General features: G+C 38.6%; 1 protein-coding gene across 4 annotated transcripts; it reads right to left on the reverse strand.

Annotated features, from left to right (window-relative positions):
- Window positions 1-13,679: 13,679 nt before the first annotated feature.
- LOC149267521 (uncharacterized) lies at window positions 13,680-487,127 on the reverse strand. Of its 4 annotated transcripts, XM_089433324.1 has the most exons (8): window positions 486,681-487,126; window positions 483,901-484,095; window positions 483,485-483,645; window positions 330,311-330,552; window positions 330,017-330,123; window positions 304,481-304,684; window positions 139,652-139,912; window positions 13,685-13,873 (listed from the first exon to the last, which is right to left on the reverse strand). In XM_089433324.1, exons 1-8 carry the CDS (start codon window positions 486,849-486,851, stop codon window positions 13,787-13,789), a joined length of 1,428 nt encoding a protein of 475 aa, XP_089289450.1. In that variant the 5' UTR covers window positions 486,852-487,126; the 3' UTR covers window positions 13,685-13,786. The 4 variants fall into 4 exon arrangements, with proteins under 4 accessions (XP_089289451.1, XP_089289450.1, XP_089289449.1 ...); XM_089433325.1 differs by lacking the exon at window positions 139,652-139,912 and having other exon boundaries at window positions 13,680-13,873; window positions 486,681-487,127; XM_089433323.1 differs by lacking the exon at window positions 13,685-13,873 and having other exon boundaries at window positions 139,077-139,912.
- Window positions 487,128-526,347: the final 39,220 nt, after the last annotated feature.

The following is a 526,347-nucleotide window of genomic DNA, read 5'->3' on the forward strand; positions in this document are numbered from 1 at the left end:
TTCTACAATTTCTTCTATTGCGATCAGACCGGGGGGAAGAGGAAGACCGTCAGGTCCGTAGAATATTTATGGTGCCGAAGAAGGGGTTGTTTCGACAGCGACAGTTGTTTGAGGAGCAAGACTCTCTGAACCGATCGCTGATGGAACTGATTCAGTAGCACAAGTATTTGCTCTCAGACTAGGATCAGTGTTACTGTCCTTCTGGGGCTGTTGAACTTCTTCAATAGGGGCAGGGTTTCCAGAAATGTTTGGAGGAACCGGAACCTCAGATGTCGTCGGAACACTTGTTCTAACTTTGACAGGAGATTTGGAACCAGTTGAACGAGATCGCTTTGCCCGGGTTGTTTTCGATTCCGGAGACAAAGACGGTTTACTCGTACGCCTCTGCGAACGACGGTTCATCGATTGACTTTCTTCCACGATTGCGGATTACTTGATCAACCAACAATGCACAGGGTAAAATGTGTTTTCGAATTGAATTAATTTTAGACGCTTTTAAGACACAACTTGCTTTTTCATGTTTTAAGAGTCGAGAAAAAGATAAAGATTGCTCTAGTCTCCTTCGATGTATTAACGAGCCCGAAGTGACAAATGCTCGGATGGACTTTTTCAGTTATAGAGTTTGAAAAAGGCCAAAAGAAACTACTCTGGAGTTCTAGGCAGAGGGTGTGCCAAACCTTTCGCGAAACCACAGAATACGTTTTACGGTACGAGTGGTCGATCTTCGTGAATGCTGTGTTCACTGCATCGCGATCAGTAGGGCGGCCGACACGGCTTCCTATGGATAAAGGCTTTGTTCCTATAGGGGTCCCCCAATATACGCGACGGTACGCGGGGGCACAAGTCCGTATTAGCGCTATCGTCTCTCAGGAGGAATCACCCACCTTCGTAGAGATCGACAGTCACTATGTTTAACGACGCCGGTTCACGTCTCTACCTAGACCTCTACTGTGTTTCGTTATGTTTCAAAGCGTTGTTAGATAAATTCAGTTCTTTTTAGGTTGATCTTGCTTAGCAGTTTGCCTTTATGGATCACCACGTGATGTATGATACAACTCCTAAATGCAGTCTAAGAATGATAAGCAAGCTTTTTCAATTCTTTCAACTTATGAAAATCTTAACTACTGAAGGAAAAGAAAGACATCATCTTTTCAAACAGATCATAGAGCACACACTGATGCACTTTTCCTAAATCGACATGCAAACTGTCAAAATGCTCATGCACAATGCAAGTATTTCTTTTCTTCTTCCTTAATGTTGGTGTATGACAAAAAGAAAGCTGTTGTACGATTTCGAATTCAATTTCAAGCGAAAGCAAACAAGTATTTGTCCAATAATCAAAAGAACACCTTAAGAGTTACTCGTTTCTACAGAAGAAATACTGAAATTCGAACCATATAACGAAAGAAAATGCTCAAGCAGCTATGAACAACAAAACTAGCTCTTAGAATCACAACGACACTTTCTCATAGGTCTAGATCCAAGAGGTCATAGCAAGACTAGTTCACTTTCGCTACGGGAAACTGTGAATGAAAGCAAGAAATACAATAAGAACAATCACGGTTTCAACATACAACTGAGGCGGAATGAGGGCAAAGAAAGGTAGTTTCAGCTGGGTATACAGGTTGACAGCAGGCTACAAAAACAATATTGAAAACTGGGCAACAGACAGTGGGGAACCCCAGTTGCACAAGGCAAAACTGGATCAGCGCAGGTACTGCACTGTCAATCTGACATGCAGCGCAGGTAGCCCCTTCGGGACCTGCGTTGCAGCGCAGGTAGCCTTTGCTACAGCTGCACTGATGAGACAACTCTCGTCTCACTCGGATTCCGGGTCACAGTTTGCTCAAAAATCAATAGTTTTTGGCCAAATCAGAGGCTATCAGTCAAGCATACACTAGAGGATGATTAAGGAAGATGAACACTATCACAAAGAGCAAAAAAGAGTCCTTGTGGATCAGCTCTTCAAATCATGAACATGCCCAGCACTGGGCTAGAGTAGCTGCCCTCTACTTTGCATTCGAAGGATTCGAATGCAGTTCGATTCGGTACTCCCTTTGTTCAAGAGATGAATAGCAAGAATACACAAGCTACCAACAAGACACGATCCCCAGCGGAGTCGCCAGTCTGTTGTGGGGGAAAGTATCCAACTCGGAATGACCCTAACCCACTCTAAGGGTGATAGTTCCTTAGCAACAGCTGAAAGCAAAGCTATCTAAAGTTTCTTCTTTATGACATGCAAGAGATAAAAGGGAGAGATCCACTTACCGATGTCTTGCGCAAATGGTCGATCCAATCTCTTTTGTTTGCCGCTTGCTCCCAGCTCCAAGTCTTTTCACGGGCCCAGCTACACGAGATCCTGCAAATAAGACAAGAAAAGGAAACTACACGAAGCATGCATTCATAATCGATTCAAGGATTAGCATAAATCAAAGACGCAAGTAAGACAATACACCATTGAAACACATGCGAATAGAAGAACCTCAAATGCTTTATTAATATATGGAAGTAAGGTTCAGGCGGTGATACAACCATGAGAGGTCCAATCCAGCATCACCTTCCCGACGGAGAGAAATCTCTTCTTCACCTCCCTCAAGCAATCACCCAATACTCTTCAACTGTAAACCAATAGCAATTCTTTGCACCAAATTCCGGCCTCTAGATCCCATGGGATGAGATCCTTATATAGAGTTTTGGAGTGAAGGTAAGTCATCTTGATGTGTGACTTGTTGTCCTCTTCAACTCCAGTTGTTCTTCAGTCCTTGAGTCCACTCGGAGTTTCTACCTTCCACTTGGAGTTTTTAGAAGCTCTTAACTCATCATTAGGCGAATCTTTTGATCCAAGTGTCATTTTGGAAGCTTCCTGGGCACTGGCACATTGAGAAAAGATTCCTCCACATGTCAAAGTACGCCCAACGCAGGTAGCCTTTGTTGCACTTACTATGCAACGCAGGTAGCCTTTGTTGCACTTGCTATGCAGCGCAGATGCCTAGTGGAGCAGCTTCTTTGATCCAAAATTGACCTGTTTTTGAGTGTTTTTCAGTGGAGAACTGATTTGCAGTGCTGTGGTTTGTTGACCTTGTTCCTCCAAGGGTAAGAACAACATGTTTAGGGACTTTGGATCCCTCAGATTATTGACATTTCATGCTCCATGCTGTAAGGCACAAAAATGTCTATAACACTTACTGGATAAAGAACTGAAGCAGAGGACTTGTCACAGACTTCTTGAATCAACCACCGAATCAATAAGTCCTCTATATCTTGTGTTTTAAAGTTTTCTTAGTTTATTATATCATCTGTGTTTTACAATCTGAATGATAAAGAAAGTATTAATTTCAGAATATGCTTGATTGCACTCTATTTTCAATCATTATTGTTCTCTGTGTTTTTCTTCAGAATTAGGGTAAGCAGTGAAATCTTAATTGCTCCTGTTTCCTAATTCTTTCATGTTGATTATTTGTTAAAGAATACTTAACTGATCCTTATCAGTAATCATCCAATTTCCCTCTTTAAATAGGTTGAAGGATTCTCAACTGCCCTTCACCCCATTTGAGCCCATTCCATCTGTTTCCAGTCTTTATTTGCTCCCTGTTTGACCACCTTGCTCTGTGAAACCATCCTCTATTAAGAAACCCAATCCAGAAAGCCATCTTCTTTGACTCCATTAGCCCAATGGACTGAACTACTCTGTCTTACCTCTCTGTTCTATTGAATCTCACCACCCAAACTAAAAAAAAACCCTTGAACTTCATAACTAGCCTAATACCTTTAAAAACAAAGCTAAATCATAAAGAGAGAGCCCTCTCTGGATACAGATTGGCTAGATTATGTATCTAAAAAATTAGTATGTGGTTACCTCGGCCTCCTTTCCCTTTCTTACAACTTTTGGGAAAACCTGAGTCATAACAGAGCACATGAATAATGGTCTTTGACAACCAATGTTTATTGGAAAAATGACTCCTATCCCCCAACAATTTGAAACTAAATTTCTTGCATTTCAACCTCATATATTCAAAAAAATGTGTTGCTAACCATGTTAAAAGTGTTGCATGGCGCAATTTTGTAAAATCATACTTCCTAGATGTTTGGTTTACCATTCTTCTAGGCAACTTTCCCTCTATTTTTTTTTATCTTAGCATTGAATTCCTACATAATAACATTAATTATTTTAGCCTCTTATGACTAAAGACTCTTATAGCTCAGCCCTATATGAATTGATGAATGAATAACTCATTAGCCCCAAATTTATGGTTTCTTGTTAGATTGACAAATTTAATGTAAGATACATAGTGAATGGAAAAGGATTAAGAATGTCAAGCAAACATTTATTTCCCTTACACAATTATTTTCTTTATTATTGTTACAACTTTTGCGTTCTAGTTAAAAGACTAATTGTCTTCTTCGTCTAATTTTCTTGTCTTGTCTTGGATTAATTCTTTTGGGTTATGACGGTTTGCTTATAGTTATGATATAAATATCCAATATAGAAACTGTCATAAGCATTAAACATGGGCACATATGTATATGTTCAACCCTCCACAAAGTTAAAGACATCATAAAACCATGTAGTAAACACACATTGATCAATATGTGCTACCAACTAACAAACATATGATTTCCATAATTGTTGATCACATGTTATTTGATTTGTTCACGTATACCTTTCTATGGGTGGCTAATCCCATGTTCTTATATGTTTCTTGCATTAAAATAACCTTAAAAATATAGGGCATGTGCCTTTGTTACATAATACTAATTAGAGAAACCTATTGCAAGGTCAATTCGTAAGATTCACACAAGATTTAAGCCATTTAAATCAAGATTGGTGACTTCTATGCACTCTCTCATCTTTAGGGCCTCCATGAGAGTGGAAGTACCTTTATACAAAAATTATGGAAATAAATTATAATACACACATCATTTGTGCTTGGAGTCTTGAGTCATCTTCCAAAAAAATAGAGAGATGACTCAACTATGTCCACTTATGAGCAAACCAGTAGTGTCAATGGTTGTAATGACTTATAATCACCTTATTTAATATATTCCATCTATGATTAGTTCTAATGTGTGAATTATCATCTAGCTTCTAATGTCTATGTTTGTAATGTGTATGATCAAGCTACTAATATCTATGTTTGTAATGTGTTATAATCACCTTGTGTATGATGTTGTATCTATAGCTAATTATAAATTTTAAGATGAATCAACATTTATTCTATACATTTTCATGTTTATTAATAAAATTATCAACAAGCTACTAGTGTTTGTCATTATGTAATATATTTTATCTATGGTTAATTGTAATTTCTTACACAAATCTACATTTATCCAATACATTTTCAATCCTATTAAAAGACATAGTCACATTAAAAATCTCTTATTTTTCAAAATAAAATATACATATAATTAATTATCAAGAATATTTGAATGATTATAAATTAAGGCTAAAATATCCCAATAAACTATGTTTTCACATGTTAAAATTAAATTAAGTGTGAAATAAATTATTCAACATTTTAAAATAATATTCAAAATAATATATATATATATATATATATATATATATATATATAATTTATAATATATATATTTTTACGAATAATATTTATGTATAGTACCTACTATGACTTAGAAGAACTATATTACTATAGTTTATACAAACAGCTATTTAAAAAACCCACAGTCATTAGAACCATAATTTAATCTACAAACTCCATCTCATTTCCTCCGTAAAATCAAAGTTCAAAATCCGCTAAAAATGCTATATATTCGATTTATATTATTTTAAATACTTAATTTTAATGTTTAATATAAAAAGTAAAGTATTAAATATTTTGAATATTTTTTTTAAATATTTTTATATTTCATAAAAGGAATATATATTTTTTTAAGTTCTTAAATAATTAAGTTCAATGAGATAGGTTTATTATCAGTTTAATATATTATATTAGAAATGAGGTAACAACGAAAATTAAATATAAGCAAGAAAACTAAAATAACTCAAGTTACATTTCACATTAAGTAATTTGAATATTATTAAAATATTGATTACAAACATAACGGAAAAAATAAAATAAATTTGAATATTATTAAAATATTGATTACAAATATAACGGAAAAAATAAAATATTTATAGATTTTTAGAAATAAAATTTAAACTATAGAAATGATAATAATTGTTTTAAACCTGAAATAATGAAAAACTAACGTAAAATTAATAATATATTAGATTAATATTAGTTTTAAAAGAAAAATATGATCCATATAATTAGTATAAATTAATTGAATATTATTGATATATTTATTTCTAAACTATTGAGAAAAATAAAATAAAACTATCAAAATATCACATTCTAAAATATCAAATATTGTTATACAAATAATATAAATTTTTTTATCATTATAAATATATTATTTTACATTTTCACTAAGTTTAATGAGTCGCTTATCTTATAAATAAGTATTATATAGTAATTTGGTATGTAGTTTCACAACTTTAAAATAAATTATCATAGACTAATTAAAAAAAAAAAAATTATATATTAGATTTCAAAATAATTTTTAATCATACAAATTATATAAATTACTTAGACATAATCAAGATTTCTAAATTAATAAAAAAGATAAACACAATTATTATCTTATTAAATTTCAAAATAAATTTATTAAAAAAAAAATGAATTATAAAATAATATAACTTATTTAAATATGATCAATATCTTTATTTATGGTTTCCAAATATTCATTAAAAACATAAAATATGAGATATGTAACTTACACAAGTTATTTAAAACATGGAATATGTATACAAATTAATTAAGTTATACTCCATTTGAGTATAAGTTTCTTCTTTTTATCATATAAATGATAAGTTAACTCAACATTATCAATATATTAATTTCCAAAAAAAACTTACAAATGATTTAATTAATAGAATATAAATATTTTTATTGTTTTTAGTTTCCTATTCAATAATTTTAATATTTAAATATTATCAATGTGAAAGTTTTCAAAATAAAATAGTAAAAAACATTGATTATGAGCGACAATATATAAATTATACTTCTTAGAATTACACACAAATGGTATAAATTATTTGAACATCTCTCTATATAGATATATAGATTAAGCCACATTATGATAAAAAACACATACATAAAAAATCATTGTTTACATGTTATATGGACTACCATATTGTATTTCAAAAATTATACTTCCTGGAATTACATGTAAACATGTAAACGGTATAAATTATTTGAACATTTCTTTCTCTATATATACATAGATTAAACCAAATTATGATTAAAAATACATACATAAAAAATCATTGTTTACATGTTATATGGACTACCATATTGTATTTCAAAATGAAATTGCAAGCACATAAAATATAAATTATACTTCCTAGAATTAAATACAAATGGTATAAGTTATTTGAACATCTCTCCGTCTCTCTCTCTCTCTATATATATATATATAGATTAAGCCACATTATGATAAAAATACATACATAAAAAATCATTGTTTACATGTTCTATGGACTACCATTTTGTATTTCAAAATGAAATTGCAACCAACTAATAGACATGACCATGGCTACAATATGATAAATATTTTCCTTAAAATAATTCGCTCGCTTGATCATCATTTTGTTGGAGACTTCACTAAATTCAATGGCTATTGCTCATTGCCATTGTCTAAAGAGGAGAATTCATAGTTGCTAGTTTCATGGCCATAATTCAACCTTATCCATTAGTTCAACCATGCAAATTAATAATTCTTGAGTGTTGCTCTATGAGTTAGTACTCCACCCATGAGATTTTTGATGTGCTAGTGGAAGTTGATGATCTACATGTAGGAGGAAGAGTGCACCGTAGTCACCTTCCCACATTCACCTTCCATTAACTAGTTTATCTATCAACTTGTTTGTTAGGAATAGACCTTCATCTTACTCGACCTAATCTTCCACTTCAACGATTACTCTATAAACCACTTAAGGTTGATAGTCATAGTTTGCTAGTTTCATGGCCATAATTCAACCTTATCCATTAGTTCAACCATGCAAATTAATAATTCTTGCCGAGTGTCGCTCTATGAGCTAGTACTCCACCCATGAGAGTTTTGATGTGCCAGTGGACGTTGATGATCTACATGTAGGAGGAAGAGTGCACCGTAGTCGACCTTCCCACATTAGGAATACATTAACTAATTTATCTATCAACTTGTTCGTTAGGAATAGACCTTCTATCTTACTGGACCTATTCTTCCACTTCAAATATTACTCTATAAACCGCTTCAAGGTTGATATATTTTTACCTACATGGTAGTGTGTGCTAGTCGACCTTCCCACATTATGAATCCATTAATTAGTTTATCTATCATCTTGTTTGTTAGGAATAGACCTTCTATCTTACTGGACCTAATCTTCCACTTCAAATGTTACTCTATAAACCACTTTAAGGTTGATATGTTTTTACCTACATGGTAGTGCTTGCTAAATATTGAGTGCATGTTGGAGACTTCACTAGATTCAATGGCTATTGCTCATTGCCATTGTCTAAAGAGGAGAAGTCATAGTTTTCTAGTTTCATGGCCATAATTCAACCTTATCCATTAGTTCAACCATGCAAATTAATAATTCTTAGTGTCTACTCTATGAGTTAGTACTCCACCCATGAGAGTTTTGATGTGCCAGTAGAAGTTGATGATCTACAAGTAGGAGGAAGAGTGCACCGTAGTCGACCTTCCCACATTAGGAATCCATTAACTGGTTTATCTATCACCTTGTTTGTTAGGAATAGACCTTCTATCTTATTGGACCTAATCTTCCACTTCAAATATTACTCTATAAACCACTTCAAGGTTGATATATTTTTACCTACATGGTAGTGTGCGCTACATATTGAGTGCAGGTCTAACCAGTAGAGGGAGAAGGAAGGCTAGAGGCATAAGAGGTTCTAGCTCGTTCTCTTCTCCCTCCATGAAGTGAAGAAGATATATGTCATCTTTCCATGTAGCAGGGAGACCAAGGAGTGGCCAACCAAAGAAGGGGAACACAAGGAAGGAGAAAACAAAGACCAGAATGAAGATAGTAAAAGTTTAGAGAGGGACAAGAGGAGTCATAAGAGTGAGAGTTGTGAATGTTAGGCCCCTATACCACTAGTGTAACCCCTTATTGTTATTAGTACAACCCACTTATTATATTGATGTACCCATGTAGTGCCCATATTGTTACTATTGTGCCCCATAGAAGCCCATTATTGTTATTATTGTGCCCTTACATTATTATTGTTATGTCGGCCCTGATTATGTTATGACCCCTTAGACTCCTATATATAGAAAGGAGGTCTTTTCATTTGTATCATCCAAGAATTGTCAATTTATGTAATGTAAAGGAGGTTGCCCCCTCGAAGAGGCTGAATTCTAAGGCGTGGATCTCTCTTTTCTATCTTTTTGTGAGCTGGTTTCATAACATTTGGTATCAGAGCTTTGGATTCTAGGGTTTCGCTGCTCCAAACAGGTCATCGTGGAATTTTCGCTATAACTTTTTTTCTGTGACGTTTCAGAAGTCGAAAAAAAAACCCATTTGAGAAGAAATTGCGCTGAACCTTGGGTCTGAATTTCAGAGCTTTTCGCATGACATTTGCGGAGATATGATCTGAGGAAGTTGGTCTTTTTGCAGACTCCTGAATTACATTCAAAACAGGTGACCTGGGGAAAATCGTCATAACTTTCTCTCTGGGGATAGGATTGAAGTTTTGTAAGAAGGTACAGAAAGAGGACAGACTGTAGTTTCTTGTGGGTGGTTTTCAGATCCAAAGTTCGAAACAATGACCCGTGGCGCGTCGTACAAGTTCGCTCTACTGAACTAGTCTATAATCAGGTCATCTTGGGAGATTGTGCATAACTCTCTCTTGGAGAATCCAATTTGGATCAGACTGGTGGCATTGGGAAGAGGACACAGAGGGCTACTATAGGTCACAATTTCAGAACTTAAAGATCCAAAAGTACATAGTTACAGTCGTTTCAAGGTAGAGCTCCTAAAATCAAGAAAAAGCAAGATGAGGAAGTTTGATGGCAAGGATCCGGTAAATTGGATACTTCAGATGGAGCAATATTTTGATATACATGGTGTACAACTATTACAAAAGGTATGTATTGCATCTTCATATTTAGAAACATATCAGTTTTTATGGTACAAAGGGCTTTGTTCTCGTAAACAACTTGTTACGTGGTCATTTTCACGGAGGAAATGATAGCACATTATGAGGATACAAAGAGCAACACCTTCTTTAGAGCAACACCACAACTATTGGAAAGAGTAAAAGGGCTTTGTGACATAGTGGAAAGTAAAATTATGGAAACCAGGAAGCGTACCCATCACAACTATAAAGATGGAAGTGTTGTTTCTCCTAGCCTTCCACAACCTACAAGGGTTACACCATAACAATTGGAAGAAAAAAGAGAAAAAGGGCTTTGTTACAATTGTGATAGCAAATGCACTAAAGTTCATAAGTGTGCTGAGAAGAAATTATTTTACATAGAATATGAAGAGGAGGAAGAAAAGGATCAAGAAACATCAAAAGGAGAAGATATACGCCGGGACCCCACCCCAGAGAAAGAAGAAATGAATCAGACCATATCTTGTAAAGCATTGGCAAGAATTACCACTCCTCAAACTCTCAAGATAGAAGGACATATCAAGAAGAAAAAGGTGCAAGAAGTGAAAGATCACATCGAGAAAGAAGAAATGAATCAGAACATATCTTGTAATTCATTGTTCGAAATTACCACTCCTCAAACTATCAATATAGAAGGACATATAAAGAAGAAAAATGTTCAAGAAGTGAAAGATCACATCGAGCATAAAGAAATAAATCCAACCATATCTTGTAAAGGATTGTAAGAAATTACCACTCCTCAAACTCTAGAGATAGAAGGAAATATCAAGAAGAAAAAGGTTCAAGCAGTGAAGATCACATCGAGCATCAACAACAAGTTCTCCAACTTTTAAAGGATAACGCCACTTCGGTGCAAAATCAAACGAAACAACAGGCACTTAAAACATGGCGACCTTACCGAATGGGAAGACTCTTCAAGGATGAGGATGTGGAAGCATTGTTTTGTGCTATTTATATTATCCAACCAGATTGGATAAACGAAGCAAGGGATGAAAATGGAAGAAGGATGAAGAAGTATGGCCACTTATTCAAAAGTTGCAAAAGATCCCAATTCAAACAATATTGCCAGAAATTGAAGAGGAAGGAAAAATCATATTGGCACCTGGAGCAATCACAGAAACAAGAACCCGACAGCTACGAAATCGATCAATTTCAAAGTATCTCATCAAGTGTAAGAACTTACCCGCTGAAGATTCCACATGGGAGGACAAGAATTTTATACAGAAGCATCAAGAACTACTCAAGCGTTGAGGACAACGCTTTTTGAAGGGGAGGGGCATGTTAGGCCCCTATACCACTAGTGTAAACCCTTATTGTTATTAGTACAACCCACTTATTATATTGATGTACCCATGTAGTGCCCATATTGTTACTATTGTGCCCCATAGAAGCCCATTATTGTTATTATTGTGCCTTTACATTATTATTGTTATGTTGGCCCTGATTATGTTATGACCCCTTAGACTCCTATATATAGAAAGGAGGTCTTTTCATTTGTATCGTCCAAGAATTGTTCATTTATGTAATGTAAAGGAGGTTGCCCCCTCGAAGAGGCTGAATTCTAAGGCGTGGATCTCTCTTTTCTATCTTTTTGTGAGCTGGTTTCATAACAATAAACCACTTCAAGGTTGATATATTTATACCTACATGGTAGTGTGCGCTACATATTGAGTGCAGGTCTAACCAGTAGAGGGAGAAGGAAGGCTAGAGGCATAAGAGGTTCTAGCTCGTTCTCTTCTCCCTCCATGAAGTGAAGAAGATATATGTCATCTTTCCATGTAGCAGGGAGACCAAGGAGGGGCCAACCAAAGAAGGGGAACACAAGGAAGGAGAAAACAAAGACCAAATGAAGATAGTAAAAGTTTAGAGAGGGACAAGAGGAGTCATAAGAGGGAGAGTTGTGAATATAAGAGACTGGCCAAAGCAGGAATTGCAAGATGAGAGCTCACATGAATTAAGCACCAGATTTGAAGGTTGAAAGAGTGATAAACAAATGGAATTACCAAAAGACCATATAAAACACACCTCCCAAAATTAAGAGCCCTATGAAAGAGATGTAAAATCAAAATATAATGATGAGAGCTCACATGAATTAAGCACCAGATTTGAAGGCTGAAAGAGTGATAAACAAATGGAATTACCAAAAGACCATATAAAACACACCTCCCAAAATTAAGAGCCCTATGAAAGAGATGTAAAATCAAAATATAATGAATCCGCAACTCTAGAAAAGAAGGGGAACACAAGGAGAAAACAAAGACCAGAATGAATATAGTAAAAGTTTAGAGAGGGAAAAGAGGAGTCATAAGAGGGAGAGTTGTGAACATAAGAGACTGGCCAAAGAGGGAATGGCAAGATGAGAGATCACATGAATTAGGGAACCAGATTTGAAGGGTGAAAGAGTGAGAAACAGATGGAATTACCAAAAGCCCATATAAAACACCCCTCCCAAAATTAAGAGCCTTATGAAAGAGATGTAAAATCATAAGATTATGAATCCACAACTCTAGCAAAATATCGAGAGTGGAGTATCCATGATTGAAGGGCTAGTGAAAATAGAAATGATAATTATAGCTAATTTGATACTCGTCCATCGAATTTGCAACAAACCAGAGAGAGTGTGCCCTAAGATGACCAATTTCCAATTGAGCTCCATCATTAGAATGGCATTGGCATTCCTTTCTAAACCCACCTCCTCTAAAAATATGAAATTTGTAAAAGCTAAGAATTTCCCATGAAAATTGAGTTTATAGAATGCAATGATTAACTACATAGGCATCACTTGCCCTTGCTTAACAACCTTGCTCCATCATGTTTCATAATATACCATCAATCTTCATGTGGTTGCCATAATTGTCGCTCAAATGCTCTTGTGAGTTGAGTGTAGGAGGGGTTATCCTCCTTCAAACTCCCACACAACGTAGACCATCCCCTCAACCTTATCCTATGAACAAACCAGATTACACTGCAAGTGAAAGAGTACTTCAAAGTTCAAACCATGTTGAGTGCCATTTGATGGGTGCTCTATGCCTTGTGTTAAATAAATTGCACTCATTTCAAGTTGTGGATATTTCCCCTCCAATATACACACCCACATTTGGGATACAATATTTGAACCTTACTAATAGGTAAGTTTTCAAAATAGATTAGTGAAAAACATGAATTGTAAGTCGTACAAATGATATAGGTTATTTGAGCATAAACTTCCTAAAATTATCATACAACTTATCGTATAAATTATTTGAACATTAATATATCAATGTCGAAAATATGATATAGGCTATTTGAGCAAAAATCTCCACAATTATTTTACAGATGATACAAGTTATTTGAGCATTATCAACATATTCATTTTCAAAATAGACTCTGAAAGAGCGTGGATTACGAGTCACATAAATGATACAAGTTAAGAGAATAAAACTCCCATCTATGTCATATGAATGATACATTACGTAAGTATGAATCTCCCATCTTTCTCTCTCTTTGTCATTGATTTTGACATACTAATAATCTCATCATGTTTCATCTAAGAATTTGATGAAGGAAACATAAATGGTGCAGGGTTTGAGCATAAAAATCTCGTCTATGTCATACAAATTGATAAGTTATTTAAGCACAATTCTTCCAAATCTATCTTTCTTGATCCATAATTTCATTTTACCACTCGTATCTTTCGCATCTTCTTTTGTCATCTGCCAATTTTGACAAGAAAAAACACTCTATTATGAAAACAAAAAAGATTAAATTAATAAATATTTTTTTTCTTTTTCTTTCTGAAGTCAATATTTAATGGAAATAATCAAACTATCTTAAAACAATAATAATTTATTATTTTCCATGTCATACAAATTGATAAGTTATCTAAGTATAATTCTTCGAGATTTCTTGGCCCATAATTTCATTTTAACACTCATATCTTTCATATCTTCTCTTTTCATCGAAAAGAGAAAACACTTTATTATGAAAATAAAAAAGATTAAATTAATAAAGATTTTTTTTCTTTTTTCTTTTTGAGGTCAATATTTAATGGAAAAAACCCACGGGGCTTTGGATTGACGGTGAATGGGTGCACTGTTAAGGCACTCCTTGCGATAGGTCACTGGTTCAATTCCCTGTGGATACTTAGTTTAGTCTTAACCCAGAAAAAAAAAAATATTTAATGGAAAAAATCAAACTATCTCAAAACATTAATAATTTATTACTTTCCATGTTATATTCAAGGCCAATATAAAAAAAATAAAAAATATAGTAAGGTAGAAGATCAAACAAACACTATGTTGAGAAAATTTCAGAATGTTGATCATTATATGAGTTATTAAACTTATTATTTTATTTTATAAAGCAATTAAAAATTATTTCCATAAAATATTTTACATTATATCAAAAAACATTTTAATTTAACAACATATGTAATAGATATTATAATTATGATCTTGCAAACACATATGCGCCACGGACAAATACTACTAAGAATAGGGAAATGCCGAGTGTCATTGCAGATAGTGTTTGTTAGGCCCTACAATCGTGTGTACCTTTAAAAAAGGCGTGTTTACTAAAGTAGACACGACACTAATATTTACTTGCACTATATTTAAGTGTTAATGATATTCCACTAAGTAACTGATAATATAGAGACTACATAAGCTTATTATGAGGAATAGTTCAAGTGGAGTAACTCTGCATAACATTAGGCAGTTATAAAACATGTCAATGTTGCACACTCGAAGGTTGTGATGTGCCCACCAAGATGCTTTATAATCATAGGAGCTCCTAGGGTCAAATGTTTGTAACAGAATGATCCAAAAATGAACTATAATGCAATTTATTTTGTAATACATCTATAATGTTATTTTCGACAGAACATACATCTATAATAAAAAGAAAGAGAATACCATATTTTTTTTTTGTAAGCTGAGGTATGATTCCATTAATAGAAAAATAAAAAAACTATGTACATATAAATGCCGTCACCCGCCCCGAAGGGAAACCAGGTGAGCTTCAAAAATAACTCATGTCCAGGCAAAAGGAAGTATATGGTCAAGTTGTCTAAACAGGAAAGAAAACCCTACTGTTCAACCTTAACATACTAAACAAAACTGCGAAGACAGAACTGAAATGAAAGCCCTCTATGATAGCGAAACTACAAAACAGAGTGATATGTAAAAAACCGTCAGACGCTACTGCTTCATGTCCTCTGGCTGGATATCAGGTTCCACCTTAACAATGCCACCATCTCGGATCATCTGAATCAACTTGTCGATCTTCCTGTCCTGCATCATGAGAGTAATTTGGAGATTCTTCAGTTCTTTTTTCAGTTTCTCTTGGGCAATCTCCACCATTTCCGCTGCTACCTGTTCCATGGACTTGGCAAGCAAACGCTTCAGACCCCAATAGACGTGCAGAGATTGTTTATATAGGGACATCCGCCCTCTGGTGTGGCCAGGGTCAGGAAGATAATGCTCCCAATCCGCCATCTCCGGATCCGATTGTTCCTGCAGGGCCTCCTCCTCCAGATGGTCAACAATCCGCCGAACATTAGGATGGGTTTCATGCATGTAGGCGCTCTCGGCTTCCTTCAATTTGCGTCGCATATCCTTCTTTCCTCGCCCCCTTCCAGGAATCCCAGTACTGCAACCTTCCTCGCGAGCTCGGGCCTGACCACGACCACGTCCACCTCCGCGGCCCCTCCGGCCTCTACCGCAACCGCGACTTCCGCAAACCTCCTCATCATCATCATCCGCTGGACTACTATCATCCTCCACAGCATCTTCATCTCCGACACCTACAGAGCTAGAATGCCGCATCCATTTGCCTACCTTGCCTCCCGAGGTCGGCCGTCGCAACACTGCTCCAGAATTCTCCCCGATATCTCCTGCCTGGTCATCCAAATCCTCCGAGAGGTCTACAGGTATAGAACGCAAAGCGTCATCAGCTGCATGTTTCCCCTGCTCCTCCAGAGGTGCCCCCTGACTGCGCGTTCGTCTACCCTCAGAGCGAACTGCAGCCATACTTACAGACAAACCAAAAACTAAACTCCCTCACGAAATAGAGCAGGGACTTAGAGAAACCAATTCTTCTACAAGCATGGAAGAGGAAACCGGTTGCATGGAGCCTTATACCAGTCGACCACCTTCCGTCGTCATTGTGAGGTAGCACCCAAACTTGGTCATTATTACACGTCGCGGGATGAAGGTGTTGATGTGATGAGCACTGTGTCCTCCCGATGCCACCGCATACCCACAACAATACCCATTCTGCCGTCGGCCTTGGGATGGGCAATTCATCGCATGTCTGCATTAAATCATTCTGCCAAATGGGAAGTTGAGCAGATTCGTACCTGATCCCACCGCAGTGATCTTTATGATGTCGTTCCTTTCGTCCCCAGATCATTATGTGAAGGGTGTTAAACGGTCCTGTCGCGCCCCATGGCCTCATCATTATCCTGGCGGATGATGGCTGCCAGCTCAGCCCAGCGTGGATCCTCATGTATCAAGCTCCAACTACCATCCAACACCCGAGCCGATTCAGCACTTGCCCAATTGGCAAGATAATCTGCCGCCCGATTGCCACGATGTAGGACATGGGTAAGTGTTATATAATCAATCTGCCGCAACTGTTCTTCAATATCTTGGATAATGGCAGCAACCCTCCAGCTCTTGGCGACGTGATCCCATGGTTTTCCCCGCTGCAGTTTCCGGAGCATGTCAATGACGATTTGGGAATCACCTTTAAAACTATGTATAAGGGTATTTTGTGGGAATATTTATGACTAAGAAAAATAATGATAAACAATGTATTAATTAATATTTTGGTACATAAAATCAAATAATTATTAAATGTGTTTAATTTAATATCAATCATTTTTATATGGTTTTAATAAGAGTATATTAGTTATGTATAAATAAATTTAATTAACACATGAATACATATTGCCTTTTTAATTAAATTTACATATATATTTTATAGTAAGTCTTAATTAGGATATACATGTTTTGAAGGTAAATGATGCATAATATCCTTAACATAAGTTATATAAAGATCATTTTTATTATGTTAGGAATATGAAGAAATAAGAGTTAAGGAATTTAAAGATTATTTGAAATAATAATAATAAATATAACAAACATTATACATTGGAATTCGCCTCATGTTTCATGTGTATTGCAATTTCATAAACAAATAATAGTAAATTAACCCTACATGCCTTATTACATATATTTTTATATGTAACATGTTGTGATGTACTATATTTTATTTAGCTTAGAGTGTCTATGTGTTCTAGATTATTTAAACAAAAACTACAACTTTTATTGATTTTCCATTAATCTATGTGTGTATTTTCATGATCTCGGTTTCAATTTCCAAAGTGTCTCTTCCTTTTTTGAATGTTCATATTTTTCCTATTTACATATTTACAAAATATTCAGAATTCACCAAATCCATAAGGATTAGGTATCTAACACCTCCTCCCCCACCCCTCAATCCTAATGGGTATTTTCTCTTATTTACATATTTACAAAATATTCATAATTCACCAAATCCCCTAGGATTAGGTATCTAACATCCACACCCATCTCCCCCACCCCTTAAATCCTAAGGAGTATTTGTGAGTCCACATAGAAAGATGAAGGAAAACTACAAATGACTAAATGTGGTCTTTAAATATAATCGTTTTGGAATGACCACAAACAAAATGGCTAGAAAAAGCCTTAAGTCTTCTACCAAATGGTGGCTTAAAATGACCGCAAATCGATTTTTGATGGACTGTGGTTGTAGTTACTACATCTTTGAGTCCATCATTCCAAAATTGCACTCAGAAAATATGTAATTAGTAGAGGAAAATGCTTTATCTTTTACCAGGTCCAATGCTTTGTATCTACTTTGTATCGATCTTATTTCTTTCTGACTTTTCTTGTCCTTCATCTTCTCCCACGAGATTTTGTTTCTTCACTTCGTGTCCATTTCTCCACATTAGTCATAGTGAACACTAAATCTCTTTCTTCTTTTATTTCCTTCCCCTCTAGAAAATGCATTTGATTGATTCTTCTATTTTGGAGCAAAGCACACAAAGTCAATGGGATGAGTTGTATTCTTCCTTCCAAAGACTTTCTCATGTTCTATGACTTTCTCCACTATGGAGTCAAATGAAATGGACTTCATTTGGCCACTATCTTGTAGGGATTCAAGATAATATGAGTATGTAGGCTAGAGAGGATTGATGAACGTTGTGAGAGATATGTCTATTTTCACTCCAATGGAATCTATGTCATGCTTGATGGTTTTGATATTAGAGGCTGAACTCATGGGACCTTCATCCTTCAACTCTAGGTTGAGGAGATTCACGTTGCGAGAGGTATGTCTATTTTCACTCCAATGGAATCTATGTCATGCATGATGGTTGTGATATTAGAGGCTAAACTCATGGGACAATCATCCTTCAACTCTAGGTTGAGGAGATTCACCAACAATTGTAGGAGTTCTAGTTCTGAGTGAGAGTCATACAAGTCCTTTAACTTCTTTAAGGCTCCATAAGAATCATAAATGTGAACAATATGGTGGCTCGCCTCTTTAGTTATTGTAGCAAAAATTAGAGCATAATATTTCATGTCTTTTTTCTTTCAAATGGAAAGCTTCTTAGCTGACATAGGCTTTCTAGGTCCCACTAGAATTCTACTATGCTTCTCCTTTGCCATCTCCTTCATAAATCCCACCCCATACTTCATAATAAATCAACAAGTCCTTCATATTTTTGAACTACTCTGAGTAGTTTTCCTTGTTAGTCAACACCACACCAATGATAGAGATGAGAGAATGCATCATTGCCACTAACATTCAAAGCTATGTATGGATAAACTTGAGAATAAGAAGGAATAATAGTAGAATTCCGCAAACCATAAAATACACTAAATTTAACACAAAATAATGGTACTAGAAAAAATGTATTAACATTGTTCTAATATGCAATCTTCAAGAAAGAAACTCTATGAATTTGTTCGTAGGTATGTTCTAGAACAAAAATATCTCACATAACTCATAGGTTCAAATCTCCTCTACCCTTTATCCTTTGTGGTGGAGAGGAGGTGTACCAAAGATATGTTGATTTTGGTAGCCATGGTTGGTATTCATAAATTATATTTGCCCACAAAATAAAATAAAAGAATTTTCATTTTTAAATTTTGAAATTGCCTCCAAAAGTCAAGTTGTATGGATAAAATTGTAAGAAGGAATAATAGTAGAATTCCACAAACCAAAAAATGCACTGAATTTAACACAAAATAATGGTACTAGAAAAATGTAGTAACATTGTTCTAATATGCAATCTTCAATAAAGAAACTCTATGACTTTGTTTGTTGGTATGCTCTAGAACAAAAATATCTCATGTATCTCATAGGTTCAAATTTCATCTACCCTTTATCCTTTATGGTGGAGAGGAGGTGTACCAAAGATGTGTTGATTTTGGTAGCCATGGTTGGCATTCATAAATTATATTTTCCCATAGAATAAAATAAGAAAAATTTCAATTTTGAATTTTGAAATTGCCTCCAAAAGTCAATTTGGCCCTCAAAGTATAGGTCGGCTTAGCTCAAGAGACACACCTTTTGGGGCACCCTTAAAACACTATAAATTTGCATTCGACCTCTCCATTTGGGTAATAAATTCATATCATCCTATGACTTCTAAGGTTTTTTTCCACTGAAATATAGTAGTTACGGTCAGCATTTTTATTGGCAAAAACAAAGGAAAAATTGTTTATCTTCTAGTTGTCCAAGTCAGCCTCAACTTGATAGCTCAAACCCACCATTTGAAGGGGTTTGACCCAAGATCAAAACCCATCTCTTGACACTCATATATTGGCATTTGTTGGACTCCATTTGGGCATCATCATCGCTCACTTATTTGACCAATCACACAAAGATTTGATCACAAATGAGAAGAAGAAGAGGATTGATTTCTACATTGACCAACTCATTGGACTTTTGTTGACCAGCGTTGACGCTCTTGTTTGACTGAGTTATTGACTAAAGTTTTAAGGTCGAACTTTCTATGGTTCGTTGACTATTCTTTGACCAAGTTTCAACCACATTGACTGAGGTTTGACCATAGGTCAAAATCCGAGGTTTCGCTGAACTTTTGTGGAAATTTTAAGAGTGAATTTCGACCCTTTGACTAACAACCTTAGACCGAAATTCAACCCTCTTACTTAGTGAGCAAATGTTGACTTATTCTCTCTCATTTGATTGGTTTTGACTTGGCATTTATTGAATTCAAAGGTTGGATTTTTGATTGGAATATTATGATGAATTGAACTCTCTCTCATAAGGAAAGATATGAGTTTTCCAAATTTTGTTGTCTCTTGTTTCATTATTTTCACTGTGATTTCTATTGCTATATTGAAGTTTATGGTTGAAATTTTGAAGTATAATTGCTTAATGATTGGAATGCTCTAAAGAAGTAAAATTGTATCACTGGAAGTTGTTATTGTAATAATAATAAATAATAAAAAGAATAAATAATAAATAATATAAATAATAAATAATACAAAATAATAATTAATAACATAAATAATGAATAATAATAAATAAATCACTTAATAATAAATAATAAAAATAATAAATCATAAATGTTAAATAATAAATGATATTAAAAATATATACAATAAAAATAATAAAAATAAAAATAGTAATAGCCATACTAAAGCTCTAAATAAGAATAAATAGAAATAAAACAAGAAAACTATAAAAAAGAAGAAAATAAAACAAAAAAGTTAAAAATCAAAAGAAAAGTAAAGAAATAAAACAAGAAAGCTAAAAATCAAAAGAAAGTTGCATGTAGACACATGGAGTGTGTGCATATGGTTCCCCTTCCAATGTTTGTTCTATTTAATAGATGGTGAGGAAGATGAGAGGCATTCCTGCATTCCATCATTCCGAGATTCTATCTTTCATTCTCTTGGGAGAATGGTGTTCTAAGACTTAGGAGCCACTGGCAGTAGTACGTTGATTGAAGGCTTGGGGGTGACCAATTGTAGCAAATCCTTGCACAATTGAGGCTACGATTGGGTGGAGAGTCGTCCCCAAAACCTTGTTACGGTAAGCCTACTTCTACCACAAGTAAGCACAGGTAAGCACTATTCATTGTTTGAATTTAGTTAATTAATTACATGTTTATTTGGCTAGGTAAGTGCCACTCTGTTTTAAATTTAATGTTAATAAGTTAATTAGATATTTATTTTGTGTTGTTACATGTGGTATCAGAGCAAGTTTCAACCCTTAGGGCCTATAGGCATCTTTAAAAAAAAAAAAAATATTCTGTTAACTCAACTTGTTTTGAAAGTTACAGAATCGCTAACACGTTTCTGCCATTTTTTTTATGAACTTGTGGTAATATAATAATTATTCTAGTAGAAGGCTTGCTTTCGTTCTGTTTTAAATTTAATGTTAATAAGTTAATTAGATATTTATTTTGTGTTGTTACATGTGGTATCAGAGAAAGTTTCAACCCTTAGGGCCTATGGGCATCTTTAAAAAAAAAAAAAATTGTTCTGTTAACTCAACTTGTTTTGAAAGTTACATAATTGTTACTTCCAGGAGGCCGCATATTTTTATAAACCCTCGCTATACACGTTTCTGCCATTTTTTTTTGCCTTGTGGTAATATAATAATTATTCTAGTAGAAGGTTTGCTTTCGTTTTGGCCGTCACCACATAAATTAATGCGTTTGAATATCTGTTTATGGGCGGGATCATGGTCAATCCAAAGAGAGTGTTGTGTTTCAATTTATTTCATTGCTGATAAAAAAAATGTTTCCATTGTTCCACTTATATATTCCCGGTTTGTTGCAATTGCAAAAGCTACCCTAGATTTATGTGATTGTTTTGATTTTGTATGTTATTGTATATTATCCTTCATATAATTTTTGGTAGGTTTTGGCAATGTTTCTTTTTATTATTTCCGGGTTTTGCAGAATTTTTGGCATTGTTTTTGAAAGATAAAGTTCATGCATAGCCCTGCCTGGACAGTGGCACTGTTTCATTCTGTTTGCCGCTGGACGGGAGGACTATGAAGGAGATGATAACAGACAACATGCATTTCCCTAGTGCCCTTTGGAAGGCTTAAAATTTTCAAATTCTATAAGTAGGAACTGTTAAACAACATATAAATGGGCTTAAAGCACAAAGAAATAGGCGTTAATCAGTCAGAAATATGTTGGAATAGTAGGAGATGATATAGACAACATGCATTTCCCTAGTGCCCTTTGGAAGGCTTAAAATTTTCAAAATCTATAAGTAGGAATTGTTAAACAACATATAAATGGGCTTAAAGCACATAGAAATAGGCGTTAATCAGTGAGAAATATGTTGGAATAGTAGGTTAACCAGGTTCATTATACTTTGGATGTTTTATCATTGAATATGATGAAATAGGATAGTCAAATTTACTTTCAATCCGGTGATTGATTTGACATTCGATTAGTTGAGTAGTTAGGTGAAGAAATTATGTTTCCATTTTGATAATAGAATAGCATTATGTGGATAGAATTTAACATTAGGAAAGTAAAAGTGGCATCCTTATAGAGCTCGCCTAAAACAGCGAGACACAATAAGATCATATAGATGTTTTGTTGGCTGTTTTTGAGGCCATGGCTAAACATGTTTAGTTTTGTGAAATTATAGGTTTTTGTGAGTGGAATTTTGGTTTCTGAAAAATCTATTCGTATCTAATTTATGTAATCAGGATTATATTTATTGTACTTTGGAGAATGGAGACTTTTTTTTTTGGATATATGTTGGTAAATGTCTAAAAAATGATAAAGTTATTAGTTTTAGTTATTGAGACTGTAAAGTTGTTTTAATGCAATTTACTCCAATCTTTGTAGAAATTTACTGTACAACTGACATGGCATTGTTGGTGATTATTTCAAAGTGTTTGTACACTACTGTAGGCTGAAGATTAGTGAATTAAACAACAGAATGCTCGAGTGATAGTGAATTAAATGACAAAATTTTAGAGTGATTCTTTTAGTGCTGGTTAGTGTCGACTGGTCCATTCCACGAATACTTGGAGTGATTCATTTAAGAGATGATATTTAATTTTTAGTTTTTATTTAATGGCATTTTTTTTTGAATCTATATTAATTTACCTAACTTTATTACCTTTGTTTTGATTTTGAAAAATAAATTTATTTTCATGTTTTAAAAGTGTAAAATATCAGATTTATGAATTGACAAAAAAAAAATTGTGAAGATGCCATTTATATTTTACTAATTGCAAAAAAAATTGATTAACCTGCAATTTACCATCAAATAATTGGGAACTCACATTGGTGGATGTTCAGATATTTATCCTCCAAGTTTAAATGCTGAGTACCTCCAACATTTCAGATAAATCTGTGATTCCACTTTGTGTCTACTTTTTTTAATCTTTTCCAGCTCCTCACCCCACCTCCACCTCCACCTCCACCTCCACCTCCACCTCCACCTCCACCTCCACCTCCAGGCTTTTACACAAATATGCAATTCCTAAATTTTTATTATTGCAATATAATTATAAAAATTATAGGTGCTAGCTGAGAATCGTCTCATGGTTTTGTCAATTTACTGTTTTGTAAGTATAATAGATTATACACTTGGAGATAATGGATAAATTTTTTCAAAAAGTTTTTAATTTTCAATATGTATGAGTTGTAGTTGAGTCAAAAATTTTATAATCAATTATTGTGTCTATAGAATCAATAAATCCCATTGCTATATAATTATGAATGAGACCTATTGTGATATATTTGAGCGTGAGCAGACATGAGCTTCATCTAATAAATTTTTTTTTTGTTATTGTAGAGAAAACCGTGCACAAAAGCATATATTTAAGTGAAAATATTATGGACTATTTCAAATGTTTTCAGATATTTTTCAAATCAACTAAACCAATACAAAATAATGATTGTAATCACGTATAGAGAGAACACTTACTGATTTCAGTTTTTATACAAAATATTATTGATTATTTAAAAAAAATTCAAAACATTTAATGATGTAATAGAGTTACTATAAAAGAATGGCAAGGCACATCAGAGATATGTCTCTTCTTTTACCATAGGCAGATTGACCCAAGGGGTAAATCTTCTGGCTAAAATATATCCAAGTTTCTGATAATTTGACCCAAGGGGTAAATCTTCTGGCTAAAATATATCCAAGTTTCTGATAATTTTTATACGGTGAATCAGAATTAATCTCTCGAAAATATAATTTTTAAAGGCTTGGGCCAGAGCACTCTGCATGTCTAAGCTTTGCCCCTGGTGGCTTACCAGCTTTCTGCTGCCCCTGTTGCCTAGATGTTCCGAGAAAATAATTCCAATTACGTGTTCTTGTTTGCCAGGTGTTATAATTGTAAATTTAGGTGTCATAATTAGTTTTAGTTTGGTTTTGGTCAGTGGTGTTATAATTAGTTTTAGTTTATTTTTGGTTGTTGGAAAAATCACTATACCTTTATGGAATTCGTAATTTCCACTCTGAGGATCCTAGTTACTGGTTTGGAACGTTTACTAACCCCCGTGGGTTTTGGTGTAATGGAAAACCTCTTCATTAGTGTATAGGGAAGGTAAAATTTAAGAGAAATTAGATTGTAATAATGTTTTTAGACATTACTTAAAATATTTAGCCTTTTAATCTACCTAATTTTATAGTTTTTCTAACATGGTAGAGCTAGTGGTTTGAGATCCAACTTGTTTACAAAAGGTTTGGTGGTTCTCTGTTATACATGCCCTTGACAAGTCAAATTTTCTTTATATACTAACTCAAGGTTTTGACTTACATATTAAATTTAGGATTAAAATTGTAGATTACTATCATATGTTCCAAGCAAAATCTGGTGGCCATGGACAACCATAATTATGGAGTATGGGTGCGATTGCTGGGAGACTTTTGGATACTGATATCTGGTAGTGGACAGAATTATCAGGCTATGGGGATTTACCACCACCTCATGATTTTGCTGCTGGTACAGCTGTGGGTAACCGAAGGATTGTTATGCACGGAGGATGGGATGGCACGAAATGGCTTTCTGATGTTTATATTTGGATACAATGTCACTTGAATGAATGTAGTTGCCTATTATAGGGTCATCACCACCACCTCTTTGTGGCCATACAGATACTATGGTTGAGAAGCGCCTTCTTATTATGGCTAAAATGTATTGTAATTTAAGGGATTTGATATGGTGTTGCCTTTGCGGGTGCGCTTGCAGGCATGCCATATAATTAATAAAATGATTTTATTGTGTTTTGGGGAGGGATAACCTTCCCAGTCATCCGATCTGGTTTTGGGTCGGGTGGCGGTGTCTCTTCTTGTTCTGGTGTGGAATATTTCTTTGGTGGTTTGATTTTCTTAAATTTCCTTAGAGTAATCATTTAATAGCCATAAGAATCATTTAACATAAGTAATGATTGCCTAGACAGACACTTAAAACACAAAATTTCAATTTATCTTTATCCTTAAAAGTCATCAATCTGTAGATTTAATATATGATTTTTCTTTCAAAATTCAAATACCTTCTTAACACAATAATGCCACCAATATTCTTAAGCTTTATTCATTCGAATTTGGATTTTACATTGAGACAATTCTCTAAGTTTTATTCTAACATCATTACCTTCTAACTCATGTTTTCCATGGTTTTATACTACAAAATTTGTGATTATTGATAATTTATGGTTTAATTATTGTAATTTATCGTTTAAGTTATGGTTTAAGTATTGTGATTGTTGATGATTTATGATAGAGATATATGTTATTAAACTCATAAACTTTGATAATAAGGATAACTTATTAACCTTATTAGACTTTGATAATAATTATTATTGTGTAAAACCACTATCTCATTTTTTTGAGTTGTTTAGCTCTCTCCATTACAACCATATAACAAAGTGAAATTCTATGTGAGTCACATAAATTAAGATATAGTTTTATTATGACTCATTGATTCATTGGAAAAGTATATAATCTTCTAATCTTGATGGTGATAATCTATCCATAATTGACGATGTATAATTCTCTGAAAGATCGCACTATTGATATGGTATATTGGCATGTTTTTGTAACAAATCTTTAATGCTGGTGTAACTACTCACCACCGGTTCATTTTACAACACAGTTTACTTGAAGTAATTGGATAATTGAAGTTGAAATTGTCACCAATTAAAGTGCTCTAAAATAGTGAAATCTGTTTCAATTCACAATGGATAAACTCTGATATATGTTCATTATTTATTGTGCAATTTCCATTCAGATTACATGTATCTGCTCATTTACTACTCATACCATTTGTATATTAAATATCATCAAGCTACCATTGAAGTCCCCTTCATTCTTGAGTGAATCAGTTGGGTTTGCAGTATATATATATATATATATATATATATATATAACCACAGGATGGTATATTTTAGTCTCAGTGGCAAATCGTATAGATTTGGATTTCAGTTCAGATGTTGAGTATAATGTTACATGAGGTTTCGTGATTCAAGGTTAATTGCATATAGTGGATAAAGTTGTCTATAGATAAATGGAAAGGAGAAACTTGCAAAATTTTTTGATAGTTCATGTGATTATGGCCAACTTGGATCAGATGTTTTAGGTGGTAGAGAAGAAGTATCACAACAGGGGTAAGAAATCAGTAAGAAGAAACAACCTATTTTAGAACATAATGGAAGAGTTTTCACTATAAGGTGATGCTCATAAAGAAGAAAATATTGGCAATCAACTAGTGAAGTTGAAAAATCATGGAGGTCATTTTTTTAGGAACTTGGAAGCTATGATAAATAGAACGATTGGAGAAGATAAGTTGTGTGTATAACAACATCTATAACAATGGGACAACCACATTGTAAAGTTATTCCATAGAGGACTAACTATATGAATGAACTATGGATAACAAGACGTATGATCAGGAGATTTTATTATGTTGATGTCTTAAAAGAGGGAAAGATAAGCGGATTACACTTGGTAGCTATCCTAATGAATTTATTACCCAAGTTGGGAAATAGTAACAACATTTCCAAGGTATATCAGTGCTATAGGAGAGGAGGAGAAGGAACCACAATGACTGGAGGTGAGAAATTAAAGTCAATTTAATAAAATAGAATGAAGTGAAGAAACTTCCATTTTTGAAGCCAGTAGACATGGAATAGTAGGAAATCAAACTCAGGAGAATTCTTAAATGAAATTTGTTGCATATTGCGAAATTAAGACTAGGAGAAAAATATAAGAATATCTCGTAGGAGGAAATGAAGGGATGTTCTATTAAGAAGAAAGTTCTTTTAAAGGTATTGATGAGTGGAGCGAGAAACATGATTTGTAGTGGTCATAGTGATGATCTACATATAGGAAAAAGCTTTATTCCCATAACGTAAAAAAAAAGGTTGTTTCCGCATGACACCACACATTTAAAAAATTTCATGGACAATGATGATAGTAGTATTTCCAATTGTTTCAAAATCTAAAGATACAAGAATCTGTCCAACTTGAAGAAGGGTGAATTTACAATAAAGCAATCAAATGGTATTGAGATAGGAACTTGACGAGATAAAAAATATTTTTGGTGGATAAAAATGATAATTGTTAAGTGATATAAGTATAAGTCAACATGAATCAACAAACCCTCATACCAATAAATTAAGCATGATAAAGCAATGAAATCATGATGACCTAGTGTCCGCATATAGCGATATTGGAATCGGTAAGCCAAAGGGTAAATGGATGCAAAACCAAGGGATTTTAATTTTGAGATGATGATGGTATAACTAGTAAATATCTTAAACAATGAATTTCACCAGAATTTCCTTGAGAGATTAAGATTCAAGATGATTAGGCTCATACGAAATTTAACGATGTACTTAGATAATTATACGATGGTGTAAATGATCAACTTCCTAGTTGAAAGAAGTGATTATTGAAAAGTAATTGACAACTTGATGAAACCATATTGACGATGTTTCATGATATGATGATTCTTATAGTGATAATGTATCCATATGATGATAGCAATATGAATAGGTATTATGACATTATGTCAAGGTATATCGACATATTCATTTACTACGTGATGATAGGTATTTAATGTTCAATACTCATGATGGATATGATATGCATAACATGGCATAGGAATTATGATGCTATAATATGAGGTTTATTGACATGTGGTTCACTTATTATGTGAAGTCATGATATGTCTTTGATGCAAATACATTGATGATCTAACTTATGATGGTATTTCATGAGGTGAAGCATGCGATAGTTGCGTACAAATTTATGACATACATGAGCATAAAGTTCGTTATTATTCATAATGTTGCGATTAACATTGATGAATGTTCTCATGATGACATGCAAGACTTGGCATGTGGATTATTTTCTATGATACTATGATGGTATGGTTAATGCATTGGTTGCATGTTGAGGTGTGATGATTCACAAGACTCCACAAATGGCCCGAGAGGGCCGGTTTATTTGATGATCTCGTGCGAGCCCATACGCACGAGGGAGAATAAGTAACACCATATGGGCTGGGGACAAAACTCAATCAACACTACATATGCCAGTGGTTCCTTTGCCTTGTGTATAGCTCTTGATGGATAGCTCTTGACGAGCTCTGGGACCATCTTGAGGAGGCCAAGTGCCTGATGTTCTAGGCTAGGTGTCTGTTATTGGATTGGGATGCCGAAGTCTAGAAGGGTTGTAAAGGACTTTGATGCCTGGGGCTGTGCGCCTTAGTAGTTGTGGAGGGAGTGGGCCAACCTTGCGAGATTCCCGGGGTCATTGAGTACCAGACCGGATGCTTGCCTTAGGGCAGATGAGGTCTGAGTCAGGCGCGAGCCTTGGGGCCAGCCTTGGACTAGGATATAGACCGGGTCATGCTTATGCCTGGTGCCTAGGAAAAAGGATAGAGATTACTTGAGATTTCCTAGGGTGTTGGGGACTTTCGATTCTTGCTAGTTATACTAGTTCAACAGAGGGTGTTGGCAACATGAAATAAATAAAATAATAAATAAATTCAACTTAACTTCGGGACGAAGTTCCTTAAAGTGGGAGAGTATGTAATATCCCTCCTGTTTAGCGCTTGAATTTGGCCTCAGGCTGAAAAAGACAAAATCCAAGGCAACATCAAACCACTTAGCCTCGTAGCTAGCCCTACGGGGCAGGAGAGGGCTCTCTCCGGGTCTATCTCGACAAAAGGTTTTCAAAGGGCGGAGATGACCAATAAAGAACACTGATTTTAGGCTAGTAAACTGATTGAGAAGGTTTGATTTCAGATTTTTAGGGTTTTGGTGGAAAACAGGGGGAGAGCAATTTTGGGTGCGGGGATGGGACACAACTTTTGCAGAGGTCTTTTTGGGGAAAGGTAGGAGATTGTCTTGATGCCTTTGATTTAAGTGAATGGATAGGAATGACCGGTGAAGAGCTAAAGAGAGCAAGAAACCATCGAGAGTTCTCTTTAGATAGAGGAAAACATAGATATTAAGCAAACTTAAAGGCAGAGCATATAAATTATGAATTCTACCTTAACACTTCATTTACTTAATGTGCAGAAAAGAGAAATAGGAAATTGATACACATAAAAAATCTTACAAGTACATGAGAGAAGCACACCATCAACACAAATAACCACAGGAATCCCAAATAGTGCTGCAAAACCCTGGTCTTTCCTTTGCCAAAATTGTAGAGATACAAAGTGTAATACAATAGAAGCTTATCCCTCCAGAGTCCAACCATGAAAATGACTAAGAAAATACATAATATAGGCAAGCTAACACCTTTCCTTGCCTCTAGGGGTCGAGCTCATCATCCTAGGAGCTGTTTCAACCAATTCTAAACTGAGCACTACAATCTAGGCAATCAAAACAACTTGCCTCTATAAGCTAGGAAACCAATTCATTCATTAAATTTTTGACTTTTTATGAACGAATCTTCTAGAAGAGATAAATAAGTGCCATGACATCATTAAATTACATCAATTACATCAAGGAGGATGAAAAATCACTCCAAAAAGTCAAAACTAGTCAAATCTGCGTTTTGCTAAGCTGTAGGTGAAAATCTGGCAAATTTCCCTGATGCGTAGCGCCCCAATTCTCAACGCGTAGCACGCCTTTGAGCCAACTTTTGAGGCACTTCCTGGCATCCAAATGAGGCAAAAGTAGGATTGTTGGAAAGGTCAGGATGTCTACTTTCCAACCCAAGTGGAATTTCTCAATTTGGTGTCCATTTGCCCCTCCAAAATTATAATCTCCCAAGAATGCTTCCTGTGTGTCCAAAAAGTGGCAGAAAGTCATTTTTTGCATGTTTTTTGACCTTCGATGAAATGTCTTGGAAATTGCTGAGCAAGTGTAATTTGTCATGACAAATCCAAAAATGCTGATTTTTTGAGAAATGGACTTGCCCATCTTCAGGGTAGTGCGCAGCGCGCTACGCGTTGAGGGCAAAAACCTGTTTTTTGACCAAAAAATTAAAAAATGACCAAAATTGCTCCAAATTCTCTGAAATTTGAGCTGAAGGTGTGTCATTTAGTACCATGCTCCTCCAAGGAAGCCTCAGCCAAAATATGAAGGGGATCGGGCCTTTTCCTCTGTTTTAGTGCCTTGGCCAACCGTCCTTTGAGCACCTTCATTCTTGTTTTACACACATGCATTCGAGCCCAATAGTGATTCTTCATGTGTCGGAGCATGTCTTTTTCCGTGTTTTCCTTGGCCAGCAACTTTTCCAAATGAGTATTGACCCGGATGAGCATAGCCTCTCGCTCAATGGGTGTCAAATCACCGGGTCTCTTGCGAGCCAAGTTGCGGTCTTCATGGATCCTCCGCAACTCATCAAGAGAGTGTTCATCCTCTAATTGCTTGTTGCGCTGCTCTAAATAAGTAATTGTCCAATTTGCCATCTCCAATTTTTGCTGCAACAAGTCATTTTCAGCCCTTAGTTGCTGGATGATCTCCATTGACTCCAGGCTAGGAGAAATGCTATCAAGGTCAACAACATCTATGCCTAGAACACCTGATGGCCCCTCATCAATCTTGGGCTGCTTGCCTCTCTCTAGTACCTGTGCTGCTGTCGAAAGCGAGGCCCCTTCCACCTGATGTGGAGATAACACTCACTGTGCTGATGAAGAAGGCGAGACCCCTTCCACCTGATGTGGAGATAATACTCGTCGTGCAGATGCAAATAAGACCCTGTGGCCTCTCTGATATGTAACATAAGGAGGAGTGTTGACATGTTCGGGCTCTGGAATATCAAACTGATGTGAAGGCCCTCCCTCATCACGAACAACCTCAGGAGGTGGCTGTGGCACTGTGAACAAGTCACGAGAAATGAAATCCTCCCATGGAATACCCTGTTGTGCCAACTGATGCATGACCACAATCTTGATCAGTGCATAATGATAGATGCTCTTGTGTTTGCTGGGCTCTTTCTTTGCACCAAGGGCACCATCCTCTCTATATTTCGGCACATGAAGAATGGAATGTTCATCATTCGTACCCGTGTGAAATGCATCAACAAACGGATATGGTACGAATATAAACGCGAAAATCTGCCCTCGTAAGTGAAATAGCGAATGATGATCCTCATCAAAGGTGCATACTCGTCTCTTAAGAATCTGAAGGGAAAAACACCAGTTAGGTGCCTCATATATACAGGTTTGATATATGGCTCATAATGAAATTTGTCCAACTTCTGGCGCTTGTTCCACTCTTCTCCAATATTGGGTATCCCTGTTGCTTGAGCAACAATCTCGGGTGACAATGTGAAGTCCACTCCTACAAGATTCACATGCCCATTGTGCAAATGTAGGACAAACAAGCGGGCCAATTCCTTGTGGTGTTGAATTTGGGAGATTCTCTCACAATATTCATAGCATGATTGATATCGGAAACATGAAACTGCAAGTGGACAAGCTTGTAGATAAGCCAAAGAGGTGGGCTCCTCCCTGACACGATTACCACCTTTACCACCCCTGTGATGCCTCCTTGGCACCTCTACCTCTGGTGTTGATTCACGGTCATCACTTTGCTCATAATTTGTTTCAGTTTCTGACATGGTTTTGGATGCAAGTGACTGAAAAATAATGTTGACTGTGCACTCAATGAACTGTTGTTTTGACTTGTTTAAATGCTGTTACCAAGGGGACAAACACACATGGGAAATGTTAGGGAAAAGGGAAAATTGAGGGGATTAGGGAAAACAAATGTGAAAGGAAATTTTAGGAAAGGAACATGGAACAATTGCAATCATAATTTGTGGGATTTTAATGGGAAGTAGGGTTTAGAAAATTTACATAGGGTTTTAGGAATTAGTAGGGTTTAGGGATTTTAATGATTTTTAATAGGGAAATTATTGATTGCATGGAAAAATGTCAAGGAAAATGGTGATGAAAATATGGGGAAAGAGGAATGGAAAATGGGTAACCTTGGGTAGCAAATTTCAATGAAACCCTAGCACATTTGCATTTTTAATATTTGATACAGCAAGGTAGGGTTTTTATTTCATATTAGCATGGCATTTTTTGCATGTTCATTGCTCATTCATCTTAGCCAAACCAAAATCACCATGGATTAGAGGCCTACCTGAAAAGATTTTGAGAGAGAAGTAGTTTTGGTGGCTTGCTGGCAATTTCCTGAGCAAGAAACCCAACACGTAGCACGCCCAGCCTGATGCATAGCGTGCCTCCAACGTGTAGCGCCTAAGTTAATTAGCACTGGAAAATGCGCACTGATACGTAGCGCATCCTCTCATGCGTAGCGCGCCACTGTAATTTCCCAATTCACCCAATGAACTTTGAAATCGACTTGACAAGTATTCTCTTGAAATGTTGAGAGGAAAATGAGTTACCAATGAGGAGGGAGGGGCTTTTATAGGCTCACTTTACGTAGCGCCTCCTCTCATGCGTAGCGCGCCACTGTAATTTCCCAATTCGCCCAATGAACTTTGAAATCGACTTGACAAGTATTCTCTTGAAATGTTGAGAGGAAAATGAGTTACCAATGAGGAGGGAGGGGCTTTTATAGGCTCACTTTTGAATTTAATTTGCCCAAAACCCACTTTATAATGTTTTTTGAAATGACACTTTTTGAATTAATTGGTTTCCTTTTTCAAAATAGATTGGTTGAAATGATGATTTCTCTTGAAAATTTTTGCAGGGATAGCTTCGAAGATGTCTTGGCAAAGGAGACCAAGGCTGCATGCCAACTTTAGGAGAATTTGAACTTTTTACAATTTTTTACAAAAATGAGATAATGACCTTTGTCTTCAAAAAGAGGGTTTTTGAAAACAAGGTAAAAATTAGCTGTACAATGATAAGAGTTATAAAAATGATGCTTTATGACGGACATCCCTCTGGCCTGCTGGTCCTTTATGACATCTCAAGACAAAGCTTGACTCAACCCTAGACCTAAGACCTTGACATTGAAAACAGGGAAATGACCTTGTGAAGATTTTATTTACTCAGGAAAACATGATCCAGCAGCGCCAAACAAGAGGGGAATAAAAGACATAAGCTTCTCCACCAGGGTTATGGCATGCCTAACGGGATGCATCATGACCACACTGATGAGACACCTAATTATGAAATGCAAAGAGTTTTGATCTCTGGTGGAGGGCTACTAGACCGACTCTAACACCTCCCCTTAATAATATATAATAAATAATATAAATAATAAATAATACAAAAATAATAATTAATAATATAAATAATAAATAATAATAAATAAATCACTTAATAATAAATAATAAAAATAATAAATCATAAATGTTAAATAATAAATGATATTAAAAATATATACAAGAAAATAAATAAAAATAATAAAAATAAAAATAGTAATAACCATACTAAAGCTCTAAATAAGAATAAATAGAAATAAAACAAGAAAACTATCAAAAAGAAGAAAATAAAACAAGAAAGCTAAAAATCAAAAGAAAAGTAAAGAAATAAAACAAGAAAGCTAAAAATCAAAAGAAAGTTGCATGTAGACACATGGAGTGTGTGCATGTGGTTCCCCTTCCAATGTTTTTTCTATTTAATAGATGGTGAGAAAGATGAGAGGCATTCCTGCATTCCATCATTCCGAGATTCTATCTTTCATTCTCTTGGGAGAATGGTGTTCTAAGACTTAGGAGCCACTGGCAGTAGCATGTTGATTGAAGGCTCGGGGGTGGCCAGTTGTAGCAAATCCTTGTGCAATTGAGGCTACGGTTGGGTGGAGAGTCATCCCCAAAACCTTGTTGCGGTAAGCCTACTTCTACCACAGGTAAGCACAGGTAAGCACTATTCATAGTTTGAATTTAGTTAATTAATTACATGTTTATTTGGCTAGGTAAGTGCCACTCTGATTTAAATTTAATGTTAATAAGTTAATTAGATATTTATTTTGGGCTGTTACAGTTATCAGTTTGAAAATTATTCTAGTCTTGTTTGAAACTACAAAATCAACATGGTATCAGAGCTTTGGTGAAGGGAAAAGAGCATCGAGAACACCATGAAGAGCATTGAGATCTTACATCTTTTGTCTTGACTGGTCGTCTTCATCATGAATTCCTTCATGAAGACAAAAAATAAGCTTGAGGGAGCTACAAACTTCAGAGCATGGAAGACTAGAATTGACCTTGTTTGTGAAAGGCATAAATTCTTGGGTATTGTGAAAGGAAAAGTTTCTGAACCAACTAATGCAGGAAAAGACAAGTTCCAAGAATATGAAATCATTTCCATGAGAATCATTGTGAAATATGTTAGTGATCATCTAATATTGTTGATCTTAAATCTTCTAACGAAATGTGTGATGCTCTCACTGGATTATACACCATCAACAACATTAGTCAATCTATAAGTCTAAGTAATAAGCGTCATGGTTTTAAGATGAAAAATAATGATACAGTGGCATCATACTTCATAAGAATATCTCAATTAAGAGATCAAATTAAAGATATTGATGAAAATCTACCTAATAAAGAACTTGAAGCTGCAACACTCAATGGTCTTCCTGACTCCTCAAATTCTTTTGCATCAAGCATCAATGGTAGGGAAAATGCACATACTTTTGATCAACTATGGGCTGCTTGCCCTTAAGAAGAATCTAAACTCATGTCTAAAGGAACTATTACAAATCTAGGTGAAGATTCTCAAGCTTTTGCAGCCCACTCAAAGAATAGAAAGGGAAGAAGAAATTTTGGAAGATATCAAAGAAGTACATGTTGAATACCTACTTCAAGACCTTCTCCTGAAAGAAGACCTCCTCATCCCTATTAAGAAAGAAGGGACATGTCAATTGTTCAATGTTTTTGTTGCCAAGCATATGGTTACTATCAAAATAGGTGTCCTCAAAGGAATGATGATTGAGAAAGGAAAGGGAAGCAACATGCCTTTGCAACTAATCTTAATGAACCTTCATTCAAGAGGCCTAGGAAGAAAGATTCTAATAATGATGAATATTCCTTTTATTTTGCTTTCACAAGTTCTATTGTGAGTCATGATGAAATTTGGTTGGTGTATAGTGGTGCTTCTAGCCACATGACTAGAAGTCGTGAACATCATTATGAATTAGTTGAAAAAAATATATCTAAAAGGGTGGAGATTAGAGACAATGGAAAGTACGAAGGCATTGATTCATCATCCTTCCAATTGGAATCAGGAGGTAATGTCTTTATTAACAATATTTTATATGTTCTTGGTTTGAAGAAAAAATTATTATCCATTTCATCTCTTGAAGAAAAATGATATAGAATATCCTTTATTGATGGTCAAGTTCTAGTATGGAAGAAATACTCCTTTGAATCTACAAAAGTCATTGATGTACAAATAGGAGGCCTATATCGTCTTCTTGGACACTTAATTCAAGCCTTCATACACAACAACTCTGATCTTTGTGAACTATGGCATCAAAGGTACACTCATGCTCATTACAAAGCTTTGACTAGAATGGAGGATTTTGTTAAAGGTGTACCTGAAATCGAGGTTGAACATGACGAAGTTTTCAAAGGATGCACTCTTAGGAAAAATGTCAAGGAAGATTTACTAGCAGCGATAGTAAGTCCAAAGGAATCTTGGATCTTATACATTCTGATCTTTGTGGACCTATGTCTAAGAAATTCTTGGGTGGCTATTTGTACTGTCGCTTTCATTGATGACTACTCTCGTAAACATGGATTTATTTCTTGAAATCCAAGGATGAAGTGTTTTAAAAGTTTTGTAAATTCAAGGAACATGTTGAAAATTCTACAAGAAGAAGGATCAAGACTTTAAGATCCAACAAAGGAGGATAATACACGTCCTGTTGGGTGTGGAGCCTAATTATCTTCTATATTCAAAGGTATCGCCACATTGGACCCTAGTTCGTAATGGGGTGGCAACGCCGCCCGTAAAATATTCGCTGTAGGGGGGGTCCAGGGGGGGCCACTACGAGCTTTTGGGAGCCCCCCTTTGGCGGGGGGTTTTGGGGGCAGTGCCCCCGAAGCTAAGAATAGATGTAAAATTGCCTTGTAAAATGTTGTAATTTCATAGTCAATCTGGGTCGTTCATTAGGCAGAGATCTGACGATAGAAGTTATGTTTAATTTAGGGTTTTTTTCCCCTATAAGGCAACCCCTCGCTATATATGAGGGGATTGTATTGCGTCTATATATCAATATTCTGAGTGAGGAAGAGAGAGGAGATTGAGAGCGAAGAGGGAGTTACAACGGATCTGCTGTAGGTTGTATCTCTTCAGTTTGCTAGATAATATAATAAAAGAAGGACTGGTTGTTTCTCCGTGGATGTAGCCCAAACTGGGTGAACCACGTATATCTATGTCTCTCTTGTTTTATGTGTTTATATTTCTGCAATATTTTATGTGTTCCATTTCTTTGTAATATATAATTTTCTAACACATCCAAAGAGATGATTTCCTTTTACAAGGATGTTGGAATTAAGAGGGAGTTGATAATTCCCTATAATCCTCAACAAATGGTGTTTCTAAAAGGAAGAACAAAACTATTATGGAAGTTTGCAAATCCATTCTTCGTAATCAAGAGTATCCTACTATTGGGAGAAGCTTCCAAGGTAACAATTTATGTTCAAAATAGATTTCCACACCAAATCTTAGAATATAAGACCCTCAAAGAAGTCTTCACAGGTGAGAAGCCCAATGTTGAGCATTTAATAATTTTATATTCAGGTGCCCAAGGAGAAAATGACAAAGTTGGAGCCAAAAGGATATTTTGTTAGCTACAATGAAAATTCAAAAGCTTTCAGAATCGATACTCTAGGACAACAATCAATTTCAACTAGTAGGGAAGTCAGTCTTTATGAAGTTTTTTCTTTCTGGAAGTCTAAAGGTTCACACTTGGACACTTGGACTCTGATGATGAGATGCAAGTGGCTCCTAAGAATGTGAAATCAAATCGCCTAAACCAATAACAAGATCGTCTTAATGATTTAGATGAACAACATGAATTATTTGATTCACTAAGAGTCATTGTACCTAAGACTAGAAAAACACCAGCCTGGTTTGAAATGACTTTAAAAGAAGAAGAAGGTCATACAACACCTCTGGCACCTTCAAAGAAAGCAAGAGGCCAAATAAGTATCTTGGTTATGCAACATTGATGTGTAATATCATTGAATCTAAGCCATCCACATATGAAGAGGAAACTGCACATCAGGTTTGGAGAGATGCTATGATTGAAGAGTACCAGTCCATATTGAAGAAAGGTGTATGGGAAATCATGCCAAGACCTGAAGGAAAATCTGTTGTGTCTTCCAAACGGATCTACAAAATCAAGAATGCAATTGGTGGAGGCATTGAGAAGTAGAAGGCAATATTTGTTGCCCTTGGATTCTCCCAGACACATTTGCTCCTATTTCAAGTACTCTTTTATTAGATCTACTATTACTCTAACTTCTATTATAGGATGGAAACTACATCAAATGGATGTTAAAATTGCTTTTCTTAATGGAGTCATGGAAGTAGTATATATTGAACAACCTCAAGGCTATGAGATTCACAATAGAGAGACACATGTTTATAAATTGAAGAAAGCCTTGTATGGGATTAAGCATATTCCTTGTGCATGGTACTCTCATATTGATAGCTATTTGTCGAGTCTTGGTTTCACAATGAGTGATCTTGATCCAAATTTGTACTTCAAAGTTGTTGAAGGAGAGACCTTAATTTTTCTATTGTATGTTGATGATCTATTTATGACAGAGGCTGCGAATCTCATTGTCTAGTGTAAGAAGGAGCTGATTTTTGAATTCAAGCTGAAGGATCTTGGTCTTATGCATTACTCTTTGGGATTGGAAATATGGAAAAATCCTACTGAAATCTTTGTCGGGTAAGGAAATTACATCATTAAGATCCTTCAGAAATTTGGCATGATGAATTGCAAGTCCATGGACACTTCCATAGTGACAAATTTTAAGAAACAACAAGATTGTGACTCTGATCTAGTTGATTCCTCTATGTAGCATAAATTGATCGATTCATTAAACTATGTAGTTAAAATCAAACTTGTTATATGCTATGATGTGAACATTGTTGGGTCACCTTTTTTATTCCTATAATACCCTATATTGTCCTCTATTTTTTTATCAACTTTACTGCAAACCTATTCACCACTTGCTTATCTTCTTCAAGAACATAACTTTTAGCTTCCTTATGTATCTACGAAGTAATTTATATTCTAAGCATGATTTTTATGATTTCTTGTTAGTCATAAATATAATAATTGATTCTTTATATTCTCTAATTATTTGGATTGACTCAAATAGATTTTAAGACCATGTTCTTGCTCGTCCGACATTAGTATTATACATTTGGTACCAACGTTGCTCGTCCGGTACCTGCGTTTGTCTTATAATGACCCTATTCATCCAGTACCAGACCCGACTTTTCAGTTTCGATGGTTTGAGTGAACTACTTCCGATGAAACCAAGGGAACTGATGGTCAAAGCCCCACCCATTTTATGTAAAATCGAGATATGCTTCATCCTCATGCACTATGTGTCATGAGGATGAAGCCCAATATGTGAAGGAAAACGATGCGTAATATTTTTATGATGATTTGATCATATCTTTTCAACTTTGTATGTAACGGTCATTCCTCTATAAGATAAGGCTCGTATATGATAGGTGTTAGAGAGAGATAAAAAGATTTAGACAATATTGTTATGTTGAAGATTTAACTGAACAATTAAGCTTTGTAAACCTTTTTTTGAAATCAATGGTATGAACAGTGGTTGATAAGTTCGTTGTATCAATAGAGTCTTTAGTTCGGTAAGTTCTCTCAACTTTCCTCGGTAGCTCGACAAGGGCCACCTGAATCCATCAAGGCAAGGTTTTATTATAGTTATTCTGAATATAGTTTGGTTTATGTGTGAAGAGTGACTCAGTGTTATGATTTGACTTCAAAACATTTGATGTGATTATAGTTTTGTTCTATGCAAGAAAATTGTTTGAGTGTGTGATATAAGTCTGGAGATGTTAGTTTTTGAGTAATAATTCATTGGTTGTGTGAATGCAAACTTTATTTATCAGGCTGTATTTTTAATTGTTGAATTCTATTTTGAAGCGCAGGAAACGTTAAGATAAAATATCTCACCATTCACCTGCATGTGAAGAGGCTTGTCATACCTAACATTTCCTGTATAAGAATGCATGCTTCCTTTAGAATTAGTTAAAATAGGAATGATTTCTTTGCTTGATTGCAATAAGTTGATTTTAGCCAGTTGCTACAGGAAAACATAGTTGAATCCATCTTTTTATTTCATGATCCTATAAATGGACAGACTTATTACCTGAGCAAGAACCTTTAGATCACATGCTCGTTGAGATTTTATTTTTGGGTTTTTCTTTCTGATCTTTAAGTAGTGTGAGAAAGTTAGATTGGAACTTGTAAAATGGAGTATTGGTTTTGAGTGCTTCTTATCTAGGATATACTCATCAGACACAAGAATTTATATGTTATCGACACATATAGTGCATCAACTCTATTGATTTGATAATTTAATTTGTGGCGATATATCATTCATATAATTGCCCCAATATTTTAGGCGTCGTTGCTGGGGAGCTCCAAATAGTAATGGGTAATGGTTTGGTTTTTTTTTATGACTTTTGAGTGATATTGAGGACAACCTAAGGTCGAAGAGAAGACGATAAGAAGAGAAGTAAGAACCTGCACATCCACTTTAGTGGGGTTTCTCCAAAGTTAAGTTGTCCTCTCTTTTGGTAAGTAGTTAAAGTTTGATGTTTTAAGTTCATGAGAAGAATAAGAGATAGGAAAGGTAGGTTTGTTTCATAAAAAATCCCAGGAAATGTATATGGTCCCAAAATTGTTAACACAATTAATTCTGCTAATCGCTATGCAAGGAAAAATTTAAAGGAGAAAAGTCTGGTGGCAGCAGCAGAGTGGGCATAAGCAAAGCAGCTTGGAGCAGAAACAAAGACAGAGGTAGAGGAAGTTCAGACCACAGTGGAGATAGTACCTTGGAACATTGCAGATAAACCAGTGTTTGAACCATCATATTTTGGAGGAGAGACATCTCCTACTTCCACAAACTCCAAATTGTGGCAAGAAAGAATGGAAGGAGAAGGAGGAAGAGTAGACAATCCAGAAAATAATGAACCAGAAATGTTTGGATTTCTAGTTCTTGACATTACCAGGAATTTCACCATGAAGAACATTCCCTTGTTATTGTTACCTCACTTCAACGATATGTCATCCGAAGATCCTAATTCATTTCTATTCGAATTTGATATACTGTGTAGAAGTTATAATTATACAAATAACACTCAAAAGTTAAAACTTTTTCCGACCACCTTAAAAAACTCGACATTGAGATGATTCATGAGTCTAGGGGAACACAGTATTGCATCTTGGGATGATATGAAAGAAACCTTTCTCCAGTGATACCAGGATTATTGTAGGCCTAGGGATGCCAAGAATGACATCTTTAAAATGAAAGAGACCGAAGAAGAAAGCCTAGAAGACTACTTAGAAAGGTTCCTTTACAACTACCAAAAGACCACGCAAGTTACTCTCGACCTAGCCACAGTTAGAACCATTTTTCTAAGAGTATGGGATGACTGCATGGAAGTACTTAATCTCATGAGCTCTTGTGATGTTTATCAAAAATCATTTGTTGAAATTGTTGAATACTGCAAGAAGTACTCCCGTAGTCAAGCTAAAACTATAAAAAATTCAAGAGAACTTACAAGCCGAGTTGGCAAACCCACCAAAAGTGGTGTAACCAAAATATAATTGGGAAACTATTGGAAAGTCTTAAAAATTGATATCCCTGGTACAATTAGAACACCATTTTTCTAAGAGTATGGGATGACTGCATGGAAGTACTTAATCTCATGAGCTCTTGTGATGTTTATCAAAAATCATTTGTTGAAATTGTTGAATACTGCAAGAAGTACTCCCGTAGTCAAGCTAAAACTATAAAAAATTCAAGAGAACTTACAAGCCGAGTTGGCAAACCCACCAAAAGTGGTGTAACCAAAATATAATTGGGAAACTATTGGAAAGTCTTAAAAATTGATATCCCTGGTACAATTAGTAACCGTCTAGATACCCTTAATAGTAAGAGGAAACAAGAAGAGGAAAGCATTGCTTTAGTTATCTTTTGTCCACGTTGTAGGAAGAAGCATCCTGAAAAATAATTCCCTTTTAATGCCATAGAGGTATGTGGAATCTGCATGGATAAACACCCAGCTAATGAATGCCCTTCATTACCCGGTTTGCAAGCTATTTACAAAGGGGGGACAAAACCACAAGATTCACCTTATCCCCCTAGGAGACCATGGAGGCAACAAAACCCCTCCATGTTCCAAGACCCTTCCATGCAGTTTACACAACCACAGTGGGCCCCTCAAATGACTTACTCCGTAATATCCCTAACCCGGAATATTCCTCAAACCCTAGCAAAACTCCAACTAAGTACGTGCAAATGATATAATAACCCAAAAATGACAAAATGATAGTGGTACTGCATATAATAATATAAATAGGAAATATAAGCAGATACTCAAGAAATGCAGTGTGAAATGCTAAGCCATTTTATTATACAGAGCAATAAAATGAGTACAGGAGGTGATCCGAAAGATGGCACCTCGACTTGCACAAGGCAAGTGAAGAGATACTCTCATAATAACAAAGAATGGCCTTTTTGCGTGAATGCTGCTGGAGAATTGTCGTGCTGCTACTGCTGCTAGAAAACAAATGATGATTTGGGGCTGCTCCCCTCCTAGGAAAATGCTGAAACTCTAGAATTGGGCTCTACTCAAGAAACCTAGAAAAACCCAGAAAGCTTTCCTAGAATAGCCGACCCATGGAAATCACCCCCTTAGGGATCTGCGCAGTTCCTCAATGCTCTGCGTTGCCACTGAAGAAACCCCTCTAGCACTCTGCCTAAACTTTGCCAAAAATCCTCCAATATGCAAGGGTTGGTCCCCTGCTCAATCACCCGGAATAAATCCTCTTGCAAAAACCCCAATCCAACTCTAATGCCAAAAAGAACTGCGTCCCTCTCCCAGTGCTGCGCAGTCCTCTAAAATGCTGATGAAACTGCTGCTAAAATGCTGATAAAACTACTACTGAAATGCCAATGGAAATACCTTGCTCGATCAGGGATTCGAAGTCCCCTAGGGCTAAGGGTGAGATCTCCAAATGGAGACACTCAATGCACTAAACAGTGCTGCTGCAGACCAGCTAAACAACCAGTGTGATCAAAAGTCAAAACGACTAGCTCATAATGCACATAACTGAATGATCAAAATGAGGGGGCTCCTCTCTCTTTTATAGCCTTGCCTCTTTCAATCCCAAGGCTCACTTCCTCCTGCGTGGTTCCCCTCTTGCCACATGTTCCTTCCCTCCTGCGCAGTCTCTCCATGTGTCTACGTGGGCTCCATTTCTGCGTCCCCCTTTGGCCCCCCTTGGCTCCCCTTTAAGTCACAACATTGTGCTACTAGGAAGTGGCTTTTTATTCTAAAAGTGAGTTATGTCCCCCATCCTCACTTTTTTTATTTACAAATAACTATAGAAGGAAAAAATTGAACAAAATCGAATATTCCAATTAGTCATGGCTAATTAGGAATATTACATACTCCCAATGGGGGCCTCAACCATCATAAGGGCATTCTTGGCAACAAGGTTGGAGGGGTAATCCCTATGGGAATATTCCTTCACAACCATACCAAACAACTTCTTACCCAATCTACACACAATAAGAGGGGGAATCCCTATGGGAATATTCATCCACAACCATACCAAACAACTTCTTACCCAATCTACACACAATATCCTCCAAATATTTCTCAGCTATTGCCATGGTTTAAGCCACCCCTATTGCTTTTATTTCCTCAACAACAGTTGCCTATGAACCCAAGTTCACAACAACTTGCTCTCCCCATGAATCTAAGTCAACAACAACAACCTATGAATTCAAGTCCACAACAACTTTCTTTGTCCATGAATCTAAGTCAACAACAAATGTCACCAAATCCAAATCCTGCTCGAACTACTCAATTACCTGCGCAACCCATTCCAAACCCTAATAAGAGGTCATCTCAACAAGTATAGAATATGGAGCTACAAACCTTCCCTACCTACACTATCAATTCAGTTCCAATCAGTGAAATTCAACTAAGATCCGGGAAGGTCATAAATAAAACAAGGACATACGTAGCAAAGAGGAAGATTCTCCTCCTGATGAAGAAGAAAACCCTCCCTTAGCACCAATCAATTCTACCATACTCAGGAGGTTACTCAACCACCCTATCAAGAGAAGTTACTTATCAAAAAGCTTGAGGTCCCACTAGGATATGATTTAGAGGCTGAACTACGAGAAACCATATCAAAGATGCCTTCTAAATACATTGATCAAGGGAATTCAGTAGTGACCATATAGTGTAACAACCCTGGTGAAAATCCATGTAATAAATGTAAATAAAAGAAAAAATAACCATGAATGGTAGAACACTTATTCCAAGCTGAATGTTGGGCAAAATCCTAGTGCTGGGGATCACTTGTGATTGTTTATGGCTAAGGAAATTGGCAAAGGAAATGGCTAAGGATTTGGAAAGGTAAAATGACATATTTGGCACATTTATTTATGAAAATAATGGAAATTATGAGAAAAGGGAGGTGAAAGGTCATATGTTGCATGTGAGGAGGAAAATGAAGGAAAATAATAGAAAATGAAGAAAATAGAGGCCTCATTCATAAAAAGGCTTCTAGGGATCAGTTGGTAACCTTTTTTCAATTCAGTTTTGGAGCTCTCTCATTATTTTTTCTCTCTCTCGTGCTCTTGGAGACTTAGAGTTTTCTTGGAGCACTCTTGGATTTTTGGATCAAGAAGGCAACAAAAGAGTAGGAAAGCACAAGAAGGAATCAGGATCAACAACTACATCATATTTTCTTGTAGGTACCGAGTTGCATGTATGATTTCTTCACTAGTTTTGGCATGCATAGCATATGCATGTGGATTTTTGGCTGTGATTTTTCATTGGCATGGAGGATGGTCAGAATTGACGGTGGATTTCCCAGCCTTTCCATTTCCTAGATAGCCATGGTAATTATGGGTTACTTTCATTATTTGTTTTTGGTTGGTTCTCATGTTCCCTCAGCTTGGGTTGACTTACTAGTCCTGGAATCCCTGGTTGGACAAACACTCTGGAAGCTCTGTAACAGCTTGGGTTGAGTTACTAGTCTTGAAAGCCTTGGTTGGACCAATGTTCTAGAAGCCCTAGGTGCGTTGAGTTACTAGTCCTAGAAGCCTTAGTTGGACCAATGATCTAGAAGCCATAGGTGGGTTGAGTTATTATTCCTAGAATCCCTGGTTGGAAAAATGCTCTGGAAGCCCTTAATACGTTGTGGGTTGAGTTACTAGTCCTGGAAGCCTTGGTTGGACCAAAGCTCTGGAAGCCCTAGGTGGGTTGAGTTACTAGTCCTAGAAGCCTTAGTTGGACCAATGCTTTGGAAGCCCTAGGTGGGTTGAGTTATTATTCCTGGAAGCCCTAGTTGGACAAACGCTCTGGAAGCCCTGAATACGTTGTGGGTTGAGTTACTAGTCCTGGAAGCCTTGGTTGGAAAAATGCTCTAGAACCCTTGGAAGCCTTGGATGGAGACCAATCTGATGATGGTTTTGTGATGTCCAACCGTGAAGTGGAATCATTGTTTAATGGGTTGAGGTGGATGGCCTCTGGAGGCCCTGGAAGAATTTTGATTGACGTGTTCTATGAGCTCTCACATTCATGCTTGGAATATGGCACGAGAGTGAATGGATGAAGAGATATTTGGCGGGTGGAACGTGGAAGTCCTATCCCGGGTTTGGATTTTGCATCATTAATGAAAGGTTATTTCTCCTGTATTTCTATGAGTATCATGATGGATTATATGTGGTGTATATGGTTGTGATTTCATAGATATTTTTGTCCCTATTACGCTGGTCATCTATGTGTTTTGACCATTGTGACACTCCTTCGCATAATGGCCGAACTTATTACAAGAAAGGCATCTGCCTTTCCTTCTACCCTTAGATCCGGACTTCCCATTGAAGTGATCTTTAGGTAGGCCATCAAAAGCTTCCGTTGCGCCACTTGGATATTATTTTCTACTTCGACTTCACCCTTGGTGAATTTGAAGAGGGATGAAGAATCCATTGAGCCTTTTTGTCCTTTCCAACTGTCTTCAGTGATTGCACTTTCACTCTTGCTTGGGCTTTGTATTCACCTTAGCTCTGATACCATGTTAATTTTAGGTATGTTCTATGCTTAGAGAAATTTATTTCAATTTTCACAGTTAGCTCAATATCTTTTCCAGATTAGCAATCACATCAGCATAATAGTAAATTGCAGATAGAACATAAACATGAATTGTAGAAGACAAGCCAAGACAAGAGGACACAAGATGTTGCGCTAGCTAGGGACAAACCCCAATGTGGGGAAACCCTTGATCAATTCTTCTTATATGTTCTTCAATAGTTCAATAAAGAGAGAGATAGTACATATACATCAAAAGTCTACATATAGACTTATCTAAATAAGAGCAGAGATCATCTCTAAGAAGATGACATATGAGGTAGCTTAATTGAACTCAACTGAAGGCATGTTGCTTCAATTGATCCTCCAAGATGACTCCATCACCATGCAGCACCTGTCATTGTGCTGAACCATGTCCTGCATCACAGAGCTACACCTTGCTACACCATCACTGTGTCTCACTGAGTTGCATCTTTCATACTGCTGCACTATGCATACCACTGTTATATACTTACAGCATGCATCCTAAGATATCAAGGTTGCATGCTATGGTGTTATGTTTTGCGGCCTAGCACATAGCAATGCTAATGTAACTGATTTGAGTTATGATTGTTGCAACAATCCTAATAGATTCATCGATTAGGCCCGCTACCTATCACAATTTAGTTGTCATCTATAGCTCACCCAAAAACAAATTTCCTTGTCTTGATTGTTGTCCAAACAACCTTGATTAGGCTCCCATAGATACTTTGCCTAACATCCCTACACACAACTCTTACGCAACCTTTTTTCCCACGCATTAGTAGCCTCTCTCTGTGGCTTAAATAGAAGTGCCCTAACTGTCTTTACTCCAACATCTCGGTGTTCTTGAATTGCCTTCAAGATAGGCATGTGAGGAGTCTCCTTAACTCGACCCAATATCTAGCTCCTTGTCCCTTGACACAACCTTGTTCTTGGGCCTGTTTTCACCCTCAAACATCCCTCAAACCAATCCGCATACCCACAACAACTCGGCCTCTAATCTAGGCTCTCCACGTTGTCCTCACGCTGTCTCTTCTTGTTGCTGCTAGGGCATTTCTCTTTGCCACCACTAGGTCTACTAGATCTGCAGCTAGGGCTGTTTAAGACCTCCACCTGACAGTGGATCTTGCTACGCATAGAAGCTTTCCTAAATAGTGGTGGATCTCCCTTCTTCATTGCGGCTAAGTAGCCTCCTTTGACTGCAGTTAAGGCATCCAATAGGTAGCGTATAAGGGCAGGTTTTGGCAGCGTATAGGAGTCTCTTTAGGCTGTGCATAGGAGCCTATTTACTGCAGCCAGATCTCCTTCATTACTGTGTTTTAGGCTTCCTCTAGACATCATATAGCTAGGGCATCATTATCATCTTCACGTCTGTGTTTTAGACCTTTCATGTGCTAGGGAATCATCCTCCAGGACTGTGCTTTTCCCTTAGAGATTCTTCTTTCCACTAAAACCCAAAAAAAGTGGAGAAGAAGAAATATCAAGAGAGTTGTGTGCAAATGACTTGCAAGGAACTTGTATTTATACTAAAACGTGGAGCACAAGTGGGGGCAGTTGGATTGATGGCTGACCTTGATGAATTGTCCCATAACACAAATAAATTCATATCTCCATGAATACTTATCAGAATAAGATGATCTTTAGATCAATCCTACATCTCTCGATGAGAGGAGTCCAAGAAAAATATAAAATGCCATAAATAAGATGGCCTACATGGAGTTTGGCCCTAATTGCCAATTTTAACAATATGGTTGTGATTTCATTGATATTTCCATACCTATTATGTTGGTTATGTATGAGTCCAAGAAAAATATCAGTTGCCATAAATAAGATGACCCACATGGAGTTTGGCCCTAGTTGCCAATTTTAACAATATGGTTGTGATTTCATTGATATTTCCATACCTATTATGTTGGTTATGTATGAGTCCAAGAAAAATATCAGCTGCCATAAATAAGATGACCCACATGGAGTTTGGCCCTAGTTGCCAATTTTACCAATATGGTTGTGATTTCATGGATATTTCTATACCTATTATGCTGGTTATGTATGTGTTTTATGACAAAAGCCATTTGTGGCTCTCATCATGTTTTTACTTGTAAATGAATGATCAATGTATCTATGGCCTAATGGATGGAATGGCAGTTGATGTGTTGAGGCATCAATGGTTCTTAGTGATTCTCATCTAAGTATGAGACCCCTATGCTCAGAATTGTTATTTACACCTGTAGATTACATATTTGCGATATGTTTGACGAAATGCTTGTCATGGCTAGTAGGAGTCCAGTTAAGGTCTTGAACAAGTATTTTCTTTAGTACTGTCATTTCCATGTTATTTTACTGATTTGAAGAGATGGTTGAATTATGGGCATTGACCTGGGATCTGGGCCTGAAAAAGTGGCTCATATCTCGGAGTCACTGGCACAACACTGACAGATTTGGTCTCTGGTCACTGACAAGCAATCTGTGAGAGATACTTTAGGTTTCTGGCCGCCCTCATCCCTATGAGAGACACTGAGGCTTAAGTTGTTCAAAAGTTAAATGGGACCCCAAGGCAAGCTGTCTAAAATATTGGACTGGTTCCTGAGGGTCCTGTAGCTGATGATTAATGTCTGTATGGTGTGTTTCGGGTTCCGCTTCCTTAACGTGACTTAGGAGTTTGAATCATATCATAGTGGCTTCTCATCACATGTTTACCTCGGTTGGTCGATTGCTTGGGTAGATGTGGGAGGAGGGTGTTACAAAGTGGTATCAGATCATGGTTCACCCCTTGGACTATATGTTGGTCATGTATGCATGCTAATTGCATGTGTTTCTTTCACACTTTCATTTGATATGCTTGTTGCATTTGCATGATGTTGTTCATGGTTGAAGTGATGTCGTCATGTGAAACTTGATGCTTTTTTGAGGAATGCATCGTCGTGAGTATACGACTGGTTACATATCGGTTTATGTCGCTTACATGTATTGTTGTAGTATGCTTGGTCACATTCTTGCATGATTGGTTCCATTCTTGTATGATCGGTTGCATGTATCAGTCTTGCAGGTTTGATCTCAAGTATGGTTCATCCATGCTTGATCATACGTGTTTACACATGTGTGGATGGTTATGCATCACTTATGCATGTTTATGTTTTCATGTGGTCAAGGGTATAGTGATGTAATGATGGTCGTTGTCATGCATGGGGCTGTGGTGTGTTGTTGTTGAGGTCATGCATTGATGACTAGACCCCAGCTAAAATGACGGTTGCATGGTCATATGCTTATGTTTCATGTTTCTATATGTTGTCATGATTATCTTATACATCTATCACACTGATTTGTTGATCTTGCAGACAAGGTATCCTCCCTGAGCTATACTGAGGTACGTTGGCATATTGTGATTTGATTTAGCTAACATGATACACCTTGCAGGAAGAAATATCAAATGGTTAGCAAGATGGTTGATTAAAAAGACTCTCCCTATGAATTCGAAGAGCAGTATGGTGTTGGGAACTCTTCCGATTTGGCAGCTACACTGAGAAGCTTAAAGGAATAAATAAGAATTTTTAAGGCAGATAATGACATAATCATACAGGCACAACAAAAGTTAGTAGAGGTAAATGTAGTCATACTTCAGAGCTTGTCAAATTTGCAGCGACAGGGACCGCTTCGGATCAGCCATGAGCAGGAGGATAGGGCTAATGGGGCATATGGTAGTAGATCACATGGTGGTCACAGATCAGATAGAGATGACACAATTCGAGATGACATATTGTTGGACACTCTGGATAGTAGAGTGGATAGATACAGGTATGATTCTAGTTCTGATTCAGTTAAGCACTATGATGGTCACTAGTATCATCCTTATAGGAGGAGTGATAAGGGGTATTTTCCAGATGAGTTTAGGAAAGCGAAGCCACCTACCTTTGATGGAGAGGTAAATAAATCACAAGATGTAGAGGCATGGTTGCTAGGCATAAAGAAGTTCTTCAGGTTGCATGACTATTTAGAGAACATGAAAGCTAGAGTGGCTACTTTCAGTCTCAGAGGAAAAGCAGACATTTGGTGGGAAGACGTGAAGAATGTCAGAGGTATAAATGAGGAAGATTTGACGTGGAGTGAATTCGAGTGGCTATTCAAGAATAAGTACCTATCAAAGAGATACTTTGATGACAAAGCAAAGGAATTCTATGAGCTAAAGATGGGATCCATGACAGATGATGAATACACTAGCAGGTTCTTGGAGTTGCTGAGGTATGTGCCTTACCTCAAGGAGGAGAAGGCTAAGATTCAAAGATTCATTAGTGGATTACTGGATGCATTCAAATATAGGATCGAGTTCGATGAGCCTAGATCATTAAGGGAGGCCATCCAGAAGCTAAAGCATTGCTAAGAACAATCGAATCATAGGTATGAGACAAATCCATTTTGGAAAGGCAATGCTAGGAACAAAGGGAAATGGGACAAGAAGTGGGTAAGACCACAAGATTCAAGTAACAAAGAGAATGTTGCACCATCTAAGAGGTTCAATGCATCAGATAGGGGACAAGAATTCCGATCAGGAGAACAAAACAAGGAGACAGGTTGGAAGCCTATAGAATGTTGGACTTGTGGCAAAGACCATCATAGGAGATATTGTTGGTAGAATCAGGGTGGTAGACCTCAAACATACAGTGCGCAAGAGGCACAGACTGTTGGGGATGTTGGTTAGATTATTCCACATATCTATGTCGCATTGGATAACAAATAGGCAAAGCATTAGGCATTTATCATTGAGATGGACGGTAAGCTTTGTGATCAAGTTATTTCTATTTTGATTGACCCTGGATCTAATGATAGCTATGTTAGTCCTGACTTGGTGGATAAGTGTGGCTTGAGTAAGGAATTGCATACATAATCTTGGTTAGTGCAATTGGCTACAGGTACGAAGAAACGAGTTCATCATTGGGTAAGAGCTTGTGCATTTGATTTGAATGGTATGTTTACCGCAACACATTTGAATGTATTTCCATTGGGTTCATACAGTATGTTGTTGGGCATGGACTAGTTGTATCTTCATAGAACCAAGGTAGACTGTTATGATAAATCTATTGAGTGTGTTGATGACAATGGAGAACCAAGAGTCTTACAGGGTAAGAAGAAAAGTATATCAGTTAGGATGGTGATAGTTATGCAAGCAAATCTTAGCCACAAGAAAGGATGTAAGTTATTCGCAATGCACATTTGTAGTGATAAGGGTAAGGAAGTTGAGGATATGGATGTGTTGAGCAGGTACCCAATTTTACAGCAATTCAAGGATGTATTTCCTGAGGACATTTCAGAGTTTCCACCTCATATGTAGGTAGATTTTTCTATTGAGTTAGTGCCAGGGGCAGCTCCAACATCAAAAAACACCCTATAGGATGAGCACAACTGAGTTAGTTGAGTTAAAGATACAGTTGAAGGAAATGTTGGACAAGGGATACATTAGGCCAAGTGTATCACCATGGGGCACACCGTATTGTTTGTGAAGAAGGAAGATAGTACTCTCAGATTATGCATTGACTACAGGCAGTTGAACAAAGTGACTATCAAGAATAGGTACCCTTTGATGAGGATTGATGACTTGTTCAATCAGTTGAAGGGAGCAACAGTGTTCTCAAAGACTAACTTGAGATCCGAATACCATCAGGTACACATCAAAGAGGAGGAAATTTACAAAAATGTGTTCAGGACCAGGTATGGCCATTATGAGTTCGTTGTTGTTCCATTTGGCTTAACTAATGCTCCAACTACATTTATGTGTTTGATGAACAATGTGTTGTGTCCATATTTGGATAACTTTGTTATTATGTTCATTGATGATGTACTAGTATATTCTAAAAATGAGGAAGAGCATGCCGAACACTTAGCAACAATGTTGAGGTAGTGTAGTTTCTTTCAGATTGAGGTACATTACTTGGGGCATGTTGTCTCCAAGGAGGGCATTGCAATAGATCCTGAGAATATAAGGGACATCATGGAGTGGGTAGCTCCTAAGAGTGTGGATGAGATGAGATCTTTCATAGGTTTGGCAGGATATTATAGGAATTTAATCAAGAAATTCACGCAGATTGCTTATCCCATCACATCATTGCAAATGAAAGGTAAAAAGTTCAAATGGAAAAAGGAGTGTGAAACTAGCTTTGAGAAACTTAAACAGTTGTTGACACATGCACCAATGTTACAGATTGAAGATCTGGATAAAAAGTTTGTGGTATGCACAGATTCTTGCAAGATAGGGCTTGGTGGAGTCCATATGTAGGATGGGCAGGTAGTATGTTATGAGTCCCAGAAACTAAACGAGCATGAGAAAAACTACCTAACACATTGGAAGTGATCATACATGCATTGAAGATGTGGAGACACTACCTTCTTGGCAGGAGGTTTGTACTTATGAGTGATCATATTGGGTTGAATTATTTGTTTGACCAACTGAATATGACTGCCAAGCAGGCTAGATGGTTGGCCACGATCAACGAGTTTGATTTTGAGATTAGATATATCAAAGGTAAAGAGAACAGGTTGGTAGATGCTCTCAGTAGACGGGTACAGGTAAATCACTTGGTAGCTATGAGCTCCTATGGGACATGCTTACAGGATAGGATCTTGCGCGCAGATCAACATGATGTCAGTTATATGGATATTTTGCACACATTACAGTAGAGCACAGGTATAGGTATAAGTACAAGTGATGGTACAAGTACATGTACATGTGATGGTACAGGTAGTGGAAGTACAAGTATAGGTGCAAGTGCACAGGGTTTGGATTATTGTCTTACAACATATGGGTTTGTCAAGTTCCAAGACATGATATATGTACAAGATAACAATGAGCTTAAGAAGGTGATCTTGAGGGAGTTTCATGCGAAACCGTATTCGGGTCAACCACGATATCAAAAGACACTGACAATAGTGAAGAGATTTTATTATTGGCCGAATCTGAAGAGGGATGTAGCATAGTTCATGGCTAGATGTTTTGATTATCAACGAGTGAAAGCAAAATGTAAGCATCTAGGTGGACTGCTATAGCGGATTGTGATTCCAGAGTGGAAATGGGAGGTTATTTCCACGGATTTCATTACAGGTTTGTCGAAGACAGTGAGACAACATGATTCCATTATGGTTATTGTGGATAGGTTGACAAAGGTTGCACATTTCATTTTGGTGAAGTCTACATTCTCAACTAGTGATGTTGCACAGGTATTTATCTGAGATGTGGTCAGATTGCATGGTCTCTCGACGAAGATTGTTTCAGACCGGGATACAAAGTTCACTTCCATGTTTTGGAAGGATTTTTTTGCAGGTTTGGGCACATAGTTAGCCTTTAGTACGGCTTATCATCCGCAAATAGATGGACAGACAGAGAGGGTCAACAACATATTGGAGGACATGTTGAGGATGTATGTGATGCATCGACTGCGAAGGTGGGAAGAGTATCTTCCACTAGTTGAGTTTGCATATGACAACGGTTATTTGGAATCATTAAGGATGAGTCCTTTTAAGGCATTGTATGTGCAGAGTTGCAACATTCCCACAAGTTAGAGTGAGCCAGTTAGCAGGGTATTGATTGGACTAGATATGTTGGCGGACATGGAACCAAAAATGCAGGTGATCAAAAAGAATCTAAAGGCGGCACAAGATAGGCATAACAGTTATGTGGATAGGAACAGGTTGTTCAAGGAGTTTCAGGTTGGGGAACATGTGTACTTGTGCATCAAACCGAAGAAGAGCTCCTTGCATATTGGAACATGTGCCAATCTGACACCACAGTTTCGTGGACCCTTCAGTGTCATTGAAAAGATTGGGCCAGTAACCTATCAACTTGCACTGCCTTTGATAGTGAAATTCCATGATGTTTTCCATTTGCTTAAGAAGTATGTTAGAGATGTTGATCATGTGATTAATTGGTCTGTATTGTAGGTGGAACCAGATGGAGAATTCCAGTTGAAGCCTCAGTGTATATTGCAGCAAAAAGTTGCTCATGCTCTAGAACAGAGCAATCGAGTAAGTTAAAGTGCGGTGGAAGCACTTTGGGCCCGATGAAGCTACATGGGAGATGGCGGATCAGATACAAGCTACGTATCCTTCCTTGGTTGAGACAAAGCTATTTTGACTTGGTGTTTTGGTATATGTTTTGATGATGTTAGTTTATGTACATATGTATATGGATGTAAATACTACCACGAGCTATTTTATAAAGCTCCACTATGTTGTATGTTGTTATGATGTTGTGTCATTATGTTGTTATGTTGGTTGGCTTCTCAGCAAGGTGATTATTGTAAATATTACATCGAGTTAAGTTATAAAGCTCCATTGGCGATCTATATTTTTCTTACAACAGTTTTGTGGTTATAGGTGTTGTTGAACACCTTTCTATAACAACCCTGGTGAAAATTCCATGTAATAAAAGTAAATAAAAGCAAAATAATAACCACATATGATGAGACACTTATTCCAAGCTGAATGTTGGGCAGAATCCTAGTGATGGGGATCACTTGTGATTGTTTATGGCTATGGAAATTAGCAAAGGCAATGGCTAAGGCTTTGGTAAGGCAAAATGACATTTTTAGCACATTTATTTATGAAAATAATGAAAATTAGGAGAAAAGGGAGGTTAAAGGTCACAGGTTTCATGTGAGGAGGAAAATGATTGAAAATAATGGAAAATGAAGAAAATAGAGGCCTCATTCATAAAAAGGCTTATGAGGATCAGTTAGTAATCTTTTTCTAGTTTAGTTTTGGAGCTCTCTCATTATTCTCTCTCTCTCATACTCTTAGAGACTTAGATTTTTCTTGGAGCACTCTTGGAGGGTGTGTCATAAGTGGAATTTTGGAGCAAGAAGGCAACATAAGAGCGGGAAAGCGCAAGAAGGCATCGAGATCAACAACTACATCATATTTTCTTGCAGATACCAAGTTGCATGTATGATTTCTTCACTAGTTTTGGCTTGCATGACATATGCATGTGGATTTTTGGTTGTGATCTGTCATTGGCATGGAGGATGGCTGGGATTCACAGTGGATTTCCAAGCCTTGCCATTTCCTGGATAGCCATGGTGATTGTGGGTTACTTTCATTATTTATTTTTGGTTGGTTTGCATGGTTCCTTAGCTTGGGTTGAATTACTAGTCCTCGAAGCCCTAGTTGGACAAACACTCTGAAATCCCTGTAACAACTTGGGTTGAGTTACTAATCCTCGAAGCCTTGGTTGGAAAAACACTCTGGAAGACCAAGTGGGTTGAGTTACTAGTCCTAGAAGACCTAGTTGGAAAAATGCTCTAGAAGCCCTGAATAAACTGTGGGTTGAGTTACTAGTCCTGGAAGCCTTGGTTGGGCAAACGCTCTAGAAGCCCTGGAAGGTTTGGATGGAGACCAATTTGATGATGGTTTTGTGATGTCCAACCATGAGGTGGAATCATTTTTTGATGGGTTGAGGTGGATGGCCTCTAGAAGCCCTGGATGAATTTTGATTGATGTGTTCAATGAGCTCCCACATTCATGCTTGGAATATTGCACAAGGGTGAATGACTGAAGAGAGATTTGGCTCAACCATTCTACGGTCGTGTGGAATGTGGAAGTCCCATCCCGTGTTTGGATATTTCATCATTAACGAAAGGTAATTTCTCCTTGTATTTCTATGAGTATCATGATGGATTATATGTGGTGTATATGGTTGTGATTTCATAGATATTTTGGTCCCTATTATGTTAGTTATGTATGTGTTTTATGACAGCAGCCATGTGTGGCTCTCATCATGTTTTTCCTTGTAATTGAATGATCAATGTATCTATGATCTAATGGATGGAATGGCAGTTGATGTGTTGAGGAATCAATGGTTCTTAGTGATTCTCAGCTAAGTATGATACCCTATGCTCAGAACTATTATTTACACATGTAGATTACATATTCGCAATATGTTTGACGAAATGTCTATCATGGCTAGTAGGGGTCCAGTAAAGGTCTTGAACAAGTATTTGCTTTAGTACTGTCATTTCCATGTTATTTTACTGATTTGAAGAGATCGTTCAATTCTAGATAGTGACCTGGGTTTTGGACTTGAAAAAAAAAGTCTTAAATCTCGGAGTCGTTGGCACAACACTAACATATTTGGTTTCTAGTCATTTACAGGCAAGCCTGTGAGAGCGACTTTGGGTTTCTAGTTGCCCTCATGCCTATAGCATGAGAGCGGGGCTTAAGTTGTCCAAAATTTCAGTGGGACCCCAAGGCAAGTTTTCTAAAGTATTGCATTGGTACTGAGGGTCATGTAGCTGATGATTAATGTCTGTATGGTGTGTTTCCGTAGGTTCCACATCCTTAACGTGGCTTAGGAGGTCGAATCATATCATAGTGGCCTCTTGTCACATGTTTACCCTGGCTGGCCGGTTGCTTGGGTAGATGTGGGACAAGGGTATTACACACAAATTAATGGTATATCTTTACCAAACACTCTCATAGACCTAGGATCAACAATAAATGTCATGACTGTGAATATTATGCAAAAGCTGCAGTTAGAAGGCTTGAGGCAAACCCAAACACTATTGGAGTTAGCAGACCAATCCATCTTCAAACCTACAAGAAACCTGGATGACATAACAATCGTACTAGCTTCCTCGGAATATCATGTAGACTTCTTTGTGATCCATCCAAAATCCTCCAAACCTAGACATACAGTAGTATTGGGCTGCCCTTGGCTAGCCACTGCTAATTCCTTTATTAGATGTAGGACTCGAGAGATGACAATTTCCAATGGATGTCAAAGTAAAAAAATTATCTTATTTCCTCCTGCCCAACTTGCTACATAAATCCCCTTATGGATAAAAAATCCATATGGAGAGGAGGAATGTTATCAACCATTGTTAACAAATTGAACAGTCTAAAGGTCTTCAAGAACAAATAAAAGATCAAGTTTAGAACTTGTTCTTAACCATAATGGGATGTATTGATTATCCACAATCCTTTCAAGAATATGAGCACATTTTCAGTTCTGAGTTTTAGGAAGCATACCATCCCTCTACCTCCACATTGTTTGCTATAACAACAATGGGTGAAGGTAAAGAGTCCTCTATCCATGTTGTTAAAATTAACCCTGGGAATTGTCTATATGTTAATTTTGGTCTAGAAGTAGAGTAACAAGAACAATTGATTCTCAAATGATTCAAAGACAATGTGGCATGTTTGCATGGGATTACTATGATATGAAAGGCACCCACCCTGACACCTGCATGCATCACATCTATATAAATGATGAAATTAGAACAATGAGGCAGCCTCAAGGAAGGATGAACCCAACCCTAAAAGATATAGTAAAAGAAGAACTTCAAAATCTTCTAAATTCTAACTTCATTTACCCTATTTATGATAGTAAGTGGGTATCACCACTAGTCGTTATACCTAAAAAAACTGGTAAATGGAGGAATTTTGTGGATTTTAGGGAAATAAATAAGGCTACCTTTAGAGACTACTTTCCCTTGCCTTTCATCAATCAAGTATTGGATACTTTTTCTGGGAAGAATAAGTTCTCCTTCTTGGATGCATTTAGCGGTTATAATTAGATCCAAATTACACCCAAAGACCAAGAAAAGAATACATTTACTTGTCCATGGTGTACTTATGCCTACAAGGTGCTTCCTTTTGGGTTATGCAATGCCCCTACCACCTTTCAAATAGTTTTCCTTGCTATTTTTTCCGATCTAACCTAAGATTGTGTGGAAATCTATATGGATGACTTCATAGTATATGGGGAAGATTTCCAACAAGCTTTAGACAACCTAGAGAAAGTTTTAATTAGATTTAAAGAGACCAAACTTGCCCTTAGCAATGAAAAATCTAGAATAATGTTTATAGAGGGTGTTGTGTTAAGCCATCATATTTTTGGGACTGGAATAAGAGTAGACCCTGCTAAGATCGAAATAATCGCTCAGATCAAAACTCCTAGCTCTCAAAAAGAAGTCGGAAGTTTTCTAGGGCATGCCAAGTATTATTCAAAATTTTACAACAATAGCCACTCCTGTGTTCAAACTTTTAACCAAAGATGCAGAATTTTGGTGGGATTCTTAGTGTCAAATTTCCCTTTAAACTCTTAAATAAAAACTATCAACTGCTCTAGTTCTAAGAGGACCAAATGGGGCCCTCTCTTTCAACATATGTACTGATGCCTCAAACACAATGTTGGGGGTTGTTTTGGGCCAAAGAGAGAATCAAATTCCCTATGCCGTCCATTTTGTTAGCAAAAATATCTCTCCTACAAAACTGAACTACACGATCACTGAAAAGGAATTCTTATCAGTAGTTCATTCCATTAATAAATTTAGACATTATATAACCAGGTATGAAGTTTTGTACAAACAGACCATTCAACGATGAGATTCTTAACGAATAAACCTATCACCAATGCCCGTGTTACTAGATGGTTGTTACTATTGTAAGAGTTTAATATTATTATCATTGACAGACCAATAAAAGATAATCTTGTCACTTATTTTCTGTCTAGACTTGTCCACACAAGTGAAAATGCACCGGTTACTGATGATTTTCCAGATGAGAATTTATTTGCTATTTCTACTTATACTCCTTGGTATGTAGATGTAGTTAATTACCTGGTTACAAAAAAGTTGCCACAAAATGTCTTCAAGAGAAAAACAAAGAATCATACAACTTAGTGCTAATTATATGTGGCATGAGGAATTTTTATACTCTACTGGACCAGATCTAATAAACAGAAGATGTGTACCAAAAGATAAAATGCATGACATTCTAAAAGCTTGCCATAATGGGCATTAGATTTTATATGACCAATTTCTCCTATGTCCAAAAAGAAGAAATATATTCTAGTATGTACAGATTATGTAACGAAATGGGTAGAGGCTAAAGAACTATATTCTACTAATGGACAATCTGTTATTGACTTTTTATTTGAAGAGATATTTACCCATTTTGGTGTATCAATGGAAATAGTAACTTATCAAGGCACTCAATTCACTTCCAAATTGGTCAAAGCTATTATAGAGCAATATATAATCAGACACCAGAAATCTACACCTTACCACCCCCAGGCAAATGGACAAGTAGAGTCTACTAATAAAGTAATCAAAGTCATTCTCACCAAGATGACACAACTGCATCATAAATACTGGGCTGATTAGTTACCGGAATCTTTGTGGGCTTATACGACAACCTAGAGAAACACAACATGGAATTCTCCTTATGAGTTGGTTTACGAGAAACAGGTATTGCTTCCTATAGAATTCCAAGTTAAAACCTTCAAAATCGCCATGCAGCTAGGAATGGATTTAGATGAGGCACAACAACAAAGGCTAATGGAATTGAGTGCATTGGATAAGATTAGACAAGATGTTCCTCAAAGGACGATGCTTGTTCAGGATCAAAGAACCAAATGGCAAGATAAGTTTATTAAGAAGAAATGCTTTCAACTAGGTGACTGGGCTTTGTTGTATGACAACACGTTTAAGGATTTCAAAGGAAACTTGACAACAAGGTGGCTGGGACCTTATGAGATAGATACAATCTATGACAATGGCTCAGTCAAGATAAAAACTATTGATGCAGATCAAACTTCCTTTGTCATGAATGGAGATCGATTGAAAGTTTATCATAAGCCATTGTCTAAAGAGGATTATACCAAACATGTTTTTCAAAATTCTAAAACACAATTGGTTAGAAAGGAGAGTTCTCTTATTAATCCACCACTACAAGTTTTGATGTTTAATTTAATTTAACTTTATACATATATGTATATAGGTGTGTTGTTGGATAATGATTTTTATATTACTAACTGTGTTTCCTTCCCTGTAGATAGACAATAAAGAAGGACATTTACTAGGTGAAAGTTTATTCCTTTAACCAGCCCTGGTAAATTATTTATGGAAAAGGAACCTATGAAGTTTTCTTTAAGTTTTTCAGACTCCTTAAAATTGAAAACATCAGCGAGCAAGAACTGGCCCAGGCTTGAGAAAAATCCACGGGACAGTAAATGAACTTTTCTTTAAGTTTTTTAGACTCATACAAGTTGAAAACACCAGCAAGCATTAACCGATCATCGGCGAGAAGGAACTGGTCCGAGCTTGAGAAAAAGCCATATGATAGTAAATGGAGTTTTCTTTAAGTTTTTTAGACTCCTAAAAATTGAAAACACCGGCAAGAATTAACTGATCCAGGATCAAGAAAAATCCACAAAACAATAGTAGTAGTTAGGTTTATTTGCCAATAAAATGGAAGTGGCAATAGGTGGTTAGTTTGGTTCCAAAAAGAGGAGGTTATCCAGCGACATAATGCCTTCTTGTTACATAATCTTGGAGCCTGATCATTGAATTCTTTGGCCTCATTTTCTGACAATTCCACAATAGTTTCAAAGTTCTTGTACTAGTGTGTTGTTTTTAGTTTTTCCAACAAAACAAATTCACATCTAGCATCAATAATCACTAGCACGTACTCTAGCTTAATCCTAAAAACATGTTAAGCTACAAAGAGAAGCCTATAGAATCCCAATTTGAAGATCATAAATTCAGGCACCTTATTAAAATTTCATCTGGCATTGAAGAAAAACTCCTTGTATTCATCAAGCACTAGAAAGCATCCTCTTGTGTTCGTCCGGTACTGGAAAACAATTTTCATCCGACACTAGCAAAAAAAAAAAAATATTTCTTGTGTTGATCTGGTAATGGAGGTATGAGGTTAGTGTTTTATTTTATGATGATTAAGATTCATATTGATCATTTGATAAATATATAATTACCATCATAAAACTTTTATTGCCATCAGTTGTTAAGCCCCTATCCTAAATCTTAGAGTACTCACCTTTATTCCCTTATTTTTCTAAGAAACAAATATTTTTTATGATATTATTGAATGTAATAATCATGGGTGTGATTGGATGGATGCCAATCATAATTTGAGCAAATGAATTATATGTTGAATATTTCATTACAGAGTTTCTAACTCTGTGGGTTGTTTAAACAATTATTTTACCACCATTCCATAACCATAAACTGAATGATTATGATGAATGATTACCGAAACAATGACATTGACTGTACCATACTGATGTACTGGTCCAATCAACCACATTTTCTACAACGTGTATAACATGCATTTGAATGAAATTTGACATCATCAACCGAGATTATCTTCTAAATAAGTTTTGCATATGACTTTTCGCCATCATTCTGTATGTGCTCACCTTGTAATTACGGAAACAATTTGACCATCTCCTTTAAAATTATAAATGATCTTCTGGATGGATTCGCCATCCAGATGAGCATTATTTCTCTCTTGCATACCATTCAATCTTCATTTCACTTATCCTCATTGATTCATCCAACACTAGCTCCATTGTAGTGTTGTCATAACCCAACTTTCGGTACTCTGTCATTTTCAGTACTAAATCCTCCCCGATTTGTATCCCTAGAAATTGTCTGGGAGCTATTCTTAAAGTCGGCATGGGGGTAAATAGACACGAACCAATGTTTTAGTTTTATCAAGAAACAGAGTATCAATTGTGCAAAGAAAAGTTCGAGCAAGCTAGTTGGATTCTGTTTCTGGAAAATTTTAAAGGATACCATGAGGCTGTTTCTCACGACTTCACTCAAAGTTATGATGGCGAATATCTTCAACTAGGAGGTATGCAATTAGAGATCACAAAATCTACCATAGAGGAGGCTACAGGATTACTGGCTACAGGGGAGAAATACTTCAAAGGTGAAAATATTAACAAAAAATTATGTCAAAATTTTTTAGAACCTCAACATTGTAGAAAATCTGTATGTAGGTTAACCCAATAATGCAATATAAATCAAAGCATAATACTATAACCTACTTCTACTATCAATTTGCGGAAGCTTAAAGATCGATCTGAACAATATTACCAGAAGAAGAAGAATCAATCACATAATACACGTGAAAATACTTTGGGGAATGCCTCAGCTAAAAACTCCACTATCTGTATTATCATACAAGGTGGAAATACATAGGAATTATACAAAGCCTTAGCTCTCACAGCTAGCCAGCTCTCAGTACAATCCTCACAGATGCTCATCGGAAATCTTGGCTACTCTCTAGCCTTCCTCTCTACCCTCCAAGCTCCTATTTCCTTGCGTTGTTCCTTTAGGATGATTCTCTTTCAACCAAGTGGAAAAACGCGATTTACCAAGTGGATAATCTCCTGATCTCACACACTGTCAGAACTGCGAAATATTCAAGGAATGATGCCTTGCCTACATGCATGAGTTTTTTTATAAGAAAATGCATGCAACTGATAGTACATTGTCCTTGACTTTAATCTCAACTGGGTCTTCTTAGAATAGACATGCATGAGTTTTCGATGAGGGAATCTTCAGTTAATTGGAGTACACTAGTTGAGTGCATGCATGCATCAACTGATTGTTAACTCTCTATTAGTTCCTCAAACAATTTGGAACTAATTTAACTGGGCTTAACTCAGTAAACTGAGTTAACTAATTACAACTCAAATATAACTCAATATTATCTCCTTAATTTAAGGAATAACTCTTGCATGACTTCATAAAGACTTCTAACTTGAATTTCTCCAACTAATTAAGTCAAAATAACTTAATTAATTATTTCCAAGTAGCTGTTAAGACTAAATTCGATTTTAATTCACAATTTAATTCAAGGACAAATTAAATTGGAATATTCTTGTTGTCACATTTCAACAAACATTTGAATCCTTACTAGGTTGTGGGTGTTCCTAGGAATTGGATCAAAGAAGAATATAGGCTGATGATCAATAGCTTACAAAGATTCTTAACATGTGAGGGAAGTTGTGCAATCACTTTTCTTTATCATTTAAGACTTTTATTACATTTTAAAGGGTGACCGCAGATAAAATTCCTGTACTTCCTTTGGATGAGTTTAAACAAGATGGATACAAGGGGTTAAATCACTTTCCAAAAAGATTGAAACTTGTATTTCCCATCATGGGTCGTTAAAACTATTAGTTATTCATGAGATAAAGAAGCAGGTTAGTAGTTGGAAAAATTACTCACACAACATTTTTCTCCAGAAGAAGGTTCCAAATCCATAGAAGAAAACATGCCAGGGGATAATAATAATAAGGATTTAGACAACAGACAGGAGAGTACAAGTCAAAATATAAAGAAGGCATTGTTAACCCTACTTCATCAAAATTCGTTAATAACAAGGGTAAAATGGTAGAGGAGGGATCTCCTGCACCAAGAGTAAGGTAATCATTAAAGGGTAAAAGACCTCTCTTGATTCATCCACTCAAATTAAAATCTCAACTAGTGAGAAGAAGAAGAGGAAGCAAGATGACAGTGATGTAGGAGAACTCATAGGTACTATTTCAGAGGTAGTTGTTGAGTTACCTCAAGAGAACCCTGATCCAAGGGTTAAAAAGATGAAAAATCCTAGAACAAGGGAAAAGGGTGACAGAGCACAAACTTCTGAAAAAGGGGAGAAACATACATAGAAAGGATAAGTCGCAAAATCCATGTCGCAAACCAAAAGGAAAAAGAGGAGATTGTTTCAAGATAATATCCTCACTCTTGACAACAATCTCGTGAGTCACCAACACCTAGATGTTGAACTACCAGAAGCATGGCAAAACAAGGAATGACCACTGGTACTCCTTTCCCAAAAAATCCAGTAGATGTCTATGCTTCCCCTTAAAAGGAACATGCACATTATGAAATGCTTAATGAAACAAAGGAATTAGTTACGAAAACGTTGAAAGAATTAAGAAAATAGGTTGAAGCTAATGAAGAAATAACCAAGCATGAAACAATTGAACCTGCTAGTTCAGATGACAATCAAAATTGAGAGACTTCAGAAGAAAAATGAAAAACTAAAGGAAAAAGTGAGAGAGTATAAGTTGTTGGGCAGGTACATCAAGAAAGAGAATGATCAATTAAAGGAGAATAGTCAGAGGTTGCAAGATGAGTACGATGAGGTCTCCACCAAGCTTAAGAAGGTTATTCGCCTCATCCACTACACCAGAGTTATTGAAAGGAAACTCAAAGAAGAGGCTTCAGGTGTGAACATCTTAGATCCAAATAGTTGATGTTCAGGCAAGCTGTAAGAAGACTCCATTTTTGAAATTTTGGGAAATGGTTAAACACTTTTTGCATAAGGACACATAATGACTTAGGCATGGGGGAATGTTGGGTCTCCTTTTTTATGCTTATAATATCCTATATTGTCCTCTATTTTTTAATAACTTTACCTCAAACCTATTCACCAGTTGCCTATATTCTTCAAGAACATAACTTTTAGCATCCTTATGTATCTATGAGGTAATTTAGCTTCCTTACTAGCAGTGATAGTAAGTCCAAAGAAATATTGGACCTTATACATTCTAATGTTTGTGGACCTATGTCTGATAAATTCTTGGGTGGTATGTGTACTGTCGCTTTCATTGATGATTACTCTCGTAAACATGGATTTATTTCTTGAAATCCAAGGATAAAGTGTTTTAAAATTTTCGTGAATTCAGGGCACATGCTGAAAATGCTACAGGAAGAAGGATCAAGACTTTAAGATCTAACAAAGGAGGGGAATACACATCCAAGGAGATGATTTCCTTCTGCAAGGATGCTGGAATTAAGAGGGAGTTGATATCTCCTTACAATCCCCAACAAAATGGTGTTGCTAAAAGGAAGAACAAAACTATTATGGACGTTGCCAAATCCATTCTTCATAATCAAGAGTTTCCTACTATTGGGGGAAGCTTCAAAGACAACAATTTATGTTCAAAATAGATGTCCACACTGAATCTTGGAATATAAGACCCCCAAAGAAGTCTTCATAGGTGAGGAACCCAACGTTGAACATTTAAGAATTTTTGGTTGTCCTATTTATATTGATGTGCCCAAGGAGAAAATCACAAACTTGGAGCCTCCTTGGAAAATGATATTTTGTTAGCTACAACGAAAATTCAAAAGCTTTCAGAATCTATACTCTAGGACAACGATCAATTGCAACTAGCAAGAATGTCATTTTTTATGAAGATGTTGCTTTCTGGAAGTCCAAAGGATCACACTTGGACTCTTATGATGAGATGCAAGTGACTCCTAAGAATCTGGAATCAAAACCTAAAGAGCCTGAACTAATGGAACAAGATCCTCCTAAAGAGTCAGATGAACAACATGAATTATTTGATTCACTAAGAGTCATTGTACTTAAGACTAGAAAAAGACTAGCCTAGTTTGAAATGACTTTAAAAGAAGAAGGTCATGCAACACCTCATGGCACCTTCAAAGAAAGCAAGAGGCCAAATAAGTATTCTGGTTATGCAACATTAATGTGTAAGATCATTGAATCTAAGCCATCCACCTATGAAGAGGAAACTACACATCAGGTTTGGAGAGATGTTAAGATTGAAGAGTACCAGTCCATATTGAGGAATGGTGTATGGGAAATCATGCAGACCTAAAGGAAAATCTGTTGTCTTCCAAATGGATCTACAAAATCAAGAATGTAGCTGACAGAAGCATTGAGAAGTAGAAGGCAATATTTGTGGCCCATGGATTCTCCCAGACACATTTGCTCCTATTTCCAAGTACTCTTCTATTAGATCTACTATTACTCTAGCTTCTATTACAAGTTGGAAACTACATCAAATGGATGTTAAAACTACTTTCCTTAATGGAGTCATAGAAGTAGTATATATTGAACAACCTCAAGGCTCTGAGATTCATAATAGAGAGACTATTAATTTTTGGTATGTTCTATGCTTAGTGCAATTTACTTCAATTTTTCCATATGAGCCCAATGACAATATTCATATTAGCAATCACATCAGCATGATAGTAAAGTGCAGATAAAATATAAACATAAATCCCAGAAAACAAGTCAAGACAAGAGGACACAAGATTTGGCGCCAGCTAGGAACAAACCCCAATGTGGGGAAACCCTTGATCAATTCTTCTTATATTCTTCAATAGTTCAGCAGAGAGAGAGATATTACATATACATCAGAAGTCAACACTTTCACTTGTCAAAATAAGAGCAAATATCTTCACCATGAAGATGACATAATGAGGTTGCAGATCTGATGACATGGGCTGCAATTCTGAACATGGGTGAAGGAAAACATTCTTCAACTGATTTTCCAAGGTTCTATCACCAAGTTGCATCCATTACCATGCTTCCAAGTTGTTAGATAACTAAAACCTTCAAGGGTTGCAGACCACCTAGGAGAGTCCCTCCTAATCTAAGTTGCCACCTACACTCAAAGCATACTGCAATACTACCATGGAACAACCTTAGCTGCTTGTTATGGCTTGCAGCCTAGCAAAGTAGCTGATTGTAGCAATAGATTCTTCCAATAAGTCTCATGAACCCTTAATTCATGCTCAGACATAATCTTGATACAATGTTGTATTCTACACTAATTCAAGATGCATTTAGGGCTCTGTTGGCAGGCTTAGAGTTTCCTTTAACTGAGACTTCCACTTGCAAGCATTCTCATACCTGGAACAACCTGTGACCATAGTGCTAACATCTATAGTCAATGAGTTGTCACTTACAGCTATCTGACTATACTTATTCTTGATGAGATGAATCTTCATTTGGCTGTGACTTAGTAACCCTTCTAGCTGTGGATTCTGGATAGTTCATAGGTCTTCCATTAGCTTGTGGAAAAACCTCCTCACAGCAGCTAAGGATTCTCCTTACAACAAATAATTGTTTCTCCTAGGCCTGCGATTAGAGCATGTTTAGGACAACGGATAGAAGCCTCTTCTTAGGTATCTTTTATTGCAGTTAGGATAGTGGCAAATGCTCCCTTTTGCTGTGGATAAAAGCCTCCCTTTGATTGCGCATATGTGCCTCCTTCTGTAGCATACAAAACACTTATTGATAACGTCCTAGGGCACCCTAAGTGCTGCATTTAGGAGCCTCCTCTAGTTGTTATGAGTTTCGTTATATAATGTGTAAGGGTCTCCCTTTACTGCGAACTAGATTACCCTTGAGGACTACAGCTAGGGTAGCATAGAAACCCTCATTAACTGTGGCCTAGGTGACTTCTTCCTTTGTGACTATAAGACTCCTTCAGGAAAATGTTAAGGTCTCTTAACATCATTGAGGTCTCTCCTCCATGACTGTGTTGACCCTTTTCCATGGCAGCATTAAGGTCATCTCCATGACAACGTTAATCCTTTTTCATGACAACATTAAGGTCATCTCCAAAAGGCTTTTTCCATGGCTAAGATTTGATATTCATTAGAGAAGTGTAGACCCTTTTCTTCCATGACTGCATCTAGATATAGGGAATCTCCTCTAGGGCACAGTTATATGTTCTCCCAAGGACATTGTATTCTCTTAAAGACTCCTACTTCCACCAAACCCAAACAAGTGGAGAGGGAGAGATCTACGAGATGTGTCTAAAATGACTAGCAAGTCACCTCTATTTATAGTGCAAAGTTGAGAATAGATGGGGGGGGGTGAGGTTAATTTGGTTGCTGGCCAACCTTGAGGAATTGTCACATAACACAAATAAATTCATATCTCCATGAATATATATCAGAATCAGATGATCTTTAGATCAATCCTACACCTCTCGATGAGAGGAATCCAAGAAAAATATCAGCTGTTATGAATAAGAAGACCCACATGGAGGTTGGCCCTATTTGCCAATTTTAACAGAGAGACATGTTTGTAAATTGAAGAAAGACTTGCATGGGATTAAGCAGACTCCTTGTGCATGGTACTGTCGTATTGATAGCTATTTGTTGAGTCTTGGTTTCACAAAGAATGATATTGATCCAAATTTGTAATTCAAAGTTGTTGAAGGAGAGACCTTGATTTTTCTATTGTATGTCGATGATCTATTTTTGACAGAGGTTGAGAATCTCATTGTCCAATGTAAGAAGGAGCTGATTTTTGAATTCAAGATGGAGGATCTTAGTCTCATGCATTACTCTTTGGGATTGGAAATATGGAAAAATCCTAGTGAAAAATTTTTTGGGTAAGAAAAGTACATCATTAAGATCCTTCAGAAATTTGGTATGATGGATTGCAAGTCCATGGACACTCCCATGGTGACAAATTTTAAGAAGTTGCAAGATTGTGATTATGATCTGTTTGATCCCTCTATGTATCATAAATTGATTGACTCATTAAACTATCTAGTTAACACCAAACCTGATATATGTTATGCTATGAACATTTTTGGGTCTCCTTTTTATGCCTATAATAGCCTATATTGTCCTCTATTTTTGACCAACTTTACCTCAAAACCCATTCACCATTTGTCTATCTTCTTCAAGAACATAACATTTAGCATCCTTATGTATCTATGAGGTAATTCATATTCAAAGCATGATTTTTATGATTTCTTATTAGTAAAAATACAATAATTGATTCTTTATATTCTCTAATTATTTGGATTGACTCAAATAGATTTTAAGACCATGTTTTTGTTCATTCGACACCATTATTATCCATCTGGTACAAACGTTGCTCGTCTAGTACCCGTGTTCCTGCTCGTTTGGTACCTACGTTCACCTAGTACCTACATTCATCCTGTACTAACCCTATTCATATAGTACCAGAACCGATTTTTTAGCTTCTATGGTTAGAGTGAACTACCTCCGATGAAATGAATGGAACTGATGGTCAAAGCCTCACCCTTTTTATGGCAAATCAAGATACGCTTCTGAAGCCCAATATGTGAAGGAAAACGATGTGTAATATTTTCATGATGATTTGATCATATGTTTTAAACTTTGTATGTAACGACCATTGCTCTATAAGAGAAGGCTCATAGAAGATAGGTGTTAGAGAGAGATACAAAGATTTAGATAGTATTGTTTTACTGGAGATTTGACTGAACAATTAAGCTTTGTAAACTTTTTTTTGCAATGGTATGAGCAACGGTTGATAAGTTCATTGTGTTAATAGAGCGTTAATTTATGGTATGTTCTATGCTTAGAGCAGTTTACTTATCTTTCTTATTATTATCCACAGATTAGCAATCACATGTACATTAAGTAAAGTGTAGATAGAACATTAAACGATCGACAAAAAACAAGCCAAGACAAGAGACACAAGATGTGGCGGCTAGCTAGGGACAAACCCCAATATGGGGAAACCCTTTGATCAAATCTTCTTTTACCTTCAATAATTCAACAGAGAGAAACAATACAAAAATCTAATTTACATCAGTAGTAGCAAACCCTAGATCAACCCTAAACTAGGGTAGTCAATATCTTGCAAACTGACTGTCGGATCGCCTTGATTCCTTCACCAAAAAAAGCAGCCTTCCAAGGAGAGTGAGGTTCACCTACTGTGCAGTCTAGAGAGAGAGAATGATGGTCAATGCTGGTCAAAATTCTGATATGTCGTTGCAGCCCTAAATTATGCGTCCTTCCTTCCACACATGTGAGAGAAGAGTCCTTTCTGCACGGGAGAGAGAAGAGACTCTTTCCTGCGGAGGAGAGAGAGAGATGTGATGAGAGTGTAGTGTGCAAATGAGGAAAATACTCCTTGTATTTATATGCAACACGTTGGGGTTGAATAGATGCGACTGTTAGGCTTCTGAGCCTACATAAGTTGTTGGCCAACTTTGACAATTAGTCCATAATATAAATAAATTCATATCTCCATAAATACTTATTGGAATCGGATGATCTTTACATCAATCCTACACCTCTCGATGAGAGGAATCCAAGAAAAATATAATCAGCCATGAATAAGGTGACCCACATGAAGTTTGGCCCTAGTTGCCAATTTTAACACTCCCTCTCAACTAGGGGGAACTTCATCTGCAATCTGTCGAACTGTCACTGTTGTCCATCCATCAAATGCACTGCTCTGTATGCCTTGACCCTTCTTGCTCTACTCTTCTTTGCTCTGCTTGGTTCTACTCTGCTTTGCTCGAATTATGAAGAAGAAGAAATGATCAAGGATGTATCATACCATCCTCCACTGACCCGAAGTCAATCTCAAAGTGTGTACCACTCTCACTGGTCCCAGACCAGTCTCATTGATCCTAGATCAATGAAGGTCATCCTAGCATAGGGAGTACAGTAGATACAACGATGCGTCAATCGGTACTACTATGGTCCCTATCCTCATTTCCCTGCTCATTGATAAGATGAGAGGTACTTCCCATGAGTCCCAAGCTGCATGGGTAGGATGCCTTGACAAGAGAACTAATCATCCTATCCACAGGAGAGCGAATCATCCTATCCCATAAGAGAGCGAATCATCTTGTCCACAAGGGAGCGAATCATCCTGTCCACAAGAGAGCGAATCATCTTGTCCATAGGAGAGCGAATCATCTTATCCACAGGAGAGCGAATCATCCTATCCCACAAGAGAGCAAATCATCTTGTCCACAAGAGAGCGAATCATCTTGTCCACAAGAGAGCAAATTATCATGTCCACAGGAGAGTGAACCATCCTATCCACAATTTCCATGGAGAACACATCATCCAGGCCCACAGGAGAACTAATCATCATGTTCCATAATCGCCACGGGATGTCATAGGGGAAGGTTGAACCTTTTACCCTGTACCAAGTGCACCAACAGGGGATGGTGAGTCACCTTGTGGTCATGTGTCGCTCCAAGAAGTACCTCGCGCCACCCTGGAGCTCCTAGAGCTCAATACATCATACTTGACCCTCATCAGAGGGTCTCTGAACGACACCAAGTCGTTCTCGAAAAGTCATGAATTTTACCTTTCCTAGGGGCTTTATCAGAATGTCGGCGACCTGTTCATCTGTACCGATATGTTGGAGCCTTATTGCTCCTCGCTGCACCATATCTCGAATATAGTGGTACCTGATATCGATATGCTTTGAGCAATCATGAAATACGGGATTTTCTGATAAACGGATCCTGTTCTGGTTGTCACATAGAATCACGGTGGTATTGTAAATCCAAATAGCTCAGTGAAGAGATTTCACAACCAGACTGCCCCACAGGAGGCCATGCTAGCCACAATATACTCTACCTCAGCGGTGCTCAAAGCCACCAACTTCTGCTTCCTACTCATCCAGATATCGAAGCAGATCCCAAGGTGAAACAACACTCGGAAGTGCTCTTACGGTCCACCACACTGCCTGCTCAATCAGCATCAGTATATCCAAGTAGTCTCACATCTCCGGCAATGTATCTTAACCCATAAGTAATTGTGCCATGAAGATATCTCAACAGATTCTTGGCACCAATCCAATATATGTGGTGAGGTTCAACGTGTTGACTACAAAGCATATGTCTGGACGGGAGTTCATTAAGAACATTAATGCTCCAACGAGTTGACCATACTCAGTTGCATTTTGTAAAACACGTCCAACAGCACTACCGCTTAACTTTTTGAAGTCAAGCTCCATTGGGGTAGTTACAGGCTTGCAGTCCACCATACCGAATCTTTCCAATATCCTCACCACATATTTTCCCTAAGATATGAAAATTTCCCCTGGCTTCTGCCAAACTTCGAGTCCAAGGAAATAGTGCTTCAGTCCTAGGTCCTTCATTTCAAATTCAGAAGCCAACTCCCTCTTACATTTGTGAATGAGAGGGTCTGCACCTATTAGAAATAGGTCATCAACATACAAAACTAGTCTGAGAGGTTTGTCATCTTCAACCTTGAAGTAAAGGTTGGGATTGGCTTCAATCCTAGTGAATCCCAGCTTTATCAAGTAGCTATCGATCTTCTCATACCATGCTCGGGGTGCTTACTTTAGCCCATAGAGGGCCTTCTTCAATATGCAAATATGAGATTTTCGATCATAAATCTCAAATCCTTCGTGTTGCTCCACGTAGACCTCTTATTTGATTGAACCATGCAAGAATGCGGTCTTAACATCCATCTGATGTAGTTTCCATCCTTGTGAAGCTGCAAGGGCTATGATTGAGTGGATGGTGGTATATCTGGCAACAGGTGCAAATATATCATCATAGTCTATACCTTCCTTCTGGGAGAATCCATGAGCGACAAAACGATCCTTATATTTTTTTGTACTTCCATCAGCTGCATGCTTTATCTTGTAAAGCCATTTAGAAGTGACAATTGTCTTATCCAAGGGTCTGGGAACCACTTCCCAGCCATCATTCTTCATAATAGACTCATATTCTTCGATCATAGCATCGTTCCATACTTGATGCTTAACGGCATTTGAGAATGATGAAGGCTCATTTTGAATGATCGTGCTCATGATGGTCAGGTATCCCTGATACCTGTTTGGTTTCTTACTTTCATGGAAGATTCCTCGGGGTGCAGCATGTCCTTCAGTATCATCAAGTGTCCCCCTAAGCCATGAAGGCCTCTTCCTAGAAGAGGAAGGCTCAGGTGGAGGAGGATCAATAGGATCCACGGGTTCTTCCATATCGGGCATTGTTTCATCATCTTTTCCTTTAGGTTCCCTGGTGTCAACTTCTTGAGAGCTCCTCACAGTAGGAAGATTTTTCACCTTGCTGAGAGCCATGTCTTCGTCAAAGGTGACATCATGACTAATCACGACTTCCCTTTGACCGGCTACATAGATTTTATAGCCTTTAGTATTTTCGCTATAGCCCACGAAGATTACTTTCTTTCCAGATGCACCCAATTTGTTCCTTTTCTCTTTCGGCACATGAAAATATACAGGGCTTCCAAAAATTCTAAAATGAGATACGTCAGGTTTCTTACCGGTGAACATTTCTTTGGGAGTCGTGGAACCCAATGCTTGATGGGGGCATCGATTTTGCACATATGCAGCGGTGTTTGCAGCTTTGGCCCATAGAAACTTCGAAAGTCTTTGATCATGGAGCATAGCACGGACAACTTCCACAATCGTACGGTTCTTCCTTTCCACCACACCATTCTGTTCAGGAGTGTACGGTGTAGTAGTCTCCCTCTTAATGTCGACCTCTTTGCAAAATTCATGAAACTCATTAGATTCATATTCAGTCCCATTATCAGTGCTTAAGATCTTTATCTTCTTTTCAATTTGATTCTTGATCAAGGCTTTGAAGTGTCAAAACTAGGAGAACACTTCATCCTTATTTTTCAAGAAGTATATCCAAGTCTTGCGAGAATAGTCATCTGTAAAAGTGAGGTAATATGAATATCCTCCCAAGGAGTTCACAACCATCATACCAGATATGTCTGAGTGAACTAACTGCAATATATTGGAGGTCTTGCTTTGGCTTGAGGGGAATGGTCCCCTTTTTAGCTTTCCTTCAGCACATCCGAGACATACACCTTCTTGCCCTAACTTGAACTCGGGCATTTCGGTCACCATTTTTCTTACATTAGGTAGGGCTTTATAGTGAAGGTGAGCAAACCTCTAATGCCATAGTTCCGACTGAAGAGATGTGTCACAAGACATGACACCTAGCAGACTTCCTCCGACCTAATATAACGAATCAACTCGAAACCCAAGAGTGAAGGCATCTTCAATATTGTTTTTCCATGCACGTACCTTGCCATCACTGAAATCCACCTTGTAGCCTTTGTCTTCCATTGCTGAAATGGACACCAGGTTGTTTTTTAGATCAGGTACATATAATACATCCTATAGGTGGATTGTGTTGCCTTGATTCAATTTAAGAGAGACATTGACTAAACCTTTTACGGGATATTTCATATTATCTCCAAGGACAATTTCCAGGTTGGTTTCTTTCTCTATCACATTATGGAGAACTTCTTTGTAACCAGTGAAGTGCCTTGAGGCACCACTATCAATAGGCCAATTTCCAAGCGAGTCCAGAGGAGCAAAGGTAGATAGAGCAGCTGGTAGATAATATTCATCCTGCTTATTGTCAACAGTGTTAGATTCATACCTAGAATTTCTTGCCTTCTTAAATGGTTGTCCTTTTCCTTGATTTCCAGCACTCCTTTTACCTCGGCCATTTGACCTGCCATTTCTTTGATTGCCTTGAGAGAAATTTTTATCATCATCCCGGTGAGAGTTCCTTTTATTAGGACACTCCCTCGCATAATGACCTGGTTTATTGCAATGGTAACATCGTCCTTTTCCACCCTTTGGTCTAGTATTCCTTTTGGATTTAGCCTCGGAATTGTTTCTTCTTTTAGCATGAGAAGAAAAGGCAGCGGGATGACCTTTAAGTGTGGTCATTTTCTATTCTTCCATTCTAGTTCCTTCTTGAATGCATCTAGCCATTAATTCCTCAAATCCAGGAATTACATTATTGTTGAGGAGCGTAGTCCTAAATACATACCATTTAGATGGTAGTCCTCTAAGAGTTGTGAGTGCCATTTCTTTGTCAGAAATTACTTCCCCAATAGATAGGAGATCGTTCTTGATCTCGGTGATTCTTAAGAAATGTGCTTGCATATTTTCATCTTTGCCCTTCTTAATTTCCTTCAGCTTATTTCTAAGAAACAAAACTTGGTTTGCATCATTAACTTTAAATAAACTCACTAGTCTATCGTAGATTTCCTTGGAGGTGTTCAGCACAAAAACATAGGCCACCAAGCGCTTGTCGATAGAGTCTCAGATGATCTTCTTTGTTTTGACTTCATCGGTTTTCCATTCGTTCCTGGTAACAGAGGGTGCATTTGATGGAGGCTCAACAATATTGCCTCTCACATGGTCCAACACACCTTGATCTTCTAAAGTTAGATCGAGAGACATCTTCCATCCGTAATAGTCAGACTTCTCACGGAGCTTGTCTTCTGCAGGGAAGAGTGTTGAGGACCCCATAGTTCTTTTAGGATAGCCTTATCAATCTTCTCTTCAGTGATTGCTCTTGCTCTTGCTCAGGCTTTGTCTTCACCTCAGCTCTGATACCATGTTAATTTATGGTATGTTCTATGATTAGAGCAGTTTACTTATTTTTCTTATTATTATCCACAGATTAGCAATCACATGTACATTAAGTAAAGTGCAGATAGAACATTAAATGATCGACAGAAAACAAGCCAAGATACGATACACAAGATGTGGTGGCTAGCCAGGGACAAACCCCAATATGGGGAAACCCTTTGTTCAAATCTTCTTTTATCTTCAATAATTCAGCAAAGAGAAACAGTACAAAAATCCGATTTATATCAACAGCAACAGACCCTAGATCAACCCTAAACTGGGGTAGTCAATATCTTGCAAACTGACCGTCGGATCACCTTCATTACTTCACCAAAAAATGTGGCCTTCCAAGGAGAGTCAGGTTCACCTATTGTGTAGTTCAAAGAGAGAGAATGATGGTCAACGCTGGTCAAAATTCCGATCTACCGTTGCAGCCCTAAATTATGTGTCCTTCCTTCCACACGTGTGAGAGAAGAGTCCTTTCTGCACAGTTGAGAGAAGAGACTCTTTTTTGCACAGGAGAGAGAGATGTGATGAGAGTGTAGTGGGCCAATGAGGAAAACACTCCTTGTATTTATATGCAAAATGTTGGGGTCGAATAGATGTGACTGTTGGGCTTCTGAGCCTACATAAGTTGCTCGCCGACTTTGACAATTAGTCCATAATATAAATAAATTCATATCTCCATAAATACTTATTGGAATTGGATGATCTTTAGATCAATCCTACACCTCTCAACGAGAGGAATCCAAGAAAAATATAATCAACCATGAATAAGGTGACCCACATGAAGTTTGGCCCTAGTTTCCAATTTTAACATAGAGTCTTTAGTTCTGTAAGTTCTCTAAGCTTTTCTTGGTAGCTCGGCAACGACCCACCAAAGCCATCAAGGCAAGTTTTTATTATAGTTATTGTGAATATGGTTTGGTTTATGTGTGAAGAATGATTCAGTGTTATGATTTGACTTCAAAACATTTGATGTGATTACAGTTCTGTTCTATGCAACAAAATTGTTTAAGAGTGTGTGATATAAGTCTGGAGATGTTAGTTTCTAAGTAATAAGTCATTGGTTGTGTGAAAGTAAACTTTATTTCTCAGGTTGTATGTTTACTTGTTGATTTGTATTTTGAAGAACAGGAAAAGTTACGATAAAAGATCTCACCATTCACTTGCATGTGCTATTAAGAGAAGACTCTTGTCATACCTAAAATTTCCTATATAAGAATGCATAGCTTCCTTTAGAATTAGTTAAATTAGGAATGATTGCTTTGCTTGATTGCAATAAGTTGATTTTAGCTAGTTGCTACAGGAAAACAAAGTTGAATCCATCTTTTTATTTCATGAGCTTGTAAATGGACAGACTTATTACCTGAGCAAGAACCTTTAGATCACATGCTTGTTGAGATTTTATTTATGAGTTTTTCTTTCTGATCTTTAAGTTGTGTGAGGAAGTTAGATTGAAACTTGTAAAATGGAGTATTGGTTTTGAGTGCTTCTTATCTAGGCTATACTCATCAGACATAGGAACTTATATGTTATCAGCACATATAGTGCATCAACTCTACTGATTACGATTCCGTGGTTGATAATTTAATTTGTGGCGATATATCATTCATATAATTGCCCCAACAAACACATTGAGCCAATTCTTGGTTGAGCCCCAACATGTGCATTGGGTTCCAGCGAAACATATATTGAGATATCTACATAGCACCATTGATTATGGTTTGAGATATGTTTCTAATGAACAATGGCAATTGCATGGTTTTACAAATGTTGATTCAGTTGGATACGCTAAAGATTTTAGAGAGCACTTTTGGTTTCTGTTTTAGCCTGGGTTTTGCTATGATATCATGGACAAGTAAGAAGTTGACTTATGTTTCTCTTAGTATGGCTGATGATCCAAAATGGATCTTAAAACCTCTAAGTCTAAGTCTTTAACATTATCGAAAACACTATCGCAAAAGAAAAACCAAGAAGAAAGGTGGAAAACAGAGCTAAGAAAAGGTGGAAGTAACGCTGCACAGGAGCCGTCAGAATGGACCGATCAATGGTCCAGTTCAAATCGGGATATCGCATCGAAGAAAGCCAAGCAGTGTTAACAAGCCTTAGCCTTAAGAAAAATGTGATAGTGATCCAAGCGAAACAACGTGAACCGTTGATTGAGCACGTAGATCAACGGTCCAAATTAACTACAATATTGCATCGCATGGAAACTAAGGGAGAGGACTTAAACAGGTGCAAAGGCTTTCAGTGGACCCGAAGGATTTATGAATAAAACAACAGAAGATTTGAGTTCTGCGGTAAATGGTATTTCGAGAAGACCTCAGGCGATAAGTGGTATTGCATAAGCTCCGCCTGATCCCATACACTGGCTGACACGTGGCATGGCACAGGAGAGAGAAAACCACCTTTTTGGGTGGTAATCCTCGTGTAAATGGGCCACCCGAAATAACCGTCCGTCGTCGGATTAACAATCATAGATCGACGGTCCAGACTAACTACGATATCACATCGCAATATCGCATCGCAACATGGCCAAAGGAAGGACTTACCGAGGGCTCGAGACATTGCGATATGCAACCATCGATCATGATATCGCATCGCAATATTGCATCACAATGATACAAAGGAGCGGGGCCTATGCAACATGCAACATGCGATAAAGTCGGACCTGAAAGGGTTTATAGATGTGGATTTATATATTTTGAGTTTCAATAATCAGTTTTGTTGTCGGTTTTTTATGTATTTTTTTGTGTTTCCGATAAAATGAAATAAGGCCCAAATATGCGTTATATCGGGGATTTTCACCCGCACCCAAAGAACCTTCCGTTTTTAAACAACTACCTTGTTCCTTAAGCATTTTTACACTGATTGTTTAAACGCAGCTACGAACATTGGATCAGAGGCACTAAGAGGGGGAGTCTATGTACTCTTTAAACTCGAGGTTTTTGAGTGAAATCCCTATGTAATATCACTGTTGTTGTGTTATAGCTCTGCTTGAGCTCACACTTGTATTATGCTCCTAAAGACTTAATATAGAGGTTGACACTGAAAGATGGACCAAGAGACGTAGCCAGGAAGTCTGGTGAACTCCTTGATTATTTGTTGTGTTGATGTGTGTGTCTGTTATGTTTTGTAACTGCTCATTGTCTATATTATTCGCAATCTTTTCGATCCGTTGCACTAAGTAATATAGGCATTCTTGCACATGAGTCTGTAATACCTTAATATTGATTTAAGATCTCATTTTTAGATCAAGTGGTATCAAAGCATTTGGCTTTGTTAAGTTTAGACAAGCTTGTGCTGGATTTTGGATGCTAACTAGATTAAAGCTCAGACTAGGAGAAGGAGAACTTGTCGAGGCTAACCCAGAAATTGGAAAAGTTATTCTCAGAGGAGAATGGTGGAAGAAGCTCCACTGGGATCGGAATCTCAGTTCATGGACAGTTTTATGGCCATGTGAGCCATGGTGGAAGAGATGTATCTGGAGTTTAAGAAGGGTCGAGGTGAAAGCACTTCAACACCTAAACCAGACAAAGGAGCAGAGGAAACTTTTATAGGTGCCCATCCAGAAGGCAATGGAAAAGGAGAAATGCCTTCTCCACCATCTCCTCCATCATCACCTTCATCACCCTTATCATCTTCTTCGCATAAAACTAGCCCTGATAAGAAAAAGAAGAAAACTTCTTTGATTAAATTAGATGTGAAGTTTGATTTGCCAATTTATGATGGAGAACTCAATGCAGAAAAGCTAGATAATTGGATTAGACAAATTGGTGTATATTGTAGGGTATAGAACATTGATTCAGAAAGGAAGAAGATTCAGTTGGCTAGCCTTCGACTTGGAAGAACTGCATTATAATGGTGGGAAGGCAAGACACAAGCTGATTTGCAAAAACATGGTAAAATCATTTCTACTTGGAATGAATTTGTTTCTGCGATCAAAAAGCAATTTTATCCTTTAGCTTACATGCAGCAGGCAATGATGAGTTGGAAAACTCTTCATTAGTTGAAGGGTCAGAGTGTACATAGTTATACTCAAGAATTCAGAAAGAGAGTTTTAACTTTGGGCATATCATTAAATTCACTTGTGACTTTATTGAAGTATATAGGTGGTCTTCATAGCTATTTAAAGCATACTATTCTCATGTTTAATCCCGCTAGCTTAGATGATGTATCAGATCAAGCTACACATCTAGAAGCTAGAGGTAAGAATGTAAACCTAGAGGTTGGGGGAACATCTAAATATTATGTAAGCAAGAACAAGGAAAATAAGAAACTAAAATGGAAGGAGAGGAAAGCAAACACTATACAGAAGGATAAACCTTCATGCACTCATTGCAAAAAAGAAGGACACAATGAGGCACATTGCTGGCTTTTGCATCCAAAATGGAGACCTATGAAGTTCGGTGGAAGGAAGAAAAAGAATGTTGCAGATGTTCAGCATGACTTGGGATCAGATTCAGGCGATGAAACAACAGTTACAGTCACAGGTATTAAAGGTAAGGATTTTGAAGCATCCACAAGTAATTCTGCACCAATCTATTGATAATGAAAGTAACGAGAGGGAAAGAAATGAGTTTTTTCATATTAGAGTGATTTCCAAGCATAAAAATATTGATACTTTGTTTGATAGTGGATCACAAGTAAATTGGATTTCTGAAACAATTGTAAAGAAGTTGGGATTACAAACAAAACCTCATGAGAAGCCATATCCATTAGGTTGGGTGTGTGATAAAACAAAGCTACAAGTAACGAGACAATGTAAACTTAAGTTTGTTATTGGATCAACATTTGTAGATGAGGCCGAGTTAGATATAGTTCCATTGGATATATGTGGTATTGTTTTGGGAAGTCCATGCTTGTATGATAGGAAAGTTATTTTCTATAGAGCTGAAAATAAGTATCAACTCACTAAAGATGGAATGGAATATATTGTAAGAGCTCATAAACTCAAAGGTAACTATTCTCTCATAAACTCAGGACAGATGAAAAGAATTGTGAATTCAAGTAAGAAATTTTTACTAATGGTTGTAAAGGAAAAGAATCCTGAAAAATCCAATGTATTTGAAGGCTGTGATTCTAAACAAAAAGCTAATTTGGTTAAAGTTGTTTTAGAGTATGATGTTCTATTTCAAGAACCAAAAGGTTTGCCACCCAAGCGAGAAATAGTACATGATATTTGTTTGCAGCAAGATGCTCCATTACCTAACATTGGAATGTACATGTTGTCAGCTTTATAGAATGCAAAGATAAAGAAGCAAGTACAGGAGTTGCTCGATAAAGGGTTTATATGACCAAGCACATCACCATGTGGATCTCCCATCGTGCTGGTGAGAAAGAAAGATGGATCGTGGAGAATATGCATTGATTATAGAGCACTAAATAAAATAACGTTCAAGAATTATTATCCTCTTCCTCGTATTGATGACTTATTAGATCAATTGAAAGAAGCAGTTTACTTTTCTAAGTTAGACTTGCAAAGTGGTTATCATCAGGTCAGAGTTGCAGAACAAGATGCATGGAAGACTGCTTTCAAGACAAATCAAGGACTGTATGAATGGTTAGTTATTCCTTTTGGCTTAACTAATGCTCCTGCTACATTTATGAGAGTTATGAATGATGTACTTAGACCTTTTATTAATGACTTTGTAATTGTTTATTTACATGACATTCTTGTTTTTAGTAAGACATGCGAAGACCATGTAAAGCATGTAAAGCAAACTTTAGATGTTTTAAAAAGAGAAAATCTCTATGTAAAACTGTCAAAATGTGAATTTGGCAGAACATCTTTAAATTATTTGGGTTATATTGTAGGGGGTGGTGAATTGAAGATAGATCCCTCTAAGGTTGAAGTCATTGTGAACTAGCCTAAACTCAAATATACTACAGAGATTAGGAGTTTCCTAGGGGCAACACAATACTGGAGAAAGTTTATTGCTAACTTTTCTTTGATTGCAGTTCCATTACATGCTTTAACAGGATTGAAACAGGTGTTTCAGTGGGGAGGCAAATAGTAGAAATCCTTCGACACCTTAAAAGAGAAAATTAGTATAGCACCAGTACTAGCACTACTAGATCTTCAACATCCATTTGAGATTGAGATAGATTCCAGTGACTATGCCATGGGAGCAGTGTTGATGCAACACGGAAAACCCATATGATATCATTCTAAGACATTTACTTATGTAGTAGTTAATTATCCCACATATGATAAATAATTGTATGCATTAGTACAAAGTGTGAAAAAGTGGAAACATTACCTAATGGGTAAAGAAACCATCATACATACAAATCATCAACCACTTCAATATTTTCACTCACAAATTAAATTGCAGCAATCAAGACATTATAGGTGGATGGGTTTTCTATAGAAATTTCATCTTGTCATCAAATATAAAAAGGGCAGTGTTGATGCAACACGGAAAACCCATATGCTATCATTCTAAGACATTTACTTTGTAGTAGTTAATTATCCCACATATGATAAATAATTGTATGCATTAGTACAAAGTGTGAAAAAGTGGAAACATTACCTAATGGGTAAAGAAACCATCATACATACAAATCATCAACCACTTCAATATTTGCACTCACAAATTAAATTGCAGCAATCAAGACATTATAGGTGGATGGGTTTTCTATAGAAATTTCATCTTGTCATCAAATATAAAAAGGGCATACACAATAAGGTTGCAGACATGGTATCAAGACCAATCATAAAAGCATCTACTATACTTAAGCATAACTCAGTAATGCATGAAAGTTACATTGAACAATATGCTCAAGATATAGATTTTAAAGATGTATATGCAACTTTAAGTCATGGCAAGCAAGTAGAAGAATTGGATTATATGTAAAGGACCAACTCTTATATCATTTAAGAAAGTTATGCATTCCACAAACTAAAAGAGTTAACAATTCGAGAAGCACATACTTCTCTCATATCAAGTCATTTTGGTGTAAGTAAAACAGTTGCACAATTGCAAAGGTTTTGTTATTGGCCAAGAATGCATGAGATAGTTTTTAGATATATCAAAGGGTGTACCATGTGTGCTACAAGCAAACCAAGTAATAGAAAATTAGGCTTGTACACTCCATTTCCAATTCCTTCTCGTCCTTGGGAAAGTGTTTCCATGGACTTTATTGGGGGATTGCCAAAATCTAGAAAACGTCATGATTATTTGTATGTTGTTGTGGATAGGTTCAGTAAAATGTGTATTTTCATACCTTGTAACAAGCAGGTTACAACTGAACAGACAGCAAATTTGTTCTTACAGAATGTATGGGTTCATTTTGGTTTACCCACTTCTATTGTATCTGATCGAGATTCTCGATTTGTTGGGAAGTTTTGGTCAAGTTTATGGGAGTTGATGGACACCAGGCTGAAGAAGAGCACAACATTTCATCCACAAACATATGGTCAGACAGAAGTGGTCAACATGACAGTGATCCAGTTGCTCAGAGGCTATTGCAACAAGCATCCCAAGCTTTGGGATGAGCATTTGTGCTATGTGTAGCATGCTTACAACCATGCTAAGCACTCTTCTACTCAGAGATCTCCTTTTGAGACATGTTTTGGTTTTATACCAAAGTCTTCCTCGGATTTTGTCTTTGGTAAAGACACAACAGTTGATGGACACAGTGATGTGGATAAAGCAACCAAGTTCATTGAAAAAATCCATGAAATTCACCAGGCAGTACAGGAACAGCTGGAAATAAGTCAAGCCAAGTACAAGGCAAGACATGACAAGCATCGATTTGAGCATAGTTTTCAAGTTGTTGGTCAAGTCTGGCTGTACATCAGCAAAGACAGAATGCAAGGTGAAGGTAAGAAGCTAAAACCAATAAGGTATGGACCTTTCAAGATACTTGATAAAATTGGTGAAAATGCTTTTCGCCTTGATTTACCAGCTTATATGCAAATCTATTCAGTCGTTAATGCAGAAAACTTGAGATTGTATGAACCTTCATTGACTGAAGATCCTGAAGAGCAAAGTCAATTGCCTTCTATTGGGGATTTGTTGCTTGAGTATCTCAATGAGTTACAGGAGGACACAGTTCTGGACAAGAAGGTAAGAACTACACGAGGGGATGTTGAGTACTTGAGAGTGAGACTCAAAGGTTCAAATCCAAGCAAAGCACGATGGATAGAAGTTAAACAAGTGAGGGAGTTGTATCCTCACTTGATCGATGTCTAAAACCAACTTTTGGTGGTCAAAAAGCTTTTCAGTGGGAAGGTGTGATCCAAAATGGATCCTAAAACCTCTAAGTCTAAGTCTTTAACATTATCGGAAAACACTATCACAGAAGAAAAACCAAGAAGAAAGGCAGAAAACAGAGCTAGGCGAAGGTGGAAGTAACGTTGCACAGGAGCCGTCAGATCGGACCGATCAGCGGCCCAGATCAAATCGAGATATCACATCGGAGAAAGCCAAGCAGTGTTAATGGGCCTTAGCCTTAAGAAAAATGCGATAGCGATCCAAGCAAAACAACGTGAACCGTTGATCGAGCATGCAGATCAACGGTCCAGATTAACTACAATATTGCATCACATGGAAACTAAGGGAGAGGACTTAAATAGGCGCAAAGGCTTTCAGCGGACCCGAAGGATTTATGAATAAAACAACAGAATATTTGAGTTCCACGGTAAATGGTATTTCGAGCGGACTGCAGGCGATAAGTGGTATTGGAAAGGCTCCGCCCGATCCCATACACTGGCCGACACGTCGCATGGCGCAAGAGAGAGAAAACCACCTCTTTGGGTGGGCAATCCTCGTGCAAATGTGCCACCCGAAATAATCATCGGTCTTCGGATTAGCAATCATAGATCAACAGTCTAGATTAACTGTGATATTGCATCGCAACATGGCCAAAGGAAGGACTTACCGGGGGCTCGAGACATTGCGATATGCAATCGTTGATCGCGATATCACATTGCAATATCGCATAGCAGCGATACAAAGGAGCGGGGCCTATGCAACATGTGACATGCGATAAAGCCAAACCCGAAAGGGTTTATAGATGCAGCTTTATATATTTTGAGTTCCAATAATTAGTTTTGTTGTTGGTTTTTTTATGTATTTCAGTGTATTTCCGATAAAATGAAATAAGGCCCAAATATGCATTATATCGGGGATTTTCACCCACACCCAAAGAACCTTCTGTTTGTAAATAGTTGCCTTGTGCCTTAAGCGTTTTTACAATAATTGTTTAAACGCTTAGCAGGGAGATGAAGGGACAAAGGCCGGGAGGCAGAGAGCCTGAAAAGAAAGGTGAACGAACAGGGTCGAGACACTTAAAAAGCACTCAATGGCAGAGACATGGACAGAGAGGGAGTTACTTAGAGAAGCAATTGCTCAGAGACAGAGAGTCAGAGAAAACGCAGCTATGAACAGTGGATAAAAGGCACTAAGAGGGAGAGTCTATGTACTCTTTAAACTCGAGGTTTTTGAGTGAAATCCCCGTGTAATATCACTGTTGTTGTGTTATGCTCTGCTTCAGCTTACACTTGTAATATTCTTCTCTTAAAGACTTAATATAGAGGTCGACACTAAAAGCTGGACCAGGAGACGTAGCCAGGAAGTCTGGTGAACTCCTTGATTATTTGTTGTGTTGATGTGTGTGTCTGTTATGTTTTGTAACTGCTCATTGTCTATATTATTCGCAATCTTTTTGATCTGTTGCACTAAGTAATATAGGCATTCCTGCACATGAGTCTGTAATACCTTAATATTGATTTAAGCTCTCTTTTTCAGATCAACTGAGGTTGAGTATATAGCTACATGTTTAGCCTATTGTGAAGCAATTTGGCTTTGAAAGTTGTTTGCTAGTTTGTTTGATCAAGTGTTGGAATTGATCATGGTATATTGTGACAATCAAAGCTGTGTAAAGCTTTTCGAGAATCCATTTTTTCATGAAGGTCGAAGTACATTGATATCAAGTATCATTACATATGGGGTATTGTTCAAAGAGTTGTGAGGCTTATACATTCCTCCTGATGAGTAGGTTTCTAATGTTTTAGCGAAGCCACTGCCCTAGATGAAGTTTGCTTATTTCAGAGAGAAGCTTGGAATGGTTGAGAATCTCTCTCTTGGAGAGAGGGAGCATTAATTGTATAACATCATGAGACTGAAGATCATCCTTGGGCTTAGCTGAGAGACCATGGTTTATGGTCGAGAAGATTTTCCTAGTTACTGCCTTTGGTTTTTGAGATTGACCGAGAAACCAATATGGTTGGGGAGTTTAGTTCTGAGGCTTGGAGTGATCCCTTAAGTCATTGTGTTAGATTGAGAGACCAGTGGGTCTGGTAGGGGACAATGATTTTGTTTTTTATTCCTTGAGTCATTGTGTTTGACTAAGAGACCAAGTGGACTTGGTCGGGAATATTATTTTTCATTACTCTATTGGGCTAGTGTGCTTGACTGAGAAACCATTTCATATGGTTGGAAAGTTTGGCCTCTGTTGTAGCGGCTACAACCACCCTCCAAAATTTTTCCTATGATTTGATTTTGGAGCCTTCCTTCCTATCCACAAGAGCTTATCTTGCACTGATTCAAGTATTCATGCCATGACTAAGACTTATTTTTTTCATTTGTGCTTGTGCTTGCTTGTTTCCACACTTAACTAATCTTTCTAATTCACAAAATAATCTCTCGACTTAGTCTTATAGCAGTTCTGGGCTTTCCTCTGTGCAATCCTTGAGGGCGAGTAGCCTTGATGATTGGAATTGCGCAGTTATGACTAGCAGTTAGCCTTGAGCACAAAAAATTGCGCATTCATGGAAGGAAACCTAACATTGAGCCCAGAAACTATGCAATCCCTCACTAAGTCAAAAACTTCACAGTGCACTAAGCCGAAAAGTTGCCTAGTTCCCCATAATTGCATTGTTTTTCCCGAAAATGTGCATGGCAAGTTTCCCCAAGAAAGCAAAAAATAAAAAAGCTAAAAAACAAAAAGTATCCCTAAAAAATAGGGATCCATTTTTAGTATCCCAAAGGAGGTACTTTCGATATTTTTAGAAACTTCTGCTAAGTGTCACCTTTTGCTTGATTTTAGGCATGTGAGTCATAAACCCTAATTTTCTCAAATCTATTTAATATATGCCTCTAGAGATCTTTTTCACATTTTATCTTGGAGCTCTAGCATTCTTGAGGAGATCAAGAAACCTTGGGTGTAGTTGTCGTCGCTTTTTCGAGTGAGTTTCACTTTTGTCGTCTTTTTCCACTTTTTCTGTCGCTTTTGGTAATTTCACTTGTATGCGTGTTGTTTTACTTATTTCTCTTCATGTATGAAGGTGTTTCGACTTATTTTAACTTGAGGAAGTGTTGTTCTAAGTTTTCATTTGCCTTTCACAAGTGTCACATCGATTTTCCTATTTTTGCACCGATGGTCGCCGTTGTAGTGACTCTCCTCACATACTTGATTTTCCTTCTATTTAATCAGTTTCTGCACTTTATTTAAATTGATTTTCTCATTCTTAGTCATTTTTTCACTCAAGCTCACATCATCATTCAATTTTTCTCATTTTTCACACTTCCACTAAACATATTTGCATTGTCCTTGGCCAAATTTTACGTTGCCCGGCTGGGCATTGTGCAATCCTAAGGCTCGAGCCAAGAGCTTGGCCTCTGGAACTACGTAATGCGCAGTACAGGCTGGCCAACTATGCATTGCACAGTTCCAGGGCTTAGCTTGTCACCTTGACCACTGAGACCGCGTAATGTGCAATCTCTCCCAGTCTCTTCCCAGGCTTAAATGCACAATGCATAGTTTCATGCCTCAAGCTTCACCCTTGGCTGCTGGGACTGCAGAATGTTCAGTTCCCACAACTAGTCTCCCTTGCTTGTTGATGAAAATTACACAATCCCTCTGATCAGTTGCCCGGTTTGCTGATTGATCATGCTTTAAAGGTAGATTTGCTTAAGCTAATTTTTTCTTACCATGAGTTTTCTTTTTGTCCCACAGGTACCAAACTTGTGGAGCACTTTTCTCTAACAATCATTGTTCCCATAGCACCAAAGAGAGTTTCTTCAAAAGAGACCACTGAAAGAAGTATTAGGGAAGCAGTTGAGCAAACATTAGTAGAATTCCCAATGTATGGAGACACAAATATTTATAGAAAATGGGTCAACACTAACATAACAACAAGTTAATGAAGATCTTTCAGCAAAGAGCCTTGAAGCAAATCTAGAGGACCGATAGATTTATCTCAGTATACGATAGTCAGGACTACACAAGGTTGCATTCAAATACCCTACCTTCCCATGTGCAGATATCATCAGCTGGACTATTTCACACATTGTTGAGAAGACCATGACATTGAGAAGTTCCAACAGAAAGAAGCTTTTTACCTTTCAAGCATAATATTATCAACGCATGCATCACTTTCCCGAGCTAGTGAAGCTCATGGACTCATTTATCTATGCCACCAACATCTATGTGAATACACAAGACATTGTCAAAGATTGGGTGAAAGAGCCATCGAAGTTTCGACAGACACCACCCATTCATACTAGACAGAGTCTCTTAGGAAGGCCTACCAGCTCTTGATTATCTTAGCTTGCAAGATCCATGGTCAGCAAAGCATAAAGACCTTTCCTGAAGGGTGCACAGTCTTATTGAACCAGGTTGTGAACGAGAGGAAGTTGTTCAACTGGTCATATTTGTTGGCTTGACAGTTGAGAGCCCATGTAGCATAGGTCCGAAGTCCTCCCAATGGTGAGTAAGCAAGGTTTTATATGTCTACACGATTACTGGATGCACTTTGTGCACAACATGAGTTTCTTGGCATGAACTGGACATGGAAACCACGAGAAATTGTCGTGCATATTTATTGCAAGCTGCTTTCAGATTACAGTCATCGAGGAGTAATGGAACAACTAACTGACCACTTCATCATCTTGCTTTACAAGCTCATCTTTGAAGAAGATCCACCTTGCATGTCACGAGGAGCAATGGAGGCAATAACAGAGATCGCAAATTGGTATGCCTCACCAAGTGGCACCTTCCTTAGAGTGTTCGACGGAGAGAAGCCTCTGCATTTTTTACCAAGGTATGCCATCGACAAGCTTGTCATGCAAGAAGTGTCATATCATCTCGCCACAAGGTTTCCAGCAGCTTTACATAGGGAGAATAAAGCACCATGGCCCACTCTTCCTCTACAAATTAGATTATAGAGATAAAAAACTTGAAAGTTGTGGATACCGAGGGAAAGGAGATAGTCAGCAGCTTTGCACAAGGAGAATAAAGCACCATGGCCCACTCTTCCTCTGCAAATCAGATTATAGAGATAAAAAACTTGAAAGTCATGGATACCGAGGGAAAGGAGATAGTGAGGTTTGCATTTGGTACTCAAGAATTTAATCCATATGATCCCTGTGGTATTTGCAAAGACCACTGTGTGAGAATTCACTTTGAGTGGATCAACGAGGCATTTCATTGGCCAGAGGAGGACCATTGAAGGAATTGCTACAATCCCTCCAAACTCCATGAGCTAGTTAGTTTAGCAAGGACTTCACAGTCTACTCCGCAGAGGGCAAAAATTCCAGGAGAAACAATAGCAGAAGGCTACAATCCCATGCAAGAAAAGGGAAAGAGAAAAATTGCCAATAGTCCAAAGGGAGAACAAAGATGCAAGATGAAAGCGGATCCTATTGCTATGAAAGAAACTTTAGCAGCATAAGAAAAAAGGAAGCAGAGGATACAAAGAGAAGAGTGTAGGAAGAGAGAAAAATAGAGGTTGTAGGAAGCAGAATTGAATTTGTAGGAAGCATAACAAAATATGAAGGAAGAACATGAGCAGAGGAGGAGAGAACAAGAATAAAAGTAGATTCGGGAAGAAGAAGAAAGGCAAGGTGCAATGGCAGAAGAAACAACATCGATACAATTTGAAGAGAAGAAATGAAACCAACCATCAGCTGAGGAAGGTGAAAAAGTGCAGGATCATGAGCTTTCTCAATAGATTGAGTACTTGATTGAAGTGAAGTGATAGACATGGAAATGGAACAAGAGCCGTAGAATGAAGATGTTGATCTGATGTCGAGCGCACCACAGGTCATCATTCAATCTCCACCACCTCCAATAGCAGAGCCAGCCCCGAGCGAGGAATGGGATGTTGTCCCTCTTGATGATGATCTGGTAATGGATGTGCACAATATGTCATTTGATGATTTCCAAAAGAATATTGTACAAGCACGATGAAAGAATTATTCGGATGATCACACATCCCCTACATTCATTAGAGAAAGGGTGATAGTGATGGACACAAGGAAGAATCCAAATGCCATTGTTGAAGCCAACTTGGCCTTTGCAGGTGCAACGAAATCAAACATTCAATATTTGATGACCAAGAATGAGAAATTGGCACAAAACTTGCAAGCTGCCAGGAAAGAGGCAGAATAACTTTGTGCAGCAACACAAAATGCAGTTTCCTCACAGGTATACTTGGAGGAGATGAGAGCAGAGATACTTGTTGAAGTATCAACACTTGGAGAAACCATGCAGAAACTCTATGAGGGGTTTGTGACCGTACATAAAGCAATTGTTCATTTGCATGGCCTACAACAACATAGCAAATATTTTGTTAAAACTCTCAACATACAAGCTACCATTACCTATGTGAAATAATGGACAATGCGATACAAAGGGGCACCACTTGACTTAGTAAAGAAAATGAAGCCACAAGCAGAGCTGGAGAGAGCGAGAGTTAAGATGTTGGTTCAGAACAATAAGTAGATCACCTCATTTATTGGTAGCATTCATGCCTGATATGTACGATTGTTCAGTAGTTTGGATGTCTTGGTGAAAATACAAATCCCATTAGTTGGTTTACTCACCAAAGCCAAACCCAGAAACCAAGTCTGGCAGGAGATCAAAGAGTACTTGGAGTAGCTGAGACAGATTGCCACCAAGGAAGATTTGGAGTTGAACAGATAGAACATGTAGAACTACATCGGTGGTCCTGTGCAAATTAGAAAAATGTTTCTCATGCTTCAGAACGAAGTTGAAATTAGTTCCAAGTCATTGTACCTGGATGTCATGGAGGCTAGAGTTTTCTTCTAGCCAAACACCATCACACAGTTTGGGAATGTCATCACATAGTACTGAGCTTGGCACCAATATGTCACCAAGAAGCATCAAGTGGAATTTGTTTAGCTAGAGTTTTCCCAAACTCATTCATCATAGTGTTTTGTCTTGTTAGGTTGTCAAGTTGTCTCTACCCTATTTTGTCTTATATGAATGTAAATGTAATATTATTTGTAATTATTTTGTATAGTGAAATTCCAAGTCTCAATATTGTATAGTTAGTGTTGAGCAACCAACTTGCGATATCATTTACGATGATTATGTGTGGGAACCCATAGCTGAACAAGAATTTGCGATGAAGGAAGACTCTTCTCCTTCCACACCTCTCCCTCATTATTTTGACATCTTCCATGATCCTGTCATCCCCGTCAAATTTTCTGAAGAATTAATTTCCGATCATTCTCAGAACACATGGAATGTCAATTTTTCATCTGAAGTCGGAGAGGAAAAATATGTTTTCCCTGATCCTTCCAATCTCTCATCTCCTCTTTCTAGAAATATAGAGGATGAAATTTCTCATTCTCCATCATCCCCTCTTTATGATTCGTCAGATCATGAGGATGCCTCTGTATGTAATCTTGAACTTTTTTTATCGTGGTTGTCGTGATCTTTTCATTGATTCATTTGATCATGATTCTGATTTTTCCACTGTCGTCTTTCCAAGCTATCGATCTTCGATGATCCATCCTTTGATGAATTGGAAGCTCCCTAAGTTGTCGAGGCACTTCAACCTGAGCTGATGATTATGTTAGGTTCTTGTAGTCTTGAGGTCAGTTCCACATCCGATCAACAATGTGTTGAATCTTTCCAGGCTCCTCATCACTTTGTCGCACACATTGAAAATCAATTTGTTTTACAATTTTCACATCCTCCATTTGTATCACACGATTCTATTGCTCAGTCATAAGAGGATTCATATGTGGTGAGCACGGTTGCAAAAACAAAACAAAAAAAATATTCTTCTTTATGTTGACATGTTTCTACAGTTCGAAAGTTTGTTCTTGCATGTGTTCAGGTCACAGTGTGTCTACACACCACCATGCACTCGCAAAATGTCTCCCATGCACATTTCTTTCTTTATTTTCTGTGTTCTTTCAAACTTCGAACATTTTGGTTTGTATTGCCTTATCTTTTTTGTTTGTTGTTATCCTTGTATAGCTTTCTTGGCATATATTCCCTCGCATACATAGGCCAGCCAATGCGCCGATGGCTACATTGGAAGTATCATTTCATGTGAGTCTTTCCTATTCATTGTTAGGTTAGGAGTAGGAGTAGTTGTTTTCTTTTTTGAATTTCTTTCTTTAATTTTTGCTCCGCATTATTTTTTTTTTTTTTTTTTTCAGTCATAGGATAGCTTCCGTATGTGACCGTGTTTGGATTCTCAAACAAGCAAGGTGAAGTCCAAGAGGAAGTTGTACTGCTATCAATGCTTGGTTATCGATTTATTATTTATATTTATGTGAATCTTGCATTTCTTTTAGTCAATGATACTAAGAAAATGCGTTCCTTTCGGAGAAAATCACGGTGAAATCTCGATTCTTGCACTAATAACTATTACCGCCTACTCTAATCGATCTTGTATTTTCGGCTTATCCTTCTTAACTAAGTCGCATAGAGTAGGGAGGGAGGAAAACCTTAACAAGTATGTCAGAAATGTATACAAATATCCTTCTCTGAAGGGACAACCTCTTCTGCTCTCAATAAGTTGAGATCCCTCTTCCGCCCCATGAAATAAATAAGTGCCTACGCACAGTTCTTTGAACAAATAAAAAATGAAAAATATGAAAAATGAAATAAAGGCCGAAAGAAGAGAAAGACTTCCTACGTAGAGAGGTGAAGCAAGCAACATAGTCAAGGTATTATCCAGGCTCGTTGGCAGTGAAGCAATGCTTGTGTTCCTGAAGTGACTCTGTCGGGGTACTATCCAAGTCTGTTGGCAGCAAAGAAACACTAGAGATGAAAACTAAGACTCTAAAATTTTCTTTTCCTTGTGCATTTATATACTCCTCATCCTCAATCAAAGCAACTCAGTCATACTTGGCTTGGTACGTGTGTTGTCGATGAAGAGAATGGTAGGGACTTTATCTTTAACTCAAGCTAAGTGAATAAGTTGCGACAATCAATGAACTGAACAATAATTTCGGAAGAGTTAGACCTATTTTGCATAAGAAAATATCCATATAGAGAGATGGAGTTCTACCAATGTGTCGCCAGTGTTGTAGCACTACAACCACCCTCCAAATTTTTCCTATGCCTTGCATAAGACAAGATCCATATAGAGAGTTGGAGTTCTACCAATGTGTTTCCAATGTTGTAACGGCTACAACAACCCTCCAGAATTTTTCTCGTGCCTTGATTTTGGAGCCTTCCTTCCTATCCACATGAGCTTATCTTGCACAAATTTAGGTATTAATGCTATGACTGAGACATATGTTTCATTTTGCTTGTTCTTTCTTGTTTCCACACTTAACTGGTTTTTCTAATTCACAAGCTAATCTCCCGACTCGGCCTTACAGCAGTTCTGGGATTGCCTCCAGAAATTGCACAATCCTTGAGGACAAGCAGCCTTACAATTGTGCATTTCATACTAGCAGTCAGACTTGAGCTCAAAAATTGCGCAGTCATGGAAGGCAACCCAACACTGAGCCCAAAAACTAGGCAATCCCTCACTGAGCTCAGAAACTGTGCAGTGAACTGAGCCGGAAATTTGCCCAGTTCTTCATAATTGTGCAGCCTTTCTCGACATTGTGCATGACAAGTTTCCCCCAAAAAGAAAAAATAAAAAATCTAAAAAATAAAAAATCATCACTAAAAAATAGGGATCCATTTTTAGTATCCTGAAGGAAGCACTTTTTCTATTTTTAGAAACTTCTGCTAAGTGTCATTTTTCCTCGATTTTAGGCATGCATGTCATAAACCCTAATTCACTCAAATCTATTTAATCAATGCCTCTAAAGCTCATTTGCACATTCGATCTTGAAGCTCTAACATTCCTGAGGAGATCAAGGAACCTTCGGGCAGTCGTCGTTGCTTTTCTGGGTGAGCTTCGCTTTTGTCGTCTTTTGCTGTTTTTTTGTCACTTTTGGTCATTTTGCTTGTGAGTGTTGTTTTACTTATTTCTCTTCATGGTTGTTGGTGTTTAAACTTATTTTAAATTGTAGAAGTGTTGTTCTAAGTTTTCATTTGCCTTTCACAAGTGTTGCATCAATTTTCCTATTTTTGCACCGATGGTCATCATTGCGGCGATTCTCCTCACATACTTGATTTTCCTTTTGTTTGATCAATGTATGCACTTGATTTACATTTATTTACTCATGCTTAGTCATTTTTTTACTCAATATCACAACAGCATTCACTTCTACGTGTTTTTCACACTTCCATCGGGCAGAACTACACTTTCCTTAGCCAAATTTTGCCTTGCCCAGCTGGGCACTATGCAATATTAAAGCTCAAGCTGAGAGCTTGGCCTTTGTAACTGCATAGTGCGCAGTAGAGTTCGGCCCAATTGCGCATTTCTCAATTCCAGGGCTCAGTCTATCACCTTGGCCACTGAGACTGCATAATGTGCAGTCTCTCCCAGTCTCTGGCTAGGCTCAACTGTGCATTGCGCAGTCTCAAGCCTCAAGCTTCACTCTTGGTTTTTGGGACTATGCAATGTGCAATTCCCACAACCAGTCTCCCTCGCTTGTTAATGAAAATCATGCAATCCCTCTCATCAGTTCCCTGATCATGCTTTGGAGGTAGATTTGCTGAAGCTAATCTTTGCTTGCCACGAGTGTCATTTTTGTCCCATAGGTACCACACTTGTGAAGCACTTTTCTTTAGGAGTCATTGTTACCATGGCACCAAACAAAGTTGCTTCAAAAGAGACCACTAGAAGCAGTTGAGAAAACATCTAGAATTGCCAGTGTATCCGGACACTCAGTTTTTTATAAAAAATGGGTAAACACTAACATGGCAACAAGTTAATGAATCTCTTTCAACAAAGAGCCTTCAGGCAGATCTAGAGGACCGACAGGTTTATCTCAGTATCTGACAATTAGGACTACACAAGGTTGCATACAAATATCCAACCTTCCCATGTGCAGATGTCATCAGTTGGATTATTTCACACATTGATGAGAAGACCATGACATTTAGTAGTGCCAGTGGACAAACACTTGCTACCTTTCGGGTATAAGACTATCAACACATGTATCACTTGCCCGAGCTAGTGAAGCTCATGGACTCATTTTTCTATGCCACCAACAACTATGTGAATACACGAGACATTGTCAAAGGCTGGGTGAAAGAGCCATCGAAGTTTCAATAGACACCCACTCATTCATATAAGACAAAGTCTCTCAGGGAGGCCTACTAGCTCTTGGTTATATTGTTTGCAAGATCCATGGTCCACAGAGAACGGAGACCTTTCCTAAAGGGTGGGCACTCTTATTGAACTAGGTTGTGAACAAGGGGAAGCCGCTAAAATAGTCAGATTTGTTGGCTCGACAGTTAAGAGTCCATTTAGCACAAGCCCAGAGTCCTCCCAATGGTGAGTAAGAAAGGCTTCATATGTTCTCATATTTACTGGATGTAATTTGTGCACAACATCAGTTTCCTGGAATGAACTAGACATGGAAACCACGAGAAAATACCATGCATATTTAATATAGGCTGCTTTCGAATTGCAGTCATCGAGGAGTAATGGAACAACTAACTGACCACTTCATCATCCTGCTTTAAAATCTCATCTTTAAAGAAGATCCACCTTGCATGTCACGAGGAGCAGTGGAGGCAATAATAGAGATCGCAGATTGGTATGCCTCACCAGGTGGTGCCTTACTTAGAGTGTTCAACGAAGACAAGCCTCCACATGTTTTACCAATATATGTCACCAACAAGCTTATCATGCAAGAAGTGTCATATCATCTCACCATAGGGTTGTCAACAACTTTGCACCGGAAGAAGAAAGCACCATGGCCCACTCTTCCTCTGCAAATTGGATTATATGAAATAAATAACTTGAAAGTCATGGATACCGAGGGAAAGGAGACAGTGAGGTTTTCATTCGGCACTCGAGATTTTAATCTGTATGATCCCCATGGTATTTGCAAATACCACTGTGTGAGAATTCACTTTCAGTGGATCAGCGGAGTATTTAATTGGCCATAGGAGGGCCCTTGGGGGAATTGATACAATCCCTCCAAACTACGTGAGCCGGTTACTTTAGCAGGGACTTCACAGACTACTTCGTAGACGGTATCATTTCTGGGAGAAACAACAGCAGAAGGCATCAAGCCCATGCAGGACAAGGGAAAGAGAAAGATTGTCGACAGTCCAAAGGGAGAACAAAGCTGCAAAATGAAAGCAAATCCTATTGTTATGAAAGCAACGTTAATAATAGAATCAAATAGGAAGTAGAGGATACAAAGAGAAGAGCAAAGGAAGAGAGAAAAGTAGAGGTTGCAGGAAGTAGCTCAAAAATCGAAGGAAGAATGAGAGCAAAGGAGGAGAGAACAAGAAGAAAAGCATAAGCAGGAAGAAGAAGAAAGGAAAGGCGCAATGGTAGAAGAAATAATGCCGATACAGGTTGAAGAGAAGGAACAAAATCAACTAGCAACTGAGGAGGAAGGTGAACATATGCAGGATCGAGAGCTTACTCAACAGATTGAGCACTTGATTAAAGTGACAAACATGTAAATGGAATAAGAGCCGCAGAATGAAGATGTTGATCTGATGCCAAGTGCACCACATGCCATCATTCAGTCTCCACCACCTCTAACAACAGAGCCAACCTCGAGCAAGGAAGGGGATGTTGTTCTGCTTGATGATGATCTAGTAATGGATGCGTACAATATTTCATTTGATGAGTTCCAAAAGAAGATTGTACAAGCATGAAATGTTTTTTGGATGATCATACATCACCTATATTCGTTAGAGAGAGGGTGATAGTGGCGGACACCAAGAAGAATCCAAATTCCACTGTTGAAGCCAACTTGGCCTTTGTAGGTGCAACGTGAGCAAACATTCAGTATTTATAACCGAGAATTAGCAATTGGCACATAGCTTGTAGGTTGTCAGGGAAGAGGCAGAACAACTCCGTGCAACAACACAATGTAGTTTCCGCATATGACTACTTGGAGGAGATGAGAGCAGTGATACTTGTTGAAGTATCAATGTTAAAATTGGAAACTAGGGCCAAACTCCATGTGGGTTATCTTATTCATGGCTGATAATATTTTTATTAGATTCCTCTCGTCGAGAGATGTAGGATTGATATAAAGATCATCTGGTTCCGATAAGTATTTATGGAGATATGAATTTATTTTGATTATGGAATAATTATCAAGCCGCCTACAACTCATGTAGGCTTAGAAGCCCAACAGTCGCATCTATTCAAACATCAACAGTTGTGTATAAATACAGGACTTTTCCTCATTTGCACTCACTCATCTCATCACATCTCTCTCTCTCTCTCTCTCTCTCTCTCTCTCCTGCACAGAAAAGAGGCTCTTCTCTACTGCACAGAAAAGAGACTCTCTGTCACACATGTGGAAGGAAGCTGTTGAACCTGAAGCTGCAACTGCAGATCCAAACTTTGACCAGTGTTGACCATCAAACCTCCTCTTCTGAACTGCGTTGTAGGTCCATCTGGACCTCCTCTGAAGGATGCATTTTTTGGTGGTGGAATCAAGCTGATCCGACAGTCGATTTGCGAGATATTGTCTGCCCTAGTTTTGATGATGAAGCCGCTAATGCTGATGTTGCTGATCTAGGGTTTCTAAATGTTGATATAAATTAGATTTATTGTACTATTTCTCTCTACTAAATTATTGAAGATAAAAAAAGATTTGATCAAAGGGTTTCCCCACACATTGTGGGGTTTGTCCCTAGCTAGCCGCCGCATCTTGTGTCTCTTATCTTAGCTTTTTTTTGTTGATCATTTAATGTTCTATCTGCACTTTACTTATGCTCATGTAATTGCTAATCTATGAATGATAATAAGAAAGAAAAGTAAATTGCTCTAAGCATAGAACATACCATAACTTAACATGGTATTGGAGCTGAGGTGAAGACAAAGCTCGAGCAAGAGCAAGAGCAATCACCATAGAGAAGATTGGCAAGGCTATCCTAAAAGAAAAATGGGGTCCTCATCACTCTTTCCTGCAGAGGACAAGCGTCATGAGAAAGTTGATTATCATGGATTGAAGATGTCTATAGATCTAACCCTAGAAGATCAAGGAGTGTTGGACCATGTGAGGGGAAATATTGTCGAGCCTCCATCAAATGCATCTGCTACTGCAAGGAACAAATGGAAAACTAGAGAAGTCAAAGCAAAGAAGATCATCTGGGATTCTATCGACAAGCGCTTGGTGGCCTACATCTCCGACTTGAACACCTCCAAGCAAATCTATGATAGAATGGTGAGTTTATTTAAAGTTAATGATGCAAATCAAGTTTTGTTTCTTAGAAATAAGCTGAAGGAAATCAAGAAGGGTAAAGATGAGAGCATGCAAGAATATTTCATAAGAATCACTGAGATCAGGAACAATCTCTTATCTATTGGGGAAACTATTACTGATAGGGAAATGGCACTCATGACTCTTGGAGGATTACCATTCAAATGGTACGTGTTTAGGACTACTCTTCTGAACAATAATGTAATTTAAGAAGAAACAAGGGTAGAAGAGCAAGAAATGCCCATGCATTCATTCAAGAAGAAACAAGGGTAGAAGAGCAAGAAATGCCCATGCCTAAAGGTCCTCCTACTGACTTTTCTTCTCATACTAAGAAAAGAAATAATTTTGGGACTATCAAAAAGGAAGGCTAGACCTAAGGGTGGAAGAAAAGGACGATGTTACATCTACGATAAAGCAGGTCACTATGCAAGGGAGTGCTCTAATAGAAAGGACTCACACTGGGACGATGATCAAAATCCCTCTGATGGCAATCAAAGGAATGACAAATTCAATAGAAAAGATTAGAGTGTTGGGAATCAAGGAAGAGGACAACCATTCAAGAAGGCTAGAAATTCCAGGATGTATTAAATGCACCTGACCTCAAAAAGAACCTGGTGTCCATCTCTGGCAATGGAAGACAAACGCTACAAGGTAACCTTCAGCGATAGCAAGGTACATATATGGAAAAATAATATTAAAGATGCCTTTACTCTTGGGTTTCATGTTCATTCACTATATCAGGTCAGTGGAAGTCCGCTAGGTGTCATGTCTTATGACACATCTCTTCAGTTTGAACTTTGGCATCGAAGGTTTGCCCACCTTCATTATAAAGCTCTACCCTATGTAAGACAAATGGTGACACGGATGACCGAATTCCGAGTAGAGAAAGAAGGTGTATGTCCAGGATGTGCCGAAGGAAAGCTCAAAAGGGGACCATTCCCCTCAAGCCAAAGCAAGACCTCCAATATATTACAGTTGGTTCACTCAGGCATACTTGAAGCTGGCATTAAGAGGGAGATTACTACACCACATACTCCTGAGCAGAATGGTGTGGCGGAAAGGAAGAACCGTATGATTGTGGAAGTTGTCCGTGCCATGCTCCAAAGACTTCCGAAGTTTCTATGGGTAGATGATGTAACAATGCCTGATGTGGAGGAACCCATGGATCCTATTTATCCACCTGAGCCTTCCTCTTCTAGGAAGAGGCCTTCATGGCTTAGGGGGCTACTTGATGATGCTGAAGGACATGATGCACCCCGAGGAACCTTCTATGAAAGTAAGAAACCTAACAGGTATCAGGGATACCTGGCCATCATGAGCACGATCATACAAAATGAGCTTTCATAATTCTCAGATGTCTTCAAGCATCAAGTATGGAAGGATGTTATGACCGAAGAATATTAGTCTATTATGAAGAAGGATGTCTGGGAAGTAGTTCCCAGACCCCAAGATGAGACAATTTTCACTTCTAAATGGCTTTACAAGATAAAGCATGGAGCAAATGGAAGTATGGAAAAGTATAAGGCTCGTTTTGTTGCTCGTAGTTTCTCCTAGAAGGAAGGTATAGAATATGATGTGATATTTGCACCTGTTGCCAGATATATGACCATCCGCTTGATCATAGCCCTTGTGGCTTCACAAGGATGGAACCTACATCAGATGGATGTCAAGACTGCGTTCTTGCATGGTTCGATCAAAGAAGAGGTCTACGTGGAGCAACCCGAAGGATTTGAGATTTATGATCAAAAATCTCATGTAAGAAGGCTCTCTGTGGGCTAAAGCAAGCACCCCGAGCATCGTATGAGAGGATCAATAGCTACTTGAAGAAGCTGGGATTCACTAGGAGTGAAGCCGATCCTAACCTTTACTTTAAGGTTGAAGATGACAAAACTCTCATACTGGTGCTGTATGTAGACAACCTCTTTCTAACAGGTGCAGATGCTCTCATTTGCAAATGTAAGAGGGAGTTGGCTTCTGAATTTGAAATGAAGGACCTAGGACCGATGCACTATTTCCTATGACTTGAAGTGTGACAGAAGCCAAAGGAAATTTTCCTATCTCAATGAAAATATGTGGTGAAGATATTGGAAAGATTCGGTATGGTGGACTACAAGCCTGTGACTACCCTGATGGAGCTTGACTTCAAGAAGTTAAGCGATAGTGCTGCTGGCCCTGTTTTACAAAATGCCACCGAGTATCAACAACTCGTCGGAGCATTAATGTTCTTGGTGAACTCCCGTCCAGATATATGCTTCGCAGTGAACACATTGAGTCAACATATGGTTGAATCTCACCACATACATTGGATTGGTGCCAAGAATCTGTTGAGAGATCTTCATGGCACAATCACTTATGGGTTAAGATACACTGCCGGAGATGTGAGACTACTTAGATACACTGATGCTGATTGGGCAGGAAATGTGGAGGACCGTAAGAGCACTTCCGGGTGTTGTTTCTCCTTGGGGTGTTGTTTCTCCTTGGGATCTGATTCGATATCCTGGATGAGCAGGAAGCAGAAGTCGGTGGCTTTAAGCACCACCGAAGCAGATTATATTGCTGCTAGCAGGGCCTCCTGTGAGGCAGTCTAGTTGTGAAAGCTCTTAAGTGAGCTATTTGGATTTACATTGGATACCACCGTGATCCTATGTGACAACCAGAGTGGGATTCGTTTGTCAGAGAATCTTGTATTTCATGATCGCTCCAAGCATATTGATATCAGGTGTCACTATATTCGGGATATGGTGCAGCGGGGAGCTATAAGTCTCCAACATATCGGTACAAATGAACAGGTAGCCGACATTTTGACAAAGCCCCTAGGGAAAGTAAAATTCCTGACTTTCCGAGAAAAACTTGGTGTTATTCAAAGACCCTCTGATGAGGATCTTGTATGATGCATTAATCTCTGGGAGCTTCGGGGGGGTGCGGGGTATTTCTTGGAGCAACATATGACCACAGGGTGATTCACTATCCCCTGGTGGTATACATGTAAACCCCATGGCGACTATGTAGCAGGATGATTGGTTCTCCTGTGAGGTCTGGATGATATGTTCTCCATGACGACTATGTAGCAGGATGATTGGTTCTCCTGTGAGGTCTGGATGATGTGTTCTCCATGACGACTATGTAGCAGGATGATTAGTTCTCCTATGAGGTTTGGATGATGTGTTCTCCATGACGATTATGTAGTAGGATGATTAGTTCTCCTGTGAGGCCTGGATGATGTGTTCTCCATGGCGATTGTATAGCAAGATGATTAGTTCTCCTGTGAGGACGAGATTGATTAAGTTCTCCTGTCAAGGCATCCTATCCATGCAGTCTGGGACTCATGGGAAGTACCTCTCATCTGATCAATGAGCAGGGAAATGAAGTTAGAGACCATAGTAGTACCGATGGATGCATCACTGTATCTACCATACTCCTTACACTAGGATGACCTTCATTGATCTGGGATCAATGATACTGGTCTGGGATCAGTGGTAGGAGTTGTACCCACTATGACGCTAACTTCGGGTCGGTTGAGACTGGTTTGGGACAGTGGTACATACTCTGAGACTGACCTCGTGTCAGTGAAGTACTGGTCTGGAACCAGTGAGAGTGGTACATACTATGATGCTGACTTCGGGTCGGTTGAGACTGGTCTAGGACCAGTGGTACACTCTCTAAGACTATGATACTGGTATGGGACTAGTGGTAGGAGTGGTACCTAGTATGACGCTGACTTTGGGTCGAATGAGACTGGTCTAGGACCATTGGTACGCACTCTGAGACTACCTTTGAGTCAGTGGAGGATGATACTGGTCTAGGACCAGTGGTAGGAGTTGTACTCACTATGACGCTGACTTCGGGTTGGTTGAGACTGGTCTAGGACCAGTGGTACATGCTCTGAGACTGACTTTGAGTCAATATGATACATCCTCGATCATTTCTTCTTCTTCGTAATTCAGGCAAAAGCATAGAAGAACAGAACAAAGCAGAGTAGAGCAGTACAGATCAATACAGGGCAGAACAAGACAACGCAGAACACGCAGAATAGAGCAGAGCAAAGCAAGGGTCAGGCTGTACAGGGCAGTGCATTTGATGGATGAATAGTAGCGATCGACAGACAAATTGTAGATGGAGTTCTCCCTATTTGAGAGGGAGTGTTAAAATTGGCTACTAGGGCCAAACTTCCTGTGGGTTATCTTATTCATGGCTGATAATATTTTTATTAGATTCCTCTCGTCAAGAGGTGTAGGATTGATCTAAAGATCATTCGATTCCGATAAGTATTTATGGAGATATGAATTTATTTTGATTATGGAATAATTATCAAGCCGACCTACAACTCATGTAGGCTCAGAAGCCCAACTATCGCATCTATTCAAACTTCAACAGTTGTGTATAAATACAGGAGGACTTTTCCTCATTTGCGCTCACTCATCTCATCACATCTCTCTCTCTCTCTCTCTCCTGCAAAAAAGAGGCTCTTCTCTACTGCGCAGAAAAGAGACTCTCTCTCACACATGTGGAAGGAAGATGTTGAACTTGAAGCTGCAACTGCAGATCCAAACTTTGACCAGTGTTGACCATCAAACCTCCTCTTCTGAACTGCGTTTAGGTCCATTTGGACCTCCTCTGAAGGCCGCATTTTTTGGTGGTGGAATCAAGCTAATCTGACAGTCGGTTTGCGAGATATCATCTGCCCTAGTTTTGATGATGAAGCTGCTAATGCTGATGCTACTAATCTAGGGTTTGCTACTATTGATATAATCAAATTTATTGTACTATTTCTCTCTGCTGAATTATTGAAGATAAAAGAATATTTGATCAAATGGTTTCCCCACACACTGTGGGGTTTGTCCCTGGCTAGCCGCCACATCTTGTGTCTCTTGTCTTGGCTTATTTTTTGTTAATCGTTTAATGTTCTATCTGCACTTTACTTATGCTCATGTGATTGCTAATATATGAATAATAATAAGAAAGAAAAGTAAATTTCTCTAAGCATAGAACATACCATAACTTAACAATCAACAATTGGAGAAACCATGCAAAAACTTTATGAGGGGTTTGTGACCATACATAAAGAAGTTTTATGTTTGCATGGCCTACAATAACAGAGCAAATATTTTGTTGAAACACTCAAGAACATACAAGTTACCATTACCTATGTGCAAGAATGGACAATGCGATCAAAGGGGAACTGCTTGACTTAGTAAAAAAAATGAAGCCACAAGCAGAGCTGGAGAGAGCGAGAGTTCGATTGTTGATTCAAAACAACAAGCAACTCGCCTCATTTATTGGTAGCATTCAGAACTCATATGTATGTTTTTTCAGTGGTTTGGATGTCTTGGTGAAAACACACAAGATCCCATCAGTTGGTTCACTCACCAAAGTCAAACCCATAAACCAAGTCTGGCAAGAGATCGAAGAGTACTTGGAGCAGCTAAGACATATTGCCACCAAGGAAGATTTGGAGTTGAACAAACAAAACATGCAGAACTACATCGATGGTCCTGTCCAAATTAGAACAATGTTGCTCATGCTTCAGAACGAAGTTGAAACTGGTTCCAAGTCATTGTACCCAAATGCCATGGAGGTTAGAGTCTGCTTTCAGCAAGACACCATCACGTAGTTTGGGAATGTCATCACACAGTACCAAGTTTGGCACCAATATGTCACCGAGAAGCATCAAGTGGAAGTTGTTGAGCTAGAGTTTTCCCAAACTCAAGCATCATAGGGTTTTGTCTTGTTAGGATGTCAAGCTTTCTCTACCTTATGTTGTCTTCTATGTGTACAAGTGTAAATGTAATATTATCTGTAACTATTTTGTAAAGTGAAATTCCAAGTCTCAATATTGGAATATGAAGAGTCATGATGTAATGTAATGAGTCATTTTGTAAAGAAGTTGAAGAGTCATGAGGGTAGTCTAAAGATCACAAATGGAAGTTGAAGAGTCACCCCCTCTTGTTATAAATAGAACCTCATAATGCATGTAAAGGGCTTTTGGGAGCCAAGATTTTGGCTAGACTTAGGCTTAGAAGGAGCTTGGGAGTATTGTGAAGAGCCTTGGCTTCTTTGTAGCATAAAGCGAGTATACTTCTTTGCAGGAGTGGATGTTCTTGAATTTAATGTTCCACTATTGGGGCTAGTGGTCCATCAATGGTGTATGTATGAATGGAACTTTCACTTATAATAAAATCAGAGCTCACACTCTTTCATGTATATGTTGTGAATATAGTAGGACTATTCTTGTTGAATTTGCAATGTATGTTATTTAACTTACGCTTATGCTTATGAACTATTTCGTTTTCATTTGTATGAATCTTGTTGAATCTGTGTTGTTGTATCAATTCATCATTTTAACTTGTGGACTATTCCACATCTTAGCTTGTGATGTCATTATGCTTGTGTGTTCCTTTACTATTACAGGCTTCCAAGGGGCAAACTTCCTTTCCCTTCGTGTGTTGGAACCTTTATGCATCACACTTGGCTTTCTGCAGGGTCACACACTTTTCTGTTGAATATTTAATGAAAATTTAATGACACTTTCATGTTGAACATTTGATGACAATTTAATAGAAGAACAATTTGGATTTCCCCCCTTGTGGGGTTTTCCCCTAGTCTTTGATCAAATCTATGTCTCTATTATTCTTAGTTGTCTTCTATTGTGCATTTGGTTTAGTGTTCTATCTACAATTGCTTACTGTTGTTGGAAGATTGAAAATATATTGGATAATTGATTGCTATTGGAAGAAGAATTGTTATAAGTGATTGTTACAATACATAACATTGGAAAATTAACAAACTCAACCCTCCAAGTCAAGTCAAATCTAGTGAAGAGACACACATTCGGACAAGCAAAACACTATAAATAAGGCATTCAACCTACTCCACAAGATACACTTCGATCTCTCACAAGAAGATATATTATGGGGATCCAAACGAAGAAGAAGGATGAATTCATCTCTAGCATTTTTCTCTCCCCCTTTGACTTCACACCTGTGACTTTCTGGGCATATTTTGGGAGCAAGTCAAACTTTTGGGCAATAATTTCTAGGTAGAAAAGCCTAAATTATTAGTAGGGCCAAATTTTTGGGAAAATTCTAGGAGGTTGAAATTTGACCTATGAAAATTAGATAGGGTCAAGTTTGTTAAGCAGAAGATTGACTTGACAAGAGGGTTGTTTGACAAGGTTTGGGCATAGCATTTTTGGTTAGTTTTATCATCATAGTTGACTAGTAGTATTAGGTGTATCTCTTGTTTAACTAAAGAATTTCTCTAAGGAAAATGTTGTTGCGTTCCCCCAAGTGGGTTTTTCCAACGTAAATCTTATGTTGTCTTTACACATTGTGATGTCTAATGTCCTTATGCATTTATGGTTGAATTTTTGAAGTATAATTGCTTAATGATAATTTGGAAGTGCTAAAATAATATCTACATCATTAGAAGTAATTAGAGTATTTCATAAATTAGTGCTTGTATCTATTGCACTTATAAATCAATAGGTCTCACTTGACTAGGATCAAAGTTTAACTCCCCATTTAAGGTGAGGGAACAAGATCATGGTCAAAACCCCTCTTTCTTCTAGGTCACTCCACAATCCATGTCAAATACCCAAATACAAACAAGCATAACCACCCGATTGCAAAATGATTAAAGTACCTTTTGACCAGAGGACCACCTTCATTCATGTGCTCTTACTAGATGGGTGAGAAACCATATGACTGATGTAGGGGGCAGAGATGTGTAATGGCACAATGCCTCAACTAGTAGTGTTTGTGGGGGTTGTTGGCTAGCCGACTAGATGTGTAGAGGGGAGACAAATTTTCTCCTCTAGAGTCACCCACAGTTAGTGGATAATATCTGACTCCAAATAGGACACAAGCTCATTGTAGAGTGCACGATCCATGTATTCGAATGGGGAGGTCATGAGAACTCCAACAATCCTTGAGACTACAAAATTGTAACCTACACAGTAAAACAAACTTGTTTGGGAGAATGTGCACTGGGGTAGGGTATCGCCCATGTTTTATATGAAAGTATAAATCCATACAGAAGATAAAATTTATTCTAAATGCAATTTAATCTATGAAAAATGACATGAATGTTATTAGCATGTTCACACAATATGAAATGCACCTAAACTACTATGCATGGTATGTCAATGTCAATTTCCATACCAAAGTGTTTTTTTTTGTGTAGCATCAGGAGGTATTGTCACATGCCTAAGTCAACCTAGAAGAATTATGAAAAATTAAATTAAAATTTTGATTTTGGAATAACAAGTCGGCCCAAGAGGGTGAAGGGATGTGTCCCTTTAGTTATTTCGCCCCATCTGTTGTACCGATTTTCCCACATTGGGTTTTTCCAGAGACAATTGTCCAAAAATATTTGTTTCATTTTGATTGTATTTGTGCGAGTATTTTTGCTTACATTTACTTTTTGCAATATTTTAATTGTGCAATAAAATATCTTTCGATATTTGTTGTAAGAACACTGTGAATAACTTATTTATGAGATAATAAGTAGAAGAAATAATATTAATCATTGTAGTAGGATTTATATTTAGAATTATTCAAAATGCACATAAATAAGGAATAGATTATGAAGAGACCTTCGCCCCAGTTTTCGGATACACCTCTATTCAATAAGTTATATCCCTAACAACTCCTATGTGATGGTAGATTCACTAGATGTACGTCAAAACATCTTTCTTAAATGGGGTGATAGAGGAAGATATGTACATAGAATAGCCAGAGGGCTTTGAGACTCATGAGAAGCAGACTCATGTATGGAGACTGAATAAAGCTCTATACAAACTCAAACAAGCTCCCAAAGCATGGTATGGTTGGAGAGAGAGCTACTTGCAGCAAATGGGATTTGTCAAGAGTGACGTAGATCACAAACTTTACTATTTGATGGTAAAAGGTGAGCCACTCATCCTATTTTTGCATGTTGATGATCTCTTTCTGACAGGATCATCAAGGTTCATAGAGGATTGCCAAAGGAACTTGACAACAGAGTTATGAAGGACTTGGGGTTGATGCACTATTTCCTAGGATTGGAAGTGTGGCAGAAGGATGGGGAGATCTTCCTTGGGAAAGGAAGATACACCAAAAATACTCTGAAGAGGTTTAGAATGCAGGATTGTAGACCCATGTCTACGCCCATGATCACCAACTGGAAGAAGATAGATGCACAAGATGATAAGGATGTCGACCCTACTTTGTATATACAACTTATTGGGTCTCTCATCTATCTAGTCAACACTAGGATAGATATTTTATTCGCGGTTAACACTCTCAGTTCATGGTAGAGCCAAAGAGGGTGCATTTGGAAACAGTGAGGCATATTCTGAGGTATGTGCGTGGCACAATTAAGTAAGGGTTGAGATATACTCGAGGGGATGACGTCAAACTATGTTGGTTCACAAATGTAGATTGGGCGGGTAGTTTAGTAGAAAGGAAAATTACCTCCAGGTACTGCTTCAGCATTAGATCAGGGATGACTTTGTGGTGCAACAGGAAGCAAAAGTCGATAGCTCTGAGCTCTGCAGAAGCAGAGTACATGGTAGCAAGCACAACTACTTGCGAAGCTATATGGCTTCGACAGTTGCTAGTAAGCTTGTTCAAGCAGAGGATGGGTGCAACCAAAGTCTACTGTGATAATTAGAGTTGTATCAAGCTCTCTGAGAATCCAACGCTTCATGACAGGTAGAAACACATAGATATTCAGTTTCATTTAATCAGAGATTGTGTACAGCGTGGGGCGATCTAGCTATAATATGTTCCCATATAAGAGAAGGTCGCAGACATACTCACAAAAGCTCTAGGGAGAGTTAAGTTCATCTATTTTAGAGAACATATGGGTATGGTGGAGAACCTATTCCAGTGGTAAGGATAGATTTTCAATTGGAGATGTTGCAGGAGTTGCAGTGTTGGCAACATTATGGCAGGGTCAATAGTAGCATAGGTGCAACATTAGAGTTGTGCAGTATATTGTGGGCTGTAGCAGCGAACATCAGCAACATGACAAGAGATGATACAAAGACAGAGTGTTGTGGCAGGGTGTGAAACTCTAGAACACATTCCTCGCTAAGAGGGAGTGTTATTTTTGTAGCATCAGATGGGTTCTAGCCACAAAATTTGGTGGAGAGGCTAAAATACATGAGATCTCAAAAACCCAGAAATCATTTATGGAAATTCCACCTAGAAGTGTCTCAATTAGATTATTAGTCGATTTTTAAATATTTCCTAGGTCTAAACTTAGGGAATATGGTTAATTAATCAATATTAATTGAGATAAGGTGAGAAACATCTAGAAAATTACACGAATCGATCCAAAAATGGTTTGAGACATTGATTAAGATTTAATTTTGGTTGTTGGAGTCCCAACAAGAAGATAAAAGAAGGGATCGATGTGGTGATGGAGTATATACTCAATTTCCTAAGCAGTTCGATTTTCTCGGAGGCGGAGATTCAACAGAGAAGATAGAGCCAGAGAGTGAGTAGCAGGTGGCAGAGGGAGTAGCAACATTCCAGGTGGAAGTATTTTAGTCCCGGGAAGAGGCAGTAAGAGGTTTATGCAAGCACTGCACAGAGGGCGACGCAGAAGGCTTAGCGTGTGACTAGGGAGGCAGTTTCGATAGCATAAATTATTTGTGGGGTGAGAGAAAATTCTCACAATAATTTTGAAAATATTTTCTTCAGATTAGATTGCCAGTATAGCATCTAAATTATTGTACTCAAAATTTCTGCTAAAGAATAATAATAAAACCCTTATCTACTACATTGGTTTTCCCACATTAGGTTTTTCCGGGGACAATTGTCCAAAAATAACTATGTCAAAATTCTTATGTGTGCTAGAATTTCTCAATTTCCAATATTTAATTTCCCACAGTATTTTTAATGGTGAAAATTGCAGTTGTGATTTTATTCATTGTTTTTCGTAGCAAATAAAATTGCACAATTTAATTTACAGTTAAGAGAATAATTTCCAATTGTTGCAATAGATGAATATTATATGTCTTGAAGCATCACTATCTACCAGCCACATATCATCATCATCATTTGCAATAGAACATGTTAGAGCAGAAACGTAAAAGAAATATTTGTCACCTTTGGATTTCTTTGGATGCTCATCATCAATGTCAATTGCGTAAGCATGTTTCTTCCCTTTTCTCTTCCTATCATTCTCTCCTTTAGGACATTGATTCATATAGTTACTAAGTCCACAACAACTCTAAGATTGAATCTTTGACACGTCTTTCTTTCCTTATGGAGCAGGGCTCCGTTTTGGTTTTCTATTTTAGAAACCAAACTTCTTTGTTCCTTCATTCTTCCTTTTGAAGCGAGTTGCAAATGCTTGAGAGTCTTCCTCCATTCTATATCTTGATATAAGCCTTGAATATTCTTGAGCACAAGAGATCCATAGTTCTTCAAAGGAGGAAACTTACTTCATGTTTCTTATACCTACTGCAAATGCATCCCACGATCTAGGTAGCCCATTAAGTGTTGTAGTCACAAATTCCTTCTCAAAGATTGCTTCATCAATTGCTTGAAGTTGGTCTCTTATTTGAGATATTCTTACAAAATATGAAGTTGTAGGGTCGTCATTTGTCATCCTTACATCGCACTCATGACTTAACCAATGTTGTTGACTGTAAATGTTAAAACATGATACATTGCCTTTGAAGATTCAATCTTTGCAATATAGGGAATCATATGATCTATAATGGAATCAACCCACGATCTAGGTAGCCCATTAAGTGTTGTAGTCACAAGTTCCTTCTCAAAGATGGCTTCATCAATTGCTTGAAGTTGGTCTCTTATTTGAGATATTCTTACAAAATATGAAGTTGTAGGGTTGTCATTTGTCGTCCTTACATCACATTCATGACTTAACCAATGTTGTTGACTGTAAATGTTAAAGCATCATACATTGCCTTTGAAGATTCAAGCTTTGCAAAATAGGGAATCATGTGATCTATAATGGAATCAACAATAAGGCTCATGGCAGTGATGTCATCTTCCTTAATCTTCTCCTTTCTTGCATTATTTGTTGGTTCAAAAACTTTACCCTTAACAATTATTTGAAAGAATAAGATCAATTCTAGTTTTCCAAGCTCTAAAATTTGAGGCCCCTTCTAACTTGTTTTTTTATTTCATATAAGAAACCATGGATGAGATCAACAAGGAGGACTTCGAAAATAATGATCTCAATGTAGGGTTTCTTCAAGGCTGACTTCAATGTTCCTTCTTTCACCAAAGCTCTGATACCATGTTGATTTTTCAAATGTAATAAATACTAGCACAATATTTATAAAAACTGATAATTACTTCTAATGAAGTTGATCTTCATTTATTTTTTCCAGTATATTATTAAGTAATTATACTTCAGAAATTCAACCATATAAAAGCAGTAGAACAATAGAGATTAAAATGCAAAATATTTACCCTGGGAAACCCACTAAGGGGAAAACATAACAACCTTTTCAATAAAGAAATTGTTATGTTCAACAAGATATACACCTAGACTTATGGTCAACATCTAGGTCAAATTGACCTTCAAAAAATCTATCTCAAACCCTCCAAGTCAAGCCTTCCAATTTGATCCAACAACATGCTCTTCTAATCTACCCTAGGCTGAATTTCGACCTCCTTGTTCTGCCTAGAATTTTGACCCCTGCAGTTGCCTAGAAAATTTCAGGCCCTACAACATAAACTGCCTAGAAAATTGCAAACTGGAGAGAGAGAGAGAGAGAGAATCCTCCCACACATGTGAGATAGATGAGAGAGAGAGAAAGATGAAATTTTTCCTTCTTTTCCCCCTCTTTTTCCTTCTTATACTTTGATTAGATGCCCAGAAACTATATTTCTTGAGAGTATTCGAATTGGTGCCTTGAGGAGGAGGTCGAACTACCTTTACATAGTGATCTTCCTGTTGAATTTGTAACTATGGTCTGTCTTCATAATGTACATTTGGTAACGTGATGTAATTTTATTTATCATTGTAAAGCATATTTATAAATGCTTGAGTCAAGAAACATTTATTTTGAGTCAAAGTCCCATTGAGACTTTTTAGAGATAAAATTTTTGAAATGTAATTTTGGCACCAAAAGTGACAAATCAACGTCCCCCCATGTCAAGTTTGCCCTAGCTCGATAAGACAGCCATTCGACCTAGACAAATCACTATATAAAGGCAACACATTCTCCTCCACTTAGGCATTCAATCTCTCTCATAGACGACATTTTCTGGGAAAGCAAGTGAAGAGCAAGGAGGATGAAAAGGGTGATGAAATTCATCTCTCTCTCTCTCTAGCTCGCACGTGTGGATATCTTTTCTCTTTTATGGTTCACAATTTCTATTACAAAAGATGAGTTTTAGAAGTAGTCGTAGAAAGCATAGTTTCTATCACAGAAAGTTGAGAACCTAAATCAGTCGCATAAAGTGTAGTTTTTTTTGTAGATACTATTAATAAAAGAATGAATGATAATATTAGAATAAGTAAAAGAAGATCTACATCAAAATTAATTATTAGTTTTTCAAAAATATTTTTCTAGTCTATATTGCACTTAGAAAATCAACATTGCCTGGGTCGAATGGATGTGACTCTGCTTGGGCCGACTTAACATGGAGGGAGGTTGACTTGATAAATTTTGGAGCCAAAATTTCAAATTTAAAAATTCAAATTTTCTTCTTTTAAAAGCCCCAATGGACATGACTCAAAAATATAATTTTTCTTTTGATTCTAACATGAAGAATGTGCTTTACAATAATTAATATACATACATCAAAGGCCAAAATATACATTATGAAGACCGACCATAGTTACAAATTCAACACCTCTTAATCCCTGATTCCTTGCAGAAGGTAATGAGGTCCTTGGAAATATACTCTCCTCCATTATCTGACCTCAAAACTGTGATCTTCTTCACTATCAAGTTCTCTACTTGAGCCTTGAACTCTTGGAACCCTTTGAAGACCTCATCCTTGATCTTCATGAGGTATATCCAAGTTTCCAAGAGAAATGAATGTCACATAGTACAAGAAACCACCCAAAGATGATATTGTCATTAGTCCACATACATGTGAATGTATTAGATCCAAGATCCCCTTGGACCTACTGTCACTACTCGAAAAAGATCGCTTGACATTCTTTCCAAGTGCACAACCCTTGCAAACGTGCTCAACCTATAGTTTTAAAATACCTGTAACCATCTTCCTCAATGTTGGCAAAGCCTTGTAGTGTATGTGAGAAATCCTTTGATGCCATAACTCACATAAATTGGTGTTATCATGTACCAATGCTTGGGCTTATTATCCTAGGATATTATACAAGCCTCTCTCTCAAACACCAATCACCTTTATAGAATCTATGCTTAAGCCCTTATTCCATTCAAGGACCTTTCCATCAACAAATGTAACTCTATACTCTTTGTCTTCCAAGGATGAATTAGAGATCAGGTTCTTTTTCAAACTTGGTACATACAACACATCATTTTACGGATATTTTATCTTGACTCCAAATGGAAAGATGTTGACTCGACACCTTTGACTGCATACTTGGTATTGTCACCAAGTTCCACTTTCTATGTTGACTTCCTTTCTACTGATTCTGTGAGAATGTCATGATCACCTATGATATGTTTGGAGGCACCATTGTCCACTAACCAAATGCCACAATGATCTGCAACAATGTTTGTAACGTCAAAAAAAAAGTAATCCATATCATTTGTACTATCATTCTTGGATATATTTTGATATGGATGCTCATCATCATCAATGTTTGGTGTTGAAGCATGTTTCTTGCCCTTCCCTCTTCCTATCATTCTTCCTTTCATGACACTTGTTTTTATAGTGGCCAAACTTGTGACAACTAAAACACTGAATTTTTGACATATCCTCCTCCTTCTTATCCTGAACAAGACTAGGTCTTCTACCTATATTCCTTTTATGAAAATTTCCAAAATATATTCTTCCTTTACCATTTTTCGTATGAGATGCAAATGCTTGGGACTCACCATCTTGAGGTCTCTGAATCTTTGATACTAGCCTAGACTGCTCTTAAGTGCAAGAAGCCCATAACTGATCAAACTTTGGAATTTATGTTCTACAAGTTCCTGGTACAAATGAATCCCATGAATTTGGAAACTCGATACATACAACACGTCATTTTACGAATATTTTCTCTTGACTCCAAATGGAAAGATGTTGACCCAACACCTTTGACTGCATACTTGGTGTTGTCACCAAGTTCCATTTTCTATGATAACTTCCTTTCTACCAATTATGTGAAGCTATCACGATCACCTATCATATGTCTAGAGGCACCATTGTCCACTAACCAAATGTCATTATGATCTGCAACAGTGTCTGTAAGGGCAGAAAATAAGTAATCCATATCATTTGTATTGTCATTCCTAGATCTCTTATGATGTGGATGCTCATAATCATCAATGTCTGTTGTTGAAGCATGTTTTTTTTCCTTCCTCTTTTCATTCTTCCCTTCAGTGCACTTGTTTTTACAGTGGCTAAATTTGTGACAACCGAAACACTGAATTTTTGACATATCCTCCTCCTTATCCTGAACGGGACTAGGTCTTCTACCTATATTCCTTTTATGAAATTTTCCAAATTTTCTTCTTCCTTTACCAATTTTCATATGAGTTGCAAATGCTTCAGACTCACCATCTTGAGGTCGCTAAATCTTCCCCTTTGATATTGCCTTGACTAATCTTCAGTACAGGAAGCTCATAACTTATCAAACTTTGGATTTTTTGTTCTACCACAAATTCCTATTACAAATGAACCCCATGAATCTGGAAACCCATTAATGGTCATAGTCACAAGTTCTGATTCATCAATATTTTCTCTAATGGCCTTGAGCTAATCTCTCAACTGAGAGATACTCATAAAGTAGGAAGCCACAATATATGATCTAGACATTTGAATATCACAAAGTTGATTCCTTAAGGTCATCTTTTGACAAATGTAACCCTACTAGGGCATCATATATTTGCTTTGAATTCTTCAACCCAACAACAAATGGAATCAAATTCTCTTTGATGGATTCAATAAGAATCCTTTTGGCTTTAGTCTTTGTCGACTCCTAAAGTTACACTTGAAGATATGCCAAAGGTTCCATGATCAAAGCACACTTCAAAGCATCCCAGGGCCTTCAAAACATTCAAATTCCAGATTTCCATCAGGGCTCTTAAGCCCATTTCTTCTTCTTCTTTATTTTGTTTTCCAGATTCCACAACCCTGTAGAGACATTGTAAAAATGATTCTAGTATGATGAAAAATAGTCATGCAAAGGGCAATATTAGAAAGACTTGAAATATCAAACTATCTTAATATTGCCTTTCAAACTATCTTCTATTTTTTGACATTACTACTTTTTGACTCACCCATCTTTGAAACTTTATTATCAATAATTGATGCTCCTCCCATCTCCTTACCTCCAGCTCCCTGAGCTTTCAATTTTTTTTCTAATTTAGCTCCTAGAAATAACCTCGAGATGTAACACTAAACTGGTCCTTATTGTGATCATTCTTCTTACAATGTAAGCCCTTCCTCTATGTGGCATTGGAAAATATATTGTTTCTATATTACCTCTTGACTCTATCTGCCATCTACTTTGGAAGACATTGGCTTTGAAGATGTTAACTGAGAATATCAATCCATTTGTAGCAAATGTAAGAATTATTTGCATTACGAGACATAAGCTCTTTTATGTGTTGGTAAACCTAGAGACACTGAATAGAATTCTAGCGATCTTAACCAATATAAGACTAATCGTGTTAAGGGTGTTTCCTAAGAAATATTAAACAAAATAAACATTCCAGATTACACCAAACTGACTTCCTTTGGCCAAGGTGTGAAGCCTCAAATTGCACCAAAAGAATTATAAGAGCAAGTAAATAGTCAAGGACTAAACTCTTTTGGTGGGAGGAAAGCGCTTCCTATTTTTTAAACCACAATATAACATAAAGTCAAAAAACACACACACAAACACCTTAACAATGTACAACTCTAAATACATCTATTTACCAAACCTTGTGATGTTAGGAAGAATCTAAAACCAGCGTAGATCCATCTTAACTCTATATCTACAAAGCACCAAGAGGGATCAAATCTCTCGAGGTGCAAACCTTTCCTCAAGTTTTGCACTCCAAAAATAGGTTTAAAAATTGAATTTGAGTAAAAGTTTGCACCACAAGAAATTTGATCCCTCTCGGCGCTTGATAGATTCAGAGTTAAGATGGATCTACACTAGCTTATATAATAGATAGTTATACAAAAATAAAGCATAAATTTTTAGATATAAAGACTATAAATACATGAATCAAAATCATTAAAATAAAATTCCCTAATATTTTTTGAAAACTTTTCCTATAAAACATACATAAATAAAGCCTAACTTTTCAGACATAAGGACCATTCACAAAATCTTTAAAGGAAGAAGTCAAATAATGTTCATAAAAACACTCTTTGTTAGAGGACAATAATCAATGGAGGTATTTTTGGTATGAGAATTGTCTTTTATTTACACAAACGCTTGGTTGTCTATAAAGCACTCCAAAGAACAACAATAATTATATAAAAATAAAGCCTAAATTTTCATATATAAGGACTATAGATACATAAATCAAAATAATTGAAATGAGATTCCCTAATTTTTTATTTATATTTGCCTATAATATATTCTGAAACAAAAATAAAGCCTAATTTTTCAAAGATAAGGACTATATATATATATATATATATATATATATATGTGGAATAAAGAGAAAATAACTCTTCTTTTTATTTTATTTATAAATTAAGAAATTATAATGAAAAATGTTTTATCAATTTTTTTTAAATAAATTTTGTCATTAAGACAGTGTCATTTTGGAGGACATCAATAATTAGACAAAGGTAAAGCCTAATTTTGCAAGCATAAAGCCTATATATATAAACAAAATCATTGAAATGGGATTTTTTTTTTCCTAATAGACACTCGTACAAAAAAAGGTTGTAAGCAGAACTTCGACGAAAATCACATGAGGAAAGACCTTTGTCGACGCGTTTCGAACCAACCAGTGTGGTTCATCGTCAGGACACGTTGAAGAAACAGATCCAGCTAAGCATGTTAAATAGTCTGAGCAGAGACTCCAACGACTAAATCGACCGACGGCTAATTTTGACTTACGGACCTAGATCAAATTACCATTCATTAATTTAATTTTGACCTAGGTCCGTAGGTCAAAATTAGCCGTTGTTTGATTTAGCCGTTGGAGTCTCTGCTCAGACTATTTAACATGCTTAGCTGGATCTGTTTCTTCAACTTGTCCTGACGATGAACCACACTGGTTGGTTCGAAACGCGTCGACAAAGGTCTTTCCTCATGTGATTTTCGCCAAAGTTCTGCTTACAACTATTATGGATCACAGAAGCCTCAATTCAATAACAAAAAAGGTATTTTTGGTTTAAGATTTTCATTTTATTTACACAAACCACTCAATAATTTAAAAAAAAAAAGATTAAAAATTTAAGAAACAAAAGGAAAATAACTCTTTGCTTTCTTTTTAATTAATAAATTATAATGAAAATGTTTTATCAAAATTTTGTATGAAGGATTAGCTTTAACAATAATAGTCACCTGTGAGATCGACAACTTAAGGTCCTAATCCCTGAATCGCAATGTGAATTTTCTGTCTATATATAGCTCTCACACAAAAAAATTCAAATTTGGCACAACAAATTGATAATTGGTTATTTTATGTGTGGAAAATTCAATAGAATTTTATGTCTTTAAATAGGCTACATTCTAGAAGAATACCATTAAAAATATAATTTTAAAAAAATAAAAAACAAAGAGAAAATACTTTTTGTTTTTTTATTTCTTAATTAATAAATTATAATGAAAAAGTTTTATCAAAATTTTCCCTAATTTTGTTTTAAACTTTGTATGGTGTTCTGCGAGGAATGCTTACATTTAACAAAAATAGTCACCTATGAGATTGAGAACTCAATTTCTTAATCCCTGAATTGCTCTGTGAACTTTGTCTATATATAGCTCTCACAAAAAAAGATTCAAATTTGGCACAACAAATTGATAATTGGTTGCTTTTATCTGTGGAAAATTAAACAGAATGCTTACATTTAACAAAAATAGTCACCTATGAGATTGAGAACTCAATTTCTTAATGCCTGAATTGCTCTGTGAACTTTGTCTATATATAGCTCTCACAAAAAAAGATTCAAATTTGGCACAACAAATTGATAATTGGTTGCTTTTATCTGTGGAAAATTAAACAAAATTTTATGTCTTTAAATAGGCTACATTCTAGAAGAATACCATGGGAAAAAACCATGGGTTGTGAAAGCTGAGTCAAAATGTTTACATAACGGAAAATTGACTATATTATTTTAATTAAATATATATATATATTTTTATAGGCTAGATTTGAGAATAATACCATGGGAAAAAGCTAAAAATTGTGAAAACCATGAGTCAAAATGTTTCATAAGAATAGATTAACTATTTTATTTTAAGTATTAAGGGGTTTCGCAGTGCGTTATATTAGATATCATCTTTTGGGATTCAACTGCGTTAAATAAGTCATTCATGTATGACCATTTCCATGAGAGGTAGTCTTTCTCATGATCTTTGAATAGTCCACTTAGCATTCATTGCATCGGGTGATGCTCACAGGGGTGAAGAAGAGGGATTGATTCATTTCACTAGTTTCAATCCCAGTTCTTCACCCCTTGAGCTGCTCACCCGATGCATTGAGTGTTAAGTGGACTATCCAAAAATCATGAGAAATTAGTCAGTTACAACTACCTCTCATGGAAATGGTCATACATAAATAACTTACTTAACGCTGAATCCCAAAAAATGATATCTAATATTTTATTTTAATTAAATAATTTTATTATTATTATTATTATTACTATTTACTATCACTACTATCACTACTACTACTACTACTACTACTATTATTATTATTATTATTATTATTATTAACTAAATTTAATAATAGATTAAAATAGTTTTTATATTTATAAATTCTCACAACTAAAAAATACTAATCAATACTAATCTGTTAATAATTTAATAATAATAATTATACAAATTCTATTTATATAAATTTAAAACAAAATTTATTGAAAATTCCAACAAAATATGATATCTAATATTTTATTTTAATTAAATAATTTAAATTTTATTATTATTAGTAGTAGATAATTCATTAATAATATATAATCTCTCAACCCAATTTTAATTTTAATAATAAATTAAAATAGTTTTTATATTTATAAAATAGCAATTAAATATATTTTTTACTAAATTCTTAAAAGTTAAAAATACTAACCTATTAATAATTTAATATTAATAATTATACCAATTCTATTTATATAAATTTAAAATAAAATTTGTTGAAAATTCCAAATTATTTAAAAAGTCGATTTATTCTATTTTACTTTTATTTCTTCTTCAATTGCATTTTAGCCTGTTAATATTTTTTACTTACTTTTTATTTCATTTTAATCAATTTATAATAATAATAATAATCCATTCATACTCTTAATTTAATATTTTTATCTTAATATTATGACAGTCTTCGTCTTCTCATTATCTATAAGTTTGATCAGTTCTTATGCTTATCATCTATTTAATAATAATAATAATAATACATTCATACACTTAATTTAATATTTTTATCCTACTATTATGTCAGTCTTAGTCTTCTCATTTGGATCAGTTCTTATGCTTACCATCTATTTATTTTCTAGTTTTTTATGATGGGTGGAGTGCCCACCCAAAACGTTGACAAGGAAAAATTCTACATAGTTCATATCTGAAAGATTCAAACAATTAATATTTCTTCTTTATTTCTTGTTTTATTATTTTGTTTTTATGTATTTATATAGAGTAAAAATGGTTTATTAAAAATTCTAATAATTTTATTTACTTTTATTTTTATTTCATTTTAATCAATTTCTTATAATAATAATAATAATAATAATAATAATATCTCTTATCTTCACCGTTCATACTCTTAATTTAATATTTATAATCATTTCATATACTTTTATTTTTATTTCATTTTAATCAATTTCTTATAATAATAACAATATAAACTTCTTTTCTTGAACATTCATACTCTTAATTTAATATTTTTATCTTTATATTAATCATTTTAATCATTTTATATACTTTTATTTTTATTTCATTTTAATCAATTTCTTCTTCTTCTAATAATAATAATAATAGTGAAATCTCTTCTCTTGACCATTCATACTCTTAATTTAATATTTTTATCTTTATGAATTAATATTTATAATCATTTCATATACTTTTATTTTTATTTCATTTTAATCTATTTCTTATAATAATAATAATAATAATAAAACCTTTTTTCTTGACCATACATACTCTTAATTTAATATTTTTATCTTTATGACTATTATGTCAGCCTTGATCCTCTTATTATATATAAGTTTGATAAACTCTAATGCTTACCATTTGTTTTTTTTCTAGTACCTAATGATGGGTGCAATGTCCAACCAAAACGTTGAACAAGGAAAAGTTTTACATAGTTCATATTTGAAAGATCCAGATTGTTTATTATTTTATTTTTATATATTTATACAGAGTCAAAATGTTTTATTAATAATTATAATCAGTATGCATCAACATGGTATAGTAGAGATGTTGTAATGTAATGTTTAACATTTTGACTCAGTCAAATTACATAAAAATTAAAATTAAAAAAAAATAAAAACATTAATATGAGTTTATAGAAATATTTTTAGAAAAAATCACATCATAAAATCTTTGTCAACGCATTTCGAACCAACGAGTGTGGTTCATCATCAGGACAAGTTGAAAATCAAATCTTCATGTTAAATAGGGATGGCAGATCTTCCAACAATTAGGTTTGACTGGAAAAAATGGCTATACTGAACTCAATTGGACCCAGGTCATCATTGAACAGAAACAGTTAGATTGGTCAAAAACATTAATATTTATTTTTATTTTTATTTTTTTAATGCCATTTAATAATTATTGGTTTCAAAAACTAGTGGATATAATAATATCAAATATTATATAATTATTATCATTATCTAATAAGGTAATATTTTATCCTTATAAATTATAAACCTAAATAATAATCTTATAATGGGTGATATTAACATATTTAATAAGTTATAATAAAGGCAACTTGAATTATAATAATGTTATTAAGGAATATCATTAATGTTTAATATTCTAATAGTCTTAAATTATTATTATTATTAAAATATTATAATGTTATAGTGGTGATAAATTTCCTATTTAAATAATAATGTAATATTAACCCATTTTAGTTAGTTATGCCAACGTTAATCTTACTAGAATTATCAATGTATAACATTAATATAATTATTAATCCGAGTCAATATTAATAGTATTACTTTAATATTATTCTTAAATCATGACTAAGCATTGTTAAATTATTATTATCATATTATAATAGTAATATTTCATCTATAATGGTTCTAGGAAACATTTTAATGTAACTATTCAATAAGAAGTCAAAAGAGAACCAAACTAATTATTAAAAGGGAACAGGGGGGCGGGGGGAATATACAACATAAGAGTAATTTACGAAATTAGTTCAAGTCATTAATAGAGGGGGGAGGCGTTGCTAATCTTTTTATGGAAGATTTTGAATCTAAAGCTTTAGCCTCTGCCCATCTCCTTCCCAAGCTTTGGAAGAGATTTGTTGATGACACTAATGTCATCTGGTCTCATGGCCAAGAAGAGTTGAATCCCTTCTTCAATCATCTCAACAATCAATTTTCCGCCATTAAGTTCACCATGGAACAAGAGGTTAATGGTTGCCTCCCTTTCCTTGACATTCTTATTTCGAAGAATTCTAATGGTTCCCTTTCTCACTAGGTGTTTCGGAAGAAAACTCACATTGAGCAATATCTTCATGCCAGTTCCCATCATTTCCCAGCCCAAAAGTTGGGCATTCTCAACACCCTCGCTACTCGTGCCCTGAGAATCTTCGATGAAAAGAGCTTCGAAAGAGAGAAATCCCATCTCCTTAATTATTTCTTTGTTGAAAAGAGTTATATCGGACACCTTGGTCAGAAAACCTTCCTTAAAGCCTTCAAGAACTCGATGGTCAAAAAAGAAACTAAAAGTCGAATCCCAAGGATCCATATGCCTTTTATCCAAGGGACCACTGATAAAATTGCTAGGATTCTTAAGAAGGATAATGTCCCTTCGACCTTTACACCCCTTAAAACCATTCGAAACTCCCTCCGTTCAGTAAAAGATCCCATCAACCCCAAGGACATGAAGGATGTCTATATGATTCCTTGTTCCTGCGGAACCCCCTATATTGGTGAAACTGGACACTCTATTAATCAAAGGATTAATGAGCACGCAACTGACCTAAAACATGGGAGAACCAAGTCCTCTACACTAGGGAAATATGCAGAGAAAACTAAACATCATGTCTGTATTGAGGAAGCCCGAGTGATTGCTAAGGTTTCACAATTCCATCATCAGAAATTTAGGGAAGCTATTGAGATTGAAAAAAGACCTAGTAATCTCAATAGGGACGACGGTTGGAAGATCAGTAGTTGTTGGATCCCTGCCCTTTCTTCCTAGTCATACCTCTCCTCTTCAACGCCTCCCCCCTCTATTCATGACTTGAACTAATTTCGTAAATTACTCTTCCGTCGTAGATTCCCCGCGCCCCCCCTCTTCCCTTTTAATAGTTAGTTTGGTTCTTTTTTTGATTTCTTATTGAATAGGTTACATTAAAATGTTTCCCAGAACCATTATAGATGAAATATTACTATTATAATATGATAATAATAATTTAACAATGCTTAGTCATGATTTAAGAATAATATTAAAGTAATACTATTAATATTGACTCGAATTAATAATTATATTAATGTTATACATTGATAATTACCATTGGCATAACTAACTAAAATGAGTTAATATTACATCATTTAGGAAATTTATCACTACTATAACATTATAATATTTTAATCATAATAATATTTAAGACTATTATAATATTAAACATTAATGATATTCCTTAATAACATTATTATAATTCAAGTTGCCTTTATTATAACTTACTAAATGGGTTAATATCACCCATTATAAGATTATTATTTAGGTTTATAATTTATAAGGATAAGAATATTACCCTATTAGATAATGATAATAATTTAATAATATTTGATATTATTATATCCACTAGTTTCTAAAACCAATAATTATTAAATGGCATTTATATATATATATATATATATATATATATATATATATATATGTTGTGACCAATCTAACCATTTATGTTCAATTATGACCTAGGTCCAATTGAGTCCAATATAGCTGTTTTTTCCAGTCAAACCTAACCATTGGAAGATCTGCCATCCCTATTTAACATGAAGTCTTGATCTGATTTTCAACTTGTCCTGATGATGAACCACACTCGTTGGTTTGAAATGCGAAAAAGATTTTATGATGTGATTTTTTCCGAAAATATTTCTATAAACTCAAACTATGGATCACATAAGTTTAAATTCAATTAAAATCATTAATGTAATGTAATGTAAATAAAAATTAAAATAACCCTATAAAAAATAAAATAATATTAAAAATAAAAATGGTCCATGGTATTAATCCATGGCATTAAGGACCCATGTTATTGACCCATGGTATTCATGTGGAATATAGCCTATTTAAAGGGGAAATTGACTAAGCCAAATCACATAAAAATAAAAATAAAATAAAACTTTAAAAATAAGATTAAATAAAAACATTAATGTAAAGTGTATAAATAAAATAAAACAAAACAAAAATAAAAATAGAAATGGCCCATGGTATTGAAAACCCATGATATTGATGTGAAATATAGCCTATTTAAACGAGGAAATTAAACTAGCCTAGATCCATCTTAACTCTAGATCTACAACTTTAAAAAAAAAAAAAAAAAAAAACATTAATGTAATGTATATAAATATAAACAAAATAACAAAATAAAACAAAAATATAAATATAAATGGCGCATGGTATTAAGAATCCATGGCCTTGACCCACGATATTCATGTGAAATATAGCCTATTTAAATGAGGGAATTAAACTAACCTAGATCCATCTTAACTCTACATCTACCAAACATCGAGAGGATCACTCTTAGTGCTTGGTTATTTTTTAATTTAATTTTGTCTATTAAATTTTAATTTAATTTTTGTTTCTATGTAATTTGAGTGAGGCAAAATGTTAAAAATTACATCTCTCATGTTTTATTAATAATTATAATAGAGATGTTGTAATGCAATGTTTAACATTTTGACTAATTCAAATCACATAAAAATTAAATTAAATAAAAACTTTAATATAGCTTGAGCGGGCCTAATGGTTAAGAACATGTGTTTCCTCCTAAGAGGTCACAAGTTCAAAACCAGACGGGGGTAGAGTATGTATGCCTTCGTAGGCTTAGCAGTCAAATCGTTGCGCGGAGGTGGGTCCCTTGTCCCACAAACAAGGGGGTCTCATACACCAATTTGGTATCTGGCTTGGTTGTGACCTTAAAAACAGATATTATTATTATTCTTATGTAAAATTAACCATATAAAAATAATTAATATTAAAAATAAAAATGGTACATGGTATTAATCCATGGCATTAAGAACCCATGTTATTGATCCATGTGGAATATGCCCTATTTAAAGGGGGAAATTGACTAAGCCAAATCACATAAAAATAAAAATAAAAATAAAATTAAATAAAAACATTAATGTAATGTATATAAATAAAAAGAAAATAACAAAAAAAATGAAAAAAAATAGAAATGGCCCATGGTATTGAGAACCCATGGTATTGACCCATGATAGTCATGTGAAATATAGCATATTTAAACAAGGGAATTAAACTAACCTAGATCCATCTTAACTCCATATCTACCAAACACCGAGAGGATCCCTTTTAAACTAACCTAGATCCATCTTAACTCTAGATCTACCAAACATCGAGAAGATTCCTCATAGTGCTTGGTAAATTCGTGGTATGGATCTATGCTGGTTATTTTTTAATTTAATTTTTTTTATTAGATTTAACACCGAGAGGATCCTCTTAAACTAACCTAGATCCATCTTAACTCTAGATCTACCAAACATCGAGAAGAACCGTCATAGTGCTTGGTAGATCCGTGATATGGATCTACGCTGGTTATTTTTTGATTTAATTTTGTTTATTAAATTTTAATTTTATTTTTGTTTTTATGTAACTTGAATGAGTCAAAATGTTAAAAATTACATCTATTTAAATGAGGGAATTAAACTAACCTAGATCCATCTTAACTCTAGATCTAACAAACACCGAGAGGATCCCTCTTAAACTAACCTAGATCCATCTTAACTCTAGATCTACCAAACACTGAGAGGATCCATTTTAAACTAACCTAGATCCATCTTAGCTCTAGATCTACCAAACACCGAGAGGATCCCTCAAACTAACCTAGATCCATCTTAGCTCTAGATCTACCAAACACCAAGAGGATCCCTCTTAGTGCTTGGTAGATCCGTGATATGGATCTAGGCTGGTTATTTTTTAATTTAATTTTGTTTATTAAATTTTATTTTTGTTTTTGTTTTTATGTAATTGACTGAGTCAAAATGTTAAAAATTACATCTCTCCATCTTAATTCTAGATCTACCAAACACCGAGAGGATCCCTCTTAAACTAACCTACATCCATCTTAACTCTAAATCTAGCAAACACCGAGAGGATCCCTCCTAAACTAACCTAGATCCATCTTAACTCTAGATCTATCAAACACCGAGACGATCCCTCTTAGTGCTTGGTAGACTCTAGATCTATCAAACACCGAGAGGATCCCTCTTAAACTAACCTAGATCCATCTTAACGCTAGATCTACCAAACACCGAGAGGACCCCTCTTAAACTAACCTAGATCCATCTTAACTCTAAATCCACCAAACACCGAGAGGATCCCTCTTAGTGCTTGGTAGATGTGGGCAGAGTGATATGGATCTAGGCTGGTTATTTTTTAATTTAATTTTCTTTATTAAATTTTAATTTTATTTTTGTTTTTATCTAATTTCACTAGTCAAAATGTTAAAAATTACATCTCTAGGTAGATCTGAGGCTAGTTATTTTTTAATTTAATTTTCTTTATTAAATTTTAATTTTATTTTTGTTTTTATGTAATTTCACTAGTCAAAATGTTAAAAATTACATCTTTCCATACTAGGCTAGAGATTTTTAGATTTTATTTTATTTTTATTTTTATTTTTCTGTAATTTGACAACAAAATATTTAACATGACAAGACAAGACATGACATTACAACATCACTTCTATAAAATTTTATTTTATTTTATTTTTATGTAATTTGACAACAAAATATTTAACATGACAAGACAAGACATGACATTACAACATCTCTTCTATAAAATTTTATTTTATTTTTACTTTTATGTATTTGACATAGAAAAAATATTTAACTACAAGACAAGACATTACAACATCTCTTCTATCAAATTTTATTTTATTTCTATTTTTATGTAATTTGACATGGATAAAATATTAACATCACAAGACAAGACAAGACAAGACAGGACATTACAACATCTCTTTTATAAAATTTTATTTTATTTTTATTTTTATATAATTTGACATAAACAAAATATTTAACATAACAAGACAAGACAAGATATTACAAGACAGGACATTACAACATCTCTTCTACAACAACACCTCTTAGCTCAATCAATATATTAGAATATGTCTATTTAGTATTTAATGCTCAGTCTTCTAGTTGTTGCTATTTTTATTCTTTTAGCAGTTTCTTAGATGAAACTGTTTGTACATAGAAACCTGATGTTTCTATTATTGTAAATATCTTTGTATTATCATTGAGCTGTTTGCTCTTGGTGAATTAATTTGAACCCAATATTCTTTTACATGTGTGTTTCGCACTGTTTTATGGTATCAGAGCACAGGGATTTTTTTTTTCGAAATAATTTTTCATAGTTTGAAAAATTCAGTAGTTTATTTCGAAACTGCTCTCAGGGTCTGTAGATTTCTTGATCAGCTATCCTCTTCATATCCTAAACTCGTGAGTTCCTTCATTCCTTTCTAAGGTCGAGCCCTCTGTAAGCCAGGTAGCCTTCACTGAGTCTTAGCCTCGGCTTTGCTCATTGTGATAAAAACTTACAGTCGTCAATCTCGATACAGAAAGGGATTCTTCTCCTGCATTATCATTTTATGAGGACTGTCGACGCCTTCGAAGAACCAAGATTCGAAACCCCGGGGGGGCCAAGTTCTAAAACGGCAAAGGGCTATCAATCGATAGAGACGAATGAAAATCAAATTCTGAGCAGTCTTTAGAACACGTGAAACATATCAGCGGCATCAAAATACTGAGCAGTCTTTAGAACGCCCGAAACATATCAGCGGCACCAAATTCGACCCGAGTTTCGAGGAGAAATCCAGCCAAGGTGCCGTCGTCGACTTCGCTGTCTAGAGATTGTAATTCGGGGTTTTCGTCCTCGCTCCAGACTGCTCGAGATTCCTCGCAGATTTTAACAGTGGTGGATGCATCCGTTGAGTAAAACCGGCGTAAGCACCTGAACGCCGTATCGATCTTCCGTGGCAACACAGTTTATATGCCTGTCGCTCACACAGTCATAGCTACACGGGAATATATCAGTGTTACAGTAAGCATCAAGTTACGGGAATATATCAGTGTTACAGTTTATATGCCCGAATCAAATCAGAGTTACTGTAAGCACGAAATCAGCTCCCGTAGTATTACATTTACTGTCTCGAGGGCCTGAACCAAAGTCGACGCATTTGCGTCCAAAGCGTTTGCGTTTTCCTCGCGTATTTTGGCTCACGTTTTTTTGGTATCGAGATCCTCCCTTACCACGCTCCGACATGTTTCAGAATTCTTCCGGTTTCCCAATCTCTCAGCGCAAACAGTGACTGGAAATTGACGGCAGTTTCACGTAACGACACTTTCAAGTGACGGCAGTTTCACATAAAGACTTTTGTATTAACTTTGGGAAAATGGCCACGCTCACCAATCTGATGCTAGAAGGAAATCAACGATTTAATGGCAGCAACTATAACATTTGGAAACAAAGAATGCTGACCATTTTTGAATACAGGCGTCTTGATCAGCTCATTTTGGGCAAAGAGCCTTGTCCTGGTACAGCTGGTATTGATCAAGATAAATTTGATGATCGAAATCGGAAGGCTGTTATGCTTCTCAAGCTCCTTGTCGCTGATGATCAGTTACCACATATTCCTTTTGGCAAAACCGCTGCCAAAATCTGGCAACAGTTGAAAGAACTGCACGAGACATCTGACAAAAGCAGAGCATTTTTTCTCAAAAATCAGTTGTTCTCCATCATGATGGATGAACATATGTCTTTACAGGAACATCTCAACAAAATTAAAGACATTCGAGATCAGCTCGAAGCCATTGGTCGGACCATGGAGGAAGAAGATATGGTAGTCATTACTCTGAAGAGTCTACCGAAATCTTATGAACACTTCATATAAACACTCAACATTACAACCACAAATGTTGATCTGAAGTTTCCAGACTTATGTACCAAACTTCTGCAGCAGGATCGGTGGAAACAGCAGTTTGGTAGTGGTACTTCATCAGTGCCCTCGGAAAATACATTTGCTGCAAAATAACAGTCCTCTCAGTCTTTTCAGCAGAAAGGCTCTCATCAGTCTTTTGATCCTGCTAGGAAGAAAAGTGTGCAGTGTAATTACTGTCACAGGTTCGGTCACATGAAGAAAGATTGCCGACAGAGGATTTCTTCTGAACAGAAGAAACAGGGAGGGCCAAATCAGACAGCGAATGTTGCAGAACATTCCGAGCAAGCAGATTCTGCGTTTTACGCCTTTATGGCTAAAAGGTCTTCAGAACATGTTCCTTCCTCTGCATGGTACATTGATTCTGGTGCATCACACCACTTCTCTCACAGACATGACTGGTTTATTGACTTCTCACCTTTCAGTGATTCAGTGGTATTTGGTGGAGGTGAAAAGTACAATGTAGCTGGCAGGGGTACAGTTCAAATTCATTCTGGTGGACGCACGCTCATATTTCTAAATGTATACTATGTTCCTGGTATGGAGATTAATCTGCTATCTGTCAGCCAGATTATGAGGAATTCTCCTCAGCTTGATGTTGTGTTCAGTGCACACAAGTGCTCCATCATTGACAGGGAGACCAGTCTAACAGTTGCTGTTGGCCTAGAAGACCATGGTCTATACAGGCTACTTGACACCGGTGACTTTCCAGAAGTGGCTCTAGCAGCACGTGTCTCTCCCATCAGCACTCTATGGCATCAGCGATATGGGCACCTAAATATGCAGTATCTCTCTCAGCTCTCTCGGGAGGGACTTGTGTCAGGATTACCTGATATTCAGACTCAGCAGTTGGGGGTATGCAGCGCCTGTCAAGCGGGAAAGCAACATCGGTCTTCATTCAAAAATGGAGAATCTTGGCGCGCATCCAAGGTACTTCAGTTACTTCATGCTAATATTTGTGGTCCTATGAATACAGCTTCTATCACTGCTTGCAAATATTTTTTACTTATTGTAGATGACTTCAGTAGAAAGATGTGGGTGTATTTTTTAAAAAATAAATATGATGCTCTTAGTACCTTTCAGAAGTTTAAAACCTTAGTTGAAAAAGAATCTGGTTGTAATATCATGACCCTTAGGACCGACAATGGGGGGGAATTTTGTTCCTTAGCTTTTGCCAACTTCTGTGATATTCATGGCATCAAACGTCAATTAACCACACCTTACACTCCCCAACAGAACAGTGTTCCATGCTACAACACAGGAGTGTTCCAAACAAATTCTGGGCTGAAGCAGTATTTACTGTTGTTTACCTTCTTAACCGATCACCTACTCAGGTTGTTAAAGGGAAGACTCCTGAAGAAGTTTGGTCTGGTCGTAAGCCTAAGATCAGTCATCTCAAAGTATTTGGCTCAATTGCATATGTTTGGATTCCATCTGCTAAGCGCTCTAAGTTGGATTCCAAAAGTCAGAAACTCATGATGACAGGTTACAGTGATCATCACAAGGCCTATAGGCTGATAGATATAGCCATTGGTCGTCTTAGCTTCAGTCGAGATGTAGTATTTGATGAAGACAGAGGATTCTTTCAGTCTTCTTCTTCTGAGCAGCGTTCTGAGGATCCGCCTCACAGTGTTCTTCTTCTAGTCAGTCCACCTGATGGGAGGGATGATGTAGCATCAGTATTTGATAATACTCTATCTGAGCTTCCTCTAGAAGCTAACCCTCCTCTTGCTGTCCCTATTGCTCTTGAGCCTTCTTCTCCTCCTCCTGATATTGGTTCCTCTAATCCTGCTATTGATTCTTCTTCTCTTCGACCTAAATGGTGGGCTAAAACCATAGGTGATCTCCGGGATGATGAGCTCCTTGAAGGTAGAACTTCTAGACATAAGAACAAACAACAGTCTACAGTCAATTTTTCTCTTATGGCTAACCTTCACAGTATTTTTGAGACTCAAACCTATTCAGAGGCTAAGGGTACATCTGAGTGGGAACAGGCTATGGAAGCCGAATTCCAGAGTCTTCAGAAGAATCACACCTGGACACTTTCTGATCTTACTGCCGAAAAAAAGCCCATAGGCTGCAAATGGGTGTATAAAGTGAAATACAAAGCTGATGGAACCATAGACAAATATAAAGCTCGTCTTGTGGCTCGAGGGTTCTCACATAAGGAAGGCATCGATTATGAGGAGACTTTTGCTCCTACAGCCAAGATGAGTACCATAAGGCTTGTTCTTGCCCTAGCAGCTCAGTTCAATTGGAAAGTTCATCAGATGGATGTAAAGAGTGCTTTCCTAAATGGTGATCTTCAAGAAGAAGTCTACATGACACAACCCCCAGGATTCAAGGTTGCTGGTCAAGAACAAAAAGTGTGTCGGTTAGCTAAAGCAATCTATGGATTGAAACAAGCTCCTCGGGCTTGGTACATGAAAATTGATCAATACCTGACAGATCAGGGTTTTCAGCGGAGCCCATCTGATGCAAACCTGTATATCAAGCATACTGGTGTTGATATCTTGTTTGTGGTTGTCTATGTGGATGATCTTATCATTACTGGCAGCTCTGCACATTTGATCCATGGGATCAAACAAGATCTATGCAGAACTTTTGAGATGACAGACTTGGGACTTCTTCATTACTGTCTGGGGGTTGAAGTTTGGCAGACTGAAAATCAGATCTTTCTCTCTCAGTCCAAGTATGCCAAAAACCTTGTGGAAAGGTTCAGAATGCAGGATTGCAAACCGGCCACGACTCCTATGGAACCAGGGCTCAAACTTTCAGCACAGTCATCCTCTCCCCTTGTGGATGAAACTTTATTCAGGCAATTAGTGGGCAGTCTCATCTATCTTACTGCTACCAGACCTGATATCAGTTTTGCAGTAAGCTACATTTCTCGCTTTATGTCAGCTCCTAAAGCTGATCATTGGATAGCAGCAAAGCGGGTGCTACGATATGTGCGTGGTACTTCTGATTATGGCCTCTTATATACTCGCAACTCCAATCCTATTCTCAGTGGCTACACTGACTCTGACTGGGCCGGTTCGGTTGATGACCGTAAATCTACAGCTGGGTATGTGTTTAGTCTAGGATCTGGTGTTGTTACTTGGACTAGTAAGAAGCAACAGGCAGTGGCTCTCTCCTCAACAGAAGCAGAGTATCGGGGCGCAGTTAAGGCATCCTGTGAGGCAGTTTGGCTTCGTCGTATGCTTGCAGATATGCATGTTTTTCAGACAGGGACTACTTCTTTGTTTTGTGATAATTAGGGGGTGCTCAAACTTGCCAAGAATCCAGTCTTTCATGAACGAACAAAGCATGTGGAAACTCATTGCCACTACATTCGCCAGCTGGTTGAAGACGGCTCAGTTCAGTTGCAATATGTTCCCACAACAGAGCAGCCCGCCGACATTTTCACCAAGCCTCTTGGTCCTGATAAATTTGTAAAATTCCGAGGGTCTATTGGTGTTGTAAATAGATTGAGCATTAAGAGAGGGTATTAGAATATGTCTATTTAGTATTTAATGCTCAGTCTTCTAGCTGTTGCTATTTTTATTCTTTTAGCAGTTTCTTAGATGAAACTGTTTGTACATAGAAACCTGATGTTTCTATTATTGTAAATATCTTTGTATTATCATTGAGCTGTTTGCTCTTGGTGAATTAATTTGAACCCAATATTCTTTTACATGCGTGTTTCGCACTGTTTTACAATATTTACATATGAATAAATTCATGTGTTTTTTGTGTTCGGAATCGATTTGCAAAGAGTTCCACCCGTGTTCAAATCTCTAAAGGCATCACCCATATGCCTGTAGTGTAGGAAGATACAAGCAATAAAAAAGCAAGTCCCGTCACCAACTCCGGCCTCTAGAGTTTTGGTGTTTGGAATCGATTTGCGAAGAGTCTCACCAGTGTTCAAATCTCTGGAGGTACCCATATGCCTGTTGTGTAGGAAAATACAAGCAATAAGAAAGCAAGTCCCATCACCAACTTCGACCTTTGGAGTTTTGGTGTTTGGAATCAATTTGCAAAGAGTCCCACCCGTGTCCAAGCCTCTGGAGGCGTCACCCATATGCCCGTAGTGTAGGAAGATACAAGCAATAAAAAAGCAAGTCCCATCACCAACTCCGACCTCTAGAGTTTTGGTGTTTGGAATCAATTTGCAAAGAGTCCCACCTGTGTTCAAATCTCTGGAGGCATCACCCATATGCCTGTAGTGTAGGGAGATACAAGCAATAAAAAAACAAGTCCCATCACCAACTCCAGCCTCTGAGCTTTAGTGTTTGGAATTGATTTGCAAAGAGTCCTACCCGTGTTCAAATCTCTGGAGGCGTCACCCATACACCCATAGTGTAGGAAGATACAAGCAATAAAAAAGCAAGTCACATCACCAACTCCGGCCTCTGGAGTTTTGGTGTTTGGAATCGATTTGCAAAGAGCCCCACTTGTGTTCAAATCTCTAGAGGCGTCACCCATATGCCCATAGTGTAGGAAGATACAAGCAATAAAGAATCAAGTCCCATCACCGACTCCGACCTAGGGAGTTTTGGTATTTGGAATCGATTTGCAAAGAATCCCACTCATGTTCAAATCTCTAGAGGCGTCACCCATACGCCCGTAGTGTAGAAAGATACACGCAATAAAAAAGCAAGTCCCATCACCAAATCTGGCCTCTGGAGTTTTGGTGTTTGGAATCGATTTGCAAAGAGTCCCACCTGTGTTCAAATCTCTGGAGGCGTCACCCATACGCTTGTAGTGTAGGAAGATACAAGCAATAAAAAAGCAATTCCCATCACCAACTCCGGCCTCTCTAGTTTTGGTGTTTGGAATCGATAAAATCAAGAGTGATTTCAATAATTATAACTATTCCCATGGCAAAGTCGTTACATCTCAAAGTTGTTATAACTTATAACAATCACAGCTCTATATGTCAGAAGCATTACAACATGCAACCGCAAACATGGCAGACTGCTCATTCAAAAAGGTACATAATGTAAGTAGGTCTTTATATAATTATTGAATGGGACTCTCGAGGAATTCCGAGCAAAAATAAGCCTTCCAGATAACAACTAGAAGCTAGTATAGAACTGAAAGAATATGGAGTGTTTTTTATTTTTGTTTTTTGGGAAACTGTTTCAAACAACATGCTCTAAGGTATGGGCCTAGAGTATGCCCTAAAATTGTTTTTGCTTGGCTAAGAGCTCGTTTTCTTTGGACGTAAGGAAACAAGTTAACGACCCAAGACTCAAAGGCATCTGGCAAGAGTGAAAGCATGTCCCCTTACAGACCACTAGCAGGTTATTCCAGGGGGCATGATTTTCCTTGAATAATGGTGATGAGTTAGCCTGCATTCGCAGATAGCAACGAGAGATGGTTGTCCTTATTGCTAGTTTGACAACTGAGTTATGATAGGTTTTCCCACACAAGTTAAAGCATACCCTAAGGTAAAGAACTACACCGCATCATACGGATTTCCTTTGGCTTAAGTATCAACATGCCCCGACGTCAGGAGTACACCATATAACATGAACTTACTTTAGCCAAGTGTCAACCTGAGTTGTATTATTACAGAATGCAACAGAATTTAAACTTGATTCACACCAAGAAGGTTATGGAGATAAACTTGATTGTATGATGTTTTGTTGGTTGGATATCTAGGTCCCTTGGACCTTTTTGGTCTCATGGATGTCATTAAAATTCTTCAATTAAAAAAAAAAAAAAACGCAAAAATCGGGTCCACGGGGAGTAAACTCACACACAAAGATTTCGGTGGAAGGAAAGCCCTGTGATGTTTTTAAACCAGAATGTACACATAAATTCAAAACACACACATTCTAACAATAGACAACTCCAAATGCATGTATTTAAAGTTTAAATAGTTAGAAATAATGGAGAAATGGTTATGTGGTTGTAACGTACCTTCTTAGTTTAGGAGTTGTTCCTAGAATTTAGGAGGTTGTTTTCAGCTACCTATTTTCCAGTCATGTATTTAATATGTAATATTCATTCATGTAATGTAGAGTGAACGAGAGAGAGAGAGTCTCCTCCTTGTTTGAGTGCAGTCTCCAGGTGATGTACACACCTGTGAGCTGCAACTCCTTCTGTTAATTCAAAGTTTGATTATTTTTATCTTGGTATCAGAGCTTAGGGTAGAGGTAGCCTTAAATTTTTTTTTTTGGATGTATCATTAGTTGCACATCTGTAGTGGTAGGAGTACATGTAAAGGTATCTGTGTGATCAGGTGGAACTGCAGTAACACCTGGAGCGAAAAGGCGTCAGATGACTGATCATCTCTGAGCCGAAGGAAGGGTTGGAGCGATTTTTTTTTTGGAAGGTGCAGCAATTAGCGCGAGTTTTTAAAGAACAGTCGCGCCCATTAGCGCGGGTTTGAGGCTGATAAGCGCGCCAGAGAAATCAACGACCAAATTGGCGCGGATCCGTGGCTGTTAAGCGCGCCAATTTTCCTGCACATCATAAATTTTTATTTTCCGCAATTAGCGCGGATTCGGCGCTGTTCAGAGCGCCAGCCCTTTCTCTCTGCAAATCTGCAATCTTTGTTGCAGATCGGAGTTGCCCGGTGGAGGCACGTGAAGGTTTCTGCTCGGTGGCAGCAGATTTGATTTGCCCGGTGGTGGCGAATTGAGGATCCTTGATCAGCTCGGAGGTAGCAGATCGGATCTGCCCAGTGGTGGCGAGTTGAGGTTCTGTGATCCGCTCGGTGGTAGCAGATCGGACCTGCCCGGTGGTGGCGAATCAGAGCTCTGTGATCTGTTCGGTGGAAGCAGATCGATTTTTGCCCGGTGGTGGCGCAGTGCAGCTCCTCGGTCTGTCTGGTAGAAGCAGATCGTTTTGCCCGGTGGTGGCGTGTTGGAGCTTGTTTGTTGATCTGTTCGGTGGTAGCAGATCGGTTTTGCCCGGTGGTGGCATAGTGAAGTCCCTGATCTGCTTGGTGGCAGCAGATCGGACTTGCCCGGTGGTGGCACAGTGAAGTTCCTGATCTGTTCATTGGTAGCAGATCGGACTTGCCCGGTGGTGGCCGATTAGAGTGTTCAGTTGCGCGAAAATGAACAACAGTTTGGAATCATACCTCCACGAGTCTGGCAAGCTCGATGGAACGAACTTTTCCAACTGGAAGTTCAAAATGCAAACCTTGCTGGAGAGTGCGAACGCATGGTCGATCGTCTTGGGAAATGAACAGAGATCCGGAAATACAACCCAAGAACAGGACTGGGATAAGAGAGAAACAAAGGCGAAAGTCATACTGAAGATGTCTGTCAAAGACAACATTATCCCCCATATCCGAGATTGCAAGTCGGCCGCGGATATTTGGAGCACAATCAAGGGTCTGTATGAGACACAGAACACAAATCGTGTTCTGGCACTCAAGGGAAAATTGTTTGCATTAAAGATGGACGAGAATGAATCTGTTGGTGGATTCATGGCCAGAGTCAAGGATCTGAAAGACAAATTGGGATCCATTGGAGAAAAGGTATCAGACTCAGATCTGGTTACACTCACACTGAACAGGATGACCGATGAATATCAGACATTCATCTCAGGGTTGTCAGCGAGGGAGAAAGCCCCCTCTTTTGATGAGCTGACAACGATTCTGCTCCAGGAGGAGGAGCGAAGACAAAATCTAAAGACTCAGAGCAATGACCTTGCTCTGATGGCAAAGAGGCGACAGCACAGAGGGAAGCAGCACCAGTACCAGCAACCGCAGCAGCAGCAGCAGAAAGGAGCCAATTCCTTTCAAAGGAGGCCATCTAGAGGTATGAATGATAACTATGTTAAGAGATGTTTTTACTGTGGAAAGCCTGGTCACCAGATTAAAGAGTGTTATAAGAGGCAAGCAGATGAAAGGAGAAGTAAACAGAAGAAACATCAGGGCTGTTTTGTTGAAGAAGAGGAGGACCACAGCTATGATCTTCGGCTATTCACAGTCGACTGTGCACTTTCAGCATCGAAAGGAGATGAGGACAATACATGGTATGTCGATTCTGGTGCATCCTCGCATATGACCGGTAAGAGAGAATGTTTTGAGTTTCTTGAAGAATTTGCATGCGGATCAAAAATTTATTTAGGTGATGACAGTGGGTATGAGATCAAAGGTTGTGGGGATATTCCTATGAAGCTACCTTGTGGCGACATCAAGCATCTCAAAAATGTTTTATATGTTCCAAGAATTAAAAAGAATTTGATCTTTGTCTCTATTCACAGTCGACTGTGCACTTTCAGCATCGAAAGGAGATGAGGACAATACATGGTATGTCGATTCTGGCGCATCCTCGCATATGACCGGTAAGAGAGAATGTTTTGAGTTTCTTGAAGAATCTGCATGTGGATCAAAAATTTATTTAGGTGATGACAGTGGGTATGAGATCAAAGGTTGTGGGGATATTCCTGTGAAGCTACCTTGTGGCGACATCAAGCATCTCAAAAATGTTTTATATGTTCCAGGAATTAAAAAGAATTTGATCTCTGTCTCTATGATAACAGACCAGGACATGCAGGTGCAATTCTTCAAGAATGGATGTGTCATTCAGGATAGCCAATTGGAGACAGTTGCAACAGGAGTACGCGTGGGGAATTTGTACAGACTGGATGCAAGGAGCATGCCACGACAAGCGATGGTTGCAGCAACATCAACAGTTGAAAATCTCTGGCATCAGAGATTTGGACATCTCAATCTACAAGATCTCATCTTACTTAAAAAGAAAGGTATGGTCGATGGACTTCCTGCTTTACATAATATCAAACTGGAATGTGATGGATGTGCATTAGGGAAGATGCATAGAGATGAATTTCCTGTGCATGTCAACAGAAAAGAAAGAGACATCCTAGAACTAGTACATACAGATATTTGTGGACCTATGCAGACTAGGTCTTTAGGAGGTGCATACTACTTTCTACTGTTTACAGATGATTGCACTAGGTTCTCTTGGGTGTATTTTTTAAGCAAAAAGAGTCAGGCTTTTCGGTATTTTAAAGAATTCAAATCTATGATAGAGAACCAAACAGGAAAGAAGATAAAGATTCTCCGCTCGGACCAAGGGGGGAATACAGGTTAGGTGAGTTCATGAACTTCTGCAAGCAGCATGGGATTATACAGCAATTCACAGTGCCACACACTCCACAGCAGAATGGAGTAGCAGAACGCAAGAACAGGACCCTTGTGGAGTGCGCGAGAAGTATGCTTCAAGGTAAGGGTATTTCTAATGGTCTTTGGGCAGAAGCCATTAATACTGCTGTTTATTTAAAGAATAGGAGTCCCACCAAATGTCTAGGCTTCAAAACCCCCTTTGAAGCATTGTTTGGACTCAAACCAGCAGTCGGTCATTTAAGAATATTTGGATCTAAAGCTTTTGCTCATATACCGAAAGCAGATAGGAAAAAGCTAGACCCCAAAGCCTTGAAATGTATATTTGTAGGATATGGCACAGAGTATAAGGCATACAAGTTATATAATCCTGTGACTCATAAAGTGTTTGCAAGCAGAGATGTCATTTTTCATGAACAGACAGAAGATGGAAAGGAAGACTCTAACAATGACAGCCACATTCCATTCCTGATAGAACTGAACAGTGAAGAAGAAGAAGAGCAGGAGCAGGAGCAGAAACAGGAAGAAGTAGCAGCAGATAGTGTAATAAGTGATGATGCAGGCCCGGACAGTGCTGAAACAGATAGAGTTGAGGTAAGTCCTTTACCTAGAAGATCAGGTAGGAAGACTAGACTACCTGCAAGATTGAAAGACTATGCTTTAATGTCCAAAATTTTAAATATTGTAGAACCCTCAAACTATGAAGAAGCAAGTAAATCAGATGAATGGAGGGCTGCAATGCATGAAGAAATGGAATCAATATATAGAAACCATACTTGGGACTTAGTTGAGTTGCCAGAAGGAAAAACCCCTATAGGTTGTAAGTGGCTGTATAAACCTAAGATAAATGCAGATGGGAGTGTAGAAAAATTCAAAGCTAGACTGGTAGCAAAGGGTTATTCACAGCAAGAAGGAATTGATTTCGATGACACCTTTGCCCCTGTAGCTAAACTTAATACAATTAGAATGCTAATCTCTTTAGCAACAAAACATAAATGGAAGCTACACCAGTTAGATGTTAAATCTGCATTTCTGAATGGAGAATTAAAGGAAGAAATATATTTGGTACAGCCTCCTGGTTTTGTGAAAAAGGGGCAGGAGCATTTAGTGTGTAAACTGCATAAGGCACTTTATGGATTGAAACAAGCACCCAGGTCATGGTATGACAAAATTGATTCATTTTTTATTCAGCATAGCTTTCATAGGAGCCTCAACGATCCAAACCTGTATACCAAGATAAATAAACAGAGGCAAATCATTTTGATTTCTTTGTATGTGGATGACATGATAATAACAAGGAATGCAAATGTCACAGGTATTTGAAATGAAAGACCTTGGTGATCTTCATTATTGCCTAGGACTGGAAGTGTGGAAAGATTCTGGTCAAACTTTTCTAACTCAAGGAAAGTATGCCAGAACCCTGTTGGAAAGATTCAGAATGGAACAGTGCAAAACAACAGCAACACCATTGCAGCAGAATCTCAAGTTAAGCAGTGACGATGGCACAAAACAGGTGGATGCCACTTTGTATAGACAGCTAGTGGGAAGTCTGATATATCTTACGACAACTAGGCCTGATCTGGCATACTCTGTTAGTGTGCTGAGCCAGTTTATGTCCAGACCACTTGACAGTCACTGGAATGCAGCAAAATGTGTGTTGAGGTACCTTAGTGGTACTTGTAATTATGGTATTTTATACACTGACATTTCTGATGTTACTTTAGCAGGTTATTCAGATTCTGATTGGGCAGGCAACCTGGATGATCGTAGATCCATCACAGGTTATGCATTTAGTATTGGATCCGGGGTTATTTCATGGAGTAGCAAAAAGCAAAGCACTGTAGCATTATCATCATGTGAAGCAGAGTACCAGGCATTGTGTGCAGCTACATGCGAAGCCATCTGGTTGAGGAGATTGCTCAGTGATGCAGGCGAAGGACAAAAAGAAGCAACCAGCATCAAAACTGACAACCAAAGCACAATAAAGCTCGCATACAATCCAGTTTTCCATAAGAATACTAAACACATAGATACTCAGTTTCACTTTGTACGAGAAAAGATACAGTCTAAGGAAATTTGTGTGGATTATTGTAATACTTGTGATAATTTAGCTGATATTTTTACTAAGCCTCTAGGGCGAGTAAAGTTTGAGTTATTTAGAGGGATGTTAGGTGTGCAAAATAACCCTTTCTCCATTAAGGGGGGGAGTTAGAAATAATGGAGAAATGGTTATGTGGTTGTAACGTACCTTCTTAGTTTAGGAGTTGTTCCTAGAATTTAGGAGGTTGTTTTCAGCTACCTATTTTCCAGTCATGTATTTAATATGTAATATTCATTCATGTAATGTAGAGTGAACGAGAGAGAGAGTCTCCTCCTTGTTTGAGTGCAGTCTCCAGGTGATGTACACACCTGTGAGCTGCAACTCCTTCTGTTAATTCAAAGTTTGATTATTTTTATCTTAAATCACCTTAAGATGTAATGAAGAATCTTAAAATTAGTTTAAATCACCCTAAGATGTAATGAAGAATCTTAGAATTAGTAGTCACGTCTTGCCAAAATTGAGATGGTATTAACAGCTGATACAGTAATTACAACTCTTGAAATAACAGGGCTGTTGAACCCAGAAAAGCTAAGCACACCCTGCAGTGCAGGGTAGCGGATATCCCAGTGTGTGGATGGGTGTTTCAAGGTGAATTATGAACTGATAATAATCTAAAAACATGAAAAACAAGCAGAGTCCACCTGCTATTTCTAAAATAATAAAAACATGAAAAACAGACACAGTCTACCTGTTATTTCCTTTAAACTAGCATAAATTCATTTTACATTATTTTAAGCAACGAGAGGTTTGCATCAAGTTTTTTCTATCCATTTGAGTGCTAAGGTTAGGGTTAAGATGAATATATGCTATTTACATGTCAAATTTGTTACTAACAGTTAGAGATCTTTATGACAAACTGGTACATGTCTTACAACACGCAACTGTGACAAAAACTTTAAACATGTCCCATGCCCATTCAATAATATTTTCATAACGTGTATAAATACTTGTATCAAAGAACCCTTAATGAGACTAATTAGGAAAAGTGGTCTCTCTATGGATTCTCCAAGAAAATGAGCAGTAAAGATTGCAGCGGGAAGCTAGCAGACGATTAAGTGAATTTCAAGAAACAAACGCAATTCCAGGAATTGCATTGCATAACACACACTTCTTCGGCCTAGGTTCCAAGTATGAGTGTATTAATTCTACCAAATCCGTTGATACTTGCACCCTGCCTCGTCCATGTTGTTGGGTGCGGCAAAACAAGAATGGAACCCTCATGGACATCTTAATACTCTGTCAACCTTCACCAATTATCTAAGGCCGTACGAGAATTGGGAGAATGGAGATACTATAATAAGTTTAAAGAGAAATTCATATTATAGCACCACTAAGCATGATATTCTATGTTGAAGCAGAATTTCAAGTTCTCATATTTTGAGTTAAGGGAACGATGGCCTTTCATTCAAGGGAACAATACTGGTTATTCTAACCTTTAATATAATATAAAGTATAAGAACTTAAAGAGAACAGTTTTCCATGGCAATAACGGAATTTAAAAACATGGTATTCACACAGCCATACATTAATGTTTTGACAGAATAATGTTACGAGGATGAAAATTACCCCCTTAGTGTAATTCTTCAGGAAATCAATTACTTCCCTCTCTTCTTTTGGTCCATGTCGAAGAAATTCATGCAGAAGCTTCTCAAAAGAAGATCCGTCATTTTCTTTCTTTTGAGCTTCAGACTCTTGGGATTTCCCCACAGATGTATGTTTTGATTTCTTTAGAGCTTGATGAGTTTCAGACTCTTGAAGTTTACTCTCAGTACCTTTCCTTTTTCTTTGTCTTTGCTCTGTTCTTGGCTTCTCTGCAACTCTGGCATCCTGAAAAATGAATTCGAACCTCGTTAGCTACAGTGCTGGCATTGGTAAGAATTATATGTAAATTAGATGGTTAATTTGTAATAATTGTTTTATTTTTTCAAAATGTTTCTTTTGCAACAGTTTTCTTTAATTGTTGGTGTCCTGACTCCTGCAGATGGATATACATCCTTACTCGAAAAATCAAACTAGGACAAGGCAACTACCAAACCAAGATTCCGCATATTTATGAAGAGAGGCAAACTATACTAGAATACCTAGCAAGACATACTATAATTAGAGGGCATCCATGGCGTAGTTTTGTTGGTTATTGTTAAATGGAAGAAATTTAAAAGATCCTCATTACAAAATCTATTAATTGAAAAACAAATCCATGGCCACAGTTCTAAAACTTTCAAGTATCCCTTCTGTTAATGGTTAAATTGGTCCACAAGCCATCCTTAAATGTTATGCAAAATGCAAAATATCAACTTGGATGGACAAAAATCGTGGACCGAAAATATTATAATACTTTAAGAATCTTTACATGTTTTACAAAATGTAAAATGTTTCCCTAACGAAGCAAAACTAGGCCAAACCATCCATTTCAATTCAAACTCTTTGAAGGTAAGGAAGAGAATATTAATATGGAATGAAATCCCAAATATGGGATATGCCATTATCATACTAGGGCTTGCAATTATTATTTACACGGCATCTTTAACAACCACAAGTTAAAGAAAGACCATATGGAAGCAGCTAGAGGTTGATGGTATGTAGGACCTTGGTCTTAGAAACAACATTATTTTATCACAAAATTCTATAGAAAGATCAATAGGGAAAGGGGCTTGTTACTGATCCAGGTGGATATTGGTGGCCACCTGTCAAGTCCACCTGGACCCCCACCATTGTCTTTCTCAGCATTTTCAGTTTCCTTAATTGTAGCACAACTTACTATTTTTAGCAGTTTTTCGGGTCCTGAACTTCCGGAGCCGTTTTGAGGCCCTAAACGACGTTTTTTGGGGAATCCAGGGGCAACACGAGTCCATGGAATGGACTGGTGTTGCCCGTTCCAACAATGATAGTGCTCGGATAGATCTTTCTAATGAGCTATTGTACGCGTCAAACGGAGATCATATGCCAAAGTTACGACCCCGGGAAGTTGATGTACCAACTTACCCCCAAACGGGGCCCACAGTTTGGCGTTTCATCTCCTAGGGTTAGGTTTTGGAATGTTAAGGTTTTTCCATTGTTTCTCAACAATAAATAGGCCTTCGAGCCTCATTGTAACACAGTTCAGAGGCATGTAGCCATCACATCTCTTCTCAGAGATAAGCTACCATCGCCCTCGCTAGTTTATTGCCATTTCTGTTTGTAAGCATATTTCAGTATTTTCCATTAATGAAATGAAGTATTATTTCCGCTGAATCTTTGTGTATATGGTTATCTCTGTAATTTGTTGCGTTCCTGTTTAAATCCGGATCAGTGGTATCAGAGCGGTCTGCTTTTTCTTTGTTTTTCTTTGCATGTCCCCAACAAGGTCGGGATATAAGGAGTTAGGGCTTAAACTGGTTGAACCTTTGCAAGACCAGCCTCGCAAATCCCGACGGCCTCCCATGGCGGACGAGAAGAAAGACGAGGGGCAGGAGATCCCATCAAAATCTTGCTCGAAGAAGCGCTCGAGCGACAACGGAACGCGATGATGGACAGCTTTGCGCAGATCCTTCAGCAGCTACCCAGAAGCGGCGCATCGGCTTCCGGCAGCTCCTCTGGAAACGCCACACCCTTTAAGGTACAAGTTAATTTTGAAATCCCCATATTCGAGGGTCAGATAGACGCCGATGCCGTAGATAAATGGTTAAATCTGCTAGAGGGTTATTTTTCTGTTCATGAATTTTCGAGTCGGAAAAGATTGTTTTTGCTCTTCTCAAAGCAGCCCCCCACGTCAAGGACTGGTGGGAAACCTACTGCGAGCAGAAGGATGAAAGTACTGGCTCACTATTTTCAGCCGCACCCACCTGGGATTCGTTCCGGGATGCCATCAAGGAGCAGTACTACCCTGTCGGAAGCTATGAGGATGAATACATAAAGTGGACCACGCTGCGGCAGGGAAGGGACCAAGACGTGCCGGAGTTCACCAATCTTTTCCATACCCTTCGCACAAAGTTGGGTATCAAGGATTCGGAGCAACATTTGATACTCAAATACCGTCGCTGCCTGCACAAGTACATCCAGGAAGAAATACAGTTCCTAAACATCCCCTCGCTCGGCGCAGCGTACCGGTATGCCGTCAAGGTCGAGCAGAAGTTTAAACAAAAGCGAGACTTTGGATCTGCGAATCCAAAGCAGGGGAAAGGTGCCCCTAAACCACAGAACAAAGGACAAAGCCAAGGCGGGACAGCCCAAGACAGGGGGTGCTACCTCTGGTATCCTGAACAACTTATTTCCCAATGTAATAATAACAGCACGGGGCCTTGATTCATACACAGCATGTCGCTTCCACAAGTATGGTTGTCCTAGTAATACATCACAAACTTCAAGGGGAGCAATGTCACACAATACCTCATCCGTGAAGGGCTTGATGTTGTATGGAAGGCGACACTGCTGGCTCACGCGAAGATCTCGCCCTTGGTGAAGCCACCCAATGGTGTATGGTTGTGGATGTGCTGTGGTCGGTAAGCCCAACCGCTTCACGACCTCTGCCGAAATGAGTTCTTTTGACTCCCGCTATCAACAATGAACTGTATCGGGGAGCCCTTTACCCACATCTGGAAGTGGAAGAGACGCTCCTCCTCCTCTGGATCTTCGGGTTCATTTTTTTGGATCTTTGCGGTAGCAACAGTGGCGCTGGGATCCGCATCAATGATCTGCTTCCCTTTTTCATACCCCTTATCGGGTTCTGACTCAGAGTCGGAACATGCATCTGATTCTGAAACCTTTAGCTCAGCCACCAGTGACTGCTTGGCCCGACACTCACTTGTGTTGTGAGTGGAGCTCTTATGGAACTCGCACCATTTTCCAGTGTCCTTTCTCGGCTTCGCAGCGTTGCTCTTTGCTTGCAGCTTCGGCTAGTTTGTGTTGGGATTTTCTCATATTTCTTGGCCCTTGAGTCAAGTCACCAAGGGCGGGGCGAAAGCAAAATTCTTTTGGTCTGAATCTCAACAGAAGGCATTCAGGGAGTTGAAGGATCGCCTCTGCATAGCACCAGTGCTCGCGTTACCAGATTTACAACAACCATTTGAGGTCGAGACAGATGCCTCTGACTATGCTATTGGGGCAGTCCTTACTCAACATGGACATCCAGTGGCATATCACAGTGAAACACTTTCAGACACAGTCCGGAAGTACCCCACTTATGATAAAGAGATGTATTCCATTGTACAGGCCTGCCGACAATGGAAGCATTACATTTTGGGGAAGGAAACGGTCATCCACACAGACCACCGACCTCTGCAGTTCATACAGACCCAAGGGAAATTGCAGAATGATCGCCATCAGAAGTGGTCGACATACCTGCAACAGTTTCACTTGAATATCAAGTATAAAAAGGGCAGCACCAATAATGTTGCAGATTGCCTCAGTCGACCACCGATCATGGCGCTAACCACCGTGCTCAACTCTTGCGGGCACGAGACTTCTGATTGGCCACTTCTCTACAAAAGCGACCCAGAATACGGCCACACATACCAGACACTCTTGGAGGGTCGGCAGGTTGCAGATTTTCACCTCCAGGATGCCCTATTATGCCACCTCGGTCACCTCTGTGTTCCTTCAAGCGAGCGTGCCAAGATGATTTGGGAAGCACACTACAGTCGGGCTGCTGGGCATTTCGGGGTCGAGAAAACAGTGGCAGTACTGCAAAACTATTTCTATTGGCCGAATCTTCGACAGGATGTTGGGAAGTACATCCGATCATGTAATGCCTGTGCCATTGCCAAACCGACCATTAAGAAGCAAGGCCTCTATACCCCGTTGCCTACCCCTAGTCGACCTTGGGAATCCATCTCCATGGATTACATGTCAGGCCTTCCTTCCACTAAGCATGGAAATGACTGTGTTTTTGTGGTCGTCGACAGGTTCTCAAAGATGGCCATTATGATGGCCTGCAAGAAGAATATCACAGCAGAAGCCACTGCTAAACTCTTCTTTGAACGAGTGTGGGTGCACTTTGGGATCCCACAGTCTATCATCTCAGATCGGGACAGTCGGTTTCTCAGCACCTTTTGGTCCAGTCTCTGGTCAATGCTGGACACCAAACTCACGAAGTCCACAGCCTTCCATCCTCAAACTGATGGCCAGACAGAGGTTGTCAATAGGATGATTGTGCACATTCTGCGCATGTATAACTCAAAGCATCCACGCACATGGGACGAGAGCCTCCCCTATGTTCAGCACAGCTACAACCGAGCTCTTCACAGCTCCACTGGCCATAGCCCTTTTCAGGTGGGTTTGGGATTCCAGCCACTATGCCCCATTGATGTGGCCATGCCACTTGCAGCTACTCACATGAATTCAGCTCATGTCCAGTCCGAAACAGATAAGGCCACCAGCTTCATTGAGCGCATCCAACATATTCGCCAGCAGGTCCATGACATTCTTGAGAAATCAAATGCCAAGTACAAGCAGCGACATGATCAACATCGGGTGGCACACAAGTTTCAGGTGGGTGACAAAGTCTGGTTGCATTTGCAAAAGGAACGCCTTACTGGAGCCTATCGGAAATTGAGACCACTCCGATATGGTCCTTACACCATCACTAAGGCTATGGGAGACAATGCATTTGAGCTCAGCATTCCCCCATTCCTTGGCCTGCACCCAGTATTTAATGTGGACCGCCTTCGGCCATACTTTCCACCATTGCTAGACACATCCGACATTGCAGAACAACTCAAACCCACAGAATTAAATCCAGATTGCATGGAACAAGCTGCAACTGATCGGATCATGGACACACAGATCAAGAACACTCGCCAACAGAATGTCCAACTTTATCGAGTTGTCAAAGCGGGCCAACTCCTTCAGCAGGGCAAGTGGCTCACCAGGGAACAAGTTCAGCAGAAGTTTCCTCATCTCATGGAGGAGCTCAACGCAATGGGGACCATTGCTTCCTAAGGGAGAGGAATGATCCATGTGGATATTGGTGGCCACTTGCCAAGTCCACCTGGACCCCCACCATTGTCTTTCTCAGCATTTTCAGTTTCCTTAATTGTAGCACAACTTACTATTTTTAGCAGTTTTTCGGGTCCTGAACTTCCGGAGCCGTTTTGAGGCCCTAAACGACGTTTTTTGGGGAATCCAGGGGCAACACAGTCCATGGAATGGACTGGTGTTGCCCGTTCTAACAATGATAGTGCTCGGATAGATCTTTCTAATGAGCTATTGTACGCGTCAAACGGAGATCATATGCCAAAGTTACGACCCCGGGAAGTTGATGTACCAACTTACCCCCAAACGGGGCCCACAGTTTGGTGTTTCATCTCCTAGGGTTAGGTTTTGGAATGTTAAGGGTTTTTCCATTGTTTCTCAACAATAAATAGGCCTTCGAGCATCATTGTAACACAGTTCAGAGGCATGTAGCCATCACATCTCTTCTCAGAGATAAGCTACCATCGCCCTAGCTAGTTTATTGCCATTTCTGTTTGTAAGCATATTTCAGTATTTTCCATTAATGAAATGAAGTATTATTTCCGCTGAATCTTTGTGTATATGGTTATCTCTGTAATTTGTTGCGTTCCTGTTTAAATCCGGATCAGTTACCTTCAAAATTTGCACAAAATATGTGTAAATCTTCCAAGTACCAACCTAAAGAAACTCTTTAAAATTCTACCCATTGTCATTTCAGTAAAACCACTCTTACTTTAGGTCATCTCTCCTCTTCCTTGTGATGAAATCACTACTCTATCTATTAGCACAGATTTGAAAATCAGATTAGTGATTTGTGTGTTTCATGATTTCCTTAAACGAAGGGTGAGAAGACAAGTAAGAACTAGTGCCTTGTCCTTCGGACAAATGAAATCAAAGCATTACTTAATGATGAAGTTTGTATTGTGAAGAAAAATTAGCAATTTCTATTAGACATGAACATCACCAATTAACTCAACCACATTCAAGAAAAAACTATATGATAACCTCATTAAGATGCTTTGTCATTTACCAACTCAAAATCAATCAGCATATGATGCAATTAAAAAGCAAAAAAGATCATTAGTCATCAAATGAAAGTGAGCAACTTTAGTCTTTATTAACAAATATTGATTACATAAGGAGGGAAATAATACCCCTCCAAAACATTCTTTTCTAGCACCTAAACAATTTGTTAAACCTCAAACCCTTTGTAGTGTGCCCAACATCCTATGCACTATTGCATCATGTATTGCTACCCATGGCCCTGCCACTGCCACTGTTGCATCCGTATGGGAGCTCCCTCTGCATTTGTATTGCTGCCCATGGCCCTGCCACTACCACTGCTACATCTGCGCTGCATCCCCTCTCATCATGCTGCATCGTGTTGCCCATAGCACTGCCACTGCTAACTGCTGCACTACAACTCAGTTACTAAGAAGTAAGTAACTAATCTCCCAACTCTGACATCTTCGCCAGGCTAAAAACACTCCCGATGCTGAAGCTCCCTCTGTTGCTGACAAGTGCTCCCTCTCTGAACTCTGCGCTATTGCAACAACTCCATGCATCTCGCATTGCTGCCTCACGCTGTCCTGGAACTCCTGCACTGTAGTGCTCTATGTCACTCCATATGCATCTGTCTCTATCGACATTCGTCATTCCTACTACTCATCTTTGGGGTTCCCGTAGCAAGGTATAATCCAAGAGTTTGGGTACCTCAAGGATCCTGCCCCTCATCACCTGTAGTTCATCTGACTACAGCTCGATGTCTCCCCACTTTCTCTCAAGTGGCGCATGAACACTCATGGCACAGTCATCTATCTCCACTTCTTTCTCCACCCTTGCTGGCGCAACCTTGGTCTCAAAAGCCTCTCCCTTGCTCTTCTTCCTCAGACGCTAGCTCGCATAGTGACCCAGTTCCCCACAGTGGAAGCATTTGACCTTGGAGAGATCCTTCTTCTTTCGTTTCTCCTGCTTTCTCGCAGGTGCTAGAGCCGCATCCTCTTCTTCCTCCTTGATTTTGACCCCCTTGTCGTTGCTTCCCATCTTGATCAACTATCTGATCTCTTCTTGACGAAGAGCCACCCACAGTTCCTCCCAATCCAGAAGGCTCGACCTACCCAGTATGCTCTGGAAAAATATCTCCCAATCCTCTAAGACTATGTTCAATGTTGTCCTCACCAATATCTCCTCATCCGACGTGGCCCCTATGAAAGTCAGCTCAGCTGGTCTCAGATCTCCTTCAATCGACCAAAGAAGATATCCATCTTCTCTCTCTTCTGCATTTGGTATGACCGCAGTTGATTTTCAAGTAACATCTTCCTCTGCACAAAAGTATGTTGGTACAATTTCGTCAGGGCCTCCCACATCGCATTTGACGTGTCCTTTTCGGCAATATGTGGTACTACATGGTCCTTGACCCTGTCAAGGATGATACAATTAGCCTTCGCCATTGCATCCTCGTACTTTTCGTTCTCAGCCGGGTCAACTGGGATCGCTATCGTTTTCAAGGCGAAGTGCTTGAGACAATGCCTGTCTAGAATGGACAAAATCATGGCTTTCCAGACTACGAAGTTTGAAGCTCCGTCCAGTCTATCCTGATCTCTTAGCCCATTCATTGCCATTTCGTTGTTTCTCCTTCGACTCTTTCGAGTCTCTCTACTTCCCTCCTAGAAGTTCTCAGTGTGACTTCCTATGAGCCTCAATTTCCATCCTAGAAACCCTCCTTCCAATGTCGAGATGCCCCACTCTGATCGTTAGTGCAGCTGCACTACTGATTCGAATTTCTTGGCTAGAAATCCTCGGCAGAAACTCCCTCTTCCTTGGTCTTGCCCTCTTAGGTATTGTTCTGACCACAGTAACCCACCAACTTTGCTCTACAACTTACCCACAGCGTCCTATGCCCCAACAATCTGAAGGTTAAAGCCTCTAGGCTCTGCGAAATCCCGACACCAGCAAAATCCGCACTTCCTGGCCACAAGGGTCAATCCTTCCTGACTGAGAAAGATGACCGGGCACTACGTAGGTCAGGTCTACTCCTCTCTGCCACTGCGTTGATCCTCCTCCAGACTCGAACTGATGACGCAGGCACTTTGCATCACCCCTTCCTTGCTGCTTTCTGTTAGGAACAACTTTTGTCACTCGGGACAGTTGTTTCTATCGTTGTTGCTATGCTCTGCTGATGCCCTCAGTTATCTTGTGATATGCGACCACGCTCTGAAACCATGTTGGAATTTCTAAGTTTAACTCGTTAGAAATTCTTCTTGTACTATCTGAATTATTTCTTCCTACTTGTTTTGTTAATTAACAAGTTATTTATCATGTAAATACTGAAAATAAATACAAGTACATTCTCAACACATACCGCTGAAGGAAACAAGAACACAAGTGACACCGTTATTTTTGGACTATTGTCCCCAGAAAAACCCAAATTAGGAAAACCCGTGCAGCTATTAGAGGGTTTTATTATTATGCAATTTTCAGAATACAACCTAGGTGCCAAAAATGGCTCACCCAACAGAGAATGCCCTCAGCAGTAGTACCTCTCAGTCGGAGACAAATATTCCAGCTAAATCATCGGATGAATGATCCCACAGCAACAGTGCAGCACTTTTGTTGCTCTGTGTCACCCAGATAGGGACTGCATCACCCTATCCAGTTCTCCAACTCCCATCTGCCCCACAAAACCTCCCAGCGTCAACCTCTAGGGTCTGCGTCAGCCTCTCTGGCCCAACGTCGACCTATCTAGCCCAGCGTCAACTTCTCGGGGCTCCCCGTCAGCCTATGGAGCCTCTATGTCTCTCACGCTGGCCCTCCTCAGGCTCTGCACACCTCCTAGCTATCTCTCGCTGCTTCTGCGTGGCCTCTAGCTGGCTTTGCGTCGACCCTCTCTTGGCTTTTGCGTTGATGCTCCCGGTACTATCTCTTCTTCTCTACTACTATATTCATTGCCCCTCAGCTGCAACTCTGATCACTCCTTCGATTTCCTCAGTAAGCCCTGCCCCAGAAAATCAAATTCTTGATCAACTCAGTGTGTCCTCCAACTGACCCTCAAGCCTTCTCTTATACTTTTCTCGTTGACAATTCAACGGTCAGGGTTAATTCCCTAATCAACGGCTAAGATTAGATCTGGCTTGATCCATGACTTTTGGACCATTCTAAATCAGTTTTATATTAATTCACATTAATATTTTATTTTTCCTAAGTTTAGACTTAGGGACTCCATTAAAATATTAATTATTTTAATATCTCCCAAACTGGTTAGATTCTGCCCAAACCATTTATGGGTCTTGGAGATCTCATGTGCTTTAGCCCCTCCACCAAATCTCATGACTAGAACACATTCGATGCTACCCCAAATCAACACCATCGGTGAAACTCCGTAAAGAGTAAGGAGCCTTAGTCGAGGTGATAATGGGCTATTGCTCCCTTGTTGCCCTTAACCTGGTAGTAGCCATTCAAAGATTTCCTTTTAGCACCCCTGTTAGTTTGAGCAGTAATAGAGCCTTCTGCCCCACTCACTGGAGGACACTTGCCACTCAGAGAGATGGGTATCTCAGTCGTTGAAGAAAATCATGTCCTAGATCTCTATTGAGCTTTAGATTTGATCATGGCTCAACTAGAATTGTTTAAGCAATATGCAAGTAATTAGCTCAAGAATCGACCAAATCGATCTCGATGACTATAGAACAAGATATAGTGTCAATGTAATATTTCTAGTGGAAAATTTACAGTGATAACAAACACATGCAAAGCATTCAACACAAAAATTTTACACCAAACATTAGGAAAATGGAAACGCTCCAAAATATGCCAAAAGGGCTAATTTTGTTATATATATCTGTGGGAGTACAATATGAATTAGAAAGTGTGCACCTGGGCTTGCTTAAAGAAAGCTACAAGCCCCAAGTGGATGAACAATAGTTGCCCAAATGCTGCAAAAACTCCCCCAACGAATATCTGCGCTGGCCCTTGTAATTATGCACTGTTGCCTATGTTGAGACCCCAATTTGACCCCTCAAATTTTCCCAGAAAATTCTTCTAAATTATTTTGGGATCCTTGTCAAAAACACAGAAAGGGTTTTGCTCTAGTTTTGACACTCTAAAATTGACCCCAAAATGCTTGGTCCTCACCCACAGGCAGAAAATGAAATCTATAGCGGATGTTGTGCTTCCTGCTCCACAAAAGGCTGGAAAATTCCCCACAAATCTCCTCCAATCCAACTCCAAACAATCCCATCTCCCAAAACCCCTTCACAAGCCACCCCGCAATTGGCCCTAACAAAAGACTGCACAGTCTTGGGTAAGAAGACACAGGGCCAACTCCAGAAATTTGAACTGATGTTGGGTAATGCCTTCGGCCCCTGCAAACCCTTCACATTTGCCTGAAGATTAGTCAAGAAATGCTCTAGCAACAATGCAACCCCTAACTCTAGCTCCACACTCCACCAACACTGTGTGGCCCCCTGTTCTGCATCCCAGGGAAGCCAGAAATCGTGATGCCTATGTGGTCTTCCTTCCCAACTCCAAAAGACTAGTAAGATGGCCTTCCTAGGGTGGCACTCGAAGTCCAACAAAGAGAGGTTGAGCTTCCTCCTTGGGAAACTTTTGTGCTCGAGAGCACTATCTGACTCAGCGAAACAGCTAGAGCAACAATCGATTATCAAATGATCAAAAGTCCAAAATGATGTTGCCTTCCTATTATTTATACCTATTGATCCCTCTCTACATGTGGGCCCCTCCATCAACAATTTCAAGTCCCCTCCTGAGAAATTTGAATTCCTTCACAAAGAAATGCATATTTTGTGGGATGTGACCCCCACATTCCACTAAGGAAAGGATTTCAACCCCCTTTTCCTAAGTGTCTCTCCCAAAATTTACTTCAAGCCCCAAAATTGACAAAATTGGAAAAATTGTGATTTTTCCTTAGCAAAATATTTAGGAAGGGACATTACAGTCAGATACTGTGAATAATCCTCTAGCAATAGCTTCCACAAAATCTACATTCTCCACTACTACAGAGAGGAACATTGAGCATTTGTTGAACACAGTCAAAGTGCTAGAGACTGATTCTCAATGGGAAGACGAGAGACTTCGTATTTGTCGCCCTCAAGATCCCATGATGATGATTTATGGGCAACATTGGAGGAGAACAATGTACTAGAAGACATCATGAAGAGACTGTACAAGGAAATATCACACTGTAGAAGACAATTTTTATGTTTATGGCTGTTCAAAATGAACTCAAAACAAAAGGCAAGTTGTTGAAAGAAGCTTCAACAACCATAGACATAATGATTGGATGGAACATTGATCTGAAAATGGGGCACTTAGGCTTCTTATCTAAGTTACAAGAACCTCTCCCACTTCCAAAGCTTGAAATATTCCCAAGTATGATTGATTAACCAATGCGGAATTAAAAATGCTTGAAAACAATGGTGTATGTTTGTATTGATTTTTAACTGTTCATGTGTTGTAAATTAATGTGCTGAAATTGATATATAAATGCATATAACAATAAATAAAACAATAGAGACAATGCAGCAGTAAAACACACACAAAAACAGCGATTTAATTTGGAGTTCACCCATAACTCTTGGGCTACATCTCCGTGAGCTCTAGTCAACTCAACTAGGCTCTCTGGGATTATGGTATAAGTCTTTTTTACAAGCTCTTGGCTTAACTCCTGTTGTTTTACACAAAAACAGCGGGTTCAGAAACCATGTTATTCCCTGGCTCTTGAAGCTCTGGCTCTTGGCTCTGGCTTTTGGCTCTTGGTTATGGCTCTTTGGCTCTGACTCTGGCTCTTCGACTCTGGCTCTGTCTTCTTTCTTCCCTCTATCAATTTACAGCTCTCTAGGCTTTTCACTTGAACTCCAAGTGACTCCCTTGGCTGCGTTTTTGATTCTGAGCTGCCTCCTTTACCTCAGCTTCTTGCTTTGGCTTCACTTTCAACAACAAAACCCCAACAACAACCTCAACAACCAACAGTCCTCCTGTCTCTGTCGTTCTGTGGCTTTTAAGCCAAATCGACACTGTTGGTTCATTTTCCCTTTCGAGCTCCCTGTCTTCCTGTTTTGGTCTGCTCAAATCCCTTCTCTGAGCATTAGCAATCATGGCTAAACGCCCTCGGGGATGGATGCCACCTATTCTGTAACGGAAGGGTGCATCGGGCTTGTGAAATCCCTGAAATGGCCGCCTTCTGTTAACACAGAGAAATGCACTAACACGAGAAAAATCTACAGAGAACATTATTTCCCAGACTTCAAATGTCCTTAAATCCAGTCTATACTCCTATCGGGTTCGCCCACAAGTCGTTGTCGCAAGTCGCAAATGGCCTGTCCCTTTATATTTTATAAATACATTACAATATCGCAAAATCCCATAGCAATGGCTTTATATTGGATTTGAAATGTTTATGGAATATCGTTTTAAAGTGCTATCGGGTCCGACGATCGGATCGCATATATATATTTAACATATGTCCGCTCCTTTGTAATGCACCGATGCGATATTGTGATGTGACTTGTCTCAATCGCATATTGCATCAGCCCGAGGTCTTGCCATAGAGTATGGTCTATGCCAACGCCGATTGCGACCCGCTGATATCGCAATCGCAATATCGCATCGGCCCAGTCCCATCGCATGTCATGCCTCCAATTGCCTCCGCCTATCACCGCCGATTGTGATTGCCGATCGGATCTAGACCTTTGATTGGCCAAATCCGACAGCTCCTGTTTATTGTTGACTTAAGCCTCCGATAGGCCTTATTTCTTCAGAGTTTTGTCTCTTTCCCAAGGAACAAAAGGGAACTTTTTTTTATAATAACTTCTTCATCTGAAGTCCGTTTTTGCCCATTCAAGTTGTGTTAGATTCAGAATGAGGCGATCTCTGCAATGGGGCTAGTTCCAAGAACTTCCTTGGACTTTCATTTTTCCCTAGTGAGGAACACTTAGACTTAGGAGTCTTATCCAAAATCCATTTTGGATCACGCCTTCCCACTAAAAGAACTTTTGGTCTCCAAAAGACTGACATACTGATCTGAACAGTAAATGAGAGTGACTCACCCTCTTCTTTCAGCCTCCCTCTACACTTGCCTTGCATAGTATCTCTGAACCAAAGTTTCTGACCACTTCCCTTTTTGGATAGGCTGGTCTTCCTGGGACGAACTGTCTTCCTTCTTGCCATTCTGCAAAACTTCTGTTGAACTGGTCATAGAAGGTGGTTTGAACTTCTTTGCCTTGATCATTGATCCAAGGTGGCTCAAACAAATGTGAAGTACACTTGCTCCACAACTTTCATTTGTACCTATTTGAAAAGCCATCAACAACAACTGTTAACAACAATAGAAACATAGACAACAACTGGATGGCCTAAACTCCTGCTTCAACAAAAGAAACAAATTTCACATCTTGTGAATACCTCCATGTCTTACATCTGCATACAAATGATGGACTAGGTAACAAGCCCACAAAACATGCCTTTAAACAAATGACCCTTCAAGTCAAGCATGTAGAAAAAGACCATTAGGACTCTTTTTCAAAAGATGAAACACTCCATCATTATCTCCATTTGGAGACCAAGTTAACTTCTCCCAAGTCAACATGTGTTAAAATTGGAAACTAGGGCCAAACTCCATGTGGGTCATATTATTTATGGCAGCTGATGTTTTTATTGAATCCTTCTCATTGAGAGGTGTAGGATTGATCTAAAAATCATCCGATTCCGATAAGCATTTATGAAGTTATGAATTTATTTATGTTATGGACAAATTGTTAAGTCAGCTAGCAACTTATGTAGGCTCAGAAGCCCAACAGTCATGTCTATTCAACCTCTACGTTTTAGTATAAATAGAAGAGGACTTCAAGTCATTTCTACACACACTTGGATCTCTTCTTCTCTCTACTTGTCTTTGGGTTTTAGTAGGAGGAGAGATCCTAAGGAAAAGCCGGAAAAATCGGAAAAGCCAGAACTGCCGGAAAAGCCGGAACTGCCGAAAAAGCTGGAAAATCTGAAACTACCGAAAAAGCCAGAATTGCCAAAAAAATCGGAAAAGCCAGAACTGTCGGAAAAGCCGGAAACGCTGGAAAAGCTAGAAATACCGGAAAAGCCAGAAAAGCTGAAACTGCCAGAAAAGCCAAAAAAGCCGAAAAAGCCGAACAAGCCGAAAAAGCCGGAAAAGCCGGAACTGCCAGAAAAGCCAGAATAGCCGAAACTACCAGGAATTGCCGAAACAGCCAGAGCATCTATCTCTGAAGGAAGGTAGTATGATGTATGAGATCATGGGCAGCATAATAAGCAGCGTGATGATATGAGCATGGGTAGCATAATGATGCATGATGATATGAGCATGGGCAGCATAATGATGAATGAGATCATGAGCATGGGCAGCTTGATGATGAATAAGACCATGGAAGATGCAGCATGATGAGCAGCATGAAGATGAGAGCAGCTCAGTCATCAAGGTTCAACACATGTGACAGTACAGCAAGGTGTCACACAGTAATGTGCAGCAAATAGACGAGATGCAGCACTATGATAGGTGAACGAGTCACCTTAGAGAATCAGTTGAAGCAATATGTCTTCAACTGATCTCATGCCGATATCAAAAGTCAAAGTGATTGACTTCTATTGTAAATGTAATATCTCTCTCACTTTCTCTGTTGAACTTTGAAGAACATAAAAGAAGAATTTATCAAGGGTTTCCCCACATTGTGGGGTTTGTCCCTGGCTAGCTCCACATCTTGTGTCCTCGTCTTCTGCAATTTATATTTATGTTCTATCTGTAGTTTACTTTATGCTGATGTAATTGCTAATGTGGAAAAGAAATTGAAATAAATTGCTCTAGCATAGAACATACAAAAAATTAACATGGTATTGGAGCTGAGATGAAAACAATGCCCAAGCAAGAGTGAAAGAGCAATCACCAAAGACAATAGGAACAAGACAAAAGGATCAATGAGTTCCACATCTCTCTTCTAAATTTGCTAAGGGTGAAGTGGAAGCAGAGAATATTATTAGAATGGCACAGTGGAAGATCACTTCATTGGGAAGTTCAAATCTAAGGGTGGAAGGAAAGGCAGATGCGTTGGTTGCAATAAGTTCGGCCATCGTGAAAAGAGCAGTGATGAAGATAACAATCATTCCAGGGACACGCTTTTTTCTTCATGGTGATGATGATGCAAATAATAATGTGGCCTTCCGTAAGTGTTTTCATACTGCTGAAAGGAGCGATGGAGGCATTTCAGACTAGGGTTTCAGAAGATTGCGCCGCCGCGGCCCCTGGAGCCCTGCTCTGCTCTGGAGCAGCTAGAAGCCGGACTGTTGGAAAGTACCTCTGGTCCTGGGCCGGTTTCTACGATGGGAAAGATCTCAAGGATCCAAACAACAGCAAAAAGAGATCGGTGGTTTACGCACAACGCTGGGAGCAGGACGTTTATTTCAGGGCGGCACCAGTTTATCAAACGGAGGCTTTTCCCCTAAATCAATCGATCATTACCTTGACTTGCTTGGATGCGCCCCTCTTCGCGATTGCATGGCACAGGTCTGGCAAATCTGTCAATGGGAAACAGAGACGTATGGTTCCCATGTACCATTTCGATAAGAAGCGGATCCGTTTTGCCGATATAGGGCCGTTTTTAACTGATATGATTGAAGATCTAGTAGGGCTTGGGAGTATGAACACGGATCCTCGATGGTATAAGCTTCCTCTGCTTTTTGCTGCGCAGATCTGGGATCTTATCTTTCCGCCGCATTGTTTTGACAGAGGTATCATAGATTACATCAAGCAAATGAGAGATAATCCCGATATGGGGACTGGCTCATCAGATCGGGTCAACCAGTACAGATCTGGGGTGGATCTATCAGATCTGGCCAGATCCAGGCAGATAGATCCGGAACACAAAGCAGACACAGCGGATCTGAAGCAATTTGTTATCAGATCAAAAGAAAAATCAGGGCCATATCTGGAAGTTTGCCTACAACCAGAGCAGGTAAAAACTTTTTGTTTTCAGATTCTGATTAAACCCCCACAGGGGAAAGCTCGTCTAGTATGGGTCCATGCAGGAAGCACTTCTCTGCAGTTGAAACAACAAATCTGGGCAGAAATGGGATATCTCGTGCAGATCCAACACCTGGTCAGTGGTAGGCGGTCACTCCAGGACTGTAGATCGATGGAAAGCTATGAGATTGGGCCAGGATCCATTATTACTTTAAACTTCAGATTGAGAGGAGGGGCTCCACCTCAAGGACAGCAAAACAGAGACAAAGGGAAAAAAACTGCATCCTACAAAAACATTCTACAGGGCAGCAGAGACGCAGGGCCATCTACAGATCCGAGCAGAAACGTACCCAGGCCATACATTGTAGATCAGGCAGAACAAACCCCAGCTTTAAATCTAGATTCTACAGGGCTTGACGATTTCGTCAAATCCTATGAAACACAGGCTCTAATCTGCCAATTTAACAGCTATTGGCCCAAACCCTTGGATCTATTCCATTGGATATTTACCAGATGGACCATGGAATGTGAGATTCACCTATGTTCTAAGGGGTTTTTAATCGTAAAATTTACATCCCAGGAAGTCAGAGATACAGTCATCAGTACAGGGCCATGGTTCTGGGGAACTTCGGGGCTGTTTATGACCCCATGGTTCCCAGATTTTGATCCAAACAAAATGACTGTAACCAAAATGCCAGTCTGGGTTAGACTATACAATCTTCCTTTGCACTTCTGGAACGATCGAGTCTTGGAAGGCATTGGAAACAGTATAGGGAAGTACATTAAAACAGATCTGGAAAGGATTGATGACAGGATCTATACTTTCGCACGTATTTGTGTGGAAGTAGATCTAAGTAAAGGGCTGCCGGACAGTATAAGGCTGATCTACAAACAACAAAATTGGCAGCAAGTACTAGATTATGAAAACACCGCCTTCAGATGCAAGCTATGTAGGCAGACATGACACCTGCAAAGCACATGCCCAGAAGCAAAGAAAACCAACAAGAAGCAGAAAGGGAAGCAGAAGAAAGGATGGCAATTCTCACCTCCAGATTCTGAGGAAGAAGAGTCAGAAGCAGAGGAGGAAGTGACCCCTGCAGAGAAGACTGAGATACCACAAGAAATGGAGAATCAGAAGGGAACCAGTCCGCATGACAAGACAGAGATGACAAGGGTGGATCCAAGCATGGGAGGCATCAAACGTCATCACCACTCTGATACCTCAGACTCAGACAAAGAAACCAACCCACAGAATGCAGAAACACAGATAGTCATAGCTACGATCGAACCCTCTCAAGGAGAGTGGCGAAAGGTCGAAAAGAAAAAGGGGAGAAAAACTTGAGGCACGAATCTCACTTGCAGCCGGAATTTTTGTTCTGTTTCTTTTTTCTCTCTCTTCTCTTTTCCTCTTTTTTCTTTTGCACGTTAGCCTCCTAACGTTGCGGGGGGTGCGAAAGCACTCGAGCCTTAGTGGCATATGCTAATGTAACTTTCATTATTTTTTTAATAAATGTTACTGCTTTTTCCTTTGGAAAAAAAAATCATTCCAGGGACACCTTCAATGATCAGAAGAATGATAAGTAATGCAGGTCATCAGGGAAATGGTCGACTTTTCAAAGAAAGCAAGGAACCCTAGAATCTCTTTTATGTACCTAATCTCAAGAAGAACCTGGTGTCCATCTCGGAAATGGAAGTTTAAGGTTTTAGGGTGGCACTCATCGATAGAAAGTTACGTGTTTGAAAATAGATTTTTCAAAGATGTTTTAGAGTTCAAGGTTGTATCAAGTCCACTGGGGACCATGTCCATTGACTCAACACCTGAGGTTTGTGAATCAGATGGTGATCGGGATGCCTGAATTCAAAAAGAGCATGAAGGTACATGTCTGAGATGTACCGAAGGAAAATCTTACAAGGGGACCATTCCCCTCATGTAGCAAGTCCATAGGTTTGGAACAACCCATGGAGTTTGAGATTCATGAACGGGAATCTCATGTATACAGGTGGAAGAAAGCCCTCTATGGCTTGAAGCAAAACACCCTGCGCGTAGTATGAGAGGATTGATAGCTGTTTGATGAAGCTGGGATTCACTAGGAGTGAAACCGATCCAAACCATTACCCGAAGGTTGTGGATGATACACCTCTCATACTGGCACCTCATAAGGACAACCTATTTCTGACAGGTGCAGACCCTCTCATTTGCAGAAGTAAGAGGGAGTTGGATTCCAAATGTGGAATGATAAACTGCAAGCCTGTGACTACCTCAAGGATATTAACTTTCAGAAGTTATATGGCAGAGATGTCAAACCAGATTTTCGAAATGCCTCTGACTTTTATAAACTCAATCGCGTTGATGTTCTTGGAGAACTCCGGACATATGTTTTGCATTTAGCATGGTGAGCTCATATTTGTTTGAGCCTCACTGGATTGGTGCCAAGAATCCTCTTAGATATCTTCAGGGCACAATCTCTCATGGATTGAGATACACTGCAGAAATATGAAAAATGCATGATTATTCGAATGCTGACTAGGCAGGCAGTGTGGAGGATCACTAGAGCACTTCTTAGTGCTGGTTCTCTTTGGATTCTGCTTCGATATCATGGATGGGCAGGAAGCAGAAATCGGTTGTTATAAGTACCCCCGAGATCGGATACATAACTATAAGTATGACCTCGTATGAAGTTGCCTGGTTGTGGAAACTCTTCAGTGATTACACATGATGAATACCACTATGATTCTCTATGACAACCAGAGGTGGGATTCGATTATTGAGGAATCCCGTATTCAATGATTGCTCCAATAGATAGACATCAGATACTGCCTTATCTGGGATATGGTAAGTCGATGAGCAAGGAGGCTCCATCGCACTGAGATGATGTACAGGTCACTACACTTTGTCAGAGCCTCGGGGAAAGATCAAATTTGTGATTTTCCCAAATGACTTGGAGTCGTCGAGAGACCCTTGCAAAAGGGTCCTGCATGTTGCATACATTGAGCTCTGGGAGCTTTGGGGGCTTGCGTTTCTTACTGGAGCAACATACGACCACAGGGCGACTCACCCTCCCTTGGTGGTGCGCACTAGGACAGGATGATTCACTGTCCTGTGGACAGGATGATTCGCTCTCCTGTGGACAAGATGATTCGCTCTCTTGTGGGACAGGATGATTCGCTCTCCTGTGGACAGGATGATTCGCTCTCCAATGGACAAGATGATTCGCTCTCTTATGGGACAAGATGATTTGCTCTCTTCCGAGACAGGATGATTCGCTCTCCTGTGGACAGGATGATTCGCTCTCTTGTGGGACAAGATGATTCACTCTCTTGTGGGAAAGGATGATTCGCTCTCCTGTGTAGCAGGATGATTAATTCTCTTGTGAGGTCTGGATGATGTGTTCTCCATGACGATTTAGTAGCAGGATGATTAGTTCTCCTGTGAGGTCTGGATGATGTGTTCTCCATGACGATTGTGTAGCAGGATGATTAGTTCTCCTGTGAGGTCTGGATGATATGTTCTCCATGACGATTGTGTAGCAGGATGATTAGTTCTCCTGTGAGGCCTGGATGATATGTTCTCCATGGCAATTGTGTAGCAGGATGATTAGTTCTCTTGTGAGGACAAGATTGATTAAGTTCTCATGTCGAGGCATCCTACCCAATGCAGTCTGGGACTCATGGAAAGTACCTCTCATCTGATCAATAAGCAGGGAAATAAGGATAGGGACCATAGTAGTACCGATGGACGCATCGATGTATCTACCGTACTCCCTATGCTAGGATGACCTTCATTGATCTGGGATCAATGATACTGGTCTGGGACTAGTGGTAGGAGTTGTACCCACTATGACACTAACTTCAGGTCAGTTGAGACTGGTCTAGGACCAGTGGTACATACTCTGAGACTGACTTCAGATCAGCGGAGGACTATAGTCTGGGACCAGTGAGAGTGGTACATACTATGACGTTGACTTCGGGTCGGTTGAGACTAGTCTGGGACCAGTGGTACACACTCTGAGACTGATGATACTAATTTAGGACCAGTGGTACACACTCTGAGACTGATGATACTGGTTTAGGACCAGTGGTAGGAGTGGTACCCACTATGACGCTGACTTTGGGTCGGTTGAGACTGGTTTGAGACAAGTGGTACACACTCTGAGACTGACTTCGGGTAGTGGAGAATGGTATGACACATTCTCGATCAATTCTTCTTCTTCATGGTTCAACAGAGCTAAGTTGAGCATAGCAGAGCCAGCAGAGTTGAGAATGGCAAAGCAGAGCCCAGAGCTGAGCTGAGCAGAGCAGAGCCAACAGAGCAGAGCAGAGTTGAGCAGAGCAGTGTAGGGCACGACAGAGATAATATAGTTGGACATATGGATCAGCGGATGGAGTTCTCCCTAGTTGAGAGGGAGTGTTAAAATTGGCAACTAGGTCCAAACTCCATGTGGGTCATATTCTTTATGGCAGCTGATATTTTTATTGGATCTCTGTCATTGAAAGGTGTAGGATTGATCTAAAGATCATCCGATTCCGATAAGTATTTATGAAGTTATGAATTTATTTATGTTATGGACAAATTGGTAAGTCGGCCAGCAACTTATGTAAGCTCAGAAGCCCAACAGTCATGTCTATTCAACCTCTACGTTTTAGTATAAATAGAAGAGGACTTCAAGTCATTTCTACACACACTTGGACCTCTTCCTCTCTATACTTGTCTTTGTGTTTTAGTAAGAGGAGAGATCCTAAGGAAAAGCCGGAAAAGCCGGAAAAGCTGGAACTGCCGGAAAAGACGAAAAAGCCAAAAAAGACTGAAAATTTGGAACCGCCAGAAAAGCCGGAAAAGCCAAAACAACCAAAAAAGATGGAACTGCCAGAAAAGCCAGAAATGCCGAAAAAGCCAGAAATACCGGAAAAGCTAGAAAAGCCGGAAATGCCGGAACTGCTGGAAACGCCGAAACTACTGGGAACTGCCGAAACAGCCAGAGCATCTGTCTCCGAAGGAAGGCAGCATGATGTATGAGATCATGGGCAGCATAATAAGCAGCATGATGATATAAGCATGGGCAGCATAATGATGCATGATGATATGAGCATAGGCAGCATAATGATGAATGAGATCATGAGCATGGGCAGCTGGATGATGAATAAGACCATGGAAGATGCAGCATGATGAGCAACATGAAGATGACAGCAGCTCAGTCATCAAGGTTCAACACATGTGACAGTACAACAAGGTGTCACATGGTAATGTGCAGCAAATAGACGAGATGCAACACTATGATAGGTGAACAAGTCACCTAGAGAATCAGTTGAAGCAATATGTCTTCAACTGATCTCATGCCGATATCAAAAGTCAAACTGATTGACTTCTATTATAAATGTAATATCTCTCTCACTTTCTCTGCTGAACTTTGAAGAACATAAAAGAAGAATTGAAAAAGGGTTTCCCCACATTGTGGGGTTTGTCCCTGGATAGCGCCACATCTTGTGTCCTCTTGTCTTCTGCGATTTATATTTATGTTCTATCTGTAGTTTACTTTATGCTGATGTGATTGCTAATGTGGAAAAGAAATTGAAATAAATTTCTCTAGCATAGAAAATACCTAAAATTAACATGGCATCACATGCATGTCAAAGCAATCAACCCTGCAAGTTAATTACACATACATGTTCAAAAGCAAGGAAATCATCAACATCCATGTGTTCATGCATCTCATGCTCATGCATGCATTTCATCCTTCAACTTTCACTTAATTACATTGTACTTTCGAAGATGAAATGAAATATAATGTAGATGCATCAATAGACATGCAATCTCAATCAAATAAGGACTCTAACTGTTCCTTACCAATCCCTTTCAAAGGTACTACCTTTGCTTGCACATCAGCATCATCATGTGAATCATTCTGAGACACATCATTCATGGAATCTTCACTTCCATTTCTGCCATCTTTTCTTTCCACTTTCTTCAACTTTTGTGGAAGCATCACTAGATTCAAAGTCCAACATTTTGTAGCAAGATGTCCTTGCTTATGGCAGTTAGTGCACTGCATCTGCATCCTCTTGACAGCATGATTTGCCTTGTCCAATGGACCTTTGGCTTCTTGCTTCCTTTCTTTCAAAAGTTTTCTGTATGTGGCCATTCTCTTCCAACATCTAGAAACATTATGGTTATCCAACCCACAAAAGGAACATGCAATTCTTTTTCCATACATATGTGGAAATTTATCATGATTTCCACAATCAAAAGGAAAATGTTTAGAACCAGAGTTATACCTTTCTCTTTCACCTTCATTGCCTTCATGAGAAGGTGAAGCAAATGAAGGAGTGTCTCCCTTTGGAATACTATCAATCTCTTCAAAGCTGTTGGAGTCTCCCCAACTCTCTGGTTCAAGTGTGTGCTTCTAAACACCTGCATCCTGCAAATGATGTTTCAAGCTATTGCATTCCTCCTGAATACAATCTTCACACTCTGTAATGCAACTCCTTCTTGGAGTTGTTTCAATGGCCTTCATGGCAGCCTTGGAACTTTCTCCATAAGCTTGTCCATAGCCAAGACCCAAATACTTAGGCCTTTCCTCAATCATTATTGGCTCAACAATACCTTGTGCATGTCTACCCAAGCCTTTTCCTTCATAGCCCATCTTGGACATTAGCTTGGAACCTATGCCTCTAGTATGTTTTTCAAAAGAACCAATATAAGCATTCTCAGAGGAATTTGAAGACAAACTGGAATGGTTTACCTCTTCTTCAAGCTGATACTTGACCAAGGCTTCTTGGGCAACAAAGAGTTGTGTCTCCAATTCATGCGTCCTTTTGTCGCACAGGCTGTCTAGGCAACGCGACAACGCTCAGAGTAAGGGTTGTCACTCTTAAATCCGTACTCCGTTTAGACTCTCCTAGACAAGTCAAGGGGGGTAGTCCCTAGGCAAATAGATGAGGATAGCCTGTGAAAAACAAACTCTAGGAGATTTTAATGATGGATAACTTGATGAATTTAAATGATTAAATCATATTGATAGATTAAACGCCAAGGTAAACAAGACACGACCACAAGATAGAAATAAATTTAGACGAGTGCCTTTGATATCTAAATTAATCATCAATAAAACAAGCTATCCAGAATGATTTTTAATATGTGATCCAGAATGATTTTTAATATGTGACAAAAAGTGACAATCATAAATAATCCACAAAAATGCCCAACACTGTCACATGCAAAAGATCCTAGATTTAAAACTATTATCGATAATGACAAGATCTAGAACAACCAATATGATTTATCGTGCCTTAACCATTGAGAAATGCACAACACTAAGAAACTTTAAATTTTAATTTTAATTATTCCTTAGGCAATTATGTTTAATGGTAATTGAAGAAGAAAAAAAAGACAAAAAAAAACAAAACAAAACAAAAAACAAAGAAAACAAAAACAAAAACAAAAAACAAAAAAAACAAAAACAAAAAATCAAATGTAATGCGATGGAAAAAGAAAGGGCCTAAAATAAAAATTTAATGGACAACAGGCCACATTTAAATTTTCTCAATGTTAAAGCACAAACCTTTTTATTTTATTTTAAAATCCTTAGTCAACAAATTTTATTTTATTTTTTACGATTTTTTTTAAATGTTTAGGATTTTAAATATTTTTTTAGATTTTTTAATTTTCGAATTTAGAACTTTTTTAATGCTTTTAGATTTTTTAAAATTTCAAAAAAAAATTAAGATTTTTTAAAGTTTTTTTAATTTTTTTAAATTTTTTAATGTTTAGACTTTTTCATTAAATAACATGAGCTAGCCTAACTATATACAAACCAAATCAAAAGAAAATCAAATAAATTGAAAAGAAACCAAAATCGAAATATTAAAATAAATAAATAAAGACATGAGTCTATATATATATATATATATATATTGAATCGGACCTAACTAAAAAATGAGAAAAAATGAAAATCGAAATTTTTAAATGAACTATCTAAAACCTAAACTAATTGCCATACATTAAAAAAAATAAAATCAAAAAGGGGAATCGAAACTACGCTTGTGCTTTGCAAGTGTGAAGAAGGGGCGACAGCAGCAGAAGGGAGCCACTGAGATGATGAAGCAACTACGTAGGGAGATGGATAGCTGTGTGAGGCAGAGGGTTAGCAACAGTTATGGAGAAGGGACGAGGTATGGATGGCTGCGGACATGAATGCGTGGAGGAGTAGGCAGCGTGAATGGAGCTGAAGCTGTGGACGGAGATAACAGAGGAAGGAGGCAACACTGAGAGGTAGTGAAGGCTGCGTGTAGGATGCTGAGGGCTTTGGAACAAACACGAGTGTGTTTGCTTGTTGCGCAAGTTGGGTAGGTGACGGAATGGAGAGGAGTCGTAGATTGGAGTTGAAGGAGATTAGCGATGGCAGAGGAATGAACTCGCAGGTCAGCGTGAGGGTTTCGGAGAGGGCGCGGAGGAGAGTCGACAGGGTTAGCAGTGGATGAGTATTCACTACAGCGTGAAGGATTGCAGGTGGACGTGGGTATGTCAGCATGCAGGAAAGACCGCGAGGATTTGAAGATATGACGACAGTGTGGATGCACATAGATGGCTGCGTGGATAATGCGAGAAAGGAGAGTTGGAGCTGTGAATGCCAACAGTTGAAGGAATGCTGCAGAGGTGAGATGGACATGGAGAAGAATCTAGAATGTAGAGATGGATGAGGACAGGGATAGTGTGGAGAAGGTGTTTTGGCTACATGGATATTTTGGACGGAAGAAAGTTTAGCAGATGGGCAACAACAATGGATTTGACAGCACAGCTCCGAAAGGAGGGAAAAGGGTTTATGTAGGGATTTTTGCAGGTCGATGGAGATAGCTATTAAAATGGAGCTGGAAAGCAATTTGATGGCAGCAGCGAAAGGCTGTTGGCCTAAAAAAATAATTTCGAAATTTTTCTGCAATAATGAAAATGAAACCGCAACAGACAAATGGCTTGGAAAACCCTCAAAATTTTTCAGAAACCTAAAAAAAAAATTGAATCTTTTTGCTTCAGATTTCCCTAATGAAAACTCCACAAGAAATTTCCAGATCTGAAATAAATACTTCTGCAAGAGCTGATCCCGAGGCTAGATCTTACCCTCCAGGGCCTAGATCTGGCTTCAAACAAATTCTCCTCTTCAGATCTGCAACCTGCAATGGCAAAACAAAACGCCCAGAAACAATATATGCAAGGATGAAACTAAAAACCCCAAAACTAGCTAAATAATTACAATATTCACAAATTAAAGGCTCTAGGTAGCCAGATCTGTCATTATGCCACACATATATTTTTAAAATTTTAAACTTAAGGTGAGGTGCTTTAGAAAACCCTTCATGCATCCACAACAGAAGTTCTAATGATAAGCCCAAGATCAAAACCAGCTAGGCTCTTCAGAAAATGCTATCCGAGAGTTGGCTGGTCTAACTAAAGACTTCCCCATATCCCCAGTGATCTCAAAATGGATTTCCTGCACAGCTTAATTCAACCATTAACATAGAGAGAGAATACGACAATGAAATTTAGATCTAATGGAGATACCTGCCATTATATTCAGAAATTAAACTATCATTCAAATCCCGGTGACCAAACAAGATACCTGTGTTTGAATCACTCTTCAATAAGCTATCATCAATGCCTGAAAATAAATCTATGCATGAAAATAAAACATCTTACAACATTTCCACAAAGAGATTAACCCCAAAGTCTTTCTTTATTGCACATAAAAAACGATTACAAGAGACCTTTCCTTAGCAAATGACTCAAAGGTCGAATCCCCCTCAACTGACAACTGACCCCCTATTTAAAAATAAATTTTCCAACGGCTAGTTCGAGTGATCCTTGTCAAAGCGATCTCAACCGTTGATGAGGATCAAAATTTCTTTTAATCTCATCCATCGAAATTTTAAATTATTGAGGAAATTCAAAATTATCAATTAAATGCATTTTAATTAATTTAAAAATTAATTTCCTCAAAATTTTGACTTTGACTTAACCCTAGGGACCAAGGGCATAAAATTTAGCAAAAAAAAAATCAATTAACCTTAGTCCCTAGACGTTTTAAAATTTAATTTTTTAAAGGACCCTCGAATTTAGCCTTTGGAAAATTTATATTACCTAGGACCTAGGACCTATGAGGGAATAAATTATTTTTCTAACCCTCAAGACATTTTACATCATGATTTTTTACATCTTTTTTACATCTCAAGGGGAAAAACCCATTTGACCAAGACCCCCACAAACTACCCAGTTCTGCGAAACATATAATCTAGCAGATCAAGCAATTTGTAATAAAATAACCTAGCCAAATAGTTAGGATTATTCCCAAATCACTTTTACATAGACTCGATCTAGCACATTAGGACTCCCCTAAGATTCTAATGACAAAATCCATTTCGGCTTTGGGTTTAGGCTGAAGGAAAACTCTGCCGATCATGGATCGGTGAGACAAAAAATCTTCCGGAATGTAGATCGTCATCAAAAAATTAGGTTTACCTAGGCAATTAGATAAATGACACAGATTTGCTGAGATTATTTACAATTTACACATGCAGAAAGGGTTTACAATATAACATGATCAGGCTGATGATGATAGTCGAATGGCAAGAACACATCGATTAGGTGCTATCCCTTTTGCAAAAAAAAGTGTACTACTATGGGTAGTTGACATGTAGTGGTCAACATCTAGCTCTACTTAGAGACACGTTGCTGCAGTGGAGGAATGTGAGAATCCAAAACCTGCATCCATGCAACACACAACATAATATAAGTAGCATCCATCCAAAAATCATCATATAACGTTAAGCACAAGGAAGATATAAACTCTTCATTTATTACTAGTCTAACAACATGAAAAACCAAATCTAACTACAAAATGAAACACAGAAATAATAGGGCATAAGGTTAGAAATACAATACAAAGACGCCCCATGGCATCAGATGCAGTCAATATAGTGCATACTGAACATTTGCCTGCTTGCAAGCAAATTTGCTGGCTGTTTCTTGGATGTGCCATGTCCAATTCTGCATAAGGTAGGGCTTTTTCCTATCTGAAAATCAAGCTGCTTACGGCTATCTAATGCATCAAATCGCTTTCTCGTTCTCTTTCTCTTGCATTTTTTCTTTGTGGAACATTCTGCTTCAAAACTCTCAGATGAAGTATGTAAGATATGCGTGACATGTCTTTCTTCATTTTGCATCTAATTTTTATCGTTTTTAATTTTATCTTGATCACCTTCAATTAACCACTATTAAATGGAACAAATGACCTCCTCATAATAAGATGGAGCTTGTTGCAGCAGATAAGGAGGCTTCTCATCTATGGACGTCTCCTTGTTTCTTTCATCCTCTAACTGCTGTTGAAATTTCTGTACCTGTATTGTAATGGCATCCATCTGGCTAGAGTGTTCAACCTTCATAGCACTGATTTCCCTGGCATGATCTTCCTCCATGCTCAAAAAAATATTCTGAAGATATATCTGACTAGCTTCCATATCTTTTATTACTTTGTCATTCTTTGCCTTTATGGTCATCAAGCAATGTTGCATAGAGTTTATCTCTTTCTTATGATTTGTTTGCATGGTAGCCAATTGATTATTATAATTGAATGTCATGATAGTCATTTCTTCATCCATAGTTAATAACTTGTTTTGCATAGAATTAATTTCCCTATCATGATTAGCTTTCATAGATTCCATCTCCTTATCTCACTTTTCCAAGTTGGTGTAAAGTTCTCATATCATTGACGTAATCAGTTACAAATTTTTCTTGATTAATCTCCATATTTTTTACCAGCCGCATTAGTTATTCTATAATCTGTTTCTCATTTTCCCTTTCATTGTCAACATTGATTTGACAACTTGTTCCTACTTTTCCACTATCATGGATTTGATCTGCGACAATACAGGTGGATGGCACATTCTGATATGGAGAATTGTCTTGAAATATTTCATCGACAGCTCGATACTTCACAAAATCACTTTCATTCTGTTGCATAATTTTAGGGGCACAAGGCGAGCTATCTTGATAACCATATCTATCTTTAAAAGCATGAATGATGTCTTGTAAATAAGTGAAAGAATCTTCAGGACAATTATTAAACCAATTCAAAGCATCACCCTCTAAAGAAAAGGCAAAAAGACGCATTTTGACATCTTCTTGATCATACTGGGGAGAACTACAATATATGAGCATTATACGAGAAAACCTGCATAGATGCTTTCTAACAGCGACTGAATCACCACATGAGAACAAAGACAATTTATGAATGGCAACTTCCGGAATATCATGGAGAACATCAGTAAAATGATACAAGGTAAACGAATAATCCATGATGAATAATGAGGAACCAAATGGATAATAGAGAGAGACCTCTGCTCAAGAAAATCAAGAGATGAAAGAAGTGAAGTCGCCACTTGAACATGAATCTAAATCTAGGATCCAAAAGGCGACAAACAACCGGATATAAGGGAGGGCTTCTTGTCTGAGAAAAATAAATGAAAAGAAATGGAGTCGCCACCCAAACAAGAAACGAATCGTGATGTTCAAGTGCTAAAGATGCAAATGAAACGATTAACGAGATGACGAAAGATAGGGTGATGAAAAGATCAAATGACGCCAGGAAATGTTATGCCACTTGACAGGCTAATGAATGGCGAAAAAGATGAGATGATTAAAACGATGAATGATGAATGTCGTAAAGCCCAGGCCAATAAATCGGTCCCCGGAAACGGCGCCAATAAATGTTGTCGTTGCCAGCTTAAATGAATGATATAAAAATAATGAATGATGAATGTCGTGAGCACCAAGGCCAGAAAAACTATATCCCGACAACGGCGCCAAAAAATGTTGTCGCACAGAGTGTCTAAGCAGCGCGACAACGCTCAGAGTAAAGGCTGTCACTCTTAAATCCTTACTCACTCTGTTTAGGCTCTTTCCTAGACAATTCAAGGGGGGTAATCCCTAGGCGAATAGATGAGGATAGCCTGTGAAAAATAGACTCTAGGAGATTTTAATAATGGATAACTTGATGAATTTAAATGATTAAATCAGATTGATAGATTAAACGCCAAGGTAAACAAGACACGACCACAAAATAGAAATAATTTTAGACCAGTGCCTTCGAATCTGAATTAACCATCAATAAAACAAGCTATCCAGAACGATTTTTAATATGTGACAAAAAGTGATAATCATAAATAATCCACGAAAACGCCCAACACTGTCACATGCAAAAGATTCCAGATTTAAAACTATTATCGATAATGACATGATCTAGAACAACCAACATGATTTATCGTGCCTTGACCATTGAGAAATGCACAACACTAAGGAACTTTAAATTTTAATTCTAATTATTCCTTAGGCAATAATGTTTAATGGTAACTGACAAAAAAAAAATTATATTATTTTAATGCGACAGAAAAAAGAAAGGGCCTAAAATAAAAATTTAATGGTCTATAGGCCACATTTAAATTTTCTCAACGTTAAAGCACAAACCTTTTTATTTTATTTTAAAATCCTTGGTTGCCAATTTTTTTTTTATTTTTTTTTTAACGATTTTTTTAAATGTTTAGGATTTTAAATATTTTTTTAGATTTTTTAAAGTTTTTTTAATTTTTTAATGTTTAGACTTTTTCATTAAATAACATGAGCTTGCCTATCTATATACAAACCAAATCAAAAGAAAACCAAATAAACTGAAAAGAAACCAAACTCGAAACATTTAAAAAAAAAAAAAGAAGAAAAAGAAGACATGAGTCTAAAGATCTATATATATATATATATATTGAATCGGACCTAACTAAAAAAATGAAAATCGAAATTTTTAAATGAACTATCTAAAACCTAAACTAACTGGCATACATAAAAAAAAAAAAAAAAAAAGGGGAATCGAAACTACGCTTGTGCTTTGCAGGTGTGAAGAAGGGGCGACGGCAGTGGAAGGGAGCCACTGAGATGAGGAAGGAGTTGCATAGGGAGATAGATAGTTGCGTGAGGCAGAGGGTTAGCAACAGTTATGGAGAAGGGACGAGGTATGGATGGCTGCGAACAAGAATGTGTGGAGGAGTAAGCTGCGTGAATGGAGCTGAAGCTACAGATGGAGATAGCAGAGGAAGGAGGTATTGCTGAGAGGTAGTGAAGACTGTGTGCTGAGAGGTAGTGAAGACTGTGTGCAGGATGCTGAGGGCTTTGGAATAAACGCAAGTGTGTTTGCTTACTGCGCAAGTTGGGTAGGTGACGAAATGGAGATTAGCGACGGCAGAGGAATGAACTTGTAGGTCAGCGTGAGGGTTTCAGAGAGGCCGCAGAGGAGAGTTGACAAGGTTAGTAGCGGATGAGTATTCACTGCAGTGTGAGGGATTGCAGGTGGACGTGGGTATGTCAACACGCAAGAAAGACCGCGGGGATTTGAAGATATGACGGCAGTGGATGCACACAGATGGCTACAGGGATAACGTGAGAAAGGAGAGTTGGAGCTGTGAATGGCAGCAATTGAAGGAATGCTGCAGAGGTGAGATGGACATGAAGAAGAATCTGGAATGTAGAGATGGATGACGACAGGGATAGCGTGGAGAAGGTGTTTTGGCTGCGTGGATAGTTTGGACAGAAGAAAGTTTAGCAGATGGGCAGCGATGATGGATTTGACAACACAGCTCTAGGAGGAGGGAAAAGGGTTTACGCAGGGATTTTTGTAGGTCGATGGAGATAGCTGTTAAAATGGAGCTAGAAAGCAATTCGATGGCAGCAACGAAAGGTTGTGGGGCTAAAAAAAACATCGAAATTTTTCTGCAATAATGAAAATGAAACCCCAGGCAACAATGGACAAATGGCCTGGAAAACCCTCAAAATTCTTCAGAAACCTTAAAAAAAAATTTGAATCTTTTTGCTTCAAATTTCCCTGATGAAAACCCTACAAGAAATTTCCAGATATGAAATAAATACTTCTGCAAGAGCTGATCTTGAGGCCAGATCTTACTCTCCAGGGCCTAGATTTGGCTTCAAACAAATTCTCCTCTTCAAATCTACAGCCTGCAATGGCAAAACAAAATGCCCAGAAACAATATATGCAAGGATGAAACTAAAAGCTCCAAAAATAGCTAAATAATTACAATATTCACAAATTAAAGGCTCTAAGCAGCCAAATCTGTCATTATGCCACACATATATTTTTTAAATTTTAAACTTAAGGTGAGGTGCTTAAGAAAACCCTTCATGCATCCACAACAGAAGTTCTAATGATAAACCTGGGATCAAAACCAGTTGGGCTCTTCAGAAAATGCTATCCAGGAGTTGGCTGGTCTAACTGAAGACTTCTCCAAACGCCCGGTGATCTCAAAATTAAGGATTTCCTGCACAACTTAATTCAACCAATAACATAGAGAGAAAAAATGACAATGAAATTTAGATCTACTGGAGATACCTGCCATTATATTAGAAATTAAACTATCATTCAAATCCCAGTGACCAAACAAAATACCTGTGCTTGAATCACTCTTCAATAAGCTATCATCAATGGTTAAAAATAAATCTATGCATGAAAATAAAACATCTTACAGCATTTCCACGAAGAGTAACACGCAGAAATTAACCCCAAAGTCTTTCTTTATTGCACATAAAAAACAATTACAAGAGAGATTTCCTTAGCACACGACTCAAAGGTCGAATCCCCCTCAACTGACAACTAAACCCCTATTTAAAGATAAATTTTCCAACGGCTAGTTCGAGTGATCCTTGTCAAAGCGATCTCGACCGTTGATGAGGATCAAAATTTCTTTTACTCTCATCCGTTGAAATTTTAAATTATTGAGGAAATTCGAAGTTATCAGTTAAATGCATTTTAATTAATTCAAAAATAACCTAACCAAATAGTTAGAATTATTCCCAAATCACTTTTACATAGACTCAATCTAGCACACTAGGACTCCCCTAAGATTCTAATGATAAAATCCATTCCGACTTTGGGGTTAGGTTGAAAGAAAACTCTGCCGATCATGGATCGATGAAACAAAAAACCTTCCAGAGTGTAGATTGTAATAAAAAAAATAGGTTTACCTAGGCAATTACATACACGACACAGATATGCTAAGATTATTTACAATTTACACATGCAGAAAGGATTTACAATATAACATGATCAGGGTGATGATGATAGTCGAATGGAAAGAACACAATGATTAGGCGCTATCCCTTTTGCGAAAAAAGGGGGCGTACTGCTATGGGTAGTTGACACGTAGTGGTCAACACATTCTTTTGAGGTTCATATTTGCAATATGAAGTTGCCTCTCCATTTCCTACAATTTGTCAGAAAGCAATTGCTTCTCTTCCTTCATGGAATCCAACTGCTCTCTAAGTTTGCTGCTCTTCCTTCCATCCTCATACATTTCTCTCACCATATCCATCATGGTGGACAATTCTTGCCTCATGTCCTCATCAAAGAATCTTGTGAAGGAGGCAGAATTTGAGGACCCACTTGTAGAAGTTGTCATTATGCCAATGAACAGAAAAAACTTCAACAAGATAAACAAAGAGCTTATTTAAGCAACCTCTTGCAACAAACCTCTTGTGCTTTGGATTGCCTTGAGGTCCTTTGGGATAGAAGAATGCCTTCAGCCCTTCTTCCTATTTGTCCTTCCTAGAATAAGCTAGCAACAACTTTCCCTTTACCTCTGCAAACTCAGAAAATAGTCAATCTGCAAAACAAGCATACAATCAGCCTCTTGCTGTTCAAACACCTTTTAGACAAGCAATCTTTGCTCTGTCAACCAAGCGTTCTGATATAACCCTCTTTGAAGGTGGGGTTAACCAAACTTAAGATCTGATACTACCTGATCTGAAAATGGGGCACTTAGGCTTCTTGTCTAAGTTACAAGAACCTTTCCCACTTCCAAAGCTTGAAATATTTCGAAGTCTCATTGATTAACAAATGCGGAATTAAAAATGCTTGAAAACAATGGTGTATGCTTGTATTGATTTTTAACTGTTCATGTGATGTAAATTAATGCGTTGAAACTGATATATAAAGGCATATAATAGTAAATAAAACAACAGAGACAATGCAGCAGTAAAACACACACAGAAACAACAATTTTAATTTGGAGTTCACCCGCAACTCTTGGGCTACATCTCTGTGAGCTCTAGTCAACTCAACTAGGCTCTCTGGGATTATGGTATAAGTCTTATTTGCAAGCTCTTGGCTTAACTCCTATTGTTTTACACAGAAACAATGGGTTCAGACACCATGTTATTCCCTGGCTCTTGCAACTCTTGCTCTTGGCTCTGGATCTTTGGCTCTGACTCTGGCTCTTCGGCTCTGTCTTCTTTCTACCCTCTATCGATTTACAGCTCTCTAGGATTTTCACTTGAACTCCAAGTGACTCCCTTGCTGCGTTTTTCTTCTGAGCTGCCTCCTTCGCCTCACCTTCCTGCTTTGGCTTCACTTTCAGCAACAAAACCCCAACAACAGCCTCAGCAACCAACAATCCTCCTGTCTCTGTTGTTCTGTGGCTTTTAAGCCAAATCGACATTGTTGGTTCATTTTCCCTTTCAGGCTCCCTGTCTTCCTGTTTTGGTCCGCTCAAATCCCTTCTCTGAGCGTTAGCAATCATGGCTAAACGCCCTCGAGGATGGATGCCACCTATTCTGTAACGGAAGGGTGCATCGGGCTTGTGAAATCCCTAAAATGGCCGCCTTCTGTTAACACAGAGAAATGCACTAACAAGAGAAAAATCTGCAGAGAACACTATCCCTCGGACTTCAAATGTCCTTAAATCCGGTCTATACTCCTATCAGGTCTGCCCACAAGTCGTTGTCGCAAGTCGAAAATGGCCAGTCGCTTTGTATTTTAGAAATACATTACAATATCGCAAAATCCCGTAGCAATGGAATTATATCGGATTTGAAATGTTTAGGGAATATCGTTTTAAAGTGCTATCGGGTCCGGTGATCAGATCGCATATATATATTTAACATATGTCCGCTCCTTTGTAATGCGCTGATGCGATATTGCGATGCGACTTGTCGCAATCGCATATCACATCAACCCAAGGTCTTGCCATATAGTATGGTCTATGCCAACGCCTATTGCGATCCACCAATATCGGTGATCGCGGTATCGCATCGACCCGGTCCCATCATATGTCATGCCTCCGATTGCCTCCACCTGTCACCACCGATTGCAATTTCCAATCGAATCTGGACCGTTGATCGGCCAGATCCGACGACTCCTGTTTATTGTTGACTTAAGCCTCCGATAGGCCTTATTTCTTCAGAATTTTGCCTCTTTCCCAAGGAACAAAGGGGAACTTCTTTTCATGATAACTTCTTCATCTAAAGTCCGTTTTCGCCCATTCAAGTTGCATTGGATTTAGAATGAGGCGATCTCTCCGATGGGGCTAGTTCTAGGGACTGCCTTGGACTTTCATTTTTCCCCAGTGAGGAAAACTTAGGAGTCTTATCCAAAATCCGTTTTGGATCAAACATGGAACATCCCAATGCACCAACAAAATTACCAAGAAGAGATGTAATGACCAATGAATGGAATAAGGCATAAATCAAAGTGAACATCCAAGCTCAAGAGAAGTTGAGAAAAGACGTGATCAAAATTTGGATAATTATTGGCAAATCTATAGCATGTTGGATGTCCTTGTCAAAACCAACAAAATAGTTCCCATTAGAGCTCGCAAAGAAGGCCAAAACAGGACATCCAATGCAAGATTTAGGAGGTGATATATGCATGCAAGCAAGCCATCACGCAAAAGAACCTAAAGCCTAATAAAGAAGTTATTGAAAGGCTCGTGATGGAACCAACCAACCATGTTATTCCACTAAGTACAATCACATATGAATACTAGTGTGGAGTTCTTTCGAATGTGAGATTACCTACAAAACTCTGATATCGAATAATGTCTTATCCGTAGCGACAAATTACAAAGCATGCATGATTTCCAAACTCAAGAATTACAAGTTGTAGTAACAAATTACAAAGCATGGCATGATTTCCAAACTCAAGAATTACAAGTTGTGGCCTTAGCTTTGGCTATTTTGGAATTAGTGTCGTGAATGATGTTTATTTTATTATTTTGAATTTTCATATATAATTATGTAAATAAAATAGAATTAGCATTACAAGTAAAATAGAAATTAGACTGATGAAAGTTGAAAAGTCATGAGGGAGTTGAAAAGACATGGAAGGTGAAAGGTCACCTAACTTCGTATAAATATACCCTCATGGTTAGTTAGAAAGGGCTTTTAGTTTTGGACTCCTTAGAGCACTTTGGAAAGGGAAAGCTTGTACATTCCTTCCAAAGATCAAGTGACAGTTTTGAATTTCCACTATTGGATCTCTTGGATAGTGCATGGGATATTTTGGCATCAAGATTGAGAAGATCTTTTGGGCCACAACAAGCATTTCTTTCACATGTTATTGAACACCATAAGACTATTCTTTGTCATGGTTTAATGGTATGTGATTGTTGTTTTGTTTTGAAAGTTAATGAACTATTTCGCTCATTGGGAACTTAAATCTTTCTTGGAATTGTTTGTTGGTATAAACATGCTTTCACACTGGTTATTAATTGGAAATTACTTTACAATTGGTAACTAGAATACTTCTTTATTCATGTATCTTAAGTAAATTTCGCTATCAATATTTATTTGAGATTCATGTCCATTTACTTATCTGTTGTAACATTCTTTCTATCTCTTGCTTAAGGTATTTCCATAATCTGTTCTAACTTTTACGTCTCACTGGTGTCTTATTGGGATTTGTCTTTTTCTCACTCAATCCATTTTAAATCTAATTCTCACATAAACATGGTGGCAATCAGGCCCACATACCAGATGAGACTCCTATCTCAAACGGTTTGAGGTTTAACTGGGACTTCATATCGGGAAAATTCCCTTACCACTGTTGGTGGTGTATTCACCCTGTCAAGAGTTTTGGCCCTAAAAGGAGGGCCACCATTGTATGGTTGGTAAATTACCTCACTCATATCATTTTGAAACCTTTAAAAAAAATAGCAATCAACCTGCTTCCTCGTAATCAAATCCTAATCCATAAGAAGATCCTTATCTTGAATATTTACCTCCTCCAAGTCCCAAGTAGTTATACCAAATCAAACAAGAATATCTTAAATCTCCCATGTTAAAAAGGATGAATTTCTCCTAGAAGAAATTATATCTTTCTATTCTATTTGAACCGCCTATAATAAAATTTCATTTCCAACAATCGTAATATGATTTTCCAAAAATAGTAAGTTACATCTCAATTTCGAAGTGACTTTCCAAAAGTAGAAAGTCATGTCTAAATGATCAAGGATGATCTTGACATATGGAATCCACTTTAAAATAAAATCAATCATGATTATACAAGTCAAGAATTAATATTTTTATCCTTATTAGTATTATTATTATTATTAATAAAATAGTCTAAAGTCATTCACCTTTAATGGATTAATAAAAACGAATTCTCCCATGGAATAAGTAAATTAAATTGAGAATCTCTTACATTCAACCTCTCTCTTGGAATAAAATAGTAACTCCATATGAGAATGTAACTCCCCCTCACTAATTCAATGTATGGCAAAAATGTAACAACTCATTAAATGCACTTGTAACTCTCTTATTCAATTCAATTTGTAACTCTCACCAAATACTCTTTCATGTCTAAGTGTAACTCTCTCTCCCTAATTCGAATCGTAACTCCTCAAAACAAGTGTACCTCTCCCTCTATTTTTGGAATGAGCTACACTTCTCAAGTAACTCCTCCCTCATGGAATTCGATTCTCCTATTATTGGCTCAATGCATGACATCATTTTATAACTCCTCATTTCTCATCTATTTAAGCAAGAGCAAGCAAGAGTTGAGAGTAGCATGTTCATTGTAAAGAAGAAGAGCAAGTGTTGAGTGTGTGCAAGAGAAGTGTGAGAATTGGCTCAAGGCATGAAGTCATTTTATAACTCCTCATTTTTCATCTATTTAAGAAAGAGCAAGTGAGAGTTGAAAGTAGCATGTTCATTGTGAAAAAGGAGAGCAAGTGTTGAGTGTGTGCAAGAAAAGTGTGAAAACTAGTAAAGAGAAAGAGCAAGGGAAGAGTTGGAGCAAGTGTGAAGAACATGATCTGATCAAAAGGAGGAAATCTTCAAGCAAAGAGCAAGTGCACTTCGACTGCAAGTTGATCAGACATTGGTGACTCTATTCATTCTCATTCTCTCTCTCTCTCTTTGTACTCTACTGAACAATTGAAGAAATCTAATAGAAGAAGAATCATTTGGGTTTCCCCATTGAGGGGTTTCTGCCCTGGTCATTGGACCTATTACCCACCACCTGTGGGTAGTATGTGTTACTCACCATTTTGTGGGTAATATCCCTAGGAAAAATTATTCTCCTAGATGGTCCTCAGCCAGCAACCACCAACTAGCTCATTGTGTCGTTTCCTCTACCACCTGAGCCAATCATGTGGTCCCTCGCCCATCTACCATGATCGTATGTTTGAAGGTGGGCCTCCCGAATCTAAACGTATGCCTTGTCATTTGGAAATTGAGTATTGTAGTTTGTTTATAATGGACACTTCTGGGCATGGATTAATGGGGGATACGACAGAAAGAATAGGCTAGGTTTGTGCTTCTGTCCCCTAGACCCCTTTTAGGAATTCATCTTGGATTCTAGTCCCGTGGCATCTTTTTTGCTGATCATTTGGGATCTCTTTTACTGACCATTTGGTTCCAGGGATGGTATTTCACAGGAAACCCTGATTTTGGTTGTGTGGTTCCGCTCCCTTATCCGCTTATATTACCCTCTTTCCATTTATTATTACCCCATCCATCATTTTTCCTGCCTAGGTCCACATTCCTCCATTGGGTACACATAGGGTTAGCTTGCCCCTTCCCCTTGCCCACACCTTGGGTCATGGCCTAGAATGAAGCCCGAAGGTCGATGCAACCGAAAATAAAGTTAAAAGCATATATTGCCACATTCAACAGGAAAATGTACCACAAAATGCAAAAGATGGCCAGGACAAATACATTTAGCACGTGGGCAAAAGCCAATACATGAGCTTTACCCCATCATCATGGCCATCACCCTAGTTCCTACAAGTTCAATGAGCCTTCTTCATCATATAGGAATCCATGATTGTCCCAACCCTTGGTGGGCGATGAACCGCCCCACCTTAAAAGGGGGATTTCACTACTATATCTTATACATCATGCCCTAAGCCCTTGAGCCTCAGACAATTAATCAAAGAAAATCATAAAAAGACAAAAGGCATAAAAGAAGGGTGGAAAAATCAAGGTTGGGGCACCTCATGTACCACGATTGCTCCCTCCCATACATTATAAGCCCAAGTGTGGGCTTCCCTCTTATTAGCTACCCTTGCACCCCAACATGTGACCCAAGGGCTGCCCCTTTTCAACCCCTACTTCACATTCACAATATTTGTCACTTGCCACCACCTTTTGAAGGATGTACATTGAATATGATCCCCTTTAAAATTAAAAACCACCTAATAGGGTACTTGGTTAACCCCATTTGGAGTTTAGGAGACAATGGCACATCCCGAAGCCCATTATGGAAGGGCAAGCCATTATGAAGTCCCCACCTGTGGTCCATGACTAGCTAAGCTCATTTACTCAATTTCTCTAATGACTTGTTGTATTGAAAGGCTAAGGGATGCATTGGATCTTATGCAGGATTGCAAATGGTTTCCATTTGGGGTTTGGTCTCCCTATACAGGGTCCTAATCCTCTAGAGAGCTACATTGGCACAGGTATGGTGAGCGTTGAGAGCCATGGGCCTCCACAGCAACAGATTGCATCCATGGATATGGATCCACACATCCATTAAGAGATTGCTCATGGTTCACTTATTGGACGAGGAGGATGCACCCGATCCATCATGCCAAGTTGGCCCCAAATCTACACCATACACTTGGCAGATGATCCAAGACTTGCACGATGATGTGGCATCACCTACACCATCATCCTAGCCCTTGTAGGCGACCTACAGGCATCTTCTATTTGTTGGGAGACCCATGGGGACACTTGTGTGCCCCCACATGTCATTTGGAGCACCACGTGTTATTTCAAGGGGCCAACCCCTTGTCCATTGCTTTTGAGGGTCAAATTCTTCATTGTGGCACCCAAGGACCTCATTAGGCCTCTTAGAGGGCCCTACGACATGTATAAATTATTATTTGACCTCCTGAGAGGTTTACTTTGTCATTTATGAGCTAGTTTCGTGGGCTTGTCACCAAAAGTTGTATTATTAGAACATTATTTTATATTTGGGGCTTATGTAGGCCAAGAAGGCTAATTCGAACTCTTAAGTTGTGTATAAATACAAGTGAGATGAGTTCATTTCTCGTCATCACTTTGATTTGGATCTCTTATCTCTCTTGAGATTTTCACACTTTTTCTAAAGATGAATTGGAGCTTTATGGATGAGTTTTGATGTGTGGATATTGCTCTATCTTCTCTTGGAGCTTCTTTATCGTCAATTGTGAATGGCTGGATATACCCTATTCCATGTAAGTACGTACTTTTGATGTTATTCCTGTTTACTTTTGTTATATATGTTGGACTAGGACTTTCACTGTTCTAGGGCTAATTCTTGCATCCATTCACTGCTTAATATTATGGAATTTGTCTCTAATATAGCATTTCCTTCAATGTATGAGCCATGTAATGGGAGTGAAATCTCCTAGGGATAAAATTTGACCTTGACAAGCCATTCCTCTTGCACATCAAAGTATAAAAGTTGCAAGGTTGCTTCTTCTTGACCTAGAAGGCAAACGAAGTGATCTTGAGGCCTCCTTGACTAGGAACCAAGAAATCCTACTCATACTCAACATAAATTCCATTCTCCCAAAGATTAAGGCACTGATCTACTAAGGGCGATAACTAAAACTCATATTCTCTCACATCCTTCTAGGACTAGCCACATTGGGGTACCTAGGGCATCATTTTCCCGACAAGCTAGCCATCAAAATAATTTGATATCCTACAATCTCTTGCGCTAGCCTTTCCTCTAGCTCTCCTCCAATTTTGAAGACATTTCGATGGTGGAGTTGGGAGAAAAGCCAAGCCCTATCTCTGGGATCAAAACTTGCCCTGTCATCCCCAATGATAGTACCTGATAGGGTCAAAACAACATCATTGAGTGAAAATATATTCCTTTCCCCACCTTGTCTAGGGTAAGAATATCATTGGTTGCTACATACTTTCCTCATACCCTAGACTAGGTCCACTTGGCCTCGAGTGGTCCCGCTCCTTTAAAAGATCATTCTTCAAGAACCATCGATGATACCAATTCTAACAGGGATTTTAGGGATTGGGTAACTCCTTCACAAGTCTTATCCCATAAACCTAACCCTCAAACTCCTCTCTTCCTTTCCCTAGAATACATAGTACCTTGCTTAGAAAGCAGGCAAGCTCCATCCTTCAAACTTTTCTAGGAAAAGGTTTGTTTGGGTCACTCATATCCATTGACTTATCACTCATTGATGACTCCACACATATCGAGTCTCCTCCCATCGGTGAAAGTCCGTAAATAGAAGGGAGCCTTAGCTAAGGTGACTGTGGGCTAAGTCTCCATTTGTTGCCCTTGGCCTAGCATTTGCCCTTTAGAGATCCCCCTTAGGTCCCCTGCTAGTTTGAGTGGTAACATTTTGGCGTTGTTGTCGGGTACACAAGACATGTGCTTTGTTCGTCGTATGACATATTGACATATCATTATTGGCGACTCACTAGAAGAACGAAGCCCTAGTTCTTGATTGAACTTTAAAGTTAATGCCTGTAGGGCGAAGCAAGCATCTATCAAGGCACTTTAGTTCACTCTAGCGACACCATTATAATCTTAACATGCAAAATCATAGAAAATGGAGATTTCTCTCTCTTGGTCCTATATTTGAAAAACTCAATAACCAAGAAATTCAAGAGCTGCAAAAGAAAGTGGTGGAATATGCAGAATCTTTTCAAAATATGTTGGAGCGCATGGGTATGGAATTCATGCTCAGGTTTTATACATCGCAAGAATTAAGGTAGTAAGGTGTGCTTATGAAGAAGATCCTAGTCGTCTCCTTGACCTTGCTCACATAACTTGTGTTGTGAATATTTTGGATAACCTCATCAAAAACCATATGAAAGGGAATACCTCCTCCAAGAATGACAAAGAATTGGATCCCACGAGCCTCCAAGTCACGCAAGAAAGAATGGATGAATATAGTAGGCCACGCAGGGAGGCAGTAAGGGAATATAATTCTAATGAATTTTTCTCCTTCTTTTCTGATGAAGAAGTGAAGCTTCATAAGATGAAATGTGAATCTAAAGAGATCCCTACTAATGCTCCCCTCCTAGAAGCATACTACCAATCATGCAACAAATACCTTAGCCATTGTTATTCAAGAGAAGCGAAGAGAGAAGAAGAGAGGTCTTGCTTGTCAACCAACCAAGATGAAGATGACCTTACCTCGGTGATGGGTAGGAAGACGAGTCTTTGTTAGGGCTGCAGGACAAGCAGGATGATTTTGAGAGCACGTGTTGAGGACAATGAAGTTATGGAAAGTAAGGCCAAGACTGACCTTACCTTTCTCAAGGATATCACTCTTTATGACTCTCCTTTTGAAAACCTTGAGGAAGATGATATTGTAAGCTCCTTGGAGAATGACATTGTAAGATTATTTCCGCATTGAAAAGGAGAAATGGGAGATTGTTGGGCCCCAAATTGATTGTGCTCCCATTTATGACACTGACAAGGAAGATGAGATTGGGATTGGTTTTTCCCTTATCCCGGACATTACCTGTGATGGCATATCCATCGATGCCTTTGGGAAGGAGAATTATTATTTTCCCTTGCATGAAGAAGGAGGACAGTTGGAAGTGATTGATTCTCCTTTTAACAAAAGCCCAATTTTTTATGCTTATAATGCGAAAAGAAATGAGGCTCCCACCTACCCACCTTATGACTATGTATTCAAATCACGAGCCTCTAGATTGTGGAGAGGGAAATCCTATTGAATATGATACTTCGCCCTCCCCTTTTCCTTTCTTGCTAGTTCACCACCTTGAGTCTTCCTCTTTTGATATGACCTCTAGTGACCATGCCCCTTTCCCCTTTCTAAATATGGTGTTAAGAAAAAACACTTCATTGAATATACTTTATCCACTTTGACCCATCCTCAAGATTGCGATCACTCCACGACCACCCCTTTCCGATGTGACCAACACATCGAGCGACCTATTTGTTTCACTCGATCTTTCTCTCACCCTTTGTTCCCCTCTCATCACAACCATGTGACATCATCAAAGCATGATATTACAGATAGTAATTGTGGTGTGGACTTCTCGACAGTGACCATTCTTTCCACCATTGTGTACCTAGATGGAAAGCCCAAGACCTTTAGATTGACCAGTTTTCTTTCTCCTAGGACTTCTCTTTACCTAGGATGGAGATCATATTTTCTCACCTCCCACCCACTTGATCCACCATGTGACCATGTCCACATTTTATTTGGGGGTTGCTACATAAGTGTTAAAATTGCAACTAGGGCCAAATTCCATGTGGGTCATCTTATTTATGGCAGCTGATATTTTTATTGGATCCCTCTCATCGAGAGGTGTAGGATTGATCTATAAGATAAGATAAGATAAGATAATTTTATTAATGTCCAACGAATGACCATAAAGTAGGTCAAAGGGACTGTCGGTTACATAAGGGGGCCGTGCCCAGTAGGAGAACCAATCGGTCTCCTCAGAAAGACAAATGCTGAAAGGAAGATAGAAACTAAAAATGAGGCGGGTTGGGAAGAGCGTATGGAGCTCCGATCTCGGCCACGCCTGTTGATCTCTACACTGCGTCGTAGTCTCACTGGTGAAGAAGACCCTGGGGACTTGGATGTGGGAGTCCGCTACTCCTAGCATCCGAGGCCGAGAGAAAAGAGCTGTGGGTAGTTCAGCAAGGTTTGTTGGTTTGAAGCGGTGGGCGCTAGTTGCCTCCCATTATGTTGTCTCTGTGATCTAATGATCCTGGGCCGCCTCTCGGGGAGATGCCTGGAACGGTTCTGCTGCTGGGCCCTCGTAAGGGGCCTCTCCTCTTAACTGAACGAGGGTCTGTCGATCTGTGTCAGCCGGACTGATCGGTACTCGAACTGGTTGATCTCTTGACTCCTCGGGCTGAGGGGAGTATGCTGAAGAAAGAGGTGATCTGACGAGTAGTGTTGGGTCGGACGGGGGGCTGGAGGATATGCTCTCGATGCTTTAGAGTCTCATGGATGTAAAGTGCGACACATCTCTGGTCCGTGTAGCTGAAGAAGCTGGATAGGTTCTGTGGTCCTCTGAATAGACAGTGGTAGCGACCTCTGATCTCATAATATATCGGACAACCGAAGATGAAGTGCCATTCGGTTTCCACCTCCTGTGTATGGCGTAGCCAGCAAGTCCTGTCAACTCTCTCTATCTGGTGGTCTGTCTCTACCCGAAGCCTATGTGATCCAACTCTGAACTGCCCGAGGGGGATCCGAAGAGCATGCATCCAATGTCGAAGCGTGTATTGGGGGCGAACTATAAGCCCGTCTCTGATACTCAAGAAGTGCTCTGCATAGAACGCCATCTTTGGGCGCAGGTCCCCTGGGGGGTTAATCCATGTGACCTGGATAAACTGCCTGTAGATGTCTTCCTTGATGATCTTGTTTAGTTCCTGCCTGGGGGGGAGTCCTCTGGGGGCATTCAGGGAATACCAAAAGGGGGGGAGATGATCTATATGGAGTCCCACTGCCTCGAGGAAATTCGAGACCCCTGTATACCAACACTTGGCTTTTCCTGGTTGGGTGCGGTCGATGGCCTCAGAAGAGCAGTAGGCTAGATAAGGGTACATTTCGCGTCCTTTCAATGCATCCGCGAAGCTCCGGGCTCGGTGAAGAAAAGAGATTATCTGATTCCGATAAGTATTTATGAAGTTATGAATTTATTTATGTTATAAATCAAATTGTCAAGTCGGCCAGCAACTTGAGTAAGCTCAAAAGCCCAATAGACGTGTCTATTCATCATCCATGTTTTATTTTAAATTGGTGAGGACTTGAAGTCATTTTATACATGTATTTTGAGGTGATCTCCTCTACACGTCTTAGGTTTTTGGAGAAGGAGAGAACTAAAGAATACACTAGTCTAGAAGGAGCCCTAGCTGAAAGATGAAGCCCTAAACACAATGAATGACAGCCCTAATACGCTGTTCCAAGCACTGCTAAACGCAATAAATGAAGGCCCTAATACGTTGTTCCAAGCAACCCTAAAAGCAGTAAATGGAGGCCCTAATACGTTGTTCCAAGCAGCCCTAAACGCAGTCAATGGAGGCCCTAATACGTTGTACCAACAGCCCTAGGAGATAACCTAAACTCAGTCATCAAATAGGGCCTAACTCAGTCATGAAGGAGGACATCCCTAATGCACAGTTACACTGTCTATGAATGCTCCAGAAAGGATGCAGTCCTCATGTGAAGATATGTTGCAGTCAAGGATGGGAATCCTAACAATAGCACTATTAAAGACTATTGTTCTCAAGCATGGGCAATGTATGTTTGGTAGCAGTTGTCTCTATATTAGAGGACTGAGGAAGAAGCTGTTTAGAAGGAGTGTGCAACTATAGCCTAGCTACACTGCTAGGCTACAAGCCATAGCAAGCTGAGATTGGTATATGCAGTATGTAAAGTGCAGCATGAGTATTACAGGTACAACAACATAATGTGAGCTCATATTTAGTTGAGCCTCACTAGATTGGTGCCAAAAATATTCTGAGATATCTTCGGGGCATAATCTCTCATGGATTGAGATACACTGCCGAAAATATGAAAACTACATGATCATTCGAATGTTGACTAGGGCAGGCAGTGCAGAGGATCACTAGAGCACTTTTCAGTGTTGTTTCTCTTTGGATTCTGTTTCGATATCATGGATGAGCAGGAAGGAGAAGTCGGTTGTTATAAGTACCGTCGAGATCGGATAAACCACGAGTATGACCTCGTATGAAGTTTCTTAGTTGTGGAATACCACTGTGATACTCTATGACAACCAGAGGTGGGATTCGATTATTGAGGAATCCCGTATTCAATGATTGCTCCAATAGATAGACATCAGATACTGCCTTATCGAGGATATGGTAAGTTGATGAGCAAGGAGGCTCTATCGCACTGAGATGATGTACAGGTCGCTACACTTTGTGAGAGCCCCGGGGAAAGATCAAATTTGTGATTTTCCCGAACGACTTGGAGTCATCGAGAGACCCTTGTAAAAGGGTCCTGCATGTTTGCATACATTGAGCTCTGGGAGCTCTGGGGGCTTGCAGTTCTTATTGGAGCAACATACGACCACAGAGTGACTCAACACCCCTGGTGGTGCACATTGGGACAAGATGATTCGCTCTCTTGTGGGACAAGATGATTTGCTCTCCTGAGGACAGGAAGATTCGCTCTCCTGTGAACAAGATGATTTGCTCTCTTGTGGGACAAGATGATTCGCTCTCTTGTGGGACAAGATGATTCGCTCTCTTGTGGGACAAGATGATTCTCTCTCCTGTGTAGCAGGATGATTAGTTCTCCTGTGATGTCTAGATGATGTGTTCTCCATGATGATTGTGTAGCAGGATGATTAGTTCTCCTGTGAGGTATGGATGATGTGTTCTCCATGATGATTGTGTAGCAGGATGATTAGTTCTCTTGTGAGGTCTGGATGATGTGTTCTCCATGACGACTGTGTAGCAGGATGATTAGTTCTCCTGTGAGTACAGGATTGATTAGTTCTCTAGTTAAGGCATCCTACCCATGCAGTCTGGGACTCATGGGAAGTACCTCTCATTTGATCAATGAGCAGGGAAATGAGGGTAGGGACCATAGTAGTATCGATGGATGCATCATTGTATCTATTGTATTCCCTATGCTAGGATGACCTTCATTGATCTGGGATCAATGATACTGGTCTGGGACCGGTGGTACATACTCTGAGACTGACTTCGAGTCAGTAGAGTACTGGTCTGGGACCAGTGGTAGGAGGTGTACCCACTATGACACTGACCTCGTGTCAGTAGAGGACTGGTCCGGGACCAGTGGTACATACTCTGAGACTGACTTCGGGTCAGTAGAGGACTGGCCTGGGACTAGTGGTACATACTCTGAGACTAACTTCGAGTCAGTAGAGCACTGGTATGGGACCAGTGGTAGGAGTTGTACTTACTATGACACTGACTTCGGGTCAGTTGAGAACTGGTCTGGGACCAGTGGTACACACTCTGAGACTGACTTCGGGTCAGTTGAGAACTGGTCTGGGACCAGTGGTACACACTCTGAGACTGACTTCGGGTCAGTGGAGAATGGTATGACACATTCTCGATCAATTCTTCTTCTTCATAGTTCAACAGAGCATAGCAGAGCCAGCAAAGCTGAGCAGAGCAGAGCTGAGTAGCGCCAACAGAGCTGAGCAGAGCAGAGCCAACAGAGCTAAGCAGAGTTGAGCAGAGCTGAGCTGAGCTGAGCAGAGCAGATCAGAGTTAGCCAGCGCTGAGCAAAGCAGTGCAGGGCACGAATGGCAGAGATAGTACAGTCAGACATATGGATCAGCGGATTGAGTTCTCCCTAATTGAGAGGGAGTGTTAAAATTGGTAACTAGGGCCAAACTTCTTGTGGGTCATCTTATTTATGGTAGCTGATATTTTTATTGGATCCCTCTCATCGAGAGGTGTAGGATTGATCTAAAGATCATCCGATTCCGATAAGTATTTATGAAGTTATGAATTTAATTATGTTATAAATCAAATTGTCAAGTCGGCCAGCAACTTGAGTAGGCCCAGAAGCCCAATAGACGTGTCTATTCATCATCCACGTTTTAGTTTAAATTGGTGAGGACTTTAAGTCATTTTATACATGTATTTTTGAGGTGATCTCCTCTCCACGTCTTGGGTTTTTGGAGGAGAGAACTAAAGAATACGCTGGTCTAGAAGGAGCCTTAGCTGCAAGATGAAGCCCTAAACGCAATCAATGAAGGCCCTAATACATTGTTCCAAGCAGCCCTAAACGTAGTAAATGAAGGCCCTAATACGTTGTTCCAAACGGCCCTAAACGCAGTAAATGGAGACCCTAATACGTTGTTCCAAGCAGCCCTAAACGCAGTAAATGGAGGCCCTAATACGCTGTACCAACAGCCCTAGGAGATAACCTTAATGCAGTCATCAAAAAGGGCCTAACTCAGTCATGAAGGAGGACAACCCTAATGCACATATACACTGTCTATGAATGCTCCAAAAAGGATGCAGTCCTCATGTGAAGATATGTTGCAGTCAAGGATGGGAATCCTAACAGCAGCAATATTAAAGACTGTTGTTCTCAAGCATGGGTTATGTATGTTTGGTAGCAGTTGTCTCTATATTAGAGGACTGAGGAAGAAGCTGTCTAGAAGGAGTGTGCAACTATAGCCTAGCTGCTCTGCTAGGCTGCAAGCCATAGCAAGCAGCTAAGACTAGTATATGCAGTATGTAAAGTGCAGCATAAGTATTACAGGTATAGCAGCATAATGTGAGTACTGCAGCAGCAAGAGTGTATTGCAACAGCATGATGATGACTTACAGTATGAATTTGGGTTCAACATAGTGCAACATGAAGGATGCAGCATAATGATGATGAATGAGACAGCATGATGAATGATGCAGCATGATGAGCATGATGATGGGAGCAGCATAGTGATGGAAGCAGCTCTGTGACTAGGTGCAGCACAGTGACGGATGTAACATGAGTACAAGCTGCAACACTATGTTAGGAGAAGTCGTGACCTTGGAGAATCAGTTGAAGTAGAATGTTTTCAATTGATCTCATTATCAGAGATGATCTATGCTCAGATCTAGATAAGTCAAAGTGTTGACTTCTGTTGTAAATGTACTATCTCTCTCTCTCTCTGCGCTGAACTTTGAAGAACATAAAAGAAGGATTGATCAAGGGTTTCCCCACATTGTGGGGTTTGTCCTTGGCTGGCCCCACATCTTGTGTCCTCTTGTCTTGGCTTTGTCTTCTGCGATTTATATTTATGTTCTATCTGCAGTTTACTTTAATGCTGATGTGATTGATAACTGTGAAAATTTAAATAAATTGCTCTAGCATAGAACATACCAAAAATTCAACAATAAGTAATCATACTAGCAGGTATATGTATATTGATGTGATGATATGTTCGTTGCATTAGCTTTATGATTAAACTTAGTGATAGCCTTACTATATGCATGTTAAGGTAGGATGCATTGCATGTTCATTTTCTCATTAGAACTAACATCATATGATATTTCCCATGGTAGGTTAGATGCATCTGAATTAAAATTAGCATATTTTATTTTCTATTGGTTTTATGCCCTAACATATAGCATGTGCGATCATGATACGTCGTGAAAGCATGCTACCCCGTGTTTTTCCATCTACTATATGTGCAGGTGACAGGTCTACGGTAACCAAGAGATTGTTGGAGTTCTCGTGACCACCCGTTTGAGTAGCTTCGCCCACTTCTTCGAGAAATCATATCCTGGCTGGAGCCAGATGTTACCCACCATTTTGTGGGTAATATCCCTTGGAGAAATTATTCTCCTAGATGGTCCTCAATTGGTAGCCCCTTGCAGCCACCAGCTAGCTCATTGTGCCATTTTCTCCGCCACATGAGCCAACCATGTGTTCCCTCACCCATCTGCCATGATCATACGTTTGAAGGTGGGCATCCCTAATCTAAAGGGATGCCTTGTCATTTGGAAATTGAGTATTGTAGTTTGCTTACCATGGATACTTTTGGGCATGGATTAATGGGGGGATTCGGCGGAAAGAATGGGTTAGGTATATGCTTCTGTCCCCTAGATCCCTTTTAGGAATTAGCCTTGGATTCTAGTCCCGTGGGATCTCTTTTACTGACCATCTGGTTTCTGTTGGGATGGTATTTCACAGGAAGCCCTAATTTTGGTTGTGTGGTCCTGCTCCCTTATCCACTTATATTACCCTCTTTCCATTCATTATCACCCCATCCATTATTTTTTCCTGCATGAGTCGACATTCCTCCATTGGGTCCACATAGGGTTAGCTTGCCCCTTCCTCTTGCCCACACCTTTGGTCATGGCCTGGAATGAAGCCCAGAGGTCGATGCAGCTAAAAATAAAGTTAAAAGCATATGAGGTCGATGCAGCTAAAAATAAAGTTAAAAGCATATATGGACACATTCAACAAGAAAATGTACCACAAAATGCAAAATATGGTTGGGACAAATACATTTATCACGTGGGAAAAAGCCAATACATGAGCTCTACCCCATCATCATGGCCATCACCCTAGTTCCCACAAGTTCTATGAGCCTTCTTCATCATATAAGAACCCAAGGTTGTCCCAACCCCTGGTGGGCGATGAACCGCCCCACCTTAAAAGGGTGATTTCACTGCTATATCTTATACATCATCCTTTAACCCCTTAGCCTCGAGGGGTTAATCAAAGAAAATCATAAAAAGGCAAAGGCATAAAATAAGGGTGGAAAAATCAAAGTCAGGGCACCTCATCTACCACGATTTCTCCCTCCTATACATTATAAACCCAAGTGTGGACTTCTTTCTTATTAGCTACCTTTGCACCCCAGCGTGTGACCCAAGGTTGCCCCTTCTCATCCCCTGCTTCATTCACCATATTTGTCACATGCCACCACCTTTTCAAGGATGTACATTGAATATTATCCCCTTTAATAGTAGAAACCACCTAATAAGGTACTTGGTTAACCCAATTTGGAGTTTATGAGACATTAGCACATCCTGAAGCCCATTATGGAAGGGCAGGCCATTATGAAGTCCCCACCTGTGGTCCATGACTAGGTGTAGCGTTCCTAAGTAGGAATATAAGTGATATTCTAAACAAATAAATAGTACAACAGCATAAAATTAAAACATGCATTATACACCCATAAAACACTGTAAATCTGGAACTACTGAGCCATATATTATAAAATCTCAAAACATAAGTACAAGATAAATGCGATGGTGCACTTGGGCTTGTCTCAAGGACAATCTGGACGAAACCCAGGTGATGGAATAGTTGAGTTGAAGGCTTCCCAATTGATGCACCAGTTTGCATTGCGTTATCCCAGTAAAACTATTGTCCTGCTGAACTTCGACCTGTTGGAATGTGCCCAAAAATCACCCAAAAAATTATATCCTTTTAGCCTTAGACTCCTTGGACAAAAACCATAAGATTATATCCTTTTAGCCTTAGACTCCTTGAACAAAACCCAGAAAAGACCAGAAGGGAATTTCTCTGGTTTTGACTTTGGACTTTCGGCCTTCGTGGAGCCTCTCCCCAATTCGACTTGCAAGAAACAGCCTGCAAATCCTTTTGAAAACACCCCTGGAATGCTGGGTTCACATGTGATGATTGACTCCTTGCTCCACGAATAACGCTTGGCCTAGATGGCTGCTCTCCTAAGCACCACGAGTTCGCTGCCAGAGGCCTCTACGCAATCCCTTTGCCCAAAAAATTGTATTGTTGTAGCCCCTCACTGGTTGGATACAAAACTCAGTGAAAATGTCTTCAACCAACAGCCTTTCCATCTCTTGGAACTCCCAACAAGCTATGGACCTCCCGGCTGGCTCAATCTACTTTTGTGTAATTATGGCTTGCCTAGAAAATACGCAATCTCCTCCTTTGTGTGGCTAGATGAAGTGGATGTTAACGCTGGAACCCTTCAAATCTCTGTAGAACAACCTCCCTAGGGCAGGCATGGATAGTCCCCCAAAGTAGAGGTTGAATCTCCCCTGCGAAAGTTCCATGGCTAATAAACTCGCTAAGCAGCAGAGCATACAGGTAACTTTCTTTGTCAAATGATCAAGATCTTGCAAAATGAGAGCTCCTTCCTCTTTTATCACCTTGGGTCCCCTTCGCCTCTTGTGGGCCCCGCCTTCCACTAATTCGATTCCCTCCAACTCATGCAATGGCCAAGTTCGAATTATTCATGTGGGTGGCCCCCACATTCCACTAGCTGCCAGAAATAAAGTCGAATTTCCTATAGTTCCTAAGTTTTGTGTGTGGGGTCCTCCTCCTAAGCTAAAAATGATGGAAAAATTGTGTAGCTGCACCCCGTGACTAATACATTTGAGAATGGACATGACACTAGGTAAGCTCAATTACTCGATTTCTCTAATGACTTGTTGCACAGGTATGGTGAGCATTGAGAACCATGGGCCTCCATAGCAACAGATTGCATCCATGTATCCCCACATCCATTAAGAGATTGCTCGTGGTCCACTTATTGGATGAGGAGGATGCACCTAATCCATCATGCCTAGCTGGCCCCAGATCTACACCATACACTTTGCAGATGATCCAGGACTTTCACAATGATGTGGCATCACCTATACCATCATCCTAGACCTTGCAGGCAACCTAGAGGCATCTTCAATTTGTTTAGAGACCCATGAGGACACTTGTCTGCCCCCACATGTCATTTGGAGCACCGCGGGTTATTACAAGGGGCCAACCCCTTGTCCACTACCTTTGAGGTTCCTATTCTTCATTGTGGCACCCATGGACCTCATTAGCTCTTAGAGGGCCCTACGACATGCCTAGATTATTATTTGACCTCTTGAGAGGGTTTCTTTTTCATTTATGAGTTATTTTGGTGGGCTTGTCACCAAAAGTTGTATTATTAGAACAATATTTTATTTTTTAGGCTTATGTAGGCCAAGGAGGCTAATTCAAACTCCTAAGTGGTGTATAAATACAAGTGAGATGAGTTCATTTCTCATCATCACTTTGGTTTGGATCTCTTATCTCTCTTGAGATCTTCACACCTTTTCTAAGGATGAATTGGAGCTTTATGGATGAGTTTTGACGTGTGGATATTAGTCTATCTTCTCTTTGAGCTTCTTTATTGTCAATTGTGAATGGCTAGATACACCCTATTACATGTAAGTATGTACATTTGGTTTTATTCTTGTTTACTTTTTTCACATATGTCAGATTGAGATTTTCGATGTTCTAGGGCTAATTGTTGCATGCATTTACCGCTTAACATTGTGGAATTTGTCTCTATTATAGCATTTCCTTCAATGTATGGGCCATGTAAAGGGAGCGAAATCTCCTAGGGAAAATTTTGACCTTGACAAGCCATTCCTCTCGCAAATTGAAGTATAAAAGCTGCAAGGTTACTTCTTCTTGACCTAGGAGGCAAACACAGTGATGTGATGTTCTAGGGCTAATTGTTGCATGCATTTACTGCTTAATATTGTGGAATTTGTCTCTATTATAGCATTTCCTTCAATGTATGGGCCATGTAAAGGGAGCGAAATCTCCTAGCGAAAATTTTGACATTGACAAGCCATTCCTCTCGCAAATCGAAGTATAAAAGCCACAAGGTTGCTTCTTCTTGACCTAGAAGGCAAACATAGTGATCCTAAGGCCTCATTGACTAGGAACCAAAAAATACTACTCAAACTCAACATAGACTCCATTCTCCCAAAGATTAAGGCACTAATCTACCAAGGGTGGTGACTAAAACTCATATTCTCTCACATCCTTCTAGGACTAGCCACATCGAGGTACCTAGGGCATCATTTTTCCGACAAGCTAGCCATCAAAAGAATTCGATCACCTAAGGTCTCCTGCCCTGGCGTTTCCTTTGGTTCTCCTCCAATTTTGAAGATATTCCTACGGTGGAGTTGAGAGAAAAGCCAAGCCCTAACTTTGAGATCCAAACTTTCCCTGCCATCCCCAATGATAGTACCTTGTAGGGTCAAAACAACATATTTCAGTGAAAATACTTTAAATAATTTCTTTGTCCTTTCCCCTCCTTGTCTAGGGTAACAATATCATTGGTTACTAGATACTTTCCTCATACCCTAAACCAGGTCCACTTGGCCCCTATGTTCCCACTCCTTTAAAAGAACATTCTTCAAGAACCATCTGGGATACCAATTCTAAGAGGGATTTTAGAGATTGGGGAACTCCTTCACAAGTCTTATCCCATAAATCTAACCCTCAAAATCCTTTCTTCCTTTCCCTAGAATACATAGTACCTTTCATAGAAAGCAAGAAACCTCCATCCCTCAAACTTTTTTGGAAAAGGGTTTGTTTGGGGCACTCATATCCATTAACTTATAATTCATTGGTGGCTCCATAAATATCGGGTCTCCTCCCATCGGTGAAAGTCCATAAATAGAAGGGAGCCTTAGCTGAGGTGACAATCGACTATGTCTCCATTTGTTTCCCTTGACCTAGCATTTTCCTTTTAGGGATCCCCCTTAGGTCCCTTGCTAGTTTGAGAGGTAACCGTATGTATAGGAGAAATTTTTTCTCATAGATAGTCCTCAGGCGGTAGCTAGCAGCCCCTTGCAGCCACTAGATAGCTCGATGTGCCATTATCTCCACCACATAAACCAACCATGTGGTCCCTCACCCAATTGTTATGATTGTGTTATGAATAAAAATTATATAAAAGAATAAAAAAAAAATAATGTAAATAATAATAATCATAATTAATGATTAACTAATTAATAGTTAGTATTGAAAATATATGCTCTAAGGACGTGTTTGTTAGTGAAGGGGTAGTTGCCTAGGGTATATAAGCAAATTCTCATTCTCATTTGTAATCATATCTCATCAATTCTTATATACAATCACAGTCCTACAATGGATGTCTTTGTCTTCGAAGTATTCTAAAGATTACTCTGTTGTGTATACAAACTTTGTTCGTTACATTGGTATTAGAGCCACGTTGACGGATCTGGGTCTTTGGCCGTGTCGCCACAACTAAAGCGTTTCGCTACACGAGTTGGAGTTTCTCCATTTTTGGGCCACTTAAAAAAATGGAAAAAAGTTATAAAGGAAAAGAGTTAAAAAGGAAAAAATTATTGAATTTAAAAATAAAATAAAACTATACATATGAGAGAGAAGAGTAAATAAGATTATCTTGATTCTTCATTAAGTGGTTTACAAGCTCGTGGTTTTAGCAACCCATGGTAATTGCCCATGGTATTTTCAAGGTAAAAGAAAAACAAAGGAATACAAAATTTCTTTATGTGAATGCTAAGTTTTACTTTTTTCGTGGAGAAAATTCAGTCAAAGGCACATAAGTGGACATATTTTATATTATACCCCAAAGAGATGCATAGCCACGTTTCACTAGGGTTGTAACTTTTCAAAAATAAAAATAAGAATTATAAATATATATAGAAAAGAAAAAGTTTATAAAAAAAATAAAACAAAATAAAGTTAAAAAAGAAAAATTATAAAAAAAAGAGTTTAACAAGAAAAAAAATTCATAATTATATATATATATATATATATATATATATATGGGAAAAGGTTACCCTCAAATCTTAATCTCAGATTCTCATATCGATAAAGGCAATATGGAACCAATTAATGAAGACAAAAGAATGGATTATAATCCAGAAACCAAGGAAGGAAACTTTTCAAAAATAAAAATAAAAATTATAAATATATATAGAAAAAAATAATTATAAAAAAAAACAAAATAAAGTTAAAAAGGGAAGTTAGAAAAAAAGAACTCAAAAAAAAAAGATAATATATATATATATATATATATTATAGAGATAGGGAAAAGGTTACCCTCAAACCTTAATCTCATCTCAATAAAGGCAATATGGAGCCAATTAATGAAGACAAAAGAATGGATTATAATCCAGAAACCAAGGAAGGAAAATTTTCCTATAAAAGTCTTCCAATTGCAGATTGTAAATTAATTATATTAAAAGGGAATATCCAAGGAAAGGGGATTAATATCGTTATCAGCAATGTTAATTTGGCAAATCAACTATTACTTCCATAGTCAAGCATACAAGAAAGAACAAATAGTTTTGGCCAAAAAGAGTATAAAATTAATGATTTACAAGCAATAATTGACCACTGTGAATGCAGTGCTCAACTCCGAATCATAACTATGTTTAACTCAAAGATTGACATAATTTTTGGTCAACCTTGGCTAAAAGAATTGGGTATGTTCATGCTAAACTTAGAAAAAAAAAATTTTTATGTTTTCTTATAAGAAAAAAATGATCACATTTCAAGAAGTGACAATGTATTTATTTATATATGTATTGATTTATTTAATAAATAAATAAATAATTTATTATTTGTAAATTCTTCATTTATATATTTATATTTTTAATAAATTATTATTAATTTATAATTCTTTATTTATATTTCACCTAATATAACTAAATTTATATATGTATAAAAAAAATTTATATATATTTATTTACCCCACTAATGATACCATTTATTTTTATTTTTCATTTAATAAATAATTTATTTACATATTTACTATTATTTTATTAAATTATATTTTTTCATTTATTTATATATTTATTTACTTATTTAATAAATAAATAAATAATTTATCATTATTCTTCATTGATATATTTATTTAATAAATAAATAATTTATTATTATTCTTCATATATTTATTTATTTATCTTACACCTAATATAACTAAATTTATATATTTTTATATATATTTATTTATTTTTGATTTATTTATTATTATATTTTATACCTAATATAACTAAATTTGACCTTGCTCCTTAAGTCAACTTTTTGCCCAGGTAACCGTTGGTGTCTCTGCTCTAGCTATTTAAACAGGCTATGCTGGATCTGTTTTTCAACTTGTCCTGACGATGAACCACACTGGTTGGTTCGAAACGCGTCGACAAATGATTTCTCATGTGATTTTCGCCGAAAAATCTATCTTAAACTTGTTATGGATCACAGAAGCCTCAACTCTACAAGTGACAATGAAGTCAAAGTCAAGATTGTCGTCATCATAAAACTTTAAGGATATTTCAAAATTGATGCTACAAGAGAATCAAAAAACAATATCAAAGAAACAGAAGGAGCTTGAAGAAGTCATCTCTACTAAAGAGATAGATTTCATGCCTCAAAGATCACAGTGGAAAACTACTTGAACAAGTCAAGAAAGCTAAGGCCGCCAAGAAAGGAACTCAAGAGTCTACTAAAGAGAGAGATTTCACGCCTCAAAGATCACAGTGAAAAACTACTTGAACAAGTCAAGAAAGCTAAGGCCACCAAGAAGGAACTCAAGCAACACTTATCAGAACAAGAAGAGGAAGATTTACATTTAAAAAACCTTAATCAAACATTAGTAGAACAAATCAAATGTTTAAAAGATGGGGAGGAGACTAAAAATAAAGTCAACAATCCAAAAATTGAAGAGCTTTTACGCCCAAGGAATCATAACCAAGCCCTTCTTACGCAAATAAAGAAGCTTAACAATGACAAAAAGTCACTAAATGACAAGTTAGAACAACTTTCAAAGGAGAATTATTAAAGTTGTAACAGTCCAATTTGAAGATAAGGGAATGAATACTGATCCATTCAATATTACAATTAAAAAAGAGGATAAACTTACTGAAGTGAAGATGTACTCAGAAGTTGCAGTTCAAACACCAGAGATTTCAAGTGAAGATTCTATATGCAACTCAACAACAACAGTACCTGAAGTAAATCAGGAAACTGCCACACACATGATAAGGGGAAATCCAACCAGAAAAACTCCTTATCAACATTTGAACCATAAGAGCATACTTTTTAATCAATCTGTGTACCAATATCACTCAGAACATAAACAACATATTTATGTTCCAAGGAATACTGAAGTTTACAAAATCAATTCTGATGATAACAATTCATTGCAAATTATAGTGATTGGACGATTTCACAGAGGATTAATCTAGGATGTTCAGATCCATTTTCGATTCGACAATATTATTTATCTCTCCAATGATTATATCATCTTGTAACAACAAATATGACAGTTCCACAACAAGCTGAAAAAGAGATCAAGGTTTTTCATCAATGAGCTTTGAGGACAAAGCTTTTTAAAGAGAAAAGCAATGTTATGAATAAAAATTATATATAAAAAAAATAAAAAATAATGTATATAACAATAATTATAATTAATGATTAACTAACTAATAGTTGAAGAGACATGTTCTAAGGACATGTCTGTTAGTGAAGGGGAACTTGCCTAGCGTATATAAGCAGAAGGACATGTCTGTTAATGAAGGGGTACTTGCCTAGCGTACATAAGTAGAAGGACATGTATGTTAGTGAAGGGGTACTTGCCTAGTGTCTATAAGCAGACCTCATTCTCATTTGTATTCATAACTCATCAATTCCTATATACAATATTCAATATACAATTATATTTGTCTTCGAAGTATTCTGAAGATTACTTTGTTGCGTATACGAACTTTGTTCATTACAGATTGTATATTTGAAGGTGGGCCTCCAACCCCAAAGCATGGCTTTTCATTGGTATAGTTGAGTAATTTTCCTTCTTTTGTTCATTACAGATTGTATGTTTGAAGGTGGGCCTCCGACCCCGAAGGCATGGCTTTTCATTGGTATAGTTGAGTAATTTTCCTTACTTGTCATGGGCACTTTTGGGCATGGATTGATTGGGGGATTCAGCAAAAAAAGTGGGCTAAGTCTGTACTCTTGTCTCCACTGCCCAATTTCGTGGTTATCCTTGTACCCTAGTCCCGCGAGATCTTCTTTATTGGTCATCGGCTTTAGGGTTGGCAATACATGGGAAATCTTGATTTTGGTTGTGTGGTCCTACAACCTGACACCACATAAATCTATCCCTTCCACTCATTTTAGCCCCGTTCATCTAATTTCCCATTTGGGTCCTAATGTGTCCACTAAGTACGCATAGAGTTAGCCTCCTCCTCCCCTTGTCCACACCTTGGGTCGGGCTTGGAATGATGCCCTGAAGGTTGATGCAGCTAAAAATAAAAGAAAAAGCATAATTTGGCCACTCTCAACAGGAAATGTACCACAAAATGCAAAAAATGGTTGGGACATACAAATTTAACACGTGAGCAAAAGCCAAACATGAGCTCTACACCTTAGCCATGACTATCACCCTAGTTCCTATGGGCCCTAGATGATCCCCCTCCATCATTGAGAAACCCATGATTGTCTCAAACCCCTAGTAGGCAATGAAATGCCCCACCTCAAAAGGGTGTACATACTACTTCATCCTACATATCATGCTCTCATTCCCCTCGAGACTCGAGCAGTTACGAAGAAAAATCAAAGGAAAAATGCATCTGAAGAAGGAAAAACAAAGGTCGAGGTAACTCATGTACCACAATTTGCTCCCTCCTACACTCGGATACCCAAGTGTGAGCTTCCCTTATTATAGCTACTCTTATACCATGGCATGTGGCCTGGAACATTCCCTTGATTCCCACTCTTTTCCATCACTATATCATTTTCCACCTACCACTTGATAGATGTACCATGGACATGCCACCCTATTTAAAGGTTGAAACCACCTAACATTAGGGGAATTTTGAGATCTAAAATGGGCCTCCTAAGAAAAATGTACAACCAAAATAAACTTTATAAGAATCAATAGGATTCAAGATGATAATTTCAACCATGAGGGAAGATTTACCATTTTTGTAGTAAAAAAGTAAAAAGATTAAAAAATAATAAAACTACTTTTTCAACTCATATTTTCAACTTATCTCCCAAAGGTTTTACTCAAATTTTGAGCGGGAGTACTCGTTGGATGCAAAATTTAATTCCACATCCAAAGAGTATCCCTGTTGCATACTTTCGATGGACCCTACTACAGGAAAAATGAGAAATCCATGAAAAAACGTGATTGCAATCACATTTTTCATGTATTTCTCATTTTTCGTGTAGTTGGGTCCATCAAAAGTATGCAACATGGGTACTCTTTGGATGAGGAATCAAATTATGCATCCAACGAGTGTTTCCGCTCGAAATTTGAGTAAACCCATATGAAGATAAGTTGAAAATACGAGTTGAAAAAATAATTTTTTCTTTTTTCCTTCTAAAATTGGATGATATAATCTAATCTTATTTTATTATTTCCACTATTATTTTATAATTTCCTTAACAGGCCCATTGTAAACCTCAAAATTCCCCTAATGTAGGGTCTTGAAGACACTTGTGTTAATTCAGGTGGATATTGGTGGCCACCAGCCTATTCCACTTGGACCCCCACATTGTTTCTTTCAGTTTTTCCGTTTCCTTATTTGTAGCGCAATTTGCTATTTTTGGCAATTTTTCAGGTCCTAAACTTTCGGAGCCATTTTGAGGCCCTAAACGATGTTTTATGGGAAAATAAAGAGCAACATAGGTCGTAGATGTAAACTGATGTTGCTCACTCAAAAGTTGTAGTCCTCAGATAGATCTTTCTAATGAGGTATTGTGTGCATCAAACAAAAATCGTATGCCAAAGTTATGACCCCGGGAAGTTGATGTACCAATTTAACCAAACGGGGCCCATAGTTTGGCGCTTCATCTCCTAGGGTTAGGTTTTTGGATGTTTAGATTTTTCCATTGTTTCTCAACAATAAATAGGCCTTTGAACCTCATTGTAACACAATTCAGAGGCATGTAGCTGCCACATCTCTTCTCAGAGATAAGCTACCATTGCTCGAGCTAGTCTTATTTCCATTCTATCTGTAAGCGTATTTCAGTATTTGATATTCATGAAATGAAGTGTTATTTCTAGTGCATCTTTGTATTTATGGTTATATCTATAATTTGTTGCATTCCTGTTTAAATCTGGAACACTAGTATCAAAGCGGTTTGCTATTCCTCTGTTTTTCTTTACATGTGCCCAACGAGGTCGGGATATAAGGAGTTAGGGCTTGAACTGCTCGAACCTTTGCAAGACCAACCTTGCAAATCCCGACGGCCTCCCATGGCGAAGGAAAAGAAAGACAAGGGGGCAAGAAATTATATCAAAATCTTACTCAAAGAAGCCCTCGAGCAACAAAGGAACGCGATGATGGACAACTTTGCCAGATCCTTCAGCAGTTACCCAAGGGCGATGCATCTACTTCCAGAAGCTACTCTAGAAGTACCACACCCTTTAAGGTACAAGTTAACTTTGACATTCCCATATTTGAGGGTCAGATAGATGCAGACGCTGTAGATAAATGGTTAAATCTGCTAGTAGGATATTTTTCCAGTCGGGAAAAGATCACTTTTTCACTTCTCAAAGTTGTTCCCCACTTCAAGAACTGGTGGGAAACCTATTGTGAGCAGAAGGATGAAAGTACGAACTCACTGTTTTCAGCCACAACCACTTGGAACTTGTTCTGAGATGCCATCAAGGAGGAGTACTACCCTATCGAGAGCTATGAGGATAAATACATCAAGTGGACAACGTTGCGGCAGGGAAGGGACCAAGATGTGCCGAAGTTTACCAATGTTTTTCATACCTTTCGCACAAAGTTGGGTATCAAGGATTCTGAAAAGCATTTGGTTCTCAAGTACCATGGCTGCCTACACAAGTACATCCAAGGCGAGATGGAGTTCTTGGACATCTCCTCACTCGACATGACATACCGATATGCCGTCAAGATCGAGCAAAAGTTTAAACAGAAGAAGCGAGACTTTGGATCTGGGAATCTGAAGCAAGGGAAAGGTGCCCCAAACCGCAGAATAAAGGATAAAGCTAAGGCAGGGCGGCCGAGGACAATCCGCTTAAGCCGCAAGCAAAGAACAACACCATGAAGCTAAAGAAGGACACCGGAAAGTGATGTGAGTTCCATAAGAGCTCCACTCATAACATAAGTGAGTGTCGGCGCTCCGTTCTGGAGAACGACGAATCAAGAGGCAGATTCAAGAGTTGCTGCAGAAAGGTCACATCCAGCCAAGTTCATCGCCTTGTGGGAGGTCGATTATGTTGGTACAGAAGGAGGATGGGACTTGGAGACTTTGTATTGACTATTGGGCACTAAACAAGATCACTGTCCAGAATAGGTACCCGATCCCACGGATTGATGACCTTTTGGACCAACTGAAGCGGGCAAAGTATTTCAGCAAGATCGACTTGAAATCAGGATATCACCAGGTCAATCGAACCCTCTGATGTGTCGAAGACTACCTTCAAAGCCAAGGAGGGCCTTTTTGAATGGTTGGTTATGCCTTTCGGGTTGGCAAATGCTCCTGCAACCTTCATGAGGTTGATGGATGACATCTTGCGACCATTCACCAACTTATTTGTAGTGGTATACTTGGATGACATCCTAATCTTCAGCCAGAGTTGGGAAGAGCACTTCCACCACATCGGACAGGTTCTCCAAACGCTGCGGCAACACAAGCTATATGCTAATTTGGAGAAATGCACTTTTGGCATAACCCAGATTCAGTGTCTGGGATACATTATTGATGAACGTGGGGTGCATGTGGATCTAGCCAAGATCCAAGTCATTTGGGACTGGCCAGCTCCAACCACTCTGACAGAGCTCCATAGCTTTCTGGGTCTTGCCAATTTCTACCGCAGGTTCGTGTTGGGATTCTCTTATATCACTTGGCCCTTGAGTCAAGTCACCAAGGGAGGAGCGAAAGCAAAATTCTTTTGGTCTGAATCTCAACAAAAGGCATTCACAGAGTTGAAACATCGCCTCTGCTTTGCACCAGTGCTCACATTGCAGAACAGCTCACACCTACAGAGTTAAATCTAGATTGCATGGAACAAGCCACAACTAATTGGATCATAGACACGCATATCAAGAACACCCAACAACAAAGGATCGAACTATTTCGAGTTGTCAAAGCAGGTCAACTCCTTCACTAGGGCAAGTCACTCACTAGGGAACAAGTTCAGCAAAAGTTTCCTCATCTCATGCAGGAACTCAACGCAATGGGGACCATTGCTTCCTAAGGGGGGAGGAATGATCCAGCTGGATATTGGTGGCCACTTGCCTATTCCACATGAACCCACACCATTGTTTCTTTCATTTTTTTCAGTTTCCTTATTTGTAGCACAATTTACTATTTTTGGCAGTTTTTTTGAGTCCTCAACTTCCAAGCTGTTTTGAGGCCCTAAATATTGTAGTCCTCGGACAGATCTTTCTAACGAGGTATTGTGCGCATCAAATGAAGATCGTATACCAAAGTTACGACCCCAGGAAGTTGATGTACCAATTTACCCAAACGGGGCCCATAGTTTGGCACTTCGTCTCCTAGGCTTAGGTTTTTGGATGTTTAGGGTTTTCTAGTGTTTCTCAACAATAAATAGGCCTTTGAGCCTCATTGTAACACAGTTCAGAGGCATGTCGCTGCCACATCTCTTCTCAAAGATAAGCTACCATCGCCCTAGCTAGTCTTATTTCTATTCTGTTTGTCAGCATATTTCAATATTTGATATTAATGAAATGAAGTGCTATTTCTACTGCATCTTTGTATTTATAGTTATATTTGTAAATTTGTTGTGTTCCTGTTTAAATCTAGATCATGTGCATAACAAAGCCCACTATGGAAGGCATGCCACCATGAAGTGCCCCATTGGTTCCATGACTTGTAAGCTCTTTTACTTGATTATTCTGATGATCTGTTATATTGGAGGGCAAGAAGATGCATTGGATCTTATACAATATTGCAGGTGGGTCTTCATTTGAGGCTTGGTCTCCCTATACGGGGTCATATCCCTCCAGAGGGCCACATTGGCACTTGTAGGGTGAGCATTGAAAGCCATAGGCCTCCACTATAGCAAAGAGTACTTCACAAATCCCTAGGTTTTGCTGAAGAATGTAACTAGTGTCAGTCTTCATAATTGTATTTGATTCATGATATATTTATCGAAAGAAAGAAAAAGAAATTTTATTATTAAAGAAATTGACTTATTAAAGCTTGGGTTTCATGCTTGGTTCATTTGTTTATAGCTCAAAACCTCCATTGCACGCTTCTAGGGTTTATGTCATGTGTCCTTGTCCATGTCATAATGTAAAGAACCATTCTTGGGATTTAATTGTCAAAAAAGAAATTTATTTTTTGTAAAATAGGTCAATTAGGCCTTCTCCACCAAGTTGGCCTCAAACTGGAGAAGTCGACCTAAATAGAGGGGCAAAAACTCCTGTATAAAGGTAGCAACTCGACCTCATTTGTCAAACTCACTCAACAAGTTCGATCTACAATTTCTAGGCTAAGAAAAAGTGTGAATTTCAAGGAAAGAAGAGGAAAAGTCTAGTAAAGAAGGAGACCAAGATCTTGCTAAAGAAGCCGAAATTTCTCTCTTATTTCACACATGCGAAGTTATGGATTGCTGTTGGGGGCCGAAATTCTGCAATTTTTGCGAAGCCGAAATTCTGAAGCTACTGGTGAAGCTGGGGACGAAATTTTTGGGTTGGTGTTGGGCTATAGCTATTTGAGAAGAAGAGACTATTGAAGGTTGTTGTATCTCATTGGAAAGCTAACTTGGTGGAGGCGGAAGGTTTGTAGGTCTAAGGTCTTGGTTTATCTCATTTTGAATTACTGAAGGAAGAGTTCTAGACTAGGTTTTCCCCTACATAGGGGTTTTAACCCTGGTTGAGTGCCTACATCTAGTGTCCTTGATCTTTGTGTTTTGGTTTTGGTAATTGCTTGATGAACTAAGATAAAAGAAGAACATAAGAAAGATAATAAGAACTCAAAGAAATTACAAGTAATTGTCAACAAGAGAAAATTGTTTTGCCTTTTCGATTTTCTAACATGGTATCAGAGCTAAGGTGAAAAGGGAAGAAAAAGGCAGGTTGAAGATCTACTGAAGAAAAAGAGATCAAGGAAAGGTCATCAAAGGGGATCATATACAGAAACAAGCCTACTATCTACAAAATGTCAAACTCAACGAATGGAGAAAACAAACTACAAGGAGCCTCCAACCACAGGGCCTAGAAGAAGAGGATAGACCTCTTTCTAAAAGGAATAAAGTTTTGGATCTTATTCAAGGAAAAATCAAGAAGCCCGTTACCCACCACCTGTGGGTAGTGTACATGGGAGAATTTTCTCCTAGATGGTCCTTAGTCAACAGTCAGCAACCCCTTGCAACCCCCAGATAACTCGATGTGTCATTTTTCTCTATCACCTGAACCAAACATGTGGTCCCTCGCCCGTTTGTTATGAATTTATGTTTGAAGGTGGGCATCCCGACCCCAAAGGTATGGATTTTCATTGGTATAGTTGAGTAGTTTTCCTTACTTGTCATGGGCACTTTTGGGCATGAATTGGTGGGGGGATTTGGCAGAAAGAGTGGGTTAGGTTTGTATTCTTGTCTCCATTGCCCAATTTCATGGTTACCTTTGTATCCTAGTCCCGTGGGATCTCCTTTACTGGCCATTACCTTTAGGGTTGACACTACATGGGAAATCTTGATTTTGGTTGCGTGGTCCTGCTTCTCGGCACCACCTACATTACTCCCTTTCCACTCATTTGAGCCCCATTCATCTCTTTTCCCATCCGGGTCCACATAGGGTTAGCCTCTCCCTACCCTTGTCCACACCTTGGGTCAGGCCTAAAACAATGCCCCAAAGGTTGATGAAGTTAAAAAGAAAAGAAAAAGAATAATTTGGCCACTCTCATGTACCATAAAATGCAAAAGATGGCCAAGACATACAAATTTAGCACATAGGCAAAAGCCGAACATAAGCTCTACCCCTTATTCACGGCCATCGCCCTGGTTCCTATGGGCCCTAGATGAGCCCCCTCCATCATTAAGGAACCCATGATTGTCCCACCCTTGGTGGGCGATGAACTGCCCCACCTCAAAGGTGGTACCCACTTCTACATATTACACACCATGCTCTCCATCCTTTGGAACCCCAAGCAGTTATGAAGAAAAATCAATCATAGGCAAAAGGCATATGAAGAAAGGTGGAAAAACAAAGGCGGGGGTAACTCAAGTACCACTATTTTCTCCCTCCTACCCTCATATACCCAGGTGTGGGCTTCCCTTGTTATAGCTACCCAATGTACCTTAACATGTGGTCTGGACGATTCCCCTAATCCCTACTCCATTCCAGCATTATATCATTTGCCACCTACCTCTTAAAGGATGTACTATGGACATTCCACCCCCTTAGAGGTTGAAACCACCTAATAGGGTCCTTGGTTAATCACCTTTTGACCTTGGAAACACTTGTACCTGCCAAAGCCCACTATGGAAGAGCATGCCATCATGAAGTGGCCCATTGACCCCATAACTTGTAAGCATTATTACTTGATTATTCTAATGATTTGTTGTATTAGAAGGCAAGGGGATGCATTGGAACTTATGCAGGATTGCAAGTGGGTCTTCATTTAGGGTTTGGTCTCTCTATATGGGGTCCTAGCTCTCCAAAAGGCCACATTGGCACTTGTAGGGTGAGCGTTGAGAGCCATGGGTCTCATAGCAAATATTACTTCATGGATCCCCAACAGTCTTCATTGATTGCTTTTGTTCCACCTTTTGGATGAAGATGATGCACCTGGTCCATCATGCCCAATCGGCTCCACAGTTTCACCATACACTTGACAAATGTTCCAGGATGCCTTCCGCTGCAAATGGAAGGTTTATGTCATCACTTTGGCCCTTACAGATGGTTTACAAGCATATTTGATCCATTTGGAGACCCATGAGGTTGTCCATGTGCCCCCATACCCACTTGGGAGCACGATAGGTTCTTGATTGGATAACAAGGGGCCAACCCATTGTCCACTATGTTTGGAGTCTTTTTCTTCATCATGACACCCCTTGGACTTCATCAGGCCTCCTCAGAGGCCCAACGACTAAATTTGTTGATCATTCAACCCTCTTGGGAGGCTTATCTTTACATTATTGAGCTATTTGGTGAGTTTGTCACCAAAATTTTTGTTATTATGCACATTATTTTATTTCAGGGGCTAAATTAGGCCTAATTATCTAAATCGAATTCATTAAGTGTATAAATATAAGTGTGATGAATCATTTTGATCATCATCATTTGGATTGGATCATTCTCTCTTGTGAGATTTCACTATTCTTTTAAGCGGACGAAACTGGATGGATGGATGAATGTTGATGTTTGGATCTCTTCACTTTTGTCTTGGAGCATCTATATTGGCATATGATGATGATTGGATATACTTGTTATCACATGTAAGTGCTTTTTTAATGTTATTTTATCATTTTCTTATGTCACATGCATGTTGCTGGGGAATTTCGCTATACAAGGAAGAAATTTGATGCTTTTCTTGTGTGAAATGGTGGAAATTTGTCTTTTTATAGAGTTGCATCATGTCATGGGCCATGTTTGAATAAGTGAATGTTCTTAGATATATTTCATTGAAATTTTATCTTGATAAGTCATCACATATTGCACATCGAAGTATAAAGACCTTGGAGCAATTATCCCATGCCCTAATTGCCATGCGATATTTTTCTAAAGGCCTCCTTGATGAAATGAAACCATCCCAAGCATTGGAATCTTCTTGAATCCATATCTCCCAACAATTAGGCACTAGTCCTCCATAGGTGATCACCATAAAGCATATTCTTTATCACCTCTCCCTCTTTCTTCTAGGCCTAGCCTCCATAAGGGACCTAGGGCATCACATTTCTCACAAGTTACCCATAAAAAAAAATCGATCTCCTAGCCTCTACTATGTCATTGTGTCTCCTAAGAGCCCTCCAATTTTGAAGCTATTTAGATGGTGGAATCTTGAGATATTTCAAGCCCTAGCTTCGAGATTCATTCTTGCCCTTTGATTCCCTTGGCTAGTGACCTCACTAGGATCATCGTATTAAGATTGATGAAAATCCTTCCTTTGATCTCCTTCTTCTCCTCAATTAGGCCAAGCATACCCATCAACTCCACCCCCTTAACCTAATTTTAGGTCCACTTGGTAGCGTGTGGTCCCACAACCTCTTGAAGATAATTTCACAAAGCCCACCTGGAATCCAAGTTTTTCACAAGGATTTCTTGGACTAGGCCCCTCCTTTACAAGTCCTATCTGCAAACCCTAGCCCTTGAGATCCCCTTGGCCCTTCTTGTAGAGCCTTACATCGCTTCTCAAGCAAGAAAACCACAAAATTGAGTCTCTCTTGCGAATAAGCCCTTAGGAATCACTCTTTCTCCCTTATTGATTCATTCATCTAGTGATTCCCTTCACAATGAATCCCCTCCCATTAGTGAAAGTCTGTAAAGAGCAGGGAGCCTTAGTTGAGGTGACATTGGACTATCGCTCTGTTCTTGCCCCTTAACCTAGTAGTTGCTCTATAAGATCCCCTTCTAAGACACCTGCTAGTTTGAGCGGTAACAAAGCTTATAGATGAATCAAGTGAAGTAGAAAAAACAAAGTTTAGGGAAATCGAAATCTTGACTATGAACCTTAGAGTGGATGGAATTAAAAATAACCTAATTCCATACATATCCAACATAGATTCCAGTCGAGAAATGTGTGAGGGTCTTTCCAAACTCTTCACAATCAAGAACCTGGGTCAAATAGCAAGTCTCAAGAATGAACTAAGGACTATTAAGATGAGGAAAGACGACATTGTATCATCCTATTTATAAGGATATCTAGAATCAAAGATGAGCTCCAAGCAATAGATGAAGTTGTCCCAGAAAAAGAGTTCATAATTACTGCTCTTCTAGGACTACCAAAATCTTGGAGTGCCTTTGCATCAGGACTTAACGGTTGGAAAGATACACCAACATTTGAGCAAATGTGGAATGCATGCAGTCAAAAAGAAGCTCAAGTATCGTTAGTAAACAACAAGGAGGAGGATGAAGAAGAAAACATCTCTAATGCCTATTATGCTCATCACAAGAAGAAGGGAACCTTCATGAAGTTCAAGGAACCAAAGAAAAAGGTTGACCTATCCAAGATTGAATGCTACAATTGCCATAAGATGGGTCATTATAGAAGTCATTGTCCCGAGAATCCAAGGAATAAGAAGAGGGAAAGAGAACATGCAAATGTTGTAAAAGAAGTTCCATCAAAGAAGAACAAAACCGAGGACTACCAAGTTTCCCTCGAGATTGGATTAAGAGGGAGCCCTCGCCATTTTACCAAATATAAGTATCTTGTTCTTTGTCTCATCTTTCATGCTTGTCTTTTCTCTCACATCAAGATCTGTTTGTGTTATATACTAATAATTTTTTCTTTATGCTTTCCTTCGTAGGAAAGATTGCAGAATAAATAAAGGATAGGGAGGAGACTTCAAAGAATAAACTTGAAGCATGAAGTTACGCTGCAAAGGAAGTCCTTCAAAGAATTAATGTCCTACAAGGTTTGATAAGGAACAACTCAAGGTATGTCTTAGAATATAAATTTTGTTATAAAGTTCTCTTCATGTAAAAGGTACGCTTATTCTCTTTTGATTTTGCGTTACTTTACTGACATCGTTATGTCTAGGGTTTTGAATCACAAAGATTCTTGTTAGGGTGATTAATCATTAGGTTGAATCTACCATCATAATATTATTTGAGCATTCTTCTATAACCCTAACCTTTAGGGTTCACTACAAAACCCTAGCCTCTTGTTGCTAAGGGTAAGTCAATATTATGAAACCCTAGTCTACTTAGGGTTGTTGATGAAATCTAGAAATCCTATTCTTTTGATGTTTAGGGTTTTGGTATTGTTATGATAGAAACCCCGACCCTTTAGGGTTTGCTATTAATGTCTAAACACTAGATCTTTAGGGTTTGCTAAATTAGGGTTTATAAGCTAAAACCCTTGTGATAGTTCTAATAAGATCCAAGGAATGAAACCCTAAGTGTATGCTCATCAGTCTGATCAGAACCCTAGCCTCGCCAAAATTGTTGTATATCTAACTTTAATGTATTGATGTTTGTGTCTTGGTTTCCCTAGTAGATATTGTTGTGATATGCTAGTGTATGATTATGAAATCCTAGTTATGTATATGCAAGTATGCTTATTGATACTCATGTTTTAGTTTATGAATTCTAAGGTTTGTAACAAAACCCTTGTAGAGATTGATATTCTAGGATATGATGATATTGTTTTCCGATATGATTTAGTTTTGATAAAATCTAGGGTTTGCAACAAACCCTAGTAGAGTCTAACATGTAAATTCTGAAAATTGTTGAAACCTTAGATGCATAGTAGAATTGTTATTTGATTGAATTGTTGATATCTAAGGCTTTGTGTCTCGAAGATGGAATCTAGGGTTTGCAATAAATCATAGTTTGTCACATATTTCTAAAGGTAATATTCAGGCCCTAGATATAATAAGACTGATATCTCGATTGAGTTACTTTAAGTCTTCATTATGCAGTCTATGGTTTGTGGCAAAACTCTAGTAAGAGGTTGAAATCTAGTATGTGTCTCTTACTTTAAGTCTTGATTATGTAGTCTAGGGTGTGTGGCAGAACTCTAGCAAGAGGTTGAAATCTAGTATGTGTCTCTTATGAACCTATCTAGGTTTAGGTGTTTGATGTCTAAAGTTTGAATGATTTAATGCTTCCATTACAATGATATGATTCTCAGTCTAGTTAACTTCATGCTTATATATATATATATATATGGTTGTACTTGCTATTAAAATTTTACAGGTACATAATCTCCAAGATGTTGGAGATATTGGTAATTGAAAAATAATAATGAGCATAAAGGATGATGATGATCAAGATGACCTTGATGAAGTCGTGAAAGGTTGAAGCTTCTCTGATGTTATAGAAGAAGAAAATTGTTGATCTCCCTAAGTTAAGAGGGAGCATAGTTAAAAGACAAGAGTACATCTCCCCAGTTGAGAGGGAGGGCATATTATAATAGTCATGATGGATACCTTGTAGAAAAAATCAGAGAATGAATAGATCTGCGATAGAAATGAAAGAAGAAAAGTTTCTGACAATTTCTATATGAATAAGTGGAAGAATGATTAAGGATCCCTAAGGTGTGTATTTATTTATGTTTGAAATTTTATTGTTGAATGGGGTTTTTGTTTGTACAGGTAAATCTCTCCACAAGAAGAATGAATACATTGGAAGCATGCTTGGACAAATGGATATTTTTGGTTTAGTTTATTAGGGGGAGATGAAGCATCCAATGGCGGATGCTTGGGAGGACATCTGGTCGACCTATGTGCTAATTTCTAGATCCCGAAGAGGGAGGATGTCGTTGGTTATGAAGATCTAACGTTGGATACGCACCTAGATCCCTTGGTTGATGGTTAACAAGGGAGTCTAATGGTACCTAGACTTGCTAAAAGCTTGAGTCCATCTTAGTCCCACCCGGATAGGATACCCTGGTCAGGTTTCTAGTCCACAACACTGAGTGTGCTAGAACTCTTTGTTGATTTGTGTAGATTGGGAGGTACTCCAAGCCCTAGGGTTCAGGGTTTGGAGGGAAAAGCGCCACAAGGGTCACTTGTGGACTTGGAACCCAAGTATGGGGTTTTGCACCAAATCGTGTTTTGGGCATTTTCGGGAGCACATTTCTACATGTGATGGCATGAGACGATAGAGGGTGGAAAGGAGAATCCAATGCTTCAAGAATTATCGAATTCCGAGTTGTAGAAGTGGAGAAATGAATTTTTGAAGTTAAAAAATAATTAATTGGTTTTCAAGTCATGTAGGCTTGAAGTAAAATTGTCCCTTCATGAATTCGTGGAGCCCTCATGTTGTGTATAAATATGAGGTGAAGTGGAGGACTATTCCTCATCCATCTTGTGCAATACATACCTAAGAAAGAAACTCGCATAGCTCTGAATTGGGGACGTAGCAAGAAGGCCTAGACAATGTGGAGGAGGAGGATTGTTCATGAACTGAATAGGGGTCTAAAATCTATAAAAGAGGTTGAGTTTTTTGTGTTGGGTGCAGATTGTTTTAAGGGTGAAACAGGGCCATCAAAAGCTTGTTTTGGAGGACCGCAACCTTGTTTGTGAAGGTCGCAGCCGAGGGAGGAGCAGCGAGGCTGTTTGGGGCTACTTTGGAGGGTGGACGGTCCTCCCAAGTGGTTGTCGCAGCCCTAGTTTGGATGTTGAAGGGTGCCACAATCCTCTTAGGGAGACAATCCTGTGTCTTGGGCTTGTTGTCGCACAAAGCATCTAGGAAACGTGACAACTCTCAAAGTAAGGGCTGTCACTCTCGATCCTTACTCACTCTGTTTAGACTCTCTCCTAGGCAAGTCAAGGGGGGTAGTCCCTAAGGTAAATGGATGAGAAAGCATATGGATCACGGGCTCTAGGAGATTTAAATGATGGACAACTTGATGAATCTAAACGATTAAATCAGATTAATAGATTAAACGCCAACGTAAACAAGACATGACCACAAGATAGAAACAATTATAGACCAGTGCCTTCGATATTTGAATTAACCATCAATAAAACAAGCTATCCAGAACAATTTTCAATATGTAACGAAAAGTGACAATCATAAATAATCCACAAAAACGTCCAACGCTGTATCACGCAAAATATTCCTGATTTAAAGTGATTATCGTTAATGACCAAGATCTAGAATTAATTAACTTTCTCCAACAATCAATATAACTTAAAACAATTGTTGTACCTCAACCATAGAAAAACATGCATTTAAGATTTAGCATTTAACGTTAGAAATACCAAGGAATTTAAAATTTAGGCAATAAACATTAATGAAGTAAAACAAATCAACAGGCTAAAAAAATCGAAATAGGCCACATTAAAAAATTTTAACGTTTAAGTGAAAAAAACCCTTAATTTATTTTATTTTAAATCCTTAATCACAAATTTAAATTTTTAGAATTTTTTAAATGTTTAGAATTTTATAAGTTTTTCATTTTTATATTTTGAAAATTTTAAGACTCTTTTTAAACTTATTAGATTTTTAGGACCCTTTTTAACATTTTTTTTGGATTTTCTAACTTTTTAATTTTTATTTTTATCAATGTAGAAACAAAAAATAAAATCTAAATGAAAACAAAAATCGAATTTTGAATTTTGAATTTTTAAATGAAAACTTAAAATAACTAGGTGAAACCAAATAAAAAAAATAAAAATAAAAACTAAATTGAAATTTGTTAAAGTCCTAAGTTAAAACTTTAATGAAACTAAAAGAAATATATACACCCTAGCTATTTATTAACCTAAAACTAAACCAATGCATATAATGAAAATAAAAATGAACATAACCCTAACCCATATACATAAAAGAGAAAGTCGAATGTGTGTTGTTGTATTGTTTCTGCAGGTCTGGCGGAATGGAACGAGGAGCTGAGGCAACGTTGGAGAGCCAACTTGCAGATCTGCAGCTTTGGTGAGTGTGTTTGCAAGTGGAGCAGCGTAGAAAAATCTACGAAAGGGAGGAATTTGAAAGCTGCGTGGAGGGAGATGGGTTCACGCAGGAGATGAAGGGTTCCAGTGATAAATGCGGATTGAGCAAGGAATGGAGCAGCGATCGAGAGCCACAGGGTTGGGTTTATAGTGCAGTTCGAAGGCAGATATAGCAGCGAGAGTTTGAATGAAGAAAACACAGGTTTGATGGCAGCAGCATGATGGGTATGGAGGGCTGCGAAATGCAGAAATGAGTGAAGCAAAGGAGCAGTCGAGGGTTGGATCGAATAGCAGGAAGATGATAGATGTGTGGGAGCTTGCAGAAAATAGCTAGGAAAGGCAAGCGATGAGATGAGGATTTCGAAAATTTCCAGCAACAAGAAATGAAAACCCCAGGTAGTAGACAGAAAGAAAAAATGGTGGCCCGGAACCTCTTTAAATCCACTAAATCTTCTTAGAGAATTAAAATTTTGAATCCTCTTGCGTTAGATTTAACCTCGAAACTCAAGAAAAATCCAAATCTAAAAAAAAATTGGAACCCTTATGAAATTATTTCCAGATTTAAAAAACTCAGACAAAAAAAAAAAAACCCAAGCAGCAGACAGGTGGCCAGAAACCCTCATTAAATTTCTAGATCTGAAACTAAATTTAAACCTTTGGACTGCAAAAACTGGACATAATCCCTGCCAAAATGATGCTGATGAAAACCAGAAATCTAGATCTTACCCTCCAGGGCCTAGATCTGACTCTGCACAACCTTCAGCTTCAGATCTATAGCTGCAATACAATTAAAAAACACCCAAACGATATACAGAATGACCCAAAAAACACTAAAACCCTGAAAACCAAAGTCAGAAAACCAAAATTAATTACAGATCTATGTACATAAATGGCAGATCTATCAAATCTAGGGAGTGTGAGTTCAACTCCACTCCCAGATCTAATGATCTGAGGCTCTCAACAGCGAAATCTAATGATTTAGCAAAGAAAATTTAAAATTTTTTGAATTTTAGAGGAAGTACTAAGCTCAAAACCCTTCATGCATCACCCATAAAGAATAACAAATTTATGATAAGCCCGGAATCAAATTTAAACTGGGCTCTTCAGAAAACACGGATCGAGAGTTGGTTGGTTCAGCCAAGAACTTATCCGAACGCCCGATGATCTAATAATCAGGGATTTTCCTGCAAAACTCAATTCAGCCATCAACATAAAGCGAGAAAACGATAATAAAATTCAGATTTAATAGAGATACCTGCTATTATATTCAAAACTTAAATTATCATTCAAACCCCAGCTACTGAGCAAGATACCTGTACTCAAATCGCTCTTTATAAGTTATTATTAATGGCAAAAAAGAAATTACGCACGAAAATACTACATCTTATAGCATTTCCATGAAGAGTAACACTAGCAGAAATTAACCCCAAAGTCTTTCTTTATTGCTCATAAAAAGATTACAAGAAAGCTTTTCACTTAGTACACGATCAAAAGATCGGATGATCTCAACTGACTACTGGCCTCCTATTTAAAGAGAAATCTCCCAACGGTTAATTCGAGTGGTCCTTGTCAAAGTGATCTCGACCGTTGATGAGGATCAAAATTTCTTTTAATATCATCTGTCAAAATTTTAAATACTGAAGAAATTTCGAATTCTTCAATTAAATGCATTTTAATAAATTCAAAAATTAAAATTTTGCATTTATTTCCTCAAAATTTTGACTTTGACTTAACCTCAGGGACCCAAGGCATAAAATTTAGCAAAATAATCAATTAACCTTAGTCCCTGAACCTGTTAAAATTTAGTTTTGTTTAAAGGATCCAAGAATTTTACCTCTGGAAAATTTAAATTTACCAATACTTAGGACCTATGAGGGGATAAATTATTTTTCTAACCCTCAAGACACTTTACATCATGGTTTTTTTCTAAGTTGCAGGAAACGTGGCCCTAGGGGTCGTTTCCTCCCGGGAAACGAAACGAAACGCGTTTCCGCGTACCGTACGGCCTGGAAACGCGTTTCCGGCCTTACGGCCACATTTCCCGAAACGGAAACGTGCCGTCCGGCCGGAAACGTGTTTCCAGGCCGTACAGCCCGCGTTTCCCAACTGAATTGTGTTTTTTTTTTAATTTTTTGTTTTTTTCAAATTTGTTTTTTAATTTTCTAGATGTGTGTCTAAAGTTATAAAAGTGAATTTTTGCCCTAGTGTTGACATGCAGTTCATGGTAATGTTAAATTCTTAAAGTAAAAGTGATATTCTCCTTTATTTTTCATTTTCATCCTTTTACTTAAATTTTTAACATTACCATGAAATGACTCAGGATGTTTGAGAGTGGTTTCACCCTCATTGGATTTCATATGGAGAAAGTAGAATTTTAGATCTCACTCAAAATCCAACAGACTTATTTGTTTTTCAGGATTTCAGGATTGAGGGGGTTGCAATGTTTCCATTGGATTTTATCATGTACTAGGGTATGGAACTTCTATTTAATCAAGAGAACCAAGCCCTCTATGCAGGGGAAACTCCCAATAATCAAAATCATGTAGGGTACTAGGGTATGAAACGTGTATTTAATCAAGAGCACTAAGGTGTTCGACTATGTAGGAGGAGACTCCCAATACAACAGTGGTCCTTCTAAAGAATGGGATGTGGATGCAGAAAATCCTGATTTGGATCTCTCTCTTGCAGCCTTATAGTCTTTATTGTACTTGCAGCCTCATATATTAATATAAATAAAAGCTGATTTTGAGATTTGGATATCTAATAAAGGTTGCTTTTGGATATTCCGATATTTTTATTTTCATTATGTGATCATTCATGAGTAAATGTGATGTAAATTAAATCTTAATGTTTAAGTGTAATAAATTATAATGTATCATTTATGCTTTATGATTGCACACACACACACATATATATATATATATATATTTAAATATTTTCTATATATATATATATATATATATTCGCGTTTCCCCGTTTCCAAAATTTGGGGAGGTCGCGTTTCGTATCGCTTCCCGTTTCGGAAACTCGTACCCGTTTCCCTGTTTCGTGCAACTTAGGTTTTTTTACATTTTTTACATCTCAAGGGAGAAACCCTATTTGAAAAAAACTCTCACAGAGGACACAAATATAATCCAGCAGACTCAGCAACTTTTAATAAAATAACCTAACCAAATAGTTAGGATTATTCCCAAATCACTTTTACACAGACTCGATCTATAACACTAGGACTTGCCTAAGATCCTGGTGACAAAATTCATTCCGGCTTTGGAGTAAGGCTGAAGGAAAACTCTGTTGACCATCCGAGAATCGATCGGTGAGACAAAAAACCTCGTGGAATGTAGATCGTTACCAGAAAAATAGGTTTACCTAGGCAATTACATACATGACATAGATCTACTGAGATTATTTACATCACATATATGCAGAATGGGTTTACATTATAACATGATAATCAGGGTGCTGATGATAGCCGTATGACATGGACACATAGATCAAGCGCTATTCCTTTTGCGAAAAAAGTGGGTGTACTGCTATGGGTGGTTGACACGTAGTGGTCAACATCTAACTCTACTTGGGGACACGTTGCTACAACAGAGGAATGTGAGAATCCAAAATCTGCATCCATGCAACACATAACATAACATAAGTAGCGTCCATCCAAAAGTCGTCATATAACGTTAAGCATAGGAAATATATAAGCTCTTCATTTATTAACTAATCTAATAACATGAAAAACACAAATCTAACTACAAAATGAGATACTGAAATAACAGGGCATAAGGTTAGAAATACAATACGAAGATGCCCCATGGCATCAGATGCGTTCAATATAGTGCATATTGAGCATTTCCCTGCTTTCAGGCAAATCTGTCGGTTGTTTCTCGGATGTGCCATGTCGAATCTTGCATACAGTAGGACTTTTTCCTATCCAAAAATCAAGCTGTTTACGACCATCTGATGCACCAAATTTCTTTCTCATTCTCTTTCTCTTACGTCTTTTCTTTGTGGCAGGCTATAACACTGATGACGTGGAACATTCTCCTTAAAAAATCTTAGATGAGGGTTTCGAAAATTTCCTGCAACAAAAAAATGAAAACCCCATGTAGCAAATAGAAAAAAAAATGGTGGCTCGGAACCTCTTTAAATCCACCAGATCTTCTTAAAGAATTAAAATTTTGAATCCTCTTGCCTCAGATTTAACCCTGAAACTCAAGAAAAATCCAGATCTAAAAAAAATTTGGAGCCCTTACGAAATTATTTCCAGATTTAAAAATATAAAATAAAATAAAATTTAAACCCCAAGCAACAGACAAGTGGCCAGAAACCCTCATTAAGCTTCCAGATCTGAAACTAAATTTAAACATTTCGACTGCAAAAATTGGACATAATCCCTGCCAAGATGATGTTGATGAAAACCAGAAATCCAGATCTTACCCTACAGGGCCTAGATCTGGACACTGCACAACCTTCAGCGTCAGATTTGTAGCTGCAATACAACAAAAAAAACACCCAAACGATATACAGAATGACCCAAAAAACACTAAAACCCTGAAAACCAAAGTGAAAAACCCAAAATTAATTACAGATCTATGTACATAAATGGCAGATCTATCAAAGATCTATCAGATCTAGGGAATGTGAGTCCGACTCCTCTCCCAGATATGATGATCTGAGGCTCTCAACAGCCAAATCTAACGATTTAGCACAAAAAAATTAAAATTTTTCGAATTTTAGAGGAGGTACTAAGCTCAAAATCCTTCATGCATCACCCATAAAAAAATAAAAATAAAAAATAAATTCTTATGATAAACCCAGGATCAAAATTAAACTGGGCTCTTCAGAAAACACAGATCGAGAGTTGGTTGGTTCAGTCGAGAACTTCCCCAAACGCTTGATGATCTAATAATCAAGGATTTTCCTGCAAAACTCAATTCAGCCATCAACATAGAGCAAGAAAACGATAATAAAATTCAGATTTAATAGAAATATCTGCTATTATATTCAAAACTTAAATTATCATTCAAACCTCAGTGGCTGAGCAAGATACTTGTACTCAAATTGCTCTTTAGAAGCTATTATTAATGGCAAAAAAGAAATTATGCGCGAAAATAATACATAATGCAGGAGCATCAAGACCTTTTTCTCCATCTGTAAATATGGGGTGTGATAATGTTAATTTGTAAATATGGGGTGTGATGATTTTTAATATTTTATTAATTAATTTGAATTCAATAGGAGAAGGTGAGGATTTATGTAAATATCCTTTTATTAATAAAAGGATATGAGGAAATTTAATGAATTGAAGGATTTTAGGGATAAAAACCTATCCTTTAGGGATGTTGAGAGATTTAGGGGTTGTTGAGGATTTTAAGGGATTGAGCATTTAATTTAATGATTTTTAAATAGGAAGGGATTTGGAGAGAAAATAAGAGGGAATAGAAATGAGAGATTGAGAGTAGATTTGTGCAGCAAGGCTGTAAGCCTTCAGAAATTGTAAAAGGGCCATGGATTTGCATATCTGGCCATGAATATAACTGTTGTGTGAATGATTGTTTTATGTGAATATAAATATGAATTTGCATGAATCGATAATGGTTCTGGGTTTCAATGCGCCTTGTGTATGTTTCAAGTTACGGGTTGATTGTTTATTTTCCATTGCGCAATTAATGTGTATTACAGTGGTATTGGAGCATGTGAAATGCTCTGTGGAATGAGAGCGGAAATTAATTTGCTATGTACCGCCAGTTTTGTGGCCATCTCGAATATTAGGCAAGAAAATCTTTTTGTTGAGGCTTCGTTTGAATTTTGTGGAAGATAACTCACGACTGTCTAATTGCAGTTTGAGGGTGAAGAATAGTGAAACGGGAATTAAAAGGAAGTGTTCCTGATCTTTCTTCGCATGAGTTTATTCGGTCCTGTTGTCGGAGTTTATTCACATCAATTGTTTAAATCTGAGAGGTTCTGCGCCAATGCCTCTGGAGATCAGTTGCGGAATTGAAGGCGGAATGCTTTAAGAACATTCAGTTTATTTGCTCGGAAATATGGTGGAGTGAATCAAGCTGCAGATGTTTGAGGATATTTAACAAAAATAAGTATCTACGACGGCGCGTATGCTGCGGCTATGGCTCGATTTAGCTGCCGAGAAAAGGTTTGTAAGCCTTCGGCAATTGTCCGGCCATCATTGTCGCACATCCGGCAAAGACAAGTCTGTAAGTGCTTCATTGTTAATATAAAAAGTGATTGCAGAATTGTGTAATTTGGTTTCTATAGTGGAATATATCCTCTGAAATTGGGTGTAAATGAAGAATGCCGTCTTATAAAAACTGGTAGTGAGATCATTGTTAATGCTATTAAATGAAACAAAATGAGAAATCGATTTAAACAATCGATACTGTAATTGGGTTGTAACTCTGCACCGGATTGAAGGAATGGTAGAATCGCGCTTTCCTTTTCCTTATTGTATGAACAGTGGAATTGTCTCAGCGGGTTTGAATTGAATTACTATGGATTCGTTAACCGTGGCTTAATAAACCTGTCCATAAGTCTTGCATGCGCTCTGGTTCATTGAGGACTATCTTGCATGTTCAGTTTGCTGAGTGGCACATATATATATATATATATATATATATATATATATATATATATATATATATATATATATGGTGAAGTTCAGGACTGAGTGTATGAGTTTATGGAGTGGTGCGTATTCTATAATTAAATCTGTGAACCGGCCAGGCTACAGAAGGAGCACGACCTGAGAGAGGGGAAGCGTGCCAATGAATGTATTCGGAATTTGGTGAAACTCCGAGACCTTTCAAATGCTGAAGTGGAACAGATTGTGGTGAATTGTCTGCATCATGGCGAGGGAAAATGTCTGCGTATGTCCATATCAAGTTGTTAGCATTTGTTGCCAGGCTTGAGAAGGAAGCAACTTTTGTTTCCTCTGGAATCCGGGAGTATTTGTTTTGACTTTCTGTGAGACCATATAAATCCGCGAGCAGAGAACTGTTTGTAAAATTCCTCTGTTTTGCTATCCAGATAAAATGCCGCGGAAGACTCCTTATTAATCTGATCGACTGTGTAATTTTCAGCGTGGTCTGTGGAGGGCGCACCTACCATTAAACGTGGTTTTGAGTTTATTGGAAGTGATGCCGAGTTAATAGATCTGAAAGTGCGTAGATCTATTGTAGAAAGTGCGCAGATCCAATTGAAAGTGTGAATTGTTGTATGGACAGCGAACCTTATTTGTTTGATTTAAATTGATAAATCAGGGAACAATATTTGTTGAGAGCATCGGAAGATCCTGGTTTGCAGGCTACGGGCAGCGTGTCATCAAGTGGCATCTTGGTCAGAGAAGTCAAATTATGGCAGAATCTAATCCGTCGGTTACCTTGTCCATGACAGGGAGTATATATCTTTAAACGAGCGACATTAAAAACTTACAATGCTGTTTGTTGAAATTGCCTAGAATTGAACTTTATTTGGACAGAGATTTGAGATGCATTTCTTATATGCATAATAGTGTTGTAGATTCTGGGCTTCGACGGTTTTTGGGCATCAATACATCTTACAGCATTTCCATGAAGAGTTAACCCCAAAGTCTTTCATTATTGCTCATAAAAGGATTACAAGAGAGCTTTTCGCTTAGTACATGATCAAAAGATCGGATGATCTCAACTGACTACTAGCCTCCTATTTAAAGATACATCTCCCAACGGCTAGTTCGAGTGATCCTTGTCAAAGTGATCTCGACCGTTGATGAAAATCAAAATTTCTTTTAATCTCATCCATCGAAATTTTAAATATTGAGGAAATTTCGAATTCTTCAATTAAATGCATTTTAATAAATTCAAAAATTAAAATTTTGCATTTATTTCCTCAAAATTTTGACTTTGACTTAACCTCAGGGACCCAAGGCATAAAACTTAGCAAAATAATCAATTAACCTTAGTCCCTGAACATGTTAAGATTTAGTTTCTTTTAAAGGATCCACGAATTTTACCTCTGGAAAATTTAAATTTACCTAGGACCTAGGACCTATGAGGGGATAAATTATTTTTCTAACCCTCAAGACACTTTACATCATGGTTTTTTTTTACATTTTTTACATCTCAAGGGGGAAAACCCATTTGAAACAATGTTTTACAACTCGGACTCGGCCGAGGATCGACTCCGACTCGGACTCCGACTCGGTAATGACTCGGCCGGCTTGATTTCAATGACTCGGTCGTTGTAAAAAATACATTAAATATTTATTTTTTTTATAAAAAAACATAATTTTAAATATTTTAAACATAATTTTAAAGATTTTCATTCAAGTTTCCAAATACACAACATTATAATATACATGGAAGACAACATATGATCAAAGTAGGCTCATGAACCAATCCATTATATCAAAATGGTACGGTGGTACCCAATGGCAATAGTAAATACATAGTCAACTGTAGTCTGTCATACATGATCAAAGACTCAAGAGTCAAAACAAAATACAAATAACCAAGGAGGCTAGTAGCTACTGCCAGAGGAGCCAAGATCATCTCGACCAATCTCTGGATCATCATCATCAGAGTCAGACAAGGGGCCCCATCAATGACCAGTACTGGCTACTGCTAGAGTTGCCAACATCATCTAGCTCAGTGTTACTTGGGAGCAGGAGCGGAAGTGGGGAGCGAGAGCGAAAACGGGAGCAGAAGCGACATTTTCAGAAGCTCCAGGTTTGAGAGCGAATCCCAGAGGAGTTCAACAACCAATGTCACTAACATCAAGGTACACAGAGGGATTGGTGCTCTTGATTAAATACGAGTTCCATACCCTAATACATGACAAAATTCAATGGAAACATTGCAATCCTCCAATCCTAAAACCCTGAAAAAATGATAAGTCTGCTGGATTTTGAATGAAATCTAAAATTCTACTTTCTCCATATGAAATCCAATGAGGCTGGAACCACTCTTAAACATCCTGAGTCATTTCATGGTAATGTTAAAAATTTAAGTAAAAGGATGAAAATGAAGATTAAGGAGAATATCACTTTTACTTTAAGAATTTAACATTACCATGAAATTTGAACATCATATCAATACTAGGAGAGGGAAATGGACCCCAAATAGCACTTAACCAATTTAGAAAACACCTTGGAGTCCCCAACAATCAGCCAAATGTTAAAAAGTTAAAAAAAAAATAGAAAAATCGTTGTTTCTTTGGGTGACTGGCTGAATTTAATGACTCGGCCGAGTAGATGTGCAAAACGGCCGGGTTGACCGAGTCATGACTGACTCGGCCGAGTCATGCAATAACTCGGCAAGTCATGAGGCCGGACTGGTTTTTCTACCGGGTCACTCCTCAAGGCTTCAACTCGGTTCGACTCGGCCGTTTCGGTTTCGAAACGGCCGGTTTGTAAAACAATGATTTGAAAAAGACCCTCACAGACTACTCATTTCTGCGATACAAATATAATCCAGCAGAATCGGGAACTTGTAATAAAATAACCTAACCAAATAGTTAGGATTATTCCCAAATCACTTTTACACAAACTCGATCTATAGCACTAGGACTCGCCTAAGATCCTAGTGACAAAATTCATTCCGGCTTTGGGGTAATGTTGAAGGAAAAATCCGCCGACCATCCGAGAATGGATTGGTGAGACAAAAAACTTCTCGGAATATAGATCGTTACCAGAAAAATAGGTTTACCTAGGCAATTACATACATGACACAGATCTGCTGAGATTATTTACATCACATATATGCAGAATGGGTTTACATTATAACATGATAATCAGCCTGATGACAATAGCTGGATGACAAGAACACATCGATCAGGCACTATCCCTTTTGCGAAAAAAGTGGGTGTACTGCTATGGGTGGTTGACACGTAGTGGTCAACAGGGTTGTAAACTACCTTCGGAGAGCAGCATAAAGGGCAACAAGTACTTGGAGGGCAACCACAACAAAAGGAGCAAATTCTAGGCTAGTTCGTTGGGTGGTTAAGGGACTATGGTTAGTGCCCTAACTAGTCCCAAAATTGCAGCGTTGCATCAAATAGGAAAAATAGCATTTGGAATGTGTTGGGGCACAGTTTGGTGACTAGATTTGGATTAGTGTTACAACCTATGGGAGCCGTGCATTGGGATTGTCTTAAGCAGGAAGAAACCCCAATTAGGCGCAGATTCCATAGTGTAGTATTGGGTGCCATTGATCTAGTGGAGGCCAGTGTGAATGGGACTCGAAGTTGGAGATCTGAGGATCGAGAGTTGTGCCATTTAGGATGGAGACAAGACGTGTGATGTGGGTCCAGGATGTATTGTTTGTACCAAAAGTCAGATATAGCGTAATTTCCGTCTCGATGATCGAGAGGAAGGGGTTTGAAGTCTTCTTCCAGGATGGGAAGGAAAGACATAGGCCCAGAGGCTCTAAGTCTAATAGGATTTTACTCAGAGTTAGAGAGCATGGTCTCTACAAGTTGACAAGCAACCCTGTGGATCATGGAAAGAAGCAGAGGAGTAGGTACAGGTGTAGGCTTCCAAGAAGAAGGTCCAAGTTCCAAAGACTTAGAAGGATACAAGTTCGAGAGGGAGCTTGCAGATCCAGAGGGAGACTTTGCAGTCCAAGAAGAGCACGTGGTCAGTAGGTAGCAAGGGTGCTCCTACAACTACCAAGACGGAATCACGAAGAGAGTGGAAGACGTTACAGGAAAAGAAGAAGCATGATGCTTCCAGCGGTGACGACGACACTTCCAAGAAGGGCGTAGTTCACCGTACAGGGATTGTTGCAATAGCACCAAAAGTCGGGCAAGTGTTGTAAGTAGCGATGATTATGGTGATGTTGACTTTTGGTACCATCAGAGGTTCTTTAGCCTTGAAATTTGGAGGAGAGGCTAAGGCACATGAGATCTCCAAGACCCAAAAATCGTTTTGAGAAATTCCACCTCGATGAGGAGTTATTAAAATAATTAATATTTTTAATGGGTTCCTAAGTCTAAACTTAGGAAAATAAAAATATTAATGGGTATTAATAAAAATAAGGGTCAGAAGCTTCTAAGAGACGAGAACAAGTCTACTTTAATCTTAGTCGTTGATTAGAGACTTAATCTCAGTCGTTGATTCATCAATAGGAAAAGTATAAGAGAAGACTTGATGATCATTTGGAGACACACCAGTAGATACTTAGTATCTCAAGGAAAATTGATTCTCAAGTAAAGGAGATTGATTTCAGAGGAAGAGTTGCAGGGTGGAAGAAGAGGAGAGCATCAGCAGCAGGCAGTGATTGAAGAGGAGGTGACGTAGGGATAGTGGGAGACAGTGCAGAGAGAGACACAGTCCAGAAGAGAGATGTAGCCCTCATGCACGCTGACACAGAGGGACGCAGAGCCACTATGAGCCACACAGAGGTGACGCAGGAGTGGGAGCAGGGTCTCCAAAGTATCAGAAAGTCTCAAAGGGAAAGTCTCAGGTGTTTTCTTTCAGCTTCTCTGTAAAATCATTCCTTGTAAAAGCAATTGTTGCTAAAGATTAATAAATCCTTCATCTGCTACACCGGTTTTCCGGCATTGGGTTTTTCCGAGGAAAATTGTCCAAGAACAACTGTGTTGATGTGATTTGTTCTTGGTATTTTTTCTCTAGGTAATTGTGTGATAACTGCAGTAGAATTTATTTTAATATTTGTTGAATGGATTTCGTAAAAAAATTATTCTGAATAATAAGTAGGTGAAATAAATCAATTGTTGCAGTAGAATTTCAGTTTAGAAATTTTCACATGGTATCGTTGCAAAAATCTGGCAACAGGAGAGGAAAATAGACTATGGGTCAAGAGCATGATGCAGAGGCATCCACTCAAGGGGACTTGCGCAGATTTTCAGAAGAATACAAGGGACATGAATTACAATTATTCTATGTTAGCGTCCAAATTGGAAGAAGAAGTCGCTTCCTTAGAAAGCTCTGCCTCCTCTGAGGTTTGGTATATAGACAGTGGAGCTTCTTGGCATATGACAGGGAATCTGAAAATGTTTTTCAGATTATCAGGAAGAAGGAATGAATTTTCAGATCACCACGGGGAATAAGGCAAAGTGTACTCCAGTAGGAATCGGAAGAGGTATTGTAGTTCTTCCACCGAAGCAGGAGAGCAGCTTCAAGCAACCAATGTGCTGCATGTGCTAGGATTGGGGATGAACTTACTCTATGTATCTCAACTTTAAAACAAGGGCTATGATGTTTTGTTCATTAAGGAGAAAGTATATGTCAAACACCTGAGTTGGAAAAAGAAGGCCCAGATTGGAATTAGAAGTAACAGATTGTACATGTTGTAGCTAGAATCACCAATGGCACTGATAAGCAGTAAAGGAGACAAATATTTGAATGAATTATGGCACAAGAGGATAAGACAATTAGTACTTACACCATAGGGCTCTAAGAATTCTCAAGAAAGCAGTATTAGAAGTTCTAGAACTAAGTACCGAATGAGATGATGTATGCAAGGGTGCGCTCTGGGCAAGTATGCCAAAGGAGTGTTTTCCAAAAGTAACAATAGGGCTAAGAGTGTGCTAGGATTAATACGCTCAGACATCTGCGAACCGATGTCCACAAAAGCTCTTAGTGGTGTCAAATACTTCACCATATTCATCGATGACCATTCGAGGAAGACTTGGATCTACTTTCTGAAAACCAAGGATGAGTTTTTGGACGATTCAAAGAGCTCAAAGCTCTAGTGGAGAATCTGATAAGAAATAAGATAAAAGTGTTGCGCTCAGACAATGGTGGAGAGAATGTTGACAAGGATTTCACAGATATTTGCGCAAAGGAAGACATCAGAAGAGAGTGGACAGCTCCCTACAATCTGGAACAGAATGGAGTAGTAGAAAGGAAAAACAGGACTATTGTGGAAGCAGCTAGGGCAATGTTGTATGATCAAGATATGCCTAAATCCTTGTGGGCAGAAGCATGCAGCACGACAGTTTATGTCCAGAACATGACTCCACACAAGGCATTGGGCAAAATCACTCCAAAGAAGGTCTCAACAGGGAAGACACCTGAAGTCAATTATTTCAGGATATTCAGGAGTTTAGCGTATTGTCGTATACTCAATAAAGAGAAAGAAATTAGATCAAACTACTGAGAAAGGATATCTTGTGGGATATGGCGAGAATGCTAAGGCATATGGAGTCTATCTTTTAAGGAGTAGGAAGGTATTAGTTCGGCAGGATGTAAAGTTCATGGACGAAAAAGCTTTCAGGAAATCCCGAGTAATGCCTTTCAAGGAACAGTCGAAAGACGAGCCATTGGTCAAACCACTTCAACCAGCAGAAACTAGTACCATAAATTCTCCTAAAAACAAAGCTTCATAACAAGAGGAATCTCAAGAAGAGGAAGAGTTGATAAATGTGCCTACTATCAGTGGAAGTACGAGCCGATAACTGCGACAGATTCTACGAGATGCAGAGGACTTCATTGGTGCACCCAAGAATAATAAAAGGGAGCGAAGACAACCAGACATATACCAGGCCTTAGTAGCTCAACTTGGTGAACCTTCTAGTTTTCAGGAGGTCATTCAACATCAAGTATCGGCAATGGTGGAGGAATACAACTCTATAATAGTCAATGATGTCTGGGAAGTGGTACCTAGGCCTCAGGACAAGTCAGTGCTAGGTTCGAGATGGATCTACAAGGTCAAATATGTTGTAGACGCCAGTGTGGAGAAATACAAAGCCAAGTTTGTGGCTAAGGGGTATGCTCAGAAAGAAGGGTAGACTATGAAGAAACCTTCGCCCCAATAGTCAGGTATACTTCTATTATTACCGTGATATCTCTTGTAGCACAGATGGGGTGGGAGATTCATCAGATGGATGTCAAGACGACATTCTTGAATGGGGTAATTGAAGAGGAAGTATACATTGAACAACCAAAAGGTTTTGAGACACATGAGAAGAAATCTCATGTATGCGGATTAAAGAAGGCATTGTATGGGCTTAAACAGGCACCTAGAGCATGGTACGGTCGAATTGATGGCTACTTGCAGAAGATGGGGTTCGTCAAGAGTGACACAGACCTTAATCTCTACCATCTTGTTGTAGAGAATGATCCTCTAGTCCTAGTGATATATGTGGATAATCTTTTCCTAACAGGATCATCCAGGCTCATCAAAGACTGCAAGAACCTAGCCACAGAATTTGACATGAAGGATTTGGGACAGATGCATTATTTCCTGAGGTTAGAAGTTTGGCAACAGAAGGGTGAGATCTTCCTTAGACAAGGGAGATATGCTACAGAGATCTTGAAGAGATTCAAAATGCAGGACTATAGACCTATGGCTACTACAATGATCACCAACTGGAAGAAGATTGATGCATCAGAAGATAAAGACATTGATCCCACCTTGTACATGAAGCTTATAGGGTCCCTGATGTATCGGGTCAATACCAGGCCTAGTATTTGTTACGTTGTCAACACCCTCAGTCAGTTCACGGTGGAACCTAAAAGGGCGCACTGGGCAGCAGCAAAACATGTTCTCAGGTATATACAAGGAACAGTCAAGCATGGACTATTGTACACCCGAGGCAATGACATCAAACTGAGTGAGTTCACTAACGCAGATTGGGTCGAAAGTTTAGTAGATTGGAAAAGTACATCTGCATATTGTTTCAACATTGAATCAGGAATGACCTCCTGGTGTAGTAGGAAATAGAAATCTATGGCTCTGAGCTCAGCTGAAGCAAAATATAAGGCAACTAGCACAACTTCATGCGAAGCCATATGGCTTAGGAAATTGCTTGTGAACCTATTCAAGAGAAGGATGGAAGCAACCAGGATCATGTGTGATAATCAGAGTTGTATCAAGCTCTCTGAGAATCCAGTATTTCATGATCGGTCGAATCACATTGATATAGGGTGTCACTTTGTCAGAGACTGTGTCCAGCGAGGAGTTGTACAGTTGAGGTACACTCCTATAAGAGAACAGGTGGCAGACATCCTCACCAAGGGTGTAGGAAGAACAAAGTTTGTTTATTTCAGGGAGAATATGGGGATGGTAAAGTATCCATTTCAGTAGCAGAAATGGATAAGTGTCGAGAGTTGCAGTGCAGCGGTTAGCAGTGGCAGTGTTATGGGCAACATGATGCAGCGTGTTGAGAGGGAGTTGCAATACTGATGCAGCAATGGCAGTGGCAGTGTCATGGGAAGCAGTAAAGGAATCAACGATGCAGTGGATGTGGGACAGCGATCCAAGCATCAACACAGAGAACTGATGCGGAGGATCAGTGTGATGCTTGTATGTTGAAGCATTGTTAGAGCACATTCCTCGCTAAGAGGGAGTGTTGATTTTCGGTAGCATTGGATGTTCTCTAACCTTGAAATCTGGAGAAGAGGCTAAGGCACATGAGATCTCCAAAACCCAAAAATCGTTTTGAGAAATTCCACCCGGATGAAGAGTTATTAAAATAATTAATATTTTTAATGGGTTCCTAAGTCTAAACTTAGTAAAATAAAAAAATTAATGGGTATTAATAAAAATAAGGGTGAGAAGCTTCTAACAGACGAGGATCAACTCTGTTTTAATGTTAGCAGTTGATTAGAGTCTTAATCTTGGTCGTTGATTCATCAACATGAAAAATATAAAAGAAGACTTGAGGATCATTTGGAGACACACCGGCAGATACTTAGTATCTCAAGGAAAATCGATTCTCAAGTAAAGGAGATTGATTTCAAAGGGAAAGTTGCAGGGTGGAAGAAGAGGAGGGCATCAACAGCAGGTAGTGACTGAAGAGGAGGTGACACAAGGACAGTGGGAGACAGCACAGAGAGAGATGTATCCAAAGTGTCAGAAAGTCTCAAAGGTAAAGCCCCAAGTGTTTTCTTTTAGTTTCTTTGTAAAATCATTGCAATTGCTGCTGAAGATTAATAAAGCCCTCATCTGCTGCGCCGGTTTTCCCGCATTGGGTGTTTTAGGGGAAAATAGTCCAAAAACAGCGATGTTGATGTGATTGGTTCTGTGCATGTATTTTTTCTCTGGGTAATTGTGTGATAATTTCAATAGAATTTATTTTAATGTTTGCTGAAGGGATTTCGTAAATAACTTATTCTGAATAATAAGTAGGTGAAATAAATCAGCTGCTGCAATAGAATTTCAGTTTAGAAATTTTCATGGATGAGTTACTTCCTAGCTTGGAATTACCTCCCTCACTAAGAGGGAGTGTTGATTTGTGTAGCTTGGAAGGTACTCCAAGCCCTAGGGTTTGGGGTTTGGAGGGCAAAGCGCCACAAGGGTCACTTGTGGGCTTGGAACCCAAGCATAGGGTTTTGCACCAAATCGTGTTTTGGGCATTTTCAAGAGCACATTTCTACATGTGATGGCATGAAATGATAGAGGGTGAAAAGGAGAATCCAACGCTTCGAGAATCGTCAAATTCTAAGTTGTATATGTGGAGAAATGAATTTTTGAAGTTAACAAATAATTACCTAGTATTAAGTCAGGTAGGCTTGAAGTAAAATTGTCCAAGAGACATGTTACTTCATGAATTCGTGGAACCCTCATGTTGTGTATAAATATGAGATGAAGTAGAGGACTATTAATCATCCATCTTGTGCAAACCTAAGAAAGAAACTCGCATAGCTCTGAATTGGGGAAGCAGTAAGAAGGCCTAGACAACGTGGAGGAGAAGGATTGTTCATGAACTAAACAGGGGTCCGAAATCTGTAAAACAGGCCGAGTTTTCTATGTGGGGTGTGGATTGTTTTAAGGGTGAAACAAGGCCATCAAAAGGTTGTTTTGGAGGGCCGCAACCCTATTTGTGGATGTCGCAACCTAGGGAGGAGTAGCGAGGTTGATTGGGGCTACTTTGGAGGGTGGATAGTCCTCCCAAGAGACTGTTGCAACCCTAGTTTGGGTGTTGAAGGGTATCGCAATCCTCATAGGGAGACAATCCTGTGTCTAGGGTTATAAACTACCCTAGGAGAGCAGCATAAAGGGCAACAACTACCTGGAGTACAACAAAATCAAAATGAAAAAATTTTGGGCTAGTTCATTGGGTGGTTAAGGGACTGTGGTTAGTGCCTTAAACAGTCCCAGAACTGTAGCATTGCAGCAAGTCAGAACAACATTGTTTGGTGTCAATTTGGGGTACCATCGGATGTACTCTAGCCATGAAAATTGGTGGAGAGGCTAAAGCACATGAGATCTCCAAGACCCATAAATGGTTTGGGCAGATTCTAACCGATTTGGGAGATATTAAAATAATTAATATTTTTAATGGATTTCTTAAGTCTAAACTTAGGAAAAATAAAATATTAATAGATATTAATATAAAATTGGGTTAGAATGATCCGAAAGTCATGGATCAAGCCAAATCTAATCTTAGCCGTTGATTAGAGATTTAATCTCGGCCGTTGATGGACCAACGAGAAAAGTATAAGAAGAGGCTTGAAGTTCAGTTGGAAGGCATACTAAGGGAGACCAATCAGTTCGATTTCTGGAGCGGGGTAAGCTGAGAAATTAGAACTAGTGGTCTGGAGAGAAGCAAGAGGCAGCAAGTACATAACAGAGAGTAGGGATCAGCACTAAAAGACTAGCGCAGAGGCAGAAGAGGTAGATGCAAAGCCTCTCAGGCAGACGCAGAGGCAGCAGCAGACTGCGCAATCACTAGAGGGTCTGTGTGGGTGACGCAGACAAGCCCAGGGCTGACGCAGACAAGCAGGAGTTGATGCAGAGTGTCTGGGAGCTACGCAAAGGTCAACACAGCTGACGCTAGGACTGGGAGAAGTGCTGGAGAATTTTTTCTCTTTGTTGGGTAAGCTAGTTATAATAAAATCCTCCCTTGCTACACCAGTTTTCCCACATTGGGTTTTTCTAGGGACTATTGTCCAAAATATCTGTGTCGATGTGTTGATTCTTGTGCATATGTTCGTTTCTGTATTATGGTGTGATATCTGCAGCAGAAATTATTTTAATGTTTATTGAAGGAATTTCATAAATAACTTATTGGAAAATAAGTAGGCAAAGTAAATCAGATGTTGCAGCGATAGAATTTTCACATGGTATCAAACGAAGTAATCAAAGACAGGAAGGGAAAACCAATTATGGGTCGAGACCATGATGCAGAGGCATCCATGTGAAGAGACTCACACAAATTTTCAGAAATTTGCACAAGAGAAAGTGATTTTGATTTCTCTATGTTGGCTTCCAGGCTAGAAGAAGAAGTGGCTTGTATGACTAGTTCTGCATCATCAGTGGTATGGTATATAGACAGTGGAGCCTCTTGGCATATGACGGGAATCAGGGAATGTTGCTCAAATTATCAAGAGGAGAAAATGAATTTCTCATATTATCAAGAGGAGAAGATGAACTTTCAGATCACCATGGGGAACAAGGCAAAGTGTACTCCAGTAGGGAAGGGTACCATACTTTTTCAAACAGAATCGGGAGAACAGTTTCGTGCTACCAATGTGCTTCATGTACCAGGATTGGGGATGAACTTACTTTCCATGTCGCAACTTCAAGGCAAGGGCTATGATGTCTTCTTCATCAAGGAGAAAGTATACGTTAAACACCCAAGTTGGGAAAAGAAAGTGCAGATCATGATCAAAAGTAACAGATTGTATAGATTACAACTAGAATCACCAATTCACTAATAGGCAGTCATGGAGACAAGGACTTGAACGAACTATGGCACAAAAGTATGGGACAGTTGCACCATGGGGCTCTTAGAATTCTCAGGAACACTGTAACAGGAGTTCCAGATCGTAGTATGGAACGAGATGATGTATATAGAGGATGTGCTCTAGGAAAGTATGCCAAGGCAACATTTCCTAGAAGTAAAAATAGGACCAAGAGTGTACTAGGATTGATACACTCAGATATCTACGGACCTATGTCCACTAGAGCTATTAGTGGTGCCGAGTATTTCCTTACCTTCATTGGTGACCACTCAAGGAAAACTTGGATTTATTTTCTGAAAACCAAGGACGAATTTTTTTGTCGATTCAAAGAGTTCAAGGATCTGGTGGAGAATCTAACTAGGAATAAAATAAAAGTTTCGCACTCAGATAATGGTGGAGAGTATGTCGATAAGGACTTCACTGATTTTTGCGCTAAGGAGGGCATCAGAAGAGTTTGGACAACTCCTTACAATCCGGAGCAGAATGGAGTAGCAAAAAGGAAGAACATGACTATTGTAGAAGCCGCTAAGGCCATGATGTATGATCAGGATATGCCAAAATTCCTGTGGGCAGAAGCATGCAACACAGCACTCTATGTTTAGAACAAGACTCCTCATTGGGCATTGGGAAAGATTACTCCAGATAAATTTTTCACAAGGAAGACGCCTGAAGTCATTGATTTCAAGATATTTGGGAGTTTAGAATATTTTCGTGTACCCAAGGAAAAGAGGAAAAAGCTAGATCAAACTGCGGAAAAGGGATATCTACTGGGGTATAGCGAGAACGATAAGGCATACAGAATATATCTTCCAGGGAGCAAGAAGGTAGTAGTTCGGTGAGATGTGAAATTCATGGAGGACAGGGTTTTCAGAAAATCTCGTGAGATGCCTTCCAAGAAGCATTCAAAAGAGGAGTCGTTGTTTAAACCTCTTCAACCAACAAAAGCAAAGAATTCTTCCTTGAGTCACGAAGATTCATAAGATGAGGAGGAGCTAACAAAAGCACCTGCTGGCAGAGGAAGAACTAGCAGGGAACTTCGTCAGATTCTGCAAGATGCAGAGGACTTCATTGGTGCGCCAAGAAAAAATAAGAGGGAGCGAAAACAGCCAAATAGATATCAGGCATCAGTAGCTCAGGATGGGGAGCCTGCCAATTTCTAGGAGGTAGCTCAACATCAGGTTTGGCTAGATGCGATGGTAGAGGAGTACAACTCCATAATGGTAAATGATGTCTGGGAGATAGTGCCAAGGCCTCAAGATAAATCAGTGGTAGGTTCAAGATGGATCTACAAGATCAAATACGTTGCAGACAGCAGTGTTGAAAAATATAAGGCCAGGTTTATGGCTAAGGGGTATGCTCAGAAGGAAGGAATTGACTACGAGGAGACCTTCACCCCGTGTTGATGGTGTTGGACCTGCCAACGTTCAGGGGATCACCCCGGTCTGAAGTCCCAACTAGACCTCACACCATTTGGTGTAGGATTCCCATCTGGTATGATGGCTCGGTTGCCATTGTCTTAAGGATTTGCCTCAACTCTTGCTTGTCAGCACAGGAGAGTGGTTTGCTTTGTCTTTCAGAAGTGAGGTTCGCGTGTCTGGTGAGTGTAAGTGTACTTGTGTCAATGGTTCTTTCACTGTGAGGGGAAGAGAGTGAAGGTGAGTTTCAAGTTGAAATGGATTAATCCCAACTCGGTTAGGAACACACAACACAAAAGGGCATGCACAGCTTCTGGCAGAGCAGTCCACTCAGATGCGGTTGTCACAACATACAAGGTAAGATAACACTCAGTCCGAGACAAGTGCAACGGTTGTTGCAGCAAGGTCCATGTGAAAGGTCTGTCTGATGTCCGGCAGAGCAGTCGACACAGACGAGACAACATTAATAGCATATACAACACATTTCCATTAATAGATTATGCATTACAACAAATGAATTAGTTCAGATGTAGAACACATGGTTAAAGCAACATGCATTACAAGTGTTAAAGATCAGTCTTACAACAAATAAAATACATGTGTGAAAACGTGCTCGCCTGTTAACGGACTTCTGAATTAAGAGAAAGTTCCAAGACACATCGTTACACCATACATCACTAACCCCGTAAGTGGGGCGTTAGAGCCACTACTTACTCCTCAAAGAAAAGATTACAGACTCTCTTGGCTATGTGGGAGGAGCTGAGGTGAAAAGTCCTTCTGTGTACAAATGAGGGGGTATTTATAGCCAAGGGTGAAACTGACCTTGTGGTTGTTCCACTACCCTCATGACTATTCGACTTCCATGACTTTTCGACTTACATGACTCTTTGTTCACAAGTGGGTCTCTTGGACTTCCACGTTACATCACATTGATTGACAACAAGCCCATAGTGAAGATGTGGGCGACATGACTCATGACTTGACTCGAGATGACTTGACAAGACAATGTTGGCACACTCGTGTTGCTGCTAGAGTGCATGTCGAGCTATAGTGCTACTGAGTGATGCATGTCTTCATGGTGTATCATAGCTTCACCTCCGCATGGTAAAGTGCGCAGAGCCTTCGATGGTCCTTGGTTCGCTTGATGAAGCCCTAGCATGTTGTTCCTTGCTTTCATGTTGGAAGGCTTGGCAGGTTCACTTGTTCGCGATGGTGCATGTTCATCGCGTTCGTCCGCTTCGCATGCTTCATTCGTTCGTCCGTTGGTAAAACTGTCCATCTACATGTGCTCCCTTCGTTCATCCCGTTCGTCGTCTCGACATGTTTGTTGGTGTACCTGTACTTGCAGTCACTTATGACGAGACGACATCAAATCCAAAACCTCCTAGTCTACCATGACACATGATCATTCGGATGCGGGTGATCAGGAGTGGCAGCAGGTTTGTGATGCGGGATGATGGCTCTAGGCAACTACTGATGAAAACTTCGCAAGAATCACTAAAGGATGGAGACGAACAATCTACAAGGTCTGGCTCGGCTATGAGGCAAACTTGCGCAAATTTTGTGAGGGACAGCCCAGGCTGCAAAAGGGCAGGGCAGGCATGCTCTGCGCATTTTCCGGAACGAACAGTGAGCAGGGGCTGGATAGCGAAATCTACACAATTTTCTAGAGGAACAAGCCAAGCTTGCATGAAGGGTCAATAGGCAAGGATTGCGCAGTTTTTCTGGGGAATTGCCCGGGAGATTGGCAGCCAGGACTACGCAATTCCCAAAGGGAACTGCCAATTGGCTGCTGGGGTCACTGGCAGCCAGACCTGCGCAATTCCCAAAGGAAACTATCAATTGGCTACTAGGGTCACTGGCAGCCAAAACTGCGTAATTCCCAAAGGGAACTACCAGTTGGCTGCTCGGGTCACTGGCAACCAAGACTGTTCAATTCCCAAAGGGAACTGCTAGTTGGCTGCTCAGTCACTGGCAGTAGAAATTGCACAATTCCTGGAGGGAACAGACACTGTGCTACTGGGAACCGCTGGCTGGAAAAAATGTACTAAGACTGGGAGGCCAGCCTGTTGATCATCTCTGTGCAATTTCTGAGATGAGCTGATTAATGGGCAACAGGACACCTGCTCATGAGCACTACACAATTTCCGAGATGAACAGTCAGTCGGTTGTTCGGTGGCCAGCATGAGTGTTACTTGAGTTGCTTGAGGGCAGCGCAGCTTGAAAGAACTAGCTTGGTGTTTCTGCGTTGTTCTACTCGACAGTCGACCAAGTCGAAAGTAGGGTGATGGTCTGGCTGTCAATGAGGAGCTTGGTCATCAAAACTTTATCAAAAATGACAAAGTGTGTGGATAGTCGAAAGATGCATAGGTGATCATATGAACACACAATAGCATGACTCGACGACAAGCCAACCAAATTGTCCAAACACACATGTTCAACATGACTGAACGACGGTGCAAGCGACAAGCGCGAAACTCGTGATTGATCATTCATGATCGAGACGACGCTTGCGTGACAATGAATGTGACTTCGTGTGTGAGTGCGGCAGATGCTTTCATGGCGAACAAAACAAACACATACGAAGCAAAGGCTTTCGGCATAACTAGAACATGGTCGCAAGCATGACTTAGACATCAACATGTAGAGACTTGAGTGCAATAGACAAGTAAGGCAAATGAAAAGACTCACACGAGCTCACGGAGTGAACCCGAGTGGGTGCACTCATCAAGCGAAACTCTTCAAGGGAGGCTCTGAAATTAGTGCAGGCCAAAATTTTGGAGGGTGGTTGTAGCCGCTACAACACCCCATAGCCAGGTATACATCTATTAGAACCGTGATATCTCTTGCAGCACAGATGGGGTGGGAGATTCATCAGATGGATGTCAAAACAGCTTTTCTGAACGGGGTAATAGAAGAAGAGGTATACATTGAACAATAGAGGGCTTTGAAACACATAAGAAGAAGTCTCATGTATGCAGGTTGAAAAAAGCCTTGTATGGGCTGAAACATGCACCTAGAGCATGGTATGGTCGAATCGATGGCTACTTGCAGAATATGGGATTTGTCAAGAGTGACGCGAATCCAAATCTCTACTATCTAGTTGTAGAGAATGAGCCGCTAATCTTAGTATTGTATGTGGATGATCTCTTTCTGACAGGATCATCCAGGCTCTTTGGGAACTGCAAGAAGAATCTAGCCACAGAATTTGATATGAAGGATTTGGGACAAATGCATTATTTCCTTGGGTTGGAAGTTTGGCAGCAAAAGGGAGAGATCTTCCTTGGGCAAGGGAGGTATGCTATAGAAATCCTGAAAAGATTCAGGATGGAGGACTGTAGACTCATGGCTACTCCAATGATCACCAACTGGAAGAAGATTGATGCATCAGAAGACAAGGATGTTGATCCCACCTTATACAGGCAGCTCATAGGGTCCCTGATGTATCTAGTCAATACTAGGTTAGACATTTGCTACCCTATCAACACCCTTAGGTAGTTCATGGTGGAACCGAAGAGGGTGCACTGGGCAGCAACCAAACATGTTCTCAGGTATTTACAGGGAACAGTCGACTATGGACTCTTGTACACCAAGAGTAAGGATATCAAATTGAGTGGATTTACTAATGCAGATTGGGCAGGAATTTCAGTGGATCGGAAAATTACCTTTGGGTACTGTTTCAACATCGGATCAAGAATGACTTCCAGACGCAATAGGAAACAAAAGTCCGTGGCTCTGAGCTCATCTGAGGCAGAATATATGGCGGCAAGCACAGCATCATGTGAGGCCATATGGCTTAGAAAACTGCTTGTGAACCTATTCAGAAGAAAAATGGAGGCGACCAGGATCATGTGAGATAATCAGAGTTGCATCAAGCTCTCTGAGAACCCAATTTTTCATGATCGGTCAAAGCATACTGATATCCGGTGTCACTTTGTCAGAGACTATGTCCAACGAGGAGTTGTACAGTCGAGCTACACTCCTACAGGAGAACAGGTGGCAAACATCCTCACTAAGGCCCTTGGAAGGACAAAGTTTGATTATTTCAGGGAAAAGATGGCGATGATAAAGAATCCATTTTAGTAGCAGAAATGGGGGTCATAGCAGCATGGATGCAGAGGGAGTTGCAATTCAGATGCAATGTTGGGAGAAAGGACCAACTGCAACATGGATAAAGAGGGAGATGTCGTACAAATGCAGCAGTGGTAGTAGCAGAGCCATGGGCAGCAGTACAAGATGTAGCAGGGTAATACTCAGTGAGGAGTATTACTAGAGCACAGTGCTCACTAAGAGGAAGTGTTGATTTGGGGTAGCATCAGATGTGCTCTAGCCATGAAAATTGGTGGAGAGGCTAAAGCACATGAGATCTCCAAAGCTCAGAAATGGTTTGGGCATATTCTAACTGGTTTAGGAGATATTAAAATAATAAATATTTTTAATGGAGTTCCTAAGTCTAAACTTAGGAAAAATAAAATATTAATGGATATTAATATAAAACTGGGCTAGAATGGTCCAAAAGTCATGGATCAAGCCAAATCTAATCTTAGCCATTGATTAGAGATTTAATCTCGATTGTTGATGGACCAACGAGAAAAGTATAAGAAGAGGCCTGAGGGTCAGTTGGAAGGCACACTGAAGGAGACCAGTCAATTCGATTTCTGGAGCAGGGTAAGCTAAGAAATTCGAACTACTGGTCTGGAGAGCAGCAGGAGGTACAGAACAGAGAGTCAAGATCAGCACCAGAAGACCAGCGCAGAGGCAGAAGAGGCAGACGCAGAGGCAGCAACAAACTGTGCAGTCACTAGAGGGCTTGCGTGGGTGACACAGACAGGCCCAAGGCTGACGCAAACAAGCCCAAGGCTGACGCAGAGAAGCAGCAGCTGACGCAAACAGGCCCAAGGCTGACGCGGAGAAGCAGCAGCTGACGCAGAGTGTCTGGGAGCTACGCAAAGGTCAGCTAGGCTGACGTTGGGACTGGGAGAAGTGCTAGAGAATTTTTTCACTCTTTTGGGTAAGCGGTTTGGCACCCTGTTGTACTCCCCTTGCTGCACCGATTTTCCCACATTGGGTTTTTCCGGGGACTGTTGTCCAAAATATCTATGTCGATGTGTTGATTCTTGTGCATGTGTTTGTTTTTGTATTATGGGGTGATATCTACAACAAAATTTATTTTAATGTTTATTAAAGGAATTTCATAAATAACTTATTGGAAAATAAGTAGGCAAAGTAAATCAGATGTTGCAATGATATAATTTTCACATTTGGTATGTGTTGAGTCACATTTTGGTGACTGGATTTGGATCAGTGTTGCAGCCTATGGGAGTCGTGTATTTGGACTGTCTTGAGCGAGAAGAAACCCCAATTAGGAGCAGATTCCAGTGTAATATTGGGTGCCATTAATCTAGTGGAGGGCAGTGTGTTGGCTACCCAAAGTAGCCCTAGACAAGCTATCTTTTGTTGATTTTTAATGTACCTCGGACAAGTGGTTTCCCAAGGGTTAGTCTCTACCTAGGGAAAAGGGTCCAAAAAATTATTTTCGTAAGTGTGAATTTATAGAGTGAAAGTGACTTTATAAGTGGTAAAGTCAATGTTAAATTATAAAGTGAAAAGTGACTTTAGACATAAAATACAATGTGGGTACTTTATTTAATGGGTAAATTAAAAAATAGAAAGTGAGAATTAAATGCACATTTATTCTCATCCCTTGATCTAAATGAATCTGAGCCATTAGATCTTAGGGCTGCCCAAAAGTCATTTAGGGAAACAAAAGGGGAAAAAGAAAAGAGAGACTGCATTCATTCTTCATGATCAGATTGGAGAAATGAGGCTGAGAACTAGAGAAAAGTTCTGAAGAAGAAATTTGTTGCAGCAAGCTGGAGTGATTTTTGGGCAAAACTGGGCATGGAAATCAAAGCATAGAAGACAACATAAGGTTGTGATTTCCATGCCATTCGAGAGAAGTTTTTCAAAAAAAATTCAAAAAAAATGCGTACAGAGTCCATACAGTCGTATCCGTATGGTACATATTTTCAGCTTCAAGTGGGCACGATTTTCAAGGATTTTTGGGCTAAAGAGATAAGTTGTATTTTGCTATTTTGTTTTATCTGCAAATATATTTTTCCTGAACTTGAAAGATAAATAAATTTGAAGAGCTCTCTAACAGGTTTTTTCCAAGAGAAGATTGAAGGGTTTTTGCCTGGGTCTAAGTTGACCAAAAATCTGTGTATTTTTGTGTGTTGCTGGTCTGGTTATGTCTATATTTATTTTCAGCATGTGTTGACAGTCCCATGTGTGTTTATCTGAAAATTTCATTTCCATAATCCTATATGTTGAATGTATGTTTATGGTAAAGGGCATTTAATTGAATGTGGGTAATAAGGTGAAATTAAAACCGGGTTGGGATTGCACGAAACTTTTTTTAGCCATCAAAATTCAACATGGTATCAGAGCTATAGGCTGAAAATTGCAGTTTGAACAACAGACAGTAGTTTGGGACAACAAACAGTGGTTCGGACAACAAATTGAATTTTTGGACAGCAAACTGATATTTTGGGACAGTGAGGTGAAATTTCACACAGACTGAACTTTTGGGACAGAAAGGTTTCTTGGTTTTGTAAATTTTGGACAGCGGTCATGGCCATGTTCTTAAGGGTAGAGGACAGACTGGATGGGATATCCAATTATGCCATTTGGAAGGACAGAATTCAAACAATGTTTGAGGAGGCAGCAGTTTGGGACATAGTGCAGCAAGTGGTTGTACCTCCTACTGCTGCAGATGAACTTGTTGAATTCACCAAAAATAATGCAAAGGTAAAAAGCATTTTGATGGACAGTTTGAAGGATCATGGGGTTCCTCAGGTGAGAGGAAACACATATGCATATCAAATGTGGACAGCTCTAACCACTCTCTATCAGAGTACCAATGAGAGCAGGAAGATGGTACTCAAAGAACAATTGAAGAACATTAGGATGACAAAGGTTGAAAGTGTAGTTCATTATCGTGGCAGGTCAAACAAGTACGTGATGATTTGATGATATTGGTGAGGCAGTTGCACCCACAGAGTTAGTCAGGATAGTTGTAGCGGGACTTCCTAAATCTTGGGAGGTCTTTGGAGATGTTGTTACCTCTAGGGAGAATCTTCCCAATTGGGACAAATTCTACGATGATTGTGTGCAACATGAGATACGGAAGACTAGTAGTGGTAGGGTGATGATAGCAGATGAGGAGGATGTAGACTTGGCAGCTAGGGAGAAGAATAAAGGGAAGGCCAAGAAAGGGGCCTCATCATATGGGGCTAAGGAAAAGGAAAAGGAGAAGAAGAAGAAGAAAGATATGGATATGTCCAATGTCAAATGTTGGACATGTCAGAAGATGGGACACTATGCTACTACGTGCCCTGAGAGGAAGAACAAGGGGAAGAAGGGTACTGCAGCTTCAGTAGAGGTGGAGCAGTTTGCTTCACAATTTGACAAGGACTTTGCATTTATTACTTCTACATCTAGTAGGAGTACATCATGCGATGTGCGGTACATAGATAGCAGGGCTTCCCGCCATATGACAAGTGCATGGGAGTTATTTTCAGAGCTTGCAAAGAGGGCACTCGATATTGAGATTGTACTAGGAGATGACCGCACTGTGAGAGTTATTGGTGTGGGGACTGTGACCTTTGAGAGGGAGTATTTGCCTCCTTTGAAGGTCATGGATTTTTTGTATGTTCCGGGGATGAAGAGGAACTATATTTCAATGTCTGCTATGGAGGAGAAGGGGTTTGACATCATTGTCTTAGGATGGCAGGTATTGATGCATCTCAGGGGAACTTCCATCACTTCGGCCAAAGTGATTGGAGTCCGCTCAGGGAAACTATACAGGTTTAGTTTTCAGTTGGCAGGAGCATTGGTGAGTAGAACATCTAGTAGCACTCACACTAGTACCACCAACAGTCGAGACTTGTGCGAGTTATGGCACCGGAGGATGGCGCATATGCATCATGGAGCTTTGAGAGTACTGAGGGAGATCACTACTAGAGTTCCTGATTTCAGTGTCGAGCATTATGAGGTCTGCATAGGGTGTGCTTTAGGAAAGTACACCAAGTTACCATTCCCAGCGAGCGACAACAGATATACAGGTATACTAGACATGATTCATACTGATGTTAGTGGTCGTATGTCTCATGTGTCTTTGAGTGGTTATGAGTATTATGTTATATTCATTGATGACTACTCTAGGAGGACTTGGATATATTTACTGAAGACCAAGGGTGAGGTCTTCAGTCACTTTAAAGATTTAAAAGCTCTTGTGGAAAAGCAGACAGGTAGGAAGATTCAGGTCTTGAGGTCAGACAATGGTGGTGAGTACACTAATGGTGCATTTTCTGACTTCTGTGCACAAGAAGTCATTAGGAGAGAATTCAAGCTTCCTTACAACCCCCAACAAAATGGGGTGACTGAAAGGAAGAACAAAGCTATTGTTGGGGCTGCTAGAACAATGATTCATGATTAGGGGTTGCATTTGTTTTTGTGGGTTGAGGCCTGCAATACAATTATTTATCTTCAGATCAGGAGTCCTCACAGATTATTGGGGAATATGACTCTGGAGGAGACTTTCACTGGAGAGAAGCCTCATGTGACACAGCTTCGTATCTTTGGATGTCTCACATGAACCCATGGCAGCAAAGGGTATCTTTATGGGTTACAGCAAGACTTCAAAAGCCTATCGGATCTTCATTCCTTCTAAACAGAAAGTGGTGACTAGAAGGGATGTGAAGTTCAAGGAGGAGAGGGCCTATCGAAGATCACGAGTATGATGATAGAGAGTCACAGATTTCTCCTCAGCAGGGAAGTCAAGTAGCAGCTCGTTCTCTACAATTAGATAGTAGGGAATTGGATCCGCATCACTCTTGACAAATCCCATCTTCTGTAAGTAGCCATCTATTCGACCATACCATGCTCTCGGTGCCTATTTCAGCCCATACAAGGCTTTCCTCAATCTGCATACATGGGACTTCTTCTCATGTGTCTCAAAGCCCTCTGGTTGTTCAATGTATATCTATTCTTCTATTACCCCATTCAGAAATGTTGTTTTGACATCCAGATGATGAATCACCCATCCCATCTGAGCTGCAAAAGATATCACGGTCCTAATAGAAGATGTATACCTGGCTGCCGAGGCGAAGGTATCCTCATAGTCAATGCCTTCCTTTTGAGCATACCCCTTAGCCACAAACCTGGCCTTGTATTTCTCAACACTGTCATTTGTAGCGTATTTGATCTTGTAGATCCATCTTGAACCTACCACTGATCTATCTTGAGGCCTTGGCACCACCTCCCAAACATCGTTCACCATTATGGAGTTGTACTCCTCTACCATCGCATCTAGCCAAACCTGATGTTGAGCTGCCTCCTTGAAACTAGCAGGCTCTCCACCTTGACCTACTAATCCCTGATATCTATCTAGCTATTTTCGCTCCCTTTTGTTGTTTCTTGGCACACTGATGAAGTCCTCTGCATCTCGCAGAATCTGACAAAGTTCCCTACTAGTTCTTCCTCTGCCAATAGGTGCTTCTGTCAGCTCCTCCTCATCCTAAGAATCTTCATGACCTGAGGAAGAATTCTTTACTTCAGTTGGTTGAAGAGTCTTAACCTGCGACTCTTCTTTCGACTACTCCTCGAAAGGCATCTCACGAGATCTTCTGAAAGCCTTGTCCTCCATGAACTTTACATCTCATCGAACTACTACCTTCCTGCTCTGTGGAAGATTGATTCTGTATGCCTTAGTGTTCTCACTATATCCCACGAGATATCATTTTTCCACAGTTTGATCCAACTTCATCCTCTTTTCTTTGAGTATGTGGCAATATGCTAAACTCCCAAATATCCTGAACTCACTGACTTCAGGTGTCTTCCATGTGAAAACTTTCTCTAGTGTAATTTTGCCCAATGCCCGATGACGAGTCTTGTTCTGAACATACACTACTATGTTACATGCTTCCACCCATAGGAATTTTGGCATATCCTAATCATACGTCATGGCCCTAGCTGCTTCTACAATAATCCTGTTCTTTCTTTCTGCTACTCCATTCTGCTCCAGATTGTAGGGAGCTGTCCACTCTCTTAGATGCCCAAAGAGTTGTCCACTCTCTTCTGATGCCCTCTTTAGCGCAAAAATCAGTGAAGTCCTTATTGACATACTCTCCACCATTATCTGAGTGCAAAACTTTTATTCTCTTCCCAGTCAGATTCTCCACCAGAGCCTTGAACTCCTTAAATTGACAAAAAACCTCATCCTTGGTTTTCAGAAAATAAATCCAAGTTTTCCTTGAGTGGTCATCATTGAAGGTAAGGAAATACTCGACACCACTGAGAGCTTTTACAGACATAGATCTGCAGATATCTGAGTGTATCAATCCTAATACACTCTTGGCACTATGTTTGCTCCTAGGAAATGTTGCCTTGGTATACTTTCCTAGAGCGCATCCCCTGCATACATCATCTCATTCCGTATTCAGATCTGAAACTCCTGCTACAGTGCTCTTGAGAATTCTCAGAGCTCCATGGTGCAAGTGACCCATTCTTCTATGCCATATTTCGTTCAAGTCCTTGTCTCCATGACTACCTATTAGTGCCATTGGTGATTCTAGTTGTAATCTATACAACCTATACCTTTGATCCTGATCTGCACTTTCTTTTTCCAGCTCGGGTGTTCGACATATACCTTCTCCTTGATGAAGTATATGTCATAGCCCTTGCCTTAAGTTGCGACACAGAAAGTAAGTTCATCCCCAATCCTCGTACATTTAACACATTTGTAGGACAGAACCGTTCTCCTGATTCTGTTTGAAAAACTATGGTACCCTTCCCTACTGGAGTACACTTTGCTTTGTTCCCCATGGTGATCTGAAAGTTCATCTTCTCTTCTCAATATTCTGAAAAACATTCCCAGATTCCCGTCATATGCCACAAGGCTCCACTGTCTATATACCATACTTCTAATGATGCAGAACTAGTCATACAAGCCACTTCTTCTTCCAGCCTGGAAGCCAACATAGAGAAATCGAAGTCTCTTGCTCTTGTGCAATATTCTGAAAATCTGTGAGTCCCCTGGCGTGGATGCCTTTGCATTGTGGTCTCGACCCATAACTAATTTTCCCTTCCTGTCTCTGATTACTTACTCTTATACCATGTGAAAATTCTATCACTGCAACGACTGATTTACTTTTCCTACTTATTCCTGAATAAGTTATTTATGAAGTTACTTCAATAAACATTAAAAATAAACATTGTTGCAGATATCACACCGTAATACAGAAACAAACATATGCACAAGAATCAACACATTGACACAGATATTTTGGATAGGAATCCCCGAAAAAACCCAATGTGGGAAAACCGGTGCAACAAGGGAGGATTTTAATATTCAACAATTCTTCAATACAATAAGGTGCCAAACTGCCTTACCCACACAGAGAGAATAATTCTCCAGCACTTCTCCCAATCCCAGCTTCAGCCCAACCTCTGTGTGGCTCTCAAACAATCTGCATCAACCCTTGCTTGACTGAGTCAGCCCTAGGCCACTCTGCGTCACCCACGTAGGCCCAGTTAGTGACTGCATCTTCTCCTGCTGCCTTTGTGTCTGCCTGAAATGCCCTGCGTCTACCTCTCCTCCCTCAGCGCTGACCTCCAGTTCCGTAATTGCTGCCTTCTAACTGCTCACCAGACCACTAGTTCAATTTTTCCGCAAAACCCGCTCCAGAAATTGAGTTGACTGGTCTCCCTCAGCGTGTTCTCCAAGTGACCCTCAAGCCTCCTCTTATACTTTTCTCATTGACAGATCAACGACCGAGATTAAGTCCCGAATCAGTGGCTAAGATTAACTCTAGCTTGATCCATGAATTTTGGACCCTTCTAACACATTTTTATATTAATTCACATTAATATTTTATTTTCCCTAAGTTTAGACTTAGGGACTCCATTAGAAATATTAATTATTTTAATATCTCCCAAACTATTTAGAATCTGCCCAACCATTTCTGGGTATTGGAGATCTCATGTGCTTTAGCCTCTCCACCAATTTTCATGGCTAGAGCACATCTGATGCTACCTCAAATCAACACTCTACGAACTTAAGCAAGCTCCGAGAGCTTGGTATTCGAGGATTGATACTTACTTGCAGCAGATGGGTTTCACAAAGAGTGATGCAGATCCGAACCTATACTACATTATTGTAGGGAATGATCTGCTCATTATTGTGTTGTATGTTGATGACTTGTTCATTACTAGGGCAGAGAGACTGATTAGTGGTTGCAAGGAGGATTTTGCTATGGAGTTCGAGATGAAGGACATTACGCCGATGCATTACATTTCTGGGGCAAGGGCAATATGATGTGGATGTGTTGAGCAAATTTCACATGGCAGATTGTAGACCCATGTCTACACATTGATCACCAACTGGAAGAAGCTTCATGCTTCAGATTCTAGTTTGGTGGATCCCACATTGTATAGGCAGCTTATTGGGTCCTTGATGTATCTGGTCAACACTAGGCCAGATATATGCTTTGCAATGAACACACTTAGCCAGTTCTCATGGTTGAGCCCAAGAAGGTGCAATGAGTAGTTGTAAAGCACATTCTTCGCTACGTGTAGGGGACTGTTATTTATGGTCTGGACTATAGCCGGGGAAATGGAGTGAGGTTGGCAAATTACACAGATTCAGATTGGGCAGGCTGTGCTTCTGACAGGAAAAGCACTTCAGGGTGTTTGCTTCGAATTGGGTTCGGCAGTTGTGTCGTAGTTCAGATAAAAGAAAAAGTCAGTTGCTTTCAGCTCTTTTGAGGTTGAGTATATTGCTTCTAGTCAGGCTAGTTGTGAGGCCATTTGGCTTTGCAAGTTGTTGTATGGCCTATTTGATCAAGAGTTGAGACCGATGGTTATTCACTATGATAATCAGAGTCGCATTAAACTCACGAAGAATCCAGTGTTTCATGATAGGTCAACACACAATGACATCAAATATCATTTCATCAGGGACTATGTTCAGAAGGAGGCAGTGAAGCTAGAGTATATATCAATAGATGAGAAGGTGGTCGATGTTCTCACGAAGTCCTTGCCAAGAGGCAAGCATGTCCATTTCAGGGACAAAATGGGTGTGGTGAGAAACTCTTTCTCGGTAAGAGGGAGTGTTGATTTTTAATGTACCTTGGACAAGTGGTTTCCCATGGGTTAATCTCTACCTAGGGAAAAGTGTGACTTTATAAAGTGAAAGTGACTTTATAAGTGGTAAAGTCAATGTTAAATTATAAAGTGAAAAGTGACTTTAGACATAAAGTACAATGTGGGTAATTTATTTAATGGGTGAGTTAAAAATAGAAAGTGAGAATTAAATGCATATTTATTTTCATCCCTTGATCTAAATGAATCTGGGCCATTAGATATTAGGGTTGCCCAAAAGTCATTTAGGGAAACAAAAAGGGGAAAAGCAAAGAGAGACTACATTCATTCTTCATGAGCAGATTGGAGAAAGGAGGCTAAGAGCTAGAGAAAAGTTTGGAAGGAGAAATTTGTTGCAGCAAGCTGAAGGAGTGATTTCTGGGCAAATTTGGGCATGGAAATCAAGGTATAGAAGACAGCAGAAAGTATAGTACGAACAACATTGAATGTTGTGAGCTGCACGCCATTCGAGAGAAGCTTTTGGAAAAAAATTTGAAAAAAAATCGTACAATCCGTACAACGTTACGGAAATCCATACAGTTGTATGGAGTCTGTACAATACAGTCAATCATATCCGTATAGAACATATTTTCAACTTCAAGTGGGCACGGAAATCAAGCAAAGTGGGCACAGTTTTCAAGGAGTTTTGGGTTGGAATGATAAGTTGTATTTTGTTGTTTTGTTTTGTCTGCAAATGTATTTTTCCTGAACTTGAAAGACAAATAAATTTGAAGAGCTCTCTAACAGGTTTTCCCTAAAGAAGACTGAAGGGGTTTTGCCTGGGTCTAAGTTGACCAAAAATCTGTGTATTTTTATGTGTGTTGTTGGTCTGGTTATGTCCAAATTTATTTTCAACATGTGTTGACAATCTCATGTGTTTTAATCTGAAAATTTAATTTCCAGAATTCTATATGTTGAATGTATGTTTATGGGAAAGGGCATTTAACTGAATAGGAGTGATAAGGTGAAATTAAAACCAGGTTGGGATTGCAGGAAAGTTTTTTAGTCATCAAATTTCAACATCTTGAAGTGACAAAGAGGAGTCAAACATTGTGTGAAGTTTGCAGCCTTTTGAGTAGCTCTTTGATGGATGAAAGAAGCTACTAGAAGGCAGATTGGAGCTCGGGTATTGGCCAACCAAGAGAGCAGATTTAGGAGCCTGTGTACATGCAACAGAAGTGACATGCAGCAGTGTTAGGTGGCAGCCCTCCTGGAGTCTTGATGTGTAGTGGCCTTGATGGACTAAGGCCCTAGTAGTGAGCAGTACGAAAGCGAAGGACCGAAGGACCGGCAGGACAAGATACGACATAGAAGCTGCAATGAAGTTTGTCATTGTATCTTGTATACCATAGACTATTGTATTATTCAGATTTGGTTTAATATAACAAAGATTGGTGATTGTACAATTTTGTTAAAAAGTTTGTGTATTTGTGCATATGTGATTTACTACTTTATATTTCCACTGTGCAAAGTAGTTTATGGCAACACTCTTCATAGTTCATTTTGGAGATCTTCCATGTACCTCTATATATTTGTAATTATGAATACCTCCCTAGTTAAGAGGGAGTGTTGAAAAATGTAACTAGTGCCAGTCTTCATAATTGTATTTGAGTTATGATGTAATTTACTTATCAAAAGAAAGAAAAAGAAATTGACTTATTAAAGCATGGGATTCATGCTTGGGTCATTTGTTTATAGGTCAAAGCCTCCATTGCAGGCTTATATGGTTTATGTCATGCATCCTTGTCCATGTCATAATGTAAATATTGGACACCTAATCCTCTAAGGGTTGGTGTGGAAGCTGAATAGTCTAAGAAAGTCCAAAAGACCTTGGAATACGAAACCAAAGGTCATATGAATGTACTATAAATGTATATCATTGTTAATAATAGACATACTCTCATTGCTTATCTTTAATATTCTATTGTTGCCATGTATGTGTTTAACATGGTATCAGAGCAGGCAATATCCTGCCCTGCTCATATTTGAGCCACTTGTTTTAGGGCCTTTCTGTGTAGGTCATTTCTGCCATCAGTTCTGCATTTCATGAATGTTTTCTCAGCTAAATTATAGTTGCAACCTCTGCCATTGTTCCATTCTTTGCCAGTTATCGAATATGATTAATTCAATCACTACATTATAACGCCCAGTCTCATTCACTGCATTGTAAAACCTATGCTTCGCTCCCCATAATCTTCCAGAATTTCAAGACAAAACCATGAAGCCTTGTATATTCAACCGCTAAATTCCACCAAAACCATTTTTAGTCGCTGTTGGAGAAGAAGAAAAAGTTGCACGGGAAGAAGAAACGTCAAATCTTGGAAGCAAAAGAACGCTCAATACTGCCATGATCTTAATGGAACGCCAATCTCAGCTAAGAATGAATCAGTGTAGCCATGACCATGAGAAATGGTGACAACACTCCTCTTGGTGCTAGAAGGAGAAGAATTTCGACATCTGCTTTGAGGAAAGAAATGGTATTTGACATTGCCGCAAAAGGAATGAAGGGAACGAGCTGGGCAAAGGAATTGTGAGCGATAAAAAAATGGTAAGGGTTCTGAGTAATTTCACTGTAATTCTCTCACAGCTACACAGGTCAATTATATAAATACTGAAGGGACTAAAAAGGTCAGACAAACTGTTGTAATCAAGCCGAGAGGGCCAAGACTCTGTAATTTCCATTTTATTGAATATCACAGTCGATTAATATTAATGATTAATATTGAGATTAAGCATCTTTATTAAAATATGAATTAAGCACGTGGGTAGTATTCGGCAAGTGGTAAGTGATATCTCGCGCACTCTAAAGGCTGGAAATGGTATTCCTAAATTTCACGCGATTAACCTTAGCGAGCGACACATAGCACGAGAAAACCACTTTTCTCGCGCACTCTCAACCAGATATTAGTCGTGCAAGATTTCATGCAAGATTGCACGGCAACCGTTCGATTGGATGGGTCCCATCGAAGGTGGAGATCGACCGGGTTAGTTGGTGAGCAGACGATGCGATATCTGTTGGATCTAGAGAAGTGAGATCAATGGTGTGGATTGAAGCGCTTGATAAAAGGAGATGTCAACAAGGGACCAACAATGTTTGGTCAGATAAGTAGGACCCTCAGGGGGAAAATCCACGTACAAAACTGGAGTTATGTTGAGCACGGGTGTTAGTGTTATATGGTGTATGGCCGATGAAATATAGAAGCAGAACGCAGAGGTGGATTATGAAGGATGGTGGTCTGATTGTTAAATCCGCTTGAAGAATCAAAGTTGAAGCTTAGGAGTGACAACATTTAAGAGTAGATGGAGTTAAGCTCAGGAGGGAGTTACGCTAGAGAAAACCTAAACCATAGAAGAATAGAGAGAGGACTGTGCACAGAGGAGCATGGTAATCAGAAGTAATTGAATAATCTCAGAAAGGATAGATGCATAAAGAATAATATAGGCGAGTCCGGTGAATAGACCAGAACACTGAGAAATGGCATAAAGACGAAGTAAAGAAAGGAAGAAGTAATGAAGTAACAATGCACAGGAACCGTTCGATTAGCCAGATCAATGGACAAGATTGATAGAATAGGATCGGTGGAGATCTTATCGCGCAAAAAAAAGTCAAGAAGTGAAGGGATCAGATTAAGCCACGTGACAGCAGAATAATGGAGCGGTCTAAGAAAGCGGTAAGTAGTATCTCGCACAGTCTCAAAATGGTAAACGGTATTTTACAAATTCACGTGATTAACCTGAGGGGTTGACACGTAGCACACCCAAAACAACTTTTCTCGCGTGCTTTCAGAGTATTAACTATCGTGCTTGTTATCGCACGATATGGCGCGATCACAGTTGGATTGAGGTAGGAGAAATAAATGGTGGAGATTGGTCAGGCTAGTTGGGATGAGTTATTGCACAATAATCGTCGGATTGAGAAATGAGATCAACGGCGAAGATTTAATGCGCTAAAGAGAGCATTGATATATGTGCAAAGGTTTGTGGAATGGCAAAAAGGTAAGGTTTTAAGTGTGGTTTATGAAATATTTCTATTATATGGGAATTATAATAGAAATAAGCGGGATTAATGTATTATGGTTTAAGTTTGAGTTTAACCAAAGTCTAAAATCCATGGTATGGTTAATATGCGCGGGTAATAAGAATTAACCAGAGATTATGAAGGACTTATAAGGTTCCGCTCAAAGGTTTATAAAGGTCCAGACTTTGGATAGTTAAATCAAACGTTTCCGCATAGAGTTTATTGAAGGAGCATTAAACCTTGACTTGTGAAGACATGTATACTCCCGCGAAAGCTTTGTGCGTTGATGAATTCTTATGTCGTGAGTACATGTTGTTGGACACAGCTACACTTTCAGCCAGAGATAGCTTTGATGAGCTAATGAGATTGAGTGCCAGAACTCGGTCTATTGCAGATGCTATTACTCAGATTATCAATGTCGGCTTTGGTGTGTGCCAGATCTGCACATAGTTAGTTATAAAGATGCTTGCATTTGTGAATCTTGAATGAAAAGATGTTTTGTAAGTAGGTTCTAGAACTATCAAACAAATTTCATTTGCAAAGAAAGTAGAAGATTGGCTCTTCTTTTGCACAGTGTGAGTAATTTGAGAAGTGCATTGAAGCATCATTTGTTGCATTGAAATTAGTACTGGGTTGTCTACTATAGTGTGTTAAGTTATGGTATGTTCTATGCTTATAACAGTTTACTTCTTTTTCTTATTATATTCCACAGATTAGCAATCACATGTACATAAAATAAAGTGCAGATAGAACATTAAATGATCGACAGAAAACAAGCCAAGACAAGAGACACAAGATGTGGCGGCTAGCTAGGGACAAACCCCATAATGTGTGGGGAAACCCTTTGATCAAATCTTCTTTTATCTTCAATAATTCAGCAGAGATAAATAGTACAATAAATCTGATTCATATCAACAGTAGCAAACCCTAGATCAACAACATCAGCATTAGCGGCTTCTTTATCAAACTAGGGCAGACGATATCTCACAAACCGACCATCAGATTGACTTCATTCCACCACTAAAATTTGCGGCTTCCAGAGGAGGTTTAGATGAACCTACAGCGCAGTTCAGATGAGGAGATCTTCTAGGCCACGCAGGTCAATCTTTACTTCTGCAGTTGCAGATTCAGTTTCAACAGTTTCTGGCTTCAAACTAGGGCAGTCGATATCTTGCAAACCATTCGTTGGATTGACTTCATTCCACCACCAAAAGTTGCGGCTTTCAGAGGAGGTTCAGATGAACCTACAACACAGTTCAGATGAGGAGATCTTCTAGGCCACACAGGTCAATCTTTGGATCTGCAGTTGCAGCTTCAGGTTCAACAGCTTCCGGCTTCACATGTGTGAGAGAGAGACCCATTTCTGCGCAATAGAGAAGAGACTCATTTCTGCGCAGTAGAGAGAGAGAAATGTGATGAGAAGAGTGAGTGAAAATGAGGAAAAGTCCTCTTACATTTATACACAATGTTGGTGTTTGAATAGATGCAACTGTTGGGCTTCTGAGCCTACATGAATTGTAGGTCGGCTTGATAATAATTCCATAATCAAAATAAATTCATATCTCCATGAATACTTATCGGAATCGGATGATCTTTATATCAATCCTACACCTCTCGACGAGAGGAATCTAATAAAAATATTATCAGCCATGAATAAGATGACCCACATGAAGTTTTTCCCTAGTTGCCAATTTAATACTCTCTCTCAATCAGGGAGAACTTCATCTGCAATCTGTCTATCGATCGTTACTATTCATCCATCAAATGCACTGCCCTGTACAGCCTGACCCTTGCCCTGCTCTATTCTGCCTGTTCTGCTTTGTCTTGTTCTACCCTATACTGATCGGTACTGTTTTGCTTTGTTCTGCTCTGCTCTTGCATTGTTTTGTTCTGCTCTGCTTTTGTCCGAATTATGAAGAAGAAGAAATGATCGAGGATGTATCATACTGACTCAAAGTCAGTGTCAGAGTATGTACCACTGGTCCCAGACCAGTCTCAACCAACCCAAAGTCAGCATCATAGTGAGTACAACTCCACTGGTCCTAGACCAGTATCATCTTCCACTGACTCAAAGTCAGTCTCAAAGTGCGTACCACTGGTCCCAGACCAGTCTCATCCGACCCGAAGTCAGCTTCATAGTAAGTACCACTCCTACCACTGGTCCTAGACCAGTATTGCAGTCTCAGAGAGTGTACCACTGGTCCCAGACCAGTCTCAACCAACCCGAAGTCAGCGTCATAATATGTACCACTCTCACTGGTCCCAGACCAGTACTTCACTGACATGAAGTCAGTCTCGGAGTATGTACCACTGGTCCCAAACCAGTATCAACCAACCCGAAGTCAGCATCATAGTATGGTACAACTCCTACCACTGGTCCCAAACCAATCTCGCAGTCTCAGAGAGTGTACCACTCAAACCAATCTCAACCGACCCTAAGTCAGCGTCATAGTATGTACCACTCTCACTGGTCCCAAACCAGTACTGCACTGACACGAAGTCAGTCTCGGAGTATGTACCACTGGTCCCAAACCAGTTTCAACCGACCCGAAGTCAACGTCATAGTATGGTACAACTCCTACCACTGGTCCCAGACCAGTATCATTGATCCCAGATCAATGGAGGTCATCCTAGCGTAGGGAGTACAGTAGATACAACGATGCGTCCATCGGTATTACTATGGTCCCTAACTTCATTTCCCTGCTCATTGATCAGATGAGAGGTACTTCCCATGAGTCCCAGACTGCATGGGTAGGATGCCTCGAGAGGAGAACTAATCAATCCTGTCCTCACAAGAGAACACATCAATCCTGCTACAATCGCCATGGAGAACACATCAATCAAGGCCGCCATGGAGAACACATCAATCTAGGCCTCACAGGAGAACACATCAATCTTGCTACAATCGCCATGGAGAACACATCAATCCAGGCCTCACAGGAGAACACATCAATCCTGCTACACAGGAGAGCGAATCATCCTGTTCCACAAGAGAGCGAATCATCTTGTCCCACAAGAGAGCGAGTCAACTTGTTCCAGCGCGCACCACCAGGGGAGGGTGAGTCACCCTGTGGTCGTATGTTGCTCCAGTAAGAACCACAAGCCCTCTGAGCTCCCAGAGCTCAATGTATGCAACATGCAGGACCCTTGTACAAGGGTTTCTTGACGACTCCAAGTCGTTTGGGAAAATCACAAATTAGATCTTTTCTCAGGGCTTTGACAAGGTGTATCAACCTGTACATCATCTTAATGCGATTGAGCCTCCTTGTTCATCGACTTACCATATCCCAGATGATGTCTATCTGCTGGAGCAATCGACAAATACGGGATTCCTCAATAATCGAATCCCACCTTTGGTTGTTGCAAAGAATCACAATGGTATGTGTTCAAACAACTCACTGAAGAGCTTCCCCAACTAGGAGCTTCATACGAGATCGTACTCGTAGATATGTATACGGTCTCGTGGTGCTTATGGCGACTGACTTCTACTTCATGCTCATCCATTATATCAAAGTAGAATCCAAAGAGAAACAACACTAAAAAGTGCTCCAGTGATCCTCCACACTACCTGCCTAATCAGCATTTGAATAATCATGCAGTTTCATATTTCCGGTAGTGTATCTCAATCCATTAGTAATTGTGCCATGAAGATATCTTAGAAGATTCTTGGCATCAATGCAGTGAGGCTCAACCAAATATGAGCTCACAATGCTAACTGCAAAACATATGTTCGGACGGAGGTTCACCAAGAACATCAACGCGAATGAGTTTTTGAAACTCAGAGGCATTTCCCAAATCTGGTCCGACATCACTACCATATAACTTCTAAAAGTTAAGATCCTCGAGGTAGTCACAGGCTTGCAGTCCATCATACCAAATCTTTCCAATATCTTTACCACATATTTTCCTTGAGATAGGAAAATTTCCATTGGCTTCTGCCATACTTCAAGTCCTTGGTCCTTCGTTTCAAATTCAGAATCCAACTCCCTCTTACATTTGTGAATGAGAGAGTTTGCACCTGTTAGAAAGAGGTCATCTACATACAGCACCAGTATGAGAAGCTTGTCATCTTCAACCTTAAAGTAAAGGTTAGGATCAGCTTCACTCCTAGTGAATCCCAGCTTCATCAAGTAGCTGTCGATCCTCTCATACCATGCTCGGGGTGCTTGCTTCAGCCCATAGAGAGCCTTCTTCAACCTGCATACATGAGATTTTCGATCATAAATTTCAAATCCTTCGAGTTGCTCCATATAGACCTCTTCTTTGATCGAGCCGTGTAAGAACACAGTCTTGACATCCATCTGATGTAGGTTCCATCCTTGTGAAGCAGCAAGGGCTATGATCGAGCGGATGGTCGTATATCTGGCAACAGGTGCAAATATCACATCATAGTCTATACCTTCCTTCTGGGAGAAACCACGAGCAACAAAACGAGCCTTATACTTTTCCATACTTCCATCTGCTGCATGCTTTATCTTGTAAAGCCATTTGGAAGTAACAACTGTCTTGCCCTGGTAGAGCTTTGTAATGAAGGTGGGCAAACCTCCGATGCCAAAGTTCGGACTGAAGAGTTGTGTCACAAGACATGACACCTAGCGGACTTCCATCGACCTGATATAATGAATCAACACTAAACCCAAGAGTAAAGGCATCTTTAACATTATTTTTCCATATACATACCTTGCCATTGCTGAAGGTTACCTTGTAGCCTTTGTCTTCCATTGCCGAGATGGACACTAGGTTCTTTTTGAGGTCAGGTGCATTTAATACATCTTGGACTTTCTAGCCTTCTTGAATGGTTGTCCTCTTCCTCGATCCCCAGCTCTCCTCTTACCTTTGCTGTTGAATTTGTCATTCCTTTGATTTGCCATCAGAGGGATTTTGATCATCGTCCTGGTGTGAGTCCTTTCTATCAGGGCACTCCCTTGCATAGTGACTTGCTTTATCACAGATGTAACATTGTCCTTTTCTTCCACCCTTAGGTCCAGCCTTTCATTTTGATTTAGTCCCGGAATTATTTCTTTTCTTAGCATGAGAAAAAAAGGCAGCAGGAGGACCTTTAGGCATGGGCATTTCTTGCTCTTCTTCCCTTGTTTCTTCTTGAATGCATCTAGCCATTTATTCCTCGAAACCAGGAATTACATTATAGTTCAGAAGAGTAGTCCTGAACACGTACCATTCGGATGGTAATCCTCCAAGAGTCGTCAGTGCCATTTCCCAGTCTATTGTAGATTTCCTTGGAGGTGTCCAGTTCAGAGATGTAGGCCACCAAGTGCTAGTCGATAGAGTCCCGGATGATCCTCTATTTTGACTTCTTCGGTTTTCCATTTGTTCCACATAGCAGCAGATGCATTTGATGGAAGCTCAACAATATTGCCTCTTACATGGTCCAGCACTCCTGGATCTTCTAAGGTTAGATCAATAGACATCTTCCATGCGTGATAGTCATCCTTCTTACGAAGCTTGCCTTCGGCAGAGTGTTGAAGACCCCATAGTTCTTTTAGGATAGCCTCGCCAATCTTCTCTTCGGTGATTGCTCTTGCTCTTGCTTGGGCTTTGTCTTCACCTCAGCTCCGATACCATGTTATGGTATGTTCTATGCTTATAACAGTTTACTTCTTTTTCTTATTATATTCCACAGATTAGCAATCACATGTACATAAAGTAAAGTGCAAATAGAATATTAAATGATCGACAAAAAACAAGCCAAGACAAGAGACACAAGATGTGGCAGCTAGCCAGGGACAAACCCCACAATGTGTGGGGAAACCCTTTGATCAAATCTTCTTTTATCTTCAATAATTCAACAGAGAGAAATAGTACAATAAATCTGATTCATATCAACAGTAGCAAACCCTAGATCAGCAGCATCAGCATTAGCGGCTTCTTTATCAAACTAGGCCAGACGATATCTCACAAACCGACCGTCAAATTGACTTCATTCCACCACCAAAAGTTGCGGCTTCCAGAGGAGGTTTAGATGAATCTACGGCGCAATTCAGATGAGGAGATCTTCTAGGCCACGCAAGTCAATCTTTACTTCTGCAGTTGCAGCTTCAGTTTCAGCAGTTTCCGGCTTCAAACTAGGGCAGTTGATATCTTGCAAACCGTTCGTCGGATTGACTTCATTCCACCACCAAAAGTTGCGGCTTTCAGAGGAGGTTCATATGAACCTACAACACAATTCAGATGAGATCTTCTAGGCCACGCACGTCAATCTTTGGATCTGCAGTTGCAACTTCAGGTTCAAGAGCTTCCGACTTCACATGTGTGAGAGAGAGACCCATTTCTGCGAGTAGAGAAGAGACTCATTTCTGCGCAGTAGAGAGAGAGAGAGATGTGATGAGATGAGCGAGTGCAAATGAGGAAAAGTCCTCTTATATTTATACACAAAGTTGGTGTTTGAATAGATGCGACTGTCGGGCTTCTGAGCCTACATGAATTGCAGGTCAGCTTGATAATAATTCCATAATCAAAATAAATTCATATCTCCATGAATACTTATCGGAATCAGATGATCTTTATATCAATCCTACACCTTTCCACGAGAGGAATCTAATAAAAATATTATCATCCATGAATAAGATGACCCACATGAAGTTTTGCCCTAGCTGCCAATTTTAACACAGTGACTTGGTGATATTAGTATGCTGCTACTCATCTAATAGTTGCAGCTATTTATCATTTTATAGGTCAATTTGTGGTTAAAGATAACATCATTTCTCTGATTATATTGGTTTGAAATGGATCGAATGGATGATGTATTGAAACTACTGAATAATTTAATACATTCCACTGTTGATGAGATGGTTAAGATCAACAAAACCTCTCTTTCCAATATTAAAATCTGTCTCCAAAATGCACAGGAGAATATTGAGTTTTTGCAGCTTGAATCTCAACTACAGTGGGAAGAATTACAGCAATGGAGTCATCATTCTGAACCTATTTATGTTCAGAAGATTGAAACAGACTCCCATAAACAACAAGACAATAATGTTATAGTTGATTCAGATACAGTGCCCAATAAAGCAGCAGAGTTACATGCAGATGCAGAAGCTCAATATGCACTTCCCAAATCGGTCATCAAACCTTGGGAAGAGCTTGTCCACAACAAGCATAGAACTGGTCTTGGATATGACAAGGACGTGTCCTTTCATATTCCAGATTACTCAAAGCCCATCCAGTTTCAGAGTGTTGGATTCCTTCATGACAGTTCACCTTCAATTGTTCCAGATTCTACTCCTCTTCCACAGCAACAACAACAGATTGTGAAATGCCAACACTGTGACCGAGTTGGCCATATGAAAGATCACTATTTTGATCTTCATCCATGTAAGCACTGTCATAAAACCAGTCATTCTTCAAACAAATGCTTCAGAAACAAACCTCTTGCAAGAACAAAGATTCATCTTGGATGGATCGCTTCTTGGAAATGGGCATCAACAGCCAAGAAGATATTCTAGTCATATGTTGGAACTTGCTCCAAAGTATTGAACAATCTTGTAGTTGAGTTTTCTCCATCATCTCACCTTGTATCTGACAGGGGGGAAATGATGGTCATCTACAAGCTTCAAAGCCACATCAAGCGAGCTTCAGCCACAACCTGCCATACCAAATTCATAGTTGTAGCTAAAGACAAATATGCCCCTAAGCATGCCTTGAGTTAGTGATACCTCTTCAAAGAAGAGCAGACACTTCCTCTAGAAGAAGACTTCATCTTCTTGCCAGACTTGGAATAGTTCCAGGAATTGCATTAAGCATCCCAGAGTTGGTGGTAATCCTTAAACCATCACAGGTTGAGACCTTCCTTTTCAGGTTGAGGTTCTCCCTTTTATGCGGGGTGAGACCTCCCTTTCATGGTTGACGGTTTCCCTCTTCAAAACATCAGGAGCACTTCCTCTAACAGAAACCTGAGCTTCATGCCAGACTTGGAAGAGTTCTGGGAACTGCACTAAGCGTTCTAGTGTATGAGTCTCTTCTTGGACTCATACATAGCCCTTCGGATTAAGGGGGGGAAATGTTGGACACCTAATCCTCTAAGGGTTGGTATGGAAGCTGAATAGTCTAAGAAAGTCAAGAGACCTTGGAATATGAAACCAAAGGTCATATGAATGTAATATAAATGTATATCATTGTTAATAATATACATACTCTCATGCTTATCTTTAATATTTTGTTGCTGCGATATATGTTTTTAACACTAAAGAACCCTTCTTGGGATTTATTTTTCAAAGAAGAAATTTATTTTATTGTAAAATAGGTCAATTAGGACTCCTCCACCAAGTCAGCCTCAAACTGGACAAGTCATCCTAAACAAAAGGGCAACAACTCCTATATAAAGGCAACAACTCGACCTCATTTGTCACGCTCACTCAACAAGTTCGATCTACAGTTTCTAGGCTAAGAAAAGGTGTGAACTTCAAGGAAAGAAGAGGAAAAGTCTAGTAAATAAGGAGACCAAAATCTTGCTAAAGAAGCCGAAATTTCTCTCGTCACACATGCGAAGTTATGGATTGTTGTTGGAGGCCGAAATTCTACAGTTGTTGGGAAGCCGAAATTCTAAAGTTGCTAGTGAAGTTGGGGCCAAATTTCTGGGTTGATGTTGGGTTGTAGTTGCTAGACAAGAAGAGACTATCGAAGGTTGTTGTATCTCATTGGAATGTTGACTTGGTGGAGGAGGAAGGTTTGTAGGTCTAAGGTCTTAGTTTATCTCATTTTGAATTACTGAAGGAAGAGTTTTTTACCACAGTTTTCTCCTATATAGGGGTTTTAGCCCTAGCTGAGTGCCTACATCTAGTGCCGTTGATCTTCGTGTTTTGGTTTTGGTAATTGCTTGATGAACTAAGATAAAAGAAGAATATAAGAAAGATAATAAGAACTCAAAAAAACTCAGTGTTGCACTAATTAAGAAAAAATCGCGATTTTTTCAAAAAAATGATTAAATCGAGCGATTTAATTGCAAAAAAAAAATTTAGCCAATTTTTTCGGTAAAAAGCGTGGGCCCTTCGGGCAGCGCGTGTTTATTAGGAAAAACGCGATTTTTTTTTTTCATTTGGACAATAGAGGTGTGCTGGGGTTTGGAGACTTGGAGACTTGGAGATTTTGGAGCTAAATAAACTAACTGGAGGAGAAAATTGAAGAGTGAGCTAAGGAGGACTCGAGGAGAAACATTATCTCCATAAAACCGGTATGGGCACCAACGTTTTGTGTTTCCATTGTTTTGTAACTTGGTTTTTGTTTTTTTCTATGTTTTTAATTGGGTTTGGAATGGGGTTTTTGACATTTGTCCAATGTAATTTTTTTTTAGTTTTTTTGGTTGGGTTTAGAATGGGAGTTTTCACATTTGTCAAATATATATATTTTTTTAGTTTTTTTGGGTTGGGTTTGGAATGGGGTTTCTTAAATTGTATGTAATTTTTTTTTAGTTTTTGTACAATGTAAATAGTAAAATACTAAATTGTAAGTTTGTAACTTGTAAATACTAAATTGTAATCCTTATTTTCCCATAGGTTCACCGAAACACCATTCAAGTTTTCAACTTCAAAGTTCAAAATCAAACATGCCAAGGAAATTGGACCCTTTCTAGGAATTTGGTGAACCTAATGCTCTGAATGATAGAATTAACTTGTCTTGCAAGTTGTGTGGGCACCATATGTCTGGGGGGTGTACAGATTGAAGTATCACCTTGCACAAATCCCTGGATTTGATGTAGGGCCTTGCACAGAGACAAATCTTGAACTCATCCGAAGAGCCATGAAAGCATTGGAAACTTTAGACCACAATAGAGAGGCCAAAGCAGGAATGAAGAGGCAACTAAAAAAGTCAGTTGAACAAGGAAGTGCCAGTGGTTCTACTGCAACATCAACCAACCCGATAGTTGCCTCATCATTTTTTGTTCCTTGAACCACACCTGGTTCATAGCCATCTATCAATTCAATGCTAAAAAGAAACTAAGAAAGAACAAGCTGACAAGTTGTTGGCAAAATTTCTCCTTTGGAGTGATATTCCTTTTAGCATTGTAAGGAATAATCCATTTTTCTAGCCTGTTGTTGATGCTATTGCAACTGTTGGCCCAGGGTACAAAATCCCTTCTTATCATGACATGAGAGGTCGGATTCTTCAAAATGAAAAGCTTGACTGCACCAAAAGATTGGAGGATTTTAGGGGATCATGGGCACAAACAAGATGCACTGTGATGTCAGATGGTTGGACTAACCAAAAGGGGAGAACCATTATAAACTTCTTAGTTAGTTGTCCCAAGGGGACTATGTTTATCAAATCTATTGATGCATCTACACAAATCAAAGATGCAAGAACTTTATGTGATTTGTTGGATGTGTTTATTTTGGAGGTGGGTGCAGAAAATGTTGTCCAAGTCATAACGGACAATGCTGCAAATTATGTTGCAGTTGGCAAGATGCTTATGGACAGGCATCCTACTTTATTTTGGACACCTTGTGCTATACATTGTATTGATTTTATGTTGGAGGACATAGGGAAAATTCCCTTTGTCAAAGATATTGTTGAGTCATCCAAAAGTATTACAAAATTTATATATAATCATACATCTGTGCTTAGCTTAATGAAAAGATTCACCAACAACAAAGAGTTGGTGCGCCCCGCCATTACATGGTTTGCCACCAGTTTCATATCTCTTCAATCCCTCTTGAATTCTATGTGGGATGTGAAGAGAATGTTTCTTTCAGAGGAGTGGCGTGCTTTGCCAATGAGTCGCAAACCAGAGGGAGAGGCCATATGCAAACTAGTTTCATACCAGGAAGACTTCTGGGTGGGAGTGCAGAAGGTGTGCGACATTACTGAACCTTTGGTAAAAATTCTTCGGTTAGTTGATGGTGAGAAGCCCGCAATGGGCTATTTGTATGAGGCCATGGACAGGGCCAAAGAATCCATTCGAGCCTACTATGATGATAAGGAAGATGAGGGGTTTCAGAGACAACTCCTATGGGGAGTGATTGATGAACGATGGAACAACACACTCCATCGTCTCATTCATGCTGTTGGGATTTTCCTGAACCCCGCATTTTCTTACGCATGTGGGTTTGTATTTGATGCTGAGATCATGGATGGATTCTTAACCTGTGTCCAGAGGATGGTGTGATCTCCAGCAGAACATACAGAAATCTCTAAAGAAATTGGAACATATAGGATGGCAGGTGGCACATTTGGCTTTGACATGGTTGTGACTGATAGGATGATTAAAATGCCAGGCATTTTTTAGTTTGTTTCAAATTTCATTGTCTCTTCAAATTCCATTTTTTTCTTATGTTTATTTAAAAAATTATTTGTAATTTTGTTGTAGATGCATGGTGGAGAATGTATGGTGTCAAGGTACCCCTTCTGCAAAAGCTTGCCATTCGAATCCTCATCCAAACATGTAGCTCCTCAGGATGTGAGCGCAACTAGAGTGTATTTGAAAAAATACACAACAAGAAGCGCAACAAGTTAACACTTAAAAATTTAAAATATTGAAAATTTCCAAATAAATTTTTGAATTCATTAAACAATATTTTTTTATAATTATTATTTCATGATCTTTGTATAGGTTGGAGTCCTAGCGATTTAATGACATGGTCTACGTCTACTACAATCTTTGATTGTGGGTGAGGCAACTTGAGATGACACCTGATATGGAGGCCATCTCATTGGATGGGACTGACACCACTGCTACATGGAGGGTTGAGGCAGAGAGGCCTCTCATGGACTCTGCTGATGATTGGTTAGTGCAAGATGTCGTGGAGGGGGAGGAGGAGGAGGAGGAGGAGTTGGAGCAACAAGAGGAGGAGGTGACACCACCTGCCCGGGCTACCCCTGCCACCAGTAGAGGACGTGGTCTACCTCCTATAGCTCCTACTCCTAGTTCTTCAACTTCTAGAGCACAACAGACTCCACTGCCAACTCCACTAGCACCAGCATCTACATCTAGAGGGAAAGGGAAAGCTATGGCATTTTCTCGCAAGAGGGGCAGAGGAAATCAATAGTATTAGACTTTAGTTATTTTGTTCATTTCATTGTATATGACATTATGACTCATGAGATACATTATTATATTTTTTGTTGATATTTTGAGGCTGAGTTGGGACTCAGGAGTCAGGACTTACTATTCAGGACATGATTCACTGTTATGTGTGATTTTAACACTAGAAATGATATTAAACATCTTATATATTAGTTCTTTTATCATATTTATGTGTCAATGTATTTATTTTATGTTGTAGATGGTTTAGATATTAAAAAAATTGAAAAAAATGAATATTTTTGTACCAAACAATTTTTTCCCGATTATTACCGATTTTTCCCGATTATTACGATTTTTTTCGATTTTCTCCCCGTGCCGAATTAATCCCGATAACGATTAGTGCAACATTGAGAAAAACCACAAGTGATTATCAATAAGAGAAAATATTTATGCCTTTCCGATTTTCTAACAGGTTTCCCTTGGCTAGTGTGCTCATTTGGATCATTTTATTCAATTCTCCAAAGAAAATTTGTCCTTTGATCCTCTTCTCTTCCATAATTAGGTCAAGCCTCTCCTTGGTTGATCAACTCTACATCCTTGACCTAATTATGGGTCCACTTGGTTCTATGTGGTCCCACAAACTTACAACTCTAATTCCACAAAGATCACATAAAGACCAATTCTCCATAAGGATTTTAGGGTATAGGAACCTTCTTTCCAAGACATATTCCCAAACCCTAGCCTCAAGAATCATCCCAGCCTTTCCTAAAGAGCTTATCACCTTGCTTTTCAAGAAAGAAAACCATATTGTTCAACCTCTCTTGTGAATGGGCCATTGGAATCACTCCTCATCCTCTATTGATCCATTCATCTAGTGATTCCCCTTATTCCAGTTCTCCCCCCATCGATCATCGATGAAAGTCCGTAAAGAGCAAGGAGCCTTAGTTGAGGCGACAGTGGGCTATCGCTCCATTGTTGCCCTTGACCTAGTAGTTTCTCTATAGGATCCCCTCCTAGAACCCCTGCTAGTTTGAGCAGTAACATTTTGACATCATTGTCGAGGACACCAGACATGTTCCTTGTTCCCCATATGACAATATTGATATATCATTCCAAGTGACTCCACTAGAAGAACAAAGCCCTAGTTCTTCATTGAAATTCAAAGTTAATGCTTGTAGGGTGAAGCAAGAATCTATCAAGGATTTTTAATTCACCCTAGAGGCTCCATTTTAATCATAATATGCAAAATCATACATCGAACAATGCCAAGAAGAAAATACCTTGGGCTCTGAATTTGAAAAACTCAATGATCGAGACCTTCAGGACCTACAAAAATATGTGGTCCAATATGTCGAGCTTTATGAAGTTTTGTTGGAGAACACAGATAAAGAATTCATGCTCAGGTTTCACGGGACAACACAAAAACAACTCTACATAATAATGTGTGCCTATGAGAAGGATCCTAGTTGTCTCTTTGAATTTTCTACCCGAACCCGTGCTTTTGACATTTTGACTGACCTTATCAATGAAAAATATTATAATCAATCAAAATTGGATGATCAAGGTGACCTTGAAGAAAATTCAAGGGTGGAGGACCATCATGAAAGTGAGGAATATAAGGAAAAATGGGACCCATCTAAAGAAGATTATCATAGCTAGAATGCCATAGTTAGGGGGCAAATTTAATGATTGAGAATGTGCATGGAATAAGTGAGAGCCCCATTGAAGACCATAAGGATGAACACAATGAAGTGGGGACTTTCATTGAAAGGATGTTGCAAGATATGAATATTATAGCTCCCTATGATAATGACATCTCGGATTTCTTGTGCATTAATGAAGGGAAATGGGATATGGGCAGCCATCATTTTGTCTATGACCCTATTTACGACACTGACACCGAAAATGAGGTTGGAATTGACTCCCCTTTTCTCCTGGACATTACACATGATGATATTCTTACTCACATCATCGAAAGGGAGGATCCTTATTTTCCCATACATGAAGGTAGTTTACTGGAAATAGAGGCACCATTTATGATACCGATAATGACACTGATAAAGGCCTTAATTTCCCTTAACCTCTCCAAGATGTCAATGACTTAGCTGCATTGTTCCTGAACCTTGACAATGCCATCTCTAATAGTGATCCCTTTCCCCCTTTTTGGTGTGAGGTTGAGGAAGAGCCATCTGTAAGATGCATCCTTTATTCCCCCTCATGCCCTCAGGATTATGAGCACATCATCATTTCCCCTCTCCAATGTGACCATCACATTGAGCAGCCTAATTCTTGTGCCCCTTCTTTTCCCCGATCCCCTCTTCACTCCCACCATGAGCAATGATCGTGATAGGGAGTTCTTAAGTTTGACCACTCGTTCTTCTATCCTGTTCCTAAAAGAAAAGCTCTGCACTTCTAGATTTATATATTTTCCTCCTTATGGGACCTCCTATTACATTGAATGGATATCATATTTTTCCACCTCCCACCCACATAAGCATCATGTGATTGTGTCCACATTCGATTTGGGATTTGCTACATGCGTAATCATATAGGAAGGCATGTTTATATTGATCTAATGATATGTTGGTTGCACTAGCTTTATGATTACACTTAGCATCAGCTTTGTATCATATAAATGTTAGGTAGGATGCATTGCATGCTGATTTTCTCATTATAACTAACTTCATATGATATTATCATGTTAGGTTAGCTACATTTAGACTAAATTTGCATTTTACTTTCTTGTTGATTTTATGGCCTAATAATAAGCATGGGTGATCATAAGACACCACAAAAACATGTTGCCCGGTGTGCTTGATCTTTGATATGTGCAGGTAATAGGTCTGCAGTACCAAGAGATTGTTGGTGTTTTCATGATCTCCCGTTCGAGTAGTTTCGCATACTTTCCCAAGAATTCATGTCCCAGTTGGAGCCAGATGTTACCCACCACCTATGGGTAGTATGTATAAGAGAAAAAAATTCTCCTAGATGGTTCTTAACCAACAACCCTTTGCAGTTACTAGATAGCTCAATGTGCCACTATCTCTGCCACCTGAGACAGCCATGTGGTCCCTCACCCACTTGTTATAATTGTATGTTTGAAGGTGGGCCTCTCAACGCCGAAGGTATGGCTTTTCATTGGTATAGTTCAGTAATTTTCCTTACTTGTCATCGGCACTTTTGGGCATAGATTGGTGGGGGGATTCGGCGGAAAGATTGGGCTAGGTCTATACTCTTGTCTCCACTGCCTGATTTCGTGGTTAGCCTTGTACCCTAGTCCCATGGGATCTCCTTTATTGGTCGTTAGCTTTGGGGTTGGCACTAAACGGGAATTCCCAATTTTGGTTACGTGGTCCCGCTTCTCGATACCACATAGATCTCTCCCTTCCACTCATTTTAGCTCCATTCATCTCTTTTCCCATCCGGGTCCACATGTGTCCACTAGGTCCGCATAGGGTTAGTCTCCCCCTCCCCTTGTTGACACCTTGGGTCGGGCTTGGAACGATGGCCCAGAGGTTGATGCAACTAAAAAAAAAGATAATTTGGCCACTCTCAACAAGAAATGTACCAGAAAAATGCAAAAGATGGATGGGACATACAAATTTACCACATGGGAAAAATCCAAACATGAGTTGTACCCCTTATCCATGGCTATCTCCCTAGTTCCTATGGACCCTAGATGATCCCCCTCCATCATTAAGGAACCCATGATTGTCCCAACCCCTGCTAGGCAATGAAATACCCTGCCTCAAAAGAGGGTACATACTACTTCATCCTACACATCATGCTCTCATTCCCCTTGAGCCCCAAGCAGTTATGAAGAAAAATCAATCAAAGGAAAAAGGCATATGAAAAAGGGTGGAAAAACAAAGACCGAAGTTACTCATGTACCACGATTTGCTCTCTCCTACACTCGGATCTCCTACACTCGGATATCTAGGTGTGGGCTTCCCGTATTATAGCTACCCTTATACCATGGCATGTGGCTTGGAGCATTCCCCTAATTCCCACTCTTCCATCACTATTTCATTTTCCACATACCACTTGATGGATGTACCATGGACATGCCACCCACTTTAAAGGTTGAAACAACCTAATAGGGTCTTTGATTAGACCCCTTATTCAGCTTGGAGACACTTGTGCATGCAAAAGCCCACTATGAAAGGGCATGCCACCATGAAGTGTCCCATTGGTTCCAAGACTTGTAGGTTCTTTTACTTGATTATTCTGAGGATTTGTTATATTGGAGGGCAAGGGGAGACATTAGATCTTATGCAGGATTGCAGGTGAATCTTCATTTGGGGCTTGGTCTCCCTATGCGGGGTCCTAGCCAGTGTTGCAAACATCTCGATGACAACCCAATTTTATCTCGAAATCACAAAAAGCCTAGCCAATGTTTGCTGATTTTTACCGATATTTTGATGGTATCCTGATTTTGCCGATGTTTGCCAATTTTTACCAATATTTTCCTAATTTTTACGATTTTTTTGTTTTCCGAACCCTTGCCAATTGTATCCCAATGTCTATGTTCGCAACATTGGTCCTAGCCCTCTAGAGGACCACATTGGCACTTGTACGGTGAGCATTGAGAGCCATGGGCCTCCACCATAGCAAAGAGTACTTCATGGATCCCTAGCACCGCTCATTGATTGCTCGTGTTCCACCTTTTGGATGAGGATGATGCACCTAGTTCACCATGCCCAATTGACTCGACACTTGTACCATACACTTGGCAGATGTTCCAGGGTCTAGATGAGGATGTGTCTCATTGTAGGAGACAAAGGGAGGTCTTATGTCATCATCCTAGCCATTATAGATGGTTTACATGTGAAAATTTCTAAACAGCAAAGAGAGGTATTATGTCATCATCCTAGCCCTTACAGATGGTTTACATGTGAAAATTTCTAAACAGAAATTCTATTACTGCAGCAACTTATTTATTTTACCTACTTTTTTTCAGATAAGTTATTTATGAAATCCCTTCAGTAAATATTAAAATAAATTCTACTGCAGATATCACACCATTATACAGAGACAAATACATGCAAAAAAATCAAACACATCAACACAGTTATCTTTGGACAATTGTCCCCAAAAAAACCCAATGCGAGAAAACCGGTGCAACAAAGGAGGGTCTTATTAATCTTCAGCAACAATCGCTTTTACAGAAAGATTTTACATAGACACTGGGAAAAAACACCTAAGACTTTTCTCCGGGACTTTCTGACACCCTGGAGGACTTCCTTTCCCTACTACATCAGCCCTGCGTCATCCTGCTTGGCTCTATGCTCCTTTGTCCTTCACTGCATCTCTATGATCTACATCTCCCTCTGTGTTTTCTCTCAAAGTCCCTGTGTCTCCTCCTTTGTGCTTCCTAACTGTTGCTAATCACCCCCTCTTCCACCACCCTACAACTCTCTCTGAAATTGATTTTCCCTTCTCTGAAAAATCGATTTTCCTTGAGATACTGAGTATCTGCTAGTGTGTCTCCAAATGACCGTCAAGTCTTCTCTTATACTTTTCTTGTTGATGAATCAATGACCGAGATTAAGTCCCTAATCAACAGCTAAGATTAAAAATGACTTGTTCCTAGTCTCTTAAAAGCTTTTCATCCTTATCTTTATTAATACCCATTAATATTTTTATTTTCCTAAGTTTGGACTTAGGAGCCCATTAAAAATATTAATTATTTTAATAACTCCTCATCCAAATGGAATTTCCCAAAACGATTTCTGGGTCTTGGAGATCTCATGTGCTTTAGCCTCTCCACCAATTTTCATGGCTAGAGCACATTCGATGCTACCCCACTTGACACTTATCCATTTCTGCTACTGAAATGGATTCTTTACCATCCCCATCTTCTCCCTGAAATAAATTAACTTTGTTCTTCCAAGGGCCTTGGTAAGGATGTCCACCACCTGTTCTCCTGTAGGAGTGTAGCTCAACTGTACAGCTCCTTGTTGGACACAATCCCTGACAAAGTGACACCGAATATCAATGTGCTTTGGTCAATCATGAAAATACTGGATTCTCAGAGAGCTTGATGCAACTCTGGTTATCACACATGATCCTAGTCGCCTCCATCCTTCTTCTGAATAGGTTCACAAACAATTTTCTAAGCCATATGGCTTCGCACGAAGCTGTGCTAGCGGCCATATATTCTGCTTCAGTTGAGCTCAGAGCTACGGATTTCTGTTTCCTACTGCACGAGGAGGTCATCCCCGATCCAATGTTGAAACAGTACCTAGAGGTACTTTTCCGATCTACTGAACTTCCAGCCCAATCTGCATCAGTAAACCCACTCAACCTGATATCATTACTTCTGGTGTACAAGAGTCCATACTCGATTGTTCCCTGTATATATCTGAGAACATGTTTGGTTGCTGCGCAATGCGCCCTCTTCGGTTCGACCATGAACGACTGAGGGTGTTGACAACATAACAAATGTCTACCCTAGTATTGACGAGATACATCAGGGACCCTATGAGCTGCCTGTATAAGGTGGGATCAACATCTTTGTCTTCTAATGCATCAATTTTATTCCAGTTGATGATCACTGGAGTAGTCATCGGCCTACAGTCCTGCATCCTAAATCTCTTCAGGATCTCTGTAGCATATCTCCCTTGTCCATGGAAGATCTCACCCTTCTTCTGCCAAACTTTCAACCTTGGGAAACAATGCATTTGTCCCAAATCCTTCATGTTGATTTCTGTGGCTAGATTTTTCTTGCAATCCTAGATGAGCCTAGATGATCTTGTCAAGAAGAGATCATCCACATATAATACTAGAACTAGAGGCTCATTCTCTACAACCAGATAGTATAGATCGATATCGGCATCACTCTTGATGAACCCCATCTTCTGCAAGTAGCCATTAATTCGACCATACTATGCTCTAGGTGCCTGTTTGCTCCCATACAAGGCTTTCTTCAATATGCATACATGAGATTTCTTCTCGTGTGTCTCAAATCCTTCTTGTTGTTCAATGTATAATTCCTCTTCTATCACCTCATTCAAGAATGTCGTTGTTACATCCATTTGATGAATCTCCCACCCCATCTGTGCTGCAAGAGATATCACAGTTCTAATAGATGTATACCAGGCTACTGGGGCAAAGGTCTCTTCATAGTTTATTCCTTCCTTCTGAGCATACCCCTTAGCCACAAACCTGGCTTTGTATTTTTCCACACTACCATCTGCAGTGTATTTAATCTTAGTTATTGGAAAACATTTTTGAAATAAATCACATTGGTAGATTTAGGTCGACGCATTTCGAACCAACCAGTGTGGTTCATCATCAGGACAAGATGAAAAATTAGATAATAGCGACAAGTTAAATAGGGATTCAAGACCTTCTAACAGCTATAGGGATAGGGGAATCACAGACGAACTTGTCTCGATCCTACCACTAATCTGTCCTGAGGCCTAGCCACTACTTCCCAAACATCACTCACCATTATAGAGTTGTATTCCTCCACCATCGCATCCATCCAAACTTGATGTTGAGCAACCTCTTGAAACTAAAAGGTTCCCCAACCTACACTACTAAGGCCTGATATCTATCTGGCTGTCTTCGCTCCCTTTTACTATTCCCGGGTGCACCAATGAAATCTTCTGCATCCCGCAGAATCTGTTAGAGTTCTCGACTCGTTCTTCCTCTGGTAGTAGGTGCATCCATTAGCTCTTCCTCTTCCCGTGATTCCTCCTGTTCTGAAGGAGAATTCCTGGTACTGGTTGAAGTGGTTTGACCAACGACTCATCTTTTGACTTCTCCTCGGAAGACATTTCTCAAGATTTTTTGAAGGCCCTATCTTCCATGAACTTCACATCTCGTTGCACTACTACCTTCCTGCTCCCCGGAAGATAGATTCTATATGCCTTAGCATTCTCCTTATATCCCACAAGATATCCTTTCCCTGGAGTTTGATCTAACTTTTTCCTATTCTCCTCGGGTATACGGTAATATGCTAAACTCCCACTTCAAGTGTCTTCCCGGTGAAAACTTGCTTTGGAGTAATCTTGCTCAATGCCCTATGAGGAGTTCTATTCTAGACAGACTGTCGTGCTGCATGCTTCTGCCCACAGGAATTTTGGCATTAATGATCATACATCATAGCCCTAGTTGCTTTCACAATAGTCTTGTTCTTCCTTTCTGCTACTCCATTCTGCTCTGGATTGTAAGGAGTCGTCCACTATCTTCTGATGCCCTCCCTAATGCAAAAATCAGTGAAGTCCTTGTCAACATACTCTCCACCATTGTCTAAGCGCAACACTTTTATTTTCTTTCCTATCAGATTCTCCACTAGAGCCTTGAACTCTTTGAATTGACAAAAAACCTCATCCTTGTTTTTCTAAAAAATAGATCCAAGTCTTCCTGGAATGGTCATCGATGAAGGTGACGAAGTATTCAGCACCATTAGAGCTTTTGTGGACATCGGTCCACAGATATCAGAGTGTATCAATCCTAGTACACTCCTGGCCCTATTTTTACTGCTAGGAAACGTCGTTTTGGCATACTTGCCTAGAGCACACCCTCTGCATACATCATCTCATTCTATACTAAGATCTGGAACTCCTATTACAGTTTTCCTGAGAATTCGCAGAGCCCCATGGTGCAAATGTCCCATCCTTTTGTTCCATAGTTCATTCAAATCCTTGTCTCCATTACTACCTATCAGTGCCATTGGTGATTCTAGCTATAACCTGTACAATCTGTTACTTATGATTAAGATCTGTACCTTCTTTTTCCAACTCGGGTGTTTGACATATACTTTCTCCCTAATGAAGAAAACGTCTTAGCCCTTGCTTTGAAGTTGAGATACGGAAAGTAAGTTCATCCCCAGTCCTGCCACATGCAACACATTAGTAGCTCAGAACCGCTCCCGTGTTTCTGTTTGAAAAACTATAGTACCCTTCCCTACTGGAGTACACTTCGCCTTATTCCCCATGGTGATCTAAAAATTCATTCTTTCCTCCTAATAATCTGAGAAACATTCCCAGATTCATGTCATATGCCAGGAGGCTCCACTATCTATATTGTTGATTTGGGGTAGCATCGGATGTGCTCTAGCCATTAAAATTGGTGTAGTAGCTAAAGCACATGAGATCTCCAAGACCCAAAAATGGTTTGGGCAGATTCTTCTCGGTTTAGGAGATATTAAAATAATTAATATTTTTAATGGAATTCCTAAGTCTAAACTTAGGAAAAATAAAATATTAATGAGTATTAATATAAAATTGGGTTAGAAGGTTCCAAAAGACATGGATCAAGCCAAATCTAAGCCGTTGATTAGAGATGTAATCTCGGTCATTGAAATACCAACAAAAAAAGTATAAGAAGAGGCTTGAGGTTTAGTTGGAGAACACACCAGAGTGATCAGTCATTCAATTTACTAGAGAGGGGTTGCTAAGTAAAGTCGAATTAATGATCAGCAATGAGGGGCAGTGAGTATTAGGCAGAGAGGCAGAGATAATTCCAAGAGACTAGCACAGAGGCAAAGAAGCAAACGCAAAAGCCAAAGCAGGCCACACAGAGCCTAGCAGAGATAGCGCAGAGCCCAGAGGGCCTACATCATCCACGCAGAGGGTAGCAGGAGTCATGCAGAAGGTCCCAAAGGCTGTGCAGTGCCTCAGAGGGCTGACGTAGAGGTCAAGAGCACTGATGCAGTGCTTCAATGTTTCTGGAGAGGGTTTAGTGGGGCAGGTTTTCTGAATACCTGCTTCCTAACAAAGAGTTATTACTATCGGTTATTTTTCTCTATCGGGTGAGCCAGTTTGGCACCCAATTGTACTCAAGCATATACTGCATAATAATATAACCCTCAAAATTGTTGCACCGATTTTCCCACATTGGGCTTTTCTGGGGACGAGTTGTCCAAAAATAACGGTGTCACTTGTGTGTTTGCTATTTCTTTCAACTGTTGATCTATAGATGATTGAGACTGTATTGTGTTTATTTCGATGTTATATGTTTAAATAACTTGTTTGTAATTAACAAGTAGGAGAAATAAACCAAAAGAATACAAATAAAATTTCTAATGGATAGACTTAGAAATTTCAACACGGTATCGGAGCATGGTTGCAGATCACAGGAGAGCTGAAGACACCAGCTGAAGCAGAGCATTTGCAGCAGAAACAGTGATCCCGAGTGACAGAAGTTGTTCCTTGCAGAAAGCGACAAAAGAAGGGTTGATGCAGAGGGACCACATCATCATTCCAAGCCAGAGAGAGGTCAGCGCAGAGGCTGAGGGGGGCAGAAAAAAGGCTCACGCAGAGACCAAGAGTGTTGACGCAATTGGCTAGGGGAGAATTTCAGCGAGTGTCGGGATTGTGCTGAGCCTAGAGGCTCAGTCCTTCAGTTGCTTGGCATAGGAAGCTGTGGGCAGATTGTGGGGAGTGAAGCTAGTGGGGTGTTGTGGGCAGAACAATACCTAACAAGGCAAAACCAAGGTAGAAGGAGTCGCTACTGAGGCTCAGGATCAGTGTTGCAGGTGCATAGGAGATCGGAGAGGGGTGACTCGACGATTGGCAGGTGGATTTCTAGAAGGGAAATCGAGACTCAAAGGGAGTCTAGCAGAGAACTTTCAAATGGGAAGTAGCAACTCAGAGGGAGTCGAAGAGAGAACTTCCAGAGGGAAGTAGAGAGACTCGGAGGAGTCAAAAGAAATAGCAGAGAAATGGCCATGAATGGACTAAAGGATTAGGACAGGTTGGACGAGGCATCCAACTTTGTGGCCTGGAAGGCCAGGATCCTGTCCATTCTAGATAGACATCGCATCAAAGGCTTCGCCTTGAGAACGGTGCCTATCCCAATTGACCCAGCTGATAATGAGAAGTGCAAGGAGGCAATGGCCAAGGTGAAATGTATCATCCTTGATGGGGTCAATGATCATGAGGTCCAACATATTGCGAGAAGGAGACAACAAAGGAAATGTGGGATGCCTTGAAGACATTGTACCAGCATACTTTCGTGCAGAGGAAGATGTTACTTGAGAATCAACTGCGGTCATACCAGATGTAGGAGGGGGAGCAAATAAATCACTTCCTTGGGAGATTGAAGGAGATCTAGGACAAACTGACTTCCATAGGGGCCACGCCAGATTAGGAGTTGAGGCTGAGGACCGCTCTAAACACAGTCTCTGAGGAGTGGGAGACATTTGTCCAGAGCATACTGGGCAGGGTGAATCTTCCAGATTGGGAAGAATTATGGGCGGCTCTTCGCCAAGAAGAGATCAGACGACTAAGCAAGACGGGAAGTAGTAGCAAAGGAGTTTGGATCAAGAAGGAAGAGTAAGAGGATGCAGCTCTGGCATCTGCGGGGAAGCGGGAGAAGAGGAAGAAAAAGGACCTCTCCAAGGTCAAGTGCTTCAACTGTGGGGAACTGGGGCACTATGCGAACTAGTGTCCAAGGAATAAGAACAAGGCAAAGGCGTCTGGCTCCAAGGCAGCACCAGTGAAGGCGAAAAAGTATGTAGTGGAGGATGACGATTATGCCATGAGTGCTCATGTACCTCTAGAGAAGAGGTGGGGAGACATCGAGCTATAGTCGAGAAAACTACAAGCGATTAGGGGCAGGATCCTTGAGGTACCCAAACTCTTCGATCAGATCTTTGCTATGGGAGTCCCGAAGTGAGAAGTAGCAAGACTGGCGAATGTCGGTAGAAATGAATGCGAATGAAGCGGTAGAGAGTGCTACAATGCAATAGTCCTGGGCAGCATAGAGCTAGCAGGTTGCAGTAGTGCGAGAGGCAAAGAGGAGGTTGCAACAGTGTAGGATGGCATAGAGAGGTTTGTAGCAATGCGAGAGGCAGGGAGTTGTTGCAACAGCGCAGAGGCAGTAGAGGGACCCCTTGATAGCAACAGAGAGCTTCAACATCGAGAGTGTTTCTAGCGTGACCGAGATGTCAGTAGTTGGGTGGATCAATTACTTACTTCTTAGTAACTGAGTTGCAGTGCAGATGCAGTGTTGGGAGAAACGACCAGCAATAGCACGGATGCAGAGGGAGCTACCGTACGGATGCAACAATGGTAGTGGCAGGGCCATGGGCAACAGTACAGGATGCAGAAATGCAAAGGATGTTGGGCAAGGCGGCCTAGCATCAGCATAGGTACCCGTGTCATATAATCAGAGTGATGCTAAGTGTGGAATATTACTAGAGCACAGCCCTCGCTAAGAGGGAGTGTTGATTTGGGGTAGCATCAGATGTTCTGATTTGAAATCACTCGTGAATGATCTCAGTTAATTAATGAAGGTATTACAAAACCATGTGCTGGGGTGTGTCTATGTTATTTTAAGCAACAGATCGATAAGATTGCGAAATACATAGACACTTGAAACAGTAAGAGAAACACGGTAAGCAAATATAAAAACACAACAAATTTAATGAGTTCACCCAATCCTCCTGGGCTACGTCTCCTGGTCTAGCCTTCAGTGGTGGCATTTTCTATTGTGTCTTAAAGCAGAGATTTTACAATAAGGAGCTCAATTTGAGTCTCACTTAACAGATGACGATCAGTAGGGTGGTACATGGATTCCCCAAGCCTCTAGAGTACACAAACTCCCCCTTACTGAATCTCGACCTCAACTAGTCTTAATGGTATGAGTCCAATTTGGTACTCAGTACCTGACAGGTATACACAGAGGAGTTGCTTGAACCTCTCAAGCCTTCTTTGGAGTTCACAGACTCTCGGACTCTCTGTTATGTCTGCTCGATGCTGCCTTTTCTCTGTAGGTCAGCTCGGCTTCTTTGTTCTCTGCAATTCGCTTCTTTCTCTACTTCTGTTCCCCCCTGTTCTTTTTCTGTTCGTGGCTTAAAGCCAATCTGCTCCCTAACTGTTCGTTTCCTCTTCCCAGCTCTCTGGATTGCCTGCCTCTGTCCGCTGGAATTCCCCTGCTCTGTGTCGTCATCACTGTGTAACGCTGCACAAAGAGGTGGCCACTTGTCGCCTTACAGACTGAGTGTCAGTTTTCTTTTGAACGGTCGTTATTTCCATTACTCCAGGATTTGCCCGCGAAACTGATCCTTCTGCCAGCTCATCGGTCATGTCAGACCTCAAATCTTTATGTGCCTCAGTCTATTTTCCCGTCGAATCCGGTCATCCATCAGGTTAATTCTCTGCCATTGATCTGGAGCCTCCAAATCCTACGGTCTCCATCTATATCGCGCGGGTAAGTTTCTCGACCGTTACTCACACGATGTAAGCAGTTTTCTCTCTCATTCCCTGGACACGCATCACCCGATGTATGGCATCGTGCTGAACTCAGCCAAACCCGCTTACCGCTCGAAGTGCACGCGATATCCTGTCGGTTTTGAGCGCGGGACCCGCCTTTTGACGTTTTCTGCACGATTTCCTGTTTTCCCTCGTGACCGAGCACTCGGGGCTTTCCTTCTTTGAGGGTTTTGTCCTGTGATACGTGATTCAAAAAATGCCTCTATTTCTGGATCTAGGCTTCCGATTGCCAATTTGCGTCCATGCGCGGTCTCCATGGGCCAACGGTCAGCGCGCTTTGACCGAGGGTCCTCGTTGTTCCATGCAGGCCACAATTGCCATTGTCCAGAGGTCATTTCTGATACTTGTTATTCATAAGATTTGATCTGACATAATTTTGAAACAATCATGAGAAATGTTTAAGGATCCAATTCGAATCACGGCCTTCCCACTGAAAAAGCTTTTGGACCACCAAAAGTTGGTTTTCAAGCATTGACTAAGTGAGGATATAACTCTCACTTGTCCAATCTCTATCCATTTTGCACTGCTTGGCTTTGAACCCTTGAGTCCAATCTTGAGGTACTCAACATCTCCCCTACGCGTCATCCTCACCTTCCTATCTAGAACTGTGTCTTCCTGCAATTCATTGAGATATTCAGGTAATAATCATCAATAAAAGGCAATTGACTTTGCTCTTCGGGATCTTCAATTAATGAAGGTTCAAATAGTCTCAAGTTGTCTGCATTAACGACTGAGTAGATGTGCATGTAAGCTGGTAAATCAAGGTGAAAAGCATTCTCACCAATTTTCTCAAGTATCTTGAAAGGTCCATACCTTGTTGGCTTTAGCTTTTTACCTTCACCTTGCATTCTGTCTTTGCTGATATATAGCCAGACTTGATCACCAACTTGGAAACAATGCTCCATCCGATGCTTGTCATGCCTTGCCTTGTATTTGGCTTGCCTCTTTTCCAGCTGTTCCTGTACTGCCTGGTGAATCTCTTGGATTTGTTCAATGAACTTGGTTGCCTTGTCCACATCACAGTGTCCATCAACTGCTATGCCTTTACCAAAGACAAAATCCAAGGGAGACCTTGGTGTGAAACCAAAATAGGTCTCAAAAGGAGATCTCTGTGTAGAAGAATCTTTTGCTCGGTTGTAAGCATGCTGCACATAACACAAATGTTCATCCCAAAGTTTGGGATGCTTGCTGCAATAGCCTCTGAGCAACTGGATCACTGTCCTGTTGACCACTTTTGTTTGACCATTTGTCTGTGGATGAAAGGTTGTGCTTTTCTTCAGTCTGGTGTCCATAAATTCCCACAGACTCGACCAAAACTTCCCAAAAAATCGGGTGTCTCGATCAGATACAATGGAAGTGGGTAATCCAAAATGAACCCATACATGCTGAAAGAAAACTTTGTAGTTTGTTCAACTGTAATCTGTTTATTACAAGGTATCAAAATACACATTTTGTTGAACCTATCCACAACAACATATAAATAGTCATGACCTTTCCTAGATTTAGGCAGTCCTCCAACAAAGTCCATGGAAATACTTTCCCAAGGATGAGAAGGAACTGGCAGTGGAGTGTACAAGCTTAGTTTTCTATTGCTGGGTTTGCTTTTAGCACACATGGTACACCCTCTTACATATCTAGAAATTGTCTCATTCATTTTTGGCCAATAACAAAATCTTTGCAGTTGTGCAACCGTTTTAGTTACCCCAAAGTGACCTGATATTAGAGAAGTGTGTGCTTCTCGAATTATCTTTACTCTTTCAGTTTGCAGAATGCATAGCTTCCCACAATGATACAAGAGTTGGTCCTTAATGTGATAATCCAGTTCTTCTACTCGTTTACCTTGACTTAAAGTTGCATATACATCTTTGAAATCTATATCTTGAGCATATTGTTCAATGTAGCTCTCATGCAGTACTAAATTATGCTTAAGTATAGTGGATGCATTTATAATAGGTCTAGACAACATATCTTCAACTTTATTGTGTATGCCCTTTTTATATCTGATGACTAAATGACACTGTTGTAGAAAACACATCCACTTATAGTGTCTTGATTGCTGCAACTTAGTTTGGGAGTATAGATATTGAAGTGGCTGATGATCAGTATGTATGACTGTCTCTTTGCCCATTAAGTAATGTTTCCACTTTTTCACACTCTATACTAATGCATACAATTCTTTATCATATGTTGGATAGTTAACTACTGTAGAATTAAATGTCTCATAATGATAACATATGGGTTTACCATGTTGTATCAACACTGCTCCCATGGCATAGTCACTGGCATCTGTTTGGATCTCAAATGGTCTTTGAAGATCTGGCAGTGCTAGTACTGGTGTTGTACTAATCTTTTCTTTCAAGGTGTCGAAGGATTTCTGCTGTTTGCCTCCCCACTGAAACACCTTGTTCAATCCTGTCAAAGCATGTAAGGGAGCTGCAATTAAGGAAAAGTTAGAAATGAACTTTCTCCAATATTGTGCTGCTCCTAATAAGCTTCTCACTTCTGTAGCAGATTTGGGTTTAGGCCAGTTTATAATGACTTCAACTTTAGAGGGATCTATATTCAATTCACCTCCCCCTACTACATGTCCCAAATAATTCAAAGATGTTTTGTCAAATTCACATTTTGAGAGTTTAACATAAAGTTTCTCTTTTCAAAACATCTAGTGTCTACTTAACATGCTTTAAATGTTCTTCCCACGTTTTGCTAAATATAAGAATGTCATCCAGATATACAATAACAAAATCATCAAGAAAAGGTCTCAGTACATCATTCATTATTCTCATGAAAGTAACAGGAGCATTATTTAAGCCCAAAGGCATAACTAGCCACTCATACAATCCTTGCTTTGTTTTGAAAGCAGTCGTTCATGCATCTTGTTCTGCAACTCTGACCTGATGATATCCACTATGCAAGTCTAAATTGGAAAAATAAACAGTTTCCTTTAACTGATCTAGTAGATCATCTATGCGAGGAAGGGGATAACGATTTTTTATCGTTATCTTATTCAGTGTTTGGTAATCAATGCACATTCTCCACGAGCCATCTTTCTTTCTCACCAAAACGATTGGTGACCCACATGGTGATGTGCTAGGTCTGATGAACCCCTTATCGAGTAACTCCTACACATGCTTCTTGATTTCTGCATTCTCTAAGGCGGGCAACCTATACATCCCAATGTTAGGCAATGGAGCATCTTACTGCAAATTAATATCATGCACTATTTCTTTTTTGGGTGGCAAACCTTTAGGTTCTTGAAACAAGACATCATACTCTGAAACAACTTTTTCTAAATCAACTTGTTGTTTAGCATCACAGCCCTCAAATACATTGGTTTTATCAGGTTTCTTTTCCTTTACAACCATCAGTAAAAATTGTTTGCATGAATTTACAATTCGTTTCATCTACCATAAGTTTATGAGAGTATAATTATTCTTGAGCTTATGAGCTCTTACAAAGTATTCGATTCCATCTTTAACGAGTAGATACATGTTCTCAGCTCTATATAAAATAGCTTTTCTATCATACAAGGACTTTCTAAAACAATTCCACATATATCTAGAGGAATGATATCTAACTCAACCTCATCTACAAATGCTGACCCAAAAGAAAACTTAAGTTTACATTGTCTAGTCACTTTTAGTTGTGCTTTATCACTTAACCAACCTAATGGGTATGGTTTCTTGTGAGGTGTAGTCAATAATCCCAACTTCTTTACAATTGCTTCAGAAATTAAATTTACTTGTGAGCCACTATCAAACAAAGTATCAATCTTTTGATGTTTGGAAACAACTTGAATATGGAAAAGCTCATGTCTTTTTCTCTCATTTTCTTCATCATTAATAGATTGTGCAGAATTACTAGTAGATGCTTCAGAATTTTTACCTCTTATACCTGTGGCTGCAATGGTTGTTTCATCTCCTGAGTCCGACCCCAAATCTTTCTAAATAGCTGCAGCAGTCTTCTTCTTCTTGCCCTCAAACTTCTTAGGTCTCAGCTCCGAATGCAGAATCCAACAGTGCTCATCATCATGCCCATCCTTTTTACAGTGAGTGCATGAAGACTTTGTCTTCTGTGCAATATTGGCCTTCTTTTCTTTCCATTTCTTTTTTCTTTTCTCCTTATTCTTGCTTGCAATGGGTTTGGATGATCCCCCAACTTCTGGGTTCCCATTCTTTCCTCTAGCTTCTAGATGCGTAGCTTGAACAGATACCTCATCTATACTAGTGGGATTAAACATGAGGATAGTGTGCCTCATGTAGCTGTGTAGACCCCCTATGTACTTCAGTAGAGTCTTAGGTGAGTTTAATGAAATTCCTAGAATCAAAGCTCTCTTCCTAAATTCTTGAGTGTAACCCCATACACTTTGCCCTTTCAATTGGCGAAGAGTTTGCCAGCTCATCATGGCTTGCTGCATGTAAGCTAGTGGATAGAACTATTTTTTTATTGTAGAAACAAATTCACTCTAGACAGAAAGAATCTTACCATGTTTCTTCATGTCAGCATGTGTCCTGCCTTCCCACCATACCAAGGCAGTGCCTCCGAGGCATAGGCTGGCCAACTGAATCTTACTCTTGTCTGAGTCGATACTCTGCACTCTGCAATAAACATCAATTTGTCTAATCCAATTATCCAACTTCTCTGCCTTCAACTCTCCATCATATATGGGTAAATCAAATTTAACATCTAATTTAATCAAAGATGTCTTCTTTTTATGTTCACGGCTATTTGGAGATGTGAAAAAGCTTTCTTCTTTCCCTTTCCCTTTTGAGTGGTCATAGAGGAGAGATTCTTCTTCTCCTTTATCTTGCTTGGAGCCTGATGAATCTTTATCTTTATGTTTCCTAAAGTCCTTATACATTTCCTCTACCATGGAGCTCATGGCCAGGAAACTATCTATGAATTGAGGGTCTGGCCCCAAGCGACTTTCTTCTGACATTTTCTTCCGAGGATAGACTCTTCCAATCTCTGGGTTAGTTTTGACCAGCTCTCCTTCTCCTAATTTAAGCTTTGATCTAGTTAGCATTCAACAGCTAAATCCAGCACAAGCTTGTCCAACCTTAAACAACCTAGGAGCTCTGATACCACTTGATCTGAAATCACTCGTGAATGATCTCAGTTAATTAATGAAGGTATTACAAACCCATGTGCTGGGATGTGTCTATGTTATTTTAAGTAACAGATCGATAAGATTGCGAAATACACAGACACTTGAAATAGTAAGAGAAACACAAGTAAGCAAATATAAAAACACAACAAATTTAATAAGGAGTTCACCCAATCCTCCTGTGCTACGTCTCCTGGTCCAACCTTCAGTGGTGGCTTTTTCTATTGTGTCTTAAAGTAGAGATTTTACAATAAAGAGCTCAATTTGAGTCTCACTTAACAGATAATGATCAGTAGGGTGGTCCTTGAATTCCCCAAGCCTCTAGAGTACACAGACTCCCCCTTACTGAATCTCGACCTCAACTGGTCTCAATGGTATGAATCCAATTTGGTACTTAGTACCTAACAGGTATACACAGAGGAGTTGCTTGAACCTTTCAAGCCTTCTTTGGAGTTCACAGACTCTCGAACTCTCTCTGTTCTGTCTGCTCGATGCTACATTTTCTCTGCAGGTCAGTTCGGCTTCTCTGTTCTCTGCAATTCGCTTCTTTCTCTACTTCTGTTCCCCCCGATCTTTGTCTGTTCGTGGCTTAAAGCTAATCTGCTCCCTGACTGTTCGTTTCCTCTTCCCGACTCTCTAAATTGCCTGCCTCTGTCTGCTGGAATTCCCCTGCTCTGCGTCGTCAACGTTATGTAATGCTACAAAGAGAGGTGACCACTTGTCGCCTTACGGACCGAGTGTCAGTTTTCTTTTGAACGGTCGTTATTTCTGTTACTCCAAGATTTGCCCGCGAAACTAATCCTTCTGCCAGCTCATCGGTCATGCCGAACCTCAAATCTTTATGTGCCTCAGTCTTTCTTCCCGTCGAATCGGGTCATCCATCAGGTTAATTCTCCGTCGTTGATCTGGAGCCTCCAGATCCTACAGTCTCCATCTATATCGCGGGGGTAAGTTGCTCGGCCTTTACTCACTCAATGTAAGCAGTTTTCTCTCTCATCCGCTGGACACACGTCGCCCAATGTATGGCATCGCGCTGAACTTGGCCAAACCCGCTTACCGCTCGAAGTGCACACGATATCCTACCGGTTTTAGGCGCGGGACCCGCTTTCTGACATTATGTGGACGTTTCCTGTTCTCCCTCATGACCGAGCACTCGGGGCTTTCCTTCTCTGAGGGTTTTTTCCTGCGATACGCGATTCAAAAACTACCTCTATTTCTGGATCGGGGCTTTCGATTGCCAATTTGCGTCCATGAGTGGTCTCCATGGGCCAACAGTCAGTGCGCTTTGACCGAGGGTCCTCGTTGTTCTGTGCAGGCCACAATTGCCATTGTCCAGAGGTCATTTCTGATACTTGTTATTCATAAGATTTGATCTGACATAATTTTGAAACAGTCATGAGAAATGTTTAAGGATCCAATTCGCATCAGTTCTCTAGCCATGAAAATTGGTGGAGAGGCTAATGACATGAGATCTCCAAGACCTAGAAATGGTTTGGGCAGATTCTTCCTAGTTTAGGAGATATTAAAATAATTAATATTTTTAATGGAGTTCCTAAGTCTAAACTTAGGAAAAATAAAATATTAATGGGTATTTATATTAAATTAGGTTAGAAGGTTCCAAAAGACATGGATCAAGCCAAATCTAATCTTAGTCGCTGATTAGAGATGTAATCTCGGTCGTTGAAGGACCAACAAGAAAAGTATAAGAGCAGGCTTGAGGGTCAGTTGGAGAATACACCAGAGTGATCAGTCATTTGATTTACTAGAGCGGGGTTTGCTAAGTAAAATCGAATCAATGATGAGTTTGCAAAGAGGGGCATTGAGTACTGGATAGAGAAGCAAAGATAGTGTCGAGAGACCAGCGCAGAGGCAGAGAAGCAGACGCAAAAGCCAAAGCACGTCACGTAGATCCCAGCAGAGACAGCGTAGAGCCATAAGGGCATGCATCATCCACGCAGAGGACAACAGGGGTGACGCAGAGGGCCGTAGAGGCTATGCAATGCCTCAAAGGGCTGACACAGAGGCCAGGAGGGTTGACACAATGCTTCAGTGCTTCAGTGGTGCTGGAGAGGGTTTCATGGGGCAGGTTTTCTGAATACCTGCTTCCGAATAAAGAGGTATTACTGTCAGTTATTTTTCTCTGTCGGGTGAGCTAGTTTGGCACCCAATTGTACTAAAGGATAGACTGCATAATAAAATAAGCCCTCAGAATTGTTGCACCGGTTTTCCCGCACTGGGTTTTTCTGGGGATGAGTTGTCCAAAAATAACAGTGTCACTTGTGTGGTTGCTATTTTTTTCAGCTGTTGATTTGTAGATGGTTGAGATTGTATTGTGTTTATTTCAATGTTTATATGTTTAAATTAACAAGTAGGAGAAATAAACCAAAAGAATACAAATAAAATTTCTAACGGTTAGACTTAGAAATTTCAACAAGAACAACAACCTATTTGAGGTATGCATGAAACATACGTAGGAGTCACCAAGGTGAAATTGAAGATGCCTAGAAAAATGCTTGATTCACCCTACAAGCATCGACTTTAAAGTTCAATGACGAACTACGGCTTCTTTCTTCCAATGGAGCCGCCAATAATGATATGTCGATATGTTGTACGAGGAACAAAACAAATGTCTCATGTCCCTGGCAACGACGCCATAAATATTACCACTCAAACCAGCAGGGGACCTAAAAGGGGTTCCTAAGAGGGCAATTACTAAGTTAAGGGCAACGGTGGAGGCTTAGCCCACTGTCACCACAACTAAGTCTCCCCACTCTTTACGGACGTTCACCGACACGAGGAGTCCCGATAGTGTACAAATCACTTGTAAAGTATATGTCGATAGATAGGTGGAGAGTGACCCTAGAAACCCTTTCCCAAGGATGGAGTGAAGAATGGAACTTTCTTGCTCTTTAAGCAAGGGACTTGGTCCTCCAGGGATAAGGGGTGAGGATAGGATGGTTGAGCGAGAAGGAATAGGCTTATAGACAAGGTTCTCAATCCCTATAATCCTTGGGAAACTTGGATTCCCAAATGGTCCTTGACAAATAATCTTTTCTGAGAAATGGAACCACATGGAGCCAAGTGGAACCAACCCAGGCCCGGGGATGGAATGCAGCAACCAATGATGTTCTTATCCTAGACAAGGTGAAGGGAAAGGACCAAACAAAAATATTTACTTCAAAAGGTTGAATTGATCTTATTGAGGTCTAGCCTCGGGGATGCCTGGGCAAAATTCGATCCTAGAACTAGGGCTTTGGATTCCTGGAGATTCCACCATTATAATTGCCTCAAATTTGGAGAGGGAGGAGACCCACCAGCGCAGTAGCCTGTAGTAGATTAAAGTTTTTCCTTGATTCAATTCCCGAGGAATTGATGCCCTAGGTGACCTTTGAGGGCTAGACCTGGGAAAAAGTAGTAAAAGGTAAAAAAGGTTAAGGAGATGACCACCCTTTTTAGGGATCAGTGCCTAATTCACTTGGGGATATGGAGTCAAGGATTATAATGAGTAAAAACTTGGTTTCTTGACCAAGGAGGCCTGGAAAGTCAACTTCATCCAATGTTGAGAGAAAGAAAAACAATGTAAACTTTGAAATGGAAACTGTAAACTCAAAACGGGAACTATAGCCAAAAAACCCCTTAGAAACATTAAAAACAGTGCTAAAAATGAAAAGTGTTGATGCTGGAATAACACCTTTTTTTTCTAGGGTAAATTTTGAACATATTTTAAAAATGGCGGTGAAAACCAATTTTTTGTGCAAAAATTGTCCAAAAAACACCCTCAAAACAAAAAGTGTTAACGTTGGGATAACACTTTTTTTTCTTTTTTTTCAAGGGTAATATTTTAACATTTCAAAATAATAGCGTAAAATATTTTATCATGACCCTGAAAAAAGTTAAAATTTCAAACAAATAATGAAGACATAAAATAAAATTAAAATAAAAAAATTAAAACAATGAAAAAACACAAAACAAAAAAAGTTTAAAAATTAACAAAACATAAATTAAAGCATATATTAAACAGAACATTAAAAAAAACAAAAAAAAATATCAATAATAAAAATGTAAAAAAAAAAATTAAAAAACTAAAAAAAACTTAAAAATTATAAACAAATAAATAGTAAAAAAAACATATTTAAAAAAAATTTGAAAAAAAAAAAATTTCTTGTAAACAATAAAAAAAATTGTCAAAAGAAAAGAAAAGAAAATATATATATGTATGGAAATGAAAAAAAAAATTAAAACAAACTATAAAATTTAAGTAAAAATAGAAAAAGTTTAAAAACATTATCAAAAAACTAAAAAAGAAAAATTAAAATTAAAAACAAACTAAATTTAATAAAAAAATAGAAAATTAACAAAAAAAATAAAAAATAAAAACTACTAAAATTAAGATTAAAATGTTAATTACTTAAAAATATATATATATAAAAGACAAAAAGATTTTAAAAAATTGTTTAAAAAAAAATATCTCATAAATCTTAAACGAATCAGAAAAAAAAAAAAAAAATTAAAAAAAATTAAAATTAATATATATATATATAGATAGATATATATATATATATATAAGTAAAGATTTTAGACAATCATAAGATTGAACCTCGACCGAATATCCCGGAGACCAGCGATCGAACCCGGCGATGGCCCAAACCGTCTGCTATTTCACGAGCTCGGTAATCGGCTTTGTACATGGTGGATCCAGCCCCATGGCCGCCTGTCGACATCCGCAGCCTATTGCTGAAGTGAATACTGCGGGAAACAAACCCCTGGACCGCCGAACCCTGCCAGAAACGGGGACAAAGGGCGCTGTAAAGTTCACGAACGAAACCAGGTTTTCGTATGACCGCTCAGAATATAACCAGGATCCAGTAGACGCTGACGAGAACAAGCTCGGAGGTGAAGCGGATTACTGCATCAACGGAACTCGCGGGAAGGCAAACAGCGGTTCTGTTTCAAGGTATGGTAGCAACACCCCCTTCAATGAATATCAGAATGATGCTCTGTATTTTATCGGAGTAGATCGGGCATTTCTCCTGCCTTGGAGCCCCAAATGGTTTTCTCTCCCTTCGATCCGCGGTATCTTGTACATTGCAGGCCCAAAACTAACAGATCTAGACCCTTTTATGGCATATCGACCCTATCTCGTACAGATCCAGGGGAATGTGCGCAGATCAAGACCTGGGGTTGTCAAACCAGATACCAACAAGAAAGATCGGTCTCATATGGGAAATAGGACTCAACCCATTACAGATTTGGCCGCCCATACACTGATAAGGGACATGCAAAAGCCACAGAAAAACACCCCTGCATCAGACCCATCAATTACAAGAGTCGGAACCCCGACAAGAGGAATCTATAAAAGAGCACAGATCAGTGGACAAGCAACTGACATACAGCGAATCCAGCAAGGCTCGGACCCCAGAGAAGAGGTTTTCACACAACTCTTTCTAAAACCACCGGCAGGAAACAGTCACTGTTTGAGATTATGGAAGGGCAGCAGCATCCTAGAGTTACAGAACAGAATACAAACCCTTCTTGGCATCCCAAAACAGAGACAAAATCTGATCTACAAGGGACGCAGCCTACAGGACCACTACACCCTCCAGGATTACAATATAACCACAGATTCAACAATCATCATAAACCTCCGTCTGAGAGGAGGAAGCACTGGATCCAGTTCAAAAAATACAGGCTCCTTCAAGGACGCGGTGAAAGGGAAAGGGGAAAACCTACAACCAAAACTAGGTTCAGCACCAGAGTTACCAGGCCCTTACATTGTGGAACAAACACTGGAATCCCCAACGATCCAAATAACGTTGCCAGAGGTAACTGATCTTCACATTGATCTAGCCACACGTGCTGTAATATGTAGATTCAATGGTTTCTGGCCAAAATCAGATGCACTGCATCAATGGATCTTCACAACATGGACACCTGACTGCGAAGTTCACCTATGCTCAAAGGGTTTCTTCATAGTCATTTTTAGAACAGAACAAGAACGTGATGATATTATCAACCAGGGGCCTTGGTTCTGGGGCAAGGCTGGCCTCTTTACCACCCCCTGGTTCCCTGAATTTGATGCGAATACTATGAAAGTAACAACAGTCCCTGTTTGGGTGAAGCTACACAACCTCCCTCTCCACTTCTGGCATTACAAAGTTTTATCAGCTATTGGAAACACATTAGGGAAATTCCTCAAAATAGATGGAGAGAGAGTAAAACTAGGAATTTTTACCTACGCTAGAATCTGCGTAGAAGTGGATCTAAGTCTGGGGCTACCAGATCACATTACATTAAACTATAATAATACACAGCGGATACAAATGCTTGATTATGAAAACACAGCTTTCAGATGCTTAAAATGCATGCAGACAGGACATCTCCAAAACACCTGCCCAATGGGAAAGAGGGACCCCAAAGAGAACAAGAAACAACAGAAAAAGGCGAAAGGATGGCAGCACACTGATTGGCGGGAAAAAGAGGATATGCAAACAGAACCAACAGGAAAACAAACAAAACCTGACATACCAACGGAACAGGAATACACTCAAGAAGGACATGCCACTGACACACAATTGGGACCTGACATTTTGCAACAGCCACCAGAAATTCAGTTTGAAGTAGGTGGCAACAAAAGAACCCACGGATCTGAAGGTTCGGAATCCGACAAAGAACAACTAATGACTACAACAGAAAATCAGCTGGCTCTCACTGCACCTAGCTCTGATGGCTGGCGAAGGGTGGAGAAGAAGAAGGGCAGAAAAGCATAGCCCTGCTGAAATCCAACATTTGTATTTTTTCTCTTTTTTTGTAACCTCTATTCGCTAGCGAATACAGGAACAGTCTTCTGCATATGCTTAAGCATCTACAAAATGTAATTTTTTCATATTCTGAATAAAATTACGACTTTTTCCACGGGAAAAAAAAAAATAAGTAAAAAAAAAAAACATCAAAAAAAACTAGGAAAAAAAAATTAAAAACAAACTAGACTAAAAAAGGAAAAAAATGAAAAATAAAATTGATTAAGCAAGTTTTTTTTAATAAATTTTTTAAGCAAGTTTTTTTTTATTATTATTTAAAACAAAAAAAAAAATTGAGTTTTTATATTTAAAAAAAAATTTACCCCCCTTCGCCGGGGCCAGCGCCACCGCGGGCGGCCCGAAGGGCGGGGGGGCGATTCCAGGAATCGCCCCCCCCCCCCCGCCCTCCGGGCCGCACGCGATGGCGCTGGCCCGGGCGGAGGTCCTGCGGAGGCCTGCACAAATATTTATATTTGATACATAAATTGTAAAAAATAAGTCCTCTAAAAGAAAAAGGTATGTTGTATAACACGTTGCATCAACAATTCCACATTTCAATTATGTGGCAACTAGCCCTAAAAAGTGGTAAAAGGTGAAGGAGATGACCACCCTTTTTAGGGATCAGTGCCTAATTCACTTGGGGATAGGGAGTCAAGGATTATGAATAAGAACTTGGTTTCTTGACCTCATCCAATGTATAGAGAAAGAAAGAAAAGTGACCTTCAAGCATTTATACTTCAAAGCAAATGATGCAAGCTTATCAAGAAAAATAATCTCTAGGACATTTCATTCATATAACACATTAAATTAGCTAAAACATGCTTAATTCCGCATTTCAATTATGTGGAAACTAGCCCTAATTTTAGCAAATATGAAGCAACAAGAATAACAACGTAAAATTTACTTACAACGTTATAGAGTATATCCAACCAGCGTTTTGTTTGCAAGACAAAGATCCAAGACATGAAAAATAGCTCAAATCCATACATCAAAATTCATCCATCTCCAAAAATATCCTCCAAGGAAAAAATGTGAAGTTCTCTATGATTAAAGAGATCCCAAGTCAAGGGATGATACAAATGAATCCAACTAACTCCTATTTATACACCAATTAGGAGTTCGATCTAGCTAACGAGCCTACATTAGCCCCTAAAAATAAAATAATGTGCAAATAACATAACTTTGGTGGCAAGCCCACCAAACTAGCTCACAAATGGAAACATAAGCCTCTCAAGAGGACAAATAATAATCTATGCATGTTGTAGGGCCCTTTAAGAAGCCTGATGAGGTCTATGGGTGCCATAATGAATAATATGACCCTCAAAAGCAGTGGAAGGGGTTGGCCCCTTGTAATAACCTGTGGTGCTCCAAATGACTGTGGGGGCACACCAGTGTCCTAATGGGTCTCCAAACAAGTCGAAGATGCCTATAGGTTGCCCTCAACGGTTAAGATGACAATGTAGGAGATGCCACATCATCGTAGAACTTCTGGGTCATCTGCCAAGTGTGTGGTGTAGATCTTGGGTCAAGTGGGCATGATAGATCAAGTGCATCCTCCTCGTCCAATAAGTAAACCACGTGCAATCTCTAAATGGTTGTGGGGATGCATGAAGTGCAATCTATGGAGGCCCGTGGCTCTCAACGCTCACCCTATATGTGCCAATGTAGCCCTCTAGAGGATTAGGACCCGTATAGGGAGACCAAGCCCCAAATGGAAACCATCTGCAATCCAGTATAAGATCCAATGTGTCCCCTAGACTTCCAATACAACAAATCATTAGAGAAATCGAGTGAATGAGCTTTACCTAATCATGGACCACAGGTGGGGACTTCATAATGGCCTGCCCTTCCATAATGGGCTTTGGGTGTGCCAATGTCTCCTAACCAGGTACCCTATTAGGTGGTTTCTGCTTTTAAAAGGGATAATATAGTCAAGGTACATCCATCAAAAGGTGGTGGCATGGGGCAAATAGGTGAATGAGATAGGGAATGAGAGGGGGCAGCCCTGGGTCACATGTTGGGGCATGGAGGTAGCTAATAAGAGGGAAGCCCACACTTGGGTTTAGAAGGTGTAGGAGAGAGCAATCGTGGAACATGAGGTGCCCCGGCCTTGATTTTTCTACCCTTGTTTATATGTCTTTTTCCTTTTTATGATTTTCTTTGATTAACTACTTGAGGCTCAAGGGGTTAGAGCACGATGTATTAGCAATGAATTCCCCCTTTTAGGTGGGGCGGTTCATCGCCCACCAGGGGTTGGAACAATCACGGGTTCCTATATGCTGAGGAAGGTTCATAGAACCTATTGGAACCAAGGTGATGGCCATGATGATGGGGTAGGGCTTCATGTAATGGATTTTTCCCACGTGCTAAATGCTTTTGTCCCAGCTATTTTTTGCATTTTGTGGTACTTTTCCTATTCAATATGGCTATATATGCTTTTGAATTTCTTTTTAGTTGCATCAAACTCTGGGTTTCATTCCAAGCCATGACCCAAGGTGTGGACAAGGGGAAGGGGTGAGTTGACCCTATGTGGACCCGATGGAGGAATGTGGACGCAAGTGGGAGAAGTGATGGATGGGGTAATAATGAATGGAAAGGGGGTAATGTAAGCGGATAAGGGAGCGAGACCACTTAACCAAAATTGGGGTTTCCCATGCAATACCATCCCTGAAACCAAGTGGTCAGTAAAAGAGATCCCACGAGACTAGAATCCAAGGTTAAATCCTAAAAGGGGTCTAAGGGACAGAATCACAAACCTAGCCCATTCTTTCTGCCGAATCTCCCCATTAATCCATACCCAGAAGTGTCCATGATAAGCAAACTACAAGACTCAATTTCAAAATGACAAGGAATACCTTTAGCTTTGGGAGGCCCACCTTCAAACATACAACGATCATGGCAGATGGACGAGGGACCACATTGTTGGCTCAGGTGGCAGAGAAAATGGCACAATGACCTAGCTGATGGCTGCAAGGGGTTGTTGGTTGCCGACTGAGAACCATCTTGGAGAAAATTTTCTTCTAGGGATATTAACCACAAAATGGTGGGTAACATTGACTAGAAGGGTTTGATGTATTTCTTGATGAGCAGAATAATTTCTCAAGGAAAAGGTTGTTGGGTTTTCCTGCAAGTGGGGGTTTTCCCAAGGTAAAATACTTGTCTCTTGTTTGGCTGTCTCTTTATGATCCTATTAGCATTTTTGTTTCTACTGTTGAGATTTTCTTTGTAATTTCTTTATGATGGATGTGAATACAAGAAAGGTTAAATTAAGAAATCATAAGAAATAATTATCAGAATAGAAGATCCTTGAAAATTCAACATAACAAAATTCACAAATTATTTTCTTTATCTAGACATTTTAATCCAAGGATTTACAGCAAATTGTTGATTTCAAATCCTAATTGGGAAAAATCACCTCCCAGATTTGTGCTAAAGGTTTTATCTAATATCTTGTGGGTTTATTTAAGGATTTTTATTAATTCTGGAAATTAAATTATAATAAAAGAAATAAAAAATCTTAAAGCCAGGGTTGACCCTGAAAACGTGCATTGTGGGTTTATTTAAGGATTTTTATTAATTCCGGAAATTAAATTATAACAAAAGAAATAAAAAATCTTAAAGCCAGGGTTGACCCTGAAAACGTGCACTCTAACCCTCGCCTAGCTTTTCATTGTTGGATTGTTATTCAAGGTTATCTAACACATTCTAATGGTGAAATTTATTTGTTTACATGTTTTATATATCAATTTAGCTAGAACCCTAGGTAGATTCACACCCTCTTTATACAAGTTTGTGCTAATTTCATATTTGCCCCTAGCCTAGCTTTTCATTGTTGGATTGTTATTCAAGGTTATCTAACACATTCTAATGGTAAAATTTATTTGTTTAATTTTTTTATATATCAATTTAGCTAGAACCCTAGGTAGATTCACACCCTCTTTATACAAGTTTGTGCTAATTTCATATTTGTTTATCATTAGAACTTGTATTTTATCATTGTTGGGTTGTTTTTACATACATATTTCATTTCATTGCCCTAGCTTAAGAACCCAAGATCAGATATTTAAATTGATTTTAAACACACTTGGTTGGCCTTTTCTCCAAAACTTTTACTTTCTCCATTTTCTGAAGGCAACAACCTTGTTCAATTCAACCTTGTTCAATTTATTGCACATAATCAAGAGGTAATCTCAGAATATCATGTCATTGATTTGTGCAATAAAATTTCACTCTTGTGTGGTAAAAGGTATATTTGTCTAACTTAAAGAGATTTTCATTTTGTTTCTAATTTTCATGAGTAGTTTTGATGGATGGGAATTACTCTTACAATATGTTGGCGTAATCTTTGAAGGGCAATTTTGCTCTAATAAGAAGACATAGGGTTGAGGTTTCACCCTCCTTATCTCTTGTTGTAATCAGTGTTCATTTAATGGATATTCTATTGTGATTTCTGCATATTGAGAGACCATTGTTGTACCTTTCTACTTCACGGTTGCGCATTATTACTTGGCTGCTTTGTAATTGTTGAGAGGTGCATCAAAGGACCTTATTGACCACTACGTGTCAACTTCCCATAGCAGTACACCCCCTTTTCTTCGCAAAAGGAATAGTGCTTTATTGATGTGTCCGTGCCATTCGACAATCATTGTCGACTTGATCAATTTATGTTGTAAACCCAGTCTGCATGTGTGAATTGTAAATAATCTTAGAAGAGTTGAGTCATGTATGTAAATTGCCTAGGTGGACCTAATTTTCTAGTGATAAACTACGTTCCGGAAGGTTTTTTGTCTCACCGATCCATGATCGACAGAGTTTTCCTTCAGCCTAACTCCAAAGCCGGAATGAATTTTTTCATTAGAATCTTCGACGAATCCTAGTGTGTGTTGATCTGCTAGATTTTATTTGGTCGCAGAACTGGGTGGTCTATGAGGGTCTATGTCAAATGGGTTTTCCCCTTTGAGATGTAAAATTGTAAAAGTCATGATGTAAAGTGTCTTGAGGGTTAAGAAATATTTTAATCCCCTCATAGGTCCCAAGTAAGTCCTAAGTCCTAGGTCCTAGGTGATTTTTCCAAAGGCTAAGTTCGAGGATCCATTTAAAAAAAAATTAAAAATTGAAAAAAAAAAAAACAATAAAAAATAAAAGATATAAATAATTAAAAAAATTTAAAATTTAAAATTTAAAAATTTAAAATAAAATAAAATAAAATAAAAAATTTTAAAAATAATAAAATAATAAAAAGTTAAATTTTTGAGCGAATAAATGCAAAATTTTAATTGTTTAATATATTAAAATGCATTTAAAAGTTTGACGGATGAGATTAAAAGAAATCTTGATCCTCATCGACGGTCGAGATTAGTTTGACATGGATCACTCGAACTAGCTGTTGGGAATTTTTCCTTTAAATAGGGTGCTAGGGGTCATTTGAGAGGAGATCTGATCTGAGAGTCTGGTGCTAAAGAAAGCTCTCTTGTAGTCATTTTTTGTGCAATAAAGAAAGACTTTGGGGTTAAAAATCTTTTGGTGTTACTCTTCTGGAAATGTTGTAAGATGATTTATTTTTTTGCATAATTTTATTTTCAGCCATTGATATAGCTTGATGAAGATTGACTTAGGCACACGTATCTTGTCTGATATTTGGGGTTTGAATGATAGTTTAGATTCTGAAATATAATGGCAGATATCTCCATTTGATCTAGATTTCACTATTGTTTTCTCCCTCTATGTTAATGGTTGATTTTAAGCTGTGCAGGAAATCTTAGTTTTCAGTTTATCGGGCGTTAGGGGAAGTTCTCGACTGAACCAGCCCACTCCCGGATTGCGCTTTCTGAAAGAGCCTAGCTAGTTTTAATCCCAGGCTTATCATCTGAATTTTTTTTTTTATGAATGCATGCAGGGTTTTTCTGAAGCATCTCACATTAAATTAAAATTCTGAAAATATTTATGTGGCATAACGAGAAATCCGGCTGTTTAAGAGTCGAAAATTTGTGAATACTGTAATTATTTAGTTAAATTTTGGGGTATCTCCTTGCATATTTTTGCCTTTTGCAAGTTGCGGGTGCAGATCTTAAAAGGGAGATTTTTTGTGGGTGATTTTAGCAGGTTCTGAGCCACCATTTTTTGCTACGGCCCTCATTCCTCCATCGATCTGCAGATTTCAAGCTCTCCTTCCATCTGCCATTGCCTTTCTTTATACACTGCTGTCAAATCCATTCGTGTTGTCCTAGCATTCTTTGGATTTCTGTGTATTCATCTAGCTTCCCACGCAAACCTGCACCTGTGCACAAAAAAAGGGAAATCTCCACGCAGTAGCCATCTTTCCCCTCTGTCGCAGCTCTGTCCCTTTGTCATTTCCTCATTTCGTTACAGTTCTCATCCCCGACTCCATCCGCAACCATTCCCTCGCTATTTTTGTCCTCTTCTCCCATCCACGCAGTGACATTCTCGCTCTTCTCATCGTTGTTGCTGCATTCTCTCGCCATCCCCGCACCTGCAAGCAGCGTTTGAAGCCCTCAATTCTATCCAACTGCAGCATCCAGGCCAGCAGCACCCTCACGCAGTTACTCCAACCACCTGCATGTTCACCTCTCCACGCTGCGTCCATTGCTTTCTCTCCCACGCGCAGCTAATCCTCCCGCATTCCCTTTTTCACGCTGCAGCATTCTCCCTCTTCTGGCATCGTCCAGCAATTGCGTCCAACTTTTTTTCTGTTATCGCTCCCCACGCAGCTCCCTCATCTTCTACACAGTCCCTCCATTCCGCTGCCATCCTTTGCTGGCATTGCACCCATCTCTCCGCATGATCACTTATGTTGCCATTGTGAATCCATCCCTCTCCATTGTTTCGGCTTCTCAACCTGCTATCCTATGTTGAACTCTCCACCATCGAGCTCCTCCGTTCAGTGGTTCTTCTACCGCCGTCAAGCTTCCTACACATCCGCAACAGCAAAAAACAAAACAGAAAAATCGATTTTGGGTAAGCCGTATGAGTTCAGGTTAGCGTATTGTTTTTATGTGAATCGATTGTCATTTTTTAAGATTAGGCATTAGCTTTAGTTTATTACTTTTGGGCTTTGATCTTAAGTTTAGAATAGAGTATTTTAGTTAACGTATGTTTCTTTTTTTTATATCAAGTATGTAAATATTTAAAAAATAAATAAAAAGAAAAATCGATTTTTTTTAGGTTTTGAATTGTATTTAGTTAGCCTTCATATTTTGTTAAAGGGTTAGTCTTTAGGATTACTTTTAAGTTAGATTTAAATTTAGATTTAATATTTTTAAAGTTTGATTTTAAATAAAATTGAAAAATCATAAAAAAAAAATATTTAAAAAATGGCATAAAAAGGTTTCTTTAGGCTTCCTTTTAGGATTAAATTTTAGATCTAGTTTAGTTTTTTTATTTGATTTATTTTTAGGTCTGAGTTTTATTTCTTTAGAATTTAGATTTAGTCCTCATTTTTTTTTTAAATTTAGTTTAGTTTTATTTTATTTTTAGAACAAATCAAAAATCATTAAAAAAAAGGGTTTCTGAGTTTTATTTAGAAATTAGATTTTATATTGTGTATATAAATTAGAATTTAGATCTTAGTTTTAGACTTTATTTTATAATATTTAGTTTTAAATTCTATTTCATTTGTATATATTTAAATTCCATTTTTCATGTAGTTTAAATTTAGATGTTTTGGTCTATTTTGATATAAAAAAAAAAAATATATATATATATATATATATATATATATATAAATTAAGAAAATATTTTGAAAAAGCTTAATAAAAAATCGAAAATTCATTTTTGTGGTATCTATGTTCCACTTATTTATGGTTAAATGCACTTAAATGTTCGTCTAAAGTTAGCTATATGAAAGTGGTAACTAGTCAGCATTTAAATTTATGATCACTCAAAGTATTTGATTTTTCTTGAAGTTTAATTGTTGGATCATTATTAAAGCATTGTGCATTTATTGAATATCTTGCATTGCTTGGGTTTTTTGATGATAAATGATTGTTTTACAAGGTTCATATTTTCTGCAACATCTAATAAATAATCACTTAATCATTAACTCCATAAGGCACTGGTCCATTAAATTAATAAAATCAATTAAGTGCTTGTTGCCCCTCATGTCTCCCAAACCCAACTGGTCCCCAGTTGGTCATCATTTTCCCATAGGGTCTACCCCCCTTGGCCGCGGGAGACAGGCTTAAACGGAGAGATCGGGGATCAGGGTGACAACCCCCGGTCTGAGCGTTGTCGTGACAATCTGTGCAACAACATTTTTGGCGCCGTTGTCGGGGATACTTTATTCTCGGCATTTCAACGACATTCATCTTCTCATTTCTCATCATTCTTTCATCTTTCTCATCTCTCATTTGAGCTGGCAGATTCAACATTTTTTGGCATCATTTGGATCTCTTTATTGCCTTATCTTTCATCATATCAACAACTTCTCTTTAGTTTGTTTCTTGTTTGGGTGACGACTCCATTTTCTTATTTTTCCCAGACAAGAAGCCTCCGTCATATCTATTTGTTGGTTGCTTTTTGGATCCTAGAATTAGATTCATTGTTCAAGTGGCAGCTCCACTTCTTTCATTTATTAATTTTCTTGAGCAGAGATCTCTTTCTATCATCCAATTGGTCCCTCATTATTCATCATGGATTATTCGTTTAAACCATGTCATTTTACTGATGATCTCCCTGATATTCCAAAAGTGGCCATTTCTAAATTACCTTTGTTCTCAAGTGGTGATTCAATCGCTGTTAAAAGACATCTAGGCTTGTTTACTCGTATGATGATCATATATTGTAGACCCCCTTAGTATAATCATGAAGATGTCAAAATGGTCTTTTTGTCCTTTCTTTAGAGGGTGATGCTTCCAATTGGTTTAATAATTGTCTTGAAGATTCTTTCACTTGTTTACAAGACATTGTCAATGCTTTTAAAGATAGATATGGTTATCCAAATAGCTCGCCTTGTGCCCCTAAAATTGTGCAACAGAATGAAAGTAATCTTATAAAAGGTCTAGCTGTCGGTGAAAGATTCCAAGACAATTTTTCATATCAAAGTGTGCAACCCACCTGTACCATTGCAGATCAAATTCATGATAGTGGAAAAGCAGGGACAAATGATAATGAAAAGGAAGATCAAAAGAAAATTATACAAGAACTAATGTTGCCGGTAAAAAATATGGAGATCAATCAAACTAATTACGCCAATGATGTGAGAACTTTATGTACCCACCTGGAAAAACGTAATAGGGAGATGGAGATCATGCAAAATCAACATGCTAAGGAAATTGAGGCCATGAAGATTAATCATGACACAGAAATTAGTTTTATGCAAAGCAAGTTATCAGGCTTAGAGGAAAAAAATATGACGACCATGAAAGCTAATCATGATAGGGAAATTAATTCTATGCAAAACAAGTTATTAACTATGGATGAAGAAATGACTATCATAATAATCAGTTGGCTGCCATGCAAGCAAATCATAAGGAAGAGATAAACTCTATGCAGTATTGTTTGATGACCAAAAAGGAAAAGAACGATAAAGTAATAAAAGATATGGAAGAAAACCATGCCAGGGAAATCAGTGCTATAAAGGTTGAACACTCTAGTCAGATAGATGCCATTAAAATACAGGTTCAAAAGTTTCAACAATGGTCAGAGGATGACAGAAACCAGGGAACATCAATAGATCAGGAGCCCCCTTATCTGTTATAGCAAGCTCCATCATATTATGAGGTCCTTTGTTCCATTAAAAAGTGGATAATTAAAGATGACCTGGATAAAAGGGAAATTAATAATCAGGTTGATGCTCACACAGTTAATCCACTAGTCATTGAAGATCAAGTTATAACTCATGACACCTGTGAGATTGGTCCATCATCTTTGACAGGGCAAATGCAGGATGAAGAAAGACATGTCACGCATATCTTATATACTTCATTTGATAGCTTTGAAGCAAAAAGTTCCACGTCATCAATAATATAGCCTACCAGGAAGAAAACGCGCAAGAGGAAGAAAATGAGAAGAAGATTTGATGCATCAGACGGCCGCGAGCAGCATGATTTTCGGATAGGAAAAATTCCTACCATATGTAGAATTGGACATGGCACATCCGACAAGCAACCGACAGATTTGCCTGAAAGCAGGCAAATGCTCAGTATACACTATATTGAACACATATGATGCCATGGGGCATCCTTTGTATTGTATTTCTAACCCTACTCCTTGTCATTTTAGCATTTCATTTCTATTTTAGGATTAGATTTACTTTTCCAGATAGTTAATAAATGAAGAGCTTATATCTTTCATGTGCTTAATGTTATATGATGATTTTTGGATAGATGCTACTTATGTTTTATTGTGTATTGCGTGGATGCAGATTCTGGATTCTCACATTCCTGCAGTGCAGCAACGTGTCCCCAAGTGGAGCCAGATGTTGACCACTATGTGTCAACTTCCCATAGCAGTACATCCCCCTTTCTTCGCAAAAGGGATAGCGCTTGATTGATGTGTCCGTGCCATTCGACAGTCATCGTCGACTTGATCAATTTATGTTGTAAATCCAGTCTGCATGTGTGAATTGTAAATAATCTTAGCAGAGTTGAGTCATGTATGTAAATTGCCTAGGTGGACCTTATTTTCTAGTGATAAACTACGTTCCAGAAGGTTTATGTCTCACCGATCCATGATCGGCAAAGTTTTCCTTCAGCCTAACCCCAAAGCCGGAATGAATTTTGTCATTAGAATCTTCGACGAATTCTAGTGTGTTGATCTGCTAGATTATATTTGGTCGCAGAACTGGGTGGTCTATGTCAAATGGGTTTTCCCCTTTGAGATGTAAAATTGTAAAAGTCATGATGTAAAGTGTCTTGAGGGTTAAGAAATGTTTTAATCCTCTCATAGGTCCTAAGTCCTAAGTCCTAGGTCCTAAGTGATTTTTCCAAAGGCCAAGTTCGAGGATCCATTTAAAAATAAAAATAAAAAACAATAAAAAATAAAAAATATAAATAATTAAAAAAATTTAAAATTTAAAAATTTTAAATAAAATAAAATAAAAATTTTAAAAAATGATGAAATAATAAGTAGTCAAATATTTTAAATAAAAATAATAAAATTATTTAAGTCAAATTTTTGAGTGAATAAATGCAGAATTTTAATTGTTTAATATATTAAAATGCATTTAAAGATTCGACGGATGAGATTAAAAGAAATCTTGATCCTCATCGATGGTCGAGATTAGTTTGACATGGATCACTCGAACTAGCTGTTGGGAATTTTTCCTTTAAATAGGGTGCTAGGGGTCATTTGAGAGGAGATCTGATCTGAGAGTCTGATGCTAAAGAAAGCTCTCTTGTAGTCATTTTTTGTGCAATAAAGAAAGACTATGGGGTTAAAAATCTTGTTGGTGTTACTCTTTTGGAAATGCTATAAGATGATTTATTTTTCTGCATAATTTTATTTTCATCCATTGATATAGCTTGATAAAGATTGATTTAGGCACAGGTATCTTGTCTGATCTTTGGGGTTTGAATGATAGTTTAGATTCTGAAATGTAATGGCAAGTATCTCCATTTGATCTGGATTTCACTATTGTTTTCTCCCTCTATGTTAATGGTTGATTTTAAGCTGTGCAGGAAATCTTAGTTTTCAGTTTATCAACCGTTAGGGGAAGTTCTTGCCTGAACCAGCCAACTCCCGGATTGCGTTTTCTGAAAGAGACTAGCTAGTTTTAATCCCAAGCTTATCATCTGAAATTATTTTTTTTTATGAATGCATGCAGGGTTTTCCTGAAGCATCTCACATTAAATTAAAATTCTGAAAATATTTATGTGGCATAATGAGAAATCCGGCTGTTTAAGAGTCAAAAATTTGTGAATACTGTAATTATTTAGTTAAATTTTGGGGTATCTCCTTGCATATTTTTGCCTTTTGCAAGTTGCAGGTGCAGATCTTAAAAGGGAGATTTTTTTTATTCAGATTGCGGGTGATTTTAGCAGGTTCTGAGCCACCATTTTTTGTTGCGGCCCTCATTCCTCCATCGATCTGCAGATTTCAAGCTCTCCTTCCATCTGCCATTGCCTTTCTTTATACGTTGCTGCCAAATCCATCCGTGTTGTCCTGGCATTCTCTAGATTTCTGCATATTCATCCAGCTTCCCACGCAGACCTGCACCTGTGCACAAAAAAAATAAGGGAAATCTCCACGCAGCAGCCATCTTTCCCCTCTGCCGCAGCTCTGTCCCTTTGTCATTTCCTCATTTCATTGCAGTTCTCATCCCCAACTCCATCCGCAGCCATTCCCTCGCTGTTTTTGTCCTCTTCTCCCATCCACGCAGTCACATTCTCGCTCTTCTCATCGTTGTTGCTGCGTTCTCTCGCCATCCTCGCAGCTGCAAGAAACATTTGAAGCCCTTGATTCTATCCAACTACAGCGTCCAAGCCAGCAGCACCCTCACGTAGTTACTCTAGCCACCTGCGTGTTCACCTCTCCACGCTGCATCCATTGTTTTCTTTCCCACGCGCAGCTAATCCTCCCGCATTCCCTTTTTCAAGCTGCAGCATTCTCCCTCTTCTGGCATCGTCCAGCGATTGCGTCCATTTTTTTCTACTATCGTTCCCCACTCAGCTCCCTCATCTTCTACATAGTACCTCCATTCCGCTGTCATCCTTTGCTGGCATTGCACCCATCTCTCTGCGTGATCACTTCTGTTGACATCGTGAATCCATCCCTCTCCATTGTTGCGGCTTCTCAACCTGCTATCCTGTGTCGAACTCTCCACCATCGAGCTCCTCCGTTCAGTGGTTCTTCTACCGCCGTCAAGCTTCCTGCACATCCGCAACAGCAAAAAACAAAATAGAAAAATCGATTTTGGGTAAGCCATATGAGTTCAGGTTATCGTATTGTTTTCATGTGAATCGATTTTCATTTTTTAAGATTAGGCATTAGCTTTAGTTTATTTCTTTTGGGCTTTGATCTTAAGTTTAGAATACAGTATTTTAGTTAATGTATGTTTCTTTTTTTTATATCAAGTATGTAAATATTTAAAAAATAAATAAAAAGAAAAATCAATTTTTGTTAGGTTTTGAATTGTATTTAGTTAGCCTTCATATTTTGTTAAAGGGTTAGTCTTTAGGATTACTTTTAAGTTAATATTAAATTTAGATTTAATATTTTTAAAGTTTGATTTTAAATAAAATTGAAAAATCATAAAAAAAAATTAAAATTTAAAAAATGGCTTAAAAAGGTTTCTTTAGGCTTTCTTTTAGGATTAAATTTTAGATCTAGTTTAATTTTTTTATTTGATTTATTTTTAGGTCTAAGTTTTATTTCTTTAGAATTTAGATTTAGTCCTCATTTTTTTTTTTTTTTTAGTTTAGTTTTATTTTATTCTTAGAACAAATCAAAAATCATTAAAAAAAAGGGTTTCTGAGTTTTATTTAGAAATTAGATTCTATATTGTGTATACAAATTAGAATTTAGATCTTAGTTTTAGACTTCATTTTATAATATTTAGTTTTAAATTCCATTTCATTTGTATATATTTAAGTTCCATTTTTCATGTAGTTTAAATTTAGATGTTTTGGTCTATTTTGATATAAGAAAAAATAATTAAAAAATATAAAAAATTAAAAAAATATTTTGAAAAAGCTTAATAAAAAATCGAAAATTCATTTTTGGTGGTATCTATGTTCCACTTCTTTATGGTTAAATGCACTTAAATGTTCGTCTAAAGTTAGTTATATGAAAGTGGTAACTAGTCAGCATTTAAATTTTATGATCACTCAAAGTATTTGATTTTTCTTGAAGGTTAATTGTTGGATCACTATTAAAGCATTGTGCGTTTATCGAATATCTTGCATTTCTTGGGTTTTTTGATGATAAATGATTGTTTTACAAGGTTCATATTTTCTGCAACATCTAATAAATAATCACTTAATCATTAACTCCATAAGGCACTAGTCCATTAAATTAATAAAATCAATTAAGTGCTTGTTGCCCCTAGTGTCTCCCAAACCCAATTGGTCCCCAATTGATTATCATTTTCCCATAGGGTCTACCCCCCTTAGCCGCGGAGACAGGCTTAAAAGGAGAGATCGGAGATCAGGGTGACAGCCCCCGCTCTGAGCGTTGTCGTGACAATCTGTGCGACAACAGACCTCATTTAAGTTTTTTCATATTGAAGATCCATGTGGTTAGAGAATATTTTTAATATCTTAGCTGTACATCTTTTAATCATATTCAAGCCCTCTTCTTCATTGTTCTTGACTCCATAACACAAATGGATAGGCATTAGTCTCGGTAAATTCCACCCCCCATTTTAGATTTTCTAGGGTTTTCACTCTTGTGCCAAAAGAGAAGCAATCTAAAGAGAGAGGAAGTATTGTGTGGAGTTATGAACATAATTATGTATAAATAATAATAAATTAGTAAGTGTGATAAGTTATGAAAGAGCATGTCCAAAAAGGACATGAACATTCATGAAGGGGCTAGGTGGTATATACACAAGCCCTCATTTGTAACATATCATATTTGCTATACATTCAAACATTCTTATAAATATATTACTTGTCCTATAATGATATTATTCCACTAAATATGAGTTGTGTTTGTTAATGAAGGGGTCCCTGCCTAGGTGGTATATACACAAGCCCTCATTTGTAACATATCATATTTGCTATACATTCAAACATTCTTATATAAATATATTACTTGTCCTATAATGATATTATTCCACTAAATATGATCTTTGTTTGTTACATTGGTATCTGAGCCGTATTTTCTAATCACTAGGCCTTTGTCCAGGCTTTAGCCACACCTTCAAAATTTTGGAGTTCCTCTAGTGCCAACCTCTGTGTCAAAAAAAAAGGTTATAAAATAAAAATAAAAATAGATAAATAGATAAAATTTCAAAGTTTGATGGAAAGTGATTATAAGAAAAAGTAATAGAAGTATAAAAGGAGGTTGCTAACAAAAAAAGGACATGTGAAACTATGAATTATGAGTTCCATAAATAAGTCAACATTTTGGACTAAATGTCCACTTTGTGAAACAAAATTTGAATATCGATCAGTTTTAAAAAATTGCAAAAAATGTGGAAAATTATTTATTATCAAAGAATATCATGTAATACTCAGACACAAATAAAAATATTAGAGGAGAACTCACAAAACTTCTACATAAAAACAGGGCATTGGAAAAGAAATATAAAGATGTTTAAGATCTATTTTACAAAGAGTCATTATAAGAAAAAGTAATAGAAGCATAAAAGAGGTTGCTAACAAAAAAAAGAAGGGCATGTGAAACTATGAGTTATGAGTTCCATAAATAAGTCAACATTTTGGACTAAATGTCCACTTTGTGAAACGAAATTTGAATATCAAACAATGTTAAAAAAATTGCAAAAAATGTGGAAAGTTATTTATTATGAAAGAATATCAAGGTAATACTCAGATACAAATAAAAGATTAGAGAACTCACAAAACTTCTACATAAAAACAAGGCATTGGAAAAGAAATATAAAGATCTTGAAGATCTATTTTACAAAGAGTCATTATAAGAAAAAGTAATAGAAGTATAAAAAGAGGTTGCTAACCAAAAAAGAAGGGCATGTGAAACTATGAATTATGAGTTCCATAAATAAGTCAATATTTTGGACTAAATGTCCACTTTGTGAAACGAAATTTGAATATTGATCAGTTTTAAAAAATTGCAAAAAATGTGGAAAATTATTTATTATCAAAGAATATCAAGGTAATACTCAGACACAGATAAAAAGATTAGAGGAGAACTCACAAAACTTCTACATAAAAACAATGCATTGGAAAATAAATATAAAGATCTTGAAGATCTACTTTACAAAGAGTCAACAGAGAAGGACACAGAATTTTTTTGTCTAAGGACCATGGTCAAGAACTACTTGTGAAGGTATAGAAATCCAAGGATATGAAGCATAAAATAGAATAAGAAAAGGAAGGTCTCGAGAAGAAATACAACGACAATATATTTAAAAAAAAAGGGGGGTTAGAAGACCTTAATAAAAGGTTATTAGAACAAATCAGAGTTTTAAAAGATAAGAAGCTTGAACATCCAAATAAAATTGAATCGAAAGATGAAAACTCTTGCATCTAAAAAATCATAATCAGAATCTACTCAATCAAATTAAGAAACTTAAAAATGATAAGAAATCATTGGAAAACAATATATTTAAAAAAAGGGTTAAAAGACCTTAAACAAACGTTATTAGAACAAATCAGAGTTTTAAAAGATGAGAAACTTGAACATCCAAATAAAATTGAATCGAAAGATGAAAATCACTTGCATTTAAAAAATCATAATCAGAATCTACTCAATCAAATTAAGAAACTAAAAAATGATAAGAAATCATTGGAAAACAATATATTTTAAAAAAAAAGGGTTAAAAGACTTTAATCAAAAGTTGTTAGAACAAATCAAAGTTTTAAAAGATGAGAAGCTTGAACATCCAAATAAAATTGGATCGAAAAATGAAAAACTCTTGCATCTAAAAAATCATAATCAGAATCTACTCAATCAAATTAAGAAACTTAAAAATGATAAGAAATCATTGGAAAACAAATTCGAAGAACTTATCACAAAAAAAGCATCAAAGTATTTAGACATACTAGTCCTTGTTGAAAGAAAGGAACAAACATTAATCCAAACAGTATCACTATTCAAAAATATTCTAGTCCAATTGAAGTGAAGACATACTCAAATGCAGTAGTTTAGACAATGAGAATTCTAGGTGAAGACACAGTAATTAAACTAGTGACACCAATATGCAATGAAGATCATATGCCAACAATAAGTCAAGAGAATGCTACAGGTCTGTTAAAATCAAAGCAAGTAACAAGAAATCATTATCAGCATCCTAATCACAAGAACAAGTACATTAATCAGTCAATGCATCAACTTCAATCAGAAATAATCAACATATCTTCCAAAGAATATCGATATCAATACCATCATGTCTCGTGATAAAATTTCATCTTAGAAGGCCTATAAGCGCAACATTCCACAAAAGATTGATTCAGGGTTGTTCAATCATTTCATAGTAAGACAAAGATGTACCACGCTAAAAATTTCATATCGTTTTGTATCATCGAAGATGACAGTTCTTAGAATTGAGAAGACGAGAAAACATGACAAGACAGAAAAAGATATCAAGCATTTCCATCCATAAGCTTTGAAGACAAAGCTCTTCTAAAGGGGAACACAATGTTATGAACATAACTATGTATAAATAAAAATAAATTAATGAGTGTAGTTAGTTATGAAAGGGCATGTCCTAAAAAGACATGATTGTTCATGAAAGGGCACCTGTATATAAATAGACCCTCATTTGTAACATATTATATCTCTAGTACATTCAAACTTTAATATATAAATATATTGCTTTTCCCATAATGGATATTACATATTCCAAATATTCTAAATATTCTGTTGAGTACGAACTTTGTTCATTACATAGTCATATTGAGCAATTTTCTTAAGTGCCCTTAGAGTTGCACTTTGTCGAAATATCTTGTAACATTTAAGTGTAGGTTTGGTAGGTAATAGGTAGATTCATTCTAAATACTGATTTAAACCAAGGATAGAATAATAGTTTCAGATTCTAATAAATTAGTAACACTTTACAAGTCAAGGTCTTTGTATGAACAACATGCTAATAACGTTGTTCCTCTAATCTAGCATAGAAGCAGATAATAACAATCCCAAACATTAATCAAACATAACTTAGTCAAAAAAATAGTTTATCATTACAATAAGGTTTAGATGTTTATATTTACTATATAAAAGAAAATGTATAATTTAGATAGAAGTTTATATAAAAATAAAAATTTATAGCCATATTGTTTATGATATGTCAAAGTAAAAATTTCAAGTCTACCTTCATAATAATTAATATTATAAATGAAAAAAAATCATAATTTTCACATAGAAGCTAAAGATATCTTCTATAAAGGTTTACGTAAAACTCACTTTCAACTCATCATCTTCCTTTTTAGCTTTCTTTTGATCTTTCCCATCAGAGCAATCTTTATCTTTATCATCTAGAGCATTTGATGCATCATTATTCTCATCCTTTTCAACAGGTTCATCAGCATTATTCTCCCCAAGCCGTTCTTTTTTAAGAATATTTTTAATCTCCTTTCCGAACTCTGAAACTTTTTCATTTTCAAAATCCTACAGCAAGAAATAAATCTCATATTGTTAATGTAAATGGGACTCTTAAAACCATAAAGAAGTTGTTTTCCTAACCCATGAAATATCTTCTTGCGTTAAAAATGTAGTACTATTCTTATTTCCTGCTAAGCTTCTAAGAAAAACATAAAAGATGGTAAACACTATTGCCATGCACATTAAAATCTTAGTAAACTATAAATACCATCAGAACATCTTTTCACAATATTTTCAAATCTTATGTATGTGAAAATATACAAAATAATAATGTAGGTGAACCATTTGAAAACATATGCTCTAGGTATTTAATAAGAACCATATTTCTAATATATAAACATAAAAATAATAAACACTCTTGCCATGCACATTAAAATCTTAGTAAACTACAAATACCATCAGAACATCTTTTCACAATATTTTCAAATCTTATGTATGTGAAAATATACAAAATAATAATGTAGGTGAACCATTTGAAAACATATGCTCTAGGTATATAATAAGAACCATATTTCTAATATATAAACATAAAAATAACTACTATGGAAAATTAGCAATAATTACCTTTTCTAAGAGAGAAATCTGTTATTACATGATGTTTCAAACTCTTGATAATATAAAAAATTATTCAACTAGCAAAATGTATTTTAGATAAAAAAATATGAATATAAATTAACCAGAAACAATCTTGTATCTATCATTCTACTATGCAATGACATACAAATGTATCAATTCTATAATGTCATTGTTCTTTTGAAAAAAATAAAAAATATATTTACCATTCCAAAGATTTAAGATATGTATATGTCTATGACACGAGCATATGTGTATCCAACATTAAGGCAAACTGGGAAGAGAAATCCTTGCAAACCTCATGATTCAACATGATGGAAGGACCATACCATGAGATTAAATATCTCACAGAAGTTAATGCTAGTGACCTTGTAAATCAAGAACTACATGAAATTTTCACTAAAATCACATCCATTTGAAATGCCTATCTTGCTTTAACTTACTTTGAGTTTGCAATTATGGTGCCAACAATTACTATGGATAATGCTATAGACCACCAAGGCATAGAGCTCCTTATCATAGGTAGGATAATTCGCTGGTATTCAAGGCATAAAGTTACTTAAGTAGGGTCATTCAATACTACTCCAGTAGTGATTAAAAAGATATAGATGATAGTAGATTGGTTTCCCCATTAGCATTAACAGTCTACCCATAGTATACCCTCTTGGATATGTTTCCACTTCAGCACACTTCTACAAGTTGAGCAATGCTAGTACTAGGGCTTGGACAATTTTCCACTTACATTCTTCAGATGCTTGTTACCGCTCAAACTAGCAGGGGACCTAAAGGACAAATGCTAGACCAAGGGCAACGAATGGAGACTTCCTACTGTCACCTCAGCTAAGGCCCCCTACTCTTTACGAACTTTCACCGATGGAAGGAGACCAAGTATATTTTGGAGTCACAAAAGAAGGATAAATCAATAAGTGGATATGATGTGACCCAAATGATCCCTTTCCAAAAGAGGTTGAAGGATAAAGTTTGCTTGCTTTCTAAGCAAGGTACAATGTCTTCTAGGAGAAGGATGGGAGGATTTGAGGGTTAGGTTTGGGAAATATGACCAAGTGGACCTAGCCTAGGTTAGGAGGATGGAGTTTAGCATCCAGTGATTCTCTTAACCTAGGCAAGGTAGGAGAAAGGATCAAAGAAGGAATATTCTCATAAAGATGTTGAATTGATCCTATAAGGCACTAGCCTTGGGGATGTTAGGGCAAAGTTTGATCTTGGAGCTAGGGCTTGTTTCTTACAACTCCACCGTTGGAATGGCTTCAAAATTGGAGGATGTCTTGAGGAGACACCAGCACATGAGAGGCTAGGAGATCGAACTTTTGGACGGCTAGTTCACAGAGAAAATGATGCCCTAAGTGACCCAACTTGGCTAGATCTAGGAAGATATGAAAAGAAGTTGATTTTAGGTGCCACCTCTTGGTAGATTAATGCCTTAACCTTGAGAGAATGGAGTCTATGATAAATATGAGTGAGGACCTCTGGTTCTTAGTCAAGGAGGCCTCAAGACTACTTCACTAGCCTTCTAGGTCAAAGAGAAGCAATCTTGTAGCTTTTATACTTCGATGTGCAAAAGGTGATGGCTTATCAAGATAAATTCGTCGATAGAATTACCCCTAAGAGATTTCATTCACATTACATGTCCAATACATTGAGAGATGCTATATAGAAACAAAATTCCACAATTTAAGCAGTAAATGCATGCAGCAATTAGCCCTAAAAATAGCGAAAATCCCAGTCCAATGTATATGACAAAGTAAAACAAGAATATCATTAAAAGCATGCACTTACATGTAATAGCACATATCCAACCATCCACAATTTGAAAATAGAGAAGCTCCACGACAAGATATACCAAATCCAAACATCAAAACTCATCCATAAAGCTCCAATTCATCCTCTAAGAAAAAGTGCAAAATTCTCAAGAGAAAGAAGAGATCCAATCCAAAGTGATGATGAGAAAATGAACTCATTTCACTTGTATTTATACACTAATGAGAAGTTTGAATTGGCCTACATAAGCCCCAAAAATAAAATAATGCTCTAATAATCTAACTTTTGGTGACAAGCCCACCAAACTAGCTCACAAATGAAAGAATAAGCCTCTCAAGAAATCAAATAATAATCTATGCATGTAGTAGGGCCCTCTATGAGGCCTAATGAGGTCCATGGGTGCCATAATGAAGACTAGGACCCTCAAAAGTTATGGACAAGGGGTTGGCCCCTTGTTCTCCAAACAGTAAACCTATGGTGCTCCCAATGGGTGTGGGGGCGGTTGGGCAAAGGTGAACCAAGTGCATCTTCCTTGTCCAATGGGACTATCTCAAACATCTCTAACCATCCTTGGGGATCCATGGAGTGTTGTCTACTATTGTGGAGGCCCGTGGCTCTCAACACACAACCTACATGTGCCAATGTAGCCTTATAGAGGATTAGCACCCCGTATAAGGAGACCAAACCAAGATGGAAACCATCTGCAATCCTGCATAAGATCCAATGCGTCCCCTAGCCTTCCAATACAACAAGTCATTAGAGAAATAGAGTAAATGAGCTTACTAACCATGGACCATGTTACCACTCAAACTAGCAGGGGACCTAAAGGGCAAATGCTAGGCCAACGGCAATAAAGTGACGTAGTCCATTGTCACCTCAGCTAAGGCTCCCTTCTATTTACGGAATTTCACCGATGAGAGAAGACCCGATATATATGGAGTCACTAATGAATGATAAGTCAATGGATATGAGTGACCCAAACCCTTTCCCAGAAAAGTTTGAAGGATGGAGCTTGCTTGCTTTCTAAGCAAGGTACTATGTATTTCTAGGGAAAGGAAGAGGATTTTGAGGGTTAGGTTTATGGGAATAGGCTTGTAAAGGAGTTCCCCAATCCCTAAAATCCTTGTTAGAATTGGTATCCTGGATGGTTCTTGAAGAATGGTCTTTTGAAGGAGCAGGACCACATGGGGCCAAGTGGACCCAATCTAGGATATGAGGAATGTATGAAGCAACCAATGATATTCTTACCCTAGACAAGGTGGGGGAAAGGATCAAGATAAGAGTTTCACTTGAAGATGTTGTCTTGACCCTATGAGGCCCTAGCCTTGGGGATGGCAAGGCAAGTATTGATCTCGAAGCTAGGGCTTGACTTTTCTCCCAACTCCACCATCAGAATGGCTTCAAAATTGGAGGAGAGTTAGAGGAAAGGCCAGCGCAAGAAACCCTTGGAGATCGAATTATTTTGATGGCTAGCTTGGCGACAAATTGATGCCCTATGTACCCTGATGTGGCTAGTCCCGAAAGGATGTGAAAAAATATGGATTTTAATGAACACTCTTGGTAGATTAGTGCCTTAATCTTTGGGAGAATGGAATCTATGTTGAGTAAGAGTAGGCTTTCTTGGTTTCTAGTCAAGGAGGACTTCAAGATCACTTCATTTGCCTTCTAGGTCAAAAAGAAGCAACCTTACAATTTTTATACATTGAAGGAAATGATATAATAGAGACAAATTTTACAATATTAAACAATAAATGCATGCAACAATTATGTCCTAAAACAGCAAAAATCCCAGTCCAACATATATGAGAAGAGTAAACAAGAATAACATCAAAACCACGTACTTACATGTAATAGAGTATATCCAACCATTCACAATTGACAATAAAGAAGCTCTAAGAGAAGATAGACCAATATCCATACATCAAAGCTCATTCATAAGTCTTCAATTCATCCTTAGAAAAAAAGTTTGAAAATGTCAAGAGAGATAAGTGATCCAAACCAAAGTGATGATGAGAAATGAACTCATCTCACTCCTATTTATACACAACTTAGGAGTTCGAATTAGCCCCCTTGGCCTACATAAGCCCCAAAAAAAAAATGCGCTAATAATACAACTTTTGGTTACAAGCCCACCAAACTAGCTCATAAATGAAAAGTAAGTCTCTCAAGAAGTCAAATAATAATCTATGCATGTCGTAGGGCCCTCTAAGAGGCCAAATGAGGTCCATGGATGCCACAATGAAGAATAGGACCCTCAAATGCAGTGGGCAAGGGGTTGGCCCCTTGTAATAACTTGTGGTGCTCCAAATGACATGTGGGGGCACACAAGTGTCCTCATGGGTCTCGAAACAAATCGAAGATGCATGTAGAAGGGCTAGGATGATGGTTTAGGTGATGCCACATCATCTCATCTGCCAAGTGTATGGTGGAGAGGGCCAACTGGGCGTGATGAATCAGATGCACCCTCCTCATCCAATAATGGTTATGGGGATCCGTGGAGTGCGATCTGTTGTTGTGGAGGCCCATGGCTCTCAACACTCACCCTATGCTCACCCTACATATGATCAAGGCAGATGGGCGAGGGACCCAAGTGGTGGGTAACATCTAGCTTCAACTGGGACATGATATCTCAAAAGAAGTGGGTGAGGCTGCTCAAACGAGAGGTCACAAGAACTCCAGCAATCTCTTGGTTACCATAGACCTGTCACCTGCACATATAATAAATGGAAAGAAACACGAGGCAACATGCTTTCGCAACATCTCGTGATCGCACATGCTAATATGTTAGGCTATGAAATTAACAGAAAAATAAAAATATGCAAATTTAATCTAAGTGCAACGAATCTATCATGAGAAATATCATATGACATTATTTCAAGCAAAAATCAGCGTGCAATGCATCCTACTCTACCATGCATATAATACAATGTATCATAGACGCAATGAAACAAACATGTCAATTGATCAATACAAGAATGCATGCTTCCATGATTATTTTTAAATGGACTCAATAATATAAATGGCAGAAATGATGCAAGGAGTTACAGGGGTGGGAGGTGGGAAAACAGGAGACCCATATTATATAGAAAGGAACCTTAGAAGAAGGGAAAGACATCATCCGAGAAGATTGAATTTGGTCATCTAACCAGGAGATAGAAATGTCAATGATCAAGTACATGAATCTTTGATGAAGAGCTATCTCAAATCCATCACCCTCTAAGTAAGAAGGATTGAATGTCTCAAACACATTTAGGATGATGTTATTTTGGTCATTGGGAAAACAAGAAGTGGACTTGTCATTGTTTTTGGGGAAAAACCATGATTCTTGTTTATTCATAGGGTAAAGCAGCGCTTCATCAAGACTAGGGGAATGAATATTATCACAAACAACTATTTCCAGTGGAGAGGCACAACAAGGGGAGGAAACGTCAAACATGAATAAAAACCCTTTATCAGTGGCATGGCCTAAGGAATCATCTTCCTCAATTTCTTCTATATTAGAGTCATCAGAATTTCCAACAATTTTGGAAGGCTCTTCTTTGATTGAATCATCTTGGAACATAAAGAAGAGACCTTTCCAATCACTAGGAAGGGCTTCATAAGGGCCAACTTTGTTACTTAGAAGGGGCAAAGCATTTTCTTCTTCCATGAGCTCATTCTTATGGATTTGAGAAACCATGGGGTCTTCATTCCTATAATCATACCCAATTCCCCAATCGATGCCCCAAAAGTCACTCGCAGATTCTTCGTTCATTCGATTATCATGATTTTCCTCAGAATCCTCCAATTCTTCACTATATATTTGGTGTTGGTTAGGATTCCATTCATTCTTTTCTTTGGATAGGGAGGACTTTTCCTCCTTCATTCGTTCCCGAAGAATGATCTCCAAGGTATTTACTACATGATTTTGATAAAATGTCTCAAGAAGAAGGTCATCGGTAGGACTTTCTTTATATTCACTCTTCGTGTTACAAGGTCTTTCCAATTGCTCACAATAGTGGGAGAAAATGTCCTAGGAGTTATATGTGGCCATCAGTTTCCTACAATACTTTTCACATTCCATCATCCATTCTTGCAATGTGTGACGGCTCTCAAGGTTGAGATCTTCCTCATTGTCCTTAGAGGATATGCTTTCCAATTCATGAGTTTCCCTCCTGGCATTATTATTAAAGTACGCATCAATAAGACACCCTTCTTCAAACATAAAACCATATTCAATAACTTCCTTCTCTCGAAGGTCCATATCTAACATTTGGGATATGTCTTCATGAGATTGGAGACTCGGCCCTTCGTGCAACAAGAACTATGTATTCAACATTGCAAGAGAAGGAATGCTTTTAAATTTACGTGATTCGATCCAATCAATACTTGGGAAATGGATAGGACAAACAATTCCATTCGGTCACAAGGTTGAGTTATATTTTGCTTTGAAAGGTACCTTATGAACCTTACCACGTTTTTGGCTGCGGAATGTGAATCCCCATCGAACAATGGCATATTCTTCATGGATTTCGATGAAGGGTATCTTGGGGTCCTTGTTGTTGGTTTCTTAATGACATAGGAGTCGCCAAAGTGAATGAAATTGCCTTAACAAATGCTTGCTTCACCCTACAAGCATTGACTTTTAAGTCCAATGAAGAACAAGGGCTTCGTTCTTCCAATGGAGTCGCAAATAAATGATATGTTAATATGTCATATGGGGAAAAAAACACACGTTTCGTGTCCCCGACAATGGTGCCAAAATGTTACCACTCAAACTAACAGGGGACCTAAGGGGGATCCCTAAAGGGCAAATGCTAGGCCAAGGGCAACAAATGGGGACTTAGCCCACTGTCACCTCAGCTAAAGCTCCCTTCTATTTACGAACTTTCATCGATGGGAGGAGATGTTAAATTTTCTAAGTCTATACGTTAGAAAATTAATCACTGTTCTGTTGGTTTATTTCTTCTACTTGTTTTAAATCTAACAATTTATTTAATACATTTAAATATCGAAATAAACACAATACAGCCACAACATCTACAGATCATCAACTAAAAGAAAACAAGCACACAAGTGACACCGTTATTTTTGGACAAATGTCCCCGAAAAAACCTAATGCGGGAAAACCAGTGCAACTATTCAGAGGGTTATATTATTATGCAATCTATCTGAGTACATCTGGGTGCCTAACCGGCTCACCCGACAAAGAAAAATACAGGACAACAATACCTCTATATCTGGAAACAGGTATTCAGAAAACCAGTCCCACGAAACCCTCTAGGCAAAACTAAAGCTCAGTGCTGGCCCTTCTGGCCTCTGCGTCAGCCTCCTGCTGACCTGCATCAACCCCACGACCATCTGTGTCAGCCCTCTGAGGCACTGCGTAGCCTCCGGGAGCTTCTGCGTCACTCACTCTGCCCTCTGTGTGGATGACGCAGTCCCTCTACGTCACTCCTTCCTCTGTCGCTGCCCTCCTCAACCTCTGCGCTGCCTCTCTTTGGCCAAGACTGATGACGCAGTCTCTCTACGTTACTCCTTCCTCTGTCGCTTTCTGCAAGGATCAGCTGTGTCACTCAGGACAGTTGAATCTGCTGCAAATGCTCTACTAGGTTGATGCCTTCAGTTTTCCTGTGATCTGCAAACCACGCTCTGATACCATGTTGAATTTTATAAGTCTATTCGTTAGAAAATTAATCTGTATTCTGTTGGTTTATTTATTCTACTTGTTTTAAATCTAACATGTTATTTAATACATTTAAATATTGAAATAACCACAATACAGTCACAACATCTACAGATCATCAACTGAAAGAAAACAAGCTCACAAGTGACACCATTATTTTTGGACAAATGTACCCAAAAAAACCCAATGCGAGAAAACTAGTGTAGCAATTCAGAGGGTTATATTATTATGCAGTCTATTTGAGTACATCTGGATGCCTAACCGGCTCACCAAACAGAGAAAAACACAGGACAACAATACCTCTATCTAGAAACAAGTATTCAGAAAACCTATCCCACGAAGCCCTCTTCAGCACAACTGAAGCTCAACGCTGGCCCTTCTAGCCTCTGTGTCAGCCTCCTGCTGACTTGTGTCAAACCCAAGACCCTATGTGTCAGCCCTCTGAGGCACTGCGTAGCCTCTGGGAGCTTCTGCGTCACTCCCTCTGCCCTCTACGTGGATGACAATCTCTCTGGGTTCTACGCTGCCTCTGTTGGGCTCTACGTAGCCTGGACTGGCTGCTGCTCTCGCTCTCTCTGCTTCTATGTTGGTCTCCTAGTATTGTCTATGCCTCTCTGCCTCGTACTCACTGCTTATGTCACAGGGTTGAACCTTGATGTTCGAAATTAGGCGAACCCAAAAAAAAATCAAATTCGTTTAGGTTTGGCGAACCTGATAGTCGAACCTCAAATTTGAACCCCAACGAATTCGAACCTGAAGACGAACCTAAAGACAAACCTAAAACCGAATTTTAAAAAATTTTAAATTTCTTTTACCGTTCAAGGTTGAGTTCGAGTTTCTTTTGTCAGTTGTTTTAAGGTTTATGAGAAAAACCATGGGCAGCACATGGTTTTCTCTTGTTTCGCTTACCACCACTTAGTTTCCCATGGTGACCACTGGTTTGGCTTTATTTACCATGGTTGTCGATATATTTTCACAAGCCAACTTCAACCATGGGCAGCACATGGTTTTCTCTTGTTTCGCTTACTGCCACTTAGTTTCCCATGGTGGCCACTGGTTTGGCTTTATTTACCATGGTTGTCGATATATTTTCACAAGCCAACTTCAGTTTTAGTGTACTCACTCTATTGTGCTCAATGTTGCCGTTGTGTGTTGTATTGTCTACAATTTCCTGAATTCAATTTCTAGATGTTGCTTGTCTCGATCGCCTGGAGTGTTAAGTGAATAGTGGTCGTGATTTGTGGCTCGTGGGTGTTCACTGCTACTCATATAGCTTTATTGATTGATTTTGATTTTTTATTATTTTATGTCATATATATATTGAAAAATATATATATAGTCGAACTTAATGTCGAACCTCATCGGAAAATTCGAATTCGAATCGAACCTAATCATTGTCGAACTCAAATTCGAACTCGAACCGTGTGACATAGCTCGCTACCCCTCGTTGTTGATCACTGATTCAACTTTGCTTAGCAAACCCGCTCTAGCAAAATGAATGACTGATCACTCTGGTGTTTTTTCCAACTAACCCACAAGCCTCTTCTTATACTTTTCTCATTGGTCCATCAATGGCCGAGATTAAATCTCTAATCAACGACAAAGATTAGATTTGGCTTGATCCATGACTTTTGGAGCCTTCTAACCCAGTTTTATATTAATACCCATTAATATTTTATTTTTCCTAAGTTTAGACTTTGGGACTCCATTAAAAATATTAATTATTTTAATATCTCCCAAACCGGTTAGAATGTGCCCAAACCATTTCTGGGTCTTGGAGATCTCATGTCCTTTATCCTCTCCACCAATTTTCATGGCTAGAGCACATCTGATGCTACCACAAATCAATAGGAGACCAGATATATATGGAGTCACTAATCACTGATAAGCAAATGGATATGAGTGAACCAAACCCTTTCCTAGAAAAGTTTGAAGGATGGAGCTTGCTTGCTTTCTAAGCAAGGTGCTATGTATTTCTAGGAAAAGGAAGAGGATTCTGAGGGTTAGGTTTATGGGAATAGGCTTGTAAAGGAGTTTCCCAATACCTAAAATCCTTGTTAGAATTGGTATCTCGAATGGTTCTTGAAGAATGGTCTTTTGAAGGTGCGAGACCACACAGGGCCAAGTGGACTTGGTCTAGGATATGAGGAAGGTATGAAACAACCAATGATATTCTTGCCCTAGAGAAGGGGGGGGGAAGGATCAAAACAAGAATTTCACTTGAAGATGTTGTCTTGACCCTATGAGGCCCTAACCTTGGGGATGGTAAGGAAAGCATTGATCCCGAAGCTAGGTCTTTAATTTTCTCCCAACTCCATCGTCGAAATGGCTTCAAAACTGGAGTAGAACTAGAAGAAAGGCATCGCAAGAGACCCTAGGAGATTGAATTCTTTTGACGGTTAGTTTGGCGGGAAATTGATGCCCTAGGTACCCCAATGTGGCTAGTCCTGGAAGGATGTGAGAAAATGTGGATTTTAATGACCACGCTTGACAGATCAGTGCCTTAATCTTTGGGAGAATGGAGTCTACGTTGAGTAAGAGCATGATTTCTTGGTTTCTAGTCAAGCAGAGATCATTACATTTGCCTTTTAGGTCACGGAGAAGTAACCTTACAGCTTTTATACTTCGATGTGTAAGAGACATGGCTTGTCAAGGTCAAATTTTACCCCTAAGATATTTCACACCAATTACATGACCCATACATTGAAGGAAATGCTATAAATAGTGACAACTTCTACAATATTAAGTAGTAAATGCATGCAGCAATTATGTCCTAGAACGAAAATCCCAGTCCAACATATATGACAAAAGTAAACAAGAATAACATAAGAGCACGTACTTACATGTAATAGAGTATATCCATTCATTCACAATTGACAATAAAGAAGCTCCAAGAGAAGATACACCAATATCCATACATCAAAACTCATCCTTAGAAAAAGTGCGAAAATCTCAAGAGCGATAAGTGATCCAAACCAAAGTGATGATGAGAAATGAACTCATCTCACTCCTATTTATACACAACTTGGCAGTTCGAATTAGCCTCCTTGGCCTACATAAGCCCCAAAAATAAAATAATGTGCTAATAATACAACTTTGTTGATTTAGTGTAGCATCGGATGTGCTCTAGCCATGAAAACTAATGGAGAAGCTAAAGCACATGAGATCTCCAAGACCCAGAAATGGTTTGGGAAGATTCTAACTGGTTTGGGAGATATTAAAATAATTAATATTTTTAATGGAGTTCCTAAGTCTAAACTTTGGAAAAATAAAATATTAATGGGTATTAATATAAAACTGGGTTAGAAAGTTCCAAAAGTCATGGATCAAGCCAAATCTAATTTTAGTTGTTGACTAGAGATGTAATCTCTTTTGTTGAAGGACCAACAGGAAAAATATAAAAGGAGGCTTGACGGTCAGTTGGAAGATACACCAGAGTGATCAGTCACTCATTTTGCTAGAGCAGGGTTGGTAAGCAAAGTTGAATCAGTGATCAACAACGAGGGGTAGTGAGAATGAGGCAGAGAGGCAAAGACAGTACTGGGAGACCAACCCAAATCAGAGACAACGAGAGCAGCAGCCAGTCTAGGCTACGCAGAGTCCGCGCAGAAGCCAGAGGGACTGCATCATCCACGAAGAGGCTGCTGGAGTGACATAAAGGGTCCCAGAGGTTGAGCAGTGCCTCAAAGGGCTAACGCGGAGGGTCCTGGGGTGACATAGGTCAACATGAGGCTGACGCAGAGGCCAGAAGGGCCAACACTGAGCTTCAGTTGTGCCGGAGAGGGTTTCATGAGACAAGTTTTCTAAATACCTGTTTCCAAATATAGAGGTATTTCTTCCGTTTATTTTTCTCTGTTGGGTGAGCCGGTAAGGCACCCAGTTGTACTCAGAAAGTCTGCATAATAATATAATCCACAGAATAGTTGCATTGGTTTTCCTGCATTGGGTTTTTTCGGGGACAATTGTCCAAAAATAACGGTGTCACTTGTGTGTTTGTTTTGTTTTCTTTCAGTTGATGATCTGTAGATGTTGTGACTGTATTGTGATTATTTCGATATTTAAATGTTTTAAATAACTTGTTCAGAATTTACAAGTAGAAGAAATAAACCAACAGAATACAGATTAAGTTTCTAACGGATAGACTTATAAAATTCAACATGGTATCAGAGCATGGTTGCAGATCACAAGAAAGCTTAGACATCAACTGAGCAAAGCATTTGCAGCAGATTAAGTTTTCCCGAGTGACAGAGTTGATCCTTGCAGAAAACGACAGAGGAAGAGTTGATGCAGAGCGACTGCATCATCAATTTGGGCCACAGAGAGGTAGCGCAAAGGCTGAGGAGGGCAGAAACAGGCTCACGCAGAGCCCAAGAGCGCTGACGCAGTTGGCGGAGGGAGTTATTTTGTCGGTGCGAGATTGCGCAGAGCCAAGAGGCTCAATCCTTCAGTTGTTGGGGCGAAGGTAGCTTTGGGCAGTTTACGGGAGCGAAGTTGGTGGTGTACTGTGGTCAAAATAGTACCTAACAGGGCAAAACCAAGGCAAAGGGAGTTGCTGCTGAGGCAGATTTCTAGCCAAAGAATTTGGATCAGTGTTGCAGTTGCACAGACGATCGAAGAGGGGCAACTTGACGGTTGGCAGAAGGATTTCCAATAGGGAAATCAGGACTCAAATGAAGTCCAGAAGAGAACTTCTAGACGGGAAGTAGAGAGACTCAGCAGGAGTCAAACAGAGAACTTCCATACAAGAAGTAGAGAGACTCAACAGGAGTCGAACAGAGGACTTTGAGGAGGGAAGTAGGGAGACTCGGAGGAGTCAACAAAAGAGTATCGATATGGTCGTGAATGGGCTGAGAGATCAGGACAGGCTAAACAAAGCGTCCAACTTTGTAGTCTAGAAGGCTAGGATCTTGTCCATTCTAGACAGACATCCTATCAAGGGCTTCGCCTTGAGATTGATGGCTATCCCAGTTGATCCGATAGCTAATGAAAGGTACGAGGAAGTAATGACTAAGGCAAAGTGCATCATCCTTGATGTGGTCAAGGATCATGTGGTCCAACATATTGCCGAGAAGGAAACGACAACGGAGATGTGAGACACTTTGAAGACATTGTACCAACATACTTCCATGCAGAGGAAGATGCTCATGGAGAATCAGCTAAGGTCACAGCAGATGCATAAGGGAGAGTAGATAGATGTCTTCCTCGGTCGATTGAAGGAGATCCATGACCAACTGACTTCCATAGGGGCCACGGATCAGGAGTTGATGTAAGGACCACACTTAACGTAGTCTCTGAGAAGTGGGAGACATTTGTCCACAGCATACTGGGCAGGGCGAGTCTTCCAGATTGGGAAGAACTGTGGGCGGCTCTTCATCAAGAAGAGATCAGACGGCTGACCAAGAAGGGAAGGAGCAGCAAATGGGTTAGGATCAAGAAGGAAGAGGAAGAGGATGCGACTCTAGCATCTCCGGGAAAGCAAGAGAAGAGGAAGAAGAAGGACCTCTCCAAGGTCAAGTGCTTCCATTGTGGGGAACTGGGTCACTATGCAAATCAGTGTACGAGGAAGAAGAACAAGGGAGAGGCTTCTAAGTCCAAGGCAGCGCCAGCGAAGGCGAAGAAAGAAGTCGAGAAGGATGATGATTGTGCCATGAGTGCTCATATGCCACTTGAGAAGAAGTGGGAAGACATCGAGATGTAGTCAGGAAGACTACAGGCAATGAGTGGCAAGATCCTTGAGGTACCCAATCTCTTGGATTATACCTTCCTACTAGAGCCCCGAAGAGAGAGTAGCAGGACTGACAGATGTCGATAGAGACAAATGCAGATGAAGCGGCAAAGAGTGCTACAATGCAAGAGTCCCTGGGCAGCGCAAGGCTAGTAGGTTGCAGCAGTGCGAGATGCAGAGAATTGTTGTAGTAGCGCAGAGGTCAGTAGAGGGAGCACTTGTGAGCGACAGAGAGAGATTCAGCATCAGGAGTGTTTCTAGCCTGACAGGGATGTCAGAAGTTGGGTGGATCAATTACTTACTTCTCAGTAACTAAGTTGCAGTGCAATAGCAGTATGCAGTAGCACGATGCAGCATGATGAGAGGGGTTTGCAGTGCAGATGTAGCGTTGGGAGTATGGACCAGCAACAGCACGGATTTAGAGGGAGTTGTCATACGGATGCAACAGTCGCAGTGGAAGGGCCATGGGCAGCAGTAGAGGATGCAGTAGTGTAGAGAATGTTGGGCGGGGAGACCTAGCATCAGCACAAGTACCGGTGTCGTATAATCAGAATGATGCTCAATGAGGAGTATTACTAGAGCATAGTCCTCGCTAAGAGGGAGTATTGATTTGGGGTAGCATCGGATGTGTTCTAGCCATGAAAATTGGGGGAGAGGCTAAAGCACATGAGATCTCCAAGACCGAGAAATGGTTTGGGCATATTCTAATTGGTTTGGGTGATACTAAAATAATTAATATTTTTAATGGAGTTCCTAAGTCTAAACTTAGAAAAAATAAAATATTAATGGGTATTAATATAAAATTGGGTTAGAAGGTTCCAAAAGTCATGGATCAAGCCAAATCTAATCTTAGCTATTGATTAGAGAATTAATCTCGGCTGTTGAAGGACCAACACAAAAAGTATAATAGGAGGCTTGAGGGTCAGTTGGAAGATACACCAGAGTGATCAGTCATTCATTTTGCTACAATGGGGTTGTTAATAAAAGTTGAATCAGTGATCAACAACGAGGGGCAGTGAGTACGAGGCAGAGAGGCAGAGACAGTACTAGGAGACCAGCGCAAAAGCAAAGAGGGTAAGAGCAGCAGCCAGTCCAGGCTATGCAGAGCCTAGCAGAGTCAGCGCAGAAGCCAGAGGGGTTACGTCATCCACGCAAAGGCTGTTGGAGTGACGTGGAGGGTCCCAGAGGCTGTGCAGTGCCTCAGAGGGCTAACACAGAGGGTCCTAGGGCTAACACAAGTTAGCAGGAGACTGACGCAGAGGCCAGAAGGGCCAACGCTGAGCTTCAGTTGTGCCGGAGAGGGTTTCGTGGGACAGGTTTTCTGAGTACCTGTTTCCAAATATAGAGGTATTGTTGCCGTGTATTTTTCTCTATCGAGTGAGCCAGTTAGACACCCAATTGTACTCAAAAAGACTGAATAATTATATCACCCTCAGAATAGCTGCATCAGTTTTCTCGCATTGGGTTTTTCCGAGGACATTTGTCCAAAAATAACGATGTCACTTGTGTGTTTGTTTTCTTTTAGTTAATGATCTTTAGATGTTGTGATTGTATTGTGTTTATTTCGGTTTTAAATAACTTGTTCAGAATTTACAAGTAGAAGAAATAAACCAGTAGAATATAGATTAATTTTCAAACGAATAGACTTAGAAAATTCAACAAACTTCTGGTGACAAGCCCACCAAACTAGCTCATAAATGAAAAATAAGCCTCTCAAGAAGTCAAATAATAATCTACGCATGCCGTAGGGCCCTCTAAGAGGCCTAATGAGGTCCATGGGTGCTACAATGAATAATAGGACCCTCAAAAGCAGTGGGCAAGGGGTTGGCCCCTTGTAATAACTTGTGGTTCTCCAAATGACGTGGGGGCACACAAGTGTCCTCATGGGTCTCCAAACAAATCGAAGATGCATGTAGATCGCCTGCAAGGGCTAGGATGATGGTGTAGGTGATGCCACATCATCGTGCAAGTCCTGGATCATCTACCAAGTGTATGGTGCAGATCTAGGGCCAGATGGGCATGATGGATCAGGTGCATCCTCCTCGTCAAATAAGTGAACCACGGGCAATCTCTGAATGGCTATGGGGATCCATGGAGTGCGATATGTTGTTGTGGAGGCCCATGGATCTCAACGCTCACCCTACATGTGCCAATGTAACCCTCTGGAGGATTAGGACTTCGTATAGGGAGACCAAACCCAAATGGAAACCATCTGCAATCTTACGTAAGATCCAATGCATCCCCTAGGCTTCCAGTATAACAAGTCATTAGGGAAATAGAGTAAATTAGCTTACCTAACCATGGACCACAGTTGGAGACTTCATAATGGCCTGCCTTTCTCTTAAACTTCAAATGGGGTTAACCAAGTTCCCTATTAGGTGGTTTCTACTTCAAAAGGGGATAATATAGTCAAGGTGCATCCTTCAAAATGTTGTGGCATGTGCCAAATAAGTGAATGAAGTAGGGAATGAGAATGGGCAACCCTGGGTCACATGCTAGGGTACAAGGGTAGTTAATAAGAGGGAATCCCACACTTGGGTTTATAATGTATATGAGTGAGCAATTGTGGTACACGAGGTGCCCCGACCTTGATTTTTCCACCCTTCTTTTATGCCTTCTACCATTTTTATGATTCTCTTTGATTCACTGCTCGGGGCTCAAGGGGTTAGAGTATTATGTGTAAGATATAGCAATGGAATCCCCTTTTTAAGGTGGGGCGGTTCATCGCCCACCAGGGGTTGAGACAATCATGGTTTCCTATATGATGAAGAAGGCTCACAGAACTTGTAGGAACCAGGGTGAAGACCATGATTATGGGGTAGAGCTCATGTATTAGCTTTTGCCCACATGCTAAATGTTTTTGTCTCACCCATCTTTTGCATTTTGTGGTACTTTTCCTGTTAAATGTGGCCATATATGATTTCAACTTTCTTTTTAGCTGCATCAACCTCCGGGCTTCATTCCAGACCATCACCTACGGTGTGGGAAAGGGGAAGGGGAAAGCTAACCCTATGTGGACCTAATGGAGGGATGTGGACCCAGGCAGGAAAAATGATGAATGGGGCAATAATGGGTGGAAAGAGGGTAATATAAGTGGATAAGGGAGCGGGACCACGCAACAAAAATCAAGGTTTCCCACGAAATACCATCCCTGGAACCAAATGATCAATAAAAGAGATCCCACGAGACTAGAATCCAAGGTTAGTTCCTAAAAGGGATCTAGGGGACAAAAGCACGGACCTAGCCCATTCTTTCCACTGAATCCCCCCATTAATCCATGCTTAGAAGTATCCATGATAAGCAAACTACAATACTCAATTTCAAAATGACAAGGCACCTTTACATTCGAAAGGCCCACCTTCAAACATACAATCAAGGCAGATGAGAGAGGGACCACATGGTTGGCTCAAGTGGTGGAGAAGATGGCACAATGAGCTAGTTGGTGGCTACAAGGGGATGTTGACTGCTGGCTGAGGACCATCTTGGAGAAAAAATTTATCCTAGGGATATCACCCACAAAGTGGTCGGTAACAAACCACAAGCGGAAACTTCATAATGGTCTGCCCTTCCATAATGGGCTTCGAGATGTGCTAATGTCTCCTAAACTCCAAATGCGGTTAACCAAGTATCCTATTAGGTGGTTCTACTCCTAAAAGGGATAATATGTTCAAGGTACATCCTTCAAAAAGGTGGTGGCATGTGGCAGATAGGTGAATGGAGTAGGGGCAGCCCTGGGCCACATGCTGGGGTACAAGGGTAGCAAATAAAAGGGAAGCCCACACTTGGGTTTATGTATAGGAGGGAGCAATCTTGGTACATGAGGTGCCCAGCCTTCATTTTTCCACCCTTCTTTATATGTCTTTTGCCTTTTTATGATTTTCTTTGTTTCAATGCTTGGGGCTCAAGGGGTAAGAGCATGATGCATAAGATGTAGCAATAAATACCCCCTTTTAAGGTAGGGTGGTTCATTGCCCACTAGGGGTTGGGACAATCATGGGTTCCTATATGGTGAAGGAGGTTCATAGAACCTATAGGAACCAGCGTGATGGCCATGATAATGGGGTAGAGCTCGTGTTGGCTTTTGCCCACATGCTAAATGTGGCCATCTTTTGCATTTTGTGGTACATTTTCCTGTTGAATGTGGCCAAATATGCTTTTGTCTTTCTTTTTAGCTGCATCAATCTCCGAGGCATCATTCCAGGCCTGACCCAAAGTGTGGGCGAGGGGAAGAGGCGAGCTATGTTTGAATATCTTGTTCATATTTCGTTAAATCCATCAAAATATGAATCTTTCGAAAGTCTCCCAACATTTACTGGTCATGGAGCTCTTAAATCTGCAACAGAAAAAGTTGTTACGAGTGACTCTTCGTCTTCTCCTCATAAAACAGCGCCATGCACGCAAGTTGAGGATGGAGAACTTGAAAGCCCAACTGTTGATCTACCATCATCTTCTCCCACCCCACGTGTTCAAAATTTGACCGCAAGTTTCAATTACGAATCTAATTTGATCAGTGCATTGACCACTCCATGTCAACTACCCAATAGCTGTACATTTTTTCGCACAAGGATTTCCATCATGTCCGAGCACTCAGATGATCCACAAATTCATCATTATCAGCTATATGTACACTAGAGTTTTGTAAACTCATTCTGCATTTTGTAATGTAAATGACCCTAGTAAGACAAATGTATGTAACAACCTATGTAAGTTTATCTCACTAATGATGATTTCTATATTAGAAGGTTTTTATTCTCACCGATTCATCTCTGTTTCTAAACATGATCCCTCCAGCCTCAGCCCAAAGATAGGTTGGATTCTGTCGTCAAGATCTTATATGAGTCCTAGTGTTATTTATCGAGTCTCTGTAAAAGTGACTTGGAAATAATTCTAACTATTTGGTTAGATTATTTTATTACAAGTCACTTAGTCTCCTAGATCATATTTTGTGTCGTAGAAATGGATAAATGTTAAGGGTCTATAGCGAACGGGTGTCCCCCCTTCATGTATTAAATTGTAATATTCTGATGTAAAAAATGTTTAGTGCATGGTCTCTCATAATTAGACACCAAGGCTAAATATTAAGAGGATTGGAAAATTTAATAATCCCCTCATGAGTCAATTAATTAAATTTTTTGGTTAAAATAAATTAAAATACTAAAGCCATAAATTTAATTAATTTAGGTCCTCGAAAAATCAAATCCTCTGTCTCCGACCAAAGGAATATTGAAAATTTCAAGATATTTTGGACCCTTGGGCCTTAGTAGTTAAGTTAAAGTCAATATTTTGAGGCAAATAACTCAAAATAATCATTTTTGAGTTTATTAGAAAAAAATTAAAAGTGAAATTCGAATTTCCTCAAAAAGTAACTTAATTTCAATGGTGATGATTAAAAGATCATTTGATCTCCATCAACAGTTGAGATTGCTTTGATGAAGATCAAACCATCTAGCTGTTGGAGAATTTATCTATAAATTAGAGGTATCTCTCCATTATTTGGATCCGATCATTGAATCGTGTACTTGCTCTGAGAAATCTCTTGTAACTTTTTTTTGGTTAATAAAATGCAAAGACTTTGGGGTTTCAGACCATGGTGTTCCTCTTTCAGATTTATGTGGTAATATTGCTCTTAATACTCTGTTGTTTTTATTTGTATTTGTTGAATAATAGCCTTTGAGGATTGATCTGTGCACAGGGATCTTGCACAAATTTTTGGGTTTTTAAAATATCATTTTCATTTGATAGAACTAATCGGTATCTCTATTTCTTGATGATTTTATGATTATTTTGTATCTCTATCAATCTAACAATTAGATCTAAGTTTGGATAAGTTATTATTCAGGATTTGGGCATTTGGGGAAGTCCTTTGCTGGACCAACTAACTCTCAAATTATAGAATCTAAAGAGCCTATTGTTTTCTAATTTCTGAAGTCATCTTACAAAATATTTTACTTGCAGTGTTGTCACTCACTGCTTTTTCAGTCACGAGTTGCTTCATAAGCCAAATAGCAGTGATGTTTGGGGCCAAATTCTGATCCATAGAAGCTACCAGAGCCAGATCAGACCCTCTCCATTGCCTAGTGCTCGAAAAGATCTTTCCAACGATATATAGAAGTCTAAGAATGGACTTCTGGAGCAAAAGTTAGAGCCTATTGAACCAATGTTTTAAAAAGCGGAACCAGTGACCATAACAGTCCACCTAATGAATCGAGTTTCGAACTAGAACCAGTTGAACCGGGACTAGTCAGGTCTATACGAACCGGTTTTAGAAAAATACATTAAATAATTATTTTTTAATGAAACAAAACTATTTTGAAGATTTAAAACCATGATTCCAAGCCAATAAAGAAAAAATATGCAAATTTTGCTCATTTATATACCATGTAAAGGTGAATATATCAAAATGGCACCGAGTGCAATACATATCATTGACAAAATAGTAAAATACATAAGCAATGAGGCTCTAAATGCCCTATAAAGTCCAAAAACAATGTTGCAAGCTATGAGGCCATTGGCCTACTACAAGTCTACAGTGTACACATGATCAATCATCAAGTTCATCACCACTACTAGACATAGGATCATCATCAAGAGCTACATAGGCATCATCTGGTTCAAAGTCTAAGGATGGCACAACCTGATCTGCAACCTCAATAGCAATGCCACCAATAACAAAAGTAGTGGACCTAATGGAAGCACGAGTTTGTCGACCTGCACAACTAGTGCCTTCCATTGGTTCTTTGCCTTTCCTTGATGCCACTACTGATCCTGGTTCTGATGCCGCCACCAGATCTACTTCATCCCCCGCTAATTCCATGTCGATATCAAAATCAGCATCAAACACAAGATCTTCAGTCTCGTCCACCCATTCTGATGTTGGATCAATATCTTCCAACACAATGGGATCTAGATCAGGTGTTTTGTTCATCATTTGGTTCCTCCTTAGTCGAAGGTTGTATTGCACAAAGACAAGATCATTTAACCGTTTTTGTTCCAAACGGTTTCTCTTCTTCGTGTGTATGCACTCAAAAACAAACCAATTGCACTCACAACCTGAAGCACTACAAGTTTGGCTGAGGACTCTAATTGCAAAAAGACATTAATTAGTAACTTAGTTTATAATTTGAATTGTAAATTTGTAAACAATTTTAACTTGAAAAGAAAAACAAATTGGAAATTAGAATTGCTTACCTGGTTGATCCACCTCTCTCACCATCTTTGCCAAGTTTTGCCGAAGGTACCACTTTCCATACTGAAAACAGTAAGTTGTCTATGTATTTCCAACTGGTCTGCATGGCTAGGGACCATGCGCTCCAATCAATCAATCAATCCAGCTCTGACCTCCCCATCCTGTAGATCTCCTAGCCGAGCTTTATAATGATACTTTGGGTTCAAAAAATACCCAGCTACATGTATAGGATGATGGAGTTGATTATTACATATATTATCAATGATCTCCCATATACAGCCATATTTAGCTAACCTATCCTTGTAAACTGCTCGTATTTGCTCCTTTGCATGATACATAGCCTCATAAATGTAGCCCATGGCCAATTTTTCCCCATCCACCATCCTTAACACGTTAACAAGGGACTCGGTAATTTTCACAAGCTTTATAGACCTTTTCCAAAAATAATTGTCAAACACTTTGTTTTTGGTGTCTATTCCATCTTGTCTACAAGCCCACCGAGATTCAATCCATTCATCAGAAGAAAACATTTTCTGCAGGATTTTATGTTGACCATTAAGACATTGCAATGTGAGGAAGTGAGTTGCAAATCTCGTAACTGCAGGCCTAACAAGCTCTTTGCCCCCAATGTTTTTCTTCATTAAGTTCAATATCCATGAGTGGTTGTAAATGTATTTTGTAATGCACTTGGCATGCTCTATAGTGTTTTTTACCCTCCACTTTGCCTATGTCCTCAAGCATGAGGTCTATGCAATGTGTAACACATGGAGTCCAAAATATGGTCCTATATTTGGACTCAAGCATCTTTCCAGCAATAACATAGTTTGAGGCATTATCGGTGATGACCTGCAGAACATTCTGCTCCCCAACTTCCTGAATAATGTCATCTAAAAGCTCAAATAGAAAGGTTACATCCTTCACCTTATCAGATGCATCAATTGATCTCAAAAACATGGTTCCTTGAGGGCAAGAAATAAGGAACATCCTTCACCTTATCAGATGCATCAATTGATCTCAAAAACATGGTTACTTGAGGGCAAGAAATAAGGAAATTAAAGATGGTGCGGTTCTTTCCATCAGTCCATCCATCTGACATGATGGAACAACCTGTTTTGAGCCATGACTATTTATACTCAGCCAAATGCTCATCAATGGAAGAAATCTATTTTTGCAAAAGAGCTCCCCTCAAGTCATGCATACTAGGGCCTTTGAAGCCCTTTCTTGCAGCGTTAACAAAGTCCCACATAGCTTGGTAATAAGGTGAGCGAGCAGCATTAAATGGGATATCTAAATCATACCACAATCTAGCAATGTATTGATGAGAAGTTTTTTTGCATTTTTTTTTTCCAATGTTGATCCAAAGTGGGTTGACAACTTGGCTAGGCGGAAGTGGGATTAGAAGAGGCAATGTTGGCAGAAGATGAGAAATAACTTTGGATGTTTGTTCTCTTTGTTCCTTTTGATAGTTGCCCAAAAAAAGGATGAACATAGTGAAAGGGGTCATTGGTGGAAGGGATAGAAGAGTCTTATCTCATAATCATCATACCCACTCTTTCATGGCTTCTAATAATTCCCTCTTCCTTGCAATGTCATCTTGGATAGCCTTCTCCCTAGCCTTATCCTCATGAGACTTTTCAAGCTTGGAAAGGTATTCTGCCCTAATAGGACCTAACACTGCATTTGGTGCATCACATGGCTTTACTTGGCCTCTTACCCCAGCCAAGTGTTGTTTCAATCTAAGAATACCCCCATCTCCAATAGATTTATGGCATAATTTGCATATCATTTTTCCATCAATCACATCACAATGAGCCCATGCACTGTCCTTTCCTTTTGGAGCCATGTTTGCTTGAAATAATTACAATTTGCAAATAAATCGACCATTTAAAAAAAAATTGCAGCTAAGAAACATGGAAAACCAAAGCTAAATTTAGGAAAACAAATGCACATATAGCCTACAAAATTTGATAGCATAAAACTAGAGATTTGATAGCATAGATGATAGAAGTTAGAAGTTTATAACGCATAAAAAAAAATAATACATGGACAGCAGTCAAATGAGGAATTTTCAAGTGAAAACCCTTACCTCGAAATGCAAACTAGCTTCCTTAGCCTCCTCTTGAAGATGAACTCCACTGACTGCTCCAAACTATCTCCAAAATAACTCCAACTCCAACTCCAAGCCTCCAAGATGACTACTCCAGCAAAAACTCAACACTCTCCAAGCTCCCAAGCAAACTCACAAATACTCCAAATGAGATGTGGGAAACAAATGAGAGGGAGAAGGGCCTCTTAAAGGCTTGGAGAGAGTGTTTTTGGAGGGAAAGGACCCTTACTTTCCCTCCAAAACACCCTAAACACCTTGGAGAAATCGTTGTGTGGGTCCTTCACGGCCGTGGCAGCGAACTGATTGGTTTAGGACAGAACCGGCCGGTTTGACCACAAACCAGCTGGTTCTATCCTAAACCGACCGGTTAGGACTGGCTAGGACAAAAAAACAACGAAGTGGGGAGGTAAACTGGGTTTTTAAGCCGGTTTGACCCGGTGGCCTTGCTAACCGGTCGGTTTGACCGGTTACCGGTTCAGACCAGCTGGTTTTTAAAACACTGCCTAGAATGGTAATATACATTGACTCTAGACACTAAGATGCATTAGGGGCTCAACCGTCAAGACATCACCCCGACTTTGGGGTAATGTGGTGAGTGAAAAAACCTAGAAAATTATTCGCCACTAAAAAACAGGAATAATTAACCAAGCAAAAAAAGTTAAAACACTCCAAGGTGTACTCACTTGTTGATCAAGTCCCAACACCCTAGGCTTGTTACATGGCTTTATTCATCATGTAGTGACACTTATACAATATCCCCGTAGGGTTGCAGAATCTGAAAGTTGAAGAAGAAAATGAAAAGAAGAAGCTAGAGTTTAAAAACTCAATGATAATAAGAACTCATGGTACATTGAAGCCTCTAACATATCCTCAGGCACGGAGTCTTAAAAAAAAAATCAGCTGCAACTTCAGTGGTCAATAGGGTTGAACTCTCAAATCTAGCTCATTAGTCTTCAAGCATTTGTCCAAATCATCATAAGTGCCCTTCAAGATAAATCCATGTCTCCATCTCAAATTAGAGCCATCCACAAGCTATCCAAAAGTACCCTTCCAACTCATACCACAAAACCTTGTGGCTCTAATGAGATCTCACATGTAAGCAGCATTCCAAAGTGAAAGAATTCTCATACAGCTTCAAAAGATTCCTCCAACAATACAAGTCAACTCTTTAGCGTTCTTCTAAAGTGGCCATAGGAACTCTCAAGGGAAACCATCCTCAGTCATGAGTGACACCTTTGAAAGGGGGATGGTTAATGTTGATGCCTCCTCAAAAGACATAGTCGAAGAGTCAAAATGTGGTGGTTTGATGTCCCAAGAAAAATGTAAACCAGCATTCATACTAAAATGTGGGACAACCTCATGTGGTCAGTAATGCACCAAAGGATGGACAGTCCCTTGATGTCATCTTACAAGTTTCCAACTCATTGTTTGAGTTATGTCCACATCAGCCTCATGATAAAAGAACCTCCAAAGGTCATGGAAATGACCCCTCCACATCATGTAATGCACAGCAAGTAATCCATCGCTGTCATATGACTGCCAAGTGTAGGTCAACCCAATAAGTGCAGATCACAGCTCCAAAGGTGACCAATGAAGACAACACTCTATAATCTTCCATGTAGCATGTGACAAGAGCATGCATCCATGCATAAGAAGCTCCCAAAGTTCCTTAAAGGTATCCCTGCTCAAGAGAATACCCCTGTCATCAAAGCTCAAAAATAAGGTGAGTGAAAAAATTCACTAGGGGTACCCCGTGTCAAAATGAGGTGTCATACATTTCGTACTTGGTACTGTGGTGCACAAAGCAACAATCAACTTGTGCTTTCCTCTTTTCTGTCTTGGATATAATAGAAAGGATTAAGGTTATATAGTGTTACTGATCCTCTTTAATCTTTATGGAAGACAATAACGGCTATCTCCACATGTGACACAATATCTGACATAGCTTCTGCTTTGCAATGAAGTGCACAAAGCAACCATCAACTTACCAAAAGCATAACTCTCTCCTACAAACTCCACTTCCAATTATTTTTTCTTTGTCAAAAAGCACAACAGTGAAAATCTAAGGTACTTACCCCTGATTCAGACCCCCAAAATGTTGTTAAAGCCCAAATTTGGCCGCAAAAATTCAGGACACAAAATTACGAAATTCAGAATCTATCCTAACATGGACAAAATCAAGCCCATGAGGGATACATATCAAGGTTCACAACGTTCAGATACATATCCAGCCCAGTAATACAAGAATGAGAACATGCAATTAACAATGGCATAATGGATAGGAGAAGCAAGTAGCCACTCACCGACATGTCTGAAGGAACATCAGACTCGGAGGCTTCAGAAGAAGCTGAAGGAGCTGCCTGCAAGTCATCATCATCCGTAAATTCCTTCTCGTGTTCCCAGTCTTCGCCTGCAAGAACAAATTATCAAATCGATAGAAAAAACGGCATTTGAAATCAACTGTAATAGAATGAAAAGGATTTAGTGGAATAGGTGAGTATATATTGAAAAAGGATTTAGGAGAAAAGGTGAGCATATATTGAACTATAATAATAATAATAATAATAACAACATGCCCTTTGGTAAATCATTCTCACCAGGGTTGGACATTTTCTCTTCATCATCATGGTCACTATTATCCTCTTCATTTATTTGTTTCTGCTTCCTAGTTTCATCATTCTCATGCTGTCCATCGACATCTTCAATATTGTCATTTTTTCCTTTCCCTTTCGCTATCCATCTAGCATGTCCTTCTTCATTCTTTCTGCGATATTTCATTAAGTTTTCAGCTTCATCGGTTGTTAATGTCTTGTATTGAATTTCACTTTCAAATTCATACCTACAACACGTCATAACATTCTTTATAAGGAAAATGCCCCTATTTTAATAATTAAGAAATTATATGAGATATAAAAAATATAGTTAAGTGGACACATGATCTAAATCACCATAAAGGAATTCTACAATAAATTAAGGTTTCTAGGAGTTAGACTATTTATTTATGTCAATTTGTATGTACTTTAAAATTTATTTATACTATTACGAGGAAATTTATTTATACTGTTACGAGGGCTATCCCTGTTAATTACACTAGTGTGCAAATCCAATGGATGAAGAGTAACTGTGCAAACTTAGATTTCACGGAAGAAATGGGATACTACAAGGGTTTCTACGGGGAAAGAGAAAAAGCATATGCACCCTTACGTTAAATCGATCATCATTGTGTCTATTTCATTTTATTGTTAACTCTTTGAACATGCAAATAGGCATTTCAGCTCTACCACGACTAAAAATAAAATTCCCCTAATTTAATAATTAAAAATCATACCAGATATAAAAATTATAGTTAAGTGGACACATGATCTAAATCACCAGAAAGGAATTCTACAATAAATCAAGGTTTCTAGGAGCTAGACTATTTATTTATGTCAATGTGTATGTAATTTAAAATTTATTTATACTGAAATGCTACAAGGGCTATCCCTGTTAATCACACTAGCGTGCAAAATGCAATGGATGAAGAGTAACTGTGCAACCTTAGATTTCACAAAAGAAAGGGGATACTACAAGGGTTTCTATGGGGAAAGAGAAAAAGCATATGCTTCCTTATGTTAAATTGATCATCATTGTGTCTATTTCATTTTATTGTCAACTCTTTGAACATGCAAATAGACATTTCAGCTCTACCACGACTAAAATTTACATGCTATATCCCTGCTCAACACCATTTCATAACTTTATTAGATGGACAACACAATTCTAAGAGCTACTTTAAGTCTACTCTCGAGGGAAGATATGTTTTTCATTACCCTATTTGGCTTTAGCTATCTTCGTGTTTTTACATACCAACCTTATAATAAACAATGCCTAAAGCCATCGCTGGTTAAAAAAAAAATATATACAAATAGATAATAATATAGATAATAATCCTAAACCTCATAAATTCTAAACAGATTTATTGTTGGGTTGTGTTATATTCTTTCCACGTAGTTAATAGGGGGTTTGAAGGGCACCCATAATCCCACTTTATGGGGTCCGGGGCAGCGCCCCTGAAAATTTTGGTTTTGGACCATATGTTAGGTTGGGCGGACCCACCTATGATTTTGTGCATGATTTTCGCACATGTTTTTTGGACGCGATGGTTTTCGGTCCATGGTATTGGATGTTTCAGCATGTATAAATATGTATTGTAACATTGAAAGGAACATAATGAACAATCAAGCTGGTAGTCCCGGTTTTGGGATCCAGGGAAAAATCTCTGTGCATATGTGTTTTATGGGTTATGCTCTCGCAATGTTTATTTTCTTTGTTTAAGAATTCGTATGCAGGTAATTTTGTACAGGGTTAAAACCTACATTTGGTATCAGAGTTGTTTTGGCTTCAAGGGGACGCCTTTGTTGCTGAGGGGTTTGCTCAGGCCTATGGTAGACCCTGTTCAGTGGGAGATCTGCGAGATCGATTCTGGTGGTGGAAGAAGATGGCGAGCAGTGGAAAGATAGAGATTGAGAAGTTCAATGGTCAGAATTTTGAGTTGTGGAAACTCAAGATGGAGGATCTGTTGGTGGATAAAGATCAGTGGATCGCGGTAGATCCGGGTACTAAACCATCGGGAGTGACCGATGAAGAATGGAAGAAGTTGGATCAGAAGGCAAAGAGCACAATACGATTGTGTGTCTCGAATTCAGTATTGCTGAATGTATCAGGGGAAGCTACGGCAAAGGCTTTGTGGGTCAAGTTAGGGACTTTGTACCAATCTAAGTCTCTGGTGAATAAACTGTTCCTGTGGAAAAAGCTGTATAACCTGAGAATGAAAGATGGAGACTCGGTGAAAGAGCATCTGAATGCGTTTAATACTGTGGTAAGTCAGTTATTATCTGTTGATATTAAAATTTCAGATGAAGATAAGTGCATTAGTCTGTTGTGTTCTCTACCAGATTCGTGGGATAGTCTGGTTATTGCAATAGGTAGCAATGCAACTACTTTGCAGTTTGATGAAATAGTCTCAGCCTTGCTGACGGAGGAGATGAGACGGAAAAATATGGACAACCAGAATGGTGATGCCTTGTCTGTACGAGGACGGTCCCAGAACAGAAACAAAAATAAGTCATCGAGTGGGAGATCTAAATCTAGATGGAGATCTAAATCTCCAGGAAAATCTACAAAGGTGGTGTGCTGGAAATGCGGAAAGGAAGGGCACTTCAGAAGGGATTGTAAATCTAAAGCTCCTGATAAAGGAAAGGGATCTGATGATGCTCCTTCTGCAGAGGCGAAAACCACCTCAGATGAAGGTGGGGATGTGTACTTGGCTTCTTCAAGTACACATGTAGATCATGAGGCATGGTTGATTGACTCAGGTGCATCCTTTCACTTCACTCCCCATAGAGAGTGGTTCTGCGAGTATGAGAAATACAATGGTGGTGATGTCTTCTTAGGAGATGACAGGAAGGCTAGAATCATTGGTCGGGGAAAAGTAAAGTTGAAGTTGCAAGGTGGAAGGGTTAGAACACTTCCGGGTGTTCTACATATTCTTGTATTGGCCAGAAATCTGATTTCTGTAAGCAAGTTGGATGATGCAGGTGTAAAGACGGTGTTCGAGAAAGATACCTGCAAGATGGTTTGAGGAGCACTGATATTAATGCGGGGAGTTCGGATTGGAACTCTGTACAAGCTGCAAGGTAGCAGTGTTGTTGATGGGTGCAATAGTTCTATGGTTCCTGAAAATGGAGTAGAGAATCTAGTGGTCTCTGGAGAGAAGACCATGTTGTGGCATCAAAGGCTTGGACATATTGGAGAGAAGGGCCTTCGAATACTTCATGGTAAAGGTATGGTAGAAGGTATGAATAATAGCTCTCTGGATTTTGATTTCTGTGAAAATTGTGTATATGGGAAGCAGAATCGGGTGAGTTTCCCCTCTGGTGGTAAGAGGACGAAACAGATATTAGAGCTTGTGCACAGTGATGTGTTTGGACCTGTGAAGGTTCCATCACTGGGTAAGTCTGTGTACTATGTATCATTCATAGATGACTTCTCAAGGAATACATGGATATATTTTCTTAAGAAGAAATCTGAAGTCTTTGACAGGTTTAAAGAATTTAAGGCTCTGGTGGAAAATCAGACAGAGAAGAAGATAAAGGTGCTGAGGACAGATAATGGTGGAGAATTTTGCAGCAAGGAATTTGAAGAATTTTGTAAGAAGTGTGGTATAGCACGGCAAAAGACTACTCCATATACACCTCAGCAAAATGGAGTCGCAGAAAGAATGAACAAGACGTTGATGGAAAGGGCAAGAAGCATGCTCAGTGGTGCCGGGTTAGGACAGGAATTCTGGGCAGAGGCGGTGGATACTGCATGTTACCTGATCAATAGATCACCTTCATCAGCGTTGGAGGATAAGACTCCACAAGAAGTATGGACTGGTAAGAAACCCTCTCCTTCACATCTAAGGGTATTTGGATGTGATGCATATGTACATGTTCCAAAGGAGAAATGAACCAAGTTGGATAGTAAATCTGAAAAGTGCATCTTTATTGGGTATAAGGATGGTTTAAAGAGTTATAAGCTTTGGAACCCAGTCACACGGAAGGTTGTGTACAGCCGAGATGTGTTGTTCAGAGAGGTAAAAGATGTTATTCAACATGAAGTCCAACCAAAGGAACCTGAGAAGATAGAGTTTGAGCCAAAGGAGGAAGAATCAGACTCTGTAGCAGAGGAGGAATCAGAAGATGAAGAGCCACAAACTCCGGCTGTGAGAAGATCAGTTCGAGAAAGAAGGCAGCCAGAAAGGTATAGTCCATCTGCTTTCAGTTAAAATTTTGCTTTGTCTGTTACTGATAATGATCCCAGAACTGTGAAGGAAGCAGTGGATTCAGAGGATGGAAAACTATGGAAAGAGGCCATGGTCGATGAAATGGCATCTTTGCACAAAAATGAGGCTTGGGATCTAGTGGAGTTGCCAGCTGGAAGGAAACCCATTGGTAGCAAATGGGTGTTAAAGAAGAAGACAAATGCAGAAGGAAAGGTGGAGAAATACAAAGCTCGGTTGGTAGCAAAAGGTTATTCCCAGGTGCCGGGAATTGATTTTGGTGATATTTTTTCTCCTGTTGCCAAGGTAACTTCTATTCGATTACTTTTATTTGTTGCTGCTGCTTTTGATTTTGAGGTAGAACAGATGGATGTGAAGACAACATTTCTTCACGGGGATTTGGAAGAGGAAATCTACATGAAGCAACCTGAAGGCTTTACGGTGAAGGGTAAGAAAGAACTGGTATGCAAGTTAAAGAAGTCTCTGTATGGGTTAAAACAGTCACCAAGGATGTGGTATCAGAAATTTGATACATTTATACGGGGACTTGGCTTCACCAGAAGCAAAGCAGATCATTGTGTGTATTTTAAATTAATTGGTGACCGTATTATTTATCTGGTCTTGTATGTGGATGATATGTTGCTGGTTGGAAATGACAAAGAAATTATCCAGTATTTGAAGACCCAATTGTCCTCCAAATTCGACATGAAAGATCTTGGTGCTGCAAACTATATTTTGGGCATGGAAATTAAAAGAGATCGGTCAAAGAGGAAGCTCTGGTTAAACCAGAGGAAGTATGTTGAGACAATACTCCAGAGGTTTAATATGCAGGATAGTAAACCGGTCAAGGTTCCTATTCCTGTAGGTGTGAGATTATCTGCTGAACAGTGTCCCAAGACACAAGAAGAGGAAGAGGACATGTCCCGTGTTCCATATGCAAGTGCAGTGGGTAGCCTGATGTATGCAATGGTATGTACTAGACCAGACATTGCACATGCAGTGGGAGTATTGAGCAGGTTTATGTCAAAACCTAGGAAGGAGCACTGGACAGCAGTGAAGCGGGTTTTCAGGTATTTGCGTGGCACTAGTGATTATGGTTTGTGCTACCAAGGAAGACCAGGATTGGACAGAGTGTTGGATATTCATGGCTCTGTTGATGCAGACTGGGCTGGAAATCTGGATCAGAGAAGATCTACAAGTGGGTATGTGTTTAACCTATTTGGAGGTGCAGTCAGTTGGATGAGTAAGAAACAATCTGTAGTGTCACTATCAACTACAGAGGCAGAATACATGGCAGCCACTCATGCAAGCAAGGAAGCAGTTTGGTTGCAGAGATTGTGTTCAAGTATGGGGTTAGTACAGGGAGCTATAAGAATAGACTGTGACAGCCAAAGTGCAATTTTCTTGGCAAAGAACCCTGCTTATCATTCAAAGAAAAAGCACATTGATGTTCAATATCACTTTGTGAGGGATATGATAGAAGACAGAAAGGTGTTGCTAGTAAAGGTGGAGACTTTGAAGAATACTGCAGATGCATTGACAAAATCTGTTAGCTCTGAGAAGTTCTCTTGGTGTAGAGAAGCAATGGGAATCTCAGGGCTGAAAATGACTAATCTCTCTTGTGGCCCCCTGTGGAAAGAAAACAACAAGTGGGAGATTGTTGGGTTGTGTCATATTCTTTCCACGTAGTTAATAGGGGGTTTGAAGGGCACCCGTAACCCCACTTTATGGGGTCCGGGGCAGCGCCCCGGAAAATTTTGGTTTTGGACCATATGTTAGGTTGGGCGAACCCACTTATGGTTTTGTGCATGATTTTCGCACATGTTTTTTGGACGCGATGGTTTTTGGTCCATGGTATTGGACGCGATGGTTTTCGTTCCATGGTATTGGATGCTTCGGCATGTATAAATATGTATTGTAACATTGAAAGGAACATAATGAAAAATCAAGCTGGTAGTCCCGGTTTTGGGATCCAGGGAAAAATCTCTGTGCATATGTGTTTTATGGGTTATGCTCTCGCATTGTTTATTTTCTTTGTTTAAGAATCCGTATGCAGGTAATTTCTGTACAGGGTTAAAACCTACATTTATATGGAAGAAGCAAATGCAAGATGCGTCACATAGGTAGCAAAGTGTCTTTTGCATAATTTGAATCACATTGGCCTTACGATATAACGTTTGTAACATTAATGTAATAACACAAAAAACCTGAATTCAATTAACAATACTTCACAATAAAATCAACACTCTGTATATCAATAAGTATTGCTGCCCTTCAAGCAACCATCATAGAGACACACTTAGTTGGCGTGACTTGTTGTTGCGTGGATGAGATTTTCTATTTATCCTGAACATGCTATTTCCTACTCATCAGTGACATTCCTGTGCTCATCAGTCATTCACAAATAGTATATCATTTCCCCATGCCCCTAATCTTAGATGTGCTACATGATATTTCATGCTGCTTTGATTAGTGGTTGGTATGGTTTCATTGCTTAACCTCCTCAATTGAAAATGACACTAAGGTTTCATTTTGCTGTATAGATGTTGACATTAAAGGAATTTTTTTTATCACTTTTAACTTAATAAGAATGTTACCATGTTACTACTTCTAACCACTAGGACATAATTACTTTTGAATAAGCGTGTCATTAAGCAAGACCACTACGTACTATTGGGTTGAATAGCGTGAACATATCCTTTCCATTAAACACTATTCATTTTCCATCCCATCCATAAGAGACAGAATTTCCCCTAAATTATGGTTAACTCACAAAAGATCATCCAAAAAGGGTCATCGAGAAAGATAAAAATAAAAATGCAAGCCTCAAAAAGTCAAATCAAGCCAAATAAAAGGCTAAAAAGATGAAGAGAAAATAAACTCAAGAAAAAAAACTACTTCATCATGCCACCCCCCCTTCCTTCAACAATCCTAATGGCTAGACACCTATCTAAAGAAAGAGGACTCAACAAAAAAGCCAAATAAAATAAAAAATAAAGTACGGGGAAGTGTGTGTAGGCTGAAGTAGCAAAATTTCCCTCTCAAGGTGTAGAAATTCTATGTAGATCTGAAACTGTTCATGAAATTTACTCAATCATTTGACTCAAATGCACTCTACTCATCTGCGGAAAAGAAATTCACGATCTAGAACACATATCATAAACATGCACAAATATTTAACAAACATACACAGAGATTTATCTAGGGGAAATAAACTTCTCAAATCCCCTTACTATCTATATGGCATTAATCAAAGAATAGAGAAGAAATACAATGTTTTCTCAAGCCTGAGCACATCGTGCAAGTGTATAGTCTATCCCTCTACCTGACTAACTGAGGCTGGCCCAACACTTAGCCAATTTCAAGCCTTCCCAAGCTCCTAATTCCTTGCGTTGTTCCCTTGGGAACTTGCCCCTGTTTTATAGGAATTTCATTCCAAGGAATTGTTGAAGAAAGTGTAACTAGGTTCAATCTTCATAGATGTAATTTTGATCTTTGTACTTGTAAAAGAAAAGAATTATTATTTTTGTCGTTATCAAGAATGGGTTTCTTGCCCATTTGATAGGTCAGGCACATGTTTAACTGCTTCTAGGAAAGTCAAAGAGTCAATGAAATTGTTGACAACCCATGTGGGAATGTTAAAATATGTAAATCTATGTATTAGAGTCAAAAAAATATGTCAAAAGAGATCCTCCAAAGCAAAGACAAGTCTCCTCTTCAAGTCAGCGCAAACAAATGAATTTTTGGTGCACTTAAGGACATGTCGGCCTTACCAGCTCAAGTCGTCCCAAATAGGAGGGACAAACTCCTATATATAGGTCATTTCGACCTCACTGATAGACCATCAAGCTATCTCTGAAATTAGCGAGGAAGAGAGTCCAAAAGGAGGTGTGAAGAAGAGAAAAGGTTGCTTCTAGACTGGCGAAGGAGAGAAGAAAGAAATCCGAATTTTTGGGACTGTTTTATGGCTCTTTTCTATCACACTTGCGAATGAGAAAGGGCTCATTCTGCTGCTACATCAGATCTGCAATTGCGGTCATAAGAAGCTCAATTGGGCTAGAAGAGATCACCAATCAAAGTCTCCTCATCAAGCGAAGAAGGGGACACCTAAAGCGAAGGAAAGAAGAAAGTAAAAAGGTCAATTCCAAGCCCTAGATCAGCCACACGTGCGAAGAAATAAGATCTGCAAATAGGGTTAAAAGGGTCAGCCTCTAACTCCCAAATATACTGGAATAAGATCCTCTCTCTCCAGTGTAAATATCAAGGAGAAGGAAGATTGCCAAGTGAGGTAGAGAAGGAAAGGAAGACACCAAACAAGGGGTCTCTAAGGAGACATAGGGTTTTTGCAATTGCAGGAAAAAGAGCAAAATGTCATCAATTGTCGGAAGAAGTACGAAGGAAGAGATCAAGGTGCACTGCAGAAGAAGGCTTTGGTCAAAGAACATAAGGGAAGGTACAAAAGAGAGACTGTGTCTTGTGCCCGGAGGATCTACTGGTCAAGGGTCTAGGGTTTGGCATTTGTCAATTGAAGCTTCAATAAGAGAAATTTGCAAAAGGATTTTCCTCTCTAGGAGAGAGAAGTTTTTCCCTGGTTGAGAGCCAACATCTTGCATTCTTGTCTCTTTTGTTTTGGTAATTGCTTGATGAAGTAAGAGAACACATTCTAATAATAATAAGAGAAGATTGTGCTAATAAGAAAAATTAAAAAGTAGCTCACAAATAGCTATCATCGTCAGAAGAATCTCATCATACCTAGATGCCCTATATTCTTCAACATGGTATCAAAGCTAAGGTGACACATCAAGGAAGGGCATCTCAAGAACACATAGAAGATTGAAGAATTAAGATCAAGAAGCAAGGGCACACAAAGGTGAAACATCAAATCTACAAGCAAGGGTTCCAGATCCATCAAGGACAAGGAGGATTACCATCTCCTCTTCTAGAACCATCAAGAAGGTACATCCAAGAAGGGTTCACATCAAAGACACATCATCTTCAAAGAAAGGTACTCAGATCCAGGCTCATCATCAAAGATCTCCAGATCCTCACAGGGAGAATTTTTCATCACCAAGCAAATCTCTCGTAAGGCACCTTGAAGGAAGCATCTAAAAAGTCAAATCATCAAATATTCAAGGAAGCAGCAAGATCTTTTCACAACAACTCTCTCAAGTGAGTATTTTTATGTCCTCTTCTGAACATATCAAAATTTCTTTTGCAAGGAAGGCAACAAATTGGTTGGGACTGCTAATTTCCTTGCATGGAAAAAGATGATTGATCTACTTCTCAAAGAAAATGAACTTATGGACTACATCAAAGGGAGTGTCATTGTTACTGCTAAGGAACAAACTCAAGCCCTAGCAAAGTCTAATAAGGATGAAACAAGGGCTCAAAGCATTTTGATAGAATCCATCAAGGACACTCTCATTCCTTATGTTTCCAAACTTGAAACATCTAAAGAAATCTATGATAAGTTGGTGGAGCTATTCTCAATTAGTATGGAGAAGTGATATCGTTACGTAATGAATTCTATAAAATCAAGATATCCAAGGAAGAAGGAATAGCTCCGTACTTCATGAGGTCACTGAGATGAGAGACTAGCTACAAGAACTAGGAGAAGTTATGTCAAATAGAGAGATGACAATTGTGGTGCTCAATGCATTACCTGAGGAATGGGGCAACTTCACATCAAGTATATATGCCAAGAAGGAAGCCACCCCATTGAATGAACTTTGGTCTCTATGCCAAAATGAAGAGACTCAACTCAAAGCCAGTGATGATGTGGGATCAAAGGAGCAAGCATTTTCTACTATGGCCAAGAGAAAAGGAAATTTTGGCAAGTTTGGTTCATAGAGAAAGGGTAAAAGAGATATGTCCAAAGTCCAGTGCTTTGGCTGTTGATGCTAGCCTAAGCTGCAGATACCACAATGGTGCAGCCTAAGCCGCATATACCCACAGTATGCAAATAAAATTGCATGTCATATACATGTCCCAAGATTAATCACCTGATCCAAAGTGAAAACCTTCACAATTCAAGGTTTAAGGCCCCTTAATTAAATCCTTAAGTGGAAATATTTCATCTAACTATACCAAGATTAGACTTTGGGTTATTTTCCACCTCCACGCTTGTTAACCACACCCTTTGGTTAAACCCCAAACCTAACCCATAAAACCTTAATCCTGCTTTATTTATATTATAACCCTCATATAATAGAAATACACATAAACCACACTTAACCTTACTTTTCTACCATTCGACGACCTTGCACATATACCAATGTTCTCTTTATCGCGTTCAACCTCCTTCTTTGATTTCACCGCTTCAAATCAATGACTATCGCGCAATCTCCAACTTTAACCCATTCATCCGCCGAAACTCAATGAAGATAAACTTCTTTGAATAACTCATCGAGTCCGCCAAGAATGTTAACCTGCATGCACTTCTCCACGCGATTATCGTCCGATTAATCACCGAATGAATGGTCACGATTATCGGAACTCAACGAGGTTTTAATCCTATTGTATAAACTCTCATCGCGTCCATTTTTAGAATTAACCTCCGCGCTTGTTAGCACGCAATATCCGTCCGATCAATCACCCAACGGAAGGTTGTGATCTATCTGGACTTCAACTGGATTAGATCATAGTTCATAACTTTCTCGGGTTAATTACCGCTTACGATTTTGAGGGCGCGCGAGAAACAGCTTTCCATTACGAAAACCGCTCCGTCCTTCTGCTAACACGTGGCTTAATCTCCGCCGCTCAACTTCTTGACTTCATTTGAGCGATAAGATCTTATCCATCTATCGCACACAACCTCGTCCGTTGATCTGATGGATTCAACGATTCCTATGCTTTGTTACGTTATTTTTCTCTTTACTGTGTAATAGCCCATTAGGCCTTCTGCCTGTGTATTCGCCTTATGCCTTCATATGTTCTGATCTCAATCTCCGCCCGCGCCTTTACACTTACTTTGTAAACCTTAGGTTTTAGTTATAGTTATACCTTCACTGTAACCTTGAAGGTTCTCTCCAAACTTGTCTGTGCGCAACCACGTAACGCACTCCTCTGTTTCTGTACACCTGCAACCTAAGTTACGCAAGTTTACTCTAGTTCACACACAGATTATAATTCAATTACACAACACACACCATATAAACTCATAATCGAGTTATCTGTATTAATAAACAAATATTTACACAGTGAATTCCTTCTCGGCCTGATCTTCTATATCAGTGGCCTTTTCTCCCTGCGCGTAGGCTTACAGTCAAACTCTAACCTCTGAACTAACTGATTGACTCTCTAATTACTCACTAACTACTGACTCTTTCTGCCTTTTAGGCTTACATTTATACAAAAGGTTCTGTTGAACTAATTCTAGTTCAGATCCTTAATATGCTGAACTAAATCCTAAATATCCTCTAAGTCCACTATTGGCTCCTACTTATCCCTAAGAATCCTCTCTAGCTCCTCGAATCATGAAACCACTTTCTACTCTGAGACTTACAATTGATTTCCAACTCTCTCATCATCATTAATCACTCATGTTCTCCTACATTCGAGAGCATTTACAAATACCCTCACAATATCTAATTAATTCCTATTCTAATCACTCAAAACATTCATGATTACATACATAGGAATCCAACTTCCTTGAAAACACAAGACTCCCTATGTCTACTAAAATACAATGATATTTCTGAGTCAATGCTCCTGCATCAGTCTCCAAAGGTAGAAAACATTCGTGATCTCCTGATCATGTGTCTTCATATGTTGTTAGAAAAACCTCTAGGGTCCCAAACTTTAGTTTGTAACTACCCAAATGCCTTGCACCTTTACTGTTGTTCTATATTTGTTGTCTTCTGGTTCATCTTCCTCTCTTCAATTAGTTTTAAATTCTAATTGATCACTCCTACTGTCATTTTCCTCAATCTGGATTGTTTCATCATCAACTGCCATAATTCTTCAATCTCCATCTCCAGCACATCCTTGGGCTGGTACATACTCTGCCACTGCATCTCACTACACATTGTCCATTCATATTTAAACTGCTAATTACTTTCTTCAGTTTCTTCTACTTCAGCTTCTGCTATTACTCTTGAGATTGCTCTAGGTTGATCCAGGTGGATGTTGGTGGCCACCCACATATCCCACTTGGACCCCCACAACTGTCTCTTTCAGTTTTTCAGTTTTTATAATTGTAGCAAAATTTACTATTTTTAGTAGTTTTTCGGGTCCTAAACTTCCGGAGCCGTTTTGAGGCCCTAAACGACGTTTTTTGGGAAATCTACCGCCAACAATTTTTTTGTCAAAAAATCGTCTTTTCCATCGTAGTCCTCAGAGAGATCTTTCCAACGGGCTATCATGCACGTCAAACGGAGATAATATGACTAATTCACGACCCCGAGAAGTTGGCTATCCAACTCACCCCAACGGGGCCCACAAACTCTTGGTGTTACATCTCCTCGGGTTAGGGTTTTGGTTGTTTAGGGTTTTCTCTTATTGTTCAATAATAAAAAGGCCCTTGAGCCTCATTGTAAGACAGTTCAGAGGCATGTAGCCACCACATCTCTTCTCAGAGATAAGCTACCATCGCCCTAGCTGGTTTATTTCCATCACTGTTTGTAAGCATATTTCAATATTTTACATTAATGAAATGAAGTATTATTTCCACTGCATATCTGTGTTTATGGTTATCTCTGTAATTTGTTGCGTTCCTGTTTAAAACCGGATCACAGGTACTGTTGTAGATATTGCTTCCACCCAAACTTCTTGAATATCCTTGAAGATATCTCCCTCTGCAACATCTAATTTCTGCTTTGTCTGTAAATTTACTTTTCAATGATTTAATGTTTTCATTCCATGGGCTAAGTACTATCATGGAATCTTCCTTTTCCTCCTTTATTTCACTGTTCCCCTGTGCCAAATATTCTCCAGCATCTGCAACAAAACCTGTAATCATAAAACAATTGTTAAAATAAAAAACGTAAGGCTTCTGTGCCTTTTCTTCCTTTGGCAGCAATTCAGCTTGATGTTCTAATTTTTTCTCCTCTATCAGCACATCAGTACGCTGATTCAAATTCTCAAAAGAATTCACGAGACTGTCATCTAGTCTCTCCTTCACACCATCTGCTTCAATGATATCTTCTTGTTCTTTTCCACTATAGTAAACTTCTTCATTCTCATTCAGCTCTGATTTTAAAACCTGAACACTTATTCTTTGGTTTTCTAGCCTTTTCTCCAAAATACTTATCTCATGCCATAAATTTGCCATCTCACTTGGGATTTCTCCTAAAAGCTATGTACAATCCTCACTATCTTCTTCTTTGCCACAAGTATAATTTCTTGGTGACACTACTTCATTCTCTATCAGAATAAAATTATGATCCTCCATCTTTGTGATAGTTTTAGATGTCTGCTCATCACTCTTCCTCTGGCCATTAAAAAAATCAATTCCTCTTTGTCCTTACTAAGCAAGGAACTTATGCATGATTAAGAAAGATCGACTTGTGATTGGCAATCTGCAACTTGAGAGAGGTTTGCAGTTGGCACTAGGGTTTTGCATTAGAGTCCCATGGCGGGACACGCGGGGGGGGGGGCACCACTCCCTCCTACAGTCAGGTAGACATAGAGGGAGGCAAAGAGGCAGGAGGGAAGCATTTCAAAAAACCGTCGGAAAGGATTTCAGAAGTAAGAGGCAAGGAGACAGTTGGAAGAAACGAATTCTAGGATCAAGAAGGGAATCAACAGGAAACAAGTAAAGAAAAAGAGAAGGGAGGCGGCAATAGGAAAACAACTTCCATGAGAACTACGGGAGTCTGTAAACCCAAATCGATCATCATTCCCCGGGTCATATTAAGTGATCCAGCGATTCAAGCGCATAGGGACCATATGAAAGAATATGCGATCATTTGTAAGTTCATGGGGCTATGGCCAACGAAGAGGGCATTACATATCTGGATTAGAAGCCATTGGAAGCCAAAGGGAGAAATACATTTACATCTGGGTTCCAAGGGCTTCTTCACAGTGGTGTTTGCAAGCCTAGATGATAAAGACAAAGTTTTCGAAGGGGGGCCTTATCTCTATGCTGCGGCAAGACTCTACATGCAGCCATGGATGATGAACTTTGTCCTGGAACGTGAAACATTTATTGGATTAGACTATACTCATTACCTCTAGATTGCTGGCAACCAGAATCTTTGAAAACCATAGGCAACAAGCTGGTGTATTTTCCGAAGATATCAGAGGCAACCCTCAAAGGTAAATATACCTCCTTCGCCTGAATATGTGTGGAAATGGATCTGTTTGGAGCCCTTCTGGAAGCAAAAATTTTAGAGGTATATGATGAAGAATGGGTGCAAACGGTGGACTATGAGCACATATCTTTCAGGTGCCACAAATGTCATGAACACGGCCATCTATTCAGAGACTGCCCAACAAACAATATGGAAGGCAATGGGAAAACCTCTTTGGATAGAGATCACGAGGGTTTCACCAAGGTTGGGGGCAAAGGGAAAGGGGGTAAACGGCCACACAAGAAGATCAGTGAAGATAGATACACAAGACACAACAGTTTCAAAATCAAAGGAGAACGTGGAGACAGTCCAGGACAGGGAGAACATATTTAAGGAGCAGGATACGGAAGCTGAAATGGAGGACATCGCAGTAAACAACCAGCAGAAGGAGGATCTACCAAGTTGCATGGAGATCAGTAAGGACCATGAGATGACTCCAAGTGAGGCAGGAACAGAGGACCATGAACTACAGGAGACTCTAGACAGGGAAAATCTAGATCTAGAAACATTTCTAGAACAAGGAAAGAATAAAGGAGTGGACTCCTTGCCAAAAGAATATTATGATCGAGTTCAACAGCTCTTTCTATGGAGGGCACAATCAAGAACTCACAGGCACAATTTCCAAAGAATTCAGGAAGGAAAAGAGGAAGGAAAAGACAGAATGAATTGCTAAACGAATGTGGAAAACCACTGATTAACTCAGGTAAGATGAAAGATCTTACCAGTTATTCCTTTACTAACCTTTCTTAATGAAGCTCACAACCTGGAATATTAGAGGTATAGGTAGTAGAAGGAAACAAAGGAATCTAAGCAACAGAATAAACGAAGAAAAACCAGACATGATCTTTATTCAGGAGACTAAATGTTCAATGGATAAAATAAGAGAAATTCATAATAAATGGTTAATCAAGTATGAGTATTTAGAGGTTAAGGAAAATAACTCAGCAGGTGGGATTCTTACGCTCTGGGATCCACAAAAATTTGGAATCCTGGATGCTTCATATCTTTGGTGTGTAATCTTGTAGGTGATAAGGAGACATGCATGATAACAAACGTTTATGGACCTCAAAAACAAGCAGATAAACTCAAGCTTCTTACCTACCTAGAAGGTCTAAGAGAAAGACATTCCAATATGCCTTGGATAGTTGCAAGTGATTTCAATATGATAAGATCTCTCTCAGAAAAAAAAAAAGGAGGCACTAGACAGCTAGGCAGAGACTCTGAAGCCTTCCAAGATTTCATTATGAACATGGGACTAGTGGATACTGAGACAATAAATGGAACCTTTACTTGGAACAACAAAAGGGGAGGGGCTTCTCAAGTGGCTTCCAAACTTGATAGATTTATTGTTTTTGAGGATCTCCTCCTCACAAGACCAACCATCACAGCTTCCATTCTGCCCTTTGGAGGTTCGGATCACTGGCCAGTTCAGCTAGAAGCTACCTTTATGGGCACTCCGAGAAACAAGCCCTTCAGATTCGAAAATGCCTGGCTCTCACACCCCAAATTCATCAGTAACATTGATAAATGGTGGAAAGAGGAGTTGAATATTCAGGGTACTAAAATTTCATGCTCCAGCAGAGACTGAAACATATTAAATCCAAACTTAAAGCTTGGAACAAAAAGGAATTTGGCGATATCCTCAAGGCCAAAATAGAAACTGAGCAAAACTCCAGGAAATCAATCAGATCAATATCACAGAGGGCTTCAATGAAGAGAGGTAAAACTAACTAACTCTTTGCAGGAAGAATGGGAGGATCGATGCTTACAAGAGGAAATTTTCTAGAGACAGAAATCTAGGATTCAATGGATCAAAGAGGGAGAAAGAAATACAAAGTTCTTCCACAAATCCACTATGGCCCACAGGGCACACAATAGAATCACAAAGATTAAAGATTCTTAGGGTATTGAGCTTGTCTCTCACAAGGACATGGAATCAAGTCTAGTACAACACTTCTTCAATATTGCAAAGGAGCCAATGGAGGATAGATCTAGGTTCATTGATCAGTTCACCCAGTACATTCCTAAGTTGGTTACCAGAGAGGACAACCACAATCTTAAAAAGCCAGTCTCGAAAGAGGAGCTCAGTGAGGTGATTAAGGAAATGCACAGTGGAAAAGCACCAGGCCCGAATGGTTTCAATGTAGACTTCTTCAAAGCCTGCTGGGAAACAGTGAAACAGGACATCATCGAGGTTGTGGAAGACTCGAGAAAATCCAAAAAGGTTCTGAAAGCACTGAATGCTTCTTTCATAGCTTTAATCCCCAAAAAGGAAAATGCTATAAATCTGGATGGATTTCGACCCATAGTCTTATGTAATGTGGTGTTTAAAATCATCTCCAAAGTGATAGCCAATAGACTCAAGCCCCTACTACCCTTCCCTCATCTCGGAAGAGCAAACAGGCTATGTGGAAGGAAGACAAATTCTCAACAACATCATCCAAGCACATGAGGTGGTACATGCTCTCAAATGCAACAATCAAGCAGGTATGATCATTCAATTGGACCTTGTGAAAGCCTATGACAAGCTCAGCTGGTCTTATATCAGAGCTATTCTAAGGCTTTGACCAAAACTGGATAAGATGGGTTATGGCTCTAGTTACCACGACCAGTTTTTCCATTCTGCTTAATGGAGCTCCTTCAAATACCTTCACACCTTCCCCAGGGCTCAGACAAGGAGATCCGCTCTCACCTTTCCTCTTTGTCCTCATGATGGAAGGGCTAGGTAGGGCAATCAAAATGGCAAATGTTGAAGGTAGAATTCAGGGTATCAACTCACCTCGGATGGAGAGGCTAACACTCATCAACAATTTGTGGATGATACTATGTTGCGGGGCATACCCACAGTTAGGGAAGCAAGAGCAATCAAAAATATCCTAAATGACTTTTCTATGGCAGCAGGTACAGAGGTAAGCCTCAACAAGTCCAAAGTTTTTTTCTTTAATACTAATATTGCTATACAAAGAAACATTACCAGGATTCTTGGTTTTCAAAGGGAACAGTTCCCTTCCAAATATCTTGGCATTCCTCTCACTGAAAAACCTCTAAGCAAGAAAATATGGGAACGAATTTTAAATAAACTTCAGGACAAGATCAGAAAATGGACATGCAGATCTTTAAACTTAGCAGGGCGACTGGTGCTCACACAAGCAGTCTTGCAAGCCATTCCCATTTTCATGTTTACAGCTCTCCCTGCTCTTCAAGGTATTAAGCGGCAGATAAGGAGCATACAAAGGGACTTTCTATGGGGCAGAGGAGAAGAGAAAAAGAAGTGGGTTTTAGTTGCCTGGGACAAGCTCTGCAAGCCCAAAAGCCATGGCGGCTTGGGGCTGCATGATCCGGAGACTCTCAGCAAAGTTTCAAGAGCTACGCTTTGGTGGAGATGGATCAAGGAGCCGAATGCCCCCTGGGCCAAGCTTTGGAAACAAAAGTATGCCAAGCATTGGTAGGAGAAGGATCACATTAGAATGTCAGGACAAATCAAGGGCTCACACATTTGGAAACTTGCTTGGGAGAATAAAAGCATTGTTCAGCATCACTGTTTCTCGATTTTGGGAGGAAAGCTGGCAACAGGAACCCATCCTATATAGGAATGAACTGGAAGCCCTCAAGAGAGACACAGATAGCAAAGGTCTGGTATTGGTAAAAGATTTGTGGGACCAGGGAAGGAATAATGAAAAATGGAGGAAATGGAAGGATCTAAGTTACAGTGATGAGAGTCCTTTGAAGGCCAAGGCAGATGCTCTTACGCAGCACTTAAAGCATAGACGGATTTTGGTTTCCTCCTCACCTAACCAATTAATATGGGGGAAGAACAATGAAGGCAAATTTAACCTCAAAGAGGCAAAACAGGCAGTCACAGGATTCAACTTTGTGAATACTGATCAAGTCTAGAAGGAGCTTTGGCAAACTCCTCACTGGATGAAAATAAAGTTATTCATCTGGCTAGTGCATCAAAGAAAGATCCTAACTTGGGAAAACCTCCTAAAGAAAGGCATCGTTGGCCCTTCTAAATGTCACCTATGTGGCTGACATGAGGAAACGATTGAACACCTTCTCAACCTCTGCCCTTTTTCTGCTAATGTGTGCAACTGGGTAGCCTCAATCTTCAGACAAACCGACAGGGACAGTCTCAGCATATCCAACACTTTGAAAAACTGGAGGAAGAACTTCTCAGGGAATGAGATCATTAACAAAGCCTGGATGCTGGTACCAGGCTTTGTCATTTGGAATGTTTGGAAAGAGCGCAACAGGCGAATCTTCAAAGATAAAGCTAGCGAGCCCCAACACATAATCGATCAAATTCTAAAACAGCTTAAAGACACAGTAAAAAGCCTATTGAGGTCACTTCCTAAGGATCCTCCTCTGCCTCAAGAGGAGAATATTATACTTAATTTGGGACTCCAATCCATTAGTCCTCAAGGAATAATAAAGGGAGTGAGAACAATAAATACAGGGGCCAGTAGTTGGAAGCCCCCTCCACAGGGTTTCTTCAAGGTAAACATTGATGGAGCTTCTAAGGGAAACCCAGGGGTAGCTGGCTTTGGAGGTGCCATAAGAGATCATCAGGGGCAAACAAAATACATCTTCCATGGCCACTTGGGGAAGGGTACCAATAACATGGTTGAACTCCTGGCATTAGAGCAATGCTTGGAGATCCTGGTGGAGGCAAATTTACAGAATGCTATCATTGAAGCAGATTCGGAATTGATCATTAGAGTAGCCAAGAAAATACACAATGGTACTTCGCCAGATAAAGTGTTGAAGCATTGGAAGCTACTGCAAGTTTTTTACCGTATCCACTCTCACCTGCAAACCCTTAAAACGATAAGATTTGTTCATGTGAAAAGGAAAGCAAATATGTTAGCGGATCGGTTGGCCAACAAAGGAGTGACCAATAGGGACAGGGATTCTCGGCATGCTTGGGAGTCGTTACCTACCGGAAAACTGCAAGAGGATTGTTTCTATCTAGCAACCAAAGATATGGAACTATGGATGAACAGAACTGATTGAAGGGATTCAGGAGACATGCGGGAGGATGGGGTCACCTAAATCGTCTACATTTTTTGGTTTTGGCTACTCTCCAAAACTCTGATCACTTTCGGTTGAATGTTGAAGGTAATGAATTGGGCAGCACCATAGATCTGGTTGCCTATTTGCATTTGGCACAGCAGGTATTTGACGGAGAATCCAGGCGGAAGGCTCAGAAATTTCCGCAGAAATGGTCTGACATCATCGCTTGGCGACAGAGCGCTCTGGTTTTTCCATGAAACCTCGGATGCAAAACCACAAATGGTATATCGAGTGTGTTAAGAATGGTATCTGGTTTTTCGCGATGTGCCTCCAATTCCACTCCTCGTGCGACACGTTGCAGCGAGAGGTGAGAGAAAACCACATTCATCGGACGGTTAACCCCCGCGCTTCTCATCCGCCCAATATCCACGATGGCCATTGGATCGGTGTTGAGTAATCAACGGCGGGGATTGGTTCGTGCTTGTTGCTCGAGAGATCTGGACCCAAAATTGTTTAGTGAACTCAACCTATAGCAGTCGTCGGGTCCATTTGTTGGTTGTAGAGTGGGTCCGTTGTGGGGTCCATTGTGGACCCTTGGTGGATACTTGTTGGCCTTTTGTGGGCCTCGGTCCATGGAATCCAGGGTTTCTTTGGGCTACTTTTGGGTTTCTGTCGGCCCTACTGACTGGGACACTCTCTCAGAGCGGGTGTGGTTTCTTGTAAATTATGTAATTTGGCTAGCTTAATAGGAGGTTTTTCTCTTACTTATCAAAAAAAAAAGCAAGGAAATTATGAACTTTGTAATAACTCAACTTGATCGACACGAAGCTTTGCTATGGAGAACGGAGCTTGGAACCTCCGCTAGGCGATGATTCGACTGCCCTTGCTAGGGTTCCTGAGCAAACTTGTTGCCTATCTCCACTACGCCCTCGGCTCTCCTGTCCTACTTCGGCACTGATCACCTCAACATGGCTCCGCCTTCCGGAGGGGTGGGCTCTGCCCCCCCTCCCGCATCAGGCCCCTCCTCTGACACTCCAGTAATCATAGATGTTCCAGTCGGTTCTGGCCCCATCCCAAATGACGCCCTCCACACCGATCCTGACAATATCAACAACGAAGACACTGCTGCAGGCCATGCGGCAGCCAAAGACAAAGGTACAGATCAGAGCGACTCGATGCCAAGGCCAAAAGCGTCCTCTGCGACATGCATTCCCAAGTCTGTAGAGAGAATCAAAATAGATCTTCCCAGTGATCGAATCAACAACCAAATCCAATATATGAGGGATCATGCACTCATAGGCAAGTTCCTCAGATTCTGGCCAACTGAAAAGGCCTTGCATGGTTGGATTGCCTCCAAATGGAAGCCCAAAGGACAAGTCACCCTGCAGCTTGGCCCCAAAGGTTTCTTCACCGCCATCTTCAACTGTCTGGAAGACAAAACTCGCATCTTCGAAGGAGGCCCGTACTTCTTCAACTCTGCAGGCCTATATCTTCGTGAATGGAAAGCGAGGTTCAATCCAGACAAAGAAGATTTCAACTGGGCTCCGGTATGGATACGCATGTATTCTCTTCCCTCGGAATACTGGAACGAGGAGACCTTAAAGGACATTGGCAACAGCCTGGGAGCCTTCATCAAAGTCGTCGAGGAAACCAAATCCAGAAGATACACCTCCTACGCCAGGATCTGTGTACACATGCATCTGGCCAAAGAACTCACGGATTCGGTAAGTCTATTTCATGACGATTTTGAATGGATCCAAACAATAGACTATGAGCATGTTCCTTTTCGATGCAGAAAGTGCCATGAACATGGCCATCTTTTCAGGGACTGCCCTCTGAATCTTCAATCTAAAGTTCCCGCAACTGAGGCGAGTAAAGATGCTGAGGGATTTACTAGGGTCTCCAGTCGCAGAAAGCATGCCAAGAAACCTCCAGTTGCTCCAGAAGCTCCCAAGAAACCTGAAACAAGGAATAGTTTTGAAACCCTGTCTTCACAAACCAACTTGGAGGATCACACATTCATCCCACCTTCAGATCCTTCCCCTTCCACTCCAATGCCTCCCCCAAATCCTTCAGCCTCGCCCTCAAAGTCCGCTTTAATTAGCACCCTCGTCTCAAACTCCACTGATAAAAATCAAGCTTCAGACACAGCCCTACAATCTTCCACCATGGAGATAGATGCATCTCTAGCTCTCAGTATTCATCAAAGGTCAGATGAGGAGGAACAGAACAAACCGATACACATGGAGGAGGAACCAGAAAGTGTAGATCTAGGAGGTCTGGACATTCTCAAACTGGAAGCGGCATGTCGACAGAAAGAATTCAGTGATATACCCCCTAGAGAAATAGAAAGACTTGAAGTTGTTTTAGCCAGAGCACAGCAAAACAAATACCTTGGCATTCAGGCAGGCAGTCCTTGGGATGGTAAAAAAATCCTGAAAGATTCGAAAAAACGCGGGCGCAAAACGGATCTGCAAAGGACTATTATTATTGGAGAAATGCTGGTGGACTCTGGAAGATTCCCCAAGCTGACCAAGTTCTTTAAATCTCTTCCCCATGGTTCCTCATGAAGCTAATCTCATGGAACGTGAGAGGGCTTAATAGCCCTACAAAACACCGAATGCTAAAAAATATGATCCAGCAAGAAAAGCCTTCATTAGTCTTTTTACAAGAAACCAAAAGCCACAGCGCTGTACTGGAGAAAATTCTAAATAAAGTATGGACAGGATGTCGCTCAGTCTCTGTAGACGCCTCAGGAGCTTCTGGAGGGCTAGCAATCTTGTGGAATCCTCAAATTCTCTCCCTTCAAGATTTTCATGCCTCTCACTTCTTCATCCAAACTACATTCCACCTAATTGGGACCAATATCCATGGTCTTCTCACTAATGTGTATTTTCCTCAAGATTCACAACAAAAGCTGGATTTGCTGAACACACTCACTGCTCTTAACTCTGGCAGGAGCCATCCCCTTTGGATAAGTGGTGGTGACTTCAATATCATCACAGCGCTAGAGGAAAAATCAGGAGGTCGAGCAAGACTGGAAGGGGACAGCATCGGCTTTAAAGACTTTATACACAGCAATCAGCTAATGGACCTTCAGACTTCGAATGGTATGTATACATGGACCAATAAAAGAAGGGGATCATAGCACATAGCTTCAATACTGGACCAATTCCTTTTGTCGGATAATGCCATTCACCTGGGCGGAGACTTCCATGCATCCATCATGCCTCATGTGGGCTCGGATCACTGGCCCATTATGCTACAGTGGTCGCGTCCAGAGTCTAAGAGCAACAGACCTTTCCGCTTCGAATCCTTCTGGTTCTCTCATCCTAACTTCAAAGAAGTGGTCATCGCTGCCTGGAAATCCTTTATTCCCCCCGCAGGAGCCAAGATGTTTCAATTTCAACAAAAGCTAAAATACCTTAAACAAGTGCTGAAATCTTGGAATCGCACTCAGTTTGGTAACATATTTGATCAACGGAAAGCGCTGGAGTAGCAAATGAACACTCTGCAACAATGTATCATCTCTGAGGGAAGAACGGAGGATTATGCACTACAGGAGCAGGCCCTCCTTACTCAGATTGAAACACGAAGGCAGCAAGAAGAGACTCTCTGGCGACAAAAATCCAGGATCAGATGGCTTAAGGATGGGGAGAAAAATACTAAATTCTTTCACAGGTCAACCATTCAAAGGAGAATGCACAACAACATTGCTTTCATCAACAATCAGCAAGGGGAGCGCCTGGAGGTGCATGAAGACGTGGCACAGGAATTCCAAGATTACTTTCAGGACATTCTTAAGGAACCCCGGGTTGCAGAAATCAAGCTATACAAACTATAATGCAGCACATTCCTAAAATCATAAATGAGGATCACAACAATAGGCTTCTCCAGCCTATTTCAATGCAGGAAGTGGAGGACGCAATGGCCCAGCTCAAGGATGGTAAAGCGCCCGGCCCTGACGGATTCACAGCCAATTTCTTTCATGCTTTCTGGGAGCACATCAAAAAAGAGGTCTGGGAGCTGGTGGATGAATCAAGATCGATGCACTGGGTCCTTCCTTCCCTAAACACGACCTTTATAGCACTCGTTCCTAAAGTGGAAGACTCCAATACACCTGACAAATATAGGCCGATTGCGCTATGTAATGTAATCTACAAGCTCATATCTAAAGTCATGGCGAACAGGCTCAAACCTCTTCTCCCTCTCCTCATTTCGCCAGAGCAGACAGGCTATGTAGAAGGGCGCCAGATTCTGGATGGTGTCATTCTCTCCCACGAAGTGATCCACTCCCTCAAGATACTGAAAAAACCAGGTATGATTCTCAAACTAGATCTCTCCAAAGCATTCGACAAGCTCAGTTGGTCCTATATTAAACACACCTTACTTGCATTCGGCTTCAATGCAACCTGGACGCGATGGATAATGAATCTCATTTCCTCCCCCTGCTTTTCCATCCTTCTAAATGGTTCCCCTTCCCCTCCATTTCATCCTTCTCGGGGCATCCGTCAAGGTGATCCTCTTTCCCCGTTCCTTTTTGTTCTCATGGCCGAAGGGCTAAGCCGCCTTCTTCATTCTGCTTCTAATTCTCACTCCTTAAAGGGCATCTCATTGCATGGTCAATCCCCCATCACTCACCAATAGTTTGTCGACGATAATATGCTCTTTGGCCATCCGTCAGTGCAAGAAGCCTCTGCCTTCAAACTCCTGCTCAATCTCTTTTCAGAAGCCTCTGGCACCACCATCAATGCCTCCAAATCCCAGCTCTTTTTCTTCCATACTCCCATTCTCACTCAGAGGAATATAGCCAGGATTTTGGGCTTTTCAATAGCCAAGCTTCCTTCGAAATATCTGGGAGCTCCCCTGTTTGATTCTGCTATCAAACATGCTTCCTGGAGGACCCTCCTTGACAACTTAGAAACCAGGCTCTCCTCCTGGACTTACCGCTCTCTCAACATTGCAAGCAGGATTATCCTCATCAAATCTGTTCTCCAAGCCATGCCTCTGTATTTGTTCTCAATTTTGGCTGCCCCGAAATGGGTTCTCAAGAACATTCGCAATCTTCAAAGAAATTTTCTTTGGGGCTCCTCGGGTCACAACAGAAAATGGGCTCTAGTCAAATGGACGGAGGTATGTCTTCCGAAATCAGCTGGGGGACTAGGTCTGAGGGACCCCCTCCACAGCAACAACATCATGGGTGCGCGCATATGGTGGAATTGGATCTCTAAACCGCACACTCCCTGGGGTCGTCTATGGCAGGCCAAATATGCTCCAGGAAGTCCAAAGGAGGAGCTAATCCGATTCAGTTCAACCACCCCTGGCTCGCTGATTTGGAATGTTGCCAAGCAACATAGTGCCTTTGTTCAAGCGCACAGCTTCTGGGAAATCCACTCAGGCACCACTGCAAGATTTTGGGAAGATTCCTGGCAACAACTTCCCAAACTTGCCTCTCTCTTTAACAAACCCAAGTGGCAAGCAACCATGCAGCAAAATGAGCAAATCCATGTCCATCAATTCTGGCAGCAGCAATCTCCCCAAGGTTTTCAACTTTGGAGACCGGCAAACACATGGCAGGCCAACTGGCAGGAGGAAACCTATGATGAGATTGATCAAGAGCTCAAACTCAGGAAAATCAAACTTTCTGATCAGAAGGACCGATTGAGATGGGGATATACTACCAAGGGCATGTTCACTACCAAGGAAGCATATCAAATCCTTTATCACCCCATTCAGATAATAAAAGATCAACTATGGGACCAAGTCTGGCAACCAAACATATGGCCTAAGGTCTCCACTTTCCTTTGGCTTCTCAGCAAACAAAGGATCCTCACATGGGATAACCTACAAAAGCGAGGATTTATTGGGCCTTCCAGATGCTCCAACTGCAATCTTCACTCAGAGAACATTAAACATCTCTTGGATACTTGCCCTTTAGCAGCTCAAATGTGGGAGAGAACAACACAGTGTAATAGAAGAACAGGTAGAAGAGAGGGAGACATCGTAAACACCATCAGGAACTGGCCTCAGAATCCTTTCCAAAGTCCTCTTCTCAATGCCCTCTGGAACCTCCTTCCGGGCTTCGTCTACTGGATAATCTGGAAGGAAAGAAACAACAGGATCTTCAAAAATCACAGTTCACCTCTTGATACTCTTTGGCTTCTTCTCAAGCAGAATCTTCAAGAAACTCTAGCTCTCAGACAATGGCAAGACTCAGATATGCCAGTCTTACCCCAGGAACGCCTCATTCTTGCCAACTGGAACCTAGATCTCACCTCTGTAGATCTCATCAAGCCCAGTACTTCAATTCATTCTGAGTCTGCACAATCTTGGTCTCCTCCTGCCATCCACCCTTACAAGCTGAACTTTGATGGAGCGGCTAAGGGCAATCCTGGGCCGGCTGGATATGGTGGCATCTTTAGGAATGCGGAAGGCTCTGTTCTGCATATGTATCATGGTTCAATGGGTAGAGATACCAACAACGCTGCCGAGCTTGAAAGCTTATGGCAAGGTATACGCATAGCAGAAACAGAAAACTTGCTCCCTTTAGAGGTTGAAGGGGATTCACAAATTCTAATAGAGGCTGCTATCTGGATACAATCAGGATCCTCAGCTGCAAATATTGCTTCGAGTTGGAGGCTTCTAAGTAGACTGGAACAAATTGAAGAATGGCTCAAAACTCCACGCAGCATTTCCTTCAAGCACATTCGGCGAACAACTAATAAGGCAGCAGACAGACTAGCTAATCAAGGGGTCGATCAGCAGCTCCCCTTCTTCTCTGGTCCGTTGAATAGTTCCAATGATCTACAACTCAAACGCGACTGCACTCTCCTAGTGCAACAAGATCTATCCCTCCCGGATCCAGGTGTCTGATTGTGGTACAGGTACGTGGGTAGCTGCTTGGGTGGGCGCGTGGCTGATCTCCACCGCCACTCGGCCTCTCACAGCACCGGTCATAACTTCCCCTGCGCTCAAGTTTAATGTTGCTTTAATGCAGCCTGTCCCTCCTCTTCCGCCGGTTTATTTCCTGATCATGGCGTTCTCAACTTGCCACATTCGCGTTTCTCCTTTCCGCTTAAGTCCCTCCTTTGCAGCTGCAGCGGTTCGCTCTCGAACCTTCCCAGGAATACATTGGGCTCTGGTTCGTTGGGTGAATTTCTGGCTATACCTTCAAGCTACTCACTGTCACACCTGCAATTTCGCTAGCCACTTGTCCTGTGCTCTCCCTTTCGCCCTTCTGAGTGCTGAAGCCAAGCTTGTCCTCATCCCTTTCTGCCTCCATAGTTTATCAAGCCGCCCGGATCACCCTGTTCCTCCAGTTATGCCAAAACTTCGCCAGAGGATGAGCTGCAGAAGAGGCAGCTCCCGGGGGCAAACGGGCCGCCAGGCCTCCTCTTCCACGACGGACTCCTCGACTTTTTGCTCGGACTTCCGCATGGACCGGTATCCGGCTACACGGAGTGGACGGGGTAGGGGCAGAGGACTGCACAATATGGCAGCGAGCTCCCTCAATTCTTCGACTAACACCGCTCGGCTACAATTCCCCTGTAGTCATGGCACTTTCTCCTTTATGGCCTCGGTCACCATAGAGCTTAACGAGCTCAATTCAGGTCAGGAAGTAGGTTCCCTTGGGGCAACTACGGAAAGGCTGGAGGAAGACAGACATGGCTCCATCCAGATGAACTTCGAACCGAGCAAGGCTTCAAGCTCAGGCAAAAGCACAGCTTCCCAAATCATGAAGGATCAGGCGGGCTCCTCTGAGGACGACGATGATTACAAGTATGGATGCCGCATCATCGAAGAGCCGCCCGATCCCTCTCATGATGTTTAAACAGGTTGGTGCTTTTTGGTTTTTTGGGAATTCAGTAAGCTCGAGAATGTTCACTTATCACCTTCCTTACTATCATGATAAGTGCTCTAGCTCAAATCGCCAGTTTCCCCTGCGAAAGGGGCACTCTGCTAGCCTTTGGTTTCCAGTCTCGGTTGCAGTCACAGCTACTTCTGAAGTCTGTATTCAGATTTGGGTTTCAGGCAATGTCTCTCGGTTCACTCGATATGGTCTAGTTTTCCTGTTATGGTTGCCGTATGGCCCCTGCTTAATTTTCAGTTCCATGTACAACAATGGGGGTTTTTTTATTTTTTGCTTTAGTCATGGTCAGGTTCTTTGCAGTTCTTCAGGGCAATACTCAGCTGGTTTTTTTGCGTATTGATCTGCTATGCTTGTAAACATGCCGCATCTTCGGGCTAGCTTTTACGAGGCCATGGCCTCGGTGTAAAAATATTTTGTATTAATATAGAAGTAGACATATTCAAAAAAAATAAAAACTCAACTTGATCTTCATTTGAAAGACAGACATCATCATACTTTGCATGGCAACTTTCAGCTTCACTCAAAACAGTTCCATAGGATGGTTGTCTTCTACAATACCTGCATTCACACACAACTTGTCAGTTTTAAAACCACCAAACCTCATGACCTCACTTGATGATTCAATCACCAAGTCCTCCTATTGTTCCAAGTCCTCTACATGACTCAGAAATATTTCGATGATCTTCTCTCCAATCTCCTCAAGTCCTTCACTTGGTTTCTTGATATCCTTCCCTACTTCTTCTTGCTTTTGGCCATCATCATGAGTCAAACTTCCTCTGCTTTCAGCCTTTGCAATATGTTGAAAAGTAAAACATTTCCCCAACTGTGTACGGTCATTTACATGAGACCTAGCTATCTCATCTTCTTTCAGAAGAGAATTTAGATTCTACCTGTCTTCTTCCTCCTTTATGACAATACCAGCAAATTGTCCTTCTTCACATGTTTCACCTGCAAACATACACAAATTATCAGATTTAAAATCATGTGACCTTTTGGTCTCACTTGAAGTTTCAATCTTCACCTTCACCCAAAACTTCACCCTATTCTACTTCACAAATGGAAACTTTCATTTCCAACTCAGCTTCTTTGAGTTCTTCCACCAACCACTTCACTAGCTTCTGTTGTAGCCTTCTCTGTAACTTACACCACTTCATTGCCTTTTTCCTCAAGACCCAACCTTGTCTTTGGTTTTCCTCTAGTATCATCCTTAATACATTGAGTTGTTCTTTTAACTCAGTAATCTCCTTGTCACGCTCCTCTTGACTCATTCTCTTGCCATTTGCCTTGGCATCCTCCTCCTTCACTTTTCTTCTGTTGTGGTCTTCCTCAGATCCTCGTTTATGTATGTTACCACTATCAGTAGTCATCTTCTTCTCTATCTTCATGAGCTCCTCACTCACTTAATATGAGCTGCATTAAAGCCTCTGCAATAACAAGTCCTTCCTGCTGCCACTTACCTCACCAAGCTTTCCTCTATACTTGGTCTTTTGGCAAGCACTTGGTTCTCTATCTCTAGAACCTCTTTGAGCACTTCTCTCTGCTCCTTCCAGGCTTCAATTCATCTACACCTTTTAAGAACACAATTATCCTCTTGTATTTCAATCACAACGAAATACTAGGTTCTGACCACCTCTTCTTTCTCTCAAAAATTCTTACCAGCGTTCTTCATCCCTTAGCAATTCTACCCTCATCCTCTGTGGAATTGCCATTATGATCTTTCTGTGAGCTGCAACAAAACCTCTGCAGTAACAAGTCCCTCTTGCTACATAATACCTCACTAAGGTTCTCTCCTCTGAGCTCAGTCTTTTGGCATCTGTCTGGTTCTTTCCTCTGGAACCAATTGAGCACTCCTTGCTCTAGCTTGCTGCAATCTTCTCACCTTCTTATGCTGCTACCTGTGCAAAAATATAAAGATCACAAACTCTGCAATCTTCGAACCAAATTAAAACAAAAACATATCATCTCACCTTCAAGACCTCTGCATGATCTTGTTCTACCATCCACCTACACTTTGAATGGATTGTTCTTTGTTTCTTGCATCTGCAAATTCTGATACACTTTATCTCTGTGTGTCTTCTGTTTGTCAGATTAGAATCTGATCTCCTCTTGCCTCTTTTCATCACCATTCACCTGTACACAGATCTTCAAAACATAACTCTGTTCTAGGTTTCTCAAAGAACTTTTACACAAAGAATTTCCTTATTCTGCTCTAATATCAATTGATGCCAGCCTAAGCTACAAATACCATTATGGTGCAGCCTAAGCTACATATACCCACAATATGCAAATAAAATTGCACGTCATATACATGTCCCAAGATAAATCACCTGATCCAAGGTGAAAACCTTCACAATTCAAGGTTTAAGGCCCCTTAATTAAATCCTTAAGCGGAAATATTTCCTCTAACTATACCAAGATTAGACTTTGGGTTATTTTCCACCTCCGCGCTTATTAATCACACCCTTTGGTTAAACCCCAAACTTAACCCATAAAACCTTAACCACGCTTTATTTCTATTATAACCCTCATATAATTGAAATACACATAATCTTACTTTTCCGCCATTCCTTGACCTTGAACATATACCAATGTTCTCTTTATCGCGTTCAACCTCCACCGTTGATTTCGCCCCTTCAGATTAACAGCTATCGCACGATCTCCAACTTTAACCCATTCATCCACCCAAACTCAAAGAAGTTAAACTTCTTTGAATAACTCATCGGGTCCACCAAGAATGTTAACCTGCATGCACTTCTCTGAACGATCACTATCCGATTAATCACCAGATGAATGGTCACGATTATCGGAAATCAACGAGGTTTTAATCCCGTTGTAAACTCTCATCGCATCCATTTTTAGAATTAACCTCCGCGCTTGTTAGCACGCGATATCCGTCCAATCAATCACCCAACCGACCACTGTGATCTATCCAAACTTCAACTGGACTAGATCACAATTCATAACTTTCTCGGGTCTGTTTTTTAATTACCGCTTATGGTTTTGAGGTCATGCGAGAAACAGTTTCCGCTTACAAAAACCTCTTCGTCCTTCTACTAACACGTGGCTTAATCTCCACTGCTCAAATTCTTGACTTTATTTGCGCGATAAGATCTTATTTGTCTATCGCACACAACCTCGTCCGTTGATCTAATGGATCCAACGACTCTTGTGCTCTGTTACATTCTTTTGCTCTTTATTGTGTAATAGCCCATTCGGCCTTTTGCCTGTGTATTCGCCTTACGCCTTCACTTGTTCTAATCTCGATCTCCGCTCATGCCTTTACGCTTCCTTCATAAACCTTAGGTTTTAGTTACAGTTATACCTTCGTTGTAACCTTGAAGGTTCTCTCCAAACTTGTTTATGCGCAACCACGTAACACACTCCTCTATTATTCCTCTGATTCTGCACAACTGCAATCTAAGTTACACAGGTTTACTCTAGTTCACACACAGATTATAATTCAATTACACAACACACACCATATAAACTCAAAATCGAGTTATCTGTATTAATAAACAAATATTTACACAGTGAATTCCTTCTTGGCCTGATCTTCTATATCAATGGCAATGGCATTTTCTTCCTGCCCGTAGGCTTACAGTGAAACTCTAACTAACCTCTGAACTAACTGACTGACTCTCTAATTGCTCACTAACTCCTAACTCTTTATGCCTTTTAGGCTTACATTTATACAAAAGGTTCTGATGAACTAATTCTGGTTTAGATCCTTAATCTGCTGAACTAAATCCTAAATATCCTCTAAGTCCACCTTAGACTCCTACTTATCCCTAAGAATCCTCTCTAGCTCCTCGATCATGAAACCACTTTCTAGTCTGAGACTTACAATTGATTTCCAACTCTCTCATCATCATTAATCACTCATGTTCTCCTATATTCGAGAGCATTTACAAATATCCTCACAATATCTAATTAATTCCTATTTTAATCACTCAAAACATTAACGATTACATACATAGTAATCCAACTTCTTTGAAAACACAAGACTCCCTATGTCTACTAAAATACAATGATATTTCTGAGCCAATGCTTCTGCATCAGCTGTAAAGTGTATGGACACTATAAGAGGGATTGCCCTAAGTTCAAGAAGGACAAAAATAAGAGGAAACAAGAAGAAGCCCACATTACCGAAGAAGTGAAAGAAGAAGAGAAGAAGCAGAAGGAGGACCCTCTGAATCTCTACTATGACTGAGATCAACTTCTTCACATAAGTCTTCTTTAAATTTTTGGCTATCATAGGAACATGTACCTAAGATAAAATGCATGATTTATGAGAATGGCATCTTCAAGAATATAGGAGCATTATGTAGAGATAGCTCAGATAAAGATATTCATGTGGAAGGATGTAGCCATTCGATAACCTCATCAATACATAAAGGAATGATCATGATCAAGAAGAATCATCTTAGAAGGCCACTATCACTAGCAGAAAAGAGCATTTGCAGGATGACTACAAGGATCCTCTGGTGAAATCTTCAATAAAGGGTTCATGACTTTCAAGAAAGGCAGATGTCTCAATAGGAATTCCACTTATGGGGATTCAAGAAAGGATGATATGTAGGCAAGGAAAGATGTAGCAAAGCAAAGGAGATTGAGGTAATCTCAATCTAGGACGTTGTCAAAGGAAGCAAAAATGATCAAGGAAAGAACTAAGATGAGGTATGTATGCATAGGTTTTCAGTCAAGTCATGTCATCATTTACATTAATGAGCATGGAAAATTTCTCTGGAAGCATGGTCTACAATAGGGTAGATCTCCTTTAATTGAGAATATGCACGAAGGCATGGTTCACACACTAATATTGGTCAACATGAGATATGTCCTCATATTAAGTATGAGGTGATTGACAAGAGAACCTATAAAGAAGCATATGGGAAAAGAGATCAGGGATAAAAGGACACCAGGGACAATAGGAATCAACATCTAACAGATGTGTTGAGACATCTCCTGAAAGAAGGCACGAAAGTTCTAACTAAGGAAGAAAAAGTTCAAAGGACCCTTGACACCTGGAAAGGCCTTGGAGATATGAAACATGTAGGATGTTGATCATTCAAGCCAACAAAAGATGTCATGATGAAGAGTCTCGAAAGGTACTATTTGATTTAATATTATGTTTTGATTTCTTGAATAATATATGGAAGGCTTTATGCAAGGCTACTGGAACAAGGGTTGTAAGTTTAAGTACAACTAGCATTCATGTGGTGGATGGAAATTCCTTAAAGAAACATGATGAAGAAGAAGTAGCCATATGACGAAGGTTCCAGATATGTATCAAGAATGCCACTTTCCATGAAGAAAAGAATGACATAACGAACTAAGAAGGAAATTGATCAATGGTTGATGCCCTACAAGGAAGAAGCTCGACTAAATTTCATGACATCAAGGAAAGAAATTGATCAAGCAGTTGAAGGACCCACAGAAGAAGTTGTTGATGAAAAGGAGAGTCCCTAGACAATGAAGAAGCCCGACTAAATTTCATGACATCAAGGAAATAAATTGATCAAGCAGCTAAAGGACCCACAGAAGAAGTTGTTGATGAAAAGGAAAGTCCCTAGTTGAAGAGGGAGCTCTGACAAGTCCCTAATAAAGAGGGAGCTTGCGCAAGTTCCTAGTCAAAGGCAACTTGGGTACATTCCTTTATAGGAATGGGCATATCTTCCCTAGTTAAGAAGGAGAGATAGACGCAACATTCTTGTCTTCAATTGGGAAGAAAGAATGGAGGATTGGGTAATCATCTAGCATCCGATGCTCTTCGAGGATGTGTAGGGCATCCAAGATATGAGTAAGAAAGGGGGCCAATATTCTTTGAGGGTTGGGAACCCAAGATAAGAATAGTCTTAGAAGGTCATACTCAGTGAACACCTGAGTGGGTATGTACCTTGAAAAACAACGATGAAGGTTTCTATAGTCATTGGTCTCGCCAACATTGTGCTCTGATCTATTGAAAGATAGAGTTGTCAATCAAGGCCTTGTTGTGGAAACAATGTTGGTTACTATGATGCTATAACAGATGGATTGCCAATCCAATTTCTCTTATGTGAATTCTTCAAATTGAAAATATCTAAACACCTTGTAAAGTGATTTATGAATACCTCCCTAGTTAAGAGGGAGTGTTGATGAAAGCGGAACTAGGTTCGATCTTCATAAATGTAATTTTGATCTTTGTATTTGTAAAAGAAACGAATTATTATTTTTGTCATTATCAAGAATGGGTTTCTTTCCCATTTGATAGGTCAAGCACATGTTTAAGTGCTTCTAGGAAAGTCAAAGAGTCAATGTAATTGTTGAAGACCCATGTGGGCATGTTACACTACGTAAATCTATGTATTAGAGTCAAGGAAATATGTCAAAAGAGATCCTCCAAAGCAAAGACAAGTCTCCTCCTCAAGTCAGCTCAAAGAAATGAACTTTTGGTGCACTTAAGGACATGTCGGCCTCACCAACTCAAGTCAGCCCAAATAGGAGGGACAAACACCTATATATATGACAGTTTGACCTCACCAATAGACGATCAAGCTATCTCTGAAATCAGTGAGGAAGAAAGTCCAAAAGGGGTGCGAAGAAGAGCAAAAGGTTGCTTCTAGACCAGCGAAGGAGAGAAGAACGAAATCCGAATTTTTGTGGTTGTTTTAGGGCTCTTTTATGTCACACGTGCGAAGGAGAAAGGGTTCATTCTGCTGCCACATCAGATCAGCAATTGCAGTCATAAGAAGTAGCTCGGTTGGGCTAGAAGAGATCACCAATCAAAGTCTCCTCATCAAGTGAAGAAGGGGACACCTAAAGCGAAGGAAAGAAGCAAGTAAAAAGGTCAATTCCAAGCCCTAGATCAGCCACACATGCAAAGAAATCAGATCTGCAGTAGGGTTAAGAGGGTCAGCCTCTAACTCAGAAATATACTGGAAGAAGAGCCTCTCTCTCCAGTCTAAGTATCAAGGAGAAGGAAGATTGCCAAGCGAGGTAGAGAAGGAAAGGAAGGCACCAAAGAAGAGATTTCTAAGGAGACCTAGGGTTTCTATAGTTGCCGAAAAAAGAGCGAAGTGCCATCGGTTTCCAAAAGAAGTACGAAGGAAGAGATCAAGGTGCAGTGCAGAAGAAGGCTTTGATTGAAGAACATAAGGGAAGGTACAAAAGAGAGATTGTGTCTTGTGCTTAGAGGATCTAATGGTCAAGGGTTTAGGGTTTGGCATTTGTGAGCCAACATAGAGGTAAGGCTTTTCCAATCAAAATTCATCAGTGGTGGGAGCAGTGCAGCAGAAGATTTAGCAAGGAGGATTAATTCAGGTGGGATGCAGTTTTTCCTATAGCAGTTGCTGGGATAGGTTAGCGTCAGAAATTGGCACAATATGGATACTCAAAATATCCCAAATTTATCTACTAAATTAGATGAAGAATTAGCATGCTTAGCTAATTCAGCATCAGTGGATGTTTGGTACATTGATAGCGGGGCTTTAGCTCATATGACTGGAGTACGAGAACATTGCTTGAGCTATCAAGAAGAAGAACAAATGGACTTCCAAATAACCATGGGAAACAAAACAAAATGTACTCTAGTAGGGAGAGGCACCATAGCTTTTCAGATGGAAGCAAGAACCGGCATCTGAGCCACCAATGTTGTGCATGCGCCAGGATTAGGGATGAATCTAATTTCAGTGTCCCAGTTACAGGGCAAGGGATATGATGTATACTTCATCGGGAAGAAAGTATACGTTAAACATTCAAGCTAGAAGAGGAAAAAGAAAATTGGGGTTTGAAGCAACAAGTTGTATAAATTGCAACTCGAATCGCAAAGGGCACTGATAGGTAGCAACTATAATGGTGAGAAAGAACAAAACGAATTTCTAAGTTTAATCTGTTAGAAATTCTTCCTATACTATCTGATTTATTTCTTCCTACTTATTCTGTTAATTAACACGTTATTTACCATGTAAATACTGAAAATAAATACAAGTACAGTCTCAACACATACAGATCATCAACCGAAGGAAACAAGCACACAAGTGACACCGTTATTTTTGGACTAATGTTCCCAGAAAAACCCAATGTGGGAAAACCAGTGCAGCTATCAGAGGGTTTTATTATTATGCAATTTTGAAAATACAACCTGGGTGCCATAAATGGCTCACCTAACAGAGAATTCCCTCGACAGTAGTACCTCTCACTCGGAGACAGATATTCCAGCTAAATCACTAGATGAGCAACACTGGAGCACTTCTGCTGCTTTGCGTCACCCTATCCAGCTCTTCAGCTCCATTCTGCCCCACGAAATCTCCCAACGTCAGCCTCTCTGGCCTAGCATCAGCATATTTGGCCTAGTGTCAACCACTCAGGGCTCTGCGCAGCCTCTGGAGCCTCTGTGTCTCCCACGCTAGCCCTCCTCAGGCTCTGCGCAGCTCCTAGTTGGCTCTGCATGGCCTCTAGCTGGCTCTACATCAACCCTCCCCCGATTTCTGCGATGATCGTCTCAGTACTGTCTCTGCCTTTCTGCTGCTGTATTCACTACCCCTCAACTGCAACTCTGATCACTCCTTCGATTTCCTCAGCAAGCCCTGCCCCAGAAAATCGAATTCTTGATCAACTCGGTGTGTTCTCCAACTGACCCTAAAACCTCTTCTTATACTTTTCTCATTGACGATTCAACAGCCGAGATTAAATACCTAATCAACGACTAAAATTAGATCTGGCTTGATCCATGACTTTTGGACCATTCTAACTCAGTTTAATATTAATTCACATTAATATTTTATTTTCCCTAAGTTTAGACTTAGGGACTCCATTAAAAATATTAATTATTTTAATATCTCCCAAACTGGTTAGATTCTGGCCAAACCATTTATGGGTCTTGGAGATCTCATTTGCGTTAGCCTCTCCACCAATTTTCATGGCTAGAGCACAGCCGATGCTACCCCAAATCAACACTCCCTCTTAGCGAGGACTGTGCTCTAGTAATACCCCTCACTGAGTATCACCCTGATCATCCAGCATCGATCCCTATGCTGATGCTAGGCCTGCTGCCCAATATCCTTTGCACTGCTACCTCATGTACTGCTACCCATGGCCCTGCCACTACCACTGATGCATCCGTACGACAGCTCCCTCTGCATCCGTGTTGCTGCCCATGGCCCTGCCACTGCCAATGTTGCATCTGCACTACATCCCCTCTCATTATGTTGCATCATGCTTCCCATAGCACTGCCACTGCTAACTGTTGCACTGCAACTTAGTTACTGAGAAGTAACTGATCCTCCCAAATCTGACATCTCTGTCAGGCTAGAAACAATCCCGATGTTGAAGCTCCATTTTTCGCTGACAAGTGCTCCCTCTACAGACCTCTGCGCTACTGCAACAACTCCATGCCTCTCGCATTGCTGCCTCAAGCTGTCCTGGGACTCCTACTCCTCTTCGAGGCTCTTGTAGTAAGGTATAATCCAAGAGGTTGGGTACCTCGAGGATCTTGCCCCTCATCGCCTGTAGTTCGTCTGACTACAGCTCGATGTCTCCCCACTTCCTCTCAAGTGGCGCATGAGCACTCATGGCATAGTCATCATCTATCTCCACTTCTTTCTCTGCCCTCGCTGGTGCAGCCTTGGTCTCAAAAGCATCTCCCTTGCTCTTCTTCCTCGGACGCTGGCTCACATAGTGACCCAGTTCCCCACAGTGGAAGCATTTGACCTTAGAGAGATCCTTCTTCTTCTGTTTCTCCTGCTTTCCCGCAAATGCTAGAGTTGCATCCTCTTCTTCCTCCTTGATTCTGACCCCTTGGCCGCTGCTTCCCGCCTTGGTCAGTTGTTTGATCTCTTCTTGATGAAGAGCCACCCACAATTCCTCCGAATCTAAAAGGCTCGACCTGTCGAGTATACTCTAGACAAATACCTCCCAATCCTTTGAGACTGCGTTCAATGCGGTCCTCACCAACATCTCCTCATCCGACGTGGCCCCTATGGAAGTCAGCTGGTCCCTGATCTCCTTCAATCGATCGAGGAAGATATCTATCTACTCTCCCTTCCGCATCTGGTAAGACGCAACTGATTTTCAAGTAACATCTTCCTCTGCTTGGAAGTATGCTGGTACAATTTCGTCAGGGCCTCCAACATCGCATTTGTCATGTCCTTTTCGGCAATAGGTAGTACTACATGGTCCTTGACCCCGTTAAGGATGATGCACTTAGCCCTTGCCATTGCATCCTTGTACTTTTCGTTCTTAGCCAGGTCAACTAGGATCGTTATCGTTTTTAGGTGAAGTGCTTGAGACGATCCCTGTCTAGAATGGACAAGATCATGGCCTTCCAGACTACGAAGTTCGAAGTTGCATCCAGTCTATCCTGACCTCTTAGCCCATTCACTGCCATTTCGCTACTCCTCCTTCGACTCTTTCGAGTCTCTCTACTTCCCTCCTGGAAGTTCTTAGTGTGACTCCCTTTGAGCCTCGATTTCCCTCCTGGAAACCCTTCTGCCAATGTCGAGATGCCCCACTCTGATCGTTAGTGCAGCTGCACCAGTGATCCGAATTTCTTGGCTAGATATCCTCGGTAGCAACTCCCTCCTCCTTGGTCTTGCCTTGTTAGGTATTGTTCTGACCACAGTACCCCACAACTTACCCATAGCCTCCTATGCCACAGCAATCTGAAGGTTAGAGCCTCTAGGCTCTGCACAATCCCGACACCAACAAAATCCGCACCTCCTGGACCCAAGCGTCAATCCTTCCTGACTGAAAAAGATGACTAGGCAATGCGTAGGTCAGCTCTCCTCTCTGCCACTGTCCTGATCCTCGTCCATGCTCAAACTAATGACGCAAGCACTCTGCATCACCCCTTCCTTGCTACTTTTTGCTAGGAACAGCTTCTGTCACTCGGGACAACTATTTCTCCTGATGTTGCTCTGCTCAGCTGATGCCCTCAGTTACCCTGTGATCTGCAACCACCCTCTGATACCATGTTGGAATTCTAAGTTTAACGCATTAGAAATTCTTACTATACTATCTAATTTATTTCTTCCTACTTATTCTATTAATTAACAAGTTATTTACCATGTAAATACTGAAAATAAATACAAGTACAACCACCCTCTGATACCATGTTGGAATTTCTAAGTTTAACGCATTAGAAATTCTTACTATACTATCTAATTTATTTCTTCCTACTTATTCTATTAATTAACAAGTTATTTACCATGTAAATACTGAAAATAAATACAAGTATAGTGTCAACACATACAAGATCATCAACTGAAGGAAACAATCACACAAGTGACACTGTTATTTTTGGACTAATGTCCCCAGAAAAACCCAATGCAAGAAAATCGGTGCAGCTATCAGAGGGTTTTATTGTTATGCAGTTTTCAAAATACAACCTGCTAAAAATGGCTCACCCAACAGAGAATTCCCTCAGAAATACTACCTCTCACTCGAATACAGATATTCCAGTTAAATCACCGGACGAGCAACACTGGAGCACTTTTGCTGCTCTGCGTCACCCAGATAGGGACTATGTCACCCTATCCAGCTCTCTAGCTCCAATCTACCCCAAAAAATCTCCCAGCGTCAACTTCTAGGGTCTGCATCAACCTCTCTGGCCTAGCATCATCTTATCTGGCCCAGCATCAACCTCTCAGGGTCTGCATCAGCCTCTGGAGCCTCTGCGTCTCCCACGCTAGCCCTCCTCAAGCTCTGCGCAACTCCTAGATGCCTCTATGTGGCCTTTGGCTGCCTCTTCGTGACCTATAGCTAGCTCTATGTCAACCCTCTCCCGGCTTCTGTGTTGATGGTCTCGATACTATCTCCACCTCTCTGCTACTGTATTCACTACCCCTCAGCTCCAATTCTGATCACTCCTTCGATTTCCTCCACAAGCCCTGCCTCAGAAAATCGAATTCTTGATCAACTCGGTGTGTTCTTGTTGACGATTAAACGGTCGAGATTAAGTCCCTAATCAACGGCTAAGATTAGATCTAGCTTGATCTATGACTTTTGGACCATTCTAACTCAGTTTTATATTAATTCACATTAATATTTTATTTTCCCTAAGTTTAGACTTAGGGACTCCATTAAAAATATTAATTATTTTAATATCTCTCAAACTGGTTAGATTATGCCCAAACCATTTCCGGATCTTGAGATCTCATGTGCTTTAGCCTCTGCAACTTTTGTGGCTAGAGCACATCCGATGCTACCCCAAATCAACACTTACACATGGAGCATTGCATTGAGGATGCTCAGAGAGACTATTACAGGGGTACTAGTCCTAAGAAATGAACATGATGACTTATGTAGAGGATGTGTACTAAGAAAGTACGCTAAAGCAGTTTTTCCCAGAAGGAACAATAGAGCAAAGGATGTATTAGGATTAATACACTCAGATATCTGTGGTCCTATGTCCACAAGGGCCCTTAGTGGTGGCGAATACTTCGTCACTTTTATCAATAATGACTCCAGAAAAGCCTAGATCTATTTCTTAAAGACCAAGGATGAGGTCTTTGATCGTTTCCGAGAGTTCAAGGCTTTTGTTGAAAATGTGACAAGGAAAAAGATAAAGGTAATGCATTCAGATAACAATGGAGAATATACAGACAAGGATTTCATATATTTATGCGCAAAGGAGGGCATCAAAAGAGAGTGGATAACTCCATATAATCCGGAGCAGAATGGAGTGGTAGAATGGAAAAACCAAACTATTGTTGGGGCAGCCAAGGCCATGTTGTATGATCAAGATCTACCTAAGTATTTATGGGCAGAAGCTTGCAACATGAAAATATATATCCAGAATAGAACTCCTCATAAAACATTGGGGAAGAGAACACCCAAAGGAGTATTCACAGGGAAGAAGTTGAAAGTCGCTCACCTCAGGATATTCGGAAGCATGGCTTATTTCCACATTCCAGGCGAGAAGCGCAACAAACTGGATCAAACTGCAGAGAAGAGGTATATCGTAGGATATAGCGAGACCTCAAAGGCATATAGAATCTACAGTCCAGGTAGCAGGAAGAATGTACTAAGACGGGATACAAAGTTCATGGAAGATAGAGCTTTCAAGAAATCTTGTGAAATGCCTGTGGAATATCAGTCAGGAGATGTTCCGTTAGTCCAAGAGCAGCAAGGGCGGAAAGAAGGACAGGCAAGAGAGCATACACCTGGGTCAAGTACAATGACAAAATACCAGTGTTTCCTCAGAGGGAGGAAATGTCGATGCTTCTCAACCGATGAGACAAAAAGATCAGGAGGAAGAATTGGATGAGCTTCCCACCGCTAGTGGTAGAACGAGCAGAGAAGTGCGGTAGACAATGAGGGATGCAGAGGAGTTTGTTGGCGCTTCTAGAGCCGAGAAAAGGCAGCGCAGACAACCAGATAGATACCAGGCATTGGTAGCTCGAGTTCGAGAACCCTCTAGCTTTCAGGAAGTTGTTCAACACCAAGTATGGGTGGATGCCATGGTGGAAGAATAAAACTCCATCATGACGAATGATGTCTGGGAAGTAGTACCTAGACCAAAAAATAGATCAGTTGTAGGTTCACGATGGATCTACAAGATCAAGTATGTTGCAGACGGCAGCATAGAGAAGTACAAGGCAAGCTTTGTGGCAAAGGGGTATGCTCAAAAATAAGGGATAGACTATGAAGAGACCTTCGCCCCAGTTTCTCGTTAAACCTCTATCAGATCTGTTATATCCCTAGCAGCTCAAATGGGATGGGAGATTCACCTGATGGACGTCAAGACAACATTCTTGAATGGGGTGATAAGAGAAGAGGTGTATATAGAACAACTCGAAGGCTTCGAAACTCATGAGAAGAAGTTGCATGTTTGCAGATAAAAGAAAGCCATGTACGGGCTCAAGCAGACACCTAGAGCATGGTATGTGGTCAAATTGATAATTACTTGCTGCAGTTGGGATTTGTCAAGAGTAATGTTGATCCCAATCTCTGCTAATTACTGGTAGAGAATGAGCCACTTATTTTGGTATTATATGTAGATGACCTGTTTCTAACTAGATCATCTAGGCTCATCTAGGACTGCAAGAAGAATCTTGAAGTCGAATTCGACATGAAGGACTTGGGATTGATGCATTATTTTCTAGGGTTGGAAATTTGGCAAAATAATGGGGCTATCTTCCTTGGTCAAGGAAGGTATGCTAAAGAGATTCTGAAGAGATTCAGAATGCAAGATTGTTGACCCATGGCTACTCCCATGATCACCAACTGGAAGAAAATAAATGCATCAGAGGATAAAGAAGTAGATCCCACCTTGAATAGATAGCTCATTAGGTCACTTATGTATCTGGTCAACACTAGGCCAGACATTTGTTTTGTGATCAACACACTTAGTCAGTTCAAGGTATAACCAAAAAGAGTATGTACGAGGAACAGTGGGATATGGGTTGAAGTACTCTCGAGGGGAGGATATTAGCTTGAATGGGTTCACCGATACAAATTGGGCAGGTAATTTAGTAGACAGAAAATGTACCTCTAGTTACTGCTTTAGTGTTAAATCAAGGATGATATCTTGGTGCAGCAAGACGCAGAAATCGGTAGCACTGAGTTCAGCAAAAGCAGAATATATGGCAGCCAACACAGCTACGTAAAAATTGCTTGTGAGCTTATTCAAGAAAAATATGGAAGCAACCAAGGTTTACTGCGATAATCAGAGTTGCATCAACTCTCTGATAATCCAGTATTTCATGATCAATCGAAACATATAGATATCTGTTGTCACTTTATTAGAGATTGTGTTTAGCGTGGGGCAGTGTTGCTACAGTATGTTCCCACAGGAGAGTAGGTTGTCGATATACTCACAAAGGCTCTCGAAAGAGCTAAGTTTACTCAGTTTAGAGAGCAATTGAGTATGGTTGAAAATCCATTTCAATAGCAGGAGCAAGATGCAGTGCAAAGATGGTTGGCAGAAGTAATGCCAACAACAGCACGGATGCAGTAATTCAGAGGGAGTTGTCATACAGATGTAACATTGACAGTAGCAGTGTCAAAGGCAATAGTACAGTTGCAGCAACAGCGTAGTGGTTGGTGGACAGTATGTCAAACATTTGCAACACAGAGGACGATGCTTCAGAGTCAAAGCAGTATGCAGTAGCAGTGTATTGCTAGAGCACATTCCTTGCTAAGAGGGAGTGTTGATTTGGGGTAGCATCGTATGTGTTCAGTCTCAAATTTTGCAGGGAAGCTTGGGCACGGGTATTCCAAAGAACCCAGAAAGTGTTTTGGGAAATTCCACCCATAAGTGATTTTGTTAAAATAATTAATATTTTTAATAAGGTTCCTAAGTCCAAACTCAGGAAAATTAAAATATTAAATATTGATGGGTATTAATCTAATTAGGGGTGAATATTCCAGAAAAAGCCATGGATTAAACCAAAACGATTTGAGCCTTTGATTAAGATTTGCCCAACAGGAAGATATAAGAAGGGGCTTGAGGTTCATTTGGAAAATGCACAAGGTAGATACTCAGTTGCCCAAGAGAAATCGATTTTCTCACTAGTCGAAGTTCGGCAAGGGAAAATCGATTCAGAGGGAGAGTTGCAGGTGGAGAAAAGACAGAGAGGGTTCAGCATCAGTCAGGGAGACAGGGGCGAAGACACAGAGAAGCAAAAGGAACAACACTGGGCAGATTGACGCTGGGAGAGGCAACACTGGCCTGAGTGGCGCAAGCATTGTGCAGGCAAGTCTAGAGGCCAGAGAAAGTGACACTTGGAAAGCCAAAGAGACGCAGAGGGTGAAGGAACCTCTCTCTCAAGTCAAATACTTGTTCAGGAACGTCTGTAAATATTTCTCAGTTCTATACTATTGGGTGAAATTTTGTACATGCCTGTTGCACCGGTTTTCCCAATGTCCAAAAATAATTGTCATTGTGTTTGTATATGTATCGACATTTTACTTACATTTAATTTCTGCAATGTTTTAATTATGAAAGCTATTGTAGAATATGTTTCGATATTTGCCGTAAGAATATAGTAATATAGTAGATAACTTACCTGAAGTAATAAATAGAAGAAGTCATATTAATCACTGCAATAGGATTTCTATTTTAGAAATTTTCACAACAATAACTCAAATTAACTTAAACAGATTGCTAAAAATTAGCAATCAATCATGTAGAACTGAACTCAAGTTTCCCCAACTCAAATTTACTGTTATGCAACCAACTCACAAAATATAAGAAAAGATAGATAAACGACTTCAAAATCAGTCTCTTCGAGGGGGAAAACTCCATCACATCACACAAATGAACAATTTTTTGGATGATACAAATGACAAGACCTCCTTTCTATATATAGGAGTCTAAGGGGTCCCAATACAATCAGAGCATACATAACAATAATATTGTAGGGGAACAACAATAACAATAGTGGACTTCTATGGGGCACAATAATAACAACATGGGGACTGTATGGGCACAATAATACAATAAAGGGGTTGCACTAATAACAATAAGGGGTTACACTAGTAGTATAGGGACCTAACATGCCCCTCTCCTTCAAAAAGTGTTATCCTTAATGCTTGAATAGTTTTGGATGCTTCTGTATAAAAAATTTATCCTCCCATGTGGAATCTTCAACAAGTAAGTTTTTCCACTTGATGAGATACTCTGAAATTGATCAATTTTGTAGCTGTTGATTCTTCCACTTGATGAGATACTCTGAAATTGATCAATTTTGTAGCTGTTGATTTCTTGTTTCTATGACTGCTTCAGGTTTCAATATGATTTTTCTTTCTTGGTCAAGTTCTGGCAATATTATTTGAACTGGGATCTTCTGCAACTTTTGAATGAGTGGTCACACTTCTTCGTCATTCTTCCATTCATCCCTTGCTTCGTTTATCCAATCTAGTTGGATAATAGGAATGGCAGAAAATAATGCTTCCACATCCTCGTCCTTTCTTAAGAGTGCATCTGCAACAACATTTAGCTTCCCTTTTTTTAGATGATTTCAAAGTCATAACCCAACATCTTTGTGACCAATTTTGTTGTTTTCTGAAGATAATCTTTGTTCTAAAAATATTTAAGACTATCATAATCCATTTTTACCTTGAAGTGTCTTCCCATTAGGTAAGGTCGCCATTTCTTAAGTGCATGTAGTATTTCCAACATTTTCTTCTCATAAATAGCTTTGTGTAAATACTTTCTTTTGATTGGATGACTTTCGAAAGCAATGGGTCTTTCTTCTTGCATTAAAACAACACCAATTCCATTTCTTAGGGCATCATATTCCACAATAAAGATTTTTGTGAAGTCTGGCGTAGCTAAGACCAGTGCTTGGCACATTGCCTCTTTAATATGTTCAAAGGCCTTCATTGCTTGGAGTCCAAGAAAATGCATCTTTCTTTAATAATTTTGTTAGAGGTGTTGCTATTCTCCCATAATTCTTAACAAACTTGCGATAATAGCCTGTCAACCCGAAAAATCCTCACATATGCTTTATGGATGTGGGAAATTTTCATTCCTTAATAGCTTTAATTTTGCTAAGGTCTACCTTAACACCTTCATGAGATACAATATGACCCAAATATTCCACCTCTTGTACTCCAAATAAACATTTGAAGCTTTTTGCATATAATTGTTTTTCCTCCAATAGTTTGAGCACCCTATCAACATGTTGAACATGATCCTTCCAAAACTAGTTGTAGATTAATATATCATCAAAAAATACTAACACAAATTTTCCAATGAAGGGTTTGAAAATGGAATTCATCAAACCTTGAAATGTAGAAGGTGCATTGGTAAGGCCAAAAGGCATGACCAAAAATTCATAATGACCCTCATGAGTTTTAAACGTTGTTTTTGGAATGTTTTTAGTCTTCATTCTAATTTGATGATATCTTGAACGAAGATACAACTTGGTAAAGTAAATTGCTCCATGTAATTCATCCAATAATTCATTAATGAGAGGAATGGGAAATTTATCTTTAATAGTAAGCTTGTTGAACTCCCTATAATCTGGACACATGCGCCATGATCCATTCTTCTTATGTACTAATACCACTAGAGCAAAGAAATAACTTTGACTAAGTTGAATTATACCCATATGTTCAATTTCATTCTTTTGGGCATATGGATATCTATAAGGCCTGATGTTTGGGGGAACACTTCCTGGAATCAAATGAATAACATGATCATGATCACGAACAGGTGGGAATCCTTTAGGATTCTCAAATACCATGGAATGATTGTCCAAAAGCTTTTGGAGATTTGGAGAAATAGATGATTTCGATGTGGGAACCTCTAGTGAACATAATTGTGCAATTACGTCCTGTTGTTATTTCTTTAGAATCTTTGTCATGTTGTTAGAGCTGATTATATTTCTCGGTTTCCTTGCGAAACCCCTTAATTCAACTTCCTTTCCTTACCAAAAAAATTTCAAGAAAAGTTCTTGAAAATTAAAAACTATCATACCCAAAGATTGTAACCATTGGACTCCTAGTACAACATCAGCACTACACATTGGATTGGAAAGCATTGGAATATTCAGAACATATTCTCCCATGGATAGCTTGATATTATGGCATTTTCCAGAGCAATTTATGGTTCCTCCATTTGCAACCATTACTTGATACTCTGGTGTTGGATATAGGAAGCAATTCAATTCCTTGGCTATCTTAAAATGAATAAAATTATGGGTACTACCTGAATCAATCAACACTATTACCTTTTTCTTCTTGATATGCCCTTCTATATTGAGAGTTTGAGGAATGGTAATTCTTGTCAATGCATTACAAGATATGGTCAGATTCATTTCTTCTTTCTCTAGGATTGGTTCCTGGTGTATATCATTTTCTTTTGATGTTTATTGTTCATTTTCTGTGTTGGAATTATGACACAGGTGTTGTCCTTGATGGCAACTCACTCAAATGACAGATCACAGTTTAACAGGTTAACAACACAGAGTTACAGATCAGACTTCTCAGAATGAAGAAAGAGAAGTATACGCAGGTTCACCATTGGCCAAGCTGCGTATACATGCGGGTTCACTGTATACAAGTCGCACGCACTTTTACGAAAGGAAAAGCATGTATACCTTGGAAATCTAAGTTTTTGGTCCATGGTATTTTGATCCATGGTATTGGTCCAAGGTATCGAGTCCGAGGTATTGACCCTAGGTATTTGGTCCAAGGTATTCGTACTAAGTGGTTTTGATCCATGGTTTTGAGAAAGGCCTAACACTATAAAAGGAGGAGAAGATCATTAGGCCAAGGTGTGCAAGTATCGAATATCTAATGAAGTGTTAGATCTAGTATGCAAGTTATTGGGTTATGGTGCATAGCTGGATCTGAACCAAGGATGAACCTTAGCTAATGATGAGGAATCAGATCTAATGATGAATCGGGATCTTAAGGTGTAAAATGAACTATATTTTGTGTTGAAGCCCATGTATATTCTATATTTGAACACTGACGCAGATATTATTCTGTAAATGATATGATCTAGGTATAACAAAAGTCTGAAATAGCAGCAGAACTCTGAATTTATGTTTGCAGATGTATACGCTGGTTGGCTTTGAGAAAAGCGCGTGTACACACCGGTTCAACACATCGAAGTAGTGTATACCTTATAAAATATGTTTTAGTTGCTACTGTTTGTTATTACAGAGTTTTGGGTGCTGGCTTGGGTTCTGGATATTGTATTCTGGTGACAACATTTTGAAAGATCAGATTGATAGGTTGTCAAAATGATTGATTGATTTGGTTGTGTTTGAAAGGAGATTGGTTGATGTAGATATACTTGATGATTGAACAATGTTGTTGATAGATCCAGTCTAAAAATTTACGAAACATGGTCCCTATAAGTAAAGAAAATGTTGTAACGCACCTACGTACTAGTAAACATATCAACTAGTACAAGAGCTAGGCGGTTGTAGCTCCCTTCCAGTATAAGCTGGAGAACGAGAGAAGGTTGTAGCCTTCTGCAGGTAGAAGCCTACGTACTGGTATAAGAATACACCAATACAAAAAGTGTAAACAAATTTTCTTATTGTTAAAAGAAGACAGAGACGATAGCAGCAGGTGGTTTTCACCCACATTGGGTTTCCACCTTATATCTTGGTGTTCATGTGTGTTGCTTGTGTGTGATGTTTTATTCTGCATCTACTGCACTGTTTAATGAATTCCTGATATACTGGTTAAAGATCAATGTATGATAATTTGGGTAAATTAATAGATCTTTGCATATACATTTGTTGCATTACGTATAGTTGCGTATACACACTAGTTAACTAACCTGAAGTAGCACATACAAATCAGTTTTGAAAATTAAATTATTGATCTGATAATACTGATTCACCCCCCCTCTCAGTGTTATTTCCAACTATGGGTATCAGAGCAGGTCCTTCAAAAGAAGCTTGATCGCTTGAAGGAAGATCCATCATCATGAGTATTCAAGAAAGTGGGGGATCCATCAGACCACCAATCTTCGATGGAAGCAACTTTGTTTATTGGAAGGTAAGAACCACAACCTATCTTCAATCTCTTGGAACAGATGTCTAGGAAATTGTGGAAGGAGGATATACATTTCCGTCAGCAATTCCTACAGATACGGCAAGTAAAAAGCAATATGAAACCAATGCCAAGGCTGTTAATACATTGTTGGGAAGTCTGTCACAATCAAAGTTTGTCAAAGTTCAGCAGCTCAAATCCGCCAAAGAAATATGGGACAAAATCGTTCTAAGCTACGAAGGAGACTCTCAGGTAAAACGGGCTAAACTGCAAACTCTCAGAATTCAATATGAAACTCTCAAGATGCACAATAATGAAAGTGTAGCTAGATACTTCTTACGTATAAATGAGATTGTTAATTGCATGAAGAATCTAGGTGAAGAGATAAAGGAAGTTACTTTAGTTGAAAAATTTTAAGATCCTTGTCTGCTAAGTTTGAATCAAAAGTATCTGCCATAGAAGAAAAGCAGGATCTACAGACTATTACTATGACACAGCTGCACGGAACCTTAACTGCCTTTGAGATGAAGAAAGGAGGTCTATCAGATATGAGAGAAGCCACATTTAAAGCTACAGCAAAAATAAAAGAAGAACTCAATGAATCAAGACATCTTTCAGAAGAAGAAGAGGAAGTAAACTTTGTCAAGAATCTTCAACGGGGTTCCAGAAGATTCAGAGGTAAACTACCTTTCAAATGTTTTGCTTGTGGAAGAGTTGGTCATTATGCTACCAAATGTCCTCATAAAGATAAATTTGATAAAGGGAAGGAATCTGAAAAATGGAACGGAAAACAAAGTGTAAGTAAGAAGAGCTACTATACTCATGAAGATAGCGATGGTTTCTCAATTAGTGATGAAGATAAAAATAGTAATGACTACAGACTTCTGATGGATTATGAAAATGATGATTTCTTGGATGCTTTAGATGAAGATGACCTTTATGAAGAAATCTCTAAAATCAAAATCTGTTTAGAAGAAAAGAATATGATTATAGATACTTTGACATTCCAACTTGCTGAAAGTGAAAAACACAACGAAAAACTAGAATGTGAAATTGTGGGTCAAAGAAAGGATCTTGAGAAAACAAAAGCTCTCAATCTTAGATTTGCTAAAGGATCAGAAACCTTAAATGAAATTATCAAAGTGCAGCATTCTCCTCTAACAAAGACAGGTCTTGGATATACTGAAGAAGCATCTCAAGCATAGGAGTCGTCAACCTCCACTAAAAGCTATCTTGATTCAGCAAAGAGAAGTGAACAGTTTGACAATCATCAGCAAAGGCATAAAGCAGACCACCAGGTAAATCATGCTCAATTTACTTCAAGGATGAACAGAAGCCACAACCAATCTCAGGTAAATCATACTCAATTTGCTTCAAAGATGAATATCAATAGAAACTACAATCCCCAGGTCAGTAGATTCAATAATCACAGGAACTTCTTTAATGACCAATGTTTTTCATGTCATAACTTTGGTCACAAATTTGCTCAATGTATTGCTTACAAGACCATCATGACTAGAGAAGCACGAAATCAAAGGAATGTGACAGGGATCATGAAAAGGTCCTACAATAACTTTTCTCTTCTTGAAAATTAAATAGAATGCTCTATCTGCAACAACTTCAGTCCTGAAGAATCTAAATGCAGGAGTAAATTTCCGCAAATATCTCAAAAGGAGCAAACTCCATTAATACCAAAAATATGGAGACAGAAAGAACCACAAACAGAAAGACGTGGCATAGCCTTGTACGCAGAAGGACAAGAAAATTAGTGGTACATGGACAGTGGATGCTAAAAACACATGACAGGTGACAAAGAAAAACTTCACTCATATAATGCCTTAGAAAAGGAAAAGAAAGTCTCATTTGGAAATGACACTCTTGCTGTCATAAAAGGTAAAGGCTCTGTTTTTTTAAAAGAAAAGGTTAAAGCTGGGAATGTTATGTATGTTGATGGTTTAAAGCATAATCTGTTGAGTGTCAGTCAAATGTGTGATCAAGTAAATAAAGTAGTATTTCGATCAAGCGGATGTGTTGTTCGTGAGCTTGATACAGGAGAAACTATGATCAAAGGTACAAGAACTCCAAACAACTTATACATACTCAAGGGAGGACAACAACAGTGCTATCTAAGCAAAAATGATGAACACTGGCTATGGCACAGAAGATTGGGGCGTCTAAGCTTTTCTCAAATAAGAAAAGCATGCAGATCCCAAGTTGTTCGTGATCTTCCTGATATCAACATTCCTGAAAATACAATATGAAAATCATGTCAATTCGGTAAGCAAACCAGATCGCACTTTCCTGAAAAGGAAGGATTAGCTAGTACGCCTCTTGAACTTGTTTATACTGATTTATGTGGACCAACAAGGAAAAAGTCACCTCGTGGAGAAGAATACTTTATGTTGTTCATTGATGATTTTTCAAGAATGTGTTGGATAGGTCTTCTAAAGCATAAAGATGAAGCATTTGAAAAGTTCAAAGCCTTCAAAGCTTTGGTTGAAGATGAATCAGATCGCAAAATCAAATGCCTCAGATCTAATCGAGGAGGGGAATTTACCTCGGATGAATTCTTTGACTTTTGTGAACAACATGGAATAAAAAGGCAATTCTCCACCGCAAGGACTCCTCAGCAAAATGGATTGGTAGAAAGGATGAACAGAACTATTCAACAAATGGTTCGTGCTATGCTAGATGAGTCTGGAACTCCTGCAACCTTCTGGGGTGAAGCTGCATTCGTTGCCGTCACTATTCTCAACCAAGCAAATGTTCAGGTAAACAGCACTCAAACTCCACATGAACTTTGGTATGGTAAGACTCCTATTGTAAAATACTTCAAAGTTTTTGGAAGCAAATGTTACATCAAAAGGACTGATGAAAAACTTGGTAAGTTTGAACCCAGAGCAGATGAAGGCATTCTTCTTGGTTACTCTTCCCGAAGTAAAGGATATAAATGTTATAATAAAAGACTTGGGAAAATTATTGAAAGTATTAATGTTGTGGTTGATGAAGCATGCAAAAATCCAAAATAGATAAAAACCGAAGATGATGAAGAAGATGAGGATTATCTTCCCACATCAAATCACACTAATTTTGAAGAAGAAACCAATGAGGCACCAGAAGAAGAGATAACAATAGAAGAAAAGACTTCGTCCAGGTATGTTCAAAAAAATCATCCAAAAACTCAAATTTTGGGACAGAAAGAGGCAGGTGTGCAGACAAGAAGAACTATTACAGGAACTTCAAGCTATCTAGCATTACTATCTTCCTCTGAACCTCAAAATGTAAATGAAGCATGCAAAAATGAATGTTGGGTCAAGGCCATGAATGAAGAACTTGAGCAAATTGAAAAGAATAATACTTGGGAATTAGTTCCTAGACCTCATGATAAGCATATCATATGAACTAAATGGATATTCAAAAACAAGCTGAATGAAAATGGAGAAGTTATTAGAAACAAGGCCAGACTTGTTTGTAAAGGATATGCTCAACAAGAAGGTATAGATTTTGAAGAAACTTTTGCACCTGTTGCTAGACTTGAAGCCATAAGAATGTTTCTTGCTCTTTCTAGTTTTCAGAAATTCAAAGTATACCAAATGGATGTAAAATATGCCTTTCTTAATGGAGACTTAGAAGAAGAAGTCTATATTGAGCAACCAAACGGATTCATTCTTGGAAATGATGCAAAACTTTTATGCAAACTCAAAAAGACTCTCTATGGTCTAAAACAAGCTCCAAGGGCTTGGTATTACCGTCTTGAAAAATATCTCCACCAACAAGGCTTTTCAAAGCGATCAGCTGATAGCAATCTATATACAAAGATTGACAATAAGAAATTGCTAAGAATTGTTGTTTATGTTGATGATATCATTTTTTGTAGCAATGAAGAATCCATGAGTCGGAATTTTTCTTCAATAATGCAGCAAGAATTTGAAATGTCCCTGCTTGGTGAGCTTACATATTTTCTTGGTCTACAAGTTCAACAAAATAAAGATGGTATTTTTCTGTCACAAACCAAATATCTCAAACAGATCTTGAAAAAGGACGGCATAGAAGATTCTAAACCAGTATGTACTCCAATCGTAACAGGATGCAGTCTCAGCTCAAATGATGAATCAGCAGCAGTACATAAACCAACTTATAAATCCATGATTGGCAGTTTGCTTTATCTAACAAGTACCCGACCAGACATCATGCATGAAGTAGGAATAGTTGGAAGATTCCAAGCAAATCCAAAGGAATCACACTTTCAAGCAGTCAAAATGATTTTCAAATATCTTCGAGGAACACAAAATTTTGGTTTATGGTATCCTAGAGATACAAATCTTACACTTCATGCATATACAGATGCAGATTGGGCAGGAAGCATTGATGACAGAAAAAACACTAGTAGTGATGCATTCTATATGGGTTCCAGGTTAGTGTCTCGGTTCAACAAGAAACAAAGTTCAATTGCATTATCTATAGCTGAAGTAGAATATGTGGCCATTGCATCTTGTTGCACATAACTACTTTGGATGATGCAAAAATTGCAAGACATTCGGATCACATGTAATCCACCCATCTCCATTCTATGTGATAATACAAATGCCATTAGTATTTCAAAGAATCCAGTCATGCATTCCAAGACCAAGCACATACCCATCAAATATCATTTTCTACGTGAACAAGTGCTTGAACAAAAGGTCAAATTGGAGTATGTTCCCTCCAAAGAACAGGTTGTTTATATATTCACTAAACCACTGCCCAAAGAGACATATGAATATCTCAGACAGAAGCTGGGAGTAGTTGCTGCATCATCCTGCTGTTAAATCCTATCTTTTTCAGAGAAAGGTGGTTATACGTGAGTTTCATGAAGCATAGTCGCGTACATACGCAGGTTTCTATGGGTACAGTCGCATATATATTGGTTTGATGAGAAGTTGTGAGCCAAACTCAGGAGGAAGGGATCTGATATGGTTCAGTGAATTATCTGCTCTGCTTAATGATGGTTACAATCTGTTGATGACATGGAAATATGTTGGCTCTCATAAGTTGTTGATAACTTGAGATATATCTGATTGATGATGATGCCATGATAACTCTTCTATTATATATGATCAGATATGACAATGAACATCTGGCACAAGTTCAGGGGGAGCATATAATGCATTTGTTGGCATTATCTTAGAAGATTTTGGTACAGATTCACATAGTTGTTTTTGACTCGGGTGGAACAGGTTCAAGGGGAGAACATGGTTGTTGGTCCGGACGTTGATTGACAGATGCTGCTAATGATAGTTGTTGATGACTATTAGGGTCTTGTTTAAGATATTTGGTCTCTGTTATATATGTCACGTATATCATTTAATATAAAGGTCATGAAAAGACCTAATGTGTAACCCCACTATGCATGGGATAGATGATGTAATGTTTCTTGTATAAACAATTGGTATATCCCACTAGGTTAGGTGGATGATTCAAGTTTGGTATATTTCCATTTGATTGGGAGATAGATGTATGTATGAGTCTTTGGTGATAGAAAGGTCATTCATGATGTATGTATAGATTCATGTTATCTTTTTGCAGACCTTGCTTGTCCTCAAGGGGAGCATGACCCTTTGCCCTTGATAACAAAGGGGGAGAGTGACTTGGTGTTGCCATCAAGTCCAAAGGGGAAGATTGTTGGCATTATGACATAGGTGTTGTCTATGATGGCAACTCACACAGCATAGAATTACAGATTAGACTTCTCAGAATGAAGAAAGACACGTATACGCAGGTTCACCATTGTTCAAGCCGCATATACAAGTCGCGTATACATACACACGCACTTTCACGAAAGGAAAAGCGCGTATACCTTGGAAATCTAAGTTTTTGGTTCGAAGTTTTTGGTCCATGGTATTTTGATCCATGGTATTGGTTCAAAGTATCAGGTCCGAGTTATTGACCCTAGGTATTTGGTCCAAGGTATTGGTACTAAGTGGTTTTGGTCCATGGTATTAAGAAAGGCCTAACACTATAAAAGGAGGAGAAGATCATTAGGCCAAGGTGTGAAAATATCGATTATCTAACGAAAGGTTAGATCTAGTATGCAGGTTATTGGGTTATGGTGCATAGCTGAATCTAAACCAAGGATGAACCTTTAGCTAATGATGAGAAATCAGATCTAATGATGAATCGAGATCTTAAGGTGTAAAATGAACTATCTTTTGTGTTGAAGCTCATGTATATTCTATATCTAAACACTGATGCATATATTATTCTGTAAATGATATGATCTGGGTATAACAAAAGTCTGGAATAGCAGCAGAACTCTGAATTTATGTTTGCAGATGTATACGTTGGTTTGCTTTGAGAAAAGCGCGTGCACACGCTAGTTCGACACATGGAAGTAGCATATACCTTATAAAATATGTTTTAGTTGTTGTTTTTTGTTATTAGAGAGTTCTGGGTTCTAGCTTGGGTTCTGGTTATTGTATTTTGGTGATAGCATTTGGAAAGATCAAATTGATGGGTTGTCAAAGTCATTGATTGATTCGGTTGTGTTTGAAAGGATATTGGTTGATGTAGATATATTTGATGATCGAATAATGTTTTTGATGGATCCAATGTAAAAATTTATGAAACGTGGTCCTTGGAAGTAAAGAGAAGGTTGTAGCCTTCTGTAGGCCGGCACCTACGTACTAGCAAACATATCAACTAGTACAAGAGCTAGGGGTTGTAGCTCCCTTCCAGTAGAAGCTGGAGAACGAGAGAAGGTTGTAGCCTTCTGCAGGTAGAAGCCTGCGTACTGGTATAACACTGCACCAGTACAAAAAATGTAAACAAATTTTCTTATTATTAAAAGAAGACAGAGATGACAGCAGCAGGTGGTTTTCACCCACATTGGGTTTCCACCTTATATCTTGGTGTTCATGTGTGTTGCTTGTGTGTGATGTTTTATTCTGCTTTTACTGCATTGTTTAATGAATTCCTGATATACTGGTTAAAGATCAATGCATGATAATTTGGGTAAATAACCAGATCTCTGCATATACGCTTGTTGCGTTAAGTATAGTTGCGTATACACGCTAGTTAACTAAATTGAAGTAGCGTATACAAATCAGTTTTGAAAATTAAATTATTGATCTAAAAATACTGATTCACCCCCGCTCTCAATATTATTTCCAACATTTTGGCTCCTCTTCCCCATCTATGTAAATTAATTTCTTCTCAGCACACTTAAGACCTTTAGTGTATTTTTTATCACAATTGTAACAAAGCCCTCTTGCTATTTTTCTTCCAATTGTTGTGGTGTCAACCTTGTAGGTAGTGAAAGGCTAGAAGCAACAACACTTCCATCTTTATAGTTATGAGTGGCAGGCTTCCTTTTTGCCATAATTTTGCTTTCAATTTTTCTTGCCAACCTGTATGCCTTCTCCAATGAATACAAACCTCATGTTGGATGTTATCATTTAAAGTCCCTATAAAGACTTCAACCCTATGCTTCTCTGGAATATTATTTACCCTTATATTCAATTTTTGGAAGTCCTCAATGTGCTTTTCCATTGAACCCTTTTGTTTGAGATTTATCAATTGGATAAAGAAAGTGTTGCTCTTTGTATCCTCATAATGTGTTTTTTTTTTTTTTTTTTTTTCCGGTGAAAAAAGCAAAACTTTTTATTATGAACTTATAAAAAGTTTTCATACATTTGTTCTAAAGCCATGCTGTGCTCATGTGTTCATTCACTGCTCAACCATAAGGGAGCTTTTCTGCTGTAATGTAAACCTGTAGTAGACTTCCTCCCGGGAGGATGATTAATATCCAAAAAGCAAAGTATCATGTGAAACCCGGGGTCTCCTTCAGAGAAGGAAAAACAACCCCTTACAGTCAAAAAGGTATGACCTCCAATGTTTTGTAATGTAACAAAAATTATAATAAGAAGACTGTAAACTGTGATCTACTTGCCGAAAGAGTATACTACTAAGGAAAAATATATACAAAAAATGTATCAGTGGAAAGATAAGCTGTGAATGGTGCCGACAAAAATGAAGCTTTATACTGAGATCACTATGGCTGATCATATGGAGGCTGATCTGATCTGTAAGACTGCCCCTGACGAATCTCTTCTATCTCCCAGCTGCCCGGATCCTGTTGTAGACCAGCTTTAGATAGCTGATCTGCTTCTTCATTCCTTTCCCTGTAGATATGGCAAAGTGAGAACCTGTAAAAGAATGTCTTCAGGAATAAAATTTCTTCAACAATTGTCATCAAAATTTGATTTTGACATGCAGCTAAACCATTGATCCAATTTATAACATTAAGAGAATCCCCAAATATCTGAATAGAGTTGATGTTTTTGTGATGTAGCCAGCATAATAGGAATCGTAAGGAAGAAAGTTCTGCATAATTATTAGTTCCAGCACCCAACCCAACCGAAGCTCTTAGAGAATGTTCGAAATTGAAATGTATGCACAAGCCTGCACCAGCCCTATTGTTTTGTGAGGCCCCATCAAAGAAACCACAAGGGATATCCTCCTGTATAATGATATTATTTTGTTTGGTTCTGGGTTTTTTTTTTTCCTCAGGAGGAGGCAGAGCAGAATAAATGGCTGTGATATTAGTAGCAATAACAGAAGTCGGTGTGTTTTGATCTTGGAACAAACTCTTATTTCTAGCAAGCCACACGCCCCAACAGAAGATAATAGGCAGGTTCCTCATATTCCCTTCCGAATAAGTTTGCCACCATTTCCTCCAAGCATCTCCCAGCGGATCATGTCCCCACTGTGCATTAACCTTGAGAAAACCAGTGACCTCCTCCCATATCTTCCTTGAGTAAGAGCAGGTGGTGAAAAGGTGATCTGTGGTTTCCTCATCAGATTTGCACAAGGGACATCGCCCTGGACCAGCTAAAAACCTAGATTGTAGTGTTTCCCAAGTTGGCGCCTTCCTTCTTAGAATACACCATAGAAAGAGCTTGGATTTGGCAGGGCTTTTGAGTTTCCATATATCTTTGGCCCACCAATCCGGGGCTCCCCATCCTATCTTTCCTAATAGAAAAGAGTATCCCTCTTTTGGTGAATACCCCCCGGTTTTGCTGTGAGCCCACATTAAACGGTCAGGTTCCTGTTTTATCCTGACATTGGATCGTTTTAGTTCTTTGATGAAGCCTGCCCATTCATTCTTCCATCTAGCATTTAACCCTAACTCTTCATCGTCCTTCCAAGCTTGTCCCCAGATAGTGGACTGTCCAACTCTTTCCACCTGATTTATTGATGTAATACCTTTAAAATCAAGATGTCGAAGAAGCCCTGGTGATAAAGCAAAAGCTTCATTACACCCAACCCAAGGGTCTCTTCCAATCCTGATCTGTCTGCCATCTCCCACTTTCCATGCTAACCCTTGCTCGATCACTGAGAAAGCAATCCACCGTGGCCTTCCAAATAACTGAAGAGTTTTTTGCCTTCTTATTCTGACTCCGAATCCAATCTTCCAAAGGCATTGGATCTATATACTTCCTTTTTACCACCCTCGTCCACAGGTTTTCTATAGTTATAAGTCGCCAACCTGACTTTGCTGCTAACGAGGTGCTGAACTCAGGGAGTCTTTTAATCCCCCAACCTCCCCACTCTTTTGGTCTGGCCACTTTGTCCCATGCCACCCATGGTAACCCCGAGGATTCCTTTGAGCCAGCGCATAAAAATCTGCAACAGATTCTTCTGATTTTCTCCATTACACCTTTAGGAATCCAAGTTAGGGCAGCCCAGTAAACTGGGATGGCTAACAAGACTGATTTAATAAGTGTCAACCTACCAGCTCTGGACAACCATCTATAACTCCAATGAGATATTTTGGCTTCAATTTTTGCTATGAGCCAGTTCCAGTCTTCTTTTCTGTAAGCATCTGGTTTTAACCAAAAACCCAGATATTTGAATGGAACATCCAGAGGTTGGCTAGGGAAAGGAAAAAGATTAGACATTTGATTTCTTTCCCTTCTGTCAATATCTGCCAAACAAACTTGTGATTTCCCAGAATTTATCTGCATTCCAGTAGCTTTTAGAAAAAGATCAAAGATACATTTTATCTCCTTTAATTCGCTGTAATTACCATTAGTGAAAATCAATATATCATCAACGAAAAGAAGGTGGGTGATGAAGAGATTGATTGCTACCTCAATACCTTTTACCTTATCCTCCCTTCTGGCTTTATGTATCAGTCTACTAAGCCCTTCAGCCACAAGGAGGAACAGGAGAGGGGACAAAGGACACCCTTGTCTGAGGCCTCTCTGGCTATTAAAGAAAGAAGAGGCAGCTCCATTGACCAAAACTGCAAAGCTGACATTTGAAATGCACCCCATGATCCAGCTGACAAAAGGATAGCTAAAGCCCACATGAGTTAGAAGCATTCGTAGATAGAGCCAGCTGATCCTATCATATGCTTTGGAGAGGTCAATTTTGATAACAGCTCCCTTCTTTTTCTTCAGCTTGACACTATGGATTACCTCCTGTGCGACACCTATGGCTTCATGGATTTGTCTGCCATCCAAGAACCCAAATTGTTCCATTGAGATGTTTCTTGACAAGATTGGTGCTAATCTGAGAGCAATAACCTTTGAAATAATCTTGTAAATGCAGTTACACAATGAAATTGGTCTGAAGTCTTCAAAACTTTCTGGCTCATCCTTCTTTGGAATGAGAGCAATAAATGTTGAGTTAAATGGTCTATAGACTTCTCCTTTCAGCCTAGACTCTTCAACTACTTCAGTTATCTCGGCTCCAATTTGTTCAAAAAAATGGAGAAACAATTCTATTGTCCAACCATCAGGGCCTGGACTTTTGTCTTTGCCCATGAGCTTCATAGCTGCTTCAATCTCCTCCTTAGTGACCGGAATTGTAAGATCTTCACCTTCGTCTTCCTCAATGAATCTAGGAAAACATTGCACTGTTTTAAAGACTTCTGCAATAGTAGCCTCTCCCTGATCTGCAAAAATGTTTTGAAAATGTCTTTTCCCTAAACCAGAAAGCTCTGGAAAGGACCTGACATCTCTCCCTTCTTCATCTTTAAGGTGCCATATAGTATTTATTGATTTCCTTCCTTTTGCAAAATTATGGAAGAATCTAGTGTTCTCATCCCCAGATTTTAGCCAAATTGCCCTGCTCTTAATTCTCCATTCTTCTTCCCTTTCCAAAAGAATTTTGTTTTGCTGCTTCTCCAAGAGAAGAATTCTATCCTTAGAGTCTTGTGATGAGTATCCATCTGAATCCAAGTCCTCCATCTGTTTCAGCTCCTCCCTTATACTGATCAACTCCTCATTTTGTTTTAGTTTTCTGTCCTTTGCCCAGGAAATTGTAGCTGATTTCAATCTTTTTAAATTTTCCATGAACAAAAAGCTTTTCTCCTCGCCTGCATTGTGATCAGGGTGAATCCAAGTTTCTTTAAACAGGTAACAAGTGGTTTATGAGAACAAATCCCTCTATACCATACAAACTGATTCCATTCTAAATATAAAGATGCAATACGTACCTTTTGTGGCGAGTACACATCATGTAGATCAAAATATTGCTCCATCTGTAGTATCCAAGTTACCGGATCCTTGCCATCAAATTTTCTCATATCTACATTTGGAATATGGTGGGTCTTCAATCCAACATTAGAGTTTATCAAATCATGATTAACATTTTTTTTGTTCTCATCATGAGTTTCCTCTACTACCTTTTTGGCATTAAGAAGTCTTTCTAGTAGTGACTTTGTCCCACCTTCCTTCAAATTCTCCATGTTGTCATTCAATTTTTCTTCTATACCATTTATCTTATTGATCAAATCTTCGATCACATTCTTCAAACCATCCCTCCAATTTTTCTTACTAGGTGTTTCTATTTTCTTGATTCAAGTCATTCATTTTCTTGCTTTTAGGAGGTCGATCTTGAATATGTTGTATCTCTGAAATTTCGGATCTCCAAAGTCTGAAATTGTGACCTGCGGTAGCCCTCTGCATCATCTTTCCAACGCCACCAGTCTGATCGAAATTGGATTTTCCAAAAAGAGTTACGCCCAATCTCTCAAGATGACCCGATTATATACTTTTTAAGTAAATCGAACTTGCACAAAGTGCCACATGTCATTGTTTCGACCTTCGGACTTGAAAACAATACACAGACAACTACATCCCGTCCTCCTATTGTAACTTCTTATGAAATTTCAATCTGATGCTCAGAGAGGAAGTTATGACAATTTCCCAAAGTCACCTATTTGGAATGTAATTCGGAAGCCTTCAAAAACCCTAACTTCCTTGGATGATATCTCCGAAAATATAGCGAGACAAGATCTGAAATTCGGATCCGAGGTTTATCAAGAATTCGGCTCAAATGGATTTTAATTTTAGCGTCTAAAATGTCGTAGAAATAAATTTATTGAGAGAATTCCACGATGACCTATTTGGAGCAGCGAAACCCTAGAATCCAAAGCTTTGATACCAAATGTTATGCAACCAACTCACAAAATAGAAGAAAAGATAGATAAACAACTTCAAAATCAACCTTTTCGAGGGGGCAACCTCCTTTACATTACACAAATGAACAATTCTTAAAGATACAAATGAAAAGACCTCTTTTCTATATATAGGAGTCTAAAGGGTCCCAATACAATCAGAGCCTACATAACAATAATATTGTAAGGGCACAACAATAACAATAGTGGGCTTCTATGGTGCACAATAATAACAACATGGGGACTGTATGGGCACAATAATACAATAAGGGGGTTGCACTAATAACAATAAGGGGTTACATTAGTAGTATCGGGACCTAACATTTACTTAGGTAAATGAGTGACAAGAGCCATGTCACCTCAGTTAACTACCTAACTACCTCCAAGTATTCTGCTAAAATAGAAATTCAAATTTTAATCTAGTTTGAGCAAGGAAAAGTAAAAACTAGATTACAATAATATTGTAGGGGCACAACAATAACAATAGTGGGCTTCTATGGTGCACAATAATAACAACATGGGGACTGTATGGGCACAATAATATAATAAGGGGTTACACTAGTAGTATAGGGACCTAACATTTACTGAGGTAATTGAGTGACAAGAGCCATGTCACCTCAGTTAACTACCTAACTACCTCCAAGTATTCTGCTAAAACAAAAATTCGAATTTTAATCTAATTTGACCAAGGCAAAGTCAAAACTAGATTTTCTTGCTACATTTTCAACACAAGGATTTACAAATAAACAAGACTCTTAGCCACAATTTAATCGGATATTTGGACCAACATTATGCCCTCAACATTATTTATGACTATCGAAGTTAATCCATATATTATCCCTACGTCCCTTTCACGAATAATAACAATGTCGTCCACCTACTTGAACTTAGAGGACTCTAGAAATACTTTTCATTTTAGCCCTATTGTCGCTCAAATTGTACAAGCACTGTGACAACGAACAGGCACTGTGACAACGACTCAAGTCAGGAGTTGTCACCCTGATCCCCAACTCTTCGTTATAGTTGTCTCCCAACAACAGGCTATGGGGGGTAGACAAGTTGGGAACCAAGAAGTCCGGAAGACACAGTTGAGTGGCCTAGCTACCTGGTTAAATTTAGAAAGATTTTAGAGATTAGATTATATAATATTTGAGACTAGTGCCTTATGGAGTCAACACTCTTGCTTGTTATAAAATTGAGACCAAGTAACCAGATGGACAACTATTGCTTGGATACTTCACTAACCTATATGAAATGTAAATCTTAAGACCTAGGTGAGATGCAAAGATCTTGTTTATTTTTAATTAAATGTCTAATCTAAGTATGACCTTCTCTTAACTATTTTGAAGTTAGGCTCCAAGGTAGGTTGTGGGAAGGAGGCCAACAAGAAGCAAGCAAGGGCTTGATTAATGATACCTTTTGTTAGTCTCTTATCACCTAATGCCTCCGACGTTGCAGAAATTGTGGCTATGACGACTGCAAGATCCGTGTTAACCATCAAAGAGTTGCTAAGCCCCTCAAGCTAGATGAGAAGGGTGGTCCTAGAAGTCCATTAACCAAGCTTATGCTTGGAGGTAAGTTATTAATGCAGCTAAACATAGGATGAAATGCAAGGTGGATTGAGTGATTTCTCAGTTAAGATTGTTCAATGTTTAAGTATTTAAGTTATGGTTATCCTATGACAAGAGTACTTAATTAATGAATAGAAAAGCAATCTTAACAACAAGAATAGGTTCTAGATTAATAAGTGTCAACAAGAGATGTCCACAATATGATCAAGATAAAGATATTCATCAAGTTAATAGGTATGATCAAGATAAAGATAAAAATATTCATCGTAAAGAGAAATGAGCACTTATCCACTTAGAATAACTAACCAAAGAGATAGATGATAGAATTATCAATGCCAATTAGAAGTCTTCCAAGATAATGCCAATGATAATTAGATCCCTCAAAGCCAATGATTCAATATATGTTTAATTTAAGGGATGAATTACTTAGATCTTTAATTATCATTCACAAGTAGAGACCAACACATGATACAAGAAGGATAATAATAAAAGCACTATTTGCCAAAGTTCTTATGCCAATTACGAAAATAAAAGACCACCCAAAAGATTAAATCTTTTCATAAAATTAGCATTTAACCAATGATACATTACACAACAAGATAGCAATATTCAATGATATCAATGCGATTTAGAGAGTGAACTTATGTGTGCAAATTTTGAACTTTTTTACAAGACAATCATATGTTAGTTTCCTCTTAGTTTTTGAAACCCTTCCCCTTAGCATAAACAATATGTGCATATTTCTCTCAATTGAAAACCATGAGAGTAAAGAAATAAAAGCATCTTGTTAGTATGTTACTTATAATATTCAGTGAGGCTTATCACGGTATTAAATTAAGACAACAGTGAGGTATTCTTATGAGAACGGTGAACTAACAGTAAATCAATTTTGTGCCAAATGCATTAGATAGTCCCAAAATTGCTTGATTTCTCAAGAGTACATTCAAATTAGGATGCAATGCATGAAAGGATGCCCAAGTCACAGTTATGGATCAGACCTCGTAATGCATTTAGAACATAGAGATCAGTCACCAAAATCATGAGATTTTACCGAAACAAAGTGCCAAACCTACTCAATTAATTCCTTCAAGTATGAGGTAATTTGTGAATTTTTTTGTGGTTTATCACTGTTATAGGATGATTAGAGTGTTGTAGTACAAGATGGAGTGGGATATGAGAGTTAGAGAACCGAACCGATGAACTCACGCCAAATGGAGCACTTGCCCAAGACTTCTTCAGCGGATGGACCACCTGCAAGACACCCAAAAATGCTCCAATCTTCTGCAACACTACCAACGTCAACTTCGAAAAATCAGTAGAGGTGAATGAGGTCAAAGAGACTGAGTGGGCCACAACAGGGGTAAGGAGGGTTTCCTGAGGGGAAGCGAAAGAGAAAGGAAGGGAAACAAAAGGCTCTGAGGAAGACAGGAAACTCAGGGAGGGAGGCCAAGAGAAAATAAAGAGGAGCAGAGGGAAAAAAGGAGGTCATGGAGGGATAAGGGAGGCTGATGGATGGGAATGAGGGACAATAGAGGAGAAAAGGATGAGGACAGAGGCAGGGGAGAAAGCTAGGAGGAGAGATAAGTCCACGAGAAGGGAAAAAGAGCTGGAAGGAAGGGCAGCGAAGGGAAAGGAGGAAGGGCCAAGCCCTTAGAGCCTTGCGGCCTTCTGTTGATGACTAATGTACAAAAGTAAAAAGCCAACGTTGAGGCCACAAACAAGTATTGAATTCCTTCCAAAGAGCAACGTTACACCTGCAAAGGCAAGAATGTTGACCCTGTTGACCACTACGTGTCAACGACCCATAGCAGTACACCCCCTTTTTTCACAAAAGGAATAGCGCCTGATTGACGTGTCTGTGCCATTCAGCTATGATCATCAACCTAATCATCATGTTATAATATAAACCCATTATGCAAGCGTATAATGTAAATAATCTCAGCAGATCCGTGTCATGTATGTAGTTACCTAGGTAAACCTACTTTTCTGGTGATGATCTACATTCCGGGAGGTTTTTTGTCTCACTAATCCATTCTCAAATGGTCGGTAGAGCTTTCCTTCAACATTACCCCAAATCCGGAATGGATTTTGTCACTGGGATCTTAAGCGAGTCCTAGCGTTATAGATTGAGCCTATGTAAAAGTGATTTGGGAATAATCCTAACTATTTGGTTAGGATATTTTATTACAAATTGCTTGGTCTGCTAGATTAGATTTGTGTCGAAGAAATTGATAGTCTATGAGGGTCTTTTTCAAATGGGTTTTCCCCCTTATGATGTAAAAATATGAAAATTATGATGTAAAGTGTCTTGAGGGTTGGAAAAATAATTTATCCCCTCATAGGTTTATTAATTAAACTTTCTAGCAAAAAATTAATTAAAATCCTAAGCCAGAAATTTTATTAGTTCTAGGTAAATTTAAATTCTCCTTAAGGCAAAATTCGTCGATCCTTAAAATTCAAATTTTAAAAAGTCTTGAGACTAAATTAATTATTTTGCTAAATTTTAAGCCTTTGGTCCCTGGGGTTAAAGTCAAAGTCAAATTTTTGAGGAAATTAACTCAAATATTTTATTTTTGAGTTAACTAAAATGAATTTAATTGAAAATTTCGAATTTCCTCAAGAATTTAATATTTTGACAAATGAGATTAAAAAATAAATTTAATCTTCATAACGGTCGAGATTGCTTTGACAATGATCACTCAAACTAGCTGTTGGAAGATTTATCTTTAAATAGGAGGTGATTTGTCAGTCCATTCATACAATCTTTGAATCGTGTGTTAAGCTAAAAGCTCTCGTGTAATATTTTTTTATAATAAAGAAAGACTTTGGGGTTAATTTTTCGTCGGTGTTACTCTTTATGGAAATACTGTAAGATGTGTCATTTTCATGCATAAATTTCTTTTTAACCATTGATGATAGCTTCTGAAGAGTGATTTGAGTACAGGCATCTTGCTCAGTCGTTGGAGTTTAAGTGATAATCTAAATTTTGAATGTAATAGCAGGTATTTCTATTTATCTTAATTTTGTTATCATTTTCTTTATTATCATTTTTTCGCTTTATTTTAATGGTTGGATTGAGTCTCGCAGGAAAGTCTTTATTTTTAGATCATCAGGCGTTCGTTTTCAATTGGACTAGCCGACTCCTGATTCATATTTTCTGAAGAGCCCAGCTTGATTTGATCCTGGGATGATCATAAGATTTTTATTGGTGATGCATGAAGGGTTTCAGGCTAAGCACCTCCTTTTAAATTTAAAAATTTAATTTTTTTGTGCTAAATTGATAAATTAGGTTGTTAAGAGCCTTAGATTGTCAGTATGGGAGCGGAGTTGGACTCGCACTCCTCAAATCTAATAGATCTATCATTCCCGTGTATAGATCTATAAATTATTTTGGCTTTCTACCTTGGGTTTCTGGGGTTTTAGTTTTTATCATTGTATATATTGTTTGGGTGTTTTCTTGCTGTCTTGTAGCTACAGATCTGAGGAAGAAAACTGTGTAGAGTCTAGATCTAGGCCCTGGAGGGTAAGATCTGGATCTCTGGGGTTGATCAACATCAATTTTACAAGAATTCTATCCGGATTTTTGCAGTCCAAGGATTTAAAATTAAATTTTGTATTCTTGATCCAGAAAATTTGTGAGAGATTCAGGGTCAAATCTGAAGCAAGTGGGTTAAATATTTTAATTAAATCTCAAGAATTTTCTATAAGGTTCTCATTGGTAAATTTTAAGCCGAAGTATAACATTCCAATATGTAAAATTTTCTTCAATTTTCTTGCTACCTAGATATTGCCTAGGGTTTTATTTTCTTTGTTGCAGAAAAAATTCGAAATTTTTGGGCAAATTTGCTTAAAACCCTTGCTGTCATCTCCATCAGCAACCTGCAAAAGCGTGACCCCTTATCTATTGTCCATCGCTCAACATTCTTTTGTTGTTTCCTCATCTCCAAACCCTCGATTTTGCTCTCTCCTCCTCTCTGTAGCCTTTCTTGCTGCCAAATCACTGCTCCTTCTTTTTCTACGCTGCTTCTATCTCTCATTAAATCTGCACCCATTGTAGCCAGCTCTCTTCATCCCTTCCTTCCTCACTGCCTGCAGTCAACGCCCTGCCTCCCGCTATCATTGTTGCATCCCTCAACACTGTTGTCCCCCACATCGTGGAGTCTCCCCGCAATCACCCTCTTCAAACACTGCCATCATTCCCTTCATCCAATCTGTAGCTCCTCTCCTCGTTGCTCCATTTCTCTGCTCTGTCTAACCTGCAAGCCCCTATCTCCTCCAAGATCTGCGTCCATTACCATTCTTCACTCGACATCCATCAAGAAACACATCCATCATCGTTGTCCGCGGCTTCTCCTCCTGCGTGCTGCCTCCTCCAGCTACTCTTTCCGCATCCTTCACCCTGCTCCATCTCCCTACGACTTTCCTTTGCCCTGCTCGAGCTCGAATCCGTTAGCTTGAAGCTCCCTCTCCACATCCCTCTTCATCGCTCGCATGCTTCAAGGTCTTTTGCAGTCATCCGCCGTCGACAACAAACACATACGATTTTTTTTTTAATTTGTTTACATTGTTTCAAGATTAGGGATAGTTGTATATATCCGCTTTTTTTATTTCATTTAATTTTCGACTTAGGTTAGCCCTTTTTTATTTTTAGATTTGATTTTATTTTTTCATTTTGTTTTACTTTCCATTTACTGTTTTGACTTTTAACTTTTTGATTTGATTTTTATTTTCGTATTTATTTATTTTTTATTTTTTATTTTTTATTTGATTTTCTTATTTTTCTTAATTTTTATTTTATTATGATTATCTTTAAAAAAATCTAAAAAATTAAAAAACAAAAAGATTAAAAAATTTAAAACATTAAAAATCTAAAACATCAAAAAAATCTAAAAACGTGAGAATTAAGAATGAAATAAATTAAGGTATTTGTGCTTAAACGTTAAAAAAAAAAAATTAATGTGGCCTATGGCCCATTAAAAAATTGATTTGTTTTACTTCTTTATTTTTCACATTAAATCAATTGCCTAAGGAATAATTGAAGCGCTAATATTGTTAAATTGGCAACTAGAGCCAAACTCCATGTGGGCCAGCTTATTTATGGTAGCTCATATTTATATTGGATCCCTCTCGTTGAGAGGTGTAGGATTGATCGAAAGATCATCCGATTCCGATAAGTATTTATGGAGATATGAATTTAGTTTTATTATGGATTTATTATCTAGCCGACCAACAACTTATGTAGGCTCAAGAAGCCCAAACGTCATGTCTACTCAACCTATACGTTTTGGTATAAATAGAAGAAGACTTTAAGTCATTCGACACACTCACTCTCTCATGATCTCTCTTCATCCTGTTTTGGGTTTGATGGAGAAGAGATCTAAAATAAGTGTCCTAATATCTACACTGCCCTAATAAAGATGAAATGTTGGAAATCTAGACGGAGTCACAGAGGATCCTTATACGTTGTATAAAGGTGACCGTAATAAGCCCTAGCCGCAGTGATAAAAGGAGGCACATCTGCAATTGAAATGGAGCCATCCTAACACAGCAAGGAAATCTGCTATACGCAAACAAATTGTGCAACCGGTTATACGCAGTCCTGTTCATGCAAAGGATTCACACAAAGGATAAAACATCAAAGGGTAGCCGCAGTAACGTGAAGGGTTGCCGCAGTAACGTGAAAGGTAGCCGCAGTAATATGGTGAAGCCGCAATGGAAACTCAATGCTGTAATGAAGGACCTTACCACGCAGTCCATACAAGGCACTATATAGCACAGTGATGGAAACTCAACACTGTTAATATAACGCAGACATGGCAACAACACTCTAATGACTTATACACGCTGGCAAATGAATACGCTGAGCATAGAGATTAATATGCAGGTATGGAGACTCAATCATGGGACAGTCATACGCAGTCTATGGTGACACTCAACCCTAGTCGCAGGTCATAATAACAGATCAGACACGGTGTACTTAATGATCTTATGCACATGTCATGGCATATCATCATATACGTTGGAAATTAATGCAACAAAATATATTACAACGTGGGTTAGTCTGACTACAGATTATAAAGGTTAGACATACGCATGACAGGAGGACGCAGTCTCGGCATATCTGGGAATGAAGAGACACAGTCTCGGTATAATGGTTATCCTAGTGAAAATATCCGAACCTGACTTCTAGTAGCTTCATTATATATTAGCAAGGTCAAGATCTCAATGAAGCAATGATGGATGAATGAAAAAGGTATGTGTATTAACATATATATCAGTATATATATGTGTGTTGATCTGTGCTCCTACTAGCTGATCCTAGTGTTTATATGATGAAACCATGATTATATGAAAGAAGAAAAGAGCACAGTGAAGATCTCAATGGATCTCATCATTGGAAGATGCAGCAGTGACAAAGGTACAAGTGCAGCAATGATGCAACTGTGATGACAACATGATGTATGTGATCATGAGCAGCATGATGATGCATTGTTGCAACATGATGAAGCAACAAGAAGGCAGAGGCAGCAGCATGGTGGGCAGCACTATGAGATCATGTGCATGGGCAGTACAATGATACATTAGCAGGGGCAGCAGCATGATGATGATGCACATTAGTTTGAGCAACATTATGATGGATAAGATCATGGACATGGGCAGCATGATGATAATCATGATTAGAGCAGCATGGTGCAGTATGCAGTGGTGCAACTAGAGGACCAGATGCAGCACGATGATAGGTATCAGTTGAAGCAGAATGTCTTCAACTGATCTCATCGTTATAGGAGATGATCTATGCTTAGATCTAGACAAGTCAAAGTATTGACTTCTGTTGTAAATGTACTATCTCTCTCTCTCTTTCTCTGCTAAACTTTGAAAAACATAAAAGAAGAATTGATCAAGGGTTTCCCCACACATTGTGGGGTTTGTCCCTGGATTGCGCCACATCTTGTGTCCTCTTGTCTTGGCTTGTCTTCTGCGATTTATATTTATGTTCAATATGCAGTTTACTTTATGCTAATGTGATTGCTAGTATGGAAAAGAAATTAAATAAATTGCTCTAGCATAGAACATACCTAAAATTAACATGGAATCAGAGCTAAGGTGAAGACAATGCCCAAGCGAGAGTGAAAGAGCAATCACCAAAGACAGTTGGGACAAGAAAGAAGGATCAATTGCTTCCTCACAATTCACTTAGGGTGAAGTCGAAGCAGAGCATATTATAAGAATGGCACAGCAGAACTTTTGATGGCATACCTAAAGATCACTTCACTGGGAAGTTCGGATCTAAGGATGGTAGGAAAGGCAGATGCCTTGGCTACAATAAGTTCGGCCCTTATGTGAAGGAGTGTCTGAATGGAAAAGAAGCAGGTCATCAAGGACACAACCGTCTCTTCAAAGAAAGCAACGAATCCCAGGATCTCTTTTATGTACCTGATCACAAAAAGAACCTGGTGTCCATCTCGGAAATGAAAGTCAAAGGTTTCAGGGTGGCATTCGTCAATGAAAAGGTACGTATTTGAAAATAGAATTTTCTAAGATGCTTTTGAGTTCAGGGTTGTATTAAGTTACAGGAAGTCCATGAGTAGGACCATGACCATTGACACATAGCACCGGAAGTCTGTGAGTTAGATGGTGACAGGGAAGCCGGAATTCAAAAGGAGCATGAAAGTACATGTCTGAGATGTATCGAAGGAAAATCTTCCAAGGGGACCATTCCCCTCATGTCGTAGGTCCACAAGTATGGAACAACTCGAGGAGTGTGAGAATGATAATCAGGAATCTCACATATGCAAGTGGAAGAAAACCCTCTATGGCTTGAAGCTAAACAACCCGGGTATAGTATGAAAGGATCCATAGCTGTCTGATAAAGCTAAGATTCACTAGGAATGAAATCGATCCAAACCATTACTCGAAGGTTGTGGATGATTGACCTCTCATACCGGCACTTATGTCTAACAGGTGTAGACCCTCTCATTTGTAGGAGACAGAGGGAGTTGGATTCCGTATGTGGAATGATAAACTGCAAGCCTGTGACTACCTCAAGGATATTAACTTTCAGAAGCTATATGGTAGTGATGTCAGACCAAATTTGGGAAATGTCTCTGAGTTTCATAAACTCAATCACGTTGATGTTCTTGGTGAACTTTCGTCCGGACATATGTTTTGCAGTTAGCATGATGAGCTCATATTTGGTTGAGCCTCACTGGATTGGTGCCAAGAATCCTCTAAGATATCTTTGGGGCAAAATCTCTCATGGATTGAGATACACTGCCAGAAATATGAAAACTGCATGATTATTCGAATGCTGAATGGGCAAGCATTGTGGAGGATCACTAGAGCACTTCTCAGTGCTGGTTCTCTTTTGATTCTGCTTCGATATCATGGATGAGCAGGAAGCAGAAATCGGTTGTTATAAGTACCGTCGAAACCGGATACATAACTACGAGTATGACCTCAAATGAAGTTCCCTGGTTGTGGAAACTCTTCAGTGAGTACACATGATGAATACCACTGTGATTCTCTGTGACAACCAGAGGTGGGATTTGATTATTAAGGAATCCCGTATTCAATGTTTTCTCTAGCAAATAGACATCAAATACTACCTTATCTGGGATATGGTAAGTCGATGAACAAGGAGGCTCCATCGCACTGAGATGATGTACAGGTCAAAGCCCCAGGGAGAGATCAAATTTGTGATTTTCCCAAAACGACTTGGAGTCGTCAAGAGACCTTTGTAAAAGGGTCCTACATGTTGCATACATAGAGCTCTGAGAGGTTTGGGGGGCTTGCGGTTCTTACTGGAGCAACATACGACCATAGGGTGACTCACCCTCCCCTGGTGGTGCGCACTAGAACAAGATGATTCGCTCTCTTGTGGGACAAGATGATTCGCTCTCTCGTGGAACGGGATGATTCGCTTTCCTGTGTAGCAGGATTGATGTGTTCTCCTGTGAGGCCTGGATGGATGTGTTTTCCATGGCGATTGTAGCAGGATTGATGGGTTCTCCTGTGAGGCCTAGATTGATGTGTTCTCCATGGCGGCCTGGATTGATGTGTTCTCCATGGCGATTATAGCAGGATTGATGTGTTCTCCTGTGAGGACAGGATTGATTAGTTCTCCGGTCGAGGCATCCTACCCATGCAGTCTAGGACTCATGGGAAGTACCTCTCATCTAATCAATAAGCAGGGAAATGAAGTTAGGGACCATAGTAGTACCGATGGACGCATCGTTGTATCTACCGTACTCCCTACGCTAGGATGACCTCCATTGATCTGGGATCAATGATACTAGTCTGGGACCAGTGGTAGGAGTTGTACCATACTATGACACTAACTTTGGGTCGGTTGAGACTGGTCTGCGACCAGTGGTACATACTCTGAGACTGACTTCGTGTCAGTGCAGTACTGGTCTAGGACCAGTGAGAGTGGTACATACTATGACGCTGACTTCGGGTCGATTGAGACTGGTCTGGGACCAGTGGTACACTCTCTAAGACTGTGATACTGGTCTAGGACCAGTGGTAGGAGTTGTACTTACTATGAAGTTGACTTCGGGTCAGTTGAGACTGGTATGGGACCCGTGGTACGCACTCTGAGATTGACTTCGAGTCAGTAGAGAATGGTATGAGACATTTTCGATCAATTCTTCTTCTTCATAGTTCAGCAAAGCTAAGTTGAGTAGAGAAGAGCCAACAAAGCTGAGCAGAGTAGAGCAGAGCCAACAGAGTTGAGCTAAGCCAGCAAAGCAAAGCAGCGCTGAGCTGAGCCGAGCCAACAGAGTTGAGCAGAGCAAAGCAAAAGCAAACAGAGCTTAGCAGAGCAGAGCTAGCAAAGCTGAGTAGAGCAAAGCAGAAGCAAACAGAGCTTAGCAGAGCTGGGCAAAGCAGTGCAAGGCACTGATGGCAAAGATAGTACAGTCAGACTTATGGATCAACGGATGGAGTTCTCCCTAGTTGAGAGGGAGTGTTAAATTGGCAACTAGGGCCAAACTCCATGTGGTTCAACTTATTTATGGCAGCTGATGTTTTTATTGGATCCCTCTTGTCGAGAGCTGTAGAATTGATCTAAAGATCATCCGATTCCGATAAGTATTTATGGAGATATGAATTTATTTTGATTATGGATTTATTATCTAGCTGACCAGCAACTTATGTAGGCTCAAGAAGCCCAAACGTCATGTCTACTCAATCTATACGTTTTGGTATAAATAGAAGAAGACTTTAAGTCATTCGACACACTCACTCTCTCATGATCTCTTTTCATCCTGTTTTGGGTTTGATGGAGAAGAGATCTAAAAGAAGTGCCCTAATATCTATGCTGCCCTAATAAAGATGAAATGCTGGACATCTAGACAGAGTCACAGAGGATCCTTATACGTTATATAAAGGTGACCGTAATAAGCCCTAGCCGCAATGATAAAAGGAGGCACAACTACAATTGAAATGGAGCCATCCTAACACAACAAGGAGACCTGCTATACGCAAACAAATTGTGCAACCGGTTATACGCAGTCCCGTTCATGCAAAGGATTCACGCAAAGGATAAAACATCAAAGGGTAGCTGCAGTAATGTGAAGGGTTGTCGCAGTAACATGAAAGGTAGTTGCAGTAATATGGTGAAGCCGCAATGGAAACTCAATGTTGTAAGGAAGGACCTTACCACGCAGTCCATACAAGGCATTATATAGCACAGTCATGGAAACTCAACACTGTTAATATAACGCAGTCATGGCAGCAACACTCTAATGACTTATATACGCTGGCAAATGAATACGCTGGGCATAGAGATTAATACGCAGGCATGGAGACTCAATCATGGGACAGTCATACGCAATCTATGGTGACACTCAACCCTAGCCGCAGGTCATAATAACAGATCAGACACGTTGTACTTAATGATCTTAGGCACAGGTCATGGCATATCATCATATACGCTGGAAATTAACGCAGCAAAATATATTACAACGTGGGTTAGTCTGACTACAGATTATAAAGGTTAGACATACGCATGATAAGAGGACGCAGTCTCGGCATATCTGGGAATGAAGAGACACAGTCTCGGCATAATGGTTATCCTAGTGAAAATATCCAGACCTGACTTCTAGCAGCCTCATTATATATTAGCAAGGTCAAGATCTCAATGAAGCAGTGATGGATGAATGAAAAAGGTATGTGTATTAACATATATATCAGTATATATATGTGTGTGTTGATCTGTGCTCCTACTAGCTGATCCTAGTGTTTATATGATGAAACCATGATTATATGAAAGAAGAAAAGAGCACAATGAAGATCTCAATGGATCTCATCATTGGAAGATGCAGCAGTGACAAAGGTAGAAGTGCAGCAATGATGCAACTGTGATGACAACATGATGTATGTGATCATGAGCAGCATGATGATGCATTGTTGCAGCATGATGATGCATTGTTGCAACATGATGAAGCAACGAGAAGGCAAAGGCAGCAACATGGTGGGCAGCGCTATGAGATCATGTGCATGGGCAGTACAATGATACATTAGCAGGGGCAACAGCATGATGATGATGCACATTAGTTTGACCAGCATAATGATGGATAAGATCATGGACATGGGCACCATGATAATCATGATTAGAGTAGCATGGTGCAGTATGCAGTGGTGCAACTAGAGGACCAGATGCAACACGATGATAGGTATCAGTTGAAGTAGAATGTCTTCAACTGATCTCATCGTTATAGAAGATGATCTATGCTTAGATTTAGACAAGTCAAAGTATTGACTTCTGTTGTAAATGTACTATCTCTCTCTCTCTCTGTTGAACTTTGAAGAACATAAAAGAAGAATTGATCAAGGGTTTCCCCACACATTGTGGGGTTTGTCCCTAGCTTGCGCCACATCTTGTGTCCTCTTGTCTTGGCTTATCTTCTACGATTTATATTTATGTTCTATCTGCAGTTTACTTTATGCTGATGTGATTGCTAATATGGAAAAGAAATTAAATAAATTGCTCTAGCATAGAACATACCTAAAATTAACAAATCTAAAATTCCTTGGTGTTATCTGGTGATTAAATGCGTTTTTGATATTTCTCTATTGTCAAGTGCAATAAAAGTTTTAAATTATATTGACGGTTGGAGAAGGTTAATTGAATCTAGATCTGGGCAGTTAATGAAAATCATTTTAAATTTGGAATCTCTTGCATGTTAAAGTTTTGGGTTTTTACATTAGTTGTTCATGATCATCGCTCTAGCACATCTGTAAGTTTTCTCTGGATGACTTCATATTACTTAGTCTATGGTTAATTCAATATAAAAGGCACTCGTTTGTAGTCATTTATATCTTGTAATTGTGTCTTATATTAATCCATCTATCGTAACTGACTGAGACTTGCTTTAAATTCATCAAGTTGTTCATTATTAAAATCTCCTAGAGCCTCTATTCCACAGGCTTTCTCATCCATTTACCTCAGGGACTACCCCCCTTGACTTGCCTAGGAGAGAGTCTAAACGAAATGAATAAGGATCAAGAGTGACAACCCTTACTCTGAGCGTTGTCGCGGTGCCTAGACACTTTGTGCGACAACATTTTTTGGTGTCATTGCCAAGGATATTTTATTCTCGGCGTTTCAACGACATTTTCACATCATTCTTCTCATTTCTCATCTTTTCATTTGAGCTGGCAACGACAACATTTTTTGGCACCGTTGCCGGGGACCAATTTATTAGGCCTTGGCTCTACGACGTTCATCTTTCATCTTTCTATCATTCATTAACGCCAACATTTTTTGGCGTTGTCACCGGGGATAGAGTTTTTCTGTCCTTGGTTTCCTCGACATCATTTTAATCATCTCATCATTTCCGCCATTCATTAGCCTGTCAAGCGGCATAACATTTTTTTGGCATCATTTGATCTTTTCATCGCTTCATCTTTCGTCACCTCATTAATCGTTTCATCTGCACTTTTAGCGCTTGGACATATCAGTTCGTTTTTTGTTTGGGTTGCAACTCCACTTATTCATCCATTATTTCTCAGACAAAAAACCCTCCCTTATATCCAATTGTTTTCCTTTTGGATCTTAGAGCTAGATTCATGTTCAAGTGGTGACTCCAATTCTTTCATTTCTTACAAGAATTTTGCTAGAAGCTCACTTGTTGTGCATCTCTTGATTTTCTTGAGCAAGGGTCTCTCTCTAGCATCCATTTGGTCCTTATCCCTTTAAGCAAGTCATCATAGATGATTTATTTACCCCGTGTCATTTTACTATTTTTCTCCATGATATGCCGAAAGAGGCCATTCGTAAATTACCCTTGTTCTCGGGTGGTGATTTAGTCGCTGTTAGAAAGAATCTATGCAGGGTTACTCAAAAAATAATCAACTATTGTAGTTCTCCCCAATATAAACGTGAAGATGTCAAAACGTGTCTATTTGCCTTTTCTTTAGAGGGGGATGCTTTGAATTGGTTTCATAATTGTCCTGAAGATTCTTTCGCTTCTTTACAAGACATCATCAATGCTTTTACAAATAGATATGGTGATCAAGGTAGCTCACCTTGGGCCCCTAACATTATGCAACAAAATGAGAGTGATCTTGTAAAGGATCTAGCTGTCAATGAAAGATTTCAAGACAATTCTCCATATCAAAATGTGCCATCCACTTGTACCGTTGCAAGACGAATCCATGATAGTGGAAAAGCATAAACAAGTTATCAAATCAGTGTCAACAATGAAAGCGAAAATGATAAGCATCTTATAAAAAAAAAAGCAGTGGGTTAAAGACACAAAGTAAAAAATATGGAGCTTAATCAAGAAAAATTTATTGCTAATTACGCCAAGGATATGAGAACTTTATACACCCAACTGGAAAAACGTGACAAGGAGATGGAAATCATGAAAATTAAACACTCTGATCACGTAGCCACCATAGTAGTAAAGTGTGCTCAGAATATGGAGGCTCATCATGAGAAAGAAAGGACTTCCATGCAAAATTATTTACTTGTCATGAGAGAAAAACATGCTATGGAAATGGAAACCATGAAATCTAATCATGACAGATAAATGAGCTCTATGCAAAATTGTTTGATGAGCATAAAAGCAAATAATGACAAAGTAATAAAAGATATGAAAGCTGATCAGATATGTCTTCAGAACAAGTTATTGACCATGGAGGAAAACCATGCCAAGGAAGTCAATGCTATGAAGGTTGAACACTCTAACCAGATGGATGCCATAACAATACATGTACAGAAATTTTAGCATCAGTTAGAGGATGAAAGAAACAAGGAAACGTCAACAGATCATAAGCCTCCTTATCTGCTACAGCAAGCCCTATCTTATTATGAGGAGGTCATTTGTTCCATTGAAAAGTGGTTAATTGAAGTTGACCCAGATAAAATGGAAATTAATAAGAAACAGGTTGATGCTCAAATAGTTAATCCACCAATCATAAAAGATCAAGTTATAACTCATGACACCTGTGAGACTGATCCATCATTCTTGACAAAGCAGATGCGGAATGAAGAAAGACATGTAATGCACATCTTACATACTCCATCTGAGAGTTTTGAAGCAGAATGTTCCACATCATCAGTGATACAGCCTGCCATAAAGAAAAGACACAAGAGAAATGGAATGAGAAAGCGATTCAATGCATCTGATGGCCGCGAGTAGCTTGATTTTCGGATAAAAAGAGGTCTTACCGTATACAAGATTGGACATGGCACATCTGAGAAACAACCAACAAATTTGCCTGAAAGCAGGCAAATTCTCAGTATGCATTATATTGAACACATCTGATGCCATGGGGCATCTTTGTATTGTATTTCTAACCTTATGCCCTGTTATTTCAGTATTTCATTTTGTAGTTAGATTTATGTTTTTCATGTTTTTAGACTAGTTAATAAATGAAAAACTTATACCTTTCTTGTGCTTAATGTTATATGATGATTTTTGGATGGACTCTAGTTATGTTATATTGTGTTGCATGGATGCAGATTCTGGATTCTCACATTCCTCCGTTGCAACAATGTGTCCCCAAGTAGATCCAAATGTTGACCACTACGTGTCAATGACCCATCATTCTTGACAGAGCAGATGCAAAATGAAGAAAGACATGTCATGCATATCTTACATACTCCATTTGAGAGTTTTGAAGCAAAATGTTCCACATCATCAATGATACAGCCTGCCACAAAGAAAAGACACAAGAGAAAGAGAATGAAAAAGCGATTTGATGCATTTGATGGTTGCGAGTAGCTTGATTTTCGGATAGGAAGAGGTCTTACCGTATACAAGATTGGACATGGCACATCTGAGAAACAACCGACAAATTTGCCTGAAAGCACGCATATGCTCAGTATGCACTATATTGAACACATCTGATGCCATGGGGCATCTTTGTATTGTATTTCTAACCTTATGCCCTGTTATTTCAATATTTCGTTTTGTAGTTAGATTTATGTTTTTCATGTTATTAGACTCGTTAATAAATGAAGAGTTTATACCTTTCCTGTGCTTAATGTTATATGATGATTTTTGGATGGACACTACTTATGTTATATTGTGTTGCATGGATGCAGATTCTGGATTCTCACATTCCTCCGTTGCAACGTGTCCCCATGTAAAGCTAGATGTTGACCACTACGTGTCAACGACCCATAGCAGTACACCCCCTTTTTTCGCAAAAGGAATAGCGTTTGATCAGCGTGTCCATGTCGTTAAGCTATCATCATTAGTCTGATCATCATGTTATAATGTAAACCCATTATGCATGCGTATAATGTAAATAATCTCAACAGATCTGTGTTATGTATGTAATTGCCTAGGTAAACTTACTTTACATTCCGAGAGGTTTTTTGTCTCACCAATTCATTCTCGAATGATCGACAGAGTTTTCCTTCAACCGTACCCCAAAGCCGGAATGGATTTTGTCACTGAGATCTTAAGCGAGTCTTAGTGTTATAGATCAAGTCTATGTAAAAGTGATTTGGGAATAATCCTAACTATTTGGTTAAGTTATTTTATTACAAATTGCTTGGTCTATTGGATTATATTTCTGTCGCAAAAATGGGTAGTCTGTGAGGGTCTTTTTCCAATGGGTTTTCGCCTTTATGATATAAAAATATGAAAATTATGATGTAAAATGTCTTGAGGGTTGGAAAAACAATTTATCCCCCTTATAAGTCAATTAATGAAACTTTCTGGCAAAAAATTAATTAAAATCCTAAACCAAAAATTTAATTAGTTCTAGGTCCCAAGTGAATTTAAATTCTCCGAAGGCAAAATTCATCATTACTTAAAATGCAAATTTTAAAAGGTCCTGGGACTAAGGTAAATTAATTATTTTGTTAAATTTTAAGCCTTTGGTCCTGGAGGTTTAAATCAAAGCCAAATTTTTGAGGAAGTTAACTAAAAAAATTATTTTTGAGTTATTTAAAATGCATTTAATTGAAAATTTCGAATTTCCTCAAAAATTTAATATTTCTATGGATGAGATTAAAAAAAAAAAGTTTCATCAATGGTTGAAATTTCTTTGACGAGAATCACTCAAACTAGCCATTGGAAGATTTATATTTAAATAGGAGGTCATTTGTTAGTTCATTCATCTGACCTTTGAATCGTGTGTTAAACTAAAAGCTCTCGTGTAATCTTTTTTGATAATAAAGAAAGACTTTGGGGATAATTTGTCATCGGTGTTACTCTTCATGGAAATACTGTAAGATGTGTCATTTTCATACATAAATTTATGTTTAGCCATTGATGATAGCTTCTGAAGAGTGATTTGAGAACAGGTATCTTGCTCAGTCGCTGGAGTTTAAGTGATAATCTAAATTTTGAATGTAATAGTAGATATCTCTATTTATCTTAATTTTATTATCATTTTCTCGCTCTATTTTAATGGTTGGATTGAGTATTGCAGGAAAGTCTTGATTTTTGGATCATCGAGCGTTCGAGGAAGTTTTTAGTTGGACCAGCGAACTCCCGATTCGTATTTTCTGAAAAGTCCAGCTTGATTTGATCTCGGGTTGATCATAAGATTTTTATTGGTGATGCATGAAGGTTTTGGGCTAAGCACATCCTTTTAAAGATAAAAATTTAATTTTTTTGTGCTAAATTGATAAATCTGGTTGTTAAGAGCTTTAGATTGTCAGTATGGGAGCGGAGTTGGACTCACACTCCTCAGATCTGATAGATCTATCATTCTCATGCATAGATCTATAAATTATTCTGGTTTTCTAACTTGGGTTTCTAGGGTTTTAGTTTTTATCATTGTATATATCATTTGAATGTTTTCTTGTTGTCTTGCAGCTACGGATTTGAGAAAGAAAATTGTGTAGAGTCCAAATCTAGGCCCTGGAGAATAAGATATGGATCCATAGGGTTGATCAACATCAATTTTGCAGGGATTCTATCCAGATTTTTGCAGTCCAAGGATTTAAATTTCAATTTTGTATTCTTGATCTGGAAATTTTGTGAGGGTTTCAGGGTCAAATCTAAAGCAAGCGGATTAAATATTTTAATTAAATCTAGAGAATTTTCTATAAGGGTTTCATTGATAAATTTTAAGCAGAAGTATAACATTCCAATCCGTAAATTTTTCTTCAGCGTTTTGGCTACCTGGCAGCTGCCTAGGGTTTTATTTTCTTTGTTACAGAAAAAATTCAAAATTTTTGGGCAAATCTGCTTAAAACCCTCGCTGTCATCTCCATTAACAACCTGCAAAAGCGTGACCCCTTATCCACTGCCCATCGCTCAATATTCGTTCATTGTTTCCTCATCTCCAAACCCTCGGTTCTGCTCTCTCCTCCTCTCCACAACCTTTCTTGCTACCAAATCATTGTTTCTTCTCTTATTTCTACGCTGCTTCTATCTTTCATTAAATCTGCACCCATCGTAGCCAGCTCTCTTTGTCCCTGCCTTCCTCACTCCCTACAGTCAACGCCTTGCCTCTTACTCTCATTGTTTCTCTTGTGTATCCCTCAACGCTGTTGTCCCCCACATCCTGGAGTCTCCCCGCAGTCACCCTCTTCAACATTGCCATCGTTCCCTTCATCCCATCTGCAACTCCTCTTCTCTCTGCTCCATCCAGCCTGCAAGCCCCAGTCTCCTCCAAGATCCGCATCCATTACCATTCTTCTCTCCTCATCCATCGAGTAGTGCATCCGTCATCGTTGTTTGCAGATTCTCCTTCTGCGTGTTGCCTCCTCCAACTACTCTTTCCGCGTCCTTCACCCTGCTCCTTCTCCCTACAGCTTTCCTTTGCCCTGCTCAAGCTCGAATCCAACGGCTTGAAGCTCCTTCTCCACTTCCCTCTTCATCGTTGGCTTGCTTCAAGATCTTCCGCTATCATCTGCCGTCAAACCACTGCAAAGCGGTAACACTTACGATTTTATTTATTTGCTTACATTGTTTCATGATTAGGGTTAGTTGTATATACCCCCTTTTTTATTTCATTTAATTTTCGACTTAAGGGCTTTTTTTATTTGTTTACATTGTTTCATGATTAGGGTTAGTTGTATATAGTCCAGTGTTGTTAAAATCGCGATTTTATCGCGATCGCGCTTTTTTCACCAGACCGCATAAACGCGCGTTTTATCCCAAAAAATCGCCGGTTTTTTTATAGCGCTTTTTTTTCGAAAAAATCGCGATTTTTTCCGAAAAAAACGCCGAGGGCGCGGGCAGCGGGCTTTTAATAAGGAAAAATGAATTTTTTTAAGTCATTTTTGACTGTCGCCGCGCGGAGGAGGAGAAGAAGAGCTGAAGGGTTTGGGTCGACTTTGGGAGCGAATCCAAGTGTTTTTAGGAGAAATCCAAGACAAGATCACCAATTTGTCCATAAAAACGGTATGTAGATTAATTTTTTTTTGTTTTGCTTCTTTAAAAACTTTGTTTTTCATTGTTTTTAAAGAATTTTTTGTAATTTTTCATTGATTTGGGATGGGTAATTTGTTATGACTATGAGAACCAATTTTTTATTTTTTTTTTTCATTTTTTTTAAACATTGTTTATGTTTTTTGAATTTTCATTGTTTTTTGGCATTTGCCATTGGCATTTGGTTGGGTAACTTGGGTTTGGAAATTGGGATTTTGGAAATAATTAACTTGTAATTTTGTAAATGCTAAATTGTAATTTGTATTATGTAATCCTAAATTCCTATTTCCTAATCCTTATTGTTCCATAGGTTTGCAAATTCAAAATTCAAAAACAAACATGCCAAGGAAATTGGATCCTTTCTGGGAATATGGTGAACCTAAAGCTCCGAATGATAGACAAAACTTGAATTGCAAGTTGTGTGGAAAGGAGATAAGCGGGGGGGTGTACAGGTTGAAGTACCACCTTGCACAAATCCCTGGACGTGATGTGGGGCCCTGTATAAATACAAATCCTGAACTTATCCAAAGAGCCATGAGAGCATTGGGAGAATTAGAGCATACTAGAGAGGCCAAAGAAGAACTCAAAAGGCAACTAAGAAGGTCAGCTGAAGGAAGTGGACCAAGTGGCACTGGTTCTACTGCAGCGTCAGTCAATCCGGTAGCTGCATCATCATTTTTTGTTCCTCGAACCACACCTGGTTCACAACCAACTATCGGTTCAATGCTAAAAAGAACTGAAAAAGAACAAGTTGATAGGTTGATGGCAAAATTTCTCCTCTGGAGTGATATTCCTTTCAGCATTGTAAGGAATAATCCATTTTTCCAACCTGTTGTTGATGCTATTGCCAGTGTTGGCCCAGGGTACAAAATCCCTTCTTATCATGATTTCAGAGGCCGGATTCTTCAAGAGGAAAAGTGTGACTGCACCCAAAGATTGGAGGATTTTAGGGCATCATGGGCACAAACAGGATGCACTGTTATGTCAGATGGTTGGACTGACCAAAAGGGGAGAACCCTTATAAACTTCTTGGTTAGTTGTCCCAAGGGGACTATGTTTATCAAATCTATTGATGCAACTCATCAAATCAAAGATGCAAGAACTTTATGTGATTTGCTGGATGTGTTTATTTTGGAGGTGGGTGCAGAAAATGTTGTCCAAGTCATAATGGACAATGCTGCAAATTATGTTGCTGCTGGTAGAATGCTTATGGACATGCATCCTACTTTATTTTGGACACCTTGTGTTGCCCATTATATTGATTTGATGTTAGAGGACATAGGGAAAATTCCCTTTGTCAAAGATATTGTTGACTCATCAAAAAGCATCACAAAATTTATATATAATCATACATCTGTGCTTAGCTTGATGAGAAGATTCACCAACAACAAAGAGTTGGTGCACCCCACCATTACACGGTTTGCGACGAGTTTCATATCTCTTCAATCCCTTTTGAATTCTATGTGGGATTTGAAGAGAATGTTTCTTTCAGAGGAGTGGCGTGCTTCGTCAATGAGCCGCAAACCAGAAGGAGAGGTGGTATGCAGACTAGTTTCATACCAGGAAGACTTTTGGGCGGGAGTGCAGGAGGTGTGCGCCGTTACTGAACCTTTGGTAAAGGTTCTTCGGTTGGTTGATGGTGAGAAGCCCGCAATGGGCTATTTGTATGAAGCCATGGACAGGGCCAAAGAAGCCATTCGGTCCTACTATGATGATAAGGGAGATTATGGGTTTCAGAAACAACTCCTTCTATGGGAAGTGATTGATGAGCGATGGAACAACACACTCCATCGTCCCATTCATGCTGCTGGGCTTTTCCTGAACCCTGCATTTTCTTATGCATGTGGGTTTGATTTTGATGCTGAGGTCGTGGAAGGATTATTAACCTGTGTCCAGAAGATGGTGAGATCTCCAAAACAACGTATAGAGATCTCTAGACAAATTGAGACATATAAGATGTCAGGTGGCACATTTGGCTTTGAGATGGCTGTCACTGATAGGACGATTAAAATGCCAGGTATTTTTTAGTTTGTACTTTGTAACTTTGTTTCAAATTTCATTGTCTCTTCAAATTCCATTTTTTTCTTATGTTTATTTAAAATTTTATTTGTAATTTTGTTGTAGACGCATGGTGGAAGATGTATGGTGGCAGAGTACCCCTTTTGCAAAAGCTTGTCGTACGCATCCTCAGCCAAACATGCAGCTCCTCAGGATGTGAGCGCAATTGGAGTGTATTTGAAAAAATACACAACAAGAAGCACAATAGGTTAACACTTAAACATTTAAAATATTGCAAATTTCCAAATAAATTTTTGAATTCATTAAAGTTTTAAACAATATTTTTTTTATAATATTAATTATTAATTATTATTTCATGAACTTTGTACAGGTTGGAGTCCCATAGACTTAATGACATGGTCTATGTCTACTACAATCTTCGATTGTGGGTGAGGCAACTAGAGAGGACACCTGATATGGAAGCCATCTCATTGGATGGGATTGACACCACTGCTGAATGGAGGGTTGAGACCGAGAGGCCTCTCATGGATCCCACTGATGATTGGTTAGTGCAGGATGAGGGGGAGGAGGAGGGGGAGGAGGAGGAGCAGGAGGAGCAGGAGCAGGAGCAGGTGGAGGAGGAGGAGGTGACACCACCTACCTGGGCTACCACTACCACCAGTAGAGGACGTGGTCTCCGTCTACCTCAGCCCCCTGTAGCTGCTACTACTAGTTCTTCAGCTTCTAGAGCACGTCAGACTCCACTGCCATTTCCACCAGCACAGGCACCAGCTTCTACATCTAGAGGGAAAGAGAAAGTTGTGTCATTTTCTCGCAAGAGGGGCAGAGGAAATCAATAAGATTAGACTTTCATTTTATTGTATATGACATTATGTCATTATGACATGATGAGATACATTATCATATTTTTTGTTGATATTTTGAGGCTGAGTTGGGACTCAAGACTTACTATTCAGGACATGATTCAATGTTATGTGTGATTTTAGCGCTAGAAATGATATTAAACATCTTATATATTAGTTTTTTTTATCATATTTATGTGTCAATGTATTTATTTTATGTTGTAGATGGTTTAGATATTAAAAAAATTGAAAAAAAATGAAAAAAAAAAAAGAATATTTTTGTGCCAAACGCTTTTTTCCACTTTTTTCCCGCTTTTGCCGATTTTTTCCGCTTTATTCTCGGCGCCGATTTAATCCCGCTCGCGCTTTTAACAACATTGGTATATACCCACCTTTTTTATTTCATTTAATTTTTTATTGTTTCATGATTAAGGTTAGTTGTATATACCCCCTTTTTTTATTTCATTTAATTTTAGTTTTTTTTATTTGTTTACATTGTTTCATGATTAGGGTTAGTTGTATATACCCACTTTTTTATTTCATTTAATTTTTTACTTTTAACTTTTTGATTTGATTTTTCTTATTTATTTATTTATTTTTTTATTTTTTTATTTTTTTTTATTATGATTTTCATTTAAAAAAACCTAAAAAATTAAAAATCGAAAACATTAAAAAAAATTTAAAGATTAAGAATAAAAAACATTAAAAAAAATCTAAAACATTTAAAAAAAAATCTAAAACATTTTAAAAAAATCTAAAGAAATTAAATTCTTGGTGACTTGAGAATTAAGAATGAAATAAATTAAGGGATTTGTGGTTAAACATTAAAAAAAATTAATGTGGCCTATGGCATCGTGTTGATTTGTTTTGCTTCTTTATTTTTCACATTAAATCAATTACCTAAGGAATAATTGAAGCGTTAATCTAAAGTTCCTTGGTGTTATCTGGTGATTAAATGCGTTTTTGAAATTTCTTGTGCAATAAACGTTTTAAATCATATTCACTGTTGGAGAAGGTTAATTGAATCTAGATCTGGGCAATTAATGAAAATCATTTTAAATCTGGAATCTCTTGCATGTTAAATTTTTGGGCATTTACGTTAATTGTTCAAACGTTTTAAATCATATTGACTGTTGGAGAAGGTTAATTGAATTTAGATCTCGGCAATTAATGAAAATCATTTTAAATCTGGAATCTCTTGCATGTTAAATTTTTGGGCATTTACATTAATTGTTCATGATCATCGCTCTGCCACATTATAAGTTTTCTCTGGATGACTTGTTATTACTTAGTCTATGGTTAATTCAATATAAAAGGCACTGGTCCATGGTCATTTATATCTTGTAATTGTGTCTTATCTTAATCCATCTATTGTAATTGACCAAAACTTGCTTTAAATTCATCAAATTGGTTATCATTAAAATGTCCTAGGGCCCATGTTCCACAGGGTTTCTCATCCATTTACCTCAAGGACTACACCCCTTGACTTGCCTAGGAAGGAGTCTAAACGAAGTGATTAAGGATCAAGAGTGACAACCCTTACTCTTAGCATTGTCGCGTTGTCGTGGTGCATTGTCATTTATATCTTGTAATTGTGTCTTATCTAATCCATCTATCGTAATTGACCGATACTTGCTTTAGATTCATCAAATTGTTCATCATTAAAATCTTCTAGAGCCCGTGTTCTATAGGCTTTCTCATCCATTTACCTCAGGGACTACCCCCCTTGACTTGCCTAGGAGAGAGTCTAAACAGAGTAAGGATCAAGAGTGACAACCATTACTTTGAGCGTTGTCACAGTGCCTATACGCTTTGTGCGAAAACAGGCCCTATATCTGATGCAATATGGAACAGGCCTTAAAAATGCTAGCAGCTAGAGCAGAGAAGGAAATAAGATCAATAATGACAAGTTACCCAAACAAATAAGTGCCAAGATGTGTTAGCCCTGCAAACAAACAAGGGTTAGCGAACAAAAGGTATTACAATAATCTATAGACCTCAAACCCTAGCGGATATGTCACACTTAAAAAAGGCACTCAGATCTATGAGAAATGTATTAGATCTATGAGGCTTTTAGGCTCAAATTAGATCTCTGGTTCACAGAAATATCTTGCAAAACTTTTATGATGAAAAACCCTGGAAAAACGCTAGATAAAGGGGCTTAAAGGCTTGCAACCACACTGCTTGGGCTTCAAACCCCTACAGTTGCCCTAGATCATACCTTTTGACCCTCTAGAATTTATCTACAAACCTGCAATACAAACAAAGGTCAGATTTGAGTGAAAATTTGATGAAATGAAAATATGAAATTATTTGCAAAACCTTAATGGATCAAACCCTTGATAAAAGTTTGATTTGCAATGTGATTTTCCCTTTAGGGCTTGCGGCCTCTAGAGAAGATGATGCGTTAAAGGAAAGAGGCTTGAATATGGTAGATTTGAGTCTTAAAAATTTAGATCAAAGGCTAAACCCCCTACGACCCTCTTCAATCTGCTGAATGGCTTCTTCCAAGGTGGTTTGATGCTAAAACCCTAGACGTCTAGGCCTAGTGAGACCTAATCTCCTCACAAAATCGGATCTCCTTGATCCTTAAGGAAAAATATGGCTACAAGAATAATTTTAAACAGAAGCCCTCGACATTCAACTTGGATCCACAAGAAAAAAATCAAAGAATGAAGACCCAATTGGCTACATATACAAATTATAAAATAAGTACAAGGGTTAGAAAATTTATTTCAAAATTTATTTATAAATATTCACAAATAAAAAATTTACAATTTCAAAATTTATCTATAAATATTCACAAATAAAAAATTTACAAGCTTAACAAGCTCTAATAAGCAAATCTAGCTTTATGTTCACCTACACAAATAAAATTACAAGAGCCCAAAACCCCAATATGTACGAAAAATTAAAGTGAATTCCTGAACCCCAAACCCCAGTTGCAAACAAGAGTTAGAAAATAAAATTATTTATACAAATTTATTTTGTAATATTCACAATGAATTATGGCTCTTATAAGCAAATCTATTCGTTAAATGCACAATAAATAAAAATAGATGAGTGGAATAATTTAAATGGGTGAGCAATGGCCAAGATCTCTGCAAAACCAATCATTAGATAAGCCTTGAAATTTAACAAAGTGGGCTATTAAGCCTTCTCATTTTGGGAGTTGGTTGGTCCAACCGAAGACTTCCCCAATCATTAGATAAGCTTTGAAATTTAACAAAATGGGCTATTAAGCTTTCTTGTCTTGGGAGTTGGTTGGTCCAACCGAAGACTTCCCCTCACACCCGAGATTTGAATCTCTAAAGTCTCTACACACTTAAGATCAAGTTATTAGATCAATAGGGGCTAGATAAACATCATAACCCTCAAGGGCCAAGATCTCTACAAAACCAATCATTAGATAAGCCTTGAAATTTAACAAAGTGGTCTATTAATCCTTCTCGTCTTGGGAGTTGGTTGGTCCAACTGAAGACTTTCCCAATCATTAGATAAGCCTTGAAATTTAACAAAGTGGGCTATTAAGCCTTCTTGTCTTGGGAGTTTGTTGGTCCAACTAAAGACGGACCAAGATTTGAATCCCTGAAATCTCTACACACTTAAATTCAAATTATTAGATCAATACGGGCTAGATAAACACCATAACACTCAAGATCTAGAGATACCTGCTAGATCAATCAAGTTAGAATGTTTCTCTAAGCCCAGTAACTAAAGCAAGACACATGTGCAAATAGTTAATCCAATCAACTGGCTAAAGAAGTAATAACTCATAAAATATTATTCAATAAAGCATTAAGAACATGATCCAAAAAACCACCATGAATAAACCCCAAAGAGCCCAAAACCCCAATATGTACGAAAAACTAAAATAAATACTTGAATCCCAAAACCTCATGGGTTAGAAAATAAAATTCTTTATACAAATTTATTATGCAATATTCACAATGAATTATGGCTCTTATAAGAAAATATATTCGTTAAATGCCCAAATAAAAATAGATGAGTCAAATAATTTAAATGAGTGAAAATAAAATTCTTTATACAAATTTATTTTGAAATATTCACAATGAATTATGGCTCTTATAAGAAAATATATTCGTTAAATGCACAAATAAAAATAAAAATAGATGAGTGAAATAATCTAAATGGGTGAGCAATGGCCAAGATCTCTACTAAACCAATCACTAAATAAGCCTTGAAATTTAACAAAGTGGACTATTAAGCCTTCATGTCTTGGGAGTTAGTTGGTCCAACCGAAGACTTCCCCTCACGCCCAAGATCTGAATCCCTGAAGTCTCTACACACTTAAGATCAAATTATTAAATCAATAGGGGCTAAATAAACACCATAACCCTCAAGATCTAGAGATACCTGCTAGATCAACCAAGTTAAAATGTTTCTCTAAGCCTAGTAACTAAAGCAAGATACTTGTGCAAATAGTTAATCCAATCAACTGGCTAAAGAAGTAATAACTCATAAATATTATTCAATAAAGCATCAAGAACACGATCCAAAAAATTACCACAAGAAGCAGAAGAGGAACACCACCATAAATAAACCCCAAAGTCTTTTTATTATTTCCAAAATTACAGCGGTAGAACTTGACTCAGAGCTTTTTTAATCCAATCAACTTGCTAATAAAATATTATTCAATAGAGCATTAAGAACATGATCCAAAAAATTACTATAAAAAGGAAAAGAAGAACACCACCATGAATAAACCCCAAAGTCTTTTTATTATTTCCAAAATTAAGCTTGACTGAGCTTTTTTACAAAATTTGTCCCTAAAAGCAAATGGCTTCTAATTTATAGATAAAACCTAAGTGGAAAATAACAACTAGTAAGTTTGGTCCCTGTCAAAATAATATCAAACATTGATAAATGTTTGATACATGTAATTTTCACCATCGAAAATCTTAATTTTGAGCAATTTTCGAATTTCTTATTTAACCCCCTTTTTATTAGCTCCTTATTTAACCTATTTTTTTAGCTCAAAAATAATTATTTTAAACTAATTTCCTCAAAAAATTGACTTTGACTTAACCAACAAGGTCCAAAGGTCAAATTTTCTTGAAATTTCCGATATTCCCTTGGTGAGAGACCTCCAAAAATTAATTTTTTTGATACCAACGAATTTTTCCACTTGAGAATTTAAATTTTCTAAAACTTTAACTTTGACTCTAATTATTAAATTTATAGCTTAAGATTTATTTATTTTTTGCCAGAAAACAAATTAATTGACACTTGAGGGGATTAATAATTTTCCACCCTCCAATATTTTAACCATGGTGTCGAAGTATGAGGGTCCATGGTCCAAGGTCCAATGTTTCTTGAAATTTCCAATATTCCCTTGGTGAGAGACCTCCAAAAATTAATTTCTTGGATACTAACGAATTTTCCACTTGGAGAATTTAATTTTTCAAAGACTTTAATTTTGACTCTAATTATTTAAATTTCTAGCTTAAGATTTAATTTGTTTTTGCCAAAAAATAAATTAATTGACACTTGAGGGAATTAATAAATTTTCCACTCTCTAATATTTTAACCATGGTTTCGAAGTATGAGGATCCACACACTAAAATATTATTTTTTACATAAGATAATTACATTTCAAACCTCAATTTAATAATTTTCCACCCTTTGCCCACGGGGCTTTGGATTGACGGTGAATGGGTGCGCTGTTAAGGCACTCCTTGCGATAGGTCACTGGTTCAATTCCCCGTGGGTACTTAGTTTAGTCTTAACCTAGAAAAAAAAAAAAAAATTCCACCCTTTAATATTTTAACCATGGTTTCAAAATATAAAGGTCCACGCACCTCAATTCAACCCTCAAAGGGGAATTTAATTTTGACTCTAATTAATTAAATTTCTAGCTTGTTTTTGCCAAAAAAATAAATTAATTGACACTTGAGGGGATTAATAATTTTTTCACCCTTTAATATTTTAACCATGGTTTCAAAGTATGAGGGTCCACGCACTAAAATATTATTCTTTACATAAGATAACTACATTTCAACCCTCAATTTAATAAATTTTCCACCCTCTAATATTTTAACCATGGTTTCGAAGTACGAGAGTCCACGCACTAAAATATTATTTTTTACATAAGATAATTACATTTCAACCCTCAATTTAACCCTCAAAGGGGGAACACTCTTGTTATAGACCCTCAATTTATTTCCAATGATACCAATGATTTTTTCCACTTGGAGAATTTAATTTTTCTAAGACTTTAATTTTGACTCTAATTAATTAAATTTCTAGCTTAAGAATTAACTTGTTTTTGCAAAATAAATTAATTGACACTTAAGGGGATTAATAAATTTTCCACCCTCTAATATTTTAACCATGGTTTTGAAATATGAGGGTCCACGCACTAAAATATTATTTTTTACATAAGATAATTACCTTTCAACCCTCAAAGGGGGAACACTCTCGTTATAAACTCTCAATTTATTACCCAATTCTACGACTCAATATGATTTATCAAACCAAGTGATTTGTAATAAAATAATTTAGCCAATTAACTTAAATTATTCCCAAAACACTTTTACAAAATATTCGACTAGAACACTAGGACTCGTCTAAGACCTTCACCCTCAATCTATTACCAAATTCTACGACTCAATATGATCTATTAGACTAAGTGATTTGTAATAAAATAATTTATCCAATTAGCTTAAATTATTCCCAAAACACTTTTACAAAATATTCGACTAAAACACTAGGACTCCCCTAAAACCTTGACGATAAGTTTCACCCTAGCTTACCTTGACGATAAATTTCACCCTAGCTTTGGGGTGAGGCTAGAGGGAAAAACTTTGTTGATCATCCGTGTTTAGAAACACACATGAATCAATGACACGAAAAACCTTGTAAGATGAAATTTGTCGCCAAAATAAAAGGCTTACCTAGGTTGTTACATACATATATGGTCTTACTAGCATCCTTAACATTAAAACTTTTCAAAATGGGTTTACAACTCTAATAAACTGATGGCTCATCCAGGATATCTGACTACTCGAACATGATGAAATACTTTGCAAAAAAATGTGTACTGCTATAGGGTAGTTGACATGGAGTGGTCAACATCTAGCTCTACTTGGGAACACATTGCTTCACTAAAGCAATGTGAGAATCCAGAATCTGCAACCAAGCAACACACAAGTTCATATAAGTAGCGTCTATCCAAATATAATCTAAAAATCATCATATAACATTAAACACATGAAATAGAAACTTCGTAACCAGTAACAATTCTACTAACATGAAATGTAAATCTAATCTAAAGACATAAATGAAATTTTATCTATGAAACGGAATGCTGAAATGAAAACTACTTTAACTATAGAAATAAATAACGAGTATGGTTAGAAATACAATACAGAGGATGCCTTATGGCATCAAATGTCTTCAACATAGTGCATACTGAGCATCTGTCGACTCTCCAACAAGTCTGTGGGTTATTTCTCGGATGTGCCATACTGAATTCTGAAAATGCTAGGACTTTAGCTCATCTGAATATCGAGTTGCTCTTGACCATCAAACACATCAAATCTCTTCTTTTCTACTTTTTTTTTTCTTCTCGATGGGTTGTGATGTCAATAATGAGACTGATGAAGATTTTCTGCCTTGATCCTAGAAATGCTCGGATGAAAGATATGAGGGACCTGAAGTGTGATCATCTTATTCTGAATATACTCTGTCAAAGGTGACACATAAGCTTGTCCTTTCTAAACTTCCTTTTTAACCATGAGACTTCTATTTAACTTGTCTTCAAAGGGGAAATTGACCTCCTTGTGATGAGATGGTAATTTGCTTCGACAGACTGGGAGACATGCGAGTCATGAAAAACCCTTTGTGCATCCCCCCTAGATCCTTCGGTCTGAGCTAAAGTCCCAGAATATGTCTTTTCCATCATTTGCAGCTTATTCTAAAGAGTGGTCTTTTCAATTCGGATGGCATCCATCTGATTAGAGTGTTCAACCTTTGTACCACTTGATTTCTTTGGCATGGCTTTCCTCCATGGTCCACAACTTATTCTGAAGGCATATTTGATCAACTTCCATATCTTTTATTACTTTGTCATTATCTACTTTCATGGCAATCAAATGATTCTACATAGCTTCCATTTCTTGAGCACACTTTTCCTCGATATTGGTTATCTGAATGGAGTGATTAATTTTCATGACCTTTAGATCCTCATCATGTTTTTCTTCCATATCTGACAACCTGCTTTGAAAACATATTTCTATGTCCTTTATTACTTTATTATGATTTACTTGAATAGTAGCAATTTCTTCCTTATGATTTGCCTACATTCATTAGATGTGCAGGGATTTCATTTCCGATCTACCACCAATTTCTCTTGATTAAGCTCCATAGTTTTCATCAATTGAGATTGACTGAATTGCATGTCTCTAAGCCTTTGAGTTAATTCCCTGATAAGATCCTCTTGATCACTTGTTCCTGCCTTTCCACTATCTCAGATTCTAATTGCAAAGACACATGTGGACTCACCATGAAAGTGGTCACAAGGTCTACGATATGTCACATTTTGATGTGGTGCATTTTCTTGAAATCTTTCTTCGATAATTGGGTCCTTTATAGGATCACATTCATCTTTCTTTATAGTACTTAGGGCACAAGGCGAGCCACTTTGATATTTGTATCTATCGTTAAAAGCATCGATTATGTTTTGTAAAGTATCTATTGACATCTAATCATTGGAATTGGGTGAATATATGTCAATAGTATAAATAGTAAATAAGGAGAACAGGAATATGAAGAGACACTGGGAGGTGAAGCCCAATAATCTCTCCCTCCATGTATATATCCATGAGCAATCTTAATGCAAAGACATAATTTGCATTATGGAGTTACCTCCTGGCCTGACATGGTATCAGAGCCAACTCCATTTTTGGCTTCTCTCTGCCCTTGTAACTCCCTTCTACTTATATTCTCCCTATTTTGTAGAACTAAGACCTCTTTCATTGCAGAACTAACACCTTCTGCCTGGAGCATTGAAGTGCGTCAAATTATGTGTGTCGGAAGCATTGTGCTAGAGGTTGAACGTTGTGCATTGAAACCAGAACTGCACGCCATTTGGTATGTTATCGCAGATGGTATGCCTCGTAATATTGCTCATATGTTGTGTTGAAGTATTGTGAAACGCAGTGTTGAATAGAGTGTTTAACGTTGTGTACGAACCCCTCTCCCCACGTTGGCTTGACATTATGAACGTGGTGTATGAACCCCTCTCCCAACATTGGCTTGACATTACGAACGCTGTGTATAAATGTTGGCCATTACATGTATGCACAGTTAATACCACAAGTTTCTTATTGTGTTATCTCCATTGTGGATGGTATATGTTATGATATCACAACGGTTTCTCCATACCATATATAATTGCATACGATTTTTTAATTACAGGGCCATTACCCACCCGCTCCACTGTGTTTTTAATAATCTGTTCCCATTTGTGCACTCTTCCTGGTTTCTACATTGTGCATTATATCTTGCGCTCCTCCATACAACGCTCCCATACCCCTCCTCTCCACCACAGTCAATACCTCCATACGGAACCCCACGCTGCCATACATACGTTGTGGTACATACGCTCTACCATCCCTCAGTCCCTCCATACCTCATCGCCCCCAATCACTTCAAACCGCCCTTCCACGCTCTTGTATACGCACTGTAGTTGTATATTAACGATGCCTCCACCATGATTTTACTACTCGACTCCCCACTGAGCAATAACAGCTCTCCCACAACACCCTTGGCCCTCTCCCTCGACCTCGGTCCCTCAACCTCTCCCCTTGCGATCCACCTACCACTAATGCTGTTTTATAACACCGCTCACGCCATTTTCTCACACCATTTCATAATACCACTCACACCATTCGAGGGAAGAAGACAACGCGTTTCCCATCGTACGTTGACCGCCTTCCCCATTCCTGCCTTCTGTCGGGGTTTATCTGTTGGCCCACCGTCGAGGTTCAATATGTGGGCTCTGTCTGTTGGACCACCGCTCTAAGAAGACCGGCAATAAATCAAATCAATCAATCACTACTCATCGGTGCACTAACTTCCTCATCTCCCGACAGTTGACTCCTGGCATAAGACTTATCCATCATCCAGCGCCTCAAATCCATAATCAATTGGACTCAACTCTTTAGATTGTGAATCAATGTAAGTAATATCTCTGTTGGATGTATGTAATGAGGTAGCTTTTTCTAGAAGTTCTATGATTGGTTGAATGGATCTGCTCGCTAGAGGTGAGGTGGATGTGTGATATTTAATGTGTGATGGCCCTCCCTGTAGAAAGGGTTCTGGCTAAAGGCCTGGTGATTGGCAAGAGGTTTATTGATTTGAGGTAAAAGGCAAAAGGTTCCCATATAATACCCTCCCCACATACCACCTCCCCCTAGTAACAACTCCCCAAAGTATTACCTCTGTCCTACATATCAAAGTGATTTATTTTTACAATTTTACACCAGAACAGAAAATTTTATATATTGGAGCATATTTGGAGCATATTTTTTACACAGTACAGTCTTTAAGATGCATTCATTGATATCTATTATTGGAGGCTAGAGTAAGCTCTCTGGAAAAGAGAACTATCCAGAATGGTCAAGGAAGATTAAACACACTCTCATTTTCAATGAGTTGTGGAAAGGAGTTTGTAGGAGAAGGAGATGATGAACCTGCAAAGCCCACCTCAGATAAGAAGATTGCCATTTGGGAAAGTAAGAACAACAAGGCCTGTGCTTTGCCAGAATGGTCAAGGAAGATTAAACACACTCTCATTTTCAATGAGACAACAAGGCCTGTGCTTTGCCAGAATGGTCAAGGAAGATTAAACACACTCTCATTTTCAATGAGTGTGGAAAGGAGTTTGTAGGAGAAGGAGATGATGAACCTGCAAAGCCCACCTCAAATAAGAAGATCGCCATTTGGGAAAATAAGAACAACAAGGCATAGGCCTATGCCTTGCCAGAATGGTCAAGGAAGATTAAACACACTCTCATTTTCAATGAGTTGTGGAAAGGAGTTTGTAGGAGAAGGAGATGATGAACCTGCAAAACCCGCCTCAAATAAGGAGATCGCCATTTTGGAAAATAAGAACAACAAGGCCTATGCTTTGCATCTGTAAATGAAGAGGTGAGTCTCCATATTTCACCATTTTCAAATGCTTTTGAAGCCTTACAGAATTTGAAAGAACTCTATGACTCACACTCTAAACTTGAAGTTGAAGTTGTCCAATTGATGATTAAATTGTTTAGTCTTGAATTGAAAAATGATGATCCTCTTGCTTTAGCATCAGAAGTAAGATCTATTTTGCATGATATCAAAACCATTGGTGTTCAAATAGACATTCCTCTCCTAGTTTTTGTCAAGGCACTATATCCTACTTAAATTACCTTGAGTAATTGCAAGCAAGTGAAAACCTCAAGGAAATTACCTTTGACTCCCTTGACAAGAAGTTTGATGAGAGAGAGAGAAGGATTTTGGAAAGAAGACAACTCCTCATTATTCTGAAGAAGTTGTGTCTTGCACATAGAAAGAAGAATCATGGTCAAGATTCTTTCAAAGGAAGAGGTGGTCGAAGAGGAAGAGGAAGAAGAAATTTCAGATAAATGAGGGTAGACACTCTCGAAGAGAAAAATATGATCTTCATTGCATACGTTGCAATAGAGATGGACATGATGCATCTACATATAAGTTGCCTTGGGACAAAATTGAATAGGAAAGAAATCAAGCCAAAGATAAAACCAATGAAAAAGAGAAAGGTAAATCACCTAAATACGATCACTATGTTGTGGCACATTGTAATATTGGAGTAACTAAAGACTTGTTTAATGCTTCACTTGCTTCTTGGAAAAATCACTGGTTGCTTAATTCAGGAGCAACTTGCCACATCACCTTTAGAAGAGATTGTTTTGAAGAATTTACTGACAATGTTGATGGAGCAGTGTACTTTGCAGACAAATCAAAACTCAAGCCATCAAAGCTTGGCACAATCAGGCTCAAATTGTCTGGTCTTCCAAACTTTATGTTTTATATCTCTCAGTGATCCAAAATGGGTTTTGGATAGACTTCTAAGTCTAAGTGTTCCTCACTGAGGAAAATGAAAGTCCAAGGATGTTTCTGGAAACAGAGCCATTGCAGAGATCTTTTCCTTCTGAATCTACTGCAACTTGAATGGCCTAAAATGGACTTAGGATGCAGAAGTTATCGCAAAAAGAAGTTGCCCTTTCTCCTTTGAAAAAGAGGCAAAATCTTCTAAAAATGGCCTAAAAGACCTTATATGGGAAATCGCATCGGAAAAAGGAAAAAGGGAAGGACTTAGGCCAAAGGCGGGAGGCCCCCGATCGGTGATATCCGATGTATCAGGTCAGAGACAGGCCCGCATGAGATATCGAGACCCAGGCTATGCGACATGCGATCGTCGATGATCGGATCGGCAGATCGGCGTCGACGATGCCACGAGGCAAGGGAAGGATCCCCAGGGCTATGCGATATGCGATTGTGATATATCGCATTGCAATGTCGCATCGCAACGATATAAAGAGGCGATAGCATGCCAGACCCGACGGATTTTATAAGCGCGGTTCGATAAATTTTGAGTTCTGACACATGTCAAGTCTTCTGTGTATTGATGCATTTCGGGATAAAAACCGAAATACAAAGGAAAAACGCCTGAAGCGATAAAGCCGGACCCGAAGGGGAATTATAGGCGCAATTCATAAAATTTGAGTTCCGTAAAGGCGGGATTTCGAGCGGGCCTTAGGCAGAAAGCGGTATTGGGCTCGCTCCGCCTAATCCCACACACTGGTCGACCATTGGATCGGAGATCCCACAGATCAACGGTGGGGATTTCGATAGCGGCCAAAGGCGGATGCGATAATATTTGAAGTCTGATAGAGGGAATTTTGACGGGTTTTTCAATGTATTTCCTGTGTATTTGGGATTTTGCCCAATATGCCTACGCGATGCAATATGCTACCTGATGGCGGACCCAATAGGGTTTTTAGGGGCAATTTAATGGAATTTCACATCCGGAATTCACGCCCGATAGTGTATTTTCCAGGAAAACCTCTGTGTAATAGATTTTCTCTAATTTTGGGTTTTGCCTAAGGAAAAGCTCCGAAACCTCTGTAACTGGTCCAAATCATCATGCCACGCTACAAGCGGGCGTTTTTACGGGCAATGATGCATTTTGAAGCCACAAAGCCAGATAGCCAGTCAAACTGACAAGGAGCGAGGAAGCCGCAGAGTCGCAAATAGATGATGACACACAAAGAAACGTGGGGGAAGCCGAAACGCCGGAAAAGTACCTCAAAGGAGGCAGAGAGCTCAATTGAGAGCAGAGAGAGCGAAAGCTAATACATAGAGCAGCTAAGGGAGTCGCTTGGAGGTCAAGCAAACCATTGATGCATGTAGACGCCGAGAAAGAGCTCAGAGAAGCCAGAGTCGAAGAGCCAAAGCCAAAGCCAGAGCCAGAAAGCCGAGAGCTTCAAAACCAGGGATGAGATGGTTTTCTAAGCCCACTGAGTTCTGTGTAAACCAGTGGAGTTGAACGTGGAGCTTGTAAAAGAACTATTTGCTGCATTGTTCCATTGTTATATGTTTTATATCAGTTTAAGCAAATCAAGTTGCATTGTTCCGCTGTTATATGTTTTATATCAGTTTAATCAAATCAATTTACAGCACATAGACAGTTTTAAAACAAACATAAGCATACACCTTATTGTCAAGCACATTATTAATTCTGCATTAGTTAATCATAGTTGTTTTGTGAATAATTAAGCTTTGGAAGTGGGAGAGGTTCTTGTAAGCTTGACAAGAAACCTTTAGTGCCCCATTTTCGTGTCAGGTGGTATCAGAGCCTGAGATTTGGTTAACCCCACCTTCAAAGAAGGTTATATCAAAATGCTTGATTGACAAAGCAAAGATTGCTTGTCTGGAAGGTATTTGGGTAGTCAAGGATTGATTGTCTGATTAATTGTACACTTGTTGCACACTGACTATTGTGTGAGTTTGCAAAGGTGAAGGGAAAGCTATTGATAGCTCAATCCAGGAAGGACAAGAAGGAAGAAGGGCTGAAGGCATTCTTCTTATCCCAAAGGACCTCAAGGTAATTCTTGAAGCATAAGAGGCTTGTTGCAAAAGGTTGCTGAATAAGCTCTTTGTTCATCTTGTTTGAAGTTCTTTTGTTCATTGGCATAATGACTACTTCTACAAGTTAATCCTCAAATTCTCCTTTCTTCACAAGAGTCTTGATGAAGTCATGAAGGAAGACTTGTCCACCATGATGGATATGGTGAGAGAAATGTATGAGGATGGAAGGAAGAGCAGCATACTTAGAGAGTAGTTGAATTCCGTGGAGGAATAGAAGCAATTGCTTTCTGACAAATTGCAGGAAATGGAGAGGCAACTTCATATTTCAAAAATGAACCTGAAAGGATGCATGAGTTGGAGTCACAACTCTTTGTTGCCAAAGAAGCCTTAATCAAGTATCATCTTGAAGAAGAGGTACATAGTTCCCGTTTGTCTTCAAATTCTTCTAAGAATGCTTATATTGGTTCTTTTGAAAAGCATACCAAAGGCATAGGTTCCAAGCTAATGTCCAAGATGGGCTATGAAGGAAAAGGCTTGGGTAGACATGCACAAGGTATTGTTAAGCCAATAATGATTAAGGAAATGCCTAAGTATTTGGGTCTTGGCTATGGACAAACTTATGGAGAAAGTTCCAAAGCTGCCATGAAGACCATTGAAACAACTCCAAGAAGGAGTTGCATTGTAGGTCTTCCACCTCAAGAGTGTGAAGATTGTATTCAGGAGGAATGCAATAGCTTGAAACATCATTTGCAGAATGCAAGTGTTCAGAAGCACACACTTGAACCAGAAGGTTGTGAAAACTCTAACAACCTTGAAGAGATTGATGGTGTTCCAAAGGGAGCCAATTCTTCATTTGCTTCACCTCCTCATGAAGGCAATAAAGGTGAAAGAGAAAGGTATAAATCTGGTTCTAATCATCTTCATTTTGGTTTTGAAAAGCATGATAAATTTCCACATAGATATGGGAAAAGAATTGCATTTTCCTTTTGTGGTTTGGATAACCGTAATGTTTCTAGTTGTTGGAAGAGAATGGCCACATACAGGAAACTTTTGAAGGAAAGGAAACAAGAAGCCAAAGGTCCATTGGACAAGGAAAATCATGTTGTCAAGAGGATGTACATGCAGTGCACTTACTGCCATAAGCAACGGAATCTTGCTGAAAAGTGTTGGACTTTGAATCCAGAAATGCTTCCACAAAAGCTGAAGAAAGTGGAAAGAGAAGATGGTAGAAATGGAAAGGAAGATTCCATGATTGATATGTTTCAAGATGATTCACATGTTGATGCTGATGTGCAAACAAAGTTAGTACCTTTGAAAAGGATTGGTGACAAATGGGTAGAGTTCTTATCCAATTAAGATTGCATGTCTATTGATGCATCTATTTGCATTTCTTTGTTAATGGAATGCAAGTTTCAGGATTGTACCAAGAAGGTGAATAGAGAAGTTGAGTAGGTGACTCACTTTGTTGCTGCAATATTATATTTCATTTCAGCTTCAAAAGTACAGTGTGCTTAAGCGAAAGTTGAAGGATGAAATGCATGCATGAGCTTGATGTGCATGAACACAACGATGTTGATGATTTCTTTGTTTTTGCACATGTGTGTGTAATTAACTTGAAGGGTTGATTGCCTTGTTGTAACATGCATGTAATATTGACTTGAGAAAAGTTGATGTGGTCTCCAAAATGGAGATAATGTTGAAGTATTTCATCTTTTGAAAAAGAGTCCTAATGGTCTTTTTCTGCATGCTTGGCTTGAAGGGTCATTTGTTTTAAAGGCATGTTTTGGGGCTTGTTATCTAGTCCATCATTTTTATGCCGATGTAAGACATGGAGGTGTTCAGAAGATATGAAATCTGTTTCTTTTGTTGAAGCAGGAATTTAGGCCATCTAGTTGTTGTCTGTGTTTTTGTTGTTAACAGTTATTGTTGACAACTTTTCAAACAGGTACAAATGAAAGTTTTATGGAGCAGATGTACTTCACATTTGTTTGAGCCACCTTGGATCAATGATAAAGGCAGAAAAGTTAAAACTACCTTCTGTGACCATTTCAACAGGAGTTCTATAGGAAGGCAAGGAGGAAGACAGTTCTTCCCAGGAGGACCAGCATATCCAAGAAAGAGAGTGGTCATAGGCTTTGGTTCAGAGGCACTATGCAAGGAAAGTGTATGGAGGCTGAAGGCTGAAGGAAGAGGGTGTTGTTACTCTCATTTACTGTTCAGATCAATATATCAATCTTTTGGAGACCAAAAGTTCTTTTACTAGGAAGGCGTGATCCAAAATGGATTTTGGATAGACTTCTAAGTTTAAGTGTTCCTCATAGGGGAAAATGAAAGTCCAAGGATGTTTCTGGAAATAGCCCTATTGCAGAGATCTTTTCCTTCTGAATCTACTGCAACTTGAATGGGCTAAATGGACTTCGGACGCAGAAGTTATCGCAAAAAGAAGTTGCCCTTTATCCTTTGAAAAAGAGGCAAAATCTTCTAAAAATGGCTTAAAAGGCCTTATATGGGAAATCGCATCGGAAAAAGGCAAAAAGGAAGGACTTAGGCCGAAATCAAGAGGCCCCCGATCGGATATTTTCGATATATCGAGTCGAACACAGGCCCACATGCGATATTGGTACCTGTTGTGGCCACCAACAACCCCCCTCTTTGTTTGGTATTAGCAATAACACCAAGCAAATGGGGACCCTTAATAAAAAATCCAAAAAACATTTTATGAAAATTTTTGTATTCAACTCCCTAAAACTGTATCGCATCACGAGAAGAGAATGAAATGTTTTCCTATGAGCATAACAAGCTGCGAAGAAGCAACGCGAAATTCATCGCATCGCATACATTATGAAGCGCTCTTAAATGAAAAAACTTAAGAAATCTCCGACGGCCGATATGCGACGTCGCATATCGCAACATCGCGTAAGCAGCACACAATGATTGAATGACTAAGCGCGATCTGCAATCTGCGATGAATGTGATTTGCGATAAATGCGATCATAAATTTCTGCGATGACACATCTTGACGATGCGATCCGCGATGCTGCGATGCGAGTCGCAGAAATCACCCATCGCAAATTTTCCTCGACGCAGTATTCAAGGAAAGCTGTCCGTAAACCAAAATTGGGCGCGCGCCTTAAAAGAAATTAATGAATGTACGCCAAAGTATTCAAGGACAGTTTTAAAAGAATGTTGAATGAATTGATTCCCATGGAGCAAACAGCTCAATGATAATACAAAGATATTTACAAGAATAGAAACATCAGGTTTCTATGTAGAATATCGAACAAACAGTTTCATCTAAGAAACTGCTAAAAGAATAAGAATAGAAACATCTAAAAGACTGAGCATTACTAAATAGAGATATAGAGATATATTCTAATACCCTCCCTTAATGCTCAATCTATTTACAACACCAATAGACCCGCGAAATTTTACAAATTTATCAGGACCAAGAGGCTTGGTAAAGATATCGGCGGGCTGCTCTGTGGTGGGAACATAGTGCAACTGAACTGAGCCGTCTTCAACCAACTGTCGAATGTAGTGGCAGTGAGTTTCCACATGCTTTGTTCGTTCATGAAAGACAGGATTCTTGGCAAGTTTGAGAACTCCCTGATTATCACAAAACAAAGAAGTAGGCCCTGTCTGAAAAACATGCATATCTGCAAGCATACGACAAAGCCAAACTGCCTCACAGGCTGCCTTAACTGCTCCCCGATACTCTGCTTCTGTTGAGGAGAGAGCCACAACCTGTTGCTTCTTACTAGTCCAAGTAACAGCTCCAGATCCTAGACTAAACACATACCCAGCTGTAGATTTACGGTCATCAACCGAACCGGCCCAGTCAGAGTCAGTGTAGCCACTGAGAGTAGAAGTGGAGCTGTGAGTATATAAGAGGCCGTAATCAGAAGTACCACGCACATATCGTAGCACCCGCTTTGCTGCTATCCAATGATCAGCTTTAGGAGCTGACATAAAGCGAGAAATGTAGCTTACTGCAAAACTGATGTCAGGTCTGGTAGCAGTAAGATAGATGAGACTGCCCACTAATTGCCTGAATAAAGTTTCATCCACAAGAGGAGAGGATGACTGTGCTGAAAGTTTGAGCCCTGGTTCCATAGGAGTCGTGGCCGGTTTGCAATCCTGCATTCTGAACCTTTCCACAAGATTTTTGGCATACTTGGACTGAGAAAGAAAGATCTGATTTTCAGTCTGCCATACTTCAACCCCCAGACAGTAATGAAGAAGTCCCAAGTCTGTCATCTCAAAAGTTCTGCATAGATCTTGTTTGATCCCATGGATCAAATGTGCAGAGCTGCCAGTAATGATAAGATCATCCACATAGACAACTACAAACAAGATATCATCATCAGTATGCTTGATATACAGGTTTGCATCAGATGGACTCCTCTGAAAACCTTGATTTGTCAGATACTGATCAATTTTTATGTACCAAGCCTGAGGAGCTTGTTTCAATCCATAGATGGCTTTAACTAACCGACACACTTTCTGTTCTTGACCAGCAACCTTGAATCCTGGAGGCTGCGTCATGTAGACTTCTTCTTGGAGATCACCATTTAGGAACGCACTTTTTACATCCATCTGATGAACTTTCCAATTGAACTGAGCTGCTAGGGCAAGCACAAGCCTGATAGTACTCATCTTGGCTGTAGGAGCAAAAGTCTCCTCATAGTCGATGCCTTCCTGCTGTGAAAATCCTCGAGCCACAAGCCGAGCTTTATACTTGTCTAAGGTTCCATCAGCTTTGTATTTGACTTTATACACCCATTTGCAGCCTATGGGTTTTTTTTCTGCAGGAAGATCAAAAAGAGCCCATGTGTGATTCTTCTGAAGACTCTGAAATTCTGCTTCCATAGCCTGTTCCCACTCAGATATACCCTTAGCTTCTGAATATGTTTGAGGCTCAAAAGTACTGTGAAGGTTAGCCATAAGAGCAAAATTGACTGAAGACTGTTGTCTGTTCTTATGCCTAGAAGTTCTACCTTCAAGGAGCTCATCATCCCGGAGATCACCTATGGTTTTAGCCCACCATTTTGGCCGAAGAGAAGAAGAACCAATATCAGGATTAGAGGGACCAATATCAGGAGGAAGAGAAGCAGGCTCAAGAGCAATAGGGATAGCAAGAGGGGGATTAGCTTCTGGAGGAAGCTCAGATAGAGTAGTATCAAATCTTGATGCTACATCATCCCTCCCATCAGATGAACTGACTGGAAGAAGAACACTGTGAGGCGGATCCTCAGAACGCTGCTCAGAAGAAGAGGACTGAAAGAATCCTCTGTCTTCATCAAATACTACATCTCGACTGAAGCTAAGTCGACCAGTGGCTATATCTATCAGCCTATAAGCCTTGTGATGATCACTGTATCCTGTCATCATGAGTTTCTGACTTTTGGAATCCAACTTAGATCGCTTAGCAAATGGAATCCAAACATATGCAACTGAGCCAAAAACTTTGAGATGACTGATTTTAGGCTTACGACCAGACCACACTTCTTCAGGAGTCTTCCCTTTAACAGCCTGAGTAGGGGATCGGTTAAGAAGATAAACAGCAGTAAATACTGCTTCAGCCCAGAATTTGTTTGGAACACTCCGGTGTTGTAACATGGAACGAGCCATTTCAACAACCGTGCGATTGCGACGCTCGACAACACTGTTCTGCTGGGGAGTGTAAGGTGTGGTGAATTGACGTTTGATGCCATGAATATCACAGAAGTTGGCAAAAGCTGAGGAACAAAATTCCCCCCCATTGTCGGTCCTAAGGGTCATGATATTACAACCAGATTCGTTTTCAACTAAAGTTTTAAACTTCTGAAAGGTACTAAGAGCATCAGATTTATTTTTTAAAAAATACACCCACATCTTTCGACTGAAGTCATCTACAATAAGTAAAAAGTATTTGCAAGCAGTTATAGAAGCTGTATTCATAGGACCACAAATATCAGCATGAAGTAACTGAAGTACCTGAGATGCGCGCCAAGATTCTCCATTTTTGAATGATGACCGATGTTGCTTTCCCGCTTGACAGGTGCTGCATACCCCCAACTGCTGAGTCTGAATATCAGGTAATCCTGACACAAGTCCCTCCCGAGAGAGCTGAGAGAGATATTGCATATTGAGATGCCCATATCGCTGATGCCATAGAGTACTGATGGGAGAGACACGAGCTGCTAGTGCCACTTCTGGAAAGTCACCGGTGTCAAGTAGCCTGTATAGACCATGGTCCTCGAGGCCAGTAGCAACTGTTAGACTGGTCTCCCTGTCAATGATGGAGCACTTGTGTGCACTGAACATAACATCAAGCTGAGGAGAATTCCTCATAATCTGACTGACAGAGAGCAGATTAATCTCCATACCAGGAACATAGTATACATTTAGAAATATGAGCGTACGTCCACCAGACTGAATTTGAACTGTACCTCTGCCAGCAACAGTGTACTTTTCACCTCCACCAAATACAACTGAATCACTGAAAGGTGAAAAGTCAATAAACCAGTCACGCCTGTGAGAGAAGTGGCGTGATGCACCAGAATCAATGTACCATGCAGAAGAAGGTACATGTTCTGAAGACCTTTTAGCCATAAAGGCGTAAAAGGCAGAATCTGTCTGCTCGGAATGTTCTGCAACATTCGCTGTCTGATGTGACCCTCCCTGTTTCTTTTGTTCAGCAGCAATCCTTTGCCTGCAGTCTTTCTTCATGTGACCGAACTTGTGACAGTAATTACACTGTACACTTTTCTTCCTGTTAGGATCAAAAGACTGAGATGATCCTCTCTGCTGAAAAGACTGAGAGGACTGATATTTTGCAGCAAATGCATTTTCCAAGGGCACTGATGAAGTACCACTACCAAACTGTTGTTTCCACCTATCTTGCTGCAGAAGTTTGGTACATAAATCTGAAAACTTCAGATCAACATTTGTAATGTTGAGTGTTTCAATGAAGTGTTCATAAGATTTTGGTAGACTCTTCAGGGTAATGACTACCATATCTTCTTCCTCCATGGTCCGACCAATGGCGTCGAGCTGATCTCGAATGTCTTTAATTTTGTTGAGATGTTCCTGTAAAGACATATGTTCATCCATCATGATGGAGAACAACTGATTTTTGAGAAAAAAAGCTCTGCTTTTATCAGATGTCTCATGCAATTCTTTCAACTGTTCCCAGATTTCAGCAGCTGTCTTGCCAGAAGGGATCTGTGGTAACTGATCATCAGCTACAGAGAGCTTGAGAAGCATAACAGCCTCTCGATTTCGATCATCAAATTTATCTTGATCGGTCCCGGCTGTACCTGGACGAAGCTCTTTGCCCAAAATGAGTTGATCAAGACGCCTGTACTCAAAAATGGTCAGCAGTCTTTGTTTCCAAATGTTATAGTTGCTGCCATTAAACCGTTGATTTCCTTCTAACATCAGATTGGTAAGTGTGGCCATTTTCACCAGGAAACTACAGAAGTATGACACACAAGAACAATGTAGCTGACTGTTTATCTGATGTAAATTAGAGAACAGAATTTGTCCTTTAACAAAAATTTACTCAACAGAGGTATTTCTCCAGTCTAAATCAATGATAATCCCGCTAGCACAAAAAATATAAATTTCTGAGAATTTTATTTTCCCACAGGAGCATGCAAATTTTCCACAGGATACCAAACAAAATCCGCTGATAAAATTCTAACAACCAGAACTGCTGATGGAAATGACGGCAGCCAAAAACACGGAAAACAATTTCCGGCAGACACCACGGATTGGTGACGTTGATAAATTAAATCCCACTATCTAACCATGATGGCCCACGTGAGCGATCAAGGCTTTACGTCTCAACTGGAAACGTCTCAGCGTGTTTCAACTGCCACGGGCTGCAACAAAATATATAAATGGACCACGGATTTTTCAAAAGACACCTGCCACGGGTTATCACATACGGGCTGGAAATATAATCACGGTTTTCAGATCTATATAATCACCACGGATACGTGAACTACACAGATTACGTGAACTACACGGATATGGATGCGTATGACAGAGCTGTAATGAACCACGGGGTTTACGATAACAATATTTGCAAGATACAGCGATTGCAAAAGAAACAGGTTACGTGAAATATAATAAACCACTGGTTATAAATATACTTCCACGGGTTTGACTTATAAATCCACGGGTTTCAAAAACTGTATATACGCGGATTCACAAACTGTATATCCTTGGGTTATCACGACGGCATATGGTCAGAACGACTGCAAAAAATTATAAACACAGGATGTGGAATTATATAATCACCACGGATTTTGACTGCAAAAATTAGCTTCAGAAAGAATATCCACGAGTTTTATAAAAAAATGCGTATCCACGGGTTTGACAGTCTTGAAACTAATAATCACGAATTTGCCCGCAGATATAATTTTCAAACCACAATTCTGTCTTTCAAAAAACACAAGTGAGTTTTGAGAGAAAACACCTGGATCATGAATGCTGAGAAATTCCTCGATGTGGTCGAGTAGCTGCCAGGTGAAGAAAAACTGGCCAGTAAAAAAAAATCCCGCTCCCACGAAGATATTCACCGCCACAAAGTTATTTCTTTAATAAACTGATCATGCAAGAGAAGAATCCATTTCTGTATCGAGATGGACGACTGTAAGCTTTTATCACAGCGAGCAAAGCCGAGGCTAAGACTCAGTGAAGGCTGCCTGGCTTACAGAGGGCTCGACCTTAGAAAGGACTCAAGAGATTTCGATGCAAAGAGAAATATTGTTCAAGAAAAAATCTCTTAACCTTGCTCTGATACCATAAAAGAATGTTGAATGAATTGATTCCCATGGAGCAAACAGCTCAATGATAATACAAAGATATTTACAAGAATAGAAACATCAGGTTTCTATGTAGAATATCGAACAAACAGTTTCATCTAAGAAACTGCTAAAAGAATAAGAATAGAAACATCTAAAAGACTGAGCATTACTAAATAGAGATATAGAGATATATTCTAATAAGTTTTGTGTTTTTCGAAGAGTCAGTTCGTTATGGGTGTCATGATTATGCATTCATAAGAGCTTAAAGCTTTCATGTCAATCTTTATTATCATTACTCTTTTCCTTTGCGTAAACTGTAAGACAGGAAATAACATGAAGCAATGTGCAGGAAACATCTAAGGAAAAGAGGAAAGAGTCAATGCTCGGAGAACAGAGAAGAGATCCCTTCATAAACGGATGTCGCATGCAACAGGACCACAGATTCCAGAGTATAACTCAACAGATGCTGATGTCAATAGGCCATCCAAAACTTAGAGTCAAAGGCGCACAAAAGCAGCATGTTTACAAAAGATCTTGAAGCTTATGCTCGGTAAAGGAAAAAGGGCACTAAAGAAGGAAAACGCACCAGAAAAGCCCGGAACAAAGAACGGAGGCAGTTTTCGATGCAAAAAATTGTTCAGAGAGGAAAGTCCCTAACTTGTTCAGTCATTCGCAAGGCCAAAAACCGAAATAGCAAAAGCAGAATCAGTTTGAGAGAAATTTGGGTTATTACCAAGTATACACGCAGTGAATACACCCAGCCAGAGGAAGATTCTCGAAAATATCTTCTAGTTTAACAGAAAGTGGTGCCAACGCTTGTTATTTCTATTTTCATAGCTCAAACGAAAGCAGAAAGCGACCAGCCGACTCTTCCCAAGCGAATGTTGCATGTTTGCAGCACTAAGGAGCAAATACAGAAATGGTTAGGAATTAGATTCAATTTTTAGAAATAGTTTTGCTTTAGCAAAAGCGCGGTCATTTAAAACCATATCCTAAATTTATGTAATTAATTTAATTAGTTAGCAGTATTTAAACCCTTATCAGACATTAGGAGAAGGGTCCAGAAATTTGTCAAAAACTTGTCCTCGGAACATGCACTTCTGCACCCTTAGAGGAGGTTTTGATGAATGGATGGATCGAGATTTATTAATGTTTGCATTTGATGTCCGCTACTGATGTTGCACTTTTGTACTCTTAGTAGATGTTAGAACAAGTAGAGATAAATCGTTTTTGCTTGAAGCTTATGAGTAGGATTAGTCATAAATGGTACTGTTATCTCTTGGCCATTTCTGCTTATATTCTTAAAGTAATATACAGTTTTTAGTTGTTTATATGTTACTGCATGAATGTATGAGTTACCATTTGGCACTTCTGTACGATGGAGTCATGTATTTATGTTTGATATATGAATAACTTATTATGCGATATGTTGTTCACAACTGTTTTGTCTAACTTTTTATGCAAAATGGTTTATCTTAATTGATTTCTATTCTTATGATAGCTGAATGATCTTTATTACCAGTTATTGTTTGAAATCTCTTTAGATCGCATAATAGAAGAAATACACCCCGGGTTAGCGTAGATTAGATGTGTTGTTTCTCATTAGATTACAATAGCATAGAGTCAGTTTAAAAGTTTGAATTAAATTAGTTTTAAGTATTCTTAGATCAACAACATCCAACTCTGCACACACACACACGTACACCCTTAGATTGGGAAACTGGTCCCATTATCCCCAGTCGGACCGCTATACCAAACGGATAAGGAGCTGCCAACCAAGGTCCGGACCGGGTGGGTATCCCCCTTGTTGTCGACCCGATTTTCGGGGCTTCAACAGTACCCAGGCTATGCGACATGCAATCGATGATCAGACCGACTGATCGGCGTCGGCGATGCCACGAGGCAAGGGAAGGACCCTCGAGGCTATGCGACATGCAATTGTGATATATTGCATCACAACATTGCATCGCAACGATATAAAGGGACGATAGCATGCCGAACCTGACGGATTTTATAAGCGTAATTCAATAAATTTTGAGTTCCGATATATGTCGGCTCTTCTGTGTATTGATGAAAAACGCCCGAAGCGATAAAGCCGAGCCCAAAGGGGAATTATAGGTGCAATTCATAAAATTTGAGTTCCATAAAGGTAGGATTTCGAGCGGGCCTTAGGCGGAAAGCGGTATTGGGCTGGCTCCACCCGATCCCACACACTGGTCGACACGTCGCTGGTAGAGGAGAGAGGAAAACCGCCTTTTCGGGCGGGTAACCTCAATACTCCGAAGCTGCCCAAATATCAACCGTTCGATCGGAGATCCCGCAGATCAACGGTGGGGATTTCGATAACGGCCAAAGGCAGACCCGATGCGATATTAGGGCGGATGCGATAATATTTGAAGTCTGATAGAAGGCATTTTGACGAGTTTTTCAATGTATTTCCCGTGTATTTGGGATTTTTCCCAATATGCCTACGTGATGCGAAATGTTGCCTAATGGCGGACCCGATAGGGTTTTTAGGGCAGATTTAATGGAATTTCACATCCCGAATTCACGCTCGATAGTGTATTTTCCAAGAAAACCTCTGTGTAATGGATTTTCTCTAATTTTGGGTTTTGCCTAAGAAAAAGCTCTGAAACCTCTGTAACTGCTCCAAATCATCATGCCATGCTGCGAGTAGGCGTTTTTATGGGAATGATGCATTTTGAAGCCACAAAGCCAGATGGCCAGTCAAACTGACAAGGAGCAGGGAAGCCGCAGAGGCGCAGAGAGATGATGATACACAGAGACACTGCTAGGGGAAGCCAAAAAGCCGGAAAAGTACTTCAAAGGAGGCAGAGAGCTCAATTGAGAGCAGAGAGAGCGAAAGCTAATGCGTAAGGCAGCTGAGAGAGTGGCTTGGAGGTCAAGCGAACCATTGATGCACGCAAAGGCCGAGAAAGAGCTCAGAGAAGCCAGAGCCAGAAAGCCGAGAGCTTCAGAGCCAGGGATGAGATGGTGTTCTAAGCCCACTGAGTTCTGTGTAAACCAGTGGAGTTGAGCGTGGAGCTTGTAAAATAACTATTGCCATAATCCTAGAGAGCCTAGTTGAGTTGACTAACCAGTGGAGTTGAGCGTGGAGCTTGTAAAAGAACTACTGCCATAATCCTAGAGAGCCTAGTTGAGTTGACTAGAACTCAACGAGACGTAGCCCAAGAGTTTTGGGTGAACTCCATATTAAACTTGCTATCTTATGTGTGATGTTCATTTGTCCACTGTTATATGTTTTATATCAATTTAAGCAAATCAATTTACAGCACATAGACAGTTTTAAAACAAACATAAGCATACACCTTATTGTCAAGCACATTATTAATTTCACATTGGTTAATCATAGTTGTCTTGGGAATAATTAAGCTTTGGAAGGGGGAGATGTTCTTCTAAGCTTGACAAGAAACCTTTAGTGCCCCATTTTCAGATCACTCGGAGATGAAGAGAAACTTGTTGTCCTTGACATCCGCTAGCAAGGGAACTTCATTCATATGTTTGATGGCAAATTTGAGGTCACAAAAGCATAAAATCACTCACTTGTCATGATGGCGATAGAAGAAGAAACTCAAGCCATCAAAGCTTGGCATAATCAGGCTCAAATTTCCTAGTATTGCAAACTTTCTACATGATGTTTTATATCTCTCAGAGATGAGAGAAAAATTTTGTCCTTGGTCGACATTCACTAGCAAGGGAACTCCATTCATATGTTTGATGACCAGGTTGAGGTCAGAAAAGAATCAGATCACTCACTTGTCATGATGGGGATAGAAGAAGAAAGACTTTTGAAGCTTGTTGGCATTATGATGCATGTGTCTTCCTTGATGGCAACTCACTTGTAACAGAACAAGTATATGGTAACTAGCCATCAAAGCTTGGTATAATCAGGCTCAAATTGTTTGGTCTGCCAAAATTTCTACATGATGTTTTACATCTCTCGGAGATGAAGAGAAACTTGTTGTCCTTGGTCGACATCAGCTAGCAAGGGAACTCCATTCATATGTTTGATGGAAAATTTGAGGTCACAAAAGCATCAGATCACTCACTTGTCATGATGGGGATAAAAGAAGAAACTCAAGCCATCAAAGCTTGGCACAATCAGGCTCAAATTTGCTGGTCTTGCAAACTTTCTACATGAATTTTTATATCTCTCAGAGATGAGGAGAAACTTTTTGTCCTTGATCGACATTCACTAGCAAGGAAACTCCATTCATATGTTTGATGGCAAGGTTGAGGTCAGAAAAGCATCAGATCACTCACTTGTCATGATGGGGATAGAAGAGGAAAGACTTCTGAAGCTTGTTGGCATTATGATACATGTGTTTTCCTTGATAGCAACTCACTTGTAACAGAACAAGCATATGGTAACTAGATGAATATACAAGTCAGATCAGAGGTGATAGAATGATGGAACAGAATAATGGGTCAAAGGTTTACGGATCAAAATCAGAAGCTTGATATGGGAAATTAGGTGTTGTCCTTGATGGCAACCTACCTGATGAGTTGTCCTTGATGATAACCTATTTGATGAATGGACTACTTGATAAAGGTATAAATAGATGTGACAGAATGCATGGGAGTTGTGTTTACAGATGTGACACAATACAGGGCAGTTCAGAAGAATGATAAAATTGGAAGTTCAAGAACTATACATGGGTTCTGTTAAGCCAAGTCGAATATGCACGCGAGTTTAGTAAAGAAAAGTAGCGTATGGTTTTTGCACCATGGTATTCTATATACCAGGGGTTCCTACCATGGTATTGGCTCATAGTAATGAGCACGACAAAGAATATTGATCCCGTCAAAGAATACCATCGGTGTAACTACGATTTTGACCCGAGGTATTGAAAAAGGCTAAAACTATATAACGAGGTGAAGATCAAAGTGTGAGTGTGTGCAAGTGATGAAAATATTATGAAGAGTTAGATCAAAATCAAATATGCATGTTATGGGTTTTTGATGTTTTGCTTGATCTGAACTAAGTATGCACCTAAGTGTTTGATGACAGATGAGATAAAGAAAAGTAGCGTATGGTTTTTGCACCATGGTATTGGCTCATAGTAATGAGCACGGCAAAGAATATTGATCCCGTCAAAGAATACCATCGGCGTAACTACGATTTCGACCCGAGGTATTGAAAAAGGCTAAAACTATATAACGAGGTGAAGATCAAAGTGTGAGTGTGTGCAAGTGATGAAAATATTATGAAGAGTTAGATCAAAATCAAATATGCATCTTATGGGTTTTTGATGTTTTGCTTGATCTAAACTAAGTATGCACCTGAGTGTTTGATGACGGATGAGATAAGATAGATCTGAAATAATTATGCACTAATGATGGATCAGGATCATGAGACCTGAAATGAGTTATCATTTAATGATCAGATAATGGACAGGCTAGATCTGAGTGCTAATGCATGTTTTATCCTTTAAATGCTATGATCTGGGTATATTTGAAGTCTTGAAAATATGCAAAGTTATAAGTTATTATTTGTAGATCTATAGGCAGGTTCGCCTCGGTGAAGGCGTGTATACACGTGGATTCGGCACTTCCAAGTAGCGTATGCAGAGGAAGAGCTTGTAGTTCAGAAAGCGTTGATCTGTCTAATCAGTGCTGATGTTTTTCTGTTGTTTGTCAATGATGTCTTCATTAGATTTGAAGTGAAAGTAATTGTATAAGGAGATTGAGTTTGGTTGATTGAATGATTGAGTAAGAAGGGTGATCTTTGTTGCCATCAATTTAGAACTCTATAATGTGATAGTAGATCTTCAAAATGTCTTTGATTGGTACAATTTTGGTTCACAAGATTTATGATTCAATATATTTGGAGGTATACACAAGTTGAGTTACAGAAAGTAGCGTATACATGCAAGTTGTCCTCATTCAAGTAGCGTATACATTAGACTAACATATGATTTTTGAGGTTGCAATTGGTTTTGGTTGTTGATGCAGTGTTCTGAGTTCAGTTCGGTGTACTGCTACAGTGATTTGATTGTTCCAGTTGATTGGTTGAATTTTGATTAAGTGTCAGTTAACTGGGTTTTGAGTAAATGGTTGATTTAGTTGTTTCAGAAATTGATGATTGGGTGATTAAGTTGTGTCAGAGGTTTCAGTGATTATTTGATTCAATTGTGTCAGAGGTTTCAATGACTGGTTGATTCAGAAATTAATGATTGGGCTTCAGTTATGTCAGAGATTTATGATTGGGTTTCAGTGGTTGATTGATTCAGATGTGCCAGAGATTGATAATTGTGTTACTATTTGATTATTGATATTGAGCTTAAATGTTGATAATGGGTCTAATATGAAAATTTGATAAAACGTGTTCTACAAGTTATGATGTGTTGAAGCCGATGGATCCAGTCTGAAAATTTGATGAAACGTGGTCCATGGAGGATGCTAAGGGTTGGAGGCTTCAGTGAGTAAGTCAAAGCTTCCTACCAGTAGAAGTTGGTGATCAAATCAAGGAGTTGGAGCTCCCTTCCAATAGCAGCTAGAGAACGAGTGAAGGTTGTAGCCTTCTGCGGGTTGGTGCCTACGTATTGTACAAGTTTACGTCAATACAAGAACCAAGGGGTTGTAGCTCCCTTCTAGTAAAAGCTGAGGAACGAGTGAAGGTTGTAGCCTTCTGCAGGTGGGTGCCTACTGGTATGAATTTACGTCAATACAAGAATGTAAACAACTTTTTCTTTATATTAAAAAGAAAACACAGACAACAGCAGCAAGTGGGTTTCTCCCGCATTGGGTTTCCACCTTAAATTTTGGTGTTCATGTGTGTTGCTTATGTGTGATGGTTTATTTTGAGAAGTCTTTTCGGAAAAAATCACATCATAATTCATAGCAGCTAGAGAACGAGTGAAGGTTGTAGCCTTCTATGAGTTGGTGCCTACGTACTGGTACAAGTTTACGTCAATACAAGAACCAAGGGGTTGTAGCTCCCTTCTAGTAGAAGCTAGAGAACGAGTGAAGGTTGTAGCCTTCTGCAGGTGGGTGCCTACTAGTATGAATTTGCACCAATAAAAGAATGTAAACAACTTTTTCTTTATATTAAAAAGAAGACAGAGATGACAGCAGCAAGTGGTTTTCTCCCGCATTGGGTTTCCACCTTAAATTTTGGTGTTCATGTGTGTTGCTTACGTGTGATGGTTTATTTTGAGAAGTGTTTTCAACAAAAATCACATCATAGTTCATTTGTCGATGCATTTCAAACAAACAAGTGACAAGTTGCAGACCCAGATCATGGATACATGTTAAATAGAGAGAACAAATCATTCAACGGCTATATTTGACCAAGGAACAACTACATTGGAACTAGACTCGACCAAGAGATAGGGAAAGGGAAATTTAGATAATTAATTAATTAATTAGTTAGCTTTTGTTATATTTATTTCCATTTGTAATTAAATGTGACCGCTTGTATTTAACCAAATTGAGCTTAAACTAAGAACTAATTAATAGACTTATTTATTATTTCAAACCACATAAACTATATAAAAACCTATATTATTATTATAGGAAATATTAAGAAAAATTAATAAATGTTTATTAATTAGATAACCTAATTAGTTAGTTAAATCTTTAACTTAATTCTAAATTTAATTTATTTAACTACATGCCTAAGATTAAATAGAATATAAATAAAAGTCAATGAAGAACTATGGAAAAAATATGTAACTATTTTTAATTAGTTAGTTAATTCAATTATTGAAATTATTTATTTATATTTATTTACTAAAGGTATAATGGAATTAATTCATCTTTCATTTATGTTCAAGTATAAAAATTATTTATTTATATATTATTTTATTAATTAAGACGTAAAAAAAATTAGAACTAATTAACTAAAACATCTTATTCCTAATTTTAAGCTAATTAAGATTAAAACATTAAAATTATTAAATAATTAATAAAACATTGAACAAAAATCAATCAGAAGAAAAGGAATAAAAGGGAAAAACAAAACGAGGGGGAAAGAAGACTAGCACATGGTTGCTATTTATCTAATGTTTAATAAAGCAAGCACTGATGCATTGGCTGAAGACAAACATATGATGAATTAACTGAATCATAAGTTTATTGGATGTACGCTAGTTGTCTTAAGAAGAGTAGCGTACCCACGCAAGTTCCTTTTACTAAAGTCGTGTATGGAAATATGAATATGAAAGAAAATGTTATTGATTTGAAAACACTGATTCACCCCCAGTGTTTTTCCCAACAATTTCCCAACAATTGGTATCAGAGTCGTGTATGGAAATATGAATATGAAAGAAAATGTTATTGATTTGAAAACACTGATTCACCCCCAGTGTTTTTCCCAACAATTGGTATCAGAGTGGGTCCTTTGGCAGAAGCTTGATCGCTTGAAGGAGATCCATTGTAAAAATGGGAAAGAAACAAAAGAATAAATTATCTCAAAAGAAGAAAACATCTCAAAGGAACAGTGAGAGCGAGAGAGACAATTGACTACTAGGTGGAAACAATTATTCATATTTAGAATCACCTCAAAATGAAGATGAACAAGCAAAAAAATTATCAGGTACTAAATTTTTGGTCCTCTGGTGATACTAATTGAGAGCGAGAGAGACAATTGACTACTAGGTGGAAACAATTATTCATATTTAGAATCACCTCAAAATGAAGATGAACAAGCAAAAAAAATATCAGGTACTAATTTTTGGTCCTCTGGTGATACAATTATCAGGTACTAATTTTTGGTCATCTGGTGATACATTTCTCTGTTCATGCAATATTGAAGATAATGAATGTGATAGTGAAACAATTGAATTTGCTCTTATGAGTGAAAGTGAAAGAAATATAATAGAGGCAAAAGGAGATCCATTGTAAAAATGGGAAAGAAACAAAAGAATAAATTATCTCAAAAGAAGAAAACATCTCAAAGGAACAGTGAGAGCGAGAGAGACAATTGACTACTAGGTGGAAACAATTATTCATATTTAGAATCACCTCAAAATGAATATGAACAAGCAAAAAAATTATCAGGTACTAATTTTTGGTCCTCTGGTGATACTAATTTTTGGTCCTCTGGTGATACATTTCTCTGTTCATGCAATATTGAAGATAATGAATGTGATAGTGAAACAATTGAATTTGCTCTTATGAGTGAAAGTGAAAGAAATATAATAGAGGCAAAAGTTAAAAGGCTCACAGATAAAATTAAATATCAACAAGACCTATTTGATGAAAGGGAATATACCTACAAAGAAGAGGTTACCAAGTTAAATACTAAGTTGGAGGAAGAAAACGAAATAAGGAAGCAGTACAAGGACAAGGAATATTAATGTCAAAGGGTGCAAGATGAAGTAACATCATTGAGAAATCAAGTGAATGAAAAGGATACAACAACGAAGGAACTTAAAGAAAGAACCAGTTACTATGAAGGCCTTGAAGCTGAGGTCGTCTCTCTAAAAGAAGATCTTGAAAAATCAAAGAAGGAGAATGAAAAACTACTTCAAGCATTTGAAGAACAAGAAAATGAGATTCTCAAATTAAAAGAGCATATCTGGTTGAGGTAAATATCCTAAAAGGTAAATTAAAAGAAAAGGATAAACTTTTACGATTTCAAGATAGTACTAAGATTTTGGATAATATTCTTAATAATCAAAAGTCTCATGCCATCAAATCTGGCCTTGGTTTTCATGAAACTATTAAAGGTGAATCTAGCTCACAAACTGAGGCAAGGAATTCTGATGCAAAATTTTAAATATCCTAAAAGGTAAATTAAAAGAAAAGGATAAACTTTTACGATTTCAAGATAGTACTAAGATTTTGGATAATATTCTTAATAGTCAAAATTCTCCTGCCATCAAATCTGGCCTTGGTTTTCATGAAACTATTAAAGGTGAATAGCTCAGTGCTCATTGGCTCACAATTAAAGGTCTAGGTGAGGCATTCTAATGCAAAATTTGAAATACTCAACAAGGAAATAAGAAGTCAACCCCATCAACAACCAAGGAAAGAAAGTCTTCAAAGAAAATCATGTACTCCTAACTACAAAAGTTATAATCGATTCTTTCCTCTGATCAATAATGTTGAATGTTTTATATGTCATAATTTTGGTTATATGTCATAATTTTGGACATGTTGCAGCCAAATGCAGAAGTAGAATGTTTCAAGCTAATAGCCATCTCATAGAAACATCATCAACTTACAGGCACTTTAAGGGATATTGTTTTTCTTGCAATATGTTTGGTCACAAAGCCATTGGTTGCTATAGAAGGAATATGAAACATATAAGGTGTTATGCTTGTAACAAGTTTGGGCATATAGTGAAAGAATACAGGGACAAGTCTATGGATCATCGTAGACAATATGGTGAGCAAATAAATAAGCACATTTATATCAAAAAATCTGAAAATGAAGATCCACCAAGAATCAAGAAAAGGAAGATCAGATAAGGTGTGGTCTTACTGTCTGCTTCAAAGACAAAGATGAATGTTCTTGTTGAAAATGGCAACAAGAAATTCTAAAAATATAACTGTTAAAAATAGCACTGCTATAAATAGCCATTCGGGTACCAGTGTTGGACATAGCAACAAGGAATGAAAAATGGAAGTGCTAAAAATAGCTTTTCTAAAATAATTAATTAATTCATCTTGAGTTAATTAGTTGTAGAAAATCAAACATGAAGTCTATGTGGGGACATGCAACAGTTTCTCCATTGATTGAGGAATTTATCCATCAGTTAAAGAGATAAGGATATATTGATTTGTAATTAGTTGGATCAGTTAAGAGTCAAGTCCAGTTAGATTAATTCAAACAGCTTGTTGAATTAATTGTGAGTTCAATTAGTTAATGCATGCATGCATGTAATTGTTGCACTTCAGATAACTGAATATTCTCTCATAAATAACTCATCCATGTCAGTTCAGACAGAGACCCAGTTGAGATCAGAAGAAGGGACAGTGTACTATCAATTGGAGGATTTTTCCAATAAAGGAAACTCATCCATACAAAAGGAATCATCTCCTTCAGGATTGCACAGTTAGATCAGAGGTTAGTGAGTGTTTGAAGAGGCCAGTTCACACAGGTGGTAGCACTGTACCCTAAGGAAAACTGCACAAGGAAATAGGAGGCTTGGATGGCAGAGGAGAAGGTTTGTGAAAAGCCTTTGACTCTCTATGAGCAATAGTTTGATTGCAGAGAGAGCAAGATAGCTTGTGAGCTGATTCTTTGTGTACTTGTATGATATTACAGAGATCAGAGTTTTTAGCTGAGTCTTTCCCTAGAGTATTCTTCTGTGTTCATGTGTGATTGATTTCTCATTCTCAGTTATATGTGTTCTCATTGATCTTGCTCAATTAGATTAAGCTTCCACAAAGTTTGTTGTAGAAGTAGATCTTGTATTTTGCTTTAGTATATTGCATAATCTGTTGATCTACAGTGGGAATTTCTACATGGTATCGAAGCAAAGGTGATCAAAGGAGAGAATTGTATACAAGAAGAGAGAAGTTCGAAGTTTGAGGTTTCTGAATATAGAAATCAAGTTCTTATCACATCTCAACTTCACCAATGGCGTTCATTGGTTTAAGACTCAAGTATGCCCTTGATGGCAGCTCGAATTATATAGCCTGGAAGGCTCGCATGGAAGCAGTATTAAAGGATAACGGTCTAAATAACTTCATTGATCAAGAAGTCCCCAAGCCCGCAGCCGCTAATGCTACAGAATTGGCGGAATGGAAGAAATGTGTGGCTAAAGCAAGGACAATCCTTTTGGAGGGAGTTCGAGACCACAAAGTCTCAAGTCTCCATGGAAGGAAACACCATTTTCAATGTGGAAAACATTGAAATATCTATATCAGAACGACAGCAATTAGAGGAAGCTGGCATTGAAAGACAAGCTTCGAAAAACCAAGTGTGAAAAGGGTGACACGATCTCTACATATTTGAACAAGCTCACCACCTATAGGGATGAGCTTGGAAGTGTAGGGATCACGATAAACGATGGTGACATGGTGATTCTTGCTTTCCTCGGTCTTCCTAAGAGCTGGCATAGCTACCAAGACTCGGTAAATGGAAGAGAGAAACTGCCAGATTAGGAACGACTTTGGTCGGTGATGCAAGAGGAGATAAGAAGAAGCACCAGAGATGGTTCTTCATCCAAGGAGGATGAAGAAAATTGTGCCTTAGCGAGTAAGGCAAAGAGAGAGAAGGAGAAGGATTATCATCCCAAATAGAGTTCTTCCCATGGTGGGAAGAAGTTTGACAGATCGAAAGTGCGATGCTTTCGTTGTCATGAGGTGGGCCATTTTGCTACAAATTGTCCACTGAAGAAATCCAAGATGGGATCCAAGGAAAGATCTGAAGGTGAGGCATTGGCCTCACAGTTTGAGTTGGATTTCACCCTCTTTGCATGCATGGTTTCATCCATGGTGGGATGTGGTTGGTTTCTTGACAGTGGAGCTTCTTTCCACATGACCGTGACAAGAGTTTGTTCAGTACCTTGGAGGAGAAAGATCTCCAGATACACATAGCGATGGGTAATGATGAAAAGTATAGTGTCTCAGGTGTAGACACGATTGTTTTTCAGAGGGAGCATGGAGCTCGCATTACCCTGACTGCTATCAAATATTTACTAGGACTGAAGAAAAATTTGGTGTTCGTCACTATGCTGGAAGACAAAGGCTATGATATAGTCTTCAATAAGGGAAAGGTTTTCTTTAGACACGTCACCACGAGACAAGTGAAGTAGATCGGTTCACGAGTCAAGAACCTATATGCTCTTGAGGTTCAAGATGCATGCAAAGCCTTGAGGTGCAAGGCAACTGATGGAGACTTGGTGGTTGAGAGGGAGAGTAAATTACCTCTCAACATGCAGTGCCAAAAGAAGTCTCAAGACAACTGTGGAGGAGCCACAATTGGTGAAACAACTTCAAGAGGTTGTGGAGTAGCCACAACTAGAGAAGCTGAGAGGAGATCGAGTAGAGACATCTACTCATGCAGAGACCTCCAGTAGGGAAAATTTCGAACCAAGTGGACAAAGGGATCACATGCATCCATACCTCCAGGTTGGAGGTGGGGCGATGTGGAGAGACAGTCCCAAGAAGGTTGGAATAGTGGCAAGATCATTGAGGTACCAACCTCTTTGATTAGACCTTGTTACAGGAGCCCTGACGAGGAGTAGCAGGACTAGCTGAGTGGGTAGAGACAGATGCGGATGGAGCAACAAAGAGAGCTATAGTGCAGGAATCCCAAGACAGTGCAGAGCTAGCAGGCTACAACAATGCGAGAGGCACAAGAGTGTTGCACCAGTGCAAGGTCGCACAGAGAGGTGTGCAACGGTGCGAGATGAATGGAGTGTTGCAGCAGCTCAAAGGTCACAGAGGGAGCACTTGTCAGCGGCAGAGAGAGCTTTAACATCAAATGGTGTTTCTAGCCCAACAGAGAGGTCAGTTGGGAGATTTTTTTCTAGAGTTGTTGGAGCAACAACACTTGGGAGAAGTGTTTCATGCAGAACATTCCAAAGGTTTAGGATCGGGTTCGAGTTGAATGCCTTTCTCGTTGAGAGGGAGTGTTGAAAATGGCAACAAGAAATGCTAAAAATAAAAGTGCTAAAAATATCACTGTTATAAATAGCAGTTCAGGTACCAGTGTTTGACATAGCAACACGGAATGAAAAATGGAAGTCCTAAAAATAGCTTTTCTAAAATAATTAATTAATTCATCTTGAGTTAATTAGTTGTAGAAAATCAAACATGAAGTCTATGTGGAGACATGCAACAGTTTCTCCATTGATTGAGCAATTTATCCATCAATTAAAGAGATAAGGATGAGTTGTAATTAGTTGGCTCAGTTAACTGAGTCAAGTCTAGTTAGATTAATTCAAACAATTTGTCAAATTAATTGTGAGTTCAGTTAGTTAACGCATGCATGCATGTAACTGCTGCACTTCAGATAACTGAATATTCTCTCATAAATAACTCATGCATGTCAGTTCAGACAGAGACCTAGTTGAGATCAAAAGAAGGGACAATGTACTATCAGTTAGAGGGTTTTTCCTATAATGGAAACTCATCCATACAGAAGGAATCATCTCCTTCAGGATTGCGCAGTTAGATCAGAGGTTAATAAGTATGTGAAGAGGCCAATTCACACAGGTGGCAGCACTGGACCCCAAGGAAAACTGCGCAAGGAAATAAGAGGCTTAAAGGGCAGAGGAGAAGGTTTGTGAGAAGCCTTTGACTGTCTATGAGCAGCAGTTTGATTGCAGAGAGAGCAGGATAGCTTGTGAGTTGATTCTTTGTGTAATCTAAACATATTTCCACTTGTATGATAATACAGAGATCGGGGTTTTTAGCTGAGGCTTTCCCCAGAGTATTCTTCTGTGTTCATGTGTGATTGATTTTTCATTCTCAGTTATATGTGTTCTCGTTGATCTTGCTCAATTCGATTAAGCTTCTGCAAAGTTTGTTGTAGAAGTAGATCTTGTATTTTGCTTTAGTATATTGCATAATCTGTTGATCTACAGTGGGAATTTCTACAGTTCTCATCACATGACTAGAGACGAGTAAAATGGAGTCTCTGATGAAGAACCATCATGATAATGATATTCTTGGAACTAATGTTTCAACAAAATTTCTAAGACCAGGTACAGTCAAAACAGACTCGGGGGGAACTGAAAGTATGAAATTTCAATGTTCCAATTCTCATACACAGATCTTATGAAAACAAGTCACGTATATACGCGAGTTAGAAACTGCACAGTTGCGTATATGTTGGTTTGATGAAGAAGTAGTGGGATAGATTCAAAAAAGGGGTCTGATATTGTTCAATCAATTATCAATTGTCTTTTATGTTTTGATGATTGATGATTACAGTCTGTGGATGTTATTTAGAAGTACTTTTGACCCTCATAAGTTGTTGATGACTTGACGCATAACTAGTTGATGATGTTGCTTTGATGATTCTTACTAATATATGCAACGACTAGATCTGACAGTGAACAATTGGCATAGGTTCAGGGGGAGCATATGCTATGTTTCTAATAATGCATTGTTGGCATTATGTTTAGAAGTCTTTGGTACATAATTATTCTTATCAATGGTGAGGATGGTGAGGATGCTTATGTTATTGAAGTGTTTAAATGATGCATCATGATATGTTACAATCATGAATTGCCTATGATGAAATCATAGGTGATACTTTTCTTGAGCCACTTAGTTGTGGATGACTCTTTTGATGATGCATATAGTTATGTTGCTTACATGGTGATCTTCATAAGTTCAAGGAGATTCAAGAACAAAGCTTGAGTACACATCATTATTTAATGATGTTAAGTGTCACTCATTTATGTTATGCTACTGCCATCATGCCTTCAAAGAGGCATAAATTTCATATGGTGCAGTTATGGATTAGGATTCCTATACTTCTTGGCTCTCACAAGGTATATTGTTTAAGGATTATTTCTCTTGATGGTATCAAAAAAGTTTGACAAATGGTTGTGAGCTCATGGTTTTCTTTTCACGTTGATGAGAAGCTAGATACATATTTCTATCGCTATGCTGAATACATGGATGATTACTTAAGTTGTGATGTTGGTATTAAAGATCCTCTTGTATGAAGAAAATTGGCCAAGAGAATGGTGTTATTGCAGGTTTCATGAAGACAATGCTATTTGGAGACATGACTTACTTGTCACATAATGACGACCTCTTACTAGGCTTGATTCTCACATATGATTATCATGGTTGGATGTTGGAAAAATCCCTAGTAATGATACATGGTTGATATATTGAGGGTTGTTGTGAAAAGATCATGCATTTCTTGCTACGATGATGATGTTATGGTCATGAATGATGACTATAGTGTTTTCACATATATATGATATGATGTGAATGATTTTGTATCACTGCTTGGAGATATGGCATATGCTTAATTGATTCATGGAAGGTTATGTTTTTGATAAACAAAAGGCTTTTTCTACTAAGGAAAGGGAGTAAGTTGATCTTGACAAGGTCAAGGGGATGAGTTGATACCTATATGTAGCATACTTAGTCACAGGTTGATGATATTAAGTTACATTGACTTAGTCATAGGTTGATGATATTAAAGTTACATTGACTTATCTTGTGAACTAATGATGGATATATACAAGTTGTTGTTCTTGATGCTGCTGACAGATGCTTATGGTGCAAATCATATATGGTGTATGATAGTTGCTAATAACTAACATGATCTTGCTTGGGTCTTTGGTCTTTGTCATAAATGTCATGTATATCATTTGATGAAAAGGTCATGGTGTAATAATGTCTCTTTCTGTCATAGTCAATATGGAAGAGTCATTTCCCCGGATGCGGGTGTCTAATCCGAACAGCCGGAGGGTACAGCTAGCACGAGGAGGCCACATGGCCATCGCTAGCTGCCACGAGTCAACCGAACGCGGGAGGAGGTCTGGCAGGTTGGCGAGTTTAATACTGAAGCCTTCACGTCGGAGTTCATTCGCATTAATGCGAGTAGGCGGTGACTGTAAGGAGCATTCATGGCGCTCGGGGTTCAAGAGCAAGCCATGGAACTTAAGGAGGCGGACTGGTATGGGGAGCGACATTCGCAGCAAGCGAAGTGTAGGAACACTCTCTGGCCTCTGGCGATTTTGGAGTTTAGGAATTGGCTTGGGCTGCGGAAACTCTGGTTTTCTACATCCTCATGGCCAGAACCAGAGAGGGCAACCATGCCGAAGAGGAAGGGGTCGTGGAGCACCAGGTCGCCCTCCTGCAGCTGCAGAAGCGCATCACCATTGTTGTTGTCAATACTGTTTCCGCAGAGCCGGAATTCCCCATCTGCAGGCATTTTCGTTCCTGGACTCTGATGCCCCGCCTGAGCAATTGCCAAGGCCGCTGGTGCTTCCGGCTTATGGCTCACCATCTTCAGGCTGGGCAATCTCAATGTCCACATCTCAATCTCTTTATTAGCAGAGCAGAAGAGGAACACGATGACAGCAGAGTTCCTACTTCTGCAAATATGGAGAATTTGGCAGGGGACAACCGGGGGAAGCAAAGGAAAGGAGCCAATTCAAGCAAAAGCACAGGATGCGTCGACGTCTAAAGCTGGAGAGGACTCGGAAGAGGAGCTGGTGGGCTGGGGATACCCGATTGTGGAGATGGAGCCGGAAGAAACGGAACCAGCAGACTAATTTCTCCAGTCATTCACATGCCAGGTTCATTTTGATGATTTTGGTCTCGGTCATATGGTCATGACCTATAATTCTCTGTCTGGTTCGAGTCTTGAGCGTGGGTCTAGTAATCTTTATACAGGACATGCCTGTTTGTCACTAAGTTTTTCAGTTGTGTCTGGGAGTTCGCCAATTCTCAATGTCACCCCTGCGTGGGTGTTCTGCATCAGTCTCGGCCCCTGCGTGGGTGTTCTGCATCAGTCTCGGCCCCTGCGTGGGCACTGTCAAAGTTAAACTCTGTTTTTGAGGTAGTTTTGGGGCAGCAAATGCTCAGAGCATGAATTTCTCAGCTGCTTACCACAGAGCCATAGTTGGCCATGGAAAACTTGTTTCTCTGCTTGTAATTTATTCATGTATATAATATAATACCCTAGAGTAGTTTTATGGAGAAAAAAAAAATATGGAAGAGTCATTTTGGACACATGATGTAATTTGTACCCCCATTATACATGGGAGGATGATGTAATAATTGCAATTTTCAATCATGTATGAAAATTTTATGTATCCCCACGTTGGGTGATTGATGTATGTATGAGTCATTGGTGATAGAAAGGTCATACTCTGTTAATTCACAGTCATGTACTTCATTTTTCCGTCAAAGATTTCAAAATGTGCTCAGGGAAGCATGATCAAAGATTATGAGGTGATAGGAAGGTCATACTCTGTTAATTCATAGTCATGTACTTCATTTTTCCGTCAGAGATTTCAACATGTGCTCAGGGAAGCATGATCAAAGATTATGACATGTGCTCAAGGAGAGTTTGATCAGAGAATTCAGCTGTGCCTAAGGGGAGCATGATCAGTGTTCATATTCAGCAGTTCAAATATGGAAGTCTTCATTTAACATAAGTCATCCCTTTGCCCTTGATGTCAAAGGGGAAGAGTAGCTTGGTGTTTGGAGAGTAGCTTGATGTTTTGAAAATCTTGGTGCTTGTCTTGATGTTATTTACAGGTTGTGGTGACCAAATACCAAAGTAGTTGCATCAAGTCCAAAGGGGGAGATTGTTGGCATTATGATGCATGTGTTGTCATTGATGGAAACTCACTTGTAACAAAAAAGTATATGGTAACTAGATGAATCTACAGGTCAGATCAGACGTGACAAAATGCTGGAACAAAATAATGGGTCAAAGGTTTATGGATCAGAATCCAAAGCTTGACACCGGAAATTAGGTGTTGTCCTTGATGGCAACCTACCTGATGAGTTGTCCTTGATGACAACCTATTTGATGAATAGAGTACTTGATAAAGGTATAAACAGATGTGAGAGAATGCATGGCAGTTGTGTTTACAGATGTGACAAAATGCAGGCCAGTTCAGAAGAATGATAAAATTGGAAGTTCAAGAACTATACGCGGGTTCTATTAAGCCAAGTCGCATATGCACACAAGGTCAGTGAATAAAAGTAGTGTATGGTTTTTGCACCATGGTATTGTAAATATTGGGGGTTCCTACCATGGTATTGGCCCATAGTAATGAGCACAACAAAGAATATTGATCTCGTCAACGATTACCATCGGCATAACTATGGTTTTGACCCTAGGTATTGAAAAAGGCTAAAACTATATAACGAGGTGAAGATCAAAGTGTGAGTGTGTGCAAGCGATGAAAATCTTATGAAGAGTTAGATCAAAATCAAATATGCATGTTATGGGTTTTTGATGCTTGGCTTGATTTGAACTAAGTATGCACCTGAGTGTTTGATGATGGATGAGATCTAATAGTCTGAAATAATTATGCACTAATAATGGATCGGGATCATGAGACTTGAAATGACTTATCATTGTATGTTCAAATAATGGATAGGCTAGATCTGAGTGCTAATGCATGTTTTATCCTTTAAATGCTATGATCTGGGTATATCTAAAGCCTTGTAAAGATGCGAAGTTATAAGTCATTATTTGTAGATCTATACGCAGGTTCGCCTCAATGAAGGCGCGTGTACACGCAGATTCGGTGCTTCCAAGTAGCAAAAGAAGAAAGCACCTCAAAAGAAGAAGACATCTCAACAGAACAATAACAACAAGACAGACGATTGGCTACTAGGTGGAAGCAATTATTCAGATTCAAAATCACCTTAGAATGAAGATGAACAAGCAAAAGAATTACCAAGTACTAACCGTTGTAACAATGGGAAAGAATCAAAAGAATAAAGCACCTCAAAAGAAGAAGACATCTCAAAGGAACAGTGACAACGGGAGAGACGATTGGCTACTAGGTGGAAGTAGTTATTTAGATTCAAAATCACCTCAGAATGAAGATGAACAAGCAAAAGAATTAGAAGGTACTAATTTTTGTGGAAGCAATTATTCAAATTCAGAATCACCTCAGAATGAAGATGAACAAGCAAAAGAATTACAAGGTACTAATTTTTGTGGAAGCAGTTATTCAAATTCAGAATCACCTCAGAATGAAGATGAACAAGCAAAAGAATTACAAGGTACTAATTTTTGTGGAAGCAATTATTCAAATTCAGAATCACCTCAGAATGAAGATGAACAAGCAAAAGAATTACAAGGTACTAATTTTTGTGGAAGCAATTATTCAAATTCAGAATCACCTCAGAATGAAGATGAACAAGCAAAATAATTACTAGGTACTAATTTTTGGTCCTCGTGATACATTTATCTGTTCATGTAATATTGAAGATAATGAATGTGACAAAACAAGCAAAATAATTACCAGGTACTGTCCACATGATACATTTATCTGTTCATGTAATATTGAAGATAATGAATGTGACAGTGAAACAACTGAATTTTCTCTTATGAGTGAAAGTGAAAGAAATATAATAAAGGCAAAAGTTAAAAGGCTCACAGAAGAGGGAATGTACCAACAAAGAAGAGGTTACCAGGTTAAATACTTAGTTGGAGGAAGGAAACAAAATAAGGAAGCAGTACAAGGACAAGGAAGATCAATGTCAAAAGGATGCAAGATGAAATAACATCATTGAGACATCAAGTGAATGAAAATGATACAACAACCAAGGAACTTAAAGAAAGAACCAATTAGGAAGATCAATGTCAAAAGGATAAGATGAAGTAACATCATTGAGAAAAGAACCAATAAGGAAGATCAATGTCAAAAGGATGCAAGATGAAGTAACATCATTGATAAATCAAGTGAATGAAAAGGATACAACAACCAAGGAACTCAAAGAAAGAACCAATTACTATGAAGGTCTTCATCATGAAGAAGCAGTATTTGAACCAATTACTATGAAGGTCTTAATCATGAAGAAGCGATATTTTTATACTAAGGTTTGGATAATATGGATAACTGGAAAAGAATGGGTTTTGGATAATATGGATAATATTCATCTGGAAAGAAAAGAGCAATATCAAAAAAGAGCCATAAAAGAGCAATATCAAAAAAGAGGTAAATATCCTAAAAGGAATCATCTGGAAAAAAAAAAAGTAAATATCCTAAAAGATAAATTAGAAGATAATAATTCTAAGGTGGATAATATGGATAATATGAACAAAAGAGCAATATCAAAAAAGAGGTAAATATATGGATAATATTCATTTGGAAAAAAAGAAAAGAGCAATATCAGGGTGAAGCAAAAAGGTAAATTAGAAGATAATAATACTAAGGTTTTAATATCCTAAAAGGTAAATTAGAAGATATGGATAATATGGAAAGCTAAAAGGTAAATTAGAAGATAATAATACTAGGTTTTAATGTCCTAAAAGGTAAATTAGAAGATAATAATACTAAGGTTTTAATATCCTAAAAGGTAAATTAGAAGATAATAATACTAAGGTTTTGGATAATATGGATAATATTCATCTGAAAAAAAAGAGTAAATTAGAAGATAATAATACTAAGGTTTTAATATCCTAAAAGGTAAATTAGAATAATACTAAGGTTTTGGATAATATGGATAATATTCATGTGGAAAAAAAGTAAGGTTTTAATATCCTAAAAGGTAAATTAGAATAATACTAAGGTTTTGGATAATATGGATAATATTCATCTGGAAAAAAAGGAACAATATCAGGTTGAAGCTAAAAGGTAAATTAGAAGATAATAATACTAAGGTTTTAATATCTTAAAAGGTAAATTAGAATCTAGGTAAATTAGAAGATAATAATACTAAGGTTTTAATATCTTAAAAGGTAAATTAGAATCTGAAAAAAAAAAAAAAAAGGAGAGCAATATCAAGTTGAAGCTAAAAGGTAAATTAGAAGATAATAATGCTAAGGTTTTAATTTCCTAAAAGGTAAATTAGAATCTGGAAAAAAAATAGTAATATCAAGTTGAAGCTAAAAGGTAAATTGAAAGATAATAAAAAAAGAGCAATATCAAGTTTTAATTTCCTAAAAGGTAAATTAGAATCTGGAAAAAATATCAGGTTGAAGCTAAAAGGTAAATTAGAAGATAATAATACTAAGGTTTTAATATCTTAAAAGGTAAATTAGAATTTCCTAAATGGTAAATTAGAATCTGAAAATAGTAATATCAAGTTGAAGCTAAAAGGTAAATTGGAAGATAATAAAAAAAGAGCAATATCAGGTTTTAATTTCCTAAAAGGTAAATTAGAATCTGGAAAAAATATCAGGTTGAAGCTAAAAGGTAAATTAGAAGATAATAATACTAAGGTTTTAATATCTTAAAAGGTAAATTAGAATTTCCTAAAAGGTAAATTAGAATCTGGAAAAAATATCAGGTTGAAGCTAAAAGGTAAATTAGAAGATAATAATACTAAGGTTTTAATATCTTAAAAGGTAAATTAGAATTTCCTAAAAGGTAAATTAGAATCTGAAAATATCAAGTTGAAGCTAAAAGGTAAATTAGAAGATAATAATACTAAGATTTTAATATCTTAAAAGGTAATTTAGAATCTGGAAAAAAAAAGAGCAATATCAAGTTGAAGCTAAAAGGTAAATTAGAAGATAATAATACTAAGGTTTTAATTTCCTAAAAGGTAAATTAGAATCTGGAAAAAAAAAATAGCAATATCAAATTGAAGCTAAAAGGTAAATTGGAAGATAATAAAAAAGAGCAATATCAGGTTTAGAATTTGGAAAAAAAAGAGCAATATCAAGTTGAAGCTAAAAGGTAAATTGGAAGATAATAAAAAAGAGAAGTAAATATCCTAAAAGGTAAATTAGAAAATAATAATACTAGGGTTTGGATAATATGGAATATTCTAAAAGGTAAATTAGAAGATAATAATACTAGGGTTTTGAAAAATATGGATAAGGTTTTGGATAATATCCAAAAAGGTAAATTAGAAGATAATAATACTAGGGTTTTGGATAATATGGAATATCCTAAAAGGTAAATTAGAAGATAATAATACTAAGGTTTTGGATAATATGGATATTAGGTTGAAGTAAATATCCTAAAAGGTAAATTATAAGATAATAATACTAGGATTTTGGATAATATGGAATATCCTAAAAGGTAAATTAGGAGATAATAATACTAAGGTTTTGGAAAATATGGATAAGGTTTTGGATAATATGGATAAGGTTGAAGTAAATATCCTAAAAGGTAAAATAAAAAATAATAATACTAGGGTTTTGGATAATATGGAATATCCTAAAAGGTAAATTAGAAGATAATTATACTAAGGTTTTGGATAATATGGATAAGGTTGAAGTAAATATCCTAAAAGGTAAATTAGAAGATAATAATACTAGGGTTTTGGATAATATGGAATATCCTAAAAGGTAAATTAAAATATAATAATACTAAGGTTTTGGAAAATATGGATAAGGTTGAAGTAAATATCCTAAAAGGTAAATTAGAAGATAATAATACTAGGGTTTTGGATAATATGGAATTAAATTAAAAGATAATAATACTAAGGTTTTGGAAAATATGGAAAAGGTTTTGGATAATATGGATATCCTAAAAGGTAAATTAGAAGATGGATAATATGGAATATCCAAAACGGTAAAGAAGAAGATAATAATACTAAGGTTTTGGAAAATATGGATAAGGTTGAAGTAAATATCCTAAAAGGTAAATTAGAAGATAATAATACTAAGGTTTTGGAAAATATGGATAAGGCTTTGGATAATATGGATATCCTAAAAAGTAAATCAGAAGATAATAATAGGGTTTTGGATAAGGTAAATTAGAAGATAATAATACTAAGGTTTTGAAAAATATGGATAAGGTTTTGGATAATATCCTAAAATATAAATTAGAAGATAATAATACTAAAGTTTTGGATAATATGGAATATCCTAAAAGGTAAATTAGAAAATAAGAAAGAGCAATATGAGGAGGTAATCCTAAAAGGTAAATTAGAAGATAATAATACTAAGGTTTTGAAAAATATGGATAAGGTTTTGGATAATATCCTAAAATATAAATTAGAAGATAATAATACTAAAGTTTTGGATAATATGGAATATCGTAAAAGGTAAATTAGAAGATAAGAAAGAGCAATAGAAGGATAAATTTTTATGATTTCATGATCTTGAATAATATTCTTAGTAGGGTTGAGGTAAATATCCCAAAAGGTAAATTAGAAGAAAATAATTTTTTACAATTTCAAAAGGTAAATTAGAAGAAAATGATAAATTTTTACAATTTCAAGATAGTACTGAAGTTATATCTTAAAAGGTAAATTAGAAGAAAATGATAAATTTTTACAATTTCAAGATAGTACTAAAGTTATATCTTAAAAGGTAAATTAGAAGAAAATGATAAATTTTTACAATTTCAAGATAGTAATCCTAAAAGGTAAATTAGAAGAAAAGGTAAATTAGAAGAAAAGGATAAATTTTTATGATTTCAAGATTTTGAATAATATTCTTAGTAGGGTTGAGGTAAATATCCCAAAAGGTAAATTAAAAGAAAATAATTTTTTACAATTTGAAAAGGTAAATTAGAAGAAAATGATAAATTTTTACAATTTCAAGATAGTACTAAAGTTATAACTTAAAAAGTAAATTAGAAGAAAATGATAAATTTTTGCAATTTCAAGATAGTACTGAAGTTATATCTTAAAAGGTAAATTAGAAAAAAATGATAAATTTTTACAATTTCAAGATAATACTAAGATTTTGGATAATATTCTTAGTAGGGTTGAGGTAAATATCCCAAAAGGTAAATTAGAAGAAAAAAGATAAATTTTTACAATTTCAAAATAGTACTAAAGTTATATCTTAAAAGGTAAAGTAGACGAAAAGGATAATTTTTTACAATTTCAAGATAGTACTAAAGTAATATCTTAAAAGGTAACTTAGAAGAAAAAGACAAGTTTTTACGATTTCACCGAAAGAGCAATATCAATAAAAATCAATATTCACGGAAAAGAGCAATATCAATATCAAGTAATATCAATATTAGGTTGAGGTAAATATCCTAAGAGCAATATCTATATCCTAAGATTTCGGATAATATTCTTAGTAGGGTTGAGGTAAATATATCCTAAAAGGTAAATTAAAAAAAAAAAAGGATAAATTTTTAGGATTTCAAGATAATACTAAGATTTTGGATAATATGTCCTAAAAGGTAAATTAGAAAAAAGAATAATTTTTACGATTTCAAGATAATACTAAGATTTTGGATAATATTCTTAGTAGGCTTGAGGTAAATATCCTAAAAGGTAAATTAGAAAGATAAATTTTTAGGATTTCAAGATAATGCTAAGATTTTAGATAATATTCTTAGGTAAATTATGAGGTAAATATCCTAAAAGGTAAATTAAAAAAAAAAAAAAGGATAAATTTTTAGGATTTCAAGATAATACTAAGATTTTGGATAATATGTCCTAAAAGGTAAATTAGAAAAAAGAATAATTTTTACGATTTCAAGATAATACTAAGATTTTGGATAATATTCTTAGTAGGCTTGAGGTAAATATCCTAAAAGGTAAATTAGAAAGATAAATTTTTAGGATTTCAAGATAATGCTAAGATTTTAGATAATATTCTTAGGTAAATTATGAGGTAAATATCCTAACAGGTAAATTAGAAGAGAAGGATAAAGAAATACTATGATTTTGGATAATATTCTTAGTAGGGTTGAGGTAAATATCCTAAAAGGTAAATTAGAAGAAAATGATAAATTTTTACGATTTCAAGATAATACTAAGATTTTGGATAATACTCTTAGTAGGGTTGAGATAAATATCCTAAAAGGTAAATTATGAGGTAAATATCCTAAAAGGTAAATTAGAAGAAAATGATAAATTTTTAGGATTTCGAGATAATACTAAGATTTTGGATAATATTCTTAGTAGGGTTGAGGTAAATATCCTAAAAGGGTATAATATTCTTAGTAGGGTTGAAGTAAATATCCTAAAAGGTAAACGATAAATTTTTAGGATTTAAGGGTTTCAAGATAATACTAAGATTTTGAATAATATTCTTAGTAGGATTTGAGGTAAATATCCTAAAAGTTAAATTAGAAGAAAAGGATAACGGATAATATTCCTTTGAATAATATTTTTAGTAGGATTTGAGGTAAATATCCTAAAAGTTAAATTAGAATAAAAGGATAATGGATGATATTCCTAGTAGGGTTGGTAAATAGCCTAAAAGGAAAATTAGAAGAAAAGGATAAATTTTTACAATTTATGATACTAAGATTTTGAATAATATTCTTAGTAGGATTTGAGATAAATATCCTAAAAGTTAAATTAGAAGAAAAGGATAATGGATAATATTCCTAGTAGGGTTGGCAAGTAGCCTAAAAGGAAAATTAGAAGAAAAGGATAAATTTTTACAATTTACAATACTAAGATTTTGAATAATATTCTTAGTAGGATTTGAGGTAAATATCCTAAAAGTTAAATTAGAAGAAAAGGATAATGGATAATATTCCTAGTAGGGTTGGTAAATAGCCTAAAAGGAAAATTAGAAGAAAAGGATAAATTTTTACAATTTACGATTTCAAGATAATACTAAGATTTCGGATAATATTCTTAGTAGGATTGAGGTAAATATCCTAAAAGTTAAATTAGAAGAAAATGATAATTGATAATATTCCTAGTAGGGTTGAGGTAAATATCCTAAAAGGTAAATTAGAAGAAAAGGATAATTTTTTACGATTTACAATTTCAGGATAATACTAAGATTTTGGATAGGCAAATTAGAATAAAATGATTTCAATATAGTACTAGATTGAGGTAAATATCCTAAAAGGTAAATTAGAAGAAAAGGATAAATTTTTACGATTTCAAGATAGTACTAAGTTTTTGGATAATATTCTTAGTAAGGTTGAGGTAAATATCCTAAAAGATAAATTAAAAGAAAATGATATTTTTTTACGATTTTAAGATAGTACTAAGATTTTGGATAATATTTTTAATAGTCAAAAGTCTCCTACCACAAATCTGGCCCAACTTGTTACAAGCATAACATCTTATATGTTTCAATATCTTGTCGAAATGTGGGATGCTCCACATTTAGGACACTCCAAGGATGGGAACGCTCCAACATCCCTTTTGGGGGAAGGCAATAAACATTCCTTTTGGGGGAAATGCATGGGAAATGTTTCCTGGAATGCTCCAACATCCCTTTTGGGGAAATGTTTCCTTAGTGTGGGGGACACATTTTTTATTCTTTCATGTAGGATACTCCCTTTTACAAGAAATGCATGGGAAATGTTTCCTTAGTATGTGGGACACATTTTGTTAGTTTTTCATGTAAAACATTCCAAGGATGGGAACACTCCGGCTCCAACATTCCTTTTGGGGGAAATACATGGGAAATGTTTCCTGGAATGCTGCAACATCCCTTTTGGGGGAAATGCATGGGAAATGTTTCCTTAGTGTGGGGGAAACATTTTGTCATTTTTTCATGTAGGACACTCCCTTTTGAGGGAAATGCATGGGAAATGTTTCCTTAGTGTGGGGGAAACATTTTGTCATTTTTTCATGTAGGACACTCCCTTTTGAGGGAAATGCATTGGGAAATGTTTCCTTAGTGTGGGGGACACATTTTGTTAGTTTTTCATGTAGGACACTCCCTTCGGGGGGAAATGCATGGGAAATGTTTCCTTAGTGTGAGGGATATTTGTTAGTTTTTCATGTAGGTCACTTCAAGGATGGGAATGCTCCAACACCCCTTTTGGGAGAAATGCATGGGAAATATTTCCTTAGTGTGGGAGACACATTTTGTTAATTTTTCATGTAGGACACTCCCTTTTGGGGGAAATGCATGGGAAATGTTTCCTTAGTGTGGGGGACACATTTTGTTAGTTTTTCATTTAGGACACTAAGGTCCTTAGTGTGGGGGACACATTTTGTTAGTTTTTCATGTAGGATACTAAGGATGGGAACGCTCCAACATCCCTTTTGGGGGAAAGGCATAAATAAAACATGGTTGAAAATTGATAACAAGGTGAATTTTTTCCTATGCATTTTAACACTTTAAATAATTATGTTTCCTTAGTGTGGGGGACACATTTTGTTAGTTTTTCATGTGCATAAATAAAACATGGTTGAAAATTGATAACAAGTGAATTTTTTCCTAATGCATTTTTACTAATTATCTAAAAATATAGTTAAAAATTCATAACAAGGTGAACTTGTTTTTTTACATTTTTACTTGTACTCTAAATACTTAATTGTTAAAAATACATAAATATATTATTTACATGTAAATGTTAGTGTTCCACAAGGACGCCCCACATTTAGGACACTCCAAGGATGGGAACGCCCCACATTTAGGGCACTCCAAGGATGGGAATGCTCCAACATCCCTTTTGGGGGAAGGCTCCAACATTCCTTTTGGGGGAAAATGCATGGGAAATGTTTGATCCAACATCCCTTTTGGGGGAAATGCATGGGAAATGTTTGCTCCAACATCCCTTTTGGGGGAAATGCATGGGAAATGTTTCCTTAGTGTGGGGGACACATTTAGTTAGTTTTTCATGTAGGACACTCCCTTTCAGGGGAAATGCATGGGAAATGTTTCCTTAGTGTGGGGGACACATTTTGTTAGTTTTTCATGTAGGACACTCAAGGATGGGAACGCTCCAACATCCCTTTGGGGGAAATGCATAAATAAAACATGGTTGAAAATTGATAACAAGGTGAATTTTTCCTATGCATTTTTACTTGAACTTTAAATAATTATATAAAAATATAGTTAAAATTTTAAAGGAGGTGAACTTGTTTTTTTACATTTTTACTTGTACTTTAAATACTTAATTGTTAAAAATATGCATTTTTACTTGGACTTTAAATAATTATCTAAAAATATAATTAAAATTTCATAAGAGATGAACTTGTTTTTTTTACATTTTTAGTTGTACTTTAAATACTTAATTGTTAAAAATATGCATTTTGACTTTAAATAATTATCTAAAAATATAGTTAAAATTTCATAAGGGGTGAACTTGTTTTTTTACATTTTTTCTTGTACTTTAAATACTTAATTGTTAAAAATATAATATTTATACATACAATTAACAGTTAACAATATATTATTATTTACATCTAATTGTTAGTGTTCCACGGGGACGCCCCACATTTAGGACACTCCAAGGATGGGAACGCTCCAACATCCCTTTTGGGGGAAATGCATGGGAAATGTTTTCTCGAATGCTCCAACATCCCTTTTGGGGGAAATGCATGGGAAACGTTTCCTTAGTGTGGGGGACACATTTTGTTAGTTTTTCATGTAGGACACTTCCTACCAAGGATGGGAACGCTCCAACACTCCAAGCATTTAGGACACTCCAAGGATGGGAACGCTCCAACATCCCTTTTGGGGGAAATGCATGGGAAATGTTTTATGGAATGCTCCTTAGTGTGAGGGATACATTTAGTTAGTTTTTCATGTAGGACACTTCCTACCAAGGATGGGAAGGCTCCAACATCCCTTTTGGGGGAAATGCATAAATAAAATATGGTTGAAAATTGATAAAAAGGTAACGTCCCTTTTGGGGGAAATGCATGGGAAATGTTTCCTTAGTGTGGGGGACATATTTTGTTAGTTTTTCATGTAGGACACTTCCTATCAAGGATGGGAACGCTCCAACACTCCAAGCATTTAGGACACTCAAGGATGGGAACGCTCCAACATCCCTTTTGGGGGAAATGCATGGGATATGTTTCCTTAGTGTGGGGGATACATTTTGTTAGTTTTTCATGTAATAATTATCTAAAAATACAGTTAAAAATTCATAAAAGTTGAACTTTTTTTTTATATTTTTACATGTACTTTAAATACTTAATTGTTAAAAATATAATATTTATACATAGTTAAAAATATATGGAAAAAAGTTGAACTTTTTTTTATATTTTTACATGTACTTTAAATACTTAATTGTTAAAATATAATATTTATACATAGTTAAAAATATATGGGAAATGTTTCCTCGGTGTGGGGGATACATTTTATTAGTTTTAAATGTAAATAATTATCTAAAAATATGGTTAAAAATTCATAAAAGGTGAACTTGTATTTTTACATTTTCACTTGTACTTTAAAGACTTAATTGTTAAAAATATAATACACTTTGTTAGTTTTTCATGTAAATAATTATCTAAAAATATAGTTAAAAATTCATAAAAGGTGAACTTGTACTTTAAATACATTTTTACTTGTACTTTAAATACTTAATTGTTAAAAATATAATATTTATACATACAATTATGGGAAATGTTTCCTTAGTGTGGGGGATACATTTTGTTAGTTTTTCATGTAAATAATTATCTAAAAATATGGTTAAAAATTCATAAATGGTGAACTTGTAATTTTACATTTTTACTTGTACTTTAAATACTTAATTGTTAAAAATATAATATTTATACATACAACTGTTAAAAATATATTATTTACATCTAAATGTTAGTGTTCATAGGAAATGTTTCCTTAGTGTGGGGGATACATTTTGTTGGTTTTTCAAGTAATAATTATCTAAAAATATAGTTAAAAATTCATAAAACGTGAACTTGTATTTTTACATTTTTACTTGTATTTTAAATAGTTAATTGTTAAAAATATAATATTTATACATACAATTAACTGTTAAAAATATATTATTTACATCTAAATGTTAGTGTTCATGGGAAATGTTTCCTTAGTGTGGGGGATACATTTTGTTGGTTTTTCATGTAATAATTATCTAAAAATATAGTTAAAAATTCATAAAAGTTGAACTTGTTTTTTTTACATATTTACGAGTACTTTAAATACTTAATTGTTAAATATATATATATATATATATAAGCTTAGGTGGGACCTTCTCATTTTGGAGTTTTTACATGTCCGTTATTCACCCCATTTCCAGGGAGGGTAGCACAAGAATCGAACCCAAGATCTCCGGTTCGGTGAGACTTCATTTCCACGGCCATTGCCACTTGAGCTACCCCATTGCCACTTAATTGTTAAAAATATATTATTTATACATGCAACTAACAGTTAAAAATATATTATTTACATCTAAATGTTAGAGTTCATGGGAAATGTTTCCTTAGTGTGGGGGATACATTTTGTTAGTTTTCCATGTAATAATTATATAAAAATATAGTTAAAAATTCATAAAAGTTGAACTTGTTTTTTTACATTTTTACTTGTACTTTAAATACTTAATTGTTAAAAATATAATATTTATACATACAAATATATTATTTACATCTAAATGTTAGTGTTCATGGGAATGTTTCCTTAGTGTGGGGGATACATTTTGTTGGTTTTTCATGTAATAATTATCTAAAAATATAGTTAAAAATCATAAAAGTTGAACTTGTTTTTTTTACATATTTACGTGTACTTTAAATACTTAATTGTTAAAAATATATTATTTATACATGCAACTAACAGTTAAAAATATATTCCCCGGATGCGGGTGATAATGTGGACAGGACGCGCGTTTAATGGAGGCCACCTGCCAGCCATGCGCTGTCACAAGGGTCATGCATGCGAGAAGAATAAATGGTTTAATGGTTTAATGTTTCTTCAGCCGCTAAGGAATAAATGGTTTGATATTCTCCAGAGGCAATTCAATGCTCTGTCCGGCTCTTTGGTTCGAATGGAGAGTGCAGTAATGGCAGACGGGTTTCGAGGTGGCGACAGGGATGTTAAAAGCCGTGGTGGGTTGGCTCTCTGTGCGCCGGTTCATGCTCAGTCCATGGTTCTCTGTGCGCCGGTTCATGCTCAGTCTATGGTTCTCAGTGTGCCGGTTCATGCTCGGTCTATGGTTCTTCAGTCTATGGTTCTTGCCGTCAGGGCCAATTCGCTGACTGTTTTGGGTAGTCCTAAGCCTGGTCGATTACTCCATTTCGAGCTGCACTATATTCTTGGTGACCCTGCAAATATGGTTAGGCCTCGACAGCGAATGCTCAGCCGTCGAGGTTCCTCCCGTGGCGGGTCTTCGCGCCCTCCAGTAGATGCTCCTTATCCCCATTGTTGCCACTGCTATTTCCATCGAACCTCTGAAGCCAACCCCCTTCAGTCTAGCCAATTTCTGGACTTAAGCGCTCCTGATTCTGATTCGGCTTCCACGCCTGCATTCGGTTCCGCCATTTTCAATTTTAGCAGTTCTCTGAATAAACCTCGAATCGGTGCCCATGTGTCAGTTCTCTTCCTAGAAGACTCTCCGGATGGTAGCGACTCTCAAGACAGTAGGGGGAAGCATCCTGCTGGAGGCTCAGAGAATGTCATGAAGAAGCCTGCGGATGTTCCACAAAATGCCTCTAATCGCCCTCTGGCTCAGGAGGCGACGACCAGCAAAGGGGACGATGTCAACATGGACACTGTTCCCACTGCAGCGGAGGTGGAGAATTATGGATGGTGTCGGGTGGTCGAGGAGGAGCCGGACGAATAGCTGCACATCTGTTTGGACTCTCGGCCTCCCTCGCTGCTCAGGTTTTGTTTTGGTCTTATTGTTCATGTTATGTTGGCACATAGTCTGTTTATGGTATGTTGGTTCAGGGATGGGTCTGTCTTCCCCGCGCGGGATTATGCTGAAGTTCTGTTGGCACCCCTGCGGGGGATGTAATGCTTTGGTCTGGTGCCCCTGCGAGGGCTGTTTATTTTTGGTACGACGCCCCTGCGAGGGCTGCTTATTTTTGGTCTGGCGCCCCCGCGAGGGTTGTTTATCTCTGGTCTGGCGCCCCTGCGAGGGTTGTTCATTTTTGGTCTCAGCTGTTCCAAAGTGCCACAACATGCCTCTGGTTCTCTTTGTCTTGAAATGATGTAACTGTTTTCTTGCTTCTGTATATAATAGATTAGTTTTAACGAAAAAAAAAAAAAAACAGTTAAAAATATATTATTTACATCTAAATGTTAGAGTTCATGGGAAATGTTTCCTTAGTGTGGGGGATACATTTTGTTAGTTTTCCATGTAATAATTATCTAAAAATATACTTGAAAGTTAAAAATATATTATTTACATCTAAATGTTAGAGTTCATGGGAAATGTTTCCTTATTGTGGGGGATACATTTTGTTAGTTTTCCATGTAATAATTATCTAAAAATATAGTTAAAAATTCATAAAAGCTGAACTTGTTTTTTTACATTTTTACTTGTACTTTAAATACTTAATTGTTAAAAATATAATATTTATACATACAATTGACTGTTAAACATATATGGGAAAATGGGAAAATGGAAAATGTTAAACATATATGGGAAAATGGGAAAATGGAAAATGTTTCCTCAGTGTGGGGGATACATTTTGTTAGTTTTTCATGTAAATAATTATCTAAAAATATAGTTAAAAACTCATAAAAGGTGAACTTGTTTTTTTACATTTTTACTTGTACCTTAAATACTTAATTGTTAAAAATATAATATATGTTTCCTTAGTGTGGGGGATACATTTTGTTAGTTTTTCATGTAAATAATTATCTAAAAATATAGTTAAAAACTCATAAAAGGTGAACTTGTTTTTTTACATTTTTACTTGTACTTTAAATACTTAATTGTTAAAAATATAATATTTATACATACAATTAATTGTTAAAAATATATGCTCCTCGGTCTATTGATTAGCGAGGAACAATAGGGGCACGACTGTTATGATCTAGGGTTGGTTTTGCTTTAGGGTTTGTGTAGCTAGTTACCATGGCGGAGCGAGGAGGAGGGAGTTCTGCTCCCTCCTCAAGTGGTTGCAGAAAAAAAAGCAAGGGAGCTAGTTCCCATCGCTTCAAGAAACCCGCGGAGGTGGCAACAGAGATTACGAATAATGAAAATCAGGAACCATCGAACCTCAAGAACAGGACGAGAACCATGAGGAACATAGTAAGGAGAAGAGGACAGAGGGTAGCAATCAAAAAGTTGCTCCCATGAAAATATCAGGGACATGTAAACCCAAGGCGACCACTATTCCTCTGAGTCGTTTTAAGTGACCCAACGCTACAGGTGCACAGAGAACACATGGCGGAATATGTGGTTATCTGTAAATTCATGGGGATCTGGCCGACGGAGAAGGCTTTGCAAGCATGGATAAGGAACCACTGGAAACCAAAGGGGAAAATTGACCTTCACCTTGGGTCCAAGGGTTTCTTCACGGTAGTGTTCACAAGCCTAGAGGACAAAGACAGAGTGTTCGAAGGAGGACCCTATTTTTACGCGTCTGCAGGCCTTTACATGAGACCATGGGTAATGAACTTTGTCCCAAAACGAGAGACTTTCACCTTAGTATCGGTATGGATAAGACTCTACTCCCTTAGTTTAGATTATTGGCTGCCAAATCTCTAAAGGCTATCGATAACAAGCTTGGGCATTTTATAAAAATCTCAGATACTACTCTAAGAGGCAAATACACTTCCTTTGCTCAGATATGTGTGGAAATGGACTCATCTGGGGCACTTCCACATGAAATCATTTTGGAAGTGTATGACAAGGAATGGGTGCAAACAATAGACTATGAACACGTCCCATTCAGGTGTCGTAAGTGCCATGAACATAGGCACCTATACAGGGATTGCCCTTTGAACAAACTGGAGAGCAACACAAAAGCCACCACAGGCAAGGATCTCGAAGGATTTACTAAGGTAGGAGGTAAAGGGAAAGGAGGCAAGAGGTACCAAAAGAAAAGTACTGAAGACGGACAAACGAACCACAATAGTTTCAAGATCTTAGAAGAAGAAGTTGAAACAATGGGACAAACCAGGAATCAGAGAATATTCACAATGAGAAGGAAGGGGATGCTAACATGGAGGAGATACCAGAAAACAACAAACAAATGGATGATTTTCCAAATATGATGGAGCTCAGTAGGGACCACGAGATGACTCCAAGTGAGGCAAGAATGGAAGACCATGAACTGCAGGAGATTCTAGAGAGGGAGAATTTAGAACTAGAAAATTTTCTGGAGCAAGGAATCACCAAAGGGGTTGACTCTGCCAAAAGCGGAGTTTGACAGGGTTGAACAGCTCTTCCTCTAGAGATCACAAACAAAGTGCTCTAGAGTCAAAAGAAACCATTACAGCCAAGAGAACAGGGGAGTGAAAACGATGGAGGATACACCAATGCTTTCTTCAAAGAACTTGGGTAGCAAAAGAGGAAGGAAGAAACAGAATGATTTGTTGCCCGAATGTGGAAAACTTATGATTAACTCAAGTAAGATGAAGGATCTTACCAGTTACTCCTTTACAAACCTTTCTTAATGAAGCTTACAACCTGGAACATTAGGGATATAAGAAGTAAAAGGAAACAAAGAAACTTTAGTAGTCGAATAAAAGAAGAAATATTAGATATGATTTTTATTCAGGAAACAAAATGTTCAATGGATTAGATCAGAGAGATACACAACAAATGGTTAATCAAGTATGAGTATCTAGAGGTAAAAGCAAATAACTTGGCGGAGGGGATTCTCACTCTATGGGATCCTCAAAAACTTGGAATACTGGATGCTGAAGCTTCTAGGAATTATCTATCGATGGTGATTCAACCTTTGGGGGATAAGGAGATCTACATGATCACTAATGTCTATGGCCCTCAAAAACTAGAAGACAAACTAAAGCTTCTCACATCCCTTGAGGAACTGAGGGAGAGACATCCTAATATGCCTTGGATTCTGGCAGGGGATTTCAATATGATCATATCTCTTACAGAAAATAAAAATAAAAATAAAAATTTAAAATTAAACAAAAAAAAACAGGAGGTACAAGGAAACTATGTAAGGACTCCATTACCTTCCAGAACTTCATGAATAAGATGGGGCTAGTGGACACAAAAACAACAAATGGCATTTTTACTTAGAATAATAAGAGAGGAGGAGCTTCTCAAGTTTCCTCTAAATTAGACAGATTCACGATCTCAGAGGAACTCCTTATCAAAGGCCTTGATATGCCAGCTTTAATCCTTCCCTTCGGAGGCTCGGACCACTGGCATGTCCAGATGGAAGCTACTTTTATGGGTAAGGAACAGACCCTTTAGGTTTGAAAATATCTGGCTCTCTCACCCTGACTTCACTAGCAATATTAACAAATGGTGGACGGAAGATAGGCCCGTTTAAGGCACTAAAATGTTCATACTGCAGCAAAGACTCAAGCACATCAAATCTAGGCTTAAAGATTGGAATAAACAATAGTTTGGCAATATCTTTAAAGCGAAAAAAGAAGTTGAAAAGAAAATCCAGGAGATGAATCAAATCAACATCCTAGAGGGTTTTGCTGAGGAAAGGAAAATTCAGGTTGATTCTCTGCAGAACGAATGGGAGGATCGGTGCTTGCAAGAGGAGATTTTATGGAGACAGAAATCAAGGGTGCAGTGGATTAAAGAAGGAGAAAGAAACAAAAAGTTTTTTCATAGATCAACTTTGGATCACAGATCTCATAACAGAATTTCCAAACTCAAAGATTCTCTTTTTGGATCACAAATCTCATAACAAAATTTCCAAACTCAAAGATTCTCAAGGGAAAGAGCTTGTCTCACACATAGAAATAGAATCTGTCCTAGTTCGGCACTTTCGTAGCATAGCAGAGGAGCCTCTCGTTGACAGATCTCGGTTCATTAACAAATTCACAAAGTTCATTCCTAAACTTGTAACCAGGGAAGACAACCACAATCTTAATAGGCCAGTGTCTGAAGAGGAGGTTAGTCAGGTCATCAATGAGATGCAAAACGGGAAAGCTCCTGGCCTGATGGTTTCAATGTGGATTTTTTCAAAGTTTGTCGGAAAACAGTCAAACAAGATATCCTTGAGGTTGTGGAAGACTCTAGAAGATCCAAAACTCTTATCCTTGAGGTTGTATAAGACTCTAGAAAATCCAAAACTCTTTTGAAAGCTCTTAATGCCTCTTTCATAGCTTTGATTCCAAAGCAAGAAAAAGCTATGACGCCGATAGATTCAGACCCATAGCTTTATGTAATGTGGTGTACAAAATTATTTCCAAGGTGATTGCTAACAGACTAAAGCCTCTTCTTCCTTCTCTCATTTTAGAGGAGCAAACAGGTTTTGTGGAAGGAAGACAGATTCTCAACAACATCATACAAGCACATAAGGTGGTACACTCTCTTAAGAGCAAGAAGCAAGCTGGTATGATAATACAATTGGACCTAGCGAAAGCTTATGATAACCTAAGTTGGGCATACATCAAGGAGGTGCTAAGAGCTTACGGATTCGACCACAACTGGATAAGATGGGTTATGGCCCTTGTATCCTTGGTCCGTTTCTCAATTATGCTTAATGGATCTCCCACTAGAACCTTTATACCTTCTAGGGGTCTCAGACAAGGGGATCCGCTCTCCCCCATCCTTTTTGTTCTCATGATGAAAGGACTAGGCAGAGCGATCAAAACAACAAATGGTGAAGGAAGAATCCAGGGTCTGAAACTTACCCCGAATGGGGATGCCTCTATTCATCATCAATTTGTGGATGATACAATGTTGCAGGGCATTCCTACGGTCAAAGAAGCCAGAGCATTCAAACAAATCCTGAACGACTTTGCTTTGGTGGTTGGTACAAAGGTAAGCCTTGAAAAATCAAAAGTTTTTTTTCAATACTGGCGTTGCTATTCAGAGGAACCTCACCAGAATTCTAGGGTTTCAAAGGGCTCAATTACCTTCCAAGTACCTTGGAATGCTTCTTACTGATAAACCTCTGAGTAAGGGAGTGTGGGAACCGGTCACCAATAAACTTCAGGATAAAATCAGGAAACAGACCTGTAGATTTTTGAACTTGGCAGGGCATCTTGTGCTTACAAAGGCAGTTTTACAGGCTATACCCATTTTCATGTTTTCAGCCCTCCCTGCTCCGAAAGGTGTTACACAACAAATCAAGAATATTCAACGAGATTTTCTTTGGGGTAAAGGAGAAGAGAAAAAAAAGTGGGTGTTGGTAGCTTGGGACAAGCTCTGCAAACCTAAGGCCCACGGTTTGGGGCTTCAAGGCCCTGAAATCCTCAACAGAATTTCGAGAGCAAAACTTTGGTGGAGATGGCTAAAGGAATCGGCAACCCCTTAGGCAAAGCTTTGGAAGTAGAAATATGCAAAGAATTGGAAAGAGAGGGATCGTATCAGAATGTCAAGGCACATCAAGGGCTCCCACATTTGGAACCTTGCTTGAGAGAATAGAGGCATTGTCCAGCAACATAGTTTCTAGGAGATCAGAGCTGGGAACCTTGCCCAGTTTTGGGAGGATAACTGGCAGCATGAACCAATTTGTTTAAAGAAGAACTAACCGATCTCAAGAATGACACTGATAACAAAGGTCTACTCAAGGTAAAAGACTTCTGGGATCAGGTAAGAGATAATGGCAAATGGCGAATGTGGAAGAATCTTGGTTACAACGAAGAGAGTCCTTTGAAAACTCAGGCGGATTCCCTGGCTCTAGACTTGGAAAAGAGGAAGATTTTAGTGTCTTCCTCGTCTGACCAACTGAGATGGGGCTAAAACACTGAAGGCACTTTTAACCTCAAAGAAGCCAAATGCAAGGCCCAAGGTTTTGATTATTCAAACCCTGACCAGGTTTGGAATAACCTTTGGAGGAACCCACAATGGATGAAAGTCAAGTTATTTATGTGGTCAGTTCACCAAAAGAAGATTCTCACTTGGGAGAATCTTCTAAAAAGAGGTTTTGTCGGCCCATCCAAATGCCATCTATGTGGATTACAGGAAGAAACGATGGATCATTTACTAAACCACTGCCCCTTTAACTCTACCTTGAGGGATTGGGCGGCTTCAGTCTTCAAGCAAACTGACAGAGACAAACTCAGCATCACCAACACATTGAAGAATTGGAGGAAAGACTTCTCAGGTAACGAAATCATTAACAAGGCTTGGACTCTGGTTCCAGGGTTTGTTATCTAAGATGTCTGGAAAGAACGCAATGGTAGGATTTTCAAGAACAAAATTGGATCGACCCAAAAAATCATTGGCCAAATTCTACAACAAATTAAAGATACAGATGGAGCCCTTATGTGGAAAATTCCTGAGGACACCCCTTCGGCCCAGGAGGCTCGCATTTTGGGACAATTGGATCTACATTCTCTGGTTCCCCTTGGCGCTGTTAAGGGTGTGAGCAAAACAATTGTTGGTAAAGATATCTGGCAGCCTCCTTATGGTTTTTTGAAAATAAATATAGACAGGGCCTCTAAGGGCAACCCAGGGATGGCTAGATTTGGAGGTGTCATAAGAGATGAGCAGGGGAGCATAAAGGATATCTTCCACAGTCATTTGGGGACTGCCACTAATAACATGGCAGAGCTCATGGCCTTAGAACAGAGCCTGGAAATCTTGATTGAGTTAAATTTACACAACGCCATCATAGAAGCTGACTCAAAATTGGTCATTAATGCGGCTAAGAAAATGTGCAATGGAACAACACCTGGAAAAGTGTCGAAACATTGGAGGCTCTCGCAGGTCTTTCAGCGCATTCACTCCCACTTGCGAACCCTGAGAACAGTCAATTTTGTTCATGTGCGCAGAAAAGCCAATATGTTAGCTGATCGTCTAGCGAATGAAGGCGTGATATGCAAGGAGTTATATCTGGTATGACTGGGAGTCTATACCCTCGAGTAAACTGCAGGAAGATTGTCATAAACACGCAGCCAAAGATATAGAGTGCTTCCAGATCATGAATAATAACCAGGAGGAAGACCAGTGGGAGTGGGAAAGAGCAGAAGCCCTGAGCTTGATTGAAGTGCCGGAGCGAATCTGAACCGTAGATCCCATAGGAAATGCTTACGCCATAGCATAAATAGCGTGATTGGTGGGATTGGAGGATGGGATAAACAGTGTGCTTTTTGATGGGCTACAAACCATAGAATGTTGGCCTTTGATATCGAATGGATATCGGGCTTCAAATTTATCAGAAGTTAAGGGGTGGAGCGGACCAAATATCTTTTTAGACCAAAGTTTTAATCTATATCGAGTCTGTCAAAGCAAGTAAATACCTTGTAAGTTTTTGCTGCAATGACTTGTGGACCGTCTGATCAAATGGGTTTTGATCAACGGTGCAAAATCACCGTGCACCTTAGTTGATCGGAGTGATTATCTACCGTCCAATGGAAGGAAAGATAGACGGTGGATCTCGGCAGATTGGAGAAATTTTCAACTGTCTAATCCCACAATCAATGCTTACGCCATAACATAAACAACGTGCTCTGTGGGAGTAGAGGTTGGGTTAAAAAGTGTGCTTTTTGTTGGGCCGTAGACCATGGACTCTGTTGGCCTTCGTTATCAAATGGATATCGGGGTTAAATTTGTTCGGTAGTTAAGGGGTTGAGCGGGCCCGATATCTTTTTAGGCCATGGTTTTATTCTATATCGGGTCCGAAAAGGCGGGTATTTTCCGAGTAAGTTTCTGCAGCGAGGACCATCTGATCAAATGGGTTTTGATCAACAGTGCAAAATCACCGTGCAACTAGGGTGATCGAAGTGATTATCTACCGTTTGATTAAAGGAAGATAGAAGGTGGATCTCGACATATTGGAGATTTGTCAATCGTCCGACGGAAAGTTTGATCGACGATGGGGTTTGAGGGTTAAGTTTTGGGGAGTTTGAGCAGTAAGATTTGAAGGAGAAGAATTGCGGAGAGTTCGGCAATTTGTTCTTTTAGGTTTTGGCCAGGGGGCTTTGGTGGGTATGATTGTGAGGTTATGGGGCTTTGGTGGGTATGATTGTGAGGTTATGGGGTCGGTTGTCCTGGTTGTATGTTTGTTCTTACACCGGTTTGTATTTTGTTGGTCTTTACACTTGTACAGACATGTACCATATGTAATCTTTGTTCAGTTAATTGAAGGACCCGCTCTTACTTCAAAAAAAAATTGTTAAAAATATATTATTTACAGATAAATGTTAGTGTTCCATGGGGACACCCCACATTTAAGACACTCCAAGGATGGGAAAGCTCCAACATCACTTTTGGGGGAAATGCACCCACATTTAAGACACTCCAAGGATGGGAAAGCTCCAACATCCCTTTTGGGGGAAATGCATGGGAAATGTTTCCTTAGTGTGGGGGACACATTTTGTTAGTTTTTCATGTAGGACACTACCTACCAAGGATGGGGACACCCCACATTTAAGACACTCCAAGGATGGGAAAGCTCCAACATCCCTTTTCGGAGAAATGCATGGGAAATGTTTCCTTACTTCAAAAAAAAAATTGTTAAAAATATATTATTTACATATAAATGTTAGTGTTCCATGGGGACACCCCACATTTAAGACACTCCAAGGATGGGAAAGCTCCAACATCACTTTTGGGGGAAATGCACCCACATTTAAGACACTCCAAGGATAGGAAAGCTCCAACATCCCTTTTGGGGGAAATGCATGGGAAATGTTTCCTTAGTGTGGGGGACACATTTTGTTAGTTTTTCATGTAGGACACTTCCTACCAAGGATGGGGACACCCCACATTTAAGACACTCCAAGGATGGGAAAGCTCCAACATCCCTTTTGGGAGAAATGCATGGGAAATGTTTCCTTAGTGTGGGGGACACATTTTGTTAGTTTTTCATGTAGGACACTTCCTACCAAGGATGGGAAATGTTTCCTTAGTGTGGGGGATACATTTTGTTAGTTTTTCATGTAAATAATTATCTAAAAATATAGTTAAAATTTCATAAAAGGTAAACTTGTTTTTTTTACATTTTTACTTGTACTTTAAATACTTAATTGTTAAAAATATAATATTTATACATACAATTAACTATTAAAAATATATTATTTACATCTAAATGTTAGTGTTCCACGAGGACACCCCACATTTAAGACACTCCAAGGATGGGAAAGCTCCAACATCCCTACCCCACATTTAAGACACTCCAAGGATGGGAAAGCTCCAACATCCCTTTTGGGGGAAATGCACCCACATTTAAGACACTCCAAGGATGGGAAAGCTCCAACATCCCTTTTGGGGAAATGCATGGGAAATGTTTCATTAGTGTGGGGGACACATTTTGTTAGTTTTTCATGTAGGACACTTCCTACCAAGGATGGGGACACCCCACATTTAAGACACTCCAAGGATGGGAAAGCTTCAACATCCCTTTTGGGGGAAAAGCATGGGAAATGTTTCCTTAGTGTGGGGGACACATTTTGTTAGTTTTTCATGTAGGACACTTCAAGGTGAATTTTTTCCTATCCATTTTTACTTGGAATGTAAATAACTATCTAAAAATATAGTTAAAAAATCATAAAAGGTGAACTTGTTTTTTTACATTTTTTTTTTTTTTTTCTGAGTAGAGACTATTCTATTATGTATAAATAAAAGAGGAAAATATTTACAAAGAGGTTGGAACCTCTGAGGGGGCTAAAGCCAGCCCTCTGTCAAAAAAACTTCTGCCATGGGCTCTTAACTGTCTGTTTACATAGATAAAAACGAGAGCCCAGGACTCTGTAGAACTAGACACCACCACCAAAAAGCAAAAAACTAGAAGACGATAGAGAATTATACTGAAAAATGCTGACGTGGACGACAACGGCAGCACTAAACCGCTTAACAAAAACCACCAGTATATCGGATCGTCGTCGACCAATGAGCGGTTTCCGTATGAACGAGCCCGATATAATCTCCTGTTGACGCGTGGCTCTCTACATACGTCATCATTTCTGACTTTTCGGGACGTAAAGTTCAGCAAAAAAGAGCCTTCCGAAATCCTCCATCGCCGTCCGATCTGCTCCATCATTCTCCGCCGTTGATTGTTTCAACCTGAGGTGGTAATTCTGCGTCTTCACCGTTGGCTTTGCAAGGAGAGCTGACCCATTCAATCATCACATTGTCTTCAACATCCGTAATACTACGACCAGGAGGCATCACCGGATACAGAACAGTGCCAGAGAACTGCGCCGGTGCACAAGGAATGAACTCCTCGTGTGAAGAAGTTTGCTGAAGACACGCATCCTCTTCATGACCTTCGTCCTGCTGCACCTCTAGAAGATTGAGGATATCCTCTACCAAGCCTCCTTGAGAATCCTTAGAAATCTGTGAGAGAGTCTTGTCCATGGATTGTTCATCAAAGCCAGAGAGGTCATCTTCTTCCTCTGAGAAGATGATTGTGATAATAGCAGAGATAGTAGGCTTGTTTAGCTTGCTTTTAAATGTGAAACGGGAGGAGTGGAAAGAACTGTAGAGGGACGAACCAGAGTGGTCGGATGATGGTGAGGCCGAAAGAACTGTAGAGGGACGAACCAGAGTGGTCGGATGATGGTGAGGCCGACGAGACAGAAGCTAGCGGGGAAATGCGTCGAGGAACAGGACCTCCCCTTCCTCTAACACCCCCACGAGTGCCTGAACTACTACCCCTCCGGGAAATTCCTCGAAGTCGGGCCATACCAGCAATGATTGATAAACTGAGAGGACAAAAGGGTTGGAGGAGGAAGAAGAACGACCCACCCCAATTTGAAATAAACAGAGGATAACAGTACTCAGAGTAGAAAGTGCCCAGGGAAAGCACCACACAGATAGAAATCAGAACCCCTAAATAAATTCCAGAATTGTCTGAATGAGTCCCACACCCTGCCCAAACAGCTTCAACAGACACCGTAACCCGACCTATTACAGTTATATACCAAAGGAAAAAACAATGACCATACCAGATGCGAGCCAGAAGAACCGTAATTAAATGCTTGAGGCTGGCCAAATGCAGGCTTCTATGGAGCCATAATGGCTTCCAAATGCTTAGCACTGCACCTAACTCCTGTGAACCAATTCGACCTGGAATGTCTCTGCTAGAATGAGCCAGAGAGAATGTCGAGCTCTGGGCAATTGAAATGGATCGTATGCTCATCATCCTGAAGAACTTACTCCGCATGCTGTACACCCAATTCCTCATTAATGGGATTTAATGCGCTGCCAGAAATCGCCTACTTGCTCCACGATGATGCCCAATGTCGGCGTCGCTCGTATGGGCATTAACGGCTCATAAAATCACCTGCATCCGGGTTGTTTTTTTACATTTTTACTTGTACTTTAAATACTTAATTGTTAAAAATATAATATTTATTTTTACTTGGAATGTAAATAATTATCTAAAAATATAGTGAAAAAATCATAAAAGGTGAATTTGTTTTTTTTACATTTTTACTTGTACTTTAAATACTTAATTGTTAAAAATATAATATTTATTTTTTTACATTTTTACTTGTACTTTAAATACTTAATTGTTAAAAATATAATATTTATTTTTACTTGGAATGTAAATAATTATCTAAAAATATAGTGAAAAAATCATAAAAGGTGAATTTGTTTTTTTACATTTTTACTTGTACTTTAAATACTTAATTGTTAAAAATATAATATTTATACATACAATTAAATGTTAAAAACTTGTTTTTTTACATTTTTACTTGTACTTTTAATACTTAATTGTTAAACTTATTTTTTTACATTTTTACTTGTACTTTAAATACTTAATTGTTAAAAATATAATATTTATGCATATAATTAACTGTTAAAAATATATTATTTACATCTAGCTCCAACATCCCTTTTGGGGAAAATGCATGGGAATGCATTTTGTTAGTTTTTCATGTATCCCTTTAGGGGGAAATGCATAAATAAAACATGGTTGAAAATTGATAACAAGGTGAATTTTTAACTGTTAAAAATATATTATTTACATCTAGCTCCAACATCCCTTTTGGGGAAAATGCATTAAGGGGAAATGCATAAATAAAACATGGTTGAAAATTAATAACAAGGTGAATTTTTTCCTATGCATTTCTTTAAATAATTATCTAAAAATATAGTTAAAAATTCATAAAAGGTGAACTTGTTTTTTTACATTTTAACTTGTACTTTAAATACTTAATTGTTAAAAATATAATATTATACATACAATTAACTGTTAAAAATTATATTATTTACATTATTTACCCCTTACATCTAGCTCCAACATCCCTTTTGGGGAAAATGCATTAAGGGGAAATGCATAAATAAAACATGGTTGAAAATTAATAACAAGGTGAATTTTTTCCTATGCATTTCTTTAAATAATTATCTAAAAATATAGTTAAAAATTCATAAAAGGTGAACTTGTTTTTTTACATTTTAACTTGTACTTTAAATACTTAATTGTTAAAAATATAATATTATACATACAATTAACTGTTAAAAATTATATTATACATTATAAATTATATTATTTACATTATTTACCCCTAGTCCCCTGATGAGTCTCATAGCACAATAAAAGATCTAGCTCCAACATCCCTTTTGGGGGAAATGCATGGGAATGCATAGCACAATAAAGATCTAGCTCCAACATCCCTTTTGGGGGAAATGCATGGGAATGCATGGGAAATGTTTCCTGGCTCCAACATCCCTTTTGGGGGAAATGCATGGGAATGCATGGGAAATGTTTCCTAGAATGCTCCAACATCCCTTTTGGGGGAAATTCATAGGAAATGTTTCCTTGGTGTGGGGGACACATTTTGTTAGTTTTTCGAATGCTCCAACATCCCTTTTGGGGGAAATGCATAGTAAATGTTTCCTTAGTGTGGGGGGCACATTTTGTTAGTTTTTCATGTAAAATACATACAATTAACTGTGAAAAATATATTATTTACATTTAAATGTTAGTGTTCCATGGGGACGCCCCACATTTAAGACACTTCAAGGATGGGAATGCTCCAACATCCCTTTTGGGGGAAATGCATGGGAATGCATGGGAAATGTTTCTTGGAATGCTGTAACATCCCTTTTGGGGAAAATGCATGGGAATGCATGGGAAATGTTTCCTAGAATGCTCTAACATCCCTTTTGAGGGAAATGCATGGGAAATGTTTCTAACATCCCTTTTGAGGGAAATGCATGGGAAATGTTTCCTTAGTGTGGGGGAGACATTTTGTTAGTTTTTCATGTAAATCTAGCACCACTTAATTCCTAGCAAATCTTAATTCTCCTAGAATGCTCCAACATCCCTTTTGGGGGAAATTCATAGGAAATGTTTCCTTAGTGTGGGGGACACATTATGATAGTTTTTCATGTAAAATACATACAATTAACTGTTAAAAATATATTATTTACATCTAAATGTTGGGAATGCATGGGAAATGTTTCCTAGAATGCTCCAACATCCCTTTTGGAGGAATGGAGGAAATGCATAGTAAATGTTTCGTTAGTGTGGGGGACACATTTTGTAAATGTTTCGTTAGTGTGGGGGACACATTTTGTTAGTTTTTCATGTAAAATACATACAATTGACTGTTAAAAATATATTATTTACATCTAAATGTTAGTGTTCCATGGGGATGCCCCACATTTAAGACACTTCAAGGATGGGAACGCTCCAACATCCCTTTTGGGGGAAATGCATGGGAAATGTTTCTTGGAATGCTCTAACATCCCTTTTGGGGGAAATGCATGGGAAATGTTTCCTTAGTGTGGGGGACACATTTTGTTAGTTTTTCATGTAAATCTAGCACCACTTAATTCCTAGCAAAATCTTAATTCCTAGACACAATAAATTTAGTGAAAGAAAAGGTTCCTAACACAATAAATTTAGGGAAAGAAAAATAAAGCAATCTCAATTACCCACATTTAGGACACGGAAAGCTCCAGCATCCCTTTTAGGGGAAATGAATGGGAAATGTTTCATAGATGACAACAAACATCCCTTTTGGGGGAAATGAATGGGAAATGTTTCATAGATGATAACAAATTCTACGCATCACCGTTCTTCATTAAAATTTGAAACTTTGACTCCCTTCCTAGAAAAATGACCCAAATTAAAGGGTTTTCCCACACATCTTCCTTAAATTTGAAACTTGCTTAGACTCCCTTCCTAGAAAAATGACCCAAATTAAAAGATGCTCCCACACATCTCCCTTATGTATCTTCCCACAACTACACTCTTGTGTATCTTCCCACAGCCACATTCAAACTTGATGAAACATAACTAAATATATCATTATTTATAATTATTTAAATAAAAATTCGAACAATTAACTATGAAAAATATGTAAATACTTCATTAATTATAACCACTTAAACGAATGGCATTGCAATATTTTATCAATTTTCATTTAACTGCAGAGTTGGGAGGTCCTTTTCTAAATAAAATTTTAAAAATGGTCTATTACGTTAATATCTTATGAAGATCTAGCATACCACACAAATAAAAGGTGAATGGGAATAAAAATAACGATGGATAGTAGATACCATTTCTTAATTGGGTAGGCAAAGAGGGAGTCGTGAATTCTTTTGCCTCCGAATTGAAGCATGTAATACATGTTGGTGTCCACTAGTTTTTGTTTGCCCCTGTACTTGCCTTCCTCTTTCACGTTTTCCAATATCCAGGGCCTACTGGCGGTTTTGGAATTCTGAAACCAAATTCCAAAATAAAAAACAATGCTAGAATTAGCCTCAATACATTCATATATGACTCTGACTCTGCATAACATGGCCCTTTTTTACATTCATATATGACTCTGACTCTGCATAACATGGCCCTTTGGAGCATGAAGATGAGAGTGAAGGTGGGTATGAAGTGAATCTGAGGTGCCCTGATTTTACCATCATACCAAATTTTTAAATGCAGAAAAATAAACATATAAACACATAATTATGATGCTTACAGTTCGTTTTCCCTCGGCACCCTCTTTGTACATGATCCAACTGCGTTTGTCCGATTTTCTAAAATATTTGTTGTCAGTGTTGCTTTGAGGCTGCTTCTCTATGCCTACGATTTCCACGGAACCAGTAGGTTTGGGCAAGAACTTTGCGATAAACTTGCTGGTACTTCCAGGCGGACATGGCTTCAAATTGTAGCGCTGAGATTTACAAGAAAGGAACAATAACATTAGCTAGCATTTGATCAAATAATTGGTAAGTGTAATCCCAGGATGGATTAAAATTTAAAACCCCATTTTTTTTTCAAACCACATTAACAGCGAATGAAATACTACATAACTGTAATGTCAAAAGAGATTAAAACTCTTCAAATGACAAATATTAATGTCAAAAGAGATTAAAACTCTTCGAAAAGATAAATATTAAATATGATGCACTAGTCAAATGATCTGATAATTAGCTTACTGTCCTTTTATCTTATCCATTGAATATTACTTTTTTCCATCCAAGCTAAAGATGGGCAAGAACGGAGGTTCAAACTGTATTAAGCATGATGCACTAATTTAATAATGGCTTATTGTCTTTTTATCTTATCTATTGAATATTACTTTTTTTCATCCAAGCTATTCAATACTTTTTTCATCCAAGCTAAAGATTGGCAAGGATATTCGCTGGACCTGAACCTTTCTTCCTTTTTTTGACTGGTTAAAGAGAAACTATAGTAACTTTTTTCAAATCACATTAATACTGAATGAAATACTTCATAACTGTAATGTCAAAAGAGATTAAAATTATTTAAAATGGCAAATATTAAGCATCATGCACTATGATTCGCTTATTTTCTTTTTATCTTATTTATTGAATGATACTTTTTTTCATCCAAGCCAAAGATTGGCAAGAACGGAGGTTGAGACTGAGGGCCTTTTTGTGAATAAGATTAAAATTGAAACTATATGAAGAGTCATTTTGTGAACAAGATTAAAAGACAGTGTGTAGTAAATTAATCATTAATTTACTATCTTTTCATCTTATTTATTAAATATTACTTTATTCTCATCCAACTAACTAAATAAAAACTCTATAAATCAATAATTAACTTATTGCATGGTGCTCAACATTTACCTTTCAAAACAATATTTCATTGATTACAATGCCATATATACCAATATAACATTACCTTTCAAAACAATATTTCATTGATTACAATGCCATATATACCAATATAACATATTATGTAATGACCAGGATATATTCCCATTTAAAAGCATCTTAAATATAAGATGATTAACACACATGGATCAAAGTTGATAAGTGTAATGACATTGATTGTAATACCATATATTCAATTCATTTGAGAATATCTTAAATATAGCATTGTGCAATGACCAGGATACTATACCATCGCATTTAAAAGCATCTTAAATATAAGATGATTAACACACATTGATCAAAGTTGATAAGTGTGATGACATTGATTGTAGTACCATATATTCGATTCATTTGAGAATATCTTAAATATAGCATATTATGTAATGACCACGATATATATCATCCCATTTAAAAGCATCTTAAATATGAGATGATTAACACACATTGATCAAAGTTGATAAGTGTAACGACATTGATTATAGTATTATATATTCGATTCATTTGAGAATATCTTAAATATAGCATTGTGTAATGACCAGGATACTTAGTATTTAATGCATTGTTGCAAGTAGTATACAGGTTATTGGATTGGAATGGCTGGTTTTTCTAGTGTAATTTCTCATTGAAATCACAAGTTTGATGGGTAATCCTAGTCAATCACAGTGCCCTAGGGGTTTTCCAAGGTGCTAAATCCATATATATGGTAAAAAACTAGTTTAAATAACACAAATCAAGATTTCACCTCAATTTTTTCCACCGAATTCCGACATCAAAAAATCTAAAAAAACACACTAGAAACAACTCCTTACTTTCATATCCAAGGACTTCCTACACTAACCTATAGGTTATTAGATTGAAATTGCTTTCATATCCAACTACTTGTATATCACCTTTCACAGCATAACTGGGTAGATAGACGCAGCAGTCAGGTAATGTCATATGTAAGATGTCCTTAACTGCTGCAAGTAATATATAGTTGATTGAACTGAAATTATTTTCAAATCGAACGACCTATATATCACTTGCCACAGCGTAAGTAATATACAGTTGATTGAACTGAAATTGTTTTCAAATCGAACGACCTATATATCACTTGCCACAGCGTAACCGGGTGGATAGACGCAGCCATTAGGTAATGCTAAATGCAAGATGTCCTTAACTAGCACCTGATCAAATAGCTGATGAGGGTAATGCCAAGAGGGATTAAAACCCTCCAGAGCAGCATTGCATAATGTAAGCTGCTCTTAAATAACACTTAATCAAATAGCTGATAATGTCCAGAGGGATTAAAACCCTCCAGAGCAGAGCAGCATTGCATTGATTGCATTATTATATTAATAAGAACATTTTAGATGGAATGTTATAGTTTTGTTTAATTGTTTTATATTTTGGAGGTGTTTGGCATATTTTTTAGTCAAATTTATTGGAAATTTATCAAAAATCTATTGGGATTACAAGTTTGATTAACTTTGCACAATACAAAATTTTTTCAATATGTGAATCCAACCTATTTTAAATAACAAAAATTGTTTAGCAAAATTCTGACCTTTAATGCAAACCCTCGCATTTAATGTGAGGGTTTTGGTTGTAATAAACAAAGAAAGTAAAGAACTTTAGTTCATAGTGAGTTGAGTACCCGGAAGACTTTAGTGAAGGGTTTCTGACATGTAGGGCATGGAGTTTTGCCCTTTGCCATTTTGGTCGCACAAGTCATGCAGATGGGGTCTAAATGCTGACATTGGGATGCGTACAGCTCCTTATCGCCCTCGCATTTCAAGCACTTGGCGCCTTCCTTGGCATACTCCATGTAGAAGACAACAGAAACCGCAGAACAGAGAGGAAGAAGAATTATGACGCTCTGGCTTTGAATTTTGATTTTGGCTTGCTCTGGCTCTCAACTCTGCCCTGTTGTGTATAAGCTCAGGGCAGGGAAGAAAGCAAGCACCACAATCCATGGACGCCTATCTGTTTATACTGCACGCCCTCGCCACCCGCACGGTTACGTTCGTTTTCAGCTTGTGGCGCCACCGCACGGTTAAGTTCGTTTTCTGCTTGTCGAAGCCGAAGCCTTTCTTTCTTATTTACATTTCAAATATTTTATAAATAAGAATTAAAATCCTGTAAAAGTGTTGAGACGAGGTAGTTTTTTATATTTCAAGTATTTTTCATAAAGAAAAGGTTAAATTTAGAATATTCAGGGTATTATTGTCTTGTATAATGCTGTGTTGTATTTCATTTTATGAATTTAGTGTTTCTATGCATTTGATGTCATCTTTGATAAATTTTTGTATAGTGCGATGTTGTGTTTCATTTACTGGATGGAGATGTTTGGCATATGTAATGATTAATTTAAATTAGTTTGTTGCATTGGACTCACTAATAATACCCTCTTAAAACATTTATAGATATAAATATTTTGATTTAACTCTATCTTAAAACATTTATAAATATAAATATTTTGATTTAACGCTATTTCATGTTATAACAATTGTTATGTTAATTGTGGTATTTCATGCCATGTGTAATAATTAATTTGCACTAATTTGTTGCATTGGAATCACTAATAACGCATTTTTAAAAAGTTCATAATTTTTTATTGAATGATAATATTTCGGATCACAACAATTATTAAGAATGGAATGTTCAATATCACGCATATTCTCCACAACTAACTCAATAATCATTCTAGTTCTTATCAATTTTGTTTCCTAATTAAGGCATAGAAACAACAAGTGATCCCATAAGTTTATATGTCATACTTTTCATTATCTTTAACATTGGGATAGTAAAGAGAAAATATTCAAACTTTAACTCAATATTTATTGATTGTTTTTTTTCTTCTGAATATGGCTATTTCTATATTAATACAAAAATAATTTACACCGAGGCCATGGCCTCGTAGAGCTAGCCCAAAGATGCGGCATGATTACAAGCATAGCAGATCAGTATGCAAAAACCCAGTTGAGTATTGCCCTCAAGAACTGTAGAGAGCCTGATCATGACTAAAGTGAAAATCTGGAAAACCCCACGTTGTACATGGAACTGAGAATTAAACCGGAGCTATGCGACAACCAAAACAGTAAAACTAGACCAGGTAGTTGTGACCAACTACGCGACAACCCATTACTGAATACAAAAGTAACTGTGACTGTGACCAAAACTGAAAACTGAAGGCTAGCAGAATGCCCCTTACGCATGAGAAACTGGCAATTTGAGCTAATGCATATATCATAATATCTAGGAAGGTGATGAGTGAACCTTCTCGAGCTTGTTGAATTCCAAGAAAACCAAAAAGAACCAACCTGTTTAAACATCAGGAGAGGGATCAGGCGGCTCCTCGATGACACGGCATCCATACTTGTAATCATCATCGTCATCAAAGGAGCCCGCCTGATTCTTCATGCTTTGAGAAGCTTAGCTTTTGCCAGACCCTGAAGCTTTGCTCTGTTCGAAGTTTGTCTAAATGGAGCCTGGTCTGTCTTCCGCCGGCCTGTCCGTAGTCGCCCTAAGGGAACCAGCCTCTTGACCTGAATTGAGCTCGCTAAGCTCAATGGTGACCGTGGCCATAAAGGAGAAAGTGCCATGACTACAGGGGAATCGTAACTGAGCGGCGTTAGTCATGGATTGGAAGGAGCTCGGTGCTACAATGTGCAATCCTCTGCCCCTACCCCATCCACTCCGAGTAGCTGGGTACCTATCTGTGCGGAAGTCCGAGTAGAAAGTTGAGGAGTATGACGTGGAAGAGAAGGCCTGGCGTCCAATTTGCCCTCGGGAGCAGCCTCTTTTGCAGCTCATCCACTATCGATGTTTCAGCATAACTAGAGGAGCAGGGTGATCCAGGATACTTGGTAAACGATGGAAGCGGATGGGGATGAAAACAAACTTGGCTTCAGTGCTCAGAAGGCTGAAAGAGAGAGAAACAAACGAGTGGCTAGCGAAAGAGCAGGGGAGACAGAGTGTAGCTTAAGGGCATAGCCAGAAGTTCCTCCAACGAACCAAAGCCCAGTTTACTCCTGAGAAAGTTCGAGAGCAAACCACTGCATCTGCAAAGGAGGAGCCAAAGCGAAAGGGAGAAATGCAATTGTGGCAAGTTGATAGCGCCATGATCAAGAAATTAACCGGCAAAAGAGGATGTACTGGCATCATTAAAGCATCATTAATCTGGAGCACAGGGGGAGTTATGACCGGAGCTGTGAGAGGTTGAGTGGTGGTGAAGATCAACCATGCGCCCATCCAAACAGCAATCCACGTACCTGTACTGCCGTCAAACACCCGGATCCGGGAACATTCATTGATTTTTACCATAGAGCAAGTTTATGATTTCAATTTTTATTATTGGTAAATGGAGAAGTTGGAGATTGAAATGATATATAATATTCACATCAATGGAATAAGTTTATTTATTTAATGAAAAATAATCTCACTTAATCTGTGACCCTTAGACCCCTATATTAAGGACCCAATAAATATTCATTATTAGTTTATTTGCTATACTAGGAAGTCAAGTAGAACCTTTCATTGTAATTGTACACTTTGTATCCTATACGTATACAAGGGAGAGCTAGTCTTAGGGTTATCACAACTTGTTTTGTGTATTCAATTCATTGTAAAAGGAGATTTACCCCTTGAAGAGGATTGTAATCATTGACTTCAAATCAATTTTAAGGTGCATGGTTCAAAGTATTTGGTATCAGAGCATATGAACGTAGGGTTTTGCTACTTTAAAAAAGTCATCTTAGCGTTGTTGCTACAACTTTCTTCTGGGAAGTTTTTTGTACGATGAAGTTTTGAGCATATTAAGAAGATATCTCAAGGAACATTTAGTCAAAATTTCATATTCGAGTTCGCTACACTATTAGAGATACACCCTGTGGGAGTTAGGGTTTATGAATAATCCTAAAATCAATTTTAAAAGAGTAATCTTGGCATTTTCGCTCTATTTTTTTCTAAGAAAATTCAGACCATCTAATTACTGAGGAACAGTATTAGGGTAACATCTAGTCAAAACTTTGGATTTTGTTTCGCTATACTTTAATAGGTGTACTCTGTGGAAGTTAGTGTTTGTGAATAGTTATGAAATCGATTTCAAATGAGTGATCTTAGCATTTTCACTATAACTTTTTTCTAGGACACTTCATATTATGAATTTTTTGGAGATTTGAAGAGACATGCCAAAGTACCTCAAGTAGAAATTTTGGAATTAAATTTCGAAAATTGGACACATGACACATTTACAAGTTCACTCTTGGGAAGAAGTCAAAAATCGTAAAGTTTTGGGTAAGTTACCATAGCTTTCACTTGGTACGTCAAATTTTGGTCAAATTTGTGGAACTGTGGAGAAGAAATATCAAAGTATTATAGGTTAAAATTTCAAACTTTGAAGGGATCAAATCTAAAAGTCATACCAAGAAAATTGTCATTCATCCAGATAGTCTCCAAATTAAGTTTTTTAAAGGTACGTAATTTACAAGTGACATAACTTTTGATTGGGAGATCTATTTTTTAGATATTGAAATTTGTGATAAAGAAAGGTATTATTATTATTTCATCACATGGCTCCAAAGAAAGATCCAAAAGCTACTACACCAATTAAACATCATGAAGGCTCATCCATGACTCACACAGAAATAGAAGAAGTCTAGTACCAGTTATCCTAGTTGGAAAGTGAGTTGACACAGATGCAAGATTTAGTTAAGAGAGATATCAAACAAAAGATAGATGAAAATAAGGAAGAAATGGATAATAATATAAAACAATTGGAACAAAAGATCATAAAAACCATAAATGGATGACTCCTTAAAATTGAGAAGGTGCGTGAAGGGACTCGTGAAAATAAAGGTAGTATTCAAGTTGAACAACTTTTCAAATAAGAAATTTTCAAGTGGATTTAACTCCAATAGTGGAGATACTCATAGACGGTTTCCTAAATAAGTGAACCTTTCCAAGGTTAAATTAAAGAAGTTTGACGAAACAGAGGTCTTTAATTAGGTGCACCAAACAGAGCAATAGTTTGAATAGCATAATATTATGGATTATAAGCAAAGGTTTCACATAGCAACTTTGAACTTCGACATAAATACTATCAATGATATCAATATGTAGTTAAAAGGAAGGCCCATTCTTATTGTTACACTTGGAATTTATTTAAAAGAGACTTAGAATCATAATATGGGAAAGCTTGGCAACGAGACTACTTCAGTAAATTGACAAGAATCAAGCAATTTGGTGATATTGATGATTATAATTCAAAATTTTAAGTTTTTTCCATAAGGGTGGATAAATAAGTGATGAACATTTGTTAGAATCTTACATGGGTGGATTAAAAGAAAATAGTAAATGATGAGCTTTTCCTCGAACATCTTGAAATGTTATGGAAGCTATGCAATTTTCTTGTCATAGTCAAGCAAAGAATAAGGCTACACACAAGTCTGTCATGGGAGCATACACAAGAAGCAAAGATCATTTTGGGTTTCATATGACAACTTTACTTCAACCTACTTAAATATATAATGTAATTCACATGAAATATAATACAAGGCCTGAGAACACAAGAAAAAAGAGAGATAAGGCCCAAGAAAGAGCTTTTTGATAATAGAAAATAAAAAAATATGTTCATGTGCCTCTTCAAGGGGGGACTTCCAAGAGTGTGCCTTAAATACAATCATAATTATTAAGAAAACACTACATTACCTTTTACTCAATTATACCTATCCATAAAGAATATTAAATACATACGGGCCCACTTATAATGACAACATATTAACTATTTTGATTTTATTAACAAAGAGGATGCTTTTTACAATGAGAAAATATTAACTATCTATTTAATGGGCCATGTACATTAATATTGTCTTTAAGGGGGTTAGGGTGGGACCCTAACATGCCCATCCACTTCCAAAGAAGCATTATCATCAAGGCCGAAGATGAGCAAATTGATGGAGAATGATTATTGGTTCCCATATGAATCCTTTTGTTGCATATCTTTCCACTAGATGAATACTTCCATAATAATGTGTTGGTGCAATCGGTTCTCTCTAGTATCTAATATTGCTTTTGATTGAAGCCAAAGGAACTTTTTTTTATCAAGTTCTGGTTGGTTGGTCTGAAAATTGCAATTTGATCCCATTATCTTCTTCAAACAAAAGACATTAAAGGTTAGATGAATCTTGGAGTGGGCTAGAAGACCACTTTGTAGGTAACTTAACCAATGTGTTGTATGATCTGATAGGGCTCATAGAAATTAGGATCTAGCTTCTAGGGAACTTTATCTTTGAGTGATGTATGTTTATAAGGTTACATGAAAAGGAATACTTGGTCTCCTTCAACAAAAGAACATTTAGATATATGTTGATCAATTTGTTAATTCATTCGATTTTGTGTCGTATCCAAGTTGTCCTTGGTGATAAAGATAATAGCTTCTCTAGTGTGAAGTGCTATAACTACTACATGAACCTTGGACATGTATAGTACATAGGATGCCACAAACAAGGGGTTTTGGCCATATACTGCTTCATATGGTGTCATTTTGATAGCTCCATGAAAAGTGTTATTATACCACCACTAAGCAAGGGGGAACCATTATTCCCATTAGTATGCCCTTTCAAGAGAAAAGCATCTCAAATATGTCCCTAAGCACTTGTTGAGCATTTTTGTTTGACCATCCATTTTAGGATAATATGTGGTGCTCATAATTACTTGTGTATCTTTAAGTTTAAAGAGCTCCTGCCAAAATTTGGTGGTGAATGTGGGGTCTCAATCAAAAACAATATACCATGTAGCTTAAGGATTTGGTACATGAAGGCTTGCCTAATTGAGGAAGGAGGGGAAAGATGGGCTAAGTCACAAAAATGAGCAATTTTTGAAAAATGATCTACCACCACCATAATCATTGTTCTGATGCCCTCTTTTGGAAGTTCACAATAAAATCCATTAAAATGTTTATCCAAATTAGTGTTGGTATTGGTAGACATTGCAATTCCCCTAGCAACTTTACTATATTTCCCTTGTTTCTTTAGAAAACATCGTAGGATTCCACAAAATCCAATCCTCAATATTTATTTTCATGTCTTCCCACAAGAATGATTGCTTTGTTCTTTCACAGGTTTTATGAAAGCTGGAATGACTATTGTTGGTGATGAATGTAGTTCCTCTAAAACTCTTTGTTTTAGGGTTGGATATTTTTCCAAAACAAGGTTCCCTTTACATTGAAATGTATCTTATTTCCAGTATAATTTTGAGGAGCTTTGGGGGTTGTTAGCAATTGTTGGATGAGTTGCCTTAACATATTGTTTGTTAGCCATTCCATACAATATTTCTCAAGCCATCTCATACATGGTAATGATAAGGCATCAACCGCAACATTTACATTACCCTTCATATATATGATCTCATTATCATTGTGAGTCCTCTTTTATGACAAAATTTTGTTATGGCTTATGTCACTCCTTTAGCTTTAAAAACACACCTTATAATAATTTTGGACATTGTTTATCATATTTTCCCATTATTAATACTTTCCTAAGGTATTTTTATTTATATATATATATATGTTTTGAATTTCTTGTAATTAATACATTATGAAAGGAAACTACATATTTTGATAGATTCATCATTTGTTGTCATATTTGCAGGCAAGTTAGGTAAAAACGAAGACATGGATTTTTCTTGTAGGTATTCCAAGATGGTGGACACCTATTCATTTGATCCAACACTACACCGAGATGCATGGTTAATGCACGGTCAACATAGGCACTCTGGCAGCTAAAACATAGCACAGTTTGCCAAAAACTTCCTAGATTCGAATTTTGAAGATTGGATCCATGGTCTTAGTAGCGAGCAGGGGTCAAATGGATCATATTCTACCCTTAGAATAGGTTGTAGGTAATTTGAACAAGGATTTTTTTATTTGTGGTTAAGTTTTTGTGTGTAAAGGCAGGGAAACATGGCTTGTTTTCATATATTATTTTGCTTAAAAACTCATATTTTGAATTTGGATCTTAGATTTGGATTTCAAACTTGTTATCAATATTTTGTATTAATATATGGAGTGTCGTTGAAGATCAAACCTCTATTTTTAAGCTAGGTATACTTGTTGAGCAGTGGAATGTTGATTTTTGTAGCATCAGACAAGTATTCTAGTCTCAAACTTTGTGGAAAGGCTAAAACACATGAGAGCTCCAAAACCCAGAAATTGTTTTAGAAATTCCAGAGACAACACAATTAAATTAATTGATTGATAGTTAAAAACGCTTAAGTCTAGAAATCAATTAATTAAAGGGAATTAATTGAGAAAGGTTAGAATTCTCTAGAAAATCACACGGACTAAATCGGAGATGATCTTAACCGTTGATGATGATTTAAACATGGTCAATGGTGAGCCAATGAGAAATTATAATAGGAGGTTGATGGGGTTGGAGCTAGACACACTTGAGGTCGAGTTCCTTGGCAAAGATTGAATTTCCCAGTTGCAGTGATTCAACAAAGAAGAATTCGAGCTAGAAAGGGGATGCAGAGACAGTGATGGGTAGAGACAGTGAGTCTAGAGGAAGTTTTCTAGTTCTAGAGAGAGAGTCAACAACAGAAGGGTCATATTTCTGAGAGAGGCTGCACAGAGATTGTGTAGACAGGTTCAAAGGGAGATTGATTTTGCTAAGAGGAAGGGTGATTCGTTGCAATTGGCCCAAAAAATCCCCAGGATTTCAAGCAAGTCACTTTCAGAGGTAGATTCAGTCAGGACATCATCATTCCAACAGTTTCGGGGGCATAGCGAGTTAGATCCTACGTAAAGGTTGTATGAGCAACCAGTTTTGTTAGTTTTTGGAGTTGGGTCAGGCACAACGATGAGATATTTGTCTCATGGATATTTTGGCTATATTATTTTTTTGATTGGATAGCCGGTTGGGCATCCATAGATTGTACTTAGAATTTCATTGCCGCATAATAATAAAACCCTCAAATGCTACACCAGTTTTCTTGCATTGGGTTTTCCCGAGGACAATTGTCCAAAAATAACTATGTCAATTTTTTATTTTGTGTGTGCTAGAATTTTCTTAGTTTCCAATTTATTTCTACAACATTTTTTATTTGTGAAGAATTGTCATGTGATTAGATCGATATTTTTTTATAACAAAATAAACTGCATGAGAATAAAATGATGGTTATCCTTCATGCAACAGTGGAGGATTAACATCCATATCTCATTGGGAGGAATTTTCAAATCAAGACTAACCATCATAGTTGAAAGAACTTCCTCAAACAATAATGGTATTCACCACAACAACATAAATGGGTCACCAAGATGATGGGATATGATTTCGTCAATTCAATTGTACTAGAATCCCATTATATTTAATTTATCAATTCAGGTTGGTAAACTTGTGAGGTGCAAGAATAAAATGGGCAAGATCAAAGTTACACTAGTTGTCACTTCTAAATCAAAATTAACAACTAAGTTCTAGAAGCATGAAACACAATTTTTAATATACTAACACAATCTTGAAATGGAAATCATACTAACTTGACTTAAGAATACTTCAGGCAGGGCATATACTGAGATTTCTCAAACAAATCCAAGTTCTCTATGCAATCATATTCAAAGTGTCAAGCTTTCTCTCAGATGTCAGGAAATAAAAATGATCAAAGGGGTTTTCAATCAAAGAGGCCGACTAATGCATTAGGGCCTTCGTTGCTAGTGGAGGAAAGTGGACACTCTGATAGTATTTTAATCAACTTAGTTAATCTAGACCCAATACTAGTTATGAAGATGAGAATGCACTACGACCTTCCCCATCTATGGGAGTCAAGATAAGCGGAACTCATAATCTTCTACTCATCCCTTTAACTAGCATGTTCTCCAACCATCACTCTATTCTAGGAAAGTAATAAATACAAGCATGGAACTATTGCGATTGAAAGATTTTAGGCAAAAAGGCAAAGTCCTGAAGAGGTTAGGGACTTCTTCTCCTAGAAAATTGGTGAATTGCACTCTCGATGGCTTGGTTACTTTGACCAATTAGGTTAATTTTTCAAACAACAACTGATCTACGATAATAAAAAACTAGAAATGAAATTGGAATCTATGGCTATGAGGAGGGATACAAGTTCAATGATGCAATGGAATAATAATGCAACTGCTATGATTTCTTATCAAATGTAATTATGCTAACTATGATAAACAAACCAAACTATATCCAAGCTAACTAGATCAATATTATATCTAATTAAATCAAGGCATATTAATCAAATTTAAATATGTCTATTCAACATATACTATGATAACTAAGTTTAAAATAAATGACTAGTAACTAGTAACCAATCACTAGTAACTAGTAAGTAGTATCTAACTAAAATCAACTCAAATTATTCAAATAATAACTAACTAATGATCCTTAAATATATTTAAACCTTCAACAAATAATATATTCCATTGATACAAGATCAAACAAGTATGGTTGTCATGCAATTTAATATGACTATTATGCAAGTTTGAAAGAATATGGCCACTTAAGCAAGTTGTCTTATGTTATGTAATGAACTGATAAACGTATATTATGACAAAATTAAGAGCTATAGAAAATGAGTATTACATTCCTAAAAAAAATAATAAATAACACTTATATACATTAGTTCAAAACTTTAAAAGTTATCTATATTATGTCCAAAGAGCTAGTTTCACAACGAAATTTGAATCCGATTATGAAAAATAAAATCAAAGAGTATATTGCACATGGAAAATATGATAAAAATGGACATAAAACAACAAGTATTTACCAAAATAGTGCATGTTAATGAACAAGAATGTATTTTCCTGAGTGGTAGGGGACCTTCCATGTGAAATTTTGCTTGAAATGCAACAATTGAATTTTTTTTTTCTAAATGATAAATTATGCACTTTACTTTATTACAACAATATATTGAATTAATCACACTGTTATTCTTCACAAAAAAAACATTGTGGAAATAAACTTAAAATTGAGAAAATGCTAGCACACATACAATACAAATTTGACACAATCAGTTTTGGGCAACTGTCCCCAGAAAAACCCAATGTAGGAAACCAATGTAGCATATGAAGGTTTTATTATTATGCAACAGTGAAATTTTGGGTACAATCTATGGATGAATAGCTAACTATACAAACAACAAAACAGTATAGCCAAAATATCTGCAAGGCAAATACCTCAACACCACACCTAACCCAGCTCTGAAAACTAGCAAAACTAGTTGCTCACACAACTTCTATGTGAGCCTATGCGCAATGATTGTTCAGGCTTTAACTCACTATGCAGCCCAAAATTGTTGGAATGATGACATCCTGGCTGAATATGCCTCTAGAAGTGATTCGCTTGGCCTCCTAGAGATTTCATGGGCCAACTGCAACTAAATCACCCTTCCTCTCTACAAAAATGATCTCCTTTTAAAGCTGTCAACGTAGGCTCTGTGCAACCTCTCTAGGAAATACAACCCTTCTACTACTAACTCTTTGGAAATGGAAAACTTCCTCTGGACTCACTTCCTCTGCGTCCCCTTTCTAGCTCGAATTCTCCTTTGCTAAATCACTGCAACTAGGAATTTTGATCTCTGCCAAGGAACTCGACCTCAAGTGTGTTTAGCTCCAACCTCATCGACCTCCTCTTATAATCTCTCATTGTCTCACCAATGACCATGATTAAATCCTCATCAATGGCTAAGATCATCTGTGAGTTGATCCATGTGAGTTTCTAGAGAATTCTCACATTTCTCAATTACTTCCCTTTAATTAATTGATTTCCCTAAGTTAGACTTGTTAGAAAATTATATATTACAAAGCAATGGAACACATAAAAGCTTGCAGAAATATAAACACAGAAAACACATAAAACAAGAGAGACACAGATATATGTGGTTCACCCAGTTTGGGCTACGTCCACGGAGAAACAGCCAGTCCTTCTTTTTATATTATCCAACAAACTGAAGAGATACAACCTACAACAGATCCGCTATAACTCCCTCTTCGCATTCAATATCCTCTCCTTCCTCACTCAGAATACATATCTACATAAACGCAATACAATTCCCTTCTGGGGCAAAAAACCCTAAATTAAACATAACTTCTACCGTCAAATCTCCGCTTAATGAATGGCCCAGATTGACTAGAAATTACTATACTTTTACAAGGTAATTTTTCATCTATTCTTAGCTTTGGGGGCGCTGCCCCCAATACTCCCTTTCCAGGGGGGGCTCCCAAAAGGTCGCAACCACCCCCCCTTGGACCCCCCCTGCAGCGAATATTTTACAGGTGGCGTTGCCAGCCCATTTTGAACTGGGGTCCAATGCGGTGATACCTTTGAATACATAAGATAATCAGGCTCCACACCCAACAAGACTTAGGCATTTTTAATTATCGATCAATTAATTTAATTGAGTTGTCTAGGTGGAATTTCCAGAAATGATTTATGTGTTCTAGAGTTCTCATGTGTTTTAACCTCTCCACAAAGTTTGAGACTAGAAAACTTGTCTGATGCTACAAAAATCAACACACCCTCTTAGTGAGGAAGATGATCTCTCTATCTTGTAACATATTCCCGTACACGTTGTTGATGTTTGACAACTGTGACATTTTTCCAATGCCCACCAACTACTGTGCAACTCTGATTCATCTGCCACACTATAGTTGAACCAATGTTGCATCTGTGCTACTGCTGACACTACATTGTACACCCTATACTATTTCCAACTCTACTTTGGGCTGCAACTACTGCAACTAAGAACCAAAATATTAAATCTCATGTATCTATGGGTTGCAACTGTCTCTTGAGTCATTTACTGCTACTAGTCCCTACATTGTCCACTGAATCTATCTGCACTACAACTGCACTATGCTCCTCAACATCTGACACTGATCCATCCACAACTAAGTATTGTGGGCCCCTATAGAGAGGGTATTGATCTAAAAGGAAATAGTTTCCCAATACTAAACACCTGCCTGATGCTCAACACTCGTCCGATGCTACCCTCAAGAGATCCTACCCATCTTTCCACAACTTTGGAGTCTAGAGCTCAATGTCTCCCCACCTCTCTCTTGGAGGTATAGTTTCATACAAAGTGAAATAGTCATCCAACCTGGAGGACAACTGGTCAATATCTGTCGAAGCTTCTGCCTACTTCTACTTCTCCTTCATGTCCTTCTTCCTTTGAGGAGTTTCGTACTGTAGTGACCAAACTCACCACACCTGAAGTACTTGACCTTCGACAGGTCCTTCTTTTTCTTCTCTCCTCCATGTGAGCCTTGTCCCTGACTGAGACCTTTATTTTCCTCCTCCTTCATAGTTTTCAATCCTCTACTACAGCCACCGAGACTTCTCTTTACTAGAGAAAGTCATATCTCTTCCTATGTGAAATCCACCCACAATCGATCCCATCTAGGTAGTTGATCTCATCCAGTGATGCCTTGGAAAAATGTGGCCCACTCCGCGGTGAAACCATTAATGGCTACATGCACAAGTTTAACTTATTGTGGCGCCTCTCCTACGACAAAAATATCATTCTAGATATCCTGAATCCTGGTAAGATAGGGGGTAACTCTTTCTCCATTATCCATTCTAGTGGTTCTCAACTTATCCTTCAGAAACATCTTCCGATTCTCGGAAGGATTTTGATATAGTGGTTGGATAACATCCCACATTTCTTTGGTCATATTCTTGACTATTAAGTGTGAGACTATAACATCCCGGACTCCATCAAGGATCAACCACTTCACCTTGGCCATCTCCTTGTTATAGTTCTCTAGTTTTGTGATATGTAGGTACAACTATAGCTCATTTTGCCTCTATATTTAGAACAAAATCATCCAATAGAAAAGACATTCTAGCCTTCCAAATAATGTAGTTGGATGCAACATCTAAACTATCTTGATCACGAAGTCTGACTAAGACCACTTTTGCAAAACTCACAACTAGGAATATAAACACAAATCTCCTCCTCTCGTACTTGGTTACTTGCTCTGCAATTCACACTCCTTTCTAGAATGTGCAGTCTTGCCTGCTGGTTCTACTTCTACAACTGGAAATTTTGGTTTTCCTTCAGAAAATTGAATCCAAAAACCCTCTGAGAAATTCCCTCAGTGTGTGAAATTTCTCTTCCACTCGATGTTGATTATACTACTGAAAAACAATTGTGCCCATATCAAGAATCTGCTCTATGAAAATATTGATTTGCTTTACTGGAACTACTTCTCGGGTTCGCCACTTCTTGCTAAAACTACTTCTCGACCCTACGAATTTTTCTTGCCATATGCACTAGAAAATCTACCCATCTTCCTAGCCAACCTCTGTGCAAATCTGGAAATCGATCTGCGAGGCTCCCTATAAATTTGCATGATTTCTTCCTTCCGCCTTTGAGTTTTTTGTCTAATCAAACTTGCTCTGATACAATGTGAAATTTCGCTTGAAATGTAACAAATGGAATTAATTATTATAACTAATAAATTATTTCCCATATTTTTGTCACACAATTGCTTACTAGTGAATGCCAACGGACATCCTTCTTGTATCAATATGCTCTTAAACCTCTTCTGAAAGCATTACATTCCAAGATAAAATTATTATTAAAATCATGCATTGTTAACATGGAATGGTGCACATTGATTTCTTTAAAGCAATGATTTCTGGTGTGGCTTCCTGAATCCAAGAAAAATACATTCTTTTTTAAAGAGTGGAGCTAGGGGAGTTGTATTTTTTCCATCAATTTTCACAAATTTCCTATAGTGGCCTAGAAGTCCTAAGAATCCCCTCAAGCTCTTTGGTGTTTTGGGATGTTTTCAATCTTGCATAGCTTCCACTTTCTTGGGAGAAACTTGTACTCCTTCCTGACTTACAATGTGACCCAAATATTCGTCTTCATGAGCCCCAAAACAAAATTTGGAATGCTTCATGATTAATTGGTTGTCTTTCAAGAGTTGCAAGCACTTATCAATGTGTTTTATGTGTGATTCACATACTTTACTATAGAGAAAGATATTATCAAATAACCAAAACAATATTGCATATCAATGGTTTAAAAATCTTGTTCACAAGGCTCTAGAAAGTGGAGGGAACATTATATAGACTTAAAGGCATCATTAGAAACTCACAATGACCTTCGTGTGTTCTGAAATTTGTCTTTGTTGATTTTTGGTAGCATCGGATGTGATATAGCCTTGAAATTTGGAGGAGAGGCTAAGGCACATGAGATCTCCATGACCCAGAAATCGTTTTGATAAATTCCACCCGGATGAGGAGCTATTAAAATAATTAATATTTTTAATGGGTTACTATGTCTAAACTTAAGAAAATAAAAATATTAATGGGTATTAATAAAGATAAGGGTGAGAAGCTTCTAAGAGACGAGGATCGAGTTTGATTTAATCTTAGCCATTGATTAGAGACTTAATCTCGGTCATTGATTCTTCAACAGGAAAAGGATAAGAGAATACTTCAGGATCATTTGGAGACACACTGATAGATACTCAGTATCTCAAGGAAAATCGATTCTCAAGAGAAGGAGATCGATTTAAGAGGGAGAGTTGTAGGGTGGAGGAAGAGGAGAGTATCAGCAGCAGGCAGTGACTGAGGAGGAGGTGACACATGGATAGTGAGAGACAACGCAGAGAGAGACGCAGCCCTCACGCAGGCTGACACGGAGGGATGCAGAGCCACTCAGATCCATGCTTAGCCACGTAGAGGGACGCAGAGCCACTCAGAGCCACGTTGAGCCACACAGAGTGACGTAGGAGTGGGAGAAGGGTCTCCAAAGTGTCAAAAAGTCTCAAAGGGAAAGTCTCAGGTGTTTTCTTTCAGTTTCTCTATAAAATCATTCTTTGTAAAAGCAATTGTTGTTGAAGATTAATAAAACCCTCATATGTTGCATCAATTTTCTCGCATTGGGTTTTTCCAGGGACAATTGTCCAAAAACAACTGTGTTGATGTGATTGGTTCTTGTGCATGTATTTTTCTCTGGGTAATTGTGTGATAACAATAGTAGAATTTATTTTAATATTTTTGAAGGGATTTCATAAATAACTTATTGTGAATAATAGGTAGGTGAAATAAATCAGTTGCTGCAGTAGAATTTTAGTTTAGAAATTTTCACAGTCTTCGTGATGTCTATCTCTTTCATCCTAATTTGGTGGTATCCTGAACATAGATCAATCTTAGTGAAAAACTTTTCTCCTTGAAGTTTAACTAATAGATCACCAATAATATGGGTGGGAAATTTGTCCTTGATTGTCAACATATTGAGATCCCTAAAATCAGTACATATGCATCGAGTGCCTTCCTTCTTTAACGCTTTGACTACTAATAATGAGTAAGGGCTTGTATTCATACATATGATCCCTACCTCCAATAGTTCTTGAATGATATTTTCTATTTAATTATTTTGTGCAAAAGGGTGTTGATAAAGACATAGATTTGGCGGTTTAATTCCTTGAATTAGAGGAATTATATGGTCATGCTCTCTTTTTCAAGGAACAACTACAAATTTGCATGAAAATTTTGTGTTGTATTATCCATGACTTGTATGGCATTAAATTTGGAAATAATGAGAGAGTGAACTTTCTTCAATAACTTCTCCATACGATAAGAATTGACTAGTTTAAGGGAGTGTACCTGAAGCCCTTCAAGGGTGTGTACATGTACCTCTTTAATGCAACTCATATAGTTCTTTGAAATCCACTGTGACTGGTCCCAATACATGTAGTTAGTTTTCCCCCAATATCATATCACAAAAACCTAGGTTGATGGAAAATAAACAAGTTTTGAGTTGATAGTCTCCCATCTATAATTTGGAATTTTCACATATGCCCCAACATTTCATCATACCTCTATTGGAAATCATGACATGAAAGTTGTTTACTGGATGCACAAAAAATGGGTATCTTTTGTGACTCTCTTGTGATTGAAATTTTGAGTATTGCCACTATCAATTAGAACTATAACTTTCCAGTTATTTATGTAAATCATGAGTTTCAATGTTTGTGGAGTTAAAATTATCATAATACATGCAAGGATATTAGGGGTGCATTAAGAGAAAATGGTGTTTTAATATTTGCTTTATTTTGAGTGTTGGTGTCTTCAAATTATATTGTTCTTAACTCTCCAGTGGTTCTGTCTTCTGTCGGGGCCTAAGTTATATTGATATCAATTTGGAACAATTTTAGTTTTTTACACCTATGACATGGAGAATAATTTTCATCGCCTTTGTAGTAAAGTCCATGTCTTTAGTGGTTTTCCATTTATGCTGGAGAAAACCTTTGTACCTTTAAGGGGAGACTAAGAGTTGTGCTTGGTGAATTATCTTAGAGAGGAAAAATGTGAGAAATGAATGATGGTTTTTTATTTACACATTAATCACCATTCTGACTTCAATTGCTTCTAATCATATAGTAGGACACTACATTCTGAATTTTGCTCAAATATCCACCTTTATACTACTGATAAAACATTCTTCATATAAGGAATCTATTAAGCTCTTTGTATGAATGGTCAATTAAATTAAATAATTGAGCTAGTTTTTGTAACTTGATAACCTACATAACGAGATATAAGAATGGAACAACAAAACAAGAAGAAGAAACCTACCACAAGAACGATTAGTGATCTAAGTCCATCTCAGACATACATGAAGGGGAAAGTGCCAGAGGTTAATCGTAAATCGGTTCACAATAAGTTATCGGCATAGCGTGGAATAAAAGAACATAGATTTGAAAGAAAACACACATGCAACAACTACAAATTAATCCATAACATATCGCTTACATGAAAGCCCACGTACAAGCACAATGGAAATACTAGACAACCAATACAACCACTATGAATATGCATGGGAATCAATGTTGTAAGTGAAAAGAGTCTCTTTATCCATGTTGCAAATGCAAGTACATATTCAACAAGTCCATCAAGGCCCAATAGTGGAACATGGGTTGCTCACACCATCTTCTAAAGAAAAACCCTAGCCTTACCACAATGTTGGGTATGTGTTATATTCTTTCCACAACTAGCCCCACGCGTGAACCTACCTATGGTTTTGTGCATGGGTTTCGCACATGGTTTTGGGCATGATGGTTTTCTACCCATGGTATTTTGTAGATCGGTTAAGGGAACTATGGTTATGTTCTAATATAGGGTTAATGGATTGGGGTTTATGAATGATTCGACATGTATATATATCTATGTATTGTAACATTGGAAGGAATATAATGAAAAATCAATTTGGTAGTCCCCGTTTTGGGATCCAGGGGGAAATATTTGTGTATATTTGTTTTGTGTTTTATGCCCTCACCATTGTTTATTTTCTGTTTTTAGAATTCATCTGCAAGTAATTTATGTACAGGACTAAAACTACATTTGGTATCATAGTTGTTTCGGCTTCAAGGGGATGCCTTTGTTGCTGAGGGGTTTTTCTTGGGCCTGTGGTAGACCTTGTTCAGTGGGAAATCTGCGGGAACAATTCTTACAGTGAAAGAGGATGGTGAGCAATGGAAAGATAGAGATTGAGAAATTTAATGGTCAGAGTTTTGAGTTGTGGAAGCTCAAGATGGAGGATTTGCTAGTGGGTAAAGACCAGTGGATCACAGTAGATCTGGGTACTAAACCAATGACAATGTCAGATGAAGATTGGGCAAATTTGGATCAGAAAGCAAAGAGAACAATATGGTTGTGTATCTCAGATTTAGTATTTTTGAATGTATCAGGGGAAGCTACAATGAAGGCATTGTGGGACAAGTTAGGGACTTTGTACCAATCTAAGTCTCTGGTGAAAAAATTGGTCCTACGGAAAAAGTTGTATAACTTGAGGATGAAGGATGGAGACTCAATGACAGAGCATCTGAACACCTTTAATACTGTGGTAATCCAACTTTTATTTGTTGATATAAAAATTTTAGATGAAGATAATTGCATCAGTTTGTTGTGTTCTCTACCATATTCATGGGATAGTCTGGTTATTTCTATAGGTAGCAATACAACTATCTTGATGATTGATGAAATAGTCTCATCCTTATCATTGAAGGAGACGAGACGGGAAAATATGGAGGGCCAGAATGGAGACGTCTTGTTTGTACAAGCACGGTTCCAAAACAGAAACAAAAATAAGTCCTTGAGTGGGAGATCTAAATCTCTAGGAAAACATGTAAAGGTGTGCTGGAAATGCGGAAAGGAAGGGGACTTCAAAAAGGACTGTAGATCTAAAGCTACTGAGAAAGGAAATGGAACTGATGATGCTCCTTCTGCAGAGGCAAAAACCACCTCAGATGAAGGTGGGGATGTGTACTTGGCTTCTTCTTCAATTACACACGTAGATCACGAGGCATGGTTGATTGACTCGGGTGCATCCTTTCACTTCACTCCCCACAAGGAGTTTTTTTACGAATATGATAAATATGATGATGATGATGTCTTCTTATGGGGTGAAAGGAAGGATAGAATTTTTGGACGCAAAAAAATCAGGTTGAAGTTGCAAGGTGGAAGGATTAGAACGCTTTCGGGAGTTCTGCATATTCCTGTATTGACCAGAAATTTGATTTCTATAAGAAAGATGGATGATGCAGGTGTAAAAATAGTGTTCGAGAAAGATACCTATAATATGGTGTTAGAAAATTATATATAACACAACAATGGAACACATAAAATATATTGCAGAAATATAAACACAGAAAATGCATAAACCAAGAGAGACACATATATACATGGTTCACCCAATTTGGGCTACGTCCACAGAGAAATAGCCAGACCTTCCTTCTATATTATCCAGCAAAATGAAGAGATACAACCTACAACAGATCTGCTATAATTCACTCTTTGCTCTCACACAATCTCCTCTCTCTTTCTCGCTTAGAATACAGATCTTCATAGAAGCAATACAATTCCCTCATAAATAGCAAGGGATTGCCTTCTAGGGCAAAAATACCGTAGCCGACCCCCTGCCCCACCCCCCTCCCCCATACCCACCTTGCAGCATACATTTTACGGGCGTCGTTGCCACCACATTATGAACTGGGGTCCAATGTGGCGATACCTCTAAATAAAGAAGATAATCATGCTCCACACCCAACAATCTCCCACTTGGAGACTGATTATAGCAACTCCAACGCTGCTTGATTTTCTAGACAATGACTCCACTTTGGACTTGGTTTTTTCTCATCTTCTTCATCATACTTGAAGACCAATTGAAATTGAGCAGAATCTTAGTTTCTCCCTGGTTACAACTTTTGTTAACATATCTGTAGAATTCTGGCTAGTGTGTATCTTTTCCAGCTTCAACTGTGCATCTTCCAACACTGGCCGTATGAAATGGCACTTGAGCTGTATACGTTTAGTCTTGGAATGAAATGTAGAGTTCTTTGCAAGATGTATTGCACTCTAGTTGTCACTGTATACCCTGCCCAACTCTTGCTTCTTACCCAGTTCATCCAGAAACCTTTGTAACCAAATCATTTCTTTACTAGCCTCTGTAGCAGAAACATACTTTGTTTTCGTTGTTGAGAATGCAACAACACTTTGCAGTTTTGAAACCAAACCGACATTGTTCCACCTACAGTAAACACATACCCTGTGGTGCTCCTCCTGTTATCTCTATCACCTGCCATATCTGCATCAACATATCCCTGTAGAGTAATGTTTGAACCACCAAAGCATAATGCTTGATTTCTGGTACCTCTCAAATACCTGAGAATCCACTTCACCGCCATCCAATGTTCTTTTCTTGGATTGTTCATGTACCTGCTTACAACTCCCACTACATGTGCAATATCAGGCCTTGTGCAAACCATTGCATACATTAAGCTTCCAACCACTGATGCATATGGAACTTTAGACTTATAAGCCATTTCTTCCTAAGTCTTGGGACACACCTCCTTACTTAGTTTGAAATGGATAGCCAAAGGTATACTAACTGGTTTTGCATTTTGCATATTAAATCTTTTCAACACCTTTTCTATGTACTCACTCTGAGACAAAGTTAATTTTTTATTCTTCCTGTCTCTAGTTATTCTCATACAAAGGATTTGTTTTGCAGCACCCAAATCCTTCATTGCAAATGAGTTCGCCAATTTTATTTTGAGTACATTAATTTCATGCAGGTTAGAACCTGCAACAAGCAATCATCTACATACAATAACAATATAATATAGCTTCCATCATTTTGTAGATAAACACAATGATCGTAGTGACATATAGTACAACCTTGTTCACACATAAACCTGTCAAATTTTAGATACCACTGACTTGGAGCTTGTTTTAAGCTATACAAGCTCTTCTTCAACCCACACACTAGTTTCTCCTTCCCTTTTATCTCATATCCTTGTGGCTGATACATATATATCTCTTCCTCCAAATCCCCATGGAGAAAGGTTGTCGTTACATCTAACTGCTCAAGATGCAAATCTTCAGCTGCTACTAGACTTAAAATAGTTTTGATTGAATTCATTTTAACAACAGGAGATAATATCTCATCAAAGTCTATACCATTTTTTTGTGCAAACCCCTTCACCACAAGTCTAGCTTTATACCTTTTACTACCTCCATCTTTTTCCTTCAACCTATAAACCCATTTATTCTGCAATTTTGTTTTACTTGTAGGCAACCTGACTAAGTCCCAAGTCTAGTTATGTGCTAAGAAGTCCATCTCCTCTTTCATTGCTTGCTCCCACTTCTTCCTAGTTTCTACCTGCACTGCTTCTTCATAACATTCTGTTCACCAGAATCAATCAACAATACATAATATAATGAAGGAGAGCATCGTTCAGGGGGTCTACTTATCCTGGTAGATCTTCTAACACCACTTTCAGGTGTTTGAGGTGCTTGTTGCTATTGTGGTTGTTGTTGTTGTTTTGGTTGTTGATCATTATGATTTTTAGGCACCTTCACTTTTTCTATGATCTCATCAAGCACTGTGTATTCTCTGTTTTCTTTTTCCTGTTTCTTTTCCTACATTTGATCCTTATACAAAACCTTTTCATTGAATATGACATCTCTACTCCTAATGATTTTGTGTTTTTCATAATCATAAAAGTGATAACCAAAATCATTAACACCATATCCAATAAAGGTACATTTCTTTGATTTTGCCTCAAGATTTGTTCTATTTTCCTTATTAATGTGGACAAAGGCTTCACAACCAAAAGTATTTAAAAATGAGTAGTTTACCTTTTTACTTATCCATGCCTCCTCTTGAATACCACCATCCAAGGAATTTGAAGGCCCTCTATTTATTATATAAACAACAGTATCTATAGCATCTGCCCAAAATTGTAAAGGCAATCCTGCATGCAATCTCATGCACCTTGCACGCTCCATGATTGTCCTGTTCATTTTTTCTGACACACCATTTTCTTGTGGTGTTCCTAGAACTCTTTTATCTCTGTGAATTCCATTCTTTGAACAATACCTACCAAACTCTTTACTGCAATATTCACCTCCATTTTCTGATCTGAGACACTTCAACCTTTTCCCTGTCTCATTTTCAACCAAATCTTTCCATTTCTTGAAAGTATCAAATACATCAGATTTATTTCGAATGTAATAAATCCATGTTTTTTTGGTTGCATCATCAATAAAATTAACATAATAACGGAGCCACCAAGAGATGATACTTGAGCAAGTACCCATACATTTGTATGCACAAGCTCTAATTTTTCTCTCTTCTTTTCTTTCCCAACTCTAAGGAATCTGACTCTCTTTTTTTCCCATAAACACAATTCTCACATAATTTTAAATCAACATGCTTCAAACCTGGCAACAAATTTCTTGAGTGAAGAATTTGCATCCCCTTCTCACTCATGTGCCCAAGCCTATGATGCCACAATGTCGTATCTTCTCCTGTAGAGGTTAAAGCATTAACAGAATTAGAAATACCATTGCATAAATACAATGTACCAATCTTTTCTCCTTTTCCTATTACCGGGGTTCCTTTAGTGACCTTCCAGGTTTTATCTGTAAAAGTAGTTACACAATCTTCACTTCCCAACTTCCCTGTTGAAATCAAATTTTTCTTCAGATCTGGAACATGCCTTACCTCCTTCAATAACCATTGATTTCCATTATGTTGTTTTATGAAAATTGTACCCATTCCAATGATTTTATAGGGTTTATCATCACCTAATCGAACTTGTCGAAAATCTCCTTGAACAAAATCATGAAGATGTTTCCTATCAGGTGTGGCATGGAATGAGGCCCCTGAATCTACCACCCAGGAATCAATAATATTTTCTAATGAAAGAATTAAATCATAATGCAACCCATCACCAGTCACATTCGCTTCATGATTGTTTTCTTGTTGCGCATCTCCTTCTTTTCCCTTCCGAGACTTGCAATCTTTCTTCAAGTATCCTTTCTTCCCGCATTTCTAGCACACTATCCCCAATCTAGACTTGGATCTACCTTTCCTTGACTTACTGCGATATCTTGGGCTCTTTCCTCTATCCATTTTTCTTCCCCTAGTCTCTACAATCAAAGCATTACATGATGTCTCACTAGAGCTTTTCCGTTGTATTTCCTCGCTAAGGATTGCACCGACAACATCATCAAACTTTAAAATACTAGATCCAGAGACAGAGTTACTAGTGGCCATAACTAAACCATTCCAACTTTTTGGAAATGAGCATAGAAATAACAAATCCCTAACTTCATCATCAAAAGTTACCCCTACAGAACTTAAATGACTGGTAACTGTATTAAATTCATTTAAATGATCAGCAACAGATCCACCTTCAGACATCTTCATATTAAATTTAAACGCTTCATAAGAACTAGCTTATTTGAGGCCAAGGTTTTTTCATATAGTTTGGCCAATGTCGACATTAAACCCTCTGTTGTCATTTCCTTTGAAATATTAAAGGTTATCGATGCCGCTAGGCATATTCGTATTGTTCCAAGTGCCTTTCTATCAAGAATATCCCATTCTATGTTTGTCATACTCATCGGCTTCTTTGTCTTTCCATTCAATGGTAGGTACAGATCTTTCTGATACAGATAATCTTCCATCTACATCTTCCATAGCTGTAGTTTTGGCCATTAAATCTTTCGACCCTAAACATACCATCTTCCACCATTGCTCCCACTCGAACCAGGAACCCTTCTTTCTTGTGATTTTATCAGCCAAGTAGACCTTCGTATCTGAGATCGGTAGTTAGAAAATTATATATTACAGGGCAATGGAACACATAAAATAGATTGTAGAAATATAAACACAGAAAATGCATAAAACAAGAGAGACACAGATATACATGGCTCACCCAATTTGGGCTACGTCCACGAAGAAACAACCAGTCCTTCCTTTTATATTATCCAGCAAAATGAAGAGATACAACCTACATCAGATCTGCGATAATTCACTCTTCGCTCTCACACAATCTCCTCTCTCTTTCTCGCTCAGAATATAGATCTACATAGAAGCAATACAATTCTCTCATATATAGTGAGGGGTTGCTTTCTAGGGGAAAAAAACCTTAAATTAAACATAACTACCATCAGATATCCGCCTAATGAACGATCTAGATTGACTATGAAATTACAACATTTTACAAGGCAAATTTACATCTATTTTTAGCTTTGGGGGCGCTGCCCTCGATCCCCTACCAAGGGGGGCTCCCAAAGATCGCATCCCCCCCCCAATCGTGGAACCCCCTTGCAGCGTACATTTAACAGGCGGCGTTGCCACCACATTACGAACTGGGGTCCAATGTGGTGATACCTTTAGATAAAGAAGATAATCAGGCTCCACACCCAACAGATGGTTTGGGGATCACTAGTATTGATGCGGGGAGTTCAGATTGGAACTCTATACAAGATTTTGGGTAGTACTGTTATTGATGGGTGCAACAGTTTTTTGGTTCCCAAAAGTCGAGTAGAAAATCTTCTGGTGACTGGAGAAAATACCATGCTATGGCATCAAAGGTTTAGACATATTGGAGAGAAAGTCCTTTGAATACTTCATGGTAATGGAATGGTAGAAGGTATGTCCAATTTCTCTCTGAATTTTGATTTTGTGAACATTGTGTATATGGGAAGTAGAATCAGGTGAGTTTCCCCTCTGGTGCTAAGAGGGTGAAAGGGATATTAGAGCTTGTGCACAGTGATGTGTTTGGACCTGTGTCAGCTCCATCACTGGGTAACTTTTTGTACTATGTATCATTTATAGATGACTTCTCAAGGAATACATGAATATATTTCCTCAGGAAGAAATATGAAGTCTTTGACAGGTTTAAAGAATGTAAGGCTATAGTGGAAAGCCAAACAGAGAAGAAGATAAACATGTTGAGGACAGATAATGGTGGAGAATTATGAAAGAAGTAATTTGAATAATTCTATAAGAAGCGTGGTATAATACAACATAAGACTACTCCATACACACCTCAGAAAAACGGAGTTGCAGAAATAATGAACAGGATGTTGATGGAAAAGGCAAGAAGCATGCTTAGTGGTGCTAAGTTAGGATAGGAATTTTGGGCAGAGACGGTGGATACTGCATGTTACCTGGTTAATCAATCACCTTCATCAGCATTGGAGGATAAGTCTCCACATGAGGTATGGACTTGTAAGAAACCCTCTCCTTCACATATGAGGGTATTTGGCTATGATGCATATGTACATGTTTCAAAGGGGAAAAGAACCAAGTTGGATAGTAAACCTGAAAGGTGCATCTTTAACTGGGTATAAGGATGGTTTAAAATGTTATAAGCTTTGGAACCCATAAACAAGGAAGGTTGTGTATAGCCGAGATGTAGTGTTTAGAGAGGTGAAAGATGTAGTTAAACATGAAGTCCTACTAAATGAACCTAAGAAGATAGAGTTTGAGCTAAAGGAGGAAGAATCAGATTCTACAACAAAACAAGAATTAGAAGATGAAGAGCCACAAACTCCAGCTGTGAGAAGATCAGTTCAAGAAAGAAGGCAACCAGAAAGGTATAGCCCATCTTTTTTTTGTTCAAATTTTTCTTTATCTATTACAGATGATTATCCCAGATATGTCAAGGCGACAGTATATTCAAAGGATGGTAAAATCTGAAAGAGGCCATGGTTGAGGAAATGGCATCTTTGGACAAAAATGAGGCTTGAGATTTGGTGGAGTTACCGGCTCGAAGAAACCCATTGGAAGCAAATGGGCGTTTAAGAAAGAAGATGAATGCAAAAGGAAAGGTGAAGAAATACAAAGCTCGGTTGGTAGTAAAAGGTTATTCCAAGGTGTTGAGAATTGATTTTGGTGATATTTTTTCTCCTTTTTCCAAGGTAGCTTCTATTAGATTATTTTTATCTGTTGTTGTTGCTTTTTATTTTGAGGTAGAACAGATGTATGTGAAGACAACATTGCTTCACAGGGATCTGGAGAAGAGATCTACATAAAGCAACCTGAAGGCTTTGCGATGAAGGGTAAGAAATAATTGGTATGTAGGTTAAAAAATTCTTTGTATGGGTTAAAACAATCACCATGGATATGTTATCAGAAATTTGATACATATATATAGGGACTTGGCTTCACTAGAAACAAAGAAAATCACTGTGTGTATTTTAAATTAATTGGTGATTGTGTTATTTATTTGGTCTTGTATGTGGATGCTATGTTGTTGATTGGAAATAACAAAGAAATTATCTAGGATTTGAAGACCCAATTGTCCTCCAAATTTGACATGAAATATCTTGGTGCTGCAAAGTATATTTTGGGCATGGAAATTAAATGAGATCGGGCAAAGAGGAAGCTCTGGTTAAACCAGAGGAAGTATGTTGAGACAATACTACAGAGATATAATATGTAGGATAGTAAACCGAAGAAGGTTCTTATTCATGTAGGTGTAAAGTTATCTGTTGAATAGTGTCCCAAGACACAAGAAGAGGAAGAGGACATGTCCCGTGTTCCATATGCAAGTGTAGTGGGTAGCCTGATGTATGAAATGGTTTGTACTAGACCAGACATTGCACATGCAGTGGGGGTATTGAGCAGATTTATTTCAAACCGGAAGGAGAAATAGACATCATTGAAGCAGGTTTTCAGGTATTTGTAGGGCACTAGTGATTATGGTATGTGCTACCAAGGAAGGCCATGATTGGATAGAGCTTTGGAAATTCATGGCTTTGTTGATGCAGACTGGGCTGGAGATCTGGATCAAAGAAGATCTACAAGTGGGTATGTGCTTAAACTATTTGGAGGTGCAGTTAGTTGGATGAGCAAGAGACAGTTTGTAGCGGGACTTTCAACCATAGAGGCATAATACATGGCAACCACTCATGCAAGTAAGGAAGCATTTGGTTGCAGATATTGTATTCAAGTATGAGGTTAGTACAACGAGCTATAAGGATAGACTATGACAACCAAAGTGTAATTTTCTTAGCAAAGAACCCTCCTTATCATTCAAAGACAAAGCACATTGATGTTTAGTATCACTTTGTGAGGGATATGTTCGAGGAAAAAAATGCATTGTTGGTAAAGGTGGACACTTTGAAGAATGATGTATATGCATTGACGAAGTTTGTGAGCACTGAGAACTTTTCTTGGCATAGAGAAACAATGGGCATTGCAAGGCTGGACCAATGACTAAGCTCTCCTATGACCCCCTGTGTGGAAAAGTGAAAAAGAAAACAAGAAGTGGGAGAATGTTGGGTGTGTGTTATATTCTTTCCTAGGTGGGTGGACCTACCTATGGTTTTGTGCATGGGTTTCGCACATGGTTTTAGTCATGATGGTTTTTCTACCCATGGTATTTTGTAGATACGGTCAAGGGAACTATGGTTATGTTCTAATCTACAGTTAAGGGATTGGGATTTATGAATGCCTCAACATGTATATATATATGTATTATAACATTGAAAGGAATATAATGAAATAACAATCTGGTAGTCTCGGCTTTGGGATCTAGGGGAAATCTCTGTGTATATCTATTTTATGTTTTATGCTCTCACCATTATTTATTTTCTATTTTTAGAATTCATCTATAGATAATGTATGTATAGGGTTAAAACCTACACACAACTCACTCTACTAGCTGCCAAGAGTTGAGTGCCTCTAGCTCCTTAGGCACAAAACAACTATCTAATACTAGACCTAGGTTAGGTGCTAAAGTCCTTCCCCCCCTTGCAAATGAGGCATGAGGGTATATTTATACAAGTGGGGTGATTATTCACCTACCACGACCTTTTGCCTACCCTCATGACTCTCTCATTTCTAATGACTATACGTGCACAATTGATCTATGCATAGATGTTGGAATTTTGATAAAGAATATTTACACTATGATAGAAGAGAGGTTATGAGGAGAATAGAGATGGTTTTTGGAAACCCTATAATTCTCGTTGCTAATGTTGTTGCAAATACATGGAGACTTTCACGAGCTAATGAACAGGGCAACGATGTTCCTTTGATGTGTTAAATGTCTATTTGCTTGCTTGTCAAAACCCTAGATACACAACCTTTGCGAGAAACCCCCAGTGACTTTAAATCGATCCCATCTTCCTTTGTATGGATCAACATTCTCATTCCCTACTCGCAAGAAAGTTACAATGGTTAGATACATTTGCATTCAAAGAAAAATACTAGAAATGTGAAATATTCATGAAAAGAAAACATCAATTTTGGACCCTTGAATAGTCTTTTTCTGTAGTGCAATATCATTAAGGTATGTAAAGCCTGCGCAAGATCCAGGGAATAATCCAATAGGTACTCCATCAATTGGTGTTTTATGCAAAATACCCAGGGCCTTGCCATCATCCATAGACCTATGAATAAAACCTCTTGAAACAATGCTTCTTTAGTAATCATGGCCCTTGAGTTAGCTTGGTATACTTTGCTACCTTCAACTTCATAATAACCCTTTTGTCGCAACTTATCCAAGCAATAGATAAGTGCTAACCTTTTTTATCCTATGTGCTTTTAGAGGGTGCTTGGAATTCAACCATGACCAGCCTTGAGTCACCCTTCACTTCCTCAACAACATCCTTAACTACTACACTTGCATTAGAACCTTCCAAAGTCACTGAGGATTGCATCTGCAATATGTGAGTTAGAAGGATGGGTCAGTTGATCTTGGTTGCAAGTATAATGTAGGTCACATTATTTATCCCTATTGCAAGTTGCAACATCAGATAGTAGTTGCGGGATATGGAATGCAATTTGTGATTCAAAGTAAAACTAGTAAGGTTAAGTTGCAATCCTAGTCTACAAGGAAGGTTTCACCTTATAATCAAATCGTAGGTTGCACTAGTCTTTTATCGTTTCTTGTTTGCAAGGCCTTCTCATCATTTGAATATTTTAATAAACCTTTGTATGAAATCAATCTTGGCAGCAACATATATATACTTCTTTCTAGTGTTGATGTACATATGGACCTTTTGTAGTGTCCAAATGAAATTATCGTTATGCCTTTTGAAATGGTGTGACTCTATTGCACAATTGAAAAAACAACTTCCACTGTTATATATATATATATATATATATATATATATATACTCATCACATTGTTTTCTTTTGACTTCGCCTTTGTCATTCGGAGCTAGTCCCATCACCCTTGTTCCTTAGCACACTGGTTTCCAAACATGAGCACGCAAGTCACAATTTCAAGTGCAATGTAAGTCACATTTTGTGGTTATTGGACCCATCAAAACCTACAATTGCAACCTACGATTTTAAGAGAACATGCATTCTTCACTAGTTGCAAATTTGAATTACAGAGGCATTTGAGTCTATGATTTGTGACCAATGGAAAAGATGCTAGTCATGTATTCAAATTGTAACAGTTCTTAGTATGAACTAACACTGGATTTGCAAACTTCGAGATATGGTCTCATTTATAGATAAATCGCAACCTTATATCGGTTGCGTAAGGCTTGGAACACTTTATCAAAAGGAAATGTGTGATTAAAAACTCATTCCAACCAATGATTTAAACAAACAAATATGATTCCCCTCTTAGATAATTTAGTGAATTTACCAAAAAATACATTCAAATTCATCAAAGGCATTTACATGGTTTTATTAATGGTTAAATAAAAATACTAGGTCATGGGTTAAATTCGATATAGAAACAGGGTAACAATCACTTATTTAGGGTGTAACTGAATTGAACAGGCCGAAAAAAAATACTTGAGGCCAAACACAAAGTGTAGTAGGAAGGGGAGATGTGTTGGTGGAGTATAAGTGTATATAGTTAGTGATAATGAAACTATTGACACTTGGAAAGTGTGGCAAGAGAAAACAAGTGTTATGATTACACTGGTTATCTAGAGGAGGTCGCAAGTCCGAAATGCACCTTGTGTTCATCATGTGCATTGAGGTCAATGAGGTCGTAGGTCGCGATTTCATAGCATAGTGAGGAACCCACTATGATTTTAGGATGTGATTTTCAACTAAATGTGTATGTCACTTAGGGAAGGTGTGATGGAGGAAAGTGTTCCCTCTACGGATAGAGGCACCCCTCTAGCCCTAGAGTGGGTCTCGTCACAGCAAAGACAGATCAACAATTGATTTCCTTAAACAGTCATAGTTGGAGGCCTACCTCAACCAGTGGTCGATGAAGTTCCATTGCGCTGCTCCAGCGTCCACTTCCTTCACTCATTGAATGAGTGATCAATCTAAAACAATGCAAATGAAATACAACAAAGCACGTAACCGGAAAACAACAATGATCTATTTACTCACAAAGTCAAGAAGTCATAAGCTATCAAGTAAATTACATACAAGACATAGGAAAACATCATTGATTTATTAATAATGAAATAAGAGCAAGCTTACAACCGAGTCTTGATGCCGCAAGCCTTCTTAGAGGATCCAGCCAGTGTATTTCTCAATCATTCACTCTTTGAAGATGGATCTCCCAACATACAAACTCTCTTTCTCACTCATAAGTTTTAACACAAAGTTAAGGGCACTTCACAACCTTCCACAAGCTATTAACAACCCCACACTTGTCACACCCACACCGTCTATCTATCAAACTCAAAAGCACTAACAACACTGCTCTATCCAAGAAATTACCAACTCCTCATCATATCAAAGGTGAGTGTTTAAATAGGAGAAGGAGTCTCCATAAAATGTGGAAGAGAGAGCTCATCCCCAAGGAAGGTAGCACAAATGACGGAACTGCCATACCAGAGGAGGAAAGGCGACACAAAGTATGCCAACAACCAGGTCTGGAGACATCCAGAAGGCTGAATGTTGGAACGAATTCGCCAAATCTGGATCATCGCAAGTTTATAACTAAGCTTTAGCGCTGACGGTAATGTAGCCAGTCAGACTATCGCTAGAGATAGCAAATAGTCTCGCGTCGGAGCATGAAATCGACCGTCGCAGGAAACAGATGTACTTCCGCGCTAGAAGCGCAGCCAAACTATCTAAGACAGCTGTCCATCGCGTATATTAAGTCCATTCTCACGATGAGGCAGAAAACTCAGGAAAAGTGGGTCAATTGGCAACATAAGAGAGCATTTGTTCAGTATGAGCATGTTTTACTTGGACACATGACACAGTGGAAGGACTGGGGTGAAGGCAGTGACAAATTATTGTGTAACAGATGCCCCCTAAAGTATGAAGCCCGAGAGAGTGGGAGGGGTGAAATGCTTTACGAAACTGACTGAGCTGGAACACCATCTGGAAGAACTTGCAGGCGCAAGTACAATTGATATCTCTGATAGTGAAATACATGTAGTCTAAGCATGGGCACAACCATCCAAAAGACATACGAACTGGGTTTGTGGTATGGACGCAGCCACCCAGCTAATAAGACCATAATGATAAAGGTATGGTCGCAGCCATCCATGAAGGCTCAGGTATGGTCGCATCCATCCATCAACGAGTCATGTAATCACGAACAAATCCACACAGCCCGAACATGTGTAATCCGAGTTCGGGGTCTTGAAACCCAACCGATCATAGTACAAATCCTAGCATGCGAATAGATGTGTTGAAGTCGAGCATGATAGAAAGTCGCTTGATTACCGGTCAATAAGTAAAACCGTTAACAAGTGCGAGAGAAACCACCAATAATGCCAATGGTTCTCAAGGTATTGTCTAGTACAATTCACGAAGTGTGAAGAATGAGCTGAAGTCGAACACTCGTGGAATCACCCAATCGACGCCAATGATGAAAGTCGACTGTCAGACGCGAAGAACTTACCATTGAGGCATGCAAGCTCCAAGGTACCAAAGGGGATCTCTAGATCAGTCTCCTGGATAATGAGCTGATGTCGACAGGAGACGATCCGTCGCAGGAGGTCCATAATGTTTCCCCCATCAACAACATGAGATAAGGAACAAGCGGTAGATGGTGAAATAGAGTATCAAAGGAGGAGGTAAGGATGTAAACTACAAAAGGATTATACTCTTGAACATATCGGCGACATGACTCCGGAGGGTGGCAGCATTTAGGTACCAAGGGATCATAAGCTTGATGGAGACAGCATGGATCAGATGGAATGCGGCTAAATGAAACCCAAAACCGCGGAAGGCCAAATGATGATGTATGGATATCCCAACCCAACAAGAAGCAAAAGTGTCGATGTTCAAGAGTGACTAGCTGCCGTGGATAATCAATGATCATTTCCAAATTTTCCCCCACCATTATTGGCGAGTACCCCAATTATTTTTGAAAACAAGCTTGAAGGGGATAGCATGTGCTTGTAAGTTCGACTTTCGGTCGAATCCAACCTAGTAATAGTTTAACGAACCCTAGGGAGGAGAAGCTCGAGTCTCATCATGGCGACGAGTCCAATGTCATCAGGGTTTAATGAGTCTGACATAGGTAAAACTCGGAGTCTTTTTCATGTTTAGGGAGTTTGAAAAAGACACGGAAAAGAAAGCTCCAGGGGGTCCTTTTTCGTAGATTTGTGTCTCTCGAGCCCGAAAAAGTATAAAACAATACTCAAAATAACCGCTTGACCATTATGATCAAGGAGTACCTTTCATCATTAGTGACCTCGATCCAAAAGAGTAGAAAAGCGATCGAAGACACGTCGTTTCGTAACCAATAACGAACCCGAAACGACAAAAGCCCAACAATCTTTTCTTGTTTATACGGTCGGAAAAGAGCTCAAAGTGGACCGCCTTTTTATTCCGTTTAACGAATCAAAAAAGGAAAACTCAGCAATCTTTTCATCTTTAAACGGTCAGAAAAGACCTGAAAGCAGGCCTCCATTTTTATTCTTTTTAACAAGTCAAAAAGGGAAAAAATACTCGGCAATCTTTTCATCTTTTACGAGTCAGAAAAGAGCTTAAAGGTGACTCGTCCTAGAGGAACGAGTGGTATAAAGGGTAGCAACTAGTTCCAGCAATGGTCAAACTGCTCAAAACATGTAATGGTCAATACGCTGGCTAATAAAACCACTCATCGTTGCGGTTCCTCACGAAAGGAAAAACAAAGAATTGAAAGCATATGATCGGCCAAAGAAATGGTGGCAATGGAATGAAACAACCAAGGCTCATCTAGCAGAATTTAGCAGATAAAAACGCAATCACGAGGTGTAAATCGGCTATGGGTTCATTTTTACACAAGCTTGAACCATGAAGAACTCTGCTTGGATTCGGTTTCATGTTTACACAAGCTTGAAATGAAAAAATATGCTTGTTATGAGTTAGCATGCCCCCAGGCATAATGATGCAAATCGAGGTACATGCCCCCTAAGCTTCATTGCATTCAACGAGGTGGATGGAATGAAGGTTCATTTTCGAGATCTTGGAAAGAATCGACTTGGATTTTATGAGATCTTAATCAAAGACTCGATTTGGAAAGGGAGTTGTTTCATTTTTTAATGAGGTTGACATAAGATCAAGAACTATCCTCGGGCCCTTGTTTCATTTTTTAACGAGGTCGACACAAGATCAAAACTATCCTCAAATACCTTGTTTCATTTTTTAACGAGGTCGACACAGGAACAAATTATCCTCATAACCCTTGTTTCATTTTTTAACGAGGTTGACACAGGAACAAACTATCCTTGGACACCTTGTTTTGTTTTTTAACGAGGTCGACACAAGATCAGAACTATCCTCGGGACACTCGGCTTCATTTTTTAACGAGGTTGACACAGGAATGAACTATCTTCGGGACTCCTGGTTTCATTTTTAATGAGGTTGACATAGGAACAAACTATCCTCAGAACTCTTGGTTTCATTTTTTAACGAAGTTGACATAGGAACAAACTATCCTCGGGACACCAGTTTCATGGGCCAGATGAGAACATGGCTCCTAAGAGGTCTTCACTAGATGGAAGAAATGCACTCTGGGAGGAACACATGTCATGAGGCACTAATGACAGATCGGGTTCCAATTCCCCCAGTACATGATGTACGAGACCATCTGCATGATATTTAGCAGAGGCGGAGACAGAACAGGTGGCCACATAATTGACCTGTGGCAAGGAAGGTACTGCTTGTAGAAAAGAACCGATAGGGGATGACAATGCACAGGAGGCACCGAAGGGATTAAAGAACGATAATTGATCGATGGTCACCATTCTTCCATCGTGTGGAAAACAAATCACATGGAAAAGTAAAGAGACAAGGGCCCTCGTGGCATAAACATAGTCACGGTCAAGGAGAAGACTGAAATCTAAAGCACCTTGGACAACCATGACGTCTATATAGATGGTTTTGCCCCCCAAAGTAACAGGAAACTTTGGGAGGATCCCTAAAGGTTGATAGGTTCCTCCGTCAAATGCCAACAGATTCTGTGTGACTGGCACAAGTTGTGGGGAGCCCAAAGCTTGCCAAGTAGTGGAAGGCATAAGACTGACAGACGCACCCTCATCCAAAACAGTGCCAGGTACTGCCTTATCATAGGCATGTACCGTAATTTGGAAAGGCACATAGGATGGAAGGCAGAATGCAGTCAAATGACTCTAGTCGAAGGAAATGACTGAACTACTTGGTGGGGGTATCATATGATTGCCCCCATGCTCTACAGGAACCGAAGAAGGACTCTCTTGATCAGCGGGGATAGGAGGGTTGTTTTCGGACTCAGGAGAATCTGACGAGACGAGAAGAACATGAGCATGACGCTCTTCTAAAACAGAGTGATCAACAGTGGTGAACCCAAGATGACACTCTCTTCGACCAATGGTTGGTCTGGAACAGGCTTAGCACAGCCAGGTTCGAAAAGAGGAGGACGGACAAGAGAAGAATCTAAGTCAATTTATTTGTCAACGGGGAGAGGGTTTGAAGAGAGCCTCTGATAACCAATGGGAAATTGGGGTGAAGAAGTTGTAATACTTTCCAAAACAAAGGAAGCTTTATCCATGAGCGTACAAAGGTGAAGGGGATGGTTACCCTCACACAGTCTACAGGGGAATCGAATCTTCCCTTTCTTTGTACCACTGCCAGTTGATAGGGTATCATCGTCATGAGCTTCAGAGGATGATGAGGGACGAGCCAGATCACGAGACCATACTTCTAAGATCTTAGGAATGCCAGGACAATCACGAAGAAGATAGTCACCCTTGCACAATTTACAAGGAAACTTAACCTTTCGTGGAGGAGCAAAAGGTGATCCAATCTTAGATGTACTCAGAGCATTAGCTGCACAGGTGGCCTCACGTTTATCAAACTTCTTCTTCTTCTTCATCTTCTTAGTCTCCTGGTTACTAGATTTGAAACTTTCACCACGCGAAGGAGGAGGAAGAAACAGGGGAAGAAGGCGTAGGATCAACCTTGGAATCATCATGTTCGTGGTTCAGACAAAGAAGATGGTGGAACAGGAGTCATGACGCTCAGGACCACCGACGTTGAAAACAACCACACGGGTAAAAAAACCCAGGCAAAGACAATGTTGCCATATACGGAGCACCAGCATTTCGAAATGGAGGAAACGGACCAGGATTTCCATCTGGGGGAAGACCTTGGCCGGTAGACTCGCGGAATGTTGCCATCGAGAATGAGCCTAAAAAAAACTCTTATCACAACCAAGAACTTGAATTGTTACCAGGAATATTTTGTGGGCAATAAATTTTATGACGCAGGAACAAAACTTGACCTTTTCATTTTTCAAGAGTCGAGAAAAGGACGAAAATGTGACTCTATCTCTTTCGAGGTTTAATGAGCCTGAAAGGACAAGTGCTCAGATGGATCTTTTCTTTTAAGGAGTCTGAAAAGGAATGAAAGTGACTACTCTGGAGAAAGTAGGCAAAAGGTTTACCAAACAACCCGTAAAACTGCATATACACCTCGGCAATCATATGAAAACCAAGGAATTTCCGTATGGCAGTCAATCTTCCCGAATGTTGTGTTCGGTGCATTACAGTTTGCAAGGTAGCAGACACGACTTCCTAGGGATATAGGATGACAACCTAGTGGGGTCTCCCAACATATACTCGATGGTACATGGGAGCACAATTCCGTACTAGACTGCTATTGAGTCACAGAAGGAGGAATCACCCAACCTTGAGTGAAAACAATAGTGACTAGGTTTAACGACGCTGGAGCACGTCTCTAGCCTAGACCTCTAAATAGTGTGCATTATGTTCCAATGCATTGTTAGGTTTATTCAGTTCATTTTAAAGTTGATCTTGAATTATGTTTCAGTTTTCAGGCCTTACCGTATGTACACAACAAAACCTAGGATGCAGCTAGAAGAGCGAATTCCCATTTACTCAATGAACACCTACCTACAGGAGTGAAGATCATTCCCAAACTAAGAAAACCAAGACAAGCAAATGCAGTCACTCAATGCATACAGACATCAATCCCTACAGTGCATGGATACTACTAATGAGAGATTTTATCATTTGCTTTCCAATATGCAAACTTGAAATGCAAATTCACTTTCACTTTCGTATACTAAATGAATGCAGTCTTTTGATTTTGATGTTTTAAATTTAAAAGAAACAAACAAGCAAGCATGAAAAAACCGGTCAATCCAAACAATCGTGATCTATGTTTGGTAGTGAAAAGAAATCGAATCAATACCAAAGATTGGTTCAATAATTGTCACTAAAAATCAACCAGAAACAAGCAATGGGAAGGCTCAATCAAACCAACAAGAAAGTTGCAAATGAACCTTGGGCAAACCAGCAACCAAGCCAATTGATTCAAGAACTTGAAAGAACGAACTAGGTCACATAGGCAAAAATGCAAGATTCATTCAACAAAGCCAACAAAAGAGTGCCTTAACCATAAACAGTCAAAAACAAGCTACTGAGCAAGAGGAAAAAGCCAGGGATCAACAGGATGGGTGAATTCAGGAGGTAGAATTGAAAAAAAATTCTATAGGAATCGTCACGGGGACTACACAAGCAACTAGCGTTGATCAACAACTAGCTGTAGCAACAAAGCGACGTCGTCGCAGAAGTACACGTCTTTTCCGCGACGTACCGATTTTAGAGTCGTCGTGACTGTGAGACGTTATTCAGCAACGCACAGGACTTTACAAAAGAGTGAGCGCGACGTCGGCGTGACTATTAAAATATTTTCCGTGATGATGTTAAAAACAATGACAAATGAACAAAAAACTCCCAAACAAAACCAGTCAATCCTACAAACAATAGATGGATTCCCCATATCGATCTAGGTGACCCAAAAGACTCATAGTTAATCGCCAAAATTCAAGAGAGAGCGAATCAAAATCAAAACAAGAGCAAACAAGAGAAGAACATAGGACAGATTCCCCAGCAGAGTCGCCAACTTGTGATGCAGGAAAGTGTTCCCTCTGCGGACAGAGGCAACCCCTCTGGCCCTAGAGTGGGTCTAGTCACAACAAAGACAGATAAACAATAGATTTCCTTAAATAGTCATAGTTGGAGGCCTACCTCAACCAGTGGTCGATGAAGTTCCGTTACGTTGTTCCAGCTTCCGTTCCTTCACTCATTGAATGAGTGATCAACCTGAAACAATGCAAAGGAAATACAACAAAGCACGTAACCGGAAAACAACAATGTTCTATTTACTCACAAAGTCAAGAAGTCATGAGCTATCAATTAAATTACATACAAGACAAGGGAAAACATCATTTATTGTAGTAATAATGAAATAAGAGCAAGCTTACAACCGAGTCTTGACGTCGCAAGCCTTCTCAGAGGATCCAGCCAGTGTGTTTCTCAAGCATTCACTCTTTGAAGATGGATCTCCCAACATACAAAGTCTCTCTCTCACTCATAAGTTTTAACACAAAGTTAAGGGCGATTCACAACCTTCCACAAGCTATTAACAACGCCACACTTGTCACACCCACGCCAGCTATCTATCGAACTCAAAAGCACTAATAGCACTACTCTATCCAAGAAATTACCAACTCCTCATCATATCAAAGGTGAGTGTTTAAATAGGAGAAGGAGTCTTCATAAAATGTGGAAGAGAGAGCTCATCCCCAAGGAAGGTAGCATAAATGACGAAATTGCCATACCAGAGGAGGAAAGGTGACACAAACTATGCCAAAAAACAGGTCTGGAGACATCCAGAAGGCCGACTGTTGGAACGAATTCGCCCAATCTGGATCATCACAAGTTTATAACTAAGCTTTAGCGCTGACATCGCTAGTAGGTAATGTAGCCAGTTAGACCATCGCTAAAGATAGCAAATAGTCCTGCGCCGGAGCATGAAATTCGACCGTCATGGGAAACAGATGTACTTCGATGCTAGAAGTGCAGCTGAACTATCTACAACCATTGTTCATCATGTATATTAAGTCCATTCTCGCGATGAGGCAGAAAAATTAGGAAAAGTGGGTCAATTGGCAACATAAGAGAGCATTTGTTCAGTATGAGCATGTTTTACTTGGACACATGACACAGTAGAAGGGCTGGGGTGAAGGCAGTGACAAATTACTGTGTAACAGAAGGTCTCAACTAGGAATTACGTTGTGTATTCATCGCATGTTTTGGCGCTAGGGATGTCCTATGTCGCATCTACAATGAGTAGTGCCAACTCACTGTGTCTTGTAGTTTTGATTTGCAACTGTGGGTGTTATGGATTGAATGTTGCTACATTATGCCCTATGTGCTCTTTTTCCCTTCCGTAAAATGTTTCACAATGGCATGGAGATGAATCAAGATGGAATTAAAATCAACAGTGACATTATATGGCTCCCCAATTTGAAACCATTATCTCTAATTGATTTGGGTTGAGATGATTTTGATCTCAAGTAGTACTTTGAAACGAACTTTGAGAGGATGAAGACTTATCTTCTAATAGTTTGATTAAAGCATTAAACTTAGAAATTCTGGCCTTGCTTAGCACTAGATCTAGATCACTGCCTATAACAGTTGAAATTTGATGCTACAACAATTATTGTGTAATCAAAAAAACTAGTGACATACTGGTTGTTGTATAAAATTATCAATATGTTGTCTACCGAGGCAACAACTTGACTCAAAAAAAACAAGTTGGGTTATCCTACACTCTCATTCTCTGGTGATCAAAGAACCCAACTTATTTTCCTTTGCACTCACACTTTTTTCAAGTTAACACTTTTCAAAGCCCCCTTGCAGAGGTTTCGTACTTCTACATCATGGGGCAACTTGGGGGAGTATGTCCCACACTCTGTAAATTTCACACCATAATCCTCTTCCTTGTGCCAATAAGTTGGCTACACCAGTCGCCATATAAATTTTCACCATTGGGAATTCTTTCTTGTGGTACCCCTCTTTTCTGTAAATGGTACACCAAACCTTTGAGAATTGTTCTTTCCCTTTTGCTAAATCCTAGAATTGGACTGTGAATGTGACCATTTTGTGATTGAAGTTGGGCTACGTTAGAATTATCTTCGCCTATTGTTGGGGATGCCTCCAACTTCAATGCAATCTCCAAGGCTTTTGACTAGGATTGAATGTTTTTTTGAGTCAAAGCCCTGAATATGCGACAATAATCCAACAAAAAACCACTCCTTATGTTGCTCATCTAGTATTTCAAATGAAAACTGACATAACAACACTTTGAATATCTTATTATATTCCCAAACAATTGTTTTTGTCCCTGCTTGATCTCCTTCAACTTTGTGATACATTGAGATGCGAACTTAGGCCCACAGAATTCTTTCAGCACTGGCTACTTGATATCTGCTAAAATTTTTGGTTTTCTAGTTGGAGCTTGTTCTTGTACTTCATATACGAGGTTAATTCCTGATCTATGAAAGCAATTTCCAGCTGTATAATTTTGGTGGCATCATCTTGGATGTTATTCGTAGCCCATCCGGCCTCACACACAAATATATATAGTTGTTGGGATATTCATTGCTAAAAACATGGAACATGAGAATCTTGGAAGTATCTTCCATTTTCTTCTACCTACTCGTCCCTGATAATGGTATACTAGGTATAATCACTATCTACTACATCGCACTCTATACAATGTGCTTCAATGAGGACATTTTTGGTTTGCTTCCCTTC

This window comes from Pinus tabuliformis, chromosome 6 (genome assembly GCF_031772625.1).
Source record: "Pinus tabuliformis cultivar Carrire ecotype Pingquan chromosome 6, CPIR1, whole genome shotgun sequence".
NCBI lineage: Eukaryota > Viridiplantae > Streptophyta > Pinopsida > Pinales > Pinaceae > Pinus > Pinus tabuliformis.

Excerpts from the sequence above, each read along its gene's own strand:
- LOC149267521 (XM_089433323.1), bottom strand. The coding sequence starts at position 486,851 with ATGGAGTATGCCAAGGAAGGCGCCAAGTGCTTGAAATGCGAGGGCGAT. Across the intron at positions 484,096-486,680 it reads CCTTCACTAAAGTCTTCCGG|CGCTACAATTTGAAGCCATG; the intron begins GTACTCAACTCA and ends TGTAAATCTCAG. Across the intron at positions 483,646-483,900 it reads GTGCCGAGGGAAAACGAACT|AATTCCAAAACCGCCAGTAG; the intron begins GTAAGCATCATA and ends ATTTGGTTTCAG.